Source organism: Crocodylus siamensis, chromosome 1 (genome assembly GCF_052110815.1).
Source record: "Crocodylus siamensis isolate JL-2025a chromosome 1, ASM5211081v1, whole genome shotgun sequence".
Taxonomy (NCBI): Eukaryota; Metazoa; Chordata; order Crocodylia; family Crocodylidae; genus Crocodylus; species Crocodylus siamensis.
In genome coordinates this window covers 340,719,277-341,197,256 of record NC_143395.1, presented here as the reverse complement: position 1 = coordinate 341,197,256, position 477,980 = coordinate 340,719,277, and the positions used below count along the sequence as shown (strand labels likewise).

The 477,980-nt window shown below is 42.5% G+C and overlaps 3 protein-coding genes and 1 long non-coding RNA gene across 12 annotated transcripts; 2 read left to right on the top strand and 2 right to left on the bottom strand.

Moving 5' to 3' along the window:
- Nucleotides 1–17,701: 17,701 nt before the first annotated feature.
- COMMD6 (COMM domain containing 6) lies at nucleotides 17,702–30,289 on the bottom strand. Its single transcript, XM_090024292.1, has 7 exons — nucleotides 30,182–30,289; nucleotides 29,005–29,063; nucleotides 28,316–28,381; nucleotides 28,105–28,181; nucleotides 25,645–25,813; nucleotides 22,711–22,863; nucleotides 17,702–18,414 (listed from the first exon to the last, which is right to left on the bottom strand). The coding sequence occupies exons 1-7, from the start codon at nucleotides 30,219–30,221 to the stop codon at nucleotides 18,364–18,366; spliced, it is 615 nt and encodes a 204-aa protein (XP_089880418.1). The 5' UTR covers nucleotides 30,222–30,289; the 3' UTR covers nucleotides 17,702–18,363.
- Nucleotides 30,290–41,350: 11,061 nt separating this feature from the next.
- Nucleotides 41,351–107,761, top strand: UCHL3 (ubiquitin C-terminal hydrolase L3). Of its 4 annotated transcripts, none has more exons than XM_090024269.1 (8): nucleotides 41,351–41,415; nucleotides 54,782–54,910; nucleotides 70,747–70,903; nucleotides 71,401–71,486; nucleotides 72,263–72,310; nucleotides 102,736–102,811; nucleotides 106,220–106,278; nucleotides 107,542–107,761. In XM_090024269.1, exons 2-8 carry the CDS (start codon nucleotides 54,836–54,838, stop codon nucleotides 107,623–107,625), a joined length of 585 nt encoding a protein of 194 aa, XP_089880395.1. In that variant the 5' UTR covers nucleotides 41,351–41,415; nucleotides 54,782–54,835; the 3' UTR covers nucleotides 107,626–107,761. The 4 variants fall into 4 exon arrangements, with proteins under 4 accessions (XP_089880395.1, XP_089880387.1, XP_089880403.1 ...); XM_090024261.1 differs by lacking the exon at nucleotides 41,351–41,415 and adding an exon at nucleotides 47,193–47,889; XM_090024277.1 differs by lacking the exon at nucleotides 41,351–41,415 and adding an exon at nucleotides 52,793–52,814.
- Nucleotides 102,822–116,777, bottom strand: LOC149874900 (uncharacterized). Its single transcript, XR_016438739.1, has 3 exons — nucleotides 116,721–116,777; nucleotides 116,077–116,179; nucleotides 102,822–105,358 (listed from the first exon to the last, which is right to left on the bottom strand). It is a non-coding gene; the product is annotated as an uncharacterized LOC149874900 (long non-coding RNA).
- Nucleotides 116,778–116,890: 113 nt separating this feature from the next.
- On the top strand, nucleotides 116,891–314,337 carry LMO7 (LIM domain 7). 6 transcript variants are annotated; one of them, XM_090024144.1, is made up of 34 exons: nucleotides 116,891–117,100; nucleotides 186,581–186,651; nucleotides 190,805–190,874; nucleotides 221,235–221,341; nucleotides 256,084–256,114; nucleotides 256,841–256,954; nucleotides 257,681–257,876; nucleotides 260,075–260,327; nucleotides 260,740–261,042; nucleotides 261,362–261,649; nucleotides 261,978–262,181; nucleotides 262,605–263,318; nucleotides 265,285–265,314; nucleotides 268,488–268,605; nucleotides 271,307–271,449; nucleotides 272,894–273,347; nucleotides 274,100–274,259; nucleotides 274,374–274,429; nucleotides 278,264–278,378; nucleotides 283,571–283,732; nucleotides 285,754–285,941; nucleotides 287,392–287,452; nucleotides 291,602–291,627; nucleotides 292,284–292,388; nucleotides 295,244–295,336; nucleotides 296,004–296,341; nucleotides 300,010–300,075; nucleotides 301,471–301,523; nucleotides 303,722–303,883; nucleotides 305,167–305,389; nucleotides 306,252–306,542; nucleotides 308,588–308,696; nucleotides 310,733–310,835; nucleotides 313,502–314,337. In XM_090024144.1, exons 1-34 carry the CDS (start codon nucleotides 117,032–117,034, stop codon nucleotides 313,522–313,524), a joined length of 5,499 nt encoding a protein of 1,832 aa, XP_089880270.1. In that variant the 5' UTR covers nucleotides 116,891–117,031; the 3' UTR covers nucleotides 313,525–314,337. The 6 variants fall into 6 exon arrangements, with proteins under 6 accessions (XP_089880270.1, XP_089880262.1, XP_089880305.1 ...); XM_090024136.1 differs by lacking the exon at nucleotides 308,588–308,696 and adding an exon at nucleotides 289,670–289,726 and having other exon boundaries at nucleotides 274,100–274,429; XM_090024153.1 differs by lacking the exons at nucleotides 116,891–117,100; nucleotides 186,581–186,651; nucleotides 190,805–190,874 and adding exons at nucleotides 221,010–221,036; nucleotides 289,670–289,726 and having other exon boundaries at nucleotides 274,100–274,429.
- Nucleotides 314,338–477,980: the final 163,643 nt, after the last annotated feature.

Genomic DNA, 477,980 nt, shown 5'->3' with positions numbered 1-477,980 from the left:
CTTCTGGGCCCCTAAAAAATTTAGAAAATTAATACTTATCTTCCCCTGGCTGTCTGTCGTGCGGCCCTCGATGGCTTGCCAAAACTCATTAAGCGGCCCTCTGCCCGAAATAATTGTCCGCCCCGGTCTAAGGACACAGGCAGACAAGGTTCTTTGGGTAAATCTGTTATCTTCTATTTGACCAACTCAAATAGTTGGAAAAATTCTTCTTTGCAAACTTTTGGGTATAAATACCTTTTATCAGGCTGAGGAAGCATCTGCAGTTGGTGTGTGCTCTTCCTGGATGGAGTGAATACAGGTTTCCCTTGCCAACCATGGTTTTGCCAACCACCATTTAGAGTATCTGCACTTAATATTCTAATATTTTGGCTACCACGGTAGTTTTGAGCAACCACGGTTTTCCGTGGCCGCGCATCAGCCTGCCACCTACCGTTTTTCCCATAAACCTTTTGTCTTGCCAACCACAGGAACTTTCAGGAACCTAACCCCGGCGGTTGGCAAGGGAAACCTGAATTAAAGAAGCCAGAAAGACAGACCACCTGAAGTGAGGTGTCTGTTCTGTGTTATTCAGGAAACCAAACCTCAGAAAGGAGGTCCATGCTCCCTTTTGTGGTATGCACAGACTGTATTTGGAGAGAAATGGAGATACCCAACCATCCACAGGTCATGAAGTCTGTGGCACGGATCCAGTGTCACCTCTTCTGTGTTTTTCTAGCCTAAAAAGTATGTGTCCTGTGTCAGGGGACCAAATCTGCTTCACCCACAGAGATGCATGTCTCTCCCATTCTTTCCTTGTACCCTCAGCACACTCCCCAAGGCTAATCCTATTCCAATATAAGGCAGCTATTTCATCCATTCATAGAATGCTAGAGAAGCAGGGCTGGAAGGGAAGGGGCCTCCACAGGTCATCTAGTCCAACCCACTGCCTGAGACAGGAGCATCTGGATCCAAGCCATCCCCTACAAATCCCTTGTCTGACCTCTCAGGATGCCTGGTCTCACCTCTTCCTCCTAAGGTGTAGTGGTGTAAGGGCACTGTTGTAGCCCTGATTGGCCAGACATTATGCAAGAGACAAAGGTTTGCTAGGGTGCCATCTTCTAATTGGCCCAGCTATGTAGAGGGGCAAAGTCAGACAAGGTTTTCAATGACCTGAGGGAAAATGTCTAACATTCGAAAGCTTGTCTGAATTTTCCCCCACTACATAGCTGGGCCACCCCCTAAGAAATTCTTGCCCCTCCTAAGAACGAGCTGCAAAGAAAAAACCCAGCAGTTGAGAAAGATCCTGTCAGCATCAGTGATTTCTGAACCAGACAAACAGTTGGGTTTTTTTAAATTCTGTAGCCTTTCACATTAGATCCTGGGCTTGTTTTTTCTGGCTATGGATCATTTTAAATTTTAATTTGCCACCTACTATAACTTTTTTTTTTTACTAGAAGGAGGACCTGGATAGTTCTTTCATAATTTGTCATCACCCATGTCCGTAACAAGGAAATAGTGAGCTTTTTAGTTCTTTTCCTTCTATACACATGTAATATCAAATAGTGACAGGCTTAAGCTCTTGTCGGATCAGTGATAGGGAAAGATAACTACAATCTTGGCCACTACAGCAAACACTTCTGGAGCTGACATCATAAATCTCCACAACAATGATTCCCCCCATGTCAAACTCATGTCATAAGACCCTCCACATAGCCAATGTTGTTTGTGGCTACATGAAATTTTATTTTCACAAATACTTATTTCTGCATTTGATAAAAGGGTGAAATTTTGCCTACAGCATAGTGCTTGCTTAGTATTGCTGCTCTGACAGAGATTGGGTCCATTGATCTACCAATGAAGGTGAAGAATCAATCTATAACTGAGGGGTTACATCCTCTTTGGTTCATCGCTAAGAGGGACATAAAACACCAGGAATTATACATGTATTATGGAAGCAAGTATCAGATGTGGCATATTTATTTTTTATGTATTGACCGCTTTGATTGCTAGAGTATACAGGAAGAGATTAGATCACTTTTTTAATCATGTAATTCATATTTTGTTTTGTTGAAAGATGCATTTCCATCTCCTGCACTAAAATTTGACACACTGACGTGCTACTTGCAGGCACGTCCTCTACGCTAAGGAAATAGTTCTTTTCTTAGCACATTCTAGTGAATACGAACTACTGCATTGAAAAAATCCAGCATAGATGGCATACGTGCCATGTAAAAATCAGGAATCCAGTTATAACTCAACCAGGTTACCACAGTACAATCTACACTGCCTTGTCTATACTAGACTGTGCAATTGATTGATAATAACTTGCTACTTGACATGTTCCAGTAACACACCGTGAAGTCTTAGAAATCTTGAGTCTAGACCAGCAGTTCCCAACCCTGGGTCATGACCCAAATGAGGGTCACAGGGGCAACACCAGTGGCGCCGCACAGCAAAGGTGAGCCACGCCGTGTGCCAAGAACTCCCCTGCCCCTGGGCTGCCACCGCACTCTGCTCCCAGCAGCGGGGCATGGAAATAAAAGGTTGGGAACCACTGGTCTAGACAAAGCCTGGGAGGTTGCGAAAGAAAGTAAGTTCTGTCTCCAGGCTCCTACTGTGGCCAAAGGGCAATGAGAGTTTGGATGCAGAGGTGAGGACTTCAGTCCCTGGAACACCTTAGAAAGTGATTTAGTGCAGCTAAGAACAGGCTGTCGTGTGTGTGCACAGAGGGTTCAGTCTAATGTCACTGAAATCAGTTGGGAGCATTTGCATTGATTTCAAGAGAAACAAGCCCAGGAGGAGGTAAATAGTAGGCAGAAGGCTGGGCCTGAATAGTTGGTAGCGTTGGTTTTGGTCCCCAGGTATACTCCATTACTGAAAAAGACCCTTAGTAAATAAACAGAAGTTAAAAAAACAAACAATCCTGATAAAACTTTGCTTAAATATAAGTTTTAAAGTATGACTTTCAAGATATGGTATTGAATTTAATATATTAATCAATGTAGGTTTTTTATGTAAACATTACAGATGTTAGCTTTCAATTATCCTGGATTTTTTTAACTTTATTTATTAAACAAATCCAACTTATTAAATAAGGTCTTCTTGGATAAACCTTCTTCCAGAATAGTCTGATTCCAGGACATGTTACCCTGTTACTGCACTTCAACATCAACATTCGCCTGTTCCTGTACCATACATATGTTTAAAGTGGGATGAGATGCTATCAATACAGAATTTTAAAATATTTTCCTTTAATTATCATGCAGATGGATGTGTAGTGACCACTGTTCCAGATAAGCTTCAATTCTTCATCCTGGAAAATTTTATGGAGAATTTTCCCTGCTGTGCAGTCAATCTCTTGTTTATTTTGTGTTTGTATAGCACCTAGCACAAGTATGGTTCCAAAAAACTACTATAATAAATTAAAACAAGAAGCATGGGAAATGGTGGTTCTGATAACAAATTAATCATATTAAAATATAACTTTGAGGCCAGATGAGGCTTCAGTTCTAAACAGTAACAGATCAGGTCATATCCTTTTGTTGTTCAGTAGAAGAAAACAGACTTCACAATCAGCAAAGCAGAACTGCAAGTCATTATGGGTTTTTGTTTTTCCCAAAGAACAGTACATTGTATTTAGGACTGCAAATAAGGTATCATTTTGCCTCTTCTAACAACAAGCTGCAATTTTAAAACAGAATGGTTCTCTAAAGCAGATGATGAAGAAATGGATGAAGCTGAAAGTGTGTGAAACAAGTCTGAGGGTCCTGCCACACATTCAGATTAAAGCTGGATAGAAACCAACTATACAATTTTTACACATTTTTAATCACTAACTTTATAGCTGGTTGGCTCTTTCTATAACTAGAAAGTCATTGTTATTGTGTGATAATTACCTTGCACGTGTGGCCAGTCTAGGTTTACTGCACAATTGACCAGTTAACTGCGTAATATATGTAACATGTTTTAGGGACCTTAAATGCGTTGAGTTTGGGGAGAAGGAGAGCTTCGTCTGGCATCGAGGTAATACCCAGAGGTTTCTCTTCTGGTCACCATTGCTGCCCACTGTGTGGTTTAATATTTAATTTGGCTGGCTCACTTTAAAATGAACTCATCCAGCCTATGTAGCATGGGGCCAGTCCATAGGCTGAACCAGACCCATGAATTGTCCCCAGATCCAGAGTGAGCACCATGTGTGCTTGCATCCTGGAGATTCTATGTGCAGCATAGCCCCCTGGAGCAGCTGTGCTGTACACAGTGGACTGTACATCACAGCCCTGTGGCAGGAGCTCTGGGTCCATGCTACAGGGGCATCTGGCAAGCCCCGCAGTCAGCCCATAGGTCACTCACTCTAAGACACGCAGGCAGCACCAGAGGGCAAATGATATGGTTCCATGGATCAAAGATTAGATATGGTTGTTTTGACCCCTCTAATAAATTTATTGCTAAAACCTTTACAAGCATATATAAATCTCTATTATCACTAGCATTATTTCTGATTTTTTAACTATTTAGATTCTCCAACTGTAATCCAGCTAACAAAGTTTCAGTTTTCAAATCCCATTTTCTCTTCTCTGCTTGTATCTGTAACATCCCATTGTATCAACTTTCCATTGTAAAGCTGCCCATATCCCTATCTGCCCATATCCCTTAGCTGCCTATATCCCTATCCATTTATGCACTATTTTTCCATTTCATCCTTTCATGTCCTAGTCATTTTATCCCATTTCTTTACTAAGCGTTTCACAGACATCTGATGCGTTAGTTACATAACTTCATCTTTTTCGATCTTAACTTTTTTCTCATCTCTTTTCATCCATCTAAATCTTTCTCTGTATCAAGTTACCCAATTTAGCCCATATCAAACTTTATTTTCCTCCACAGCTAAAACAAAACTCCACACCACTCTTTACCCTACCCTGTATTCTACTCACATTATTTCCCCCTATCATTTAAGACTATTTGAATACTCCCAAGATTTCATGGTATCATTTTCCATTTCTCTGAACAGGATATTGAAGATCACCAGAAACTGGTAGAATTCTATTCCTTGGGTCAATGAAGATCAGAAGTAATATGAGAAGCAAATGCCCCTTGATGTAAAAGAAAATGGCTCTCTGCAGCCCATGCTAAAGAAAGCCTTAGAAATGGATTTGCAAATTTGTCTTCAGCCCGTAGTGAAGAGCAGCTTACATGTACATCTTCCCAACTGGAGTTACACTATATGGAGCAAACATATAAGATATGAGAGGTAGAGCCCAGCATGAGAATCAGGGCAAAACTGCATCTAATTCCCATTTTTATTGTCAAGGCTTTCTGAATCATAGTGTAAAATACAAGGCACATGATAAAGTAGTATTTTAAAATTTGAAGAAAGCATTATTGCTAAAATTTTCTAATTTGGGAGCTGTAGCTGTATCAGCATTTAGGCACATCAGTAAATTGGTCTGATTTTTCAGAGGCATTGCCCATCTACAACTTACAAAGAAGTCAACATATAGGTACTTAGGCCATTTATTTAGATGGTCAAATGGAGTTACACACACCTAATTTTAGTCACACAGGTCTGACCATTTTGAGTAATGCCTATCAATTGGGCAGTACAGTTAAGTCTCTATTGCACTAGATTTCAAACTAAAATAATGTGACAGGACAAATATAAATCTGCATAATTGAACCTGAAGTAGTTATCTTCTATTCCTTTTTGGAGACGTTAAGATTTATACCTTTTTCTGTTTAATGAAAAAATATATTATGATAAAAAATAAGGCTCAGAATACTAAATTCTAAATACTAGTTCTTGCATGATACCACATTAGCTATCTCTGTTGCATTAATATTTCATTGTTACTTAATGAAAATCCAGTCTTGTAGGGCATAATGTTCCTGAGCACAGCCTGTTTCTAATAATTTAAATGGGAATTGAGAAAACTCAGCATCTGACAAGATTCGTCTTTAGCCAGTAATGCTTAACCATCATCTTTAACTGCAAAAAATTGTTAACTAGCCTGAAGATCAGTAGCATAACTAAGAGGGTATGAGCAAAGCATCAGCTCAGTTACAACTCTGCTGAAGTCGTTGGTTCATAATCCCATATTTTATGAACAACTTTAATCGCCTTGGCCCAGGTGATTCTGTGATATATTTCCATAAAGTAGAATTTATCACACACTTAAAAAAAAAAGAGCAAAAATTCCCCAAGCACCACGTTTCACCACTCAGAATTTATTTACATGATTTTGTAAATAATTTATATTTTTGCACATATTTATTTTTTCAGCCTCAGTTCACTTTCTAGCAACATTTAGGACCTTGGCTTTTTTTGCTGAATAGTACTCATCTTCCAATGTTATTCCAAGAGACACATAAGCTAGTTTTAGTTATGATAATTCTAGTAGCTAGAACAAACTCAGCATTATCAAGGCTTTACATGTGACCTGTGGTGTTGAGGAAAACCAGTGCTTTTCAACAATTTTGACAAGGCAGCATTTTAATTAAGGTGTAGAATATTACTAGAAAAAAATAAAATCAGTCACATTGAAGATTCATATGAGGATTGTTATGACTGAAGTTATGAACCCAAATATGTAAATAAGACTTATAACAGTTCTTCACCACTCAATACTGAGAAACACTCAATGAACATTTAAATTGCTAGACATGCACCTGATGAGACATCAATTGCACAAATAACATTAATCTTGCTTGATAATAAAGACAGATTATAATTGGATCTGCCTAAAAGAACCATTCTAAGGCAGAATAGGGGAACAGGAATTAATAACATTTATAAACCATTAAGAAATAATCCCTAGCTGAAATCTCATGAAAATCTCAGACATTGAAGGAACTACCCTATTTAACATTTCTATAGTCTGTGTATAATTTTTTAATCAATATGAAATAATTTTAATTAAGAGTCATCTATTTCTACCTGTTTTCTTCAAAAAGGCCTTTGACTGAGCACCAGAAGTGTTTTGTGCCATTATTTATCTTGCAGTCCTTTGTCAGTAGAGCAGGCCTGAAGCCAAATGAAGAAAAATAATAGCTCCCATTTAAAAGCTTCTTACAAAATACCCCATGAAAGCATAAACTTATTACTTCCTGAAAGGAAGAAGCAGATAGGATCTATTTCTGAAGAACAGGCTTGAGGGCCATGAGAACAGCCCCTGTAATTTTTTTTCACTTTTTTGAAAGTTTATCCCCCCAAAATGCTAAGCCATCTGTCTGTTAAAGTCTTCAGCCTTTGGCCAGGCTGCCATAACAGTAATTGTAACCACCATTTCAGCACTTGGGAGTGTTCGTTATTTAATGCCCCTGTCCTTCACATCCACTCCAGAAGCACAAGTTGAGAAGAAAAAGGAAAGATTAAGCTACTAGCATTCTTTTGTATTGAATGGAGTCCTTCAGCTACTGAAACCCAAATGTTCCCTTCCAGGGTCCTGGATCCCATCTCATTTTGGAACTTTAAAGGTAGCCTGGAGCTCTCATCCCCATTCAGCTGGTCATAACCATTGGTGTTCTGAACCATCACCAGATAGGAGAGACACATAGGGTAGAGGAAAGATTGAGAAATTAGGGCATATAGACTGAAAGAGCTAACAGATTTGAGGCCAGACATGGAAAGATTATTTTGGAAGGAAGACAATTTTCCCTGAAAAATGTTACATATAGAGCTGACTTCACATTCTGGGAAAAATACAGATACCCCTTGTTAAAATATCATAGCACATCACTGTCAAAATTTATTTTCTGGTAAGGAACCATATCCAAACTTTTTATAAAATTAGCAGTTGATAAAAGTTACCACACAGTGATATTAAAAATGCCGCAGCATTTTTTCTATCCTTAGACAAGGAGATATCTGTGGTTTCTCCCTCATATCGTGTTAGAGGCTGCAACAGTTGATGTAATACTCCTGGAGAAAACTAAGGCAGGAGCACAAAAATAGATTTCTTGGAGTCATGCAGAACCGTGCACATTCTTTTTTTCCAAGTTAGCTTAAAAATGGACAATATTTTACATAGCCTTACACAAAGTAGAAGCATGCAACCAACTTAATTAGTTTCTTTGCCTGTTTTATAAACTTTACAACCTTAAGAGTGGTAGTAGCATTTAGACTGAAAATGTGGGCTGTTAGAGAAGCATCTGTTGCATTCTTTTGGTTCACCTTTTAAATCAAATAACAAAAAGCCCTCCTGCCCTAAAACATTATAGTCTCTTCTACCAACACCAATGTTAGTGATCAACTGCAGAATCGTGGGGCTCTGCAGGTATTTCCTAGAGAAGTCAGTGACAGTCTGGGTACAGGTTACCCCCGCTTTTTGTGGGTTCTGTATGTGCGAATTTGCTCTTATGCAATGAACCTTTTTAGACCAAAAATTCATTATATGTGAGGTAAATTCACTCTTGTGCGATTGGTGTGGTAGAAGCCCACAATCAGCTGCTTTGTGCGGTGCATTGTGGGAGTGAGGCACCAAAATATAGTCTCCTGTGTGGATCTATGCTCCTCACTTGTGGTTTGCAACACTTGTTTCTGTAGTTGCCATCCCCGTAGTGGTAACATTCACCACTGCCCTGTGCTTGTGTGTACTGTCTGCTGTTGGTGAGTACCAAAATTGTCTTGTAAAGTGGTAGAAATAGGTCTGGGGGTCAGTACAGTCGAGGTCTTGGAACATATCCTTATTTGTTACATTGTAAAGTGGGTTCCCTTTATGTGAATTTGCATTATGTGCCATTTTCCAGGAACGCATGTACAACATAAAGCGAGGGAAACCTGTATATTAAAATGGAAATAACATACTATAGTCCTAGAACACATATCATCACAAATAGGTATAGAGACAATCGTCTTTTCCAGAAATATTAGCCCAGCCCTCCCACAGCTGCTCAGAAAGCTCTTCTATCCCGAGAAACACCCATCATGAACAGAAACAATCCACCAGTTGGCTGATACAATTACTTCACTTTGGGAGAAGCTACCTGCCCTGAATTTCCCAGGACAGTCATGAAATTTAGAGTCGTGTGCCAGTGTTCACAAAGAGCCCCTGAAGAAGGACTGTCACTGCTCCTAAAGCTTCTGTACTGCTAGGCACTGTTCACAAGAATGCAACTATAATGCTCCTGGCTCTGGAACCAGCAGTATAGCTGAATTCACAAGCTGCACCCAAGCATAGTAGCTCTGCTTCTCTGGCTAACCAGGCCATCCAGTGCTGCAATGCAGCTATACTACTAGAATCAGAGGGGGAGAAATTTATTAGATTCAGAGGTCTGTGAGGCATTGGGGATTATACTCCATATTTTCCTTCTCTGAAAATGGTTGCTTCACTCAAAGGCCTATGGCATAGCACCACCGTAGACTTTCAAAGGAGTCTTGTTTACATGCTAAGAAAAAAAGTAAAGTTGTAGGGCTGTAGGTAACAGTGCCACCTGGTGACTGCTGCCATAACAAGATGATGTAAAAGGCAAGGTTTGTGGTTTTTCATAAAATAGATTGTTTTGAAAAGAATGGCGCTTCTTCACAAACAGAAGTTGCTGGGTGTACAGTTGAAAGAGCTGGGAGTTTGTCCTGAACAGCAAGCCAGGAGCCCTAGATTTCAGGAGGGCAAACTTCAATGAGCTAAGGAGAATAGTTAGGGAAGCACTGAGGTCCCAGAGGGGAGGGGAGCCAGGTGTCCAAGGAGAGTGGTCACTCCTTAAGGAGACGATCCTCTGAGCCCAAAGGGAGGTAATCCCAACGTGGATCAAAGGGAGCAGGAGGGCACACAAGCCCCCATGGCTCACCAGAAGCATCCGGGAATGTCTCCTACCTAAAAGGGAGGCGTACACCCAATGGAAAGGAGGGGCCATCACCAGGGATGACTATTCTGCAGTTGCTTGGGGATGTAGGGGGGCAGTCAGGAAGGCCAAGGCGGAGATGGAACTGGGACTAGCTTCCCAGATTAAGGACAACAAGAAGTCCTTTTTTAAATACATGGCAGGTAAAAAGAAGGTTCCGGGTAATGTGGGGCCCCTGCAGGACACGTTAGGAAATCTGGTCATCACACCAGATGGTATGTTTAATGATTTCTTTACCTCCATTTTCCTAAGCAGGAACAGGAACAGTCACCCCCCCCCGCTGGGTCCCCCTCAGGCCCCAGGAGAGGCGCACCTAGGCCAAGGGTTAGTGAGAAACTAGTTAGGGAACTTCTGGTGGGACTGGATGTCAGCCAGTCCAGATGATCTCCACCCTAGAGTACTAAAGGAATTGGCCGAGGTCATTGCAGGACCCCTAGCACGGCTTTATGAGCATTCGTGGTGCTCTGGTGTGGTGCCAGAGGACTGGAAGAGGGTTAACGTGGTTCCCATCTTCAAAAAGGGGAAGAAGGAGGACCCGGGAAACTATAGGCCAGTTAGTTTTACCTCGATCCTAGGCAAGCTGTTTGAGAAAATTATTCTGGCACATATCCACAAGGGGCCAGCAGGGGAGGTCATGCTTAGGGACAACCAACACGGGTTCATTAGCGGCAGATCCTGTCAGATCAACCTGGTGGCCTTCTATGATCAGATCACCAAATCATTAGATGCAGGGGTAACAGTGGACATAGTCTTCCTGGACTTTCGGAAGGCCTTCGACACTGTCTCTCACCCTGATCTCATTAAGAAACTGGGGGACTGCGGTGTTGACACCCACACAGTCAATTGGGTCGCCAACTGGCTGGAGGGCCGCACCCAGAGGGTGGTGGTGGATGTGTCATTTTCGACGTGGAGGGATGTGGGCAGTGGGGTTCTGCAGGGATTGGTCCTTGGGCCCGCACTGTTCAACATCTTCATCAGCGACTTGGACAAGGGAGTAAAAAGCACCCTATTCAAATTTGCTGATGACACTAAGATGTGGGGGGATGTGGGCATGCTGGAAGGGAGGAATAGACTCCAATCGGACCTAAACAGGCTACAGGGGTGGGCGGGTAAGAATAGGATGGGATTCAACACAGACAAGTGCAAAGTGATGCACCTAAGGAGGAACAACCAGCACCATACCTACAGGCTGAGGAACTCCCTTCTTGTCAGCACGGAAGCGGAAAAGGATCTTGGAGTCATCATTGACTCCAAGATGAACATGGGCCAGCAGTATGGGTATGCAATCAGGAAGGCCAACCATACCTTGTCATGCATCCACAGATGCATCTCAAGCAGGTCCAAGGAAGTGATACTCCCCCTCTATGCGACACTGGTCAGGCCGCAGCTGGAGTACTGCATCCAATTCTGGGCGCCGCACTTCAAGAGGGATGTGGACAACATGGCGAGGGTCCAGAGGAGGGCCACTCGCATGGTCAGGGGGCAGCAGGGCAGGCCCTACGAGGAGAGGCTACAGCACCTGAACCTGTTTAGCCTCCAAAAGAGAAGGCTGAGGGGGGATCTAGTGGCCTGTTACAAACCAGTCGGGGGGACCAGCAGGCACTGGGGAAGTCCCTGTTCCCCCGAGCACTGCCAGGAGTGACCAGGAATAACAGTCACAAGCTGGCAGGGGGTAGATTTAGGCTAGATATCAGGAGGCACTACTTCACTGTCAGGCCAGCTAGGATCTGGAACCAACTTCCAAGAGAAGCGGTGCTGGCTCCTACCCTGGAGGTCTTTAAGAGGAGGTTAGATGAACCCCTTGCTGGGGCCATGGCAGGGGGTCGGACTAGATGATCTACTCAGGTCCCTTCCGACCCTAGAAACTATGAAACTATGAAATCTCCCATATCTGCCTAAAAGAAAGGAAGAGCCACCTTCCAAAAGCTAATAACCAACTGTTCTTGGTAACTAACAGATAATGTCCAACTGAACATGTTCTTCATTCCACACTAACTCCCTGGCTACCTGGAATGAAGGAAAACAACCTTACACAGGTAATATTAGAAGTGGCCCTTAGTTCAGGAGGTGATCATGATCAGTACTTATACTTCTTAGCCAAAGCCAGTTTGACAATGTACAGTTTCAAAGAAGCCCTAGTTTGGACATTCATACTAAGGTTCACACATTCTTAGGCATCTAGGACAGTACACATTTGCTCCAATTCAAAGACATCTTAAGAAAGAAGATCAATTCAGCCTTTTGCATGTTTTATTTCCTCCTGGTAAAGCAATTTATTCCAAAATTAAAGGCAGACAGCTAAGTTTCATTTTGTCTGAATTAAGGCTCCATCCTGCTTCCATAAAAGATAGGGATATTTTTGCCAATGTCTCAATGCAAACATTATCATATAATTAAAAATGTCGGCTGAAATGATGATACTTAGAAAATCTTAAGGTCTTTTCAAATAGTCCCAATGTCTATTTTGTATGCCATGTAAATACAAGCATATGAATCAAAATACATATCCCTCTCTCCACATAGGACGGAGAGATTTTACTTCTAAACAAACTGAAGTTAAGCAGCTAGCAGCTCCCAACGAAATAAAGGGAATCATTGGGAGCTCCTGGCCACTTCAATTATTTGAAAAATCAGGCCTCTTGCTGCAAAGCCTAAATAAAGATTGAAGAGCCTGACATCAAGCATCCATTTCTGAAAAAGCTACAAGACAAGTGTGGACCTGGAAAGGAAGGCAGCTTATTAAAACACACTTGTCTTCCCCCACTCCCACAGCAGGGCAGGGAGCTCTGTTCAGTATTGGCAGGTGAGGGGCTCTTCTTCCTTCTCCCTCCCCTGCCAGGGGGCAGGAAAGGGGGCTCTGCAAGACTACCCAGCCCCAGAGGGGGACCTTTCCCCCCACTCATCCCCCCTCCTCCACCCCATGGGGCAGAGAGGGGGGCTCTGTGTGGCACTCCCCAGCCTGGCTCAGCCAGGGCCCAGGGAGCAGCTGTGATGGAGCTACAGCTGCTGCGGGTGACTCTGTTCCCACAGCCTGGACTGGCCTTGCTCAGCCCTGGCCAAAGCAGCACACAGTCTGACTGGGCCAGGCCATGGGGGTAGGGCCACCCCTGGCAGCTGAGGCTCAGTGACAGGGACATTGAACCCCATCAGCGAGCGCAGCCCAGCCCAACCCAGCTCGTGGCTGGGGACTGCTAGTCGGGCTGGCTCAGAGGCCACAGTGGGTGCTACCAGGCTCTGGGCCCACCAGCTTTTCCACCAGACTGAAGAGATCTCCTCCAGCCCCAAGTGCCATTGCTGGGTGTGGCAGGAGCTGCAGCTGGAGGCAAGGGGATAAAGCCCTGTCAAGCCAAGACAGCTTCCCTTTGCCTGCCATGATGACTCCCCCTCCCATTCCTGCCACTCCTGAAGGTGGCAGAGGGGAGCTTCAGCCCTGCAGCTTGCCCTGCATGTGGAGCTCTAGCTGCAGCCCCTGGACTGAAGCCTTCCACCTGGGCATGTTCTGCCTTCCAAGGCTATCTGGGGGCTGCAGCCAGAGCTCCATGTGTGGGGCAGAAGCTTCTTGCCCCCCCACCCCAGCAGCACAGCAGCAGCTGCAGATGAGGGAGTAGAACAGCCCCGCACCACGTCCAGCCCACAGCTGCTAGTTAGGCTGCAGCCCTGGGAGCTCCACAGGGCATAGGACACAGCGGACTTGGGGTCTACCATCACCTCTGAGCTGGCCCAGGAAGCCTGCTTCCCAGCCAACCCACACCTCTAGGCCAAACACAAGCTGGCAGGGCCCTTTGGGTGGACAGAGACCAGGGTTATTCCCCCTCTCTCTGGCATCCAGTGGAGGGGACAGAAGGGGGCTCATTCTGCCACTCAGTGGTGGTCAGGTCGAGCAGACCCAACTGCAATCTCCCGGGGCAGTAGGGGTGGAGGACAGAATAAACCCCCTCCCTGCCCCTCTGCATCAGAAGCCACATTGGCCCGTGACTGCAGCAGCAAGGAAGGGGCACCCAGCAGACCAAGCTCAGGTCCCTGCTGGTGGGACAGGGAGAGGGGAATGAAACCCTGCTCTGGCTGGTTCAGCCGACTGGCCACCCTGCAGCACAACTTTTCTGTAGCCAAGGGTCACTCTAGCACCCCTGGCTCCTGACCTGAGCAACTGCAGGCATGTACTTGCATGTCTGTGAAGCTACAAACTGATTCAGCCTAGCCAGGTTCCAGGGGTAGGCAATTATTTTGGGCAGAGGGCTGCTTACTGACTTTTGGCAAGCCATCAAGGGCTGCATGACAGGCAGCCAGGGGCAGATAAATATTTATTTTCTAAATGTTTTAAGGGCTTCACAAGCCAGATAGGATGATCTGGTAGGTCCCATCTGGCCCATAGGCCGCATTTTGCTCACCCTGGGTTAGACTAACCTGCAAAGGCTGAACTAATTCAGGCTCCAGCTTTCTGAATACCTGTCCCTAGCTATAGGCAGGCACAATAAACTAGTTATACAAAGAAAAAAAAAACAAAACCCACAAACTAAAATACAAAGAATTATTTTCTTTTAAAATATAATGATGGGGAAACATTTTGACAAGCAGGAATCAAAATCTTAAGAAACTGTATTTTGATAAGTAAGGGAACACAAATTCACAGGTCTAGGGTTCACACAATATGTTAGGTCTTATTGAATAGCATGCCTATTTTTAGAGGGAGTTCTAGTGAACACAGGATTGAAAACAAATGGCATCCGTTTTTTCAAAGGAATAGCCTGATCCATGAGGTATTTCTATCATTAATGAAATGGTTTAGGGTGAGGGGGTAGAGACAGGGAAGAGTCTGAATATCCAAGAAGCAAAAATCATAAATTAAAAGGAGCTTTTGTTTATTTTCCGGGAAGCACTTAGAAGTCTTATGACCTCCGAAATTAATTCAAATGGATTAGGACACTAGCATGATCATGTAGTCTGAAACCTGATAGGAGGGTTAAAGGGCAGGGGAACCCCCCGAACCTGTAGAGGAATGCTGGACAGATCACAGGAAGTTGTTAGGGTCATCGCATCTGTGTTCCAAACTCTCCTTATCTCTGCCCTAAGCAGGGCCCCTGTCTGCAGTCAAATAGGTTGCATCTCCTAACATGAGTTAGGTACCCTTGTAGATAATTCTAGTACCTGAGGTTAGAGCAGTTAAACAAAATAACAATGTACCCTTCTCTAAAGGATTAGAAGCTGTTCTCTTATTACATGAGAAGAGAAAACCAAGATGAAACTACAACCTTCTTGAGGGTAAGTGGACAGCAGACTGATTTAGGGAGGGCACAATGCGAGACTGGGAAGGGGAAATAAGGGAGTAACCCCTATTTCTGTGGTATTTCCTACTCTTTGGCTAATGAGTTTGAGCACTGGTATTTGTGCACTGAACACAGGAGACTCTTCCCTTTCTTGGCAACGGACCCCTTTCTCCTCCTACACTACCAGACCAGATTCCTTTTACCACTCCTGTTTCTGGGCTTCTTGATTCTTGCACAAGACCTTTCCCTTCCTCTCCAAACATTAAACAGACAAGAGTTGTGCAATTTCTTGTATTCTTTACAGTACTTGAATCACAAAATACAGTTGTTTTTCTTGACGTAGCAACCCTATTGACTTAGATCTCCTATGCCTTCTTTTCTCATCTCACAGAGAGGATTTCCAGAATACTTACTCCTTACTTCTTTCATGTACTCCTCCTAGTATTTTAGTTTTGAATTCTTCAGTTTCCCCTATTTCAGGGAAGACACTTGTGGCTAAAGCTCTGCCTGATTGAACATAGGAGTGTTTTGTTAAAAGGTTACATTTGCCCCCTTCTGCAGCATCCATGATCTCAGGTGTCAAGACAACCTTTCACTCAGTCAGTATTTAAACCAACACTAAAAAACAGAAACACAGAGTATACTGGATTACCCAAACCTTTAATAACTTCAATATTGTGAATATCAAGAATTAAGTTGATAAATAATATCAGAGGCAAGGTAAAAGCCCAGATTCTACTTAGACAACAATAATATTGCCTTTTTCTTTCATTATGCCAAATACATTTTTTCTAGTTTCTACAAGTTTCTTTAATTATGAATATTTAAATTACTTAAGGCAAAATCTCTACAGGTGGCAGGAACTGAGACAAACCATAATTGTTTTATTTAAGTGGCCAACTTTGGCTAAAAGTCAAAAAGGTGTTTGCTGAGACTGTCTGTCAAGGCAGACATGCCAATAAGGAAAGCTGCAGAGTTCTTCAAGAACAGTTTCAATACACTGGAGGAGAGGAACATCTCAAATATTTTTGGGACATTTACAGGTTGCCACAATGTGACAAATTTCACTTCAGAAACCATCAGCTCTTCTGATGTGCCCCATTGGGATGTAACAAACAGGACTGGAAATAGGATTCTTACTCTACCTTAAAGGAACTGCTAGTTTACTATTTCTGGAAGAGGAGGCATTAGTAAGTAAAACTTCTTTTCTCCAGTTGGGTTCCAACAGCATCATAACTATTTCAGCTATGCAAGAAAGCCTGAAGGAACTTCTACAAGCACATTCCAAAACCCTTAAAACAAAAATTAAAATGAAATAAAAGATTCTAGTCAACTATTTTTTGTTGTGCTCTATAGAGTGAGAGATCTTTCAGATAATCACGATACTTTGTCAACCACCTTCCTGTGTACAAAAGCTTAAACATCTCAGATTTAGTCTGCAAAATGTGAATCTACCCTGCCCCTCTCTATAGTATGCCCAGGAAGTTAAGAAACCAAGGGTCTGGCAAACTAAGGTAAAGAATATACCCGAGGCCAGACATTCAGATTCCTGCAAGTAGTTCCCTTTTATTTTCACCTCAAGGACTTCGCACTCAAGAACCTCTACTGACCTCAACAAAAGCAGAAGCAGGCTATTCCTTGGCTATATGACAAAACCCAAGCCACCTGTCAGGATGTCAGACTTAGTACCTTGCGATTCATCTGCAATCCAGTACAATTCTGAGAATAAATGCTAGGACTTCTGCATAATACTCAAATCAGGAAGACTCATTTTTGTCCTACTCTGAATCTGAGTGGTTCAAAGCATGCCCATATGAAGTGTTTTGCAGCCATCTTGTCTTGACGCAAAAGGCAGAGATGACGGAAGCAAAGTCAGAAAGAAAACAGACTCTTCCAGCTGATTCTACATTGAAAGGTACATGTTGGTGTAATTACTCAAATTTATAAAAGTAGCTTCTAAGATTGACAAAAGTAGTTTAGACAAACTGAGTCAAGAAGATGGCTACACCCTCTCACTCTGGAGGCTAAAGATGTTTAGGCCTGTTTCCTCCACCTTCCCCACAGTTAGTTTCCCCAACACATCACCATTGCTTGGGCGTCAATAAACCTAAACTTTAGCCAGCTTCATCCATTCATTCTTCAGCTTGTGCATCTCACCCCACTGCACCAGTGGTATCCAATACAACAGAACTACCAGCAGCATACTACATGGTATGTAGCAGTGCATTGTATGTGGTTTACATTAGGTCTCAATGTATTGAGATATTACTAATCTTCCATATCAGTTCTATTCTGATTGTATGATAACCTAGAAAGAGAGAGAAGACAGGGTAAAATAAATCCAATTTGAATTTATTCTTGCCCTTGATTAAATTGGCCATTAAGTCAGAATCTTCTTACTGTCTGCTCAGGAAACCCATTCTCTGAAAGTTGCATAATCCTGTGTATTCCTGCTACCAAAACAAAAATAGCGTTGGTCAAATGGTCTGGTAGACTCTTAGCAGTGGCACTTCTAGGTTATGCTCACATTAAAAGTTGTATTTTTTATTCTGAAACTCCAAAAAAAAAAAAAATCTGAAATTTTCCAGCTCAGAGAATAAAAGTAAGGCAAATATCTGATATAAAATTTAATGCAGAAATAATATTAATACTTTTATTGATACATTTTCAAATGTCCTCCAACAGTTAGTGAAAGGGAATGCGAACCAGCTGTGAACATATTTGGAAGATTAATTAAGTGACAAAACTGTTCTTTAGGGTTAACAATATGCTTGTTGTATTTGATTTTATGTATTCAGCATAGCTAACAGCAGAATTGATACTATGTACACGCCAAATGCATCATGACAGTTTTAAAACAGAAAATTGTAGACCTGAGGTTTACACTTCTAGCAGTAATCTCTGCGAAGTTAACATTTTCATGGGTGTTGCCACATTGTAGTTATATGCATAGCTTCCGCTGTTGAATTGTAGGAAAAACCTGAACCATTACATGTCTAGCTGTGCAGAATGATCTTCTGCCAAAATTAACAGAGTTTGCTTTATACAGACTGCATCCCTCCAAGAGCTAGCTCCTGCTAGTTTTTCTCCAAAATGTCTGAAAGTGAAGCAACTTTGAGACTATTCTTTCTTTAAAGATAGTATCAGAAAGTATTATTTGATGAGACCATAAGAATACATACCTCATTTACATACGGACATTTTATTCCTTGTGCAGGATAGAAAGGCTTATTTAGATCAGGTAAAGCATGTTTGAAGTCTAAGTATTTAAACAGTATTATGTTCAAACTGTCTCAAGAACAGATGCCATTTCTTTGAACTGCCTGAAAAAATTCTGGAAAAGGAAAAGTTAATGTTAATTTTAGCTACATAAGAACATGCACTGTAGTTTAAATAATCAAGTTAACACTACTTCTTGTCTGAGTTTTTTTTACCCATAACCATCCCCCCAGTTCTTTGCAATAATCATTCTTTTGCAGCATGTTTTGTACTAGTCGGCCTTTTGTTACTGTCACTAATAACGCTACATGGCCTCATACCTTATTTGTGTAGGTTTGTCAGGAAAAGAAAATGTTCTGAAAAGTTGGAAAATGTGCTTTAAGACTAACTTTTCGGTGGGTGCGGTACATGAACGTATGTCAAGCTAGGAGTAGAAACACTTTGGGCATCTAGTATGCAGAGTCCATTTCTTGAAGTAGTTAAACCAGGCAATGATACATTACATGGTTTCCAGAAGATACTGAGAACTTACATATTCTAAAACACAGGGGTGGGCAAAATCTGGCCTGCCAGGCCATTCTATCCAGCCTGTGGGGCTCCTAGAAAGTTTAGAAAATATTTATCTGCTCCTGGCTGCCTGTCAAAGATGACAGGAGGCAGGGGGAGCAGTCAGCAGGACTCAGGCAGCCCACCCCTGTCCCACCCCAGCCATTTCCCTGCTTTCCTGCCCCCGCACTTCTCCGGCACCACATGGCTAATGGCTGTATGGTGGGAGCACGGGGCCTATGCTGGTGTGTGTGTGCGGCACAAGTCCTCCCCCCGCCCCACCTTATACATGTACTGTGTTTCACTCTTGCACTTGCACCCCCTCATCGCACTGCCATACACACAGACCCCCACTGCCTCACATACCTCAGCCACCCTCCTGCACACAGTCCCCTCCAACAAACCCCATACCCACCCACACCCCCATATACACCAACACCTATCCACCCCCCGACACACCTATACCCAACACATGCACCCCCCTCCACAATATGTAAGAGTAAGACTTCATTTTAAGCCATTGTGCAATCACCTCCACGTACGCTACACAAACGCATGTAAACCAAGACAAAAATATTTTTTGAAATCAAATTAAAGAATGTTTTAGACATTTGCTTTTTAGAATATAAATTTGGTATTTTTATGGTTCCGAGACAGCAAAATCCCTTGCTGAAAGGAGTATTTTTAGGGGCAAGGGGAAGGACTTCTGGTGGCAAAGGTCAGGAGTTAGGGGGTGAGACTTTCAGTCCCAAGATGGCAACCAGGGGCAGGGTATCTGTCAAGGGACAGGGTTAACCATGAAGATCTCAACAGCTTGCCAAAACTTGGTAAGTGGCCCACCACTCAAAGGAATTGCCCACCCCCTATTCTAACATTTCAGAAAAAATAGTAGTTACCTTACGCTTTTCTGTTTCTTTCAGTAAAGAATCTACCTTTGGGCATATAGAAGCCTAGTTTCAAAATAAAATGTTCATTAGCCTCATTACATCACTACGTCACTGACAAACGTTCATCTGAAGGCACAATGGGAACCAATCTGCGATCCCAACAATCCCGCCTCCTGCCATGCCACACATTCATAGATTCACATATGTTGATTCATAGATGTTAGGGACAGGAAGGGACTTCATCAGGTCCAGCCCCCCTGCACTTGGGCAGGTAAGACTGCTGGGGTCAGATGACTCCAGCGAGGTGCACATCAAGATTTTTTTTTTTTTTTTAATATAGTTCTCCAGGGTAGGCAATTGTTCCACCTCGGAGGGAAATCGGTTCCAGATCCATGGTCCTCGAATCGTAAAGAAGTTTCTCCTTATGTCTAATCCGAAGTGATCTGCAAACAGCCTCTAGCCATTGGTTCTTGTCTTCCCCTGGGGTGCCTGGGTGAACAAGTGCTCCCCCAGGCCCTGATGTATATAAGGGGTGGCAGTCTATAAGTACACCAAGTCCCCTCTAAGTTTTTTCCTTCAGGCTAAATGGTCCCATGTCTTTCAGTCTCTCCTCATATGACCTGCTCTCCAGACCTCTAATCATGTGCAAGATTCATGGCAGAAGATGTAATTTTGGGATTGGGAATCCTATTGGCTACTATAGGGAGAGTCCAGCATCGTTATCCTGAGTTCCCCCTGTGCTGGTAACGCACCTCACACATAGTTAATTAATGACTGGCTCCTAGGACCTGCAGGCCAGTTTGAGCCTCTGTGCAGTCTCTGGAGCCAGCTGATGATTGGTAGATTGGGAGTGCTCTGTGGCTTATCACAGAGCGCTCCCAATCAGCTGATCATCAGCAGGATGGGGACTGCACATGGGATGCCCAGTGCAGTCCAGAGCACAAGGACAGTCAGCTGACTGTTGGCCACAGAGATACCACTAGCCACATTTAGGTTAAGGCATGATATCAACTGGCGATAAAGTTGTATGTAATATGCGATACGTTGTATGTAATAACTTTCTGGCTGGTTTCCTCTTTTTACTGTGCTATTAATCACTTGAATGTGTTGCCAGGTTACACTTCAAGACACAATTAACTGGAGGGGTATACTGCAATGGGCCTTAGAGTCAGAGAAGCAAAACACTAAAAATTCACAGGTGGGCAAAATGATTAGAGACCAAAAGACAGCTGCTGATGATCAAAGTAAATAGTATCACTGGACTGGTATGTAGGAATGGTACAGCAGCATATGTCATAGTTCCTGAGGCAAAGAGGAAGCGGCAACTTCCAGTTTGCAACTGCCTTTTTGGCCCCCAAGTGGGCACCTGGGATGGTTGCCTCTATTATCACCCCTGCCCCCATTACGCAACTGGCATGGTATGACCACACAAAGAGTAATGGCAACAGTGGGGTACTCCACACCCACAGAACATTTCAGAAAGTCTACCAATATCAGTATTGCTACGAACTAGGAAACCAGGATACAAATATCCCTTTAAAGGTTTTCAAAATGTGGGGAGAGCCCCCTTGGGGGGCATGAAGGAATGTTGTGGGTGGGGATGTAACCAAAAGAGGGGTGTGGGCCAAAAGTCTGCAAGGAGCCAACACCACTGCAGCCTTGGGGGGGGGGGATGATGTGAGGGCAGGGAGACCAAAGCAGGCTCCGCCAGGGGTCTACTACACCTCTGGAAGCCCAGAACAGTGGGCACGCAGCACAGAGCCACAGTGGGGCTAAGGCAAGAGGCACAGGAGCTATGGGGGGTGCAGCCCGCCCCACCAAGCCAAGCCAAGCCGACTGCTAGGATATGGGATACCCTGTGCCTGGCTGCACTGCTCCTCTGGGATAAGGGGAACAAAAATACAATTGTTCAAAGTGGGGGCTCAGCTCAAAAAGTTTTAATACCACTGTTTTAATGGCCATTACAAATAGGGCCACACGTGCCACAGAAGGCAGTGTACGATACCCAGATAAAGGGTCTACATTTTTGAACCTGTAGAAGAGTAATCACTGTGAAGACCCATTTTAAACAAAGGAAAGTTATTACATCTGTTCCAAGCCTCCTTGATCTTTTTTTCCCCAGCCAGATTACTCTATGCTCTGGAGATTGTGTAGAAGACCCACACAACCAAGAAAAGAATGTGACTGCTACTACTTAACTATGCAGAACACAATAAAAATCAGCCACACACATGCTGTTGTTAAGTAATTACACAGAAGAGAAGACTTTCTCTCGACTTCCAGTTATTGTAGTAGCAGCTTTAAAACATCCCTCCCTCACATCTCCACAACAACGCAATTTTTGTGGCCTAACCACTTAAAAAATAAAAGAAATGGGGTGTCTCAGTTTATTTGTTTGGGGTATGTGTGAAGCTGTGGTCACTCTTATTTTCTAGGTTTCTTCTTTAGCTAGCACAAATGTTAGTTTTCACTATTAACTGACATGACGACTTGGTGCTTAGGTGATAAGTGTTATTTTTACACCTCCTAGGGGTTAGATATGCAGGACTATATAATTACCTTTCTAAATCACTGTTTACATACTAGAAACTTGGCTGAACCAACAGCAAACACAGGAAGCAGTATGATCAGAGCACTTGACTGACACTCCAAAGAACTTGGTTCTACACCCACTTCAGCCAGCCATTTTCTGGGTGATTTTGGACAAGTTTCTTTGCTTCACTGTCAGGAGGTGGTTTACTTTGGGATAAATCACTTTTTAGCTTGGAATTCATAGGCCAGAGTTCCAAAAAAGGAGTAATTAAGTTCCACATCTTAAGCCAACTGATTTTTAGTCAGAAAAGTATGGAGAAGTGGTTATTCAAATCATCCTCTTCCAATTTGAAGATTAGTAAAATAAAAGCACATTTCCCTAACTGCAATTTCTATTAAGCAAAATATTCTTAAGAGACCCACTTCTATGAAACTAGAATACAAACCTGGAACTGTGGCATTGTCATTTCAAAAGACTTGCTTGTTATCTGGCCAGAAGGCTCTGCCACTTTTAGTGTCATTGTAACATAAGGGTATTTAAGAGACCTGCAGCTGTCAGAGCTCACTGCCATTCCCAATTTCCACTGAATATCTATAAGCTGAAGAAAAAAAAACAAAAAACAGAACAGATTTTAAAACACGAGTTTCCAATCTATTCCACTGTCACTATACTATCAGCAGCAATACATTAGTTTAACAGAATAGCTAGAGCCTGCACTATATTCCACCAAGAAAAACAGAAAGACAAAAGGAGATGTTATGCAATATATTCTGGTTTCAATACAGAACTCTACAGGTCTCCTTTTCTTTTCTCTTTTTTTTTGCTTGCAGAGAGGGAGGGTACATGGTGTAAAGATCAAGCCAACAATTCCCATAATAAGTGCCAATCAAGTAAAAACTTACCTCAATTATAAGGGAATACATTGTATGCAAAAGCTATTATTTAAGAGAAGCAGAAACATGAGCTTCATTTTCTCGAGGTCTCTAACATGTAGCATTTAGCTTTCTAATCAATTATGCCCATGGCAAAACAAGAGTTGGCACCCGAGGCAAACCCTGCAGGAGAAGTGGGGGATCGGCAGAGGGTTGTACAGGTTCCAAGAGCACGGCACGCAAAAATCTTACTTATGCCAGGAACTCCTATACAATCAAAACCTGAGCTGCTGCTCCCATTGCTGTGTAAGCTCTACTCACCTCAGTTACTGCTCTTAAAAGCAGCAGCAGCTGGGGACTGTTTTGAAGTTCCTGGTATGGGTATGCTGCTATGGTGCAGACTTTTGTGGGGTGGGGGCATGATTCTGGTGTCCCTCCTAACTTGATGACCAGAGTGGGTACCCCTCTCGCCCACTACTAGTTCCTTTACTGAATCACACTATAATCATCTGCTAGGCCTGTGCGACTAGGGAAATATTCCATTAAGATGTAGACTTGGCCGATTCGGAGGACAGTAATTTGATTTGGCCCATTGTATGAATCAATTTGGCCAGATTGGCTTTGGAAGATTCAATGCTGATTCAGAGAGATTTGGCCATAGACTATAACAGAGAATCACAGAAATACCCGTGTCATTTTTTTTTTTTTTTTTTGCAGATTTGGATGAAAACAGTAGGGGTAGTAGCCCCTGATGAGGCCATGAAGCCTGCCAAGTGTCAAGGAGATAGGTGCAGGGGTTTCTAGGAAACTGCATCTCAAAAAACTTGTGACATGTGACTTGTTGTGTATTAAGGCGCAGTGGGATGAAACCAGCAGGGAAGGTACCCTGCAGCAGGGAGCCTTCCCGGTGCTCAGGCACAAACAGCTCACAAAAGGGACAGAAAGTCTTCGGACAGAGAATTACGTGCTGTTTTGATGTCTCTCCTCCAGAGCACTGCAATTGGAAGTGCTCAGTTCCTGTTCCCATGAAAGAATCAATTCAGAGGCTTTTTTTGGTCTCCCGATTCAATTTGGATTCAGTGATTCAGCCTCTGAATCTTCTCTGAACTGAATCAGCAACCGAAGCTTTGCACACCCCTGTTATCTGACCTTAATTAGCAGCCCCTCTATATCTAAATGGAGAGTTGTTATACAAGAACAGCTAAAACAGCAAAGAAGAGACACGAAAGGTAAGTTTTAGCACAGCAAAAAAAAAAAAACAAAAAAAACAAACAAAAAAACCCCAAAAACACTTGCAAAATAGTGAAGTGAAATTCTGTGGATTGTCTTTTGAAAGATAACCCCAAAACACCCACAAACTAAGTACAACTCCTGAGGAGAAGAATCCAGGAGAACTTTCACAAGGCCACCATCTTCATGAAGCTCTAAATCAGAAAATCTTCTTTACTTCCAAACCCCTAAATAAAAGGAACTGGAAAAACACAAACACTGGTCCAAAATTTTTGTTTCAGAGTACTTCATAACCATAAGTACGTAGTCTTAAGGTACAATGTAAACACTACTGCTTAACAAGAGGCAGAGGAGGAATTCAGCAGGTCAGTACTGAATTAGCCATTTGCTTTTCTATTTTGTAATATTGGCAAGTGCATTTCATTTTAGACCACAGGAAGGATCTGGGGATCCACAAGGATTTAAATATAGATCCGTAGCCAGGCATTAAATTTCACTTGTCCAGACAACATTTTTTTTCCCTGGTTTACTAGTTGCAAGTACTGAAGAATGTCTAAATTACAATTTAAAATAAATAAATAAATAAAGGATTCCCTCAGAGAAATGTAAACTCAATAGATGTCAAATTTCAACTATTTAAGCTAAAAGTGGTTAAAAAATTACTGTGAAAACAGAGTAACTGTGATTATGGTTTGTCAGTTTTGAAAACTTCACCATACTACTAAGAACTGAAGTCTTACTGATATTATTATTCACAATGAAAAATAGTGTTAAAAAAACATACTGGGGCTGCCATGTTCAGCAACAAAGAAATAATTAGTAGCATGATCTTTAGCAGATATACATGACTGAAGGGCATTCAATCCTAGCTTCCACTTTTAAAACCAGGGATTAATGGGGCAAACCATGCCTTATCTGTTTGGTTTGGACACAGGCAGAAAAAATAAAAATTTCTGCTGCCAGCAGAATGTGCCAGCTGTTTTTGCTCAATAAAGATGCTTAGGTAAACAAAGCAGAAAACAAGATCCAGAACGGATTCCTGCATTAGGTCTTTTTGCTATTGCTGAATTTGTCATCTTCATCGCTTGTAAGTTACTCCAGAGGTAGACAATTGTGGGACCCTTTTTTAATTTTGGAAGGTATGCTTAGGTACTCACCTTGATCTATTAAAAAGAAGATGACTTTCTGATTTTTGTACATTTAAAATCAATCATAATGTAATTTTAAAATTGATTTAAGATGCTGCTCACGTTAATCAAAAGTTTTAAGTTAATTACCTGCCCCACTGTTGCCATATTTCTAGCTTCCTCTGACACACTGATAGATTTACCCTGCTCATTCCATATGTGGCGAATGACCTGAATTGCATGTTTTGGCAGCACATTGACCGTACTGCTCAGGTTGGCAGAGAGTTCTTCTGCAGAGACATTGTTTTTGGCAGCTGTGCTGTAAACAGATCCAAAAGACAGACATCAAAATTTTGTGTTTCAGAAATTAAGAGATTGGTCTCTCACTCCAGATGGGCAAAAGGCTTTCCACCATCTCTCTCCATCTATAGTTTGTATTTTGCTAGCTATATTGTAATTAAAAAAAAAAAAAAAAAATTATTTACCCCCACCCCCCAAAAACCCCTTACATTAGGACATTTTATATTTATACAAACAAGTAGGATCATATCTTGTTCTCTAATGCACATGCCTAGTTTCCCCAAGATTCAGACAGAGACACTGTTTTTCTGGCTGTGTATAGCACATAGGAAACTACAATGCTAATGGAAACCTTTAAGCTATGGCACCTTAAAAAAGGGTTATTGAACACTCTGTATGTGTGCATGCACACAAACAGCATAATAAATACTGGGTATCATAGTCTTATTTATGACCGTTTAAGAAATAGAAGGCAGTGACCCAAAGAGTTCTTAGTTTAAAAATTCACCCGAGTCAAATAAAATAACATGCCCAAGTAAAGATGTAGTAAATTCAGAGCAAGAGAGAAAAACAAGGCACACAAACCCCGCAACAAGACAATCCTACAAAAGAATAAAACCCAACAATATATTAGTTATTAGGTATTAGTCATGCCAGCCCTCTTCCATGATCTCAAACACTAAATCATGGAGCAGATCCTCAAGGAATCCATTTCTAAGCATTTGGAGGAGAAAAAGGTGATTAGGAACAAACAGTCAGCATGGATTCACCAGAGGAAGTCATACCTGACCAATCTGATGTCTTCTATAACAAAGTGACTAGCTCTGTGGATGTGGGGAGACTAGCGGATGTGATGTACCTTGATTTTAGCAAGGATTCTCACAGGCAAGCTAAGGAAGCACAGGTTGGATGAATGGACTGCAAGGTGGATAGAAAACTGGCTGAAGCACCAGGCTCAGAGATTAGTGATCAATGGCTCAATGTCTAGTTTGCAGCTGGTATCAAGTGGAGAGCCCCAAGGTTGGTCCTGGGGCTGGTTTTGTTCAAGGTCTTCATCAACAACCTGGAAAATGGCATAGAGTGAACCTTCAGCAAGTTCGTAGATGACACCAAGCTGAGGGGAGTAGTATATATGCTGGCGGGTAAGGTTAAGATTCAGAGTGACCTAGATAAATTGGAGGATTGAGCCAAAAGAAATCTCATGAGGTTCAAGAAGGACAAGTGCAAAGTCCTGCACTTAGGATGGAACAATTCCATGCACTAGTACAGGCTGGGCAGCAGCTCTTCAGAAAAGGACCCAGTGGTTACAGTGGACAATAATATGAACCAGCAGTGTGCCCTTGTTGCCATGAAGGCTAATGGCATACTGGGCTGCATTGGTAGGAGTGTTGCTAGTAGGTCCATGGAACTGATTATTCCCCTCTATTCATCACTGGTGAGGCCACATCTGGGAGTAATTTGTTCAGTTTTAGGACCCCTACTACAGAAAGGATGTAGACAAATTGGAGAGTCCATGGAGGCAACAAAAATGGTGAGGGAGCTGGGGGACATGACTTCTGAGGACAGGCTGAGGGAACTGGGCTTATTTAGTCTAGAAAAGAGAAGACTGAGGGGGTATTTAATAGCAGCCTTCAACTACCTGAAGGGGGGTTAAAAAAAGGACAGAGTTAGACTGCTCTCAGTGGTGGCAGATGGAACAAGGAGCTAAGGTCTCAGGTTGCAGCAAGGGAAATTTAGGTTAAATATTAGGACGAATTTTCTCACTAGGAGGCGAGTAAAACACTGGAACAGGTTACCCAGATAGGTGGTGGGAGCTCCAGCCTTGGAGAAAACACAGCTTTGGCTGGGATGCTTTAGCTGGGGATGGCCCTGCTTTGAGCAGGGGAGGTTATACTTCCAACCCTTCTGAGGTCCCTTCCAACCCTAATTTTCTATTATTTCTATGAAGCAGTAAAAAGGTTTCCATTAACAACTTCCATTTTGACATCTTAGGTAGTCAAGTGAAACAGTGCTATAAACTTGCAAACAAAGTCTCAAAAAGGAGCAATTAAGACTTCCTTTCTACATTCACCACATTTTTATAGACAGACTAGCTGAAGTGAAAAAGTTACTCAATTCAGATTTATGGTTTAATTAAAAAAATAAAGGAAAATTGAAGGTTGAAAGGAGCCAGAATATCTTGGTTTTACAGACATGAGGGAATCAAAAGAGCTCACAAACTTAACTCACTGTATATTATACCCCTCAACCTTAAAAAAAAAAAAGAGGAGAGAGAGATTGGAAGAGGGCAGAGACATGATTTTTACTCACCTGAATAAAAAGGAAACAACATTAACTACCTTTGCCAAGTCACCAACATTCAGTTCAATCCCAGCTGTTCTAAATCTCTAGTAAAAAGAATGAGAAAATAGTTACAAAACAGCAATTCTTTAAAGCACATTTTACAGTTCACTGCACAAATTGTATACCCTAATGTAAACTGGTGTAGTGGCTATGACCAGCCATTACTGCTGGAACTCACCTGACATAGTTCTACTGTATTCACACCTGGGATCTTACCACAAAGATGCTGAATAATCTGCTCACACTACAAAGAAAAAAAAAAAAAAAGGAGTTAAATGAACAGCAGTCAAGGACGAGTATAGTTACTTAAAAAATAACATATTAACAATCTTCATCTGAGCAGGCAACTAAAGCCAGATTTCAGCACTTTGATTCCCTGAAATATTGGTCAGCTGTGACAGTGAACAAGCAAGCAGTCTACTAAACTGTTATATATGGAGTATACTAAATGAGATGAGGTGACTATATAAAGTAAGAGGTTACTGCTAAAATGACACAAATACCACCAAAATTGCAAAAGAACATATAGTCAAATTACTGGTCTGCCTTCTGTTAGCGTAATTTCCAACTGACAGCCATAAGGGTGCATAAGTTTTCCTAGAGGTAAGAGATGTCATAGATAAAACCAATAAGAAGCCAACGGTTTTTCAAGCTAGCTGCCCCTGCATGCCCCATTCAAGAAAAAACCATAGCAATATTAACATTAAATGGACTCAGCCTGACTGAAGAAAAGGTTTAGTCCACTTATGCCAGAGTTCAGGGCACTCCCCTGTAATGGTATCTCTGCTGGCACGAGTTTCCATCATAACCCACTTTAACTTTACAACAGATGCAGTCATGGTAACGAGTGATAGAAACATTACTCACTAGCTCTGCAAATAGGTCTTGTGGTATTGATCTAATGGTATCAGCTGTATTGCCAAAATCTAAAAATAAGAATAATAAAATCAATCAATCAATATTAGTCAGTTAATGCTCCTCCACAAGAAACAAAAAACGCCACAAAAAACAAAAAAAACTTCAAGCAAGGTTTCAACCTCATCGTCTCTATAACAAGGCACTGCTCTGACAGGCCTAAAGAATTGATCCGCTGTGACAATGTCCAAGCAGCCAGTCTGCTAAACTATTATACACAAATATACTGAAGGAGAAGAGTATAAAAAAGGGAGGGAATAGGTACATTTCATGCACACATGTTGTGCCCCAAAACAAGACAAGACACTTGAAGTAACCCAATTCCAGCTTTCTGAGCAAGAATTGAATGGCATGATCGAAGATTTTCCAAGCCAAAAGGGACCAATCCTTTTCGACCAATTATCATCTCATGGTCCACTTCTGCATCAAGCCCAAAAAGCTGTTACGCACAGGACACACAGATGTACACATCTCCTCACACCCGTCACAAGAAAGATGGCTCTGGAGCTAGAAACTTCAGAGGATGGAGATCCCCCGATGGATGCTGTGCCCCCAAGCTGCCAGCTTCAGCGGTCTTTAGGGCTCTTATCAGGATCCCCGCGGAAAGGTGCCACAAGAGTAGGAGGACTTGATATACTTGACAAAGGACACCCCAGGAAGGTGCCATTGGAAGGAACCAGAATATCTTGGCTTTAAGTACAAAAGGGAATGCAAGGAGCTCACACACTGCACTCCATGTCCAAAACACCCCTGCACCAAAGGAGGGAGGGAGGAAAGGAGGAGCATTCAACCCCCAAAGCCCCCCATCCCACATGCCCCATTATACCCTTCCCCACACCCCACCTGCCCCAAGACATCCTACTCCGAACCCCTCTGCCCTTGTTCCGGCCCCCCAGACACACGCCCACGCTGCCCTGAGAGGAACAGGCGGGAACACGCCCTCCCCTCTCCCCGGAAGGCATGGACAAACACCCTGGGACAGGACGAGTGGACACGCACCCTTCTTCCACGGGACGGACGGAAGCACGCACGCGCACACCCCCCCTCTGCCCTACCCGGGGACGAAGGGACACACGCCCCCCGCCCCAGGACGGACACCATAAGCAAGCCCCCGCCCGCCCGAAGTCACCGAAAGGCTCCAGGGCCTTGGCGAGCACCGCCGAAGCCATCTCCCCCCGGCGCTTCCGCTCCCAGCAGCAGCCACCCTCGTTAGCCAGCACTACCAGCCCCACCCCCTCATACCTCCTCTTGGCTTCCGCCGCGCTTCACGCTTATTGGATGCGAAGCTATTGCTCTGGCCCGCCCCAAGCTTTCATTGGTTGCTCAATCCGGAGTTCACTGGAAGAAGGGCAAGGAAAAGGAGGACGAGGGCCAGGTTTCTTTCCTTCCCTTCCTGTCCTTCTTCCGCCAGGCTAGTGCCCTGGTAGGTGATGCTGAGACGCGGTATTCTGGCCTCGCTAGTGATGGGCCTGGGGTGTCACAAGGGCGGCTCTCCCTGCTTCCTTCCACAGTGTGTTTGCTCTGTCAAGTCGTCAGGGTTTTTCTTCCACTCCCACCTTAAGGCTAATGAAACTGTTAATAAACCTTGCAGAGATGGTTGTAGCTGTGTTGCTCTAAGGACATAGGCAGGCAAGGTGCTTTGAGTAGATGTGGTATCTTTTATTAGATTTAGTAGGTCTAATAAAAGGCATGGCATCTACCCAAAGTACCTTCATAACACTTAAACTTGTTAAAGCCTGAAAGTGCCCTCCCTACAAGGCATTGAATCAAATGACCCACAGTTAGCAGATGTCACACTCTGTAGGATACAGCTGGAGTGTTGTGGTTGTGATGGGATTGTCTGAAAGGCAAAGATTGATTTGATTTGATTTTATTCTGGTGATATCTTTCATTGGACCAACTGTATAGCTGGGAAAGATGTTGAACAAGTTTCCCAACATCAAGCACCTCATGTCTCGGGTCCAAGGAAGGGCACTTCATGCCCCAAATCTTGTCCGACAGCTCTCCCAACTATCCAGCTGATCCAGTAAAAAGATACCACAAAAAAATCTGTGCCACTTAGTATGGTATCATTGAACCCCATCCTGCAGACCAGCTTTTTCACATGGCCACAGTGTGGCACTGGGGGGTGCTGGCACTGCACTGTGATGAGATGATGCAGCAGTCATTCAGCAATGTTCTTCCAGATCAGGACAGGTGGCAACTCTCGTTTTTCCGACGGATTTTCATATAAAAATATATACTCTGTCATGACATTTTTCTCTGTACAAGTTTTATAACATTCCATTGTTTTATTTTAACATTCCAATAAAATGTTATTTTATTATTATATAATTAAGATGTCCCTTCCAGCCCCTAACATCTATGAATCAGTTACAAGACTATTCATGTTGAAAATAATCTTACTGAGCATAACATAACAACTTGTGGCAGTGCTGATTGGTCTGCATTCCATGATTTCACACTCAACTGAATGAAAATTTTCCTCCAAAAGGGATGTGTTATTGTGTGCTATTAAGGACCTGTTTCTTGTTGTCAGTAAGAAGCACCATATGTTGATGTGTCGCTATCTTGTGTAGTCATGGCCTCTCCCTTCCCAATTCAATAATTTATGTATATGCTACTGCATAATACAGATCTTTATTATGTTTGGCAAAATATCCTGCATCAGGCAAGTCAGACTTGCTTTCAGTAGCAGCAGGGAAGGTCCCATTAGTTTTGTGTGCCTTAACTCGGTGACTCATGTACACACTGTTCTGTGCTCATCACCATAGTACCTACCTTCTAATAGTGCATTAAGTGACATGACTAACATGTCCAATGTTGCTTGTTCTTTCCCTCTCCAGGCAGAGAAATATGCTCAGTGGAATGTTTCATTTTCTTTTCTTCTGTTTTTAATATACATGTTGCTATATATTGACGCTACAGAAAGGAAGGTCAAAATATTTGAGATGTAGGAGTGGCTTAGGTATAGTTGATGCTGCCTTGGAGAAGGGTAATGGACCTCTTGATATCCCTTTCATCCTGTTTTCTATGATTTTGCATAATGCGCATGGCATTTGGAGGTATAAGTTGAGAGGCTTGTAATACTCCTAGTTCCTGAGGGAGTTCATGCCACAGCCTCAAAATGGCCCCCAACAAAGGTCTACTTTCCATGTAGGTGTGGCCATATTCTTTTATACCTTAGTGTAAAAAGTGTTAATGTGTCAGAGGAGCTGTCAATCCCAAAATTCAACTGCAAGCTTTAGGTCACTTTTTAAATATCCTGGGCCTTAAAAATAAGGGCTAAATTCTTGAATTTTGTTCAGTATTTTATGGGCAGCCAATGTACAAGGTGGAGAACAAGTCTGATGAGCTCACAGTAATGCAGGTTGCTGCACCATTCTGTACTAGCTGGAGATTCCTATACACAGAAAGTCTTCATACCCACACATGTTGCATTGCTGTAGTCCAGGAAAGAGGTAACAAAGATGTAAATAAATAAGGCCAAGATCACAGGGTGGAATGGAATTTCCTAGCCAGCTGGAGATGACAGAAAGCATTATTTGTGAATATTGCTATGAGAGAGCAATTGTGCATTTCAAAATCTTAAATGTATTGATCTTCATAATGTCTCTGTGAAAAAGGAAAGCATAAGAATTCCCATTTTACTGGATGGACACTGAGACACAGAAAGGTCTATGCATCCAGTGTTACACCTAATATTTGTGGCAGAACAGGAGATTAACTGGGTGTCAGACATCCTAGACTGGCATGCAAAACACTGGCCCATGCTTTTTGCAGAAGTCCAAGTGTACTAATCAGGGTATGAATTAAGGGGGAACTTGGGGTGGCTGAGCCGCCCCATAAGAGATGAGAGCCCCGCTGTAATATTTGAAAATCATAACCTGGGGAGGTCTCTGATCCGATTGCTTCTTCATTTAGGTGGACTTGTTAATCAATGAACCAGTTTAATTTTTTTTTGCAGACTCCCCAGGAGTCAAAGTATAATTCAAACCCTGCTTCTAATCTATGTACTGAACTAATTTCTTTCAGAGAAAGCAGATTGTGCCTCACCTGGAGTATTGTGTCCAGTCTTCAAGAAAGATGCGGACAGTTTAGAAAGAGTCCAATGCAGAGCAACAAAAATGATTAGGGGCTGGGAGGCAAGACTTATGAGGAAAGAGTGAAAGAACTAGGATTATTTATCCTGGAGAAAAGAAAACTGAGGTGGGATTTGATACATCTTCAAGTACCTGAAGGGGGATTATACAGAGACGAAGGATATGGGTTTTTCTATGTGGTCATAGGGAATAGGACTAGGAAAAGTGGCCTCAAGCTGCAGCAGAGGAAATTTAGGGTGGGGATCAGGAAGAATTTTCTGACTAAGAGAGTGGCACTAGAGCAGGCTACCTAGAGAAGTTATGCCTGGAAACTTTCAGAAGCAGATTAGACAGACACTTGCCTGGGATGTTTTACTCAGGGATAATTCTGCCTTGAGCTAAACTACTTCATAAGGTCCCTTACAGCCCTACTTTCCAGCAATCCTATAGCTTCAAAATCCTTTCCTCTATCCATCAGCCATGTCAGCCTTGCTCAGGTTTAGCTTCAGCAAGCAGTTTTTCACCTGTCAGAATCTTGTCCAAGCAGTGTGCCATATTGATGCTAGTAATATTCATGTTGTAGAGGACAGGTTGAACCACATCACCTGAATACTATGTACTTGAGTTCAAGTCGTTGGACCAATTCGCCTGATGGCATCATATTGTAACTGAAAGGGATTGGAGAAAAAAATGATCCTTGGACTCAACAAGTGAAGTCTAGTAGAAGTGCAGTTTCCTATTACCATGAACTGTTTTAGTGCAGGGGTTGCCCACCTCCAGCCGCGAGGCTGAATCCACTCCACAAAGAGGCTGGCTTTGGTTTGAGATCTGACTCAGCCTGCAGTGGCATGCAGGATTAGGCAGCATGCAGCTTGCAGCAAGTCATCAGTCTCCTCTACAGCACCCTCCGCAGCAATCCTCCCTGCTGTTCTCTTGTGTTCACACTTAATCTTATTAAAGTAAGGCCATGTATCTTCTAAGAGGGAAGTGCAGGCAGCTTTAGTTGGGGGTCAGAGGCTTGCTGTCTATGGTAGGGAGTCAAATCACACCCTCCAGTCTGAAGACCTGCTGACCTGCTTTAGCACATTACTCTGGACTTAACTCTCATAGGTAAGATGACTCTCTCATCATTTATGATGTTGAATGATGCAGGGAAGTTCATGAGTATCAGGATGGATGTGACAAGAGATCACTTTTTAGTACCAGTAAAGCAGTTTCAGTTCTGTGTCTTGGCCTGAACAAATTCTTCTGGCTTGGGATATATGTTTCAATTACAGGAGCCAGAGTATTTTTTGGGCTAGCTTCTTGAACTTGCTCATGCAGGTTTGAAAATATATGAGCTAGCTACAGGGGGCCTCAGGGCTGGTGAGACTACTGCATGTATTTGTCAGCAACCCCTCAATTTGAGGATGATCTCTACTATGGCTCATTGATCAAGACCATTGGCTTATGGTCTTGAGGTGACTTAAGAGTCCAATCCTTGAGCCACACACCCACTGTGTGTATTAAGAAGGGCAAATTCCCTCTCAGAATAAGATAACAGCTATTTCATGCAGGGATGGTACCTGCTGCTGCTTTCTCAAGATAGGAGATGTGGGCCAGATTTAGTAACCCTGGGTTTAGTGTGTCCAAAATTCATTGATGAGCATTGAATTCTAGGAATTGGATTGTTGGTTGATGGGTTTAGGTACAGTGGGTCCTTGCTTTTGAAGCTACTTGAATGTGTGTGATCTTTTCAGCAAAGTAGGATGGTAATTTTCTGCAGTACTTGGTCATTAAGCACCAGGAAGCTGGCAGGAAAGATCAGCTTAGACTTAGAGGAATTTATTCCTCCTGTCTAAAGTACCACCCACCTCAGAAAAATCAAAAATCACAACATGGACTCCAACACTTGAGACTGGCCACCAAATAACTAAATATTTTATAAGTCAACTAACGTTTTGTTTTACTTTTTAATTTTCTTCCAACCTTTTTGGGGGTGTATATGGTAACATAATGTTGAAGTATAAACCTTTAATCAATACACAAACATACGTCTCTTCCTGACTGCTCAAATGAAGATTTCCCTCACCATCTACTCACCACTACAATAGGGGAATGGGTCATCCATTTCCTACTACTAGCTGGAGAAAGAGCCAAGATGCTTTCTGACTTCCCATATTCTCTTCCTTGATCTTCCTCCCAAATGTGTCTTGCCCCATATTCTCTTGACTTCCCGTACTGTCACCATCTACATAAACCAAACATTAAGAATGGTGACACTGGTTTAGAAAACACAGTATTTATTTCCATGCACATCTAAAAATAGCACAGTTAACTCACTGTTTAAAGTCTTATACTACAACTTGAATAATCTTTAAGCTAAGAGAGCTTATTAGGGAAATATCTTCATTAGGGGATTTCTCCCAGCTTGTTGGCCTGTTCAAGATGAATCATAATCAATACACTCTAAATCAGTGATTCTTAACTGGTGTTTCATGGCACCCTAGGGTGCCTTGAGATGCTTTCGAGGGAGCCATGCAATGTTAGCATTGTTGGGGGTGCAAACGTGATTCACAAGATAAACCCAGAGCTCTCAAATAAGAATCTACAGTGTTAATAGCCTTGACCTACTGTGGTCTTTCTAAGTTCTCTGCAACAGAAGAATTCCTCTATTATTTTTCTGTAGTCAAAAAAATTGAGTGAAAGGTAAGAACTGTCATTCTCCTAGGGGTGTCTTGAGCTGAACAATGGGTTTAAGCCAAACAAGGGGTGCCTGGAGTATAAAAAGATGGCGAACCACTACTCTTAAAGAGTAATCCCAGTACTGCTGGAAATGCTTTAAAGTGGAAGGCAAGCAAGTGTAGCTGTTGAATCCAGGACCCTACAGTTTTACTTTGGCTCCCATTCCTCTCTCACCTCCAGCTTAGAGGTTTCTCCTCTGCACAGATCTCAGCAACTTTCTCTGATTTCCGTTGCTCTTGATCCATTGTCTTCTGCCACGGAGGGAGACACGCATCATACGCAGAGATGAGGGCACAGCAGATCCCCCACATCACCCAATTTTGTCCCCCATATGCTGCTTTTATGGCTTAGCACCTGGGGGACTTCAGAGGGATGGGTGATACACATCACCCAAGCGAAGTGTGACTGCCTAAGGGAAAAGCTGCAGCAGCAAACTGACATTGAGGGCAGCCAGGGGCAAACCACTGAGCCAGAAGAAATGAAAAGACCTGAGGTTATAGGCCAAGATGAGGTCCAGAACTTGCAATAGGCACAGGGAGTTTTAACTGGGAGACATTTATCAGGCACATGGCACCCTGCACTCACAGACACTGGCTTTGAGCTCTCTAACCCTAAATCCTCTTCCCACCCCCATTTGCCCATTTTCCAGAGCTCGCCTTCCAGTCCAAGAAGAGTGGCAGTGTCATGAATTCCATAGGTGATGCACATCCCCACAGTGTTATGGCTGGTTAGCGCTGTTGGAGGATCTTACACAGAAATCTAAGAAATAAACAAAATTTGATTTTACTTCACAGTTACTAGGCACAAGTCAGGTGAGACTAAGATGAAGACACTGAGCCCCCTGCCTACTTGCTGGATGCTTCACTGCCTGTTCCACAGAGGTAAGTGAGGGCTCTATGCCAGAACCCTGCCAACACCACTGGCATCTGGCAAGGCAAGTCCCTGGGGCTTTCACTCTCCTACAGACCCCTCCAGAGAGGGGTCCAGGTGTGTTTGCCAGCATGTTTGAGTGCCCTCAGAGTCCTCTGACCACTCTAGGTTCTCTAGTCTGCAGCCAGGATCTGCCAGGGTCAGAATAACAGCCCCACATTCAAGGATGCCATACAATCTCTTCTTCATTGCCCCATGTTGCTGGCAATGGGGTATCCAGCTTGCTGGCTTTGAGCAGGACATTGTGTGTCTCATTCCTTAGAATGGCAACATAGGGAAGGACTAGGGAGTGGTTACAGATAAAGAGGTGGCAGCTCTGCTGCACAACCTGTCTCTGCAAGGAGCAGAGATCCATGCCGGGGTCTCCTCCCCACTGTTGCCAGCTCCATGCAGCTCTGGATCTCTTTTCCCTATGAAGCCAGGTTGTGTGGCAGGGACTAGTAGCCTTGCTCACCGCTCTGCGCTGCTTCCCTGCCTCACAACCTGGCTTGACAGGGATTAGAGATCCATGCGGGGGTCTCTTCACCTGCACGGAGGGCAGCAGCCCTCCCCTTCCCCTGGACAAACCACCCACAGCCTGTTCTGCTTCTTGCTGGGGCCCCTACCCCCAGCCCCAAGCCCTGCCCAGCTGGGTAGGGCTGTGTGAAGCTTGCAGCCTGTTTGAAACAGTCAGCCAAAATGAAACACGACAGTAATCTGGGAGACCAAAATGTATCACTGGCCTCCAAAAGGGCCAAATCCAAAACCGAACTGAAACACAGCTGTTTCACACAGCCCTACTAGATACCATGTGTACAGGCCCAGTAACAGACACTAGCACAGAATACCTGTCTTGCTCCACAACACAGTGAGTGCAGTAGTTCAACAGGCATCTATGCACATACCACTGACTCCCAGTGCAACCAGACCATCTCTTGCTGGGGGAGGGATCCTTGGGGAGCCACAAATGCTAACTGCAAGACTGGTGCCCTTCTCACCTCTAGGATGTACTCACCACCTACCAATCCCATCTAGCAATAGACTCAAAAGTCTCTGGCTCAGTAGACTCATGAGTCTCTGGCTCAGTAGTTCACAGGGGTATGTAGGATGGAAGGGCCATGAATGATCCCCCACGTTCTCCTACCAAGATGTGAAAAAGGAGGCGAGGGGCCTCCCTTCTGGACTCTCTACCCCTGGGGACTACCAAGGAGTGGAGGATAATGTCCATTCTCTGAGCAGGTACCTTGACTTTGTGCAGATCCTTGTGGGAGCCTGGCTGCCCGGGACCCTCCCTTCATGTAGATACAATAAACTGACTCTGGGCCGCTTCTCTGCAAACTGGGCCATAGGTTTCCCTCAACACCACAGGTATTACTGAAACCAGCCTTAATGGAGATTCCAGATGTTTCCCACCCTGCATACCTGGTGTGAGAGGTGCTTCGCCAGACATCACTAGTGTGCTGTGCCAAGGGCTACCCGAACATCTCCTGGATCAACCTAGCCCGCACTGTCCTTCCACGCTGTTTCTCCACACGGTGTCTGAGAGCCCTTCTCCGGCACGCTTGTCTGACTTGTCTGAGGGGTGCGGTACCTTCTGTCTCCTCATCAGTCTCTTCTAAATCCTCCAGGCTTGTGTACCCAGCAGTCCCCAGTTCACGGCTGCTGTCCTCTCCTGCCTCCTCCAAGTCTGTTTCATTCTCCTCATCCACATCCAACCCCTCAGGCAGAGGAATCCCACGTCGTATGGCTATGTTGTGCAAAACACAACATGCCACGAAAATCCTATTGACCTTCTCAGGGCTGTACTGTAATGTGCCACCAGATGCATGGAGACATTGCCAGCGCATTTTGAGCAGGCTTACAGCTCTCTCCACAACTGACCTGGTACGCTTATGGGCATGGTTGTATTGCAGCTCAGCATCACCCTCGGGATGCGCCAGTGGAGTGAGGAGCCATGGCTGGAGGGGGTAGCTGTGATCACCTGTGCAAAGACAACAGAGTGATAACAACTAAGATTGGGGGCTAGGCTGTCCCCCAAGAGGCACAGTTTCTCATGCAAGCCATTCTACCAAATGCTCTAGCAGGTGAGAAAGGTTGGTTGTAGGGCCAAGATGGGCACAGTGGGGATAGAGAGATGGAACTCCTTACCTAGCAGCCACCCAGGTGTGAACTCTCCGCGGCGGAATCGCCTGAGGAGAGCTGACTGGGACCACACGGAGGAGTCATGGCTGGAGCCAGGGAACCTGGCCAGGACATCGGTGAATTCAAGGCGGGCGCTGCTGACCACCATCATATTCATGGCATACGTGCGGTGCCTGTTCACAAACGTGTGGGAGTCTTGCGCAGGTTTCTTGATGTTCACGTATGTGCCATCCACAGCACCCAGGACTTGGGGGATGTTTGCGATCTCAAGAAAGTCCCGCATGGTTTGTCCTTGGGTGCTGGGGTCCGTGGGAAAGGTGATGTAGTCTGGGGTATGCGGGATAAGGGCCTCCAGGAACTGGCCCAGAACCCTAGAGGCTGTGGACTGGCCAACACCTGTGGTCTGAGCAGCAAACCTCTGGAAAGAGCCGGAGGCCAGAATGGCAAGGGCAGTACTGACCTTGTCCGGGACTGAGAGTGCAAAGTTGGTATTCTGAGATGCTCCCAGGCTGCCCCGCAGCAGATCACACAAATGATACATAGCATCTGCTGTGAGTCGGTACCGCTGGATGCAGACCCGGTCACTGAGCCCCTCAAAGGTCTGGTGTGGTTGGTATACCCGAGCCTGGGCCTGTTGCCGGGCCCGGGCTCGGGCACGAGGCTGGGGGCGGGCTGGACCCAAGGCCAGAGCCTGGGCTGTGGCCTGGGGATAAGCTGGACCCAGGGCCTGAGCCAAAGGCTGGGTGCAAGCTGGACCCAGGCCCTGGGCCTGGGTCTGAGGCTGTGGGCGAGCTGGACCCTGGGTCCGGGCCTGAAGCTGCAGGTGAGCTGGACGCTGGGTCCGGGCCTGCAGCTGCTGGTGAGAAGGACCCAGGGTCTGTGCGTGGGGGTGGGACTGAGAGCGGGGCTGGGGCAGGGACCGAGCCGGACCCAAGGCCAGAGCCTGAGTCCGGGGCTCCCCCTGGGCAGCCCGTCGCCGCCGAATGGCCAACACCATGGGGTGAAGGAGCATGTTCTTGTCTATTCTCTGGCCAAACCAGAGTTTGCACCCCACTCCTAAGTGCACTTCCCAGCCAGCCACAGCCTACTCAGGACTTCCCTCCCAACCTTTTCTGCCTTTGGGCACCCTGTTTCCAGGCTGTCTACCCCAGCTGTGCCTAGCCTGCCTCCGTACCCCACTACGACACCATCTCTTCCCCTCTAGTCTCTGCCTGTCCTGTACCCAACTCTCCACTCTGCAGGGTCCCCCTTACTGGCCTGCCTCACACTCGCACCACGGGACACCTACCCCTTCTGGGCAGCTTGGGGGTGTCCTGGCTGTGAAGCTGGGCAGCACCTGCTGCAGGCTGCTCCGTCCGGCTGGCCTTGCTAGTGGTACTGCGGCCGCTCTTTGTTTACCTGGACTGGGGGCAGAGTCACCCTGGGGCACGGGTGGGTGCAGCGCACCTACGGGGAGGACTCGCCGGCCACAGCTGGGGGTGCCCCAGCTCCCTGGTAGCTGGGCAGTGAAGGCTCCACTCGGTTCTGTGAAAAAAAAAGGGGAGGGGGTGGAAAGGGTTGTAGTGCTGTCAGGCACGTGGGAGATACAGGATCAGGCCCAGGTTGATCTGGAAGGGAAGTGGGGACAGGATCAGGCAAGGTTGATCTGGGGGGGAAGGGATCAGGCTGATCTGGGGGGGAAAGAATAGGATAAAATAGGATCAGACTGATCGGGAGGAAGGAGGGGGACAGGATTAGGCCAGGCTGATCTGGGAGGGAAGGAGGGGGGCAAGATCAGGCTGCTTTGGGATCGGATCGGATCAGGCCCAGGCTGATCTGGGGAGAGAGTCAGGCCCCGGTGGCGGGCACAGGACAGGGGTGGGTGTGTATGTGTGTGTGTGGGGTGGGGGCTGTCAGCTGGGGCGCGCGCATGCGCAGTGCAAAGGGAAGGGGTTGGCGCACACTGGACAGGCCAGGCCGAGGGTTCGAACGTGCTTGGGGGGGGCGGGGCGACCCCCTCCTCCGCGTTGCGGGGGGGCGGGGCCGAGCGGGGCTCGAGGCGGCCGCTGCGGCTGGGGGCGGGGCAGTCCGGCCGTCGGCCCGCCCCCTGCCCCCCTGGGAGAGTCCATGTGCTGTGGGTGGGGGGGGGAGGCGCCGTGCTCTCATCCCCAGGTCACCTGCCCAGGGCCGCTTCTGCACCCACTAAAACAGAGTCCCTGGTCGCAGCTCTGGAGACGGCGGGGTGAAGGCAGGAGGCGGTTGAGAATAGGGAATCCCCGCCCCTCCCCACCCCCGCACGTCGTGGTGCGGTCCCGGGTCGCGGGGCGGCGCACAGTGGCCACGCGCATCAGCGAGTGCAGCATGGAGCCGCACCGGTGGCTGCCGCTGGAGGCCAACCCTGACGTGCGTCACCACCGGGGCCGCGGGCTGGGAGGGGGGCGGTGACGTCGCGGGGACCCTGGGGGGGAAAGAGGGGGGCTATGGCTGAGACGGTGTCGCTCTGTGTTTCTTGCAGGTCACGAACCAGGTGAGGACCCCCGCCCGCCCGCCGCTGCAGGTAACGGGGCGCCGCCGGGGGCTGCTCCGGCCGGCGCGCGGGACTCAGGTCGGGCCGGGCCGCCCCCCTGCGCCACCGGGCTGTGCCGGAGCCTGGGCGGGCGCTACTCGTCTTGAGCAGTTGCTGCGTCTGCTCTGGGCGTTCCTACGTGTCTGGGCCCTGCTGGACCCAGCCCGGCTGGGTGGGGTGAGCACCCAGCCCGGCTGCGGCGGGGAGTGGCAGTGGGCAAGGTGGTCCTGTGCTGCTTCCCCCCGGGGACTGGGCAGGGAGGGGGAGGGAAGCTGCTGCCCCAGGTGAGTCCAGCTCTGCCCAGGCTGGCTGGGATGGGCAAAAGCAGCTCTGCTGGTTGTGGCCCCCCTTTTTGCTCCATGGCAGGGTGCTTTTAAGCCTCCCTCAGAGGTGTTTGGGGTTGGCTGCAGCCCAGGCTGGGCCAGAGCTCCTGCTAGGACCTAAAACGAGATTCCTGGTTATTGGGGCTTGCCCCTCTGCTTAGGGTTGCATCAGTTGCCCTCTGCAGGGTCAGGAAGGAGTTTTGCCCCATGGTCAGATTGGGACAGACTGGGGGATTTCTGCTTTCCTCTGCAACTGTCCAAAGCCTCCGGAGCAAACATTGTCAATGCTTCACAGAAGCTGGACACTGACTGTTTTGGTTCCTGGGCTTTACCTGTGGCAGGATAGGGTGCTAGCTATGATTGTCAGGGTTAACAGTCATTGGATAAGTAGAGTTTAGTTTATGGCATGTAGAGGATGGCTTGGCTGGGGTCTTAAGCTGCCTTTGAGGAGGTTCGATGTGAATTGGATAGTTCAGGTGTATAGTCCTGCTCTAAATTCACTGCAGGGGTGGCTGCAGCCACCACTACCAGCTCCCAGCCTCCTTTCCCCCCCTCCACCCCCTGTCACTGCTGCTGGTGCCCCAGGAGCCTTGGGAAGCATTTTATGTCCCTAAAGCAGGTGAAAATCTCCCCTCCCTTCTCCTGGGTGCTCAGACCTGTCCCATTTCCTGCCTGCTGCCTTCCCTGCTGTCCAGGGGTGGTGATGCTCCAGCGCTGCTTGTGCCCCACCCCAGCCAGGCTGTGTAAGAGCTGGGGATAGGGAGTGGCAGTGGCAACAGGCAAGGGGTTCCTCCGTCCTGTGCCTGCTTCCCTGCTGGGGGACCAGGCAGGGAGGGGGAAACTACTCTCCCACTATGCCAATGCCTCTGTCCCTAGCCCCAGTTGAGCCTACCCCCTGCCCAAGCTGGCAGGGAAGGGCAAAAGCAGCTCTGAAGCTTCTGCCCCTGGGACAAAGGGAGAGGAGTGACAAGTGATGGGTGGGGATGGGGCAGGGATAGGCAAGGGAAAGGGGCAAGGGATTTTCACCTGCTCCAGGGCTTTAGAAAAGTCCTTGGAAGCTCCCAGTCTGTGCCCCAATCCAGAAAGGAAGTTGGGGGTGCAGCTACATCATTGCATCCTCTCTGGGTCCACCCCTGAGGATCACTTTTTTTTAAAACTAGTGGGTTGTTAAAACTAAATTATTCTGTGAAATATTTTGCCTGCCCTCAAGATGCTTGTGTTGGAACTCTTAACAGGCTTTCTTCCTTTGCATGGGGGGTCTGGTTCAGAGATTACCCTATAGTCTCACATACAACATGCACCCCTTCTCAAAACCAGGAGCCAAATTGGGGTGTCTGTATTATTAAGCAGGGAAGCTGATTTTCTGCTTTGATTCCTGCTCCAGTGCATCAGCAGCAGTGTTACTGTTCAGACAGCTGATGGAGTCAATTGACTTAATGGCTCACTTAATATCTTTGGCTGAGTAGGAAAGGGAAAGTGAATCAGCTGAAGAGTAGGCCTGTCCCTGCTCTGTGCAAAAAGGGGTGTGATGTGGCAGTCATCAGGGAGAAGGGGAAGCTATGTTACTACAGTGCCCAACAGGCTGTATGCAGCCATAACTTTGACACTTTTATTTTACCTTTCAAAATCAAGTTGTGTATTGTTTTATGGGATGTGTGTATATGAGACAATATGGTAATCAGTCATGAGGTGAATTCTTCAGAGTATGTAGGACAGGGAAGGTAATTACTAGATCATTTTCTCAGCTTTTGGTTTTGCTAACTTGAATAATGCAGCAGTTCTCATGCAAACACTTCCAGTGAAGTGCAAGAGCCTAATTAAAAATAGTTTTTTCAGTTGAAATGTATGCGTTTTCAGTTGAAAAAATATGTGTATAAATGCCTGTAGTGTGCCTGAATACATTCTGGTACAGTTTGCACCAGAGTTTATTGTTCCTCTGTACAGCGTTTACATGTGCACCCAGGACCTCAGCACATTAAGCTGGGGTAGCTTTGCCCCAGCTGGTAGGAGGTCCAGGGGGTCAGCCTGTCAGCCCAGGTCTGCTCTGCTCTGGCTCAATGTGTTGCAGCTGGCTGGGGCACGTGGGTGCTATAGTGCAGGGTTAGCTAGCAAGCAGCACCCATGCTGTAGCACCTTTGTGACCCAGTCAGACCTGCTCACCATTTACACATGCGTTGTCACATGTGTGAACAGTAATGCTTTGCTGAAGAGCTAATGGGTAAACTTTGCAGTAAAGCACATATGTAGATGCCCCTACTGAGCTTTAATTAGCCATTAAATAAAACTGAGGGAAAGCTGATTTCCTTTTCTAAATATCAGAACTATGCTAGGTTGTGTTGGTTTTTTTTTTTTTTTTTGCTTGCTTGATGGGGCGAGTAAAATTTAATGATTTTTCTGTACAACGTCTTTCATGTAAGCAATGGGAATATCTCTAAACTTGAGCTTCCTTCGAGGAGATTCAACATGAGTTTAGAACAAAACTATATAGCTTAGGTATTTTAAACTCAGTTGTGGGATTTTTTTTTTGTTATAAGCAGGGTAGGTCTCTTCTACAAGCATATGTACTTCTTACTTGGAAAGGACTTTTTGTTAAAGTTTATTTTAAAATGTTCCTTGAAGTGTATTATAAATCTGAAACACAAGCCTGTATTCTGTGATGTAAATTCAAAAGCTTTCAGAAAATGTTACAGAACATGTCAGAATCATGGAAAATTGAGGTTGAAAGGGACCTCAGGAGACCGTCTAGTCCAACCCCTGCTCAAAGCAGGACCATCACCAACTAGATCATTCCAGCCAGGGCTTTGTCAAGCCAGGACTTAAAAACCTCCAAGCATGGAGATTCCACCATCTCTCTAGGTAACCTGTTCCAATGCTTTACCAACCTCCTTGTTTAGGTTGGATATTAGGGAAAATTCTCTCACATCTCTTGCTTCAAGTTGAGACCATTGCTCCTTGTTATGTCATCTGCCACCACTGAGAACAGTCTGGCTCCATCCTCTTTGGAACCTCCCTTTAGGTGCTTGAAGGCTGCTGTCAAATCCCCTCTCAGTCTTCTCTTCTACAGACTAAATGAGCCCTGTTCCCTCAGCCTCTTCTCAGAAGTCATGTGCTGCTGCTCCCTAACCATTTTCATTGCCTTCCATTGGAATCTCTCCAACTTCCACATCCTTTCTATAGTGGAGACCCCAAACTGAATACAGTACTGGACACAGACGAGCTTTTGAATGCACCACCTGTTCTGAAAATGCAGAAAATATCATGGTTGTAGACTGCGGGATTTTGGCTTTATCTTATAGAATTTACGCACAACAATTTCAGACTTTCTCCCTGTGAGCAGGTTTCTGTGCAATTTTTTTTTTGGCTGGGACGGAGAAAGTAGTACAGCTACCTAGTAGTGCTAGGACATTCCTGTTCTACATCCCATTTGTAATCTTGTTCTTTACACTCACAGAGTTGATTTAACACAAGAGAGCAGATGGTAAGAATTTTTTTTTTTTATTTTGAAGCTTTCTGAAATAGAAATGAGTCACTTGATATCTTCAGTGTTATACTTCACAGGTATGATTCAGCATGGCCTGTCACAGGGCTTATGGTGCTGGACATATCAGAAGTCTGATGCAGTGGGTCATAAAATACTGCTAACCCACTTAACATGATGTCACAAGATTACATTGCTCAATGCTACTGTCGCTCCACATGTTCCAGCAAGGTGCTTTGTACTTATCTATAAATTGTATTCTAATGACACATCTGTGTGTCTGATTTTTTTTAGTGATGCAGCCACTGCCACTACTAAGAAGTTAGTGTTTACAAGAATTTTTTTTTTGTCATGAAGAACAGCAGGTTCTAGTTGAGGCAAGGCAATGTTCAGATTATATTGATTAGAAGGGTTCAGAAGAAGTTCTTATTCTAAAGAATTATGTGAGATGCTGCCACTCTTTTAAGGCTTATGGCCCCATTCATCACTGTGGCATGAGTTTCTTGTTTTGGTCCTCCAAGATTAATGAGGAACAGGATAGTCTTGGTACTTAAAAGTACTTTCTTTGCCAGAAAGCAGCAGGTGAAACTGCCCTTTTCTTTTGGATACGTTGAGGCTATACTACTTTAATTCAGTGCATCTGAAGGTGAATGTGCAGGTTATATATAAACTCCACCCAGTACAGACTGCATCTGCTTAGTTTCAGACATTCATCTGCATGTGCTCATTTTTTTTCTGATCCCTTTCCAGTGCAAGTTTGAGGTTTTTTGGTCCTAATTTCCAAAGCAACTAATGGGTGAAGCCCCATCTGTTTTAAAGGACCAAGTTTCAATCTCTGAATTCTTCTGTGACAGCCAAAGAGTTGGGTACAAAGCATTTTTGGTCAAGAGGATCCAGCAATGGAATGGATTTCCAGAGGAGCTTCTGAAGATCTTAGGAATTGCTGAAAAACCTTCAAATCTTAAATACATTTATCTTTGGAACACACATTTTAAAATGGGGAAAATATTGCTTGTTCCACATTCACAGCTGGAAAATGTAAGGAATAAAAGGTGCTGCCCCAAAGGAACTTTGGCATGATAAGATTTATCATTACCGTGCCTACTTTTAGGACCTTGATGTTGAGGATGAATTCATAATCCAAAGATAAGTGTCTGATTTCCCTATAAAATGCATGGTTTCACAACAGCCAGCAGATTGATTTGGATGGTATGTCATCCAGTGGGAAAATGCCAGAGGGAGTTTATCTGAAATCCTACCTGTCTTCATTCTCAGGTAGCGAGGCAGCTGTGAGAGACTGGGATTCAGAGTCCCAAATTCCCTTGTACACATAAGAACCAAGGTTATTCCCCTGTGTATAAAAGATTGGCCACTTTTGCATCAAATGATGTGAACCAGAAGAGGAAGTTTCATAGTTTTAATGACCACATTTTATAAAAGCAGAGTGGTAACATTAGCCAAAGGTCTAACCTACATCTCCCCCCTTCCCTAGAGAGTACCTTAGTCAACAGCCTTGTGGGTAGGCAAAATTGAAGCTGTGTCTTGATCAGCTAAGACTTCAAGGTTGATAGAGCTGGAAAGGGTGATCAAGAGGAAGCATAAATATGGAGTCCATTGAGGACTACTTTTTATTTTGTCTACTTCTAGATCTTGATACTTGAAGGCACTAAGCTCTAGGTACTTCACATCTAGCGGACAAAGATGGAACACGTTCCATTGGTTCCAAGTTGAACGAAGACAGATCCAGTCTGAAAATATAGTATATTTAACTATGGCATGTTTTTAACAGTGAAGTTTAGAGAGTCCTTGAAACAACTTATAAAGAGTCTGGTCAGATCGGGTAGCATGGGAGTCCTCACAGGCCAGATCTTGATCTGCTTCTGGCACTGGGGTGGGCGGTGTCAGGGAGCCATGGGAGTTAACACAGCTGTCATTAGCTCTTGCTGCCACCAGCGCATCCTCAGTGGGGCTTTGTCCTTTGAAATTCAGTGGTAGGTCCTATCCCAAATCCCAGGCCTTTCAGGAGCCTTGTGTGCGAGATGGCAGTTCTGTGGACTGTATGTTTGAAACCCCTGGCCTAGATCATTGGGGAAAGATGGTAAGAAATAGCTATATATTAACTTCATGCCATAACCTTCGTCTCAGCCACAGTGGTGATTCCAAGATTCAGAATAGAACAGCCTCAGGGCTGCTGTAAATTGTGTTCACTGAAAAAGTTGCTGAAACTGTCTAGAGGTTAGATAGATCTTGCAGCTCTCCAACCCGCTAGTACATTGGGATGGGAGACAGGTAAGGAACTAATCTGCTGTCCTTGTGTTCCTTAAATTCCCACAGTATGAAGTAATCATTTTCAGTTAGTTGCTGAAAAAAGATTTCCACATGCTTTGCTTTCTTTCACAAAACAGGCGGAAAGACGACTGGGATCTGATCTGATGTAGCTTGCCTCTGCATGCTCACTGTTAGTTTTGAATGTCTGACAGATTCCAGAAGTAGCTCTTCATGAAGAAACAAAGAGCTCCTAACTTTTTTTTTTTAGAGCTAGTAATGCTGTTTCTGACAGTGGTGAAGCTGGTACAACTGGAAGTGGAAGTATTCTGTTGTGAAACTCTTTTGAATTGCTGATGCAAGTGGGAGGTTGGTAGTTTTCTCAGTTCTTCTCTATTGTGTATTTTAACATTCTTTAAATAGTAAATGGAGCATGCTCCTAATGAATATTTTTTATGAATTCTCTCTGAAATGTTGTGTGTTTAAACTATCAAATGCTCTGATTATTCTGAATTCTTTAAAAGAGATTAAAAAAAAAACACTCCAGACTATGGGCCTTGCTGACTTTTTATGGTGGACTTAAAATGATGTGGTTGGTGAAGAAGCATAATACATAGTATCATAATTGATGGGGAGTGCTAATCTGGGGAACTCGGATGATTTTGGTGACAGGGGGCATATCTACATGAGACTCGTATTGCAGAGCTGCCTAATTAGCTCCGCAGTAAAGTTTTAGTGTCTACACATCTGCCCCTGTTAGGCCACAGGAAATGAATTAACTCTGCCATAAGTTAGTACTTGTAAACACAAATACTATTCTATGGCAGTGTTCTTTAGTGCACAGCAACACACTTGCAGATGACAATGGGGCTGGCTAAAGCATGAGCATACTTCAGTGTGGAGGTTGTCTGCCGGTTAGCCCCACACTGGCAATCCCCGCACTGAAGCACCTTTGTGTCCTAGTCAGCCCCTCTGCAGCTCATTGAGCCAAGTTGGAGCAGCCCCTGGTTGGCAGGCTGACCCCTTGTGTTCCCTGCCAGCTAGGGCTACTCCAATCCAGATCAGTGTATTGCAGTCCTGGGTGCTTGTGCAAACTTGGCACCCAAGGGCAATGAACTCTGGTGTGGTATGTGCTGGAGTTTATTGCATTGCATTAATTGCATGTGTAGATACACCCAGAGTGGCTAATGTTGGTGCTTTGCCTACTGTGATTGCTTGCATGATCGGTGGAGTTGAACCAGTGGTACTTAAAGTGGGAAAGTTAGTATAAGCAAGGGCACGAAATTAGATGGTGCTTTAATGCTACTGAAGTAATCTGGATTTATAATGCTACTGTAGTGGCTGGGTTACAGTTGACCTTAGTAAAATGTAAATCTAATGATTTTAGTGCCCAACTTTAGAGAGCTTTTAGGGCATCTCCAGCTGGACTCCAAAACAAAAATTACTAGCTTTTTGAAAATAAGGCTTTAGCCAAGTATCTACTGTTATGATATTTGTGTTTTTTCAAAGGAGCTTGGGCAGCTTCACCAATAGGCATTAATCACAAGTATGAATTGTTAATTTTACTTGGATATTCCTGAAGTTGAAGAGACGCTTGTATCCTAAAATGACTGCTTACCTGTAGTTCATCTGTATTATTTTTAAGTACATGTAATAATGTGCTATGAGCAATGACTTGTGAAGACTGAGTTGGCTACTTGTGCCTGTTCTAGAAGAAGCTGATAAAGGAAGATTGCTTGTTTATTGAACAAGAAAGTAAAGCAACTGCTTACAGGCAACTGAGTTAGCCTGCCAGATGTACAGAGAAGTACGTGATGCTTTTCACTATGGAATTGTAGAGCCAAATTGCTTGAGTATTCTTTGAATACCAATATGCTGCATCACTGTACCAAAAAGCTGCAGTCTCTACTCTAAAAGTTTATAACATAAAAGCATATGTTGCTTATTGTGTGTAGCAGGTCTGAGACCCAGGGGGTGGACATGATGCACCTTGCTCAGCTCTGACTCTACTATTGCTCTCTCTCAATTTGCTCGCCCCCCACACCTTCATCTTGTTAAAAGCTGAATAAAATAGGCTGCCCATGGGCCTTAGTAAGCCTCAGTCCTACCAAATCTCCAGTGGGGTTCCCCTGCTAGTCTCAGCTATTCCCTCAGGCTCAAACAGGCTCTCTCAACTTGACCATGTCTCTGCAAGGCACCTGTAACCTTAAGGGCTAATTACGTGGCTGTGTACATCCCCCACACCATGCCCCAAGCCTTGCAGTTGGCATTCTGATAGACATTCTTGTTGTCATATGCTTACAGTCACGTGACCTTCCTCTGGACCCTCAGATCGCTCGGTGTCCTGCACAGCCCCATGTCTCCAGTCCCCTCAGTCCCTTACTCAGCTCCTCCCTAGGCTGCTGGATTCCTTGACCCCTTAATTGACTTCCCTTTCGGCTGTGAGACCTGGTCCCTCCTTTGGCTCCTCTTGGCCCTCAGAGCTCTCAGCCCCTCTTTGGGTGTCGGGACCCTGCTTGTCCCACTACCCAACTCTTGGCCATTCACTGGATTGCTGGACCCTGCCGATCCCATTCAGCCCCTTCTGGGCTGCTGGCTCTCTCTAGGTGAGCCTTGCTTGCCCTTGCAGGGCTCCAGGCTAAACTGCTCTTATAACTTAACAGTGAGCACCTGCCCTCTGACAGGTATTCAAGCCTCCTCTAAGGCTTAACGTAAACCAGGGCTGCCTGCCAGTATAATCAAGCCCTGCTATGCCCCAGGTACCTTCCTTTATTCCCTGTGTTGCCGAGTGGCTTTCTTCCTGAACTCAGGACCCCTGCTGCTTTACTACCAGGAGCTTCTTACTTCATGGCTCCCCAGGGGTGGACTCCCTGGTTAGCTCAGGTGGCTGTAAAGCTCTAGCTCAGCCTGCTGCCAGTCAGGTGAGTCCTTAATTCTACCCTTTGCTGCCTGCTAGTGGCTTCTTTGTCTTCCTACACTGTGATTTTCCATTAAAAATAATGGCTTGGTTTATGTGCAGGTGGTTTGTTCCAGTTCAGTTCTTAGTGGATAACTGACTGCACCTCAAGCTGCTATCTTTGATTGGTATCTGAGATTTGCCAATAAAGAACCCAATAAAACGTGCCTATTCCCTCAGCTGTAATTTGAATGTAGTGTTCAGACAACTTAACAAGTTACTGAGTCAAAACTGTTACCGCTCTTGATTGCATAACAACTTTTCTCTCTGTTTCTCTTCCTCCTCCATAACATGTAAGATATATGGGACCTTCTGTATGCATAGCTAAAAATCTTGTGTGCCCTGTCATACACATGTTCAGATGATTTCTGGATCAATTCTGGGTTTGTTTTCCTGGAAAAAAGCTTACCTGAAGAGCATTGTTCAGATGTTCCATGAGAGACTGCAGCACTGACAGAGTAATCAGGGGGCTCTTGTGTACACATCTCAGTGTGCTCTGCAGGCTCCTCAATCTGCCTGAAGGCACATGACACAGGTCAACCTTAATTATTTGACCCAACCTGCGTCTCGTTTCAGACCTGGAGCACAGCATGGGGATTGAAGCATTCAGGGGGGCATACTCTGCTCCCTGCTCAGCTGGAAGAATACAGCCCAGACTGAGTGACACTGTCTCCCCAGGGAAGGGGTGAAGTAGACCAAAATCAAAGCATGCTGGCACACTGAAGGACTGTGCTGCAAGCTTCTCTCAGAAGGCTTGATTTTTGTGGGAGAAACCTTCCCAGGAATAATTTAACCTTGGTTTTCCTTGGGATCCTATGACCCCAGCTGACTTCCTGCTCCTGGGGCAGGGGACTGGACTTGATGATCTTCCAAGGTCCCTTCCAGCCCTAATGTCTATGTCTCTTGTTTTTATTTTTTTTTCTGGAGCAGCTATTTTCACTCTGGGAGAAAAATCCTGAAAGTGTACAATCATGGTTTCTAGTGGAAAGTAGCAACTCTCCCAGTAGAAATTAAATGTCTGTATGTGACCATGATGCATGTAATCTTTTTCTTCTTGTATCAGATATTTCTGTGAAGATCACTTTTAGCCTGTGATTTTGATCATGTTCATTTCTTTTGAGTTTCTCACCTGGCTTCCCCTTCTGTATCACATTAGTAATAAACCAGTTGTCTCATTTTCTAGGTCTTTGTGGCTGTCATCTCTCACTTATTCTGAAGCCACAATTGACCAAGATGCTAGTCTCCTTCTGCCGCTTACTAAATTTTCTAAGAAGCACCTTTTGTCATGTCTTCCTTCCTGGTTGGGAAGTGTTCTCGCTTAACATCCATAAAGCTACCTTGCCTCTAAGTTCTATTTTGTCTTTGTATAGTCGATGCCAAAAAACCCTTTAAGCTGCTGGTGTGCTATGACCACTGCCTGTCATGGCAGTATTGCCTGTATTGTTTCTTTGTTTCCTTGTACTCCCATCTCGCATCTCCTACTTAGGTGATAAGTTATTTGAGGTAGAGATCAAGCTGTTCTGTGCCTACACTGTGCCAAAAGGCATGAGATCCTGGTCCTTTAAGGGTCCTTGGTATTAAGATAATGGAAATAATAAAAACTTCTTTTGCTGTTAAATTGGCTCCTCTTTTACTCTTGCCTTTCTGGTTTTTTGCACTGGTATGGACCTTGAGTGAAAGAGATGGTATTTCCCTAGGCTTCTACTCACACTTCTATCTTTGACTTGGGTTTCTTCCAAGCAGTTACCTCCCATGTGTATTGCTATTAATGGTCTAGTGTTCCCAAATACAAAAATGGGCATCTCTTGTCAGTTTTCCTGCTGTCCAGGGAATTCTGAGTGATGTCTGAGAAAACTGACCAGTCTCCTTTTTTTAATGCTCATCAGCTGCATGAGAGCACTGAAACGCTTCTGTATTAATATAGAATGTATTTGTTCAGGTCATTAAGTGAAGAATATCTCCAGAACTTCATGCAGGGTTAGAAACACAACGTAAAATTCTGTAGCTTTTCCTTTGGAACTTTTTCCACCGGAACTTTACATTTTGTCCTTTTTAATCCCATTTTACTAAAAGTTAATGTTAAAGTCCTAGTCCTAGTTTGGGTGAAATTTAAAGGGTGGTGTAGAACCAAAAGCTTAATTTATGGCATTGTCAGTATGTTCTGCCATAAATACTTCTTGTTTTAGAAATAAAATCTTACTCAAGTGACTAGAGGGACTTGTCGTGAGTAAAGCTTAGTGTTCTTGAGCACCATATTTTTGCCTTTATGAATATCTGAAAGTATTTTTTTTCTCCTCCAGATTTGTGGTGATGATAATAGTACATATTGCTAGATACTGTGAGTGGATGAAAGTGTTCAAAAATTGTCTTTTTTGGGAAGGAAACAACTTATATTAGGATACTCCAGGATCAAACTTTCAAAGCTCCAAGAGATAAGTTAACTTTGTCAGCTGTATTTGCTTATTTCTTCAAATGTCTTTGTGGGTATATACATTAAGAATTCAGTTCACAAAGTCATCATTTTGTACTTAAAATTTTTTTTTCTTGAGTTCTTATACCTCCCTTCAAACTCTGAATCTGGCCATCCTCAATTATGCTTGATTTTGCATGTTGTACTGTAAGGTGGCACAGGTGCAGAAAATGTTTAAAAAGACTGTGTGAGGTTTTCCAAAACGGTAGCTGTAAATTATAGTTTGTCACTTTACTAATTAAAGTACACTAGCTGTTTTGCATTGGTGAGGGAGGGCGGGGAAATAGTATCTGCAGTAGTTTATTAATATTCTTCACCGTTCCTTATCTTGTATGAATCCCAGTCAGGTGGATGGGATTCTTATGTAGGCTAGGGGTTTTCTAAACATGATAGGAAGGTATGAAATGAGTAACCTACGTGGAAAATCCATAAAGTTGTCAAATCCTAAGTTTGCTAACATAAACTATTTTTAGATGGTAGAAAATGTGGTCTCAGATATGAGATAAAGTATTTATGATAGGATATAAACTAATTGATATGCTGTTCTTAGAATCTATGGAAGAACAGCATCAGTATGTCTTCATATCTGTAATCTCTGAACTGACCCAATCAAATTTGCAGGAGCATTTCTGATGGTGACTTTAGTCAAGTGCAGTGAAAATGAAGCTTCAAAAATCTTTTAAAGCGTGCAGCTCTTAACTCCACCATTGAAGCAGAGGAACAGATGGCTGTGTAAATGAAGAGCAACTTCAGTGAGAAAAACATTATTCAGAAAGAGTCATCTTAGAACATGGGTTTTCAACTGGAGAGTCAGAATCCCTGTCAAAGAGAATTACAGTGTGCCACCCTCTCTCTTTTTAGTGGCTAGATGATAGTAATGGAGGATCCAAACCCCTTTTTTTGGTGTAACATAGGGAAGGTTGTTACAGCAACATAAGTGATCTAGAATCTAATGAACAACTTGAAAGAAACCAGCTGAAAACTACATAGTCCATGTCACTTAAACACCCCTCTTCTTGCCAAAGAACATCCATGGTGTATACTCCAGTAATTCTCAACCAGGGTGCCACTCAATATTAGCAGTTAGGTGTGCAAATACCTGCATGTGATTCTGCAGATACACCCAGAGATTTGAAATGGGAATGTATAGTGTCAAAAGTATTCTGACCTGCTGTGGTCTTTCTGAGTTCCTTGCAATGGAAGAAATGCTCCATTTTTCCATATACAAGTGAGTGAAAGGTAAGAGCTGGTATTTTCTGAGTCTCATTAAGTTGAGAACAGCTGATGTACTCACTGTAAAATGCTCAAACTTTGATTTAATCTATTAAGAGGTTCCAGAACATTATACACTTCTCAAATTAAGTCTGAGGCTATGTTTAATATAGGACATGGTATACTTCTGAGCAATACTTGGCGGGGGCAAATGCATTTTGTAAATACATGCATATAATTTTAATCAGTTTAAACTGTTCATGTCTTGGAGGGGCAAGTTTTTGGGATTTCTTTCACAAAAGCACATCTTACAAAATTGTTGACTTGAAAATCTTGGACAAGCTACAGACAGATTTCCACTTTTTTTTTCCCCTTCCTGCAGCTGCTTAAATATATTTACAATTGTTTATGGTCTTTTTATTTTATCTTCATTAGCATTGTACTTACCCAGTTTGTTCATTAAAATCAAAACATATTTACTTCCCTTTATTGCCCTCCTACTTTGATCTGCACACAATGAAAATTGCTATCACAGTATATTTATTTCCTACATAACGTATAATGAGCCTAAAAGGTTAATTTATAACATAATCATCTTAATGCTATGCATTTTTCTTTCTCAGTTTCTGAAACAGTTAGGTATACATCCTGACTGGCAATTTGTAGACGTGTATGGTATGGAGCCAGAACTTCTTAGCATGGTGCCAAGACCGGTCTGTGCAGTATTACTTCTCTTCCCAATAACAGAAAAGGTAAATATTTATTGATATTCAGTAATTCAAAGTCAGTGGATCAGTCAGTGTCTTATCATACCAAACATGAAAGCCACAATTCTGAACCTTATTGATATAGTTAAAGCAAAATGAAACTTGAAACTTGTTCAGGGCTATGCAAAAAGGTTTTATGCTTTTTTCAAAAAGGAAAAAAAGCTTGTTAATACTGTTGTAAATATGTATTGACGAAATCTGATTCACATCTTTCACTAGTAGGGAACAGGATTTTAAGAGTCACATTAATAGAACTGTTGTTGTTACTATCAACAACAGTTGCTACACTTGGGGCAATGCACAGAAATAGGGTGGGATGTGGGAAGTATGAAATTAGTAGATAGCCACATTTTTGAATTTGTAATATTGTGCTGCAAACCAAACTTTATCCTTTTTCCTAGTGAGGCCACTAACTTCAGTGTAGCTTTCTTTTCTTTTTTGAAAGAGATGGGTTTCTTGAATGGTTTAGGGCAGTGACTCTCAACTGGGATGCTGTGGAGACTTCCTTAGGAGTGGGGGGCCCCTGCCATAGCCAGGTAGAAGTGCCCTGCTTACTTCATGCAGAGCCAGATCTGGAAGGGCTATGGGGCACATGCTTTCTTGCCTCATGTAAGGGTCCTCCAGTAAAACATAAAGGCAAATGAGTTGTATCATGCCACAGGCTTTCCTGGTCCAACCCTAAATAGCATCTTTTGGGAGCAGAGGTATGTGAGGCCAGGTGGACCTCTGTTTATGAGAGGAGCTTGGGGAAGACAGGCGAAACAGTGGTTCTTAACTGGGGTGCCACCAAATTCAGAAAAGCTGGGTGGGGTGCCCTGACTCCATAAGCTGTACTAAAAAAAATATTAGTTGAGGGTCTAGGAGGTGTGGAGTGTGCCTGCCTGACCCTACCCCTCCCTCCTGCAGGGCCGTTCCAGGGTCAGGGTGCACTGGTGCTGTATGTGCGGCAGCAGAGGAGCACGGGGAGGGGGGGGGCACTGGGTGTGGCACTGGCGTGGTGGTGGTGCTGCTGCTGTCACTGGCCTAGTTTATGGGACCTAAGCCCCATTATCGTGGCCTTCAGCCACCTATGCCTGACTCCAAAACAGGTTGATAACCACTTTGCAAGGGGGGAGAAAATTAGGTCCCTTTCTCCAGCTAAATGGTACATCTTTCTCAGCACCAATAGCTTGCATTCAGGTCTGCATATTAGCTATTCAGTATTAGAGGTGCACCAATACATCCGTACGACATTGAATTGGCACCAAGAAAATTGATTGCATCGGAAATTAGCCTGATTTGGCCGATAAATGTCCATGCATGCATGCAGCCGCAGCACGGCATGCAGGTGGCATGGCAGCTTGGAGAGCTAGATGCAGCTGATAAGTCTGTTGTGGTGGAAGATAAGGGGGGAATGATGGGGCATAGGGAGCTGATAAATGCCCCCTGTGGTGAGAGTGGGAGTGGGGCTGGGGCAGGCATTGCCTGCGTGGGACAGGGCGTGGGATGGAGCCATGGCTCATCTGGGCAGCATGGGGGTGGAGTGGCTCCCACTCCAGCATGCAGCCTGGGAGGGCATGGTGGGGTGTGTGCTCCTGGATCTGTGGGGGAGGGAGAGGGTGGGGTGGGCTGGGGCTGGGGCTAGGGCAGTGCTGGGCTCTTCCCAGCATGTTGTGGGGCAGGGGCTGAGCCAAGCTGCGTACTGGGCGGCAGCAGCACTGGGAGGGGGCTATGGTAAAATTTTAGTGTGCCACCCCCCATAGCCCTCCTCCCAGCACACTGCAACCCACCTTGAGCACAGTATGGCCTAGCCCCTCCCACCCTGCCCCACCTCACACAGATCCGAGGACACACGTGCCCTCCACACTATGGTGGGAGCCACCCCTGCCCCAGCTTCACTCCCTCCCTCACCACAGGGGCCTTGATGTGGCCTCCCACACCTCTTTCTTCCCCTCTCCCTGTCCACCACAGTAGACTTACCAGCTGCACGCAGCTGTATCAGAAATCAAGTTGGTATTGGCTGATATGTCTCCTTAAAAATTGGTATTAGCACCCAAAATCTCTTCTGGTGCACCCCTGCTCAGCACGTGTGTTAGACAATTTTGAAATATTCAACATTAACTTTTAAAAGACCCTTAAATTTGTATAATTCAAGATATTGCATGCACGTTATGCAACTGCATGTTTGAGGAGATATTTGCGCTTAGAAAAAAGGTATACACATCTTGATTGCATGAGAGGTGGCTACTTTATGCCTGCTGTATAAAAATCCTCCCATAAAATTATAGACAATAATGTTTTAATGAAGCTGTAGAAGTTCAGATTGGAGGGAAAACTTTTTGTTGACCTCTGCTGTTTCATCTCTGTCAGAACTCCCTGTGGTGGACACTTGCCAGACAGCTGTATTTGGGTCCTTTCATGCAGCTAGTTCAGGGGTGGGCAAACTGCAGCCTGGGGGCCAGATTGTATCCGGCCTGCGGAGCCCCTAAAAAATTTAGAAAATTAATATTAATTTGCCCGGGGCTGCCTGTCATACGGCCCTTGATGGCTTGCTGAAACTCAGTAAGTGGTGCTCTGCCCAAAATAATTGCCCACCCCTGAACTAGATGGATCCTTTGCTCTTGGTCTGGATTGACGCAAGTCTTCAGTATTTGGAGATTGATTAGAGTCTTCTAGGAGATCTGGGACTTCCCCGTCTCAGTAGCCCTTCTCTTTTGGCTTCATAAATCACTGTCTTCTGCAGCCAGTTTCTTTCCTTCTCTGACAAAGGTCTGCTTTTTATGAAAGCATGTTGCTTTACTCTTTTTTTTTCTGTCCCAGCGTACTTAGCCTTTATAAACCCCTCTGCTCTTTCAACTTCATTCTCTTGTTTGGTAACTTTTCCATTTTTCTCTTTCTCCTCCCAGCTGATAAGCTTAGTCGAACTGTTTTTCCAGCACAGGCACCCTGCTTCTCACTGTTTTTTCTGAAGCCCAGATGTTAATTCTAATGACTTCAGTCAGCAGTTTCTCCTAAGTGGATGGTATATATTTCAGAAACTTGTGGTTGCATGCCAACTTGCTATACACTGAGGCATTCAATGATGCAATCATCATTTAATAAAATTGAATAAGAATATTATACATAGACATGTCTTTTTTTGGTCACAATAAGGTACAGCTTCCCTTGCCCAGGCATTTTAAATAACTGGAGATAAGGGAGAAAAAGGAGAGGAAAATTTGAGACTGAACTTAGTTTTGTAACATTCATCTTTCAATCAAAAAGTGATAAGATTTGCCCTTTGAGGAAGATGTTTGAACAGGAACTCTAAGAAGTACTTTTTAGATTACTTGAATTATGAGCAGGATTATTCATATAAAACTCTGAGATCATAACCACATACTTTTGTCAGTGCTTTTTTTTCTTTTTGGTGTTATTTGGGATGTTTCAGTAACACTTAACATATTTATACAATGAGGCAGTGGTCTAAACTGGATATTCAAAGGATCCAAGTGAATCTTTCTCATTTAAAATTAATGTATTGCAAAAAGTTCTTTGGCTATTATTTGGCTTATTTGGAGTCTCAAAGAGACAATAGCTAGAAAAACAGCCATGGTCACTTTCCCAAAATAAAGGACCGTGCACACAAAAAAGCAAGGATCAAGTAAGGTCTTCTCTAAACTAAAATGTGGAAGTAAGGCTAGATTACTACTTGTTGAACCAATGAATATGAAGGCACACTGCATTTACTACTCAGTGAGATGGAAAATGTCTCTTAGGCTGCTTGCAGATGTTAAACAAACAGAAATCACATTTTAAACTCCACCTGCCCCAAGCTAAACCCAGTGCATGCCCAGAAGAGGCAGCATGTTAGATGGACCCAGCTCGTCCAACGTCTGTATAGATTGGGTGCTTCTGCAGGGCTTTTTGGGTGCTTTTATCTAATAGCTGATTGAATCGGCTTTGGCAAAGAGTGCCAAAAAGCTCCACTGAAGCGCCCAATCTATACGGATAGTGTGGAGCCTGGTCAAAGTAATGTGCTGCTACTTCTGGTAAAGTGCATTTTGGTTTAGTTTTGATTTTTAATGTCTTCAAGCAGTTAAAATTCCTAGTTTAGGCCTGAATGGCATGGGATGCAAAATGGAACAGGTGCGTGGTTGTGAGTTTTTAAAATGAGGGCTTCAAAAGAGGTGGAGAAGGCATGGCAGGGTCCTCTGGTGTAAGGAGGTGAAGGTGGTCAGAGGATGCTATGCAAGTGTTTACTGCCCTGATGCATGATTTATTGAGTGTGAGAAGAATAACAGCACAGGCAGAATATATCAGTTAGTCAAGTACTTTTCAAGTAAGTTATCTTGGATTAGTCACTGCTTACAGCTAGTTTGATTATCCACAGACTTGCCAAGCCACTACATTGGGACACAAGTCCTAGGAAGACTATCTTTTAGATGTTGTTTTCATTCTAGAAAATATTTTTCATTTTAATTTTTTCATTGTTTTAGAAAACTAGAGCCTAGGTATCTAGAGAACCCACATACCTGTATCCGCATGAAACGTATGCAGAACTTTTTTTTTTTCCCTTGAGCTGCTCTGTTTTTACTTTTTCCTTAAGCTTCCTGTTGCTCTCAGATCCTTTCTCTTTTCATCAAGAATTGGACATGTGGAAGTACCAAATGGTTCAGTCGCCAGACTCTTGCTGATGTCCAAGTAAGCCTCTGGTGATGAATATAAATATTCATAGATTCATAGATGCTAGGGTCGGAAGGGACCTCAATAGATCATCGAGTCCGACCCCCTGCATAAGCAGGAAAGAGTGCTGGGCCTACATTACCCCAGCTAGATACACATCCAACCTTCTCTTGAATACCCCCAGGGTAGGGGAGAGCACCACCTCCCTTGGGAGCCTGTTCCAGACCTTGGCCACTCGAACTGTGAAGAAGTTCCTCCTAATATCCAATCTAAATCTGCTCTCCTCTAGCTTGTGGCCATTATTTCTTGTAACCCCCGGGGGCGCCTTGGTGAATAAATACTCACCAATTCCTTTCTGTGCCCCCCTGATGAACTTATAGGCAGCCACCAGGTCGCCTCTCAACCTTCTCTTGCGGAGGCTGAAAAGGTCCAGTTTCTCTAATCTCTCCTCGTAGGGCTTGGCCTGCAGGCCCTTAACCATACGAGTGGCCCTTCTCTGGACCCTCTCCAGGTTATCCGCATCCTTCTTGAAGTGCGGCGCCCAGAATTGCACGCAGTACTCCAGCTGCGGTCTGACCAGCGCCCGATAGAGGGGAAGTATCACCTCCTTGGACCTATTTGTCATGCATCTGCTGATGCACGATAAAGTGCCATTGGCTTTTCTGATGGTTTCGTCACACTGCCGACTCATGTTCATCTTGGAGTCCACTAGGACTCCAAGATCCCTTTCCACTTCCGTGCCACCCAGCAGGTCATTTCCTAGGCTGTAGGTGTGCTGGACATTTTTCCTCCCTAGATGCAGCACTTTGCATTTCTCCTTGTTGAACTGCATTCTGTTGTTTTCTGCCCACTTGTCTAACCTGTCCAGGTCTGCTTGCAGCTGCTCCCTGCCCTCCGGCGTGTCCACTTCGCCCCATAGCTTAGTGTCATCTGCAAACTTGGACAGAGTACATTTCACCCCCTCGTCCAAGTCGCTGATGAAGACATTAAAGAGTATCGGTCCAAGCACCGAGCCCTGCGGGACCCCACTGCCCACACTCTTCCAGGTCGAAACCGACCCACCCACCACAACTCTCTGGGTGCGACCCTCCAGCCAATTCTCCACCCACCGGACTGTGCAGTAATCCAAGTCACAGCCCCTTAACTTGTTCACCAGTATGGGGTGGGATACCGTATCAAAGGCCTTCCTGAAGTCCAAGTATACGACATCCACCCCTCCTCCTGCGTCGAGGCGTTTTGTAACCTGGTCATAAAAAGAGACTAGATTGGTCAGGCACGATCTACCTGCCACAAACCCGTGCTGGTTTCCCCTCAGCATAATTTGTCCTGCCGGGCTCTCACAAATGTGAGCCTTGATGATTTTCTCAAAGATTTTGCCAAGGATGGAGGTGAGACTGACTGGCCTATAGTTACCCGGGTCCTCCTTCCTCCCCTTCTTGAAAATGGGAACCACATTGGCCCTTTTCCAGTCCTCCGGGACTTGACCCGTGCGCCACGAGCATTCAAATATTCCCGCCAGTGGCTCTGCAATGATGTCGGCCAGTGCCTTCAGTACCCTCGGATGGAGCTCATCCGGGCCTGCCGACTTAAAGGCATCCAGTTCCTCCAAGTGACCCTGCACCACCTCAGGGTCCACGCATGGAAGTCTGGTGCCTTGCTGCTGCCTCCCTACACTCCCAGTGAGAGACTTGTCATGCCTCTCGCTTAGGAACACTGAGGCGAAGAACTCGTTGAGGAGTTCAGCCTTGTCCCCTCTGTCCATCACCAATTGTTTCTGCCCATTTAGCAGGGGTCCTATTCCTCTCTGGGCCTTCCTTTTACTCCCTATATATCTAAAAAACAATTTCTTATTGTCTTTTACTTGGGTTGCCATCCTCAGCTCCATGGTAGCTTTGGCCTGTCTAACTGCCTCCCTACAAGCACGAGCAGAAGAGGTATATTCCTCTTTGGTGATCTCTCCCTGTTTCCACTTTTTACGTGCTCCCCTTTTGGCCCTTAGTCTGCCCTGGATTTCTCTGGTCAGCCAGGGAAGCCTCCTGGCCCCTTTCCCTCTTTTACCTCGCACGGGGATCGTCTCGCTTTGTGCTCGAAGGATAGCTTCCTTAAGGCACAGCCACCCTTCTTGGGCTCCCATCATTTCAAAACTACTACTCTGCAGTGTATCCTTCACTAATCGCCTGAGTTCGCTGAAATCAGCTTTCCTAAAGTCCAGCACGTTCACCCTACTGGTTACCTTACCCACTCGACGCCTTATGTTGAATTGTACTTTTAGGTGATCACTGTCCCCCAGATGGCTACCGATCTGTAGGTCCCCTACTATGTCATCCCCCGTTGCCAATACCAGATCCAGTAAGGCATTCCCCCTAGTGGGACCATGTACCTCCTGCGTCAGGTGGAGGTCCTGTACACAGGTTAGAAACCTGCGTGAGCGGTGGGACTTTGCTGTCTGTGTCTCCCAGCAGATGTCCGGGTAGTTTAGGTCCCCCATGACCACCGCCTCTTTAGCTTTTATGGTCTCTGAGAGTTGCCTCAGGAGCCCCAAATCTATTTCTTCCCCTTGATGTGGGGGTCTGTAGCAGACCCCTACCACCAAATCCTTTTCTCCTTGCCCCCCATGTAGCCTAACCCACAGTCCTTCTACTTCCTCATCCTTTGATTCTGTCTTGATGAGGGTTGATGTATATTGCTCCTTAACATAGAGCGCAACCCCTCCCCCCCTTTTCCCCACTCTGTCCTTTCTGTACAATCTATAGCCCTCAATATGTACCGCCCAGTCGTGGGATGGATCCCACCAGGTTTCCGTCAGCCCCACTAAGTCGTAGTCATTTAGTGCAACCAGGAGCGCTAGTTCATCCTGCTTGTTCCCCATGCTCCTAGCATTAGTATATAGGCACTTGAGCCCTGTGACTGGTGCTTTTGCTACCCCCTCGCTCCAAGTCCTAAAGGGCTTTTTGTCTCTAACCTTCCCGTTCCTTACCTGTGCCGTATTGCTGTCCACCCCCTGTCTTTCACGTTCCCAAAGCTCTCTTTCTTCAGGCTGGGCTGTCCTTGTGGGTGCCACCTGGTTTGGTGGTCCACAGCCTCCCCCACCCTCATCTTCCCCTCCCCCCGACGAGCCTAGTTTAAAGCCCGCCGGAGGAGATCCGCCAACCTGGAAGAAAACGCACGCTTACCTTTGGGGGACAGGTGAAGCCCATCCCAGCTGAGCATGTCCCTCGTTGTAATGTGTGGGTCATTGTCCAGGAAGCCGAAGCCTGCCTCGAGACACCAATTCCGAAGCCGCCAGTTGGTCTCTCGGATGCAGTTCTCATGCCGTCTTCCGCGTCCGTTCACTGGTAGGATGGAAGAGAATACCACCTGTGCACCAAATTCCCTCAGCACGCTGCCGAGAGCCTGGTAGTCCGCCATCAGGTGATCGGGGGTTCTCCTGGCCGCATCATTAGTACCCACATGGACAAGGACCATGGGGTAGTAATCGGTGGGCTTGATCCTGGCCTGGATTACCTCCGTCACATCCTGAGTCTTAGCTCCAGGCAGGCAGTAGACCTCTCGTGCTGAAGGGTCCTGGCGACAAATGGGCCCTTCCGCACCTCTCAGGATGGAATCGCCTATGACGAGCACGCGTCTCCTCCTCTTCTGGGTCCTCTCGGATCTCTTGATCTGTTTGGAGTGGGAAGAATGTGGCATTTCTTTCTGCCCAAGGGTTTCCTCCTCCCTTTCCATCTCCTGCAGAGTCGCCAAGGCCTCGTACCTGTTCTCCAGTCGGACTGGAGAAGCTTGTACCTGCTCGCTGTGAGCCGCTCCGGTCCTGGCTGTGACCGTCTGCCACTCTGCTGTGGAGGTCCTTCCCTGGGCTGCTTCTTCCTTGGGTGCCTGGTCCTGCAGGGAAAGGAAATAACTGTCAATTTCCTCCTCCGCCTCCCTGATCCCCCTCAGCCTGCTAACCTCCTCCCGGAGTTCCCTCACCTGTGCCTCCAGAGCCCTAAGCCGGGCACCTGCCGGACAGGTGTGGGGGCTCCCAATCTCTGCCCCCCCCCGGCCCTGCTGGGGATCCCCCGCAGGCCGGGAGGTAGGGGGACATCAGCTCCCCCATGGGCTCGGTCTGGGTGGAGGCCTCAGACCAGCCCCGGTTAGCCTTGTCCCCCTGGGCAGAGGCCCTAGCAGCACTCCTCGTATACATCCTTCTAAGCTGCTATTTGTAGACCTGTGTGGTGTCTACGTCCTACCCGTACAGGAGTCCCACTCCTGGCCCTCCCAGCCCGCCCGCCGGTGCGAACGCCTGCGGAAACGCCGGCGCGCTCTTACAGAGCGCGCCTGTTTGCGCGCTCTGTTCGCGCTGCGCGGCTCGGGAGCGTGGCTCCCTACCGGCTCAGCTATATGGGACCCGGAGGGCTTCCCCTCCGGATCCGGCTCAGCTGTGCCGAGGCCCTCCGCCCCACTTACCTTCGGGGGATCAGCTGCTGCTGCCCCCGCTGCCGATTCCTCTGCTGCTGCTGCCGCCGCCGCCGCTGCCTCGGGTCAAAAGTTAGTTATGGGGCACACCATAATATGTCCCCTTATTGTCTTAAGTAGTGCTGCATTGCTTCTGTTTTGGAAAGTTTGGGATGCTCATAGGGTGGCCATTTGTCTGGTTTTATAGAGGACAACCCAGTTTTCTGCTACTCTGTCCTGTTGATATGAAACTGGATGACTTTATGTCTTCTGTTTGCCTCCATAGACTTCCACCAGTTTGACAAAGGTGTCTGGTTTTGTATCAATGGGACAGAGGAGAGAACAGCAGAAAACTAGGCTGTCCTCTTTAAAACCAGAAGAATGGCCACTGTAGGTGTTCATTACAGAGCAGGCACAACTCAGGAATGGGAATTGTGTACCTGAAAGCTTGGCTGAGGCATCTTCCAGCCATATCATTGTTCAAGTAAAATATATTGCCAAACAAATCTATCTTCTTGTATATTTTTTGGAGATTCATGGCTGTAACAACACAACATGTATAGAGCAGGCATTCTCTCCCACCTGACATCTTAGTTGTTTGTATTTATAACACTCCTAACCGCAACTGATGCTTGCAATCAGTAAAATTCACAGTGTGTCATTAAAAATGTGATTAGCTCAGCCGTCTAGGTCAGGACACAGTTCCTCTGAAACTAAAAACAATTTTAGTGAAGCTTTTAATCTTCTTTAACATCTTTGGGACATCCTTAAAATGCCTACCGTGCCAATTTTTATTTCATAGATTTCATAGACATTAGGGCTGGAAGGGACCTCGGGAGATCATCGAGTCCAGCCCCCTGCCCAAAGGGCAGGAAGTCAGCTGGGGTCATAGGATCCCAGCAAGATAAGCATCCAATTTACTCTTGAAGGTGTTCAATGTAGGTGCTTGAACCACCTCCGCTGGCAGACTGTTCCAGACCTTGGGGGCTCGGACAGTAAAGAAATTCTTCCTTATGTCCAGCCTGAAACGGTCTTGCAGGAGTTTGTGACCGTTCGACCTCGTCATCCCTTGGGGTGCTCTGGTGATCAGACGTTCCCCCAGATCCTGGTGGTCACCCCTGATAAACTTATAGGTGGCCATCAGATCACCCCTGAGCCTGCGCTTTTCCAGCCTAAAGAGTCCCATGGCTCTCAGCCTGTCATCGTAAGATCTGTTTTCCTGACCTCTGATCATGCGCGTGGCTCTCCTCTGGACTCTCTCAAGCTTCTCCACATCCTTTTTGAATTGTGGAGCCCAAAACTGGACGCAGCACTCCAGCTGCGGCCTCACCAAGGCCGAGTACAAGGGGAGAATGACGTCCCGGGATTTCCTCGAGAAGCATCTATGGATGCAAGCCAGCATTTTGGTCGCTTTACTAGCCGCAGCATCGCATTGGAGGCTCATGTTCATCTTGTGGTCAATGATGACCCCCAAGTCTTTTTCTTCTGTAGTGCTAACCAACGTAGCACTGCTGAGCCTATATGGGTGCTGCAGGTTTTTCCTCCCAAGGTGGAGAACCTTGCATTTTTCGGTGTTAAACACCATGAGGTTCTCGTCTGCCCATTTGCTGAGCTTGTCCAGGTCAGCCTGGATCACCCGCCTATCTTTTGGCGTGGATGCTTTGCCCCAAAGTTTGGTGTCATCGGCGAACTTGGCCAGTCCACTCCTGACTCCAATGTCCACATCATTAATGAAGATGTTGAACAGGATGGGTCCCAGGACAGCCTTGAGGGACCCCACTGGTTACAGGGCACCATGATGAGTGACTGCCATCAATCACAACCCTCTGGGTCCGACCACGAAGCCAATTTCCCAGCCAGCGGATTGTGGTGGAGCCAAGGCCACAACTGGGCAATTTGGCCAAGAGGTGATCATGGGATACCAGATCAAAAGCTTTTTTGAAGTCAAGATATATGACATCAATCTCTTCTCCCTTGTCCAGGTGATAGGTCACCTGGTCATAGAAGGAAATGAGATTGGTCAAACAAGACCTACCCGCAACAAACCCGTGCTGGCTATCCCTTAGGATGTTAGCCTGGGCCAGTCCCTCAAGGATGGCCTCCTTAATAAACTTTTCTAAGATCTTCCCCAGGATAGAAGTCAGGCTAATGGGCCTGTAGTTAGCCGGATCCACTGTCCTCCCTTTCTTGAAGATTGGCACCACATTGGCCTTCTTCCAGTCTTCGGGCACTACACCAGAGCGCCAGGAGTTTTCAAAGATCCGTGCCAGGGGCTGGGCTATGACGCTCGCCAGCTCCTTGAGTACCCTGGGGTGCAGGTTGTCAGGGCCGGCTGACTTGAAGGTATCCAGCTTCTCAAGGTGTTCCTTCACGAGGTCAGCATTTATGGACGGTAAGGGATCCCCCTTACCCAGATTTCCCTGTCCCATAGCAGGCATGGGCGTCCCATGGGACTGATGAAAGACTGACGCAAAGTACGTATTTAATAGGTTGGCTTTTTCCTGGGCGTCAGTTGTCAGTTGCCCCATCTGGTTTAGCAGGGGTCCAACATTGCCCTTGCTTTTCCTCCGGCTCCCCACATATCTGAAAAAGGACTTTTTGTTGTCCTTGATGCCTGAAGCTAGTTGGAGTTCAGTTGCAGCCTTGGCTTTCCTGGTTTGGTCCCTGCAGGACCGGACCAGCGTGGAGTAATCCTCCTTGGAGGTGAATCCCATCCTCCATACTTTGTAGGCTTTCCTTTTTAGCCACAGTAGGTCCGCTAGGTCTCTGGAGAGGCAGGGGGGCTGCTGTGCCTTCTTGCTGCCTTTCCTCCGTGTTGGAATAGATTTAGCTTGTGCATTGAGGATCACTTCCTTGAGAAGCAACCACTCTTCTTGAACTCCCATCTCCCTGGGGTCATGGTCCCTGAGGGCCTGACCGACTAGCCTCTTGAGCTTGTCAAAGTAGGCTTTTCTGAAGTCAAGGACTTCTGTGTTGCTGACTGACTTGCCAGCTTTACGGCGGATGGTGAAGGTGATCAGCTCATGGTCGCTGTCACCCAGCTTCCCATCAATCACTAGGTCGCCGATTTAGGTCATCCCCCATAGCCAGTTCCAGGTCAAGCAGCGCTTTGCCTCTCGTTGGCCCATAGACTTCTTGGGTCAGGTAGAGGTCATCCACGCACGAGAGAAAGCTTTGCGCCCGCTCAGATTTGGCTGAGTGATCTTCCCACGAGATGTCTGGGTAATTGAAGTCACCCATGACAAGCAAGGTCCTGGAGCAAGCGGCCTCAGTCAGTTCCCGGGCGAACTCCTGGTCAAGCTTGGGACTTTGAGTGGGAGGTCTGTAGTAGACTCCCACCGTTGTGTCCCCTGTGCCAAATTCCCCACGAATTTTTACCCAGAGGGTCTCTAGCTGTCCATGCCGGTCGCCAACATCAGCTTGCAGGGACATGTAGCTTTCCTTCACATAGAGAGCTACACCCCCGCCCCTTTTGTCAACAGGATCCCTCCTGTATAGGGTATAGCCCTCTATACCCGTGGTCTGGATAAGACAGCTGTATTATTTGGTGTGGTTATTAGCTAAGAACTCTAAGCATTTATTTATTACAGCCTTTTGTTTTATGCTGCTTAAAGAAAAAGTTAAAGGAGGGGGCTTTGTAGTTCAAGAGAACAGCATTCCACAGGGAGATAAGAGAAAGGAATGTTTTAGAATGACCAAACCACTGCCCGGTGCTTTCAAGTTTGCTGTTTTGACTGATAAAAATCAGTCATCAGCAACAGATTGAGAGGGTGGAGAGATTTTAAACCCAGGACATTGCTTCATTTTATTGTCTATATTGTCTAAAAACACTGTTTTCTTAGTTTGTTTTAGTTGCAGGCAGCTTTGTGGGGATTTGTTTGTTGATATCAGTTTGTAAAGAGTACAGTGCCTTATTAAACTTGTCTGCAGCAGAATAAAGCGCACAAACTATACTCAGTGGGGAAATACATAGTAGTATAATGAAATAAGACCCAAACCTACAACTGTTGTGCCCTTTCAAAGGAAAGTATACTTCTGTTCCCAAAGGGTGTTTCACTCCATCAAAAACAGAGGACCCAAACTGAACACATTTTGCTTCACTTCAGCTCCTCCAGTGGTCTCTCTTTGCCTGAAGGAAAGGGGGTTGTTTATAATCTTTGATCTTTCCCAAGAAGCTTAGTGACAATAGTTGACAAATCACAAATGCTTTGAACAATGATAGTGAGGATCAATGTTTTTGGAAGGTGTGCCACAAATTTAAGTCCTGTATTATGCCTGAGTGCCACTGAAATCCTGTGCCACTGTGTGGCATGTGCCAAAAATGCCATGGGCAGCCTCACTGTGGCATGCAACAGATTGGGGAAGAAGCAGCAAAGGCAGGTGGGCATGAACTTATTTTGTGGCATGCCTGCCAAAAGGGTTACCCTCTTCCCCGCCCCCGCCAAATTAATATATAGGATAATCAAATTGCCTTGGGAATCTGATATTATAAGGCCAATTTGCAAAGGTCATCCATGTAATTCAAAAACAGTATTTTTTTCTGAAAAACAAAGTGCTGTAAAAGCTCCAGTATGGTTCCATTATTTATTATTTACCAGAGTCCGTTTGCTTGGCAGATGCTGCTGCCATTTTTATCTTCCTTATCTAAATTATTTTTTGCTGACTTGAAGAGACATGGAGAACTGTAGTGGAAAGAAGTGCTCACTTCAAAAGAAAAGCTGACCATTTTAATTCTCTGAACATATTTTACATGGTACTAAATGATACAGCCAGATAAGTGCTTTAAAATACTTGGGAGAGGGAGTGGAATGCTGAGTGGATTTTTTTATTATTATTATTATTTTTATTTTTATTTCTATTTTTTTGGTTGGTCATAAGCAGGGATCTAGGTTTTCCATTTGCCACAGAAAAACACAGGGAACCATGGGTTTCCCCTTGCAGGCTGGCATAGTTTGAGTCTGCAAGGGGCTGCTTGGAGCTGGGGGAGCAGGAGGAGGGCAATCAAAGATGGGGGGCACCATGTGGATGTGTGCATGCATACATGCACATGGCAGGCAGGCAGTGTGGTGAACAGCTCTCACAGCTTTCTGCAGGTAAGTGTTTTTGGGGGGAGGGGAGGGAAAATCAGTTAGCAGCTCACACTGAGCCCCATGGTGATGGGGTGGGACTGGGGCAGGGTTATCAGTTGGGGGTGCTGGTCAGCAGGGGCAGTACTTGGGGGCCAGGGCCAGGGCAGAAATGCACAACCATGGTGCCTGACCAAGGAGTGGGATGGAGCCATGGGTGGCTCATCTGTGGGGGCTGGCTTCCTGGTTCTGTGCACACTCCTGAGGAGGGGTCAGGTGCCATAGGCAATGTATCAGAAACATGGGTGGGCATGTGCCCCCCCCCAAAAAAAAAAAAAAATTGTGCACCTACAGCAGGGTGCAGGGCTTCAGTTTGGCCAGACCAATATGAGCAGGAGCTGCCTCCATGGTCCAGTGGGCAGGACCCAGCACAAGAGGATGGAGCAGGATAGCAAGACTTGTTGCCGCTGCTGCTGCTGGGATCCCCAAGACAGGCATGCCATCCCCATCTCCTCTGCTCCCAGCCACTTGCATGCCAGGCCGCAACTCTACCCTGAAGGGGAGGTGGGGTGAGGGGTTGTGGGGGCAGCCTGAGGGGAGAGGCAGCAGGGCCATGGTGGTGGGGTAAAGCTGGTGGCGGGAGGAGGTGAGGACAGCATGGCCCCCACCCCACTGCCACCGTCATGCGCTATTCTCATGCAGCTGGTGCAGGGGTCTCGGCAGTGGCAGCAGCAAGGCTCTGTCCCGCACTCTCCTTTGTGTGGCCCAGTGGGTGTGACCTGGTATTGAAGTGGCTCCTGCCCATGCTGGTCTGGCCAGGCTGTAGCTCCTTGCCCCATTGTGGGCACACATCTGGAGGGAGCAGGCATATGCCCACCCACGTCTCCTACTGATACATTGCCTGTAGCGTCGACTGGTCCCATACTAGAGGGCAGTGGGGCAGTGGGTTGGGAGAGAGGGGCACCAGTAGGGTGGGGGGAGGAAGGGCTGCAGTTCAGGAGTGAGGGGCACCAGTGGAGTTGAGGGCTGCAGGTTGGGAATGAGGGGCACCAGCCGGGCCATGGGGTTGTGGGTCAGGACTAAGGGGCACTGGGAGAGCCGTGGCTTGGGAGTGAAGGCATCAGCATATCAGGGCTGCTTAGTGCCACAAAGCGGCAGAGGGACAGCTGTAGCTGGACCCACATCCTGGTGAGCAAAGGGGACAGGGAGAGCTCTGATTTTTTTTTCTATGATTTAAAAAACGAAGTCGCATACCAAAATATACAGGTATTTAGAATTTATTTTATTATAATGATTAAAGCACTATTAGACTTCCAAATTGCTTTAAAATTGTAAATATATTGATAAAACACTGTGTTCAGTTGATACCTACAGATATAGTGGTGTTTCATTTTAATCACAGAAAAGCATAGATTTTGCATGTGTGTTTTTAAATCGAGAATTTTGGATTTTTAAATGGAGAAAACCAGAATCCTTGGTCATAAGATAATGATTGAACACCCTAATTCTACAGAGCTTGTTCAAGTGAATAATCCTACAGATCACATAACTAAGGATAGGAGGACTGCTTTTATTCATTTGTTTCAAATTGCTATTGAAATTTAATGGAGCACAGGACATTTGCAGGTTTAGTATCTACTGATTTTTACATGCAAAATATTTGCTTTTTTTTTTTTTTAGTATGAAACTTTCAGAACAGAAGAAGAGGAGAGAATAAAAACTGAGGGACAGGATGTGAAATCATCAGTGTACTTCATGAAGCAAACCATCAGCAATGCTTGTGGAACAATTGGGCTTATTCATGCTATTGCAAACAACAAAGAAAAAATGAACTTTGGTAAATCTTCTTTGTTAACATCATTTTGTTTTTACATAGGATGTCAGCATCTTGGGATTAAAGACTTAAGAAAATAATGGCTAATTTCTACTTTTCATGATGATGCAGCAGCACAGTTTTTTGTGCAAGTTGATAGTCTTTGAGAATGTTGGTAATTTTTGTAATTCATAGACCTTACAGTTAATGAATAAGACCTAATCTACCAATATAAGGTGGCAGGTAACATTTTGATGTTTCTTACCATAATGAGAGTCTGGTGACTTCTTCTAGTACACTGCATACAATCAACTTTTGGCATTGTGTTCTTATTTTTCTGGCTGGATATAAATTCACTGTACACTTTGTGATTTCTACTTTTTTAAAAATAGAATGCTAAATATTAGCCAAGTCAGCTATGAAACATTTTCTCCTTTTGTTGTAATTGTCTGAGTTTAGTGAAGATAGGAGAATAAAGAGATTTCCTCATTCACTTCCTATTTTTATTTTATTGTTTCAAGAATCTGATTCTTCATTGAAAAAGTTTCTGGAAGATTCATTATTAATGACTCCTGAAGAGAGAGCCAAATATCTAGAAACCTATGAGGTTAGCATCTTTCTCTTCTTCTTACACAGTAGAAATGTTTCTGTGAGTAGTTCTGCATTTGATCTTCTTTCAACAAAACACTTCAGGCTGTGACCAGTCTCATTTACCATAGCTGAACTGCTCATGTTTAAAGATAAGCATTTGCTGAAGTGCTTTGTCAAAGTAATTTATGAATGATTTATTATAAATGACATTTGCTTTTAACAGGGAATTTTGTAATCCCGCTACCTATTGTGTAAAAGGCCTAATTCTGTGTTAAGTGATGCTATTTCACAAGTTAAAATAGTAATTCCTTTTTAGGTATCCCCTAACAGAGAATATGAAATAAAAAGTTACTTAAATTGGGGGCTCTTTTGGTTGGCTAACTTCTAGTCAGTTCTTCTAACACAGGGCTGTCCAACTTGTAAGCAGCTGGGAACTGCATGCCCTGCCATCCACACCAGCATGGGTTTCAGGGCAAGCCACAGGCCTTCTGTTCCGGATGCTCCCTAGCTGCAGTGTGCGCCTGCGTGGCCCTGGCAGGGGGCAGATAGAAGCCCCAGGGCCACAACTTTAACCCCTTGTGGGTCACATGTGGCCTACAGCCGCCGGTTGAACTGCTGTGTTCTACCAGATGCAATAAAAAATAAATAAAAATCTCGTGTGTATAGCACAGCATTAACTACTATGTTACAAAGTTGACAGCTGAGTATATGAACTGACTCTTATAAAGACTTATTATTTAAAATAACATGTTTTGTGTACGGTTTAGTGAAAACATATGTTTTAATTTTCAGGCTATTCGTGTCACTCATGAATCCAGTGCCCACGAAGGTCAGACTGAGGTATTCAGTTTTATAACTTAATTTTACTAACTATGCTTCTAACATAATATTTGTTTGAAATAATTATTAGATTTATACCTGGTTGAAAATAAGTATTTCTTCAGTACTGACATTTTCAGTTCTTAGTCACGTTAGGGTCCAAAAGCATGAAGCTTTGCAAGTTCCTATTTTTTTTGTATTTTCCACTTTATCTAGTCTGTTGGGGTTAATTAAATCTCATCTTCAGGCTTTTTTCTTTCTGTTCACGAGTCTTGGTAGCTGATTCTTGAGATTCTTGCATCGAAGATTTGGAACTTCTAGGAAGAAATGCCAATACCATGCACACCTCAGTGTAATCACAAGAGGTAACACTTTCAAGTGACACACAACTAACTGATCCATTCACTTCATAAACAAAATACGTATGGCTCATCCTAACTGCACAGGTGGTTTTGACCTATATGTATACATGTGACTAAACTACTTCAGGAAAACAAAAAATCACATTTCAATACCTCATGTATGTGGTGAATTATGTCCTGTTTCAGATAAATACTTATAGATATGTGAGAGACTTCATTTTACATCAGGATTTCAAAATGATCAAATCATTTCCAAGTTCATCACAGGTGTGCTTTTTCGTAAATACTGAAATATATTCTTATTCATGTAAATGCAGGCTTCTAGTCTTTGACAAATTCTGGTTATCTTCTATAATATGCATTCCCCTGGGTTTCTGGCTTCCAGGTTATCACTGGTAGTACTCTCATTGATACAAATGGACTTCAGTCTTAAGCTAAATTACAATGATAAAGGAAAGGTGGATAAACGATCAAAGTAATTGACTGGTTACAAAAAGTCAAACAAGAAAGATGCTTCTCCCGTCTACCTCAACTCCACCAGTTTAAGCATTTGACACATTCAAAATGAAGTTTGGTATACAAGCCAAGAAAGGAAGATGAGATTATTGTGGCTTTTGTGTCAAAGTAGAAGAAAGCAAGACAAGCTTGCCTGAAGAGAGCAGGGAGTTCCCAGCTTGCTGCCACTAACTATAGGTTTATCGTAATTCTTTCAGACACAAAGTAAAAGGACTCTTCAAAAAGAAATTGTTTTCCTGTGGATATTGTAATTTCCTCTTCCGGAATCTTCTCTCATTCTTCTCTTTCTTACCTTCTTGCTGTGAATCAATCCAGAGACTTTATCATCACACAGGGAAAAATCATGTAGTTTCATCATATAACTTTCTTAGTATCTACCTGAGGAATTGGGTCTTCCTTCAGAGGTTCCAGTTTAAAACATTCAATCCCATTTCTTAATTGGTTTAGCTAGGGTAGAACTACTGGGGACTACCTCTCTTAATTCCCTAACAGGTCTATGGCCTATAAGCCTTCCCCTCAAACCCTAGAAAAGAGAGATTGCCCAGGTTTTCTGTCATCTTGTACTCAAGGTGAGGGGTTTTTAGTAAACACTTTTTATTGGACCAGTTGTATAGCTGAGAGAGATGTTGGACAAGCTTATGGGCATGAAGTGCACGTGTAACATCTCTCCCAACTCTACAGTTCATCCAATAAAATATACTGTCAAAAAACTTTTCTTCGCTCAGCTCATGGACCATTGTGGCTACAACAGTATTGCAGGCCTACTCCTTTATATACTTGGGAATCTATCCGGGAAATGGACTTTGAGAAATTATCTTACTTGTCAAGATCTTTGTGCAACTTGGAAGTAAATATGTAGGTTATGGCTTCTAGAAACCTCCCAAGTATTCAGGTAGGGTCCTTCAAGGAGTTCACTTAGCTCAACTGTGTGGTAGTTACATTTTGAGAGAGAGATTAAGCAATAAGTAATTTCCATTTTGTCTTAAAGGGAACTATCATTCTTCATAACATGCTTCGAACTTAGAAACTTTCTCATACGTGTAATAGTGTCTGAGCACTTCTCCAGTGTCAGCTGTGGCATCTGGATTTTCTGCAGGTAGGTCATGAGCTTTAAAGTCATCCTGAAAGGTGACTTGACACCTGTCATTATGCATTGTAACTTCTAAAAGAATTTCTTAGTCCTCCTCTACATCCATTATATTCTCAGGGTTGCTTCCCTGGGACCAGGTTCGTGGTGTCTGCTGAAGCTACACTGAAAGCTTGTATCACTGCATACTACAAAGGTAGTGTCTACCAATCTCTTCTCTAATTTTATCTTTAATGGTTATTTACTGTCCTGGAAAAAGTGTGTTAAGCTTTTGGGACAGAATACAGTATCCTTTGGATAAAATGGTTCTACAGGCAGAACCCCCCTCATCCTTTCTGTGAGTGTATGAGACAGCCCTTCAAATTGGAAGACCTTAAGAACTTTCAATATGTGGTTGAGGGGAAGAAAACCTAAAAGTCTCCCTGTATATGAATGATTGATTTGGCTTTTGTGTTTTATTTATCCCAGCACTCTCTCTCTCTGAGGCAGTTATTGTTCCACTGGTAGTTGAATTGCATGAGTCCTAACAGGTGGTCCACTCCACAACAGCATATTCATTGGTTCATACAAAATCTCTAAACCTTTAATCTCAACTTTAAGGCAGGCTAACTTCCCAAAGATATGTGATGCCAGTCTATTGATAAGATCATATGAAGTTGCTGTCTAGATTTTTGTATTAGTGCATGTGTTGGTTGGAAATAGGTGTTCAGTATCTGGAGGCAAAAAGAAAGCCTCATGGAGTGTTACTGAAAGCATAAGTGGTCATATAAATGTAGCTTTCTATTATATAATAAGTTGCATGAAATGCAAAAGCCTTTTTTCCCCTTAATTTATTTTCAAGGTCATGAGTTGGTATGACAGGGTGGAACCTTGACTTCTTCTGAACAAAGTATTTATTTTTAAATTGTTACTACTGATAATCCAGTTAAATGACTTCACAGTTTCTTTAGTTTGTACGTATGTCTACCAAGCAGAAATACCCAGCTTTGGTAGTAGAATCAGCATAGCATGTTACAGGCACTGTGCAGCTCCCCTGCTTTTAGCATCCAGCGTAGATCAAAGCCCTTTATTGTGCTTTCTAGACCACCTCCTGAGTTTAAGTTGGTAAATACACTGTCACTAAGGTATACTAGTGAATTAATTTACTGTTGCTTCTGATTTCTATTTCTCTTTCAAGTGACGATGTTTTAAAATCACAGAATGTGCTCTGCTTGGTGGTGCAGTCACAAGAATATACTATTATAATTTTGAATTTTAAGTAGTTATAGATTCAGTTTTATTAAAATATTTATATTAATCAGTTTGTAGGTACCTGCACCTATTAGAATCAGTAGCAAATAATCAGATTTTTTTTTCAGCACAACGTATAAACTTTATGAAGTGCTCTTGGGGAAAAAAAATCCTTATTAATATAAGTTGGACAGGCTTATTGGACTGATCCTGTTTAAAGAACGACATGGCACTCCTTCCAAATTAGAAACTACCTAGAAAAGGCAGAGTTGCAAATGTCAGAATGTATGGAGACGTTTTTGATGGTGTGTGCTCAGAATTTAGGTAAGGCATGGTAGGATGACAAACAGTTCTTCTCTGTAGATTGATATTAGAAGTTAGGGTGCAGCTCACTTCAATCAGGACCTTTAAAGCATACCAGCAATGCCAGCTTCTATCCATTTGGCTATTTCAGACAAAACTTTTTTTTTTCATAACAGGGTTGTAAAGCTTCTAGTAGTGCATACAAAATGTTTGTGAGCAAAATGCAGGTTGAATTAGCAGTTTGTGGTGATTTACTTATTCCAGGTTGTCTTCCTCATACAGCAATTTGACCAGAACTCCTGTTTTGGAAACACCTGCATTTTTTTTCTCATGTGTACCCAGGTTTGGATCTAGGGGTGGTGATGGTATGTGGTGGGGGGTGTGGAGCAGGTACACCTGGGGTATACCCAACAGTTGCAGTGGTGCAGTTGAGCCTCTTCCCCCCACCCCACCCCCAGGGTCTCTCCCAGACTTTAAAACCAACAATAGAAATGCCTGGGCGGGCATTTTTATTCAGGCAGTGCTGAGAAAGTTGACTTCATGGGTCATTATCATTTCCGTGATTCCTGCTAATCGCTCTCTATTCCACAGATGTTAATGACCCTCTCTCCTTTTTAATGGTCCAGATGTTCCACTATTCAAAATATCCTTTCTTCTGCAATTTTGCTCTTTGTTTAGCCATTTGTAGAAATGTCTGTCTTCTGTTTCACAGCCCTCCAGACTGTTTTTAGCTCTAGGTAAAATCCTTAATGCTGATATAGTGTAGAAATTAACAGAGGTCTAAAAATGACTGATAGTGAAGTATTGGAGGCACTGTCCAGATGCTCATGAAAGCTAGGTTTGTTTTATGAATAAGAGACATACAATTAAGTAATAACTACAGGACTTAATGATGTGGTATCTTTTGAATATTTTTGCCTATTTTGTTGTGTTTTTTAACTTGATATATAATCTAGCAAAATTGCAATGGTTTACTTTGATCTTAAACTGAATAATATATTGCAAGCCCCTTAGGCCTTGCATATTAGTAAAGCTTCTAGTTTCTCTAACTGGAAAAAACTCTTTCATGTTGTGTGTTGATACACCACATCATCTGCACCCCCCACCCCCCACACCTTTTCAAAATCCTAGATCTGCACATGGGTGTACCCAAAGAGTAAATATACCATAAAGTAAATTAAATCTCTTTAAAATAAATTTACAAGATAAATTAGATTGTGCTGTCAAATGGTAAAACTGAAGTTGTTCTACAAAGGTGAATTTCACAATGCTTCTGGTGAGACTTGCAATCTAGACCTCTCCTCCTAACATCTGCTCATCCCCCTGGCATTCTCCCACACAAAGTAGAGAACTTGATTTTTCTCATAAACAACAATTATAGCAGCATCCACTTTGAACATAGTTTACATTTGGAAGAATAGGAAGACCCTGCTGCTCCTGGGTGGAGAAATGGGACCTATTCCTTCATTCTTTCAGGAGTAGTAGCTTGCTGACAAACTTCCAGGGATATCCCTACTTGGAATTTTAGGATGACATTTCCTCATCTTCCTTTGTGGATCTGTTAAAGGGAAGCACTTATAAATTCTAAAAACATTTTTACTTTGTCCTTTCTCTACTGAATGATTTTTCACTTTATGCCCAGGTGAGGTTTTTTTCTATCAACTAGATGCTAGAGAGATTCATATGGAAAGAAAGTATTAGAGATTAGATATCTAGCCCATGACACATGTTACACTTATGTTGCAAGTGCCATGTCAATCGCACCATAAATTGTGATAAAGACTTCTAACTTGATTAGTGCCTATGCCTCCCTATCTTGGTTGCTTCTTTTGATACTTCCCCGTCTTGAATAATGTAAAATATACAAACCAAAATTACAGATAGGTAGAATATTTTCTCTGCCTATTAAAAAAGGCACATCAAAAAGTGGATACTGAGAAATACCTTGGTAGCAGCAACTTATTTTTTACTAGACAAAGGGAAATAATGGTTTTCCAAGATTACAATTCAGACATTTGCTGGGTAGCCAGTCTTTTGAATTCAGACCTAGAGAAAATAAGTCTCTTTTAGCTGTTTTTATTAATAAAGCAGCTTTTATTACAGTTTTTGAGAGGACAAAGGGAGAAAACATGCACCATATGTCTGTTAAACAAATAAACCACTCAACCTTGTTTAAAATCTGTCACCATGCTACAAAAAATAACTTTTCAAAGTAATGAATAACATCCAGGCTGATTCTTGAAGTAACTTCACTAGAATAGCTATGCTTTGGTAGTAATTTAGTGGTTATTCCTAAAATGTGTGTAATATAAGTAAAAGCAGACTGAAATGCTCCAGCACTCAATTTTTAAGCTCTCAGACTGATATATCTAATAGATGGAAATCTTTGTAGAATACTAAATTTTTAAAATAACCAAGTAGACCCCTCTCACTGCTGCAACTACAAAACAGAACTATTGTAAAGTGAAGTTGATTTTTAGCACAATAAGTGTGGTCTAAAAGACAAAACTGCTGTCAGACCCTTCTTTAAACAATAGACCAGTCACTAGACATCATGACAGGAATGAATGGAGAGTCAGTACTGTCTGGGGGACTGGTCATGGGCCTTGGTTTAAAGAGTTTTAGAATGCCTTCTTTTATGTACTACTGAGCTCTTGACCTTGAGCAAGTGATTTTTCTGCTGCCTCTCCCTTCCACCCTTTGCAGTGTTTCTGAGACTCGGGTCTCTGGCGCATGTTAAATTCATGATTCAGTTACCATGTTAATCGCACCACAAGTAGAGTGCTACAAGTTCAGTTTTGTGCTGCCATAAAGTGGCAAGCCAGCCACAAAGATGTTCCACACAATGTGTGGAACTTCTTTGCAGCTCATTTGTATAGTGCGCCATAAGTTTTACATGTAACATGCCTCCATCTTATAATGTTGTATAGGCATTGGAATAGACGTTGATATTGGGACTGGGACAACCCCAGTTCTGAGGCTGAAAATGGGCTCCTCGGGGAGTGGGTTGCTAGGTTCCCCAGTGTGGGAGGAGTGGTGAAGGGCTCTCCCTACTGGGAACCTGGCAACCACCATGCTTGACAGACTTTCAGGATAAGGCACTTGAAAATGCCATATCCAAGGGAGATGCAGGGCACTAGGTTTCATGTACAACTTATAGATTTCCCAGGGCACTGGGACCCTGGAATCAAGGAACCACTGCCAGTCCCACGGTCCTGGTGCCCCAGGTCATTTAAAAACTATACATCTTTCTTGAACCCCGGGGATCTCTTTAAAATATATTTTAATTGCAGATTTGGAGTGTATTCAACACTTGAAAAATTTTGAGCAATTTAGAGTGATTTACCAAAAATTTCCATTTTAATTTCTAATATTTTAAGGTTTTAGCAGAAAATTATGAAGACTATCATTTAGCTCTTTTTTAATTTTTAGAATTCTTGAAAATTTCTCTTAAGCAGTACATAATTTTGAAAAAGTCTATTTTCTATCGAAGACTGAAGGAAACAAGTTAGATAAATGTGCATGCACATTTTTCAAAACATGGCATTATAGATGCAAAACCAATTTTTGCTGTATACCCCTTCCAAATGTTGGTGTTTTCATATGTTTCCACTTTCTGTCTACCAAGTAAAAACTTCAGCTCCAGGAACCTACATTCAGCTAAAAGATGAGACATCTGTACTAAGTGATCCAGGACACCACAGTTGCTGTATAGGAAACAGTGGCCTCCCCATTTTGTGGCAGTGCAGCTTAGGCTCTGTACACACATACAGATCATCCAGAAAAACAAACCTGGGAGAGTTGTCCTGAGAGAGAAACTGACCTGTATAGGAGTTCAAACAGAGAAGCAAATAGTGTTTTTACACAAGCTCCAAGGGTAGGAGTGGGGGGAGCGCTTTACAGTAAAATGGCTTCAAGAGCTGATTTAATTAAAGCGCCCATGGCATCTCATGTATCAGTGTCCTCACTTCAAAAGGGCAGCAGGGACACTTTAAAGCTCATTAAGCAAGCTTTAGTTAAATGCTGCTTGCTGCCATTTGAAGCACAATGATGCTGATGCATGAGATGCAGAGGCTGGGTGGAACGCACTAATTAGCACACTCCAGGAGACTATTACTCAAGTCTTCTCCGACTTGCTGTAGTTACAGTGTGTCAGAGCAGCCTCGGGGCATGTCTATAGGCACCTAAAGTGCCTGCAGGATGGATGCTGGGCTAAAGCAGCCCAGAGAGCTTTGCAGGCTCTCTTTTTTTAGTGAATGTAGGCAGGGATTGTCAGGGAAAGTGGGAGCAGGGTTTGTGCTATGCAGTTCTCCAGCCATCTCCTCCCCTGTGCTGTGTTGGAGCCCAGCTAATGCTGGGTAGGATATGCTTGTATGCTTCCTGTCACCCGAGTGCTGCAGTGTGATTCAGGCAGGGAACAAACCAGGAGCAAAACGCACCCTCTAGGTGCATCAGTGTTGGGCTTCTCCAGCCCGAAGCACTCGCAGGGCACATTCTGCTCCCTGCTTGGTTGTGACTGATGCAGCTCTCCCTCCCCTGTGGGACGGAGAGGGAGAAGCAGCAAAGCACATTGGCTACCTGTACAGAATCTGTCACCTGTGAGAGATTCTCCAGGGAGATGCTTCATTCTGGTTGTTCCCAAGATACTTTTCTCTGAGTGGCCATATTACTTTGGGAGAAAAATTACACTTCTGTGCCTTTGTGGTTTCTCTTAGGAGAGCAGGGATTCTCCTTGGACAAGCTGAGCATATGTCCAAGCCTTTAGATAATCTCATTGATCCTTATCCAGAAAACTCTGGCAATAGTGTATCTAGTCTTTAAACAAAATAGACCACTGTTTTTAACTACTCTTAAATTGACAGGATAGATCTTGAATTCAGACAGTTTAGGTATATATGTGAATGCATGTCTGAAGTGCTATTGTGGTTCAGGAATGTAACGATCAGAGTTTTTAGAGACTGAAGTTAAAGCCTCTCTATTTACTGGGTTCCAACTGGGCCACTTCCTTAACTGAAACCATAACTGCAAACCTTTGATTGCAAAGTTGTTTAGCATGCCCTGAGAACAGCAGTGTTCCCTGGAATGTAGTATGCTCAGATTTTAATTATGATAGCAGTAGTTAACATTGGAAATTGCAAGCTAAAAAATAATAGTTAAATCAGCTGCTGTAAAACTCAGGTTTTCAAAGGTCTTTGGTTTGTGTGGCTGTTATGATTTACTGGTTGAGAGGACATGAAGGAGCTTTCAGTTGCTTTGTCTTCCCAGCTCCCATGGAGTGTATGGACTTTGTATTTGGATGTAGCCCACATTTCTTTAGGATTCTCTCTTCTCTCTCTCTCTCTCTCTCTCTTCTCTCCCTGCCCCCCCTCCCAGCTGTTCATGTGATTTGCCTTTTATCTTTCCCAAGGTTTCAGTTACATTTATCTCCACTCCAAATATTGGTCATAATTATGATTTTTTTTAAATGGTTAATACTGAATAATTTGTCTTGTATAGGATATGAAATTATGGTTAGTTGTAATATGTATTATGATCAAAGATTAATTTTTAGACATACATAAATGTTTCACTTACACTTCTACTGAAAAAATTTGTGTAGACATCCTGTCTATCTAGTTGTTTAAAACACCTGACTTCAACAGTTGATATATTCAAAATTCAGTTACTTTCATAGTTTCATAGATGTTAGGATTTGGAAGGGATCTTACAGATCATCAGGTTCAGCCCCCCTGCACTTGGGCAGGGAAGACTGCTGGGGTCAAATGATGCTTTTTGAAGATTGCCAGGGTGGGTGACTACCACTTTGATTTATCATTTTGCACTGTTTCTTGCATATTGGAATATATGAGAGAGATGCAACTGCTCCAAGCATGTGAGGAATGAAATAACTATTTACAGTTACAATACAGAATATGCTAATATCCTGAGTTTCTAGGCAGATTCTTATTCATGAAGCTCTTACATTCATAAAGAAATGCTGTTTCTGGTTCTTAGAATGAAGCAGAACTATAGAGGGTATTTAGACTCGTAAGCCAAGAAGTGCTAAATGCTATCTGGGATAGAGAATAGCACTGAGTTGTGCCATCAAAGAGTTGCCTCCTTTAGAAACTAATGAAGTGATACTATTTTTGGACAACCTGTCTATTTAAATAAGAAGATGTATATTGGGCAGGCCATAGTGGATTTTAATTCTTTTTTTTCAGAACCACACTTTCTGGAAAAGAATTGGGTGTTTGAGAACCTGATGAATTCAGGTAGTCCTGCTTCTCTTAAGGCCATTATATATTTGTATATATTGATCCCCCAAACTGGTCACTGTAATTATCTGGCGTGGCTTCCTACAGGTCATCAGTCATATTTTCAGTAGGAATCCAGACTGAAATATCTTTGAGACAAAATAACTATAAAACCAGTAAATTAAACATGAAAAGGTATTTAGGATTCCAGTCTAGGTATTTCTCACATTCTAGGTCCTACAAAAATATTTCACTTACTAGTTGCAAGAACACTAATTTCAGTCAAAAATTAGACTGGCCTCTCTAAAATACTATATGCACATTGGTAGAATATCTTTTGGATGGTAGAAAATGATGGGTGTTATAACTGCTGTTCTTAAATATCACCTGGTGACATTTCCTTCTGCTACTGCAAAAAGCACTTCAGCCAGCAGATGGCAAGCTGGTTATTTTAGAAACACTCACTATTCCAAGCATTATTGGGGAATGACAAGCTCATGGAGCTCTCTGTTGGGGGAGAGGTTAATTAAAAGTAATCTGAAAGCCCAAATTAATTAAAGTAACCACTTGGGAAAGCTTGAAGTGGTGTATAAATACTAAAACTAGCATATTTCACACAGTATTCTCAAGTTTAAAAAAAAACTATAGGAAAAGGATAAAATTGTTAGAAACTTTAGTTTTTGAAATTAACTGACAAACTGTATTACCTATTTAAAGATAGCATCTGGGCAGGAGCCACAGCTGTATTACCTGTTTAAAGATCATTTTGCTGACTGTTTCTTTAATGACGTTCACTGAAAAGCTTGTGTAAAGATAGTAAAATTTGGTAGCTGTAAAATCTTTTGTGATGGAACCTCATAGTGGGTGCATCTACACGAGACACAACATCGCTGTAGCAATGTAGCTCATTGCTATGGCAACGTAGCGTTGGGCATGAACCATGACGCCGACGCTACTGCACAGTAATTCATTACTGCTGTGCAGTAGGGTTGGAAATGACCCATGCAACGCTGGAACTATGCAGTTGGGCTTGTGTAGACACGCCCAGTATCTACTGTTGAGTGTTATGAGTGTCTGTTACCTTTAAATAGTGTTCAAAAACAAAATGAATATCTTAATTTTGTCATCTGGATACTTATGCAGGCGCACACTGTATGTGTACAGTGCTCAGTTCCTTCAGGTTGAACATTCAAACTACTTTATCTGACAAGTTGGAGAGTTGAAAGGCACAGTTCAGAAATTGAGCAGCCCAGCACAATGATTAAAACAAGGGACATTTGTCATTTTGGTATGCTATTCAGATAGTATTTGTGTAGTGACTGAAAAAATAGCAAAAAAGGGTCTTGTGCAGTAGATGTGTACATATCTTTTGTAGATGTGAAAACTGCATTACAAATGGACTCATCTGAGGCCTGACTATCAGTAGCAATGCTAAAACTAGAATTTGGTGATTTTTTTTTTTTTTTTTTTTTTTTATCTTTAATCCATTAGATCACACTCATTTTTTAATCAGTGTCTTGAAGTTTGAGAGAATACCGTAGTATCAAAGTTTCCTTCAGGAAGTTCTCCTTCTGAGTTGAGGATTACATAGCATTTATCACTTTAAATTAGTATTTGAGTAAATTTTCCTCTTTGCAATATAATTCTTATTCTTGTATACTTTGAGGGAAGTATACAAGACTTATTGACAGGTGGTGGTATCATGCTAGTGCCATTAAAAGACTTGGTTTCTGGCCTTCATAGTGGAATCCAGAAGCCTGAGTTAGGTAGGCTTCTGGTATAGTACCTGGGGAAAATTAGGCACACCTGAATATACAGATCAGCCAACAGAAAGCATTGAGCTCAGTGGTATATCTGAACTTGTAACCTTTTCAGAGTTTAGGTACCTTTCTGGGCTTACCAGCAAGTATCTCTACCCATAAAGGATCTGGGGCCTGGAACTCTCTTCATAGAACGGATGTTTACAGCTGTTTTCCAAAAGTATTTAGCCGAGCAGTGTTTTCTTTTAAAACATGTCTGTCAGAGTGAGTGCCACCCACTTGTATATATCCTAGAGGCTAGAATAAATATTTTATTAGGAAGTGGAAGACCTCACCTTTAAGCTATCCTCAGCCTTGGGGATCATGATGGGGAACATAAAGGAGCAAGTTCTTCATTCAGGGTTGTAGTTGAATATGCAGAAGTCCAGCCTGATTTGTTTCTGAAATCTAATCTCCTGCAAGATCAATTCCAGTCTTATCCTCATGGTTGAGGATTGTTCCATACAACACTAAATGCTTGCTTTTGCATTTCTCAGCTATCTGACCATCTCTGGTGATATGTACCAGATTCCACCTCAGATGACTACAGTCCTGACTGCAAACAATCTGTTCTCCAGGAAAGCATTCTCTAAGCAAGAGAATGTTGCTTTTCTTGTTCAGTCCTACCTGACATTTTGTGGAGTGCCCAGTCTAGTGCGTGCATAGGACTTCCTTTCCTCTCATCACACCTGTTGGTGACTAAACTGGGAAGCTCCATGATCTCCAAGTGCAGAGTGTCTGGACAACAGAGGAGAAGTGACTCTAGATCTGTCTGCTGGAATTCAGTATGGAGACCATGAAGCTTTCATCTGACATACATATGGGCATCATGTACATAATCATGACGTATCACACAACTCTAGTATTTGCATCAAGAAATGGTGATGAATGATAATTCTCCACTTGTGAGAGTAAGGGACTCTGTTCTTCAGTTAGTCTTCCTGAGTCAATTCTCCAAAACTAAATTTGAAGTATTAGATGTCAACAGGAAGCATACCAGTCCTGCTCTATAGACCTTTACCTGAGCTCCTTCAAGAGGGATTTTTTTCTTTATCTCCTGTAGTCAGGAACCATTCTGTGCATCTTCTCACTCACATTACTTACCTTGCAGAGCACCCACAGAATTAGACAAGATGGGGCCTTGCTCCTGTTGGCCCCTGTGTGGTTGAAATGGTTTTCAGGTGCCAAGACATTCTGATGTCATAGAGGGAACTCCGGGATTGTGTTTCTGGTCATAGACCATTTACCCAAAACCACACTCTGCATCCAGTTTGGATGCTAGATAACTTTTTAGGAATAGAGTAGAAATTTTCTTCACAGGTCAGAGACGTTCTTAGTGATTAGCAGAAAGCTGGAATGAATTGAGTCGTCCTAGTTCTGCAAAGTTAATTATGCACTGTGTTTTAAAAAAAAAAAAAAAAAAAGTACTATTCTACAGTTTTTTGAGTTGCATCCATTGCATCCCATACTCCTTTTCCTTTCTGAGATCATTACACTGCAATATTGCGGTAGTGAGGGAACTGAGTAGAAACGAACACTGCCTTCTATCCCTTTGCAGAGAGCATGAGTGAGAACAGGGCCATGGCATGCTCTACATACACTGCCAAGGAAAAATATCTCTGAACTTGAATGAATGAGATGCATGCATAACTACACTGAAGATGTGGATCTGGACAACACATATTGAACTTTAGTTAATGCTAACTTCCTTTCTTCTTTGAATTCTCATGGGCTGATGGTCTTTCACTTCTTGGGCAAAAGTTAGGCTAGTTTAAAAAGGGGCACACCATGGATATCTATATTTTAAAAGAAAGTGGCAGCTATGAGTGCACTTTTTTGAGAAGCCCCGTCCTGTTGGTCTTAATTAGAGTAGGGCTGTCCGACTTCTGAATGACACCCTGGCCTCTTGGGCTGATATTGTGCAGGTTGCACGTAGCACTGTGTGACTCGGGGCCCTCCCTCCCTAATAACCACATTGTGGTGGTGGTACCCACAATTTGAACCATGCCACTGCCTCCACACCCAACATACTATGCTGCATACTCCCCCTCCAGCTGCACATTTCTCTGTGCTACACAAGGTCCCCAAGCCATGGACTCCCTCAGCCTCACAGGCTGTGCCCCTCATTTAGTCCCAAAGGGTTGGAGCCAGTGGCAGAAACTGAAGAAGGAAGGGGGAGGCTGGTGGTGGCAGCAGCAGGAGTGCAATGGAAGGAGCAGAATGCAGACTGTAACCTGTAGGCCACCGGTTGAACAATGCTTCATTAGACCATCTCAGAACTTCTTGATTGAGTCCCTACAGAAGTAAATGCAGAAGAATGTCGAGTTTCTGGATCCTGATGGGCTTAGGTGATATGATGCTTAAGGCAGGATTATTCCTATCCTCACCATCCTATAAAAGTCCTTGTCTAAGCATGTGTGGATTTGTACATACACTTTTAATCTTTCTGGAAGCTGAAGAAATTGGTGCAACTTCATGATCAACTTGTCTCTCTGGAGTAGTCTCTTGTGGGGTAGGGGAAAGGCAGGGAGGGGAAGAGGAGCTGGAATACAGGGAAGTAAATGGATCAAAAGATAATATTTGGAAGCTAAAAATAATATTGGACCTTTTAAGCTGTTTCAATTGAAACTCGTTTATCAAGGGATTTATCATCATTGTTATTAGAAGTCTTTCAATTAAGTGGTGATCTTTCTAAAATAAGTTCTCTGTTTCACAAAGTTGTTTTGTGTCATTCAAGACGGGTGAAATTCTGTGGCCTGTGTAATTGAGGAGGGTTCTGATTAAAGGATTTAAGTCCATTTTGTGTTAAAATCAAGGAAATGCACTTGACTGAAATACTACTATTTTTTTTTTTTTTAATTACAATGAAATTTCAAGGAAACTAAGAAATAAGGAATGCTATGGAGAGCAGTATATAAAAGCATCCTTACCTTCCTGAAAATGTTGCATGCATTTTTCAAAAGAGTTTTTCAGCCTCCATTCCTTTAAGCAAACTTTAAATCTGGATTTCTTTATGGATTGACATTTGCCATTCACAATAATCATATTGTTTAGGGAAAAGTACTCATTAGATAACTTATCAACAGGATTTCTCCAGCCTAATTCCTTACCTCCACAGTTTTTAAAACTTCTGTTTACTATATTATTTTTCAGGCAAACCATTATTGTATTTACAAATTCATGCGATACTCAGATCTTTTGTCATTGTAAATTGTTCCAGGTGTCAGATGCCTATATCCATATGGAGGCTGTGCAAGGACCTGGAGGAGTCCTCATTAATAGATTTTTTTTTTTTTTTAGCAGTATAGTAGTTAGTTGGGACATACTACTGTATATAAGTTTGAGTTTTATATACTATGTAGATGTAAAACATCATTCCATCTTATCAGCTTTTTGTGTCAGTCCCTTTTTGCTGTGTAGATCTCAGAAATCAAGGTATCAGTTATAAATGAAGTATCACAGTAATAATCACCTCTGCTGCTTCTCTGAGCCCCCACACTTGCTGCTGGTGTGCTCCAGCCTCCATTTGTCTGTCTGGCTACTTGTTCTTCTTTTCTGTAGAGTTGTTGAGGTCTACCATGGCCTGATGGAAAAACCCATCAAAGTTGTAAGCATTACATTGGACTGTAAGGGCAAGTAAAAGTTATTGGGGAAAGCCCACATTCCTGCCTGTGGTGGGCTGTTTGCCCTTCACACTTGCCCCTGAAGGAGTAGTAGGGGCAGTTGCTCAGTAAGGGCAGCAGTGGGAACAGTCACAAGAAGCTTATTGATCCTTTGTCACAAACTGGGCTGGCTTCACTATTGAGATGCCCTTCAGCTCCACACTCCTCTCTTTTTTTTTTTTTAGTGGATAAACAGCAGAACAGTAAAGATTTACCCCTTGAGTAACGTTTTATCTCATTAAACCTTAGACCGGGGTGGGCAAAAGTCTGGCCCATGGGCCAGATTGGGCCTGTGGCAGAGTTCATTTCCCAGCAGCCCCTGTGGCAGCAGCTCCTTCCGGCTATCACTGCGTGACCCAGACCAGCTGTCCGGGCAACCCCGGCCCACCAACCCCACACCCACTGCTGGAAGCAGGACCCATATGGGCAGGGCATGCAGCTAGGATGGGGTGATGGCCAGGAACAGTCTAAGTGGGTGGAGCTGGGGAGCCCCCAGGATCTTGAGGCGGCCAGGGCTGGGACACGGCTGTGATCTGCTGCCTGCATACCCCTGCAATGAGTGCAGATTCCATGGATGGGCATGCAGGGAGTGGATCACAGCTCTGCCTCAGCCCCATGTTGTCGCTGCCCCGAGATCCCAGTCCCAGAACAGCTGTCTACCTAGCCATGTGCCCTGGCTGTGTGGTTTCTGCCCAGATGGTCTCCATGGGAATTGGAGTCCGTCTGCTGGCCAGATCCACCATTTTGCCCTCCCCTGTCTTAGACTGTCCGTCTCAGTACAGGTTTTGTCGTGCCATTCAAGGAAGCTTGCCAGCTTGAGGCATATGGTTTGTGTAGTCTACATAAAATTATATGGCTTGCATAAAATTAGAGGTCCCCTCTTCAAAAAGGCATGCGCAGAGTTACCAGTTGCTCTGATAATGACCTTTACCATAGACAGTCTATATGGTAAATAAAACAGCAATAAGATTTTTATACAAGCATAGCAACAACAAAAAATCAAAGAAGGATCTCACTTTGCATCTCTTGCTAAAATATAGCACCTTTTTCTTTGTACAGAAAACGCTGGTGTTCTCCTGACTTTTTTGCAAGTGGCTTTTATGCTTGCAGTACAACTTACCATAGCTTCTGCCAGCTAGGGGACTAAATCACCTATGCTTGCAGACATTTTTTAAGTGCTTTACTGTAAGAAAGGGAGTGTTACTTCAACCCAGCTCTGCAGTGTCTGTAAAGATCATTTGCTTCAGCAGGGCTTTTTGGCTCTTAGCTAGAACTGATTCAATCAGCTATTATAAAAGTGCAAACACCCCCCCCCCCCCCCCCCCCAAAAGCGCCTGATCTTTTACAGCCATGGGGCAAGCTGAGTTGTAGTACTGTGCTGCCTCTTCTGGGCATGCCCAGGGCTTGGCACAGAAATGTACCAAGTTTAAAGTAAAACATGTTTTGTTTGTTGGGTTTTTTACATCTGCAAATACCCCTAAAGCATAGGGATTTTTAGATGAAAAGCCTTCTCTCAAACCACCTCTTAAATACATAAACTTATCTACTCATCTGTATTCTACTCAGTTCTTAGGGAGCATGTGTATATTATTATGCAAATAACTCCTTCTTCCCAGATGTGTATCTGTCTTTCAAGCCAGGATCACCTGATTTACAATTATACAGTCTGTAAGGCATTTAGGCTGCTTGCAGACTGGAAAAAAACAAACAAACAAACAAAACCCGCTTAACCAGAAGCAGCAATGCTTTACTTCTACCCTGCTCTTCAGTGTCTGCATAGATTGGGTGCTTCAGTGGGGCTTTTTGGTGCTTTTATCTAAAACTGATTCAATCAGCTATTAGGTAGACGTGCCAAAAAAGCCCCACTAAAGTGCTCAATCTGTACAGGTGTAGGGCGAGCCAGGTCCACCTAATGTGCTGCCTCTTTGGGCATATGCTGGGCTCGGTGCAGGAGTGCATGGAGTTTTAAGTAAAGCACCAGAGTTTGGAGTTTTTTTAAATGTCTCAAGCAGCTTTAGGGATTTTTACATCTTTCCAGACAGACTGCCAATCCAGTTTTCTTCACTATCTGTTATTCAGTGAAGCTTCCTTCTTAATGAAAAATAGTTTCCAATGGTGGAACTAGAACTTTATTACTCTAGTGGAGTGTATTGAAAATACACTTATTGTTGAATTTAACGTACACTTTCTGTTTATACTTGCATGTATCTCAATATGGAGTTAGAGCTGGCTGACTGGTCTCAGCATAACTAAATGGGGAATAATTCATTGAGTGGTGTGGTTCTAGTGGATTCCTGCATGGTTCTTATCCTTGTGCTATTCAACATTTTTATCAATGACCCAGAAAAAATCCATTACTAATAAAGTTTACAGAGGACCCAAAGACTAGGGAGTGGTAAACAATGAAGGCAGACAGGGATAGCTTGTTAAGGTGGGTGCCAAACAGAATTCTCCTTTTAATTAAATGTAGGCTTTAAAAGTAGGAACAAAGAATGGAGATGAAAGAATAAATGGTGATTCTGGGAAGCAGTTATGCTGCAAAAAACTTTTAGGGTGTTCATGTGGTAGGTCAGCTGACCAGGAGTTTCCAGTGCCTTCCTATGGCTAAAAACTAATGGGATTTTTGGATATATAAACTGAAAGTAGAAAGGTTATATTACCCTCGTGCTTGGTGGTAGTGTTGTGACCATTGGTGGAGCACTGTCTACATTTCTGGTGTCAGTTCAGGGAAGATGCTGAGGAACCGGAGAGGATTCATGTAATCATGAGAGAGAGGAAAAAGTTGGAGAGGCTCCTTCTTCATTGAGAGCCTCTTTTCTTACCCTGTGCTATTACCTCTGTAATGTTTCCCTTCGGCCTTTTCTCCCCTGCTTTCTTCTTCCTCCCTCCTCTACTTTACCATTTGTTTCTCCTTTTTACCTATTTATATTTTCACTACTTCCTCTCACACTTTAAGCTTCTCGTTCCTGTTTTCCTGATTTCCAACTATTTTCTTTTTCACTGACAGCCTCTCTTCTACCTTGTATTCATCACTGTAATGTCTCCCTTACCCTTTTTTCCCCCTGCTCTCTTTCCCCCTCCCCTCTATGCTTTACCTTTTTTGTCTTTTTAACTTCTGCCTATTTACATTCTCACTGACACCTGCCACACTTATTGAAGTCTCAGAACAGCAGAGACTCCCTATACCTGAGGAAGGGTGACTATACCCGAAAGCTTGCTAAGAACTTCTTTCCAACTACTCAGTTTGTCTAATAAAAGATATCACATCTACTCAAAGAGCCTTGCCTTACTTGATGTAAGCATCTAAATCAAGAATTGAACTCTGGTAATGAGTTCTTCAGTATAGCTGACAAAAGAATATCAAGAACAAGTGGCAGAACGTTGAGCCAGACAAATTCATGCTATAAATAAGGTGCAGTATTTTAACAATCAGGGTAATTAACTGGTGGTGTGATGAATCACTGGCTTTAAAAAAAAAAAAAAAAAGAAAAAAAAAAGAAAATCAAATTTGGATGTTTTTCTAAATGGTACATTCAAATAAGATTGTATGTAGTTAAGTTTTCTCTTCTCTGTTGCACAAAAGGTCAGACCAGCTGAACATAAGGGTCTCTGTTAATTCTGAGTCATTTCGTCTAATAGCAATTATTTGAATGGTTTAACTTACTACTCCTGCTTCCAAGGATATGGAAGACAATGGAGTAGAGCCTTAATCTTAGTGGTAATACTGCTGGTGACTAAGTAGTTCAAAAGAATAAGTGAAACGCTTATTTGCTACATACACTTTGCTACAGTGAACTTTCAATTTGTATTACACTCTCTTTAAATTAGAAATATGCGAGTGTGAAAACCCTGCCTTGTATTGTGGTATTGATTTAATTTGTTTTGTATCACAGAGCTATACCACATTCTTTTCTTAAATTGCATGGAAAAACTCATGGAATGTAAGGGTGAGGACAGTACTTTTGTGTGTGTATGTGTGTTTAACTTGTCTTGGAAGAAGTAACTATGACTTAAGTCACCTACTTCCTTCTAATATCTTGCGCATCTATTGCACTTGACGTTATTTTATAAATGTGAATAATTTCACTGTTTTTTTACAGATTTTAATATCATACCAGATGGGAATTCCTTCAGATTTGGACCAAGTCCATATTTATTTCCATTCTTTGTCATATTGTTCAAATCCATCCACTCTTAAGCACTACTTATGTAACATCTTTGATGCCTGTTAAGTGCAGTATCCAATACAGGGGGAATGGGTGACTTTGCAGCTTCCTTTTTGTTGTCTGCTACAGTAATTCGGCTAAGTGTGTTCTTTTTTAATGTTTATGTAGTCGTCTTCGTCTTTGCCGTCCTCACCATCATCCTCATCGCAGCCTCCGTTTAGCCCCTGCAGAACGAAGGCTACACCTTTGTGTCGCTCTGCATCCCTCTCCTGGGTCAAACGTAATCATGTAGGTCCTGCAAAGGCTACCAGTCCATCAATCCGTCTTCGTCGCTGGCGGCCCTTGATACACCATCCATCTGTTGGGCTTCATTCTGTTGTAAGTGTAGTCCATCTTCAGTCTTTCCTCCTCCTGACATGATTGGCCCTTTGTCATGTAATGTCAGCCTTCAAGGAGCTCTTTTTATTGGGCCTTTTTAGACTGCTTAGGATTTCTTTTCCCAAAGAACCGGAAGCATAAATCAGTTCATGCTTTGCTCTCCTGTTTTTCCACTTAGTTTTTTCCATAGGCCTCATCCAACTTCTTCACTTCATCTTTATTGTCTTTCAGTTGAGTCTGCTAAATCCACTTCCTAGTAGCTTATAATTCTTTGCCATATAATATCATTTTTCCATGTTTTTATTAGACACAATTTTAGTCTTATCCTGAACTCATTTTCCTTAAGTTCTCAGTCTTCTTTCGTGGTCTTGGGTATTTCAGCAATAAGGAAATGTCTCCTATAATTCAAAAGTGGCTTAGGTATTTCATATCTTATTCCTTTATATCATTTTCTAAAGCTTGTTCTGTGGTTGATGGTGAAGATTTTCTATTAGACCATGGCTGCTCATCAAAAACATGCTCCATCTTTCTTTTTTCTCTTCAGTCACTATGCTTAAATATTCATGCACTAATTGTTCAATACATACTTATTTTAGTAGGCAGTTTAAGTTGTGATATCACAGATCCCTTCTAAAGTATGAAATAGAAATGGAATGCTAAAGTGAACTTTCATAAAATCTACTACTTTGAGGAGAGTCTGTAGTTTCCAACGTGTGAAAAAGACATCTTGAGAGAGAGAGATGGGACCTGTTACTTATAACTGGGATAACTTTATTTTTTAAGATTTATTATCAGTTAAATTTGTAGCACTGAATTTGCATTTGATGTATGTGAATTCTGAGTAAACTGAAATAAATCTGACCTACAGACCACTTGAATACTCAGCCAGAATAGACATATCTTCCCTGATGTGGAATCCGTCTTGATTTTTAATGAAAAGTGCCGCTTCAGTTCCCAAGTACTTCTGTCTGTTTAGAGTTTTGTCATCATTATTGGTATATATCTCTCTTTCCCAGACACCTGTCAATTTGTATAAAAAAATTTCTCTCTGCATATAAGGCAGTGTTTGAGAACTTCATTAAACTTCCTAGTTCTATACTCAGGGCTTTACCTGGTTTGTAACATGTAACTTGAGAACTGTGGCACTTTCCACTGAACAAATTAAGAGAAAAGTGGTTATATTGTCCTTGATGTTTTCACTAGTATGAATTAATTTTTGGTCTTTGCTCATCTTAATATTTGACTGGGAATATTTTTGGGATTTTTAAGATTAATTTTAAAATTTTAGAAGAGGATTTTCCATAATGGTATATATGAACTGATGGAATATCTAATTCTTTGCCAAAAAGGTAGAATGGGAACTAGTAGAGTTTGGGAGCTGTTGCTTTAAAACACCAGTATAAAAGTTGATTGTAGTGAATATGAAAAGGTTGGAATCAAGGATACGGTTATAGGAAATTCTTGCATGGTGTACTAGTATGCTATGCTGTGAACGTAAGTTTTTAGTGGTCTGTCTGCTGTGTAATCCAGGAGTCCAGTTACATCTTGCTTGCTTAAAACATTAAAAAAAGCACCCTGTCATGCATTTTTATTGAAATTCTCCAATTATAATTTTACTCGGTCCCCCTCCTACATGTTACACTTAAGGTGTGATTAGCCAGGTAAATATACCTGAAGTTGAGACCCAGCTACATGTTCAACCAATTGATAGCTTATTGCTTGTTTTTTCATGTCATGAAGTTATTCTGCAAAAAAGTGTAATAACTTGTTCTAATTATCCTGTTAATTATACCCTTGTTCTAATTACCTCATCAACTGAGGGGCTCCCAGCCATAAGGGAGCACCACCTGCTTCCAGCACCACAGCTGACAAGGCTCCCAGTGGTGGCAGAGTTGTCAGTTGTGGGGCTTGCATCAACAGCAATGTTCCCCCGTGCCGCCCCTGCTGTGAACCTCATAGCCCACGTTGGTGGGCTCGCAGCAGTGGCACCATGAGAAACACTGCAGTTGCTGCAAGTCTCACACCTCACGAGTCTTGCAGCAAGGACAGCATTGAGCCCCACAGCCAGCAATGCTCACAGCAGGGGTATTGTTCTCCTTGCTACCCCTGCTGCAAGTCGCACAGCCCACACCAGCTGTGGGGAACACTCTCAATAAAGCTTCATGGGGATATAATCATGCTTCCTGCTATGCACATGTGGCCTGGCAGGAGGCACAATTTTGTGGATCGTGCATTAGATCCCATTGCAGCTTCACCTACACATGTAAAGGGGACCTCAGAAAATTTAGGTCGGAGACCTTTGAGTTGGTCATTCCTGACCAAACAAAATTTAACTTGAAATCATGATTTGAACCGATTGCTCATCTGCCACTAAGTTCTGTATCTTCATTCTGTTGCAGTGGACTTTTTGCTCTCTGTGTAACAGATTAAAATTATCCTACCTCATGAAGGCATGTAAGCTATTTATGAAAGGTTTGTTACTTGTCTGCCATGGTGGTTTTTCTTTTTACCTAGCACTTAAGTTGTAATATGGTAATTCTGCTTACTACTGATTTTTTTTTTTTCTAGTGAGATGGTTTTCGTTGATTAGAAGAAGCAGTTAGACTGTGTTGTTCGGTTCCCTTCTAAACTGCTAAATTTGCATAGATAAACAAAGGTTTTCAGTTAGCTCTTTTGCTTTTATGCTTTTACCCCAGTGCATTACTCGTTCAAGGAAATTGTTTTAAGTGGTAGTCCTAGACCTCCTCATGCCACTTGCTTACATTTAATTTATGCTTCAGTCTTAAACACAAGCATGCACTAGTCTTTCCCCATTGGGAGAGTGAACCTTTTAACTGCTGTGCCAAAATATAGTTTCAAATTTCGGCCCAGCACTTTTCTGAATAGTCATTACATTTGCTTGTGAACCCAGTGCTTGCAGGCTGTGAAATGTGGTCATGGGCAGATCTAGAATATTGAGAAGTGGGTGAGCAGATGGTGTGGCACATCATCCTGTTTAACATAATACATATTTTTTTCTCCAGTTAAAGAGAAAACAACAGGTGCTTTAATAGGGGGCTAGCAATATATTATTATTCTGTTCAAGATCAAAGCAAAAATGCATGTAACTAGTGGAATGTGTGCTAATTTAGATGCTATATAAGTGTTAAAAATGCAACAAACTAAGCAAAAATAGTGAAAATAGTCAAAAATATTGTATTATGATTATTAAATGTACATCTCTCATTCAGATTCATCGAACACAATCTAGCTGCCTTGAGCATCTCAGTAGTGCCTCCAATACTTGACTGTTGGTCATTTCTACACCTGAGTTAATAATGCCACACTTGACTTAAGGTTTTTAGCTATAGAACAGGAAAGAAACATTACCAGGAATAGCTAACAGACAACAAAATTACAGAAGAAAAGATGGTATGAATAATGGAACACAAAGACAATTAAAAAGGAGAGAGAGTCACCAACACCTGTGGCGTGGGGAGAAATTAGTAGGGATCAGGGATATGATAGTAAGCACTGAAGTCAATTGAATAGAGCTGCCCAGGCAATTGGATTTAAAGTTTAGGTGGAGCAGGGATCAAAGGGTGGTGTAGTTGCACCGCTGCAACCCTCCAGATTTGTCCTGGACATGGTAGAGTCTATCTAATCAGGTTTTTTTACTGGTGTCCTGTGTTCGAGTCCTGGACTCAGGCTCTTACCTAAAATCACTTTCTGGAAGATGGGGCACTGCTATTCCACAGTCCTTAGCCCCGAACTGGTGTTTGAGGCCTCCCAGTCATTTATGCCCTACACCTAGGCTTTGGGCCTCTTCCTAATGCTTTGAGGACAAAGGCAGGAGAGAAAGAAACATGGGTTTAGCAAAGAAATGTCTTCAATAATATAGACACATGCGAGTTAGTTACTTGAGCATAATACGTTTTGGCATACCTTGTCCTCCTTTGGTCTTGCCAATTCCATGGCTTGATGTCTGTCAGTATTTCAGGCTGGGCAGAGTCCATTTGCTCCCTCTGTTGTGTAAGATTTTACATGTGACAATGGTTGACACTATATATGGAAAAGAACCTTGCTCTTACATGGGGGTTTGTCCTTTTTGTCATCTGCTCAGCTTATAAACTCCACACCCTTGGGTTACATTTGCCACAAGTTAGAAAATCCATTGTCCCATAAAACCACGAGCAAGTATTTGAGCCAAAAATGATGGTTAACTGAGCCAAAAATCATGGTGCTGGCTTAGCCAGGTGTCAGATTCTTTCGGAGCATGGTCCCGTCTGGAATACAGCACAGTAAACTTGGTCTGTGAATAGCCTAGATATTTGTTCAACACAATGCAAAATGGAAATTATAGTTTGACAGACGCGCTGCATTCTCCTTTCTTTCCTTTACTTCAAAACTCATTAACTGCCATGGCCATCATCTTAAATTCCTGCATCTGCATTCATCTCACTTGGGTCCTTTTCACTTTCTTGAAAATCCAACTTCACTGTTCATAATCTTTTTTATAGTAGAGTGTTGGTTTTGCGCCTGCTCTGCTTGGTCATCCAGTGCTGTTTTTTACACCCTCCATTGTCAGCTTATCTGTTTTTAACTTACGTGATCAGTACACTTGGTACTAACTACCTTCTTCATGTGACATTTGAGCAGTTATCCATCTGTTCTTTTACTGTAACAGCTCAGTCTTTCTGCTAACTTAGTTACACTGTCTCCAGTCTCCTTGTTCTCACTGTTTTAACATACCAGCTTCCTTCTAGTTCCTGTGGCCTGTAAACAGGGGTCATCTTTAATTCTCCATAGCCAGGCAAGTTCTAAATTCAAGATTGAGCCTTTTCTTCCTATACTTAGACTTTCTATTTTCCTGTCTTGCTGTAATCTCTTTCCATGTGGGATTTGACATTCAATGTTGCATTATCAAATTAATGCAGTGTGCAGGACCATATCCTAGCCCTTCACTTGCATGAAATTCAAGGTTCTTATTCTTCAGGGATATGCATCATGCTCACTTCCTGCTTTTTTTAACCAGGGTCTCTTATCTTACTTCAACAGGGAGGAAAACTTTCATGTTCTTCTTCCAACTTTTCCACACTATCTCTTCAACTCTTTCAAGAGAAAGCACCATACAATAATTCTTAGAGAAAATACTGTGAAATTTGTTTTGTCATATTGTATCCCTTCTGCCCAGCCCTTTGTAGGTCTGTTGTCATTGTTTGTAAGCTGTTTGCAATGTGGGGGGAAAAAAGCCAAGAAATTTTTATTTCCAAATAATAGTAAACTTCCTCAAAAATATAGTTTTGAGGTACTGAAATAATTAATGAGTTTGCATCAAATTCATCAAAGAATTTAACAAAAAGAAATATGGAAAAGTAAATGTTGGGTTCTGGTATCTCTGGGATGTTTCTGTTTTTTCAAAACACTTTTTTGTTTTAAATAGACATACTTAAAAAAAAGTAAAATGAGTTAATCTAAACAGAAACAGTGCTCTTTTACTCGAAGCACATTATTTGCTCAAGATTTTTTTTCTTTCTGGTTGAACTGAAACGATCTTTTTCTGTGTCTGTATTTCAAGTATTGTGGGTTCTACTGTAAGCTGCAAATGGATAGATATGTATTATGTCATACATCTCGCTGCTTATTTTAGATATTAATGAATAATTTACAACAGATTAGGAAGAATTTAGTACATGTCATCAAGAAAATATTTTTTCTTAAAATAAACTTATCTTAAAAGTGAAAAAGGAGAAATAGTTTCTCTTAGTGGAACCATTCCATTATCCATGAAGTTAGTCATCAGCAGCGTTGAAGCCTTTAAATTTACAGCACAAATTTCTGTCACTTTGAGCTGCTTTAAGGGACTGGCCACTAGAGGGGGATAAAATATGAATTTTTTCAATGGGTTTTGTAGCTATTTATTAAATATTGAAAATGGAAATGCACATTCTCAGTAAGTGAACTCTTGTTTAAACATTTTACCCTATAACATCCTTCTTACTTCTCTCATTTCATTAGTCATATCTAGTTGTTTTCTCTTCTTCCTCCATGTTGCCTGGGTACCGGCAGGTGAAAAATCTGAGTGTACCAGAACATGTCTGTTCCCAGTGTCTGTACATGACTTTACAGTGGTACTAGTAGCAATGTGAATTGGTTATCAGGATGTCCTGCTTAGCTTTGTAGCCCAGTAATGATGTCAGTTGCACTGGACATGCTCCTATAAGACCAATTTGTTCCATACAATCTTTAGAGATTTTTAGTTGCCAAACTCTTTAACAGCAGGCACGATGCTTTTTCAGGAGCTGAAACCTTGGTCAAATGTGTGGCTTTTTCACTGGAATGGCTCCGATAGAAGGCAATCTCCCATTGCAGATTTGAAGCCCTCTAGTTCAGTAGGGCTCCAGCATGTGGGCAAGACCCTGCTTACAGAGCTGCCATCTGATTCGTGGGAGCTCCTCCCTGGGTCTGGAAACTTCATAGATTTTATAGACATTAGAGCTGGAAGGGACCTCAGAAGATCATCAAGTCTAGCCCCCTGCCCCAGGGGCAGGAAGTCAGCTGGGGTCAGAGGATCCCAGCAAGATAAACATCCAATTGACTCTTAAAGGAATCCAGAGTAGGTGCTTGTACCACCTCTGGCGGCAGCCTGTTCCAGGTCTTGGGGGCTTGGACTATAAAGAAGTTCTTCCTTATGTCTAGCCTGCAGTGGTCTTGGAGAAGTTTGTGACCATTTGACCTTGTCATCCCATGGGGCACTCTGGTGAAAAGGCATTCCCCCAGATCTTGATGTACACCCCTTATATACTTGTAGGCAGCCACCAGGTCCCCCCTGAGCCTGCGCTTTTCCAGGCTGAAGAGTCCTGTAGCTTTCAGTCTCTCATCATAGAGTGGCAGTGGGGGAGCAGTGGTAGGATACAACCTCGACAGCAAGGGAGTGGGGAATTGTTGCAGCCACAGCTCTCCTGCTGCCATATTTCTGGACCTATGGAGAGCCCTGGGCTGGATGATGAGGCCCCTGCACATGCTGGATTGCCTCGCTCTAGTCTAAAGCATATAGTTGCTTGAGTTTGAGATTACATAGTTGTAAGGAGCAAAACCTATTTTGGCTGACTTATTGGAAATGACAGTGCTGTGGTTTTTGTTGGGTTTGACAAAAAAATTGTTATCCTGAGCCAGATACCTGGCATGTAAAACTTCAGTATAAAATATTTAGTTTGGCAGTGTCCTAAGGAACTGAAAACAGTTTTATTGTGGAAGATGTGAAGCAGACTTAACTATGTAGTCTTCCTTAAATTGTGATGGACACTTGGCAGGGTTTTGTATGTACTCCTTGGTTATCTAGACTTTCGTGATGGATCCAGAGCTAGGACAATCAGGAGAGCTGGATTGGAAACCGTCAGCACATCCTAAGTCTTTTGAAGATTTTAGTCTAAATCAGGGGAGAAAGTAAACAAGCTTAAACTCATCATTCTCCAAAATATTGTTGTTATCTGCTAGTTTGGGCCCAGGCATAATGCATTCTGGTTTTTATGGGAGTTCTTATGCGCCACATCATGTGCCTAATTAGCTGCATTCTTTTTGATTGTTTGGGGGATGAGGAGGTCTGAGTTCTGATCTTAACTACTTATTGTGGCTCTGAGTTATCCAGCTGCAGGCTTTCTCAAGTTTGGAAATTGAGGTATTCAGAATTAGGGACCACTTCAGAAAATGTTTATTTGCTTAGTGTAGGTTGTTTTCCGGTATGTAAAGTGGGTATGACACTTCCTTTTCCAAAATATTTTGACTGTTACCAGCAATCTAGACATTCAGTAACATGAGGAAGAGTCTGCAGACCTGCTGCTCATTAGGTATAACATTATATGCCTTTGCCCTCTGAGAGGTAGGGGCAGTTAAACTCCTCTTGGTTTTTGAGTGACATTAAGGCTTCTCTTCCGTTCCCAAAATGGCAGGAATGATAGAAAATAGGTCCTCTCAGTCTATTCAAGTATTGGAGATGTGTCTGAAATGAGTGGTTTAGATTTTCTGATCTTTTGCTACACAGAGAATCTTTTTGGTTCTTAGCAATTCCTCCCCTTAGTTCTTTTGCATTCTCAGTTTTTTTTTTAATCTATATGTTGGATAGTTTCTTCCTCTTAGACCTATTATTTCAGGCTATTTGGAGAATCAAGCAGATATCTCTCTGGGGCTGGTTGTAACAATGCCCTCTAATTCTTCAATTTCCTGGTCCAGGCACATATCTCATTTAAGTCTGGACACTACCTTACAACGAAATGTGGACCAGTTTGTGTTGCAGTGACCCATCAAGGGGACAATGCAAGGCGGAAGACAGACGGCTAGTTCTAAATGTGTATCCCCATAAAGGGCGTTGACGAGGAGGGAGTTTCAGTCTCTCGTTGTATGAGTGAAGTTTACCTGAAGCTGTTACTGATAAATGGAAAAAACAGTTATTTAAATCTGAAAAAGAATCATATGATTCATACGGAGCACTTTTTTTCATTTGTCATTTGTAGGGGTTTATGCTTTCCTCCCACTTCACATTTTTTGTCTGCGTTGATTATACCTACTTACGCTATCTTTTCTTCCAGAGTTTCCCGACTGAACTAAGAAACAGTCAAAATAGGCATTTTGTTTCTTCTCCAGGCTGGCTTCAGGCTTGAGAACACTACTGTATTGGTTTGCTCTAGCATTTCTTCCAGGACTGGAAAAATTGCTTAGGGATGCACCGGTAAAGATTTTCTTGGCTGATACTGACTTATTAACAGTCATATTGGCCAGTACCTATCCGATAACTCATTTGGTTGCATGTAATGCTGGAAGCTACTGGAAAGCGCCAAAAAAAAAAAGTTTCAGTACTTTAAAATGTACTAACACAGGGGTTGTTCCCTGCGGCTGCGCGTACCCCTGGGGGTAGTTGGGAAGGCCCAAGGGGGTATGCGGCGGTGATGTGGAGAAGCGGGCGTACTTGGGAAGTGGCAGCACAGAGGGCAGGGCTGCCACCGCCATCCATCACTGTGTTGCCACCGCATGACATTTCCCCACGCCCAAGTATCCCCACTTCTCCGTGCCACCAGTTTTGCATCCAGCCAGCCAGGGGGGAAGAGGGGTGTTGCTGATGGCCAGCTGGACGTGAAGCCAGCGGTTCGAAGTGGGGGGTACCTGGAAGCAGGGGGTGGGACTGCTGCCTCCATCCATCACTTGATGCCACTGCTGCTGGGCATTGCACTCTGCTTTCCCATGCTCAAGTATCCCTGCTTCTCTGCACCACCGGCTTTGCTTCCGGCCAGCCAACAGCACCTCCTTCCCCAGCGCACGGCAGCGGCATGGGGAGCTTGTATGCAGCAGCCACTTCTGCTGCCATCTATGCATTCATTGCCACAGCCACATGTCGCAGGTTGCATGCAAAGCTAGTGGCAGAGAGAAGTGGGAGTATTTGAGCGCAGGCAAGTGGGGCGGGGCCACTGCTGCCATCCATCACTCCATGCCACTGCCAAGTGCTGCTTTCCTGTGCCCAAGTATCCCCGCTTCTCCACACCATTGGCTTTGCATGCGGCCAGCCATCAGTGTCAGTCCAGCCATATATGTGGCGGCAGCACTGAGTATATAGGTGGCCGCTGTGTGTGAGTTTCCCACGCCACCACCATGTGCCGGGGGGGGGGTGTTGCTGATGGCTGGTCAGTTGGCCAGCTGGCTGCGAAGCTGGTGACAGAGAAGTGGGGATACTTGGGTGCGGGAAAGCAGTGCCCAGTGGCGACATGGCGGTGGCGGCCACGTGCGAGCTTCCCGCCCTACCAGTTCCTCATCTGGCTGGCTGTCAGCCGGCCCCACCCCCTGCTCTGCATCCAGAAGTGGTACCCACTAGAAGAGGTACCCTGCTTTAAACAGTCCAGAAAGACTATATCACTGCTACCCCTGCATCTAAGGATTTGGTGACCTGGTCATAGGCCACCAGGTTGGTCTGACAGGTCCTGCCTCTAATGAACCCATGTTGGTTGTCCCTAAGGATAACCTCCCCTGCTGGCCCCTCATGGACATGTGCCAGAAAAATTCTCTCAAAAAGCTTACCCAGAATCGAGGTAAGACTGACTGGCCTATAGTTTCCTGGGTCCTTCTTCTTCCCCTTTTTGAAGATGAGAACCACGGTGGCCCTCTAGTCCTCTGGCACCACACCAGAGCACCATGAGTGCTCATAAAGCCGTGCCAGGGGTCCCACAATGACCTCAGCTTTTATCAGTGCTGATCTGATATGCAGTCAGTATATCAGTGCACCTATAATTGTGTTTCTTTAAATAAAAGCTGAAATCTTTAAGTGCAGCATGTCAGAGAGAAATTCTGTGGTTGTGGAATATACAGGTCATGACTATTAGGAAAGGTGTTGCTGTTTACATTAATATTTTTTTTAATTTAATGGTAGATGAGGCATTGTGTTTCTTGAAAGGCAAGGATTCTCTGTAGCAATATAACCTTACACTAATTTTCAGATGCTTTATTCAGATAATTCTAAATATATAAATTAAGAATTTATATATCTGCCTGAAGTCTCTCTTGATTTTTTTTGTGTTTGTTTCAAAAATTTAGTTGTTTTCTTGCTATTCTGTAGACTTACTCATGGTCTAATATGTACTCATTTACCAAGCCATTCTTTGTGTAGGTCACATGTTAACTAAAATAGAGATCCCTGACACAGTAGTACTGTGCTGATGGTTGTGGTGTTTTTTGTTTGTGTTACAGGCACCAAGTTTAGATGAAAAAGTAGATCTTCACTTTATTGCATTAGTGAATGTAGGCGGTCATCTCTATGAATTGGGTAAGAAAACTTTCTTTCATGTTTCTCTTGAAACAGATGCAAGTGGTAATCTTGTAATCTGTAATAACATTAGAATGTGAAACTACAATAAGTAATATGATATTGGTTTAAAATGGACTTGGGTTTGTCTTTCTGGCAAATAAGTAAACGCATCCTGTTAATTTTCTTTAAGAAAAGTGTTTATTTGGTATGAAGATATCATTAAATTACTGCTGTACTTTACAAGACCAGGAATCAAGATGCCAATGCTGTAAGATATTTTCTTAATTGAGAAAAAAAGCTTAAAATTACGATATTACTGAGAAAAACACTTGGTTTTTTTGGTTTGGTTTTTTTAACTTCAGTTAAAGGGTTTTTTTCCTGGTTTCTTGGAATAAGCGACCAAATTACTTCTCTGATTATCATGTTGCATAATACAATATAGATGTAGCTTAAAGTCATGATACTATTACTGTCAGTCAAAATGAGAATTATTCACAAAACAAGTACAAGTAGCATACCAGAAATTATTAATGTGACATTCAGTTATGGCAGACTGGCTTTATTTTAAAGTACCTTTTTCTACATGGTATTCTGAATAGCAATAAAACATAATTTTGATCTGATTATTAGCTTCTGCATTTGAAATATTCTGGCAATTTTGCTGCAGATGCAGCAGCACAAAGTTCTGCTGGGATTCTTTAATACTCTTAGTTTAATACTTGTTGCTGGGCAACCAGCCTTTCATTTCAGATGCTTCAAAAGGCTAGTTTGAAGCAGTGACTTGAAGACAGCTATCAGCTGGAAATGGAGTAGAATAAAGACTCCGTATCATTCCCAGTATAGTGCATTCCCCACCACTTAAAATGCCTATGGCTAATAGAGGTAGCTATTTAGGCCCCTGGCAGATGTTTATTTAAATGCACGGTGGGATTTGAGGAATTTTATCCCAGACTTCAAAAACTGTGTGTCCTGCCATGCCAAATTTCCAAAATGTAGTCTAGGAGGACATGTGATTTTGGGAATCTGGCATAAAGATTTCTCTGGTCCTGTCCAGACTTTTAAAGTCTTGGTGGGCAGCCTAGTACCAGATAACTGTTTGCCAGTGCTGGGCTGCCAAGCACAGCTTTAAACTTGCTAGCAAGGAGCCTAGGATTGCAATCCTGGCTCCCTGTCACCCTCCCAGACCTTTAAAAGCCATGCCCAACAGATGAGCGTTGGGAACTGGTCCTAGATATTGAGCCGCCCAGTATGACTTCTATATTTGCTGGCGTGCAAGGAGCCCAGCATCTAAGACTGCCTTCTCAGTTTTGGGCTCCCCATGGGAAATTTAAATGAGTTGCAGGGAGCCCCGTGTCAGAGATGAGCTCCTGAACCCAGTGCTCTGAGCACCTTTCAACATGCCATATGTATAAATTGAAAGTGCAATACAAACCAGTCACAAAGATGGTTTACATTGCATCATGCTTTAATTTGAATATGTGGCATGTTACAATTTATCACATGTTTAACATGTTAATCACACAATAAAATAACACCTGCCAGGGATTTTATTTCTGGCAAATATCCCAAGCAGTTTACTACCCCTGTAGATCTTAGTTATAAAGTCATCACTTACCCAGTTTTAAGAGTGCCAGCTATTTCCTAGTAAATTTGTCTTGCTTGTCTGGTTCGCTGCTGATACCAGTTGTAGTTTTACGATTTGACTTCCATGTAGCAGTTAGCACAGCCCACCAGCCATAAATATCATTGAATTTACTTTATTATTGTTTAATGCCATATACCACTGCAATTAATAAAATATTGAAAATGAACACCTAATTTAACAGTATTTTTAAACTGCACAGATTAGAATCTATATATATCAAAGACACTTCTTGAGATGGACCATTATTAAATAGCATGTCTCATTCATGAGAGAATTTCTAAGCTGTTTCACAGTGGGGTAAAAGCTGTAGAATGCAATTACCATATTTACTCGGTTCTGAGTAAATTAACATGGGGAAAAGCCCCTCATCTTAGAATTGAGTACGAGGATGCTGGGGAACAGGTGCTGCAGTACCTTGGGTTTCAGCCCCTACCTGGAGTTGGGGCGGCAGCGGCTGCTGCTGCTGCTGCATCCTCCTGCCCACTGCTGCTTGCTGTCATCTCCTGCCTTCAGCCTTTCTCCCCCTTTCAGTCTCTGCTCCCTTACCTTTCCCACTCTTTCCCCCCCGCCCCTTACCTTTGCTCTGTACTGAAAGCTCTGTCCATGCTGTAGCCTGAAGCACTGAGCACAACCCCAGCTTGGCCTGTGCAACTGCTACAGGGTCAGACTGGTGCTAGGGAAAAGTACTGTGTCATCAGCTTTTGCCCGCTCTGACCAGCCTGTGGACCTTGGCAGGCAGAAAGCTGGGGGGAGAACCACAAGATCATGAATGCTTGTGCTTTTGCCACGGAAAACCATGTTGTTTATATACAACTGAAATACAAATGTTGTGCCAGAATGAACTTAAAAATTCAGTAGTTTGCAAAATACAGTGGCATTCAGTTCTGTTTCTTGGAATGTGTTTGTCTTTATCTTCATTCCTGCAGTATAAAAGAAGATGGTCGTTAAAGTAAAAATAACGGTTTTAATAATACATTTCAGAAGTGTAATTTTAGGGATTTTTAGGTCAGTTGTAGTTTAGAAGTGCTGCCAAGCTTAGTGAAATTATGGTATATTAATACTTAAAAGAGAATTTGGCCTGGCAAGATCATTTGGCCCCTGGCAGAAATGAGAGAAAATTTCATGTTTTGGCATATGTTTCAACCTTCAAGTTCTTGAAAAGTAAGTTGATATATTTATAGAGTAACAAGTAAAAATGTTTGAGAAGTACTAAATGTAAAGGGTATTATTATGTAGTCAGTGAAAAATTAAACTTCTTTATAGTTGCCTTTTTAGATCATTTCTGATATAGGGCTAGATTAGTATTGCACGCTTGTCTAAGTTAAATTGTTAGTATTACTTTTATCATATCATGTGACTTTTTGTATCTTTTAATTGAGGGTAATATTTAAGTTATTTTGCCTTTGATCCCTTCAGAATTGGTGGGTCTAATCCTCTCTTCAGGGCTCCTAGGGGAATACTAATTTAACTTGTCACAGATAGTTTCAGATCTCTTGTTCTCTCTTACTAAGTGCCTTGGATATCATCTACATTTTTCAGGTGCATATGTACACACATGCTCGCTTTGTCATTTTACTAATTGTTTGTAATACTGTATTTCTGTTGAAGCCAACATAATAGGAAAAGTATTAAGGTACATTACCATCTAATCTAAACAAACTAATTGTGTTAACATATGCCTACTGAGAAGTGATTATTTTAAATGTACACTTGAACACCTGGGGAGGTGTACGTTTCAATCTTCGGTTTGCAATCTCCTGTAATCTCTCATGTTTCAACAGATGGACGCAAACCATTTCCAATAAACCATGGGCAGACAAGTGATGACAACTTTTTAGAGGTATGAATACAACCCACCCAGCATAAGTTTAGTGCATTTAGATCATTATCTACTTGTCTATGATCATATGAAGGGAGGCAGAGAAAACAACCTGTACTCAGAACTGAGATGGGTGTTCATGAACTCCCATACAAATGCTGCTGTGTATGACAGAACATCTTCTTATGGTTGCTTGACCAGGAACACTAAGTGACTATTACACCAGCAGCTCAAGCTATTCCATATTGATATTTTCCTATACCGCTGTTGCTTGCAGGCTATGTGCAAGGAATGGGGAGTTGTGAAATTATTGGTCTTTGAGAACTTTTGAACAAACACTTAATATTCTTCCCTCCTTTCTCTCATTTCTTTTGTAGTTAATTGCTATGCTGGACTGTGGTGACTTTTCCAGCACTTTCTCCTTTTGCCCGTCTCACCAGCACCAAAAACACCTGTGGCTGTTTTTTTTTTTTTTTTTTCTCTTCATCATGTTAGCTTATGGCTGCCTCTGTCAGAAGCTGTTTTATTTGAAAAGGGAATACAAAAAGAATACATTTAACCTGGAAAATAAACTCCTCCGTCATCCGCCCCACGCCTTCCTAATAGGAAGGTATTGTCTGGGAGGGGGAGAGCTAGGGCCATGCATTGGGGGCTGACCTTTATGTTGGTCAGTCTAGGTTAGCTTTAGGGAAGGAAAAGGCTGGAGAGACACAACCTCTCTCTTTAATATTGATGATATTAAACGACATGAAATCTGGGCCTGATAAAAGGAAAAGAAAATACTGCTAACTTGCTCACATTCTTCATTCAAGTTTTGTAGTAAATATCAAGTGCTGTATTGTGCCCTACGCCAAAATGCAAGAGTTATTTGAAGTCCTCCATTTGTGCAATAAACAAAGCTGGTAATTTGCTTAAATTGCTCAATTATATTAATAGACAAAATGTAAGCTTCTAGTTACAATAGTGTTAATAAAAATGGATAGTTCCGTAGAAGTTCATCTAGAATACTGTGTACAATAACATGAATTTAAGAATCATAAAGTTAACTACTACACTGTCTATTCTCTGAATTTGTTTACTTGGGAACAGGTAATAGTATCTTGCATGAAATTAGAACACAAATTATTTCCAAATCAATTTGATACACTGATAAGGTTTGTGTAGAAAATGGAAGAATCCTATATGGAGATAGCTTCTATAAAATGGATGAGATGCCAACTTTCCTTTTTTCAGACAATGAGAAATAGCATAATTTCATGTTGTTTTGTTTATTTTTTTAAATAGGATGCAGTAGAAGTTTGCAAGAAGTTCATGGAACGGGATCCAGAAGAATTAAGATTTAACGCAATTGCTCTGTCAGCAGTTTAAATTATCCTAATTGGAAAAACTTGTCATTAATGTATTGTAAGAAAATAACTGTTGCCATATGCTAATAATACAAATTTTGATACTTTCCTAACATGTTGACAAACTGTACCACATGTGGAATAAACTTTGAATTTATCCTTTATTGTCTTACTTAGTTTCGGCTGCAATTGTAGATGGCTGCTCCCGCTGCCCCCACACAGGTGTGTGCACACGTACATTCTCTGAGCATATATTCATGCATAAGACTTTCATCTCTGAGTTGTTTTGGAATAACTTCCTATGAGATTTCATCTTAGACAGTCACCTAAAATGAATCATTAGCTGACTAAGTTTTATTGTGAGGAAAATAAGCTGAATGTCTATAAACTAATGCTGGTAGAACTAAGGCTATATCTTAGAATCTTGCATTTGATATTTGGGCTGACATGGTAATGTATGGTATTTCTCTAAAGTGAAAGGGATGATGGAAAAATAATAGTTAACTATTTCCATTTCTGTGCAATAAGTCCAAAAATGTATTGTACATTTGTAGAAAGAATCATAATATTCATGATTTTCCTTTCAGAATCATTGCTGGCTTGTACATTTATCATCCAAGTAGATATTACTTAATGCTGTGTGAAATGCTTGTTTTTTTCCTATTGCACGGGGCGTTTGTTACTTCTAAGTTCCTTCAACAGTTTTACTCTTCAAATTAGTTATGAATTGTGAATTCCAGTGATAGTGATCTCATGGTTTAAGATAGTTTTGAAAACTGTTTTCTTTTGTATAAGGTGAGTTTCTGCAGCTGTATCCAAATAGTGCTTGGAGATGTAGCTACTCAGCTTTGCTTCCAAAACAGAACTGCTGGCAAAGTAAACTAATCCTTCGGTGGTGTCCCAGCAGGTATATGCTTTCTTGCCTTTAATTGTAGTTGCAGGTACTGTGAGTGGATTGCTCCAGGAGAAATCTTTCTAGCTACATCCTCTTTCGTCACAGAAAGAAACAGGCCTGGGAATCTGTCTTATCACTTACCACCATCTTTTCTCTTTTAAATAAAAAGTCAGAATGTCTGTCTAAAGATGCCACCTGGAGAGCTGTTAGAACAAGTGACAAGTATTACACTCATGAGCTAGTTGGAGGGGGAAAGGAAGAAAATCAAGATGTTAATGAACTTCCTTTTTTCCCACCTGTTTGGGGTAGAGGGTGCAGTTTATCAGTGGAACGCAATATAAGGTTGAAAAAACCAACACTGAAGAAAGTTTTCTTTATATCTGTACATGGATAGAACATTGCAATAATCACCAGCAGAGTTGAAAGTGCTCCAGTTTCATTAAGAGGAATGTATTAAGCAGGACAAGCTATGCTGTCTTTGCATTAATATCAAAGGATCAAATAAAAATCACTAAGATTATAAGTGGCATACCATATTTTGTTAATTTAAAAATAGGATAATTTTACAAGGGATGACAGTTTTCTCACTGTAAACAGAAAAGAAAGGGGATAATCTCTAAATGTTTTAGTAATAACGCATAGTTTTAGTAACAATGTATAGTTTAACTAGCAATGTTTTCTTAGAGCTACATGACTTGAGCATTTAAGCTTGCATGCCTTAATGAGTAGCTTATATAGGTACATCAGCTGTCTAATGAAGCTGCACCAATGATAATTAACTGGTGTAGAAATAGTTTAGAGACTAATTTGTTTTTCAGTTCCAGTGAAAAAAGTCTGACTCTGCTGATTGTGTTCTAAATGTAAGAATACTGGGTTTATTTTGGAAAACGGGCAGTTGGGAATGCCTTCAAATTTAAAACACTTTTAAATATGTCTCCACCAGTCTGAGAAGACAGACTCATTTTATTAACTTGGCCAAGTAAAGCAACTTTCCACTAATTTGTATCACTTAAAATAGTAATTTCTACTCCATGTTTGTGAAAGCAGTCAAAAGTTAGAAAATGCCAGAAGTAAGGTTATACTACAGATTTAAGAGTATACTTAAGCAATTTGAGGAGGAACAAAAGTGATTGACTAGATCAGTGGTCTCCAAACTTTTTTGATCGCGCACCCCTATCAGTAAAAAATGTTTGAGCATGCACCCCCAATATATGTATATTTATGTAAAAATAAATAGAAGTTCTAATATTTTCTTCCTGTACCCCAATGGATCATCTTGCGCACCCCCTGGGGTGTGTGCACCCCACTTAAGAGACCACTGGACTAAACCACCATAATACTTGTGCACAATGGGGTCAGACATATGTTGATATTGGCAACCTTATTTATGAATATGAACCAGCGTCTGATGAAGTGAGCTTCAGCTCTCAAAAGCTTGTGCTATTTTGGTAGATAGGGAGGGTAGAGGAGATTTGCCTCTTACAGACTATCTATCTTACGTGACCTTAGACTAACATAGCTGTTTCACCTACCTTAAAATTTTTGCCCAACTTGCCACTGCCAAACTTTTAAGAGTTTACTTCTGCAATCCTACAGTTCATTTAATGCAAGGATTTTATTTTTTTTAACATAAAATTTGGAAATAAATGTAGTTTTATTTTGCAAAATTAGGAATGTACATGGAATCATATTGACTCCTTACAAGATTTGTCAGCAAGGTTGAGATTTTTAGTTATGCTGCAGTTTTATCATATGAGCTAACGGAGTAATAGTTAATGACCTTCTAGCACTCTTCTGTGAATCTGCCACAAGTGTGGGATGGGGAGACCCACACATTACCAGTAGTTTCATAGGAATGTGCTGACAAAGGAATGGTGAAATTTGGAAATAATGTCTTCAAAACTAGTTTCTTCTGGAATGTGCTTGTGGTTTTTCTTTTCAGTTCTGGTCATCTTCCCCCTTTCCTCTCTCTAGCAAATGTAAGTTTTCTGTCCTCGCTTTATGGATCACATTCCTATCTTCCATAGGTTGTCTGAGGGTCAGCAGGGATAGCACTAAGAGCACTGGAAAGTCAGTCTCCCAGCTCTTGTTCTGCCAGGCTTCCACAGAGTGCCAGTTACCTTAAACCACACTTTCTGGGAAGGTCCTTCACCTTCCCTGTAATTCCAGATTAAAGCATCCCCTGGCCTTGCAATTTGTCATGCAACAAGGTTGAACCTTTTTTTTTTTTTCAGTAGTTTTCATTTGTAAGCAGGTATGTGCCATGGATATTTTATATTTATAGAGTTGTACATTGTGCTGTAAACAGTTGCCTGTAAAAACGATGTGAAATCTATCTTTATGACTGACAGTATTGTACTAAGTATTTAATACAGTTATATATCGAAGAAATGACAAAAGCCTTTGTTTAACTCCATCCTGGGAAGGCTTAGCCTTGGGGTGGAATATAGTATTTTACAATGATTGCTGCTATTCTTGCCAATAATGAATATCAGAGACTATGATTCTTCTGTTATTGTCTACTGTTATTATATCAATAGAAGAGAACATTATACTATTCAAACTGGTTACTTTGCTGTCAGAAATATGATCTGTGTGGATGGAAGCTAACTTAATATCCTTTCAAAATGACGTGCATTAAAAATTCAGTCTGTTTGCACTTTATATATGAAATCAGTGAAAACCATGACAATGCAGACAACTTTTACCAGCATGGTTTTATGACAAATATTCCCACATGATTTAAAATGGTGAAAAACCACAAATGATTCCTGCCAAATAATAAACCCTAACTGCCTTAAATGGAGTAAAACAAGCCTACCAAGAAGATAGCATGGACATTCAGTAAACTATTTTGATTTGCTAATGCAGCATAATATTTTATGTGAACTGTTCAGTAGGTTGCTGCATTAGCAATTAGAGTGAAACCTCTCAATCAGTGGTGGGAGAGAGGATGCAGTAATATAACAAGGAGTAATGCAATCTTCTTTTAATGTGGAGATGTACTGTACAAAAAGCCAGGCATTTAGAATACAGTTTAAGACTGTCTTAATCCCAAGAGAAGCTTACTTCCATTACTGTATGTGCCTTCAGTCCCCCTTCCTCTCCCATATTTATCCCTGTTGGAAGTGATGAAGTTCAAATATTAGATCAGTGTGTCCAGTGAAAGTGTGAAAATAGGAGACTTGTGTGATGCCATTTTCATTATCTTTTACCCAGCTTATGTCCAACACAAAGTTCTGCATTGATCTTGGAGGAAATAAAACTGCTCAGTCTTCTTGAAGCCAGTGGATGGGGAAATGGTTAGTGGCTGAGCTGTTATCTGACTATGGAGCATAGATTAGCCACACTTGACCCAGATTAGAGACTTAATATGAGAAATTCGGCAATCTAGGACTACTACCATCTTATTTCTGATAGGTCACAACACTGAATACATTGCAAACTTTTACTGTATGGTGTCAGTGGTAACTTTCAAGTTTAAATGCTTTGGATTTAGGGGCTCCGTGTTTGCAACACTTACTCTTTCTCTTTGCCTCGCTTTTTTGATATTATTCTACATATGTGTTGTAAGTAGAGAAGGCAAGTGTCTGGATAAATGAGGCAACAGCATGTACATAAAATTTCCCCTTAGAAAGCCCATAGTCTGCATGTAGAAAAGCTGAAGTTTCTTCACTGCCAAAGGCTATATTCTGTGAAACAGCATTGCACACTGAGACTAGCAGCTTCATCCCTTTAAGGCTCACTGTTGGTAGCTTAAAATGTGTTTTTGACCTGGTACTCGGATGGAGCTACCATACATAGCTCAACATAGTGCAAGCAGACCCTGAGCTATTTGTTTTTTCTTTTACAATTTCCTACAGCTACAGTTAATGACTCCACAGGCTGAAGCAACTTCTGGCTAGTTCTTTCTCTGGTCCTTTCTATGGTAGGTGAGCTAAATGACATCACTTCACATAACTGATTCATCCATGTTGCTCTGGTTCTATCAGTTACCTGTGCTACAGTTTTGTTTCATGAGTAATCTTTTTCCAGTTAGTTTATTGCAAGTGCAATAAACCTCCTGCACTATCTAAGATTCCTGCATGTCTAAACTGTTTCTGCAGTGTCTTATTAATGTATTATGATTGGAACAGGGCTGCTTTATGCCTCATAAAATGGTAATCCAGTTTTGTGGTGAAGGGCTAGATGCTCTTTCAGAAAGGCTGATAAGCAGGGATCCTGGTTTTCTTTGATTTTAAAAATCCTCATTTTTAGCTATAAAAGTCACCCAAAATCCACGTTTTTCCATGATTAAAATGAAACACGACGTGTGTGTGTGTGTGTGTGTGTGTGTGTATATGTATGTATGTATTGGTGGCATTTCATTTTAATCACAGGAAAATATGGATTTTGGGTTACTTTTTATAAGCTGAAAAATGTGGATTTTTTTTAATCGGAGAACCAGGATTTCTGTTGATAAGGAGAGTATATCAAGGGGAGGGGTCTGTTTTGCCAATGGAGAACAAGTACATATGATATGAAGGGAAGCTTCAGTTGCAAGAATGTAAACAGCTAATTTTCACTGACTACCTTATTAACAGAAAATTTAGAATATAAAATCTGTCTGAACGAATGACACGGTGGCCAAACATGTTCATAAGTAATTTGAGCAATAAAAGATCAATGAAAAGGTTGTTAGATGTATACACTTTCAAAGGAGACTACTAACTTCTTGAGTGTTCACTACCAGTCATGTAGAAAGGGGGCTGATTTCTACAACATGACTCTAAAACTTCTCCAAAACGTTTACATTTGACACTGATATCTTAAAATCTGATAGCAGCTAGGGCAACATGGCACAGCATGGAAATGAATAGAAAGTAAACAGAACAAAAGTAAGGTGCCAACAACCGTGAGCCAAAAATATCGTTATCAGTAATGACTAGTAAAGAATGAGGTGAGCCATTGTAAGCAAATGGAGGACCTTTCTGGATGTAGACAAAATAGAAATTTTTCTTAAAAAAGCCATGTAGCCACCCAGGACAGACCTTTCTACCAAGGACCCTGAACTACTAACCCAACTTAAATGGGAAAAATGTATAGACATCAGCACTTTGTTTATCAGTGCCTTATTTCTCCATTAGAGCTCCAATCTTAATGTCTTTTATGCCACCATGTAACCCTATGAGTAATGTTTCCTGCATGTTTAAAATGCTGATCTAGTTAGTATGCATGTATCAAACACGCTAGGGAGAGGGGTATATTGCATTTATAATTATGATCTAATTTACTTTCACTACAATTGGTCCACAGCCAAGCTAATATAATTATGAGGTAAAAAAGTTTTAAGAAAAAGAACTTATCTACTATGAAATCCAAGATGCAACAGATGGATAGCTACTGTGCTTTTCCAGCATAAGCAGGCATACTAGCTTCTTTAACACACCAATGATTAAAAATCCAGGAGAATAAATTTCAGCAAGGGTGTTTGGAATTTCACTGTCTTCTGCAATGATAATATGGTGCATCCATTATTCCATTCACTTAAGTATGCTGCAAAAATGTTCTAAGAAGACATTGCTGTCTTTAGGTCAGGAACTATCAGCCAATCTGTTGTTTGTTAATGTTTTAAAAGGAGTGGGGTGTGCTTAAATCATTACCATTTGGGCTTGATTTACATGATGCAGTCAAATGTTGGAGTTGCATTTTAAAAGCTTCTGGGGAAAGATATAGGAAATACAAAGAGCATTCAAATTTAAATGTTGCTGATAGGAAAACTGTAGAAAGAAAAAAAGTTATTGAAAACCACCAAAATGAGTATGTCTGTCTACCATTAAGATGAAGAAATAATGCATTGAAGGCCCCTTCTGGACTTTACTTCTGTAGTTCTACAAAGTTTTTTAATGCTACAAAAAATGAAGAGCTATGGGTGGCCAGCACATTCTAAACCCCATGGCTAGAGCACAACAGTTGTCACAAAAATGGTCTTAATCCAGGAGGCAATAAGAGGCTGTCCTATTCCTGTCGCAACTTCAAAAGGCATGTGGCTAGTCCAGCACAAGCGAGCAGCTCTCTGCCTGCACATACTTTACAGGTCTTAGCACCTGGGCAAGTACCCAAAAAAGTCCTGGTTAGGTGGTAAGGTTTTTGCCCCCTGGCAGCATTAGGGATAGGATAAAACAGGCCTCCCTGAAAAACTGTCTAAGTGGACTGTCAGAGAGCCAGCCTCCCTTGCAGCGGGGGGGGGTGGGAGGGGGCACAGCACTTTGGGACATCAGAGGATCTAAACACCATGTCAGATGTTCAAATTAACCTGAGATGGGTACCTGCTATAAAGAAGTCCCACTTTTTAACAAGTAACATCTCTGAGATGGGTGTGCCATTTTTGCCACATGAGAAATTGCTTGAGTATTTACCATGTTACTAGTTCATAGATTTTTAGGGTTGGAAGGGACCTCAACAGATCGAGTAAGACCTCCAAATTATTTATTTGACCTAACATTTGCCAGGGGCCTATAAGTCACAAAACTCTACAAGCAATGTTTATCTCCTGAGGATAACTTAAAGATGTGCAACCTGGTTGCTTTCTGATGGGCATGGGGCTCAGGAAAATGCTGCTATTTACGAATAGCATCCTAACGAGTACAGGAGCTGAGGGGACAACTGGATTTGCATGTTGCCTTGCTGAAAAGAGAACACCTTGGCTTGGTCTAGTTGTTATTGCATGTGCTTGCTTGTTCCTCCAGCTGGAGATGAGAAATTAATATGTCTGCCTGCAGTAGAAGGTGAGGAAAGCTGCAAACTGCTGGTGGTTAGGGGTAATCCCAGGTAAATCTGCTGTCTGAAGTTACCATAGAGACCAGGGAACAGCACTGTACAGTCAAACCGCAGAAGTCAAAAGCTGATACTCCATTGAGAGGGGTTTATTTCCCAGATTGAGGCTTGAATCTAGGAGATAGTGGGCACCTCTACACAGTGTTTACTGCAAAGTTGGCTAATTTGCTCTGCAGTAAAGTGTCAGTGTTTACACATGCACTCGTGTTAACTCAGCCTTAGGATAGTACTGATTAACACAAGTATTATTCTATAGTGGGCTTATTTACCACTGCATGTATACATGGTGCTCGCTGAGGAATGAGGGTGCTACATTGCAGAAGTGCACCCTCATGTTGCAGGCAGCCCCTCTGCAGCATGTTGAGCTGGGAGGAGTATATTGGGGCTGGCAGCCTGACCCCTTCCCCCCCACCCAGGGTGCCCTGCCAACTGTAGCTGCACCAGCTGGGTGCAACATGATGTGGTCCTAGGTGCAGGTGTATAAATGCAGCACCTGGGAACAATAAACTCTAGTGCACAATGTATTAATATGCACATGTAGATGCACCCACTGAGGAGCAAGAGGACAGATGGGAGGGAAAAGGGAAGGAAACATGGGGGCCAAATGGACTAATGCCTGCTATCATAAGTCAGGGTGGATGAGCAAAATAAGATATTTTAGAGAGCATCAGCTTTTGTGAACTGGGCCTTGCATCCTTGGATACATCCCCCAACCTCAGCTGCCTAACTTCAGACCAACAAGTTGGTTCCCTCGAGCATTACCGTTTGCAGTTCCAGAAGGAAGGCAGTGACCGAGGAGCCTCCAGCAGGGGTTCCTTTAGGCCAACAGCGTTTCTCAACCCATGAGTCACGACCCAAACATGGCCTGCAAGAATATAGGAAAGGGTTGTGAACAAACTTTACAAATGGATTCTCCTTGAAAGGACAAAAACATGGGAAACCATGGCTTTTCCCCGGCATGTTGGCCAAGTTCCAGCCTGCGAGGGGCTGCTTGGGGCCCTACATGCCCCCCCACACACTGGGGGCAGCAAGTCGGGAGTCAGGGGCACTGGGCCAGGCCTGGCCATTGATGCGTACAAACGGTACAAAAAAGGTTGAGAGCCACTGCTTTAGGTGAGGCCTGCGGCCATAGGTGACTGGTAGGGGAGGCACGTGCCCCGCCCCATAGGGCCATCTCTGCTGCCGGTGCTCGCCAGCTCCATTCCCGCCACCGATGCTGCCGGTGGCGTCTGCGGGTGCCCTGCCCGTCCCAAGGTTTATTATCAGATCTTACAGGGGGGCTGTCATCTCTCGTGGGGGGGGGGGCTCAAGGCCCTGCGCTCCCCGGGGCAAGGCCAAGAGACCCCCTGCGGGCAGGCAAAGCGGCGCTGCCCGGGAGCGGGTGCGGGAGCTGGGACTGCGCCTACCTGCCGCCAGGCGGGGCGGGGCGGGGCGGGGCCGGGCCCGGGGCAGGTGGGCCGGGAGGGGAGCGGGCGACTGGGCGGGCTCGGAGGTAGGAGCGGGCCGGGGCCGGGGCCGAGGCGGGGGCGGGCCCGGGGGGTGGTTGGTAGCAGCGGCTTCTTCAAATTCTTGTGGTTTCTGTGCCTCGGCGGCTCTGGGGAGGGAGTGCGAGAGGAGGGAGCAGCCGGTAGCGCTGAAAAGCCCCCGAGCCTCCTGGCTTTCCCTGCGCCGGCTGCGGCTGAGTCTCTGCCCCTCGTCCGCCCCCCAGTTTCCTGCCATGGAGAGCGGCGAGGAGCCGGCGGGCGGCTGCGAGGCGGCGTTTGCTGAAGCCCAGCGCTGGGTGGAGGTGAGACCCCAGCATCGCTCCTAGCTTCGGGTCCTCTGCCCGCCCGCCCGCCCTGCTTCGGGGGGCAGCCCCCAGCCCCTCCGGGCAGCCCTGAAGTCGCTCCCTGGCTTTCTCCTCCTTTCCAGCGCCCGCCTCGGCGGGTCTGCTCCGCACACTTGCCCGCCCACGGGGCAGCCGCCTCCTGTGCTTAGGAGGGGGCACACGAAGCTGCCCCCCTGCTCGGGGTGTCTCCTCTCCAACTAATGAATTTGAATTCTCCCAGCGCTGCTTGCACTCTCTTGCCCCCCTCCCCCCCCCTCCAGCTTGGACTGCAGGTGTCCCCTCCCCCCCCCCAAGACTCCAGGAAGCCAAGATGACTGTGATTTCATGTTCACCCTGTTGGTTCTTTTCTTAGGGCCTTGCTGCACTTTCTGCAGTGAGCAGCACAAATGCTGATCGGTGGTAGCAGGGTTCAAATTAGGGAGGCACTTGGGAGGGGGCTCTGAGCTGCCCCATAAGAGACAAGAGCCCCCTCGTAAGATTTCAAAATCATGACCCTGGGGGAAGGGAAGGTCTCCAATTTTCATAGGGCATCGTGGTGGGCAGCCCAATTTTTATTATTTTCATTGCAGACACCCCCTCACCCCCATGTCAAAATGTGATTTAAATCCTGGGTGGAGGTAGTTTGAAGCAGTCACACCCTTAATCTAGAAACCTTCCTGGACTGCCCCCACACCTGGACAACTCTGGCTTGCTGCCAGAGGCCTGGTGAGCAGGGGCAAGACGAGGAAGGTGTGTGAGTTGCCACCATGGGGCTGGTGAGCCAGGACAGGCTTCTGTCTCTGGGCAGGGGTCTGAGAGATCCTGGAGGACTTCAACTTGGGTGGCAGGCTATGAGGAGTGGCTGCACCCGAATGGAACAGGAGCTGAGTAGCGCAGAGCAGAGATAATCCTGCCCTGGAGTGGCGTAACTTCAAGCTGCATAATGAGTGCTTTATAACCACTTTAAAAGCTGTGTTAATGTGTGGCCAGTCCAGGAGTTAAGAGCTCCAAGAGCTGCCCAAAATTACTGTGTAACAGCGGTCATTCAAAGCTGCACAACTGCTTTAAGTGTCTCCCTCCAAATTAAAGGCTCCAGGGGCTTAATTCTCCAATCGCTGCTTATACTCTCTTACCATTCCACAGACTATTTCCCTGATCCAGCTCGGATCCAAGGTGTTTTCTTTTTTCTGCTCTGAAAGACTCCGAGAAGCTGAGAACTATAATTTCAAGCTCTGCCTGTTGCTTTTCTTAAACTTTAGTTAATCTATAAATAACAACCTGCTCTGTTTGCCTAGCTTCTATGCAGACTGGTGCCTCATGGCCTGTCTATGTGTTACTGCACAGACTGAGATTGGCAATACATGCACGAGGAGGGTTTGTTTAGCAGGTGTCCTGGAAGGTGCACATTTATGTATGTCTTGCACACAAGTAATGTTTGATTAGTTGTTGGGCTAGACCTCCTGAGGTCCCTTCCAACCCTGATTTTCTATGATTACCATGAATATTTAGTGTTAGAGCGATGCTATAGCACTGATGGTCCAGGAATTGTTCCAGAGGCAAGGATTTTTGTGTTTGATAAGCTTTGGAATGAAGCTTTCAAGTTTTCATATTGGCTAATTTGCTAATGTGTGAAACAGTCAAGTCGCATGAAATACATTTAAAAACTAATACTTAAAAACATGAGAGATTTAAGGCTTTGACTCCATATTCAATAGTTGCATGCTATTAAAGATTAACTTTAACTGCTCCTCTATATGTAATAATTTAAAGATGTCAAATATTTTAAGATTATGTACATCACACATTAAACCTGGTAAATTGCCACAAATGCTCTTTAACATTTTTGCTTTTCAAATCATAAATTGTCAAGAAAACGTATTTAATTTTTCCCTTTTACTGAATTGTTAAGACTTGAGTTCAGGGTTCTCTGTTTCTTCTGCAAACCATGCTCCTGTGCAGGGAGTACTCAGGGCTGTGGACTAAGAACCCAGTAAGTACGTGAAGAGGAACTGTTGTTTTTATCCAGTTTGCATATATAATATATTCATTTCAAGGCTTAAAGACTTCGTTTCCCCTTTAAGTTATTTTCAATTTAGTGAAGTTTTCACTAGATAGCATTACATCATTTTCTTGAAAACACATTTGCAAACCTATTTTTAAAATGTCTTGTTTTTTCTTCCATTTACCATTGGCTGGCTGTACAACTCAAACAAAAGGTCTTCTCTTCTCCTGCCAGTAACACATAGGGAGAAGTAGCACTAAAACTATGTAAACGTAAAGTATTCATTGCTTTCTCTATAGTAGAAAAACAGACCTTTAAACTTTCTTTATATACCTCCTAATTTGTCTGATGTAATGTGCCAATATTTTGACTGTGAATTACAAATGTCTTGCTAAGTTCTTCAAATTTAAAAATCTTATGCACAAAGATAACGATTCTAATTTTAAACAAAATAAAGTTCCAATACCCAAATTATATCCTGGTTTAAAATAAACACTCTCACCTGAGGCCAAAATATATAAACATATTGCTTTTAAAACAAAGATTTGAATTTTAATAGTAGTGCATCTTTCTTTTTTGGTTTCCTGACTTTAATAACCTCTAGTTTCAAAAAAGTAACAGTCACTTGGTATTTAATTTTGGTAATATCAGTCTATTTTTCTCTTAAATGTTAGCCCTGTTTAGTTGCCATATCAGAGAAAATGAAGACACTGATGTCTGCATTTGGTTAAGTTGAAGAGTTTTGTTTTTTTGTTTTTTTTTTACAGGAAAAAAATGGCCTAGTCTGCAAAATTTAGTAAAATAGAGCATTATAAATGTATTTAAAATTGCCATACGGATGTCAGTTGTCATTGGATCCTACTGAGTGGTCAGTACTTCTGCATATCAGGTTTCTAAATATGGACATAAGGGTCTAAACTTAGGCAGTTCTGTAAAATCTTGCCAACCTTGGCTAACCCTGGAGAAAGATGAAAGTATAGAAACACTACCTTGTGTATTTTCAAATAAATGTATAATAAAGGGGGCGGGGGAGAAACTGTTTGTAAACTACAGCTTGTTGCCTTTTATGAGAAGTTCTGTGTTAGTTGAGACCTAAGCACTCCTATTTTTGGCTTCACCTTTTTTAGATGTTGGCCTCATATTCCTTGCTTCATCCTAAATTTGCCAGTGGTAGTTGCACTAAGGGGAAGGGAAACTATGAAACCATGTTGAGATTACAAACATTTATTTTCTGCTTTCAGGTATATCTAAGACCTGACGCAATGTTTCATGAGAATGAGATACTGCTCATGTACTCAGTAACACAGTGGTTAAAGTGTGGAGACAGTTCAGCCATCCACAGTACTTGGCTTGGAGATGTGTGAGACCTAGAGGTCTCTTCCCACTGCCTATTGAATGGAGTTTGATCAGGGACTCCATTGTGAAGGGAAACCCTTCCTGAAGTCAGTTTTGTTGTAACTGGTATGCTTCCTCCCTATCCTCCCCCTGCCCCACCCCCAGCCTTTTTTTTTTTTTTGAAGTGTCTGCTCAGATTTACTTTCAAATATTATAAACAGTACATTCTCTGAGAATGCCAACCTTGTTTTGTAAGTGACATTTTAGCAAGTGCTATTTCCAGTGAGTTCCAGACTCTAAAGGAGAGATGTCAGACATAGCCCATGGGCCAGATCTGACATGCCGACCTGGTCTGTCTAGCTCACTGACTTCTGCCCTAGCTCTGGCTGTGCTGTGGTGGGGGTGGTGTCTCCTACCAGCAGCCATCACCCATGAAAAAGTGTTGCAAAGGAGGCCTGCTACTGTGGCCAGAGTCCCAGTTCTGTGCCTTCCAAGATCAGGGTGATTCTGGTCTGGGGAAGAGCAGCAGAGCAGCCTGCTTCATTCCTCCTGATCCTGCAGGGAGCGTAGCATATTGTACCTGCCTAGACTGGACTATGGAACCTGGGGATCTGTGACAAACCTGCTTGTGTTTTCCTAGAGCAAAGTGGAGGAAGCACTGGGGCAAAGCCACCAGCCCAGTCCCTAAGCCTGGCAATTCCCAGCTTGGAAATCATGTGATTACCTAAGAGGAGCTTGTGTCTCTTCTCACCCTTCCCCTCCTGGATCTGAGTAGGAGGGGAGAGAAGCAGCAAGTCAAAGTGCCCTGCATGGAGCAGCTGCTGGTTTCAGGGAGTGGAGCAAAGGGAGAAGTAGGCAGCACCCTGCCAGCCTCTCAGTCCTGGTACTCCACTGTGAGAAGCTGGCAGGGGGTCACAGGGATGTACCCTCCGCTAGGCTCTAGGTGCTGGGGAGCTGATAGGATGGAGTAGTGGGCCAGAGCTGCTGCCTGCTCAGCAAACCTGGAACTCCTGTGTGAGGAGCAGCCACTTGGCTGTGCTACCCCAGGAAAAGCCTCCCTAAACCTGGCACCCCACTGGTTAGCTGAACAGCTGGAGGACAAGGAGAAGCCATGTGGTAGAGGTGGCAAATGAAACTGGGAGGGGTTCCTGGCACTCAGTACCCCATGCCAAGATGGGGGAGCAGTGCAGTAAAGCTGCTCACACTGGGAAAGAGGCAGGGAGCAGGTAGCACCTGTTCTTTCCTTCCCCCTCCCCTCTTGATCTATGGAATAGGCAGGATCAGCTGCCCCTTATGCTTTCTCCAGAGTGGTGACTCCAATCTGGAGAAGGCCAGGGAGCTTTTCCTCAAGTCAACTTCTCCTGGTCCCTGGAGGAGTTGAATCAGCCTGTGCCCCTGCAGAATCTTTCTTGCACACAAATGTTTGTGTCCTTTCACATGTGCACACATGCAGTGTCCCTGTAGGGTCACAGAGCTGGCTGCTGTCACGAGAAGCTTCAGCACTTGTGTCTGAGCTTCCGCCTATGGCAGGGGCCGGCAAAATGTGGCCCGCAGGCCAAATGCAGCCCGCCAGGCCATTCTCTCCGGCCAGTGGGGCCCCTAAAAAATTTAGAAAATGAATATTCATCTTCCCCTGGCTACCTGTCATGCAGCCCTCAATGGCTTACCAAAAGTCAGTAAGGCACCCTCCACCCAAAATAATTGCCTGCCCCTGGCCTGTGCCTCGTAGGCATCTGAAAAGGTGGGAAGTTGGCCTTCCAACAGAATTCAGTTTGATGCTCTGCTCTGAAGTGTTTCTTTGCTTGTCACAGAATTTTTAAATTCCAGAGAGTTGAAGGCTTAGTGCTGTATTACTTATTTTGCAGAAGAGTATAGGTGCTTATGAGCAAAAAATGGAAACCATTTTCAAACATGTGTCTGCTGACCAGTTTCTAAACCAAGCCTGAATAAAAGTCCTTTACAGATGTTTCATAGCTGAGACTTCTGGAATCCCATGGCCCTGACAGTAACAGAAATTGCCAGTCAAGATTATACAGAGAGCAGTGGTTTTCAACCTCTGGTCCGCAGACCCCTGCCTTGGGGTCCGCAGGCCGTCTAAGGGGTCCACAAAAGATGACAATGATCAGACAAAAGTATGTGAATACCCATGTTTACAATTCAAAGGAGTCTGTACTTGCATTCAGCGTTTCCAAAGGGGTTTGCACTTCCATTTGAAATATTTAGGGGTCTGCAAATGAAAAAAGTTTAAAACCACTGATATCAAGTGTGATTTTTTTTTTTTTTTTTTTTTTTCCATTTGTCACTTCAGTGGGGCAAGATGACGGCTAGTCATCTAACATCTGTTGTTGAAGTGGCATACAAAATCTTCAAAATATTCTTGGTTTGAGGGACAGCTATTACTAACCATAGTACTGTAGAAAATGTATGACACAGCTAGAAATAGGACTGTTCTTGACAGCCATTTCTGTGTGTTAACCACAAACCATTCTTGTCTTTTGAATGGGAAGCAATGCCTCAAAACATGAGAGCAGACTATGTGTCCCTCTCTCCATTCTACCTGAAAACCATTCCTAGTGAATTTTGGTGTGTTTGAGGGGAGGCTGGCAGAGATATACTTACCTTCTTAGAGGATATGCCCCTCAGAGCATCTAAAGAGAATGAGTAGCAAACATATTATGTTTAGAGAGAGCCATCTTGCTTGTATAGTTTTGATTTTTAAGTTTCATGTTTTAAGCGAGCTCAAATCTCCAGGTAAATTTCAGCAGTTTTAAATTATTTCCTAAAATAACTTGCAGTCCAACCAACGAAGTCTTGTAAGGTTCTAGTTGGAGGATCCTTGGGCCATTAGTGTTGAATTTTAGAATAGTAACTCTTTAGCTTCTAGTAAACCATACAGGTCTTGCTGGGATTGTGAGTTTGTTACAGGAAGTTGTTGGAGTGAAGTTATCTGGCCTGTAGGTGTCTCAAATGTAGCAACTCTGAGAGACCCACTTATATGAAAAATGTGTTAGACATTTAATGTTGCAAAGTGTCAAGCAATCTTTCGTGGCCTTCCTACCTTAACCAATGGATCTAGAGTTCATAAATTTCACAGCATGGTAATTTTTATAAAGTGTCTTTGATAACTGTCATCAAGGACATCAGACTTGTAATCCTAGCCAAGATATCAGTTGTCGAATTATTATTTTTCTTAACTTTTGCAGGAGTGCTGCAGTGTAGCAAGAGAGAATTTCTTTTGCTGGCACTCATTAATAATGAAAGACAGGTGGTTTACTGCTAGAGATTCTGGTCTGAAGATGAAGCTTCTTTGTATTTGCCAGATAACCCAAAAGAAACATAGCGTTTGGTTGGAAGTTAAAGATCCCATTACCATTCATAACTTGCCCTGTCCAGTTAATGGAAATAGAATAAAATAGACTTTAATGAAGTGCTGTGGGAAGTTGAGTGTTTGTTGGCTACTTTATTGGCTGTTGAGCTGTTGCATATTCTGCACTTTTCAGAGTTCAAACTTTCCTCTGTGATTAGAAAACAACTAGTATATTTAAGTGCTGTCAAAGAAATTATGGTAGAGGCTTTTTTGGAAGTAAATTTCTAATAAAAATCCTATGTATTTTGCTTGAGAGTTACTGGCAGGAAGAGTCATCCTGAAGAGAGAATTTCTTCTGCAGAAGAGACTGCATTACTAAAATAACCCTCTGACTTGGGCACATTGTATAATGACTGAATCCAGTGAAGTGGTTGTTTAACATGTGGTCACCAAATGCTTCTTTATGGAACATGTTTTAAAGTCTGCATGTTTATTGTATATTTTCATGGTTTCTGCCAATACAGCCAAGATGTCTAGCTGGGGTGTATTTCCTGTATTTGCATAGCAATCTTTCCTTGCAGATTCTTTTCAAACATGGAAATAATAACTACAGTTTTGTTCAACATTAGGCACAAATAAGCACGGAGATGGTGCTAGCTAACAAGAAGAGTATGGACTAGTTATTATGTTATCTGATCATACTAAGTTGGTGGTTCTCAACCTCATTAGACTCTGGCACCCTGGGAAAATGCCAGCTCCTAGTTTTTACTCATTTGTTAATTTCTGAAAAATAACAGAGCAGCTCTCATGTTGCAAAGCATTTGGAAAGACTACAGCAACTTACAATGCTTTTGACACTATGGATTCCTATTGGAAGCCTCTGGGTTTATTTTGTGAATCACATATAGGTGTCTGCACACCTAACAGTGCTAATGTTTCATAGCACTCAGTGGCACTCTTAAAAGAATCGTATGGCACCCTGTCTGAGAACCACTATACTAAGTTGTGCAACAGTAGCAAAGATATTTTGCTTGGTTACAAATCAACATATGCCCAAATTGTGTGTGAAGAACCAATCAATCTCCTAAACATTTTCAGAATGAAAACCACACAAATGAAAGCAAAATGTATTTGTTATTTTCCTTGAACTGTATCTAATATTGAGCAGTCTTCTAAAGCTGTAAAATCTGGGTGGGCTTGTTCCTGGAGAACTTCTTTATGGTTTTAATGCTGGAGTCTTGGCTAGGTTCTTAATGTCTGCATAAGGGATATATTTAAGCCTCCATTAAGTGAAAGCATCAGTGTTCTTTCTCTCTCTCTCTCTCTCTGTTCTTGGCAATGGGCCCTTGAGTAAAGCTGAAGTTATCTAATTAATGCATAAACATGAGTGAGTTTTGCAACATACGCACATCAAAGTAAGTAGTAATAGAAGTAAAAATTTAAAAATAATCTCATTCTAACTTGCCGCAAACTATGAAAATGATTTGTCTTTATAGAGCAAAGATGTTAAGAATACAGAGAAGTTTATACAGAAGTGTGGTAGGGAGAACAGCAAGATGAGTTGGTTTTGGGTATCAAAAGTATGATTTGTAACATAAAATGTTAATGCTTTTCTCAGAAGTTTGGATAACTGTTGAGGCTTCATACTGTTCTGTAAAGTGTGTATATATAATCTTTTAGCTGAGTTTGCAGTGTGGTGTATTTCTTTTTGTGTAATGCCTGCCTTTGTAACTTCCGGTATTATTCTCAAATCTTATGCAATGTTGAGGGTAGTACTTTTGAAACTGCATGTTAAGCTGTTGTATATGTCTAAATGTAGGTCTTCCGCACTTGGTATATGTAACATTGTTTAGTAGTCTATAGACAATACTGATATTTAGATTTTTCTTTCCATTTTTCCCCGCTATGAAATTATCTACTTGTGACTACCACCTGTAGTCAGTCAGGGAGTTGCTAATACTTTGTTTTGCTCTGTCCTTGAACTGGGACTTGAACCCTTAATCAGCTTTATTGGGTCACTACTATTTTCTTTATATAGCACAAGAGTGAACAGGCATATATTGGCTTTTTTTCTATATTTAACTTCTTTTGCTAAATGTCTTTATCTGTCAGGCACTTCTATTTATCCACAGAGTTAAAGTTTTTAATGAGCATTTGGGTGTACTATATTTTGTCAGTGACCTTGTTGAGCTTCAGAAAACACTTGGTTTTTATTGTGTTATAGAAACCAGACACATTCCAGCTGTTCCTTGTACCCACCACTCCCTTCCTTTAAACTTCCTTGTAGCAGTAATCTACCAGGGAGTAGGAGTAAAACATAAAAGTGAGATATATATTTGTGTAAAAGAGATTTGTTAAAGCCTATAAACGGGGGAAATACTTTATGTAATGTATTGTTATGGAAGACCTACAGCCCTCTTCATAATCCTATGCTACAAACTCTTCTGCATATCTATGTAAATATACCTTGTATATTGTTTACATCATCGGATATGGTTTAGGAGCTGCTTCTGCGCGTTGTCATTTTTAAAAAATGTCTATATAAAAGTTGACTGATAAATTGACTTGCCCAATATTTTTTGGTCTCTTGATGTTTCAATCCTATAAGGAGTAGTGAATTTGGGTATTTACTGATGGTACTATAAGTTTTGAATACAAAGAAAAATCCATAAATTTTAATGTCAGTGACAGAGTAAATTTGGCTTTTGGCACTTGATTGTAAAAATCATATTTTTGGGAAATTGAGTTAAAACTTTTTCTTTAAACTTTCACTATTTCTCACCTTGATCCTGGGTAAGCTTTTTGAGAGAATTATCCAGGTGCATGTCCATGAGGATCCAGCAGGGGAGATTATGCTCAGGGGCAACCAACACGGGTTCATTAGAGGCAGGTCCTGTCACACCAACCTGGTGGCCTTCTACGACCAGGTCACAAAATCCTTAGATGCAGGTGCAGCAGTGGACATAGCCTTTCTGGACTTTTGGAAGGCCTTCAACGCTGTCTCTCACCCTGTTCTCATTAAGAAACTGGGGGACTCTCTGGTGTTGGCACCTACACGGTCAAATGGGTCACCAACTGGCTGGAGGGCCGCACCCAGAGAGTGGTAGTGGATGGGTCATTTTCAGTCTGGAGGAATGTGGGCACTGGGGTTTCACAGGGCTCGGTCCTCAGGCCTTCACTGTTCAATATCTTCATCAGTGACTTGAACGAGGGCGTAAAAAGCACCATGTTCAAATTTGCTGATGACACTAAGATGTGGGGGGATGTGGGCATGCTAGAAGGGAGGACAATCAGATAAGCTGCAATCAGATCTGGACAGGTTACAGGGGTGGGCGGATGAGAATAGGATGGGATTCAACACTGACAGGTGCAAGGTGCTGCACCTGGGGAAGAAGAACCAGCACCATACCTACAAGCTGGGGAACTCTGTTCTCATCAGCGCAGAGGCCGAAAAGGATCTTGGAGTCATTGTTGACTCCAAGATGAACATGGGCCGGCAGTGTGGGGATGCAGTCAGGAAGGCCAACCGTACCTTGTCATGCATCCACAGATGCAGCTTGAGCAGGTCCAAGGAGGTGATCCTCCCCCTCTGTGCGACACTGGTCAGGCCGCAGCTGGAGTACTGCATCCAGTTCTGGGCACTGCACTTCAGGAGGGATATGGACAACATGGAGAGGGTCCTAGGGAGGGTCACCCGCATGGTCAGGGGGCAGCAGGGCAGGCCCTGTGAGGAGAGGCTGAGGGACCTGAACCTGTTCAGCCTCCAAAAGAGAAAGCTGAGGGGGGATCTAGTGGCCTGTTACAAACTAGTCAGGGGGGACCAGCAGGCACTGGGGGAGTCCCTGTTCCCCCGAGCACTGCCAGGAGTGACTAGAAATAGTGGTCATAAGCTGGCAGAGGGTGAATTCAGGCTAGACATCAGGAGGCGTTACTTCACGGTCAGGATGGCTAGGATCTGGAACCAACTTCCAAGCGAAGTGGTGCTGGCTCCTACCCTGGGGGTCTTTAAGACAAGGCTAGACAAACACCTTGCTGGGGTCTTTTGACCCCAGTACTTTTTCCTGCCATGGCAGAGGGTCGGACTTGATGATCTGCTCAGGTCCCTTCCGACCCTACAATCTATTAAACTATTTGTCTTTTGTGTACAGTATGAATCGCCATGTGTTGTCTTATAAGGATACAAACTCTTTGATACACTCTTGTAGCAGCCACTGATATGGTCTGAACCTTTTTGCTGGAGACAATTGTTACCTTGAAACCTCAATTCAAAATATATCTGGCATACAGCTTTAAGCAAGTATTTTTAGGCGAGGGGGGAGTCTTTAAGGTCACTGGTGTATGAAACAAATGAAGATTAATACATGCTGACTTCTAAATATCATTGAAGCTTTGTAAAATATTCAGGGTATTACTAATCTAAAGTGTTCAAGGGCGTCTCATACTATGTCTCAGCAGTGGTAAAAACAACTCCTAAATCTGCTGGATTCCCTCTGGGTTGTCTCCTAAATACCTTCTACCTAGGGTAATTAGCAGGGATCCTGTTTTTTTTTTCTTCCCCCTCTCCCCCCAATATTCGGTTTAAAAAAAAAAAAGTAACGCCAAATATATATCAGTGGTGTTTCATTTTAATGATGGAAAAATGTGAGTTTGGGGTTACTTTTTAAACTGAAAATTGGGGACTTTTTTTTTTTTTTTTTAAATAGTAGAAAACCAGGTTCCCTGGTAATTGGGTCCTCTGGTCAGTGATTCTGAACAGAATATTCTGAGTGCTCAGTTAGAATCATGAGTCTCATTGTTCTCTCTTCATTGTACAGGCTAGCAATGAGACTGACTCAAAATAATTAGATGAAGTTCGCTTGTATTATTGAGACCAATGCATTTAATAGGTACTTAATTTGTGTAAATTACCATTTTGAATAGAAGTTTACTATCGGAACTGGCTAGAAAATGTTTCTGCCTATGTTTCTCTCTTGTGATGGCAAAGTTAAAAAATGAAGAAAAAAAAAATCTTTCTCCTTGGCAACCAGAAAGTTTTGGGTTTCCATTTTTCCAGTTAAAAAATCAATTTTGCTGTGAAAACAGACCATTTCTGTTTTTTGTTTTTTGTTTTAAATGTTGAAAAGCCTAGATTTCCTTGGATGTAAATATTAATCTATTATAGAGTTCTTTATTATAGTAAAACGGAGAACATCAAAAAAGTTTCTTTTAATTTCGTTGGGAAGGTAGGAAGCTCAGAAGTGTCCATTTATGCTGTATCAGTGTTTCTCACCCTTTTTAGACTTGAGGTGCCTCTTAGACTTGAAGCATGCTTTAGAACATTCCAGCTCCTAGTTTTTACTTTTTCTTTGACTACAGAAAAATAATTAAGGAATTATTCTGTTGCAACAATCAGGAAGACCGCAAAAGGTCAGAATGTTTTTAACATTATAGATTTGTATTTGAAAACTTTTGGTTTATCCTGTGCATCGTGTTTGCACACCTAACAGTGCTAACCTTGTGAGGCAGCCCTTGGAACCCCTGAAAGGATTTTAAGGCGCTCCATGGTGCTGCTGCACCCTAGCTGAGATTCACGGTGCTACACTTGTGGAAGCGAGCTTTTACTCATGAGCTTTTACTCATTTGGGATACCAAAACCAGTAAAACAGTTAGTTAAATGAAAGGTACTAGTAGCTCTTCCTGCTGCTATCATGATACCACAGGTATCTGAAGCAACAATATAGGAGCAGGGGATGAAGGAAGTCCTTTAAAGGAGCTATGTACTCAACCAGCATGGTAACATTTTGGATTGGAGCCATAGCTTTCAGTGTTGGGGAAAAAAATGTGGGTTTGAAATCTGGCAGGAGAGACAATTTAATGGCATAAATTTTGTTGCATTTTGATCAAGATGGGAGGTGGATGAGTAATAGCAGTTGTGTAGATTCCTTGTGGCAATTCATTTGAGTGGGTTCTCATGCTTTGTAGGGGGAGCTGAGTAGAAAAGGGTTACTTTATCATGTGTGGCAAATAGCATCTGGAGGCACTTAGGGTGAAGACTACTCTGCCATGTCTGGGAGAAGGGGAAGGGTGGCAAATTAAATGGATTGAAACAAGCAGATTTTGGCCCCTAGCATCACCTTTGCTTATTTTAAGTAGTTGTCCTGCTTATTTTGCATAGCACAGTGAGATGTTTCTAAAGGCAGTTGAGCCAAAAATACTTATGGCATAGTATAGCTGCACTGAAGTCATGGTTGGTGGCAAAACTGCTGTATTCTGAGTGTCCTTGGTCAGAAATAGCATTAAATGTAACCTCTGTGCATGTGTGTCTCTGGCTGACTTGATCTGACTCTTTTTTTTTTTTTTTTCCTTAATAATTCCTGCAGGGCCCAAATAGTGTACGGTAGGTACCTTTTAAATTTAAACTTGTGGAGAGGGCTGCCAGCTCAGTGCTGGGACTTATGGTCAGGTTGGCTGCTGGTCAGGAAGATTAATTTGGCAGAAATTTTTTAGATGGAATGATGGGCTCATTAATCTACGTGTAAGTTTGCTTTGCCACAGTGTTTCTGTCTTCCCTCAGAACAAGTTTGCACATGTGAAACTATACCAGAAGCATCTTTTCATCTGCAGAAGTTAAATAGCACAGTGCTTACTTGGAGCTAGGTAAAGAGCCAAGAAGAAGTGTGGGGCAGGGAAGTAAGAACAGGAGAAAAACGAGACAAATTTGGCAAAACAGAGTTTTTACCTGGGCAGGGGTGAGAGTGTGTGCACCTCCTTCTAGTCTTAAAATAAGCCTTTGGTATTTCCCTGATTTTTATCATTGGTATAAAGTAAAACCTCTACTGTGTTATGCCTGGAAACATGATCCTGTGGCCTTCATAATGTCTGGTTAGCCTAGTCACACAGAGGTCCTGGAACCATGATGATAGTATGTGATCAGTATAACAGAATACCACTGACTGCTGAAGAGGTTACAGATCTTTCCCCTTCTGCTGCTGATATAAACACTAGCTCTCTTTTACTAGAATAAAAAATGATCACATTTCAACTTCTCAAATATTTGGGGAGTTTTTTCTTATATCTTTTACCTCTTGAGACATGGATGCTCCCCATCTAGGAGCTCAATACAGGCAGTCCTTGGACTTACGACACAACTGGTTCCTGAAAACCACGTCTTAAGTCGAAACGTTGCAACTTGGAACCAATTTTCTCATAAGAAACAAGGTTATAAATGGGGGATTGGTTTCTGAACCAAGACCCAATACCCTATTTTCACCAAAAATAGCCCAGAATGTTATACTCTATCAATTATAGAAGAGTAACATAGCTACATTAATATATTAATATTGTAAATAGCAGTAATTGATTTGGAAGGACTTCTTTGAGGTGACTTTGCTGGACTTTTTGAAAGGCTCTCGGTTGGACTTTCTGAAGGGTTTTTGGCTGGAGTTTTCTCAGGAGTCTCGGCTGCAGGTTTTTCTGGAGTCTTGTCTGCTTTTTTTTAAGGAAGTGTCCGAGGATGCTTGGACAGATGTTCTTCAGGGAGATGAGCTATGCAGCGAACTTGTTTGCTGGTATGGCATTGCATCAGATCAAGCATTGTAAGTCAAAACTGATGTCATAAAGTTGAAACGGTGTCAATTTATAAATGTTATAAGTGCAGAATGTTGTAATTCGGAACATTGCAAGGTGCGGACTGCCTGGCTATAGTTGGATGTACCTTGTGCATACATTCAGCCTAGTAAGTGTTTAGACTTATCCCTCTGGCTTTGGCATTTCTACTTCATTTCTGCAGAAGGCAGCTCAGGAGTAACGCCTTAGACTGACTGGTTCAGAGAAGCCTATGCTTTTGCAGGTGAGTCTGCTTCATCAGAAGTTATAAATGGACTGACAAAGTAGGCTGTCACCTATGGAAACTTGTACCTTTCTGAATCAATGTTAATGTCTAATGTACTATCCTGCCCTCTTTGTAATTTCAGACTAATGTGGCTAACTATGCCTCTCTACCACATTTAAAATATGATTATTTGGACACAAGTCCAGATATTTAAGCATTTTTTTTCTTTGGGATAAGCTGATGGGAAGCATTATGTAAGGATGATTTTTATGGTGTGGCAGTTAGTACAAAAAGGTAATTGAGGCCCCTTGAGTCTTTGGGTACGTCTCTACTGCTAGCTGCTATTTAGTATAAAGAGACTTGAGCAAGCTCAAATATTGGAATCAGTCTAGCTTTGGTAGCCCTGAGTTCTGTATGGGATAATTCAGATAGTGTACAGCAGCGGTCACCAACTAGGTAGATCTCAGAGCCTTTTGGAGTTGAACTAAGGCTGGGGTGGGGAACTGAGTGCTCGCATGAATGCACGCACACACCCCAGCCCAGCAGTCGGTCTGTGGGGAAGGGGATGGCTAGACTGAGGCCCCCGCAGTGAGGGACAGTGCTGCGGAGGCAGATGCAGGGGTAAGTTGAGTAGGGCGCTGGCTGGGTGAGACTTAACCTGCTGGGGAGGCGTGCCCCCAAATAATTTTTTATCCCTCTGCCTCGATCTGCTCCCTCCTCTTCCCTCCCCACAGACTTGCCTGCTGGGTGGGTGGGGGGCACATGGTAGATCTTGGAGTGCTTTTAAATGCCAAAGGTGATCTATTTAAAAAGGTTGGAGACCACTGATATACAGGTATACTGCACTATACAGAGCAGCATAAATGTACCCTTTGAGATGTTTGGCTTTGGAGAGTTAACTTCAACTATATAGGAAAATACCATTGCTATTCTTTCTATCCAAAGTCTGTCTTTTGTTCTTTTACTTTGGTTGGATTCTTAATCTGTAACTGTTAACATTAGGATAAAAGGTAATTGATACAACAGACACCATTTTATTAACCCTGAGCAATAATACAGCGCTTTCCTCCACTTTTTGCAAAAGTATGATGGTCTTCTTCTTTAAGACTGGATATTTTTAATCATGAAACAGAATATTTTTGCCATTTAGTGATTGAATCCTTTCTTATTTTGAAGCGTAATTTCTAAGTCACTTTCGTTGCCCCTTTCTTTTCTATAGCATGTGGTAGGTGTGATGCAAAGGAAATAAGAATTCTGAGTAAATGTCACTCAGATCAAATGACCTTCCTCTTGTTTTAAAATGGTATGAAATCATGATGTGAAAGAGAAGAAGGGAATGCAAGTGAAAAGTGAGCAAGCAGAACTTTTGTTATGAGACAGTCAGCCATCATCATGACCTTATAGCATTTTAATGTAGAATTATAGGGTGTTTCCCTAAACGTAAGCCTAACAATCAGATATCATTTACTACTCCAAACTATCAATGTGAAACGCTTGCAATCTCAGTTGATCTGTTACTATTTTGAAATTCATTTATGCCCATAAGCATTGGGAATTTTGTGAATTAGTTTAATGAATCATCACTGTCTTAGTATAGGTATTATGGGCTTAGTGCCATTCAGTCTTCTGCCAGGAAAATCTGGTTTTAATCTTGGATTCTTCCACTGTGAGTTACCACCCACTCTGAGCATTGTTTTGGGAAGTTGTTATTAGAAAGTATGATTCTTAAGTGAAAACTAATTTTTTGATAATTTCCTGGATATTGTTTGCCAGGACACTTTCTACCTTACATTGCATTTGGCCAGAAGCCATAGCAACAATTCTCAATGATCATTTAAACATAATACTTTCTGGTAGTTCATTTTGCACTATATGAATTTGACACATTCTGTGGAATATTTATACTGTGCCACTGCTGTATATTAAATTTTTGGCTTCAATGGCTTTTCATCACTGCAGCAGGCTTATGTTGGTTAATGTCACAGTGACCATCAGTAATTTTTAAGGAAAGTTCTTTTATTAGCCATGGAAAACTTGAGTAACTTTTGTTAAATTAAAACAAAGTTTTTTAAATTCAAAAGTTGCCAGTTTGAACTTGCGAAAATATCTGAGATAGTTACTAGTTTAGTCAAATGGTTCTCCAGTTGTCATAAAAGCTTTTTAATACTTATTGCTTTCCAAAGACCAGTTGTTTCTATTCTGTCTAGTGTCAAGTAGTGTCTGTTGATAACGCTGCTTACACAGGCACTGCTTGGTGTGGTCTTTCAGTATTTATAAATTTGGAAACTGCTATAAAGAATAGAAAACACTGGTTATTCATTTTCTTTCTGATTTATGCCACTATTGTAATCCAGTTACTCAATCATAGTTAGGATGACAATACTGCATGGTTATGGTTTTCAAACTTTTTGTTTTTACTCTTGATGGTGTTTAAACACCATATTGTGTTGACACTGAGTTTTTTTTAAATAATGAGTGACTAATTCCTGTTTACGCTAGGTAGGTTTCCCTAGATATCTGCAGATTTAATTTTATACTTACTAGACATATTTTAACCCAAAACAATTGGCTTTTTTCCATCCTGCCAGTCAAGCGTAATTGGAAGAGACTGTGGTTCTGCTGAACAGTCTAAGAATTAGCAATATATGTATATTACAACTGGCCTTAACATGCAAGTATTTTAGCACTGACTCCAGGAATGTCTAATTCCTTTTGCTATTAAGTGGAAAAAACAGTTAATTGATTTCACTTCAGTCTGCAGGAAATATACTATGTGGGAATCTGATGACCTGTTCTCTTATTAAAGTAGTGTTTGGAGGTAATAAAAGTTCTATTTTCCTGAGGTTTTCCATGTTACAACATTGTCTGTTTCCTTTTAAATGTTATTTGTCATCTCTCTGTGAATTGACTATTGGCTGTGACTTAAACATGAAAACTGATTATGTCATTTAAAAAAATGGTTTGAGTTAATTACTTCTGGGTTGGTTTGTGTTTGTTTTTGTACTGGTGGTTCTTTAAACCTTATGGTTAGCTAATTACTTATTAAAATACTTAAGATTCCCATTTCTGTTGATGTGTGACTTCTGACATGTATGAGACCAGATTCTCAAAGATATCTGTTTGCCTGGCACTAACAGAAATTAAGTAGAGCTAGATGTCTAAATACTTTTTAATTAGTGAAATTACTGTTGAATTCACTGTCACTTAGTGGAGAAAAAACAGACACTTAAGGCAGCACAGTTGCTTCCATTGTTTTATTTGATACTTTGCTTAAGTGGTGCTTGTTTTGCGCATGCATCTTGTAGTAGCAGTAGCAGATGTTTAAAAATCTGTCTGTTCAAGTGTGCTCATTAGAGTTAAGGAGTCACTGACTTGAGGTGAAAGGGGACAGTGGGCTTCCCTCCAATGATGTTTCTGACTGCGTACTTAGCTTTTGCTTCAGTTGATGTTTGAGTCACGTAAAAAAGGATATGTTCTCAACCAGAACTAGAAATGTTTGTTACTGAAATGAAACTGTTCAGGCTACAGAATCTGAATTGGCCCTGGTGAGTACATAAATTACCCTGGAAAATGCAGCATTTGAGGCCACAGACAAGTGTTTCTGTAGCACATGCAGCAGCACATTGTAGTGCTGAAGATGTATAGCGCTGTGAAGGGTGTCCACACATTCAGAACCTTCCAGCTGGAGTACTGTAAAGTTGCTCAAAACTGTGCTCTCTAGCCAGAAGGTAACAACAGGTTACTCCTGTTTTCCCTACCTCCTGACCTTGTCCAGACCCACCCTGCTAGTGAACACAGATCCTGGTTTTCTCGGATAAAAAGGAACCCTCAATTTCGGATTTAAAAAAAAAGTAACCCAAAATCTAAATTTTTTCCATGATCAAAATGAAACACCGCTATATACAGGTTTCCCTCAATTTGTGGTAAATGCGTTACCAAGAAACGGCACATAAATCAAATTTGCATAAAGCGAATGCAGTTTACAATAAAACAGATACGGATGTGTTCCCATGCCAGGGAAGGAGGGAGAGAGTGAGGCTGGGGCTAGGGAAGGGGCAGGGAGAGGGGTGTGGCACATCCCAGTAGCTGCAAGCCAGTGGTGTCTGCTGCTCCCGGGGCTGCAACAGGGGCAGCGCCAGGCTCTTCATGGTGGGCAACAGCCCCACTCATCCCACTTCTCTGCTTCTCCCCACTCAATGCAGCCCCTGCTGCAGCAGGCCCAGAAGCAGCCAACACCTGCTGCTTGCAGCTGCTGGGCTGCACCGTGACCTGAACTCCCCAGCACGACGCAGCCCAGCCGTGTCCGCTGCTCCCAGGGCTGCACCAGGGCAGGCAGCAGCCTGCGGTGAGATAAGAGCATACTGGGGCCAGTGGCCGCTGCAGGCTCGGGTCAGGGGCCACTGCAGGCTTTTCCTGGAGCTCAGCTGGAAGGGCAGGTTTGGGGGGGCTATAGTGAATTTTGGGGTGGCAGCAGCCCCCTCCCATTGCTGCGGCCCACTCCTAAGTCCATTGCTGGGAAGAACCTGGTGCTGCCGCCAGCCCCAGCCTGCTCTCGTCCTGCTGCAGGCTGCTGCCTGCCCCAGCTGCAGCCCTGGGAGTGGCAGATGCCACCTGCTTGCAGCTGCTAGGCTATGCCGCACCAGGGGGTTTGGAGCATGGTGCCACAAGGGAAGCAGAGCCCTGTGGGGTTTGGGGCACAGTGCAGCCCAGCAGCTGCAAGCCACTGGCAGTAGCCACTCCCAGAGCAGCTGCAGCAGGGGCTTCAGTGAGTGGGGTCCCAGCCCCATGGCTTTTTTCCCTCCCCTCCCTCTTCCCCCCCACCCCCACATACAGCCCTTTTCCCCTCCCCTCACAAACTCATAGACTTACCTGCTTGGGGGAGTGGGGAGCGCACCTATGCCAATTGCATAACAATGAATTTACCTCACATGTAATGAATTTAAAGTATAAAAAGGGTAATTGCATAAGAGCGAACCTGCATAAATTGAACCCGCATAAATTGAGGGAAACCTGTACACATTTATGTATTGGAGGTATTTCATTTTAATCATGGAAAGATGTGGATTTTGGGTTACTTTTTTAACCCAAAAGTTTATTGTGTTTTTTAACTGGAGAAAACCAGGATCCCAGCTGATCACTGACATCAGCAGGGGTAGACCTGCTGCTCCCCTGAGAGGAGGACTGTGGAGTGTTGTTGAATGCTCAGAGATTGTTCTCTGCTCTCCATTCCTCCCCTCTTGTAATTGGGGGGTACAGGTGGGGGAGCAGAGGTGAGTGGAGTAGGATCCTGGGAGGCAGAGAAACCTTCAGCAGTGCTATAGACAGTCCATTTTGCATGTTACATATACCACCCCAAAGAGTAGCACTACAGAGAAGTTTTGTTTCTTCCTGGAATATTTTCACAGCACTTCCATCATTTTTGTTGGACTGCAGGATTTGTGTACAACTGTCCCCTTGACTTGTAGCACTACAAATGTAATACCTGTCCATGTGAGACACTTGTCCAGGAAGTATTTGAATTGATCAATCAATTCCCAGCATTGCTGGGCAGAAGTATGACAATTATTTTTTTTTACCATCTTTACTATTTTGTTATTGCACAGTGATTTGTTATTGCCAGTGGGGCCACTATTGATGGTACTCAGTAGGGGTTGGGACCTACTGAAATGGATTTCATGGATTTTGCAAAATCTGCAGGGGTGGGGCGGGGGGAATATATTGAAAATAAAATGCTAGTTCTCAGAGCTCTGCAGCAGCCCATCAGAGTAGGGAAGAGGGGGGAATGGGTTTTGCTTGCTTGAAGGACTGGTGGCAAGATGACTGCTGCCTCTGGCCACTGATTGGCTGTGACGGCTATCTGTCATGTGGCCCCACCCCTCCACCAGTTGGTGAGGGGTGTAGCCACATTAAGGAGAGCCCTTACAGCCAGTAAGTGGCAAGTGGTGGGGCCACCAGGGCCCCTCAGCCAATCAAAAATGTGGGGGAAGGGGGTGCACCGTTCTCCAGGGCCTATGAAATGGCTGCCAGGCCTCATGTTCTGCCTGGGGAATTTGTGGGCAGCCGCCCCAAATTTGGTAAGTCCCTAAGCAGGGGCCAGGTTGCAAGTTGCACCCCAGAGCTCCCAGCTGCCTGCTCTTATCCTTGCTGCTGGTCTGTATTTTCTCTGCAGTGAGGGTAGGCACAGCCTACAGTAGAGCAGCATACTCCACAGCAGAAAGGCGTGCTTAAGTGGGCAAGTGTCATAGTGACAACTGCTACCAGTTCCCCTTGTCAGATGGGACTTCACTGAAGGCTAGTTTCATCTTGAGAGCTGTGGGTTGCTGACCTCTGCCATGGGACAAAATGGACCCTCTGGAATATGGACACCTTGCATTTTATACAACTAGTGAAATATCAACAAACTTGCTGTTTAGGCTTCAGAATCATGATGGCTTATTCTTGCTTTCTCATGCATTTGAGTGACTATCAAATATCAGCCCTTTACTCTTAATTAGCCAAGACCGTATTTTCAGGTGGCATAAAGCACCAGTTTCACATGTGTTTCTTAATTTAGTTATTGAATTTGTTATACAATTCAGGTTCGAATTAAAATAAGTGAACAACTGGAATGGCCGACATTTCCTAACTACTGGGATTTGAAACAAATTAATTGCCTAGCCTTCTAATACCTTGTAGCATTTGTTTCCTGGGGGATTATGATAAGGTTTTAAATAAGATACTGGTCCCCAGTATCTAGCTGGCCTCCTCTTCTAGCTGTGGTCCAGAACTGAATAAAACACCCCTTGAACTTCAGGTTATGGTGTTTTCAATCTATCTTTGATAGATTGTTTAAAGTGAAAAGTGGAAGTCCCAGGAGCTGTTTTGAATTCAGAACTAAAAATCTTGGAATACTTGATGTATATTTTCATGACAGTGAATAGCTTGCAACATAAAAGGTTCAGTGCCAGATCTTAACTTTTGTATGATTGGTATGGCTTTTCTTCCCTAGAACTTTATCTCAACTGGGGAGCTTCATGACCTTTTCAGACAAGAAAATTCTTGGAGCCTGCAGTTACTGGGCTATCAAGTTCTTGTAACTCCTCATACAACTTAACCTGATGATCATTGTTTGTCACTCAAAGTTTTGTTTGACTCCATATATTAGGGAAATGTGTTATAGGTACAAAGAGAAGTCCGGTGTTACATGCCACTGCATTCTTTTTATGAAAGATGCCCGTTGTTAAACATAGGTATGTTTTGATAAGAAAAATATGAAATAATAGATCTAACTTATTTTTCTGCTTGCTCTTAAGGAGCAAATTTTGTGATTTGTGATCGATTCATATGACATTTCCTCCCAAGAAGGTATTAATGAAAGAAATGTGAATAGTTTAAAATCTATATGGAAGTTAATGCTAATATATTGTGAATCAATATTAATACACTAAGATTTTTCCTAATTTCTCCTGTTTAGTTGTAGGTTCTGAGTTTTGGCAGTGGAACTCAAAAAGTAGTTTAAATTAAATGCTAATAGTTAGATGAAATGGGCTTAGAAAGGCTTTACTTTGTTTCAATGCCTTGGAGCTAATCATTTACAAATTGCTTTGCTAAGGGGCACGGATTAATGGCATTCCAGCATCTTAAAATAACCCTCACTATGTCATAATAAAAAAATGTACACTTGAAGTGAAGGTGCTATAAATTTTAACAAATGTATTATTTATGAAAAATGTGACTAAGACATAAAGGGAAATTAAGAGTGTAGGTTAAATTTATGTCTCTTTTGAGGTCAAATGGTTATATTGTTAATTATTTTCTATTAGCTGTAGTTCCTTGATATGGTTAGTGACAAATTTGTCCTAGTTCATTTTGTTTTATTTGTTTTATTTCACCCGCACCATCAGTTTTGGGTTTTGTTGTTTGTTTGGGTTTTTTTGTTGTTGTTTTTAGCAGTGAGGAAAAATGTTAGTGTCACAAGTTTAATCACAAGTTGTTTCATGAGCCTACAAAATGTGTATCAGTTAATCCCATGTCACTTTTTTTACCGTTTTCAGAGTTGATTAAATAACCTTTCTCTATTTGTAATGCATCTTAGCTTTATGAAACCTAAGGTTTAGGGAATGTAGTTCTAAACTCTTCCCAAGCATATTCTTTAAGACAGGCTTTCTTTTATTAAAGGTTCTATCTCAGAAGTCCTGTTAAAGGTAAGTTTCACTATAAATGTATTGTACATTTTATTTATGATGGCTAGCTTGGTTGTGGAAACTTCTATTGTAGACTTCTTGCATGCATCAATACAATGGGTTAGCAAACTTTAACTATTAGTCTGCAGTTTCCCTGTATGAGTAAGTTCTTGAATTGTTCAGAGTAAACTAATTTTTAGTTTAATTGTTTTATTGACCTGGAGCCTGTCTTTAGACACTTGATTTTTTGGCATGCTTTTACATGACATATGCTCTGAATTGCTAAGACCTTTTCAGTGATTGACAGTGGCTTCTTCTCTAATCAATGCAACCTAATTCTGCATCACACCACGTCTATTGTTATTGTTCTATGACTTGGATCACAATTCTTGGATTAGAAATTTTAACCAAGATGGTCATTATAGTGTCCCTTGGCTTTGCATTAATTTAATTCCAGTCTTCAAATCTATTTCAGTCCTTGCTGACTTGTGTGTTAGATTGAGAGAGAGATTTAAATTGCTGTATCATATTTGACAGTACAAAACACTACTATTAGCCTAGAAGAGTAGTTGTAATAAATTGGATGTTCATTTCTCTGTGTGCACTATGCTGTGGTCATTCCTGAATAGATTTTAGGACACCATTTAGGCCCACAAATGTCAGTTACCCTTCCAGATCTATTTTATAGTATGAAGATTAAAATCCATCAAAATTGGATATGAAGCTAGATAATCAGACCAAGGCTTTGTCTATCCTAGTGATTCTTGACCAAGGTACCTTGAAATCTTTTTCAGGGTGCCACACAATGTTAGCACTTGTAGTTGTGCAAACATAATTAAAAAATAAACCCAGAATTTCAAATAAGAAGTCATAGTGTTTAAAACACTCTACCGTGTTGTGGTCTTTCTGAATTCTTTGCAACAGAAGAATTGCTCTATTTTTCTGAAGTAAAAAAAGGAGTGAAAGCTAACAGCTGACATTTTCTGAATGATGCCTTGATTCTAATGACTCAAGTGGTTGAGAACCACGGGTCTAGTGTAAGGTGAAAGGCATGTTGCTAAAACATACTGGCATATTTGAAAAGCCTAGTGTAGACTAACACACACTAATTTGGTCAATTTCAGGCTTTTGCCCTTTTTGGAACTTAATTCCAAGATCAGAAAGTAAACCTCTGAAAGAAGACACTTTGCTGAATTGTGAGCTATTTACTGAATTTCACATTGCTAATTTGAAATACTTTTGGGGTGAGCAAGAATTTTCAGCTTCACCAATCTGTTGTGTTGAAGTATACACTGACTTCCTTATGTTATGCTTTTCAAGTGGGTGTTTTTGAGCCAGTAGGACTTCGTTTATGATGTGATAGGGTGACTGGGTAGAGAACAGTGGACAATAATATACCTTGACTTTAGCAAGGCTTTTAACACTTTCTTCCATGACATTCTTATTAACAAGCTATGGAAATACAGACTAAGCAAAGGGTAATGTGGATACACAACTGGTTGGATCATCGTGCTCAAGGAATAACCCTCAATGTCTAGTTGGGTGGAGGAATGAACTGGGGTTTCCCAAGGAGCTGTCCTGGGTCTGGTTTTGTTCAATGTTTTCATTAATGACCTGGACAATGGGGTAAGTGCACATTTAACAAATTTGTGGATGACACCAAGTTGGGTGGAGTTTCAGACACTGAAGGGTAGGGCTAGAATCCAGAATGACCTAGGTAAGCCAGATAAGTGGTCTGCAATCAACCAGATGAAATTCAAACAGGACAAGTGCAAAGTCCTGTACATGGGATGACATAATTGCATGCACAAATACAGATGGGGAAAAGTATTGGCTAGGGTGCAGTATGTCAGAAGACCTGGGGTAATGATAGACTAAATATGAGTCGAGAATGTTCTCTTAATGCAAAAGAGCCAACAGCATACTGGTTGCACAAATGGAAGTGTTAATGGCAAATCAAGGGAAATGATTCTTTCGCTTTATTCAGCACTGGTGAGGCCCAACCTAGAGTACTATGTCTAGATTGGGTCCCACACTGAAGAAGGATGCAGATGGATTGGAAAGAGTCCATCAGAGAGTGACAAAATTTAATAAGAGGCCCAGGAAGCAAGACTTATGAGAGAGACTGAAAGAAATAAAGTAATTTAGTCTGGAGAAGAGAAGACTAAAGGGGCGGGGGAGTTGATAATGGTCATCAAATAGCTGAAGGGAAATTATAGAGACAATGGAGGTAGGCTTTTTTTGCCTGTAGGGATCAGGGCTAGGAGCAGTCATTTCAAGATGCAGCATAAGAAATTTAGGGTGGGGACTAGAAAGAACTTTCTGACCTATATGAGCATGGCCAAGCTTTGGAACAGGTTACCTGCAGAAGTTGTAGAATCTCCATCCCCAGAAATTTTCAAGAGGAGGTTAGACAGATGCTTGCCTGTTATGGTTTAGTCAAGAATGATTCTGCCTTGAGCAAGGGGCTGGACCAGATAACCTTCCAGGCCTACTTCTATGATCCTATGCAATACCTGTAAAGTCTTATGTAGACAGTTTCTTGAAGAACTAGCTCTTAATTCTAGCTTTTGAGCTTCGTGTTATGGGTTTGTCTGAGGTCTTATGCCAGGCTAGTCATGAGGGTTCTCATAATTAGGCCTCCACAGTCTCAGTCTAGTTTGTTTTTTTTTTATTTCTATATAATGGAAACGTCAAATAAGTCTGTCCTGTTTGAAGTACCTTAACATAATAACACCATAATATCTTGTATACAACATACCCCTGAATAAGATGCACACTTTGTCTGACGGTATGAATTAAAAAAAGATTTTTTTTTTCTTAAAATACAGGTAAGTAGAAATGTAACAGGGGCCCCAAATCCCTGTTGTTATTCCAGGGTGCAGAGGAGCAGACTGCAGAACTGTAAGCCTACTAATTAGGTACAGGTTGTAGAGCCAGACCAGAAGGAGTGGAGCAGAGCAGGAAGGAGGAACTGCTGTGCTTTATTAGCAAAGAAGAGCCTAGTGAACAGAAGGGGTGGAGTCAGATGGGGGATATAAACAGGGCTTTGAAGCTGAAGCATCTGAAAGCTCTCACTGGTATTCTGAGGGCAGCCTCCATAATTCATAATAATTACCAACAAAAGCCATAGCATGGAAGAGCGAGGGAGGTGGCCAAGGGAGAAGCCAGAGCGCCTAAAACAAGGGTGGGAAAAATATGGCCTGTGAGCTGCATCCAGTCTACCAGGCCATTCAGTCCAGCTCACAGGGCCCCTAAAAAATTTAGTGAATTTAGTATTTATCTGCCCCTGGCTGCCTGTCAAAGATGACAAGAGCCAGGGGCAGTAGGACCCAGGGAGAGCTGGCAGTAGAACTAAACAGCTGCCGCAGCAAGTCTGGCCCAGCTCTGCCTTCTTCCAATCTCCCCAAACCTGAGCCCCAGCTGGAATGCAGATAAGAAGGAAGGAGGCAGGGGAGGGCTGCGGGTGATTGTCTCAGTCCTCAGGGCTGGCTGGGCTGGATCCTGAGGTCTCAGCACTGCAGCCCGGAACTGCATGGTGCCAGTGGGTGGGGGAGCAGGGAATGGCTGTGGCAGGCAGGGAAAAGGGGCAGTGATAGCTGAGTGAGCAAGGGGCCCATGCCGGTGTCCCGGAGCCAGCACTGGCGAGGCCCAGGGTAGGATGGCAGAAGCATGGGGCCAGGTTGCCAGGTGCTTTATGGAGCCAGGCCAGCTCCCTCCTCTCTCTGAGCAGTGTAGCCTGGACTCTGCGCTCCTGCTGCTCCATTCTGCGCTCTGCCAGTGCTGGCCCTGGTGCAGTGGCACAAGCCCTGCACTCATACCAGCCTGTTGCTGCACTTGGCATGCCTGCTCACTTCCCCTTCCCCTCCCACACATCCATTTCCCCACTCTTTTCCTCCCCTGTTTCCCCCTCCCCCCCCACCTGCCAGGGGCTCCATGTAATGCTGGGCCGCATTCCAGCATTACATGGTTCCCAGCTGCTCCTGTGGTTCGGGTGCAGCAGCTGGGACGTGGTGCTGGACAGGCATGGGGTATGGTGGTGGGAGGAGTGGCAAGAGAAGGGCAGCAGTGGCAGATAGGGGTGCAAGTGCAGTGAGCGGGAGCATGGGGCCTGTGTCAGTGCCCCAGGGCAAGGAGTGGCAAGAGCGCAGAGCCCAGGCTTGTAGGATTGCTTGTGGGGGCCCTGCCTGCTGTGGGAGTGGGGAGGGGCAGGCTGTGGGCAAACCCTCCCCCTCCATGCAAGTTGCAACCCTTCCCAGCTGCCCTCTCCCACACACTCACAGCCCCTCACAGAACCCCATACCCATCCACACTTGTCCATCCACCCAAATCCCCCACACACAAACCCTTACCTGCACCCTCCCACAATATTCAAGAGTAAGACTTTTTATTTTAAGCTATTATACTATCACCTCTATGTACACTACACAAGCACATGTAAATCAGGACAAAAATATTTTTTGAAATGAAATTAATGAATGTTGTAGTACATGTTTGATTTTTAGAATATAATTGGGTATTTTTCTGGTTCAGAGATGGCAAAACCCCTTGCTGAAAGGAGTACTTCTGGAGGCAAGGGGAGGGACTTCCAGTGGCAAAGGTCAGAGGTTAGGAGGTCGGACTTCCAGTCCCAAGATGGTGATTGGGGGTGGGGCACCTGTCAAGGGGCAGGGCTACCCATGCAGCCCTTGATGTCTTGCTAAAACTTGGTAAGCAGTCCTCTGCCCGAAATAATAATTACCTGCCCCTGGCCTAACAGGTCTCAGTGGGCTGATGGAAAACACTGCAGGGAAACTGAGGCCTATTACAAGAAATAAACTGAGTGGCAGCCTCTGGGGGTGGGAGGGGTGTTGGAGCATGCCAGGGAGAGGAGTGTGTCCAGAATCGGCTCTTAGGAATCCTCATACACTTATTGTCCTGCCCCTTCTACAACACATGCAGCTTTACTATCCCTTTCCCTGGTAATAGCGGAAAGTGCTATTACTATATTTTATCTGCTTTTAATGCATCCCCAGTTTCCAGAAGCTAATTTTTTTGTGGACGAGTGTGTTGTATGTGAGAAAATGTTAGTGCTACACACTCATACCCACACATGGTTGCACCTGGTTGAGAGCTATTTAATAAATTCAAGTATTCCTTTTATTTGAAATAACTTCCTTTCTTGTCATATCTTTGAGTTCCAGAAATGTTTTAAAAGAATCATGTCACAGTGTAGATTCTTTCTTCCTGTTCTTGGGAAAATGTAGGCCTGGAAGGGACCTCTGAGGTCATGGGATCCAGTCCAGGTTTGCTTTCCCTATATAATCCCATAATTGCACCTTTTTGAGGGAAGTCAATTTTGTTTCATTATTTCACTACCTCATTAATTCATGAACTAGGTATGTTACCAAGTCAGGACAACTTACTGTCATGGAGCAAATATATTTCCCACCCCCAGCTCCTATTAGCTATGTTCATTACGTGATCTCTTCAGAGAGAGAATATGCAAACATTTTCTATGGGGAAAAAAAACCATATCTCAATATTTTGGGGTAAATTTAAAACAGTGCTTGCTGCTGGTCATGGGAGACCTAAGATAAACTATGAGAATTAAAAATAAGGGTGATACAGATCTTGTGCGTCATATTGCTAGCAGATCCCTGAAGAATTTAATCTTTCTTTTATGCATCTAGTTACCTTTGACCTCTTCTAAAGCATTAGGTGTTGGTTATATGTTTTCAGAGCCTCTTAGTATGTAACTATCACTCCCCTATTTAGCTTTCCCTATAACATTAGTGTAGCAGATGGTCTGTGCTTTTCCTCTAGGTTAGCTTTGCAGTTTTAAGGAGGAAGTTGTCCTGGTAATCCAGTCTTTTTTAGATGATGGCATTATAAATGCCACTTACACTAACTATTCAAAGGCAGTAATTGTCTTGATCCATGTAATTACATGTAATTGTGTGTGTTGGGAATGTATGTATGTATGTAATTTTTTTCTTTTAAGGATATACAGTTTTTGTACAAGCTCCAGGCTTATAAGCTCAGCTTGATTTATTTTTCAGTGTGCCTCCTAGAATAAATCAATCTTTACAGAGTTCAACAGAGGGGTTGGGGTTTGTTTTTGTTTAGGGGGGGAGGGGAGGTTGCCAATTTTGTTGTGTGGGGTTTTTTGTTTTTTCCCCAAGCGATATCCTAGGACAGGGCTGTCCAACTTCTAAGTGGCTTAGGATCACAGACCCTACAGGCCATGCAGGCTGCACCAGAGCAAGCCACAGGTCCTCAGTGTGCCACCTCACAGGGGTGACTCCTGCTGCACTGCATGCACGGGTGCTTTGGCCTTATCCAGATCTCCACAGCCACGGGGCCCTCCACTGCACCACAAAGCAGGTGCCCTGAGCCATGGGTTCCCCTGTCACCCCTGGACCTGGTGGCTGGAAGTGGAAGCCAGAGGTGGGAGAGGGAGCCCAGAAATTCTGCCTGTTCCTGTAGCCAGAGAATTGTGGGGAGTGGCACCTGGGTGGGAGGCCAGGGGCTTAAAGGAACCCTTTAGGGGCCATATGTTGCCCACAGGCTACTAGTTTGGATAGCTCTGCCCTGAGAGGAGCACGCCAGAACATAAAGGAAACTTTAATTTGTTGTCTGGAACCAAAATCTTCAGTGGCTTTAGCAAGAACGCAACCTCAAATTCTTAACTCCTTAGGTCCAAAACCAATGTTACCTTGGTGCCATCATAAAAGTTGTTATGGCAGCATAAAGGTCAAGCAGACAGACATCCATACCTCTTATCATGCCACACTTGCCCAAAATTTGTGGAGCTTTATTGCAGCAGATGTATGTTACATTTCATAGACATTAGGGTGGAAGGGACCTCATGAGATCATCAGGTCCAGCCCCCTGCCCAAAGGGCAGGAGTCAGCTAGGGTCAGATGACCCTGTTAAGGTGCATCCAGGCACTTCTTGAATGTATCCAGAGTAGGTTCTTATAGTTTCATAGTTTCTAGAATTGGAAGGGACCTGAGTAGATCCTCAAGTCCGACCCCTTGCCATGGCAGGAAAGAGTACTGGGGTCAAACGACCCCAGCAAGGTGTTCATCTAGCCTCCTCTTAAAAATCCCCAGGGTAGGAGCCTGTACCACTTCTCTTGGAAGTTGGTTCCAGATCCTAGCTGCCCTGACCATGAAGTAGCGCCTCCTGATATCCAGCCTAAATCTACCCTCCGCCAGCTTGTGACCGTTATTCCTGGTGACTCCTGGCAGTGCTTGGGGGAACAGGGACTTCCCCCAATGCCTGCTGATCCCCTCTGACTAGTTAATAACAGGCCACTAGATCCCCCCTCAGCCTTCTCTTGTGGAGGCTGAACAGGTTCAGGTCCTGTAGCCTCTCCTCACAGGGCCTGCCCTGCTGTCCCCTGACCATGCGAGCGGCCCTCCTCTGGACCCTCTCCGTGCTGTCCACATCCCTCTTGAAGTGCAGCGGCCAGAACTGGACCGAGCCCTGTGGAACCCCACTGCCCACGTCTTTCCAGGTTGAGAAGGACCCATCCACTACCACCCTCTGGGTGCGGCCCTCCAGCCAGTTGGTGACCCATTTGACTGTGTGGGTGTTGACACCGCAGTCCCCCAGTTTCTTGATGAGAACGGGGTGAGAGACAGTGTCAAAAGCCTTCCGGAAATCCAGGAAGACTATGTCCACTGCTACCCCTGCATCTAATGATTTGGTGATCTGATCATAAAAGGCCACTAGGTTGGTCTGACAGAACCTGCCACTGAACCCATGTTGGTTGCCCCTAAGCATGCAGTCCCTAGATGGCCCTTCGTAGATGTGTGCCAGAATAATTTTCTCAAACAGCTTGCCTAGGATCGAGGTAAAAATAACTGGCGTATAATTTCCTGGATCCTCCTTCTTCCCCTTTTTGAAGATGGGGGAACCACGTTGGCCCTCTTCCAGTCCTCTGGCACCACACCAGGGCACCACAAGTGCTCGTAAAGCCGCGCCAGGGGTCCTGCAATGACCTCGGCCAATTCCTTTAGAACTCTAGGGTAGAGATCGTCCGGACTGGCTGATTTGAATACGTCCAGTCCCTCCAGAAGTTCCCTAACCAGTTCCTCACTAACCCTTGGCCCAGGTGTGCCTCCCCTGGGGCCCGGGGGGGGGCACCCAGCAGGGAGGTGACTGTTCTGGTCCCTACTTAGGAAGACAGAGGCAAAGAAATCGTTAAACATGTTAGCTTTGTTGTCTGGTGTGACGACCAAATTTCCCAACGTGTCCTGCAGGGGCCCCACATTACCTGGAACCTTCTTTTTACCCCCTGTGTATTTAAAGAAGGACTTCTTATTGTCCCTAATCTGGGAAGCTAGCCCTAACTCCATCTCTGCCTTGGTCTTCCTGACTGCCCCCCTACATCCCCGAGCGACTGCAGTATAGTCATCCCTGGTGATGTCCCCTTCTTTCCATTGGGTGTACACCACCCTTTTAGCAAGGAGACATTCCCAGATGCTTTTGGTGAGCCATGGAGGCTTGTGTGCCCTCCTGCTCCCTTTGATCCTCATTGGGATTACCTTCCTTTGGGCTTGGAGGATTGTCTCCTTAAGGAGCGACTACTCTCCTTGGACACCTGGCTCCCCTCCCTTCTGGGACCTCAGCACTTCCCCAACTAGCCTCCTTAGCTCGTTGAAGTTTGCCCTCCTGAAATCTTGCACCACTTCTGGGGGAGTCTATTCCAGACTCTGGAGACTTGGACAGTAAAGAAGTTTTTCCTTGTGTCCAGTTTAAAATGGTCTTCCAGCAGTATGTGACTGTTAGATCTTGTCTTCCCTTAGGGTGTCCTGCTGAACAGATGTTCTCCCAGTTCCTGATGCACCCCCCGATATACTTATAGGCTGCCACCAAGTCACCCCTGAGCTTTCTCTTCTCCAGGCTGAAGAGTCCCATGCCTTTCAGCTTCTCATAAGGCTGTTCTCTTGATCTCTAATCATGTGCACAGCTCTCCTTTGGATTCCCTCAAGCTTCTCCATGTCCTTTCTAAAGTGTGGAGCCCAGAATTGGATGCAGTACTCCAGTTGCAGCCTCCCCAAAGCCAAGTAAAGCAGAAGGATGACTTCTTGGGTCTTGCTTGAGATGCATCGGTAGATGCAAGCCAGAGTTTTACTTGCTTTGCTGGCTGCAGCATTGCATTAGTGGCTTGTGTTCATCCTGAGTCATGAACCCCAAGTCTCTTTCAGTTGTGGTGCTAGTGAGTATAGCCCAGCCAAATTTATAAGTATGATGTGGGTTTTTTTCTCCCAAGGTGCAGCATCTTGAATTTCTCAGTGTTGAATGTTATCAGGATTTAATCCACCCTGTCTTGGTCAGCCTGAATCCCCAGCCTATCCTCTAGCATGACTGCACTTCCCCATAATTTGGTGTCATCTGCAAACTTGGCCAGCCTTCTTCTGACAACTGAGTCCAGATCATTTATGAATAAATTTAAAAGTACTGGTCAGAGTACTGAACCCTGGGGGATGCCACTGGTCACCTTGCACCATGTTGACTCAGTTCTCTTGACTGTCACTCTCTGGGTCTGACCACAGAGCCAGTTCCCCAGCCATCAGACCGTAAGGTTGTTGAGGCTTCAGTTCCCTAATTTTATCATGAAGGCATCATGGGACACCAGGTCAAAGGCTTTTTTGAAATCCAAGTATATGACATTTAACTTCTTCTCCCTTTTCAGGTGGTGCGTCACCTGGTCATAGAAGGAAATGAGGTTGATCAGGCAAGACCTACCCACAACAAAGTCATGTTGACTATCTCTCAGAATGTTTCATTCCATTAGCCTGTTGTTGACGGATTCTTTGATAATTTTTTCCAAGGTCTTTCCAGGGTTTGAGATCAAACTGATTGGCCTGTAGTTCTCTGGATCTTCCTTACTTTCTTGAAGATGCTACCACATTGGTACTCTTCCAATCTTCTGGAACCTCTCCATTGGACCCCTGCTGAACCAAATGGGGCAGCCGACAACCGACACCCAGGAAAAAAGTTAATCTTCTTAATGGTTACTTTGCATTGGTTTTCAACCAGCCCAAAGGGGATCGCCCTGTCTGACAGGATGCAGGATTATCAGGGTAAGGGAGATCATACGCCTATAATTGGTGAAGATCTTGTGAGGGAACACCTTGAGAGGCTGGATATCCATAAGTCAGCTGGCCCAGATGGAATGTACCCAAAAATGCTAAAGGAGTTGGCTGACATCAAAACACAATCAATGATAAGGATATTTGAGAACTTGTGAGATTTAATGTGCACCTTGTTCAGTTTGTGGTCTATGCAAAGAGGTTTGCAGCACCACAAACCACACGTGTCTGCATGTCTGGATTTAGCCATGAGGTTCAACAAGGAAAAGTGTAAAGTCCTGCACTTTGGATGGAACAATCCCATGCACTGGTACAGGCTGGGGGCTGCCTGGCTGGGCAGTTCTGCAGAAAAGGACCTGGGGGTTACAGTGAACAATAAACTGAATATAAATCAACAGTGTACCTTTGTTGCCAAGAAGGCTAATGGTATATGAGGTTGAATTATTAGGAGTGTTGCCAGCAGATCAAGGGAAGCGACCATTCCCCTCTATACAGCACTGGTGAGACCACACCTGCAGTACTGTGTCTAGTTCTCTCCCGCCCCCAATACAGAAAAAATGTGGACAAATTGGAGAGAGTCTGGCAGAGGGAAGTGAGCATGGTTAGTGGGCTGGTGCACATGAATTTTGAGGAGAGGCCGAGGAAACTGAGCTTATTTAGCTTGGAGAAGAGAAGACTGATAGGGGTATCAAACAGGGTAAACAATTTGCTGATGGTTTGCTGGGAGCAAGAAGAGGAAGAGGAAGGGAAAGAAGCCAGACACCAGATCCTGCCCAGGGAAGCTAAGCTATTTGGAGCCGCTTGTGCCTTTGGCTTGCTGAGTGTTTGTCTGGTGGACTTCTGTGTGTTTTGGGTGTGTGCTCTGAGAAGCTAGGGGTGTTGCTAGCTTAGTGATTGCTTCCTTTGCCTGAGAAGCCCTAACAAAGGGGTGGAGCCAGTCCAGGGCCAGCAGGGTATAAAGGGAGACTCCCCAGGTGATCAGGGAGCCAGCGAACAGGGGCAGCAAACAGGGTAAGCAGTTTGCAAGCAGTTATCAGATCAGCTTTTTCCCCCCACCCCTTTGAGGGCAGAGACTTTCAGCTTGGTGCGAGGAAGCAGGGAAAAGGGAACCCTTTGGGGCCAAGGAACAGTAAACAGGCCAGCTTCCAGGCAAGTTCACTAGGGAAAATGTGCTTGGAGGAGGGGCAGTAAGAGAGGGGCCTACTAAGAGATCCAGGAAAACGATTGTAGGATGTTGCAATGCCAGAGCCACTGCCACTGCTTGCACCTGTGAGGCTTCTGTCCAGGCAGGCCTGCTCACCATCAAAGCTTCTACCCAGTTCCAAGGTTGATGCTGTGGGGACTGTAGTTTGCAGTTCCCTTCGGTAATGGCCAGGTGGGGTGCCTGCAATATCAGCAGTGCCTTCTGGTGGTATTTCTCAGGCAAGAGAGCTACAAGAAGAGATGGCAAGGCTCCAAAGCATCCTCTGCCATGAGCAGTTCATCGATTTAAGATGCTGGAGGAAGCCTCCAGGACTGTGGAGAAAGAACTGCTAGAGGCAGTCCTAGAGAAAAGAGGTCATAGACTCCCAAGGTTCAAGCTGGAAACTTGAGAACTTTGGCAGGAAGCAGAAATCTTCAGACATGGAGGCCTAGAAACAGAGGGGCAGGAGCATGTTCCATTGGTGTAGGAGGACAGGTTAGGCCTCCCCAAAGCAAGAAGGATTGAGACAAAAGCCACCAAGAAGAAATGACAGGTGGTGCTGGTTGGAGACTCCCTTCTGTGGGGGACAGAGGGATCCATCTGCCATCCTGAGCTGTTGTCTGGGGAAGTCTGCTGCTTGCTTGGAGCTTGGATCAAGATGTCATGGAAGGATTACCAAGACTCATCTGGCCCTCTGACTGCTACCTCATGCTGCTCAGCCATGTGGGCACTAATGATACTGCTAGGAGAGACCCTGAACAGATCAAAAGTGACTACACCTACACAATACCTTGTTGTGCAGATGGTGTCACCCACAGGGCTTTGGCTTCTTTGACCATGGAATTGCTAAGAAGAGATGGGATCCACCTGACAAGGAGAGGGAAGAGCATCTTTGCAGACAGGTTTGCTAACCTAGTGAGGTGGGCTTTAAATTAGGTTTGCTGGGGGACGGCGACAAAAGCCCTGAGGTAAGTGGGGAGTGGGTGACCTGGAGGAAGAACAAGCAGGAGGGGGCAGAAGTCAAGGTGTTCTCACTCATCTCAAGAAAGCAGGGCAATTGACCAGTTACCTTAGGTGCTTGTACATGAATGTACAGAGCCTAGGAAACTAACAGAAGACTTGGAAGTCCTTGCACAGTCCCAGAATTATGATGTCATAGTTCAGGAAGAACAGAGACTTGGTGGGAACTCATATGAGTGGAGCACTGTCATAGATGGGTAGAAACTGTTCAGGAAGGACAAACAGGGGAGAAGAGGAAGAGTTGTGCTGTATGATTGCTCAGAGCTCTGGCATGAAACTGCAGACAGGCCTGTCAAAAGTCTCTGGGTTAGGGTCAAAGGGGAGAGCAACGAGGGTGATTGTCATGGTGGGGGTCTGCTATAGACCACCAGATCAGGAGGAAGTGGTAGATGAGGCTTTCTTCAAACAGTTAGTGGAAGTTTCCCAATCACAGACCCTGGTTGTCATGGGGGACTTCAATCACCCTGACATCTGCTGGGAGAGCAATACAACTGTACACAGGCAATCCAGGAAGTTTTTGGAAAGTATTGGGGACAACTTCCTGGTCCGAGTGCTGGATAGGCCAACTAGGGGCCACGTCTTTCTTGACCTGCTGCTCAAAAACGGGGATTAATTGGTGTGAAACGTAGTAGTGGTTGGCAACTTGGGCAGCAGCAACCAAGAGATGATTGAGTTGAGGATCCTGAGGAAAGGAAGGATGGAGAGCAGCAGAGTGGGGATCCTGGATGTCAGAAAAGCAGACTTTGGCTTGTTCAGGGAACTGGTGGGCAGGATCCCCTGGGAGGCCAGTCTAAGTAGGGGGAAGCTGTTCAGGATTGCTGCTTGTATTGTAAAGGAGCTTTTTTGAGAGTGCAGGAATAAACCATCCTGATGTGCAGGAAGACTAGCACATATGGTGAAGACCACCTTGGCTTATCAGGGAGCTCTTCAGTAAAATAAATTACAAAAAAAGGAAGTTTATAAGAGGTGGAAACTTAGACAAACCATTACGGAGAAGTATAAAAATATTGCTTAGGCATGCGGGATGAAGTCAGGAAGACCAAAGTGCAATTGGTTGCAGCTAGCAAGGGCTGTTAAGGGTAACAAGAAGGGTTTCTACAAGTATGTCAGTAACAAGAAGGAGGTCAGGAAAAGTGTGAGTCCCTTACTGAATAGGGGAGGCAGCCTTGTGACAGGATGTAGAAAAGGATGAAGTGCTTAATGCCTTTTTCACCTTGGTCTTCACAGGTCAGCTCCCAGACTACTGCACCTGGTAGCACAGTTTGGGGAGGAGGTAAGCAGCCCTCAGTGGCAAAAGAAAAAGTTAGGGACTATTTAGAAAAGCTGGATGCATACAAATCCATGGAGCTGGATGTGATGCACCTGAAGGTGCTGAGAGAGTTGGCTGATGTGATTGTAGAGTCACTGGCCATCATCTTTGAAAACTCATGGTGATCAGGAGAGGTCGCAGATGAATGGAGAAGGGCAAATATAGTATCAATATTTAAGAAAGGGGAAAAAGAGGATCCAAGGAACCAGACCAGTCAGCCTCACCTCAGTCCCTGGAATAATCATGGAGCAGATCCTCAAGGAATCTATTTGGAAGCCCTTGAAAGAGAACAAGACGATTAGGAACAGTCAGCCAAGAGCAAGTCATGCTGACTGCCTTCCATGATGAGATGACTGGCTCTGTAGATGTGGGGAGACTGGTGGGTCTCCCACAACATTCTTGCAGGCAAGCTAAAGAAGTACAGGCTGGATGAATGGACTGCAAGATGGATAGAAAACTGGCTGGAGCATCAGCCTCCAAGAGTAGTAATCAATGGCTCAATGTCTAGTTAACATCCAGTATCAAGTAGTCATTTCTGGGGCCAGTTTTGTCCAATTTCTTCATCAACAACCTAGAAAATGGCGTAGAGTGCACCCTCGGCAACTGTGCAGATGACACCAAGCATAGGGCTGGGATTCAGAGTGACCTAGACAAATTGGAGAATTGGGCCAAAAGAAATCTCATGAGGTTCAACAAGGACAAATGCAAAGTTCTGCACTTGGGACGGAACAATCCTATGTACCAGTATAGGCTGGGGACAAACTGGCTGGGCAGCAGCTCTGCAGAAAAGGACTGCGGGGGTTACAGTAGACAACAAGCTGAATGAACCAACAATGTGCCCTTGTTGGCAAGAAGGTTAATGGCATACTGGGCTGTATTGGTATGAGTGTTGCCAGCAGGGCAAAAGAACTGATTATTTCCCTCTGTTCAGCAGTGGTGGCCACACCTGTAGTACTGTGTTCAGTTTTTGGACCCCCACTACGGAAAGGATGTGGACAAATTGGAGAGAGTCCAGTAAAGGGTGACAAAAGTGGTGAGGGGGCTGGGGAATGTGACTTATGAGGAGAGGCTGAGGGAACTAAGCTTATTCAGCATCTATACACGTACATTTTTGTGCCTGGATGCACAGGAGGTCCAGTGCATCGAAGCAGACTCCATTTTAATTAAGTCCGCTTTGCATGCGAGGTGACGCACAGTGCTGTGTCACTTGCAGTTGTATGAAGCAAAATGCATGTCGGCATGAAAAAAGTGGTGGTGGTGTGCTTTTGAACAAAAACATCTTCTATGCATTTTAATTAAAAAGCAGACCACTGCCATTTTCTCTGCCCTGATGCACATTTCACCACTTATACACCTGGAAGTGACGGTGCCAAGTGCTTTTCAAAGCACCCTGTGCTGCGGCACTTGCATGTGTAAAAATGCCCATTTAGTCTAGTGAAGAGAAGAATGAGAGGAGATTTAACAGTAGCCTTTATCTACCTGAAGGGTGGCTCCAAAGAGGATGGAGCTACGCTGCTCTCAGCAGTGGCAGATGACAGAAAAAAGAGCAACAGTTTCACATTGCAGCAAGGGAAGTTTAAGTTAGATATTAGGAAGAATTTTCTCACTAGGAGGGTAGTAAAGCACTGGAACAGGTTACCCAGAGTAGTGGTGAGAGCTCCATCCTTGGAGGTGTTTAAGATCCAGCTATTCCCTTTCATGCCTTTCCTGATTTAACATATTGCCTTTTATGCTTTTCCTAATATCAACAATTACTGTTTTAGGGCAGTTGAGATGCCTATTTTGTTCAATAGCTATCAATGGACCTGTCATCCATGAATTTCTCTAATCCCTTTCTGAGGCTAGTTATGCTGTTTGTTTCTGCAGCTTTCTTTTGGCAGTAGATTCCACAAGTTAACTGTGATTGTAGCCAAAAAGAAATAAAGTACTTCCTCTTGTTCTGTTTTAAAACTGTCTCCTGTTTACTTTAGTAGGTGTCCTCTAATTTTATATTTTAGACTTTGGTGAATAATAGCTTCTTCCTCCTACTCTTCCTATCCCCAGAGTGGGCAATTATTAGGGCTGACAGGCCACTTAATGAGTTTTGGTGACCCGACAAGGGCCGCCTCCATCTTTCTCTCTGTCTCTCGAGAACCTGGATGGAGCTGTAGTTAGCCAGGAGTCCCAATGCTCAGCTGTGGACCCAGACAGGGATTTCTATTGCTGAGGCAGGTGGTGGCATCAGCTGTGGGTGCAGCCAGCAGGTTCCAGAGGCCCAACACAGAACTTGCCATCGGTGTCCACAGCTAACGCTGCTGCTGGCCTGGCGTGGCAGAAGTCCCTGCTGTGGGTCCACAGCTGACGTTGCCAGTAGGTTCCAGGTCAAGCTCTGGGCAGGAGTGTCTGTCATGCTGGGAGGGCAGCAGTGTCAGGTGTGCACACTGCCAGCAGGTTCTACATCGGGGCTCCTGAAACTCTGGCAGCATCCACAGCTGATGCCACTGCCCACTTGCTGTGGCAGTAGCGCATGCCTGTTTCCACAGCTAATGTTGCTGTATCAAGAGCTGATACTGCTGGGCAAAAGCAGTCTTGCCTGCCCACCTGGCACAGGAGAAACAGCCATGTCTGCCTTCCTGGTACTATGTGGTGGCCAGACCCAGTGGCTGCCTGTGGACCCAATACATTGAGTTGCAGGACAGCTGCCTGCAGGCTGGATCAAATCTGATGGCAGGCCAGGTGCGGCCCGCAGGCCATATTTTGCCCACCCCTGCCCTATTCACATCCTTCATAATTTCCCTCCCTAAGTCTTCTCTCTTCCAAACTGAAGCCTCTTTGCTTTTTCTCACGGTATGGCAGCTGCTTCATATCTCAGATGATCTTTTGTTATCCTCCTCTGTACCTTTTTCTAATTCCACTCCATCCTTTCTGAGATGTAGAGACTAGCACTTCACACAGTAGTGCAAGATATGGGACTTGACTGATGGGGTGGCTTCATCGTGGAAGGGGATCAGTGCTTAGGCCAGTGCTTTTTAATATCTTTATTAATGACTTGGATGAGGGAGTGAAAAGTGCAATGATTAAGTTTGTGGATGACACCAAACTGTGGGGACGAGCGGGCACATCAGAGGACAGGTCAAGGATTCAGGATGACCTTTACATGCTGGTCCTATGAGCTAAACAAAGCCAGATGATGTTCAACAAGGACAAATGCTGGGCCCTTCATCAGGGTAGGAAGAACCCTCACCATATCTATAGGATGGGTGGTGGTCCACTGGCTGGCACTGCATCCAAAAGGGACCTAGTGGTGACAATCAACCAGAAGATGAATGTGTGCCACCCGTGTGACAAAGTTGCCAACAGAGCAAATAGAGCTCTGGCATGCGTCAGCAGAAGTGTCGCCAGGAGATCCAGAGATATGCTCCTCCACCTCTATTTGGCATTAATGAGGCCACAGCTGGAGCACCACATCCAGTTCTGGGCACCACACTTCAAGAAGGATGTGGAAAAGCTCAAAAGGGTGCAGAGAAGGGCCACCTGCATGATCAAGGGCTTGGGGGACAGGCTCTATGAGGGGAAACTTCGGGATCTGGGTTTGTTCAGCCTGAGCAAAAGAAGGCTGAGGGCAGCTTGATAGCCACCTACAATATGTCAAGGGAGAACACCAGGATCTAGGTGAACAACTTTTCAGAAAAGCCGCCCCCCCAGAAGACGCGGACCAATGGACATAAGCTAGTCAAGGAAAAATTTTGGCTGGACATTAGGAAAATCTTCTTTTCTGTATGGGTAACTAGAATCTGAAACACACTTCCAGCAGAGGTGGTGCAGTCGCCACCTCTGGCGCTCTCATTTGAGCCCAATTACTTCCTGCCCATGGCAGGGGACTGGACTTGATGATCTTATAGGTCTCTTCCGGTCCTTCTTTCTATGATTCTATATGGGTGCATCAGGAATTTATAAAATGACATAATGATGTTTTCCACTTTTATTTTTAATTTCTTAATGATGCCCAATGCTTTATTGCCTCTTTTTGGTTGGTGCTTGTGTAGTGAGCTATTTTTAGAAGACAGTCCACAATCTGCCAGTCCTCTGGCACAGAGGCTGTTTATGGAGCTGGGTTGACAACAGTTCTGCAATATCACATTTGAATTCCTTTAAAACACGCTTGGTTGAATACCATCTGGTTCCAGTGACTTATTAATGTTTAATTTATTGATTTGTTCTAAACCCTCCCCTATTGTGTGATCTAACTCTTTGGATCTGTCTCCTAGGAGGAATTGATTCAGTGTGGGAATCTCCTTGATATCTTCTGCTATAAAGACCTACAGAAAGAAATATTTGGCTTGTTTGCCATAGCCCTATCATCTCTGAATGTACCTCTTATACCTTGGTCATCTAGACTAAGCACAGACAAAGCCCAAGGTAGAATTGATCAACATGTTGTGGGTTTCTATAGGCTATGAAAAATGGCTCAGGAAGGAACAGAATGCATATTCTGTCATTGGTGGGGACAGAACACAGGGATGCCTGCATTGGCCCAGGCTAGGAGGTTGGGAGCACTCATATGTGCCTCCCATGGTACCAGACAGGTATAAAGGCAGGCCAGCTCAGCCAACAAGCAGCCTAAGCCTGATTGGCTGCTCAGCACACCTCCCACAGCTGCCTGTGATGGTAGGGGTGGGGATGGGAGGGAAGTGGAGGCCCCTGTCCCAGCCAGAAGTGGGGGCAGCATGCCTTGGAGAGCTTTCTCCCATTCCCTGCTGATTGGCTCAGCCAGGGCAGGGGAGTGAAGCCCTGCACTCTGCCTGCTTTTAAGGGGGGGGGGATGGAAGCCCCCACCCCAGCCTTCCCAAGCAGCCAGAACCCCTAGGGTGGCTTTCTCCCCTCCCTCTCTGACTGGCACATCTGGGGCTAGGGAAGCCCCAGATGCCCTGTCCCCTGTAAGCTCTTGGGGGAAGGGTGGGGGGGGCAGAGACCCCAGACCCAGCCACCCCTGACTCTGCCAGAACTGCTGGGGGGGGTGCTGTTGGGGGGCTTTTCTCCACACACCCCTTTCTCCCCTCTCAGAGGGGAAACAGTGGAGTCCTCTGGTCCTGGGCTCAGCCCTGGCCCCTGCAACCCAGCCAGTAACCTGTCTTTAGCAATTCTGGCCAGGTCAGGAGTGGGGTGGGGGTTTCTGCTTCTGCCCCACCCCTAAGAGCCAGCAGGTGTCAGGGCTGCATTCCCCAACCCCAGCCAAGCCGGTCAGTGGGGAGAGAGGGGATCCCCCCCCCCAGTGGTTCTGACTGGGGCAGGGGGATGGGGGCATGGGCCTCTGTTTTCTTTCCTACCTTCCCTTTCCCCCCCACCTGTAACAGCTGGTAGGGAGCAGGCCGCGTTTCCTAGCTGTGGGTGAGCCAGTCAGCAGGGAAGGAGAGAGAGAGAGGCCCCCGAGTTGTTCTGGAAAGTTCTGGGGGGAAGCGAGTGCAGGCAGAGCAGGTGGTGGCCTCCGCAGACATCTTCTCCCTTCCACCCCGCTCCTTCCCCAAGAGCCCAGCTGCCAGATGCAGGCAGGACAGACTGGGAGCAGAAGCTTTGCTGCCTCAGCTCTGTGATGGCCCCACCGCCAAACTATTCTGTTTCAGCCAGAGCAGACAAGGGACACAGCCTGTGAGGGGGCAGGGCGGGGAGGCTAGTGGGCTGCCAGAAGATAGGGAACTAAGGTGACTTGCTATGGGATCTGACTCAAAGTCAATAGATTGGTTTAACCTAAATCAGTGAAGTCTGATACTGCATCCATCCAGGTCTATCTTGAACTGGTTTCAGCCATTTTGAAACCAGTCTATGTACACTGAATCTCTGGTCTGTTACAGGTTTAAACTGGTTTCCTAAAGATGCTGAAGTTCCCTCACACACATGCATGCATACATGCAACAGACATTACACAGCTTCTGCCCGCACAGCTCTATGGAGACCAGACAGAGACCCCAGCAGCACAGGGCTGTGATAGTGTGGGGTCGCAGAGCTGGGGTCTGCCCCAGCCTGGCCCTGCTCCATGCTGTCACAGCCCCTGACTGCAGCCTGGACAGAGCCATGCAGGGACGTGCCTTGGGCCTGGAGCCAGGGCTAAGATATTGGGATGGTGACAGCACAGGCCTGCTCCTTGTACACCCCTGCCTGCAGAACTTGTGCTCATCCCAGGAGCATGTGGATAGTGGATCATGGCTCTGTCCTAGACCTGGCCCTGGCCCCACACTGTCACTGCCCCAGGATCTCGGTCTCCTCAACCCTGCCTTCCCATCTTGCTCCCAATCAGAGCCCCATCCCTGCTGCCCAGCCATGCAGCAGGTGCGGGGTGGACTGGCTGGGGTGCCTGGGCAGCAGGGCAGAAGGAGCTGCTGCGGCAAGGGCTGCTGGGGAATGGAGTCTGCTGCCAGCCTGATCCAGCCTGCATGCTAGACTTTGCTCACTTCTGTTTTATACATAGGAAATCATAACCTTTATAAATCTTCAATGTTGAATGTAATTATGGGGGGTCTTAAATTCTATCTTAAATTCAGGATAGTCTTGGATTCAAGTAAATATAGTATATTTAGAAGCAAAAAATATAAAGAAATAGACTGCATTTGTGCTTACCTTTTGATGGTACTGAGCATAGGTACAAGAGCAGCAGGATTATCCTACAAGAACTGCTGTAACTTGTGTTTGCAGGAGATGTTTTTAGCTTGTCTTGTGCCACAACAGGAGCACCCTGCTACCCCAGTAAAAATCCCCAACACCCAGTAATCTGAGGAAGACATCTCCTCCTCCCTCCCACTACCCCAACACCCATAGCAACAGGAGAGCTTGTTCAAGGATAACTGCAGTGTCTGTTCTAGCTTATGAAAAGAAATAAACTCCTTCATCTTTGGGCTGTGTATGAAAAGGAGTTAAATACTGCTGTTAAGACCATAGAATAAATACCACTTGAAAATGTTGACAGATTCTTAGCATAGAGTTGGTGTGTGTGTAACAGTTAAGACTGACATGTGCTTTTTGGGGTAAATGAAAGGGGAGAAAAGTGCTCCAAGAATGTATTCATAGTGAAGGCTATTCTTAGCCAACCTCAAGAAAAAAAATGGTTTGCATCTGCACCTGGCACAGAGGAGTGTTACCTAGACATTTGCTGTGGATAATCTTTTCCTCAGCTTTTGCTCAGAGGGAAGCCTGAAACCTTTTGGATATCATATAGCTTGTAGACACAGTCTTATTTGGGTGTATGCTCAATACTGGTGACGGGGAAGCAAAAACAAATGTTCCAGGGATCCTAATATCATTCTCATCCTAGTATCACTTCTCATAATGGTCCAGTATCTTCATCAAGCCGAGGAGTACTGGAGATTGATGAGGTCTGGAAGAAACCAATGTGTGGGGGCATGAGGAATTCTTTGTCGTGAAAGAGTATTCTCAAATTTGAGCTAGAAGGACAGCACCTTGTCTTCTAAATGTGATAGTGTGCTGAACTGCCACAGGACGGTTTTATTAAATATGACTCTTTTGACATGGGTATTCATAGGTCTGATTGATTGATTGATTTATTTATTTATTTATTTATTTATTGGATCAGCCTCCATTATGCAGATAAATATGCAAGATGTATTAAAAATGCTCATGGCTTATCTAGTCTTGTGTTTACTGGCATAATTTATACCAGCAAGCCCTCCTAATAAAAACGCATCTTATACTGACAAGACTTCTTTTGCTGGAATAGTTTAAAAACCAGGTCCTTCTTGAAGCTGTACTGGCAGAAACACTCTTCCCCTTTCCTTCCATAACTGTTTACACTATAATTGTGCCAGGTAAGGGTTATGTGATTGTTTGCTCATTCCTAGCAGACGTAGCTAGGCTGACCAAATTTAAGTGTAGACCAAGCCTAATGTGGAATGTTTTTCAGAAAAGAAACTGGTATTTTGGCTGATATTTGTTAGACTCGTACATTAAAAGAACGTTAGTTTTGTTAAGACCGTAAGCAGATTTGCAAATTAATCATTAGACTTCCAAATACTTTATTGCTCGTGGATCTCTTAATATTTTTAAACACAATCTTGGAATTGATAGAGGAAAAAAAACCACTTGATATTTTTTGGTATTTCTGCAATTCAGTAAACAAACGAAAAAGATTAGTATTATTATTCAGTCAATCATGTTTAAATGTAATGTTAATAATCTATTTTACTTCACTTCAAAACTCAGCTATTCAAGTTCATTCTAAGAAAAATAGGAATACTATTTTATGGTTTCTGAAATATCAGAAGAAGGAAGACTACGTTGCTTTGTAGTGACTCGAAAAGGTATGGAAGTGCATAGTATTGTTTAAGCAGTACATTGAATAAAAAATGGCTTGGTCAAAATAAATTCCATTTCATAACAGCAGAGGTCAGAATCTGGCAGAAGATTCACAGGATCAGTTTCAAACAGAAACTAAACAATGCCCATCACTGAGATGAAGGCTGCTCCTTATCAACCCAATATGAATTTTTTAAAACTTATTTCAAGAAGAAATAGTACAACACATTTATCTCATTACTGAGTGTGTAACTGCTTTTACAAAGTTAATGAAGTATCTGTCAAAAAGTAACTGAAAGTGCATCAGCGTAGGGGGAGGGAAACACATGTAGCCATGTCTTCCTTTCATTAACTTTCCATCTTTGCATAATTTAATTTATATGAATATTTAACACTGTCTTCAGATCATATGGTAAAGGGCTTCTGCCAAGTCTTAATGCAGATATGCCACTTAATAATGTCTAATACCTTGTCCCAATTTTTCACAAAATATCTGAAAGGAGGAAAAAGCTTTATTGAAGTTAAAGCTCTAACTACAGTATTGTGCTTTATACCTGCTTGCTGTAGGCCCCTGTCTTCTTGAAACCATATATCTTCTTTTATTTTTATTCTTTCCAATGAAGTCCAAGTTCTGTCATCCTCCAGAACAAGGATTGCAAATACTACCTACTTAAGAGCCAGAAACTTCAGCTCAATTGAAGACTTACTGGATTACTCAGACCTTAGCACCTAATTGTTTAAGAAGCTGAATAACTAATGATGTCATTGCAAAATTGTTCTGGCATGTAAAATTGTAGTAAACAATTAATCCTCTTGCTCTCTTCTGTCTCTCTTCTCTCGTTCTCTTCTCCCCTGCTTCCCCACCTCTTCATAGTAGTAGGGATTGAGAATCTGGCATCTAAAAAGGTCTTTAAAATGATACTAAAGTTGACATTATAGACTAAAAATATCTAGTAGTCAGACGCTGGAAAACAGAAGTCTCAAACTGGCTTTTGAACTGCTTATTTTAGGAGGATTTTTCAGATGTGTTTAAGGAACCCAAACCTTATTGACTTCATAAGAGGTGAAGTCACTTAGGTGCCCTTGGAAAATCCCTGTAAATTCGTAGCATGAGTTACCAGTTCTTTGAAAACTTTGGCCAGTACATGTGTGGGCATTTTTTTTTTACTGTTGTTATCATTGTCTTTCAGTTTAAAAAGAACAGTTGTCAAGAAACGTCTTATCCTCGTATTTGTTCAGTACTATAGCTGGTTAAATAGATGAAAAATAATTAAATGTTTTAGATGGCTTTTGTGTTTTTATGAAAAATTCATCTTCCTTTGAGAATGAAGTTGAATTTTAATTGTAAGGTCATTGATGCATCATTATATTTATTTTAATGAAAATGATCAAGAGTTTAATTTGTCTGTAATTTTTGTCATTGGGGGTCAGTCTTGTTCAGGAAATATTGTACTAAAATTTTGGAAATAAGTAGTTATAATTATTGTAAATTCTAGTTACAGAACTTAAAGTAACTTTAAACTGTGCGTTGACATGAAGCACAAGGTTTTGACAACACCACGTACTTGGGAAGCAGTTGTGCAATAGTTCCACATCCCATTGTTTGTTGCATTGAATCCCAAAATTGAGGTTTAACTCCTGATAAATATTGAATGACAAGGATTCCTTTGAAGTGTTTAATGATTTCTCATCTCCTGCATTTTGTCTATAGAAGCACCATACGTGCATAATATTACTTGGAGAAACTGCATTGTTACACTATATATTTTTCTGATGTAGTTTAATTTTATAAATATTTCAAGCTTATGCTACTCGGGGAAGATAAAAGAGCTAGTTTTACTGAGGAGTGAATGCAAAGGGTGAAGGGTAACTTCATATTCAAAAGCATGCTCTGTTTTCTTTTTTTTTCTTTCCCCCCTCTCCTAATTGGTGGCTGAAAATGACATAAATACTTTAGCAACTTTGTGCTATGGCATACCAAACCTTTTAGGTTCCCAGCTGGTGAAGTGTGAGAGTGTTTTCCAGTACAGATAAAAGCTGGTAGGGAGCTAAAGCTTCTTATTTCCCTTGCTCACTTTTTACCCCTGCAACCTAGCAGCGACAATGTCTGAGAGCTCTTTTCAAAATAAGAACATAAAAGAAGTTCTCCAGATGCCAGCATTTAAATAAATTCAACGTCATCTTTGCTCCAACAGCATTATTGACCGTGCTTCATGGAGCGGCCAAACATTTTCAGACATGATACTAACATTATACTGGGACACCATGCTCTCGCTAACTCCCAGGCAAGAGACAATAGAGTTACCTTAGCATTATGCAGTAGCTGTTCTAATTGGCTTTGCAGAGAAGCAGGAATTACTAGGTTAGGCCCAGAACCTTATATGAATATGGCTGTTCAGCTTTCTTATCTGGAGCTAAAGTGTGAAAAGCTGACTTGAGTGTTTGCAGTATTTCTGATAAGAGGACTATGAAAGAGGTAGGATGGTGGGCATCAGGACTGCAGGAGGCTGCAGGTATGTTATGGAAACCATGTGCAAGCAGGGTGTAGAGTAGGAGATAAAGGAAGTGGTTTGTGGGCCTGTACTGAGATCTGGATTTGATTTGTGAGCCTGGGACCGGAGGGTAGGTCATTGACTTTATGCAGATCAGTGGTCACCAACCGGTCAATCTCAACAGACTGTCAGAAGCGCCACGATTGGGAGCAGCAGGACTTATGAGCTGCTGATCCCTTCCCTAGCCCTGCTGTGCCCCCTGACACTGGATGAATGGGGTCAGAGCCTGGGTGGCTTGTCCAGGTGCACAGGGGGTGGCAGGGTGGGGGTGCAGGAAGCAGATTCTGGGAGCAGATGCAGGGTTGGAGTTGCTATGGAGCTCCTTTTGTTGGAACAGTTGAGGCAGTGGCAGATGGGGAGGGGGTTTGCCCTGAGCAGGAAGGAGAAAGAAGGGAAATTCTCACCTTAAAGTCTATTGCTGTTCCTTTGCTAATATCTGCTTGTTAGGGGGTAGGGTGTGGGTGGGCAGGCACCGTAGATCCTGTGGTGCCTTTTACTTACCAAAAATGATCTTTACCATAAAAAGGTTGGAGACCACTGATGTAGATGTCGGGCCTGGTGTGTATAATTCTGTGCATGGTCCTGTGGCCCACCTATATTTTAACCCCATGGGCACAGGCTCCTGAAAGGCAGGAAGAACCACTTGCTATTCTCAGCCTGAGGAAAGTGAGGCTAAGTATGACGGTCAAAAAGCCCAAGTCTGAATCAATTCAGTCTTTGCCGGCTAGTCTAAGTTACAGCAATTTTTAAACTGAAAAACAACTGGATATTTATCTTTGATTCAGGAAATGCAGCCATATGCCTGCAGTGGCTCAGACCAGAAGCTGGGGGACACTAGAGCACTGCTCTCTGGCATGTAGCCAGCATGGGCTGTGTGTTTGCTTCTGAGGTTTCTGGGATTTACAGTCCAGAATCGCAGTACCAGGACTCTGCAGGGTTGCTGATCACTTCCTCTTCCCAGGTGCCTCTGGGATTTGTAGATCACAGCTGCAGTGAGTTTGAGCAGGGGAAAGGGGTATTTAACCCTTCTCCCATGCGCCAGAACCCAGCCTGGGTTTGCTGGGGGAGGAGTAGAAAGCATTGAGTCAGTTAGGGAACAAAGGGACAGGGCCAGTTCTGCTCTCCTGGAGCAGACAGCACAGCCCAACCTAGGGCTGCAAAGGATGCTGGGGGACTGTGACTTAACTTGAACCAGGAAGGGGCTTGGGGCAGAAGTTTCATAAACCGGTTTGACCCAAATCAGTGAAGTCTGCTACTACATTCAACCAGGTTTATCTTAAACTGGTTTCAGTCATTTTAAAACTTGCTTATGTTCACTGAGCTTCTGTTCTGTTATGATTTTAAATCAGTTTTCTGATCACTTAAACCGGTTTATGTGTGACTTCTGTCCCCAGCCTGAGGGTGCACAGAGCAGTGGTGGTCTTATGCTGTGCTTGGTACTGCAGGACTGTTTGGGATTGGGAGGGACAGCCTGTAATGCCTTTATAACAGTGAAAGGGCTTGATAGGAATACTAATTCCTTCACTGGGTATTCCCAGATGATAACTCAAAAATCATGTCACTAGCTCACTTGGGATACAGGCTTCCACACTCCCCTGTATTTAAAAAAAAAAAAAAAAAAAGAGTTTCTGTCTTTACTTTAATCAAAGATAGAGATTGTTGTTTGCTAGGTACTAAGAGGAAAGACTTCTAGATGGTGTTCTCTCTCTGGTGCTTTTTTTTTTTTTCATTTTTCTAGATGCCTTCACCCCAAAAGCAGATGTTCTTGTATTTATATAATGTAATTAAGAGCTAGATGAACTGTACACATGTGCTAACTTTTTTTTTCATGAAACACCTGGTACTTACTGCTGTCAGACAAGATACTGAGCTTGATGGACAGCCAATATGGTAGTTCCTTTGTTTCTATATAAATGTAATGCATATGGTTTGCCTATGCCTGTTTCAAGTCTGATATACTTTTGAACAAAGCTCTAGATATTAAGTGTTATATGGGTCAATGTCCAATAAAATGCAATGTGCGCAAATTTGCATTGCACAGAAGTAACTTGATGTCTTGCACAGAATGGTCGTCAAAATTGTAATTAGTATAAGGGAATCTATAAACAGGTCTCTCACCACCTGAACACAGGAGAGAAGGTCAACATTATATACCTAGACATCCAAAAGGCTTTTGATTTAGTATCCCACAATATCCTTATGGAAAAATTGGAAGATTGTGTGCTTAACTGCTCGGCAGTTCACCAGGTGGGAAACTGGCTGCATGGTAGGACCCAGAGTTCTCATGAACAGATCTGTGTTGTCCTGGTGAGAAGTAGCCAGTGATGTCTCTATGGAGTCTGCTTGGATTGGTGCTTTTCAGCATATTAATTATTTGGATGTGGGGGTGAAAACCTCACTGGCCAGTTTGCAAATGACACCAAGTTATGGGGAAGCATGGTCGTGCCAGAAGACAGGTTGCAGATACAGGCATACCTAGATGGGGTGGAGAGCTGGGCGGACCAGAACCAAATGAAGTTCAACACTTGGAAGTATAAGGTGCTCTGTCTGGGGGCAAACAATCCCCAATGCCTACAGGCTCGGTGACAACAATTTGACTTGCACCACAGCTGGAAGGGACCTAGGGGTAGTGATCGACCATCAACATGAACATGAGCTGGCAGTGCAATGCTATGGGCAGCAGGGCAAACAACATGCTGGCATTCATTAACCACTGCATCTCATGCAAAACTAAGGAAATGATACTCCCACTGTACTTTGCACTGGTGAGACCTCAGCTGGAGTACCACATCCAGTTCTGGGCACTGCAGTTCAACAAGGACGTGGAAAAGCTTGAGAGGGTCCACAGAAGAGCCAACGATATGATCAGGGACTTGCAAGACGAGCCATACGAGGAGAAGCTGAGGGACTTGGACCGCTTCAGCCTACAGAAGAGAAGGCTGAGAGGGGACTTGGTAGAAGCTTACTGCTACATCAGGGGCCACGTCAACAACTTGGAGAACAGCTGTGCACCATGGCACCCCTAAGGGAAGACTAGTAGCAATGGATATAAACTCCTGGAAGGCTGCATCAGGCTCAGCTCCAGGAAAAACTCCTTCACAGTCAGGGTGTTCAGACTGTAGAATAAACTCCCCTCCAGTGGTGGTGCAGTTGCCTACCCTGGAAATCTTCAAAAGGAGACTGGACAGTCACCTGGCTGGGGTCACTTGACCCCAGTTGTCTTTTCCTGCCTAGTGCAGGGGGACTGGACTCGATCTACAAGTTCCCTTCCAGCCCCTAACAGTCTATGAAACTATAAGAACATAAGACTTTTTTTGATTTAAGCAATGACTTCATGTTTAAGATATTTGCCAGCCTTGTTTGTTATGATGGATAAAGTATAAGGTGTCTTCACCTCCTCTACTAAGGTGTAAATAAAACGATAAGGATCTTTGTTCAGAAAAAATAAGTATTTACCAGATTAAGCCTCATAAATTGGAACAACAACATAAACATTTTTCTCTATACATATTTTAATGCACTGGGTCTGTGTTTATGCTTTGTCTGCGTTGCTAGGGAGAACTTCAGACATTCTTGAAGTCTGTACATTCCAAGAGGTATGAAACCATTGTTACTTTAAAATAATGCTTCAGGCATCTTGCCTTAAAATGTAAGAGAACTACAGACTTACACAGGGCAGAAATCTTATGCAGCTAATTCTATGGATTAGAGTTAATGTTTTCTTAAATTCAGTGCTTCAGATTTCCTTATACCTCTAAACAGACCTAAGTAAACTAAAATGCAAAATATTCCAAACATTTCCATCTACTTTGTAGCCAAAAGGTGTATCTACAAATGAAATGCCTCTAAATGAGTAGGATTGGATAAATATTCTCATAGCCGTGAGCTATGTTGCAACCGTCAGCATAACCTAACGCACAACATTTTTGTTTTCCTGACCTTTAATACTTTTTTGTGCTTGCACTGATTTAAGTCGAACGTCCCTAATACTCTTCTGCCTATGGGCTGATGTACTGCCAGCAAACTGCCAATTTGTTTTTTTGTGAGAATTTGTTTTTGGGTGTAATATCCAGATAGGCAGTACTTAGACACCCTTTGATAAGTGTTTTCTACTTGCAAATAAAAAAAAGGTCTTAGTTCTTTTTCCCTTTTGAGTCTCATCCTCTGAGACAAACACGATATATAAAAAATTGCTCCCCCTCCATATTATCAGATGGGAAACCATGTACATTGGGACCCTTGTTTTTTGAAAGAATATCAGTAAAAACAAGTCACTAATAAATGGTTTCCCTAATCACAGGACAGACTGGCTGCTTTTGATTTAGTAATCTAAACTCTGTTTGTGGGCAACTAATATGTATTTAGCGTAAGAGCCAAATCTATGTTGGGTTCTTCTAAACACACCCTAGCAAGGAGGCAAAAGTTCTGTCAAACCAGTTTCAGCTCATCTCAAAAACAATTACTGCAACAGTGAAGCAATAAAATGGTAGCTAAAAGAAAGCTTTGCATTGGAAGAGACCAGAGTTGTACTGAATATTAGACATTGAGAGGAAGGTGGGAGGGCTGGGTATGTTATGGTTGCTTCCCTGTATGGATCAGTTTCCTTGTCTGACTGTCTTAAACTCAGATGAAACTGGTAGGATGTCGTGATCCTACCCCCTTGATTTAGTAAATTCATTCAGGAAAAAACAGGTTACTAATAACAAAAAATGAATTTGTCAGGAGAAATCTTTTTGAAAAATGGTTGGCTGCTTCTACCAGATAGCTGACAAAAAGGGTTTTTTTTGTTTTTGTTTTTTTTTTAAAAAAAAACCCTTCCCAATGTTGTTGAGGTCAAGATTTAATTGGAAGTAGGGGCGGGGGTAGAGGAGAAGAGGAACCTGATACACTAAGGCTAGGGACAGAAGTTATATAAACCGGTTTAAGTGATGAGAAACTGGTTTAAACCTGTAACAGAACAGAAGTTCAGTGCACAGAAACCAGTTTCAAAATGGCTGAAACTGATTTAAGATAAACCTGGTTGAATGTAATATCAGACTTAACTGATTTGGGTCAAAATGGTTTATGAAACCTCTGTCCCAGGCCCCTTCCTGATTTCAAGTTAAGTCACAGTCCCCCAGCATCCCAGCGTGCTTTTCAGCCCTGGGGTGGGCTGTGCTGTCTGTCCAGCAGAGAAGGGTTGGGGGTGGAGGAAGGGAAAGCAGGGACCACCTCTGCCAGGCAAACCCAGGCTGGGATTTGAGGGTGTGGGGGAGGGCGTTAAGCACCCCTTCCCTTGCTCAAACCTAGTGCTGGCTGAGGCTGTGAACTACAAATCCTAGAGGCACCTGGAGGCAGGAAGAGAAAGTGATGAGCAACCCTGCAGAGGCCTGCTGCTGTAGGTCTGGACTGCGTATCCCAGAGATGTTGGGGGCACCAAGAAGAAGAAGTGAACACAGCCCATGCTGGCTGCATGCCAGAGAGCCATGATCTAGTGCCCCCCTCTACCTTCCAGCTTCTGGCCTGAGCCACTGCAGGCATGTGGCTGCATTTCTTGAATCAAAAGTAAATGTGTGTTCAGTTGTTTCTAAACGTACTCTGCAGTTTAGACCAACCTGCAAAGAGTAGATCGATTCAGTCTTGGGCTTTTGACTATATTTAACCTAAACAAATCCTGTTGAAATGTGCCCTTAAACCTATCCTGGGAAGTGTTATGCAGCCTGTGTACTGGGTGTTTTAAAGCAAGTCAGAATATGCTTGGACTATTTTCACTAAGCCCTGTGGTTGCTCACTTAACAACGGTTTGTTTCATTCTCACATGATTACTACCTATTTCTTTATATGAGGGGTTTTTTTTTTTATTTGTTAACAGCCTATGAACAGCAAATGTCAAATATTTTGGGATTAGTAAAGCTATCCACAGCCCTTGCTGGGATAAAGCAGGAGAACAGTCAGCCTAGAAATCCTAATAGTATGTTTATACCCAGCAAGGAGCTACAAAAGAGAACTGTGTATTGCACATGCCATGGGATTCTTTCTTTCCTTTTATTCCCTGTTTGACCAGAGGCTAGCCAGAATTTAGCACTGTAAATTATTCGAATTTGGAGGTAAAAATGTTGATGAAGGGCAAAACCCCATTCAATAGGAAGGAGAAACCTAGGAAATTAAGTATGTTGGAAGAGGGTTGCAGAGCTGGAGGGTGATGGTAGGCAGGAAATTGGAAGCTGCTTCCACTTCTGACAGCCTGGTGCACTGTATGATACTTTAACAGAAATGGATTCCACCTCAGCTGACAGATTAAAACATTGTTCCCGACACTAGCTCCACATGTTTGTACCATAAAGGCAGTTTGCATTGCTGTTTAACAGCAAGAGAAAAAATGTGATAAGACTCCCTGTAGAGATTCCTTGCTGTCCCTGAACGGGGAGGCAGAGCTTTTACTTATAGTTAGTTGCCTGCAGTGCTTCATTAAGTTATTTTTACTTTGTTACAAGAAATACATGGACAAATACAGTGCTTGGGTAAGAGCAGTGAGAATGATCACAGAGCTGGAGAGATTCATTTGAGATATTACTATAGGTTACTTCAGTTCCCTTTGCTAACAGATGTCTAAGTGGTAGAGAAGATAAGTTTTTACAAATATATGAAATGGATGAAGAGTGAGAGTGAAATCCAGTTTGCAAATGAAGTTGATGGAAGTTTTGTTGTTGCTTCGATGAGGATTTTTCTGTACTAGAAAGAGAGAGGGATTTAAGGGGATAGAAGATAATAGTATTAGAGATAATGGATTAAATTTGATGCAAAATTTAAAGTAAATAAGAAAAGGTTTTGAAATGAGTATACCCATTGGTATAACTTCTCTGAAAATGCACAATTCAGAAGACGATATAATTAGGAGTACTGGAATGGAATAGTTTTGGCTGAGTATTATGGGGAAAATGTCTCCACAGTGAGACTGGAAACATTTTGAAGGGGAATCTGGGGATTGTAGGTAACCTGTAATGTTTATGAGAGCAAAGATGTTGGAAAAATACCAGAGAGGACAGCTCTGCTTCTCCCATATTAGTAATTCTACTAAAAATGGGAGAAAGCAAATATTTATTTGATCAAATCCAGGCAGTAGTTTAAACAGTAGTAGCGAAACTAGAGGCCTTTCATTTGGAATTGGCCACCAGAATGTGCTAAATTTGACAGTTTAGTATTTGGACAGTCAGAATTCTAACTTAGCCCTTTTAAAAGTGTTAGTTTAGTAACAACTAATAATTACAGTTAGCCAAGTAATGTTAAAAATACTAACACTATCTTATAAGCAGCATCAGTCCATTTTTTTTTCTTTTCCAAACGAGAGCAACTAGCAAGGTATCGCCATAAAGATGTTTATCACAATTTCCTATTAGTTTCTAATGTCAAGTATTTATAATTACCTGCTAATTGTTTTTGTTACTATTTTATTTCTCAGCTTTGTTTTGGTTTTTGGTTTTTTCTTTTGCATTGGACTAATTCCCCCTTGTCTTCATCCTGCTCTTAACTTTTCAGCTTCAGATTCAAGTGGTCCTTTGCTGTTGCCTGGTTTCCAACCAGACTCTCTCTGCGGACTGTAATTATATAACTTCTTTGCCAGTGGCAATTCCTTTTCTCTGGCAAGAGATAAAAGAACTAATAGGAACTTGAAGTCTCTGACTAGATGCTGTGCCATGTGGCTCTCATTAGATGGTGCTGCACAGCAATGGGACTATACTCAGTCATCTCTCTCTCTAACACTTAATGTCAAGTTTATAATATATGTAAGCCATAGGATATGGGGGTCCTGAGGGTTTCACCCCTGACTTGATTCCCTTATTACATTGCTTCTGCATCTCAAGGCTGTTCCAGTGTATTACCTTTTTAAATTAATGTGTAGTTACATACTTATTAAAATTTTTTTTTTTTTGTTATTTCAGGATCTCTCCCACATCTTAAACTTTTAATCATAATTTTAATTATATCAGGGGTCCAGTTACCAGATCTTTCGATGGCTTCTCTCCTGCTTGAAGTTTTGCAGCCTCAAATAATTTTTTAAAAATGGTAGTTTTAGAGATTGTGCCCACTGGAGCATTGCTTTTTATGCTGAGTTTCATTCATTTTGCTTGCAATGTAATATTGCATGTTAGTGACAGCTTGTGGTTTATTGGGGTAGAGAACCCAAAAGAAGAATTTTATTTTTAACTAGCACAAGCAACTTTGATTTTAGAAACTTTTACTTGTTTCTGTGAGTCTTACTATTGTTGGGAGATTTGCAGGGTTGCATCTTGCACTAGGTTTTATAATTTATGAAAAAGAGTGATGATGTTGGCTCTGTGATGACGTGACAGGCTCCGTGCTCGGTGGCAGCTGCCCAGAGTCCAGGCTGGCTGTGGTGTGCCGAGTGAAATGGTCTCACATGACATGCTCTGGCATACATGCCGGAAGTTGTCAACCCCTGGTGTAGACAATATTGCTAGCCTTTTGAAGTATCTTCCATTCCCACTGTGAAACTATTCACCCTCCACTTGTTAGTATTGCTTATGAGTTAGATAACCACATGGAATGGATTGAAAAGTGTTGGGCATAGTGGGTGGTAAAGATAGGAAATAGAGAAAATGCAGGAGATATATGTAACATAGAAGCCATAATTGTATAATACCTGTGCAGAATTTTTGTTTTGATCACGTCTACCTAGAATTTTATACTCTTCAATACTGCACAGGTAATATTGCCTCCATTTTCTGGTGTTGAGAAGCTGCCCAGGACTAATGAACTGTATGTAAATGACTCTGATGAATGGGAAGAAACAACTATATGTAAACTTGCACTTCTGTGCACTTTACTTTTCTCTTGTATTGCTCTGCCTTCTACTCCCTCAAATTTAGGTTACAGGCTTTCAGGTGAGTACCTGCTATACATGGGCTGAACTTCCAACCTATGGAACAAAGTACATTTACCAGGGATAACGATTTGAATATATGAATTATAGTATTTCCAGACCTACTATTGAAAAAACTTTTTGCAGAAGAATTGCTGTATATTTTAATTTGAGTTCTATACTCTTCTGCAGTTGTGGCTTTTCCACTTGGCATCTCTACTTCCTGCTAGTCCTTAAAGAGCTGTTGTGAATCACAAGTAAGTTGTGATTCTTCTCTGCATAAAGTGAGGGTTTACTATGCCACTGTCTATTAACATTAAAAAACTATAGCCTTGTTTATGGTATTCCCAGAAAATCAGTTGTGTGCCTTAGTAGATTGTATTATAATTTCATTTTATTGTCATGCCATATCATACAGTTTGTAAGATATAACTGCATAAAACTTTAAATCCAAAACATTCACTTTGCCTGTATCAAGGTCTGTTATAGTTTGCAGGAATCTTATCTATTTTTGCCTTAGAGATGCCTAAATTGCATATCTGTCCATGAATTCTTGTATGCAGGAAGGTTAACAGGAATACCTAAATCGCTACAACTGAAATGCTTCCTTTTCCTTTGTTTCCTCTTTGTACTTTTATTCATTTTAACAAGCAAAATGTTGCCTTTATTTTCCTCGAGATGATCAGTTTACAATATTACGTAATTATTATTATTATCATCCTGCGGTTTATCTTCTCAGCCAAAAAAAGTATTAAAAAAATAACGTGTTCAGAAGCTGTGCAAAGCTTGTCCATCAATTAACTTTTTATAAACCAAACAGACTTCAAATTATTGTATTTATTCACATATGACACATGTACCTTTTCCCGAAAATTAGCTGCCAGAAATTTGGATGCATGTCTTTAAACCAGGAGATGCAGTGAGCAGAGGACCCGATCCTGCACGAGCTAAACTGCCCAGCCCCTGCTCTTAAACCAAGCTGACAGTCAGCAGCATATGCTGAGTTATCTGAGGGCTCAGTTAGCTTAAGAAGAGGGGTCAGTCAGTGTGGTTCCAGTAGGATTGGATCCTTGGCTGAATCACTCAAGAGGCAGGAGGCCAGCAACCTCCTGTTGAGATACCTGAAGGCCTGATCCTGCCTGAACTGAACTGCCTGGCCCCTGATCTCAAGCTGTACAGGCCTTCATCTGACTCTGCAGGTACTTCTAGCTAGGGCTGGGCTCTCAGTTTATTTGGCAGATATGTCTGATTTGGGAATGTGCTGTAGTGTGCGAGAAAATACACTGCTGTTTGTTAGAATCTGTTTGAGCACCCACTGCTGGCCAATTTAATGTGTGCTCATCTCTGCATGTATTAAACCTTTGGAGTCTATACAGAATCAAAGCACCACCTCTGTGTTGTGGTGTACAGCCATATTCCCTGGCTGCATCCTGTGGGAGCTCGATGCCGAATTATATAGGACTGAATTAAGCACAGGCTCAGACCTGTTCAATTTAAAACTTTTATTGTTTCACAAATACATAAACTAAAGGAGGTCTGTTGGTTCACGAGGTTCCCAAATCAAGCCCTTGCTCTCTAACCTGGAGGCTAGGTGCGGCTGCCTGATTCAGTAGTCTCAGAACTGGTCAACAGCTCATTTAAAAGGAGTCCCTTATCTTTTTTTAGGCAAAAGATACAAAACTGGTAGAAGTGAGGCATCTAACATAACTTTACTATTAGTTATATATGATAACACTTATACATATGCATTTTCTAATTCTTACTTCTGTTGGTTATTTAGTTAACTTATCTATATTATAATATCAGGTGATACGCTTTGTATTATAATCATTACACTTCTTACGTTAATTCTTAATGACCTTTATATTTCTTATGCTAATTTTCTATAACCTAAATACATTATTCATCTATATGTTTTGCTGGGTTTTGCAGGGTTAAAATGTCAAAACTGACATAATATGCAGTTGTTTTTTCGTCATTGCCCTGCAGTTTCCTATTCTTAACAATATAAGCGGCATGTCTGCTATTTTTATCATTTGTTTAAAGGTCAGAAGTTCAGTATTTTCATCTAAGGGTCAGAAAGTGATTACCAGAATGTCAATAGCTGACTCCTCAACCTCCTTGAAGCATTCTGGGAGTTTTAGTGCATTTCTTTAATGCTAGGCCTTGCTTAGCATGAGCACTCTCTCACACATCCCCCCCCTTCAAAAGCTACAAGCCAGAGTCCACCTCTCTGCTCCCACGATTTCACTAGACTCCCAGCAGAGCTGAAGTACATCCTATCCCAGAATCCTACTGAATGTGCGAGCAGGTAAACTTAGGTGCACATTTTATAATACAGAAATTCTTCATGCCAAGGTCCTATTAATATATATCATGAACTGGCAGAAACTGTATAATGGCAATTGGACTTAGCTGACTCAAGATTTTGGTATGCTCCTTTCTCTTTTATCTAGATACTTGTTTCATTCTATTCATCTGTAAGATATTTGATCTGAGGCAAGGCTCTTCACTAAAAATATGCCCTGTTATGAAACACTTGTGTTACGTATAAACAGGAGTAGGTAAGTCTGTATCTAGGGTATGGAATTTTGTAAATGTTGTGGCTGATCCATAGTAAAGCTACCATTTCTGAAGATAGACATGCCATCCCAAAGAATGGCTACTAACACCTAAATGCAGCTAGGTTATATAAATAATGTGGTGCTTAATTTTTTAGCAAAAAAAACCAAACGTCCTGATAAGAAAGGTTGCACTTCCATATGGGTTATTGTTGACCTTGAAGAAATTTATGCCCCCATGTCAGCTTCATGTCACCTTATTTGTAGTAGGAATATGGATGTGAAAATGTCAGTGTTTAACTTACTTGTACTTTTATTTTTAGGCACTGCTTTCTATTTGGAAACATTTCAAATTAAAGTTTAAAAGGATACTGCTTATGTATGATCGTTTTGCTGAACCTGTGTGTAACCCTGTTAAAATATCTCTATTTTATGTAACAACCTCTGGGATGCTTATTTGCGTACTCTAATTGGTATGGATGATCAAAGAAACTTCTGTGCTTGTTTTGGCTGTGATAACATATTTAACAGTTTGAATATAAGGGGCCAGGTGAGTCAGGCTTGTGTACACTTGCCCTGCCTTCTAAAATTGTAAAGTTTATAAGGGTACTGATACTGTAGGAGAAAATAGGGTGAGTGCTGACCCCTTACTTACCTTTACCCAGACTTCTGTGGAGGTCTAAGGTGGAGGAACCCTTGGCTCAGGAGTTGAAGAGGCTTCTGAGGCTTCCACCAGGAGCTTATCCCTTGGGATGGCATTGCACTGTTATTAAGTCTTTTGGAGAACAGTACTTATGACATACAAATCTCTAATGGATTTGGGTTGAGGCCTGTTGCCTAGTTGTTTCTAAAAGAGCTGAAATATCTGTAGTAGTAGGTCAGGCTGAAACCTATATCAATTTTATATTAAAAGAGCTGAAATCCTTAAGCTTTCTCAAAGAAAAAAGGAGAGTGGTTTCCCCAAAAAAGTGGCAGTGAGCAGCTGTCACTGCTCTCTGTTCCCCTGCAAAGTGGTGGGTACATGCTGATTTTTGGCAGAGCGGCGGTGACCCAAGAGTTGTGGCCAGAGATGTGATCTCCACAGGAGACCTTGAAGGAAACTCCCCCCTACCCTCCCCACACATCTTGGACTGCAAAAAGTAGCATTTCCTGGGAAAGGGGAGTTTCAGATAGACTGTAACTGAGAAGGAGAGTGTGTTTTTGATAGTTGGGGTGTATATAATAATAGGTGTGTTTTAACAGATATATTGTTTGATAAGGTTTTGAAGTTCTCATTTCCCTTTAATAAAACTTGTGTTTTCTAGTGGATAACAAATTGCTTGTGAATGGGGAAATTGTTCTTTTAGGACCTCTAGTAAAGATTATTTTTCCCAGGTTTCTGGGTTGGGGACTTGAGCCAAACTCCCCAAATTTGAATCTGGCCCTTGTACTTCTCTCCAGGGCCTGGCAAAGGGTTACATGCGTTAATTGGATTATGTTAAATGACAGTGCATGAAAATATGCTAAAAATGACCTAAACAGTGAAAATGATCCACACCTTCAGTTATGTTGACTACTCATGTTTCTGGTAAACAGTTAGTATCTATGTAATCTGTATTCTCGAAATGCCTTGATTTTTTTTTTTTTCTTTTGTCAGATAAAATATACATATGATTTAATTCCAATAGCATTGAAAGTCTACTGGAGTGCAAGTCATTTTCATAGGATTGACTTCAGAAAACTCAACTGTTTTCCTAGTTATTAAGTTTATGTTGCTGCTTTTATGGGGACGATTCTAACCTTAATAAATAGTGTTCATAGTGGTAAGACTTCTGATCTCTCTCCATATTTTCTTTTAAAATCCTAACTAAATATAACTGACATTTGAGTTATCTAGTAAACTGCAATTCCCAAATCTTAACATTACCAAGCGATAATCTCTATTATGTTAATATTTTACTCTACTAAAGCTATAGAAAACTGGTTTATTAATAAAGCTTGTTATAATCATCTTTAAGAGTAAATTAATGTTTGGATAATTTTCACTTCAATGTAATGACTAATTTTGATCTGCACTCCGGATCAGTCTCAAAAGCCTAATGTTTGAAGAAATAATAATAATAAAATACCTTTCTGATGTTATTTTATTAAGGCAGTTGGGTCCTATAGTAAAAGCAAAGTGTGAATGAGTTGTGCTGCCATAATTCCATGTTTTAAATTTTATCTCTAACTAGGCACCTGCTTCCATTTTATGGAGTCAATTTTTATGTACAGTGAGCCACACTTCTGCTCTTGACAAATAAGAATAATGAAAGTAATTAAGGCTGGTGTGTTTTGGGGGAGAGAATTGAAAAACACAGTACAACATAGAAAAATGACATGAAACTTATTTCATACTTGTATCAGTAAGTTACTATACAAATTTAAAGCACCTTGATAAAGTTTTGGAAAACAATATAGTGGTGCATATTTGTGATTTGTTGCATGTTTATAGTTCTTGCTGTTTGAATTTTGTGGCTTAAAGTGACTGGACTTGGTTTGTAACAAACAGCTTTATCTAATTTGCTCATTTAGTTAAGATGCCAAATTGTCATTTGGACTATTTTCCCAGCTCCATTTTTATTCTTGAGCTTTAAACTTCATGTAGGTCCTCTTACTACTATTTTTAAAATAAAATGCTAGTGCTTTCACCAATCTGGGAATGAGAATAAGAACTGAGATTTGTGTATCAATTCACTTGCAAGACAAGTAAAGATTCCCTTCTTACACAATAAAAACAACTAAATGCAGTGACGATAATGTCTCTCTGGTTTGAAATCTAGGTCTGTTCATATGAAATACCACTAATCCAGTCTGTTATCAGCTTTGTTTTTTCTTGGGTTGTTGTCCCAATGACTCTTTTGGTATATCCTTTAAGCTGGCAGTGAGAAGTAGCTGGAAAAACTGGAAAGCATCTACATTTATTTCTGAATCAGGTCCTAATTCTGTGTGGTTTGTTTGTTTGTTTGTTTTACATAGATGTATCTTGCTTTAAGTCTGTGGAGAAGCAGCATCCCTTCCCTGCAGTGCTGCAGGCCAAAAATAACTATTTCCACTAACAAAAATATGTCCAGAAAGGCAGATGGAATGGGAGTTACAATCCTTCTTAAATGTGCATGGGTACTGTCATTTTGTTAATGAGGTAGATGTTTTGGGAATCATTTGAGACATCCCTTAATTCAGGGCATTCTCTCCTTTTACTTTTTACTCGATATTAATGTGAAGAGGTCTAGGGGACAACTTGTATAAATCAATAAAAGGCTGAGATTTGTTTTTCTTTTATCACTAGGTCAGTGTCTGGAATCAAAGCATTGACACTGCATCAAGGGTTGATGTAGTCTGGAGAAACTGATGTACTGTATTTACCCAAACCCAAGATAACTTGGACTTTAAGATGACCCTCCAGAAATTGTATTATATATGTGAAAACATTTGTAGATTTATTGTTGTTTTCCATGCTGCATAGAATCAAATTATGGAAGAGTCATTTTATACTTTTCCATACCCACTGTTGTAGGAAAAAGCGGCATGGGGCAGGCAGCTTGCTTCCCCACAACCTGCTTCCATGCCACTTAGGTCTCTTGGCACCAGCTGTTGTCTCCCCAGCTCCCCATTGCTTATTCAGTGAGGTGGCTTTGGCATGGAGCATGCAGTGGCTTTGGGTCTGGAATTGGACCTGGAGCCTCAGGAGTTCCCCTGTTGAACGGTGGGGAGGGGAGGAGAGTGAGGATGGTGGGGAGGCAACCTTGTCTTGGATGCGAGTAAATGCAGTAATAATTTCAACAGCAACTGTCATAGATAAATGCCCTCTTTTTCCTTCTTGCTGTTTTCCTTCTAAGCAAAGCCCAAAGCTGTGTGTTTTTCATATTTTCAGACTTGAAGGCTTTGTCTTTTTACTACTGAAAATTCCTTACAAGGGCTTGATCAAGAGAGAACTCCTCCTTAAAGCTGCTGTCGCTTGTCACAACAGCCATGAATTCCATCAGGAAAAAGATTATAACCGAATACTTGCCTCCTTCCATCTATCCCTTTAATCTATTTTCTTCTTATCAGTTTTCCTAGTTGGTGATAGGCAAATGATAGATTTGACAGATGCTGTCAATGTGCTATCCTGGGTACTTACCATCCAAGAATGTCAGATTCCTTTGTAAAAGCTCACAGTTGGCTCTCCAAGTTGCTTCCAGTTTCTTTGCATTTTTTCTTGAGTTTCTGTAAACTATGGTTTTTTTTAAAGCAAACTGGAACTGTTAGTTAAGATAGAGATTCAAAATATCAAGCTCTGTTTCATGGTAGATACAATGCACAGCCCTGGGAAAAGTGTCTTATCTAAACTTTTCCACATCATGTGAACTATGTTAACTACTGCACAGAGTTTTAGTTGTGCTTTGAAGTTTTCTTCCCTGATCTTCCAGAACACAAAAGCTGTTGTACATTCAAAATAAAAAAAAGTAAATATTAGCGATTAGCTAGCTTTCATAAATCATCTGTATCTAATGAACTCAGTTTTAGGCATGTCAGTGGATTCATGAGCTAGTTTAGTACTAAACCTGTCTTTCTAAGTGCATTTGTGAAATGGCTGGCATCACTGCAGAAAGAAAATGATCTTGATTACTAGTTTTAAAATATTCTAAGTAGTGGCTTTGCTTTTTCTCTAGTGTATGTGAAACACTCTCCATAAATAACTGCTTATCAGCCTCTCTGTCTTCCTTCAAAAATCCGCTTTCAGATTCTTCTGCCAGAGAGCCAAGAATGAAAATTTGACAGTGGTTAAGCAGCTGGTGAGCTGTGACCTATGCTTATTGTACTCAGTAATGGTCTTATTGCTTCCTTGCTTTGCCTCATTATGCTAACTGTGCTACCTTGTGTTTTATATTGTAAGCTCTTAGTTTTATAGTTAGAGGGTTGGAAGGAACCTGAGCAGATTGAGTCCAACACCCTGCCATGGCAGGAAAGAGTACAGGGGTCAAATGACCACAGCAAGGTGATTGTTAAGCCTTGTCTTAAGGATCCCCAGGGTAGGAGCCAGCACCACTTCGCTTGGAAGTTGGTTCCAGATCCTAGCCGCCCTGACAGTGAAGTAGCGCTTCCTAATGTCTAGCCTGAATCTACCCTTTGCCAGCTTGTGACCGTTATTTCTAGTCACTCCTGGTAGTACTCGGGGAAACAGGGACTCCCCCCAATGCCTGCTGGTCCCCTCACTCTTCAGTGATTGTCTTTGTTATGCTTTGACAGTGTATAAAATCCTTCATCATATAAGTATTAAAGAATAGCAAAAGACTTTGTAATTTGTTTTTTCCTTCCAGGAGTGCTTGTTTCAATCCATTAGGCTAACTTTTACTTGCAAGCTTGAGGATTCCAACTTCTTGTGCCAAAATCTTGTTTAGAAACTTTGGAATGGACTTAACCAAAGTAGCAAACCTTTGAAGCTGTTCCTATTCTATTTTATAGTTCAGTCTAATGCTAGAAGTTTTGTGAGCTCACGTAGGCCCATCGAATTTCATGTAAGATGCTGATTTTTTATATATATATATATATGTATAGGATCATGTCGGCATATGAAAGGACCAGAAAATTGCAGAGAGTTAAGTGGGCAGGGAGTGATTGGATAGCAGCTGTCATGTATCCACAATTCTTTTACCCTATGCTGAGTAAAAGTTGAACTTAAGAGACTTAGTTCTGTTTCATTCAAAAGTAATGCTCCATTTTAGCCTTCGTTGACCATAGCATAATTGGAAGTGTACGAAGTTACTACGTGTTAGTTGCTGTTGTAAGTCTCTAAGTTTCTTTTACCTATCTGACATGTGATCATTTCTCCATATCCATAGACTTAATTTCCTAACTTGGGCCAAGGAGACTTGCTCAATATAAAGTAGCAGTTCTGCATCATATGTACTTCTTCAGTTGTCCAGTGCCTTGTCTCTGCTTCTATGTCCCCACTCCCCATCTCAAAAAACTAACAAGCCCTCCCTCCCCCCACCAAAAACCCCAAGCCAACAAACAAAAAACACCTCCTATAGGATGGTTTGTGCTTCAAATTCCTTTGTTTCTTTGTTTAAATGTATTGTATATGTATACACTTGCAAATCAGTCCTTTAACTGAACTCGCTGAGCAAATGTTAAAGAGGACATCTATAAAATTCAGGCATGTTAATTTTAAACTGTTTTACAGCAGCAATTAAATACATCTGCTTAATTGTTTTTTAAACTTGCATCTTATAGTCATCACTGGCTTTACTCTGGAAAAGCAGAAACTGAACTGAAAATATGTATACATCTGAAAGAAGATGCTCTTATAAACTGGAAGAGCTGGAGCGGATAAAATAAAAAAGTGAATAATCTTGCAAAAATATTCTTTTTCTTTTTTCCTTTTAGAAACTGGTGAGTGAGGTTATCTTAAATGGTTGAAAGCATATTCAGAATTTAATTATGCCCATTACATAAATGAATCACAGCCAGTATAACCTGTTTTATGAGCAAGGATCAGAACATGTAGTGAGTGTCAAATCTTACTCAACACTTAAAGATGTTGGGTCAAGCTTTTGAACAAAAATGTCCAGGAAAAATATGAGCCCTTAAATGTCTCATGTTTTATTGACCTTTTGATTTCACAAATAGGGTGTATTGCTATGCTATGGTACCCATTCAAAGAAGGTCTTTTTTAATGCAGATTGTTGGTTTTTTCATAATTATTCATTCTTCCTTTTGATTTTATCAGAGGTAGCCAGTATAGCTTTTCTGAATGTGCACTTGAAGCATAAGAATACAATAGTATGTTCTGAATAATTTGCATACCAACTTGGGGCGCAGTCCTTCAATCTAGTACTGTTGAAGTATGCATTATAATATATAAATTAAGAGCTTACTTATTCAGTGGTTAAACTAATTAACAAAAACAAAAGATAACAAAAAAACCAAACAAGTTTTGCCACACATCTGTAGGTTCGGTTGTACCCAGCATATATAGCAGTAAGCTACTCTTTCCTCTTCTACATTTCAATAAAATTGTTTTATGCTATTTTATAGTCTATATTTTCCTGTACTGTTATTCTCTCTATGTGGTAATGTTATCTTTAGTGTGTCCTATCATAATTATTAGGCCTGTGTGAATAGGGAAGTATTCGATTTTGATTCGGATTTGGCTGTTTCGAAGGACAGTGATTCAATTTGGAGATTCAGATCATTGTCCTGAATCGACTCGGCCAAATGAGCTTCAGAAGATTTGGCGCCGATTCGGAGAGATTCAGTGATTTTTGGATTAGCCGGGGAGAGGCAGGCACAACCAAAACAAACAAAAAAACCAAAGCCCCACACTCGCCAGCTGCAGCAGTGGCAATTGGGGCCTCTGGGCACTCATGGCAGAGCCCATGCTTGCTCAGTGGGGATCGCCCCCCCCATTTGGCACCCACGCAGCAGCTGCCCCATGACATGGGTACAGCGCGGCTCGGCAGGGTGCTGAGCGCTGCCTGGGAGCTGGGGCTGTGTGCTGCCAGGATCCAGTTGACAGGTGGAGCTACTGCAGCTCTCAGACAGCATGTGGCACGTTACAGAGCCACACTGCACCCATGCCATGGGGCAGCTGCTGTGTGGGTGGTAAGCGGAGAGCGATTCCCACTGCCCTGTGCTGCATGGGGAAATTCTGCCATGGGTGCTAGGGGCCCAATCACTACTGCAGCTGGTGAATATGGGGCTTTTGAAAAATGCTGGGACTAGGTTGGGGCCAGGCAAGGGATGGGGTCAGGCAGAGCAGCCACGACTCCTCCAGCTATGTCTGCCTCTACCCTGGCAGGGGGAGCCATGGGGGCTCAGCCCTGCTGCCACTTGCCCAGCCAGGGTGGGGGTGGGGGTCATGATGAAGGTGCAGCTCTCTGGGTGGCAGCAGGGCATAGCCCCTGCTCCCAGCACTGTCGCACCCACATCAGCACCAGGACTGGGGGCCATGCCCTGCTGCTGCTTGTCCCCTTCTGCCTGGAACAAGCTGCGCCCACATCTTGCCCCCCCACCTCCATCCCAGTTGGGGAATCGACAGCAGGGCAGAGCCCCCACTCCCAGTGCTTCCATGCCTTCATCCTGCAGTACTCCTGCTCCTCTTCCCAAGTAACATGCCCCCCTGCCCTGCCTGGGCAGCCCCAGTCCCTCCCTCCCCCATGCCCCTTCTCTCCCTCTTCCCCCCGCCCCGCAATCCCAACAGACCTACCAGAGGGAGGCAGCTGTCAGCTGCCTGTTTAGTCTATGGCCAAATCTCTGAATTGGCTGAAACTTTTTTCCAAAGCTTTTCCAAATCGATTTGGATGCTTTTAATTAATTCGGAGCTCATTTTTGGTCTCCCGAGTTGATTGGATTCGGGGATTTGGTCCCCAATCAGGCTGAATCTCCTCTGAATCAAATCAGCTACTGAAGCTTTGCACAGGCTTAATAATTTATTACAGTGCCAGATGACCCATGATGCATCTGAATTTCATGACATCTCTTAGAAAAGCTTGCAGTTTTACATTTAAAAGCTTGAACTAGGTTGCTTTTTGTAAAACCAACACACGTTGCACGGCATGATGCAGAAAACGGAGATGGCCAAACTCAATGTTAAATAGCTCACTGAAGGAGTCTTGAAGTACCTTGTTACAGTTTATCTTTTTAAAGTTGGTATCACAGAAACCTAACTGGACAGTACTGAAGTCTTATTTTAATGCCAACATATTAGTCTTATCAGCCTTCAAAATCTCAATCTGATTACTTCCATTCTGTATATATCATCTTTAAACATAGATTGTCACAGGGACTGTACGGTGAAGAATATTAGAGATTAAAATACTTTTAATTGAAAATTGCCTCTTAACGTAAAGCTTTGAAATTTTAATAAGCCCTGAAATCTAATGCAACCATCTACCACGTGAGACTGAATTTAGAATTATATCTAGTTGCAAGGTGGCTTATATTCTGTTGCTGTCTTGTATCAGTCAACTTGGGTATGTCCATACAGCTTTGCCGAAGTAGAGATAGGTTTGGTCGTACTCAGAGGTAGAAGTTTTGGGAGCCTATAGGCACAGACAGAAGTGCAACTTCCAGGTGTAACTCAAGGTGCTTCACAGGAAGTGAAATGAATTAGACCAATCCTCCTGACCCAACAAACGTTAGCTGTTGGGTTGGGATGGTGAAAGATCCAGCTCCAGTTTGGAGCCAATCCAGGAAGACAGTCTCATCTCTGCAACCTCTTCCCCTAGCTCCTCCCCCTCCCCTCCCTTCCCCCTTCCAGCTACCATTCTGTTTCAGAATAGGCAGGGGAGGGTGGGCCCACTTCACCCTCTCCCCCTCCCACACACAGCACTGGTTGGGCACACCCGAACAAACTCCTTTCTCCCCTCTGATTCTACAAGCAGCATCGGGAGCAGTGCTGGGCTGAGTCAGCCGAGCCCTGCTCCCCCTGCACCCAGACACCTGTTAATGAAGGTGCTCCTCTTTGGAACGCCTTCAGCAGAGCCCATGTGTAATAAGGGTACAGATTGTTGTGGGATCGGACCTTTTTAAAGCGCTCTGCAGCCATGTACTTGTTTGGTCACAGCCGTAGAGCACTTTCAGGGGCCAGTTTGGGCAAATTTTGTCACTTCCATCTGCACCTTTTATGAGACTTCACTTGTGAAAACTTCGATATTCATGGACTTTCAGGATTGTGGGTAGAGAGGGAAGGAAGAGAGGGAGCTTGAGGATAGCACTCTTACACTTTGTTTATGTCCTGGGCCTTTGGGATTATTCTACCTTTTACTCGCCATTTAAATTAAAAATGATCACATCACAAAAGATCCATGTATTCTCATCCTAAAAGCAGGTATCAATTTGGATAGGTGAAGACTCAATAGAATGATTCAAAGGTTAACTATACGCATCACCCTTTCTGATGTTAAATATGGGAGAAAAACCTTGTGTTTCTAGAAAAAAAAAATACTTTGTCAAGTATTGTGGCTTTCGGCAGGAAAAGAGGATATATTTACAACTGTAAAAAAAAAAAAAAAAAAAAAAGTAAAAGCTAAAAAATATAGAATTTTTTTAGCGCTTTTATTTCAATTTTATTGTGCTTTGCACATGATGCAGTAGTGGATTATTTATAATATAAAATAATAGTTACTGTTCCAATGAGTGTAATTAATGATTGATGGGCTCACACTGAAGGTGACTGGAATGTTGTTGTGTTTTTAAATAGCTAACAACTAACTAGCTAACTAATTTATAAGAACATCTGCTCTCAGTTTTTATGAAGGATGTCATGGATTGCCTTCCAGGGGGTGCTTGCTTGAAACCCTTGAGGCCTTGTTTAGTTTCTGGGAGTACTCCTTGAAGCCAGACCAGACTTGGTTTCTGGAGTGTGGGGGGAGACTTACCTCTTACCTTTCAATCTTCTTTCCATGGCCCTTGACACCAGAAGTAAGCAACTGAGAGGGACTTCACGTCTTCGTAGGTTGACCCAGCACAACCCATAGCTCCAAATATAACAGCAGACAATTTCTTCAGTAAAGGCATTTACTGGGGCACAGGCTGGTTATCTACAAGTTCTCTGTCCCAAGGGAGTTGGGCAATCCCTCTGTCCCCAATCCAGCCTGAACACCCCTGAGCATCCCCAGAAATACTCAGTTTGTTTAAACAGAGTAATTCAAGGTTCTGCTGTGCTAAAGGTGTATCTGGTCTTATCTTGCATGTAGTCAGCCCTTGCACTTAACCTTCAAATGAGGCTAAAGAGGTAAACTGAGTCACTATTATAACAAAAATTTGAGAATAGATAACACAGAAATATCACAATAATGTATACAGTTCCTCAGAGGCATAAAGAAGAAACTAATTTCTCTGAAAGTTTAACCTTTTGTTGATTTATAATACCTTAAATGAACTCTGTGGATCAGCTCCTGGATACAGAATTCTGTATCTCTCAACAGTTTTTCTATTGTCCCTTTTTTCAATGCAAATTAACACCTAATTATTTTCTTTGTAGGCAGTTACTGGGAAAAGTTTTGGAACCAAAAGCTTTCGAGCAGCTCTAGAAAATGGAGTCCTGTTGTGTGAGTGAGTATTGGTTTCTTTAAAGTAAAAGTTCCATAGCTCAAATATATTTACTAATAAAGGTAAATTTATATCGCTTGTTCACCTCATTTCCTTGGTTGCAAACTATTTATTGGAATAGATTAGATGGATTGCTCTTTAGCCCCAGGCCACATTCAGTTTTGGAACAGTAATACTTTCAAAGTATCACTTGTTATACTTGGGTGACTCTCTAGCAAACAAACCTTATGGATAAAACATTTGGGGAATATGAACTTTCTAATGCTGCCTGCTCAACTGCCAGTGTTTACGGTGTAATTGGGGTTGCTCCTCAAGTATCTCATCTGATACCAAGTGAGGATGTGGCCAGAACTTTTAGTTGCCTTGGTATAAAAAATAGTGTATATATGTATAGAATATACAAATATTCAATTGTTTTTTAAATAGCATGTGCTCTGTGAGCATGATTATCTACTGCAAAACTGCAGGCAGTAATGTGGTTTTATGCATCAAACTATGGCTCTGCGTGTTTTTGTGTTTGCATGGGGTAATGCAAATTAATCCATTTCTGGCTTCATTTCATTATTGGGATCAAAAGAAGTCATGTGTGGTGTTCAGCTATTTGTAGATTTTTCTGCCCTTGGTTCTCTCTAAAATATGTATTCCATTTACCTGTGTTATGGGTTTGGAATTACTGGACTGACTTGGGTTGACTACCAGGGTGAGCTGGAAGGATAGAACATCACGCCCATCACGGGGTTTTTCCCTTAAAAAACAAACCTGCCCCCACCCCCCTCCCCCAAACCCTCACTCATTAAAGCATGATTCCAGGCCCTCTGTTGGCATCAATCTCCAATGATTTTTATAGGACAGGAGTAAATTAATCAAAATGCCACCAATACAGCAATATCTTGGTGGAGAATTCCTAGGGGAATATTTATAAGTAGCCCTTTCTTTGTACTTCAGGGTAAATGGAGAGTAGCAGTTAGCCATATTAAGCTGAAGTCAGATAGAAGCCAGCTCCAGTGTGTAGGGCTTCTCTTCCATGCTGCGTGAATGCGAGGGCTGCAGGTGTACAGTGGGGAATGCCAGCGATAGAGATGGCCTGGCAGGGGCTGCACGCCTTGCCGTGATGTGCAGCACTGGCCGGAGCTGTGTGCCATCAGGCGTAAGTGCCCCTGCCTGCTGCTACCACTGCCTACCAGCTACATACCATGGCAGGAGTGGGGGGGAACACCCCCATTCTTCCCCCCTACACCCACATGCTGCCTACCTGAGCTCTGTGCTGCTCCCCACCCCCCACCCCCCACCAGGTATGGGCTTCATACTGCTGCCAGCCCCAGCCCCACACTCCCACCCAGCTGTGGCTCCACCCCTGCCACTTCCCTACCTGGTGCCTGGAGCTAGTGGGTCCTTGGGCAGTGACAGCAGCAGCCCTGCCCAGAAGCTGTCTGCTGGCTGGGCCAGGCCCCTCTGCCCGCAAGGGTGGGAGTGGGGCGCAATAGGGTATGCTGAGGGTGTGTGTATGTGGTCACCTTGCTTCCACCCTCGTGTGGGTGGAAGGGCTGGGTGGGGTACAATTTGTTGGTGGGGGCCGTGGGCCAGACGAAAGCGCCTGATGGGGGCCATATTTTGCCAGCCCCTGGTTTATCAAGTGCTACTTTGCCTTGCCTTGTACATCTGTGGGTAAATTTTATTTTGAAGCATTGAACTGAAGTGGATGCCAACATTTTTGTTTATAAAGTTTCTGAACTTCATTAATACACCTTTTATCTGTGTGCTGTCCGGCTTCTGCCTCTGTGCTTGCTTATTTTTTTTAAATTGATTTGTGTTTTGGAGTTTTCCCTTTCCTCTCCTACCTACTTATCCCTTCCAACCTTTCTTAATGATTGCTTTCTTCATCTCCAGTGTCATGTGAGAGTTTAAACAGGAACATGAAAATAAGAATGTATAACTTCTGAAGAGCCAAAAATGTTATGTAGTTGGAAATCTTGTCAGATTCTTTGCTTTCATTAGATACTGAGCAGAGCATTTTACATCAGGACTCTTTAAGTATTTTATTCCATCTTAATAGTATCCTGTTGGGTCAGAATCCCTCCAAATCTCATATAGGTTTTGGTTTAATAAATGGAACATCAGAGAGAACCTTGTAAATATAGTGGGGAGGAAGTGTGCAGTAAGAAGAAAAACAATGAAACTCCCAGGTATAATTTAAAAAAATCTTTAAGAGTTAGCAGCCTGAACAGATGGATATATTTTAATCCTTTGCCAGCTTTGTTGTCATTTGGTTGACCAAAGATTGTAAGAATAGTTTGTTTGGCAGATGGCAGCTGTCTTCTGAAATTAATCAGCTTAATTTATCTGTAATTAATAGCCCTGTACAATCTAATGTGTCTTTAAATTTATTCTGCTGAGCAGATTGACTTGGGTGGTGGAAAAATGAAGGAAAAATGCTTATCCATATTGTGCTAACTTGTTTGAGGTTTTGCTTAAGTTCTGTAGATGTCTTTTTATATTATAATCTTAATCTAATATATACAAAGTAAAAGGGGAGAAAAAAGTGGTGTTATGAACATGATCCACAGTTTTCCAAGTGCTGTATTTTTATCAATAGTCCAGTAGAAGACAAGAATTCCAACAGTATCGGAGTTTGCAGTGCATTCTGTGGCAAGGAAAACCAATTTAAAACAGCTTGTTAAGGTAACATTCAGTGGTTTATAAACTGTAACAAGGGCCAAGGCAAAAATGAAGCATTCAGAAGCTAAATAATTCTTTTGAAAACCCACTTCAACACAATAATCAAAGCTCGTGTTTAGTGGACAATTAGAAGGATGTTTATTTTAAAACCTACAGTCCTGAAACCTTAACTCCACCAATACTGTAGGCAGCAGTGGTATCTTGCATGCTGCCAGTCTCTACGTTTGTGTTTAGGATCTTAATAGCATTCATAAAATATACCCTGAGAGGTGAAGTGTCTTCTACCCCGCATTCCTCTTTAAAATCTAATTCTGCTTTAGGTATTTAGTTACTTTTATGTATCGAGGAATAAATCTCTTGGGCAAATGGAATAAAACGTAGACCAGTTTTCCTCTAGTTATTCTAACCCTTACAAAAACTGGTTTCTTTTTTAATAAGTTATTAAGTTACTTGATTTAGAGTTGCACAGTGAGGAAATACATAAAGTAAAACAGCATGGCACACTTGCAATGATGATGAAAAATATTATTTCATATTCCAAGTGAGTAATTGGCTTGGATCACTTGAGGTCTGAGTACCTAACCTGAGCATGCAAGCAGGCCATTTACATGCATAACTTATATGTTAAAAAGTGTATGTGGCTGTACACTTCATACATGAATGACAATGTATTGAAACAGTCTTACAGACTTGAATTGGATTTGTGCTTTGAACGATTATAAGTTTAAATACAGTAGTTCTAAAATTCATTTTGAGCTTGCTTGGTGAGAGACTTTTTCTTTCTTACCCTGTGCTAATTATAAGGGGCCTCAGATTTGGATAGAGAACATTAAATAACATTACTTTTTTATTAATGTGACTGGGGTTTAATAACATAGTACTTTCAATACAAACATATCAGTTTTTTGTAATTTGCAGAGTAAATGGTGTCCTCTGAAAACATTTCTAGAAGAAGGCTTTTAAGAATATGATTCTGAGAAACTAGAGGTGGCTGACCTGCAGCATGTGTGTCTCAAATGGCATAGGTAGTCTCTGTGTGGCACCCAGCAGATGAGGGAGGGTGCACAGTGGCAGATAGGGCAAACAGCAGAGCAGCAGATAAGGGAAGGGGGCCAGAGTGGCATGTGTTAAGGGTACAGGGCTAATTTGTGGTACTCCTGATGAAGATTGCCCCTAACTGATTTGCAAAACCTGGTCCTGCACCCACTCCCATGTTTCTTGTATCTTTTTACCCTTTTCTTCTGCCATTCTCAGCAATCCTTTGTACAGCTTCTTTCCTTCTCTCTATATTGCATGTGATCAATTCACTTTTCATTGTTGAAAATGTTGAATCTAAACATCTTATCTGTCTTTAACGGGTACAAACATAAATTAGAATTAGAGAAAATATTTTTTCACAAATACACTCTTTTTATGTTCATCTTTTGAGTTGTATGTTATAACAAAACAGCAAGTCAAATTACTCTCATTTTATTTTTAGCTTGATTAACAAGATCAAACCTGGAATCATTAAGAAAATCAATCGTTTGTCTACTCCAATAGCTGGCTTGGTAAGTAACCAGTTTCGATACCTTCGGTGTGTAATCTGAAAGAAATGTTGCTCCTCACTTTGTTTTATATTTGAATATAAAAAAGTCTCTTTACTTTTCTGCATAATAGCTACCTTCATGCTATACCATGTTTCTATGTAGTCACTGTTGTGTTCACTGAGTAGCACAGTTCTTTGTGCATGTTTTAGCTATGTGTATGTTTTTCTTTTGATAGTTGAGTAAGTAAAAAATAAAAATAAAAAGTTGTGCATTCAATGTCCCTCTGCTCATTATTCAGATTACATATTAGTTTTGTCATTTTTAATTGGTTCATCTCTATATGAAAGCAGCATCAGGCTCTAATCAAACACAGAACATTGTGAATCCTAGGAAGAAATCATATGACAAAGCCAAGCCCTTTAAGAATTCTTGGGTCTCAATGGGAGAACTGAACATAGGCATGTTAATCTATATATTGAAAAACGTGAGTGTTAGAAACAGAAGAGCAGGGTGCACTTTAACAGGTTCCACCCATTTATGTGAAGGCTTCTTTGCACGTTTTTCAGCTTGCTCACAAAAACTAGAGAAGTGTATCTGCTTCAGCTATCACATGTTGCTGTTAATTGGGAAAACTAACAAACTTAAATTTATTTTATTTTTACAACAAGTCTCATTGGTTGCCAATAAGTTACTTGGCAGACTTGCAGGCAAAGAAAGATGGAATAAAACATTCAGCAACTATGGAGTACATTTCTCAAGATGAGTTTTATTTTAAATGAGAGCAAATAAACTCAAAATACCGAGTATTAAGGTTAGTTTTCCAGTCTTCCTCAGAGTGGAAGGGATAAATGTACTTTTCCTCTTCAGAAGCCCTTCCTGCCTATGGAGAAACTCAGTCCAAAGTCTTTTTCTGGCCTGAAGTCTATCCTGTTTATTCTGTTTCCAGAAGTAGAAAACTGCAGCTCCTAATTTTAAAAGCCCAGAAATCACAGACAGACTTGTATTGGCTGACTTTCCATATGTTCCATATGATACTGGCACACTTAATATTTGATGTGCTTCAGCACCATGCAGTCATAACATGTCTTCTCTCTTTGGGCATGTTTATACATGCATTAAGGCGTTTTTCCTAATGCGCATTAAATTTGGTATCTCCAGTGTGAGGTACTAAACAAATGCCCATTAGGCTGCCTAAGCATCATGGTTTCTAAGTGACACTTAATGTGCAGTAGCCTATTTTACTGTGCATTAGCGTAATTGCACAATTTTTTACATGATGCTTTAATGTGCAGTAAAATGGGTTACTGCAAATTAAAGCACACATGTAGATATGCCCTTCCTGATTGCTTCAAAATGACTACAAAAACATGCAATAAAACTGCTCTTCAGGGGCTAGAGATAAGAATCCCTGAATCCCTCTTGCCTTTGGTCTCTGGAGCTAAGTACAGTCAAAAAGCTAAGTACAGTTTTAGGGAATTTTGTTTGATTTTTTTTGTTTGATTTTTACATTATAAAAATCTAGCTAGTAGTTGGGCACAGAGTGACTTTCTTCAGAGATGAGGAGGGTTAAGTAATCAGCTCAAGGCCATAGTGTTGGGTTAACTTTGCACATGTGCTTGCATAGTTTATAGAAAGCCTACATTTGTATTTCTACATGAAATAAGTACATGAAGCAATAGGTGTTTTCATCCTGGAGAGTGTTTGGGTGTTGTATACAGAATAATGTGCTGAATACTTTTCCCCATCAAGCATGCAAGAAAAGAATGCAAGTCAAACCATAATTCTTGGGGAAAACAGTGTGGTTCATTCTATTACTACTTTGACTGCTTAAATGGTCCCAGAATAAGCCAGGAGGAGTTCAAACAAGAAAATCAAAGAATAGATTTTATTTTGGGGTGGCTTCTGGTTTGAATCCTAACTACACTGTTTAATAGCTGAAGTATTTGTAAGCTTTCATTATTCTAAGATCATTTCTTAGAACTCAAGGTTTACAAGCCTATTTTTTTGTCTGTTTGCTAACACTGGAGATGGAATAGCTCATTAATTTTTAGCTGTTATGATGTGTTTCCATCCTTCTCCATCTACTGTGTTTTATAGCCTATTCAGCTGTTACTAATTTCCAGTGAAGGCTTCAAGTACGTACATCTGAAAAGGGTTAAACATAATAAAAAGAAAAAACATAATTATGACAGTGGGTGAATGCACACAATGCCATTGGCTAAGGTTTGTACATTTGAGAGAAATCTTTTTTTTGTGAGGGGCAGGAAGATTTGGGTTTTTGTAGGACTGATGGACCTTCTTTTTGAGGATGAAAGACTCTAATAACTGCAAATGAATTTCCCTTTTGTAATCATTATGGGCCTGTTTGGGGTTCTTTTTTCACTCTTCACATGGAGCATGCATTTACTCAGACTGAATGTAAATGATTAGTGCTTAAGCGCATGACTTTGTCAATGCTGTACTATTAGCAGCTTTGAAATTGCACTGAAATGCTCTGTACTTAGAGACATTGTTTAGAGCAGTGGTTAGCAACTTTCTGGTACTGTAGCCTAGAATAACCCAACTTGGGCACAAGGTGGGCTGTTTTTCTGACCAGGCTGCTGCTGCTGTAGCTTTTCCCTGCTGCTGCTTCTCTCTGCCCACTGGCTGCAGTACAGGCACAGCCCCTTGCCACTTAACCCTCCAGCTGAAGCCTTCCAGCTCCTGAGGCTGATGGCAACTCAGACCGAATGTTGCGGACCCCCTTGATTTTAGTGCTGTAGCATTACTAGCCTCAAACTTGACTGGCTCCCTTCATTTTCAGGGCTTCTAGTAGCAGCAGCTCTTTCAGTGACTGTTAGAAGCCTTAAAAACGTGTGTGTGTGTGTGTGTGTGTGAGTAATTGGGGGAGTAATCCTGTTTCATGGCTGCTAGTTCCCATGGTTTGCAGGGCTTCTTACAGTAGCCCTTTGACAGCTTCTTCTTTTTTTTACTGTTTACCTGTCCACTTACAGGAAGTTAGATTTTGTGGCTAGGGACAAACATTCAAAAAGCCTGAGTCTAAATTGTTTCAATCTTTGCAGGTTAGTCCAACCTGCCTAGGTTAAACTGATTTGCAAATGCACAGACATTGCTTCTGGACTGGAGCAATGCAGGCTCATGCCTGCAGTGGCTCAGGCTAGAAGTTGGAGGGGTGCAGCTCTCCCTTCCCTTCTAGAGTGCTGAGCTGAGGGCGGGGGGCATGGTCAAGTCCTGGCAGGATGCTCTGCACAGTCCCAGGCTCTTCCCTGTTCACTGCTCAAGGGGCAGGAGTGTTGCCAGCCCCCAGCTAGTGTTCTGAGACAAAGGGGGCAGGGGGAGGGAGGACTACTTGTGTGCAATGCATGCATCTGTTGTTGACACCTGAGCTTTTCAGTCTCCTTCTCCCTGCTTCTTCATATTGTCTTCAGCAAACCTGACGGGCAAGGGAGCCAACAGAGAGCTGATAACATAGTGTTTAGCAGCATATCAAGAAAACAAAAGCCTGTCTCGTTAGTTCAAGCTCTTTCTTAAACAGCTTTTTCTGTGGAAGGAACAGAGGGACATTACCAGCTGACCTGTTGATTAGCTCCAAAAAGCCCCAGCTGTCCTGTCTGCCTTTGTCTGGTGCAAGTGAAATTGGAGAGACACACACAGAGACACTTCTCAGCATTAGCTAGCATACCACATACCTAGGGTCCATGGGGCTGGGGTCTGTGCTGTGGGAGAGAGGGAGGAAGGTGGGGATCCCTGCTTGAGCAGCAAGTGGCGAGGGGGCAGTGGGGCAGAGGGAAGCCAGGCAGATCCTGCTGTACCTGCAGTCTGCCAGAGCTCTGGCTAAGGAGCAGAGAGGCAGGGCCAACCCTGTTCTGTGGAGCAGAGTGCCAAGCCTAGCCCAGGGCTGCAAAGCATCTGGGATGCAGGGGGACTCTAGTTTAACTTAAACCAGCAAGGGGTCTGGGACAGACATGGCATAAACTGGTTTGACCCAAATCAGTTAAGCCTAATACTACATTGAACCAGGTTTATCTTAAACCGTTTTCAGCCATTTTGAAACTAGCTTATATGCCCTGAACTTCTATTCTGTTACAGGTTTAAACCAGTTCGATTGTTTAAACCGGTTTATGTGTAATGTCTATCCCTAGCAGTCCTCAGAATTGCAACACAATTGGTTCCTGAAAACGACGTCATAAATCAAAAGGTCGTAACTTGGAACCAATTTTCCCATAGGAACAATGTTACAAATGGGGGATTGGTTCCTTTACCATGCTCAGAACAGCTGTGTCCAGCTGGTAAGTCCATTGTGTTGGTAGGGAAGGAAGCAGCATGGGGCAGCAGATCCATGCCCCACAGCAAGGGAGGGAATGTGGCTGGGGCTGCCCAATCAGGTTGGGGGAGTACAGGACGCAGGTGCGGCTTGCTGTGGCCAGGCCCTGGAAGCAAGGGCTGTGCCCTGCTGCCACTCGCCCAGCCAGGGCAGTGAGATGTGGGGTGGGCAAACAGTGCACAGCATCAGGACCCACTCCAGCTGCCCCGCGCCTCCCAGACAAGCCACGACTTCACCCCACCCCGCACTGGCTGGGTGAGAGGTGGCAGGTTAAGGCAGGGGCGTATGCCCTGGATCTGTGAGGGCCAGGCAACAGAGCAGGAGCTATGGAGGTATCTGAAGCTACCCTAAAATTCACCATAGCCCCTACCGCCTGCCCAGAGTGCAGCCCGGGCTGGCCCTGGCCCCAGCCACCCCACACAAATCCGGGGCACGTGCCCCTGCCATGCCCTACCACTGCCACCACTCACCCAGCCCAGGGTGGGGCAGAGTGAAGCCATGGCTCATCTGGGAGGTGTGGGGAGGCTGGAGTGGCTCCTGCCACTGAGAGCCACTTGTCCGAGGCAGCACAGCACCTGTGTCCCACAACCTCCCCCCACCATGGCCCCACCCTTCCCATGCAGATTCAGGGCACACATCCCCCCTGCCGTGCCCTCCCAGATCGGTGGCACATAACAGTGGTAGCTGACCTACCTGACATTGGCCATAATTTCCCGCAAAATCAACCAAAAAAAAAAAATGTAATGAGGTAGACTGAGTGAAGATGTCCTCAGCAAATTAGTGGCAAGGGACAGGGCTGCCATGAAATGACTGCAACCTTGGCTCTGCCTGGCATGAGCAGGCTGTGAAAAACCTGTTGTCTTGCCATCACTTAGGTGGGTCCTTAAGTATAAGCAACAGTTGGCACTGGGATTGTGCTTATTGCAGTTAAGTTAATTATGTACTCCTTCATCAGGCTGAAATAGAGATGGAATACAGTCCATTTTACAGATGAGATCCTAAGGCACAGAGAATCAGTGATATATCTGGGAATTGGACATGGGTCTCCCAAATTCCCAGCCAGCTGGGCAGCTGCTTGTTTTAAATTTTCACAGCCTGTTTTCTGATTGCCTCTAGTTACGAAGCTTGGCTTCATCCTGCTCAAGCACTGGATCTCCACTTCCTAAATCTTTCTTGCACTCTTTCTCAGGAGCTTATTTCTGAGCATTTATTTTCAAAGTTCCTGCCTGAACTGTGTTTGGGGGGCAGGGGAGAGGGTGGGAACGAGCAGTTTGAATATCTTTTTGCTCTGAATTCTTTAAAAGCTTTGACTTTTTTGGTGGTTGTATGCTTTGGAGCTCAAATATACTATGAAGTGAGCATGTCTAGGTAAACTATTTCAGATTTTAGATGTAATTAAAGAGAGGCCTGCTGAAAACTTGTATAGTAGAGAGAGTTTTTCAGTGGAGCTCAAGTAAGGCAATTTTTTACTGAAGGCCAGAAGGCGTTGTGTGATTTTAAAAATTGGTTTAAAAAATAAACTTACTGAATAAGATAAAATGGGTAACAAGCCCCAATAGTATTCTGAACCTCCTCTGAAATAGACACTGCCATGTTCTGCTTGTAGAAATAGCAAATTGAGGTTTGTAACATTCTTTACTGAATGGATAATAGTCAAATGATTTTGTGACGGGTTGGTTCCATTTACTTAAAGGAGATGCTATTAGGGATTTTTTTTTTAAAGCAGGATTGCCTTTTAATTTCCAAGCTTGCCTTGGTGAAAAACAGCTGACAGATGAAAACTACTTTAACATTAATCTCTGGTTTCATTATATTGCTGTTTAACAAATTTGGGTGCGTCTTGCCATAGTTAAAGTATAATCATGATGGAAAGATAAAGAAACAAATGTGTTTGGATGATTAAAAGCTGAAATGAAACCTGCATTCATACCACACATGCCATATGTGGTGTTAAGCATACTTGCAGTAAATGTTATCTGTGTCATAGAGTACGAGGAAAGAACAGTTGTGCTGAATTATTATGTCTTGTATAGGTTGGAAAGTTGTGGTCTGAAGCTTTCATGGAAGTTTCAGTTGCTTTTTAAGAGGAGATTTAAGTGAATGAATAAGGAAAATGTAAACATTAAGGCCAAGTTTCTAAGGTGTGGGAGGAGGAACTCCCTTCATGATTACAAGGGCTGAGGTTGATGTGGAAGGTACATGGCTTAAGGTAGAGCTACCATAAATTGTAACAGGGTTGAAGGATGGTGCAGTTAGCCTAATTTCCAAGAGAGAGCTCAGGTATCAAGTTTCAAAAATAACATAGCGAGGCATGAGATAATTGAAGGGGCTCAAAAAATTGAGGGAGTCATTTGTCTAGTTGCTTGGACATGCAGCCACATGGTACAAAACCATTGCACTTAAGCTGAGAACTGCCCACATGTTTGAAAAATTCAGTGGAGTAATAAAAATAGTATTGAGCTAGTGTGTAGCTTTATTTTGTGCATTTTCATTTAGTATAAAATTCTAATTTAACGAAGTGAAATATGTTTAAGTTCCAGCCCTCCCCTTCCCCCAACAGGAGAAAAAAATAGAGCAGAAGGTAAGTTGAGTTGCAAGTACTCCTAAAATTACAATATATGTCCTGTTTGTGGTATTTGTAACATGTTACTGGGAAGTCAGAGATGTGAAAGCTGTGGATTTCATTACCCATCATAAGCTTCCAGAAAATGTGCAACTTGGCCTACAAACTCAATTTTTCCACTCTGTGGTAGGATTAGATAGGTCTCTCTTTATAGGGATCTTATTTTTAGGGAAAATGGAAACTGGTGTATAGTTGCTGCATAAATCATAGAAAATCAGGGTTGGAAGGGAGCTTGGGAAGTCATCTGGTTCAACCCCCTGTTCAAAGCAGGATCATCCCCAACTAGATCATCTGAGCCTGGGCTTTATCTATCTGGGTCTTGGAAAACCTGCAAGGATGGAGCTTCCACCACCTCCCTGGGTAACCTGTTTCAGTGTTTTACTACCCTCCTGCTGAGAGAATTTCTTCCTAATACGCAACCTAAACTTCCCTTGCTGCAACTTGAGACCATTGCTCCTTGTTCTGTCATCTGCCACCACTGAGAACAGGTGAGCAACATCCTCTTTCAAACCTCCCTTCAGGTAGGTTCGAATCCCTTCTCGCTCTCCTCTTCTCTAGACTAAATAAGCCCAATTCCTTCAGCCTGTCCTCATCAGTCATGTGCCCCTGCCCCTGAACCATTTTTGTTGCCCTTGGCTGGACCCTCCCCATTTTGTCCATATCCTTCTGTAGCGGGGGCCCCAAAACTGAACGAAGTACTGTACCCCAGATGTGGTCTCAACAGTCCTGAATAGAGGGGAATAATCACTTCGCTTCACCTACCGGCAACGCACCTACCAATGCCATCCAGTTTGTCAGCTACCTTGGCAACAAGGGCACACTGCTGGCTCATATTCAGCTTATTGTCCACGTAATCCCCAGGTCCTTTTCTACAGAGCTGCTGCCCAGCCAGTCAGCCCCAGGCTGTACTGGTGCATGGGATTGTTTGGTCATAAGTGCAGAACTTTCCACTTTGTCCTTGTTGAACCTCATGAGATTCCTTTTGACTCAATCCTCCAATTTGTCTAGGTCAGTGGTCTCCAAAGTGGGGTGCACGCACCCCATGGAGTGCACAAAGAAAATATTATAACTTGTATATTTATTTATTTGTTATCTAAAAAATAAAGAAATTAAGCTTTACTAATATTTAATATACAGATTGACACTGGCACCCTCACTCAGTCCATATGTCGGACGGTCACGTGTCATGTTCGGTATGTGAGGTATCCTGAGGGAAGAAGCGTTCGTTTGCTTTCAGTGTATTTCAACGTATTGCAGTTTACGTGTGCCCAGTTAAGTGGATTTACAAATTATATTATCTAGTTTTAACTAAGCTAATGCTCACAAAATGGACAAGTGGCTTAAAAAGATTCATGCAAAGAAACTGTGGATTGAAGATAATACTAATAGTGCGAGCACAAGCAAACAGCAAGAAAATGGCAGAGCTGACACTTCTCCTACTCCTAGTACGAGCTCTTCGTCAGCCACATTACAAGGTAAAAACAATGACATCTAATCAGATCTGACAAGAAGTCAGCCAAAAAAAATTCAAAATTATCAAGAAGACTACTTGAAATATGGATTTACATCCATTACTGTTAACGATGAACCTCGCCCTAAATGTATATTGTGCCTTGAGATATTAACTAATGATCGTATGAAGCCATCACGATTAGCAAGACATTTAAAAACTAAGCATCCAGAAGATGAATTTCAGCGATTGTTTAAAGTCATGCGATACTCAATCCAGTACTTTACAAAATTTCACTAAACTTAATGATAAATGTTTAGAAGCCTCTTTTGAGGTTTCTTTCTTAATAGCGAAAGACAAAAATCCACATACCATTGGGAAATGCTTGTTCTTCCTGCCGCAGTAAAAATGACTGAAATAATATATGGAAAACAATATGGTGACAAACTAAAAAGCATTCCTTTGTCAGCAAATACTATTGGAAGACGCATAGAAAACATTGCTGAAGATTTGAAGAAACAAGTATTAGAACAAATTTTGCAGTGTGGGAGGTTTGCTATACAGTTGGATGAAAGTACAGATCTTTCTAACATGTCTCAGCTTATGGGATTTGCTAGATTCTGTTTCAATAATAAAATACACGAAGAACTACTTTTTTGTGAGCCACTAAAGGAAAGATGTACTGGAGAAGATATAGTCTCAACAGTAAATGACTTCTTTAATAAAAACAATGTTTTATGGAAAAACTGGAGTGGCTGCTTTGACTGGAATAAAAAAAGGATTCCGGGGTAAGCTTACAGAGATAGCACCACATGTGAAATTCATTCACTGCATCATTCATGGGCAAGCTATTGCAGCAAAGAAGTTGGAGCCAGAAGGGCACAAAGTGCTACAGGATGTTATCAATGTTATTAATTTTATAAAAGCAAGACCTTTAAATAGTAGAATCTTTACAATACTTTGTAATGAGATGGGGAGTGACCATGAAAATCCTTTGTACCACACAGAGGTTCGCTGGTTCTCTCATGGCAAAGTGCTTAAAAGAGTTGTCAAACTTAAAGATGAGTTACGCGTTTTTCTTTTACAAAAAGACAAGTGTTCCAAAATTGCTGACCTTTTCTGTGGTGACACATGGTTGTCAGTAGTATGCTACCTAGCAGATAGTTTCAAAAAAATAAATGCACTTAATCTGTCCCTTCAAGGTAAAAGTGACATTCTAACAATGAGAGAGAAAGAAACTGCTTTTTGAAAGAAACTCATGCTATGGAGAGAGCATTTTGAAAATGGATGTTTGGAAATATTTCCATCGTTATATGATTTTTGTAGATGAAAATCATGCAAGTGTCACCTATAAAAACTCTCATATGTGCACACTTAAAAAAAAACTTGGAAACAATTTTCTAACCTGTTTAAAAATCTTCCAGAGTTTCATTGGATTTTGAACCCATTTGTTAAAAATATAAATTGCAACAGCTTCTTATTTAGTTTGCAAGAACAACTGATTAACATCAGGGAAGATGGAAATTTTACTAGCCAAATTTCAACAAAAACCTTTGCATAATTGGTGGATGGGACTGAAAAATGAGTATCATGATTTAGTAAGCGCAGCCAACAATGCACTTCTTCCATTTGGATCTACATATCTTTGTGAGGTGTCTTTTTCAGCTATGACAGCCATTAAAACCAAGTATTGAAATAAACTGAACTTAGAACCAGACCTTCAAACTGCTGTATCACAAAGCATTAAACCAAGATTTTCAAAAATAATGAAGCATATTCAATCACACTGATCTCACTAAAAAATATCATTACTACTAGTAATATTATTTTTAATGAGAGCAAAAAGGGTTTTTGTACCGTTAATAACATTTAAAAATATATTTTAAAAATAATGTTTATTTCACCTTTATCTCATCCTTTTTTAATTTCTATTTTTGTATGTTTTATAATGTACGTAATATATACATGTAGTACTGTATTAATATAATAAATAAATAAATAAATATGCATTTATTGGGGGTGTGCAATCAAAAAGTTTTTACTGATAGGGGTGCGTGATCAAAAAAGTTTGGAGACCACTGGTCTAGGTCACTCTGAATCCTAGCCCTACCCTCCAGTATATCTACTACTCCCCATAGCTTGTAGTCATCTGCAGAGTTGCTGAAGGTGTGCTCTGTGCCATCATACAGGTCATTGATGAAAACATTGAACATAACCAGCCTCAGGACTGACTGCTGGGGCACTCTACTTGTTACAGGCTGCCTACCAGATATTGATCCACTGATTACTACTCTCTGAGCCTGATGTTCCAGCCACTTTTCTATCCACCTTACAGTCCATTCATCTAGCCCGTACTGCCATAAAGGTGCATATCTGTCCTGCCTTACTACAGTTGGTGGTCATTTTTTACTGTTGCAGTTTATTGGAAAACCATTCTCTTCCTCATTTTGTTTCTGCAGTAGAGAAACAAGAAAACACTTTTATCAATTCTAAAAACAATTTGACTTCTATTCAGTTACGTATAGATTTGTGGTCCCCATGCTGCGATCTGCAGGTCACTGGTGGCCCGTTGAGGCTTTAGAACCTGTGATCTGTGGATCACCCGCAGTTTAGGGTACATGTTCGTCTGTTTCCTTGTTGTTTTCTAGAGTTTTTCAATTTTGATAAGGAAATATGGTAGTTAGCAAGAAACTTTTTTAGTTATCTGATTTATTAAGCTGGGGAATCACTGGGCTAGCCAAAGAGTTATAACAAGTTATCATGTTCCACAGCAGCATCTTAATCTAGCCATTCCTTTTCTTGTCTAGCCGGCTTATATATATTTTCTGGCTTCTACCAGAAACGTGTCCTGTGGTGGGTGAGAATTGGGGATTTTCATCCACCAACTCTAGTTTGCCTCCTTTCTTTTTTGTTCCACACTAGCAGTAATGCAGCTGGTCAGAAATTTTCAGGTGAAAAGTTGGGTTATTTGGTTTTTGTTTTTTTCAACCAAAAAAAAAAACAAAGAAAAAAAAGCAAAACCCCCCACCTTTTTGTTTGTCTTTTTATTCTTTTCAGAAAATATGAAATGAGTAGTAAATGAAAAATCCTGTGCAAAAGCTATTGCTGTTAATTGAAACTGTAGATTAGCCCCATCTTGCTGGAGGCATAGGTGGTGCAGCTGGTTAGCAATTGAGTATCTGAGGAGCAGGTTAAACATTCCAGATGAATTGGAACTAACTAGGGCAATTCTGGTTGAAAACTGACTAGTGAGCCTGGTGCCACATTGGACTAATAAACTTTGCTCTAGCTTTTGTTTCCTTGTCTTTCATTCCTTTCCCTTCGATAAGGGGACTATTAACGCATTCAAATTTATTGCTCTTACTGGTTCTGGAGCATTTTATTTAAGTGTTAAGCAACCTTGGTAACAAGTATCAGTGTGAGAAGTTGATCCTGCCATTGACCTCTGCTTGAAACACTTCTTTAGAGTTATCCCCTAAAAATCCATCCTTCCTTCTAATAATCAAGAATCTCTTAACATTCCATTTCCTTGACTGCTGACCTAATGTCTTACGACTTTGACTTGCCCTTTTAAATTGTAAGTAGTAGGAGGCAGAGTGTGTGGTTTGGAAAAATGTATATACAGACTTGCTAAAACCTATTATTATGTGTTGAAATGAGGAGCTGATTTAATCACTTTGCTGCTGCTGCTGTTTTTATTGGTATTTTTCCCAGGGCAAGACAAAAAAGATGGACCTTCATACTTCAAAAAGTACTTAGATGAGAATCAAGGGGTGCTGTTGTCATCCTCTTCTTCTAAAAGGTTATAAGTGTGGAGTTCTGATAACTGATTCTTAATTAGTAGGCTTGGCTTTCTTTTGGTAAATGAATCAACATGTTTCTATTGCAAAACAGGTTGCCTGTCCTATGATTAATTTCAGTTCATCTAAAATAATTTTGATAACACAAGCAGGCAGAAAGGAATAGTGGACTCCACCCTCCTCAGTCAGGTTTTTCTGTTCATGCCTCAGACCAGCTCATCCAGAATGTGCTTTTGCAAACTTCTCTTTTCCTACTCTTCTATTAGATTCCATGTGATAGAGGTGGCGGGGCAGCTAGAAAGCTCATTACATTTTTGTTACGTATCCTTGATTTATTTTTGTTGCCTTTGTACATGTACAGGCATACCTCAGAGAGATTGTGGGTTCGGTTCCAGTCCACCACAATAAAGCGAATATCGCAATAAAGCGAGTCACATGAATTTTTTGGTTTCCCAGTGCATATAAAAGTTATGTTTACACTATACTGTAGTCTATTAAGTGTGCAATAATATTATGTCTAAAAAAAAAATGTACATACTTTAATTAAAAATACTTTATTGCTAAAAACGCTAACCATCATGGAAAGATGACACCGATAGACTTGCTCAACGCAGGGTTGCCACAAACCTTCAATTTGTAAAAAAACGCAATATCTGCGAAGCACAATAAAGCGAAGCGCAATAAAACGAGGTATGCCTGTATATGCAAAGGAGAACTATTTTTAACTTTACTGGTTCTACTCAAAGATTGCTTTTTTGTTTTCTATGAGAAACACTTTTATTTTCTCATACATACCAGAAAGACAATAGATGCAAATATGTGTAGTTGTAAAAAGTACTGATGTGTTTACTGTAGTAGTTCATCTCAAGTTGAAGTATGTCACCCATCTTTACGTTTTTAATTTCTTTTTCTTACTGTATTTTTTGCTAGAGGAAGTTACTGTTTTTTGAGACGAGACTAATTACCATAAATGCCACGCTCACTTTTATTAAGTAGTCTTGGGGTCAGTAACTTATGAGCCATGGTGTCTTCTGGATTTGGGATTTGGTGGCAGTGGGCTCCTTCATCGGACAGTCTCCCATTACAGGGAGGAGCACCAGCTTCAGATACTTTACCCATATTGCTGGAGAGACATGTGGCAGCAGGGTGCCCACCAACAGTGAGGCTGGATCATTCGGTCCAGAGCTTTGCCTGCCCCTGAAGTAGTAAATAGCACTTTGAATATGTCTATGCTGGCTCCTGAACAAGAATGGATGCAACATCAAAAATAAGATGCACCTGCTCAGCACTCTTCCAGTATCTGTGCATGGTGTTAGGGCACATGCACTTCAGCCTCACAAAATCATTTAGTCCACCAGTTTGTGAGCGTGGGGTCAGTGGGCAGAGTTTTTCTGATGGTGTATCCGTTCTCATGCTCTTTTTATTTCAGAATGTGCCATTTTAGGTAATCTGCATTAATATCTTTGGATTCTTGAAGTACTCGTTTTTAAGGCATGGACTTTGGCTATTAGTAAACCTAATTAATACGTAGTTCAGACCTGCAGAATAGGTGTGTGTGTGAAAAATGTAACCTTGCCATTTCTTTTCTCAGAAAAGAATGTGCAGTGGAGATGAAACATGTTTCTTTGTTCAATGATCCCGTAAAACTGCTCCAAGTGAATTGGCCCTCAAAGCATATATTAGTCTGTGAAAATAACTTTAATGCTGGGAAATGTCAAGCTATGGGATTATGAAGTGTAAACTATGCCAGCTGTCCAACTGACATCTCATGGGCCACATCCAGCCCCTGAGGGGTTAAACTTTGTGCCTCATGCTCCCTATCTAGTCCGTGTTCCCTGTCTGTCTTTAGCTGCTGACCCTGAGCTCCTGCTCCCTCCTGCTGCTTCCATTGTCTGATCCTGTCTGTGGGGATGGGGCAGGGCAGACTGGAGCTGAGGTCGCTTTGGCCACAGGGCTTGTGGGGCACCCCAAGCATGCTGCACGGCATGGCAGTACCAGTGTGGTGCAGTGCAGTACAAGGCAGTGGGGGTGGGGAAGGGGCACCTGGCACTGGGGGCATGTGTAGAAGGGTATGTGTGGAAATAATGAAAGATTTTACAAAAATCTAACTAAAACTTAACACTTGTATTTCTAATGCAGTTTCCTCCTGTAAAATTCAAAGTTCTGAGTCTTGTGGCATCTGCCCTCAAACCAGGTACTTACTGGAAGCGAATAAATGAAACAGCCATTTATGGCACATGGGGTGTGTACAGAAGTTGCGTGTTTTGCTAATTAAAATGCTTTATTTCCATTATGTAACAGAAGTGTATGGCTTTTTATATTATTTTAAAAATGGGTACAGCACTTTAACCCTTGTTAAATGATGTATTTGAAGTGCTGTATTTCACAGCACTTTAGCAACTTACAGCGTTTTACATAACTTCTGTATACTGGTTAAATTTCTGATTGGTGGAGAAGCCCCAGGCGGCTCCGGAATACCCCCTGCCTCCTAGCTTGGAAAGTGCAGGGAGGCTCAGAGACCCCCTCAACCAAATGCTATACTTCTGTCATATTTAAGACTGCTATAAAAAGTGCTCTAAATTACGGTGCTGTAAAACGTGCCCGGAATACTTCTGTACACACCCATGGTGTAAATACTTGATTTGAGAAGAAAGAAGGCAATCGCCTTTCATTTATCGTTTGTTAGGTATGAAAAACTGTGGTAGTATAATTATTGTCTTTCACAGACAGCAACTAAGGATGTAATACTTTGCTTTTACATAGTACTTTTCATCTTCAATCTCAAAGCATTTTAGGAAGAGGTCAGTATCATTCTTATTTTACAGATAGGGAAGCTGAGAGATAAGTGAAATGACTCAGTTGAGGTTTCTCAGTAAGCCAGTGTCAGAGCCAGAATCAGATTCAGGATCTAGTTCTTCATTTATCCTAGCAGACTATGCTGCAAAAATAAAAATTCTGAGTTTAGATGGGAAATAGTGGACACGTCTACATGCGGTGCTATGGCGATGCAGCATCCATGGGCAAGAACCATGACGCCGCAGCTACACTGCTGTAGCAACACGATCCCCAGTTCTAGCACATCGCTATGGTGATGTAGTGACTAAAACGAACCATACATGGTGTTACTGTGGCATCTCTTAGTACTACCCAAAAGAAGTACTAAATGATGGTGCAGTAACAGTGGTGCCATTGCAGCATGTGTAGATGCGCCCGCTGTTTCCCTTCAGCAAAAATAACCCCAAACTGTAATAGAACACCTGCAAGCTGGAAGATGGATGAGGCTGTATGTAGAAGCATAACTCGGCTATCCCTCCCTTCCCCTCACTCAAGATAAGGATATAACTATTATTAGTATACCCTTAAGACTAAACTGAAATAAAATCTGGGCTTTGACTCTCAAGTTTTTGGACAAAATGACACTTCTTACGGTGTAAAGGTAGAGCATGCTGCATAACATCCAGTGACTGAGCTGGGAGAATGTAGTCATTGAAATGGTGTTCACTGAGGTGTGGTGCTCTTCTGCTTGAAATAGTATGGAATGTTTCAGTCTTAATGATGAATTTCCTTTAATTGTTTTCTGTCATTAGCTAAACACTTTGAAATGCAGGATCTGTGGGTAAAGGATCAGGCAAGGTAGAGTCTGTAGGGTGTTTGTCATAACTGAACTGGAATTCTCGCAGAAAGGGAAGTTTCTAGGCTGGACTCACAGTTTAAAGTATTTTATGGAGGAAAATGTAGCCTAATAGAGTGAATGCTAAGAAACCTTCTGATTTTGGACTACTAAGTGTAGTGTAGTACCCTATCCAGGTGTCCTACTGCCACTTAGTAAACGTTGTATTTATTTAGAAGCTGTATGGAGCCCAAAGAAGTGTTTTTGGAGGATATTTCATATGAGATCTCATAGTAAATTGAAACGGCAAGGGAATTATTTGGAAGTATTGACAAAATGACAACTATGGCACTGCTAATGAAACCCTAATTAAATTTACAGAGATGATTTACAATGATCTGTAAAATAACATAACTGAATAGGACAGTGGTTTTTTTAAGCTTAAGTGCCACACCTAACTCTATACTAAGACATCAAAAAACCTCTTCCCCGAGAAGTGCTAGTACTTGCAAATCTCATGAAATATGTTGCCAGGTAAACTGTAAGGAGTTTCTGTTTATCTAGCAACACAGTTAGCAGTAGTCTATGTATTGTTTCTGAATGCTATTTTTATTTCCTTCACGTGATGACTACCACTATATTTTTTAAGAAAACTTTGTTTTTTTCACTAACTAGGGAAAAAAGCGATATTCATATACAGTTGGTTCATATCTTAAGTTAATGACATTTTTGTGGCTTGATTTTCTCTCCCATCCCCACTCCACTCCACACTCAGGAGTGGTATTTTGGGGTGTTGCTGCAACAGCCATTCATTGCATCTGCATGTTTTGCAGGGCACAAAAATGCCTTTCCATCTGGTTTGTTATGTCTTTTTATTGTAGCATTTGGACATTTAATTTTATAATGGAGGACAAGGAAATGAGTTACCAGGTGGCAGCTTCCTGCAAGAATTGAATTGTATGGATACGCTATTTGGCTTTCTGTTCCAATTGAGATTCTCTTAGTATGTCTGCTTCCACCACGTTGAAATGCCTACAGTTGCAGCCCTTGCTATGTACCCACCTCTGACACACTCCTTAATAGTGTAAAGGTAAAAGAATTTACAAAGATGTTGGCAGCGTCAGTGTTGCTTCTGCATCTCCAGAATTACTGTACCCTGGTGACCACACTTTTTTTTTTTTTTTTCCCTAGAGCAAAAACAGTGGCACGGATGTGAGAAAATTCAAACATAGCACAAGAATGTGGATGTGCCCAAATATGCATCTCCTCAGTTCCTGCTTAATGATCAGCAAAGCCTGGAATATTTTAGTTCCTGTTAGAACTGGCCCATGCAGAACAGCCTGTGAAAAAACAAGCTGTTCACAGAAGATGCAGTAAACTTTTTCAAGGATGCAGGACAGGGAGAAGACCAATTTTTTTCTTTCCAAAAAAAAAGTAGACTAATGCCTTCCAATAGTCAAGAGATGCTAAAATGAATTGATTTCTGACAGTGACAGTACTAATAGGTGTGAACAGTTCTGTTTACTTCAAGCACTAGGTAAGAATACAGAGGGTTAGTTTTACTTGTCGTGCATTATGAACTCTCAAACTGAAAAGCCTGGGTATACAAAAATGAAAAGATGACTGAAAGCTTTTCCAGCACCTTCCATGTTTCAGGGACAAGCCAAGAGTTATTTACTTATCCTGTTACTCATAAGGCTTCAGGGGAGTTTCAGCTTCATGTGGATTACTGTCATTCTGATTATATGTAGTAGGTTACTTTGGCATCATAGTTTAGCCACATTTAGTTTGTAAAATCTGTTTTCTAGAGACTGTAAGGAGCGGAAAAGATTTTTTTTTTTTTTTTAAAGTGCAACTGGAATGTCAATAATTGGTAGTAAATTTAGGCCTAGTCTGAACTGGAAAATTACTTGGAATTAGGTATCCTACACAAGCTGTATGTGGATGGTTATTCTGTCCTAAATGCCTTTTAATTTAGCTTAAGCTATTTTGTGCAGGCCAAAAGGCATTATATTGACCTATAATATTGTTAGGGTGGAATTAATGTCCACATGGGGAATCTGTGGAATTGTTATTTTCTTTTAAAATATGCACTCTCTTATTTCAGACGTTACCTTAAGCACATGCACCCTAGTTCACGGTTCGCTAATTTAAATGGAAAACTTTCTAAATCTCACCACCCTTTACCTGTATAACCAGGATATACCACATCTTGTATATTCTAGTTAACTTTTATAGTATGATAGCTTATCCTATGACAGCATAATTTTTTTCCAATGTGTTCAAGAAAATGAAATATTCCCCTGTAAAAAGACAAGAAGAGTTAAGTATTAATATTCCCCTTTGAATTATTGTCACAAAACATATTGCTGTTGTGTTAATGAATATTTTGTGCATGGTTTTAAAAATATAGATATCCAAGACGCAAAATTGCTGGAAATCTCATACTATTAAACAAGTTTCATGTTTTATCTTTGGAAGAATATTAACAAACTCTCCAAAATCATGTTCAAGTTGATGGAGAAAGCTAATCCTCAGAATAATCTGAGTCTACTTTTTGCCCTAAATACAAGGGAATCTTCACCTGACAAAAGCCTCCTTACTGAATTATTATTATTATTATTATTATTATTAGTTTGTTTTTTTGTTTTTAATGTAGGGTATACTAAAGGAAGGGCACTCTTTTGGCCTCTGGCCTAGGAATGGAGGGGAGAGATTGTAGTTCCCCCCAACATCTTTTATTTTTGTTACAATTAATGGGAGCAAACTTCAGGGCTAGGGATGGAAATTAAACACAAACCAGTGTAAGTGATCAGAAACTGGTTCAAATCTGTAACACAATGGAAGTTTGCTGCACATATAAACCACTTTCAAATTGGCTGAAACCAGTTTAAGGTAAACCTGGATGGATGTAGTGTCAGACTTAACTGAATTAGGTCAAATAGGTTTATTGAACTTCTATCCCAGATCCCCTCCAGAGTCAAGTTAACTCACTGTCCCCCAGCATCCTAGGTTGCTTGACACCTCCCCCGCAAACTTCCCCAAGATTCCCACTCCAGTCAAACGGGGAGGTGTGCCCCCTGTCTTCTGGTCTGGGCCACTGCAAGCATATGGTTGTATTTCCTGAGTGAATGTCTGTTCACTTGGTTGCATCAGTTCAATCTACACAATATAACCTGTGAAGATTGAATCGATTCAGCCTCAGGCTTTTTGACTGTCTGTATTTAGCCTAGGTGTCTCTTACTACACCACCCTAAAGTATGTAATTAGTGGTGTAATTACTGAAAACAATCCAAACAGAGCTGTGATGAACACCTAGACCTAGTATCTAGTGTTATCCTTTTATGAATTTCTGACTCAGCCTTCTTTTAAGTATAAACAATGTGCAACTGGTACAGGCTGCTCTTGCAATATACAGTGTCAAATCTGTCCTAAACTAAATCTTGTATTCTGAGCTGTATGAAAAGTATAATAATGGATGTATGAAAAAAAACGTAAGTTTAAACATGGTTGAATGCTTGCGAAGGTACAAATCTGTAAGGAGACTGCCTCATTTAGAATGTGCAGATGGGATGGCGTATGCCTCCCAAAGGTACTTACTTCAAATATTATAAATAACTTGTTAGGAAATAACTTTTTAATTAGCTAGCAAATGAAGTGTTTCTGCATAAGCTACTGATGGTATTTGTAGATTTCAGAACTGCTTTCATTTCAACCCCCGCTTTTACTCCTGCAGTTTTCCAGTACTATGGGAGTATGAATTCTCCATGCTTGGTTTCTGCCTTTAAGATGAAATGCACAGGATATTTGCTCAAATCTTGTTCATTTGCTTTTTGTATTTTAATAGCTGGGATCACTTTCAGAGGAATAAATAAAAGGGCCATAATGTTAAACTTCCCTCAATGCATGGGTATGCTGCATCTAACAAGTAATACTTAGCCAGCTAACTTTTGAGGAAGGAGACAGATATTATGCTGAGGAACATTAACAGAAACCAAAATGGTAAATTTGCAGAGGATGGTTTAGTTAACTTATTGGCAGTGTTCCTGCAACTTCATGCATGTGGACAGATTACTATGCCTGTACTGAAAACTACTTGACTATACAAAGGTCCACGTGTGGGTGTGACTCTAATCTTCCAAAAACAAAGTTGTAAAGTTAGGATCTTGGAACCTAACTGCAGTACAACCTCAGTTACTTAAGAAATGGTGGGAGTGGGGAAATATGCTGAATATTAGGGCTGTGCAAAACAGCACCATTCTGATTCAATTTCCATTTTGACGATTTGATGGAACAATGTTTTGTTTTGCATTTCACTTCATTTCAAAATCATTGTTCCATTTCATTTTGTCAAAACTGTTTTGTTGTTTCAACACTGTTTAGGTGTTATAGGTTATTATATGGAAACATAAAATGCAGCAGGCAGGCAAATCAGGGGCTTGTCCGCACCCCCGGGGAGGGCTGCGGGGCCTGTGCCAGAGTCTTTCAGGGGCTGTGGGCCCCAATCTGCCTGCCAGATGCACACCCTGCACTCAGCGCAGGGAAGATGGGTGCTGCCGCTGGCCCCAGCAGACGGCACTCGGCTCCTGTCATCTGGCAGGCAGATCGGGGGCACACCATCAGAAGAACTCTGGCACAGCCCCCGCAGCCCTCCCAGGGGTGCTGGCGAGCCCCTGATCTGCCTGCCAGATGACAGGAGGCGGGTGCTGCCGGCTAGGACCAGCTGAAGCCAGTAAACCTGGCTTTGAAACTTGAAACATTTTGAAACTTTCAAAAAGTTTTGAGTTCCCTGTTGTTAAATGGCATTTGGAAATGGGAAGCAACACAAACTGAAGTCTCATTCAGCTGAGATTTCCAAGCTTGGTAGGGAGAGCATAGTATCATGCCCCCCTAGTTCCTTGCTTCCTGAGTGGTGTTATTGTTGAGATGAACCTGTGATATACCCTTTTTAAACGGGGGGTTGGCAACATTTAGGGAGCAGCAGGCCAACATAATCCAGCTTGGGTAAGGGTGGGCCTGCCCTTCTGACTTAAGTGCCACCACTACTTCTTCTTGCCACAGTCAAAGCCCCTCCCTCCTCCTACCCCCTTACTGAAACTGCAGAAACCGCATCTTCTCAGGCCAAATTGAATTGCTCTGTGGACTGGATCCATCCCAAGGACTGTAAGTTGTCAACTCGTGTTCAGGCAAACCAGTCCTTGGGGATGGATGGTTTCTTTAAGAAATTCTGTAAGCTTGCAAAAGACATTTTTAATTCAGAAAGCCTGCTGCTTCTCTCTGTCTGTCTTTCTCTCTTCAAGTTGGTTTGTTTAATTTTTTTCCCCTTGCTTGCCATTGCCATTAAACGTCACTGAAAAGGCAGGGTGAAGACTAAAGAAAAAAGAACCCAATGTGTATATCAAAGGCTTGTCGTCTTTTTTTTTTTTTTCTTGGTCTAAGGAGACAGGAAAAAAATGAAAACCATCCAGTCCTTTAACTAGACTGCTTTCCTTTCATGCATCGTATGCTTTTTAGAATTAAGAGACATTCCGCAACTTGTATTCCTACTAATGGTAAAAGGCTGTTTCATCGCAACTAAATAACAGGATCTTAGTTTGTGAACTCCAGAAAAGTGATTACATAAGAAGACCATGTGCTTCCCACTCAGTGTGATTAAACTCTGAAGAAAGGAAATGCATTTAATGTAAATGAGTTGTAGCACCCTTGCCTCCCCCTAGAGGATGGTGAGGAGAAATTGGTCAAGTAAAGAGGCATAAGTGTAAACTCGGTGTCCAAACTCTTAAAGTGCAAGTTATAATCAGTGCATATTCCCTTGTATATAAAAGCTACAAGGAAAATTTGAAACCATCATCTGATAGAAAACCAAACAAAAAGCTGGCACATAAGCCCACTCTGCCTCCCTTGTGACAGACGCAGGCACAATTGCTCTGTTTAGCCTAGTTTGCTTCCTCAATCTTGTGTCTCATTCTCTGGCTGCTGCTTTTTTTTGTTATGGTTTCTTGTTTTTTTCCCCCTCTGTTTCTGCCATTTATCATGCCAATCTTCTTTCTCTCTCTGAACTGGTACTACTTCTCTTCTGAGTTCTCTCATTCTCCACTTTTTTGTGCTCTTTCCCTTGGTCTCCACAGCATCTCCAGTTTTATTTCCATGCTACTCATGTTAACACCTTCCACTTAGAGGGCTTTTTCTCCACATTTGAGGTGTGGATTTCATGCATTTCCTTTTAACAGTGATGATTTTTAAGCCAGGGGTGGGCAAAATGCAGCCCATAGGACCCCTAAAAATTTTTAAAAATTGATATTTATCTGCACCTGGCTGCCTATCATGTGGCCCTCGGCAGCTTGCCAAAACCCGTAAGTGGCCCTCTGCCGAAAATAATTGCCCACCCCTGTATTAAGCAGTTTTTTTAACTCTTGCCATAATGACTATTGGAAGCAGCACTAACATTTAGCTATGAAAGGCTCAGCAGCAGACAGAAAAGGTGTGTGGCTAGCAGATCCCCACGATGGCTTAGGGAGAGGTGCATCTGTCAGGGTATGGCACCATCTGTCATTCTTGGGATTTGTAGCATTAAAGTGCCTGCTTGTGTGTGTCCAAAGCCTGGTTTATGCTTCCAGCGGCAGGTTGGGTGTCTCAGAGATGTTTTTAGGTGTGGCTTGCTTTGATATTTCAGGCAAGATAAAATATTGGCTTGTAGTATTTCTATACAAGCCAGCCTTTGTGGTGTGGTTAATCTTTATAGCTTTTGTGAGGATGAAGTCCTGTTTGGAGTTGCTTAAATGCTTTGTTGTTTCCTTTCACTTTTTTTTTATGTAAATGTTGAACAGTAACTGCTCTCAAAAATATACTAGAATTTTGTGGCTAATGCTTCAGTCTTAAGTTCTTTCTCTATGAAGGCACCCAATATCAGTGATGACCTGAGGAAATTTGAGGACTAAAAGGGCTCTCCTAAGTAGCTGAGTTCAGTCCCCTGCTATTTACAGGCACTTGGCTGGTATTATCCCTTTCATAAACTGGTCAGGCTCTTTCTTAAAACTAGTTAGCCGCTTTCCTTTTCCTCCCACTATTTCCTATGAGAGGGCTGTTCAAGAGCTTCACTGCTCAGGTGATTAGAATCCATATTTTCATTTCCAGTCTAAGCTTATTCATGGCCTTATTTATAATCATTTTGGTTTTGTGCCAACATTGTCCTTTAGTTTTTAATAGCCATTTTTCCTCTCTGGAGTTTACTATGTGTGTATTTATAGACTTCGCTCATTAGTCCCTTGTTCAGCCTTCATTTGGATAGGTTAAATAAGGTGAGCTCTTTTAAGTCCTGTCTACACAGCCTCTGTAGTGTGTCCATTCCTTCCCCACTTGCCTATGGAACTGAGGCAATGTACAGATTTTTAGAGTAGCCCTAGATCATGCATTCATAAGCACACCCATAACAGAGAGCCTAAGAGTGGTTCGTTATTTTATTTTTACAATTTGACACAAATGGGTGGGTTGTTATTGCCAGAGGCAGTTCTGGGCATAGCACAGAGGTGGTGTAAACAGGCCATTAGTTTCCTCCTGGACAGGCTTTTTGTTCCTCTGTCCTGATAGCTGTTTTCTGCACCATTTTAAAGACAAGGCCTTGTCAAGCTTACTTGTACTTTTTTGGCTAAAGTACCTTTTGGCTAAGATCAAGGGAGACGGCGGGAGGGGATCTGAACCCCAAGGCCGCTGGTCCCGGAGAGTCGCCTAGGATGCCTTCCTGGAGTTGGAGAATATCCAAAGCCCCAGACTGATGGGCTTGGGAGGGAGGATACTTGGCTGATGGTAGAGTCTCACAGACTTGGTGATTGAGCTCTGTTCAGTCAAATTTTGCAACTTGACTATTGGGCTTTGCCCACTTTATTTGGAACTGATTTGGCTTTCAAAAAAGATAGCAATAATAATAATTTAAAAAAAAACAAACTTGTACAGTGACACTGATACTTCCCTATATCTATATCACAAACTCCTGCAAGACCGTTTCAGGCTGGACATAAGGAAGAATTTCTTTACTGTCCGAGCCCCCGAGGTCTGGAACAGTCTGCCAGCGGAGGTGGTTCAAGCACCTACATTGAACACCTTCAAGAGTAAATTGGATGCTTATCTTGCTGGCATCCTATGACCCCAGCTGACTTCCTGCCCTTTGGGCAGGGGGCTGGACTCGATGATCTCCCGAGGTCCCTTCCAGCCCTGATGTCTATGAAATCTTCTGGGAATGCCTTATACATCATAGGGTATCTCTCTCTGTCTCTGTTTTCTTTTCCTTCTTTGTAGCTACAATGTATTATTGGTGACTTCCAACATCACTTCCCAAGTTATAGTCAAGTAATGCACATCGAGTACTATGAGATTAGTGATGCTTACTGTTAAAATTGCAGCCTGTTTTTATGATGATGAGCTGTATGTTGGCTGTTAGTATTCAAGGAACTGATTATGGAATTATTGCAGGTATCTCTCTGACAGCAGTGGCTTGTTCATTAGCTGTAAAAATGCATAGAATACTGGGAATTATTCTAAAAGGAGTTGAAAACAAAACAATGGTATTATGGCTCTTCAGAAACCAATCGTACTCCCACACCTTAACTACTGCTTGCAGTTTTGGTCTGCCCGCCTCTAAAGGATATAGGTAGAAATGGTACAGAAAAGGGCAACAAGGATTATCAGGAGCATGGAGAGTTTACGAATGAGGAGAGACTACATGGGAAAAGGCTTTTCCAGCTCAGTCCCCTAAACTGAAGGGAATGTCAGAGGCTTATAAAATAATGAAAAGCATGGAGAAAGTAAAAAGGGATTTATCTACTAGGGTGGATAAAAATCAACTATTTTTTAAATTTAAAAAAGTTGTTGTTGTTGTGTTTTGTTTTGTTTTTTTTTTACTTAAATCAGATTTTTTTTTATTTAATTGTATTTTTTTATTTCTGTTAAGATGCTTTTTTTTTTTAAAAACAAAACCTATATAAAGATGGTTTTAATTTAAGATACGTTAAAGCTCAAAGTTATCATCGTGGAATAGGGATTCTAACTTCTAATTACATACTATTCAAGACACTATATTCATGTAACCTTTTTAGAAAAGTTTTATAAATAGGTCACGATAGGGCACAGACTATATTAGGGACTTAATCTTATGGGGTTTATAGAGGTTCCTCTGTAAATTAATAAAGATTAAAGAAAACTACTGTACCCAATGGGACTCAGTGCTCAGTCTAGAAGATCCCATTAAGCATCTCTGTGATGCTTAGTTTCTGTTCTCAAACTAGTTAGTGTCCCCAGAGACATCCTTGTTAATAGCAGTATATAGAGATGAGAGAGGACAGACCTGATACCTACCCATCAGCCCTATTGTCTCTCTCTAAGTTTGTCTACGCAGAGTTAAGCCCTTACCTCTCTCTAAAAGTGCAAAGTTTCAAGAAAAACAAATAGAGGATTATTGGGGGTGGAGTAGATCTGGGCAAGGAGGAGGAGTCTGGAGATAAATGCAAGGAGGGATGGGCAGTAAAAACAAAAGAAACATTTTGAGCAGAATGTTGTTGACATTGCAAAATCCTTCCACAACAGCCACTTTGCAGCAGCTGTTCTGAAAAAGGAGGGAGAATCAAATGAACTATGTTCAGTGAAACTCAATAGTCGACTGTTTTGAGCAATTTATATTGAGAACTGGCCTAATCTGATGACAATTTGTGAACAAAATCATGACAAAATAGATGGAATTGCGATAGCCAAGGTTCTCAACATTGGCCTAAAGAGAAATATAGAACATATCCTGGAGCCTATTTCCATAGCCTTGAACAAAGGTTATATCAAAAAACTAGAAAGCATTATTTGTAGAAAACAATGATTCAACTGAGGCTTCCTGACCAGTAATTTAAATCAAGTCCACCCTGTTATTTACCAGTGAACTAAAGGATATACAATGAAACATGGGGGCAAGGGCAAGACAGGCACTCCCCAGCTGGGGCGAAGCAGGGTATGGAATGGAGCCATGGACAGCTCATTTAGAGGGGGTGAGGTGGGGCAGCTCCTGCTGCTGCATGCAGCCTGGGAAAGGTATGGGGGGGTCATGTGCCCCCCTGGATCTGTGTGTGGGGCAAAGGCGGGTTGCCACTGTGGGTTCTGGTCCAGGGGCTGCACCAGCCTTTTTCCAGTAGGGGAGTCTGGGCTGAGGCTCAGGCAGGGCAGGGCAGGGCAGGGCAGGTGGCAGCGGTGCTGGGAGGGGGTGCTACAGGGTGGGCTACAGCCATCCTAAAATTTGCCTGACCTGAATGCAGCCCTGGCCCAGCCCCAGCTCCCCTACCAGGAAGAGACTGGCCCTGAGCCTGCAGCAGGCAGCCTGCCCTTGCCCTGCTCACAGATCTAAGGGCCATATGCTCCCTATGCTGCCCCAGGAAGTGCAGGCAGCAGCGGGAGCTGCCCTCCCTCCCCGTGCTCCCTGGACGAGCCACCTGTAGCTCAATCCCATGCCCCACCTCATCCTAGCTGTGCAGCATCTGCTCCTGCCCCAGCCCCACTTCCTCACCATGGGGGCCTCAATCTGTTTCTTGCCCCCCCCCCCCCCAAACTCCCTCCAGACTTAATGGCCAGACAGTGCTCTCCAAGCTGCTGGGATGCATTCCTGGCTGTGTGTATGCTGTGGCTACACACATGCATGTGGCATTTATCGGTGATGCTATTGGCAGCATCAGCCAAAAAAAGCTGATTTGCTGATGATGCCAATTCTTCTTTTATTGGTTCCTATATTATATGGACTAATAAAGGTCTACCAATACACTTTTTTTTAAATGCAGCTTGCAATCATCTTGTGGGATTCATTGCTATAGGACAGGGGTTGTCAGCTGAGCGTACTTTGAAAGGCCCCAGGGGGTACACAGCAGCGGTACGGAGAAGCCACTGGCACTTCTGGTTTTGCTTGTTGACCAGCCACCAGGGGACTCCCTGCTTCTTGACTGGCCGACAGGGATACACCAACTAAAAAAGGTTGAAAACCCCAGCTATAGGCTGTTGTAGAGGCTGATAATTTAATCAGGCCTCCTTTGCTGGGTAGTCAACATGAAAGGGCTGCAGCTCCTCAGTTAGGATCTTCATAGACCTGTGAATTCTGCAAGCTACAGGAGGAGAGAGGCAGGGGCTAGATCCGTCTGGATGCACATATACTATCTGTTTTCTGCCTTTGTAAAACACAGGATACTGAGTTAGATGGACTGGTGGTCTGCCCCAGTATGGCCCTTTCCCCTTAAATGTAATATTAACCCCCAGCTTTAATGAAGTATTGTTTCATTCTGAAAAATGACTTGGTAAAAGTAGCATTATTTCCATATTTCCTTATTTAATTTGATGTCTCTGACATTTAAATGTTTACTTTTAAAGGTAAGAATGTTCTTTTCTGTTTTGTTCTGCAAAACTTCAAGTGGAATCTAAGTATTCTAACAATGGCTTCTATACCTGTTCAAAATGTTGCACTCAGCTTAGTTACGCTTTTTGATGTTTAAGGGAGAACAGAACTGTACTTCCTTTCTTAAATCTGAATTTGCCCTGAAGTAAAAAGTAGCATAAACTTTTTTCTTTTTTTTCTTTTTTTTTTTTTTTTTTTAAAGCCAGAAAGCTGTGCACATGCCATATAGAATATTCTCCAAGAGCCGATATGTAAAACTTATTTTTACTTGGACAGCTTTCTCACCATAACTATTTGAAGTGATAGTGTATATAATAAAGTACATTGCTTTATTTCGATTCTTGGCATTTTTGTATTACAACCTTATTTGCTGGCTTTCTTGTATATAGGAACACTGATCAAATCCACATATTACTTGCCCTGATCAAAAAGGGCTTTATTCTGTCTAAAGCATTGTTTGTTCTATATATTTTTTTAAAAGGGCACTGTCAACTATGCAGTTGGTTTTGGTCACTCTCTTACTTTTCTTTAATGATACCACAACGTTTCAAATAAATTAGCTTTTAAGTGACTTTTTTTTTTGGTCAGTTACAAATGGCTACTTAGGATATGGGAATTTAACATTGGTCTTCCACTTCCCAGATGAGTGAGCTGACCATCAGGCTCTTTTCCCTTGAGATGAAAGTGTTCCTGCTCTCTTTCTCTTCCTTCCCACTATCTTCAGTCTTACCCTTCATCTCTTACACTTTTCCTTAATTTTCCTATCACCAAGATCTAATTTTAAAGTTTTCTCTGTCCTCCTTCCTTCTCTATCCCTTTGCTTAGTGACCCAGCAATTTCTGGCTCTTTTGGTTTTGATACCTCCAGCCTACCAAGGGGTACAAGCTTTTTTCAGGTCTTGATTATAGAAAGTTAGAGTTGGAAGGGACCTCAGGAGGTCATCTAGTCCAACCTCCTGCTCAAAGCAGGCCCAGCCCCAACTGCATCATCCCAGCCTTTGATTAGCCAGGTCTTAAAAACCTCTAAGGATGGAGATTCTATACCCTCCCTGGGTAACCTGTTCTAATGGTTTTCTACCCCCCTTGTGAAAGAGTCTTTTTTTCCCCTAATGTCCAACTTAAACTTCTCTTGCTGATTGCTCCTTGTTCTGTTATCTGCCACTACTGAGAAATTATCTCCAAGCAAAAGAGCCCAGTCCCACAGAAACAGATGCCCTAGCCTGTAGCTGACAGCATACTGTCCTTACTTGTCACCTTAAAGCCCAGGTAACTGCTCATTTATTTTTGACTGCCCAGAGCCTGTTGGTATTTTTTTTTCACCTTTTTGATAGACTCCACAGGTATTTAAATAACCCCTAGCTTACAATCTTCTGCTCCTGCTCCTGTCGTCTTGTGCGGCTCCCCAAACAAAACCTCTGCAGTTTCTCTCCTTCCAGCTGTAGTACCTTTCAGGGCACTACATCTGGACTCTAATCTTTGGTCTCTCCCATCCCTTAAACATTTTCTAAACTGTTTGTTTTAGTAGTTTGCTTGACAATTCAGCCAGACCAAAGCAGTTTGTAAAATCCCTGAAGGCAAGGCAGCCACTCAGGCTTTTGATTTCTTTTAAAGTAGATAAGTCTGTAGTCCTGAATAAGCTGACAGTGTAGGTTAAGGGCCAGATTTGCCTGGATTTTTCTGTGATTGCACTGGGCAGAGGCAGAAAGCATGGGAGTCTTTTCGCACCATGCATCCTCACAAAAGGGCAGCTATAATTTGGCTGCTTGTACAGACAACATCACAATCTGTTCAAAAGAGGGTGTGTGGGTTGACATGCGATTATGGTTCTGTGTTTTCTCCAGTATTTCTCAAACTGTCCCTACCACCCCCCTACCCCCACTCCCTGCTGCCACCTCACTACATTGGAGGAACTGCCTACACGTGGAGACATTTTACTCCTGGTTTCCATGGGTGAAATCCCTTCCTGGGCCCTTGTACCCTTCCTGGAGTGAGAGTCAAGCTTTGTGAAGTATGGTACAAGAAAGCTCTCAGTTGGTATGTTAAATATCTGTATATGAACATTCTCCACAAATAAAGTAAATATGTTAAGAAATACAGGAATATTGTAAATACACTAAGACACAATAAAGATCTACAGAACTACGGTTCAGTTCTTCTACTGGAGGCAACTGACACTTTGTTGTGGCTTTTTAAATATAATTTAAATGGCTGAACTGGTTTTGTGTCCAAGGACAGCTAAAAGAAAGAGGACTTCAAGGTACTACCAAATTGTCAAAATGGCTGTTTTACACACTGGAAACTCTGACATAGTACTTTAACTCCAGAAGCTTTGAATGACATGGCTTATGAATTCATATCTTATGAATTAAGTAACCTTATGTTCCTTCGTCTCTTGTGACTTTGTCATGTTGAAAGGTGACAAGAGGGCACATTCTTTTGATGATAATAGCATTCCTTACTAACAAGAAAGGAATTTCTTGAAAACTGCCTATTGTTTATGAAATGGAGACCACAAGTTGTGTAATCTTTTCCTGCTGTTGTATATTTGTATATTGCCTGTGATAGTTACCTGGTCTGTAGCAGGTGCAGAGAGTACTCTACCACACCCATATTTTGCCGTTTACACTGCGGGGGGGAAATAAACTTAACCAAAGAAGCAGCAAATTTTTATACAGTTTGATTACTTCTGTGCCTTTCTCTCAAGAGCTTGCTCAGCAAGCAAACCCAGATTCCAGGTGCAGTATTCCACAATCATTCTGTAATCTGTAATCATAGAAACAGAATGTTCCTCCTCTTATTCCTCCATTGCCAACAGTTTCTGGGTGGGTGAATGTCAGTAGCTGAAGTTATTTTTAAAGGCAGGAGGTGAGGCTTGTCGTGCAAAGCTGGAAAGAGGGCGTTTGTTTGCAGAACAGAGCTGACATCAAAGTATAGATTGCTGCTTACTGGCTGGCCACTGCTTTATACCAGGTAATCTTTAACGTGAGTGTCAGTCACAAGATCAAAAAACCAGGGTCTGTATATATATGAAATCATACTAAAATTTATGATCTGGAAGACTTAATTTCAATAAGTTGGACTTTGAAACTTAGCAATTCATGCTAGTCATCTTGCAGTCCGTATTCACTGCTGTTTAACTAAGCAATCACTTTTTACTTCTCTTCACAGGATAATATAAATGTTTTTTTGAAAGCTTGTGAAAATATTGGATTGAAAGAAGCTCAGCTTTTTCATCCTGGGGATCTTCAGGATTTATCCAATCGAGTTACAGTCAAGTAAGTTTTGGGGTTTTTTTGTGTTGTTTTTTTTTCTCCCCCATTTAATATTCTTAATGTGAGCTAATATGTTTGAGTCTTTAATGTTTGGCTCAGAGTTTTGCTTAGAGCTGTTCCCAGTGGCTTTGAAACAGTGTGGCTGTGAAGGGTGTTAGCCTTGCCGAAGTTGTTAGGTTAGAACTTTGTGCAAAGTCTCCTAAAGAACCTGGCTTGGCCATTGTAATTTAATCATTAGTGTTTAAACCTACCCTTAGTAGCTGGCTTGCTAATTGATATTTACAATGTTTTGTAGTGGTGTTCTCCTTACAGGTTAAATTTAAATAAGGGGCAAATGAATGTTATGGGGTAGTAATAAGCATTAGGCTCTTTCTCTTAATCTCAAATTACTTTAAAAACATAGATATTAAATATTGTCCTGAGTCAGTGTTCAGCAAAATAATTTTAATTGATTCCTATAGTTGTTGGACTAATGCTTCTCCCTGTCTTACTGTGAGTTTTGCTTGCTACATCTGTGAGAGCAGGTTAAAGACCTAACAAGCTGCCAAGAACTTGGCAGTTTACAGGTGTTACGAAGGAGCAAATCTTTCCTTAGGATCTTCATCTTTCTTGTAGTACTAGGTGTTTTTCCTGTCTCGGAGCATAAGTTTGTGAGCTTAATTCATTGCCCAATAGCAATAAGGGAAAAAAAGGCAATGGGCAGGGATGGAAATCCACTAACTTAAATGTAGTATTTAATGCATCTTGGTGGATATAAATACTTATATAAACAGGAATGGATTTTAGTTGGTGGAAACACTTTTGTAAAAATGAGAAAAATATCGCAATATAAAATCTATCCAACTCTTTCATTTGGGAGGATTCCCTTGTAAATAGCTTGGGCAGGAATATTTTGGTACCTTTTTTGTTTATGGCAAAATGAAATGTAATTCAAGATTCATGTGTCATGCTTATGGTGAAAATGTGTTTCTAAAATATATGATGTTTAACTTAATATAATGTAATTGGCAGTGACTAAAATGTTTAGGCTTTTTTTTTTTTTTTTTTTTAAAGAAAAGAAGGTTAGCATTTTTCTGGTTTTCATCTTTGGTGTAGAAGCAGCTAAGCCGCTGGTCTTTAGCGAAATAACTAGTTCCAAACTAAAACCATAGGGAGGTCAGGTAGCTGAACTGCTGTGTAAGGTAGGTTGCCCAACTTGTCTCAGTGCTGACAACAAACAGGTGTGCTTGGGTGGTACAGTGAATTCATCCATTAGATGAATCAAGAGTGAAACCCTAGCTGGCTTGAAGGCCTTCTTCCAAAATCACTAGTGCCACTAGTGGCTCCTAGAACAAGAGAGCTAAAATCTAGATCTATGGTATGGTATGGTATCGAACCCCACCACTTGCAGGGTCCCTTTTACTTCTAAAATGAAAAATACGTTTCATGAAAAAGTGATCAGCAGTTATGAACTTATACCAGCAAAAATATATAGAACGATGGAGTTGGAATGGTAATAGCTGTATACCATACGTTCACATTCTTTCAATACTGATGTGATTTATATATAATGCTCAGAGTTTTTAAAATTGCTCTTTGAGGCTGACCAAGTTGTAAAATAGTAAATTGAATATTTTGGCACGGTTAAGACATTAGAGATGGGGAGGGAGAGATTTCAGGGCAAATGTCTTACTATATTCTGCAGAGAGCTTCCACAGGAAGTCATGAGTTTGTCAGATTAATGCTGTGTGCTCATTGAGCAACATTACCTAGTTTGTCTTCCTTAAGCATCTTTTAAAAATTTAGATATAGTTCATAAGTATATCTAAAATTTAGATATCGTTTAGACATATGTAGACAAAATTATTTAAAGATGCATCCAATATTGGTTCAACATGATGCATCAGAACCTGGATGTTGATTCAAATAGCACCTGATGTTTTAAAGGAGGATACATTTTTCTTTTGAATATAACTTGTGCACTATTCCCTAATCTTCTTTTTTTAAATTTTATAAAGGATTTTTTTTGTGTATTGTAAGAAGGGAAAAAATGTCAAGGTATCCTCACATTTTTGAGCAAATTTTTGTTTTCTCTATATTCACCTAAGGCTTATTTTCCATATTTAAATAAGCCTTGACAGGTTTTACAGAATAGAATTAGCGTTTGCCTGAGGTAGCATGGATGTAAACATATGGGTGGAATAGCTATGTGTTGTTACTGCATTATTGTTAGTTTGTCTGAACGATCTAAAATAGAATAAATCACTTTTTTCAGTTGCATTAGGGTACAAGTGCTCTTATATGGATGGTACTTAATGCATGGGTGGATTACAAATATACACGTTACAAATGTTCTAATCCTCAAAGGGAATTTACAAAACAGCTTTAGTAGATGAGCCTGCAAACGTCATTTCATAAATCTACATTTCAAAAATAATAGACTCAATACAGATACTGAATTTATGACGCATTACAACCTGCCTGACATTTGATTCACCAGGTACCTGCCAGACCTGACCTCTTATATATTCCTTTTCCCCCACCTTTTTCTTTTTTCCTCTCCTGTACTTTTCTGACCTTTTGTCTTCCTAATTCCAGCTATCTCCTTTTTAAGAGAGAGCATCTTTTCTACCTTGAATCACCACCACTGTAGTGTCTCCTCTACTCACCTTTGGCTTTCCCCCCACCTTTTTTCCCCCCTCCCTTCCCTGCTTTACCTCTTTGTTTTTCTAACTTCTACCCATTTACATTCTTAGTGACATCCTGCCACACTTTTAGCTTCTCTCATTCGGTGGAGTCTCAGAACAGCAGAGACTCCCTATGCCTGAAGAAGGGTGATTGCACCCACAAACTTGCTAAGAACTTTTTTTTCCAACTACTCAGTTGGTCTAATAAAAGATAGCACATCTACTCAAGGAACCTTGCCTTACAAATGTACATAGAGGCAAGAAGTTTTGGCAATATGCACTGCCTTTGAAAGCTTGTTTAAGTCTTTGCCAACCATGCAGTTGATCCAATAAAAGATATCACTCACAAAAACATCCTTGCTTCTCACACCTCCTGGACCATCACAGCTATATCACTCTGATGCTACCACAAAAATACATAGATGAGTTCTCAGTTTATATCACATCTAGGGAAAAGGAATAGTATTCAAAGGAAAAAAGAACTTTTCAAGAGGGATTTACCCAATATTCACTTCCATTGTAACTCATTTCAGATCCTTAAGGGACAATGAATGTCTCCTTTGTGATGAAACCAGTTTTTTTGGAGGATGGGCTTAAGACAGCATAAATATAGGAAGTTCTGTTTTGCTGGAAGCTATTCCAAGGTATAGCAATTGTCTGTTTGCTTGCACATCTTCAGTAACGAGGTTTCAAATACCACTCTGATTTCAAAAGTTTCTGTCTTGATTTTAGAAAGTCCTGAGATTACAGTATTTTGACAATATATTCAAAATCAAATTCAGATATGATCATTGAAGAATTGTTGTGTCTTTTTCCCTGTCCCCTTTGGTAAGTTTTCAGCATAGCGAGCTTGAAAATTATTTTTCTCCAACATCTACAGGAAGTGGGTGTCTGCTCATATAGTTGAGATCAGTGGCGGGTGTAATGTGAAACTTTCTATAACTATTATTTATATCATAGAGGACAACTAAATGGAACTCTTGATTTTTCTGGTGCTTTTCTGATTCCACGTGGCTTGATGGTATACCTATTTGTGGAAAAAAAGCTTGCTGAAAATTTTGTTAAAAATGGATGGTTGAAGGGATAGTGCTGGTTTAAATATACCAGTTACTGGCACTGATGTGCAAAACTGAAAAATCTTTTCATACCTTGGCAGATAAATGACTAAAAGAGCAGTAATGTTATGTGGAAAATATACTGGCGTAGATGATTTTCTGCCAGTGAAAATGGGAACAGGGATTAGTGTCTGAGATCTATGGTTAGTTCAGACTTTCTGTAAATCTCTAGAAGTTACTGGCTGCTTGGTGTGTATAGTATAGCAATGTGTTGTGTTTATGATAACTGATCCAGATGGTACTGTCCCTCATATACCATGAATACATTTGTGCCTTCAGTTTTTGTAACTTATTGGCATACATTTTTTTTACTGTAACCTTTTCTTGTATCTTGAATGGAATGAGATTTATTTCTAAACTGAGCAGCTTTATTTAAAAAAAATTGGAATAGCAGGGGATTACATTGCTAATTTATTTGATTTTTAAATATATCAGAGTCTCAGGGTAATATGAGCTCAGTGACTGAGTTGCCAGCACACTTAGCAGGAAGTCGTCAACATATTTAAATGTTAAGTTCTTTTAAAACACACCCTGTTTTTCACAGCAAAAGAAGTGTTATGGGAGGAGGGCAAAGACTGCAAGAGAATTAAGATACTATTAAAAGTTCAATCGTCCTTACTCGTACTCAAAATTCTAATGTTCTACGTTCCCAATTATTAGTGATACATGTGGAAAGAGAGACTACCCATTTTAAGTGACCTAATTTTTTCTATCAGAGCGCTGATGCAGAAGGCTGGTTCAGTAGTACTGTACAACTACTTCAAGAAGTGAAGACCTCATGTTCAAAATAGGAAAATGAATAATTCCAATCCTAGGTCATATCTGAAAACAATAAAAATGTACCAAGTCAAGAAATTCAGAGGACTTGCTGTTTAAAAAAAATCAAATGATTGGACTCTGTAAAGGCTCTTAAGCCCCAGTATCTTCTGCTGAAGTCATGATGTTAAATATTCTACTCTGTCTTCTGTAAAGGCTGGACTGAATGTGATTTAATTATTTCTGTACTTAGTTAAAATAACTGATACGGTCATATCTTAAAGCAGATGTTGTCACACATAATCGGAGATGGGCAGGTTGAATAGCAATAGTTAACCAAGCTTCATTCTATGTAATGGTGACATCCTTTAAGTTACAAGACACTTTTGGTGCTATATGCCTTTATACAGTTATTTGGGACTTAAATCATTTCAGTGCTGTATAGGATGTGACCATCCTATTTCAGTATTTCTTCTTGTATATCCTGTGCACTAAAAGAGGTGGAGACATTGTAGAGATATTGTAGAGCAGTGGTTCGCAAACTTCTTTTTTGCGCACCACTTGAGAATTGCCTAGGGTCTTGGCAGATCACATAATAATTTTTTTTTTTTTGTTGTTTTACAAATCAATGCACATAACTCATTTTAATATCAGTAGTCTTACCTTACAAGTACTGATATTCTCAATTGTTCTGCAACTTTTCTGCAGAACACAGTTTAAGAACCTCTGTTGTAGAGTATTGTTTAAGATTAGCTGAAGTAGGCTTATAAATGTATTAATGCGGTGGATTAAAGTGTGGGGACAACTTCCATTCTGGCATGTCCTTGCTGTATATTGGGTTACTGAAGTTATTTTAAAAATTATTATTTGTAGGTTTAAAAAACAATGAAAAAGCTTTGAACCCAGCAGTTTCAGATCTAGGGCACAGAGCTCTAAATCGAGCAAAATGAGTAATCAATAACAGTATTAGGCTGTCATCTTCATTGTGGAGCCTTGGGATCTGAGGTCTTGGGAGCTGAATTTTCTAGGAAAATTTCCATGTTTGACTTGGAAATATTTATGAAACTTGATAGCTTTTTTTAATTGCATATTAAAGTTGCTCAAGGGATAGGAAAATTAAATTTAAAGCTGAGAAGATAAAATAGCTATTTGGTTTTGTGGTCATAAGCACATTATAAATTTGCACAGGTCTGTAACTTCAGCTTGCTTGTTTGTTTCCTTGTATTTTTGCTATTCTTCACCTTTGTAACATTGAGCACATTTGACATTCTAAAATTACACTGTAAAGATAGGTCTGCCCGTTTGAACAAAGTCAGATCAAATAACCTGTCGGATCGATCTGTTCACCGGGGCACCCCTTGGAATGACGAGGAACAATGGCCATAAGCTACTAGAGAGAGGGCTTAGGCTGGACATTAGGAGAAAGTTCTTCACTGTCAGGGTTGCCAGAATCTGGAATGGGCTCTCAAAGGAGGTGGTGCTCGCCCCATCCTTGCGGGTCTTCAAGAGGAGACTGGACAGGCACTGGCTGGGATCACATGACCCCAGGTTTGGTGACTCTTTTCTTGCCTATCAAGGACAGGGAGTTGGACTAGATGGCCCACTGAAGTCCCTTCCGACTCTATGAAACTGAAATCTGAAAAAACAGGTTAATAAAAAATAAATAAATGTAATTTACCTTCCCACAAAATCCCCATGGGAGTCTAACACCATAGCTATCTACAGAAAAAGATGGGTCTGGACCATTCTGAAGTTCTTTTAAACTCAAACTGAATGGTCCAAGGCAGGAGGGTACATGTAGATTGAAATACCTTCTTGCATGAGTAGCTGGGAGGGACCTTATAGATCATCAGGTCCAGCCCAGCTGCACTTGGGCAGGAAAGACTGCTGGGGTCAGATGACCCCAGCAACATGGGCATCAAGACACTTTTTTTGAAGATCACCATGGTGGGTGACTCTACCACCTCTGAAGGGAACCTATTCCAAATCCTCAATACCCAACTTGTAAAGAAGTTTTTTCTTATGTCTAGTCTGAAGTGATCTTCAATCAATTTGTGCCCATTATTTCTATTCCTCCCCTGGGGGCCTTGGTGAATAGTTGCTCCCCCATGCCCTGATTTACTCCCATGATATGCTTATAGGCTGCCACCAGGTCCCCTCTGAGTCTTCTCTTCTCTAGGCTGAATAGTCCCAAGTCCCTCAGCCTCACCTGGTATGACCTGGTCTCTAGGCCTCTAGAGACTAGGTCTCTAGTCATTTCTGTGTGCTGCACTTGTGAAAGTATGTCAGAGAGATGAGCTGGCTTGTATACTTGTTTATTTAGATTTATATCCTGACCTCTCCAAAAGGATCAGAATGGCTTAAAATAAGCAGACCGTAACCACCAATAAGATCCCGCAAACAACACCTCTAAACTTGAGACCTCCGATCCTTCCCCTCCTACTGTTTCCCAACAGCAATCTCCATAGCTAAGTACAGACAGTCAAAAAGCCAGAGCCTAAGTTGATTCCATCTTTGCAGGTTAATCTAATCTGCATCGATTGAACCAATAAGCGAGTGAATAGACATTTACTTTTGGTTCTGGAAATGCAGTCACATGCCTGGAGTGGCCCAGGTCAGAAGCCAGGGGGAGATGAAGCATGCCTTCCTGCTCAGCTGGAGCAGACAGCTTGGGCTAGCCTACCCACACTGCAAAGCGTCCTGGAATCAGCTTAGCCCTTCTCCCTCTCCAGCCCCTGCTACGAGTGAGCTGGGCTGTGAGGGAGGTGGAACTTCCAGTGAGCTGATGCTAACTCTGCTCATTTGATTGCTGCAGGGGCAAAAGCTGCCACTGCCGGGGCTTTCCTTCCCTTTGTCCTGTACAAAAAGGGGATAGGCGGTCCAGTGGGCCCATTCCCTGATCCCCTCCCCATTCCATTGGGCTAATGGGTGCTGGCTGGGAGAAGAGGCTTTAGTGCCTTAGCTGGGAGAGGGCCTAGCCCTGCTCCACCGGAGCAGACAGCATAGCCAGATCTGTAAAGCATTCTGGGATGCTGGGGGAATGTGATTTAACTTGAATCGGGAAGGGATCGGGGACAGAAAATCAATAAACCAGTTTGGCCCAAGTCAGTTAAACTGATACTGCATCAGTTTATCTTAAACTAATTTCAGCCATTTTGAAAGCCGTGTATGTGCCCTGAACTTTTGTTTAAACCTATTTTAGATCACTTTAACCAGTTTGTGTAACTTCTGTCTCTAGCCTATAAGACTGGGGAAATGCAGAGAAATATTGGATGGCTTGCCAAAAATAGAAGTAGCAGAGGTAGGTAAAATCCTGATCTAATAACCCATGATCTTTTACTTAACCCACTAACATTCTATTGCTTGGTAGGACTTGAGTAACAGGATCTGGCTTTATATCTTTGTTGTAATAGGAATTTATCTTGCCTATTAGGCAATACTCTTCTATCTTGCTAAATCCCTAAAAAAAACCCCAAATCTTAAAGCCAAGATATGAGGGTGCTTTCCAAAAGTAGTCATGTTAACTTGTTTTTAGGAAATCAAGCAAGGTGGAATAGGATTGTACTTACGCCCCTAGTCAGTGGAACGGAATATGACCTTTAGCTAATTCTTGTGACTATCTGATGTTTCTAGTCACTGTCACACTTTTCCTGCTTTACCCCGGGGCAGCAATCGGTTTCCAGATTCCATTTGTTTTTCTTGCTCATATTTCCTTCAGTGCCAGCAAAAGCACAGTGAAACTGGCACTCATGCGGTTCTGATGGTCCAATATTTACCAATGAAGTAAGCATTTTACTTCAGACCAGCCCAAGAACAATCCTTGAGGCCTAATAACTGTTTGCAACTCAACATCTCATTGGAAGCCTTATAATATTTATGGATGTATTTCATAGCCATGTTGGTCTGAGATAAAAAGAAATATAAAACTCTTGGTTTAGAGATTATACCTCTTTATTAGACCAACTAAGAAATTGCACAAAAAAAACCCTTTCTTTGCAAGCTTTTGGGCACGTGCACCCTTCTTCAGGCTGAGACCAACACAGCTACCAAATACATCTCCAAAACAGGGAAGATGCCTTACTTCAGCTTATTTTGGAATTGTAAACTTCATTGCTAAACAAGAAAGAAAAATATCTACACCTCCCTGCCTTTCTGCCATCTGACATCATCAGGGAAGAAAAACTGCCTTATCTGCACATGAAAGAAGAACTTGCACAAAGGAACACTCGTGGACCCAGAGGAGCAGACATCCACCTTCAGCTTCCTCTATGCAAAATTTAAGTTTATTTTCTACCTAAGGTGACTTTTTTTCCATCTTCAATTTTGCCTTAGCCTGAAGAAGGGCATGTGTGCCTGAAAGCTTGCAAAGAAAGATGATTTTTGCAATTTCTTAGTTGATCTAATAAAAGGCATCATCTCTAAACCAAGCATGTTAGAGTTTTGCATTTCATAATATTTAGTGTTTTTTCTTAAGATCCTGGCTCCTTGAGTTGTGCATTTACGTGAGATCCTCAACATTCACTTTACAAAAAGTCATTTGTAGCTCTAACTGTTCCAGGATAAAACTTGAAAATGTGACTCAAGTGCACTGTAAGTTTGAAAAGCAGATGGCAAATACAAGAATATCAAATGTATTCTCTAAAACATTTTTTGTTAAGCTAATTTCATGATTCATATTTGAAATGTGTGCTGTTCGGTCATGAATATATGACAACAGAAGTGAGAAATGGAAACAGAAGAATGAAGACCTAACATGGAGAAGAAAGAAATGTCTGGATAGCGAGGGAAGCAGCCTTTGCAGAAGCAGTACCATTTCTTGCTGCTTTGCATGGAATTCTGGGAACTCTGTATACCTCTACGTCTGAGAGAACTTTCACTCAGACATAACCTCTTCTGTTAAGTGGCTTTTATAGTGATTTTTATATATATTTCAATTTAATGGGAGCCTAGACTTCTTACCTGCTTTGGCAGTATTTGAAAATCCCAATAGGTGCTTATATGCACATTTAGGTGCCTGAATATCACTGAAGATCTGGACTTCAGCCTCTTGACAAAAAAAGGACAGTATTTATGAAGTAGTGAGAAAGTTAAGGGTTCCAGTTGGAATAATGGAGGTGACTATTGAAGGCAAAGGTTATGTTAAAATAGCAACATTAAGTAATTATTTTTGCTTGGTTGTAAAATACACTGTATATATGGGTGGGATGGGAGGGCTGGGGGTTGGGGAGTTGAGATGCACCTATAGTGTATGTTAATTGAGATGTTGGAAGATTGTACAAAAAGATTATACAAAACCTGATGTCCAGATTCACTACTGGATTATTTCTAATGATGTATTACCACTAAATCTCCAAATGTTGGCTCTTCAGTAAATAATGCAATATGAAAATTGATATTAAATATTAGTGGTTAGAATTTTGATGTTTTCTTTGGAGAAGAGAAGGTGGAAGAAAGATTTGCATTTTATTTGCTTTTTAAAACCTTCCTAATTTCCAAGGTAACAGATTAATTGGCCAGCTCCTGTATTTCAAAGTAAAGTAGGCTGATGGGAATAGTTTCTATTTGCAACAGCTCATGCCTGAAATCATCAGGTAATATACATATACTGTGTTTTTAATACCATCCTAAGTTTTCAGACTTAGGATGGTATTAAATTTAGGCAGAGATTTCATTTTGGTGGATATTTGAAATGTGTAACTAACATTGCTCAAGCTGACAGGTAATATACTTTCTACTTCTAATATTACTCTAAAATAAAATAATAAAATAAGTTATTTTTTTACCTTTTCTTGTACAAAATGAATGAGATTCTTGATTTGGTTTCACTTCCCATATTGCTTCTATCTTACCATTGGAATAAAGTCCTGCAGAGTGATAAACATTGTCCTGATGAAGGACAGTTGGCTAGTTAATAAAAACACACTAAACAAAGGAAACTTTTTACTTGCTGCTATTAAAGAATAGTGTGAGAACTGTTGTAAAGATAATGCTAAAGCATTTGCAGCAGGTGTTGGATATGGAGCAGCATGCAATAGTAATGTCAACTTAATTTCCATCAAAAGACACTCCTTTCCACTTGTAAAAATAGGTATGGCATCTGATACTGACTCAGAAAGGAAAATGTGAATAGTGATGTAAGCACTGAAGCTGTTAAGAACGATTAGTTAACAAACTGCCTGTGAGTAATGCATTTCCTTTCCCACCCAGAAAAGCTATCCTATGAATTCCTGTACATACGCCTGTGAACCCAAAGAAGAGGTGTGTGTAGTGCTATAAATACCTATACAGTACATAGCAAAAAATGCACAACTGGAAGAAAAGTACTTGGTCCAAAATACATATACATTTCCATGGAATATTAATTTACTGCCGGTTGAACTGGTGCCCAGTGAATAAATCACAAGAATAAAACTGCTTAAAGAAATGTCTCATTTTAATTTTGGCAGCTCTGTGAGGCAGTATTATATCCATTTTAATTCAATAGCTATGTCCTATGATTATCTATAAATGCTCGAAAATACCACAAGATATTTTCAAGCCTTGAATGCCCTCTGGGATGATAAGCATCCTTGTGTAAACCAATGGTTAAATGTGGCTAAATGCTGTTGGAAGGCAGACTTGAGTTGCATAGTGGTAGGCAAGTAGTGTTTGATTTTAAGGTGTGAGGTGTTTTTCATCACAACTCTGTACAGCTGAGAGCATTATTGTACACTTCTGTAAACTAATACTAACCCACAGCTTCTCTAGTGTTGACTACTTCATTTGTTCATAAGGTACCTGTGAGAAACATTCTTTTATGTAAAGAGGAAAAATTGTTGAGATACCAAACATGAAAAACCCCCCAAAATTGAGCATTTGTGTATTTCAACATTTGAGTCTCATGCAATAATAAAAGGCACCATTGCTATTGGGTGTTTTCTGTGTGCAGCTTTGTATCCAAGCATATTAAAATAGTCAAGTCCAGAATGGCCATGATACAGTGATAAACCAAGATGGGCTTCGGTGAAATTTAATGAACTAATCTTTGGCTAAGGTATAGACAGTCAAAAAGCCTGAGGCTGAATCCTTTCAATTTTTGAAGGTTTCTCTAAACTGTGTAGATTGAACAGATAAGCAAATGAGCTGACATAAATGCCTTTCCAGTTTGAAAAGTAAATAAGCCCCTGCAGTGGCCCATGCCAGTAGCCCTGGGGTGCTAGAGGATGTCTGCCAGCCACTGCAGAGAGCTGGGAGTCCAGCAGTTTTTTCTCCAGCCGTGCCCCCACCTCAGCTTTTGGCACCAGATACCCAGCCGGGGTCTCCCCAAAGCAAGGGGAGGGGGAAGCCCACATAAGGTCTTTTCTTCCCCCCCCCCCCCCCCCGGCAATGTCCTCAGCCTTGGGCTTCCTGAGGAGGCGGCATGGGGGAGAGGCAATACCATCTCAGCTGGTGTCTCCCTGGTGTGGGGAGGGAAGCCCACAGGGGGCTTTATTCTCTTTCCTTGCCCACCTGCAGCTGAGTGATTTCCCTCCAGCCATTCCCCCCTCTTCAGCCTCTGAGCCAGCTGAGGAGGGGACATGGCTTGTGGAATAGCCCCACTCCTGGTTCTGGTGGTGGGGGTGGGAAAGGGAAAAGCCCCACTCGGCTTTTCCGCCCATGCTGGGAAGACCCTGGCTGGGGGTCCAGTGCTGAGCTCAGGGGCAGTCTTCCCCCACCATGTCCCCTCCTCAGCTGGCCTGAGGCTAAGGATGGCATCTGGCTGGGGGGGTGATTTCCTCCACAATGCCTCCTCAGCTGGCTGGAGGAGTGATAATGCTTCATCTAGGGCAGACCCTGTTCTGCTGGATCAGACAGCATAGTCCAGGACTGCAAAGTATCCTGGGATGCTGGGGGACTCTGAGTTAACTTGAACCAGGAGGGGATCTGAGACAGAAGTTCCACAGACCAGTTTGACCTAGATCAAGTCTGATACTACATCAATCAGGCTCATCTTGAACCAGTTTCTACCATTTTGAAAGTGATTTAAGTGCACTAAACTTCTGTTCTATTACAGGCTTAAACTGGTTTTTGATCACATGAACTGGTTTATATATAACTCTTGTTCATAGCCTTTATGTACTACTTACATTTTAAAGATAAGCAAGGATTTTTTGTGGGTGGTATCTTTTTATTGAACCAACTGCATGGTTGGGATAAAGCTAGACAGGCTTTTGAATACAAGGCATGTTTTGTCAGGTCTGAGGGAAGAAGCAGGCAATAGGGATTGATTAAGAAGTGTTCTGTGAAATTGGAGAAGAGAGATTCCCAAGGGTAGCAGACAAACAATTAGCAGAAAAAAGAAGTTTGATTAATGGGACATGACCATCACAGCTACGTTACTGTAACATGTATTGAAGACAGAAGCTCATGCACCCTTCAGGCTACAGATTTGAAAGATTTTGTGTGTGTGTGTGTGAGAGAGAGAGAGAGAGAGTGAGAGAGAGAGAGAACCAGGATGAAATTGAAGTGAATGTGAGAAGTAAGGAATCAAAATTAAAATCCTGGAGGGAGATGGAAGGAGTGACTAGAATAGAAAAAAGATCATGAGCAAGTAAGAATGAGTGAAAGGGCACTACATACAATGAAAGAGAAGATAACTCATGATCTGTAACAGGAAAGAACGTACAAGGCAGCTAGGAAAGGAAAGAGGCTATAACAAAAAGCAAAGAATGACTCATTTGTTTAACCATGGTAAAGAAACTTTCTGTGTACAGTGGTGCAACTGTTGTTCCTCAACTGTACAAGTGGTGAGCATTTTGTATGGCATTCTTTTTTCTTGCTGGGAAGTTTAGTTTTCTAGGTGGTAGGTGTCGGGTGTGAGTCCTGAATTTACTGAAGCTTTTTTTCCAATCATCTTAAAATGAGTGAGATGTGAAATGGAAGGGGGAATGATACAAAGTGCAGTGACCTCCAGTTGTACAAGTGTTTTGCACATATGGTTTTCAGCTGCATCAGTCTGGAGTTCTCTGGTTACTTTGCAGAAACTTTCTAAAATCTCTCTCAGAATTGACAACCCTAGCATTGAAGAAATATGGGCTGCTGCTTTGACATAATGCTAAACACCTGCAGTAGTGCCAAGCAGCAGCTGGAAAATGCTGCCCTAGAGCTCTATAACATAAGTCAGAGTGTGTAACGTTGTAATACAGCACACTTCAATGATGGAGCTGGGTGAGATTTTTTTCTTTAAGTCTTTAGTGGTTTATTTTGAAGAGTGTGATTCCTAGCAGGACAAGCAGGTATAGCATGTATTACATATGTATTTTGACTCTGTTTGCTACATGTAGTCAAAGCTTTCTGCAGCGGACTTTCTGTGTGCTTGAATGTCTTGACTAGTATGATACTGTAGGATGATTTTTACTGGATAATATTATTTGGAGGCTATTTTACTTAGGGTCAAATAAAGTTTGGTCAGTTGACTTATTAAATATTGGTAACAAATTTTAAGAAATTGACAATAGGTCCAAAAAATACACAGAAAAAACACAGCTTTTCTACCAAATATGTTTAAAAAAATCATATTTCCATCAAGGAAACTTCAAAAAATGCAATTTTTTGGTAAAATTTGCTATGATCTTTGACCAGTCAAAAATATGCAGTCAGTTGACAATATTTGACAAGTCAATTGACTGGTGTGCCAACCCTAATTTTACTTAACCTGCGTTGAAAACTGGGGAAGAGTGTTGTGTGTTCTACCTTCTCATTGCATTATAATACAGTGAACATGCTCTTACACAGCTGTTGCCTTAGTAAATGTGATAAAGAACCAAGGTAGAATGATGCCAAAAGCATGCGTTCATGGAATGAATAGGAATTGCGTAGGGAATTGATGCATCTAAAGTGAGGCTGCTGAACTTTATCATTGTGCAGATTAGACTTTCTAAAATGACACATCAGATGGATAAGCAGAAGGCACACCCACCCAGACTGAGCAAGTATAGAATGAGATGCATCAGGAATGAAATCTGGTGCACCCAATCTGCAAACCACATTCATTTCTGCAATGCAAAACATTTTATACTCTTTGAAATTTGGCCTCTTTGTGTTTTTGTTGGGTGTGGATTGCTGATGGAAAATCTTAAAGGGCATTGAGTTCCAAGGGTAGTACTTGTTATGTCATTGTGTCCCTTCCATCCCTTCTTTGGAGAAATGCCCGCAGAGCTTATTCACAAAAGTAACCAGCTGAACTGCTCTTGTATATAATGTGTTTGTCTTTCAGAAATCAGTCTAATTTCTGCCATTTTAATTTGAACTTGTGACACTTAGCTGAACAATATTTGTAAGTATTCAACATGTGTTATTGAATAAAATATTAATTAGAAGATTACCTATTAATCAGTTCACTTGCACAGGAAGTAGTGTAATATTTGCCACAAAATTGTTAGTTAGCTTATTTGCAGTTTTTTCAAAACCTTGATTTGTGTTTTAAATGCAATTCAAACATCAGAAAAAGATATATCAAGTGTGTATGTAAAACCAAACTATGTACACAAAATTAGTTTAAGGGGAAAGAAGAGGAGGGAAGAGGGAGGGATAGAAGAATAAAAGAAAAATCTGCAATGAGCAACAATGCAACTACCAAAATAGTCCAGGAGTTCCTTCTGAAGATAAAATCCAGTTCTCTTTGTGACTGTTCAGATAGGGCTGTAAAACTGAGTTCTAAATCTGAGTTCATGAACTTTTGGCACTAAGTGCATCTTGGAACATACTTAAAGTGTGCTGTTTGATCACCTGTATTATATGGAATGGTTTCTTTTTCTTTAACGCCTGAGTTCAGCAACTTATAGCCCATGGGCTATATCTGGCCTGCAGAACCATAGTATCCACCCTGCAAATTAAATGTGAAATTTTAGGAGAGGTGGGGAAAAGTGGTGGTGGCTGGGTCCTAGTGACTGTCCACTGACATGTGACCTCAGCTGGGCCGTTCTGCCTCACAGCCTGAAAGACTGCTAGCTGGATCCCCAGTGGATGATACAAGTTTTACAGACAGGAAGAAACCTTAAGTCATTTGGTTTTCTGACACTGTCTCGCTTCCTTAACGGTACATATACTATGAGGAAAAAACTAAGTGTGGGAAATGCTGGACGTTTTTAAACCTCTTCTTGTCCCATGTTCTAATAGGAAAATAATCACTTTCTATAAATTAGGATTCCAAGGGAAAGAATAAAATGTATTTTTTTTTCCTACTAGGAATATGAACATGCCAGCATTCTTATGGTAATGTACTAATTCATATAGGCATCTGTGTTAGCATGCACAAAAACCTTTCACAGGATTTTATCAGAAAAGCCAGTATGTCAAACTCCCACTGTTTAGTTCAGTTTGATTACATGTAGGTTTTAGTATGTGGCATTTAATGAACCTCTTCGTAAATTTTTCCCACTATTCAAACAGCTCTAGTTAGAACATATTTTACAAATGAGAACGAGGTGTAGGGAGTAGGTTGGAAGGAAACAGTAAAATTAGTATTCATTAAATTTTACACACTCTGAATTTTGAATCGGTTCAGGTTACTCTAAGTAGTGCTTGAATTTTACTTTCCACATATTTGATGGGGGGACTTTCTGAGCATCTTGCATGTCTAAACTAATTTGTTAAAGTAAATGATATCTAGCAGTAAAATACTTGTCTGTCTGTCTTTGTCTGTCTGTCTCTTGCCTCTGTTTTTGTTTTTCATGTGCTGGGATGCATGCTAGGCAACTCACAAAGCAAATAATAACCCAGGCCCAGACTCAAAAGAGCTTGCACTTGAAATATAATATGAGACAAGTGAGGGTTGTAAATAAGGAGTTGTTTTGCATGGGAGGGAGGGTAGTATTACAAAAGAAATTAAAAAAAAAAAAAAAAAGTACACTGTTACCTAGGAAAACACATGCATCTTACTGCCTATGGTTCTTTTATTATAGAAAAGATTACCAGTGGTACCTTCCCACTTCCTTGTATGCAACATGCTAGGAATAATTTTTTAGACAGTTTGATAATGTGAAATAGTGAGTTTGTGCACAGGTTGGGAGGGCTTTGCCTTTGTGGTGAGAGACAGTGTGCGCAAATGTTTGAATGCCTGAGGAAAAAAGGCAGAGGGTATAGAGCAGTGGTAGATCCTGTGGTAGATAGGTAGAACCTGTGGTGCCTTTTACTTACAAAAAGCGATCTTCACTATAAAAAGGTTGGAGGCCAGTGGTATAGAGATTGATACTGAAGGTGGAACAGAGCAGATATAAGCCCAGAAAAGGAAGATGGCTTGATGCGAGCCGTAAATTCATTGTCTATTAGTCACTTGGTGTCCAGCTGTAGCAGGGAGTTGAAGTTTGTCCCTGCTCTGCTCACCCTGTGGATGAGCTGATGCCGGGAATCTGGCGGCAAGATTCAATTAAAAGCAGATGTGGTCCCTTTAAATCTGGTGTAGGAGAATGATGTAGGGAACACAGAAAAAAAAGACGTTGGGACTCCAGGTGGGGGGAGAAAGTACTCCAAGTTGCGGGGAGTGAAAGAGGGACTCCTGGAAAGGGGCTAGTACTGAGCGTAGTAACTTACCTGGGCTGGTGTGAAGGCACTGGCAGACAAATGCTGGAACAGCCATCCTGGAAGGCAATGCCGAACAATGATGGCTTTTGCCAGTATTTCTGGAAAGCTGGAGGTGAGAGGTTGTCTGGACCTGCAGGAGAAGAGAGAGAGAGAGACTGTTTTAGACAGAAACTGTGAGTAAAGAGTCAGGCTCCTGCCAAGGGGCGAGACACGACCTGGGTGGTGAAGACCCCAGTCGGGGAGGGAATCGGCCTCATTTAGCAAAACAGCCCGATTGCTGATAGAGACAGGGTTAGACGCATGCTATGAGGATTAACAGCGTGGGAAAGTATCTCTGAAGGGAACAGAGACTGAGCTGAAAAAATACAAGTTGGCTAAGTGCAGACTGTGACTTTTTGGTTTTTTTACAAAGTAGACTGTAAATAAAAGACCCCTGAATACCAGCTCCTGGCTTTAAGTTATTGTTTTGGTTTACAGTTATAACAATTTGAGTAAGAAGGCCAAGGATTGGTAATTCTTCTGAACTGGGCACTTGAGTTTAGAGTGTAAACAAGAACACAGTGAGTCCTGACTGATGGCTCCGTTAATTGACCAGTGCTGTTAAAATCAGAGGGTGGAGGTGGAGATGGACATGGTGTAGGGGAAGGTGGAGCCATGTACTTTGCACCGCAACCCCAGGGCTGCATATATACGACAGTCTCCCACACTATACCTTTTCATCTAAGTACAGGTGGCAGGTGAGAGTGGAATAGGCTGCCCAAACAGGAGAGCACCCTACTCCTGTTACATCATCATTTAACCTTACAAAGAATTTTATGATCCATAAAACTCATGGATACCAAGCAGATAAATATGCAGATATTAAAATTTTACACTCACTGAGCCCCAAAAAAGAATTTTAAGTTGTCCAGGGAAAATAAAATTTTCATGCGACTTCACTGACTGCTGAATTTGGAAATCTTTCCTGTTCCAAATATTCTCTCTCAAGTTGTTGTTCTAATTCAGGTTACGACATCTTATAATGGAGACTTGAGTTTACATATTTAATCTTCCATGTGCACAGAAGAAGCTTAATTAAATATCAAAATTCAAAGCCTAATTCATTTTAATTGGCTTCACTGTCTACTCTTGGGTCTCAAGACTTTGCCAGGAACATCTCATTAACTTTGCTTAATCTGAAACTGATTTGAATTCTAAACAAGTTTAAATGACCAAAGAAAGAATATGATTTGGATCTCCATTATACTCACATCTACATGTTGTATATGCTTTCAACCACACACAATCTAGTGGTTCAGAAGTTAGATCTTAAAATCGACAGATCAGTCAACTCTGGCTGGATACTAATGATTCTCAGGGCTTTACTTAATCAGAATGGGAATCTTGAACAAACTCCTTGGCTACAGTTTTTTCTTGGTCTGGATGCGTAGTTTGTGTCCTCCACTCCTCTTTCTGGTTATCTTTCCACCCCCCCAATGACTATGTCATCCTTTTATATACAAGAAATGGTAGATATTGCAGCCTATGATGTAGATGGTTTGCAGTGTCTCATTGTGAATGAATAGTCCAGTCTGAGATTTTCATGGTCTGTGGCAGTGGTGGCAAATGCATGCATCATGGTTGAGTGGTTCGAGAGCTGCTTGCTTCCTAAGGACTCTTTTCTCTTTAAGCTGTTGAAGCCAGTTCCTTTCGTGGACTTTAATGCCCTGATGGAGATGATGATGCCACTTGTTACGATTGCTTGCAAAGGTTTCCCATTGGCCAGGATCAATTCCAAATGCCTTCATATCTCTCTTGTGTGTGTCTTTATAGCAAAGCTTGGGGCATCCTGTTGTTCCCTCTGATAGTTAGTTCTCTGTCTGGCGTGTCCTTGGGTATACGTCCATCTTCCAATCTGCTCAGATGGCCTAGCCAGCACAGTCATCTCTAAGTAGGGCTGTTGTACTTGGTAAGTTTGCCCTTTGAAGAATCTCTGCATTGGTAACTTTATCTTGCCATCTGATGTTGAGTATGTGGCATAAACAGTGCAGGTGAAAGCTATTTAACCTTTTTTCTCGATGTGCATAAGCTTTCCATGTTTCCCCACCATACAATATTCAGCACTCATGTATGCTAGCATTTTGGTTTTGATGGTAAGCTTTGAGTTGTTCCTTGCTGTTTTAGTTTGTCTGCTGAAGGTGGTGGTAGCCTTTCCAATACAAACATTAAGTTCTTCATCCAGTGAGAGGCTGGTGGTCACTGTAGAACATAGGTAGCTGAACTTTTGGACTACTTCTAGCTGACTCTCATTAAGGGTGATTGATAAATCTTGTGGAACTCCCTGTCCTAGTACAACTGGGTTGTTTTTTTTTAAGTTGATAGTGACAGAAGATGCCTGACAAGATCTTGAGAGGCAATCCATGATTTCTTGTAGTAGGTCTTTGTCATGGACTATGAGGGCAGCATCATCAGCAAATAGGAGCTCCCTGATAAGTACCTTTCTAACTTCAGTCTTTGCCTTGAGTCATGAGAGGTTGAAGAGTTTCCTATCCAACCTTGTGTGAAGGTACATTCCACCTTCCATATCTTTAAATGCACAGTTCAGGAGTACCAAGAAGAAGATTCCAGAGAGTGTAGGGGCAAGAACACATCCTTGTTTCACTCCATTTTTCATCTCGAAGCACAGTTGGTTTTGGATGCAGAATTCAAGAAATCATTGGACATTTTCATTCACTTTTGCCAATGCTAAAATGTCCTAGGCAATGTGGCCATGAATTGTCTGTGCCTGACCTGACCTTAAACCCCTAAAGCAGGTTATTTTGATTTCAGTGGTGCTGTAAATATATAGTTCCAAATGGGAGTACCACACCTGAGGCACCTAAATAAATGGTCTGATTTTCAGAAGTGATGAGTATCTATAGCTGGTTATCAAAGTGAAAGTGCCTAAATACCTGAAATCTTGTCTTGTAAAATGCTGGTTTTGTACACGTGTGATTAGCTACCTTAGAACTTGGTTTATGCGTTTTGTCAGAGATGCTGTACATTTTCACAAGCAAGGAGCTTTTTGTGTAATGTTATGATGCATTTAATACTAGCCCTTTTTGTATTTCTTGTATTTCTTGCTGCTGAAGCAGTGCTCACTTCATAATTAACATTCCCTGATAATGTAGCACTAAGTAGGTGGCTAATTAGTTATACTGCAAGTACGTTTTGATGGAAAAGATTTAATATTAAAAATAATGCTTGCTTTACTTATACCATGTTTTGGATAAATCCTTACTGAGAATAGAGAATTATGAAAAATACCCATAATACATACAAAATTGTACATCATGTTTATTTGCCATTAATGTAATCCTATGCTTGTTGCACCATTTTTATTTGATATTTATCTTGATAAATATCTCCTGAAATGAACAGAGTGGGGGAGTAAGTCTAAATAGTATTTAAGTACTAAAAGGTTGTTATGAATGCAACATTTTTCTATGTTTTGCTTTTTTCACCAAATCCTTTGCATCCATGTCATGGCACAAAGGCCTTCCACTCATTCCTTCCTCCTGTACCTGGATCTTCAAAGGATCTATATGGGTTCAGTCCCATCCCAGAGCCCTTCTGTTTGATCATCAGTTATTTTCCATTGTGCTGAATGTGTTCCCTATTCTGTTTTTAGCCCAGGCAGAAAGAGAATAGGGCTAGAAAAGGCCATGTCTCCCTCAGTGCAGAACATTTTGGACAACTAGGTCTCAGACCTGCTCTCCCATGTTGTTTCCAAAGTGCAATTTTGTTTCGAGCAATCTTAGAATTGTAGTATTAAATGTAATCAGAGATAAACATCAGATTGGTGTTTATCGCAGTGAATGTTTTGGTTGATGATCTGATCTAGGATTAGAAGTTTAATATGACTTTGGATGATAAAAACTTGGCTGTTCCTTTATTTTGTGGTGCAATTTAATGTAATGTCAGGAATACTGTGTTTGTGTATGAGGAGCCATGAATTGCAATTGGCTATAAGTGATAAATGATAGGGGTCACATCTCCCAAATGTTTTCCTGGGAAGCAGGACTTCAGTTAACTTCTGGTGACAGAGTAACCCTGTGTAGGATCTGACCCTTATTTATTGGAGATTTTCTTCTGTTTGATCATCTGGGTTTCATTTAATCTTTTCCTTTAATGGAAGTAAATCAGACTTTTTAGGAAGCCCTGAATTTCTCAGGATGCATAGACTTAGATGACAGCCTCAAGATGCCTGTGGAAAGTCAAAAGGAAATTCACTCCTCCATGTGGAAACTGTAATTCTGTCCATCTGTGCTGAGAGGAGATTGTCTCTCCTCTATGACCTTGGTTTACATTGTAAGGCTGTATCATCCAGGCTTTGACTGACAAAGATGAAGTTACTAAAAGTGGTGGGAGCAAGGAAGGGAAGGGGTGTAGCAAGCAAGGGGGCATCTGGATAATGGTCATCTTTAGGCAAGTCAAGGTAGAGTTTTTCTCATGTAAATGTTGTCATAAAGAGTTGTAAGGCCTATTCTTACTTTGGTTAGATACTGGTGAAAGCTTGCAGATGACTTGCTGTAGCCCTTTATAGGGAGCCTGTATATAGTGCCTACATATTCTTTCTTCTGAGATCAAATTTTGTACTTTAAGGCTTTTTCCTCTTCCCACTGAAGGCAAGGGAAGTATTGCCATAGATATCAGCTGAAGCAGAATCAGGTTCCTCTTCCACTCCCTTCCCTCCTCATTGGTGTAGTTGTAATAACTTGTTAAAGCTTTGGGGCAATTTTTGTCAGTAGTCAGTTGCTTTGTACAAATTATATGCTTCATAAGTACTAATGAAAATGAAAGCGTGAGATCATCTCTGTATAATTGGCTGAGTCTGTTTGTCCATATCATTAATTTGGTTTAACAGCATTTATTGTTGCATTTCCATTTCACAATAGAAACTCCCGGATTACTTTTTTTTGGCAGTTTGGAATGCTAAAAATATATACAATTCTTTGTCAGGTAACTACTTTACTTTAGAGGTATATGACCAGACTAAACTGGGTTCTGTTCCCCACACACGCGCACACACTTTTCTTCCCAATTTTCTGGCATGCTGGCAAGAAAAATGGTTGGACCTTTACCCATTTTCTCACTGTGCAGGAAAGAAACGTTCATTTTTCCAGGTTCAAGAACTTGGACATTTTAAAGTTTAAAAATATCCTCTATCTGACTTGGCTGCCTTCATTCACATGACGGCACTTCAGGGCAGTGGTGCTCAGCCCTTTTGCCCAGTGGGCTGGATCTGTCTGGCAGTCCCAATCCAGCACCCAAGATGATTATGGTGGACCTCCATTCAGCTGCACAGAGGAAGATGGGGGGTAGCTCAACTCCAAAACAGGTCCACAGGGGGAAAGGGCCTTGACGTGGCATCAACCAAGCTCCTTGGAGGGAGAAGGGGGCTTGACCCAGCCCTGCAGGGGAGGAAGGGGCTTCATGCAGCCCCAACCTGACTTCCATTAGGAGGAAAGGTGCGCGGCATGGCCCCAACCTGATCCCCTAGGTCCCAACCCAGCTCTGCAGAGGGAAGGGGGCATGGCTCAGCTCAGCTTGGCTCTGACCCACCACAGGGCTTGTTTTGGGAATTGACAGAGGAGGAGTGTGGCCATATTAATAACCACTGCTCCTCTGCCATCATATTTCCTGACCCTAGAAGAGCCCCACAACCCAAATGCCAAAGCTCCTCTGGCCACATTTGGCCTGCTGGCTGGAAGTTAAGCTCCCCTGCTTTAGAAGACCTGTTAGCTTTGTTCCCATGGGAAAAGAGGAACTCTTTCTCACTTAAATAACTCCAACTGTTAAAGAACTTACTCAGGTTGTTCATTTTAACTAGCTTCATTACACGCAGATGTCACAAGGGCTGAGATCAGCAAGTGAGATTTGCAGCAAATATTGAAAGTACCATTTATATTTGCATATCTTAGATCTTGTCCATGCTAACCAGAGTGTGTCAAGGTAATTATTGTCTGTCTTTTTGCTGGGCTCTTATATTAATTTTATTTGTTCTCTTTATGAAATAGTTGTACTGTTCAGAGTCTGAATTCCAGTGGAGCTCTTTCAAGGAATTTAATCCAAGTTTAACTTCCTTTTTATTCAGACATCAGTGAAAGTTTGAAGTAATTGGAGTGTCTGGTTTTGGCCCTCAAATCTGTGCCCCCATGTAAAGAGGCAACCCGGAAAAATCTAAGAGTGCTGACGTTGGATAGTTTCCATGCAGTTCTTGTGCTTGTCTCGGCACACAGGACCGAAACCAGAATGAGTATCTATTTTCTTTTTATCTTTTAGTTTATGAAACCAAAGGGTGGAGGATATACTTGTATGTCTGCTCCCTTTCTTTCTCACCATTTTCTAATATATGGTGGTTGCTAAAGTAACCCAAAGAAACATGAGAAAAATAAGGCAAAATACCAGAAAGGTAGGTTTCAATGCTTTAATGCATCTTGATTAACTTGAAATATTTCACAACATAGAAAACTGTCTTCTCAAATTATTGTGCCAAATATAGAGACTAAATTAGCAACTAAGTAGTAAAATAGCCTTTTAACCCTAAGGACAGATCACAACACAATCTTAACTTTTACTCTCAATTTGCTTCCAAAGCTGCCTTTCAATTTAGTGATATCATAATGGTAGTGTAAAATACCTCTTGTTTTAACCACAGAACTAAATATTCAGTCAGAATTCTCCAGTATAGGTAGATACTTTAACTTTTTGTTATTATTTTGTTTTGAAATACTTACGACTGGCTGTTTTGTTTGTGCACAGACAGTTGTGTGTAAAATAAATAAAAATCAGTTTAACTAACAGAAAAGTAGCAAAAGACTCTGCTTTGCCATTTAATGACTCATCTGTTGTCTCACAGAATGGGGATTTATAGATTTCATGGACATTAAGGCTGAAAGGGACCTTGTGAGATCGTCGGGGCCAGTCCCGTGCCCAATAAAACCTCAAAAAAAAATTTTAAACAATACCCGCTCCTGCCTCCCCCTCCACACCCTGAAATTTCTAGGTTCTTACACTATAGTTGTCATGGTGGTGTCTGAGTTGGGAAGGAAATAATGATGAGATTAAATGATAACTGAAATAGAACCAAAGTTACAAAAAGCTCTCAGATTTACCATGTGCAATTCCTTTTTTTATTTTTGCAAATTCTTAAATCATAATATAAGGGAAGAAATTGAGAGTATAGCGTACACATTTCCATACTATTGTGGAAATGTTTAACTTAATCTAGCACTTGGCAGAGCAATTCTAGGAGATGGAAAAATGGAATATTGGGGTGGTTTTCCCAACACTACCTATGCATTACCATGGTGACTGCATTTTAGACAAGAAAAGTGAGTGATATATTTTCCTTAAGTAGTGTTGAATATCTGCTGTGTTTCTACGGTGCTTGACAGTTACCATTAACATATTTTTTAAAAATAGTTTTCAATATTCATACCACCATATTTAATGCTTTATTTACTGTTTATAGTTTTAAAGGAGGTCCCATAAATAGGTAAACAGTGTAGTTTGGAATGCAACACTGTCTACAAAATCTATGGAAGAGGGACACTATTATTAATTTATTTTGATGCTGGACTGAGGAGTGTAAATAATACATTTTTATTGACAGGCTATTTATTGACAGATGGTCAAAAAGCCTGAGGCTGAATCTATTTAGTCTTTTCAGGTTAGTCTAAGCTGTGCAGAGCCAGTAAGCAAGTGAACAGACATTCACTTTTGATTCTAGAAATGCAGCCACATACCTGCAGTGGCCCAAGCCAGAAGCGGGGAGGAGGGGTGGTAGAGCATACCTTCCTGCTCGGGCAGACCGCTTGGGCACAGGCTCACCTGCCCACCCTGCGAGGGTGAGGTTTGTGAGGGAGGTGCAAAGCATCCTGGGGTTCTGGAGAATTGTGAGTGAACTTGAATCTGGAGGGGATCTGGGTTAGAAGTTCAATAAAGCAATTTAACCTAAATCAGTTAAGTCTAATACTATTTCCATTCAGGTTTATCTTAAACTGGCTTCAGCCATTTTGAAAGTGGTTTAAGTGCACTGAATTTCTGTTGTGTTATAGATTTGAACTGGTTTCAGAGCCATGCACATGATCAGACATCAGGAAAACAGACCTTATGAGGAGAGGCTGAGAGCCATGGGGCACTTCGGCCTGGAAAAGCGCAGGCTCAGGGGTGATCTGGTGGCCACTTGTAAATTTATCAGGGGTCTTCACCGGGATCTGGGGGAATGTCTGTTCACCAAAGCACCCCACGGGATGACAAGGTCAAATGGTCACAAACTCGTCCACGACTGATTCAGGCTGGACATAAAGAAGAACTTCTTTACTGTCTGAGCCCCCAACATTTGGAAGAGACTGCCGCTGGAGGTGGTGTAATAAGCACCTACTTTGAACGCCTTCAAGAGACGTTTGGATGTTTATCTTGCTGGGATCCTATGATCCCTGCTGACTTCCTGCCCCTGGAGCTGGGGGCTGGATTCGATGATCTTCCAAGGTCCCTTCCAGCCCGAATGTCTATGAGTCTATGAAACTGGTTTATGTGCAACTTCTGTCTCTGGCTCAAACTCAATACAAGGAATAGTTTCAAACTTATCAAAAGAGATCCTTCAAAGTAATACTTCACAAGTTCTGTGGACTAGTGCTTGGAAGCAATAAAAATTATGGGATATCTAAACAATGGTATTAAGTATAAGTGAGAAGTTATTTTACTGAAGCATCATGTAGGTAAGGTAGGGTAAGCAGGCTGACAACTCCGTACACCAACTTTATTGGGGATGCAGGGAAACAGAAAAATAACAGCTGCCTCCACAGCCAGGTACAGTCTTGGTGCTGGCATTGACGGCCAGAAGTTGCTGCCCCCATGCATAACTGCTGCTTTGTTATGCCTCTAACTGAAGTAGTCAAAACCTCATTAAAATGACTTGTTTAAAATATTTTTACAGCATAAAAAAATTGTTTTGAAAAATTTGAAACTTATTGAATGGGCTGCTAGTGAGTTGAATGAAGAAAACATAACATTCAGCTAAGTAAACTTGAGAACTTTTTCAACCAGTATCCAAATCTTAATAATTACATCTTCTAGGCCCCTTTTTTAAGGGGAGACCCTTGAAAAGTTACATGTATTCTGTTCTTATTGATTTAAAAATATCTGGCATGTGGCTGATACTTTTGGCTGAATCTGGTAGGTACTGTATTTCTTATCTTATAATTTTATAGGTCTCGACTGTTTTCCATAAATTAACATTAATAGCTTCTGTGTACATGGTCACAGGCCAGGTGGAAAAAGGGCACGGGGCGGTGGGGTTGAGTACAGTGTATTTCTGTTGCATTCAGAGGTAGTTAGCCATACTAGCCTCAAGTCTGGCAGAAGATAGGGTAGGTTGACACTAATTGGTTCAGAGGCATGAGTTTCAGGAGGTAACAATATACTTTGGTAAATACTAGAAATGGGTGCATTCCTTGTATCTATGGGCTGCAGAGAAGATTGTTAATACCAACCTGCAAGTGATGCTTCAGGAGATGGAGACAAGTGGAAATTTTCACCCAGTCTGGCCAGAGAAAGCAGTTTATAGCTGTGACCAAATGCAAGTACATGGCTGCAAACAGCTTAAAAATGGCTGATCTGGTGAAAATCTGACCCTTCGTTGCATGAGATCAAATAAAGACGTTTCAAAGTGTAGCATCTGTTGTAACTTGCATCTGAAGAGCTCCCAGCCTGTTGCTGTTTTTAGAATGGGGGGTGGGAAAGGGAATGCATGGAGTTCAGTCTGGGATTTTTTCAGCTCCCCCTGAAGCGTGGGGCAGGTTTATTGGAGCCCCCCTTCCCACCCTCCCTCCCCTGAGATGAGGGCTCCAATTCCCTCACCCCATCCTTCAGCACCTCCCAGGGAGCCTCAAGAATGAGCCCTGTCTGCTGCCTTCCCCTCTCCCATTCCAGAAACAGTGAGCACTGACAAAGAGCCTGGCTGTTGCTGTGGGAACCTGGCTGCAGGCTCCCAGCCCACAGCTAAATTCCTTTCCACCGTGGAACCAGCAGTGAACTTCTGTTTGGTCTGGGGCAATGCAAGACTCGGAACATCTTGTAAAAATCATTCTGAGACAGAAGTGCAGCTCCCAGCTATCTGCAGCCATCATGTTTCCACATGTTTGCTAGGCCTGCGTGAATGGCCGGAGCAGAGAATTTTCACACCATAATTACTCATGGTAATCCCTCCCACCTTCTGTTGAGGAACTGTGGTTATTGAAGGTATTTCAGAGTTGGTATAATAAAGTTGTTATACAGAATGATGGAGCCAGTTCACCATTATATCAATTTCTATTTAATTTGCGCTCCAGAATTCTTGAACAAATTTGAAGGTATGTTAATGAAATAAGAAAATCTTATCTGCCTTGCTAGTCATAGCGTTAGGCTCTTGTGACCTGTGCCCGCCTTTTCTCATTTTTTAAAATATTAGTTCATTTCTTTGAACCCATGCCCTGATTCATATGTGCATACCTAGTCCAAAGTCCTATTCTACTGGCACTGTTGTGTCATGTTTATAGTACCATAAATATGCCAGGTACTTTACAGTGATGTGAAAAAGGAGGAGGAGCTCGTATTCTAAATCTAAGATGTGAACAAATTAGAGGAGGTGAAAACCCAGTGAGTGGTGAGGAAAGAGAAGGAAGTGGCTAATATGGCTGTACTGTCACTTGCCCTGTCTAATGTTTGTGTCTAAATGTAACTCTTTTAATAAGACACCTTATAGAAGGATAAAGATTAGCAAGGAAGCTCGTGGTTTAAGTGACAGAGGTAGGTAGTTGAAGGCCGGTGAATTTCTTGGCTGCTCATCCACATTTTGAACAATTTTCCCCATTTCAATCTTCAGCATATGTGAAAGAGACCCCTGATTTTTCTCAAGTGGATGAGGATGAATACTTGCCAGAGGTTGATAACACGGTCATAGTTTGGGTTCTGGGAGAGAGGGACTTTTTAAGCATTACTTTGCATGTGGTCTTCTGTGCTGTTACAGGGTTTTTAGTGTGGAGCCCAATGGCATATTTTTGGGTAAGAATGAGAACGTTTGTTCTTTTTTTTTTTTTTATAAGTAAAGAATGGCCAAATTTGCAAGTCGTATGCACACAAATTAAAGTTGGGTGTTTGCTGTAATGCCAAGATAGTATTATTTACACTATTCCATGAAACAGGGCTTATAAGAGACAAATATTCACTTTATTTATTAATAATCCGACAGCTCAAAAAACTTCCTTTTATTCCTGTATCCATGCAACTATCCCATCTTCCATTGAAGCCTGTCTATTATTAGCAACTAGTGGGAGTTCAGTGAAATCTGATGCTAGAATATTAATAGCAATTGAGTAGGTGTCTAAACAGTTTAAAATTTAGCACAAGCGCACTGGCATTTGGGCAGAGACACTGCACTCATTTTTCATGTAGCATACCCTTACCCCTGAGTGGGTGGAGAACCCTTCAAATGCTCTACCATCCTCGTCAGAAGTGTAAGTTGAGTCTGTTCTTTAAGTCAGCTAAAAACTGTTTGTTAGTCTGCAGTACATTTAAAGGGAGTGTCTAATCTGCAACCAGGCTTCCCTGAGTTTTGCATTTTGCATGTGTGAACTGAAAGCCCCTTGTAGTACAAGGTCAAAAGGAGAACAGCATGGTGCCTTTTAAAGATGTTTTTCTTTTTCCTTTTTTTCTTAAAGCTACGTATTGACAATATCTAACATAGGGAGGACTGAATGGGAGGCAGATAGCTTTGGCAGTTGTCAGAAAGGTGTTCAGGGTGTTTGGTCACCATGGGAAAAGGGCTTGGCAACGAACCTAAGGCATTTGTCACTGGTTCAAGGAGCAACAAATTATCTTCCATCACTGGAAATAGACTCAAGTCACTTCTCCTTGCTGTGTGTAGCAGAGAATCTCTCTCCCACAGAAAGAGGGAAAGATTTTACTGAATGGCATTACATGTTACATCTTGAGTCAAAATCAGCAACCTCAGAGACTGTGGAATGCGCTAATCAAGAGCAAAGATCTGTTCATGCTTTAAACATGGATGGAGGGATGTTGTAACTGAATTTACAAAGCAAGACTCCAGAAGACACAACGAGTAATATTGAATTTTTAAAAAATCATAATTAGTAGAGGTGCATTGATACATCGGTCCATATTATATCAGGACCAATAAAAGGAAAATTGATGTTATTGGCAATGGGCTTTTTTTGGCTGATATGGCAGATCATGTTGCTGATAAATGCTGCATGCAGGCATGCAGCCACAGCATGCACATGACGAGTCTGGCTGCGTGGAGAGCAGCATCTGGCTGGTAAGTCTGTGGGGGTGAAGAGACGGGGGAAGGAGTGTGTGTGGGGGGGTGCAGATTGAGGCCCCCACAGTGAGGGAGGGAGTAGGGCTGGGGAAGAAACAGGTGCTGCCCAGCTGGGATGGGACAGGGCACGAGACAGCCATGAGTGGCTTGTCTGGGGGTTGCAGGGGGTGGGGGCAGTTTCTGCCACAGTACACTCCTGAGAGAGACATGGGGGATCTGTGTATGGGGTGGAGGGGTGGGGCTGCTGCTGCTGCAGGCTGGGGCTGAGAGTAGCACCTGGCTCTTCCTGGCAGGGGGTTGGGCTGGAGCTGCGCTCAGGGCAGGCAGTGATAGCGCTGGGAAGGCGGGGCTTGGGGAGGTCCACGGGGAATTTTGGGGAGGCTGTAGCCCTACACAGTAGTCCCCCTCCCAGCCCTGCTGCCACCTGCCCTGAGCACAGCCCTGGCCCAACCCCTCTTCTGGGAAGAGCTCGGCACTACCCTGAGCCCCAGCCTGCAGTGGCAGCCTGCCCTCGCCCAGGGCACAGATTCGGGGGCATGTCATACATGCTTCCTGTGGGAACAGTGTCCCCTCTCGCCATTCCCCCTCGACAAGCCATTCATGACCCTGTCTCACCCTACCCTGGCTAGCTAACGCCTACTCCAGCCCCACTCCTTTCCTCACCACAGGGGCCTCAATTTGCCCCTTATGTTCCTTCCCTCCTGAAAAGGCTTACCAGCTGGACGCTGCTCTCCAAGCTGCCAGGCTTTCATATCATCAATTGGATGTTGGCTGATAGGGCTCATTAATAATCAGTCTTTGGTATCGGCCCAAAAAATCTGTATCAGTGCATCCCTAATAATTGGTATTGAATTTGTATCCAGATTCAGGCAGATTTTTTTTAAAAGACTTTACAAGTTTGTTCACTAAAAATAAAGGGGACATAAGAGAGCAAATTTCTTCTTGGGTACCATAAAAATCAGTCGGCTTCTAGTCCCTTGGTTCTGAGTCTCATTTGTTGTTTCTGGCAAGGGTATATAGGGTTCTGTCAAAAGTATTAAATTGGCTACATACACGTATCTCAATAGTACCTGGAACAGTGTGCCTGTTATTGGGGAACAAGGAGGGAAGGGAAGCTTCTCCCTAAAACATTAGCAAGCACCCATGGTCCTATTTCCCAATAAGCTAAGCTGGTGCTCTTTTTTTGCCTTTGCTTATCTTATAGAATATTACTATCAGTACTGCAGGAGTATAAATGATGCTCCATACTATATAAACAATTCTGCTGGAATTCAGTTGACACATTTTAGTCTCTTACATAAATATGCCAGCTAATAATAAGTGGCAGCTATTTCCACCCCCTAAACTTTTCCTTGGAAAACCTATATAAATGTTTGATGTGGACGAAGTACAGAACTCTAGAACTCTTGGTTCAGAGATGATACCTTATGTTAGAACAATTAAGAAATTGCAAAAAAAACCCAACCCTTTTTCTGCTTTCAGGCACATGCGCACTTTCTCAGGCTCAAGGAAGATTAAAGAAAAAAAGATGATGTGGATGAGGCATTACAACACAAGGGTTTATACTCTGAGTGGCTGTTTCACACTGATCTAATTCTGATTAACCTTGGTATCATACTCAATTTGTCATTGTGCAGTTCTGTCATCCAGAGGGCTTTGTTCCTTAGATAGGGTGACCATATGTCCCAGATTGGCTGGGATGGGCCTGGATTTTGTAGGTTGTCTCAGCATCCCAATTGTTGGAGAAAATGGAAGCAAAAGTCCCAGATTGGTGGGAATCCACCTGCATATGCGGCTCCTGAGCCATAAGTTGGGCATGAGTGGGTGGGTTTGCACCAATGCAGGATTTTTGTTTCAGTGTTCTCAAGGGAGCCCACTCATTTGGCTGCTTCCTGGTCCAGACTCCACTGGGATGTAAGCAGAGTTACTTGCACAGTAGAGTCAGAATTGACTGGTGGAGGGTGTGGGGAGCCGGGGTGGGGGGTGGGGAGAGAGCACTGGCCCACTCCTGGAAACCACAGGGTTGGATGCATGTGTGCGTACGTGCATGCATACGGGTACCTCTCAGTCCCCTGTTCCAGATACCCTTACCCCATCCTGTATTTCCCTCGAACTTATTACGGTCACCCTATGCATAGGTAATAATTTCTCATGCTTTTTGTTATTTCAGGCATCTGGTCTTCCTTCTCACATTAGCTGTTATTCCACAGGCATAACCTTGATAATTCTGTTAAAGACACCACCCAGTATAGAAAATGTTCTTGCTTTTTGTGCTTTGGAAGTTTTACTTTAAACTCAGGGACCTCTTAATTGCTTGGCATGGGAGTTATATTACGTGATTTGAGATGTTGGTTTGCTGTTCAGTATGACTACTAAGCATGGCGGTTACTTAGATTGCAGTATACTTGAAATAAAATTATGTGCAATTTTAAACCTCCTTCCACCCCACAATCTTTAGACATTCAGCCATGACTATTTAGTTCAAACATGTTTTTTTCATTGAGTTAGATTAGCAGTTAGTGCTCTTAATTAATTAAAAAGTTTGGAAATGTGTGAAGTAATGATTGACAGTGGCATTAGCTTTAACTGATGCCTCCCTGATTTTTCATTATCCAAATCATGTTGTATAGTAACATAGCTTAGCATATAGCAAGTCATTATAAGATGCATGTGTCCCAGCAGAATTTTTCATAAATAGCTTATAGTTGCAAACTTGGGCATGTTGCTGTTCCCCTAGTGAGTACACAGGTAGCCTGAGTTAGAAGTTTAAATGTAATGGAAATAATTTATGTGCATTGGTTCAACTACTGAAATTTGTTTGCTTCAGTAAATCATTTGCCTCTTAATTTCTTTAAGTTGGTTAAGAGACGGATGTTTAAATCAGCACTTCATGTGTACTTTGCTACTATGTGGGCACATCCAAGGTCATAATTATCTAAGAATGTTAAGTGATTGAAAGGCATAGTCAAAGTTGCTGCAGTGTGTCCTTTTTTGATTCCATGAAATACAGCAATGAAGACTGGAAAGATTGGGAGAACCTACAAAAAATCTAGTACCTACAGTACTAGATTTTAAGCAACTTTTATGGGGCTGCATGAGATAAAAGATGTGTATAGACCTAAAGCAGCCAGCCAACCTGCATGTTGAGCTGCAACGTACAGGCTGCAGCTAAAGAACAGAGGAAAATAAACAGAACTGACTAGCCTTCTGAAGCATCAAGCATCATGTTATATCTTGAAAAGAATAGATAGCAATTACTGCTTCTCTTGGCTTAAGTGGTAGAAAGAGTCCTATGAGACCTACCTAATTTTTTCTTAGCAACTACTTACCCAGGTATAGACCTAAAAGCTTATTTCTCCCCATAATGACTAACAGTGTTTTATGCTAGTGTTTCAATTAAAGTCCTTGATTAAAGAAAATGATATGTAATGCTATTTAGAGATTTGCTATTTATACCAGATAGTCATGCATTAAAATCTTCACGCTCACAATTTGATACAGTTGTGAAAAATGCATCATCCCCGCAAGCAGCTTCTCTTAAGTTCACCCTGTATTTATACCAAATAGGTATTTAATTGGTCAGCAACATGTTTGTGACCTGTATTAGATGTTTACTGGGAAATATTTCTGGGCTGTACACTTATGTCAGGAACCTGTCTATTATGGGTGTGTAGGAGGTTTTTGCTCAAAGGATGAATGCAAGCACTGTAGGAGGGGGTGAATCTGACTCATATCCATGTTGCAGCTGTCATAGAGCATGTCTGTAGGAGAGTAACTGCTGTAAAGGATAGGCATGCTATTGCAGATGACTTGAATATGAATGGCAGCCTCTCTGAAATCAGGAAGGGGGGCAGAAGGGGAGATATGCTCCAACCAACAGTTTTATTAGATGGAATAAAAGTCTACATCATTGCTGTTCCCTATAAAATATCATGTATCCTACTTCTGAGGTATCATTTACTGGGCAGTCAAGCAGACTATTTCACTTGATGAACTTTTAGTTTGGTTCTATTCCTGATAGGCAGGGATCCTGGTTTTCTCTGATTTAAAAAAAAAAATCCCCAATATTTGGCTTTAAAAAAACCCCAAAGTCCGCATTTTTGTGATTAAAATACATATAGCGGTGTTTCATTTTAATCTCAAAAAATTGGATTTGGGGTTACTTTTTAAAGCTGAAAATTGGGGATTTTTTTAATCGGAGAAAACCAGGATCCCTGCCCATCAGGAATAGGTTAAAACTGAAAGTTCATCAAGTGAAATAGTCTAACTGCCTAGTAAAAAGTAGTATACAAGATATTTTAATCAGAGAGAACCAGGGTCCTTGCTGATAGGTCTCTCTACTTCTGTATATTAGTCTTCTGACCAGTAAATATAGTTTTCCTCTTGTTTGACTGCAGTCTCAAATTGCTGTGCTTGTATTTAGGCTCAGTACTGAGCCAGTGCAAGAAAGTCAACAGTGGTGGTGATGGGGAAGGTGGATTTGCTCTTCATACTGATGGTGCAGCCCATAATACTTCCTAGTTGCTCTCGGACGACTACCTGTGAATAATGTTGGAGTGATGTTGCTGCTATGATAATCCAGGAAATATGCGAGTAGCAAGGATTTTTTGGGAGGGTGCTTTCTTTTATTAGACCAACTAGAAGGCATCACCCCCCAAAAAATATACCTGTGAATACACAGAATGGGGGAAATTTCTGTGGCCGCTTTGCATTTGAAAGCCCTCCTGGGAATGTGAGAAATTTCTTCTTTGCCTCTTAAACGTTGCATGAGAGGAGTGGGCATCTTGCAAATACAGCTTGATTGACACTAGCAAAGCATTTCAGTGAGCTGCTTAAAACATGTTTGCTAGGGTTGCAGTTACTATTCTTTAAAGGGTTTTTCCTTAAATATTCTTAAAAACAACAACCCCCCCCCAAACAAAACAACCCCCCCACCAAAAAAAAAGGCAAAACTCTCCAGATGTTGCCAGATTCACTTGCTCAGAATTTTGAAACATTCTCTTTGGGCTGAAAAAATATATGCTTGATCACAGCTGAAGCAAATACTTTGGGAAGTATTATCTTCTAGATGCATATGGAGTTTAGGATAATTTAAATAAAGGGGTGTATTCCATTTACAGAAAGTATTCAAAAACTCAATATACAATTCTTTCTGTCTGTCTTTGTAAGTAGTTCTTGAACAGTAAAAAAATATGTGCCTGTGAAGAGTCACTTATCCACATTTCATGGCAACTTGTAAATGGGCTTCACGAATTTTAAAGGTTTTTTTTTAAGGACTAAATGGCTTCAAACTAAATTTCTTTTTTTCTTTTCTTTTCTTCGTAGACCAGAGGAGACCAATAGAAGAGTGAAAAATGTAAGATACTTTTTAACACTTTCTGAAATAATGTCACTCTAATTCAAGTTTTATAAAACATATCTAGTAATATTATTGCCATGCTTAGCTTCATCTTGAGCTCATCCATTTATCTGATATAAATTAGTACAAATTTACTATGATTTCTTTCAGGTTTCATTTCTCAAACAGAAAAGGTTAATTCAATACAGGCATACCTCGGAGATATTGCGGGTTCGGTTCCAGACCACTGCAATAAAGCGAATATCGCAATAAAGCGAGTCACATGAATTTTCTGGTTTCCCAGTGCACATAAAAGTTATGTTTACACTATACTGTAGTCTATTAAGTGTGCAGTAGCATTATGTCTAAAAAAAAAATGTACATACCTTAATTAAAAAATACTTTATTGCTAAAAAAAATACTAACCAATGGAAAAATGGTGCTGATAGACTTGCTCAACGCAGGGTTGCCACAAACCTTCAGTTTGTAAAAAAACGCAATATCTGCGAAGCGCAATAAAGCGAAGCACAATAAAATGAGGTATGCCTGTACAAGAATTAATTTCTATTCTTTAAGATGCATTTAGATGCAACACAATAGCCATGGTAAAGTAATTTTGAGACACTAACAAATATTGCATTAGTACTTGGAAACCTCCAAAGTAACTGCAGCATTGTGCTCAAATGGTGTGTCAATTTAATAACCAACTAATGAACTTCTAAAATTCACTTTTTTGGCTTTCAGGTTTTGATTACATTGTACTGGCTTGGAAGGAAAGCTCAAAGCAACCCTCATTATAATGGTCCATACTTGAACCTTAAAGCATTTGAAAAGTTACTGGGACAAGCTCTCACTAAGGTAAAAATCTAGGTAGAATATTTTAAATATGATCTTTCTAAGGATGTATATCAAATGGCAAACTGTAAGGTGTGCCGATATCATGCATTGATGATGTCAGCTCTTAAAAACAAATCCATTAAGACAGTGCTCAACCTAACCAGCCCCACAAGCCAGATCCCATGTGTAGACCTGGTCCACTGTTGCAGTCCAGCATCCTGGCATCTGGCCATGAACCGGACTTGCAGGTCAGATCCAGCTGTGGACTTGATTCTGTGCACCAACACACGATGGCACACAGGGCCATGTCATCCAGCCTGTGAGGCTCCCCACACATCCAGAAATTCAGTGGTGGGACAGTAGTGGCAGCATTAATTGCTGTGGCTCCGGAAGCAATTAATGCTGCCACTGCTTCCCTGCCACCATATATCCAGACCTGTGGGGAGCCTTGTTGGCTAGGTGATATGAGTTCATGGGCCATAGGTTGAGCACCACTGCTTTAGGGAGTTGGTTGTCTTCGTAGAAGCTGGTAACTGTTTATCATGGTATACTTTCAAATGGGCATCATATTCTTCTGTTACCAGTTTAACAAGCTTTTATATATTTATTTTAAACTCTTAAAATGCACTTTCCTGAAGTTCAGGATATATATACAAATGTTTTAAAATTATGTGTGTTCATGTACCTTTAAAAAAAAAAAAAAAAAAAAGCCTATTTCAAAATTAAAATGTTACTTTCTACTTTTAGGCACTTGAAGAATCCAGCAGTTTGAAAAGAAGTGGCAGGGATAGTGGATACGGTGATATTTGGAGCATTGACCGTGGAGAAGCATTTTCTTCAATTAGCCATAAAAGAGACGATTCGTTTGATAGCCTGGACTCCTTTGGTTCAAGATCCTCTGCAAGTTTTTCATCAGATATAACCTTGAAAGGCGGCAGCGAAGGTATCTTGCTTTATTAAGCTCCTATATTTCTGATGGATTGTTTGCTGGGTCACATATGGTGGCAGTGGCAAGGGTAGGGAAAAATGCATAGACCTAATGCTGCAGGTGCCTAGCCATTTAAATTCCCAGTCTTCTAAAGTGCCTCTAAATAAGAGATTTCAGAAGATGCCATGGCAGGATTCCTTTACAGAAATAAATATTAGTAGGTTGCTATTGCTTGAAGCAGAGTTACCTGATCACATGAATATCTCCAGTTAGAATTGTTTACAACACAGTTGTTGCCAACTGTGTTACTTTACTTCTTGCATTTCTTTAAAGCATAGAGAAGAATGTTTTAAGGTATCAGCTCTTGCCTACCACCTGATCTCTTCCAAATCCCATATAACCTTCCTCAGAAGTAGGATTCATTTCCCTAACTTGACCTATCTGAAACTTTTCATCTGATACCTTTTAGTTGGTCAAATAAAAGGCTTGGTGGAAAACTTTGATTGTTTTTTCAGTATTTCCACCCTTTTAATGTGCTTTCAAAACTGCTGATTGAAAGGCCTGATGAAACCTATCAACAAGCAAGACGTACAAGGAAACTGAATTCAGAAATGCAACTCATCCTGTTTTGCCTTGCTAGTCTATTTAAACACCTAAGATTTTTACATAATCTTTTAATTACATAATCACCATAATTAGAGATGTGCTTTTTGCTTTGTTGTGTTTTTTCTTTTTTGTAGCCATAAATGAGATTTCTACATCTTTTTCATATATTGTCATACACCAGTATTGGATTAAAATATTTGGAAATTTTGGATTTACTTTGGTTCCTCATTTCATCTGTAAAGTGAGGATGAGGCTTGTGAATCAAATCCCTTCAGTTGTTTCTGTGTGCATCATTTCCTAAGTGGTTGAATGCTTTTAAAATTGGAAGTAAAACACATTACACATGATTGCAAGCTCTACTCTTTTGAGCAGACCTGTAAACTTGGGCAGTTCTCACATTTTAGGTTATAAATTGTATTATGCTACTTAGTCAAGATTTCAGATTCGTAGAGTAATTTTTTATAGAGAGATAATTTTGGATGCTTTGAGTATTAATTAGAAGTGCATTGATACATCAGTCTGATATCAGATCAGCACCAATATAAAGAAAATTGACTGTATTGGAAATTGGGCTGATGTGGTCGATTTAATGTGGCCAATAAATGCCCATGTGTACAGCTGCAGCGCAGCATGTAGGTGGCAAGGAGCATGGCCCAGCAGCTTGTAGAGCTGTGTGCAGCTGTTAAGTCTGTTGTGGTGGAAGGGACGTGGGAGCAGGAGCAGATTAAGGCCCCCATGGTGAGTGGGACTAGGGCAGGCACTGTCCCGCTGGGACGAGCCAGGGTGCAGAAAGGAGCTGTAGTTCATTGGGGGTGGGGGGAGGGGCACCTCAAGAGTGAATGGGGGTGTGCACAGATCTGGAAGCACCATCCCACCGTGCCCTCCCGGGGGACACACAGCAGTAGGAGCTGCCCCCCTGCATCTCCCCAGACAAGCCACGTCTCTGTCCTGCACCCACCCTGCCCCAACTGGACAGCACCCCTGCCCCAGCCCCATTCCCTTCCTCATCGCAGGGGCCTTGATCTGCTCCCTTCCCTTCCCTTCCCTTCCCTTTTCCCTTTTACCACAACAGACTTACCAGGTGGACACTGCTCTTCAAGCCGCTGGGCTGTGTATCAGAAATCGGATTGGCATCGGCTGTTATGCCACCATAAAAATTGGTATCGGCTCCAAAAATCTCTATCGGTGCACCCCTAGTATTACTCTAATGAGACTGTAGAGTTCAGGTATCACTACCTGAAATATTAACATGTAGCTTTGTTGACAAATTTCAAAGGTCAGTGTTTATTAAGCTTAAATTACTTGCATTTGCCAGACTTTAAACTTTGGGTCTGGAAATCAGCGCTTTGCTCTCAAAACCCCCCCAACAAAAGAAAAGTAATGCTAGTATGCAAATTGAGTTCAACCTACTGGATCTCATCACAGCTTTGTGACAAACTTCTAAAAAATACCCTTGCTGTTGTCTTGTCAATAGCTTTATGAAATCTGAGCAGAAACTTGAGAATGCGCACATGAATCTACTTTTATTTTATGGCATTTAAAGTGATATCATGAAGTTTGTCTTTAGGGGATAAAATGCATTTCTGCCTTTTCTTTTTTCTTTTAAGGTTGTGGAAGTGACACAGAGTCTGAACTGCCTTACAAAATGCACAATTCCCATAAAGATGACATGTCCTATCGCAGACTTTCTGCTGTTGAACCAAAGCCTCTTACAGATTTCAATCGTTTCTTACCCAGTAAAAGTAAACCAGCAGCATATATGCCAGCACCTTTGAGGAAAAAGAGGATAGAAAAAAATGAGGACAACAGAAGAAGCTGGGCAAGTCCTGTCTCCACCGAGTCAGATGGAGCACTTTCAAGGTACTAGCAGGTTATCTAAGTAAAGTAGGTCTTTTTTTTTCATTGTGACAAACTGACAAATACAATAAGCTTATTCATTACGCCAAAGAGAATACATCTTTTCTGTAATCCAAATGACAAAATTGCGCATAGTTTAAGACTTAGGTTCTTTGTGTAGCTAGTAGTATGTGAATAACATTTTGAGGATGGTACAAATTTAACACTGGGAATTTATGATCTCAAAGTGGAGTGATAAAATGTCTTAAATACGTTTTACTTCTTGGCTAAAGCGTCATCCCAAAATTCAGTTGTTGTTAATTACTAGCTATGTTTTTTTTTTAAAATGCATACTCTTTAGATAAATGTCTGAAAACAGTCCGATACTTCTGTGATTTCACCATCTTCACTTTGTTCCTGCTTTGATCAACCTCAGTGGGCAAAGAAAAGATCCTTTAGCAACCTGCCAAAGTAGCAGAGCAGAATGCATGTTCACAGATCCAGCTTCCCTGCAGATGATTTCCGAGTATGACAGTGGCTCTGAATCAGAAGATGAAAGAAGGCTGCCTGATGTGGACTTGGATGATTTGGCAAAACGTAGATTCTTAATAGTAAAAAAGAGCCCAGTGAGCCTTGCTGCATCTGAACATCTTTATATGTTGCACAAAGACTCTCCTAAGTCTTTTTCACGAGAGAGTTATCCAGCTCATCCATTAGCTGTGCTACTTGAACCAATGAGGTCAGACATACTAGTACTAGATACAAATAACTATCCTACTAAAATTGCAATCTCTAAGGAGTGTAAACTAACAAGCATTTCTAATAACTTTTAACATAGCCAGTAAATGACTACATCTTCTGTAGCTGAATTCTTATTCTTTTCAGGTCAAATAAGATGCTATTGTAACCATTTCACTTTGTTTTAACTCTGAGGTAATGGAACAGGGAGCTAATTTGCTTCATTTACAAGGCAGAACTTTTGCAACAAAAAGCATGTCTCTTGCGCATGTTACGTTGTTGTTCCTAAAATATCTTCATTGATTGGATATTTTGAACAGTAACCAGAAGAGTCAGAGATACTTGGACCTTAAAGTGGAAAGCAATCCAACCATCCACATTCATTCAACATTTTCTGAGTATTTTGATGATGAGGAAGAGAGAGCCATAAGCATCCCAGATATTGAAAAGGATGATCTATATGTTCGCAAGCTAAACTCAGCGGTGACAAAAGCAATGGTTTCTTTTGACAAGTTTCTTCCTAAGTTTTGGACTCCAGAAGAATTAGAATGGAAAAAAATTAAGAAATATTCTTCCAAACCTTGGTATAAGGAATTTCAGGGGTTCAGGTGTGTGTTTATGCATGCTCCTGTTATATTTCCTGTATGTACAACCTTTAGCTGGAGTGTTGCTTAAAGTGTGTGGCTGCATCCAGAAACTGATTTTTTTTTTTCTTTTTTTTTCCATCATCATCTCCACTGGCTTCCTTTTGATAGCAGCTGAAGGTTTAACAGCATTTTTAGTGGAGGTTTTGTGCAGTTTTCTCTCTGACAGTGGAATTTAATTGATATGTTGTCTGTGACAAGCTATATCACTTTTCCCTCTGTGTGCTGTGCTCCAGTTATTCTAAATATTTCCTTATGTTCCCTCCTTTTCATTCCTTTTGCTACTCTACAGCCAAAAGAGATCAGATTCTGAAGATGAGGATTCAGTGTATAAACAAAGCAGTGCTGCTATTGGTAATGAACCAAGGCTAAGTCTTGATTTGAACAGCCATTATGGAAAGGATCCAAACCATACTAAACAAACTGCTGAATATGTGCGAAAATCTCTGTCACAAATGGCAGAAGGCAGAAAGATGGAGTCTTCTGATCAACCCAGGTTGATATCATTGCATAAACTTGCATTCCCCTGCTGCATCAAAGGATCCTACAAGTTATGCAGCAGTTAAGTTAATTTAATGGGCGTCACCTGCAATATTGCTGGTGTACCAAATTTAAGCGCAGAAATGCAATAAATAGCAACTTGACTACCTAAATGTAAAGGTCATAGCAAACTACAAAAGATTTTGTGCCCGAGAATGCGATCTCTTTGTTTCTACAATGGTGGATGTGCTGTCTTGACACTTCTAGAGTGGTGGACATGCTGCAGCGTCGTAATTGTAGAAAATGCTGAATAATGTATGGGTGCTTGTCTAAATATTGCAATTGTAAAACAAATATGCTTCTGAATACTTTTGTCTTGATTCAGCTTTTCTTTTGCCACTTAATGATATTCTATCTTCCTCCTTTTTATGTGCTTCAGTCAGTTTTCATTACTTCAGGCCCTGCAAAAATATACTGACTACTTGTCTTCTGAAACAAAGACCAAAATTGATCCTACTTCTGGCCCTAGGCTCGTAACATGCCGAAAGAATGTTTCTTTTACACCAGGGTGCAGTCAGAAGGAGACTGAGAATGGAGAACTGTACCCAGACTTGGAAAATGATGATTTATTTGTACGGAGGACTGGGGCTTCCCATGTGAATCCAGTTGTTCTTCAGGATCCTGACTATTTTAAAAAATTCTCTGAGCAAGAGCCTTCTCTAGAGGGTGAAATAATTTTACAGCCCAGAGAAGAGCAAACTGTGATTCCAGACTTAGAAAAAGATGACATGATTGTTCGTAAAGCCCAAGCACAGAAAAAAGCAGTGCCTTTATCAGGTGCTCCAGACAGATACCATCCTGCACTCTTTCCTGATCCTTGGAGTCTTCCAGAGGAAATCCGGTCCAAGTTCCTTTGCTTACTTGAGAAGAGCAGCATGTTGCAAGAGAAGAAAAATGCTGGTGTGGTGTTATCACCCTCTTCACGACAGAAGGATGATATGTTGACTCGAAAGATTGACTCCTGGAAAGTAGGAAGCGTTGTGCAGCCGATCAGTTTTATACCAGGTCCATGCAGTGAAGAAGACTGGAAAAAATGGGAAGCTATCCGAGAAGCCAGCAAAGTTAGACACAAGAAGCGGCAGATGGTTGAGAGGTCAGGTTGTGTATCTGCACAGACTAAATTTGTATCTGAATTATTGGAACTGTCCCTGTTTAAGGAAAGCATCATCTTGTACTGATACATGCATGCAAGTGTGACGGCTTCAACATATTTATTTTGTTATGTAATCCATAAAAAAGCTTCATTTGCTTTCATTAAATTTTGCTTTGGGCTGCAATACCATATTTTCAACCATAATTAGGATATTTCATGTTCCATTATGACTGGTGGTAACTTCTATCAAGATACCAGCAGTGTCTCAGATTAATATACTTCTATTTCATGGCTGAACAGGCACATTCATTGATTGCTCAAGAGACCATAGAAGCTGAGGTGTAGGTTTTCAATATAAAGTTCCTGAAGCCCATGGCACACACTCATGTCAAGTCACCCCATGATCTGATCATGTGGCATGGCAGGAGGTTGATTGTTGGGATTGGGGATCGGATCCCAATCGCACCCTTTGCCATTGCCTTCATGATCCTGAGTTCCCTCTGCACTGACAAGTTGAAAGCCAGGTGTCTGCTCCCCCATGTAACCTGGGACTGCCCTGGAGCTGGGACCAGCAATCAGCTGTTTGTCATCCTTGGATCTGTTTGAGGGTTTCCTCCTGTGGAAGTTTAAACGCTGTTTTCAGCAACTCCAGTAGGACTATGGAGAGTAGGGTTGCTGAAGGTTTTTTCCTACCAAAGACTGTAAAGTGTAGGTGAACAGTTTCAGTTGCTGGCATCGGGTGCATGTGTACCACCCTTGACATTTATCCCATGATTAAGATGTTAATTGTGGTATAAATGTAATGTGTAGAGAGGCCCTGAAGTACATGAATGCTTTGATTCTTGAAGGGTGTTGGTAATGCCCATGATCCAGGATTAAAAAAGGTCCAGAAACTAATTTTTTACAGCTGTAGGCCTGGTATCTGAGGTAGAAAACACCAATAACCCTATGCCCTTTAAGAAAACCTACCCTGAAAAGAGAGGGTGCATACGTATGGTGCTAATTTAGTTTCCACTGGAATATCTTCACTCTCCCAATCATAACATCTTCCCTGCTTTCAGATATACTCTTTTTTTAATGAAAGTTCCACTGCTCCATCCCCGGGGTGATGATAACTTCTCTCTCCAGTCTGCACTGTAACTACTGCTCTTTTTCAAATGTCATGCTCAGTCCTGGAGAGTGGGTCTTCCTGAGTTTGTTCTTAGCACTGAAAATACGGCATTGCGAATTGCAGTTTTTTATGTTCTGCGTCCTTCATTTATGATTGATACATTTTCATGTTCCAGCCAATATTTTTGTTGTCTCACTTTATATTTCAGCTTCACACAGTTAACCAAATGCAAGAAGTGCTTAACAGTATATCTCAAATATTTTGAAAATAATTGAGCTGTTGTAAGGATTTTTCATTAAAAAATATTTTTTAGTAAATAAAATGCCTTTACTAATGTTTTGTATTTTAAAATGTTTTAAATACATCCTGCTGGATGTATTTGGGTCTGTGTCATGTGTGTTAAGCTGATTTACTTTTGGCATTGTTTAATTCATTTCATTTATTGTGTGCCTTAAAACTAGGAATGGGTGAATTAATTGGAACCAAAGTAGCAATTTTTGTTAGGACTGTGTGGTTTTAATTTTCATTTATTGAAACAGTTGTGGTTTGCATGTATTCCTTGTGGTTTGGCAGTGCTGGAAGAAGTAATTTACAGTCTTCCCAAAGATAGAAGCACTAGAAATTGGGATGGAGAGGATTGTTTCAAAAGTTTACGAACTTGATTTGCCAAAGTGTGTAGTTTCTGAAGTTTCTCTCTAGCATTTGAACTGTGGAGTGCTCTAAAAAGCTTGCAACCCCTAACCATTTGAGGGTCACCCATTGCTTTAATCAGAGTAGTTGCTTACCAGACTTTTTACTGTTCTCTTGCTTATCATGGAAGATGCACTGAAATTAATTTATTTTTGGTTTTCTCAGACTGTTTCAAAAGCTTTCTGATGAGCATGGGTAAGTTTGATAAAGACATGAAAGGTATTACCCTACTACTTTTGTGTATGTTGTTTAACTTTTTTATGCATGCACAATAGCTAAAAACTCTTGCTTGAAGCAACTTGTGCATGCTGCTTTATAGTTCTGTGCTTGGGCAATTTACTTAACAAGTATAGGAAATCCAATAGCTGTGCTTGTGACAGCTTCCTTGTGGCATAAAGCATTGCATATGCGGAGAACAAATTTTAATCACTCATGTTTGGTATGTTAAAATCAGCAGTGGAATTTGTTTTGCTAAAACGTTACACATGGCAACTATATATGCATAAATTGGGTTTTTAGATATTCATCAAATATGCAGTAAGGCTAGTACATGTATTTTATTTTATTTGAAATAGGGCACAAGTGAGAATTCTGGAGCTGTTTTAAAGATCTATTTTATAGGAAGGTTGGAAGATTTCCCAGCTACTCCAAATGTATGAAACAATGCAAGATAAATCATACAGAAAGACTCAAGCAAGTCAATAGCAGATAGCTTTAGAGTGAAATTAGTTTAGAGAAGCATTTCTGTTGGGTTGAATTTCTTGTTTCAGCATGTGACATTTAATCATCTTCATCAAAACCTGACATCAAAACTCAACTTTTTTTGAAAAAGGAAGATCCTAGTAGAGGAAGATAATTGAAACTTAGAGGGGCAAGTGATAGTGGATTTTCTTTTGAGATTTTTGAAAAAGTATAGTCTGTTAGAAAGATTGCGTTTTCTTGATATTGTCTAATTATCCGCAATATTGAGTTTGTTATCCACAATAATTTTCTGCTCGTGATATAAAAGTTTAACTAGAAGAGCAAGGAAGGGCCAGAGAATGGTAAATAAATAAGTACCCAGTGAAATAACCATGGGATTGTTAACCAAAGTCCAGAGCCTTTGGTTACTAGTGAAAAGGTTTGACCTCTTCCTAAACCTCAGGTGGATATGACATGAAGTCACCAGACAATTTTGTACAACATATTCATGCTTAGGTATACGCTGAAGTTTGGAAGGGAAGAAACATGGTCAGGGCTTTACCTAAATGTTTGGCAATATAGTTAACTTGCACAATGCCTTTTAAAATATTATTAGGCCAGATTTAATTTAATAACATTATTTTTTCCCTTTCAGTATATTCCATTGGTCTTGCAGTCCAGTGCCATTCCTTGTCATTCAGGTGGTCATAGTATTCTTCAACCTAAAGCTAGGTGGTTGGGAGCAGAAGTGGCATTCTTCTGAAGCGTTAGAATGGGAGAAGGCTGTCATGTCTCTCTGACTATGGCTGCGTCTTAAATCTGGAAGAGGTTCTAAAAGATTGCAGAGAATAGGAAATAAAGAACTCACACAATTTCAGAACCTCTTCTGAATGAATAGATAAACACAAGACCTCTTAAAATTCCATGTTTTTTTGGCCTAATAACTATTTATTTATGGCGTGGAAGAGCTCAAACAAGTGTGCGACCGAAATTGAGTTTATAGTTTGGTGGCTAGGGCACTCTTACAATATGGAAAACAACTAATATATAATACTGTCTACTTCTCAGTTGTGAAAATTCCATGGGCGATGAGGGAGGGAATCAGTGCTTGTGCACATGCTTGCGCATGTTGCAGAATATTTTGAAAGGTCTGCATTATGATGTACAAAACGTGCAGAAAATTGTCATGCAGTGCAGCTGTCTTCTGTCTTAATGACTTAATACAGGTGAGAACAGAGAAGAAAGTAGCACAGGAACGGATGTCAAATATGGCAAGTGAAGTGAAAGAGAAGAGAGCTGTGGGAAAATTTAGTAGGAGGAGAGTGGGTGACAATGCAATAATGGAACTTGAAATTGGTATGGACAGCTTAATGAAAGTTGAGACAGAGTAAGATTATTCTAGCTGTTGGACATTAAATCAAAGAGGGTCAGGAAGGCTGAGAAGGAAGAAATTGGGAAGTCATGGCATGAACCAAACTGCTTTTTGGTTCATGGAGGATGGAGTTGTCTTTAGAAATGTCTGGGTGGCTGCAGCTTTGTGTGTGTTGGTGGGGAGGGGGAGATTGAGAGGCAGAGGCATTCATAATTTATATGAGAAGTGATAAAATTTTGAAAGCTTTCGTATGAAGAAAGAAAAGGAGGATGATTTCATAGACATTAGGGCTGGAAGGGACCTCGGGAGATCGAGTCCAGCCCCCTGCCCAAACGGCAGGAAGTCAGCTGGGGTCATAGGATCCCAGCAAGATAAGCATCCAATTTACTCTCGAAGGTGTTCAATGTAGGCGCTTGAACCACCTCCGCTGGCAGACTGTTCCAGACCTTGGGGGCTCGGACAGTAAAGAAATTCTTCCTTATGTCCAGCCTGAAATGGTCTTGCAGGAGTTTGTGACCATTCGACCTCGTGATCCCATGGGGCGCTCTGGTGAACAGATGTTCCCCCAGATCCTGGTGGTCACCCCTGATAAACTTGTAGGTGGCCATCAGATCACCCCTGAGCCTGCGCTTTTCCAGGCTAAAGAGCCCCATGGCTCTCAGCCTGTCATCGTAAGATCTGTTTTCCTGACCTCTGATCATGCGCGTGGCTCTCCTCTGGACTCTCTCAAGCTTCTCCACATCCTTTTTGAATTGTGGAGCCCAAAACTGGATGCAGTACTCCAGCTGCAGCCTCACCAAGGCCGAGTACAAGGGGAGAATGACGTCCCGGGATTTGCTCGAGAAGCATCTATGGATGCACGCCAGCAATTAAACATGGTTCCAAGATTGTGGGCCTGAGGAATAGGTAAAAATGACAGAACTGGACACATGGAGGGAGAAAATGGGATTTGGGGGGGTAGAAGAGAATTTGAGTGGAAAGAAGCAGCGGAGATCTGTGAGGAGCAGGCAAATGTGAAGAATCAATTTGAATGATTAATACAAAGCTGCAACAAAACCACAGGAGCTGCTGCTTACTTTTTCTAGTCTTATTAGAACAAAGATACTGTTTATTGACATGACACTGGCATTGTTACACATCCCAGCCTGCATATTTAGCTACTTGTCAAGGCTTTGTATGTTTTTACTATTTCGTGCTCCATTTAAAACTGCCCTCCAAGAGCTTCATCATATTAACATAAATCCCTTCCTTTCAAAAGTTCCACTTGAGTAAATATTGGCACAAATAAATCTAAGCATAACAATCCTTTTCCTAGGAGTAAGTCTTTGACTGATATCAGCGCAGATGAACTGCAGTCAATGCGCAAGATTCGTTTTGAAGAGCTACAGAAAATAAAAGTCCAGCTACAAGAACAAGACCAAAGGTGGCAAGATGTAAGTGTTCCCTGCCCCCAACCTCTGTGCGCATATACCTCTAACGTCACGCAGTTTCTATCCTGCATTACCTGAGAGGTGCTGAGTACATTCAGCTTCACTTAGGCTGTTGTGTGCACTCTGTATTTCACACAACTGAGTCCAAAAAGACCCAGTCCAAACAATTGCCCTAGCCTAGATTATCAGAAGAAAGGATGAAATCTGATGCCTTAATTCTTCTACTGCATCTTATTGAACTCTGCCAGGTAAACCTTTTTCTATTGTAGCCTTTGAGGACTAAACAGTAAATACCAGCCTGAAGGCTGCTTTCTGTGTATGACAATAAGGCTAAGTACAGAATTTGCACATAAACCAGTATAAGTGATTGGAAACCAGTCTAAACCTGCAACAGAACAGAAGTTCAGCATATATAGACCAGTTTCAAAATAGTGGGACTTGGGCTGAGAGAGATCTGGATGGATGCAGTACTAGACTTAATCAGTTTAGGTCAGAGCAGTATATTGAAATTCTGTACCATATCCCATAGCAAATCACCTTTCTTCACTGTCCTCTGGCATCACAGGTACCCCTTGCAGGGCAGTGTGCTAGCCTTGGCTGGTGCTTATCTGCAAAGGGTGAGCACCGGGCCAGCCTTGCTCCTGAGCTGGCACAGATAGAGCCTCTGTCTCCTGTCTGAGCAGCTGAGTGGGGGAAGGACAGAATGATAACAGAGCCATCCTGCATATGGCCCTGGCCCCGAGCTGGCATAGCAGCTGGGGTGGGGAAAGCTCTTCCTTCCGCTCATCACTCCCACCCAACCCACTTGACAGCTGTAGCCAGGAGCCATCTTAGAGCCAGACTGTCCGCCATGCCGGGAATTAGGAGCAGAGAGGTGGGAAGCAGAGACCCCTGCTGCATGCAGAGACCCCCCCTGACTTTGTTGACTTGGATCTTGGGGAAGGGAGAGATGGGCCAGGTCTGCATGGCAATGGGGCTCTACTTCCCCCTTCCTACTCGCAGTTCCCAGCTTGGTGGATAGCTGCAGCCACGAGCAGCTGCTCAGAGCCTCTGTCTCTTGCCTGCGTGGCTGGGCAGGGGGGAAGAGGGGTAAGGGGTGGGAGAAGGGAGCTGAACCTCAGAGATGTGCAGGTCTCCACTGTGCCAGGAACCTGGGGCAGAAGGAGAGTGGAGCCCCTTGTTGTGCAAATCCAGTCTGCCCTGGCACCCTCCAAACCCAAGCCAGCAAGTTTTACTGGGGTTTACTCCCCAGCCCTGGTTCCTGGAATGGCAGAGAAATATGCAGCTCTGAGCCATGGCTTTATACCCCCACCTTGTCTGGTCACAGGCAGGAGACGGAGACTTCAAGCAGCAACTCCTGGCTGCAGGTGTCCACCAAGGCTGAGAACTGAGAGCAGGCATGTGGGAGAAATGCCCACCCTGCCATGTGGGCACCCTATTCCCACCATGTTGGTTTGGGGCTGGGCCTGGGCAGCTGGGGGCTCCTTTTCCCCCAGCCACTGCTGAAAGCTGGGGAGAGATGCTGCACTGGCCAATCAGGGGTGGCCAGCTGCTTGGCTTGCAATTCCCCAACAGCCTCCTGGGAGGCATGTGAGTACCCCTAGCTGCTGGCCACCTCTGTGCCTCTTCCCCCAAGTGTGAACTGGAGTTCTGTTCGCTCCCAGACTAATGTAGGGTGCTTTAAAAAAAAAGCTGTGAAAGTTACTGTAAATCCCCCTCAGGCTTTTTGAACCTCTGTACCTAGCCTAAAAGATAAGATGCCATATTTAGTGATAGTGTCATTCTACTAGATAGTTTCTTCTCTGGGAATAGAGTATCGTTTGGTCTGCATATTTGTAAATGTAATATAGGCGTAATATAAAAACAGCTATATTATAGTATCATATCATATAATATTGTATAGTATGGCTTAATACAATGATCTGCAAGAAAGATTGCAAATCGCATTTGGGGGAAGCTAAACAGGGCATGCTTCTGCTTAGAGGAATACATCTTAGTGTTACTGTGCAATCTAATAATAGTTAGAATACCACATTAAATTGTTCAGTGATAGAAAGCATTACACATGTAATGAAAGTTAGTGAAGGGCTGATGGTTGAGTATATTTGAGTATTCGGCCATTTAGGGGGAAAAAAATTTCTTCCTTGTAAATTGCATTAATGTATATTTTTTTACCTTGCTAATTCTTTAAAAAATTTCCCCAAAAATATTCTGCTTTCAATTCATCTTCAATACTGACATTAGCTTATTAAAACTAATGCATCAGTCAGTTGTTATATTGCTTCGCTTTACTTAAAAAAACAACCAAATAAACAGTTGCATTTAAATAAAACAGTTTTCTGTTTTTCTAGAATAAATAAGAATATTATAGAATATTTAAGAATAAATATTGAAGAAGTAACTGGAAAAAACTGAAAAAGAAAAGTTAATTTTCCTTTTAAATTTCAGACCGGAAGATCAACAGGCATGTCACCTTATCTGAAAAAAAATACAAACACTGTGTTTCAGAAACATTTAGGTCAGACTTTGCAAGAAGACACATGAGATTCTAGCCTTAGCACAGAAAAACTGTCTGTCTACAGAGGAAAATTAGGACACTTGCATCTAGTTAGAAGGACTAAGTAATGCAGTAGGATAGACTATGAAGTGGTTACAGGTCTCCGGAAAATTAGATATCCCAAAACTCACGTGACTTCCATTTTAGGATCTTGCAAAATGGAAGAGTCGCCGAAAAAGTTTCACTTCAGATTTGCAAAAGAAAAAGGAAGAAAGAGAAGAAATTGAAAGGAAAACCTCTGAGGTTTCTGTAAGAAATACCAAATCATTGAAAGAAATGCAGCGAGACAGGTAATGTGTCCAACTGGGGTTTCGTATGTATTATTTAAGTGTGGGCTTTTTTGTTTCCTACTATAAAGTAGTTTTAATTAGCATTAAAATTATGCTGGCATATGAAGTGGAATTAATTTAGTACATTTGGCGGGGAGTTTGGGGGGTGTTGTTTGATTAAATGTTTCCTTTGCTCAGATGTGACTTATTTGTCTAGATTTTTGCATTACATAAATAACTGAATGGCAGGTGTGACTTAGTTGTGGGCAACTTATAGAGGATATTAAATCTGGCTAGTGATGTACCATGCAATTTAGAAAGTGAAACTAGGTATTAATAAGTTTATCTGTTTTTATCAAATTTGCATTTATATTAACAGTATTTGGTTTAAAATTAGCCTAGCCAGGCTAGAATGAATAAGTTGGTCAGTCATGCTGTTTTAGTACCTGGACTAGTTTAATAGGATTGGGTATTTTTCTTTACTTTAATACTGTAGTTGTAATTTTCTACTAGTTGTAGACATGTATTTACATGATGAGTAAATATATGCCAGGTACTTGTTATATCACAAAATAGCAGAACTATGGGCTCTCCAACTTTCTCAGTGCAATTGCTATGTGAATCCATTTGCTATTTATAGAATGGGTGAAATGCAAATAGTTTTATCTCACTCTTCAGAGGGAAAGAAAGTAAATACAGTTAGTGCAACACTATTTGCCCTATAGGTGATGGTAGTTTTATAAATACATTCTCTCATCTATTTTAAATGAATGGCTGTGTATAGCTGCTGCATACATCTAGACAGCAAATGAAAAGGACCCTTATTGAACACATTCTGAGTTTCAGTGCTTTTTTTTGTCTCCCAAGATAAAAAAATATATTTTATTCAGTATCAGCATAGATGTTAATTGTACTTGATGGCCAATATCTCCACAATTTTAAAAATGGTTTTCTAAAGCACTATTGTTGTGCTAGTGAGCTTTTTACACCACATGGAAACATTTAATTATAAAACAAACAAAAAACAAAACCACTGAAGTTCAGCTTCAGGATCGACAAACACCATGTTCACTATAAATTAGTTAAGCATTTTGGTACAGTATTTAATAAGACAATAGTCTTCAGGTGGCAGTCTTCCACCCTTCCAAACTAAGTACATTTCCCTGTCTTAACTTCCTTTGAGGAAACGTAGTTATTACAGTTTTCCAAAAATTTTAACTGGATTGCTTGGAGAGAGACCAGTTTTGGCAGCAGAGCCAGCTGATAACATTAGAATTTGTAGGATTATTGGCCATTTTAATATGTGAAAAATTTTATTTAACTTTGGAGAGAGAGCAGGATTCATTTTAATTTACCTACTGCTTTTTTTTCTTGCCTCAAGCATTTAGTAGCTGAAAGACTTCTTTAAAACCCACCTGTTCACCAGGTCACTCTTTTGGTATTTTAATGAGCCCTGTCTCCTCAGGGAGAAGAGAGATCACGAAACCTACGGTGACAACCAGCCAACAACTGAACGCAAGTGGATTTATTCATCATATGATGATGTGTTTAGCGAAGAAAAACCATCTTCCAGACCCTCAGTAGCAAAAGATTACTTAGTTGAAAAAGATACCACTGATGGCTTTAAGAACAATGAAAAACCTTTAGCTGTACCATCTAGCACAGAGAATTTGCAGAAGTGGGAGAGCTATGCAACAGGTGAAACGCAAATTCCATCTAAAAGCCTGTCCGAAAAACAGAGCTCAGCTCCTTTGTCTACTCTCCATTCAGTGAATGCACAAACTGGGTCAGCTCGGGTTTCAGCTTCTCTACCCAGAAGTTACCAGAAAACTGATACCTCTAGGTTAACATCTGTGGTTACACCAAGACCTTTCGGCATCCACACACGAGGAATCTCATCACTTCCTAGATCATTTACGGTAAAAATATCCTTTTTCTTAATATATATGAATGTTATAATCTTAAGTCACCAAACAGTACTTTTAACATCATAATTAATTACCTTCCAAATTACCTGTGATTGCATTACACAGGGTATATTAATAATGGAGCAGATAATTTTGTTGCAATGCTCAAACATTTACTGATGCATATTTTAAATGATCACTTGTTGACTGTACTGGTACTTTGATCAGACTGTGTGAATAGTAATATCTTTTTGTAAAGTTTCCTGCCAGAAATTTTTTTTAAAATATGTTACAGTTTTCTGGAGCTTTTTCTTTGCATCAGATAATTGCTAATAAATCAGGACAGCATCTTATGTGGTGTAAATGCAACTTGATAGAACAGTGAGATTTTTTTCCTTTGTATTAAAACACAACATGGAAAATCAGATTTTGCATAGATTTTTCATAGCTTTTTCAAAAGCCCTTAATTTCTCCAATTTTGCATCTGGTAAATAGGTAAGCTTTTGAAAGCATATGGTTTGATTGTGTCACTCTTGAATTCAAACCTGGATTATTTAGTTTCCTATAGGCCTCTTGCTTTCTGTTAAGGCAAGGATTAAGTGGTATTGAATGGAATGACTAAAAAGGTAAATGAAGAGAAGGAAGAAAGGTCAAAGTGCTTTTTTTTTTTTTTTTTGGTTAAACTTTTTGGATTATTGAAATACTCAGTTTGTGGCTTGTGGATTTTTAAGAATTGCTTTTCTATAATAACATTTTAATTCTAGATGGACGATGCCCAGAAGTATAATGGAGAAGTAGATAGAGCCAAGACAGCTCCAGCTTTGTTCACCAGCAATTCATTTTCACAACCAGAAACAAGACAACCTCTTTCTACCACTGCATGGAAAAGTGGTGTTGAAGATGCAGAGGAAGAGGAGGAGGAAGGTATTAAAAGAACACATGTGCCTATTTCAGTAGCCTCTGCTGCATCCCAGGACCAGGATGCTGGAAGCCATGGTCTTAAATCACAGTATTATACTTCTCCTGACTCTCTTACAGTTGCACCCTCTGCAGAAAGAAGAAGCCTGCCAGAGCCTGAGGTTTCAAGGTCACAGGTGAGTTTGAAAAGTATATAATTACTTGCAGTAATCTAGTAGACCTAGGGCAGTGTGAACAAAGATTATTATTAAAACCTTAGGCCAATATTCTCCAGTAATAAGAGCTGCTCAGAGAAACAACTTAGCCCATTTCATCTAGCCTCTTTTTTCAGATAGTACAGGGAAAAATAGTATTTGCTCTTTTGGTGACTACAACACTTAAAACTCTCTGCTCTGAGCGTCACTGCATTTCTAATTCAAGTACAAAGTGAATCTGATGTTCAGTTCAACATTTCCCAGGTTTCAGTTTTTGTGCCCATCATTTGCAGCAGCAAATTATCTTATCTCTTGAGTACAGTCACGTGAGTGACCCAAATTGCACTAGCCTTTATTTGTGCCCTCAAACTGCAGGAGGCAAAATAATACAGGCGTTAAAAAATCTGCCCCTTTTTAATGTACCCAGCATCACAGTTGCATCTCTGCTCCCCATTCCCACTCTCCCCAAATTGGCCTGAATCAGTGCTTTTTAAAACTAGTTCTCCAACTAGGTTTTAGTTTAACAACTGTTTTCACTAATTACTCTTAAACTAAATCACATCCTCACTAATTGTCTGATGCAAAATTTTCCAACTTTTGTTCAGAAATTGGATCTAGTGCTCTTTATAGAGCTTTGAGGACTATAAGGTACTGTATTCATGAAGCTGTTGACTGTTGCTGTCTCCTGTCAGTTTCAGGTTTCAAATGTAAATTGAATACTAATAGCTTCAGCTGTCAGTAGCATCCTGCAGTTGATGTCGCTAAACCTCAAAGATCATGCTGCAAGTTGCATTCTCCAAATTTTTTACATTTCTCTAAATGCTAATTATGTCTACTGCTGAAGCAAAAAAACCTGAATGCTGATCATGAAGTCACTCCATATTATTCTTCTTCTTCTTGTTTTAATATTGTTTTGTAAGTGTCAGCCTGTTTGGACAGTAGCTTGTTTTTCTTTAATCAAATTTTTCTTGAGAGAGCAGGATTTTGGGGTGTTTTTTTCAGTTTACAGATTTTTACTACTGCTTTTGGCCTGGCAGCTCTAAACTGCCTGCCTGCTCATCATAATTAATTTATTTAATTGTTGTTTCCAAAGACTTGGTTGTTACAAATAGGAGGAGATTATGATAATTTAAATAATAATAATACAAGGGTAAGTAGAGCTGTTGCTGTTAAATTTGGTAGGATATGTATTAAATTAGATATATAGGGACTTCATGTGCCCATTTTTGCTTTAGAAGCAAAAATTTTAGATTCAGGTTTCATTTCTGTTCACTGCAGTGATAAAAAGACTAAGCCTAGCTACTGTTTGGTTATCAGGCACACGGCTGTTTTATACAGCATGCATCAAACAAGATGTAGCTGAGGTAGAAAATCCTTTTCTACTTAATCTGCTGGTAAATCATTTCATGGCCAGGTGAGAAACTGATAGTCAAGTAAACGCTAAAGCGGTAATGTTGAGTTTGTAGACCAATATAATCTTTGGAGAGAACCTGTCAAAGCAGCAAGGTGAAATTCAGTGAATGGAATTGGACTCTCCTGTCAGGTGGAGTGAGAGTAAAGGTCCATTCGTAGTTGGGGAAGGTAAAAAGATCTCATTTATTTTCTTTTAAGGAACAGCTTAATGGCCTAAATCTTACTTCAGATATTATTCTTTGCTGAACTTTAAGTATAGTAGTAAAATTTCAATATATGGTAATACCATATTTTCTCACTTACTACCCACACCTTTTTCCTACCCTCCTCTCCCTACAAATTGGTGTGTATTTTAAGCAAAGAAGCTGATCTTCTGACCAAGATAGAAACGTCTTGCTTTGATTTCTACTCCACAGTGCAGCAACTCATGCATTACTGGTCAGGCAGCTGATGGCCTCAGTAGACTTAATAGCTTATTGCTCCTCACCCCAGAAGAGTTAACAATCATCTCTCCTTTTTAATGATCTTGATATTCCACTAATCAAATTAAACTTTTTAGGGTGATTTTGCTGTTTGCCAGCTTCTTCTGTTCTCTCCCTTTCTATTTTACAACCTCAGAGATTCTTTAGCTTTTTCAAAATCATAGATCCCACCTATGGAGACTAGTCTTCAGCAGTAGCTAATTTTTCAGCGTTAGTTGAGCAGGAAAGTGAGGGTGAGTTAGCTGCTGACTAGGCTCTATCTCTACTCTGCGTCTATAACTCGGGGGTAAAAAAATCTTTCTCCTCCCCACCCTTTCATTTTGTCTTTCATAAAAAAGGAACACGTTATTTTCTGGGGCTTGTATGTGAAAAAATATGGAATTTTGACTTAATACAGTCAGTTATAACTAAGGAAAAGTAAGAACCTATTTATGGGCCAATGGCTGTAATAGCTAAGTAAATTGCACACTGGTTCAATAAACTGTAAACGTCTGAGTTTTGCCAAAAATGTTTCTTTCTTAACAGAGAGATGCAGTTTTTTCATCTGTGTCCTCTAGTCTGGCTATTATAACATCCTCTCTTCTGATTGGTAATTGTCTTCAGACTCGTGATCCAAAGAGTTGACTTAAGTTTTTTGAATGCTTCCACATATTGCCATTGGAGCTGGTGTCTGTGCCTATTTCCTGCTTCTCTTTGCTTGTTAAACTCTAGGACATTCCCCTTTACTAACTTAGAGTACCTTTGCTTACTTAATTTGGTTTGATATTACAATTAGATGTTGAAGTGTTAGGTAAATGAAAGGGGAGAATAAGAAACGAGGGTAACCATATTTGTAACCATATGAATAGAAATTTATTCCGATAATTATGCAGATAGTGGTAATCTATTAAGCTAAAAATGGCCCACACTGCCACAACATGTGGTTTAGTAACAGAATATTGTTTTGGGGAAATGTATCCATTGTGACAATTTCCAACAGAAAAAGGCTAAATGAATCATTTCAATTTTTCCCATTATGACAAAAACATTAGTGTTTTTATTTGGATCAGGGAAAAACTATTAATTAGGCTTTTCATTATGTTAAACTAAATCTCATATCATTGAATACTTGAGACTGTTCTGATAATAAACTAAATAGTCTTACCTTATCAAAACAGAAGGCTTAGGTAAGTTCAAATTGAATTTTTTCAATATTTTTGTTTTGCAGGGAACTTTAGCTTTTTGTTCTGACTTGTAACAATTTTTGAAGTATCAGTTCCCCATGGAATGGACTGTCTGGCTTCCAGCCAGGTCTAGGAATTGCTTTATAATCTAAAACCACCATGTCTAAGAACAGCCCATTGACTTTGTGGAACTCTGTGTGGAGACACTGGTCCAAGTTTAATGCATCCAATTTCATAACAGTGCACTCATAAATATAGATTAAATGAGTTACAATTATCCAGCTTTTTCAAATTCCCACTATACAGTCTCATGAGGCAGTGAGCACCCCAAGTATACTAGAATATGTGTAAGGACTTACTAGGGTTTTTTCCTCTTCAGATGTTACAATTTGTGCTCCTTGGGGGGATGAAGTTTATAAAAACAACTGCCCATTTTTTTAAATTGAGACCATAATGTCTTTCCAATTCCTATAGAATCTTACCAGAGAATTTTGCCCTGAGGAACCTGCTATGATGAATGTAATAATAAACAAACTATACACGACTGCAGGAAACAATATACATTTTAAATTACTCGCCTAAATAACAAACAAGCAAACAAACTAGCTAGCATGATCTACAAGGAAAACCATTTTAAAGTCAATTAATAGATAATTAAAGTATACATTGTGAGTAGCCTCACTTATTTAGTGGATAAACTTTCCCTCATGTTAATGCCTGTGACACCAGATACTGCAGTGTCATGTTTTATTTTTCAGGACCAGTACAGTGAAATGAGGATCAGTATAAACCAGAGACCTGGTAAGAGCCACAACTTTGGGTTTACAACAAATTGGAATAATTCTGGGGTCTTTGTGCAATCAGTTGAAAAAGGTAAATTCATATTTAATCCTCTTAGAGACTTTGTTCCTATTGTTAATGCACTGAGACTTTCAAATAAAGGCATTTTACTTGTAAGAATTGATGGAAATATTCCTAAGAATTCAGAAGGGGGTGGAAAAGAAAACGGGGAACACTTATTTGATTGTTAAAGGCTAAATATTGTACAGTTCCTTTGTATAAGTATCACTTAACTTATTTAATATTAAGTGTGTTCTGAAACAATTGTATATCCATAGCATAAGGTTTTGTGATGCCTGATGCAGTTTCATGTTCTGGAAGATAAAGACATATTGTTCTTTTCTCCTATATTTTTAAAGGTGTTAGTTCCTACTGTGTATAAACCCAGGTGCACAGGAAAGATTATTGTTACCAGGCATATATTTTGTTTCAGGTTTGCCTGCCTCCACTGTATTGAACATTGGAAACTATTACTTTTGAAAAGCAACTGCAACCTCTAAATTCTTCGACTGAAATTTTAATTTTTTTATGAACAGAGGTAGTAAAAATCAAGTGGAGGTTGCATTCAGAATCAGAATAAACAGTAGACAGTAACTAAAGCTCCGTTTCCTTTAGATATGTATTACTGTCAAAGATTAAGATTCTGATATCTCCTGTTGGGGATGACATTTCCTTTTTATATTTCTGAGTTTTTAGTGTAGTTTGTTTTAAAGAGCAAACTATATTTTAATGAATTGTTAATTAAAAAGAATAATTGTTCAGAAAATATCTTTTATATAGTATATGTTGTTTTTCAGTAAAATTCACTCCAAGTTTTGCTATGTTCATTTTTACACCTGATGGTTTAGTGCACAATTAAAAAAAAAAACCGAGGAAAGGAGAAACTGTTGCAATATAGCTTTCATTAAACTCTTTTTTCACAGCAAGAAAAATGATTAATTGCCAACTTATGTATTGACTTTAAAGTGAAAACCAGGACTGTGTTTACATCGGCTGGGCCCTTCTAGATAAACAGAATCAAACAGTGAATAACCCCTTTATCCAAGAGTAATTTAAAATTGTTCTCATTGTCACTAGGCCTCTCTTTTTATGCCAGTTACTCTGGGCAAAGATCTCTCTCCGTGCTGCCTATTGTAAATCAAAATAAGAGTAACATTACAGTAATGCTGGTTAATGTTTATAGGATTGTAGTGCGCAAAGGTCCCTGTCAACCCTGATTTTGGGCTCTGCCGTGCAGGGAAGGGTGACTGTTTGGTCATGGCTATCTCAGTTTATACTTTGTCCTCACCATGAATAACATGTCAAAGTACAAAGGAAATGATAGTAACTTTTTTTTTTTTTTTTAACTGAACTGTGCCTAATACTCTCACATACATGGTGTGCTTAATGCTGCCTTTAAAGCTAACCAGTGTTCCATCACTGTGAGGTAGCTACATAAATAGTTCAAAAATAAGGGCAGCACTTGAAATGCCAGAGCGTGCTTTCACTTTTTTTCTGCTCATTTCTTAGTGCTTGCTTCATATTTAAAAGAACGTTGACATTTTAGCAAACCATCTTAACTATGTTGTTTTCCTTAAAATATTTTCAGTGCCTTTCATTCTTGGTTTTTACAGTGATTTATATGCTTCATGTATCTTTTTATTTTAAATGCTCTGATGACAAAAAAACATTGTGCCAAAGCAGCATGCCCCTGATATTTGTTCCCTTCAAAAGATTTTTAAAAGTTGAAGTGCATATTTGACCAGAGTCCGGTTAACACCCATAAAATAAACCAGGGTTGCAGTTATTTTTTGTAACAATTTCTACACCTTCTACTAAATAAACAAAGAAAAAGCCTGAGAAAATATTAAGTGACCTAGCCAGTTTCCCCACTGCCCTGTAATTCTCCACACCATGTCCCTCTTCTCCCTTGCCCATTTACAACCAGTATTTGAGATGACATGAGTGACCTAAGGGTACACGTGACTGAAATATACCAGGTGTAGCCATATAGGGCTGTCGTCTTTGCAAACCAAATTTGACCCACTTTCTTTGCACTTTTTTTCTGATGTGAAGCTAACCAAGCACTGCAATTTGTTCTATTGCAATAATATCCAAATGGGCTAAAGAAACACTTCTGTGGAAAATAGGAATAGAAAAAGTAAAGATTTACATTTTTAGCAGAAAAATGTTTTTTGCTTCTAGTGGAAATTTTGAAAAATACCATAACTCACTTGCTTTAATTATGATCTAAAATTAAATCCGATGCAGTAGCAGGAAAAAATTCAGTTAATTCAAGTGCTTATTTAGTTGTATGTGTATAGATATAATCTAGAGACTCTAGCAGTTGCCATTCATTCATTCGTATAGTGATTTTTGTATGTTTTGTTCCTTGTAGCTTATGCTTTCTTAGTCTTACTTGATAATTTGAACTTCTTCTCTCATAGTCAATTGTTGAGTTTCAACTTGTTATAAAGTAGTTGAGTTTCAGTATGCCTCTCACTTTGAACATTAGCTTTGACTTAGTTTAGTCAGCTTTCTGAGCTTATGGGGGAAGAATCTTCTAAAGTGACATTTCAGTGCATGACCAAAATTATTTGTTAAGGAGTATTAGAAATATGGAAATATAAGTATTTACACCTTCAGCTGAGTCTGAGATCTTTCCAGTTACACACATTATGTTTAAAAATGTATTACACATGGCATTATTTCAGTTGTGAAAAAAATAAAATACAGCATGCTTCCGGGATAGCACAACATTTTATTGGACATGATACTGCACAGTTATTTTACAACCCAAAGACACTGGATTTTGAAAGTAATTTTAATTAATCTTGTATTGCATGAACAGTAGCTAGAAAGACATGGATTCATCTATATTTTTACATTCCTATACCTTCTTCTGCCTAGTCTTTATTCCATTATGTTGTACATATAACATGCAGCAAAAGCTTGGATTTACAGTGGTGATGTGTTTTGGTTTTGATTGTTTTGGTGAGGATCTACCAGAGGCCCTTTGAGTCCTCAAATTTTAAAGAATAGTCGAATGAATGGAATATTAAATTTCTTAACCAGCATTTAATTCAGGAAGAAAAGAGAAAATGTTCCATTTTATTCATTCCTGTACCCCAGCATTTTAAGATGCTGGGAAATTTCTGTTCTTTTAATCATTCTGCTGCTCACTCTGTCACCCCTTGGAAGTTAGTGCCCAGGGCTGGTGCTCCACTTCCTTAGGTTTTGTGTCTGCTATGTAGTGTGATCTCTACTCCCAGGTAGTCTGGCTTTTGATCATGTCCTGTCTACCTCCTCTCCTTGTTCTGCATCAAAGGGAGATGCATGAAGGGGGAAGCTGCTTTTGAGGTACTCTTCACCATTAACCCTCCTGCTCCTCCTTCCCTCCCCCACCGACACTAAGTACAGGTGGTCAAAAAACCTGAGGCTGAATTGATTCATCTTCATAGTCTAAGCTGCAGAGATTGAACTGATAAGCAAGTGATCAGACATTTACTTTTGATTCCAGAAATACAGACACATGCCTACAGTGGTGCAGGCCAGAAGCTGGGAGGTGTTAAAGCAGACAGCTTTGGCCAAGGCTAGCCTACCCACCCTGCAATGGGTGGTTTGTGGGGGAGGTGCAAAGCACCCTGAGATGCTGAGGGACTGTGAATGAACTTGAATGAGGAGGGGATCTGGGACAGAAGTTCAATAAAGTAACTTAACCTAAATCAGTTAAGCCTGATGATACATCCATCCAGGTTTATCTTAAACTGGTTGAAATCTGCCAGTTTGAAAACAGCTTATGTGCACTATACTTCTGTTGTGTTTCAGATTTTAACAGGTTTCCAATCACTTATGCTGGTTTACATGTAATTTCTGTCCTTAGCCCATGTAAGTCTTGAATCTTCTGTCTCTGACAGCCACAGTGTCTTCACTACTGTATTTCTGGGTTTGGTGTATGTGAACAGGGGTGGGTAGTATGTTGTGCTTGAGAGCAGCCCTCTCCAGGAGTCCTGCAACATAGGACTCATAATGTACCCATAATTCCTTGATTTCCAGTGGTGTCACATTTTAAATGCCATCTAAACTGTTATTTGGAGGCCCTGGCTCTTATTTGTAAAATCTTTGTAGGGATATCATAAAAAGTGGAGATGAGTACTACATGAACAAAGTCATCTACTCTTGCCTGTACAGGACTTTCTTACAGTATTTTCTAATGTTGCATACAGTCTGTTTCTAAAAGTCCTGAGTACTGCTTGTACCACTTCCTTTCAGAGACTCTTTTATGATCCAACAGAACTCCTACTTAATTTTTTTCCTTATCTACAGCTTTTACTTTCCTTTCTTTAACTTCATCTCACTGCCTTTTAAGTTTCATGCCTCTGATCTGTCAGGTTTCCCTCCAGTAGTATCCACTCTCTTCAGGTATAATCCATGGAATCCTTCTGCAAGGAAAATAACTTTTTAGCATCTCTTCCCCCACCACTGAATTGAAAGGAATTCAACTTAAGTCCATATCCTGCTTGCCCCTTAATCTGGTGCTTTAGAGCGTCTCATAAATTCATCTCCTTTCTGGTGGTTTCTAAAATTATACATACTGTATACCAGGTTGGTAGAATTCAAGTTCAACCTAGACTAAAAGTAGAGCTTGGTTGAGCTATTGAACTTGCCAGTAATTTAAAGAACCCAGAAAAATTTAACTTGGAATACAGCCCAGCAGTATCTTAACTAAGCTCAGCCCTGGTTAATTCTGAAATAACACAAATTGCATTTCAGTAAGGCAGTAGGCAAAATGACATTCACTTCAGGTGCACCCAGAAATCCAGAATGCTAGCAGGGTACAAACTACAAACAAACACAACATAAATGCATTTTTAGCAGATACCAGGGTGCTTGCATTGCCTTGCCTTCAAGATCAGACTTGTCAAGCAAGAGGCCACAAAAATCTCAAAATAAACAAGTAAGTCACGGGTATGAATATGTAAATCTGAAAGGCTCAGGCTTCCTCTGTGATTCCTGCAGATGTTTTAATAGAAAAGAAGACATTATTCCAACATTAACCAAGATACCCAGCACTAAATGGACCAGAAAGCCCAGTGCACGGTAGTAATTCTTCCAAGCTTACTTAACTCTCCAGCTATAGTGAATATTGATTTCAGGAAACAAAATGATTGACTATTTTTTCATTTGTGACAGTGACAAAAATGATCTGAGTGGGTTTTTTTCCTCCCCAACTTCTGGTATGTTAGGTAGCCCTGCAGATCTTTGCCAACTGCATGTAGATGATGAAATCATTGCTGTCAACGGCACAAAGGTTTCACACATGGACCCTTCTGAGGGGGAAGAAGCCATTGCTAATGCGCTAGAAACTGGAAACCTGGTCATGGATGTTAGACGATATGGAAAGAATGGTGAGTTGTTTCACAGGGCAACTACAGTATGCTTAGTAAGGTGAAGATGCTTTGTCTTTGAGCTCAATGCATGTGTTGCAGAGTCCCATAATCCTTGCTTTAAGTGTTTTGTTAGCGTGGCTGCTTCATAATAACACAGCTTGGTATCCTTCTTTTTTGGTTTACTTTTTAACCATTTATACTGCAGCAGTTTTCACTGGTAAGTCTACTGATCTTAATTTAGTGACGATACACAATTAGGCACTGGCGTAATTTTTGATGGAATGCAAAGCTACAGGTGTGTCCTAGGATTGTTTCTTAGGTGTGTAAGGAGACTATATAAAGGGATAGAAAATGTCCTTTCTTGCCACCTTAGTTGCCAGCATGTGTGAAGGCGGTTGTTTGTTCAGATTGGATAAACCACCCCTATCTTTCCTGACAGGTTTTGGAGACAGCAGCTTTGCCCCCATCTTTCCCTTTCGGTATAACACTCCACCTACATTCCCCTCTGAACAGTGGGGAAAGGAGCAGGAAATATATATGATGTACAGTGGAGCAGAACCTAGTATGTTACTTCTGAGATGTGATTTGTCTCATTCAAAGGAGGACTGTGGGAGTTAGCCTTTCAGGCCAGGTGTAGACATTACACTTTTACTTGTCTAAGTGATTGGAAGCTGGTTTATACCTGTAACAGAACAGAAGTTTGGCACGCAAAACCAGTCTATACCCATAACAAGACAGAAGTTTGGCAAACATAGACTGATTTAAAAATGGCAGAACCCAGTCTAATATTTTCCCCCATCCTTTCCAAGGGTGAATATGTGTTCTGTTTGGTACTTACCTGAACTATGCCGCCTACAGAAAACTGTGCAGCTTTGATCAATTCCACCTTGAAATTTTTCAGTATCTGTACTTAGTTTTAGGGTTAAAAATTCCTTCCTGGCTATGGTACCATCATTCTGGCTCTGCATGAAGCACTAATCCATGCATCCTTCCTGGTTTGAAGGAGATCTGGCAAAGCCTCGAAGTTTCCTGTTGGCTTGGCCCTAACACATTTTGAGAGTCAGACAAGGAATTTCCAGTGACCACATATGTCTCATATCAGTGATCTTTTTACTTGCGCTACTACAGCTTGAGTGTCATTTGGTGGGGCAGGAAAATATAGAATAGGATATTAAAACAAAAAAACCCCCAACCAAAATGCTTGGTAAAACTTGTCCAGAACCTTTGGTAGATAATGCGTGACAGGCCCCAAGAAAAATCAAAAGCAGCGGACCCTGGAAGCTTCTGGTATTGAACTTGATTTGGTTCTGGATTGAAGGGTGGCTGCAACTCTTGTATGAGATTAATGTTAAGGTAAGGTTAGCTTTCCCTTCAATCATGTTTCATTTGGCTTGTATAATCCTTTCTTGAATCAATAATAACTTCCTAGTTTATTGGAACAGGGACTAGTATTTGCCTTTCCTACTTGTATACAGTTAAATTTGTGACCTATCATTGAAAACCCAGTCCCTGGGCCTTATTAGCTGCATAATATAGTCAAATTCAATGTGGATTATAGCAAATAATCAATGGGGACAAATTTGATTTATCATGCCCCTGGAAAAATATGACGATTAGTGTCCCTGGAGCTCTGTATGTATTTAGAACCCTGCTTTCTGTCCAGGTTGGCTTGATAATAGTCAAGATGAGTTAGATTTAGCAATGAAGTTTTTTGTGGAAAAATTGCTTTTAATGAACAATAATAAATACATATCTTGATTTATGTAATATATCTAAGTAAACTTGCTAATATCTTTTGAGCCCTGCTTTTGACTAACTGGCTTATTGGGGAAGGCGGTCTGCTTATAAAAAGTCTAAGCTTTTCCTGTCTTTTACAAAGTCTACCTAATTCAGCTTTCTTCTTTTCCTCCTCTCTTTCTCCATTGTGTATGTGTATGTTTCCTTGTTATTGTCTGATTTGAATGTGTTTTCACTAACTCTTGTTCTTTACTTTGGCATCTCTGTCCACATTCATTTCTTGATCTCCACATGCCAATCAGATTGGGGAAAAGACCAGCCTTCCCTGCCAAATGTAAGGCATAAAATCCTCAATCTCACCAGTCTGGCTGCCAACATTGTAGGTACATCTGAAAATAAATGGATTGATGCAACTTCTGGAGATCATTTTCCCACCACCTCTTCAGATATATCAACAAAAACAGACTTCAACAGCAGTCTTCAAAATTCTGTAAGTTGCTTGTAGTTTTGTTTCGTTGTGTATCTTTTGCAGAATTGTGGAATGTTGGGAGAAGAAATTGACGGACAAGTTTTAAGATCTTAAGGAGAAAAACAGTAAATCTAGCAATGAACAAGATTTTTCAATTGGCTTTTTAATTAGTCTCTGTTTTAATGCATCATTTCCTGTGTAAATGTCTAACTTTTATTTTATGTACAAAGCTGGTATAACTGTTTACACAGAGTTTTAGAATGACAAGGCAGCAGCATCTTTCTGGTAGCAATTTAGTAAGCAGTTGGCTTCCATATGAATATGCAAAGAACTCCTACTACATTAAAATGACATTAGCCTGGATGTAATTGAAGAATCTCCAGAATAAGCAGCACAAAGAAACCTCATTTTGGCCACTTTGTGGAAGGGAACGCTCTTTACTGATGCACTGAAAGCTCTTGCGCTAGATGACACTTTCCACTTGGGATAAGAGTGGGTTGATGGCATGATGGAGTGTTGGTCCACTCCTTCTCTCCTCCATTAACATAATTTAGAGCTTCTACTATCTGGCCAGGTTAGTAAAGGAACAGGAATCTAGTTTGACTCCACTTTGTCCAAAAGGACTACAAGTAGAGGGACCCCACCTCCATAGTATTTAGATTACATTTTCTTTTCTAAATGACACTGCTTCTTTTCGCCTGAGCCTGGAGCTTTTTAAGTAGGTGTGTGTGGTGGAGAGAACTTAGGTTTTGTCATCTTGTTTCTGGGAGTAATGGAATTGGTCTAGCTTAGAAAAAAGCAGTACTCATCTTTAAAAACAAAAAACAAAAAAACTTTTTGCCATTTTTATCTTAAGTTGCTACGGTATGCATAATATTCTCTTTCAGCTTCACTGTCAAAAGGATAGGGAAGCAAAGAAACTATGAATACTGTGATGATGTTTCTTAATAAATTAAGAGAAAAAATATTTTTAAGAGTGACTGCTGTATTTCCATGAATAGGGAATCAATAAATGTTAAAATGTATACAGGCTTTGACAAGGACATTTGTTCTGAATATAAGCCTTAGAACATTACTTCTTTAAAAATGGCTACTGCAGGTATTTAATAGTAATGCATGTGATACTCTTCCAAGAAATGTAAAGTTTATGCTTTTAATTTACTTAAACTCTCCCCTTTATCCCCACCTCATGGATTCAAATAGTTACCATTTTGGCTTATAACTTTTTTCTAAACTAAATTTAACTGTTTCTTTCAGGCCATCGGCTAATGATGGGCATTAATTCTAGCAAATGCCTGTAGTCTATATCCAAAATATATTAGAGAAAATTTGTTACAAGTTACTCATAAGTTATAGGAACTGTCTGGCATACTTAACTTTGTGCAATTCCTGTGAGAAAAAATGGTGATTGTGACTGATAAATTAAAATGAAACCATGGAATTATATTTAAATCATTTTTTCTTTTTGTAGGATACTGGAGCCAAAGTGATAAATGGGATGCAAGCAGACTTGTGTTCTAATGAGCAAAAAGGTAAACTACTGTTTTTTGTCAGCTAAATTTGTAAGTTAATTGTAAAGGAGAGAAGAGAGAATACAGCTATTGTACCTATACATGTTAGTGGAATACTGGAGGCTGCAAGTCTAGCACGCGAGTCTGATTGCACTCAAAATAGGCAGGGTTGCGCTACAGCAGAGGTTCACAAACTTTTTCTTTATTACTTACCTCCTTCAGATGTATCAGCTGCATGCATATACCTACCAGCATACCTTTTATATTTTAACCCATTAAATGCCAATTATTATAATAAAAAATTAAATCTGCAGTTACACAATTTTTCCTGTGTTCCTAGTGATGTCTTGCATACCACAGTTTGGGAACCTCTGTATTACAGGGAATGCTTGGTAGTTGAACAAGAGTGGCTGTAGCTTCACTGGTTTTGGCTTCGCTTCACATTCCAAGAAAGAACCCTCCCCCCCCCCCCCCCCGGTTACTACTCGCTTTAGGACAGGGTTTTCACCTTCCTCAAACACTGGGCACTAGCTACAGCCAAGGCTGGGGATTTTGACTGGGATGTACCAGTGCTCACGCTGACATTTAAACTTTGAGATTCCTAGCTAGAAAGCTTGCCCTTCTGCTGAGAGGCAGACCTAGTGCCATATTTGAAGTCAGGAAGGAACTGTACCCCATTGTCAGGTTGGTACAGACTGTAGCGGTTTTTGCCTTCTTGATGGGAGGGGCCCTCTTTAGATCTGTTGATCATATTTTAACAATCCTTGCAGTAGCAGAATATTAGCCACTATTGGCCCCTTGCCTTGCCTGTGACAGCTTAGGGTGTTATGCCATGTGATTTGTGTCAGGGTTGGCTGTCATTTTACTAATAGCTTAGATAATTAATTCGTATAGGATGGCTTGGATAGATATGATCCTGCCTCTAGTGGAGGGGTTGAACTAGATGACCTCTGAATGTCTCTATGATTCTTTGATTTTAAACAAAGCCCTAACAAGAACCTGGCTGGTTATAGACTTCCTGTGCTGTTGGTATTAAAGAAGGGAAACAAAGCAAGAGACAGAAAATAACTCCACATAGTGCAGATTAAAGCAGTTTTGTATCAGTCTTTCCATGGATTTTGAGTGTCAGTGCTTTCTCTGCCCTTCAGGCACTAGAGGGATAAGAAGAAGAGAATCTAGCTCTATGGGTGACTCCCCACATGCAGGAGTATATGTCTATAGACACAAATAGCAGAGGCACAGATTTGTGCTGCTGCTTTGTGCCCCATTGCACGCCCCTGCAGTATTACCTGGTGTCCCGGTACAGCAGGGGTGCAGATCTGGCAGCATGGAGCCTGGCTGGCAGCCAGAGCATTGCTCTGGATGGCTAGTCCTCCACTTGTTCCAGACCATGCTACTGACACATGCTCTGTGCTGGTTTTTTCCCTGGAGATTTTGTTTTTTGTTTTGTTTTGGGGGTTTTTGCTACTGGATTTGTGGCACCACAAACCTCACACCCTTGAATGTGGGGACTCGCCTTATGTGTTCAGGGTTTTTTTCTCCCATTATAACTCAAGTATGATGACTTTTGTAATACCTCAGCTGCATAGTATGGGCTTCATGTAACAAGTCCTAATGAAGTTATTAATAAAGGTACTCTTTGGGGGTAGAGTAAGGGAAAACAACCACTTAGGTCTCCTAATGAATATCTAATTCTCTAATGGAAACTGCTTACTTAACTATATCTTATAATAGCTTGCCTGATGATTTATATATGAGCCCTGAAGTGAAAGCACTTGTGAATGGGAAAGTATATGCACTGGCTAAAGCCATCCCATTGTATTATGACTAAGGGTCATAGAGGAGGAGGAGAAGAGAAGTCAAAATTCGAATTTTAGAGTGATTGTAATCCTAAACATGGGCTGTAAAAGAGTACCAAACCTGGGATTTCAGATAAAGCAAACCATATTGCCAGTTCTCCAGTTCTCCCACACAAAGTGGGTCATCTGTGCTGTTATGTAGATGGATTCTGCTTATACTAAGTACTAATCTCTATGTGGTATAACCTACTAAAAAATGTACATTAGTTATTACAAAAGATTAGCATTTTTTCCATCTTTTTTTCTAAGTGATATTTTTACAGATTGAAAAAGTCTGCTAACTGTCATTTGTTATCCAGTGGTGATAGTCAGTTTTAAAAAAAAAAAAAAAAAAAAGTAAGCACCATATTGACTTGTGTTCTTTGTATTTTTCAAATAGAATCTGAATCTATTTCTTTGAAAAACTTAAAAAGACGATCACAATTTTTTGAACAAGGTAAAACAAAAAGCTAACGTTTCATGTACTTTCATGAAATTGTTCCCACTGTACATTCTTTCTAACAAGTCTCTGGTGCTGGGTACTATGTCTTTTCAGCATTGTTTGTTGCTACCATGACAAAGGAACATAATTCATTTCCATTCTTTCTCTAGGGTCGTCAGGTTATTCTTACAATTCATGGGTCTACCTTTGTGGTAATGGGTCTTTGTGTGTTTTGTATATCTAAACCTTTTTAAAACCTCTGATGCAAAGTTCAAACCACTTTTTTTTCATCCACTGGGTAACAGAAGGGGTCATGTTCTTTGTTTAGGTTTGCAACTACCTACAAAACAGGATAATAAACATTCCAGCACATATTTCATGAAATGTTCAGAGCTATCGATAACATTGCTCATTTCAACCTAAATTGCAGTTTGTTCAGAGTCCCTGCTTTCTACAACCAGATTGATATAATGTACCATTCTACTGCCATTCTACAGTAGATAACAGTACTAAATCCAAAGTAAACCTAGCATAAATTCTGAAATGAATTTAATGGTGTTTTGTTTTTGCCTTTTACAGGCAAAATATATGGCTCTTGTTTATAGTTTTGTAGGGTTGCTTTTTTGTGTGCTCTGCATGTCACATCTCATATCTTCACTAATACTCTAACATTCTGTCTTTTTAAGACTTTTTTGAATGTCAGTATTTTGCTGCAGCCTATGTGGGTGAAATTCTAGGCCTGTGGAGGAATTCTGTCATTGATACTAGTGGAGCCAGGATTTCATCCTGAATGTGTGGAGTTTTTTAAAGTGACTTTTTTGAAGTGGCACAACGCATTTCTGCGTTCTGTGTTATGTTGGTAGTCATTTCTAAATGTCTGCTCTACATATTTTTAGTGTAATGAAGATGTTGAAATATTTTTATATATGTTCCTTAATGAAAATATTTTAAGACCCGGTCTTAATCTTGTTTTTGTATAATGAATTCTATGGTAGTATGTTAACTGCCTTTTTTTCTCCTTGTTCAAAAAAAGCCTTTCTGTATGGTAAGGCATGCATTTTAGTATTTAGCTATATAGCAATAATTTATATTTTTATTAATTTCACTTATGATGCTTTATTATTCTCACCAATACATTTCCATTGTTAAAAGTTTTGTAACTAAAAATAATGCACATAAATAAATTTGACATAGGCCTCTGAGCAATTACAACAATTTGATGTGCTTTGCTCTACCATGTTTTGTTGCATGGCAGGGAAATAGGTTCCAACATTTTTGCCTTTCTGTTACATAACTGTTTTTAATGAAATGTGGCATGTAACTAACATGGTCTAAACTGTTGGCTGTTTTGGCATTCATTTTGTTCTTCCAGAAATATTCTAAGAAAAACTCACTCCTAAGAGTTTGTTTCCCATAATTTTTTTCTCTTAGTTTTTAGTATATCCTCATGGTGTGTGTACTTTTGTCACACAAGCACAAGCTAAGCTGAGATCTGGAACGAACACTAACAAGCACTCTATGGGGGGAGTATTTATACTGATATTTCAAATATTTTATTTTTTACTGCAAGTAAACTTCATGTCACTACAGCTGGGATTATACTGCTAATTCAATACTAAGTAATTACTGGCAATGTCTGGAAGAATGTATTGCTGTTACAGGGTTATTCTCTTCAGCAGTTGCTCAGATAGGTATTAACTGTAGATGCCTAATGATTCACTGATCTAAATAAAGATAATGGGTCAAATACAAGCATAGTTTACAGTGTAACTAAATAGTATCGTAGAATTTCCACAAGCAAACTTTCCACATTTAAATAGGTCTTATAGCTGCATGCAATTATAATATGTTTTTTTTGTCTGTTTCTCCTCCTATCCGTGAATCATACAGGAGGCTCAGAATCTGCAATATCTGATGTGAGTACTTGTTTACACACTGTTTATGAAATGAACTTAATGGTGATCTTGTGGCTGCCCATAAATTCATCAAGGGAGGGCAGCAGGGAATAAGAGATGCTCTATTTACTAGGGCACTCCCTGGAGTAACTTGAAATAGTGGCCACAAATTGACGGAGAGCAGATTTAGGTTGGATACTAGAAAGAACTTCTTCACTGTAAAGGTTGCCAGATCTGGAATGGGCTTGCAAGGGAGGTAGTGCTCTCCCTTACCTTGGGGGTCTTTAAAAGGAGACTGGACAAGCACTTAACTGGAGTTGTCTGATCCCAGCACTCTTTCTTGCCCAGGGCAGGCGTTTGGACTTGATAACCTACTGAGGTCCCTTCTGACACTATCATCTATGAATTTTTGTTTGGGGAAGCCTGCTATTAAGTATTTTACTGGTTTTTACTCTACTTAGGTGTCTCACAAAATTAACCAGATCACTGATTAAACCTTTCTTAAAGCTTGAATGAAGTGTTACAGTTTAACTGCACCAAGTGGTGTAGTACTGTAGGTTATTGTTGCTTTCAAATTGTAGCTATTGTTTTTGGACCTAGTATTTAAAAATATATTTTTAAAAATAGTGAATAGATATCCTCTTCATATGCATCTAATTGTTCTCTTTCTGTTGTAGCTTCCAGTCCCATCCATTAGTGTTCCTAGATGCCGGGTTTGGGATCAAGAGGATGAGAGAAAACGACAAGAAAAATGGCAAAAAGAACAGGAGCGTTTACTGCAGGTATTGTTCAACTTTCCTGTTGCAGATGGGAGTTCCACTGTATATGGATAATGCATAGGATGGTCATTCAGGAAACTCTAGGACCTTGTACAAGCTCTGCCATCTTGCCTAATTTTGGATAAAGAATTTCATTTCTCTATACCTTATGCCCTACTTCTTAAAACAATTCTACCTCTATCGTGTTGCAAAGTGCTTTGGAAACTGTGAAGAGACGTGACAGTAATGTAAGGAATTGGGATAAGCTGCTTTTCATTATGTTTAAGTTTGGCTAATGCCTCATACAGACTTTCAGTTTCTATTAGGAAAGTTGCTCCTCTTCCAGTAGAAACCAGGAGTATACATGAAATATGAGTGTTCTCCCAGATCATTTTAATGTGTGTCCGCAGCCTGAGTCCTAAGCCTTTCTAACAGCAGAAAAGTTATTTCTCCCAGAGCAAAAATGGGTGCTCCAGGAGAAAAATATCTTGGGAATAAACAGAGTTAAATCACTTCTGGGAGAGTTTCTCCTGGCAGGGCAAATGTTTGTGAACTTGCCTTTTTGAGCTAAGCCACAGCACAGTTATCCAGCATCCCACAGTAATTTGATCCTAGCCCTTCTGGGTGGCAGTATGTTGCTCAGGCTAGATTCTACTGCTCCAGCCAACCTGAGAGCAGAACATACCCTCCTTCACAATTCCTACATTGTGCTGCAGGGAGACGCAAGCTGACCTTGTCCAATCTGAGTTAGCAAATCAGGGCTGCCTTTGTACTACTGCCATCTGCCTCCAGGCAGACAGGGAGACTTCAGAGCAAACTGAGACGTGTACGCTGGAGTCCTCTGGCAGCATAGTGTCAGCACCTCAAGATCTCTGTACCTCAGGGGCTTAGCATTCAAAAGTCTGTTCAGGGGACTCCTGATAACTTTTTCCACCAGGAAAACAAACCTGGGATAAGTCTCCCAGATCATTTGAACATGTGTGCACAGCCTAAATCACACCGGGGAAGAGTTATCTTTATTTTTTTCTTTGCCACCGTACAGCTTCCAAATACGAAGGAGTATTTGAAAGGTTTAAGAGGGAAAGGAAAATACATTGTATTTTTATAATTTGAAATAAAACAAATGTTTGTCTTAAAACAAAAAATTATTATAAACCATTCCTGCATATAATTTCAAACAAACAAAACTAATCAATTTCACTTTTTCTTTTTTAAATCTGTCAAGGAGAAATTTATTTATTTCAAAAAAGTTATTTTAAAAAGAGTCATATATAAATGTTAGTCTTCCAAGGTGTACGTTTATTTGAAATGTGTGAACTGCACAGAATAACTTGAATAAGCCTTGAATTTTTATTTTAATGAGAATGTCATAGGAGTTCCCTTTAGTTCCAGAATTTCTAAATTTCAGCCTCGCTACAAATTAAGTAAGGGGAAGTAATATTTCATGAAGTCTAGGATCTAGCTGCATCTTCTTCTTGTCTTTTTAGTGTTTATGTATAAAACTTTTCCAACAGAAGTTTATGTTAATATTTAAATATGTGGCAACAGTCTTGTGCAAGCCACAGTATTTCAGAATAACAATTGGCTGGTCATTCATTATTGTAAATGGGAGTAGAGGCACAAAGAGAAGAGTGGGTTAGCATGTTTCATTTGTATTTAATTCTTTGGGCCAATTATTGGTATCCTAAGATAGTCAAGGTCACAAAAATCTGCCAATAAAATATTCTGAAACTGTAGTTTGCACTTTCTCCCTCAAAAAAAGTTTTCAGAAATGCCATTATGGGTTTCCAAGTTCAGTCCCTTATTAACTTCAATGTCTAATTGTCTCAGAAAAAAACAAAACAAAACAAAATAAATACTTTCTTGAGAGTTCTCAAAACCCAGCCTTGGCATTAGCAGTTAAGCTGGGATATTTCCATGTTTTCACATCGCTGTGGTAGATGTTAGAAGGGTGAAGTATGACCCTGGATCTAGCAGTGCTACAAAGCATGTGCTTAACTTTGAGCATGCCAGTAATCACAGGGAAACGAACAGAATGGGACTATTCATGCTTAACACTGCCACACATTTGTGCAGATTAATTTAATTTAAGGCTAACCATCTAAAAATTGTTGGGATCTGCAGGTGTCATTGAGCATAGTTTGCTGCAGAAGCTCTGTTTGTGGTGACAGTGCACTCAGCAAGACGTGGCTTAATCACACTTTGCTTATCTCTAATTAACTCTGTCCGTTTTCATACCCTTTGTCTGCCTGTCTGTCTATATTTGTTTGGGTTTTTTTAGTTTTGTATTTTTAGTTTGTAAACTTTTCAAGGTCTTTGGTGTTTTATAAAGTGCCTACCACATTTTTGGGTGCTTCTGGAGATCAATCTGTTTGAGCCCAAGGTAAACTTAGAGCGCTGTCCTTAAAGAAGATGAGACCTGGCTTCCCACTTCCCTTTTCCTCTTCCTCCTCTATCCCTTCTCTCTCTGTCATCCGTCCCCCCCACCCCCATTTCCTTTCTTTTCTTTTGTTTCTTTGGTCCTTTTGCACACAAAGTGTTAGCCTGTAGTTTCAGTATTATCCCTCATCCTATGATACAGTAGTAGCAGGTTTTCAGTTGCACTAAAACTGATCAAAAGGTAGGGAACATTAAAAATGTGTTGGTGGGCTTTCAGAAGCTGAGCATAAAAACTGGACTCTACTTAAGTCACTGTGAGAATTCCCCTTGATGTCATTAGAGTCAGGTTTTCATTCCATCAGCTTAGACTTCACTACACCAAACAGACTGCTGTATACACTGGAATGGCTTAAAGCAAGTGCTGTATTATATTGTATTACAAGCAGAGCGCATCACATTTTCTCATTGCTCTGAATTTTTTTATATATATAATCTGCTAGGAGAAATATAAACGTGAGCAAGAGAAATTGAGGGAAGAATGGCTGCGGGCTCAGGAGGAAGCGGAAAAAGAGAGTTCAAAATACCAAGATGAGGTAGGCTGTGATTTTTGTTTTCCCTTTCAAGCTTTTCATAGTCCCTTTATTGAATAAGTCCACCAAAGTCAGTGGGACTACCTGCATATGTCAAAATTTAATTACATTCAGAAATACTTAGTTTAATAGTGGTCTTAAGGCTACACCAGACTGTCTCTGAAGACCTTACATTGTAAATAAACTGCAGTCTTACTGAATAAAATCGTTTAGATATCTCAAAATATCAAGAATTTGGATGGCTGTTTTGGTGGCTCCTTTCTGCAGCTATTGTCTGTGCCATGGCTGAGCAACCACTCTGGGTGTCTGAAGTGCTTATAGGGCTCTCTTGCTTCCTGTTTCTGTGTCAGATCAAGGAGCAGTTTCTCAGTCTTGGCAAGACCATTTCTGTTTGTATACAGTTGTGAACAGGGAGGTGGGACAAATCTGAAACTCGGGCAACTTTAAGCCACCACTTTTGCTGTTACAACTTTCACTATAACATTATCCAAGAAATTTTATTCAAGACCATAAGACCTGTTTGAACACATCCTGAAACATACATCAAAGGATCTTCATTGCCATCAGATTTCCCTGAGAGCTAGCTCTTCATCTGCTCACAAAACACAGTATTTTCTTCATCATGTGATGTTTATTTAAAAAGAAAATGCATTGTTTTCCTCTCCACCAGGAGCAGTGTGTCCTAACTGCAGACACGATGTCTACCACTGCACATGCCCCCTTGGCTTCTAGTTGGAGAACAGTTACAGGAGGAGATGCTGAAGTTCCTGAAGGAGGTGGAGGAAGTGAACAGGGGGCACAGCAGCAGCAGAATAAGGGAGAGAAAGATGAGGAAAGGAAGTGGCTTCTGGAGGAACAAGGACTCCAGGAGAAAGAAATCCTCCACTTGAAACAAAAAAGCGAACTCCAAGAGCTAGAGCTTGAGCAAAGACGTAAGGAGATAGAACAACAGTATGCCGAAGACCAGAAGCGGTGGGCGGAAGCAGAGGCAGAGGAGCAGCATCAAAGGTCTGCATTCATTATAGGAGTGATGTATTTACATAGACTGTGAATGTAGTAACTGAGATGCCTAGGTATATGCTTACTTACTACACTGTCTTTGAGACACCTAGTTTAAATATTTTTTATGGCAGAGAGTAAAACACCATCTCCTTCCTTTTTATAGCCATCTATTTGTATATTAAAAAAGAAAGGATCAACAGGGGTTCCAGAACTGACTGGGGTAGGTATCTCTATGGGATGGTTCAGGCAAATCTTGTATGTATGAAGGGGGTTGAACCAGATAACCTTAAAAAGTCCCTTCTGAGCCTGTAATTCTAAAATGTCTTTCCTGCTGTTACAAGGAGCACAACAGATTAACTTAAAGGAAAAATTAGAAACAAATGTGGTGGTGGTGGTTGTTTTGTCTTCTGTTTTCAAAGACCTATAAATTTGCAGGAAAAGCTAGAGTAGCTGAGAGTATTTTGAACTCTTGTGTAACTAATGTTCCTCAAGTCCCCTCTTTAGCAGGCCAAATGTATTGGGCAAACTGTGCACTTAAATTTGACATAGCATTTTTGTTCTCAAGTTGCAGCAAGCGAAGTTTAGGTTGGATATTAGGAAAAACTTTCTCGCTAGGAGGGTGGTGAAGTGTTGAACTCCTAAAAAGAGTTACAGGTGCTGGTTGCCAGGGCAACTGCAGTTTGGTCAGCTGACCAGAAGGGGGCAGGACCTGGCCTATATAAACAAGCCAGGCTGAGACCAGAGTCAGTTTCCCTCTGGCAGCTGAGGAAGTCAGAGCTCTGTTGGAGCAGGCAGTGCAGAGAAGCCCGATGGTCTGAAACAGCTTCTGTATGAGGACACCGGGTGGAGGAAGCCCTGGTAGGGATTTGGGATGATAAATTGCCTGATGGCATAGAGTTTGTTTTAGCCAGGAGACTTAGCTTTGAGTTGGAGCAGATTGGCTCATGTTATTGCTTTTGGTTGTTACACCAGAGGACCAGGTGAGGCTATAAGGGGTCAGAGGAGGCCTCAGTGGGGCTCCACAGTGGTGTGGAGACCCCGGTGCCAAAGAGGGCACAGCATTAAGGGGGCATTGGCCCCAGCCCTGCGAAGGGGCACAGTGGATTGGGGGTCAGGTAAGGCCGAGGCCGCCTGGGCCCCACAGGAGTTGTAGATCTGCGGAGGGGATTTAGGGGCCAGGCACGGCTACGGCTACCTGAGCCCCAATTGTGAGAAGCCCCAGAGAGGGCGCTTGCTCTAAGGCCCAAGGAGGGGTCGGGGCCAGGCACAGTTATGGCCACCTGGGCCCCAGTGCGGGCAGAGCCCCAGGAGGGGGCGCATAGGTGAGGGGCCCCAGTGCGGGCAGAGCCCTGGGCGGGGGCACATAGGTGAGGGGCCCCAGTGCGGGCAGAGCCCCGGGTGGGGGCGCATAGGTGAGGGGCCCCAGTGTGGGCAGAGCCCCGGGCGGGGGCGCATAGGCGAGGGACCCAGGGAGGGCATGCGCCTAGAGGCGAGAAGCCCCACGGGGGGTGCATATGTGAGGATTTAGTTGCGAGGTTAGACCCCAGCACAGACAGGGTCGTGAGAGAAGGCCCAGTGGGGCTCAGCCGCGAGAGAGGCCTAGGAGTGTCCGCAGGGAACGCAGGCGACTGTAAGGAAGGAGAGGCCAGAGAGCATCTGTGAGGACACAGGCCACCTAAGAAAGTGACTAGACAACGTCCGGAACATCTGCGAGGCTTGGGGCGTGGTATTAGGGGTGGTAGGAGCCATGCGTAGCCCTTGAGGCAGGAGCGCACAGAGTAGATGGGGCACAGACTGGAGTACGTCAGGGGTACCGTGTCAAGGAGGATAAAAGGCAGCCTCCCTTAATACTCTTATCATCAAAGATGTGGCGGGCGAGAATGAGGGTGCATTGACACCTACTTGGCACAGCGGGGGGGGTGCTAGAAGAGATCACAGCCGCTCTTAGGACCCTGCCCCATGACATGAAGCATTGGAACAGGTCACCTAAAGAGGTGGTAGAATCTCCATCCATGGAGGCTTTTAAGGCCTGGCTTGACAAAGCCCTGGCTGGATTTATTTAGTTGGGGATGAGTCCTGCTTTGAGCTGGGCTTGGACTAGATGGTCTCCTGAGGTCCCTTCTAACCCTAATTTCCTACAGCTGTATACTGTATTTACTGGAATACCAGGCAAAGTATTTTCCCCCCAGTTGGCATGGGGAATAAGTCCCTCATCCTATAAAAGGAAAACTCACCAAATACATGGTCTATTACTAAATTCCTGCCAAAAACAGCATGTTCTCATCAATGCAAACCAACTATGAAACTGATTAAATGCAGCCAACACTGAGCATGGCTATAAAACATGTGGCCCATATTGGGCAAACCTGCTGATGGGAACCATTTTTATGGCAGTTTAAAAAAAAAAAAAAAAAAAAGGGTTGGTGTTCTTTTTGCAGGGAAATGGCGCACTGGGCCTAGAGGTACTTTAGTACCAGGCCAGCACTGGGAGGGCCAGACAGGGGAGGAGCCAGCCCTGATACCTCCCCCCGCCTTATGCCAAAAATGCTTGCTACTAGCCAAAAGGCCAAGATGCTAATGGGAACTATGGGTTAGTGTAGTCCATCTGAATAAGAACTATGGTAGTCCTCCTGACCACTGACTCTCTTTTTTTTCAAGTTATGGTGAGCCACATTATTGAATACTGTTCATCCAGAACCCCTCTGTCACCCCATCTCTTAGCCTGGTGCATATGATTAGTGTGGCCCCACCCTACCCTCCATGTGGTAAAGCTAAACCAGGTTCCTTTGCTCTTGCATATAACTTTTTGGAGCATCACAGGATTCATGACGAGAGCACGTAGCTCCAGTCAAGATTGGGAACTAATTAGTAAATGGATCCTTTGTTTGTTGGGGGGTACATGCACATAGTGAGCAGTGCTGAGCTGTGGGGTCAACATGGCTTGAAATGCTGTTGACTCTGGTGGGCCCCAGCCCAATGAACTATGTAGTATATCGTGAGCCTTTGGCTTTGGACTAATATCATATATAGCTTGTACTACATAAAGGTAGGTGCCAAGTGTTGTTCGAAAATGTATTAATGGAGTACCTGTGCTAAAACTTGCAGCAGTTTCAAAAAGGTAACATGCATCAATTCTGAATGAACTAAGTGTATGGATACTATATGAAACTTTTTACAGCCATGTTTAATTTCAAGGTTATTGTTTTCAAATTTGTTCCTCACTTCATGTACTCAGGAAGAGCAGGGTCTTACAGTAAGAAGAGGGGGAAGGGGCGGCCAAGGTAAAAAGTTGGGGGGAAGCAGAAAGCAAATGGCTATCTAACCACTTAGACTTATTTTTTCTGCTGTGGCAGTATGAGGGGAACAAATTCAAGGCAGATCTTCAATAATTAGATTCTATACCTGGAAAATTATAACAAATTTATAAATTTTCCTTATGTAGAATTTGAGTATTAGGGGAGGTCATCTTATAATTTGGGTTGTCTTCTATTTGTGTAAATACGATGCATTTAAGAATTGGATGTTAGCAGTGTATTCACAGGGAACATTTTTATGAAGGCCTTTCTTGCCCATTTGACCCTTTTTTTTTTTTTCTTCAATGGAGTGCTCTGTTTCGTGTGTGTGTCTGTGTGACTGCATTTATTTATTTATTTGTTTGTTTGTTTTGCTTATAGATTTTATAAACATGATGATGAACCTAAAACCACTGAGGATCGATCTGGTCACTTTCTTGCTGACAGGTTAGTCTCACACTAAATCTCCATACAAGTTATAATTTCACCTTTCTTTACTTGAGTCTTGACTTTGGCAGTAAATCTGAGCCATTTTAGTGTGATGAAGTGAGACTTCTTATTAGCCATTTTATTTTGTGTAATTTTTGAGTTATGCTTTTACCTACTAGGAGTCAGATCTGATATGTAGTGTACTTCATCTGATATATTGAACTTCAGCTGATCAGTCTTAACACTGAGAAAACCAGGAAGCATATGTATAGGCAGCCTAGAGGTAAGGCTTGGGTCAGGCTTCCTTATTCCTAATAATTTCTACTCTTATAAGGAATTGAACAACCTATGCTGTTTCCTTCTTCACCCGTGCAAGAACTGATCAGTCAGCACATTGAACAGAAAATTAGTGTGAGGGACAAGAAATATTATGCAGATATGTTAAGTATTCTGCATTCAAAGATCTTCGTGATGGAAGACAGTAGTTTTCTGAGGGCTTTGATAGCTGATGTGCCTGCAATGATGCTGCTGTAATGTGTTATAGCTGCTGCTTTTGGAAGCAGAAAACACGAGGTTATTTATTTATTTTTCAGTATTAATAGACATATTGATCTGCCTGGATTAGCTAGAGCTAGTAATATAAAAGTGCTGATAAGCTTCTCCTCTGGGATGCCAGTACACATCAACTTACTCTTCATTTTCTTATACATCTGATGTCCTTCAGCTAAGCTCATAGAGGGTGTGTCTACACATGACATTACATTGCTGTAGCAATGCTGTGTGGCAACCTAGCATCTGTGGGCAAAAACCATAATGTTGCAGCTACGTTGCTATAGCAAGGCTCTCCCTCATTATAGTGTGTCACTACAGTGACATAGTGCCTAAAAATAACCATGCACAGTGCAGTATGGACTGTTCTTCACTGTATTTTAGCAGTTGTAAAAGGAAGTGCTAAAAGACAGTACAGTAACAATGACACCATAATGGCACGTGTGGATGCGTCCGGAGTGAATATGTGCACAATAAATTACAGCAATTTCCCAAGAAATATTTGCAATGCAACACGTAAGACTTTGTACCTTTCTTTCAGCTGCAGTGGCATTTCCAAAGTGTAAAGTGCTAAATACATTGCCTTGTACAAACTGGGAGACAGTGCATGCCTGAAGTGTGATATGCTGGGTTGTACCTCATCTTCATCAGCCTTTCAGCTAATAATTTTGGCATTCTTTGAGGCAAGGATTATGGGCCTCTGTGTCTATACACCAGTTACCAAAGGGTTCTGCACTTACGATTTAAGACTATGAGCACTACTTGTAATTTAGCAAGATTGTATTTATACAGCATCAAAAACAATTAACTTCAGTTCCATGTCTAGGGGCTATGGGAAACCAATCATGTTTTCTGTATTTTTAGAAGTAAATCCAGGTCAACTTCAGAACTGGATGATTACACCGCAAACAGAAACGGTGAGTACTTCAACTTTTGTTGTTCTTTTTTTTTTTTCTTCATTTATGAAGCATCAATAGCTTTTATGAAGCATGAATACCTTCAAAGATAGTTAAAACAGTAAGATAATTTGAAAGTAAAAAAGAATTGCTGGGATCTGCACACAGGTTTACAACATATCATACTTCATCAGAATTTTAAAAGTCAAGGAAATAAGCAGCTCAAATAACTATCTGAGGGGTATGGCAGATCACCCAAGACTCAGTCTTTAGATCCAGTTTGGATGCTTTAAAAATATATATATATTTTCTACTTTCAGCAGTAAAGTACTAGGCTTGCTGCAAGAATCATTGGGAGAAATCTGTAGTTTTTGTTATGGAGCACTCCCTTTTGGTCTTTAAAAACTTTCATACCAGCAAGATTCCTTTTCAGGCAGTAGTATGGACTGCTGTCATGATCATCATCATAAGGAATAAATGCTTTACTAAAAATTAGTAGGGCTGTCAGGTAATCACAGTTAATTACATGATTAACTCAAAAAACAAATTAATGAGTTCATTTTTTTTAATCGCATTAATCAGGCACATCATTTTGACCAGTGGAGTGGACCAACTCCAGACCATCCAGAACCCATGTGCATGGCCCCAACCCCAGCCCACCCCTTGCCTGCTCCAGGCTCCCAGACCCACACTGGGCAGTGGCAACAGCCAGGCACAAGCTTCTACTTGGCACGGGGGAAAAGAGCCCCTTCTGCCTCACTGCTGCCAGGCCTTTCTTGCTGCAGCTGCCCAGTGCCTGTGCCTGGGCTGCCCTGTAACTCCTCTCTGCTGCCATCATCACTGCCTCTGGGCTGCCCAGCAGGGCAGCAGTGCAGAGGAGACACAGTGTAGCCCGAGTGTGAGCTCTGGGCAGCTGCAGCAAGAAGGGCCTGGCAGTGGTGAGTGGGAGAGGCTGCTTTTTCCTCCGTGCTGAGCAGCAGCTTATGCCTGGCTGGTGCCACTGCTCAACGTGGACAGGCAAATCTGGAGCAGGCATGTAGCAGGTCTGGGTTGGAGCTATTCACATGGGTTCTGGCTGCTCCACTGTGGTCGGGGAGAGTCTGGAGCGGGCATTGGGTGGGCCAGGGTCAGAGCTGGGGCTGCGCACTGTTGGTGGTGGCAGGGAGGAGCTGCAGGGTGCACAGGTTCCAAGCTGTTGGGTAGGAGCGTGCTGACTATTGTTCAACTGTGTGATTAAAATTTCAATTAATTGCAACTATTTTTTTTTTAATCTAGGAATTAATTGTGATTATTTTTTTTAAATAGTTTGTCAGCCCAAAAAAGTAGTTTGAGGATATGGCTAGACTTTTTAAATGGGTTTTGCACAGTAGATTGATAGAAACTGTAGGTTTATCTATGGAAAATAGTATAGGGCAGTGGTGCTCAACCTTTTGGGCCTGTGGGGCAGATGAGTAGAACAGGGTTTGTCTGCAGCCTGGATAAGCCCTATGTATCAGGATTAGGCTTTGAGGCCTAGAACTGACGTCTCTGCCTTAAACACCAGGAGTGGACCCTAGAGCCTGGCACTACCCCCTCCCACCCCTGTGTGCTAAGATTGGGCCTCAGGGTCCCAGGCCCCCACCCAGCCTTCTGCCCTGGGATTGGACTCCCAGTTCAGCATACAAAGCCCAGAGTTCCCCTTGAGGTCCAGAAATTTGGTGGTCCTGGAGTGGTACAGCAGGAAGTGCAGCAGGGGTGCGGCACCATTCTTCTGCAGCCAAGTCTTCCAGACCTGTGGCAAGTCAGGCCCATGGGCCAGATAACATGGGACTATGGGTTGTGGGGTTGAGCACCCCTGGTACAGGATCCATTAGTATGTTTGAATTGGTAATAAGAAGACTTAAGGGAAGGTATTTTTAACATAGCTGAATTTGCAACTTTTAATTCGTGAATGTGGAGATAACTGGAGATGACTGCATAGTTTTATAACAATGGCTTTGTTTTTTTTAAGCAGTTAGGAAGAATTACATTTCATAACATTCTCTTTCGGATTTGAATTTTGGATATTTTCTAATCTGTTTCAAGCAAAAATAGAAAGTGAATGTGGGTGACTTGACTTACTAAAACCTGTTTTGATGAAAGATACCAATGATGGAAGATACTATTTCTGCATCTAGAAACTGTTTTAACATCATTTGTCTGAATAATAAATGGGTTTATGTATGCAAACATGAATGTAGGTCAATATAAGAAACCATTGGGTGGTATCGCCCGAGGGTTGCTACAGGATGAGCTCAACCAAAAACAAAGTGTGAAGATGCAGCAAGAGACGAAAGAACCTGAACAGAAGGTTCCAAGACGGCAAATGCTTTATCAGATGAAGTATAATAAGCCAGAGCAAGGTGGGAGTGCAGCTCATAATGACTGTATCATGTTCTCAAATCATGTTTCAATCATTAAAGCTAATGAGAAAATAACTCCCAAAATATTTTAAAATCTCTACTGATTATTTTTTTTTAATCTATAGATATAGCAGCATTTAAAGGCAGAGAAAATGAAAGTGAAGCAAATTTAATGCAGGACTATATGTGTTATGACTATTTGATTAAGTACTAGCTACTGTTAATTTAAGATTGACTTTTAATCATGAGTAATTCTGTTAATTTAAGGAATGTGGTCCTTTCCCCCTATTGTTTAGGTATATCAGGTAAAGACCAGAGGATTCTTTACACCAAAAATTTGAGGTCTCCTTTTACCATAGTATCAAGGTATTGGGATAGACACTATAGTAGCAGGATATCAAAGAAAATGTGTCTCATTTAAGGGACATTTTTGAAGGCAGTGCATTTACAAAAGCAAAATTAAGAGTCCTATCTGAAACACAATAAGTTTGTGTATATCCTGAGCAAGGAAATAATTCTTGTAAAGAGAATGAAGAAAATATAAATTCTGCAAAAAGAGAAAGGGCTCCATTGTGCAAATGCATATTTTGTCAGGCTTTGGTTCATATTATTGGACCAAAGCCTCTAATTGAGCATGGGTAGTTTAGGATGTTAGAGAAAAGGATCCTCTGGCTTTCCCCTGTTCTTGAAAATAATACAGCTCTATTCTGTGGAATGTATATAGTGTTTGCTTATGTCACATCACATTAACTGTTATGTTTAAATTATCATGATTTATTATGTGATTTTTTTTTTCTTCTTTTAATGTGAAAATTCTGTGTGTGAAAGCAGCAAATTAATATTATGCTTCCCCCTTGGCTCTTCACACTCCAGGAGCCAAGCAGAGGGAGTGGTGCCACGAGACCCCTACCTACTTCTCACTGAGGAGTCTCCAGAATGAGAAGTGGTCAGGGGCTTTGCCTAGCTGCTCCTTTGTCCTATTCCTGGTCTCAGAGAGCTGAGTAGAGGGAGCAGCACCACCCCCCGCCTGTTCTTCACTCGGGAGCCCCTGGAGTCAGAAGCAGGGTCCCCAGTCTGAGGAATGGGCTAGGGGCTTTTCCCCACTGCTTTTCCATCCTCCCCTAGACTAGACTGCTTTTATGACGGTCAATACAAACGTGAAAGACTTATGCCTCTAGCACCTCAGTCAAATTTTAAAAATGTGACTGTGAACATGCAGCACATTGGGACACCAGTTTTGTCGGTTGCAATTTTTTCCTCAAATTTTTGTGTCTTATTCAAAGCAGGTACGAACAACAAATACTTGGAAAAATCTCGGAATGTATCTGATTCACAGAAAGGGTCTCAGAAAGAACCTGCCATGTCCCAAGCAGAGGCAGAGAGACAACAAATCCTTCAGGAAATGAGAAAGAGAACGTCACTGCATACAGACAACAGCTGGATTAGGCAGCGCAGTTCCAGTGTATATAAGGAACCCATTACTGTACACAGCACTTTGATGAGGAGGTAAGATCAGCATTGAAAATTTGAACTTTGGCTCTTGATAAATAGTTAGCTTGGGGGCCTTTTGGGTATTGTTGTTTTCAAAGATGAGAAGCTTTTAAGCCAATTTGAGTCTTAACAGAAGGATGACATTTGCTTGTATTATGGTATCCTATCTGAGACCACATGTTTACAAGTACTGTGCAGAGCTATTGTTTAGGAAACTAAAATACTTCCCTAATTGCTTACTTTTCATTTGATGTAGCCATAGTAAAAGTTAATCATTAACATGCTCCATTATTTGTCTATACTATTAAAAACATTAATAGCAAAAATTGTGAAATAAAGCTCGTACACTGTTTTTTTTAAGTTCTGCCACATTGGCATCTTGCATGAAACTCATTTTCTAATATTTATTGCTTAAATAACACCTCAGCATTGGTTTGCACTTGGGAGACAATAGATATCAGTCATGAGGGCTCACAGCTTCTGTGCCAACAGCTGGTTTCTGGATAACATTGTTATCTAGTAGTGGGTAGATCTATTTTTAAACTGGTATCCCTTAGAGAAAACTACAAACAAAGCCACTATGTGATGTCTGTTACTAATCAAAGGATTCTTATTTAGTTCACTCTGATAAGGCTGTGGCAAAAGTTATTCTACCATTATCTTTGCCTTTTGCACCACCTTTTTTAGTTCACTTTTTCCAGAGGTCAGTACAAGACAGAAAAATTATGTAGCTTGCTACTTGTAACTAATGAGCCTAATACAAATATTTCTTGGGTTATCAACAAGCATATTATGCTACAAAATGAACCTTTACATCAGGAAATTGATTCTGCGCAATAACATCGGAGTATTAGAACTGAACAATTATCTGTTTCAGAGGTGAATCTCTAGACAATCTTGATTCTTCAAGAACAAGCTCATGGAGGCATCATTCATGGATGAATCAGTCTGTCTCATCTAGTCAAGATTATACTCGCCCTGCTCCTTCAGCAGGGTCTGCTTCAAATCGGGCCTACACACACACTCCCTCCTCCAGTGTAGCATCTTCATCAACCAGCTCTGTCAGAACAACATCTTTGACCCACACTCTCCCATCAGCACCATCTCCTGTTCCTCGTGCTCAGTCTCCTACCTCTGCTTCCCAATCGGGGTCTCAGACACGGAATAAGTAAGTAGTTGCCCCTCTCAGTCTAATGAACAGAAGTCTGTCTTACCCTGTGGACATTGATATAGTAGGTGCACTGGGGGGGGGTGTTCCAGGGCTGCTGTGGACTTTGCTGATTGATGTTAAATGAGCTACTTAATTTCTTAACCCAGTTCTGAATGTCTGTCGAGTGGATATAATTATATTGTACTGGCCTCTACCCGGTAGGGGTGTTGGAAAGTTTAATTCATGTTTGCCAAGTGCCTCAACTTTCAGGCAAGCACCAAGCAGAACCAAGCATTATCAGTTCCATAATTATCATAGTTTTGTTGCTCCTGCTTTATACTGGTTTTAAAAAAAAAGAAAAGAAAAGCCAGACTGATGAACTTTTAGTCACTTAATTCTGTTACTTGTTGGCTACCATAATGATTACTAAAAGTATCTTTATGCTTTCCAGATAGTACTGCTAGCATTTATTGGGTTTTTTTAAGAATCTAGTATTTAAAAAATAAATACCATATTTCATGGTGTATAAGTCAAGTTTTGAAGCCCAACTTTTAACGCTTTAAAATTCAGCCTTGACTTGTACACTGTATCACCATCCCCTGCGAATGGTGCTGGGTTCAGCGCTCAGCTGGCACAGCCAAGGCAGCACCATTCACAAGGGATGGGGCCATGCCAGCTGAGTGTCAAGCCTGGCCCTGTCCCCTGTAAGTGGTGCCAGGCTCAGTTCTTGCTGGCGCAACCCCATCCCCTGTGAGCAGCACCGGGTTTAGTGCTCAGTTGGCACAGCCCAGGCAGTGCTACTCACAGAGGTTGGAGCCATGCCAGTCAAGCACTGAGCCTACATCTGTCCCCTGCGAGCAGTGCTGTGGCACCTTTCCACTTCCTGGGTGCCTGATCTGTAGTGAGGGTGTGCAGGGACTGGTATAAGTCGACCTCGTATTTCTGATCCAAAAAGCTGACTTATACACTGTATCTATGAAATTCCTAACTTTTTGGATCAGAAAATGGGGTCAGTGTATACAGTGCATCAGCTGATATGCTGTGCAATGCAGTAAATAAAAGTGCAAGCCCTATGTTTTATTGTTCACGTCTTTTGGCATGTGGTCAGTATCTTTTTAAGGAACGCTCAGGAAATTTCATTACTACTGGCCTTGGACAGTTAGTGTAGACCATTACTTTTAATCCAGAAGGGAAAGAAGGAATTACAGTTTATTTTGAAGTCAAAATGAATTTCAGATGTGGCATAGGAGATGAAACAGATGATGGTTCTATGCAAGTCATTTTTTTTAAACAAATTTGTGGATAACTCTGGGAAATCATCTAAATGTGATTGCTTGTACTAGGTCTAACAAAGACTTTAGAAAACATTCCTTTACCTTTCCTAAGTCTAGCACTCTGGAACATTTTGATAAATGTATCAGCCACCCCACCCCCTTTCTTTTTTAAAGCTTGGTTACCTAATTTTTTTAAATATAGTATAAGATAATTTTTCCCCTTAAAATGGTAGCTTATCTTGTTCTTGCTTTCAGTTTCTGATTTGCTAACATCCTGGTTGATCCATTGAAACTGACCTCCAGATGGCACATTTTCCAAAGGGTTTAAATTCCAGAACCAGCTTTCTGTTATCAAACAAGGTGCAGATGAAGAGACTTGGCAAGGGTATATACTCAAATGCTGACTTTATAATACTTTCCCAGAGATCACTAATAAGGCAGCAGTGCTGAAACTGTGTAGTACTTATCAAACTCAGCAATGTCCTTCTTTTAGATTTCCCTCTAAGTGGCATTTGGTCTTGTGAGTGATGTGAAAGAAGTGACAGAAATTCTAATTTTCATTTGTTTCGTCTGTACATGTTTACTATTTTTTTTTCCTAGTTTGCAAATTTATTTTAACAAACTAAGTTGGATATTAGTTCCAGATAACCTAACTTTTCTCTTTACAAGTGCTCTTTTTCAGTGATTTTTCTCACCGCCTCAAACCTTTGATTGCCTTTGCTAAATTCTTTTAAAAACCTTTTCAAGTTGGTTTTGAGGATCTCAGCCACATTCTTGTTCTGTATCCAGGTCAATCAGTGGGAAGAAAATATGTTCATACTGTAATAACGTTTTGGGCAAAGGAGCCGCCATGATCATCGAATCTCTTGGTCTTTGTTATCATTTACATTGTTTTAAGGTGAGAGGTAGCAGTAACACTGTGAAGAAACAGGAGCTAATGTGGAGCACGCTTGGTTGCAGGGCCTCTGCTGATCACATGCTACATGCTTTCCTTATGCAGGTGTGCTACGTGTATGTATCCATGCAGCAGTCCTATCTGCAAATGTTAAATGCTTATTTTAATATTGCTCTAATTTGCAATATTTCTAAATTTTAGAGCAATATTAGAGAAGCATTAAAACTCTCGGATCTACCTTTCAGTTCTTACTTCTAAAGAAAACCTGTTGTGAAAGAACTGAACCCTCTGCCTTCTGAAAGATGTCTCAAGTTGTATAGTCAAGAACTAAGCCACTTAAAACCACTAGTCCTTCTTATGAATCTCAGTCAATTGAGGTCAGTTTTTGACTTTCCTAAGATCCCTGAGTTAAGGACAATAATGCACAGTTGCATTGCTCTAGGAGCACATCGGGGTGACACCCATACCATTGGTTCCTGGTTCTCTCCAAGCTTGGGCAAAAGTAGTCTGTGCCAGCTCCACTGCTGTTGCAGATTGTGTAGATGTTTTTACACATGCTTCTGATGTGGCACTGGGTGCTTTTAATTAGCGAGCCATGCTAATTAAAAGCTCCTACATGTCATGTGCTTCAGCGGTGCAGCATGCATCCTCACTGAGAAAATAGCGATGGTGTGCTTTGAACTAAAGCACATTGAACGTGTTTTAATTCAAAGCACACCACCGCCACTTTCTCAGCATTGAGGCGCGTTGCACCACTCACGCACATGATGTCATGCCAGAGTGTGTCAATTTGTGCTCCAGCAGACTTGATTAATCAAGTCTGCTCTGACACACTGGGTTTCCAGCACATTGGAGCAGGCTCCCTGTGTGTAAGTGCCCAGAGTGTCCATCCACACTCCCTACACCTCTACCTGACCCCCTTCGTGCACACACACTAGCTCACTGGCTCTGGTCTGGATCCACTGTGCTAACTGGCATGTTGCAGGGAACTTAGCTGAGGCTTCATCAGTTCCTGCCTATTTGGAAAGGGAAAGATGCTGTAGTCCTTCTGTTCCTTATAAGAAGTGAACTCTGCTTAGGGGAATTAGAGGGCTCTTTTTACCTCTTCTCATATGCCAGCACAGGCAAGTTTAGAGGCATGACCCTGCCCAAAGAGAAACTGTTAAGATTGAGACATTAAAGAGAGTGCTGCAGAATTGGACTTATTACTTAATAAGGGTTGTTTCAAATGTATTTTATAAGGCCCTGTAGAGGAGCCTGACGCCTACATACTGTAGCATTTTTCACTTGGGCTAGAAAGCTTGAGATCCTTGGGGATTACTGTTCTGCTTTGTGAATCCAGTAGGCAAATGGGAGTTGGGAAGCAGTCCTAGAAACTTTGAAGTTTCTGTATGCCTTCTTGGAGAGGTGGTGTTTAGTTGCCCTTCTGTAGCAATATTCTGTTCAGTGAATAGGCTGAAACATTTTAATACTTGGATAAAGAAATGTTATGGAGGACTTTGTTCTTGGCAATTGAAGTGGACTGGAGCTCCAAGTACCTTCTATTTTTTAAATGTATCCATACACCACTTAGAATAATTGTGCATTAGTGCTTGCTGCCTTTGAAAATTATGGGGTTGTGGGAACAAGCTAGCAGAATGAAAAGCAGATAAGGCAGCATGGAGTCTGCAAGTGGCAGACCTGAATGTTCTATGCCAAAATTGCTCATCGCCATTTCAAGAACAAGTGCTTTCATGTTGTGCCATTTTTTTGTTTTCAGAGAAACTGAAGCTTAAAACAAGATTTTGTGACCTAATCTCTAAATCACGTCTGCTTTTTACATGTTTAGAATGTACATCGCTGCTATGAGTTGGCAAGTCATCACCTTAAATGATAAGCCTAATCTGGCTGGCTGCATTTTAATCAACTAATCTTTGTATGTTTGCTCTTGCGGATCCTGGGTCTGTGGTCTGGGCTTTGCTGGCTTGTAATGTGAGCTGCTTCTGAACTTTGTTTCCCAGCGTTTGTAAAGAGGAGCTAATTCTTGCTGTTTCTTACAGTGTGTGGCTTGTAAATGCAACCTTGGAGGATCAGGCTCAGGAGCTGAAGTCAGAATCCGAAACAATGAGCTCTTCTGCAATGACTGCTATATCAGATTTAAAAGTAAGGAAATAGAATAAGTGTGAGTACTGCTTTCTGGGGGTACTTGCTGTGGGGCTCAACAAGTGTCTCCACTTTTACCAGTCAAAAGGGGCATGAAATTTTGGGGCAAGTGTGGGTGGAGGGTGGGGGGTGACCCACTGCCAAAATCCTAGGTATGGAGTCCCTTCAGGGATATGTGTTGGTGGTAGGGGATGAGTGAAATCTGTGTTAACCCCCACTGTCACTGCTCACCCTGCTGCCTCCAGATTTGGCCTGTGAGATGCCCCACCATTCAGATCCAAGTTTGACATGACCGGTTTAGTGCAAACTTAGTATACTAGCAAATTCATTTATGATGGGTTTTTTTCATTTCTTTTTTTGTGGTCTCTTGTCCCCATTACACTTAACTCTTGTGCTAGTATAGCCACCAGCATCTTGTTAAGGAAATGGGTGTAAGCAGGGAGATGAAGTGAATGTACTTCAGTCTTTGAAAGCTTAGGAGAGGTGAATTTTAGGATTATTGCCAGTAACTGAATAGATTTGTCTTGATAACAGATCAGCTGCATTGCAGACCTGCATCCGTTTATAAAATTAATATGAAATTTTATTAGTGCATTCCTGTCACATTCTGGAAAAGTCATTGGTTTATCCTATGCTGGTAACACAGATATTAGTTATTCTCAGATGCTAATATTACTTGAATTATTGCCTCATGATTGGTTATTCATTTAGGTATGAGTGCAGTTGGGGATTGATTTACTTGTATGTCTTAATTAAAGGACATGGTAATGCTTTTTTCTTCATTAGTATCTTTAACATTCTAACTTCAATGAAGTTGCTTTTGGTAGCTTGATAAGCTATTACTTTTCTCGCTGCTGTTGCAGAAAGCACTAGACAGTTCCTTAATTTTAAGGTGAGTTCTGCCTTTGAATCAAGCATTTAGGAATGAAATACTCCCATGGCAAAATGCTGTAGCTGTTCTATTTGAGCTCATTTTGTTCACTGATGTTAGGAAAGCAATATGGTGCTCTTGCCAGAACCTGTGACCTAGATCCAGGTCTTTCCTGGCTGGGGAAGCCCAACAGGGAGAAGAGAAAATACTACTCTTTTTTCTATATTCCCTCTCTGCCCCCACCAAAAAAGGGAAAAAAAGGAAAAGTCAGGTTACTTTATTTTTGTTTTCAACCCAATAAGCGAAGGACAGAAATGGCTCACACACCTATATAAGTGATCAGAAACCAGCTCAAATCTGTTACGCAACAGGGCTAGGGGAAGAAGTTAAACAAGTTTGTGTGTAAGTGACCAGAAACTGGTTTAAACCTGCAAAAGGATAGAAGTTCAGTGCACTTAAACCAGTTTCAAAATGGCTGAAATTGGTTTTAAGATAAACCTGGTTGAGTATAGTATAATGTTTAACTGATTTGGGTCAAACCAGTTTATTAAATGCCTGTCCCAGGCCCCTTCCTGTTTCAAGTTCAGTTGGAGGCCCCTGGCATCCTAGCATTTTGTACCCATGGGCTGAGCTTTGCTGTCTACTCTATAAAGCAGGGCTGGCCCCGCCCCTCTGCTCCCTAGCTGAAGTAGTGAGGGCTGGCTTACTGGCCGGCTCACTGCACACTTCCCTGCAAACCTCTGTTGGAGTCTGGTGCCAGGGAGGTAGGGGTTAAACTTATCTTCCCCCAAGTACAGAGGTGCCCTGTTTTGCTTGCTTAGTGCTGGCTGTAGCTGTGGACTAAAAATCCAAGAGGCACCTGGAAGCAGAAAGAGGAAGTGATGAGCAACCTTGCAGAGTCCTGCTGCTGTGAGTCTGGACAGTAAATCCCAGAGACCTCAGGGCAGCAGGAAGAGGAAGCAAATACACAACCCATGCTGGTTAAGTGCCAGACAGCTGTGCTCTAGTGCCCCCCAGCTTCTGGTCTGAGCCACTGCAGGCATGTGGCTGCATTTCTGGAATCGAAAGTGAATGCCTGTTTGCTTGCTAATTGGCTCAATCTGTGCAGCCTAAATTAACCTGTGAAGATTGAATTAATTCAGCCTCAGGCTTTTTGACAGTCTGTATACTTAGCCGTAAAGTGCAAATCAATTTTGAAACTAGATACTGGAAAAACGACTCTTCTCATAGTGTGTTACTGCAGGAGATGTGATCTCTGAAGGCTTTCAAGATGGATCTCTTTGGCTAGGGACAGACATTCAAAAAGCCTGAGCCTGAATTGATTCAGTCTTTGCAGGTTACTCTCTAACCTGCCTAGGTTGAACAAGTTTCCAACTGAACAGACATTCTCTCTGGACTGAGAAAATGTAGGCATATGCCTGCAGTAGCTCAGGCTAGAAGAAGTAAGGGGAAGTGCTAGAGCAGCCCTCCCTTCCCTTCCAGTGCTAAGCTGAAGGTGGTGTGGCCAGGCTGCTTTGAGTAGGGAGGGGTCATCCCCACCCACCAGCAGCCCATCACGGAATTGATAAGTGTTTATCACCCCATTAAGAAAACAAAGGGACATTAGCTTCTACTTGGGCCCCTGCTCATCAGCCCGCTAGTAGCAAGTCACAGCTGTGCAGGTACAAGTCAGAGAAGGTGTTTAGCCTTAAGGTGCAACTGCTCCAAACTTGCATTAGCACTAATAGTAATTAACATTTGAGCAGTAGCAAGGCTCTTAATTAACAACTTTTATGTTTCTTCTCTTCCTTAACAGCTGGACAGCCAACCTCCATGTGAAGCGAACATAGATATGAAGCCATTGCTACAGATAGAGGAGGAGGTGGTTGCTGCTGATGTAGATCTATAAATATATATTGTGTGTTTTTAAGAGTAACCTTTTTTTGCCCTTCTAGATTTCATAGAAGATGGGCTATATCCTTCATATACCTGTACTTTTATTTATGAGAAAGTAATCACAATAAGATAATATCTTGGGGAAAATGCATTTACTTTGAGCTCAACCTCTCAAAAGCACAAAGAAGAACAAGCATCAGTAATAACTTCAAAATATGTCTGAGGCTAATAATTAAGTAGCTGAATTTCATATGATACATAAAGAGGGTATTTCTGTTTTTATGCTCTTAAAACTATAGAGCACTATAGGAATAATTAATATAAATATGTATTTGCAATTGCTGTCTTTATTTTTTGACATGCTGCAAAGTGAGTTCTCTAGAGTAATATGAAGCGGCATTAAAATGCACACCAACGTGTTTGCTTTCTGTATGCTGGTTTCTAAAATTGTTTATTTGCTTTTTGAAACTAAGATACCAAGTATAGTCTGCTCAGTGGTGAAGGCATAATGTGCTACACACAAACAGTGGAATCCATTTGAGGGAATGGTTTCTCCTTTTCACTTTTGACAGATAAAACCATCACTTTCCCTTAAACAAGTTAATGCAGGAAGTGGAGGAGTTTTCTGTTGAATTACAGTATATTTGTAAATATTTTTTTTGATGCTACATTGACTTTTTCCTTGCCTTACCTGCCTTTTGCAAAATATTCATGTCCACAGAATGAATTGCTGAACAATAAACCTGATTGTTTGAATTTGTTTTGGTAAAACATTTCTGGTCTGAGGTTTAAAACACTGCTACAAATAGGTGTACATACTCATAGAGAATGAGGTCTCATATCTTGCTTTTCTGCTATTTACCCATTCCAAATGTAAATTTGGTAGTGATCTTCCCTGTCAGGTCCTATTTGCTCTTTCTTTTCAATATTTAGTACAAGTTACATGACTACCATTACAATAACATAATGTTTAATTCAAGACATGTGGAAACTTCCCCTAATTGGTCTGTTGCTCTGTTAGTGAGATGCAGGAACTATCCCTGACCTGCTGCTGCATGCTGGTGAAATATGCAGTTTTGGGTAATAGCTCTCAACTTTTTCTCTCTTTGCCTGGTGACCTGCAGAATCATCTTGCTCTCAGTTAGTACCCCACCAGTCCTTGGTAGATGTAAAAAAAAAAAAAAAAAGAGGATTTTTATGACAAAAACTGTTTAGACTCACTTATGGATTGCAGCTTAAAAGTGGAAAGAGGGAAGCTGGATGCAAGGGGACAGCAAAACCCTTGTCAAAGTAACTTGAACAAAATAACTTAAAGTGCTTCTTCCTTTGATGGGGATCAGTCTAAATGTTATGGTTGGATGAGAGGGGAAGGGGATCACAGAAACAGTTACATAGAGCCAGGGATATATGTACAACTGGAGCAGCAGGAAAGGCAGATGAAAAACAAGTTCTTCCTTCCTTCCTTCCCCTCTCCTGGGCTCCTGTGACCTGGGGGATTTACTGCTCTCTACCACTGTGAACCAATGAACTCATCTTGTAGGGTGAGAACCTGTTCTCAAGGTATAGTAGTAGCATTTCTCCATGTGAGACCTTCCAAAATGGGCACTTAACTTGATATACTAAACTTTCTGTCTTAGCCTGGAAATAAGATCAACACAAAGTCAGGCAGTGAGTCTTTCCTTCCACTTCTTCACCCCTATTTGGTGTCCTTTCTTTTTAATATTCCTTCTTTGCTGATATTTTTTCTGAAATTTTTGTTTTTTGTCCTGCAGGATTGCCTATGAATCCTAACAAATATTGTGTATTGTTAAACTGTTTCCTTTAGAAAATGCCTGATCACATTGAGGTGGGTAAGCTGCTTGTTCAGCCTTGCCAGTAGACAAATTCGTCTTGACTTCAGACATTTTGTATGCATAATCCAAAAAAATAGGGAGGTGAGGAGAATGTGTTAAAATGCACCCACTCTGAATAAAGCTGGATCTTGCTGAATGGTAAGTAAGCATGTTGTAGTAGGGCAGCAACCATCTCAGAAGGAGGCAATCAGAATATAAGCATGCTGTGAGGGCTTATACATGTGCCTGATGCCTGAGCCAAGGCATTCTACTTCAAACGCATTGGAGCAGATTTGATTAACTGAGTCTGCTGGAGCATGCTAATTAGCATGCTCCAGCAGTCTTAGCATTGCATGTATTTAGCATCCCCATACTTCATAATAGTGGCAGGGGTGCTTTTAACTAAAGCTTGTCAAACCAGTTTTAGTTAAAGCGCCCCTGCTGCCATTTTGAAGCATGGGATGCTGGATAAACAAGATGCTGAATAAATGAGCAGCCTCTGAGAATCACTCTAATTAAAGTATTGCTCCACCCGCACCCCAGAGCATATGTAAAGACACCCACTGTTACTGCACTGGTGTTCCAGTCCAGACACTTTGGGAACTTCAGACAAGTTAGTTATTAGTTTTTCTTTCATAGTGTTTCATTCTAGACTTGGCAGGATTACATTTTACCAGTAGAAAATAGTTAAGCATTTTCTCCCACAACACAAGCACAAACATGCAAACTCAGGCAGATGCACTAAAGAATGGAAATTTATTGTTTTCAGCCCAAATTTGCATGTCTTGAAGCCACTGTAGAAAGTCGCAGGAAATTGAGCCTTGATCTAACACAGAAAACAGTTTTTGTCTTCTGGCAAGTAACCATGAGCAGTCAAGGTCAGGCTAGTGACCCTCAAAATTTGAAATCTGTTCTAGAAAAGCCCTGAGATACAATCCTTGCAGCACACCCAGCTAACAGACACCGCTCAAAACACCAGACCATTCTTCCCAGAGCTAGCTGACTTATGTGGAAGATAAAGGAAAGGGAGTGTTGGGCAAAAAGGGACAAATCTGGACAAATGTTTCATTTGCCCTGTGTTTGTTTTAAATCAATTCAGGAATCTTGCCTGAAAAAAGGCCTTGTTTGAGCTGCAAAACCAGGATCCATCTAGATCTTAGCAGCCTTTCTCTACAAGCCTTTCCTACTGCCTTGGAGCACTCTTCACATGTTCTCTTAAGTGTTTGTCATCACTGGCTGATTGGGAAGCACACAGCTGGAACTCTGCATAGACTTGCAGGCACAGCAGGGTCTGCTGGCTTCACCCTTTCACTGCTAAAGTAGAGATCCCTTCCTCCTCTCTGTCACAGTAGGGACCGTAACCAACATGTGGTATGCTAGCTAATGCTGAGAGGTGTCTGTGTGCTGTTTCTCTCTCCAATTTCACTGGGACAGGCAGACAGAACAATGACCGCTTAGGGCTTTTGGAGCTAATCAGCAGGTCAGGTGGTAAGCTGTTTAAGAAAGGCTATTGTTTTGCTAATTGGGTGATAAAGACTAATCAGCACCCCAGCTGGCTTGCTCACCTGTCAGTTTGTTGCAGACAGTATGATGAAGCAGGGAGGGAGATTGAGACAAGCCAGTGCATGCATCTGTTGATGATATGGAGCTTTTCAGAGTGCTAGCCCAGGGCTGGGGGCTGGCAACACTCCTGCCACTTGGGAAAAGCCTGGGACTGTGCAGGCAGACCTCCCTAACAAGAGAGTCCTGCCAGGGCCTGGCTGTGCCCCCCCATCAGCTCAGCTGCCTGCAGAAGGGAAGGAAGGGCTGCTCTAGCACCTCCCAGCTTCTAGCCTGAGCCACTGCAGGCAGATGCCTGAATTTCCTCAGTTCAGAGAAAATGTCTGTCCAGTTTCAAACCAGTTCAGCCTAGTCAAGTTACACTAACCTGCAAAGATTTAATCAACTCAGGCTCAAGCTTTTTGACTCTCTGTCCCTAGGCTGGAAGAACTCACTTCTGCCACAGACCATAATTGTTCTATTATCTATCCTCCAAGCCCTTACACACATGACCTTGTGCTTCTGGCATGAATGTCAGAGTTCCTGGCTGCTACAATAAATAGCTTATTATTGGAAGGATAATCCTACCCCTATGCCCTACCATGATGTGCTGATTTCACATTTGGCTCTCACCCCTACTGTAATTAGCTTCAAGAGGGTCTATAACACACCAGGAATTCCTCCCGTTCTGTACATTTCAATATTTAATCACCTTTCCTGGCAGAATCTCTGAGATTTCAAGTATGTCAGTCCTACCAGATGTTTCAAGCTGAATCGCAAAAAGCACAGTGAAGACCACATCAGTCTTCAGTTTGACATTTCTTTGTCATTATCAGGGATCCTGGTTTTCTCTCATTAAAAAATAAAATCCTCAATTTTCAGATTTAAATAAATAACTCAACATCCACATTTTTCTGTGATTAAAATAAAATACTGTGTGTGTGTGTGTGTGTATGTGTAGTGGTGTTTCATTTTGATGACAGAAAATGGATTTTGGGTTCCTTTTTTTTAATCTGAAAGTTGGGGATTTTTTTATCGGAGAAAACCAGGATTATTCCTGGTCACCATCCAAAGGGCTGTGACCTCATTTATTCCATCATCCTCACTTATGTCATCCTAACAACTTAGTCTTTCATTGCAGATCCATTAGATATACAGACCAATGTAGTGCAGGAGAAACTGCAGGAACTGTTAGATGTTCTGTAGTGGTGGAGAAGACTAACTTATGCCAGACAATGAGGAACTAAAAACAGGTGATTGCATTGCAAAGGAGCAGGTGTAAGAGCCAGATACCCTCTGTAAGGTTGGAGGGTTTTGTGCGTGTATACCACACCTGAATGTCTTGCAGTTATTACTCTCTAAGAATTAATCAGATGAGAAGAAAAAAGAAGCTTAGGTGGCTCACTTCTTTTGGAAGGAAGTTCCTTATCAGTTTACTCAGAATTGCCAAACACTAGGGCAATTACAGAAGTTACACACAAACCAGTATAAGTGAGACAGGTTCAGATCTGTAACGCAACAGAAGTTCAGTGCATGTAAACCAGTTTCAAAATGGCTGAAACTAGTTTAAGATAAACCTGCATGGATGTAGTGTCAGACTTAACTGATTTAGGTTAAATGGGTTTATTGAACTCCTGTCCCAGATCACCTCCAGATTCGAGTTCACTCACAGTCCCTCAGCATCTCAGGTTGCTTAGCACCTTCCCAGCAAACCATCCCTTGCAGGGTGGGTGGGCTAGCTTTGTCCCATGCTGCCTGCTCCATCCAAGCAGGGAGGTGTGCCACCTGGCTTCTGGCCTGGGCCACTGCAGGCATGTGGCTGCATTTCTGGAATCAAACGTGAATGTCTGTTCACTTGCTTCTCTGTTCAAACTATGAGACTAATCTGTGAAGACTGAATTGATTCAGCCTTGGACTTCTTGACAGTCTGTACTTAGCCTGTCCGTGTCTTTGCAAGTATAATAACTTTAGCTGACAAAAAGGTGTTAGACTTAGTCGATAAACTACCTCAGGAGTTTAGGGTAGAAATAAGATCCTTCATGTTTGAAGAAAAATTGATGGCACAAGCTTTCCAACAGATTGCCTCTGACATTTTGGAAACCCCTTCATTGTATAAATAATAAATACTTTATTGGTTCAGGTGGCATTTGGAGGCCAGGGGTGATATGGTAAGATTTAATGACGAAAGCTGTTACAATGAGACTGGTATCGTGGTTGCAGAATTTGAGCAACCTAAGGGGAGTAAAGACTAAAACAGAGGATCTTCTTTCAGAGTGCTGTGGTCAGTTTAGCAAAAAGAAAAAAGTATTAAGCTATGTGAAGGCCCATCGGGATATATGCAGGAGCTAGGCATTTTTCTCTCAGTGAATATTAAATTACTTTTTTAAATGTTGTTTTTGCCATCTTAGGACTATTCATAAATTTGGGTTAGCTTAACCAAATAGTTTTTGTTGGAAAATTGTTTTCAGGGATAAATCCACAAATTTTGAGGAGAAAGAGTTATGTTAGTTTTCATTTTAGCCAGTAGCCTTCTGGTTAGGACAAAGTTGGGCTCCACAGTGTCTCAGAATCAAACTTTTCTGCCAACCCCGGCCTCCCAAGACAGTGAGTGCTCCCCAACCACCAAGCGGTAGGCTTATCTGTTGGGGAAGGAGATCTCAGTCTCTACTGGTTGTTCTGTTCAACTTTGTATAAATGGTTAGATGTTAGTTAAAGAAGGATCTCAAATCCAAGTGTCCCTATTACCCAGTTAATTTTCCTCAATGAGTATTTGCATGTTTTTTTTTACCAGGGTGACCAAGATGCAGCCTATGGGGTGGGTCTGACCCATGAAGCTCCCCATGAAATTTGGTACCAGGACAAGTGGTAGCAGCATAGATGTAGACATAAAACATCTCCACCCTGAGGGATTGACAGTCTCCTACTCCCTTTGGAATGGCCTGTTGGCTAGTAGCTAACACACTCCCCTGGGAGGTGGGAGATGCAGATTTAAATCCAATCAGGTAGAGTGGGGAACCGTACTTGATTCTCTCGCATTCTGGCTGAGTGGCCTGATCTTCATAGGTATCCTGAAGCACTTAAACATGTGCACTTCTTGCCCCTCTGTAAATATAGACCTTCTTTCTTTTACTTTTCTTCTGGGTGCCCATAAATAGAATATTTCATTTTGTGCCAGGTGGAATATTTTGCTTAACAAAAGTGCCTTTGTGAGAAAAAGTTTTTGTCTCAGTGAAAGAAAACATTTCTCACTATATAAACTCAGTTTTTAAAATTCCTCTGACAAAGCCACTTGATGGATCATGTCTCCTGCCATAAGCCAATATCTACCTCCGGGGTCTTAGGAGAGAGCTTATTTGGTAAGCAGACTATTTCATAAGGCTGCTTATTGCTGGACTTCTTTCATTTGCCTTTGAAGTATCTTACTGGGCCCTGGCTAAGGCTGGATGTTGAAATATGAGAGGTAGACCACTGATTCATTTGCGTAATCCTACAAGTCTTATACTCTGTAGGATGGCCCTAACTTGAAAAAGATGATAAAAGGCAGATTTTGACACAGCTATTTCTCCAGGGACTTTGAGGTACTACTTTTAGATTCATAGAGTCGGAAGGGACCTCAGTGGACCATCTAGTCTGACCCCCTGCCCCTGGCAGGCAAGAAGAGTCACCAACCCTGGGGTCATGTGATCCCAGCCAGGTGCCTGTCCAGTCTCCTTTTGAAGACCCGCAAGAATGGGGAGAGCACCACCTCCCTTGGGAGCCCATTCCAGATTCTGGCAACCCTAACCATGAAGAACTTTCTCCTAATGTCCAGCCTGAACCTTCTCTCTAGTAGCTTATGGCCACTGTTCCTTGTTGTTCCAGGGGGTGCTCTGGTGAACAGATTGTCGCCTACTTCATGTTGCTCTCCCCTTATGAATTTGTAGGTTACCACAAGGTCCTCTCTCAGCCTTCTCTTGGAAAGGCTGAAGAGGTTAAGGTCCCTTAGCCTTTCCTCTTAGGGCCTTCCCTGCAGGCCTCTTAATCAGGTGAGTGGGTCTTTGGACCCTCTCCAGCTTGCCCGCATCCCGCTTGTACTGCAGCTTCCAGAACTGGATACAATACTCCAGCTGCAGTCTGACCAGTGCCACATAGAGGGGGAGAATCACTTCCCTAGACCTGTTTGTGAAGCACCTATGTTCATCCTGGAGTCAACAGTGACTCCAAGATCTTTTTCTGCCTCAGTGGAGCCGAGACGTTTGCCCTCTTTCCGCCCCCCCCCCAGCCTGTAGGTATAATGACAGTTCTTCCTCCTGAGATGCAGCACCTTGCACTTGCCCTTATTGACTCCTGTTGCTCTCCGCCCACTTCCCCAGCCTATCTAGGTCAGCCTGGATCTGGTTCCTCCTCTCCAGGGTGTGAGCTGCATCCCATAATTTTGTGTTGTTTGTGAATTTGGACAGGGTGTTTCCCATCCCCTCATCCAGATCACTGATGAAGATGTTGAACAGCACTGGCCCCAGAACTGAGCCCTGAGGGACTCCATTGCCCATACCTTTCCAGGTTGACACCGACCCATGCACTACTACCCTCTGAGTGCAACCCTTGAGCCAATTTGCTACTCATTCTACCATATAATCATCCAAGGCTAATTCCCTCAGTATATTTATAAGGAGGGTATGGGATACCTCGTCAAAGGCCTTCTTGAAGTCCAGATAGATAACATCCACCTTGAGTCCTGCATCTAAACATTTGGTAGCCTTGTCGTAAAAAGAAATTAGGCAGGATCTGGCTGCTAAAAACCCACGCGGTTTACCCTTCCGCATCACATTGGCCAGCGGGCTCCCACAGGTGTGCTCCTTGATCATTTTTTCTAGGATTTTCCTTGGGATAGAGGTAAGGCTGACTGGTCTATAGTTCCCTGGGTCCTCCTTCCTCCCCTTCGTAAAAACTGGGATGACATTAGCCCTCTTCCAATCCTCTGTAACCTGACCTGAGCACCATGAGTGCTCATATATCCTTGCCAGTGGATCAGCTATGATCCTCACTAATTCCTTCATTACCCATGGGTGGAGTCCCTCAGGCCCTGGTGATTTGAAAACATTCAGTCCCTCCAAGCGTCTTTTTACAGTGTCAGCACTGACCGTTGGTCAGCTGATGTTCTCTTTGTTGGAGTCTGTGATGTATGTTGAAGGTTCATCTAGATTCCCATTTAAGAAGACAGAGGTAAAAACTCATTGAAAAGCTCTGCCTTGTCCCTGCTATCTGTCAGTAAGCCCCCCTAGCCGTCCTGTATAGGTCCTATGCTACCCTGCACCCTCTTTGCTCCCAATGTACCTAAAGAAGGACTTTTTATTGTCCTTAATCCCTGACACTAGCCTGAGTTCTAGAATTGCCTTGGCCTTCCTGACCGACTCCCTGCAGGTGCGGGCCAAAGGAGTATACTCCTCTTTGCTAGCTATCCCCTGCTTCCATTTCCTGTACACCTTTTTTTTTTTTTTCTTTTGCCCTTAAGGTATCTTGGATGCCCCTGGTTAGCCAAAGGAGCTTCCTGGCCCCCTTTGCCCTTTCCTATGCCATGGGATTGGCTCACTCTGAGCCCAAAGAATGGTGTTCACCCATCCTGGACTCTCAGTACATCTAAGGTCTTAGCTTCTAGCACCCTGCTAACCAGTCCCCTGAGTCTATTAAAGTCAGCTTTTTTTAAAGTTCAGCAGCTGTGCCCTGCTGGGTATAATGCCTGCCCTTCGCTGGATAGTAAATATAATGATTTGGTGATTGCTATCCCCTAAGTTGCCTTGAATCAGCAGGTCTCCCACCAGGTTATCCCCTGTGGCGAACACCATGTCGAGCAAGGTGTTGCCCCTGGTGGGGCACCTTACCTCCTGTGTTAGGTCGAGGTTCTGAATACAAGTTAAGAACCTGCAAGAGCAGTTAGATGTAGCTGACTGCTCCTATCATATGTCTGTGTAGTTGAGGTCCTCCATGATTACCGTATCTCTAGACCTCACAGCCTCTTTGAGCTGCTTTGGAAATTCCTGGTCTAGCTCATTGTCCTGGTGCAGAGGCCTGTAGTAGACCCCCACCACTAGATCCCTTTCACCCCGAGCCCCTTGGATCCTAACCCACAGAGTCTCTGACCACCCTCTGACCCTAATTTAATTACAGAAGATGTGTACTGTTCATAGATTTCATAGACATCAGGGCTGGAAGGGACCTGGGGAGATCGAGTCCAGCCCCCTGCCCAAAGGGCAGGAAGTCAGCTGGGGTTATATGATCCCAGCAAGATAAGCATCCAATTTACTCTTGAAGGTGTTCAATATAGGTGCTTGAACCGCCTCCGCTGGCAGACTGTTCCAGACCCCGGGGGCTCGGACAGTAAAGAAATTCTTCCTTATGTCCAGCCTGAAACGGTCTTGCAGGAGTTTGTGACCGTTCGACCTCTTCATCCCTTGGGGTGCTCTGGTGAACAAACATTCCCCCAGATCCTGGTGGTCACCCCTGATAAACTTATAGGTGGCCATCAGATCACCCCTGAGCCTACATTTTTCCAGGCTAAAGAGTCCCATGTCTCTCAGCCTATCATCGTAAGATCTGTTTTCCTGACCTCTGATCATGCGCGTGGCTCTCCTCTGGACTCTCTCAAGCTTCTCCACATCCTTTTTGAATTGTGGAGCCCAAAACTGGACGCAGTACTGCAGCTGCGGCCTCACCAAGGCCGAGTACAAGGGGAGAATGACGTCCCGGGATTTGCTCGAGAAGCATCTATGGATGCAAGCCAGCGTTTTGGTCGCTTTACTAGCTGCAGCATCGCATTGCAGGCTCATGTTCATCTTGTGGTCAACGATGACCCCCAAGTCTCTTTCTTCTGTAGTGCTATCCAACGTAGCACTGCCGAGCCTATAAGGATGCTGCAGGTTTTTCCTCCCAAGGTGGAGAACCTTGCAATTTTCGGTGTTAAACACCATGAGGTTCTCGTCTGCCCATTTGCTGAGCTTGTCCAGGTCAGCCTGGATCACCTGCCTATCTTCTGGCATGGATGCTTTGCCCCAAAGTTTGGTGTCATCGGCGAACTTGGCCAGTCCACTCCTGACTCCAATGTCCACATCATTAATGAAGATGTTGAATGGTATGGGTCCAAGGACAGAGCCTTGAGGGACCCCACTGGTCACAGGGCACCACGATGAGTGACTGCCATCAATTACAACCCTCTGGGTCCGACCACGGAGCCAATTTCCCAGCCAGCGGATCGTGGTGGAGCCAAGGCCACAACTGGGCAGTTTGGCCAAGAGGTGATCATGGGATACCAGATCAAAAGCTTTTTTGAAGTCAAGATATATGACATCAATCTCTTGTCCCTGGTCTAGGTGATAGGTCACCTGGTCGTAGAAGGAAATGAGATTGGTCAAACAAGACCTACCCGCAACAAACCCATGCTGGCTATCCTTAATAAACTTTTCTAAGATCTTCCCCAGGATAGAAGTCAGGCTAATGGGCCTGTAGTTAGCCGGATCCACTCTCCTCCCTTTCTTGAAGATCGGCACCACGTTGGCCTTCTTCCAGTCTTTGGGCACTACACCAGAGCACCAGGAGTTTTCAAAGATCCGTGCCAGGGGCTGGGCTATGACGCTCACCAGCTCCTTGAGTACCCTGGGGTGCAGATTGTCAGGGCCAGCTCTGACCCTAATTTAATTACAGAAGATGTGTACTGTTCTTTGACACAGGGCAACTCCCCCACATTTTTTTCCCTACTCTATCTCTCCTATACAACCTACAGCCCTCTATTCCCACCACCCAGTCATGAGAAGAGTCCCACCAGGTTTCAGTTGGTCCCACTAGGTCAAAGTTGTTGCTCACTAGAGAGCTCTAGATTCTCCCGCTTGTTTCCCATGCTTCTGGCATTTGTGTATATACACCTAATTCTCCTGGTGGCTGTCCCTGGTCCCCCCTTAAATTGCTGTCTAATAGAATCTTTGCTACATACCTGGGGTGGTAGCATGGGTGTCTCTTGGTTTAGTGTTCCATGGCTCCCTCCATACTCATCCTCCCTTTCTCCCCGACCAACCTAATTTAAAGCCCACTGGAGGAGATCAGCCAACTTGAAAGAGAACATGTGCTTACTGTGGCAGGGCAATGCCTCCAGGTGCGTAATGAGGGCAGCCATTTCAGGTTCAGGACTGCCTATATAAACAAGGCAGTTTGGCTGCTGGAGGTCAGGCAATAACACCACCTGGCCAGAGTTCTGCTGAGTTTCATCTGGAGATAAGGGAGGAGCTGTAGGGGATGGTAGGAGGCTTCTGGTCCTGGGTATGGCCTAAAACTACACCCTGCCGGGAGTGGGTGGCCTAGTGGGGCTCCCAGTGGCACGGAAGCCCCCAGGAAATGCCAGGCCAGTGATCACCCCGGTGAAAGGCGGGTTGGGGTGCCGTAATCCCTAGCCCTCATCTTCAGATGGTTCGCGTTCCATTGGAGGTGGCCGTAGGGATTGCATTCCACTGGAGGTAGTTGTGGGGGTGCAAGCCTCAAGGAGGATGTCATGTCTGAATTCTACCTGTCAGTTAGAGTGCCAATGCCAGCAAAGCAAAAGACCATTATAACTTAGTAAGGACGCAGGTCATAAAGACCCCTCAGCACTAGTAGCCTTTATTTCTTTGTTGAGGGAAGCATTGCAGTTGGAGTTTGTTAAAAGTTTGTTCTCCATACTTAAGAAGCTTGTTGTCTGCAATGGTAAGAATTGTAGGTGCCAATCACATGTTTGACCTTTTGAACCCGCTGAGGGCAGTAAAGTAGGTCAGATGAATAATCTATCTAGGTCAGATGAATATGTATCTAGGTCACTGGTGTAAGAACGTAATTGGTGGTCAGTAAATATTCATAATTGGCATGTAGTGATTGGTCACTGCTGACTATAACTAAAAGCAGATTCCTGCCATTAAGCAGAGAATCTGCACACACCAAGGAGACAGTCAGCAGATTGGCCACCTGCAGACATCTTCTCCCCACCAACTGATCTTCATTTTGGCGTACTTTGTTCCTCACTGGTTCGTCTGTTCTTCTTGTCAAAGAGCTCTCGAAAGTTTGCTGATCGAAAGTGCATTATAGTTTCTCCCTGTGTATGAGCTGTTGACCAGTTCTGGGACTACTGAGTCAGGCAGCTGCACCTATCCTCCGGGTTAGAAAGCAAGGGCTCAGCTCAGGAACCCTGTGAACCAACAGACCCCTTTAGATTGTTCTGTTTTATGCACTCTAACTGAACTAGCTAGCTCTCCTGCCTACGCTGCTACCATCGGTAGCGTAAGTACAATAAACCTTTCATACAACCCATACCACCTGACTCCTACTCGCCGCTAGTCCCCGCCTGTCCAGTCATCTATCCCTTCTGTGCCAACCTGGTCATGCCGACCCAGGCCCGCAGGTCAAGGGTACACTGGTTATGGGGTGCAACAGAGGAGAGTAGGGAGTTTGAGGCCAGGTGTGGCCAAGGCCGCCTGAGTCCTGCGGGGGTTTGAGACCCTGAGCTGGAGAGTTTGGGCCAGGCATGGCTATGGCCACTTGAGCCCCCCTGAGGAGGGAAGCCCCAAGATCCTGAGTAGAGGGGGCACTGTGAGCAGTGGGAGGGGGGCTGCATGGAAAGCCTCCAGTGGGAGGGGGGTAGAATGAGAACTGAGGGACCAGTAATTAGAAGCCTCAGTATGAGGGGTAGAGATGTAGAGCCCAGTGAAGGAAAAACAAGGGCTCAGCCAGAGACAGCGAGAGATGAGTTCTGACCCCAGTAAGTCCTCCAATACTGGGAGGCAGAGTTTGGGTCAAAGATAACACGTAGTAGCACCACGACATGCTGCCCGGGGGGGAGTGAGAGTGCCTTGTGAGACCCTGAGGCACCAGTCGTGGTGTGAGGTACCCCAGCTCCCCATGTATGTGAAGGGATACCAGAGAGGGGGACCCTGGGAAAAGAGTATGGGTCATACCTCGAGGCCTGTCAGAGTTTCCCCTAACTGGCCTGGGTGGGGGCCAGGACCAGGAAGGTTAGAAGGGCAAGGAGGCCCACCGAGACGGACGCCCAAGAGCCAGGGGCCTGGGGTTCTGACTGGCCTGGGGGTGGGCTGGGGCTAGTGTGAGCCAAAAGTCCTAGCATGAGGGGACCACACCCAATGGGGAACTGGTGGCAAGGAGATATGTGGCTTGGTATGATGGCGGCAGTGTCCACCTGAAGGGAGGAACCCAGGTGGGGTCCTACAGCAGGATTTTGGGGCCCATGATGTGGGACTGGTGTATATGAAAACATCATGATGTCATCAGCAAGGCTTGGGCTGCAGTGTAGGGGAGGAATGGAGCCACAGATAGCACCCCCTAGTAGCAGGGCAGAAAGTAGGCAGCCTCCTGCTTAATTAACAACCTTATCAATCAATTAAGATCAAGGTGTGGTGAGTGAAAAGGTGGGCAGTTAGCCCAAGAACAGGTGGGCAGGCCATACAGAGATCAGCCCCAAGTAGGTGGCTCCTGTTACAGTTACCTTTGGGGGCAAGGTGAAGCTCATCCCACCTGAGCATGTCTCTTGTTCCGAGGTATGGGTCATGGTCCAAAAAGCCGAAGTCTGCCTCGACACCATTTCCGAAGCCACAAGTTGACCTCCCTGATGCAGGTCTCATGGCGTCGTCCATGTCTGCTCACTGGGAGAACAGATGAGAAGACCACCTGTGTCCCTGTCTCCTTCAGCTTGTCCCCCAGAGCTTTGTAGTCCTTCATCAGGCAATCTGGGCTGCTCCCAGCTGCGTCATTAGTGCCCACATGGATTAAGACCATGGGGTAGTAATCAGTGGGCCGGATAATGGCTGGGATCATCTCCGTCACTTTTGCTGTCTTGTAACTTGCAGTTTGAGTCCTATATTTTGCAAACCTCTTTACTATATAAGTAATAATACTTTATTGGTTTTCGTGGGCTTTTCTAATTGGCACTGGTAAGCACTCCCTTTTTCAGCTATACTTTTACTGTGTCTCGGGGGCAGGGAGGGAACAAAAGTATGTTCTTAAAATAGGTTAAAATAGCAGTGTGTGTTTTTAACACAAGGTAGCACCAAAGCTTAGAGAAGAGTCTTGAGTAAGCTTAAACCCCATACTGCCTATTTATTGCTGCTTTAATTCAATTTTGGTTAATTTGGGTGAGCTGCTTTTGTGTTAAGAGCATACCCCTTCCTGTATCAGTCTTTGTATCCTTGCTGAAATGGTCTTTCAGCTCTGAAATTCAACAAACTGATGCACTCTACAACACAAGATGGCAGTGTTTAAGTGCAACTGATGTGAGATAAAAATGCCTGTATTTTTTCTTTGGAACAATCCTAAATTCATATTTTCTTTTTTTTTTTTAATGTTTGACATTGTTATTCCCATATTAGCATTCTACATATGAACCATTGCTAGCTCACACAGCAGGTCAGCTAGGAGAATAAAGGGAAATCCAAGACATTGCAGCTTGGCAAAGGACAAACGGAGCCTTTTGTTGTGGGGACAGTCCAGTGTTGTTCTCGGAAGACTGAGTTAGAGGTTCAAGCCTGTCATTCAGCATAGAAATGCATGCACTCCTCAGTACAAAAGGATTGAATGTTGTAATTATAAATCAGGAAGAAAGGGTGTTTTTGTTGCAGTTTTTATAGTCACTGGGCAGTGAGCTGAAAACAGCAGCTCATTCTCATCTAGGCTTGAATCTTACCACTAGTTTGTAGTGTGGTACTGGAGTGTTACCGTAAGTATAAGCATAATCCTTTGATCTTAACTGCCAGCTGGAGGTTTAGCTTCCTTTTGTCTACTTGGTGGTTTTCCAGACAAAAGGAATATGACAGGGAGTCACAATTTCTGCAGGGAAAGAGGGCTGGGTTGTGCACCCACCTCTCTAGACATGAAATCTGTTGCAACCACTGGACCTGATGAAGAATCTGAGAAACCTGTCTCACCTGAAGAGTCACCAGTCCTGAATCTGCTCCAACTTTACACTTGCTGCTGTGTACTAATAACTCACTACCAGGCAGCTGAGCCTGAGGCATTGCCTGCTTATTACTCAGTTTCAAAGGTGCTGGATGATGTTCTGCAGCATGGGGCAGCAGTTAAATAAAATACGATGTCAAAGGTAAAATCAGTCCTAATAAAATTTTCCTTGGTGCAAGCTTCTTGCTCATGCATTCCAAATACCTACTGCAGTGAAGTGCAATCTCTCTCTCTCTCTCTCTCTCTCTCTCTCTCTCTCTCTCTCTCTCTCTCTCTCTCTCTCTCTCTCTCTCTCTCTCTCTCTCTCTCTCTCTCTCTCTCTCTCTCTCTCTCTCTCTCTCTCTGTTTTGGGCTATAACCTATATATTGATCTCCTATGTGATGTCTGGCAGGATATGCCAGAGCCAGAACTAGAAAGTAGAGCCTTCTAACTGGAGGCTGTTGCTTTGCCAGGAGAACCATTAAGGAAGTTAGCTGAATTAAGATGTTCAGAGAACAACTTTTGAACGGCTGTTACCTGAAAGAGCTAAATTTTGATTATTTTCAAGTGAACAAGTTCAACATCAAAACAGGTTTACAGGGACAATGACTTGCTATCCAGCCACTTGTACTAGTTAAAATTGTGGTAGGGCATTTTTTAAAATGGAAATGCTATTTTCAGTGCTTATGATTGAACTAAAGAATATTTCTGAGAACATTTGTTTTAGCCTCAGAGGAAAAACTTCAGCATGTTTTCTGAAGGGGGGTGCTGTTTCTTTGTTTTTTTAAAGGAGCAGTTATATATATTTTTAACAAAGTATGGGGGTATTCTGCATTAACAAGAAGAGTGATCAGTAGGGTACCAGTTTTATAATGCTGCAGAATCCTCTTAATTAGCTCATTCTACTGGAAAGAAACATGCCAATTAAGCAGCTGCTGGAGGCAACCAGAGTCGAGAGCAGAATATATTGTGCAGGGAGTTGTTCACTTTTATGTTATGAATTTGCTTTTACAATCAACATTGTACAAAGCATTAAACCATTTACCAAATTTATATACAAGTCAGCCATAGTGGACTCTTGATGATCCATAATAGAAAAGAGGAACAGAGTCTATGGAGCGAAACACTGCTGAGTGGGAGGTTCATGCTAGCGTCCAGTGATATATAAATATCAGCTGTTTTGAACAGATTTACTGACCACACAGCATGCCTTCTTAAATGGTCTTTTTGCAACTAGCTGTGCTATAGCAGCTGCTTGAGATTCACTGAACTGTCTTTGTTCTCAGGCACTTTTCCACATGTGCCATTTATTAGCGTGCCGGTTATATTTGGTCATTCTAAGGTGGTAACTCTTGGATTTGAAGGCCAACTGGGACAGATGAACATCTAATCTGATTGCATAATAGAGGTCAGACCAGCTCAGCCAAAAAATTCTGTATCAAGTCAGTGATAGCATATCTTGTCCAGGTTCAAGATTAAGTGATTGAAAATCCACCATATTCCAGTGTAAGTAGTTTCAACAGTTGACGGCCTGTTTAAATTTCTATGCCTTGTTTCTACTCAGCATTTGTCTAGATTCAGTGGAATTTCACCAATAGATCCGTTTTGCCCTTTTTTGCTAGAATTTAAATATGGTTTTGATATTAACTTTTTTTGGTTTTAATCTGGATACGTAGAGTTGCAGCTGATTTACTTTTATTCACTGAAAGTCTGATCCAGTGTGGAGTTGGCAAGCAGGCATGATCAGCATGATCTGCATGTGGCCCTGGTCCTGCTTGCTGGATCGGGCCTGCTATCCCATCCCCTTTCTTGCAAGCATTGAATTGGACCTGCTGTCCCAGCACTAGCCCCATGTGTGCTGGATTATACCACTGCCCTGGCCCCAGCTACATGCACTGGATCAGTTATAGCCCTGGCCCTGTGTGTTGGCTTGATTGAGTACATGAGGCCATGTCACTTGCCCAGGGGGCTGGTAATTTGGCAGTGGGGAACCAGCAGCAACATTCATTGCCACCATTCCTGCACCACCAAAGTTTTGGACCTGTGGGAGCCCTGTGGGACAGATGACACTGCTCTGTGGGCTGGATCTAGTCCATGTACCAGAGGCTGAACACCACTGACCTACTATATTTGTGAGCCACACTGGGTTTCCTGTAGCAGGATGCTAAAAATAATCTTCAGTTGGAACGGGGGATGAGAAAGATTGAACTTGGAAGGTGGGACAGATGGGCCTCTTGACAAAGTTGTTCTCAGTTGTTTCTCCACAGCCGTGGAACTCCCTTCCTCTTGTCTGTCAATGCTTGAGTCTGGGCATCTTGTATCACTGTAAGATCTTTTTATTTAGGCAGGCTTTCAGCAGGTGGAGTTAAGTTTTGTGGCATTTTCTATGAAATTTGTTCTACTCTATTTTATTTTAAAGATATTTTTATCTATTTAGAATGTATAGTTTTTAATTTTATTTATTACTGTATTTTAAGCCACTGTTGATGGCTAGAAAATAGTACTTAAAGGTTTGCTTTTGGGAATTGGCTTGTAGGTAAAGTAGATATTGCATTAGAACAATAGTCCAGGGAAATGGCAAGGATTACTTGATTTCTAAAAGCCTGTTTGTGACACAGTTTCCTTCTATGCCCACTGTGGCTGACACAGATGAGTAGCAAACAGACACGCTGCAAAATTGAAAACATATGTACCACAGTGTTTCATAACAGAGATAAGGGACTCTGTAGCATTGCACTGGCACCGATCCCTGCCAAACTGCGGGGCCCTTAGGATTTCCAGTTTTGGTAGATGGACCAAATTAGGAGAAACCAGGAATAACCAAATTAAGATGTGTGCATGCAGTGGGTTTGAAACAAAGGAATAGTCTGACAGGACAGAATATAGACAGCATGATGACCACAGGGAACCAGTCAACGATGCCCAGAAATGAGTCATCAAAGTGGAAAAAGGATACAAAAGAAGGGCAGCAAAGGATCTCTAAGAGGGGAGCCTGAGGCCACCATGGACAGAGAGGGCATGACACTAGCCCATCTCACCCACACCACTGTGGGAGGGTGGGCCTCAGCCTTTGACCTCCAGGCTACTGATATCTGGCATTCAAGAAAGAACCTCAGGGTGAAGCTTGCGTACTGGCCAGACTTACCTTGACCCTGTGACAGCTCTACGACTGGTAGCTGTAGAATTGTTTGCACTGTTCTTATCTGCTGTCACTGCATTTCAATAAAATTTGCCTCTGATCAAACAGAGAAGTTGTGGTTAGTCTGAGGGTTTGGGTTTGCCCAAAACAAGGTACCTGGGTCACAAATGCAGCGCCAACAACTGTCAGCCACTTTTGTGGATGGTGTAATGTAATCAATAAATTACAAATATATTTTTGGTGTTGGTTTTGGTTATGGTGTTTTTAGTATGTGGATTCAGCAGTATGAATTAGCATGTCAGCCAGGAAACGGGAGAGTACTTCTCTAAGAGAATAATGTTGGCACTGACCATGATTACCACTTGTTGTGTTATGTCTTGAAACCTCTGAAAATGACAGAAGCTAAGCAGAGGAGAGCAGCTGTTAAGATTAAGAATGATGTAATGCTTTATAAGAGTTTCTTGTTTAACCAGCAGATTCTAACTAAGGGCTTATTTACAATGGTAAATTTACTATTCTGGTAGAATTTGCTGTAGTTATAGTGGTATAATTCCCCTCTAGATATCTTATTCCACAGTAACCATATAGTTCTGGCAGTGATTTCCACTTTTAGACATGTCCTTGTAAAAGTTTGGGTTATGCATCACTTCAGGTTGTCAGATTCATTTGGTGAACTGGACAGAATTCCAATTTCATTTGTCAGCGTGACATGCCCGGTAAAGAAATGCAGTTCTCTCAGTATGTTGGCGACTCCTGATAACGGCTATCCAAGTTGTGACCTTTCCTTGAAATGAAGTTCCGTTAAGTTGCCAATTGCTGTTTCTGGTTTTCCTGTAAAAGTGAATCTTGCCTTTCTCTATCTTAATCAGCCCCCATTCCTGTCGGTGGAAAGTAGGTCTTGCACAAGTAGGACATACTCTGCATAGGCCAGCTCTTGTTACTAATGATGACAGCAACTTTACCACTCAATTTAAAGCAAATAAGGAGAAGAACGTTGTGGCTACATTTGGTGGCAAAGATCCCAATAACTTCAATAACAGTTGGTTTTTTAATGTTCAGCCTTCAGTTAGCCACTGCTATTGGTCACCGGCTGGACTTTCATGTTTGTTAATAAGACACGTGGCTTGAGTAGAAAAGTGTAGCAAACTGTTCAGAATAGTTTTATCCATAGTTAAGTCAGGAGCCAGTGTGACAAGCGAGCTTGTCATTTGTCAGAAGTGACAATTTAAATGACCACCAATTCATTGTCAACAGATGAAAAAATGACCAATTGCCTCTTTCTTCTCTGCAGTTGGATTATTTTAGCGTTTTATTCTTTGGGATAAGAAATATTCACTAGTCTTCTGCAATATGTCAGTTTACTTATCTTCTAAACAGTGTTTTTATCAGAATTGATGGAGGGTTGTTAGATCACTGACACTTGTAATAATAACATGAAGCTCTGGATTTTTGCTCTTCTCTTTGAGTATTTCCATTGGTACCAATCAACTCCCATGCGCTGCTGAAGATCCTTCCTGTTATTCTGCTAAGCTATTTAAAAATTGAGGTGAGTCATTCTGTACAACTCTCTGCATAGCACGAATGCAACTCTCTTTTATTTCCTCTCCTAGTCCATTTAATTTAATTCCATCTGTTTGTGTTGAAACTGGGAGAGAAAAGAAACCAAAAAGTCCTGAATATTATTAGAGAGCACATACCCATGGCTCAGGGAATGGAGTGTAGCATGGCAAATTGCATCTGACCTTTGCCTACATTCCCCTCCAAATTGTCCTGTTCCAGTGTCTCACCCTTAATGTCAAAACCCTCCTTCCTACTCAGAAACAGTGCTTATGTAGTCTTTAAATCTTAAACAGGCAGTCAAAATCATGTCAGATCACCAGGGATTCAGGTTTTCCCTTGCCTTGGAAAAATGTGTTAAAACCTGGATTTTCACCTTTTTAAGGAGGAAAAAACATGGGAAACGGTGGGTTTCCCTATGCAGGCTGGCAGAGTTCCAGCCTAAAAGGGCCTGAGGGGAGCAGGAGGCGGTTAGTCAGGCAGGAGCACCATGTGCATGTGCACACATATACATGCACACGGCCACCAGGCAGCCTGGAGAGCAGCTCCCACAGGTAAGTCTCTGGGGAGCTGGAATGTGTGGCCACAGGGCCTGGGTGGGAACAGGACAGGGCCATGGGCAGCTTGCCTGGGTGGGGGCAGGGTGAGGGAGGGCTGGCTCCCCACTGCTGTGCACACTCTGGGTGGCCACAGTGGGGCACATGCCCCCCAGATTTTTGTGGGGCAGGTGTAGGCTCCCTGCCCTGCTGCCCTCCCTCCAGGGCCATCGGCAGCTCAGCAAGCAAGACCTGGCAGAGTAGAGCAGGGCAGAGAAGCTTCATGCTGCAGCAGCGAGCCCTTCACTGCTGTGGCTAGGCACCCACTGCCTGCCCAGCAGTGGTGGGGGATGGCATGGAGTTGTGCCCTTCGCTGCTACTGAGCAAGCAAGGGTGCCTTGCCATGATGGCTCAGGACTTGTGGTGACAACACGGAGCTTCTCTGCCCAGCCCTGCTCTGCCCTTTGCTGGGTGCCACCCATTGGGCTATAGAGGCCCTGGGGGAGGGCAGCAGGGTGGGTAGCCTGAGGCCTGCAGTGGGCAGCCCATCCCTGCCCCCTACAATGGGCTCTGCTTTGGCCATGCCACCAGTGGGGGAGGTGGAGCTGGACTCCATGCTTCACTCGGCTGCTACCATCCACAGGCGGCTGCCCGGGCTTAGGTACTTCTGTGGGAGACAGGAGGCTGCAGACCTGGGTCCCTGGTCCTGTAGCCCAGGGCTGCAGGAGGTGGGGAGGCTGTGGGTGGGGAGTGAGGGCCACCAGCAGGGCCCAAAAGGAGTGTGGGTGGGGGAGTGAGGGGCACCAGCAAGGGTAGGGGGTTGTGGCTTGGGAGTGAGGGGCAATGGCATCGGCGTATCAGGGCTGCTCAGTGCCACAAGCAGGAGGGAAGGCGGGGGGACAGCTGCACCTTGACCTGTCTTGGTGAGCAAAGGGGGCAGGGAGAGCTCTGATTGTTTCCATGATAAAAAAAACAACAAATCAAACACATTTATAGGCATTTATTTTATTATAGTGATTGAGGCACTCATAGGCTTCCAAATTTCTTTAAAATTGTAAATAAATATATTAATAAAATACTGTGTTCAACTGATATGTGTGTGTGTGTGTGTAGAGAGATGTTTCACTTTAATCATAGAAAAACTTGAGGTGTTTTAATCAGAGAATTTGCAATTTTGTTATCAGGGGAAACCAGGATCCCTGCAGATCACCTACATCAACCTGAAATGGGGAACTACTCGTAAGAAACTAAAGTTGCTAAATTAAACTTGTCAAATTAAAGCATTATTTTCACATGGAAAGCATTTTACTTTTTCCCCTGAATCTCACAGGGATGTGACCTTTAACATACTGTAATAAAAGCATCTTTCTCAATTTATGAAAATGCAAAAATAGTTGTCCTTCTCTTTCAGGCAGCCAGAACAGTTACACTTGGCACTCCTAAACTTCATACCCCAAGCAATTTTTTCCCATGCCTCCAGCCCCACTATTTCTCTACATGGTAACAGCGGTTGTTATATTGTTCAGCAAATATATTTATCTTCCAGTCATGCTTCATGCTGAGCCAGCGAAACAGATGCATTTAAAATGCTGTTTTAGTTCACGTAGGTCGACTGCCACTCTTTGATTCCTACAGAGTCTGACTCGTGTGGTTTGCAGTATGGTGTGAAGTAAAAGTAAGTTTGAGTGTTGTTTATCCATCTGTTGCTTCCCATGATGGAGCCAGCTCTGTGCCAGAACACTGCTGTTATCTAGCTTCAGAAGAAGATCTCAGGATATAACCCACTGGCACTAGACATTTCTCGCTGCTTGCTGAACTCTAGTGACTCGCATGGAAGGGGAACAGGCACCACTGGAGATCGGCTCCATTACAGAGTAATTACAGTCTGAACATGGCTCAGTTCTGCGTGGCTTCTTTGCAGGGCAGGTACATGGTAGCCTTGACCAAGCTGAATCCATCATTTTTTGTTGGAGATACTTGGCATAGCTCCATTGACTTCAACAGCACTGCTCTGATTGACACCAATGAAGGATATGCCCAGAAGTACAGAAAGGTGTGGGCAAAATAAAAATACCTACTAAGGCCTGAAGATAACTAAAGATATTTTCTGTCTTCTGCTATGTCTACCAACCTGTGCTATCTATTTCTAGTGCTTCTTTTTTTCTGCACACTTGACACAGAAGCTGGAAATGTAACCATGTGTCTAAATAAATAATCCATGCTGTGAGAAATTGAGTGCTAACCCCTTTTGGTGGATTATAAATCATCTTCATGGTGCCCTTGATGCCTCTAATTTCAAGGTTTCTGATTTTCTTGGTAATTTTTGTAAACGAGATGACAGTCTCTTTATTAGGAAAAAGAAAAGAACTCAGGAATTTCTATAAAATTAACTTCAGCTGGCAACCTTTCAGCTAGCTGTCTCTAAAGAGTCACTAGTTTATGATTAGGAGTAACAGCTGACTGACGAAAATGCCACTGTTGTATCTTGTTCTATAACAATCTAATGAAGCTTGGGCAATCTCCATTGATCAAAGCCTGACAGGTGGTAGGGCAGGGGACTTGGTATTCCATGTTAGATTGTACTAAAACAAATAACGCCTTGTTTTAAAAAAGAAAAAGCATTTTTAGTATTTTCAAGCTTTCCAACTTAGAGGATAGTGAAATCTGTGAAGCTGCACTGACTTCTTTCAGCCTGAGTGCTTGAGGTTTAAATCTTTTAGGTACACTTGTTTGTACCCTTTAGGTGCTTGTAAGCTTCAGTATAGAACCAGCTTAGTGGAAAGTGTAAGATGAGAGCTGAGAAGATAAAAATATCGTCATTTAAGTTCAGCCTTGTCACAAGTTTAACTCTAACTGTGCTAGTTCCATTTTTTTTTCTTCAAGGACAGTACAGTTGTGGTACTTGGGATGATGGCAGCAGTAGTTTGTCCAGTAACAATAAAAAGGATGTGGACTCACCCCAGAGAGCTGACAGTTGCTTCTCAGATTGATACAGATTGGAAACTGCTGCTTTGAGAAATTCACATTTTGGCTTAGTCACTGTGCAAAGCAGTACGTTGCTTTTCATTCCTTTTTTTGTTCACTGGTGTTTCTGGCAAAGGCTCTTGTAAATCAGCTAGAGCACATTTCCATAGTTTAGCTATTAGTGGTTATCTTCCCCAAGGACTTCTTCTCTAAGCCTCAGAGTAAGCCTTTGCATTCCTGACATGAAGTAAGAAGAAATCTAATTATCATCCTCTCTCATGCTTATCCCTGAAATGTCATTCTCTAACTGAAGTGTTTCACTCACGGACTAACCAGTCATGAAGTTGATATATCTATGGTGGAGAGCAGTATATCTTTGCTTCAATCCTGTGTCATAATTTTGGCTGTGGGGAAAAAATAGGATCATCGTCATCCTCCTCTTCCTCCATTAGGCATACTTGGTGTTCTCCAAAGTGATCATGCCCCTCAGGAGGACTTAGGCACAGGAGTGTCTAGCTTGTGAATCCCAAACAACCTTGACTGGGATTCGGAGGCTACCATGTAGCTCTTGTTCAAAGTAAATGACAAACTGAGCAAGTGTGATACCAATGTATTCCAGTGCCTTGTTCTGTTTGTTCTCACCTAATCTTCAGTATACATGGATCTGTACTGAAGTGTGCAGGACTTTGTGCACATAGACATTTAGGTCTATGCTGAATCGCATGTTAGATCGGGGATGGGCAATTATTTCAGGTGGAGGGCCACTTAATGAGTGTTGGGGACCAGTCAAGGGCTACATCCATCTTTCTCTCTCTTTCTGTGCATCTGTCTTCTCATCTTTTTGTCTCTCTTTCCCTCCCATTCTCTCTCTCTCTCCTCCTCCCTGGTGTTCTTTCTCTCTCCCTCTCTCTTCTCCACACTCTCTTTTCTGCTCTTTCCTCATCTGTCTGTCTGCTGGCTCTCTCTCCTCTTCTGTCTTGCAATCTCTGTCTCGCCCACTCGCTCCTCTTTTGTCTTGCCCGCTCGCTTGCTCCTCTTCAGTTGGTCTGTCCATTTCTCACTCGAGCTCTCTGCCTCCCCCTTCTTCCAGAACCCACTGGAGCTATAGCTGGCTGCAACGGTCAGGTGGTGGCATCGACAGTAGACATTGCTGCTAGGTTCAGGAGCCCAGATGCAGAACCTGCTAGTGGCATCAACAGCTGATGCTGCCACCCTCCTGGCATGGTGGAAGCTCCTACCCAGAGCTCCTACCCAGACCTGGAACCTGCTGGCAGCTGTGGGCCCAGGCAGGAACTGCTGCCATGTCAGGTGGGTGGTGGTGTCAGCCATGGGCACAGTCGGCAGGTTCCCGAGCTCTAACGCAGAACCTGCCAGTGGTGCTCGCATCTGACGCTGACGCCTGCCTGGGTCCACAAAAGCCTGATGCTGCTGGGTGGAAGCAAACCTACCTGGCACCATGTGGTGGGCAGAGCCAGAGGCTGCCTCTGGGCCAGATCCAATTAGTTGTGGCCCTTCACCTGCAAGTCAGATCAAAGCTGTTGGTGAGCTGGATTCAATCTACGAACTGTACTTTTGCCCACCGTTTTGTTAGAGGAAAAGGTGTATCTGTTCTTACTCCAAAGCAACTAGAGCATGTAAATCCTTGAATCTAGGCCCTCCCATGTAATGTGGTGGTAAGAAAAGTCAACTCAGAGTTGCGAAGAAGATATCATTTCAAACAAATGTGTGTTCTCTTTTTTTAACAGGAATATGTTTCAGTGCACCCTACAGGAAACAGTAGAGTATCTTGACTTCAGTAAGTCTTTTAACAGAGCCTAACATCATGTGCTGATAAGGAAATCTGGTCTGGATGATATTTTTATACAACTGTTATAAAACCATACTCAAAGAATAGTGGTTTGATGTCAGTGATTTGAGGCCTTATCATGCAGAACCCCATAGGAATGTCTGACTCTGGTTTAATGCTAATAGGAACTTGGATGACGAACTGGAAAATACACTATTAAAATTTGCAGAAAATGGAAAATTAGCGGGGAATAGAAGCATCTTGGATGACAAAGATAGAATTCAAACTGGTCTTGATAGGTTAAATTTAATTCCCTAAAAACAAATACAAAGTATTGAACTTGAGCTGGACACATGCACAGATGTAGAGCGGGGAAGAACTGGCAAGGCAAGCATCTGTTACAGGCTCACAAGTAGCAGGCCATGGCTGATGGATACAGGAGCTTCAAATTGCAACTTTCTGTAGTATCTGCTGTATACTGACACAGGATGATTCCACTTCACTGGCTTTTCAAATTTTACTCCCAATTTCCTGCATGGCGACACCAGAAAAGTTCTGTTGCAAGGACTTCCTGTCTTCATCTAAGTCTGTTAACTCTGAAGTATCTCTGTTTCTACGTTTTGCCTCCTGGAAATGATTCCCTGGGAACTTCTGCAATGCTTTAAGATGCCTCTCTTGCCGGGAACTTGGACAAGATGGAATTAACTTCCAGAAACTGCACCTACTCAAAGGTTGGCTATAAATTGCAGATTTGGCTCACTCTTTTTAAAAAACCACTTACATAATTTTGCTCTTGCAAAGCCTTTGTTTTTCAAGTAGGTTTGTGACTTTTTTTTAAGTAACATCTTTTTCTAGAAAATGTGTCCTTGGATGAAAACTGAATAGAATATGGCTGCCAGCAGTCCCCTTCTCTATGGAGGTTGGCTGTTCAGCTTGCACTACTTTCTACAGCAGTCAGTCAGCATGTGCATAACCACCAAGCCATGTGATTGGTTAGCAATGGATCAGTGTTCATGTCACACCAACTATCAGTACCTGGTTCACACCACAGAAAGTAATGATCCTCCTAATAAACTGAATTCTGGGAATTTTTGAGGAATCCTCATATCACTGCCACCGACCACCCAGATGTTGTGTAGTCCTATGGCTCTCATGCCATTGGGCCTGCAGTTTGAATCTACAGCAGTGATTTTCAACCATTGTACTGGGGCATCCTGGGGTGCTGCCAGATCCTTTGAAGAGTGCTGTGAGGGGTAAGGAGGTAAGTGAGGTGTGAGGAGATGAGCTAAGTAGATAAGGCAGTCTCAGGCTTGTCCCTGCTTGGGCAATACCCTGCCCCTACTGCTCAGCCCCTGTGTAAGAAAGTAAGCACTGTTATATATAAATTAGGTTTTGAAATTGGGTGCTACTCCATTCACAAAAGTCATGGTGGGATGCCTCGAGTCCAAAAAGGCTGAGAACTGCTGTTCTACAGGATTGCCTGGGGAATCCTCTCCACATCCAACCTTTTCACTTTCTCCTTCCATCTGCTTCTATTTTGTTCATATTGCAGAGCCCTGTGTCTCATTCTGTACTTCCTGGAGCTCCAAGTACAAACCTCCTCTACCACAACTGTGTACCCGAGAAGCAATCTCGTATGATGTGTCGTCCTTGCCACAGAAAAAAATAAGCCAAAAGGTTATTAAGAGGGAATTGTTCCTTCAGATCCAGAATTTATGTAGGGTGGCACCTATCCCTTATTATGAGGGATCCTGGTTTTCTCTGATTTAAAAAAAAAAATCACTTTTTTAATCCAAAAATTGGGAACCTAAAATCTATATGTATAAATGAAACACCACATATATTTATATCTATGTGGCATTTCATTTAAATCATGGGAAAAGGTGGATTTTGCATTCCTCTTTTAAATCCAAAAATTGGGGCTCTTTTAATCAGAGAAAACCAGGATCCCTGCTTATTACTCTTCAAATACCAATAGAAGGGTTTTTGCTTCTTGGTAAAATAATCTTGCCATGAATTGCCCTTATTTTGATATTTCATTCAAAGTGCAGTACTTCTGGCAGCACTAATTCAGTACAGATTTAAAAGGAAGGACACTTGAATCGCCACCACTAGAGGTAGTTAAATAAAAAAAAAGATAAAACACAACAACCCTTTTTTCTGAAAACTTTGTGTGAAAAAATATTTACAGATTTTCAACAAAAATCCATTATTTTACAAGCTCTAATCAAGCTGTGGGTTTTTCTTGGAGGTTTCACAATGAAGCTCTCTCAGGCTGAATGTACGTTATGGAAATTCCTCGTGATCTTTTAGGCCCACACCCTGGTTAAAGAGCTAGACTCACCTTTGCTTTATTAAGTAAGGAGATGGGAGGAGGGAGGAAGGAAGAACGACTTAAAAACCAAAATTCTTTGATCTGTTCTACATTAGCTTTAATTTTCTTAATGTATGAGGGCTTCAGTCTCTTTAATTTGGCACTCACTTGTCAATTCACACTGGGATGTGCTTAACTAACATGATGTAGAAGGCATCTGCTTTTAAAGTCCTATTATTTTTCACGTCTCTTCTTAATTTTTGATTAATGATATGCTCTGACATTCCAGTGGACTCAAAAGCCATGGATCAGAAAGAAGGGTATTACCCACAAAGGGTCACAGAAGGTCTGACTACTCAAGGAAATATTGGAAACTGTAATCATTTTACAAGGCTACATCAAATAACACAAATTGACATTTCATTTGTCCCAATTATAATTAACCTCCTTTCAACTTTTTCACAGCTCTCAAAATGCTTGTCAGCTAAGGACAATGTATTAATCAACTGAGCCACACAGTAGAATGACTCGGGTTTAAAAAAGAATAGAATAATATTTCTTTTCCTTAAAAGTCATTGAAATCCTTTTTTTTGTTGTACCTGTATTTGAAGATTCATCTCTTGATTTCCTTGGTTGGTGCTGTACTTAATCACATTTTCAAGCCATACTTCTTCATTGGAGTTAGCAAGCTGCTTTTGTAGCTCGGCGTAAGATTAAAAAATGGTGGCTTTACTGCTGTTTATTTCATTTCATATAATCCTAATTTTGAAATTTGGATTTTTATTATAATTTTCATTCATAATAGTCAATAGCCTTCATTTAAAAAATATTTAAGAATCTTAAAATATAGTCTCCAAGCTAGTTTGTATTAAATTAATACATAGTGCTCCTACCACTTCACATGTCTCTTGGAATCTATGTTCCAGCAACTTTTTTCATAATGATCAAATGTCCTGTACTTAATTTCATCCACGTGTCTCTAGTTATGCAACCCTTCTTAGTAATTCCTCCTTTATGTTGGTGTTATATTTCTTTTTTGGTTACTTGGAGCCATGTAATCCATTTCCTCTTCACCTATAATCTCTTTAATCTTTCCTTATAAATCCATCCCTCTTATACCTACATTATGTATTTGGCTTTCTCAGAATTCTCCCTCCCTACTTCCATTTGCCGACATCTTTCTGTTACAGAAGGATCTGGAACTGAGCTGTGTCTTCTACAGGTGGTCTTACTAAAGCTCACTAAATCTCTTCTCCATCCTTTTTTGCCAGGGATACTCACAAAGGTATGTGCCATTATCCTCAGGTTTAATTTATTCTGTTTGTCCGGTCATTTAAGATTGTTCTTAGAGCACTCTTTGTAGCACCCTTGAGTATCCTCTTATTACAATATTCTGTTCATTTTTTTTAGTTCATGTTACATGACTAGTACAGAAGCCAATGTGAATTAGACACAGAATCAAATATTTTAAGAAAGTACTATGTTTCACATGATCTCTATTCTCTCCATCCTCTAATGACTGAGTCCCACCTCAGTGATCATGGGGTCTGCACAATGGGGCACTAGTTTGTTGCCCTATTTTGATCTAGTTTCTACAGTGGATGTTTATTGGCTGTAATGATCATCAGGGATCCCGGTTTTCTCTGATTTAAAAAGTTCCCAATTTTCAGATTAAAAGAAGTAACACAATACTCCTATTTTCTGGGATTAAAATGAAATGCAACCAGTATCTGTAGATATATAGACATATAAATTATCTATCTATCTATCTATCTATCTATCTATCTATCAGAGTGTGTGTGTGTGTGTGTGTGTGTGTGTAAAATATGTACACACACCTATATGGATATAGGTGTGTATATATGTATGTATATATGTGTGTAGTGGTGTTTCATTTTAATCGGAGGAAAAGGTAGATTTTTGAGTTACTTTTTTAAATTTCAAAATTGGGTGGGGAGTTATTAGAGAAAACGAGGATCCTTGATTATCATGTTTCAATTACTTGTAAATGCATAAAGGTCTTTATATTAGAAATGGTATTTAAAGGCCTGTTTTTTGGGAATTGGCTTATAGGTATGTACATATGCATTACAGGGGGTCAAGATGGGCAGTAGGGGTTAAATGGATTTCTAAAGAGCTTGGGAGATGCGCACACAGCTTCTCATGGCCCTGGAAGTAGACAGGCTGTCTAGCCTAACAAGGACACATAGTCTAGGAAACAGCCTGGGAGCCAAAGGAAGTATGTACCGTACTGTCCCATAACATAAGTGACACCAACAAGGCCTCAGAGAGAGAGGGGCCTAAGTCCTGGTTTGGGGGGAACAGACCAAATTAGGAGAAGGCCCAGAAGGCTGTGTGGATGTGTGACCATAAAGCGACAACCAACCACAGATGAAGAGTCATCAAGGGGGAAGGAGAATACAAAAGCAAAGAATTGAGATTTAACAAAGGGTCCTTCCCTTTGTCTTGTCTGTCCCTCTTTGCTGTCCCTCCTCGTCCTCCCTGAGAGGGGTCCCCATCCCTGATCCTGTCACCTGAAGGGTCCTTGACGCCACCATGGACTGAGGGCATACCAGCGTGCACCCCACCAGAGGGGGGCTGTGAGCCTCAGCATCCCACTTCCAGACTGCTGACACCTAAGAGAGAGCCTCAGAGTGGAGCCTGCATCCTGGCCAGATGTACTTTGACTCTGATGACAGCCCTAGGATTGGTAGATATAGAATTGTTTGTATTGTTGCTTTTTTTGTTCTTACTCTATATCAATAAATTTGCCTATTATTGACTGGCAGGTGTTGTGGTCTGTCTGAGGGTTGTGCCCATCCAGAACAAAGGTATAGGTGCTGGGTCCAAATCCAGTGTCAACATACATTAGTTCTTATTATTTTCCATATTGACAGTGTGGATGAGTCAGATGCTAGGCTACTATATGGATGGGCTCTGAAGTCTTTGATGGTGGGTGTTGGTTAGTTTAGAACCTTTTAAAAGGAGCCAGTAGTATAATATTGAAATGCCAGTTAGAAAATAGTAACACAGCATACCCAGCACAGGTACATCTTTTCTTTTATAAAGGACCACTTCAGAGTTAAAAAGAAAAGTGTAGGACCTATTTTTCTAACAGTTATGGTGCCACGAAACTTTTTTGGTTACCTTTTGTACTTCAGCTGAGTCAATGAAAACACTTATTTTTTTCAGGTTTTAGGAGCAATTTTTGGAGAACTGCACCAGACTTTTAGAGGAATGAAGGATGGGGAACTTTTAAACTCAAGTGCCTCAAAAGCTATCAATTTTAAAATTTCAAGAAAATCAGGGGTTTATTCTAATGGTCTTATTTATGTTGACTAGCACGTTACTCCACAAGTAATCCTATTAGTTTTTAAGGTGCTACTTAAACTAGGCATGGTAGAAGCTTTTCTATGACTAGTAGATGCTTTGAAGTCATACTTTGTAAAATTCTGCTTTTAAAAATATTTTTTACCATCACTCTTACACATGTACCAGCACTTAAATGCCATGAAACTTACCGGATATTCTCATAAAATTATTCTATATAAGTATTTAGAAACATAGTGGTTTGAGCACCATAGTTAAATAACGTTTAGTAGGTTTCTTTTCAGGAGAGCTCTGTTTTAAAAGTCATTGTTTTATCTGCAGATGAACTTATTTTTATTTTGCTCTTTTTAAAAATGAGCTTAATGAATTAATCAAACTGCTAGAAATGCTTCTCCCCAAAGAATCTGTCTTGTCATTAATTTTAATGCACAGCCTTCTGAAAACAATATTGCTGAGATCACGAAACTTCAGTCATTGGTATTGACTGAGAAATAATCAGGATACCTATCTGTCCTTTTTCTTTGGGATTTAGAAAATCCTGGGCCAAACATAAAACCTTCAGAAAATCCTCCATTTCTCAGAAGTCTGAAGTGATCTGAGAACTGGGATAGGTTATTTGGGCAATTTCTTTCTTGTTTGAATTCTCCACCGTTTAGTCATTAAGGATAGCATGGTTACCTCTGGTGGTTTTCTTTCTACTTTTAGCAAGTCAGGAATTAAAAAATTTAGCAAAAGGAAGAGTTATTGTTTGCCATAGCAACTCATTCTGTTCCTAAAGAAGCAATACATTTTTATTTCTCATACCCTGAATCACGACTTGGTCAGTTCATTGTGCAGTTCACTGTGATAGATGTTGTGGCATTTCATGCTCATCAAGTGAGTGTTGTCATTTATGACCTTTGTTTGCTACTACAGCTGGATTTGCTAGAGATTGGGTATTCATTCTAGAACTTACTAGTATTTTGTTTTTTTAAATCTGCTAGCTCAAAATACTTTCAATGTAAATCCCTAAATTTCATTTTCCAACATCCGAACAGCTTGAAGCCATACTGAACCTTTGCTGAGATCTCCCGGATCACTGCAGCCTATTGCACCATATTTTTTATTCAGTTAACTCACTGTCACGCAACTGCCCTTTGAGATATTTACATTACAATCTTTGCACTTACTCTGGTGATGCACTGGTGCAATTAGTTGTTTAAGTCTTGTGTATTAGAGTTGTAGGGTCCCTTAGAAAATGCATTTCTGAAGAGAACCAGCCATGCACAAGGAGGATGATACAATCCAGAGTGATTTGGCAAGATTGCAACGTGCTGCCAAGTCCCAGACATGTGTGGCACTTTTTTGTCATACCCTGTGTCACCCGGAAATAATTTTAGCATCTAGAGCTTCAGCTTAGCAATCCTGGCCCAGACTCCTTCATTCTAAAAACCATTAAAAAAATTCCTAAGTGCTGTACTGTAACTAAATAGGCAATCTAGATTTGCAATAACTGCTCAGTACAATCTAATAGTATTTTACCAGTTAAAAATTGCTGCTTAGGATTGTACTTCTATAATTGGAGTACTAAAAACATAGGAAATTATGGTATTCACCAATGTATTAGGTATATTAGAATTTAGCCAGGATGCAATCATGACACCTGCATTATTCAACAGATGAATTGGCAGCCTTTTTCACAACTTCTACTTTCATATCCTGTATTTCTGCAAGCTGCCTTACTGGTTACAGTAAAGGTTGATTAGGTCCTTGAGCACAGTTGAGCTGACCTAAGGAAGGAGGTAGCTCTTTAAAAAATAAATAAATAAAAAAAACCTTTCTGCCTCCTCTTTGCCATCCTGAAGGTAGTTTGGGCTCCCATTTGTATTCAAAGTCTGTATGATGGAAAAGATAAATGGCTGTTTCATTGCCATCAAAGCATAATGAGGGCATTAGTCTCCCATTCCCAAATACTGCGTGCTTAAATAGCGTAATGCTAGTTTACATCTAGTATTGCAAGATGGAATCACTCAACAGTCTTTCTGGAGCGAGAACTTGAGTCTTTAGTAAAATATTTAGTAGATAATGATGGAATATATGAAATGAGCTTCCAAGCTGCACCCCCTGATCAATCTCTCTCTTGGCTAGAATCCTGTCCAGCTGTTGGGAAAATCTGTCATGGCAGACTTTCTAGCTAGAAGCATTGAGTGGGCTGCAGCTGCTTCTCGCAGAATGATCTATTTGTTGTGGTGATCTTAGACTTTGGAGAGATGACTTCCAGTTTTGCAGTAGGTGTTAGTGGAAACTCTAGTTAGAGGAAATGTAGAGGAAAAGTCTATAATGGTTATACCGCTGAACAAAAATACTGTTACTCAGTTCAGTGCCATATGTATTTATTTGACTAACCCACTCAACAGACCATGGCTGATTTTTTTTTTTTTTTTTTTTTTTTTTTTCTCTCTCTCGGTATTTTATCAGTCCTAGAATAAATGTAGTACTGCTTGTAAGCTGTGTGAATCCACATATTTTTGGATATAATTTGTTCCAGTTACAGCCCATCGAAGTATGGTGAGGGGTGGGGGAGTCACCTCTGCATATATTCAGTTCAACTAACCTTTAGAACATGCACTTAAACCTGTTACATCTTCTTGACATGAAGATCAGTTGCAGAAAGCTGCTGAAGGAAAAAATTGCATCATAGCTGGTATACTCCTTAATGCTTGATTACTAGCACATGAAGACTAGGGACAGAAGTTACACACAAACTGGTATAAGCAATTGGAAACCCATTCTACTCTGTAACACAACAGAAATTCAGTGCACATAAACTGCTTTCAAAATGGCCAAAACTTGTTTTAGGTGAACCTGGATGGATGTAGTATCAGACATAACTGATTTAGATTAAATTGGCTCCTTGAACTTCTGTCCCAAATCCCCTCCACATTCAAATTCAGTCAAAGTCCCTCAGCATCCCAGGATGCCTTCTGCCTCCCCCACAAGGGGATTAGCTTCATACCCTTCCCAGCAGATCAGGGCAGGTTCTGGCTGGAAACTTGCTTTTGAATGGATGCTGCTGTTTGTCTTTTGTCTTCCTCTCCCCTTGCTGAGCTGACCATCAGAAGAAAGGAGGGGAGATCAGCAGTTCAAGTAAGCATCGTGGACCTCTATAGCAATATAAAAGCAGGCGCTCCGGACAGACTCTGCACCAAGAACTGTCATGCAGCAGCACAGGCAAGTGGATGAGAAGGTGTGACCACACCGTCACACCCCCTCTGGATCCACCCCTGGATAGCTGCAGTTTTACATTTTGATAACTCAATTAAATGTGTTTTTCCTTCTATTGAAAGTGTTTATTTTTTAAACTTGGTTGCTGAAGTGACCTTCACAGATCTCAGGAACAGAGATAACTATCATACTGTGGAAGATTTCTAGCTGGGGAGCATTATCGTAGGATAGCTGTGAAGTGGAACGTTTCCACTGGTAAAAAGGCATTTCTAATCTGCAAAGAAAAGCATCTTGCTAGTTCTGTATGAGGAAAATATACACTTTATTTGTGCCTCAGAATTCAGCACAAAACTTTTATAGAATTCAGTGTTTATCTAAAGCTGGTAAAAGTGTGGAGTTTTCCAAATAAGGAATACAAAAGGTCAATACTGATTAAAATTAGAAAAAAAGTTCACAAAGCTTTAACATATGTGAAGGTAAAATATAAGAATATAATTTAAATATTAAACCAATAGTATTAGAAGAACAGAATGGCCTATTTCAGTGGTGAAATTCTGGCCTCATTGAATTGAGTGGTACTTTTGTTGCTGACTTCCCTGAGGTCAGACTTTCATGTCAAGCGTACAATCATTTTAAATGATGCTTTCCAGGGTGACCTCAAACTGAGGCTAGGTTCTCTACTTTAGGAAGGCCTTCAACACTGTCTCTCACCCCATTCTCATTAAAAAATTAGGTGACTGTGGTGTTGATGCCTACACCGTCAGATGGTTCACAAATTGGCTGGAGGGCCGCACCCAGACAGTGGTGGCGGACGGGTCATTTTCGACCTGGAGGGACGTGAGCGGTGGGGCTCCCAAGGGCTTAGTCCTTGGGCCTGCACTGTTCAACATCTTCATCAACCAGTTGGACAAGGGGGTAAAAAGCACCTTGTTCAAATTTGCAGATAACACTAAGATGTGGGGAGAGGTGGGCATGCTAGAAGGGGGGGACAGGCTACAACTAGATGTGGACACATTGCAGGAGTGGGCGGATGAGAATAGGGTGGGATTCAATACTGACAAGTGCAGGGTACTGCACCTAGGGAGAGAGAACCAGCAGCATACCTATAAGCTGAGGAATTTCCTTCTCATCAGCACATGGCAGAAAAGGATCTTGGAGTCATCATTGATTCCAAGATGAACATGGGCCGGCAGTGTGAGGATGCAGTCAGGAAGGCCAACCATACCTTGTCATGCCGCCGCAGCTGCATCACAAGCAGGTCCAAGGAGGTGATCCTCCCTCTCTATGCGGCATTGGGCAGGCCACAGCTGGAGTACTGTGACCAGTTCTGGGAGCTGCAATTCAGGAGGGATGTAGACAGCATTGAGAGGGTCCAAAGGAGGGCCACTTGCATGATCAGGGGGCAGCAGGGCAGGCCCTACAAGGAAAGGCTACGGGACCTGAACTGATTCAACCTCCACAAGAGAAGGCTGAGAGGGGATCTGGTGGCCGTCTATAAACTTGTCAAGGGGGACCAGCAGGCAATGGGAGAGCCTCTGTTCCCCTGAGCACTACTGGGAGTAACAAGGAATAATGGCCATAAGTTGACTGAGAGTAGATTCAGACTAGACATCAGGAGGCGCTACTTCACAGTCAGGGCGGCTAGGATCTGGAACCAACTTCCATAGGAAGTGGTGCTCACTCCTACCCTGGGGGTCTTCAAAAGGAGGCTAGATAATTACCTAGCTGGGGTCGTTTGACCCCAGTACTCTTTCCTGCCCATGGCAGGGGGTCGGACTTGATGATCTACTCAGGTCCCTTCTGACCCTACCAACTAAGATGTGGGGAGGATGTGGGCATGCTAGATTAGGGGAATAGGCTGCAATCAGACCTAGACAAGTTACAGGGGTGGGCGGATGGGAACAGGATGGGGTTCAACACTGACAAGTGCAAGGCGATGCACCTGGGGAGGAAGAACCACCACCATACCTACAGGCTGGGGAACTCCCTTTTCATCAGTGCAGAGGCAGAAAAGGATCTTAGAGTCATCATTGATGCCAAGATGAACATGGGCCGGCAGTGTGGGGATGCAGTCAGGAAGGCCAACCATACCTTGTCATGCATCCACTGATGCATCTCAAGCAGGTCCAAGGAGGTGATTCTCCCCCTCTATGCGACACTGGTCAGGCCGCAGCTGGAGTACTGCTTCCAGTTCTGGGCACCAGACTTCAGGAGGGATGTGGACAACATGGAGAGGGTCCAGAGGAGGGCCACTCGCATAATCAGGGGGCAGCAGGGCAGGCCCTACGACTAGAGGCTAAGGGAGCTGAACCTGTTCAGCCTCCACAAGAGATGGTTGAGGGGGATCTAGTGGCCATCTACAAGCTAGTCAGAGGGGACCCTGTTGGGGGAGTCCCTGTTCCACCGAGCACTACCACGAGTGACTAGAAATAGCGGTCACAAGCTGGCAGAGGGTAGATTCAGATTAGACTTCAGGAGGCGCTACTTCACAGTCAGGGCAGCTAGGATCTGGAACCAACTTCCAAGAGAAGTTGTGCTGGCTCCTACCCTGGGGGTATTTAAGAGGAGGCTAGACAAACACCTTGCTGGGGTCGTTTGACCCCAGTACTTTTTCCTGCCATGGCAGGGGGTCGGACTTGATGATCTGCTCAGGTCCCTTCTGACCCTATCAACTATGAAACCTGCTGCTTTCCCATCGTAAAGTAGCAGGAGTCTTTGCCCCCCTGTTGCAGTAACATAGTGTCAACTTTTTCCTTGACATGACATTATTGATTCATGATCAGTTTTTGATACACTATAAGCCCTAGATCCTTTTCTGCAGAAATGTCACCTAGATAGTTGTTTCCCATTTTGCTTTGTTCTCTACATGCAGTATTTTTAACTTCTTGGTGAACTGCATCCTATTTATTTATTGAATTGCATTTCATTGATTGCTTCTTCAGTTGATCAGGATCACTTTGAATTTTACTCTGCTATTTGCTTGTATATCCTTCTTTCTTGGTATGGTGTGTTCTGTATCTACTGCATTAATGAAAGCATTGAATAGTTCCAGATGCAGGATAAACTCGTGTGGAAGACCACTTCATGCATCTTTCAAGTTTAAGAATGACCACTTTTTGATTATTTAATGACCACTTTTTGATTATTGTTTCTCAACGATTTGTGTACCCATCTTATCTGTGTACACATTTTATCCTTATAGTGTACCCATCTTATAGTTTCTTCTATATTATATTTTACTAGCTTGTTGTTGGAATGTCAAGTGAAACAGGGTCAAAAACTGTCATAAGGTGCAGATAAATCAATCAATTTTTTTTTTTCTTTTATCCATGAGGCCTGGCATCCTATCATAGAAGGAAATTAGGTTTGTTGAACATGACTTGTTCTTGAGATATTCATATTGACTGTTATCACCCGGTTGTCCTTTAGGTGCTTACGTGTTGACTGATTTGTTTCTATATATTTCTCTCCCAGCTGCAAAAGCAGTAAATAAATAGTCTTTTTAGCTAACTTGCCCTTTAGTTAGGCCTAGTGGTTTGTAATTCCCTGGGTCATCTTCCACCCCCCTCTTCAAATAAAAAGTCACCATTTGCTTTTCCCCCAACTCTTCTTGAGCTTCAGTGATCTTCCATAAATTCTCAAAAATAATCAATAGCTCTAAAATTGCCTCAACCAGTTCTTGACACATTTTAGTCTAGAGTGAATTTCAATGAGAGCAGCTGATCTGAAAACATCTAATTTATTTAAGAAGTCTCTAAGTTGATCTTTTCATATTACAGTCTGAATCTTTAACCTCTTATTGTTGATACTAACTGTGTTGGCTATCTGCTGGCATTTAATCTTTTTAGTGAAGACTTAATTAACCAAAAGCAAAACATTTCTGCAGAATTATATCCATTTCAACAAAACTTTTGTTAGAAAAGTTTCTCAGCTTTAGGAGGGATTTCCAAATAAAGTGAGAGAAACATTTCTACCCCAGAATGCTCTATTTTCTCACATACACCACACTCCACAATAATATATGCACCTTTTTTAAGGAATGAAGGAAAAAAGCAATCTTTCTTTGTAGTAGGTAACTGAGGAGTAGCACCTAGGGAGTTGAGCCTAATCATTGTTCTGCTCCCTGTGGATTGTATGGACTTTATTTTTGGCTACTTTTTTTTCTTTCATATAATATTAACTATGAATTCCAGCGGCTGGTTTTTGGAAAAAAGGTATGTTGTATGCAAAGAAGTATGAGAACTAATAGCTTACAGTAGTGGTCAGGGAATACTCCTACAATGTATCCTGATGCCAAAGTTCAAGTCGTTGGTCTAAATCAAGCAGAGTACTACCTTGCACTTGAGTTGTACATACTTGAAGTACTTGAAGTAACCCTGACCACTGGATCATTGAATGCATTAACATGGGAGATTTGACTCTGCCCCCCCCCCCAATTTTTGAGATTTTTAAAAAGATTTGGGTTTCATTCTACAATTGAATGGAAATAGATGCTAAACCAATTTTTGTCATGAGTTGGAAGTCCTACTTTCCATCAGATTCTACAGTCTATTGTTGCCTTCCAGTAAATGTGTGTTCTAAAAAAAAGAAAAGAAAAAAAAAGTTTTGCATCAAGGAAATACTGTACTCCAATGTCCATTTCTCTTACTGCAAACAGCTTGATAGTCAGGGAATTCTGGCTAACGAGTTAAAAAGGGATCACATTGTTTCCTCTCTATTTGAAAATTAATTGCATTCTGTTTCTCTATCTCAGCTTCTTAATCATTGAGTAAATGGGCTGCAGTCTTCATTCAGGGCAGCCTTACTTAAGTTCTCCTGGAGACAAAGGAAATCAATAACCTGGACAATTTCTCCGCCAGCTGCAAAAGCAGTAAATAAATAGTCTTTTTAGCTAACTTGCCCTTTAGTTAGGGGCAAGTTAAGCTTCCTCCTGGTTCAAAATGATGGGAACTGGCAGCCATTTTTTTTTAAAAGGACAATTATTCACCAAAGTGCTATATGAAAACATTAGAAATGGTATGCAATCAAGTTCTGAGATGTGGAGTGATGCTGTGAGATTCAAAAATTCTGTATTAAAAATATTAAAGCAGTTGATCATTTGGGGAAGTCTTTATGACTCTATAGGCAATAGTGAAGCAGGCTATTGGCCAAACTATTGATTAGCTAAAGTCCCCATCAAGTCTTAGAAAGAATCAGAAATGTAATAAATGATTTTTGTGTCCTGGGAAAAACATCCTCATGAGTGGCAGGGCTGCAGGGAGGGGAGGAGGTCGGTCTTCCTGCCTGGAGTGCCCCAACATGTAGCTCCTCTGGCTAGACAGTACAGCAGAGACTGGCAGGGCCAGAGCATGCTATTCTGGTGCCACCTTTACGTTGGTGCCCTTCTTCCTCCCCTTCCCCTCCTCCCCCAGTTGCACTACTGGAAAGAATGGTAGCATAGGTCAGCTTTCACAGCCTTTTCATGATTGTGAAGCAGCTTCTCACCATTATCTTTGTTTTTAGTTTCCTTTTTCTTTTGTGACTCCAGTGGCTGCTGTGGCTCTCTGTAGGTAAAGCCTCTAGTCAGAGTGCGACACCTGCAAACAGGTGAATGAAATGAATCATTCATTTCAGTGCAGAAAGGCCTTTGATCAGGCCTTCCCTAAGATACCTGAAGCAAGGTTTTATGAGATCCTGCAATGACTACCCAATGTCCAGTGGGTTTGGGGGCCTTTAGTATTAAATTTGAATCCTTTTAGCTTGCACTGTAGTAGCTTTAGTATGCCTTGGGGCTGTTAAGTTGCCAAGTTAGCATAAATGAGGCTAAGGGAAATGGCATAAAAGGAGCTGATTGACAAGCAAGCGATCATTTTAGGAAATGCTAGCTCAGTTTGATCTTGATTAGTGAAGTTCATTATGTTCCAACTGTACCACAATGACACCAGAGCATCGCTTTTTGATTATGTTGGTTTGATTCTTACTTCAGTAACATGAGCCTTTGTTGGAGGAGGGGGATAAAAAGGGGCTTGGTGTTCTGAGCCTCTACACATTTCAGGTACCATGCAACTAATTGGTTAATTGGTCAATTACCTTGAGACCAGTTACACAGGTAGAGTACCTATCCCATGAAAAGCACCAACCAGCTATAAAGTTAGACCTCAAAAACAAGTAGTTGTATAGCTGGTTGCTATTAAGCAATTTGCACATGCAAGTAGGGTCTCCCCTGCAGCTGGGAGCCCCATCAGCTAGCAGGGCTGCCACCTGCAGGGGTTCACCATGCTCAGACAGGGCTGGGAGTCCTGAAACTGAGGGGACTCTCATCCCCAACAGCTGCTGACTCTGGGTCCTGGTACTGGCACCTGAGTCTGGGGAATTACAGCTGCTGCAGTCCTCCAGTTCTGGGGGTGCATGGGGCACCCCCACAGTTGGGGTCCCCTGAACTTAAGGGGCTCCTAGCGATGGGAGCTTGATTCTTGATAATACAAGGGGAACCAGGAGCAGGCAGCCTCTGCACCAGCAATAAGGTGTGATGGGATTTACTGCATAATCCTATGATCACATCTCTTGCTATGCATATGTAGCATGGCAGGAGGTGCAATTGTGTGAATCATGCATTAGATCCCATCACACCTTTACCTATGCATGCAGAAGGGCCCTGAGATGCATTCCTCTGGCATCCTTTGCTGAGGTTCCCATTTGCAGATGTAGTAAAAACCCAACACTTCTAGGAACTTAGTCTCCAAATTTGGAGAAGACCGCCCTAAGAGATTGGCCACCTGTTAGGAATTCTGAGACTGTTAAAATGTAGAGATTGTAAGTTATAAGACTGCTTCTTTTCTGTTTGCATTGTAGAAGTATACCTAAATATATTGTGTTATTCTTTATTTACTAGCAATATTCTTATTTTGAGAAAGTTAATAAAGCTTGATTTTGCAATCAGTTCATTGGACAACTCATTGTGCTGAGAGCAGAGTACCAAAAGGAACCCTTAGACCTCTAAATTTCTTCGAGGTGTCAACAGGAATCTGTTCGCAAGGAACCTACTGAACAATGGTGACTAAGGAGAGAGTGTTGTAAGAGTAGAAGTGTGGAATTTTTTGAGGCACAAACAGGACTGAGTTTGCACTGACTTTCACAGGATTCTAATTGTCCTTTGTGCCTGTGAAAAAACCTCCGCATCAGCCTCTTCACAACTTCCTTATGGACCCTAGGTTGGGTTCCTCTTCCCTCCTCTCATGTGAACCAATATGCACATTGTAGCTTCTATGTAGCAGACAGCTTGTTAATGTGTATGTGAGTAAGTAAGAGCCTGCTCAAGACACTGATTGTGTTGTGCAAATAATTTGTTCTCTTTCTTTTTATCAGCATCCATAACTTTAGCCAACATAACTTTACTTCAAGTTGCTCACAGTGTTGCATTTGACTGGAAACCATAAGAAGTATGCTATTTTTAATCTTTACATCTCTCAAATGTTAAACTAAAGATGTTTTTTTCTCTATTTACTTTAGATGCAAGTTTGGAATGTTTTTGGAAAATGCCCAGAACTAGTTTTGCAGTGTACTGAGAAGTCTCACCACATCATTTATACTTTCCTGCCACTTCAGATTGTTCCCCACCCCCCAACACATTCCTCAGAAGTTCATGCTCTGTACTTGGAAAATAACCCTTGCATGCATTGGGTAAAACCATTGTGAAACCAGTAGAGATGATGTGAAAAGTAAACAAAATCCTTTCCAAAATGGTTTGCTAGGACAGTCTCCTCAGTCACTATAGTGCAAGAGTAAGAAGATGATTTTGGTAGATGGTAGGTCTCAGTACTGATAATCTGCTCTGCTTGTCTGCATGCACCCTAATCTATTAATGTATTTAGAAAGCAGAACAATATTAGTGCATGGCTTTCAGAATAGAAAGTTAGTTTAAGACTATTGCAACATTTGATCTTATGAACCCTGATGCTTAAAGTTCCTTGCATTAAGAATTCATGCAAATAGCTGGCTAGACATATGACATCAAAGACTGAATGTAATACTGTATGCAACTAGGAGTGTGAAGCCATTTATTCCATTTAGTTTGATCTATGGGACACACAGAAAAGAGCCTAGTATGCAGAGCTCTGGGTGTCTTAGACTCTTGTGCAGAATAACAAGATACAAAAATAAAATTGCCCTACCTGCACTTAATAATAAAAATAATAATGATGCCTGGGTGTACTCAGGTATGTACTCCCTTCTCCAGTTGAAGGGATTGTTAGCTAGCAAGAGTGCTGTGGGTGAAACTGCAGGCTGTGCACAGTTTCCCTCTGTCCCTATACAGTCAGGCCAGGACAGTCTGAAACTTAACTATATACAAAATTGTTAATACAATAACCATAACAACTTGTGTATATATATATATAGCATAGAACATATATATAATAGAATATATATATAATAGAACTATATGCAATATATGTACACTCCTTTTACCTCCTCCACTCAGGATACAGGTAAGTAAACCAGAACAAAGGATAATGATCAGGCAGTATTAAACTATTAAAATGCTGACTTGATACATGCCACATCAACACTCAGGATCCCAATATTGTGCTGTTAGACAGGAGGGTGTGATACACAATTATATACACACACAAAAACTACACTGACACCGCTATGAGTTCACACGCATACACAAACACCCAATCACACAATTTTGTGGCTGTGTGTTAATACTAGGGGACGTTGGGGTAACTTGGTGCTTGGGGTCACTTGAGGTCAAGTGGCCCCTGGGGTTACTTGAGGTCACTGGGGCTTGGGGTAACTTAAGGTAAATTAATGTTAATGGATCTAAAGAAAAAGACAAAAGCTGGCAGAGCAGAGGAGGGATGCTGGGGAGAAGCTGGCACAGAGGCTGGGGCCGGAGCCACAGAGGAACTGAAAGATACTGGGAGAGAGCAACTGGGACTGGGGGCAGCTGGAGGGGCTGAAGGGGGAACAAGGAGGCTGTGGGGGAGTTGAAGAGGGTGCAGGGGAGCTGTGGATGCAGCGGGGGTGGAGCTGGAGAGGCTGTGGGGAAGCTGGAGATGCTGAGGGGAGCCATGGATGTGGGGGGGGCAGGGGGAAATGGAGAGGCTGCAGGAGCCTGGAGAGGGGCTCTGGGCACTGGGGAAAGGCTGCAGGGAGTGGCAGTGGGTGCCGGGAGACGGAGAAGGGCTCCGGGTACCAGGGACAGGCTGTGGGGGAGTGGCTGCGGGTGCCAGAAGCTGGAGAAGGGCTCCAGGTACCAGGGAAAGCAGCAGGGAGAACCAGGAGGCTGGGTTGGGGAGCAGCTGGGGAGGCTCCAGCTGCTGGAGCTGGATTGGGGGGGAATAGGGAAAAGCTCCGGGTGCCGGACCTAGATCAGGGAGCTGTGGCGGGGGGGGGGCACGGATGTCAGGAGCTGGAGAGGGGCTGTGGAAGAGAGGTTCCAGGTGGAGCTGGGCCCGGGAAACTGGGGGAAGCCAGAGAAAGGAGAGGGAGGCAGGAAAAATCAGGGAGAGAAGGCAGACACAAATGGGAATGGAGAGTGAAGGAGAGACAGGGAAGATAGGAGAGAGAAAGTGGAGGTGGCAGAATGCAACGGGGAGAACGAAGATCAGGAAGATAGGGAAAATCAGGGAAAGAGAGCAGAGGCGATGAGGCACAAGTGGTGAACAGAGAGAGACAGGGTGGTGGGACACAAATGGAGAGAGTTTGGGGAGAGAAGGCAGAGAGAGAGACAGGGATTGGGGAGAAGGCAGAGGCAGAGAGAGAGAGACAGGCAGGAATGGAGAGAGAGAGCAGGGGGAAGGCAAAGGCAGAGGGTTAGAGCTGGGAAACCAAAAAGGAGGACTGGGAGGTCAGTGGAGAGTGAGAGAAAGCCAGGGGAGATAGAGGTGGCAGAGAGGAATGAGAGCCAGAGGGAGGTCAGATAGATGGGGACCTACAATGAGAGACTGCGGGACCTGAACCTGTTCAGCCTTCACAAGCAAAGGCTGAGGGGGGAACCTGGTGACCATCTATAAACTCACTAGGGGGGACCAGAAGGGTTTGGGAGAGACCTTGTTTCCCCTAGCACCCCCTGGCATAACAAGGAATAACGGCCACAAGTTGTTGGAGAGTAGGTTTAGATTAGACATTCGCAAGAACTACTTCACAGTCAGGGCGGCTAGGATCTGGGACGAACTTCCAAGGGAAGTGGTGCTGGCTCCTACCCTGGCGGTCTTTAAGAGGAGGCTTGATGCCTACCTAGCTGGGATCATTTGAGCCCAGTTTTTTCTCCTGCCCAGGCAGGGTGTCAGAGTTGAAGACCTACAAGGTCCCTTCCGACCCTACTTCTATGATTCTATGAAATATAGTGGCTAGAGTGGTAAGGAGAGTGGAAAAACAGGGAAGGAACATTAGTGGTTCTTCCTATGGAAATGAAGACATTTACTTGTAGTCTTTCCCTTATACTTATTTAGATTAAAATGGTCTGTTATGAATATCTTTTTCATTTTAACTCAGCATACTGGCTCCCTCTGCAGAGGTTGCAGTGGAAAGCATGAATAACCAGAAATTTAGCAATAAAAATCAAACTGTTATTCTAAAAGTTTCAAGTAGTGGAAATTGCAATGACCTCTGTATATCTGCACCTGATGGAAGAAACACTGCTGTTCATTTTTAGCAATATGCCAAAATAAGGACTTGAAGTGAAAAGGCACAGTCCATCTACATAGCCAAAATACTTATGAGACTCTTTCCGTGGTGGCTGGTGGACCATGCTGCATCTCAGCTAGGAATCTATTTTTAACACAAGGTAACTTTGCTTGTTTTAACTTTTATAAGGATGCAGCTAAAACTCAAATGCCAGAAATATAATCTCTCTAGCAAATAATCTAGCCATCCAACAGTTGGTCACATTCTGCAATTTTAAGGCAGTTTCAGAACCCAAGATTATTCCTATTTTTTAAATAAAAATGTTCTGTGCCAACCTCTGTGTTTTCAGTGCGTCTAAAAATTACTAAAGGGTCTTTTGTGGTCTATCAATATTAAAATCCCATTACAGTGGGGGTTCTAATGAGGCAGTAGGGAACAACAGCTCTGTGACAGCCCGTTGGGTGGTTAATATAAACGTTATCAACTTTGTAAATATGAGTGTACAGAATAGATGCTAATGGTTCTAGCAGATCAGTGAACCAGATTTTTAAAATTCCTTAAATACATATTTGCAGAATTCGCTATTCAGGCACTATAAATACAAACTTACGTGCTAAAGCAAGCTAGATATGGGCTCAATATGCTGTCAGTTGGCAGAAGTGTCAGCTGAACTCTTTGTTTAACTAAAAGGGGACTAAAAGGGCTCACACTGGGAACTGATGGATCACTTCCTAGGACAGTAGATTAGCTTCTATTTGTAGTCCCCAGTGGTCTAGAATGGTTGACCTTAAGGACATATGGCAAGGTGCATCTCTTTTTTTCGGTGAGACAGGAGGTAGGTAGGTGTAAATGTTCATGGGGAAAGTTTGGGGGAAGTCCTTCATATAGAACCGTTGAGAGAGGTAGCATTTGCTGCTGGTTTTGTTTTAAATGATGCATCATTCACTCCTTTTTATGTCAAAAGTGGAAAGTAACAAATATTGGAAGATTGTATTATATGCAGTTTCAAGGACCAGAACATCACTTGGTGTCAGTCAAATTCTCTCTGGAAATAAGTAAGATGTTTTTGATAATGAGAGTTATTAAATCTAGATCAACTTCATGGGGATGCAGTTGAGTTTTAAAATCAAGATGGGACATATTTTTAAAAGAAATGCTGTAGTTCCATTAGAAATAATGGGCATGAAAATATTAAATACAACTCAAGCATATATTTTACAAAAATCAGTATATTCTCATTGGTCTCAAATAATGTACAAGATTGATACAACCTTTTCAGCAGGCATAAGGTTGCTTTTAGCTATCACACATGGATGGGTATTGGAAAGGATAACAGTGGGGACTGGTCCTATTTTTCAGCACAAAAATAGGCCACTTAATTGGATTGGAGATGGGCTCCAGGAATCTTGTATTGGTGGAGATGGACTGCATGGCTGTATTGTAAAGAAACCTTGCTAAGGGTGCAGGAACAAACTATCCTGATGTGCAGGAAGAATAGTAAATATGGCAGGCAACCAGCTTGACTTAGCAGAGGACTCCTTGGTGAAGTGAAACACAAAAAGGAAGCTTACAAGAAGTAGAAGCTTGGACAGGTGACTAGGGAGGATTATAAGAATATAGCTCAGGCATGCAGGTTTGAACTCAGGATGGCCAAAACTCACTTAGAGTTGCAGCTAGCAAGGAATGTGAAGGGTAAAAAGAGGTTTCTACACAGGGCCAGCCCACCATTTTTGGGGACCCCCCTGCAAGAAATAGTTCTGGGGCCACCTGATGCAAAGAGGCTGGTGGCAGGAGGATGGGGTGTGGTAAGCGGCCAATGAAGCCAGTGGTGACTGTGGCAGGAGGGGTGGCGAGCAGCTGGACATGAAGCTGGCTGCGGTTGTGGTGTTGGTGGCGGAGGTGTGGGGGTGGTGAGTGGCTGGACATGAAGTCTGCTGCAGCGGTGGTATTGGCAGCGGGGGGAGGGGGTGGCAAGCAATCAGACACAGGGACCCCCTTTGCTGCAGGGCCCCCTTTGCAAGTTCCGCAGCATAGGATGGGCCAGACCTGTTTCTTCAAGTATGTAAGCAACAAGAGGAAGATCAGGAAAAGTGTGGGTCCCTTACTGAGTGGGGGAGGTGGCAGATAATGAGGAAAAGGTGAAATACTTGATGCTTTTTATCTTGGTCTTCACAGGCAAGGTCAGCTCCCAGACTACTGTACTGAGCAGTACGCTTTGGAGAGAAGGTGAGCAGCCACCAGTGGTGAAAGAACAGGTTAGGGACTATTTAGAAAAGTTGGACATGTACAAGTCCATAGGGCCAGATGCAACATATTCAAGGGTGTTGAGGGAGTTGCTGGTGGGATTGCAGAGCTGCTGACCATTATCTTTAAAAACTCCTGGTGTTTGGGGAAAGTGCCAGCTGATTGGAAAAGGGCAAATATCGTACCCCTCCTTAAGAAAGGGAAGAAGGAGGATCCAGGGAGCTACAGGCCAGTCAGCTTCACCTCAGTCACCAGAAAAACTATGAAGCAGGTCCCCAAGGAATCCTTTTCTAAGGACTCAGAGAAGAATAAAGTGATCAGGAACAATCAGCATGGATTCACCAAGGGCAAGTCATGCCTGACCAACCTGATGCCTTCTATGATGAGATAACTGGCTCTGTGGATGCAGGGAAAGCAGCAGATGGGCTATACCTTGACTTTAGTAAGGCTTTTAATACTGTCTCCTACAGCATTTTTGCAAGCAGGCTGAGGAAGTATGGGTTGGTTGGATGAATGGACTGTAAGGTGGATAAAGATCTGGCTGGATTGTTGGGCTCAATGGGCAGTATTCAATAGCTTAATGCCTAATTGGCAGGTGGTATCAAGTGAAGTGCCTCAGGGGTCTGTCCTGGGGCCATTATTGTTCAATATCTTCATTAACCATCTGGAAGATGGGCTGGATTGCACTGTAAGCAAGTTCATGGATGACACCAAGCTGGGGTGGTGGTGTAGTAGATATGTTGGAGTATACCACTAGGATTCAGAGTCACCTAGACAAATTGGAGGACTGGGCCAAAAAATCTCATGAGCTTCAATGAGGACAAGTGCAAAGTCCTTCACTTAGGACTGAACCATCCCATACACCACTACAGCTTGGGATCTGAGTGGCTAAGAGGCAGCACTGCAGAAAAAGGCCTGGGTGTTACAGCGGACAATAAAATGGATATGATTCAGCAGTGTGCCCTTGCTGCCGAGAAAGCTAACAGCATACTGGTCTGCATTAATAGGAGGGTTGCAGCTGGTCAAGGGAAGTAATTATTTCCCTCTATTCTGCACTGGTGAGGCCACATCTGGAATATTGTGTCCAGTTTTGGGTCCCCCTCTATGGAAAGGATGTGGACAAGTTGGAGAGTGTCCAGTGGAGAGCAACAAAAATGGTTTAGGGGCTGGGCACATCACTTATGAGGAGAGGCTAAGAGAATTGGGTTTAAGACTGAGGGGGGTTTTGATAGCAGGCTTAAACTGCCTGAACGTTGGTTCCAAAGAGGATGGAGCTAGACTGTTCACAGTGGTGACATGCCAGAACAAGGAACAATGGTTTCAGGTTGAAGCAAAGGAGGTTTAGGTTGGATATTAAGAAAAACTTTCTCACTAGGCGGGTGGTGGAACAGGTTACCTAGAGAGGTGGTGGAAGCGCCATCCTCAGAGGTTTTTGAGGCCTGGCTGTAATGATTGAGTTGGGAATGGTTATACTTTGAGCAGGGGGTTAGACTAGATGATCTCCTGAGGTCTCTTCCAACCCTAATTTACTATTTATTCTATAATTCTAACCTGCTTCTGGATTTTTCATTATTGATCTTCACAGTTTTATTCTGAATTATATAATCATACTCTGAAAGCCCTATGTTTAAACAAACCATAAAAATACAGTCTTTAAAGTTCCTTCCCATCCACATTTCCTGCAGCCATCTTTAGAAGCGATGAATCTTGCTGCTCAGCAATTGTGTATGGAAACAGCCTCCCTCACCTCTATGGGAGAGCTGGGTGGAGTTACTAAAAGATGTCTGCCACATGAAAAGTTAGGACAGATTTCATTTGCTTAAATAAACTTAATTTCAAACAGTGCAAACCAGGATGTTTCTTCACATATATTACCTCTTAGATAAGGGCAGAAAAAGGATTCAATAATTATGACCAAGTATACATGAGCAATAAATAATAGCTTGGGCTCTGATGCACAGTGCATGGAAGTCCTTAGGGGTCTTTTCTGTGACTCCAGTGGGGTTTGAATCAGATTGTTAGGTGGTTGAATCTGAACTTTTAAAATGACACTTTCCTTTTCCATATTATGTGAAGCTTTCTTTTTTTGTTTCCTTCTTTTTTTGGACAATGAAGTAATTTTTGTAGTTGTTTACAGTCTGTTTTATTTTCAGGCTCTCCATGTGAAGATGTTTCGTTTGCAAATGCTGCCAGAGGATGTCTCTTTAAACCAATTATTTGCCATATAATTTTTTAAAAAAGAGAACATCCTGTTTTTTCAAGAGATTATTTTTACAGAATCTAAACACAAACCTGAATCTGAGTGTACAGTGTTTCTTTCATCTCAGCTATAAACCCAGGTGTGTGCCTTTCTCAACATGCCTGATCTTTAATGACTTCTCTTTGTTCCGGAAATGGCTGCCTGTGCATGAGCTTGCAGGCTGCTGGTGTGTAACAACGGGGGTTCTCATTGTCCCCTTCTGTTGAGTATTTTTCAAGAATGCTTTTAGGAAAGTGTGTTTTCTCTTCCTTCCATCTCAGAAATGTATTAGTCTGTGTTTTACAGGGTGACATTGAATTTGGTTTTTCTCTGTGACATTTAAATCAGGATGAATATGTCTGTTTCCCCCTCCACCCTACCCCCTTCAGTCTTCTGTTTGATTCCACCTCCTCCTTTTCCTACCATTTTTTTTATATGCATGAATATGAAATTCACTGTATAAATGTATAGGGCAAGAACCTCAAGTGCTGTCCACATACTTCTATTGGAAGCATATTCACTTGCATTGGCTATATACAGACATATTCCATATACTTGCCATGTTGCCCAGGTTCCCAGACCTACCAATGTAAGAGGGATGGGAAATAATATACATGGAGAGTAGTTATTTTAAAATATAGGCACTATAGATGAATGTAGTTAATAGCTGAAGGTGGTCATTTCTGCATTTTGCTCCATGGGCAATGCTTTGATTTGATTGATTCCATATAGCAAATCCATGCTATGTGTAGGGGCTGTGTAAGAGTTCTTACCTAGAAAGATGCTGGTTGTGATCAGATGCTTTTGACTTGATAGTTGACTGTTTGCATGTTAGGGCTTCAAGGTGCTTTTGTCAGATACATAGTAACATTGTATAAAATTATAATTTATGTTTATTTTTCAATTTCTGCCATTTCCTTCCAGGCTGCTAGAAACAGAAGTGCAAAAATACCATTCTTGTGGGATTCATGGTCAAATGTCCTCCAGATTTTGATGGCCCATAGGGCTAGTGTGGTTAAAGCTAAGCTAGTTCTGTAGTCAATGGTGTACAAAGGAGTGATGTGGCCAGCATAGCACTCCTTTGTACACCGTTGATTCCCCAGCATGAATGACCAGGTACCCAAACAACTGGGAGGACATGATCTTTACTACGATCTGGAGTGGGGCTCAAACCCATGCCTCTGATGCTATATTGAGATACATTCACCACTCTGATACTGCCTCAGTCTGAGACTTCAGGGTCTCCATCAAAGCTGCCTACGTATATTGGTCTCACTGATGAAGTTGTCAGCCTGTAACAAGCACGAAGTAAACAGACTGACTGTTTTAAAACAGCCTCTTGATTTTACTCTGAGTCCATGTTTTGATATCTTTCGGCTGATGAACTCAGCGTAGAATACTGCTCCCTAAATTAAAATAAGATTTCTAGGATCTCAGCTGGTCCTGAACTTTCTACTTTATATTGCAAAGTGTAAATCAATATATAATTTACTGCTTTTTGGTCACTTAGACAGGTTTGTTCAATGTGTATCTGTTTTTCTATTAGCACAATTATGAGTGTGGAGTTTAATTAACAAGGGTTAACAAGCCATTTACTACAGCCAAGGGCCAATTAACTGAGCTGGCAAAATGCTAACAAGTTATAATTGCTTTTTAAAACATACAGTTTTGCAGAATGGAGTCATAAGCCATCACAGATTGTAAATTAGGGATGGCAAATCAATATTGTAAATCATTTTGCCTCATGGGCCGGATCAGGACTATAGAGTTTTTCACAGGCTAGACCAAACATATGGTTTCTGAGGATGGCTGCTGGCACTGCTGTGTTAGTGCCAGCAGTCAAGGAATTGACACAGTCACTGTTCAACTCCTGTTGCGGTGGCTGCTAGAGTCTCAGTGTTGGTGTGGCCAGCAGCCAGGAGGTGAACATTAGGGGTAACCAGAAATACTAATTTCTGTGCTGATCACCTCCTGGGTGTTGGGTAGGTGATGATACAGGCTCCAGCATCCACAGCAGCAGGGTTGAGAGACTGGTGTTAACTCCTTGGCTCCTGGCAGCTGTGGCAGAAAGCCCCAAGAACCAGATAACCCACCTCTGTGGCCTGGATCAAGCACATAGTCCTTTTATTTGACAACACTGTTATAAGCCACGGATAGCAGAGTTGGGGAGGGACTTCAGGAACAGTGTAACTAATATCTTTACCCTTGTCTAAGTCTGATAAGAAAAGTTGTTCCTGGCCAACTGTGGTGTTTGAATCAATGTAAGATTGTTAAATCATAGGAGACATCAAGTCTGATGCTGAAGAAACGATTTCTCTGCTTCATCTAGGAGTTTCATCATTTCTATGCCTTGCAATGTATCACTGTTCAGAGTAAAAGATCACATGTACCCATTTATGAATTCTTCTCTAGTCATTCTTTTGATCTTATCTGCTATTACCATTTTCAGACAGACATCTTAGTCAGCCATGAGAGACTGAGAGCTCAATTCTTCTCACATGTTTGTGCTTTTCCATTGAAGTCTTTGGGATTGCATTGGTACAACAGAGCAGAGTCTGGACTTATAACTATTTTTTTTTCAGTAGTGAGAAGATGTGATGAGTGTTTTAAAAATGAACTCCTGAAATATAGGGGAGAAAAATAAAGTAAAATGAGAGAAGTAAGTGGCAGATGATAGATATAAGCCTGAAATAGCAGCTCAAAAGAGTGACAGGTGAAGATTAAAAGATATAAGTGAAGGCAAATGCCAGCAACCCACAGAATCTAGGATACAAGAGTAGAGAGAGAAATTACAGAAGGGGAAGTGAGAAAAGTGATTAAAAAGGAACCACCAGAAGGGTTTTAATATTTTACCTTATTGGGAAAAAATATATTAATGTGTTGATGTTACACAAGAGGGAAAGAAATAATAGAACAAACAAGTTGAAATCAAACAGGGGAATAAAAAGAGAAGGAGGAGTGCTCTGAATGAGTTTTCACAACACTGTAAAGTTGCTTGGTTTGAAATAAAGTGAAGAAAGCTCAGTGGATTAAAGTTTTATTAATAGGGAATCCCAGTTAGAAGTCTGTCAAGAAATTAGCTGTTGACAAAGCTATAAGGAATGAAGCCTTGCAAGCAACCTAAAAGAAATGATTGATTTGGTCACTTCTCAAACATTATTTGTAAGGCAGTCTTTTCTTCTTGGTTATCTTTGACAGGGCCACCAGGTAATCATTTAATAAATTACAAGGTACAATTAAGTATATGCATTTAGATAACAAATTAGAAAACAAAAGTGTTTTCGCAGATACAAGAATGCATTTGTTTTTAATTGAATACAAACCAACAAGAGCTGGCAAAATAGAGTGAAAATCATGTATGCTGGCCTGGACTACTTTCTCTCTATCTTCGCCTTGCAGTACATTCCCTTCAGGGATTCATTGTTTAAGGTAATGCTTGTTCACATTCATAGGGATTAGTTGCTTACTAACTCAGTTGGAGTTGAAAGATTATCAGGAATTTTCCCTCATAATTTGCTGGCATAGACTTGATCACAATTCCTTTCCACCAGAGCACAGACCTAGAAAATCATCTCTAAGGATCACAATGTTAAATCAGCAGGTTTATTTCATGCATCTTCTAGAGACTTTGTTCTGTCATCTTTCCATCCCATACCAAAACAGAGAAAGGAATATTCCATACTTTTCCCAAGTGGGCTCCAGTACTCCCAGCCACAAGGGGCTGAATTCAGGAGAGACGCCATGATTTTACAAAACACTTACGCACACGCACTTAAGTGCTATTGACTTCATTAGTGATTAAGCATGTGGTTCAAGTGAAACTAGTGCATAGGACTTTATCAGGCTTAGAATGCACCCTTAATAGTTATTTCCTTTCATTTATTGCTCTAGCAAACTTCAGTGCAACGGTGCTCAATTCCAGCTTGCAGAGCTGTGTCTTCTGGCCCATGGGACTTCTTGGACATTTGATGGTGAGAGCGTGGTGGCCGCATTAATTGTCGACCTCTTGCTGCTAAGTTTCCAGACCCATGTGGAGCCTGGTGGGCTGGAAAACATGGCCGTACCCTGGTGTGCAGGGTTGCTTCATGGCCAGATCCTGTTGTGCAGCACTGGGCTGGTGCATGGAATCACACCCATGGATTGACCCCATCCACCAACCTGTGTGAGATTGAGCCTGTGGACCAACCCCACACCACTCATCTGGCCTCCAAGGTTGGAAGTTTGGGCACCATTGCTTTAGGTTTAGCCTAAAGGTTTATTTGTTCATTCCTAGGTACTTTTGGTTTTGCAAGCATACTATTAAACAAATGTGGAGTTTGAGGATAAAGGCTACACTGTTTATTATTCTAATAAACTTCCCTGCCTAATGTAAGAAAAAGTGGCCAACTCTTTCCAATTTCCTTTATTTTTAATTCCTGAAAATAATTGCTACCTTGGAGAAAAGCACAACATTATACCCTGTTGTTCAGAAATGTGCCAATGGATGGTCTCTTTTCTTCTGGAAATCCATCATGGGTCCTGATTTAAAATCTCCTTCTAACATTCCCCCACTGGGCATGTCCACATATGCAGGCATGTGTGCTTGCAGCAGCTCAAATAGATATGGCACAAATTGGAGCCGAGCCTTTTGCCGCAGCGCATGTGCCCGGACATGCACTTTGCTGTGGGACAATTTGTGCCACTTAGGGGAAAATAACCCTGCCCAACTTCTTCCGGGTATGCACCCAGGGAAAGCTAGAGACTGGGGCTAGCACCTGTCCTGGCCCAGAAGTATTAAAACCTACCCTGGCCAGCAGCTCATGGATACGTGCCCTCAGGAGCTTCTGGGGGAGGAGCCTTTGGGAGGAAGCTGGCTACACCCCTTCCTGTCCCAGGCTGCTGCTGCTGTGGCTGCCTGCTGCAAGCTTGATCTCAGGAGCTTCTAGGGGAAAGATGGCTAGGCCCTTTCCTGCCTCTGGCTACTATTAGCTGCTGGCTTGGTCTCAGAGCTTTTGGAGTAAGTTGGCCACACCCCTTCCTGCCTTGGGTGGCTGCTGCTGTTGCTGCCCCCCCAGCAGGGGAGGATGTCCTCTGCTGCACACTGCTACCCACCTCAGGGATAGTGCACTGCACTGCACCGTACCTCAGCTTCTGCACCCCTGTCCCAGTCTGCTGCCAGCCTGCCACCAAGCTGCGATCAGGGGACAGCCTGGGGAGGGAGCCTGCGCTGCCAGTGGGCCCCTCCCCCACCATCACTGCCAGAGCCTAAAGGAACCTTGCCTGCCCAGCTGCTTTGGCAGGACACCTCCACTTTCACCAGAAGCACACCTTGAATGGCTGAACTGGATGGCTTCTACCATTGCTTTTGTTTCTGCTGCTGCTGCTGCCCCCTCTCAGTGCAGCAGAGAATCTCCCTCTCTCCTATCTGACACCACACCTACACTGGATCACTTCTTAATTGACTGACCATGCCTACACTCCCCCACAGCTATAGAGGACTGGTGGGTACAGCCCAGGGGGCTCTGCTTGGTGTCCACCTCTGGAGAGCTTCTTTTCACGTTTTGAACCCATGTCACTCCTACCCTTTTCTTCCTTAGTGGTCCCACCAAAAAAAAAAATCAGTTGTATCTGTCAAACTTTGGCCCCGCACAGTGGGGGTTATTAATTAACTAGGTGAGCCTTAAGGCCCGTGATCTCTGGAAGATACAAACAGACAGGAGCTTCTGAGGTCCAGCTACTTGGTATCTGGGGATACTACCCCTTGTGCCAGATGGACTGCTGAAGCACCATCCTCAAAATCACTTTTTAAAATACCCCCAAAATCCATGTTCTTCCACAAGTAGAACAAAAGACCACTATATATAGAGAGAGGGATTGATCAGTCAGGCAATGTTTTATTGCTATACCTACAATGTTAAAGCAATTTGAAAGCCTACCAGTGTCCTATCAACATAATAAAATAAATTCTAAATATCTGTATGTTTTGATGTTTGTTTTTGGAATTCTTATCACGTGAGAGGTGTGTGATGCAGGGATGTGGGGTTTGCAGGAGGTGGGTAGAAAGGGGTGTGGTTGTGTGGGGGGATGTGGGTTGGTGTGTGGGTAGGGGTGGGGGGACTGTGGGTATGGGGTGACTGTATGGGTTGGCTGCTCAGGAGGGGTGGATCTCCTGACCCTCACAGGGTACAGCCACCCACACAGTAACATAGACTTCCTCCCCTGCAGGGTCCCAGCCCCTCTGCCCACTCCCCCAGCCCCCCTGTTCACTCTTCTAGCTCCCTGGTCACTTCCCCAACCCTTTGATCACTCACCACCCCCACCAGTGCCAGCATCCATGAACTCTCCAGCAGTTGCAGTGACTATTGGGGCCGCTTGGCACTGCCCCTCATGTGTTGCCTGGTACTTGCCTGCCTGGCACCCATGCTGCTGCTGCCGCATCATGCGGCTGTGGTCCTGTTTAGCAGGGCACTGCATGGAACACTTTTGGGCAGCTCCAAGCTGTGACCCAGGGCCCTGAGCCACTTGCAAGGACTGCTTGCTGTGCTGGACCTGGCCCTGCATGCCGTGCATGCATGGAAGTGACTTGGCCCAATGGCACACGGGACCTGGTCTGGCACAGCAGGCGATCCTTGTGAGTGGTGCAGGGCCCCAAGTCACAGTCCTGAGCTGCCTGAAAGAGTGCAGCACCATGTGGCAATCTGCCAAGCAGGGCCTCAGCTGTGCAATGCAGCAGCGGCAGTGTGGGTGCCAGGAGGTCAGGGTTAAGCCCTGCTTCCCCATGCCACATGGGGGGGGGCTGTCACAGGAGGGCCTGAGCATCCCCGATTGCTGCTACAGCTGGTGAGTGCAATGGGGGGACCAGGCCTGGACAGGGAAGCAATCAGGAAGCTGGAGGAGAGATGAGGAGCTAGGGAGATAGATTGGGGTCCTGGGAGAAGGAGGGAGGAGCTGGGGTAGAACTAGGGGTGTGAGCAGGGGGGACTGGGGAAATGAGCAGGGCTCTGGGGCTGGGCAGGGCCCCCCATGGTCCTCTCCTCCTCCTCCAGCCCCCAACCCCCTCACTTACCTGGTACAGGGCCCAGGTCCTGGCCACTGCAGGCAGCGTGCTTCAACACTGGGGGAAGAGTCAGCCATAGAGATGCTCTGGCTGCATCTCTATGGATGACAGAGCCTCTGGTTGCCTCAAGGCATGGTCCAGGGCCATGCCCTGTTCTACTTTTTTTTCCTAGGGTATTTTTGGATATCAAATTTGTAGATATCAAATTCTGCCCCTGTGCTGCAAATATGCAGCATGGGGAACATTTTTTTGTTCCTGCACGTACATCTTGCAGCATCTCAAAGGGATTTGAGATGCTGCAAGAGGCACGTGCATGCTCGTATGGACGTGCCCACTGATACTAAATGCTCTGCCAGACTGGCATGCTTTGACATGTCCATGAATACAAGCTATTCTGTACCTTCTTTGAAGTGAATTTATGACCTTTAAAATTAGGTTCCAATCCAGTTATAGAAACTTACCTGACCATTTGAGTGGTTTTAGTTTTTCCTCTCTTCAAAGTTACATCAACAATGCAACAACAGATAAACTGTCATGGTCAGAATTTTTAGTAGTAGTCAGCTTGTCAGTTAACATGGTGACAGGTCACTGAGGATTCTTTTGAATAAAACCAATTGCATGATGCAAGAGGAAAAAGATCCTGTCAAATTTCTTTCTTTTCATCTGACATTCCAAAGCCCAGCTACCTCAAAGCAGTTGGGAAATATTGTTAATGGGTGTGTGTAGATGACACGGGTGTTAATGTGGAGTGCCTGAAAATTTTAACGTGGCTTTTTTTTTTTTTTTTTTTTGGTGTAGTGCATTTTTGTTTGCACAACAAGGCATTCGTGTTCACACGAATGGAGTTTTCGAGTGAGTTAAGTCTTGTGTCTTTCCTCATGGATTTCAGCAGGGGAGTCAAATACCAATTTGACAGTCTTTCCTAAGATATTATAGCAAGAGGTGTACGTAAACAAACCTGGGCTCCCCAGTCCCTGCCCCTGGATTCTCACTGGGCAGTTCTGACTCTCGCTGGGAGTCTCCCCTGGGTGTGGTCATGGTCACCCCAAAATCCTTGCCTCTTGCACCTGCCTATGCCCAGTCAGTCTGGTCTCTCCATCAGTATGTGATCCCATCCCAATCCCAAAGATCTCATCCCAATCTCAAAGACAAGCTGCTTCAATCTTCCCCTCCCATTCCTTTCCCTTCCCATCCCACCATGTTACAAATGTGTGTTTTTTCTTTCATTTGCTACAGCTGCTATGATAACTGTTATGATATAAAATATTTAGGGTTTAGAGTAGAAGGTGGGTGGGTGGGTGTTTGTTGCTGCCTGGTTGATTGGCGATTGCTGTCAAAGATTTTGGTGGTGGCAAGCTCTTCTGCCCCCCCCTTTTGTTTGTTTTTGACTAAATTTCCCAGTGTTACCAAGCTTATTGATCTTTGTACCGTTTCCATGGGGGCTCCCATTGGAACCCTCCCGTTCCCTGCCCAGGTACACCATCAATCTGTTTGTGTAGTGCCAAATACAGCTTTTGGAGGTATATTATGAATTGTTTTATAAATATTTTTGGAACTTTTTGAAAATGTGGGTTGCTGTTTGGCTTGGTTCCCTGCCCCGCACCTGGCCCACCAAGACCTATAGTTAATCTTCTCACCCAAGTGGGGGAGAGGTTGTTCAGATGTGGGTGACAGTGTGTAATGCTCCCCTCCCACAAACCACTCACAGTCTGGAAGCAGCAAACCCCTAGTCCAGGTTTCCTCCCCCTTCCTTTGACCATGCTCCCTTCCGTACCCCCTCACAACACCGCACGCCCCTGTAGACAGACACAGATATAAAGTGGAAATGAATTTATTTCAGCATAATGAAGACAAAGAATAAAACATTCTTAGGTGGTGTTGTCAGCAATATATCCTGCCAGACAATCATTGACAAGGGCTGCTTGACCAGCTTCTCCTTGAGGATATCTCTTCGATCCCTGTGCTGCTGTTTCTGCCCGGAAACATCTCTGTAGTCTGGCCAATGCCTGTCACACTGCTTCTTCCTACAACTCCTTGAAAACCTCTCTGTGGTTCTCACAGATCTTGTGCAGCATGCAGGCTGCCACTACCAGGGCCATGATATTTTCTTGCTCTATCTCAAGCTGGCATGTAAGCACCCTCCATCGTCCTTTCAGTTGGCCAAATGCACATTCCACAGCCATCCTGCAACTGCTTGGGCAGTAGTTAAAAACCAGCTTCCATGGGTCAGTGACACTCCCTACATAAGGCTTCATGAGCCAGGGCTTTAGGGGGTAGGCAGCATCCACTAATATAAGTGGGGGAATGGTGACACCATGGATCACTATCTCCCCCACTCAAGGTGCATAATGTCTTTTCTCCGTGAGGCCAGGAAGAGGGGAGTTTGTGAATACACGTGTATCTTGTGCACTGTCAGCCCAACTGGTATAAATGTTAGTGAACCAGTCCTGGTGTTCCACCACAGCTTGCAGGATCATGGGGGCATATCCTTTCCTGTTTGTGTATGTCTTCCCCCGCCCTGCAGGGCACAACACTGGGATGCGAGTGCTGTCTAAAGCCCCTATGCAGTTCAGGAGCCCCTTCTTATTAAAGCCACCTATGACTTGCTGTGGATTTGCCAGGTGGATAGTTTTGTTTGCAGCAATCCCCTTCAGCAGCTGGCATACCTCATGAATTGCCAGCCCAACCATGCAGGCAGCCATGCTGAACTGGTTCATGATGTAGCGGTGGCTGGATGGGCTGGCCAGTTTCATGACGGCCATTGCAACCCTTTTGTCTGGCAGGATGGCCCAACGCATGTTAATGACATGGGGCTCCAGCATTGAGACAATATGATAGAACATCTCCCTTTTAATTCAGAACATCTCCAGCCATTGCTGGTCATTCCAAGTTGTCAGCATGATTCGCTCCCACCAGTCCTTGATGCTTTTGCAGGCCCACACAGCGTGGATTCTGGTCCTCCTCAGGTTTCTCAGCACAGCCTGGTCAAATTCCACTTTTTTGCTTTCCTCTCTATATTCCAAGTCCTCTGGGTATCTGTATCTTCTTATTGTCATTAATGCTGTTAAGCCAGGAACACTATAAACTAGTCAGGGAGGATCAACAGGCATTGGGGGAGTCACTGTTCCCCCGTGCACTGCCAGGAGTGACCAGGAATAACAGTCACAAGCTGGCAGAGGGAAGGTTTAGGCTAGATATCAGGAGGTGCTACTTCACGGTCAGGGCTAGGATCTGGAACCAACTTCCAAGAGAGGTGGTCCTGGCTCCTACCCTGGGGGCTTTTAAGGGGAGGTTAGATGGGCATCTTGCTGTGATTGTTTGACCCCAGTATTGCTTCCTGCCATAGTGGGGCGGTGGACTAGATGATCTACTCAGGTCCCTTCTGACCCTAGAAACTATGAAACTATGAAATGTCTTGCCACTGAACACTGTAGCACAGTTCCTGTCCTTTTCAAGCATTCCAGCAGTAATCCCCAGGTAAACAGCATTTGCAGAAGCAGTACTGCTACTTCCTCCTCCTTCTGCTCACCTTCTCTCCTGGTAATGCAGGCTACTCAAAACTTTTGCCACTTTAAGGAAAATAGGCTGTGCTTCTGTAATAAAATAAACTTGCTCAAGCAGGCAGGTAGGTATCAATTTTTGCAACATTCCAGCCCATCACATACCAACATTAAGTAGCCATCCCAAAGTACAATGGCCTTATTTACCCCATCACCAGGTCTTTTCTACTGTTAACTGGATGCTCCATCACCTTTGGGTCTTTTGACATTTACAGGTAAAGACGTCACAGTCCTTGGAATTTTCCCAGATCCTCATGCAAGCACAGCCTGAGTATAAAGGCACCCTTCCCTACTACAAAATTTTCCATCCCCCTTTCACAAATCGCTTGTGCTGTTGACCAAAAACTGCTTTGCCAAGTCTCAGAAAGCCAAGACCAGCAGTATGGAGCTGATGCCCCAGGAGGCTGATACCTCCAATGCCTGTGGACCCAGCTGGACCTGGAAAGAGCTGGAGGACTTAATCGACATTTGGTTGGAGCAAAGGATCATAGACAGGCTGGAAATTAGGAGGAATAAGCCTGTTTATGTCAAGATCACAAAGGGCATGCAGTTGCGAGGGCACAATCATGTCTGGACCCAGGTTTGGAACAAGATCAAGTCCCTGAGATCAGTGTTTTACAAAGCCAAAGATGCAAACTCTTGTTCTGGGGCAGGTTGCACAATTGCCCCTTTCTATGACAAGCTGTCCATCATTCTCTCCAAGGATGTGGGCGACAACCTGGGTATGGAGACTTTAAGCACCGGGGTTGGGAAGGAGGAGGTGGTGGTGGCAGCAGCCCCTCCTGAGGGTGAAATCATGAGTATGTCTCAGCTGTATGGAGACCACTCCCTGCTCCCTGATGAGTGGCAGGAAGAACTGTCAGTCACCATACACTTAGTGCCACTTAGCCCCTCCGTTCCATGGACTAGCACAGATAAAGAAGCAGAGAAGGTGGAGGGTCAGGAAGAAACCCCTGTGGCCAATACTTGATCTACTGTTACTGAGACCCAAGAACATGCTGGACCTAGTAAGTCTCTTGTAATGTGCCTCTTGCCACTGCCAGGCAATGCCTGGGTTTAGGAGGCCAGGGGTGGGAAGGGAATTCAAGTGTTGCTGTAGGTCGGTCACCATGTTCTTTTGGTGGTGGTGCATGATGGATTCGATAGTTCATAATGCAACAGACACCAAACTAATTATTTGCTTTTAATTAATGTTTTGCAGCTAGCATGGGCAGTGGCAGCCATGGACCTGTTTCCAAAGTGAGTAGTTGTAAGTTTGGAACAATACGAGTGGTGCCCCACTGTTGTGGAGTCTGTTTCTGTGCCTGCCAGCATTTTGTGCACTACATGATAGGAGTGGGGGTGTGTACTTTCCTCCTCTTGGGGGGAAGGCAACCACCGCCCCTATCCATGGCCTCGCTTTGGTGTTCCAAAACAAAGGAGACAGTGCCTGGCACCTAGCTGGAAAAGAGCATGAATTACTCTTGAAAAAGTGCATTTTTAAAGTTTCCATCTAGGGAAAATGCAAGGAAGGGTTGTGAAAGGTGAGCCAAAGAGCTTGGGAAGGCATGAGCCCCTGTGGGTGACTTTGCAAAGTGGCTGGTGGCTGGCAAAAAGCAAGCCGGGCTGCTGGGGAGTGACACACCAGCCTTTGCAAAACAATAGTGTGCAGGCAAGCACTTCTGTCTTGTGACCCACCCAGGCAGCCCCACTGTTTACCTCTGGAGCCCCCCTGTGTACCTGTGCAAGCAATATTGCCAACCCCTCCTCCCTGGCACCATGCAGCAAGTGGAAGGAAAAACGAACAGAGAGAAATGAACCCAAACAATGAACGAAATCCACCTTTACAACCACACAGTGTAAGGGTAGATATGGAGGCAGACACAGGAAGCCAGGAAACCATGAGGTTTTATTGTTTGCAACACACTATTATAGTTACTTGTGCTTCTTTGGCTTCACCCCACCACAACCGTGAACAACTCCTGTCTCCCTGAAATGCAGTGGCACCTTCCTGGCTCTGCTGGCAGTCATATGGCCCTCCTGTGACCCCACTGAGTTAAGGGAAACAGGCTTAGCTGCAATTCTCTGCTCATCTTCCACAGAGGTAAGATGAGCAGACTGACTTGTCCCTTTTGGGTTCCGTACCCATTTAAGACCTGCTTTGCTTGCACACAAACCCAGAGACTTTGCAAACTTTTCTGCCTTCTTTTCACGCTCTTTTCCAGCCCAGCACCAGAGTGTCTGGGTTTTTTTCACACCAAAATGAGACTGCTGGTGGGTGCTGCCCCACTCAAGCACTATAAATTGGGGGAAGCAAAGGTCAGGGTGAACATTTGCAGTATGAGTGAGGGAGACGTATTTGCTGCATCTTTGCTGTATCAATCAATATGAGGGAGGTTTGAGCCAGGTGAGGGACAACAGCACAGTGGGGGTAGAGAAGGACTCATTCCAGTCACAAGACTTGCCCCTGGGGGGCACAGCAGTGCAAATCCAGGGTTTGAGGAGACTTCAGGCTGCTTAAGTGGGGTGCAATGAAGCTTTGAGTGCTATCTGATGCCTACACCTGTGACATGTGACTCGAAACAGGACAGGACATGGTGATATATTATACACCACCTTTGGTAAGTGACACCTGACACTTGTTTGTACCCTGAGGGTGGCAGGCTCATTCCTAAGGGGGCACGAATACAAGTGACCACCCCAGGAACAGTGCTCTGGGGGCCCCGCAGAGACGGGCAGAGCGGATGGGGCTGGTGGAATTTTATGGGCATGAAGGAAGGTACACAAAGTGCACAAGAGGCACCAATGCAAATTCTGATACTTTTTCTATCCTCCCTCCCTCTGGTTTTTAGATTCCCTTCCACTTCTAGCCATAGGCTAATTGATCCCTGTTGGTGTGACAAGAGGCAGAAAGAGAAAGAAAGAAAGAGAATATGAAGAGGACGGCAACACTTTGTTCAGGATTCTCTCAACAACTGAACTATTATGCCTTATAATTATAGTTGACTTTCATCCTGACTTAATTTAGACTTCTAATATAATTACAGGTAATGCTAATAATAGGAGTCAATAATATTATTAATTCTAATAGTAATATATTAATAAGAGTTTGTAAATAGTAATATTAATGATGATTTATTAACGGTCAATAATAATTGTAATGGTTCAATTCCTTATCACAGCATTTCAAAGCAGGTAGATCTGCCTTATCACCCTGCACACATCACACACATCCTGAACCTCCACCATGTGTATATATATATAGCCAATGTATGATATAGACTTATGTTATATAGACTTTTAATTACAGTTTGATTTCTTATGATAAGAAAGCAGATACTGAACGTAAGGCACGTGATTACGTGCCCTCCCTGCCTCTTTCCCCTTGGGGTGGGGGGAGGGGGAAGGAGGGAAGGAAATTCCCACTTCCTGGTTCAAACTCCTCCCTAGGTTCCTGTATTCCCATGGAGAAGAGATATGTACCCTTCTGCTTTACATACTACCCTTACTGAACTTGTATTACTTCCTCCTCCGGGTTGCTGGCCACAACTCTTCTGTGTACTACTTGAATTGTGGAGGCTTTCATTACAGGCTTTGGCCCAAACATTAACTTCAGTATGGTAAAAGTTGCATAAGTTCTGTAGATCCATTTCATATTATCCTAGCCCTCCTCCTGGTTGCTGGCCCTGTCTGCTAATGAGCATATTATGGAATTGTAATTAGAGGATTGTTGCTAGCCAAAAAGCAGAGGCTTTCTTCTTGGTTGCTGGCCAAGACCTCCAGCAAATTGACTCCTGGGGTCTGGGTAGTAGGCCCAGGCCTCTGGGCTCTTTGCCCTACTTGCCTATCTCTGCACCTCTCTGATGCATCCTTGTAACTTTTGAATTGTTGCTGACCACAAAGGAAGCTGTGCTTCTGAGCAATGACCACTGGGGAAAAACTTCTTGCTAGGGAAAACCCTCTCTGCCTTTCATAGTCATCTCACCCTCCTCCCGGTTAGCTATGATCACTGCAGTGGCAGAGGCTGAGGCTTAGGCTTCTTCACTGGTGTTGTCCCAAGCATCAGCTCAATTTGCACAAGTTCTTTAGGCCCACTTCATATATTCTTCTTGCTCTCCTCCTGGTTACTGGCCATGTCCTGTATCAGCACAAGCTGGACAAGTTCTGCAAGCTCATTTCATTCATTGCTGCAGAGGGCTCAGGTCACAGGTGGGGCCTTCCACTAAGGAACATGAGGCTTGAGATTCTTTTCTGAATTGCAGAGGCCTTCTTCTTGATTGCTGGCCAAGACCTCTGTGGCCTGGGTAGTAGATTCTTCACACCACTTGCTCTCTGTATTACACCTTTCCTTTGCACTCTTGGAACTCTGGAATCATTGCTGGCCACAAAGCAAGCTGTGCTCAGGAGCTATGACCACTGCAGTGGCAGAGGGCTTGGGTCACAGGTGGGGCTTTCTACTAAGAAAGCTGAGGCTTGAGTTACTTTTCTGAATTGCAGAGGCCTTCTTCTCGGTTGCTGGCCAAGACCTCTGCAGTCTGGGTAGTAGGCCCAGGCCTGCGGACTCTTCGCCCTACTCACCCACCTCTGCCTTACACCTCTCCATTGCAACCAAATAACTTTTGAATTGTTGCTGGCAACAAAGGAAGCTAAGATGAGCTTTCTTCACTGGCTTTGGTCCAAGCATCAGCTCAATTTGCACAAGTTCTGCAGGCCCATTTCATAGTCTTTTTGCCCTTCTCATGGTTACTGGCCATGTTCCAGCAAATTTGGACTGGGAGACATGTCGTCTGACATCCACCCACCCTCTGTCTCCTTGAGTTTCTTCTCTGACTTGTGGAAGGAAGGAAGATTTTAAATAAATAAGGATTACAGAAAGTAGAAAGCCCCCTCCACAACCTGAGGGAACCACTCCCTCTCTCCCTAAGCTTTGTTGCCAGCAAAGATTTCAAAGTTACAATGTAATGGAGAGTAGCATGGCCCAAATCAGCCAGCCAGCTGAGTTGGGCAATTTGTCTCCACCTGAGGCGGCCCCCACCTGGAGGGGCCCCTTTGGGACCATGCCCTGACCCAGCTTTCTTCCTGCTGAGATATGTTCAGTAAACAGGAGTGGGGTGTAGGATGCCTCCCTCTCCCCCATCCACGTACTTGGGGGCCCCCTCTTTCTCTCCCTAAGCTTTGTGACAGCAAAGATTCCAAAGTTACAATGTAACGGAGAGTAGCATGGCCCGATTCACCCAGCCAGCTGAGTTGGGCCATTCATTTCCACCTGGGGGGTCCCCTATGGGACCATATCTGGGGTCCCCCACCTGAGAGGCCCCTGTGGGACCATGCCTGCCTCCCCGACCCAGCCACTTTCCTGCTGGGACATGTTCAGTAACCAGGAAGGGCGTGCAGGATACTACCCTCTCTTCCTTCCTCCCTTCTGGGACACAGAACCATAGCTAGACCCTAGCTGAAAACTGAAGATATTTCCACTTGACTCCTCTTCCCTATCTTCACTCTACTTTCCTTGTCACTGGACTGTGGGCTAGCAGCCATCCCTGGCAAGTTCTACCTGCAAAAGGTTTCTGTGAGGAGGGGGAAAAAGGAAGACGAGGAAGTGTGGGGGGGTGGCACACAGTCTAAAAACTGGACTTTTGGCTCCCCTCCCCCCACACACACACACCAGGTTGGCGGGACATATTACCTAAATATCACCTGGGACTCTGCATATCCTTGGAGTCAGGTCTGTCAGGAAGCATCCTGCCCCTGGACTTTTGGTCTTGTTCTGAAATGGAATGTGATGAAATTCAGAAGGTTTACAATACTGAAGGAAGTCATGTAACCAATCACTCCAAAGTTTCAAACTACTTGCAAAAAACTTACCATGATGGTGATGCTGCACCTGTTGTCGGGAGCTATGTCTACTACAGTGGCAGCACACAAGAGGAGGTCTGGGGGTAGCAGGTGGAGGGCACATGGCAGGTGGGAGGACAGGAGGGTACATGGGTGGTGGGGGAGGACATACACTATAGGTGGGGGGGGTGGAAGAATTAAGAGGAGGTAGAAAATTAAGGGATTATTTGTCTCCCCCATTTTAAAATAATAATTTGTCTGAGCAGACCCACCCTAACCTGAACTGCATGCTGTGAGGGAGGAGTGAAGGAGTGTAAAAAAGAACACACAGTGGCACCTACTGGCTAAAGGCCTGAACACAGCTCTGGTTCATGGTGAACGGGATTAATTAGAAGTCTTTGGAGTCTCTGGCTATTTGCAAACAAATCCACAGTTGGAGCGACATAACTGGAAAGCACCACAAATTAACACATCTCCGAGTAATGTTAGTTTAAGACTGTAAATGGACTCTAGAGTGGCAGGAAGTCCCGGGTCATGCAAACACAAATGCAGTTGCGTCAGTGTAAATGGGAAATATCGTTTCATCTGCATACACCCAATAATGCCTAACATTGACATTATTGTCTTCAACAGAAAGGTTCACTTTTACTTCCTGAGTGTAAGAACATTTTAAAAGTTTATCTCTGAGTGTTTAAACTTTTGCAGCTTAAAATGTCTCATTTGAAACATTTCAGTGTCATGATGTGACCCTAATTACAAAGTGTACATATTTCCTCCTGGCATATGGAATGATTTTATTTTTAATTGAGATGTTAAGGTTTATTTTAACTCTGATTTGATCCCTTCTAACCTTTTCCATGGAACAAAGCCTAAATGAAACAAGTTATATTTATTATTATCTCGAGGCAACTGGTAGAGTATACAGAGGAAATATAGAACATTTTTCTTGCACACTTGACCTTTGTAGCTGCCTATCACTCAAAATGATTTTTGGATTTTAGCATTGCATTACTGGTAACCAGTTTTGTAACAGGCTGCAGGAAGACTAAGAAACACTGACGCCACTTAACTCCTGACATTTTACTTCGAAATTGTGAGATATTAACCTTGTTGGCTGTTCAGTCTCATGCAGTCCCTCATACATTTCAGTCTTACAAGGGCATAATTTCCTCCAGGCTTCAGACCAAGTCTCTGTATGCTGAAAAGGCATTAGGGCTTTCTTAAAAAGTGCAGGTCACTACTTTGCGGTACATGGCAACTCTTCCTTATTTCTTCTATCTTTGTAATGCCTGTGTATTTCCAGCACCTATTCAATCAGTGTTGCCCCATCACATACCAATGCCATTTTTCTTGCACCACTTTACTGCCTTACCTTAGGTCTTTTTATGGTACTTGTCACCTTAATAACTTATTTGATTAGTGAGTGACTTAGTTATTTCCTTTATAACAAAGTTGATTTAGCCAAGGTAGAATTGCTGATACTGGGTCATGGGCATGAAAGCATTATGATGCTAGTTCTTTGTGAGTTAAATATTCAGGATAATTATGTATTGGGATCAAACTGGGGAGAGAATTTATTCCGGCCACAAAAGCTTCCTTGCTCATTTCTTCTGACCTTTATAGAGCTACATCATTTTAAAAGCCTGTTCAAAATCTCAACTAGAAAGAGACTGAACTAAGAGAAACCTGATCCTTTCCTGATACCTGCTGGGTCCATTGTGTCAGATTCACTCCTAGCAAAAGCTTTGCAGTCCCATTTCAGTTTTGAGTCGTTACTCTTTTCTAGCAACAGTGAATTTAACTGTATGTGAGCCTCCTAACAGGCCCTAGGATGCTTGCTATCTGTAGACATCACTTTTGTTAGGTGAGCCAAAGGATATCTTATTCTAGCCAAGCTAGTAAAATCTAAGTATCCCTCAAACTGAATTCCTCTTGCAGAACTTCCGCTGCTGACATAGGAAACATATCTCAATTAAAAGAGCAGCACATGAAGGATTGAATATGCAGAAGATATACGGGGATACATGGACTCAGATTTGACTGTTGTGAGCTCAAGTATATGTAAAGATCTTCCTGGAATTGCCCTAGCTTCTCTAATGTTACCAGAGTTATTCCAGTTTTCATCAACTGAAGGCCTTAACCTCTGTTTTCTGATATCACCCATCACCTGGCAGCATGCAAGTAGCTGTAGGAATATTTCTTTGTGCTTAGGACAAAGAATAAAAACTTCTGAAAGTACTGATAATAAACAGTTCCATGGATGTGCTGAGTTGTATTTGGTACATTTAGAAATGGCATTCTTGTAGTGGAAAAGTAGGCCTGCATTTGTCTTCCTAGAAACCAAGCATAACCTTTGTCTGCACTGTGAACTGACAAGGATATATTAAAGGAGCTGTGCCATTCTTTTACATAAAATGTAATGTTGGAATGTGAATGGCTCTAAATAAACTAAAAGCATTATGGCTTGATGCTTCTCTTCAAACCATGAAGCATAAATACAGAAAGTTAGGAACATCAATGAATTATGTGGTGTTCAATGAAAAAATTCCTACTCTCATTACTTCTGTTCTTCCTTCAATAGCATCGTGTGATCTTTCCCCTTGGAGACTTATAGAACTACAACTGGTAGCCTTTTGTTCCCTGACATTATAATTTTGTCACAGCCTTACCTTCGTCACTGGGTTCCATGAGTTACAGATGGTTTTTGACTTTTACTTTTAAATAAAGAACACTGGCAGTATCTGGGAAGAAATTTTAAAAAGCGCTTCCTTGAAAATGCATATGGTGCAGTTTAGAGGCACCAGAAGAGGAGAAACAGGTCATATTGGAGTGGAAACGTATTAGGTAACATTTATCAGCTTTACTGGTTTGTTAAAAGCAATGGCCAGCGTTAGCTAAAATCACAGAATATGCACTCATTCTGTATAGTCATTGGTGTGGGCGTCTTTGAAAAGTTATTCCAGAAATTAGAAGAACTGTTGCTAGCACAATTACTAAACTATGAATGCATAAATGGACATTTCAACATTCTTATCTGGAAACTGCACCTCCCAAAAAACTTTGCACATACCTGAGAACAGTTGTGAGTACAATGACTTATGAGTATACTGATATTACATACAGCCTTTTCAGGTTGATGTGAAATGGTGCCATCAGTCAGCTACTGAAATGACACTTCTGTATATTGACATGCCAGTCTTCCTGAACATCAGAGCAATGACTTAGATTAGGAAATGAGACTTCAGTAAAGTAAGAAAAATGGTGTCCAGAGTCTGCGTGTTGTCCAGGCAATGGCAAGCCTCTTTTTGATCTTAAAAGTGAACTATGGTAATAAGCAGAGATTCCTGTGGGAGTTTTCTTGGTCCAAATGGTAGAAATTGCTCTGGTTCATTGCACAGACAGCTTTTAGCTTTTGATGGTTGTGCAATTCCCCACTGCCTAATTATTTCTGGTTCATTAGAGTTGTGTTTGGCAATACAGATGATACCTGCAATCCATACATTTTCAAGTCGGGCAGAGCTATACGATCATAGACAATGCATAGACACTGAAAGTTGGGGGGCACAGCTCTGTACTACTGCAGTCCCCACTGCTGTGGGGTGCTGGCTTCAGCCAGGCTTCAGCCCCATGCCTGCACCCTGCCATCAGTGCAGAAATCTGAGGGGACAGTGCCCCCTGTCTCCTTGATACATCACCAGTTCCTATGATACTGCTTGTTCCCACAAATCTAGGGCTGCCTGGCTGGCTATCCTCCATAGGCAAGATTTAGCTAGTACTTGTAGTCTAAGGCAGTAGTTCCCAAACTCTGACAGAACACACGCCACCAATTTAAAATGATACAACCTTAAGTACCATCAGCACATTTTTGTCATGTAAAGTAATTATAATAAATCTGTTAACACATACCACTGACAGGCTGTCTGCGTACCACTGGTGTTATGTGTACCACAGATTGGGAACCGCTAATTTAAGGGAAAGGAGACAGCAAAATGGATAAAATTATTTCACTTCACTTGACAAAGGTATTGCTTTGCAGGTTCACAGTTCAGGGGTTTCATCAGAAACCCACTTCTCTCTGACCGTTCAGACAGCAATGATGGCCAAGTTTGCTATTTGCATAAAACTTTCCTTTCAGATGTAGATGTAGATCTTGCTAGTACTGTCCCATGCCTTTGAAGCCCAAATTACTGTAGTACCCTCTGCTTGGGCCTATGTCTGAAAGCTATTGCAAAATGTCAGGTAATGAAGAATTCAGTGGCTACCTAATTTAGTAGAAATTCCCAAAGGGCTCACATGCCAAAAGTCTAAGACATTTGCTGGATTCCAGTTTCTTAGGCCAGCACCTTGTATCAATACCCACAGTGTTCACAATACATGTGCTCCAATATGTTCTAATTAGATTAACAATTAATTGAGTCTTTGCAATTTAATCTGTGATTTAATTTGCAATTTAATCTGTGATTAATCAAGTCAACTGGAGCATTCTAATTAAAATGCTCCAGTGTACCTCACCATCACTTATATTAAAGTGGCCCTGAGAGCACTTTAACTAAAACTCACCAAATGAGCCTTAGTTAAAGGACCTCTTCAGGCAGTGGAGCAAATTTCATTGGTTTCATATCTGTAGAGTCGGAAGGGACCTGAGCAGATTGAGTCTGATCCCCTGCCATGGCAGGAAAGAGTACTGGGATCAAATGACCCCAGCAAGGTGATTGTCTAGCCTTGTCTTAAAGACCCCCAGGGTAGGAGCAAGCACCACTTAGCTTGGAAGTTGGTTCCAGATTCTAGCTGCCTTGACCGTGAAGTAGCGCCTCCTGATGTCCTGTCTGAATCTACCCTCTACCAGCTTGTGACCGTTATTTCTAGTCACTCCTGGTAGTGCTTAGGGGGACAGGGATACTCCCAATGCCTGCTGGTCCCCTCTGACTAATTTGTAACAGGCCACTAGATCCCCCCTCAGCCTTCTCTTGTGGAGGCTGAACAGGTTCAGGTCCCTCAGCCTCTCCTCATGAGGCCTGCCCTGCTGCCCCCTAATCATGTGAGTGGCCCTCCTCTGGACCCTCTCCATGTTGTCTACATCCCTCCTGAAGTGCCGCATCCAGAACTGGATGCAGTACTCCAACTGCGGCCTGACCAGTGGTGCACAGAGGGGGAGAATCACCTCCTTGGACCTGCTTGAGATGCATCTGTGGATGCATGACAAGGTATGGTTGGCCTTCCTGACTGTATCCCCACACTGCTGGCACATGCTCATCTTGGTATCAGTGATGACTCTAAGATCCTTTTCTGCCTCTGCATTGATGAGAAGGTAGTTCCCCAGCCTGTAGGTATGGTGGTGGTTCTTCCTCCCCAGGTGCACCACCTTGCACTTGACAGTGTTGAATCCTATCCTGTTCTCATCCGCCCACCCCTGTAACCTGTCTAGGTCTGATTGCAGCCTATTCCTCCCTTCTGGTGTGCCCACATCCGCTCACATCTTAGTGTCATTGGCAAATTTCAACAGGGTGCTTTTTACCCCCTTGTCCAAGTCACTGATGAAGATATTGAACAGTGCGGGCCCGAGGACCAAGCCCTGCGGATCCCCACTGCCCACATCCCTCCAGGTTGAAAATGACCTGCCCGCCACTACTGTCTGGGTGCGGCCCTCCAGTCAGTTGGTGACCCATGCAACTGTGTAGGTGTCGACGCTACAATCCCCTAGTGTTTTAATGAGAATGGGGTGAAAGACAGTGTTGAGAGAGACTACATCCACTGCTACCCCTGCATCTTAGGTTTTTGTGACCTGGTCGTTGAAAGCCACCTGGTTGGTCTGACAGGACCTGCTTCTGATGAATCCGTGTTGGTTGCCCGTAAGCATAACCTCCTCTGCTGGCCCCTCGTGTACATGTGCTAGGATAATTCTCTCAAAAAGCTTCCCCAGGATCAAGGCAATACTAACTGGCCTATAGTTTCATGGGTCCCTCTTCCTCCTGCTTGTCCCTCTTCCAGTCCTCTGGCACCACACCAGAGCACCACAAGTGCTTGTAAAGCCGTGCCAGGGGTCCCCCAATGACATCAGCTAATTCCCTCAGCACTCTGGGGGTCCAGATCGTCAGGGCCAGTTGATTTAAATACATCCAGTCCCTCCAGAAGTTCCCTGACTAGATCCTCACTGACCCTTGGCTTAGGTGCACCTCCCCTGGGGCCTAAGGGGGGGCCTGGTGCGGGGGGCTGATCTGGTCCCTGCTCAGGAAAATGGAGGCAAAGAAGTCACTAAATAGGTTAGCTTTGTTATCTGGTGTGATGACCAGATTTCCTAGCGTGTCTTGCAGGGGCCCCATGTTACCCGGTACCTTCTTTTTGCCCCCTATGCATTTAAAAAAGGACTTCTTGTTGTCCTTGATCCAGGTAGCTAGTCCCTTGGCCTTCCTGACCAGCCCCCTGCAGCCCTGAGCAACTGCAGTATAGTCCTCCCTGGTGATGGCCCCTCCCTTCCATTGGGTGTATGCCTCCCTTTTGGCAAGGAGACATTCTTGGATGCTTTTGGTGAGCCATGGAGGCTTTTGTGCCCTCCTGCCCCCTTTGATCTGTGTTGGGATTACCTCCCTTTGGGCTTTGAGGATCATCTCCTTAAGGAGCAACCACTCTTTTTGGACCCCTGACTCTCTGCCCCTCCCCTCCAGGACCTTAGTGCCTCCCCGACTATTCTCCTTAGCTCAATGAAGTCTGCCCTCCTGAAGTCTAGGGCTCCTGCCTTGCTGCAGGCCTTTGCCACCTTGAGCTGGATGGTGAATTCCAGCAGGTGATGATTGCTGTTGCCCAGGTGGTCAAATACCCTCATCCCCTGCACCAAGTCATTGCCCATGGCTAGCACCAGGTCCAACAAGGTGTCTCCCCTGGTGGGGCTGTGCACCTCCTGGGTTAGACGGAGGTCCTGTATCTCGGCTAGGAACTACGTGAGCGATCAGACCTGGCTGACTGCTCTTCCCAGGAGATGTCTGGAAAGTTCAGGTCACCCATGATAACCACATCCTTTGACCTAACTACCTCCATGAGCTGACTTAAGAATTCCTGGTTTAGCTCTTCCCCTTGGTTGGGTGCTCTGTAGTAGACCCCCACCATTAAATCTCTCTCCCCTCGACTGCCTTGTATTCTAACCCAGAGCACTTCAGTGTGCCCCTCCTCTGACTCTGTGCTACTTGTTGAGGATGTGTATTCCTTCTTAATGTAAAGTGGCACACCCCCACTTTTCCTTCCTGTCCTGTCCCCCCTGTACAGCCTATAGTCCTTGATATGCCCAGTCATGCATTGGGTCCACCACGTTTCTGTGAGCCTCACTATGTCGGGGTTGGTGTCAGCTAGTGGGAGGGTAAGTTCCTCCTGCTTGTTTCCCATACTATGAGCATTTGTGTAGAGGCATTTGAGTCCTCCTGAGGATGTATGCACTGGCCCCCTAATCTCAGCATTGCCCTGGTGGAAGAGGCCAGGCCAGATATCCCACAGGTGGGAGTATCTGGGAAGGATTGAGACTACTTACACAAAGATGAAGCAATGGGTGGTGGTGGTGGTTGAAGACTACTTTCTGTGGCAGACAGAGGGATTCATCTGCTGACCTGACCTGTTGTCATGGGAGGTCTGCTGCTTCCCTGGAGCCTGGATCCAACATGTCATGGAAGGATTACCAAGATTCATTTGACCCTTTGACTACTACCCCATGCTGCTCATCCATGTATGCACCAATGATATTGTCAGGAGTGACCCTGAGCAGATCAAGAGTGATTACAGGGCTCTGGGTACAAGGGTAAAGGGAATGGGGACACAGATTGCGTGGTTGATCCTTCTGATCAAGAGGAAGGGACCAGGCAGGAGGGGACATATCCTGCAGATGAATGCATGGCTGTGCAGGTAGTGTTGCCACCAGGGATTTGGCTTCTTCACCTATGGGATATTATTCCAAGAAGGAGGATAGATAGGAAGAGATGGGATCCATCTGATAAAGAGAGGGGAGATCATCTTCACTGACAGGCTCACTAACCAAGTGAGGAGAGTTTTAAGTTACGTTTGCCAGGGGATGGAGACCAAAGCCCTGAGGTAAGTAGGGAAGTGGGAGACCTGAAAGAAGAGCAAGAAGGAGGGGGAAATAGGGAAAGCCTCCTCATTCTTGCTGAGAAAGTAGGACAATCAGCTAGTTACTTCAGGTGTCTGTATATGAATGCACCAGAAAACAAGTAGGAAGAATTGTAAGTCCTTGCACAGTACAAGAACTATTATGTGATTGGAATAACAAAAACTTGATGGGATAGCTTGTATGATTGGTGTACTGTCATGGATAGGTACCAGCTGTTCAGGAAGGACAGGCAGGGGAGAAGAGGAGGAGAAGTTGTGCTGTATGTAAAAGAGCTGTATGATGGCCCAGAGCTCCAGTATGAAACTGGAGATAGGCCTGTTGAAAGTCTCTGGGTTAAGGTCAAAAGGGTAATGTCAACAAGGGTAATGTCACGGTGGGTGTCTCCTATAGACCACCAGATTAGGAGGATGAGGTAGATCAGGCTTTCTTCAGACAACTAGTGGAAGCTTCCACATCACAGGCCCTGGTTCTTATGGGGAACTTCAATCATCCTGACTTCTGCTGGGAGGGCAATACAGCAGTGCACAGGAAATCTAGGTAGTTTTTGGAGAGAGTTGGGGGCATTTTCCTGGTGCAAATGTTGGAGAGATGAATTAGGGGCTGTGCTCTTCTTGACCGGCTGCTCACAAACAGGGAAGAATTGGTGGGGGATGTAGAAATGGATAGCAATTTGGGCAGTAGTGATCACAAGATGACTGAGTTCAGGATCCTGACAAAAGGAAGCAAGGAGAGCAGCAGAGTAAGGACCCTGGACTTCTGAAGAGCGGACTTTGACTCCCTTAGGGAACATTGCGGAGAGGATCCCACAGCTCCTCCAGCCCACAGACCACTACCCCATGCTCCTTATTCACGTGGGCACCAATGACATGGCTCGGAGCACCCCCAGCCAGGTCATGAGGCGCTACAGGGATTTGGGAGTGGGGCTTAGTGGTCTGGGAGCTCAGGTGGTGTTTTCGTTGATTCTCCCAGACTCGGGCTATGGGCTGAGGAGGGAGAGGAGGATCCATGCAGTGAACCAAAGACTGCAGAGCTGGTGTCATCGGGAAGGCTTTGGCTTCCATGACCACAGCCCACTCTTTGGCGAGAGAGGCAGCGAGCTGCTGGAAGAGATGGCCTTCACCTCTCTCCCCTGGGGAGGAGGCTCTTCTCAGCCAGGCTGGCTGACCTGCTCCACCGGGCTTTAAACTAAGCCTGCTGGGGGATGGGGGGACGACTGCCACTGCTGGCCCACTGAGCAACCCTTGCAAAGCCAGCAGACCAAGGCACTTAAGAGAGCCCACCCCTGCACCAGCCCTGGCACAATCTGTGGGCAAGGCAAGAGCCCCCAAGGGGACACTTGCCTGCCTGTACACTGATGCCAGGAGCCTGGGCAACAAGCAGGAGGAGCTCATCCTCCTGCTCAGTGCTAAGAATTATGACGTCATTGGGATAACAGAGACCTGGTGGGACTCCGGGCATAGAGGGCTATACCCTGTACAGGAGGGATCGTGTTGACAAAAGGGGCAGGGGTGTAGCTCTCTATGTGAAGGAAAGCTACATGTCCCTGCAAGCTGATGTTGGCGACCAGCATGGACAGCTAGAGACCCTCTGGGTAAAAATTCGTGGGGAATACGGCACAGGGGATACAACGGTGGGAGTCTACTACAGACCCCCCACTCAAAGTCCTGAATTTGAAAAGGAGTTCGCCCGGGAACTGACTGAGGCCGCTTGCTCCAGGACCTTGGTTGTCATGGGTGACTTCAATTACCCGGACATCTCGTGGGAAGATCACTCAGCAAAATCCGAGCAGTCGCAAAGCTTTCTCTCATGCGTGGATGACCTCTACCTGACTCAAGAAGTCTATGGGCCAACGAGAGGCAAAGCGCTGCTCGACCTGGAACTGGCTACGGGGGACGACCTAATCGGCGACCTAGTGATCAATGGGAAGCTGGGTGACAGCGACCACGAGCTGATCACCTTCACCATCCGCCGCAAACCTGGCAAGTCAGTCAGCAACACAGAAGTCCTTGACCTCAGAAAAGCCGACTTTGACAAGCTCAAGAGGCTTGTTGGTCAGGCCCTCAGGGACCATGACCCCAGGGAGATGGGAGTTCAAGAAGAGTGGTTGCTTCTCAAGGAAGTGATCCTCAGTGCACAAGCTAAATCTATTCCAACACGGAGGAAAGGCAGCAAGAAGGCACAGCAGCCCTCCTGGCTCTCTAGGGACCTAGTGGACCTCCTGCGGCTAAAAAGGAAAGCCTACAAAGGATGGAGGACGGGATTCACCTCCAAGAAGGATTATTCTGCACTGGTCCGGTCCTGCAGGGAGCAAAACAGGAAAGCCAAGGCTGCAACTGAACTCCAACTAGCTTCAAGCATCAAGGACAACAAAAAAAGAAAAGTCCTTTTTCAGATATGTGGGGAGCTGGAGGAAAAGCAAGGGCAATGTTGGACCCCTGCTAAACCAGATGGGGAAACTGACAACTGATGCCCAGGAAAAAGCCAACCTATTAAATAGGTACTTTGCGTCAGTCTTTCATCAGTCCCATGGGACGCCCATGCCTGCTATGGGACAGGGAGATCCAGGTGATGGGGATCCCCTACCTTCCATAAATGCTGACCTCGTGAAGGAACACCTTGAGAAGCTGGATACCTTCAAGTCAGCCGGCCCTGACAATCTGCACCCCAGGGTACTCAAGGAGCTGGTGAGCGTCATAGCCCAGCCCCTGGCATGGATCTTTGAAAACTCATGGCGCTCTGGTGTAGTGCCCAAAGACTGGAAAAAGGCCAATGTGGTGCCGATCTTCAAGAAAGGGAGGAGAGTGGATCCGGCTAACTACAGGCCCATTAGCCTGACTTCTATCCTGGGGAAGATCTTAGAAAAGTTTATTAAGGAGGCCATCCTTGAGGGACTGGCCCAGGCTAACATTCTAAGGGATAGCCAGCACGGGTTTGTTGCGGGTAGGTCTTGTTTGACCAATCTCATTTCCTTCTATGACCAGGTGACCTATCACCTGGACAAGGGAGAAGAGATTGATGTCATATATCTTGACTTCAAAAAAGCCTTTGATCTGGTATCCCATGATCACCTCTTGGCCAAACTGCCCAGTTGTGGCCTTGGCTCCACCACAATCCGCTGGCTGGGAAATTGGCTCGTGGTCGGACCCAGAGGGTTGTAATTGATGGCAGTCACTCATCGTGCCCTGTGACCGGTGGGGTCCCTCAAGGCTCTGTCCTTGGACCCATACTATTCAACATCTTCATTAATGATGTGGACATTGGAGTCAGAAGTGGACTGGCCAAGTTCGCCGATGACACCAAACTTTGGGGCAAAGCATCCATGCCAGAAGATAGGCGGGTGATCCAGGCTGACCTGGACAAGCTCAGCAAATGGGTGGATGAGAAACTGATGGTGTTTAACACCAAAAAATGCAAGGTTCTCCACCTTGGGAGGAAAAACCTGCAGCATCCTTATAGGCTTGGCAGTGCTACATTGGATAGCACTACAGAAGAAAGAGACTTGGGGGTCATCATTGACCACAAGATGAACATGAGCCTGCAATGCAATGCTGCGGCTAGTAAAGCGACCAAAACGCTGGCTTGCATCCATAGATGCTTCTCGAGCAAATCCCAGGACGTCATTCTCCCGTTGTACTCGGCCTTGGTGAGGCTGCAGCTGCAGTACTACGTCCAGTTTTGGGCTCCACAATTCAAAAAGGATGTGGAGAAGCTTGAGAGAGTCCAGAGGAGAGCCACGCGCATGATCAGAGGTCAGGAAAACAGATCTTACGATGATAGGCTGAGAGCCATGGGACTCTTTAGCCTGGAAAAGCGTAGGCTCAGGGGTGATCTGATGGCCACCTATAAGTTTATCAGGGGTGACCACCAGGGTCTGGGGGAACGTTTGTTCACCAGAGCGCCCCAAGGGATGACTAGGTCAAATGGTCACAAACTCCTGCAAGACCGTTTCAGGCTGGACATAAGGAAGAATTTCTTTACTGTCTGAGCCCCCAAGGTCTGGAACAGTCTGCCAGCGGAGGTGGTTCAAGCACCTACATTGAACACCTTCAAGAGTAAATTGGATGCTTATCTTGCTGGGATCCTATGACCCCAGCTGACTTCCTGCCCTTTGGGCAGGGGGCTGGACTCGATGATCTCCTGAGGTCCCTTCCAGCCCTGATGTCTATGAATCTATGAATCTATGATGTGCAGGATCACCTAGGAGGCCAGTCTGACGGGGAAAGGAGCCCAAGAGAGCTGGTTTTATTTTAAAGAAACCTTACTGAGAGCGAAGGAACAAATCATCCCGATGCACAGAAACAGTGGTAAATGTGGCAGGTGGCCAGCTTGGCTTAGCAGAGACTCTTGAGTGAGTATAAAAAGGAAACTTACAAGAAGCGGAAACTTGAACAGATGACTCGGGAGGAGTATAAGAATATTATTTGGGTATGTAGGGATGAAGTTAGGAAGGCCAAAGCACACTTGTATTTGCAGTTAGCAAGGGACATGAAGGGTAACAGGACAGGTTTTTAAGAGGAAGGTCAGGGAAAATATGGGTTATGTACTGAAGCGGGGGGTGGGGGGGCAACCTAGTGCCAGATAAAGAGAAAAATGCTAAAGTACTCAATGTCTTTTTTACCTTTGTCTTCATAGGCAAGGCCATCTCCTAGACTACAGTTCCGGGCAGCACAGTTTGGGGAGAAGGTGAGCAACCCTCAGTGATGAAAGAACAGGTTAAGGACTATTTAGACAAGCTGGACATGTACAAATCTATGGGGCTGGATGCAATGCATTGAAGGAAGCTGAGGGAGTTGGATAATGTGATTGCAGAGCTGCTGGTCATTATCTTTGAAAACTCATGGTGACTGAGGGAAGTCCTAGCTGACTGGAAAAAGGCAGATATAGTCCCCATCTTGAAGAAAGGGAAGGAGGATTCAGGCAAATACAGAACAATCAGCCTCCCCTCAGTCCTTAGAAACATCATGGAGCAGATCCTCATGGAATCCATTTCTAAGCACTTGAAAGAGAATAAAATGAACAGAAACAGTCATCATGGATTCACCAAGGTCAAGTCATGCCTGACCAACCTGATTGCCTTCTATGATGAGATAACTGGCTCTGTGGATGTGGAGATAACAGTGATAAACCTTGGCATTAGTAAGGCTTTTGATGTGGTCCCCACAGCATTCTTGCAAGTGAGTAAAGGAAGTGTGGGTTGGATGAATGGACTTTAAGGTGGATAGAAAGCTGGCTGGATCATTGGGCTCAGTGGGTAGGGACCAATGGATCAATGTCTAGCTGGCAGGTGGTATCAATTGGAGTGCCCCATGGGTCGGTCCTGGGGCTAGCTTTGTTCAATATCTTCATTAACCATCTAGAAGATGAGATGGATTGCACCCTCAGCAAGTTTGCAGATGACAGCAACCTGAGGGGAGTAGTAGATCTGCTGGATGGTAGGGTTAGGATTCAGACTGACCTAGAAAAATCAGAGGATTGGGCCAAAAGAAATCTTATGAGGTTCAACAAGAACAAGTGCAAAGTCTGTGGATCAAGTAGCTAAGCACTAGTAAGGCCACACCTGGAATACTGTGTCCAGTTTTGAGCTCCCCACTACAGAAAGGCTGTGGACAAACTGGAGAAAGTGCAGTGAAAGGCAAAGAAAAAGGTTAGGGGGCTGGGGCATGTGACTCCTGAGGACAGGCTGAGGAAACTGGAATTATTTAATCTAGATTAAAGAATGTTGAGGGGTGATTTGATAGCAGCCTTCAACTACCAGCAGGGTGGTACCAAGGAGGATGGAGCTAGATTGTTTTCAGTGGTGACAGATGATAGAATAAGGAGCAATGATCTTAAGTTGCAGCAAGGGAAGTTTAGGTTGGATATTAGGAAAAATGTTCTTACTAGGAGGGTAGTGAAGCACTGGAAAGGGTTACTTAGAGAAGTGGTGGAATCTCCATCCCTGGAACTTTTTAAGGCCTGGCTTGACAAAGCGCTGGCTGGAATGATCTAGTTGGGGATTGTCCTGCTTTGAGCAGAGGGTTGGACAAGATGACCTCCTGAGGTCCCTTCCAACCCTCATTTTCTATGATTCTATGATAATGCATGTGACGCTGTGGCATTTTAGAGTGGCTGTCTAGGAGCCCCTCTAATTAAAACTCCCCTCCCACCATTTGTGCTTTAGGCTCTGACTTCAGCTGCAAGAACAACCCCCGCTCCCCTCACTTTGAGAAAAGTTGTGGGGATGAACTGTGAAGCATTCAAGCTGACTGTCCCCTTGGTGTGGCTGAGTATTTTCAATGAGGAGTGCTTGGCTCTGGAAACACTATCATTTTCACTATACTTGGCCTCCCAGTGCCTGAATTCACTTCTGTTTAGGGACTATAGTGAGATTGTTAAGAGTTGTTCAAAGGAGTGATAGTTTTGGAGATCATAGAATCATAAAATCATAGAAGTAGGGTCGGAAGGGACCTTATAGATCTTCAACTCCGACCCCCTGCCAGGGCAGGAGAAAAAAAACTGGGCTTAAATGATCCCAGCTAGGTAGGCATCAAACCTCCTCTTAAAGACCCCCAGGGTAGGAGCCAGCACCACTTCCCTTGGAAGTTGGTTCCAGATCCTAGGTGCTCTAACTGTGAAGTAGTTCTTATGGATGTCTAATCTAAACCTACTCTCCAACAACTTGTGGCCATTATTCCTTGTTATGCCAGGGGGTGCTAGGGGAAACAAGGTCTCTCCCAAACCCTTCTGGTCCCCCCCCTAGTGAGTTTATAGATGGTCACCAGGTCCCCCCTCAGCCTTCTCTTGTGAAGGCTGAACAGGTTGAGGTCCCGCAGTCTTTCATTGTAGGGTCTGCCCTGTTGTCCCCGGATCATGCAGGTGGCCCTCCTCTGGAGCCTTTCAATGTTGTCTATATCCCTCCTGAAGTGGGGCACCCAGAACTGGACACAGTACTCCAACTGCGGCCTGACCAGTGACGCATAGACGGGGAGGATCACCTCCTTGGCCCTGCTTGAGATGCACCTATGGATGCACAACAAGGTCCGGTTAGCCCTGCCAACCGTGACCTCACGCTGTCGGCCCATGTTCATCTTGGAGTCACTAATGACTCCGAGATCCCTTTCTGCCTCCATGCTCTCAGGAAGGGATTTTTCCATCTTATAAGTATGCTGCTGGTTCCTGCTGCTCAAGTGCAGCACCCTGCACTTGTCAGTGTTGAAGTGCATCCTGTTTTTGCAAGCACAAGTTGAACTCTTCATTAAGGTAACACAATTTAGAGCCCAGAAAAAGCTAAAAATTGCAGCAAAATTCAATAAGTTGCCTTACTATCCACTGAAAGGCCTGGAGAAGACATATTGTAGCTTAAGATGTTCTCCCTGGTGACTGAAACTCAAACTGATCTGGGCCTACTCACAAAAGTTACAATTTTAAGCAGGCTCCAATTTGTCTGGTATGTAACTATGTGAAATGTCTTGATTAATTAGTATAGTAAATATTTCTTGGCAATTGACTCATGCTTATGTGTAGGAAGATACATTCTCCATATGGCCTTTGATAGGTGTCTCCTCCTGACTTACTCTTGGTTTGCCTCAGTGGTTCCCTTGATCTTCCAAGGATGATGATGACTCAAAAAACCTTGTGTTTTTCCTGGTGTTAATCAATTTCTTGATATGTTCCAACTTAGTAGAAATGGATAACCTCTTGTTACTGAGGAAGGTAATTCAATCAAAATTGAGACTTTCTGATAACTAGTAATGAGCAGGTTGATTAACAGGATTTTCCTGTTAATTACGTTTTTGGGATTCTCTCTTGATTTACACAACTAAAAGAATACTTTGCAGATGCTGAGCTAAAGGGTATAAAAGAGGAATGAAAGAGCTAACAGGGTGCGCTTCAAGAATGAGAAATTATTCTGACAAGAACTGGTACTGTGCCTAGCTGATAGTCTGATGAAAGGATCCACACCTTGAGAAACTGACAAAACAGAGATTGCCTTTTTGCCTGTATTGGTGAAAAGCTTCTTTAGCTAAATATACTGGACTTTGTTTTGCTTTAGCCTCATTTAACAGTGAACACTTGTAGTAAATAAAACCTTTCTGTCATTCACTGAATGAGTTGTTGTGTCAATCCTTTATACACTAGTTCTGCATCCCATTTCATGACTTAACACTCACCTCTTCAGATCCTGATACTTCAGTTGGGCTCCTCCAATTTTTTTTAGTTTATAGTTTGATACAATGTCTATATATAATATGTTAAGAAGTAATGCATGCTGATACTCTGTCACATGCCACATATCTACAGATCTGTTTCTTGTACGTGTGCCTAGAGTACAGCAACGCACACACCACATCTCCAAACACATATAAATAAGATGTGGCTAGTTCAAATGCTGCTCCATTTATTGAAGGAAAGTTTCATGGCTAAAACTAAGCTGAGAATTTGGCCCATAATGTGACAGTTTCCTCATCCTTATGTGTTATGCTATTGATTATCTTCCCAGTTACATTGGTATAACTAAGATGTGACTTCACTGACTTCAGTTGAAGTAGACTGGTATTAAACCCAGAGTAAGAAAGAACCTGGATTTCCATTCTTCCTAGTTAATTAATGTCATGGTGTCACCTTATCACGGTGAAGCAAAAGCAAGCCCTGCAGAGATTATCCTCAGATAATGTTTTTGTAAAATCTCAGGCTGCTGTTTTTTGTCATTGAAGAGATGAATGGGCTCCATAGATTTCTTTAATGAACAACATTAAATGTTCTTTCAGTGAATACATTTGTTGAATCCTAGACCTTAAGCAGTCATGACCTTGGGATAATAGCTTTTTTTAATGATAAATACATAATAAATTGTGTGCACTAAGAATTACCAACCTAAAGAACTGTTTAAAGCCAAACGGGTCTATTTGTATATATTTAACACTGCAACACAGCAATGTGTAATTCAGGAATAACCACAAATAAAAACTAACCAAATTAAATGTATGTTTTTTACAATATAAGCATGTCTTATTGGAGGGATATCAAACATATTCAGTTATTCAAGATTTGCAAACTCAAGGGAATGTTCTGTTAATATAGTGGGAGATGTTGATTATATTTTTAAATTCAGACATGTCAGATAATTCAGTTTACCTGTGTTGATGAAACAAATATAAAGGGGAGGGAAGCCAAATGCAGTCCAAGCATTAGATCACCTCTCTGAGAAGTTTCAATGCCAGCAACCAAATAACCATACTAACTGTACCACTATGCAGTATTCCCAGAATCTAGATTTGTTTGGGGAATAGGGAACATGTTTTAAATACTTGAATGCTGTATTCTCTTTCAGGGAAATAGCTGCCATCATGCAAACTGTTTGGACATGGCTATACACAGATGTGCACAATGCACTTTTTAATCTTAAATCACATTCCATCTATCTCTTGATCACACAAGGCACCTACACATGCAATTAATGCACCTTATGGTTATTGCACATTAAAATAAAATGCAGTAAACTGCACCTAAGAATGCATCTACATGTGCACCTGCATTGGTAGCAAATTTGCTCCCAACAGGAGTACTTGAGTCCAGGGCTACACCTGCCCACCTTGCCCTGGTCTTCCACCTTGCAGCAGCCAGAGGCAACTCCAGGCTTCCCAGTGCCAGCCCCAGGCTGGCAGGGGCACAGGCATACGTTCTGGGATCGAGGTAGCAGTGGGGAGCTGTCCCAGAGTGGGGGACAGCTCCCAGCCGCTTGGAGCTCTGGATCGCAACTTGATTCAGTGGCTCTGGCTTGGAGCAATGCCTTGTGGCTGAGCTTCAGCAGCGTCCTGAGCTCTCACCTTTCTTTGCTTCCTGAGGAGATGGGGGAGCTCTCTGTCCCTGCAGTACTAGGCTTGGGACAGAGGGGCATGCACTGCATGGACAACAGCAAGGCTGAGGGGATGGGGAAGCTCTGTCAGCTCCTGCCCCACCTGTGCCTGGGAGGAGCCTGGAGTTGAGTAGTGCTGGGACCAGGGAGAATCATGGTGGGGAGATAAGCAGTGCCAGGACCAGGGGGAGCTGTACGGGAAGGGAGTAAGCAGTGTTGGTACTGGGGGAAGCACTGGAGGGTTTGTAAGCAGCACCAGAACTGGGGGGGGGAGATGTGTCTGGGACTCAGTGTTGCTTGGCACCCCCAGGACATTCCCTGATAGCAGTGCTGCTTTATCCCTGGCATGACTCCTGGCACTGCTTTCCCCCCACTCCCTGCAATGCCCCTGATCCCAGAGCTGCTTAACTCCTGGCTTTCCACTGGCATAGGCAGGGCGTGGGAGTTGACTCACTTTCCAGTCCAGCACAGCGCTGGGACTGGGGACAGACAGCTCCCCCATTCCCTCAGCAAGCAAAGCGAGGGAAGAGCTTAGGGTCCTGCTGCCACCCTAAGCTCTTGGTAGGGCATTGCCAAGCCAGTGTTTATTAGCCTAATTTATTGCGAAGTTAATCCCATGCACATGTAGACGGTGATGCTTTACCATGCATTAGATTAGTCTAATACATAGCAGAGCTTCTCATATAGATGCACACAGTGTATGATTTTAACAAGATTCTGGTATTCACTACAATGAAACTCCAAAAAAGTCTGAATTCTTTTTTTGAAAAATTAGGAAATGTTATACTCAGTGAGAAGGATTTAAAATAGAATAGGGGGGAAAAAAGAAAGAAAATCATTCTTGTAGGATGATTTTTCTGCCCCATAGAATTAAAGAGAGGAGATACAGTTTTGTGTAATTATTTATTATTGTTTTTGTAATAGCATGAGGAAGACCCAGTCAGCTTCAAAGTCCTAGAGCACTAGGTGCTGTACAAACAAATATGAAAACACAGTCTCTGGCAACTGATAATCAAATTCAAACTTGAACAATAAGGAAAAACCTGCTGGGGTGGAAAACTGGTGTAGTTCCATCTGTACCCATTTTACAGCTGTACTACAGAGTAGACAATTTTGTAACTTATCAGTAAATTATATCCAGGACATCATGATTAAACTCAGAAGGCAGTATTGCTCAGTTGGTGACATGGGATGTAGTTTTCTGTCACTTCATATCCGAATTACGTCCAGCTGCTAAAATGACTGCCTGTGGAAAGTTACGGTGCCAGAACAGAGCTATAGATGGACAGGGTCTCTAAATAGCACTATTGCTCACAACCCTGCACAACAGCCATACTGTTGTAAGCCACACAAAAGTATCCTGTCCTGTTACATCAGACAAAATTTGTCTGAGTTAAAACAATGCTCAGCAATTACTATCGTTACTGTTAGGAAATTTCTATGCAGCTATGAAAAGACTTTCTTTAACTTTTCTATTTTTTGCTTTTTGATACTATAAAACTCTTCAGTGCCTTGCTTTCTAACAAAGATGATAGCATTGCTAGTCTCAGGTGTATACTGCTATATCATCTCATCCAAATACTCTGTGCTTAGGTGTGAAAAAATGACAAGTTTTGCTACCTGCTGTTAGACAAGGCCCAGGTCTGCCAGCTGATACAACCTGCTCTCACTTGCATGCTCTCTCTTGGTTGTAGGTTTGCAGGGTCATGGTCTGGTTTATGATCATGTCTCTGCACAGTAAACCTGGATACAAGCAACAATTCGTAAGAATGCAGCTGAGATTATTTTGGTCACCATGAGGACCAGTCTTCTGAGGAAGAGCCCATGAGCAGTGGGGCAACTCCTGCAAGTAGGCTCATTGAACTTCTTGGAACTATTCACATGATTAAGGGTGATTATGAATTTACCTTTATTGGAGACAGTCTTTTGCCCTTTCTGTGCTACACTGTCAGTTTGTCATGAGATGCTTGTATTTTCTCTGCTAATAAACATTTGCTTCTGTGGGTTGGCAGGTATATATACCCCCAGCCCAAGCTATAGTATGCTACCAATCTATAGCATGTGCATGCTAAATGGTCAGGAGGTTAAATCTCACTGATGGCAAAGCTATTTTAGAATTAAAAAAACCTTCATTCAAAATTCTAATAATTTGAGCCTTTGAGGTTAAACAATGAGTATTTATTGGTTTGTTTTAGCATTTTAAAAGTATGTCTAGGCTTTTTAATTTCCTACTCCCAGTAGAATTCAAATCCTGAAAACATTTTTCACAGTAAAACACCAAGAATGAATGGAAAATATCACACAACAGGTTTCTAGAAAACTGCCCCAGGGCGAGTATCTTTATGTATGTATGTGGGTGACAGATGTGTTGGCAAGAGCTCTCAGGGATTCTTGGGAAGCCCTTGTTAAAATTCTAGCAATAGATTCCAGGGAACGTAGGAAAATGTGTTTTCCGACTTTGGTAGAGCTCAGCCCTTCTTCATTTATTGCAGATCATCCTGGTCAGAGATGAATTATCACTGGGGCTCGTAAAATTAGCTTCTAAAGACTAATTCTTTCCTTTAGTGATGGATCAGTGTGCACCAAATAAGAGTATTTTCAGAATATTTCTCAGGGCTATACACTTCAGACCATAATTACCAGGACTTTGCTGCTGTTTCATAAGACATACTGAAGCTGTGTTTACATTATCACTATAGTTAATATTTTCAGTATCACTGCATGGGGGTATTTCAGAAAGTAATAGTGATTTTGAAATAAAAACATTTTTCATGCAGTTGACTGGGAAACTGCCCAGCAGTGTGAAACATTGCCCAGTGCAGAACTGGGTTGCAACTGTCATGCAATTTTATTCAGACGGTGCAACACATTGTGAAGGATTGCCCAATCAGATCATTTGATGGTGATTTACTATCAATCCATACAGCTACCCCTGAAGCAGTTGAATGGTAATCAAATATAGATATTAATCTATGAATGTTGTAATCCTAAAATGTCGTACAAAAGAAGAAGAAGTGCAGAGCACTAATGGCGGCATTGTCAAACGTACTTATTATTTACAACTGCCCAGAGAAGTGATGTGGTTCAGTAAATGATCACTGTACACAGCATGGTTGTATTTCAAAATTGCTGTTACTTTCTGAAACACCCTTGGACAATTATTTCTAGCCATGTGTGCTTTAAAACAGAGTTTGTTAATACAATATTACCATTTCCTTCTTTGGCGTCTGTATGACTTTGAGAAAGCACTGGATTAACTGGAAAAAATACACTTGGACAAATGTAAGATCTGAGAAGTAATTATCCCTCTATTAAATTTAGGCAAGTATATCAGAGCATTATGCAAAACACAAGAACAGAAAAAGTAAAATGAAATGGAAAGAGAATTTCTAAAACAACAGCCAGAGCTCACATTACCGAGTCCGGGCTTGTTAGCTACATTTTGCTTTGCAGATAGCACAAAAAACCCCGAAACAAACCCTGGAAATTTGCATTTGTAATCCTCTCCCCTGGTTTGCAAGGCATTAGGAAGAGAGGGTGGGGCCACTCCAAACCCAGAACCAGACCCAAGGAGCTGGATTGAACTATGGTCCATAACCAGCCTTGGGAGCTGGCAGGAAGTTACCATCAGCCGAGGAGAGGGAGTAGGCAGGGCTACAAAAAGCCTATGAAAATGAAAAACAGGGAACAATGGATTGAACTATAGTCCCCAATTTGTTATGAGGACCAGGAGGAGGGGAAGTGGGGAAGATGAGCTGCAATGCAGGAGCCATTTTGCCTGGAGCCATTGTGGTCACAAGAGGGAGCAGGCCTTGCTTTCTGACGTGCTCCAAACACCGTTGAAAGAGGCCCCAGGGAGGTTGTGGGGAGCCTGGTCTGAGTGCAGCTGGGAGAAGGATCAACTTCCCTATTGAGGAGGCCCCAGCAGAGAGAGAAACTGACTGGTGCTATAGAGCAGGACCTGAGTGAGCAGTGTTGGAAAGGCTGCAGAAGTTAGTGCAGTCAGCGTGATTGTGGAAGTCCTCGTGCCCTTGCTTGGGCTGTGCACAAGGTGAAGAGTCTCACCCTGAAGGGTTCCTGGGAGACTGTTCAGACTTGGAGATTTAAGCTGCACTATTGAAAGGGGTAACTTTGTTATCAGGTTTCCATGCTGGGTTACAGCTTGTGGTTCTGATGCCTATGGGCACTTTTACACATGCCCTGGGGGGAAGGGGGGGACAGTGTTTTAATTAGAGTGTCTCTGAGAGCCTCTTGAACTAAAGCACCCCCACAGCTTGTGTATCAGCATCCGCATGCTTAAATGTGGTGCTGGGGGTGCTTAAACTAAAGCTCATTTAATGCGCTTTAGTTCAAATGCCCCCCCATCACCATTTTTAAGTGTGGGGATGTTGATTCAACAGACACAGGAAGTAGCTGGAGTGGGGCAATTGCTATGCTCCAACAGGCTCGATCCATTGTAATTCCAGTGGACTGAAGCAGCCTCCACGCTCGTGTATAGGTACCCTATGAGTGTAAATAAGTCTGACTTGTTTGTGCCCTCTTGTTAAATGTAGGTACTGTTTAGGGAAACTGAATTGCCACTCCCACGTACCTATACAAGATGGGTTACATGTAAATGGAAATATTTTTAGGATTCAACATTTGAAAATTCCTGCAGGACTCAAACTTTTAATGGCTACATGTATTTTAAGGACTTCGTGTATGACAGAGTATGGAAACACTTAAGTGACAAATTTAATAAAATAGAAATGTTAGAAACAGCGCGACTGCTTTTTGACATAAAGAATTATTTTCCATTTCACTGGGCATGTCTACACATGCGCTTTATTGCTCAGTAACCTATTTTACTATGCATTAAAGTGTCACAGCAAAAACCATGCTAATGAGCAGTAAAATTAGGCTACTGCACATTAAGCATCTTTATAAAGGCATACACTTTTGCTACTGCACATTAAGGCATCCCACTGTGCATTTAGTTAGTACTTCATATTTGAGGACATTTATACACATACATTTGTCTGCTCTGAGCTGACACACCTGGTGCTGCATCACATACATTTGTATAAATGGCAAAAAAGCACATCAGCGCTGAGAAAATGGCTCAGCGATTGGCCGCGGAACCACCCCAGGTCTCCCCCCAGACCCAGGAGGCACCAGTTGCTGAGCCAGGGAGGCATGGGGGTGCCCCCCAGTGCATACCCCGGTGGATACAGAATTGGACCACAAGTGCTTCTGGTTCACTGCCGGGTCTACTGCCAAGCACGCGGGGGACCTCCTTGCGCTCCTGTGGGATGCTCCATGCATCCAAGCATAGCAGTGTTCACAAGCCTCCTGAGGTATACCTTGAGGTGTGTGGAAAAAACATTTAAAGCTGTGTCTATGTCTGAATCGCTGAATCCTTCCAAATCTCCTTGACTCAATTTAGAGGGTTCTGATTTTATCTGGAGAGATTAAAGGGTCTCCTGGTTCATTTTGGATTCAGAGATTCAGCCCCCAAATCTCTGCTGAATCAAATCAGCGACCAAAGCTTTGCACAGCCCTCTTGAGCACAAGATTTTATTTGGACTCCTGGCCCTGTCTTGAGCTGAGGCATATCCATCTACTTTGGTCGTCTTCTGAGGTTAGGTGCCTGACTGAGCAGGATTTAGCTTTTTTTTAAATGACTGGGAAATGAGGAGGAAGTGCTGTTTATTGTTTATTGCTATAAGAGCCTAGGAGAAATGGAAGATATGGGTTCTGGGCTTTCCTCAGTCTGAGGGACACAAACCCATATCTCCTACTTCTCAAGAGAGTGTCCTAAGTACCAGACCTACAGAATATTCTGAATGGGGGCACCTTCCATCTCTCCTGTCAAAGAAACTGAGAAACTGTAAAGCCACAAATGTTAAGAAGCCAGAGAGAACAAGCAAAAGAGAGCTTGATGCTGTAGCCTAGTGGTTAGTCTCAGCTTGAAGGGGAGAGTCCTCTCAGGATTATTTCTGGTTTTTGTTCAATGATTGTCTAAAGAAAATGCATAAACAATCCAAGAATCAGTGATCAACACTGAGGTCTCCCCTTCCAAGCTAAGTCTGCTGTTACCACTAAACTATGGAGGGAGGCTCCTTTTGCTTGCTGTCCTTCTGGCCCAATGACTTGCATTTTTTACATGCACAGTGATCAAGCTTCAGGAGGATGGTGCTCCCACCTAAAATATTCTACCATCTGGTGCTTGGGTCACTCTCTTTGGAAGTAAGAATCCTCTCAGGCTGTGGAGTACCTATAGTCCAGGTCTCCTGCTTCCTGGGTAAGTGCTTCTAGCCACTGGGTTATTATAGAAAAGGTGGGTTACTGGCACCACCACTTTCTTTTCCAACTGCCTTTTTGAGAGCAATTGTGGCTGCCATGCTTTGTCCTAAACGCACTGTTATTGCTGTATATTACTTGTGATGTGAGGGAGACAAAGACGTATGCAGCTATAATGTGAGTTGTAATCTTGTCCCCCCACCTCCAGGGATTGGCCAACCTTTATTACAGTCCCCCTAGTACAGCCTCTCTAGTGGGCGTAGATGACCAGATTTCTGCGATCACTCCACAATTGGTATGCTCAGAGCCTGGGCCGGTAGCAACTCTAGGCCTGTATCCTTTATTAGACAACCAAGCTAAAACATAACACTAATTCCATGGAGTCCCTGACTAGATCAGGGTCCTATGCAATTGCATCAGTTGCACTGCCCTGATGCTATTATTGTACATAAGTACAATAACTAGATACTTACAATAACTAGATAAGTACAATAACTAGATACTTATCTAGTATCTAGTTATTAGACAGATCAGGCTGCTTCATGTAATCATGGAAGGCTAAGTTTAAACATCTATGGACCTTGCTGGTGCTGAATGAACTTAGGTGCCTAATAGGTTTTTTACCTAATGCTCGAAGTAGTTCCCTGGATTGCTATTTGGAGTTTGATTTAACTTAGGCATTTAAGTCCCATTTTAAGTGTCTAAGGTAGCCTTCTGGATCATACCCTTAAGTCTTGTAGATACTTTTGAAAATGTTATCCCAATGTGACTTGCCACAGGTGACACAGGAAGCCATGGCAGAGATAAGAGTTAAACCCAGTTCTTCCAATCCCCAGAACGAGATATTGAACCTTTGTAAACATGGTTTTCTTATTGTTGCAGTTGACAGAGACTCTCATGTAGGCCTGGAACCAAGGCAGCAATTGCAGCTGATATAGAAATGGTTTTCTATGAAGGAACAAAAAACCTCCCCCTATCTCTCCCTTCTTATAAGAAGTTATATAGATTGTTAAAATAAAGTGCCTTGGATGTTCAAATAATCTGAATTAAAGAAACACTGTAGAAAGTTTTACTTAACGAGCAATTGTAAAAGATTGATCTTTATTTCAAAGTCTTGCTACATGGCTGAAAGACAGTAGCCATTGACTTTAATAGCTTTTTATTATATTCTTGCCCTTGTAAAGTCAAAGGCAAATTAGGCATACTAGTACAATCAATCATAGGCAATCATAAAGAACTAATCCATAAAATTTGGGAGACATACAGGAGAGAAGTCAAGTCTGGCAACCTAAAACCCTTGGCAGAAGAGATTATCTTGCTCCTTACTGCATATCTGCCCTTACCTACCATGTCTGAATTCAAGGGATTCGTAATCATATTACTTCTTGTTCCAAAAACTTGTTTTTTCAGAGGCCATTCTGATCACTCTTGGAGCCTGCATTTACTCTCTGCTGTTGGTGACTCAGTGGACATGTATTACTTCAGTTAGCATGAGAGCATTGTAGATAACATTTAGGGGCCTCAGGAAACAGTCCTATACTTTTCTTGCATTTATTTAGGTATTTTTTGTCCCTCTTTTTTTACCACTGACCTTGGGTATGGTTTTGATACCATGAACATGGAGGTGATAGTACAACTGTGAAATTAGCTTAATACCAAGTAGATTCCCAAAATGAAATGTTTTCACTGAAATTTATTATAGTATTATATCTCCAACCCTTCCCACTGATGTCACTTGGCTTTGGATGAAGTGTGTAATGCTTCACAGATTCATAGATTGTAAGGCCAGAAGGGACCTTGGAAGATCATCGGGTCCAGCCCCCTGTACCAAGCAGGAAAGACAACTGGGGTCAGGTGACCCCAGCAAGATGACTGTCCAGTCTCTTCTTGAAGATTTCCAGGGTAGGCAATTGCACCACTTCTGCAAGGAGCTTATTCCACAGTCTGGACACCCTAGTTGTGAAGTAGTTTTTCCTTTCCTAATGTGGAGACTGAAACAGTCTTCCAGGAGTTTGTGACTGTTACTCCTAGTTTTCCCCAATGGTGCCTTGGGGAACGGTTGTTCACCAAGCCCTTGATGTACACCTCTGATGTAGTGGTAATCTGCTACAAAGTCCCTTCTCAGCCTTCTTTTTTTCAGGATGAAGAGTCCCAGATCCCTCAGACTTTCCTCATATGGCTTGCTGTGCAAGTTTCTGATCATATGGGTGGCTCTTCTCTGGACTCTCTCAAGCTTTACCACGTCCTTGTTAAAGTCTGGTGCCTAGAACTGGACACAGTACTCCAGCTGCAGCCTCACCAATGCCGAGTGGGAGAATCACTTCTTTGGTTTTGCTGGAGGGGCATCAATTGATGTATGCCAGGGTATTATTAGCCCTGCTGGCTACAGCATTGCACTGCCAGCTCATGTTCATATTGTGGTTTATTATTACCCCCAGGTCCCTTTCATTCACAGTGCTGGTCAGGTTGGCGTTTCCAAGCCTGTAGGTGTGCAGGGGATTTTTCATCCCCAGGTGGAGCACTTTACATCAGCGTTGATCTTCAACTGGTTCTGGTCTGCCCAGCTTGCAAGCCTGTCTAGGTTCACCTGTATCTGCAGCCTATCTTTAAGCATGACCACACTTTCCCATAACTTGGTGTTGTCCACAAACTTGGCCAGTGAGCTTTTCACACCCCCATCCAAATCATTGATGAAGATGTTGAATAGCACTGGACCAAACACCGACCCCTACAGGACACCACTGGCCACTTACCACCAAGAAGACACAGATCCATTCATTAGCACTCTCTGGGTCCTACTCCTCAGCCAGTTTCCTACCCACCTGACTGTCTCACAGTTAAGCTCACAGTCTTCCAATTTTCTCATGAGAACATCGTGAAATACAAGATCGAAAGCTTTTTGGAAGTCGAGGTATATAATGTCAACCTCCTCTCTTTTATCCAGGTGGTGAGTCACCTGATTGTAAAAAGAGATTAGGTTGGTAAGACAAAACCTGCCCATGACAAAGCCATGCTGGCTGTTGTTCAGAATCCTACCTTCTGCAAGCTTATCGCACATGACTCCTTAATGAATTTTTCCAGTATTTCCCCTGAGATAGAAGTTAGGCTGATTGGCCTATAGTTACCCAGGTCCTCCCTCCTTCCCTTCTTGAAGATAGGTACAACATTGGTCCTCTTCCAGTCCTTGGGGACCTCTCAGGAATGCCATGAGTTTTGGAAGAGACTCACCAGGGGGGTTCCATGATTACTTTGGCCAGCTCCTTCAGCACTCTTGGGTGAAGTTCATCCTGTCCTGTTGACATATATACATCCAATTTTTTTAATTGATCACATACCAGTTCTACAGCAATAGTTGGAAGGAAGTAGGAAATTCTTACTGATTTTCTATTTCAGTAAGAATTTGGTCAGATATTGAGGGGATCTATTGCTCAATGTGTATTGTATCCCTTACTGTTCCCAGTCCATAGGGTATGAGCCTGTTACTGTTTTCAGGAGAAGACATAGCTTAAAATAGTTTCACTTTAGAGGTCTCTGATTTGGTTTCTCAACATGACCAAGATGGTAGTCATCACAATGGCAAGTGATTTTTTTTGTGCTTCTCCTACAATTGTGTGGACTGGTAATTTTAATAAAGCATTAATGATATAAGGAATGCAGGATTTAGAAGTGGGCCATTGACTAGGTAAGCAGTATATGTAGAAGGATTTAATTTTGTGATGCACTCTTTGAGGAAAAAGAGAGGCTGTTGGGCTCTTTTCTTCTATTTTTTAACGGAAGAAAAATCAGTCATCTAGGGCACAGTTTGGCTAGACTAGTCAAAAGGAAGCTGAACTAACAGAAGGGAAGAGTGAAAAAGGGAAAATGAGTACACTTTTAGCACAAGATAGAGATGCTGAATACAAAATTAATCAAGTGATCATGTAGGTGTCAAATTTATGCCTGATTAGTTAGTGTGCAGTAACTCTGTGTGTGTGGACTGACTTGGGACTAACTTTAGTCCCAAGTCAGTCCACACAGCATTAATGCCCTTTAACACCAGCATGTGTAGATCCTGGCCTATTCCCACTTACTGTGCAGTAATTTACCATGCAGTAAATTTAAGCGGGCGTAAATGCACGTGTAGACATGCCCAATATGTCCTTGTTAGTATTACTGAAACCTGTCAGGAATATTTAAGTGACTAGAATATTAACACTGGTTATTACCTACTTAGTATGTTTTGAATGGGCAACAGGGGAGGAAAGAATGGCAGCCTGTAAAGAATGCCATCACCTGTTTCTGATTCACTGACAGGTTAGAAGCAAATGATCCTGAATGTTTATGGATTAACTCTCTAACATGAAAAGCAGAAGCTAGGTAAGTTGGTCTCTGCTACAAACCACCAAGTCACACTAAAGAGTAGGATGACTGGCACCTGAGGAAGCTGTCAGTAATGTGCAGTATACACCATGTGGAAGTCTACACTAGCCTATATCTTGACAGATCATGAGAAAGTGACTTCAGACCTAAAAATAGATAGTTATTTAGGTATAAGCAAGCGATCACATCTTTATTTTATTTGCACACAACAAAGGTAATCAAATCTTGAATAGTAATTTAAATCTAATATATCTCACTGAATTGTGTATGTTCATGTATATGTGTATAACTATAGTTAAAGCTACTTAGGTGTTTGTGTGTATAAAACTGGAGGGGTGTTTGTATTGTTTTGAGAGTGCCAGTTTCCTGAAGCTGAAAACAATTATGAGCCAAATCAATTGAGAGAGAGACTTGAAACAGAAACATGTGACAGAGAATTGAGAGCTGTTTAAAAATGTTTTACTCAAAGCCCAAAAAAGCTAGTCAAGAAATAAAGCTATTTTGAGGAAAAAGCAGCCTGGCTCAGAGAGGAAGTGAAATCAGTTATAATAATACTAGTAGAATATAAAACAAATGCTATATGAAACAGGTAATGTGATATGTCATACATTAAACCAATAATATATGAAACAAATGGGAAAAGAGGAAGTTGATAGCAATAAATATAAATTTGAATGCATGAATTGTAGAAATTTAATAAGAGTAGCAAGATGACGCAAGGAGAAATCTATAGCCAGCAGAGCTCAGGGCAATAAGAAAGAAAGAGTTTTTAAAATTACATTAGAAGTAAAGGACATCCTGGCAATGGCATTGATACATTAGTCATGTCAATGATGGAATAGTTAGTAATAATTCCAAAAAGGCAAAAGCATTAAGGTATAAGCAAGTTTTTGGGAAGAAGCCAGATAATAATGAGACCTGCTTAATACAGTAATGCCTGAGGCCAATCAAAATGGGGCTCTACTGTGCCACCTACTACATAAAGAATATCACAGATGGTCTGTGCCCCAGTAAATTTATGTTTTAAATAGACAGGGCATAGAGGAAGGGGTGAGGAGTATAATAGAAAAGTGGGGTGAAAATGTAATGGCAAGAAACATCATGCTTAGTTGAAGTTTTTTCTTTGAGGAGGGGCAGCTTAGTTCAAACCTATAAGCACTGAGAAGAGGGAAAAGGATAGAGTGTAGCTGAGGTGAATGGCCTTTCAATATGAGAAGAGAAACAGCTGTAGTTGGCAAGGAATCACATCACAGGGGACAGTGTTAAACTGTAGAAGGTTTCTCCGAATGCCACAGAGGTGCCTGCTTTGTCTGCCTCAGTTCCTACCATTTTGTTCCTTTCTGTAATCTCTCCTCTGTATTATGCAGAAGGTCAAACAAGATGGGTCACAGTAGTTCCTTCTATGAATTATAGGGCATTTTGTGATACTCCAAGAATATTAAGTATGGGTCCCTTGAATCCACAGGGTCTTTCTTAAAACTTTTTTTTTGCCTGATTTGCACTGAGGTTTCTATTAACATATTTGTACTTACACAGAAAAATCTTACAGTGTTGACTTTGAACTGGTATATCAAACAAAACTGTGAAGTGAGGGCCATTATTTTATATTAACATCTCTGAAATCCCATAACAAGTAAACTGCAATTTACAGTGTATCATTTATTACTTTGCTACTCCATGTGTGGTGCCAGAGCTTTTAATTTTTAATTAGCTCACTTCCAAGAGGTAATCTTTCTCATGTTCCAACTTCAGAGCAAGGGTGATTTGGAATTTTAGGGTTTTTTGATAGTTTTTGTGCATTTCTATTTTCTGTATTTATTGAATGTTTCACATATTTTACAATGCCTATTATTCTGATGAGTGCTGAGGATTATGCATAGCACCTCTGATTTCCTGGGCTGTGATAATATGTCATATCATGTGTATAGACTCTCATCACATGGAGTAATCTCACTTCAGGATTTGCAACAAGCTTCTATGTTTAAAAGTTACTTGGCATAGTGCAACATTGCCATATCAGCAAAGAACTCTACATTCATGATACAGAACAAATGTGATTCCATGTTTTTCTAACTAAGATCATTCCAGTTTAATAACGTTTTGTATTTTTTTCCTCTCTCCCTAAAACTCTGAAGCACAAATATCAAAGTTTAGCTCAAGTTAGTCCTTGTTGCTTAATGTTGTACTTTCTGCTCCCCTCACTGCACATATCTAACGTGCTACTAATGTGTTCTTGTCTTCAACAAGAAGATTACAATTCCTTATGTTAAGGACCATTCTTACTGCATAATTTGTGTGTCAGGAAACTAACAGATTTTTAAGTAGTGTTGGGCAGAGTTCAAACTATTTGGCAGAATTTGTACTAAACTCCTAATTAAAAATGATGATAAACTATTCTTCAGTAAGGTTAGGCTCAGATCCCTGCCACTTTGCATAAGAATTGATACGCAGTCTCATTATTTCTTTTACAAACTCAGTTTATTATAATATTAAAGCAGAAAGGGAGAACACAGACTTTGCAAGTTTCAATTAGGTGTCCTGTTTTATTTGCTTAAAGGGGAAATTTCCATATTTTTCAAAATCTCTGTGGACCTGTTGGTCATATACAATGCCAAAATATTCTTGACAACTGACAAATTTATGTAAGAGATATTAATGCATGTGTAGACATGCATTAATACACTTTAGTTCATGTGTATGAAATCCATTGTGAATGTGTGGGTGTTACCTCAACTTGAATGTAAGTCTAAGGCAGCTTGGATATTTCTTGGACTAATCCATTCTTACTGTTATTGCTTGGTGTTGCTTTGCTACAGTACTTTCTGACTCTTGCCCGCCACATCTTCAATTTTTGTTGATGTTATTAGTCAGGAAGTGTTTCTCATGTCCTACCAGTTTGCCACTGCCAACCTCCACTGGGATTTTCTCCAGGGCTCCCACACACCCTGTCCTAGCGCCATCCAGATGTTCTATTGCCAACTGAAATCATAGACTTTAAGTGAGATAACTTTATTTTTTTTCCATTCTAGGTTTTACCTGTGTATGTCTCAATGACCCAGAAGAAAGTGGATCCACTGGCTTCCACTTGTATCAGTTAAGTCTGGACACATCAGGCCCTACCACAACCATATGCAGATCTCAAGGTGCACCTCCTGTAATTATAAGTTAAATAGTACACACAAAACATACCAGAAAAGCCCTTTCTGGGATTTTTAATACTGGGGTTTATTCTCCTCTCTTGGTCTCTCAACCTGTGGCTTCCTTGACAGTTCCTCCTGCCCGGGCTTCAGCCACAGTCTGCAACTCTAAGCAATACTGGCTCTTTAAGAGTTTCAGGTGGTGTCATAGCTACTCTTGGTGGGTCCACAGAGTAAGACTGTCAGAGTCTTAATTAACTCAATTAGCATTTAATAAAAGAAAAAGAACGAACCCCCCCCAACTTCTGCTGGAACCAGTTAGTAACAACCTCTTCTCTTGTGGTGTGCTTATCTCGGGCAGGCACTGTTTGCACTGCACCTCTCGGTGGCACCCCTTCAGCCGCAATCTCATGGCTCAGTAGAGCACAGCCAAGCTCTTTTCCCCCACTTGGAGCCAGCTCTTAGGGATTCACTCCCTCTGGCCCACTGTCCTGGGTTCCCCTGTTTATCTCCCTCTACTCCATCTCATCCAGCACACTGCCACTCCTTCCCAGGGCCGCTCTAGTCTCACAGAGGAGCTGCTTCATAGGTGCCGCTCCTGCGGCATGCTTCTCTCTTCCCTGGCAGGCTCCTCTTTCCCTGAGGGCAGATTTTCCATCTTTTTGTCAGCTCCTGCCTGTTCCTCTCCACAGTGAGGTACTAAGAAAATGCACACTAGCCAATCTTAATACACATTAACTAAATAGCATAGGGTGCCTATACGCAAGCACTGAGGCTGCTCTGATGCATTAGGATTTCAGTGTGTTGGAGCAGACTCAATTAATTGAGTCTGCTGGAGCATAGCAATTGCCGCGTTCTAGCAGCCTCCTGCATCTCATGCATGGAGCTTAAAAATGGTGGTGGGGGCATTTGAACTAAAGGTCATTGAACAAGCTTTTAGTTAAAGATGGAGGCAGGGACACTTGAAGTAGCACTGGTACAGGAGACATGGCATCACTTTTAATTAAAGCAGCTGTCACAGCCATTCTAATTACAGCACTGCCTTTCCTCCCTCATCACCCCTGGAGCATATGAAAGAGTGCCCATGTTTTTAAAGTGACATTTAATGCAGACACTGGGCAGATCTACACACGTGCTTCAATGTGCATTAGACTATTTTAATGTGCATTAAGTATACAGCACATTTTGGTGATGCTTTAATGCACATTAAAATAGACTAATGCACATTAAAGCACATGTGTAGATGTGCCCAGTGTCTGCAAAATATTTTAGATCATTCCCCTCTCCTTAGACTTTTGTCCTCTTTGCTCCTGACCTTCAGTTGACTTTCTGGATACATTTCTCTTCCTTTCTTTGTCCCTACAAGTAATAAACAATCCTCATTTATAAATTATATGGGACCAGAAGTTTTTAGGTTCTTTGGCTGACTTACCTTTATACTTCAGTTGTAAGACCAGGGTTTTTTGTTTGTTTGTTTGTTTATTTTACGTATATGTATCATAGAATAGGAGTTCAAGCCCTGACTGACTCATCCAAGAGTCAATGCAAAACAAATGTCATAATATCAAGGATATTATGAATGCAAGTGAAATCCCAGGAGCAATTTTACATTATATTGTTTTCAACAAATCAAAGATGTATTTGGTGGAGCTTCTGTACAATATTGGATATTTTATACTACTTTATTGTTACAAAATAACTTTACAATTATGAGACTTTTCTGCTACTCTCTGGAGACATTTGTGGCTCTGCCCCGGTAATCTTTAATCCAAGGATATTTTATCCTTAGTCTAAATATATTTCCTATAAACCTCAATTTAAAAATGATGCATGTCCTATTGTCACTTACTCAAAAAACTAAATCAAACAAACAGATAGAATTTAGTTCCAGGCTCAGTTAATGATTAAGTGCAAAGGACTGGGAAATCCTATTGCTATAATTAAGTGCAGATAGATTTGCCTTTGGAAATCTATGGTCCATGGTACTCAAGGAGCTGGCAAGCATCAAGCTCAGCCCCTGGCATGGATCTTTGAGAACTCCTGGTGCTTTGGTGAAATGCCTGAAGATTGGAAGAAGGCTAATGTTGTGCCTACCTTGAAGAAAGGGAGGAAAGTGGATCAGCAGACTACAGGCCCATCAGCCTGACCTCTATTATCAGAGAGGCCATTCTTAACAGACTGGCTGATGGCAACATCCTGAGAAATAGCAAGCATGGTTTTGTTGTGGGTAGGTCTTGCTTGACCAATCTTATTTCCTTTTAAGACCAGGTTACCTATCACCTGGACAAAGGAGAAGAGATTGATGCATATATATCTTGACTTTAAAAAAGCCTTTGATCTGGTATCCCATGATCACCTGTTAGCAAAACTGGACAACTGCAGCCTCGGCTTCACCACAATCTGCTGGCTGGGGAACTGGCTCGGTGGTCAGACCCAGCAGGTGGTGGTCAACACACCATGATGGTTGCCTTCTGCTGTGACCACTGGGGTCCCTCAAGGCTCTGTCCTTGTGCTTATACTATTCAACATCTTCCTTAATGATGTGGACATTGGTATCAGAAGCAGACTGGCCAAATTTTGCAGGAAAGCATCCACACCTGAGAACAGGAGGGCGATCCAGGCTGACCTTGACAAGCTTAGGAAGTGGGCAGATGAGAACCTGATGGTGTTTAACACTGAATAAAACAAGGTTCTCCACCTTGGGAAGAAAAACCCGCAGCATGCTTATAGGCTCGGCAGTGCTATGCTGGCTAGCACTATGGATGAAAGGGACTTGGGGGTCATGACTGACCACAAAGTGAACATGAGCCATCAATGTGATGCTGCAACTGGTAAAGTGAGCAAAACGCTGACTTGCTTCCATAGATACTTCTTAAACAAATCCCAGGACTTCATTCTTCCATTGTAGTCAGCCTTTGTGAGGCTGCAGTTGGAGTACTGCGTCCAGTTTTAGGCTCCACAACTAAAAAAAGGATGTGGAGAAGCTTGAGAGGGTGCAGAGGAGAGCCACACGCATGATCAGAGGTCAGGAAAACAGACTTTATGATAACAGGCTGAGAGCCATGGGACTCTTCAGCCTGGAAAAGCACAGGCTCAGGGGTGATCTGATGGCTGCCTATAAGTTTATAAGGGGTGCTCACCAGGATCTGGGGGAATGTTTGTTCACCAGAGCACCCCAAGGGATGACAAGGTTGAATGGTCATAAATTCCTCCAGGACCGTTTCAGGCTGGACATTAGGAAGAACTTCTTTACTGTCTGAACCCCCAAGGTCTTGAATATCTTGCCACTGGGAGGTGGTTCAAGCACCTACTTTGAATGCCTTCAAGACAAGTGTGGATCTTTATCTTGCTGGGATCCTATGACTCTCACTGACTGCCTGACTCTGGGACAGGGGGCTGGACTCAATGATCTTCTGAGGTCCCTTCCAACCCTAATGTCTACGAAATGAAAAATTCTTGCCTCTTGGAACATGCTTATCATTCATGTGTAGTGCTGGGCATAAAGAGAATCATTAATCTTTCAGAGCAAATTTCTTTACTTCAGTCTAGCAATGTGGAATCAGTTCACTGAAAGTTAGAAAGGAAGGAAGAAAGCAAAAGGGTAAGTCAGGTTTTATACCTGTATAAAAGATAAAAAGCATGTCTTCATACAACTCTGAAGAAACAAGAGGCACCTCATTCCTGTATACCCTGAAAATCAGAGATAGAGAGGGCTGCCAAAGTTTAGACTTTCAGTATGCTTGTTAAAACATGGAGAAGTAAAAATACTAAAAATTGGATCATTAATTACATTCCCCAGCCAAACAATATATCATTGGTGTTTTACTATACCACAGATTGGCAGATGCTCTTTTATCTTCAATTTAAACTGTTTTTATGCTGTGCATATAATCTTGCTTACTTGTGCTTCTTTATTCTGGCTTGTTAGGCAAGAATCAGAAAAAAAATGTATTTGCTATCTTGGGTTAGCATGTATTTTACCAAGTGCCTTCTAAAATATGGAGCATAATGTAAAGAATGCTTTTGATGGTATGTAGTATGTGGTATGGATAATATTTCCAATGAGGGTCATGCAACAAAATTCCTGGCCAGTGCTTTGAACAGGGTACAGCCTACAAATATCCCATTATTTCTTCATATGTGCATCCAGATCCCTTGATGGAACAAATCGAGGAAATTCTGCCCATGAACACCCATAAGGCAGTAGTCCAGAATGGGGTGGGCCAAGTTAAAGCAGTGGCAAAGAAGAATTGAGGGTTGAAATAATTACAAATCTTTAAAGGCTCTTGATAGCATATAGCATTGCCAGTTAAATATCCTACAAATGATGCTATAGCTGGTTCCACTCAATTGCATAAGAAAATGAATTAAATAACTGAAAATAAGAAAAGAGAATTAGAAACGTCAATGGAGATACATTGATTTGCAGCAGCTGAGGCTGTGGCCTCTTAATTCCATTTATAAGTAAAACACTAGAACAGCTCAACTTAGAGCTACAAGGCAAAATGAAGGCACAGCCAAGTTACAAAGGAGAGGTGGTTTCACCCAAGCTGAAGTGTTTTGCACAGACAAGTCAGTTTCCACACAGTTTTTAAGAAGTTATTCTGTGGGTTGGAGGGTGTGGCAGGACAGCCCCTAGGGCTGCTGTGACTTCCCCCTACTGCCCTTGCCTACCATGCCAACCTGGGCTTTGAATGCACCCTCTATCTCACCCACCACATCTTTGATCTTATTGGTTCAATTAGGGAGGCTGCCTTCCTTGGCATGGGGCTGGTCTTACTATACCGCGACTTTGGTTCTAGTCCCCATGCTGGTCCTCTCGGGGCCAACTCAATACACGCGCCTCCCCTCCTGGGTGGCTTTCCGACTGTGCCCCTTCTCGCCCAGCTTGGACTTCTCAATGGGCTTACACCCCACTCAGGGCTTCGTAACTTCCAGGCAACACCCCGCTCAGGCCTGCCTCCCCTACGTTCCGTGGCCGCTCACGTACTGGCCTATTCCGCACTCCCCGCGGTCTCTATGCCCACACTTGGGCCTGTAATTGTGCTCCTTGAGCTTCACGCCTGCACTGGAGCCTGTAATTGCACCTCTTGCGCCCCACTGCCCTGCCCTGGGGCCCTTACTCACGCTCATCACCCACACTGGGGCCTTTTATGCCTGCACTCGGGCCTGTGGTTGCACCCCTTGCGCTTCCCGCCTGCACTTGAGCCCCAGTGGGGCGTAGGCCCGAGTCCGGCATAGACAGGCCCTTCTCAGTTGGGATTTCCAATTGGGGCCTGTCCCAGTAATGCCCACTCTGGGCCGGGGGCGGGACCCCCCCACTGCTTAGACCCACCTTCCTGGGCCCACACCCTACTGGGTGTCAGCCTCCACTAGACTCTTCCCAAAGTCACCCCAATGGGCTGGAGTTGGGACAACCCCACAACGCAGCACCCTCCGTGGTGCCAGGAAGTCCCCTACCTTCCTGGGGAGCTCCTGCTGAGGCCTCCTCCACCCCTACAGCCTCACCCGGTCCTCCAGTGTAATAATCACAATTCAACAAAACTATAAGCCAGCCGGTTATAATGCATCATAACCCCCCCAAGCTTATAATACCAACTCTGCTCTGTGCTGGCTCTCTCTCATACCTCTATCAGGATTCTCTCTACCCCTGTATCATTGCAGCCAGTCAGAGTGGTCAGGCTGCAACCATCAACCCAGGCTGCTCAGCTCACCCACAGAGTTCCTGGTCCTACAGCTGCCAGAAGAGAACTGTCTATAGCTTCAGCCTTCCCTGCTTATGAAGGCCAAGCCTCGCCCCCGGCGGTCAGCTGACCCAATTAGTTCCCACGTCAACTGCCACCTGCTGCCCTAATGAATGGCAGCTGAATCCATTTCCTATTATCAGTAGCAGGCACCCTAGTGCCCTGCTACAGAGGGCAAGAAGAAATAATAGGCATGGGGGAGCAAGAAAAAGGCTAGTGTGCTATAGTTATGTGGTAAGAGCACTGGCCTTAAAGGAGAAAAGTGTAGGTTTCTTTGCTTAACTTGATTCAGAGGGATTTTAGGCCCCTGCCGTATACATGCTCAAACAATTCTTCCTGAATCAAAAAGCATTTTCACCTTCAAATTATGGGCATTTGGATAGAATTCCATTTTTGCAAAACAATATTGGCAAGGTTTTGTTTTCTTTCCATTGACTCTTAATTGCTCCACATCAGAGTGGCAGGGGGTGTCAAGCAGAGCATTCCAAAAGAGTGTTTTTTGGTCCAGTACTTTTTAAACATTGTTATTAATGATGAATGCTTTTATTAATGACAAGGTCCTTTGTGTGCAGGCCTTAGTGATTACTTATGAGTAGATGTGTTTTTTAAATCTTTAATAAAAATGATGGCATGATTTACATTTTTGTCTGTAGTAAATTCTATATTCATGGAAGATATTGCCCAATTCTTCATAGATTTCATAGACATTAGGGCTGGAAGGGACCTCTAAAGATCATCGAGTCCAGCCCCCTGCCCAAAGGGCAGGAAGTCAGCTGGGGTCATAGGATCCCAGCAAAATAAGCATCCAATTTGCTCTTGAAGGTGTTCAATGTAAGTGCTTGAACCACCCCCGATGGCAGGCTGTTCCAGACCTTCTTCTAGCAGTATCATTCTCAAAATTCACCCATGTACTTGTACAAACTCTGAGTCACACACACACAGAGTTTAGAGATAGGAGCCAGGACTCCTGGGTTCTTCTTCTAGCTCAGATATAGATTTGTGGGGTGAGTAAGACATTTAACTTCTCTATCAGTGTAGCTTTTCCATTTGTACCTGCTTGCTAGGTTATATTACTTAACTAATCCACAGGAGTGCTATTATGAGTCTGACAACTAAAAGTTTAAAAATAATAATTCAAGAAATATGAAAGGTGCATAACCTGAATTGGAACAGCTTAAATGGATGGCTTCTCTAGAGCCATTAAGACAGCAAGAATTCAGCTGCTTTGTTTTACCTTTTCTCTCTATCTTTGTCATATATGCCATTCATAACATTGTGTATTGCCAACAAAAGCTTTTGTTTTCTAAACAAATCAATCAGTAAAATGGCCCTGTTGATGAAAGCTTATGCTTTTCTGAACAAATCAGTCAGTAAGGTGCCACCCTCCCCTGTCTTCTGCCTGACTTCAGACTAACCGTTAACTGCCTCGCTCTATCTTTGCCAGTGAGCTATAAACTGCAAGTTAAATCATCCAGTGTCAACCTTAATTTAACTGCTCCCATCTCTGAAAATGAGTTTGACACAGTTATTAAAGCCATCAAGTCTGACAAGGCTGCTGGACTAGATAAGATATTCCCAGAATTCATTACTAAGCTTGGAACTACAATGAAAAGATGGCTTCAGAAATTCATGTAGAAATGTCTAGAAAGTAACACAGTTCCAACAATCTGGGGGTTTCTATCCAGAAACCCAATAAACCACAAGAGGATCCAAAGAGCTACCAACCCATCTCACAATTGTGTTGCATACGAACTCATGGAGCATGTAATTCTGAATAGAATAGAGAACATCATTGATCCCCCAGCTTCCAACAGTGGCCTGTTTTCTGACAGGTACAGTCTTTATTGACCTTATAGCCACCTACAACACTGTATAGCACCAAGGCCTTACATATAAGCTACACTCTATGATACCTGACTGCAAGCTATAAGCTTTCATTATGAACATAATCTCCAGCAGATCATTTAAATTCATTACTAGCCAAGGAGAAAAAAAGCAGAGTACGAACCCTGAGGAATGCAGTCCTTCAAGGGTCACTGTTAGCAGCAATACATTAACACTGATGATGTTGCCATAGTAGTCCAAGGATTTGGCATAACAGAATCGGAAAAGATACTGAGTACTGACAAGGAACTCATTACCGATGATCGCCACAAGTGGCACTTAAAGTTGAGCATGAATAATTCAGTATCATCACTCTTCCACCTGGACAATCAATGAGCCAAGAATCCACTGAATATTAGAGTTAGCAACTACATCCTTCCCTGTGAGCATACCTAGGAGGTGCATTAGACTGTTCCCTCACCTATAAACAACACATTTAGAAGGCCTGTAGTAAAATCTTTGCACACGTAACTGCCTTAAGGTGTTTAACCAGAATGACATGGCCAACATCAAAGTTCTCACAACCACCATACTCACAATGGTATTGTGCTCCTCTATGGTCCAGAAGCTGTCATACTAAAAAGCTCAACAGTGCACTGAGACTCATAACAGGCTGCACAACTTACGGACACATGGTTGTACTCTATGTATTCTCAGACATTACCAGTCTAAAAAAGACAGACCTTAACATAATTACTGGCAATAGAGGCAAGAGTTGATGATGAATATCATTTGCTCCACCAACTGAAGACCTGAATAGATGGGGGCTTGAGAGGCTTAAAAGTCATAAATTGTTTATACATGAAGCCCACAAGCTTCTGAAAGAGATTACGGATACTGAACCAAACTAAGGGCAACAATAGAGTGGGCTGGCTGCTGGGAAAGATCAGGTCTATTTCTACAACATTTTATACCAAAACCAAATGAGTCCCCCACTAAGCATAACCTTGACACAGAAGCATGGGTCAAGCTGAACAGACTGAAATCTAGATATGGACACTTCAAAACAACACTTCACAAGATTAACATCTTGGACAGTCCCCTATGTGAATGTGGTGTCCTATAAATAGCATAGCACTTAATTGAAAGCGGTAATCTTTATAAATGCCCAGATAGGGCAGAGGGAATCCGTATATTGGGTGATAATACCACACAGTGGGTGCATCTACACAAGACATTTATTGTGGAATTGACTAATTAGCTCTGCAATAAACATGCAGGCATCTACACATGCAGGGCTACTCAGCTAGAGTACAATATTAAACTTCACAGCAGGGTAGTACTTGTAAACCAATAAATTTTGCTTTATTGTTCTACCCTGCTGTGCAGTTTTTTACTCCACAGCAGTGCATGTGTAGATGCTGATGTGGCTGGCTGGGCCATGAGGGTGCTTCAGTGTGGGGGCTGCCTGCCAGTTAGCCCTCTGCACTGGAGCACCCTCATGCCCTAGCCAACCCCCCTGCAGCATGTTGAGCTGGGTTGGAGCATCCCCAGGCTGGCACACTGACCTCCTGGATCTAGGGCTGCTCTGACCTTCTGGATCTAGGGCTGCTCTGATCCAGAGCAACATGCTGCGGTCCTGGGCACACATGCAAATGGTATGCCCCAGGGCAATAAATCCCAGTGCAATAAGTGCCAGAGTTTATTGGTTCACATTAATTGCACATGTAGATGCTCCCAGGGGCTTCATTCATTGGAGTTGATACCTGACACCATACGAAGGGGGAGAGAGAGCATTAAGAACAAAGACTGAAATGAAACTTCGCAGTTTCAAAGCAATTTCCAAAGGGGCCGAGCTTTTAGTGAACACCAGATGCACCACAAAGTCCCTTCTTCATTCTTTTGAAAGGCTGGGAAAAAATCATACTCCACTGCCAGCTTCCCTAACAAGTCATCACTCATTTCTGGAATTCCTGTGATCTACAAGATTCTCACAGCTAATGGATCCTGCAGTCTTGTGGCATCATTCTGTGATCACTTTGGATCATAATAATACCACTTGAATGACAAGGCTTCCAAGAAAATATCAGCTCTGTGCAAAAAATTATCAGTGATGTACAAGTACCTAACTTCAATTTGAATATGTATTGAGCCAGTGCTCTGGCATGGTGGAGTATGTAGCTTTCTGCCCCTATATTCCATTATTAAAGAGACTTAATTCCCCATTCTTTCTGGTGTACTAATCCCTTCTTTAAAGGGTTAATTCTTGCAGGTTTTGTTCTGAGGAAACATTTAGCATACTGTGTTCTTTGAGTTCTTAATGAAATAGAGTAAACATTTTTCTATGTTTTATTGATTTTTCCTGCATGCTCAAAGTTTCCTGAAAGATGTTCTACTTTACACTGACTCTCCACAACCCCTTGGGGGTTTTTGTAGAAGCTGAGAATTGTGGCTATAGGAAAGGGCAGGTGATATACCCTTATCAAAGGTGTAACTGGGGGGTTCCAAGCACTGGAGAGCAGGGAACACACACCATTTAAACAGTAGCTGGGGACTTTTCTTAAGTCCCTGAGTCAAGCAAGAATCTTCCCCCCAGTTCTTGCTCTCAGCATCTGTCCCTTCTCTTCTGTGCCCAGCAGCACTTTCCCCCTCCCCTGCCCTGGGTGCAGAGGCAGCTCCAGAGCCACTCCTGTCCTGCTCAAGCTGGGGATAGTGGCAGTGATGGTGTATTCCCTGCCCCTGCACCTGCTCTCAGCTGGTGGGGAACATATGGGGGGGTGGGGACCGGACACAGATGAGGAGCCTGCTGTTACTACCAGCTCTCTGTGCAGCCTGGATGAAGCAGGCCAAGAGAGGCTCTGGAGTTCCCCTACTCGTGTCCCCTAAGGCAGCCAGAGATGAGGCAGCAGCAGTTAGAGAGGAGGAATGGGAGGGGAGGGGAGGGGACGTGCTGCTGAGCATGAAGGGGAAAGGAGAGGGACTCTTACCTGATCTGTGGACTTAAAAATGTTCCTGGCTGTTGTGCCCACAGATTCATCTGAAGAAGGAGGTGCAGCTGTCCACTGCACCCTTCTGGATCTGCCCCAGTCATCTGGTTGCTGGAGCAAAAGTGAAACATGTGCGTGTCCCTTTAGAACACTGCCCAGGAAAGGAGACAGCTGGAAGCAGAACTGTGATCTAGTCCTGCAACAGAAGATGAAGGGATATGCTAAGAGTGACTTTCCTTAGTAGGGACATCCTCATATAAACCTTTAAGTTGGGTATAAGTCTGCTTTCTGGTGCAATTAGACTGTAACCTGAAATTTCCAAAATCTGCATTTTGCATTTATTATTAAACTAAAACAGGCTATTATCCTGCAAGAACACACCATGGATCAAATACTTGTTAAATTATGACTGTCCATATACAATTATCAATAGGGACAACTAACTCTACAGGTTGTTAGGTTAGCTAAGAAAGGGATCTGAAGGTGTTCACTCTCCCCTTAGGAACTGCAGGTGCTATCTTCTCTGTTATATTCATAAGGCATTTTGATTCTGCCAGGTATCACTCTTCATAACTTTTCAAGTAAGGCATATTTAGTATTTCTTCTTTGCTGAAGGGGTTCTTTGGTGTCCCTTGTTAAAATTCTGTCAACAAATTGAATAGGAAAAGGGGAAAGATGTTTCTGCTTCTGATAAGCAGGTTCATCTTCCATCTTGTCCTCAAGACATTAGTGAATCATCTCTGCCCAAGCATCATAAAGAATGCACCTGAAAGAGATTTTTTTTTTTGCCTTTGGGACGAGCCACATTGAACTAAAGCACTGTAGACTTTTTCTCAGTGGAAAAAACTGTTAGGGCTTCTTTTTCAGATGTTCTTCCTTCTGGGCTAGGTAGAGAAGGCACATGCACAATGAATTATGTACTTCAGAGTAGTCCCTGAAGGGCTGTAGACCAGAGGTTCTCCACCATTTGCACCTGGCATCCCACCAACGTAAGGTCAAAACATCCTGGTACCACTGGTCAATGGGTGGGTGGGAGGAGGTGGGGTCCTTCAGAGGCCAGTCAAAGAGTAGGGGAGGTGTCCCCCAGCAGTTGATCGAAGTGCCATGGCAGGACTTCTGGTTTTCACAGTGCAACTCAAGTCCCATCTAGAGGATTGTCATGTCCCACCAGTGGGACACATATCACCAGGTGAGAAACCCCGATCTAGACATTTGCATCCTAGAGAGGAATCCAGAACTGTGAGTTAGGAACTTAGTTTTTCTACAAAGTGCACGTGGACATTTTGGTACCTACTTCCAGCTGGGTTACAAATAACTAGTATGCTCAATTGTAGGAAAGGGAACACCTGAAGTCAGCATGGAATCAGGTGAGTGAGTGAATAAGGAAATACTATGACTAACAGTGTGTCTTAAATCCTGTATCTCTGGGGAGCTTAGGAACTGTAGGGAATTGTCTCTCTTCACACAGGATTCACAGCCCAGAACCCCATATTTATCCTGATGCTGGTGTCGATGTCCATGGTTTTTCACTTTGTGGTTAGGTTGTCTATGAGAAGAGGAGACCTGGGTTCTTGTCTGTGCTCCAAGCATTATTTATGCATTTTTATATTAAACCCAAATAACCTTTCTCTCAAGTGATTGCCTCAGCTACCAGGCTATGGTATGGTATCTTAGTTTCTCGTTCCTCTTCTCTTTGGTGCCCAGTGGCTTAGCTTCATTACAAGGTGTGGAGAGTGCCACCATCCAGGAAAGCCTGTGGCATGGTGGTTAGGGCACTCTTTAGTGGGGTAGGAGATATGAGTTTGAACTTCTCTGGTGGAGGAGGGCCTAGTCTTAAGTTTTCTATTTCCTCGGTGAGTTTTAGAAAACCCAGGTTATTGTATAGAAGCAAGGAAGAGGTGGTGGCAGCAGCAGTATCACCACTATCATTTTAAATGATCGGGTGGATGTTCAACAGATAGTTTCAGCCCATGTCTACTGAATCAAGCCTCACAGGAAACAAAGGTGTGATAACATTTAATTTCTGGATTCTGATTAGCATGAAATAGGAATTAGACACCACACTGCTTCAAAATGGCCAGACTGAGGCATGCCCGGCAGAAGCAGAGCATTAGGTGCCTGGAGACCTGTAAGATAAAAACCTGGAGTATCTATGCACTTTGGCTGTTTTCTGAGAGAGAATTTTTGGTTAAAGAGAAAAGGTTTTATAGTCTTTACGCTATCCTCAGTACAATATGCAGTAAACAAGATTTATTACAAGCAAAGGGGAATTTTTTTGACACAGATCCTTGTTCAGTTATTGGTAGCACATCTCCAGCCAGCATTGATCTTTCCTTGACTTTTGCAATATACTTTTAAAGTTTTTAATACTGTAAGCAGAGTTTGCAATCAAAATTAAATGTCCATGTTTAACTATAAATAGTTATAAATAGGATACAATAGACTATCATGACAAATGAAGCAACACACTATTATTAGTGAGGTTTGCAGATTATTTGCAGTGATTACTCTCAAAATTATCTGAAAGGCTCTTCACGGGCAACTCATTCCATTATTAAATAAACCACTTATTAATAGGAATTATATCAGGAGACTTCCGTATTGAGGTAAAGATCCTTGCGCCTGCTAAGACTAGCTGGTAATAGAGTTCAAAATGGATCCGAATTTATACCCCAATAACAGCCCGGTGAAATAAATTCTGGATTAAGATTAATTTTCTTGTTAGAAAAGTGGAAATCTTATTTGGTTGTATTATTGGATAAGTAGAGTTCTTTTGGTTCTGCCTTTTAGGACTAAGCGTTTCCTTTCTTGCTACATTTACATAATTCCTTTTTATATTGTGCTGACCTTTCTTGATGGTTTGTATAATTTCTTTCCAGAGTGCCTCCCTGTTTCCTGCTGCCGTTGCTTCTTTTTTCACCTGTGGCACATTTCATTGCTTGTCTCAACTGGCATTGTCTTTCTTCTCCCGGGAATAGAATATCTCACTTGCTGTTCTGCTTCAGCTGAAATGTGCTTGCTTTGTTTATGTATTATGCAAGAAAGAAACCCCTTAGCTGCCACATTGTGTGAGAAAAGTTCCTGGGAGATGTTTTCAAGTAATTAGAATGCCTTGTGTCATGACCATGCCAACGCTAACTGGTCAGACTAGCATTTCAACACGGGGCTGTCAGGCTGTTTACCAGGTATAACCAGTCACTGTGAGGCAGCATGTTTTTGAGGGTTGTTTGTTTTTTTACTATGGATGAGATTAAATACTCTTACTTAATTCTTGTAAATGCTTTTATGTCTTTGTTTGATTAATGATCCCACTGGACAGAAACCTGGTAAAAAAGCACAAGCAAAAATAATCCAGTCCTTTTACCCAGTGGTAGTTCAGAAAAGAAGTTAAGGAAATTATTTGCAGCTGTGCTTTGTAGAAAATGAGAACAACAAAAATTTATCATGTAGCCCAAAATCCTACTGATTTGAGTGTTTTCATGTACAAGAAGCAAAGAAATGAATCTGTAGAGCGCCTGCTTCGTTTTTGTTTAAGCAACAATCAGCCTCTCTATTAGTGCCTTCATCTTTTTCTCATTATTCTTTTCTGCTTTGGGGATATTTAGTTCCAGCAGCAGCTTCCTTTTGAATTTCTCTTGATCTTTGAAACTTTCCTCCCTACCTTTTAATAGTTTGCCACAGTGCATTCTGTCCTGCTCTTTTCTTGCTGAGATTAAGTCTGTCCTTTTTATAGCATTAAATTTATCTGAAATTACACACCTTCACTTTCCATTATGTTGCTCTATAGTTTCCCAGCTGCAAACCCACATCACTATCCTCATTATTTATTTGTTTCCAACAGCACTGGAAATATGGTAAGCTGTATCAACAGACAAGACAGCACTCTCTCTGCTCTAACAATCATCCACCTAGAGTGACCAGACAGAGAGACAAAGGGAAAGAGGAAGGAATGCAACAGTGAGGACTGCCTGTATGCTGCCTGCCCCTTTCTCTTCTTTAGAAATCTAAAATTACCTGCATTTTCTCTTTCCCCCACCACACACTGCTGAAAAGCCCCAGGAAAGGATATAGATGTGGAGAGGACATTATTAGCTTTGCAGATTAGCTCAGCACAGAAAGAGGAATTGCCTAAAAGCAAGCAGGAGCACAGCTGTAGAGGCAGCAGACGAATGCAGCATTGGAGCTGTCATCATTGGCAGAGAAGGGGAGAGGAGATGATGAACAGGAAAGTAGGCAAGAGCACTATAATGTAAGATGCAGAAGGCAGGGGCAAGTAGCTTTAACCTGGTGCAGTAGAAAGGATTCAAAATGAGATAAAGAGAAAGCAAGGAAGATGATCTGATCACCTGTTTTGCGTGAACTGGAGGGCAAAAACATGAATGTAGAAGAGACTAGAGAGCAGGTTACAGTAATCAAGGTGGCAGATGATGAAGACTTGACTGAGCATTTTAGACACGGAGATGGAAGGAGAAGGTCGGCCATGACAAACCAACTTACCTAAAAGCATTACTTGAAATCTTTTCCCTCCCCCTGCTTCATGCTTTAAGTGAGCTGTCTGACCTTCTTCAAAACATTGCATGTCTTTATATAAATAACCATGTGCTTCTGGGCTAATGTACCGCAGACTTTATGGTCACCCTGTCATGACAAGGATTAGCTTTGAGAAATTGTGATATCAGGGGCTTTAGAAATCAATTGCTCCCCGCTTTACCAGTTCTCTTTCAGAAAGGTATGGTACAACACTGAATTTCCAGCTGCCTTCAGCTCTTCCCTTCTGCCACCTCTTTTTTTCCTGATCATTCTCATTCCTTTTTTTACCTCTTCTAAGTTAAATTATCCTGACTTCATTTCTGTACTTGTATCACTTTTCTTTTTCCTCAGGTTGATTATTTTAGCTTGAACCTATGGACCCTGCTGCCTTACACCTCTGCGTTCAGCATAGATTAGAATTTTTTTGTACCTCTCACGTTATTTCCTTACCTTCCTTTTCATTAGTATTTCTCATTCTGCAGTCCTCACGGCTTATTTTTACAACAGTAAACATACATGAAATGTTCTCTTGGTTCTTCAGCATTAACAGAAGCAGACGTGCCACTGCCCTGGCAACAGATGCTGTTCTTACATCTTGTTTTCTTCCAGTTAAGAGAGCCACAAGGTGCAGAAAAGCTGCTCGCAGCTTGACAAGCAAAGTGAGGATAGGGAAGGGAACTAAATACAACATTAACATGGCATATAGGAGACAAAGACACAAAGAAACACACAGGGATCTGAAAATGTCAGCAATCTAGTCCTGGAGCAGTGAAAGAGGTAGGTATATTATCTCATGCCATGAGTATCTTTGCTCAAGGACAAAATGCATGACACTTGGTCCCATTGCTGGCAGCTATTGTTCAGTGTATTTGGAACCACACACAAACCAACAGTTCCACATGGCACAGCATTACCGCATTTTATAGTTTCCCCTTTTCTTCTTTCCAACCTGATTTACAGAAAAAGCCCTCAGGATATCAGACACGCTTGTGTACTTCACAAACACAGAAAAGGGCAATACAGCGTCTTTGGAAAACCTTATCTTCACATACACTTCTCAGTTATGCACTTTACTAGACTTTGGAGCCAGGGCTGAAATATGGGATACTAATAGACTGTTAAGTACTGGAGACTTTTTCACAGAGCAGAACATTACTGAAATTGGAACAGATCACATTAGTCTACTTTTTCCATAGATAGCTACATAGATATATGTTAAATCTGTTTCCCCAGTCATGGAAGAACTGATTAAAAGAATATTACTCAAGCAATGTCCTATCTCCCCTGAACTATTATCCAATGGGAAATACTAGGAAGTGTATACCATGAGTCCTATATCTCTGACTGGATACCCTTCTTGATGGCCAGTTGTGACAAGCACTTGAATGTTCTCTAGAAGCCTCTCCGTGTAACAAGCAAATGCAGTACTTCATGTTCCATAAATATTAGTATTTTCCTTCACTTTCAGAACCAAATGCAGTCAGTTCTACATTTGAGAGACTCCAAATGTGATTATCAGACATTCTTGTACATTATTTATGGGGCTGTCATTACAGGCACCAATTATGAGTACTGATTTGTCATTTTGTATATTCTAAATTTACAGCTGATGCAGCATTTAACCATTTATTTAGCCTTGTGGGAACTGACCCACAGAGCATAATCTCTATCGCAACGTTAAGGGTAAAGGACATGATGCTTGTGGTGGAAAACATGTTTTTTGTAACCTAACGGTTTGTTATCAACAAAGCCCACACTATACACACTGAAGTCTGAATGTTCCTCAGCCTACTTTACTAGAATCTTCCTATTTTCCTGTGGCAAATACATAATTGTATTTTGGAACTTAACTATATGGAAAATCAATTTGTTACCAGTTTTGATGAATCAACTAGATGAGTAGATGCAATGACTAAATCAATCTGTTGCCCCATATAGCATTATAATTTGGTGTTAGTTTGTAATGATGATTAGATGTCTTAAGAATTTATTATTTAAAAATAGAAATCTAACCAAACATTTAGGTCTAATGGGTACTTTATAACATGAGCGTTTGTTTTTATGCTAATATTTGATGCTCTCTCATTCCCATTAATTTTTAAGAAGGAAAAGATATTTGTGTTGAAAAATACCTACTTGTAATGTAGCCCAGGTGGTATGCAGTTGGTACCCCTCTTTAAATGATGGGAGGTTAGCAGGGTGTGAGTATGCTGTGGGAGTGTGATTGCATAGCTTTAGGCCAGCTCGCCTCCCTCTCCTGCAGAGCAGAGCAGAGCAGAGACCAGGTACATCCAAGAATATTTAACTGTTTACAGGTTTATTTGTACAGTACAATGGTCCATAAATATATAGAAACACACACACACACACACACACACAAACACATACCCACCCACACACACACCATTTACAAATATTAGTTCACAAAACAGTGACTTTTGTTGAACATAAACCCAAGCGATCTCAGCTGTGTATGGCAGACGAAGGCACTGTATCCATATAGTCTTGACTATAGGCCTTGACTTGCTTTGACCTTCCCATTGGTGTACATCCCCTATGCTCAGCGGGCTCTCTAGGCAGAAGGCAAGGGAACAATTGACTGTAACAACACAGATCGATCAGTGGGTCAACAGACAAAACCCAGCAGGGATAACTCATTAGTCTAAAAACACATGAGAGGAAATTGCATTATTAGGATTCAATACATAAAGATAATGAATACCACAAAAGCAAATATTGAACAAGGAGGTGCCCTCGCAGGGGCCCTCAAGCAACTAAAGCTTTAGCAGGCTAAATGAGATGGCTGATAATTATTTCACAATACAACAACAATATGCAAGTTTACAGAAAAGGCCCCAACAATACGAAGAACAAAGACAACAACAGTATATAGGAGTGATGCCCAGCAGAAGGAGTGATACCACGGAAAAAGACCAGGTTACCATATCAACATACTATCTTCCTCATCTAGGCCACATGCCTAGCCTGGCCCAGTGGCAGCAAAATTGGGGGTCCTCCTCTCCTGTGCAAAACCTCATGTCCTCACCTCCTTGGGACTGAAAGCCCTTTTTTGGGTCACTCAAGGCTCCCAGCAGTTGGGAAGGCTTGGCTTGTCTCTCTCTCCCTCTGGGGTGGCTGCGGAGGTTCCTCCGTCTTGCTGGAGTGGTCGCTCTGTCCTACAGCCACTTTCTGCCAGAAGGCCTGAGCTGCCTTATGCAGCTACCTGGGCTGTCAGCCCTCTCTCTTGGCCCCGTGCACTGAGGTGGGCCCTCTGCTTTGTGCTTCCTACAGCCGTGGCGTCCCTTCAGCTTTGCCAGCCCTGTGCACCGCCCTGTGCACCAAGGGTTCCTGTCTCATGCAGGGATGAGGACCCATGCTGCCTCATGCAGCCTCCAAAGTCCCTTCCACTTGCCGGATCCTCCATGCACCGACCTTTGCACTGATGCCATGGCTCTCTCCACCGCAGGGCTGGGACACACCCACCTGCTGCTTCCTGCTCAACAAAGGCATCTTCAGGGCGCTTCTGGGCCAACAGCTCCGCTTCACTGGTCAGCTTTACCAGCTCTTCTGCATCCCATCTTCATCATCCCTTGTTGAAGCCACTCATGTGCTGGGCACATGGGCTTTTATCCCTTCTGGAAGCTCCACCCCCAGATTGAAAATGGATCAATAGGAAAGCTTGAGGGGTTAGTTCCCCCTCAGGTCCTCTTCTTCACCTTGTCCCTGAGTCAGGGTGGGGCAAGACTTCTTTCTGCTTTCTCCTGATTCATGGGAAGGGATGTGCCCCCACCAATCGGCCTGACCCATTTGGCTCAAGCCATCAAGCTGGGCTGCTGGTGAGCCCACCGGCCAGCCCGACACTGTAACCTTATGGTTTAAGAATGAAATTGTCCTAGGCCCCTGCTACACGTTGCATATATTATGTAATTAACTGTACAATAAATTTAGACCAACAACAAAGTAAGACTGTCCACAACTGCAAAGTAATTATCACACGATAAAAATGACTATCCAGCTATAAAAAAAGCCAGCCAGCTATAAAGTTAGAGCTTGAAAATGTGTAACAACGCTATAGCTGGTTTTGATCCAGCTTTCATTTGAACATGTAGTGGGGTGCCTAGCAACAAACTTCCCCTGAAAAGATTTGTAACTGAAAGTGAAAAAGAAATGGCCCATCTACAGAAGATTTGCCTAATTTTTGCAATTCAAAGCTGTTGGAGAAGGATAAGGAGAAGACATACTGGCCAGACTAACTGTAGAGTGTGGGCACTATGATAACTGCTGTTTCTTTAGGAGTTGTTAGTTAATGTCTACTTTTTGTCTGCATTAAAAAAATTACCCAAATTTATTAATGGTTATTTGCTACATGAATAAGCTTCCTGCCATTTATTCAAGGTGACATTTGTATTTGGTTAACAACAGATAATGGCAGTCAGTGCAATGCTGAGGTTTTTTAATTGCAATTCTCAAAGCTTCCCACAAACTGAAATGTATTACCTACTCTAGCGACTGTGTTTTTGTATGGCTTTTTAATGCTGCAGCTCACGTTACTGCTGTGCTATTAGATTGTCAAAATCATTTAAGTATTGCATCTAACAGCTGTATTTAAATAATGTTAAGGTTTTTTGTTGTGTTTAAAGCTTATCAAAATAAGATATTGTTAAGGTAGATTTTTGTAATGACTCATTGTACACAGCCTGGACACAGTGAATAGATTTTGGACAATGTTTTGGGGTGTATGTATACTAGACGGTTCTTGGAAAGTTCTAGAGGGTATGCAAGATGAAAGAATGGAAAGGAGAAATATGAATGGTGGAAAATGAAGGGAAAATAAACTTGTAGAGAATAACTCTACAACTTGTAGGTTGTTATGGTTGCAATACAGTTATAACTACATAAAATGTTAGTTTTTTATCATGTGGAATTATTGGAATAAATAACCACATAGTAAACATAACAAGGGGTTTGTTGCCATTAACATCTGAGAACCACTGGATGGCTCTGTTTTAAGGCACTACTGATTTGGCTTTGTAAGGAGTTGTAGAAGAGATTGCTTCTCCTCTATGGCTATGGACACAGGACTGGAGAGGTGAATCTCAAGGCATAGACATGGAACAAATTACACCATGGCAGCCAGCAAACTTCTTTGGCACCTGGGGTCAGGGAAAGTGGAGTATACCAACCGCTGGAAATGGAGGTACAGTGAGGGGTAGAGACGGGGAGGAAAGTCTTAGCTGCCATTGTTTTCTGCACAGTGAAGGCAGTTGGTATTGCTGCCACTCCTGTTGTAGCAGCCTCAGATCAGGTGGCAAAAGCCCACCTCCTTAAGAGCTACCTCTGGTGCACCATTCTGCACCTCTCTGCACTTAAAATATGCTATTGGGTGCAGGACTGCTATGTGAAAGACTCCCTAAGGAGGGTGCACAATTCCACTAGCCTCAGTTGCTCCACCTACCTCCCAAACACATTGCTAGGTGTGGGGCTGGGCCTGACCAGCTTCTATGACTGGACAGTGAAGCACACTGGCCTTGCTGTGGCAAAAATTTCTGGGATGAAGGTTTTCTGGTGCCCTCTCATAGGACCTGGAACTGGTGCCCTTCTTGCTCCCTATTTTTCCCCCCCAGTTACAATAATGATGGAAGGTATGCACAAGCAAGCAGATGGTGTATTGAAGGGCAGGCATTTGAAAGCAGGAGAAAATTGCCTCTGATTCATCCAGGGTTACATTGCCATTTGCAGGGGCAGAGCTCTTCAGGGTGGTATCATGTAGACTTGCTGGGGGTTAACCAGTTCCTGTGCTCATAGTTTCAATATTGAAGCCCCTTGTTCAGGTCCATGAGGGACAGCTTGAATGGCTGCTTGACAGCTTGTGCTGTACCTGCTGTGCAGACAAAGAGAGGATGTTAACTGAGTCAAATCCTCTTGGAGCATTGCCTGTGTTTTTTAAAAGACAAGAGTCTAAATGAAGACCTAGCCTCTGTCAAGATTTGATTCTGCTTTCACAGCCATGCTTGTTGGATATAAAATCACACATTTGGAATATGCCATACCTGAAACTAATTCCAAACTATTATTTTATCACTATGTGAAGTGGTAAAGCATTGGTGTAGGTGTGTGCATTCCCATATGAATACTTAACTCTATGACTTGCTAATGTGAACTTCTGCTTTAAATAATTCTGTTGGAGTATATTAAAAAAAACAGCCAAAGAAAAAATATCAATGTTGAAAATGCCTCTGAGAAAAATTAAGGAGGTCAGTTTCAGACCTGTTAATCATGAAAATATCCTTTTAATTATAGAATCATAACTGTGATACCCCAAAGTTGTAAAATTTAACTGTATTATTGGCTCATTAAGTAGTCATTTATTCTAGTATTTATTAATGTTTCTAAGCCACTGAAACTTCACAGTCTTTATAATGACCACAAGTAAAATACAGTGTGAAGGTAAGTGGGATAATTCAGTTAAAGAGTTAAAGTTTATTAAAAGTGTTTTTATTTTATTTTATTATGAAACCACTATCAGAACATTGCCTGAGCTGCTCCATTTTGAAATGATTATTAAAACCCACCACCTGGCAGTGAGTTAATTGTAGATGGAGGATCACAACCCCTCTGGTTCTGCAACATTAATGTGGTTACACACAGGCTAAAGACTGATCTGAACAAACATCATTGCAGACAGGACCTTGTGTGTACGCATGCATTTTGACTAAGGCACGCTGGACGAGTTCCTAACCTGGGTTGAAGTCCCTGAGGCTAGGTACCAATATTACGTTTATTGTGAGATAAGCACTCAGAAAATGTTCTACAGCCGTAACTGAACAGAAGTTCACCACAAATAAAGCACTTTAAAAATGGCAGATATTGATCTCAAATAGACCGGGATGGATGTGGTCAGACTAAAGTATTTTAGGTTAGAGTGCTCTATTGAATGTCTGTACCAGATCCCACTGAGACTCAAGTTAGGTCACATTCTGCTGGCATCCCAGGGGCCCTTCACTGGGTGGTCTGGTAGCCTTGGCCAGTGCTTGTCTGCTCTGGGTGAGCACTTTCCCAGCTGTACCCCTGGGTTGTCACAGAGAGGAGACAGAAAAGGCTCCATTTCCTTCCTTTATGGCCAGCGGGGTGGTTAACAGAGAGTTCCCCCCCTCCCGTTACATGGCAGCCCACTGGCTTGCTGGGTCAGGTCTTGTGGGGAGGGCAGGCTGGGTCCATGTGGCAAGGGAGTTTCTGTTACCCTACTCCCCCACCTACCCCAGCTGCCTGATGCATGCCTCTGACTTGCAGCTGTCAAAAGGCTGGGGTGGATGGAGGGAACAGAGTCTCCTGCCACGCAGTCCCAGCCACTTCACCCTCCAAGACCCAACCCAGCAAACTGGAAGGGGGGGCACGTGGTAAGGGGGTTCAGTTCCCTCCCTCTCATCCCCTAGCTGCTGGCACTGACAGCCACCTGCTGGTGGGGGATGAGGCTGGGGAGAGGGGCTGTGTTGGCCAATTGGGAAGGCTGGTTTCTTGACTGGGTTTGGCATTCTCTGGAAGCCATCTAGGACAGTGGTTCTCAACTTTTTTCCTACCGGGACCCATTTGCCAAGATCAATGGCTTGCCCCGACTCGCACCCCCAGTCCTATTGGTGTGCAACCCACAGTCTCTCTCCCCCACTGCCCTGCTACAGCCTGGGAACCTGTCCACCTTCCCCCTTGCAGGCTAGAACACTGCCAGCCTGCAAGGGGAAACATGTGCTTTCACACATTTTTCTGGCTGAGGCTTGCAACCTTTAGAAATATTCTTGTGACCCACTTGTGGGTTGCAACCCATGGGTTGAGTAATGCTGTTCTAGGAGGTGTGCTGGAGTGCCTCAAGTCTGCTGGCCTCAGCCAGTGCTGACAGGCTCTGGCCTCCCCCACTGAATGGCAAACATCTGTTCTGTTTACTCCTGACTTAACCTAGAGCACTCTAAGTAAAGTACAATATTGGAGTTCTTCCCCCTTGGGTTTTTTGAATGTCTGTACTTCACCTGATAAAACCCACATTTATTCCATGGAGCCAGATTTCATTCCTAAAGCATGACATGACTACTTCTTCTGTACATGTAATAGTTTGAATGTCAATTAAATAACAAATGCAACATTTCTTGGCTTCAATTCATTTCACCTGTACATTGCATCAGAGCCAAATAAGAATGCTGGAGTTCTGAACTATAACAGCAGTCATTGTATTATTAAAAATACATGAAAACAGATGGAGACCCTCCAGGGCATGCCATCTGAGAAGCAGAATAAAAATATAATCCTACCTTCCAGAGTACAAGGTATAATGATATGCCTTATATAAAATTCCAGAAAAATACGACTCTTGTATATTAAATAGCCTGAATCCCAGTTAGCAAAGGGATGGAGAGAGAGATAGGAAATGAAAGAGTCATTAGCTGAATTGGAAAAAGCCAAACAACTTCTTAAATTAATATCAACAAAGACACAATATATATGACAAGACAGCATCCATCTGAATAGTTTTAGCAACCATGAGCCAGATTACACAGTGGCCTACTGATCATAATTCCACTGGTTTCAGGGAACTGCACTCCTGTAGGACAGAAGTGAATTAAGTCTTATGACTTCAGACCTATTTTCATTGTTAAGAGAAGCCAAGACAATAAAATGGGATTTGTTCCACATCTCATAGGGTAGGGACAGAGCTACACATAAACCAGTTTAAGTGATTAGAAACTGGTTTAAACCTGTAACAGAACAGAAGTTCAGTGCACATAAACCAGTTTCAAAATGGTGGAAATTGGTTTAAGATAAAACTGGTTGAATGTAGTATCAGACTTGACTGATTTGGGTTGGCGGGTGGGGGAGGTTCTGTTAATCAGTCTCTTGGACTTAGGCTTCAACCAAAGTCCATTTTAATTGTCTAAATTCCTTTGTCAATTCATAGATTCATAGACTGTAAGGCCAGAAGGGACCTTGGAAGATCATTGGGTCCAGCCCCCTGCACCAAGCAGGAAAGATAACAGGGTCAGGTGACGCCAGCAAGGTGCCTGTCTAATCTCCTCTTGAATATTTCCCATTGCCCCACCTCTGGAGGGAGGTTATTTCACAGTCCGGACACCCTGACTGTGAAGAAGTTTTTTGTAATGTTAAGCCTGAATTGATCTTCTAGGAGTTCATGGCCATTACTCCTGGTTTCCCCCTTAGATGCCCTGTTGAACAGTTACTCACCAAGCCCTCGATGTACTCCCCCAGTGTAGCGGTAAGCTGCTACCAGGTCCCCTCTCAGCCTTCTTTTTCCTCAGGCTGAGGAGTCCCAGATCCCTCAGTCTTTCCTTGTATGGCTTGCCATGTAAGACTGATCATACGGGTGGCTCTTCCTTTGACTCTTTCAAGCTTGTCCATGTCCTTGTTAAAATGTCGTGCTCAGAACTAGACGCAGTACTCCAGCTGTGGTCTCACCTGAGTAGGGAGGAAGAATCACCCCTTTGGCTTTGCTGGAAATGCATTGATTGAGGCATGCCAGAGTATTATTTGCCCTACTAGCTACAGCATCACACTGCCAGCTCATATTCATACTGTGGTCTATTATTACCCCCAGGTCCCTTTCATTTGTAGTGCTAGACAAAGGCTGAGGGATCTCTTTTAAAGATCAATTTAGTTTTAAAAGCTATGGTATATTTTGTATGGTTAAAGTATTGTTTTAGTAATGATGGTCTAGGAAATATGAAAAAGCGGGGTTTGATGATTTTTTTTATTGGACCATCTTTACAGCTGTAAAAGATGTTAAACAAACTTTGAGGCACAAAGCACTTCTTCCTGACTTGAGGAAGGGTGCTTTGTGCCCAAAAGCTTCTCTAACCTATAATAGATCATATTTAGATATATAAAAATGTGATGAATTTCAGTTTGTATGCTTCCTCCTGGTTTAGCCTCCAAAACACAACTGTATTCATTTACATTTTTGTTTTCTTCTTTTTTTTCTCTTCCAGATGGCAAAATATATTACAATGATGTAGTCTGCTTCTGCACTCTCCTCAAGCCATGTTTTTCAGCAATAACAGCAATTTTGGATACAGCAGGCAAGGAAGTTTGAACACTGGAAAGAACATTTTAAAGGTTATTGGAAGCTGGTGAATGCTTCTTCTTAGCATCACTGGCTAAGTTAAAGAAAAAAGAAAAGACAAAACTTTCCTTTGGTGGTTTATTTTACTTTTATTGAGTTGAATTTAATTTGCTGTAAAGGAAGTAGCCATGAACTTTAAAAAAACAAACAAAAAAACCCCAACAAAAATATGGCTTGGATACTCTGTTGGCATTGTGCATTGCTAATTTTAAAGATTGGTTGTTAAGTATTTTTAGGTAATTATGAGTTGAGAAAGGGACTCTATTATACCCTGTAAAACTCACCCTCCCTGTTTGAATGAATACAGATCACCAAGGAAGATCAACAGGAATCCTGGTTTTCTCTCATTCAAAAAACATTCCCCAATTTTCAGATTAAAAAGTAACCCAAAAATCCACATTTTTCCGTGATTAAAATGAAACACCACTATATGCATATATCTATATATTAGTGGTGTTTCATTTTAATCATGGAAAAATGTGGATTTGGCATTACTTTTTTTAATTAGAAAATTGGGCATTTTTTTAATCAGAGAAAATCAGGATCCCTCTTGATCAATGCTGAAAAATCTGGTATGTGTGTCTTGTATTCCCCCAGGGGTGCACTTACTTGGCATCTCTGTGGCCTTCTCTGGTGTCCCTGAGTATCCCTAAGGATACCCAGGCCTGGCTTCTAGAGAAGGAGTGGAGACCTGACTGCTTTCAACTTTGAAGCCTTCGCCTTTTGGTCCTTGACCCTCCCTGGGTATTGGTGGCTCTTCTTCAAGTATCCGCTTTCCAGTTCAGCTCCCAAGAGAGGCACTTTGTTGCTTTGAAGGGGAAAGGAGTACACCCCAAGTTACAAACAGCAAAACAGACAACTTCTCTTTAATAAAGACATTTAGCTTGGGGAGGAAGGGGGAGAGGCAAAAGTTACACAGCAAAAAGATCCTGCCCCTCTGAAAAGGTTCAAGCAGTCCCTTTAGCCCCAACCCAGCCTGTACAGCCCTGAGTACCTGAAAGTTAGCTCACATGTTCTCTCTCCAGTTGGCACAGCCCAAGAGCCCTAAAGTAGCCTGGCTGTTTCCTTGCTTCAGACTCCCCAGCTCCCCGGCTGCACCCTGCTTTTCAGGCTTCTCTGTCCATCATGATGCTTGTCTCACCCTGGGCGTGTCTACACTAGACAGACAGTAGCCTAATAATACTGTACAGTAACATGCCAGGCAAAAACCATGCTAATCAGCTATTGTGTAGTGGGGCTGTGCAAAGCTTCAGTCACTGATTTAATTTGGCAGAGATTCAGCCCAATTCAGTGGCCAAACCTTTGAATCCAAATCAAATCAGGAGACACTTTAATTTCTGAATCAAATCAGAACCCCCCAAATCAATTTGGAGAGATTTGATGATTTGGACATAGACACAGCTTTATATTCTTTTTCTACAAACCTCAAGGTACTAGGCAGTTCATGAACACTGGATGGTGGTGGGGATGGAGTGTCTCATGGGAGCATGGTGGGGAGGGGGTGGACCTGGACGAGAACAAGAAATGCATCCAGTCCACTTCCGGGTCCACCATGGAGTGCATGGGGGACCACCCCCGGTTCAGTGACTGGTGTCTCCTGGGTCTAGGGGGGCACCCAGGGTCCCCCTGTGGCAAACTGCTGAACCAAGAGGGCGTGGGGAGGGGGTCCCCTGTTCACTTGGTGGCAGACCTGAAAGTGGACTAGAAGCACTTCTGGTCCACTCCCAGGTCCACCACTGAGCATGCGGGCCTCCCCCCTGCAGTCCTGTGGGAAGCTTCATCCACCCCACCATCTCAGTGTTCATAAGCCATGCCTGGTATCTTAAGGTATATAGAAAAAACATTTGAAGTTGTGTCTATGGCCGAATCACTGATTTTTCCAAATCAGCATCAAATCTTCAGATTTGGATTTGGACAAATTGAATTGGGACAGTGATCCGAATCAACGAATTGAAACACTGTCCCCTGATTCGGGCTGAATCCAAATCCAAATCCAATACAACCTGCTTTGCACACCCCTATTGCATAGTAATATTAGGCTACTGCACAGCAAGTGTCACAAAAATAAACGTGTGCTGGCACTACTGCACAGGAACTGCAGTTACTGCACATTTAGTTAGTACTTCATTAAGCAAATACTAAATTACATGTGCAGTAAGTACTGTACATTAATGAATGTGTAGATGTGCCCCTGTCACTGTTGGGCCACCTGCTTCAAAAGATGTATAGAGTCCGCCAGAAACAAAAGCACAGCTATTCAGTTCCTTGTATGCTGGAAGTCTCTCTCATCCCTTCTGCATGTAGGCAGCACTTGAACCTGGCGGGGAGTCCACTAACCCTTCTATCTGCAGATACAAGGAAATTGAGACACACAACATTATTACAATATGAACACATTTAAACCAGAAATATTACAAGGCCTGTTGCCCATCATGGTGCGAACCTTGGTCTTTGTTTTGCTGCATTAGAAAAACTATGCATGACAGTCACTGCTGCTTTTCTTCTGACTTTTATTTGCAGTCCTCTCTCAGCTTCCAGGAAGTGTAGAAATGGAGAAGAGGTAGATACACACACAGACACACTTACCCTGGTGCCACCTCTCCCATTAAACTTCTCCTCTAGAGTCTCATGTCACTTATAACTGGGGCTTCATTGCCATGGCTCTCTACCCTGCAATCCTGGGCACTTGGAAATAATGGAATTAATAATAAGGTTGTGATTGCTGAGCATATATAAGTATACTGTATTTTGTGAAAGACGGTCAGCATGAAGCAATGAATGGAGAAGAACATCCAATCAATTTTCTAAAATTCTCTGAGTAGTTTAGGAACTCTAGAAGATGCAGTTTCTGATGCTGAGCTGCTATTGTGCTTGATCTACAAAATGGAATGCATTTTTCAGAGTGGGGCTTACAGTATTTAAATGAACACCATGTTGGCTCACCGATATAGATGACATTACTGGAGTGCCAGCACTTTGTAACAAACAGGGTGAAATGCTGAGATTTTTGCCACTTATTTCAACAAGGGCAGAATTCAACTCGTGTTTTAGGAACACTGTTTATCCAGTCAATATTAGAGAGAGAGATGTTATTTTGTACCAAATATCTGTTATAAGAATTAACTGACATATCATTAGTTCATTTAATACTTAAATGTCAACTGTTAATTTGCTTAGAATCTTAGGTTAGGGCTTCTCTGAAGCTGAAAAGGATTTTATTTTTATCAAAAGGAAAAAAATCAGGATTTCTGAAAATATGATTTTCCATCAGAGGTGGATTTTACAGATATGCTGATAACCTGTTTTCCCCTTCTCACTGCATCAAGTAAAGGACAAGACAAGCTCTTTTCCATACTTTGCCGTAGTACAACCAAATAGAAAAGGAAACTCTGTTTACAACACACGCACACAAATACATATGCGGAGGCTGGCAGGGAGAATATTTTTATGACTGGTTTGTATAGGACCTTATATTTAATGTGCGGTTAGGAGCAACATTCAGCTGATTGGCAGCCTTGGCTTGATTTTCAGGAGAGGCAAAGGGCTTCCCCAACAGGACTTTACACCCCATGCCTGGCAGCTCTGTGGTAGTCCATCTAGTTAACAATGAGCTGGTTGCTGGCCCTGGCTCAGACAGCTCTCAATCTGGAACTGGACCAAGGGCTGTCTGGGCTGGAGCTAACAATCAGCAAATTATTGGCCCCAAGTGTGGGGCTGCGGCATGTCTTTCAACTTGCCATTGCTGTGGGAGTGCAGGGTTATGATGGCATAGCAGGAGACCTAATTGTTGGGGTTGGGAAATGAATCCTATTGCACCATTAAATGAATACATGCCAGGGGCCCCATAGTTATAATGTATTACTAACCAGAACTGTGCGCTGGGCAAAAAAGGACTCTTCCTTTGGGCTTGAGGCTCTACAGACATGTCAGAGGCCTCCTCCTCATAGAAGACCAACCTCACAGAGTACTGCTGTCTACACCTACTAACCATTTGTGATGGTCTTAGTGCTAGCATGAGAGGAAAAATGCAACAAGAAAAAAAGAGGAAAAAACACATTCAGCAGAATTTCTACTTTTCAGAGTCTACTTTTCCTTTTGCTGCTTTTTCCCCTCTCAGAAAAGAGCCACTTACTATATTGATTCTTCCCATTACTCCTTTTTTACCTCCTCTCTTGCTTGGCAAATTCATTTGGAGACAGAAAGAAAGAACAGCCAGATGAAAGTTTGCATAAATTTCTCTTGCTTTCTTTTATCCTGGAAGATGGAGCCCTAACACCAACAGTCCTTGACCATCTCTGTAGTAGGAATGGAAGAGACTAGTAGAATTATGAGGGACTAATTTTCCCTTACTTTGCCGCATAACATTTTAATAATAGAATCAGAAAGGTCACATATTAAGATATCATTATCAGCCTATTAGTGCAGTGTTTATGATATATGACTGCAAGATAAAAACAAACCATTTTCAAACTCTCTTATAGACATCTCAGCTCTTTGTGAACGACAGCTCAAAACCCAGCTCCATACAGTTGCTTACAGCCAGCGCTGTCCACTGTACGTGGCAATGCTACTATAAAACCTTCATGCAATTCTAGTCACAAATTCTCCTCCTTTTGCTTCCTCTCACATATTTAGATTGCAGTTTTACTTTGTTATAACTGATGCATTGCTATGTAACTCTCTGAATGGCATCATAAAAAAATGAACTTGCTTTATGTTTTATCTTCCTTTTTTTCTTTACTCTTCAACCTATTTATGGTATTCTTAGGGCTTCCTGTCACATTATGCTAGCCTTGAACTCTGTCCATCCCTGATTGACAATATATGGGCAATAATGTTTAAATTTGCAAGTGGGGCTATATTTAAAATAGAAGGTGAAACTTCCTCATGAAGCCTTTCCTTAACTTAGTATGACAGATCCCCTACCTCAGGAAGGCAGAGAGCAGAATGGAAAAGAGAGAGTGAGTAATAGAGTTGACAGAGGGAGAGAAGTGGTTAAAATTAGGCCCATGATTAGAGTGGGTGTATAATTTGAAAAAGCTGGGTGATGGGGGTGGGAGGGGATCTTAAAGCTTCTCCTGCTAATGCTGCTATCAGATTTTGGAGTGGGGGTAGAAGGGGGTGAGGCATGGATGAGAGAAAGAAGAGCATAGATTGTCTTACAGGCTACTTTATAAGCAATCTTATAAAGGGTGAATAGGGTAAGACTACTGGGATCCATTCTCTCTCTGCACATTAGACTCAATGAAGCAGGAGGCCTCTTCTACTCCTCTGTTCCTGCATTCTCAGTCTGGCTGAACAGGGAGGGATCAGGCCACCAATACATTCATTTCTATTGTCAGTACTGCTTGTGGGGAAAGCAGAGGACTTGTCCTTTTTTCTATAGAAGAAGGAAGCCAAATGCATAAAGTAAAATTTTAATTTCAAAACCAAGAAAATGTAAACACTGCCAAAAATCAGATCATTAGAAATTCTGCCTTAGCATTTGCTCAGCCATGTGGCAGTGTTTTCTTCATAGTTTCATAGTTGGTAGGGTCGGAAGGGACCTGAGCAGATCATCAAGTCCGACCCCCTGCCATGGGCAGGAAAAAGTACTGGGGTCAAATGACCCCAGCAAGGTGTTCATCTAGCCTCCTCTTAAAGACCCCCAGGGTAGGAGCCAGCACCACCTTGCTTGGAAGTTGGTTTCAGATCCTAGCTGCCCTGACAGTGAAGTAGCACCTCCTGATGTTTAATCTGAATCTACCCTCTGCCAGCTTGTGACTGTTATTTCTAGTCACTCCTGGTAGTGCTCAGGGGGACAGGGATTCCCCCAATGCCTGCTGGTCCCCCCTGACTAGTTTGTAACAGGCCACTAGATCCCCCCTCAGCCTTCTCTTGTGGAGGCTGAACAGGTTCAGGTCCTGTAGCCTCTCCTCGTAGGGCCTGCCCTGCTGCCCCCTGATCAAGTGGGTGGCCTCCTCTGGACCCTCGCCATGTTGTCCACTTCCCTCTTGAAGTGCGGAGCCCGGAACTGGATGCAGTACTCCAGCTGCGGCCTGACCAGTGCCGCACAGAGGGGGAGGATCACCTCCTTGGACCTACTCGAGATGCATCTGTGGATGCATGACAAGGTGTTCCTGACTGCGTCCCCACACTGCCAGCCCATGTTCATCTTGGAGTCAATGATGACTCCAAGATCCTTTTCTGCCTCTGCACTGACATGAAGGGCATTCCCCAGCCTGTAGGTATGGTGCTGGTTCTTCCTCCCCAGGTGCATCACCTTGCACTTGTCAGAGCTGAAACCCATCCTGTTCTCATCCGCCCACCCCTGTAACCTGTCTAGGTCCGATTGCAGCCTATTCCTCCCCTCTAGCGTGCCCACATCCCCCCACATCTTAGTGTCATTGGCAAATTTGAACAGGGTGCTATTTACCTCATCCAAGTCACTGATGAAGATGTTGAACAGTGCGGGCCCGAGGACCAAGCCATGCAAAACCCCACTGCCCACATCCCTCCAGACTGAAAATGACCCATCCACCACCACTCTCTGGGTCCGGCCCTCCAGCCAGTTGGTGACCCATTTGGCTGTGTAGGTGTCGATGCCACAGTCCCCCAGTTTTTTGAATGAGAACGGGGTGAGAGATGGTGTCGAAGGCCTTCCTGAAGTCCAGAAAGACTACGTCCACTGCTACCCCTGAATCTAAGGATTTGGTGACCTGGTCATAGAAGGCCACCAGGCTGGTCTGACAGGACCTGCCTCTAATGAACCTGTGTTGGTTGCCCCTAAGCATAATCTCCCCTGCTGGCCCCTCGTGGACATGTGCCAGGATAATTTTCTGAATTCGATTACCCCGGACCGAGGTAAGACTGACTGGCCTATAGTTTCTCCTTCCTCCTGTTCTTGGGTCCTCCTTCCTTCTGTTTTTGAAAATGGGGACCACATTTGTCCTTTTCCAGTCCTCTGGCACCATGCCAGAGCACCATGAGCACTCGTAAAGCCGTGCCAGGGGTCCCGCAATGACATCAGCTAATTCCCTCAGCACTCTGGGGTGGAGATCATCCAGACCAGCTGATTTAAATACGTCCAGTCCCTCCAGAAGTTCCCTGACTATATCTTCACTGACCCTTGGACGCTTTTCTGTTTCTGTTCTCCTTATAATGCACCTATTAGTCATTTAATCTAGTGCATTTTGTACAGGAAACGCAACAAGTGTGCCTTAACAAGTGTTTGACTTCCACATGTTCATTTCCCCCCTTAACATTGCATTAATGCTAATTTTTTGTATAAGTGATACCTAGGCACATGACATTTTTAGGACCTACTCAATTAGTGAGTTTCTAGTTAATAATCCAGAGGTGGCATGATGCCACTGAGATCGGACCTTTACTATAACGTACAATTCTGTGTTTCTGCCTGCCCGTGTCTATATTTGTTTATTTGAGGTTTTTTGATTTAACAACAGTACTCATTCAGTACCTAGGTTTCTATGGCAACCCAATATCCCATAATGGTTCTGTTGTGATGCCAGAAAAGGTTTCAATTTAAATTAATCTATTCTAGATTTTAGGTCATTGTATTGCAGACCTAGCAGGAATTAAGCCACGGGGTATTTTTTTCTTTAGGCTTGTTTTGTTATTGAAAAAAGAAAAAATAAAGACACCAAAGAATCTTCTGTGAGTAAGAAACCCTGGGATGTCCATGCATTGAAGGAGGCTTTTAGAGCTGTCTGGCATTTAGATACAGTATAATTTGTGAACTTGTGGCCCTCACAGCTATATCTAACAAATGACTTTTACTTTGATAAACCACTGAAGTCCTGCTTTGATTCTTTTGTCCTTGTTCTATTCTGTTTAGATTTTGGATAATTTTGACTTTGCTGTGTGAAGCTTTCGAAGCTTGTGTGGGATTTTGAAACTCATGCTTCAATGACAGTGTTCTTTTATGGTCACTCTTTAGGAGTCACGCAAATTGACTGGAAAACTCTGATCAAAATGGGAACTTGTAGGGGCTCAACTCACACCTATGGCTGTCCGTGGTAAAACCTAGGTACTTCATGTTCTACACCTGTTCGGCAAATACTTGGCACATATGATTTACTTTAAGGACATGAGGCAGTTTTCCTGAAGTCAGTGTGGCTACTTCACATGCTTTAAATTAAGTATTTGCATAAGTGTTTTCAGAATTGGAGCTTAAACTCATATTTAGGCAACTAAATAAATGTGGACTACAGATCCTGACTACCCACAGCTTTCACTGAAATAGTGGGTGCTCCTGTATATCACAGGACTCCAGGAAGGGGCTATACTGTATTGTGTTATAGTATACATGGGTCCTTTCTTAGTTTATTTTCTTTGGTTTTACGAGTTGAGAGAGATAAAGCATTCCAATGATATCAAGTTGACTTGATATGAGTAAGTGGTTTTGCTCTGTTTCCCTTTTCATCTCTCCAGTATTCATCTTGATTTCTTTTGGGACTATCTCAAATTAAAGAGCTTCTGACCTGATGTGAACAAATTGATGCCAGAGTTATTTCAGGGATATATCACCACAACTTCCTATTATTAAGGTATTAGGAGGCTGTCCTGAGTTACTGAAAGTAATCAGAGTTTAGGAAGCTGTTTAAAATTCTTGTGACTAGAGCCAGTAAATGGATTTCACTGCAATGGTTTGAAAAAATAAATACCATAGCTGAGAAATACGGTGGACCAGAATAAAAGAACAAATTAATATCAGCATTAGATTAACATCAAGGTTTTGTTGAGAAATTATGGATGAAAATGGGTAAATATAAAAAACAAGATCAATGATATATATAACTTCAAACTAAGAGTTTTTGTTTATTTGGGTGTCTGATCAGGGTGTATTCGGAGACTAACATTACAGCTGGGTATTTTGGTGGAGGTAATGCAATCTGCAGGCCAATTTCCTGCCAGGGGCTCCTGGTAGGAGTACAGGTGTTTAACTCTATGAAGGCTTCAGGCTGCACAGCCACTACTGGGGGTCTTCTGACTTGTAGCAGAAGACCAGCAGTAGAGTCGGGAAATGCTGTTTTGGTAGAGCAGCGCCTCTGCATATACTTCCTACAGTCCTTTCAGCAGGGAGGAGTGAAAGTGCACAATGTAGGAACTATTTTATACAACATACTCTTTGCTCCTATGCTTCTGCATTCATCAGACCCCTGAGCTAGGGCTCTATAGAGAGGGGCAGAAAATATGAATTGCCAATCCCATGGTCCACTCCTAACAGGTTTCCAGCAACTGCTTCTTGCTGGCAGAATATAGTAAATCCACTGATATCCTCCTCAATCAGCAAGAAGAAACTGTGTCAGACTGAGGGCCCTGGAGGGGTGGTAAAAAGCTGTCCTATCTCAGTTGGAGCACAGGAGAGTGCCATGCTATGGGGGAGGCAGGACAGGGCCAAGGTGTAGCTTAGGTAGTCCAGAGAATGACGAGGGTAGAAGACCAGCTTCTTTACAGAGGGGAAGGGAATAGAGAGCCTTGATGCCCATCTTGCTGGGGTCATCTGATCCCAGCAGTTTTTCTTGCCCAAGTGCAGGGGAGCTGGACCCGATGATCTGTAAGGTCCCTTCCAGCCCCTAACAACTATGAAACAGCAAGTGACAGCAGTGCCTCCCCAACTCTTTCCTGGGCAGTCTTCACCAGCAATGTCCTCTCATCTTTACTCCTACTGCTATTTCCTCCCCTTCCATAGGTGATAAGCTCCTGAAGCAGGAAATGCTGTTTCAGTCCATGTTGACTTAGAGTCACTAATTGAACCAGTGGTTCTCAGCATCATGTCAGAGCTGTCTTTCAGATGAGATATACAAGAGGATTTTGAAACTAAGACCAGTTGGTTTTGATGTTTTTTTGGTCAGAAAGTGGCAGTTTATTGAACTGATTTCACTGGAACTTTTTTGTATAAAGTTCTTAGGTCCAGGAAGTAATTTCTGATGAAAACAGGAGAGATACTGGCCCAACTCAGAAAACCAGTTGGTTTGAGTGGCATATGGGAGACTTGGGTTCAAGTTCCTATTCTGGATTATATTTAAATAATATGTGTTATGATTGTGTTAATCTGAAGGTAGGCAGAAGGTGGGGCAAGGAGGCACTTTAAAGAGCAATTTATTTAGAGAGGCATGAGCTTTCACCTACTTTGTCAGATGCTATGAATGGACTTGAAGTGAGCAGAAGTACTAAATAGAAAGGAATAAAGTTATTTAAATACAAAGGCTAAGGAAAGGGGGAGAAAAGAAGGAGCCACAGCTGAGTGAAGCTGAAGGTGACTAAAAGAGATTAAAAGGGTTTTAAAAAAGCAGTTAGTCCATAGGAGTCATAAAAAGCTAGCTCAGGTAATGGGATAAGAATCCAGGGGTCTCTAATGAGACCACACTTAGCAAAATCTGTGAAGGTCTCTTTCATATTTAACAATGATGTCTTTGTAGATCTTTAGAGCCAAATACTGAATATTACCTGCTCAAATCACAGGCTTATTTTGTGATCTGTAGCTGAAGGAAGACATCAGAGGTTGGCGTTTGAGCTGGTATAAATTGTAGTACTTCTACTGAGTTCAGTGGAATTACCACAACATCTGCCAGCTGAGAATCTAGCCCCATGACTTCCAAGAAATCACCAATATTATGTTGCTTCCCATCTTAATTTTTAAGGCAACTACAATTCCAATTTAAGAAATGTTTATCATTATTGGGTAGAATGCTTGTTTTGTACAAAAAACAGTATCATTAATACACTGAGAGAAGGTAAGCACAGGCAATAAAAGCATTCATAGGATCATAGGAAAGTAGTGTTGGAAAGGATTTAATAACTTCATCTAGTCCAGCCCCCTGCTCAAGGCAGGATCATCCCTGAATAAACCATCCCAGCCAGGTGTTTGTCTAACCTGCTCTTGAAAATTTCCAAGCATGGAGATTCCACAACTTATAAAGGTAGCCTGTTCCAATGCCTGCCCACCCTCGAGCTGATCACCTTCACCATCTACCGTAAAGCTGACAAGTCAGTCAACAATACAGAAGTCCTTGACTTCAGGAAAGCTGACTTTGACAAACTCAGGAGGCTTGTCAGTGAGGCCCTAAGGGACCACGACCCAAAGGGGAAGGGAGTTCAGGATGAGTGGCTGCTCCTCAAGGGGGTGATCCTCAATGCACAAGCTAATTCTGTTCCATCTCAGAGGAAAGACAGCAAAAGGGCACAGCAGCCCCCTTGGCTCTGCACAGAACTAGTGGACTGCTTCTAAAAAGACAGACCTACAAAGGATGGAGGACTGGATCCACTTCCAAGGAGGAATATTCTGCACTGGTCCAGACCTCGAGGGAGTGAACCAGGAAAGCCAGGGCTGTGACTGAACTCCAACTAGCTACAAGTATCAAGGACAATAAAAAGTCCTTTTTTAGATATGTAGGGAGCTGAAGGAAAAGCAAGGCCAACATTGGACCCCTGCTGAACCAGAAATTGACAACAATCGACGCCCAGGAAAAAGCCTACTTGCTAAATGGGTACTTTGCATTGGTTTTTCACCAGTCGCAAGGGACACCCCTGCCCATTATGGGTCAGGAAGGCCCAGGTGAGGGAGATTCCTTACCCTCCATCAGTGCTGACCTTGTGAAGGAACACCTTGAGAGGCTGCATACATTCAAGTCAGCTGGCCCTGACAGTTTATACCCCAGGGTACTCAAGGAGCTGGCTAGCATCATAGCTCAGCCTCTGGCACAGATCTTCGAGAACTCCTGGTGCTCTGGTGGAAGGCCCGAAGAATGTGGTGCCTATCTTCAAGAAAGAGAGGAAAGCGAATCCAGCAAACTTCAGGCCCATCAGCCTGACCCATCAGCCTGGGGAAGGTCTTAGAAAAGATTATCAAAGAGACCATTCTTAAGAGACTGGCCGATGGCAACATCCTGAGGGATAGCTAGCACGGGTTTGTTGCGGGTAGGTCTTGCTTGACCAATCTTGTTTCCTTTTATGACATGGGGACCTATCACCTAGACAAGAGAGAAGAGATTGATGTCATATATCTTGACTTTAAAAACGCCTTCAATCTGGTATCCCATGATCACCTCTTAGCAAAACTGGCCAACTGTGGTCTCAGCTTCACCACAATCTGCTGTCCGGGGAATTGGCTCCGTGGCTGGACCCAAAGGGTGGTGGTTGACAGAAGTCAATCATCATGGTGCCCTGTGACCAGTGGGGTCCCTCAAGGCTCTGTCCTTGTGCCTATACTATTCAACATCTTCCTTAATGATGTGGACATTGGTATCAGAAGCGGACTGGCCAAGTTCACTGACCACACCAAACTTTGGGGTAAAGCATCCATACCTGAGGACAGGAGGGTGATCCAAGATGACTTTGACAGGCTCAGGAAATGGGCAGATGAGAACCCGATGGTGTTTAACACTGAAAAATGCAAGGTTCTGCACCTTGGGAAGAAAAACCTGCAGCACGCTCATAGGCTCAGCAGTGCTATGCTGGCTAGCACTACGGACGAAAGGGACTTGGGGGCCATCATTGACCACAAGATGAACACGAGCTATCAGTGTGATGCTTCAGTTAGTAAAGTGAGCAAAACACTGGCTTGCATCCATAGAAGCTTATCAAGCAAATCCCAGGACTTCATTCTCCTGTTGTACTCTGCCTCGGTGAGACCACAGCTGGAGTACTGTGTCCATTTTTGGGCTTCACAATTCAAAAAGGATGTGGAGAATCTTGAGAGAGTCCAGAGAAGAGCCACACACATCATCAGAGGTCAGGACAACAGGCCTTATGATGAGAGGCTGAGAGCCATGGGACTCTTCAGCCTGGCAAAGCGCAGGCTCAGGGGTGATCTGATGGCTGCTTATAAGTTTATCAGGGGTGCTCACCAGGATCTGGGAGAACATCTGTTCACCAGAGTACCCCAAGGGATGACAAGTTTGAACAGTCAAAAACTCCTCCAAGACCATTTCAGGCTGGACATAAGGAAGAACTTCTTTACTGTCGAAGCCCCTGAGGTCTGGAATATACTGCCACCAGAGATGGTTCAAGCACCTACTTTGAATGCTTCCAAGAGACATTTGGATGGTTATCTTGCTGGGATCCTATGACCCCTGCTGACTTCCTGCCCCTGGGGCAGGGGGCTGGACTCAAAGATCTTCCAAGGCCCCTCCCAACCCTAATGTCTATGAAATCTATGAAATCATATGCAGAAAGTTCCTCTGAAGCCTAAATTTTCCCTGCTGCAACTTGAGGCCATTGCTCCTGGTCCTGTCCCTACAGCCATGGGGAAAAGCCTGTCTCCTACCTCAGGGTATATTTTGAACTGTGTCTGGAGCTAAGTGCTACAATGTATTAGGAAAAATAGCACAATATGTTTCAATATGAAACCACGAAAAAAAATTGTATGAGTTGTTAGTATACAAGCTCCGACTTGCTTCATGTTGAGAGATATATGCTGTTTTTTGTATAGAAGCTTACAGCATATATGCGTTATGTTGAATCTTGGGTCCACTGACATTCGTGGTATAATTCACATTAACTTCAATGGGCCAGAACTTCACCCACTGCACTGGGAGGTACAGAAGAGATAAATCAGTAATAGCTAACTATCTTGAAGTGAAAATAATAGAAAGCAAACAGGAACAATTCTTCTTCATTTAACTCTTTTGCTAAGTAAAACAGAAAATCATGACAATGGTTTCAGGCTCTATGATGTATACACAGTATAGAATTGTAATTAGCAATGAACATCCATTTTTAGATGTGATTGGCATTAACTTCATTGTTTTATCACTGTGCAGTGCACAGCAGCTGTAATTCTGCAGAGCACTTATGTAAACAAAGATTTTCAGTAAGACTTGAGAGAAGACATGAAATCAATTGAGGTTTTAGGTGGGCTAATTAGAGCTTTACAAATGATGTGACTGGGAATGTATGTAGATGTTGTTTTGTTATCCTTGGGGCTTTTCATTTTGCAGTTGTATTACTTCGAAATGGCCTTTGCCTATAGAATGCTCTCTAAGCCTTTGTCAGAAGCCCAAATGGAAGTAAAGAGTAATTTTCCAAATTTCTCACTTTTTTTTACTTCTGACTGCATTTTCCTTTGATACTCCCTCCATCCATACCACATCTCAAGGTAAATTACTGCAAGGTAGTATGAGGCACTCCTCCTCCCACTCAGGTCCAAGTATTAAGGTTCTGCAGTGAATTAATCACATGGAGGTGAATTAATCTTAGTTAAAAATCATAAATATTTGCTGTTGTGTTTGCAGTATGGAATGGAAAGGCAAGTACAATTACTTTAGATTCCTGAGTCTGGACACCTCTTATCCAGCTAATGTATGGGTATCCATTTCATGCTGTGCCCTTGAACTCTGTATTAGAAAAATAAGCTCTTTACTTGCATATACTAGCCCACAAGTGGGCTATGCACAAAATTACAAATGGCTAGAAGCAGTAAGTCTGTCTTTTTATTGCAGTATTGACTTTTTTCCAATAGCTAACCACAATTTTATCAACCACACTCACAATGCATTTCCCACATATTACTTGTTTAACATTGAGGAATTTTGTAAAGATTTAAAAAAGACTTACCTCCATTGTTATAAATACTTATGCCTAACAAGTCTCGAACTGTGCAGGGATTATTCTTGATAAGAACCAAAATACCCATTTTTAGTCATATGACCATTTCCCCCACTTTAAAATCAAACTAATTTGAAAAGTTGAACCTTCCAGAAACATGCACCCAAACGATAAGAGTAAAATACTATATTTTCTTCCAGATACTTCCTAGAGATCTGCATCATGAGGATCTGCATCAGGTGCCACAGAGAAATCACAGTGAATATATTTCAAATCAGAATATATGAACTGTGATTTCTCTGAGGTACCTGATATTAGAAATGTGGTAATAAATGATGAGAAACATGTTCTAAAAGTTGATAAGTTCAAGTATCTGTGGTCAACTGTTCAGCAGAATTCAGCGTTAGATGAAGAGTTGAACCATCGAATAACAGCAGGGTGGACAAACTGGAAATTGGCAACAGGAATATTATGCGACAGGAGAGTATCACTGAAGCTGAGGGAGAAAGTCTATAAGACATGAATCCAGTATTATTGTACAGAGTGGAGACATGGCCCCTGAAGAATACTCAAGAAAGGAGCTTGAATATGACAGAGATGAGAATGCTCTAGTGGACGTGTAGAGTGATGAAGATAGATAAAGTGAGGAATGCCTGCATCAGAGCATAGGTGAAGGTAGTGGAGGCATCTAAGAAAGTACAAAAAGAAGACTGGCATGATATAGGCATGTTCAAAGGAGTCCAGAAAAATACATAGACAAAGGAATTACCAGAATGGCACTCTCAGACAGAAGTAGGGGAAGGGGAAGACCGAAGAAGAGGTGGAGAGATATATTGGGAGGGACATGAGAGAGAAGGAGTTGGAAGAAGATGATACATATGGCCAAAGCCAGAGGAGAGCCAGGATCACAACACTGACCTTGTTTAGGTGGGAGAAGTGAGGGAAGAAGAAGATACTTCTTAGAGGACTTGTGTTGTCTTTTTTGTGTCATCTACATATGAGAGAGCTCACACACAGAGTCGGAGATGGGAAACAAAGGCATAGGAGTATCAAGTGACATATTCAAGGTTCCACAGTGCCTATGACACAGCTGGGATCTGAAGCGAGAGTTCCTAAATCCTTGTCCATAACCTTAATCATCAAACCATCCTTCATTCATTCCAGGCATATCCTGGAAGTACAAGTGCTGAAGTTATTAACCTAATCAGTTTTGATGAGTGGGCCAGTATACCCCTTTAAAACAGATACATTTCTACAATATATTTTCTTCCAAAGAAACCACCAGAAATAGCAATAGCTGGAACATGGGAAGAGACTTGCACAAAAAGACTCATAAAAATATTAAATATATAGAGTTATTTTATGAGGGTTGCCAAAATATGGAATGGGCTTCCAAGGGAGGTGGTGCTCCTACCTTGGAGGCATTTAAAAGGAGATTAGTCAAGCACTTGGCTGGGGTTACTTAACCCCAGAGCTCTTTCCTGCCCAGAGTAGGGAGTTGGACTCGATGATCTAAGAGGTCCCTTCTGACCCTAGAAATCTATGAAATCTATTAATTTATGTCTTTACAATTTGTAATTAGATTCTATGTCTGAAGTACAAGACATATTTGTAGCTTAGTACTGGAAGTGCAGAGTTTGTGTTGTTGGTTTAAAAAATAAATGGAAAAGGTTATAAGGTTGATGCTACTTTTCTGGGAATTGCCTGACTGATTACCATATTAGATGCTGATTTGATTTGTATAGTATAATTTCAAGATCCTAATGATGATACATGTTTTAGGTAAAAGATGCTTACAGATAAAACAGGAAACTAGGAAGGTCAGGTCCAGGGAGGGTTCCACGAAAAAAGATCTATAGTGAAGCAGAGAGAAGGAGTTAGAGAGATAATATTCTTGGTGGTTAAAAGGAAACATGACTTCTTGTGATTTTTACCATTGTCACGGGAAAGGCTTATATAAAATCTCTTTTCTCTAAATGACTTAAATTGTCTATTTTGAAGCTTTCAGGTTTTCATTTGAGCTTGTAAATTAAATTTGGAGAAGTCTCCAAAGTTCTACAGGCTCAAGGTTGAGGTTGTTTCAGAGGAAAACATCCTCCCTCTCACTCTTGACAATGACAATGGAGCCTTGGAGGGAAGATTAAAGAGCTCGAAGCACAAGTGGTGTTCTCATTGATTCTTCCTGTGGAAGGCAAGGGTCCAGGTAGACTCTTGCCTTCGTATCCTGGAAGTGAATGAATGGTTGAAATGGTGGTGTTGATGTGAAAGCTTTGGCTTCTTCCACAATGGGTAGGTATTTTTGGGAGGAGGGCTGCTGTGAAGGGATGGGACCCATTTGACGAGGATGGGAAAGACTATCTTTAAGTGCTGTGCAGCCAACCTAGTAAGGAGGGCTTTGAACTAGATTCCATAGGGAATCATGATCAAAACCCTACAGCAACAGAGCATACAGTTCAGAGGGGAAAGGACTCAGAGGCAACTTAACTGTGGGGGAAAAGCCAGAGAGCCACTGAACTACAACAAATGGTACAAAAGGGAAGCAAATGGGCCAAAATGCAAAATATGTCTGTCACATGTGATAAATATAGGGAATAAATCAGGTGAGCTGAAAGGTACAGCCTGTGGAAAAAGCTATAGTAAGATTAGAATTGCAGAGACCTGGTGGGACAGCTCTTATGACTGGAGTGTCAACACTGAGGGTTACACTCTGTTTCAGAAGGATAGGGTTGGGAGAAAAAGTGGTGGTCTTATCTTGTGTGTCAAAAAGGCATGCACTTGCTCCATGATTTAGGAGGAAGACAGCAAAGCAGAGTGCATTTGTGTAAAGACAAAAGGTGAAAAATACAGCACTGATATAATGGTGGGGATTTATTATAGGCCACCAAATAAGGAAGGAGAGGTGGATGAGTTACTCTTCAAGCAGCTGATAAATTCATCCAAAAGTTATGGGATAGTTCTGATGGGGTACTTCAATTTTCTGGGCATCTGCTGGAAGAACAATGTAGCCAAACAAAAATGTCAAGCCAGTTTCTAAGTTGTGTGGAAGGCAACTTTCTGTTTCAGAAAGTGGAGAATACAATCAGGGGATCATCTATCTTGGAGTCCCTCAGGGGTTTGTGCTGGGTCCAGTACTGTTTCAACATGTTTATTAATGATTTGGATGTTGGCATAGAAGGCTTCTTGAGCAAGTTTACAGACAAAATGAAACTGGGGAGGGTTGTGAACATGTTGGAGGATACAAGCATAATTCAGAAGGACATTAACAGATTGGAAAGCTGGGACAGAGCTAACAAGATGAAGTTCAGTGAGGATAAATGCAAGCTGCTACACCTCAGGAGGAACAATCAAAAACAGAAATATAAAATAGGTGATACCTGGCTAGATGGTAGCACTATGGAAAATGATTTGGGAGTCTCAGTAGATCACAGGCTCAATATGAGTCTGCAGTGTGATGCAGTGGCACACAAGGCAAATGCAGTTTTGGGATTAATCAATAAAAGCATTAAGGGGAAGTGATAGCACTTCTCTACTTAGCCCTGGACAGGCCTCACCTGGAGTATTATTTGCTGTTCTTGGCTCCACATTTTAAAAAAGGATTTGGAGAAGCTAGAGAGGGTCCAGAGACAGGCAACAAAGATGGTAAAGAGCATAGAAATCAAGTCATATAAGGAGAGGCTGAAGGAGTTAAGCACATTTAGCTTATGGAAAAGGCACTTCAGAGGAGCATGATAGTAAACTTGAATTCTTGAAGGGCTGCCATAAATAAGAGGGAAAGCACTTTTTCTCTCTTGTTGCAGGGAGGAGAACACAGACCAATGGTTTGAAGTTGCAGAAAAGTAAGTTTAAATTGGATATCAGGAAAATTTTCTCTACTGTTAGAATGGTAAGGCAGTAAAATATACTGCCTAGGGAATTTATGGACTCTCTCTCTCACTGGAGGTGTTCAAGAAGAGGTTGGACAGCCGTTGGTTAAGGATGATCTAGGCATAGCTAGGCCTACGTTCTACTGTGGGTATTTTCCATGATTCTGGGTTTTTTTGGTTGCCCTTCCCCTCTTTCTGCTACACATCTGAGGGTGTTTTTAAGCCTCCTTCAGAGGCACTGCGTGTTGGCTACAGCCAAGACTTGGGACTTTGACTGGACTCTGACCAAAGCCTGAAGTTCCTGGCTGGAGGGTCTTGCCTTTCTGCTCAAGGTCAGACCAGTCACTATATTTGGGGTCAGGAAGGAATTTTACCCCATGGTCAGAATGGTATGGATTGTGGGGATTGCCTTCTTTTGTAGTGGAGGTGAGTCGATGTGTGATCTCTTGAGCATATATTAACAACCTTTTCTAGAAGCAGGGCATTGGCGGTCATGGTTCCCCTGCTTTACCTGTGGCAGGTTAGGGTTGTATGCCTGTGTGGTGTCAGGGTTGTCTGTAATCTTGTAAAGAGTTTAAATTATTTGTATGGGATGATTCGGTTAGGGATGATCCTGCTTCAGGCAGGGGGGTTGGACTAGACGACTTCTGGAAGTCCCTTCTGGCATGACTTCTCTGATTCTATGACTTAGAATCAAGAAACAGACTCCTTCCACACTGAGCCCATGATACCAGCCTCCTTTGCCTATGAGTTAAGATATCAAGCAACCACCTTTCTCCCCTCTCCTTTGTTGCCCTTTGTGCTTGGGACGCCCTCCCTTTCACTTCAGTGTTCCCATTCAGATCCCTCCTTAAAACTTTCCTTGCCATGACGCCTACACCCCTCCGCCCCAGTCTCTGCCTCCCCCCCCCCCCCCCCCCCCAAAAAAAAAGCCAACCAGAAAGCTGAAAAGAGGCTACTGAGGGCACAGCCTATCCAGCCGACCACTATTATCTTGCTGTCTCCTTGTATTCTCCTGCCTGCTATATCCATCTGTAATCTCTTGTCTTGGGTTCTGTATACACACAGAACAAAGAGATGGTCTCTTTCCTAAGGAATTTAGAAACTAACACAATAGAATCCTAGGTCATGATTGGAGCCTCCAAGCTTCCTATGTGCTAGAATAATAAAGAATATATGGTATTTCTTTGAGAAATTGCTCTCTCAACAGCTAACACTGGAGTCTTTTATAATGTTATTATGACTTAAGTTTTCTGATTTAAGATGGTATATGCAGGTCAGAGGATGAAGGGTTCAGAATTCTTGCTGTATAAGTACTTGACTCTCCTAAACTTAGCCAGGGAGATGGCAAATCAGTAAGCTGCAAAAGGGGTCACCTTTGTCACCTGTTCTGCTACAGTTGCTGAAAGCAGCTGTGAGGTGAAGCCATCTGATATCCAGAAATAAAATTATGGCAGAAAATAGCATTATTTTTGGATAGCTCATAACATTTGGCAGTGCATTGCTTCAGTTGAATAAAAAACTTGTCTTCCATGGCTATTTGGAGTTTTTAGGCCGTCCAACATGAGAATAAATTTGAGCAATCCTTTGTGCAAGATTTAATTAATTAATTAATTAATTAATTCTATTGTTATGACATCCTTCCAACAAGTGTTACAGAAAGCTTGATAGCATGCAAACTTAATTTACAAACCCAACTAAATACATTAGACTGAATTTTATAAATTTCAAGAAACCTGTAAGGTTAACTAATACACAGACAAGGGATAGGAACATTGGCTTTGATTTAGTAGAACCTTATAAGAATAGTCCCAGTTCCCTTCCAGTCTTGTGAGGGGAAAAAAAATGAAAGATTATTGGCATTATAAAGTCTTTGGGATATCTGGTACATAATAGGCAAAAGCATGAGTACTGAAAAAGTTATGCAGAATTATAAAACCTATCTTTAATATAAATTTAATGATTGTCCAGGATGATATAATACCAGCTGAGCTAATCACTTAACTAAGACTGGTACTGTTGCTGGATGTGGGTAGCAGATTTGATTTCAGAACTGGGGCCTAATTCAGTAAGGGAATTAATTCAGTTGATTAGCCTCTGGAAGCCATGTGAGTTTGAGTTCTTAGCTATTTAGTTATATTACATTATTTAGGGAATATGATACCTAATACTGCAGATTCAAAACAACTTATAGTGTCCTACTTTGAGAAGCTCCTAATGTTTCAACTATGTAATCTTTGAGGAAAATATATTTTAGCTTAGGCTGTGCTCTCAGGTGAATTTCATATTTGGAGTTTGAATAAGGAAGTTTCAATCATGATAGAGTTCTCAAATGGTGACAGAATAGTAGTTTTCCTATTTATATAATATGGTTTACAGTTAGTAAAAAAGGCATGTTGAAGTATCCCTGTTTTAAAAAGTTGCTCTCTCTTGGTTTTTGAAAGCTATTACAGGCTCTCCCAACTTAAATGAACTCTTTTATAGGTACACATTGTGGATCCCTATGAACAGTCTTTCTACTCAGGTTTTAGTTTGGCCACATTTGTGGCAGGAGTTTTTGAGACTTTCAAAACAGGGTCTTACAAACTGATAGCATTTGGAACATGGGTTTTAAGGCTATGTTGTTGCCATGTAGTAGGACTTTTTCCAGAACTATAAGAGGACAGATGAAATCAGGCTTGGAAAATCCTTCTCTATGTGATTGCCAAGAAGAATAGAGGTGATCTTGGAACACCTCCAAATTTTGGGATGGGGGAAAAAGAAAAGGAGAATACTGGATGTTCCCAAAAGCTTCTATTATGCTTGGTAAGATGTGTTGTTATAGGCCCAGATGAATCCCAGTATGGTGTTGCATGGATGAGGCCATCTTTTAAATGTTGTTTATCATCAGTGATATAATGGCATCAGATTCTTTACTGGCTTCATAAGAATAACACAGAACTTGGAGCAGCTGATCTCCTTGAACATTCTCTCCTATAAGCTACATTAGAAAAGGGCATGTCATTTCCACAGCAGTGGAAAAGCCTAACTGACTCATGCCGGTGTGCATGACCAGCAAGCGTCACCAAGCCTTCTCACGCAATGTGGAAACAAGTATATGAAACAAGCTGTAAAAATAGAGAATTTCAAAGCTGATTAGAAAACAGATTTGTCCTTTAGACACTTTGGGTACTATAACAACAGAAGGAATAAATGGCTTTTGAAAATATGACTTTCAAGTTGCAGCCCCTTTAATTTTACAAATTTAATAATGGAAATAATACTGTTGTAGGGTATTTGCCTTTCTCATGATTTATAGGGCATATTTTCTTTATACAATCCTTCAAAACTTTGTCTTTTGTAAATCCCACAGGAAGCTTGCCATACAATTAATGGTAAGTAGAAATGCAATTGACATGCATTTGTATTGCTATACTAAAAACGAGACTTTGTGGTGTATTTAAAACTAAACAGCTTTTGGTAGTAATCATCCCATTAGGCACTAGTCCTATGTGTGATCTCTCTGGAAAGATTATGGTGTCTTTGAGGAGCTCTATTGACTTATCTGAAATCCCTCATGGATGGGGAGGCCTACACTGATCAGCAGGGATCCTGGTTTTCTCTGATTTAAAAAAAAATCCCCAATTTTCAGATTTAAAAAAGTAACCCAAGTTCCACATTTTTCCATGATTAAAATGAAATGCCACTAATACATAAAACTTTATATAGTGGTGCTTCATTTAAATCACAGAAAAATGTGGATTTTGGGTTACTTTTTAAAATCTGAATATTGAGGATTTTTTTTTATCAGAAAAAAACAGGATCCCTGCTCATCAATCTCATTGCAGAATTGGTGGCTTGGGTTGTGTTGTACATGGGGTTGTGAGTGTCTTAATACTTGATTGCATAGTGCTTAGTGTACTCTGGTCCATGAACGCTGCATGCCCCTGGAGGCTAGGGTGGCATGGCAAGCTTCCACAGGTGGTGGTGGCACTGGCGGCAGCAGAAGCATGGCAGCAGTGAGCAGTAAGCTTCCGCAGGCAGCTTACCGGTGCTGTCAGTGGTGGTGGTGGGGAGGGGGGTGAGTGCTGACCAGTGGTCAGCAACCACCCACAGACACCGCCAGCAGCATTGTGGTGGCCAGTGGCAATTGGGGACCACCCACAGATGTCAGTGGCGGTGGTGAGGAGGAGGAGAGTTAGTGAGTGGTAACCACCCGCAGGTGCTGCCAGCAGCTTCAGCGGCACCTTTTTGCAGGGGGTGCACTGCCAAGCTCTGGGGTGCACCCGCACGAGTGCACACCCCCTACACATCGCCAGTTTTCTGGTCCTTATTCAGTGATGTGCTTCAGCATTACAACAATAGAAATAAATAATAAGGTATGTTTATACAATGATTGTAATTCCTATTTAAAATACTTTATTCATACTATTATATGGCTTTGTTCCCCATACATGACAAGTCCTATAAAAACAAAAGATAAATCTCTTACATGCAAAGCAAAAGTTAAAATTATTGGTTTAGTTGATATTTCCAAGGTGAACAGATGATTTGGTACGTCTGTACTTGACAATTATTGTTGTTGCCCTACAATGGATTTGATATTTAAATGTCAAAATTATTGATATGGCTATGCTGTTCTTAACAGGTTTACATTATCCTTAATCGTGTGTTATTTCCCTTTTCTTCTGTTTTGTGTTGAAGCAATACTTCTATTTCATCAGGAATTTCTGACAGTGATGCAGTACATTATCTATTAACTCCACATGCTTTGTATTGTATGAAGAAAATGGCCTCTTAGTAATGTGGGTGATTTCAAACCCACCCAGACACCCTATTTCTGTGCAGTCTTTTACCTTGCTTCACTTCATTCTCCTCCTTCCTTTCCTTGGCTTACCTGTTTTGTTCTCTCATGTATGCCTTGTCCTTTATCTTGTCTTTCTATTTAATTTCTCTCCTAACTTAACCCTCCCCATGAAAAAAAGAAAAGAAAAATCATAGCACTTCTGACATTTGCTGGGTTTCCATTGTTCATTTTCAGCCTTGTTCTCAGTTTTGTCCAGCCTGTCTACTTAGATTGTAACCCCTCAGGACAAGGACTATATATTAGTCTGCATATTATTATTCGTCATATTTGGGCTGTATGCTCTTATGTCTCCTTAAGCACTGCTGTAATATCCAATAATGATAAGAATCATAAATAGAAAATGGTTAAAGCAGAGGCTGTTGGTACAGTTAGGAAAACTAAAGAAAAATCCAAAGAAATAACAATATTTCAAGCAAAACAAGTGGTTTGAAAATGACTGGAGAAAATTCCTCAGACAGTTGCAGGTACTAGGATGAGAGGACTACGAAGATAACTGAACGAAGTGTGACTGACTGTTGGAAAGAACTATGGGAAAGTAAGGCACCATGTAATATTTAAGCATGAGTCATTTGAAACAAAGAAATGTGAGCATAATGGTATAATTGATAAGAGTGCAGTGCAGATCACAGGTGAAGATGTACAAAGAGAACAAAAGATAATTTAATTGGAGAGCACCAAGATGTGTTGGAATTCTCAATTAGTTAAAGAGCTGAACAAACTTATATTCTTGTGCAGAATATGTCTACATGAAAAGCTGGGAAAATATGTGCCTAACTGGATGGTGGTTGGAATGAATGTGTTCATTATAGACAACATGGGAATGGAAACAACTTAAAATCTTAGGACATATAGCTTGCTTGTCTGTGATCTGCAAGTGCCTTTCTGGAAACATTAGTGAGCAAATTGATTGAGCATATTGAAACTAATTATATGTTTCCTCAAGAGCAGAAAGGGTATGGAAGAGGTGTGATGGAGTGATGGTGGACAAAACTATACTGACAGATGTGAGAAAAAAGCAAATGAGCTTACTGAGTGTATGTTAGATGGATTGTGCAGAAACATAACATCTCATATGAATGGGCAATAATAATACAAGACTTGCTCAAAGTACATCCTCTGTTGTTGAAATGTAGCTGAAATAGCATGGAAATCTGTGTGCTGTGCTTGGAATGCAGTGATAAAGTACTAGGTGAGGGGAAAAGTAAAATAATGTGACTGCTTGTTACATTTGCATTTTACTGTATCTCTGTTTCCACTGTCTTCAATACAAGGATGGATTATGTAATAACTAAAGAGGGGGAGCTTATTTCATTTCTGTTCTAAATGGATAATCTAAAATATATATGGCCAGAATGAATTTGAGATTACTTCACTGAGATTAGTTCATTGACATTTTCTATAGGATATAGGAATGGATTTGGTTAAACATATATGCATATTGTAACATACTCAAACTGCACAAATATTGCAGAGGATAGAAATGGATAAAAGCATAATAGAACACATCAGTAGCATTAGAAAGTGTCAGCATTCATGAATTCTTCAAAGATTTATGATGAAGAAATGAAGGAAAGAGTATGTTGGCACACTAGTAAAACTCTAGAAAATAAAATTCAGTGCAAAAGATACAGCTAAGGCAATAAACTTATATGCTGTTTCAATTAATATAGTATTTGACTGCAGTAGCAAATTGGATGTGGATTGATTTAAAGGAAGTAGACAGGATGTCTGGGAGGAAGTTAGTGCTGTATAAGGTAATGAACATGAACTCATAAGTGGACAGACTCTATGTTGACAGGAAGGATAGAGGATAAAGCTAAGAACAGTCAAGGGTATCATGGAACAGAAGCATGTAATGATAGCAAACTGTATGGGAGGCAGAAAATATAGTGACTGGATCTTGGATTGAGTCCTAAAACTAAATGAAGAATAAGCTGCTATTGATAGAAAGTCAGTATGCAAAACAAGAAAACAGATACGTAGGCAGAAATAAATGGAAAAAGGACTACAAGAAGATTTTTTAAGAAAAATTCAGAAAAGAGATTGTAGCAAATGATGAACCTCTTATCTGAATAGGGGTGAAAATACAAATGAAGAATTTAGTTATGGGTACAGAGGAAGAGATTATTTGTGTTTGAGGGAGTGTTTGCTATATGAGAAATGTACTTCTAATGGTGTATGAGTGTCTCTGTCCTTTATATATTTTCTGTGACAGTTAATTTGGTGCATAGTTGGTGTTTAGTCTCACTCACATAATTGCCATGAAGGCATTTGAAACATTGGATCAGGTATATCACATTTTGGGAAAGGCATGTGTAGGATCCATGGATTCTGATGGTTTTGTTATGGGAGGGAGGGAGTGTTGATTGTAGTGGCAGTGCAGATGGTTGACAAGTTAAGCATTTCTTGCCAAGGCAGGCCTGTGTCCCACTTGATGTCTATTGGGCAGTGGGGAGTTCACTTCCAATGTTGAGTTTTACAAATTAGGGAGTTGTTTGAAAGCCAGGAGCAGAGGAGCTGGGAATATTTTTTTTCTCAGTCTGATCTTTGATGACTATCAGCTGTAGTTATATGGAAATACTTCTAATCAGTTCCAGTGTGGGGTGGTACATGACCAGTGGGGATATGAGCTCACAAGGGGGTTTCTTTTCATGTTGTGGCAGGTTGCTGCAAGGTATTTGGATAGCTCTTTCAAATGTACAGTCTGTTTCTCTAATGGAATGTCCTTGTTGTATAAAGGCTGGTCACATGGGCATCGAGAGTGTTCTCCGAGCAGCTCCAGTGGTATCTGAGGGTCAGGCTGTAGATAACAGCTTTATTGGTGTGCTTGAGATGATTGCTAGTATTGTGGACATTGGTATGGTAGTCTGTGGGTTTTATGTATGCAGTGGTTTGTAGAGTGATATTCTGGACATAGACTGTGGTATCTAAGAAGCTGATGTTAGTGTAGGAGTATTTTAGAGAAAGTTTGACCAAGAAATGATAGTTGTTACACCTGTGGTGAAAGTCAGTAAGTGAGTCCAGACATTCAGCCCAGATAACAAAAACATTACCTATGTAACATAGGTATAGTGCACGTTCGGTGAGGTTTTCTAGACATTTTTTCCTCCAGGTGGTTCATGAAGAGCTTGACATATTGAAGGACTATATTTGGGCCCAGAGATGTGCCCATGGTTTGGAGGAAATGATGACTGTTGAAAAAAAAGTTGTTGTGGGTAAGGATGAAATAGACAATTTGTTCAGCATGTTGTTGCAAATCTGATTGTACTCCATGTTCCTGAAGGTATTTCAGGCAGGCAGCTGCGTTTTCATGGTATGGGATTTAGTGAACAGGCTACCTGGTGACATCCATGGTTGCAAGTATGGCTTTTTCGGGGAGATGGTTGATGTTTTGGGTACTATTGAGGAAGCCTGTGGAGTCCTGTACAGCACTTGCTCTTTGAGTGACCAGTGGTTTCAGGGTAGTTTCTATGAATCCTGATAGCTCTTCAGTGTGGGTGTCACAGTTGGATGCCACAGCTGAATATGCTAGGGTTAGCTTATTTGTGAATCTTTGGGAGCATATAGAAAATTCCTGTGGTGGGACAGTGGGGAATAAATAGAAGTAGTTTTTTCCTGAAGCTGGCATGAGAATGATTTGATTATATTTTCCAGTTCCAGAATGAAATCTGGTGTGGAGTCCTTCCAAAATTCTTGATAGTATTTGATGTTGGTGAGTGTCTGTCAGCTTCACTGATGTAGTCTTGATGGCTGGGGATGACTATAGCTCCACGTTTGTCCATTTACAAGCAAAGTCTGTGGAAGAATTCTTTTAATTCTCTATGCCTTAGTAGTTTCCCGTGTTTTTTCCTCTGGGCAGAAGTGAATGCCTTTGGAAAGTACAGATGTTTTGGAAAGGGATAGTGTACTACATAAATATGATTTCATAGACATTATGGGCTGGAAGGGACCTTGCAAGATCTGTGAGTCCAGCCCCCCTGCCATAGGCAGGAAGTCTGTTGGAGTCAAATGATCCCAGCAAGATAAGCATCCAAATGCCTTTTGAGTAAGTCCAGAGTAGGCATTTGCAGCACATCTAGGGGGAGTCTGTTCCAGACCCTGGACACTCAGACAGTAAAGAAATTTTTCCTTATGTCCAGTCTAAATCAACCTTCCAGAAGTTTGTGGCTCTTAGACCTTGTTATCCCTGATGAACTACTGTTTTCCCAGATCCTGGTGCACACCCCTTAAATGCTTATAGGCTGCCACCAAGTCCCCCCTGAGCTTTCTCTTCTCCAGGCTGAAGAGTCCCATGTCCCTCAGCTTCTCCTCATAAGGTTTGCTCTCTTGGCCTTTGATCATGCAGCTGGCTCTCCTCTGGACTCTTTCAAGCTTACCCACATCCCTCCTGAAGTGGGGGGCCCAAAACTGGACACAGTGGCCTTAGTGAGCTGTGGCCTCACTAAGGCCAAGTAAAGCAGGAGAATGACATCCCTGGTTTTGCTTGAGATGTATCCGGTGGTTGCATGCCAGAGTTTGGTTTGTGTTGCCAGCCGTGGTATTGCATTGGTGGCTCATGTTAATTTTGTGGTCAGTCAAGACCCCTAAGTCTCTTTCGGTCATGGTGCTAGTGAGCGTAGCACCACTGAGCCTATGGGTATGATGCTGTTTTTTTTTCTCCCTAGGTGGAGTACCCTGCATTTCTCTATGTTGAATGCCATCAGGTTTGATTTGCCCACCTTGTGAGCATGTCCAAGTCAACCTGTATCCCCAGCCTGTCCTCCAATGTGACTGCCTTCTCCCATAGTTTAGTGTTTTCCATGAACTTTGCCAGTCCGCATCTGATGCCTGAATCCAGATCATTAATGAAGATGTTGAAGAGTACTAGCCTGAGAACTGAGTCCTGCGGGACACCACTGGTCACCTTGTGCCATGTTGATTTGCTCCCATCAACTAATACTCTTTGTGTCCTACCCCAGAGCCAGTTTCTGAGACATCAGCTGTGAGATGGTCAAGGCCACAGTTCCCCAGCTTAACCATGAGGACATCATGGGAGACCAGGTTAAAGGCCTTCTTGAAATCCAGATATATGACATCAGCTGCATCTCACTTGTCCAGGCAATGCATTGCCTCATCATAAAGGAGACAAGGTTGGTCAGGCAAGACCTTTCAGTAACAAAGCCATGTTGGCTGGCACTCGGAAAGTTGCCTTCCATTAGCCTGTTGCTGATGGAACCCTTGATGATTTTCTCCAGGATCTTTCCATGGATGGATGTCAGACTGATTGGCCTGTAATTCCCTGTATCTTTCGTCCTTCCTTTCTTGAAGACCGGGACCCTTTTCCAGTCTTCTGGTACCTGTCCTGAGTGCTATGAGTTCTCAAATGTCTTCACCATAGGGCATGCTTCAGCCAGCTTCTTCAAGACTCTCAGGTACATTCTGTCCAGGCCCACAGACTTCTGGATGTCGAGCCTCTCAAGATGTTCCCTCACTTGATCTATGTCAATTGTGCACCCATCTCCCACCCCCTGGATGCTTTGCATCCTGTCTGACAGGGTGACTCTCTTGGGTGGGTGGAAGACCGACCCAAAGTAGTCATTTAGGAGACTGGCCTTTTCCTGAGCATCAGATGTCAGATGCCCCATTTGATCTAGCAGGGGTCCAGTGTTGCCTTTATTCTTTCTCTGACTTCCCCTTATCTGAAGAAGGACTTTTTGTTGTCCTTGATTCCCGTAGCTAGCCTGAGTTCAGTTTCTGCCTTGGCTTTTCTGGTCCACTATCTACAGATGCGGGCTATTGCTGTATAGTCCTCTTTGGTGATGATTCCCATTTTCCATCTGGTTTAGGCTTCTCTTTTTAGTTTCAGGAAGTTCAAAAGTTCCCTATTGAGCCAAGGGGATCCTTCAGCCCACTGACTGCATTTCCTGTGGAATGGAATGGACTTTTCTTGTGCTTTGAGAATTGTGTTCCTAAAGAACAACTATTCCTTGTGGACTTCCTTTTCTAAGGGGCCTTGGTTGCTTAGTACCTGGCTGACCAGTCTCCTGAGTTTGTGAAAGTCAGCCTTCCCAAAGTTGAGGATTTCTGTTTTACTGAGAGATTTGCCTGCCCTGAGTTGGACAGAGAAAGTGATCAGTTCATGGTTGCTGTCACCAAGTTTCCCCTGGATACTCAGATTGCTCACCAGATTGTTCCCTTTGGCCAGAACCAGATGCAGCAGTGTCTCTCCCCTAGTTGGCCTGTGGACCTCTTGCATTAGGTAGAGCTCCTCAATGCAAGTGAGGAAGCTATTTGACCGGTCAGATTTGGCCATGTGCTCTTCCCATGAGATGTCAGGGAGATTGAAGTCCCCCATGATGACCATGTACTGGGGACGTGCAGCCTCAGCCAGTTCCCTGCTGAATTCACAGTCCAGCTCTTCCTCTTGTTTGGGAGGTCTGCAATAGACTCCTACAACTATATCCCCTTCCCCTTGCTATCCCTGTATTTTAACCCAGAGGTTCTCAAGACGCCCTCCTTGGTTGCTAAACTCAGTTTGAAGGGAAGTGTACTGCTCCTTCATGTAGAGCGCTACACGTAGAGCTTCACGTAGAGATTATCTGTAGCAGGAATTGAAGAGGCATGAAACCTATACGCATGATACCAATAATTTGTGTTATGTCAGCATAGCAGTAGTGGAGTAGAATAACACTAATGGATGGTGGAATATAGTGTCCTCAAAATGACACCACCTAAACATTTACAGTACCAATAGTCTGAGCATATTTAGCTTCTCAGAAAGAAACAATGGTTCTCTGGCTCTCATCTTTCAATGAAAGAACCTGGGTTCAATTCCTGACTCTGTTACAAACTTCTTTTGTGACTGCAGACAAAACTCTTAATTGCAAACATTGACAAATCTGCAGTGTTTCTGTGACATAGCTGATATCATTCCTGCTGACGTGGGCAAACTGTGAAAGAATAAACTTTGGAGTCACATCTCATGGGTTATATTCCCACTGATCCAAACCTCAGTGAAGAATCTCATATTAATTTCAGTAGGATTTAGTAATTGCTGCCAAGCAAATCCCTGTGAGTGCAACCCAGGGCGTGTGACTCCTAAACTCATCCTTTAACAAGATACAACTGTTCTTGAGTCCACACATTTGTCCAGAGGTGTGACATAATGATGAGTGATGAGGACTAATGAGTTTAAGCTTACAGAGGGAATGAGTCTTTAATTTTGTGGTCAGTGCAGTTACCTGGGAGGCTTGGTAATGTTTCTAGTCCATATAAAGTAAAAGTAAAAACAGATTCACTACGAGATATTGAGAGGCCTTATCTCTTGTCACTGGATGAACAAATATAAGAATGGCCATTTACTGAGTATTATATAGGTCTATCTTGCCCAGTGTCCTGTTTCACACAGAGGCAGAGAATGGATGCTAAAAGAGAAAGTGAACTGGGTATGACCAAGGTTTTATCCTTGTTCCTCTTCCACTGGCAGCATCCAGCATTTAAGGTTTAGGAAGTTCTGATTCAAAGACTGTACCCCTAATTCCCATGTTCCTCTAAGAATGTATCCTGTCTGTTTTTGAGTCTGGTTAAACTGTCAGCTTCCATAGCATCCTGTAGCAATAAGTTTCACACTTTAATTTCATGCTGCATAAAAAAGAAATGTATTTTTTTGTTTTAAAATTACCACTTAGTTTAATTTTATAACCCCTACTTCTTGTATTGAGAGAGATAGTAAGTAATCAATCCCTATCTACTTTCTTCTTTGCCATTTAGTATTTTGTAATCCGTTTATCTGTTTATCCATTCTCCCTCAAACACCTCTTTTCTTAACTAAACAGGTATAGAGGGAACTAAAGTTTGCCTATACATGCACTTGGAGGTACAGGGGGAGGGCGTTTTAATTAGAGCAGTTTCCAGGCAACTACTCTAATTAAAATGGCTTACCATCACGTGTATTAAGCTCCCCACATTTCAAAATGGCTGCAGGGGCACTTTAACTAAAGCTGATTTGACAAGGTTTAGTTAAAGTGCCCCCGTGACCATTTTGAAAGGGGTGGGGGCTTAATACATGTGTTGGTGAGGCAAATTGCTTGTGTTCTAATTGGAATGCGGAGCAGACTCAATTAATCGCCAATGATCATGTCTATAGGTTGTAACTTCCAAGTAGACAGAAACAGGTAGGGTGGAAATTAGGTCCCACTATTCTCTGTTATTCTTACTAGCTAGCTCAAATGATTCTTCTGTTAGCATTTTGCCTTTTGTAGAGCCCATTTTGAGGCATCTAACTCTCCTTATGAATTGTATACAGAATCTAGATGTTAGTTTCAGGTTTAATAATTCCTTTCTGAAGCTGCTTCATAAGATCTTATGCATACACAGCAACATAGACCTTTTACAAGTTTTGAGGGAAGTGGCTGGAGCACTCTTGCTATAGCACTTCATATAATTCAAAGAGGGAAATGGAGGCAGACTGATAAGTGGATGAAATGTGGTCTAAAAATGGGTTTATTGCTTTTGTGTGGAGAGGTCTTTGTAGCTCTTTAGAGATGCCTTACAATTGTGATTACCCTGAATTGTCTGTGGTTATGAATCATAAAAACCTTATTCTACATTTCACACCATGTGAACATATATAAACATGTCACAAAATATGTTATATCAATATAATCCCCTGGGGATAAACTGCCTGTTTCTTAGAAGGTCTGAAAATGGTATTACTTTACTTTTGAATGATTTTGGTAAAGTATTGGACAAGCTATTCACAGAATACACAGACCTGGCCCCAAAACCATTTAATCTGGATTAGGTTTAGAGGGTTTGTTTCTTCACCTACTGAAATCATTGGCAAGGCTTCCATTGATTCATTGGTTCAAATTAGGCAGGTGGTATTCAGAAATTGTGAGGGGGAAAGCATTAACATCCTGTACCTTTTGGGGGAGGTACAAAATTATACATGAAAAGAAACCAAGCTATTTCCAGATAGGAATCGTATACTTCTCCTGCAAATAATGGTGTTTCTTTGTACTTTCCATCTGGTACATTCACAGAAGTTAATTCCTCCTCTGAACTGTGCATGATGCCCATCAGATTCCCAAAATATTCAGGTTGAAACAGTTTGTGTCTCTGTTTTCACCCTGCATTTAAAGAAATGCATCTTTGCTTATCAGCCTACAGCTAGAAATATGTCTCTTCCTATTTATTCTCTAATTAGCACTATGTGCATAGCTTCTAACAGCATCTCTTTCCACTTCATTTAAATAAAGAATGGCCTTTGTAATGAAGAAGATAATTAGTAGCTGGTGAAACTTCAGTTGTAATTATGCTGAGGCAAAACTAGTACTTATTATATTATTTTCTTTATCTACGTTTCCTTTTTCCCAGTTTCCTAGATGGTCAAATATATTACAGTGCATCTGAAATCAGCTACCAGGGTGATGGCAGTTTGTGAGGACCTCTGGGGAGCTATTTGTTCCCTTTGTGCCATTAAACAAAGGGGAAAGTGGAAATGTATTACCCCTCTCTGCACACTGCAACTTGATCAGGGATTACTCATCACTGGGGCTCATAAGTATTTCTGAGCAAATTATTTTGCCTGTGTAATCCATCAGACAAGCTAAATATTAAGGCTTAGTTTTTAAATTTGCTATTTTTTGAGAATTTCCCATGAATCCTCTATAAGATCTTTGTTCTATTTCTGTGTCTAAATTATCTGAAATTGAATGCTTTGCTTGGCTGTCAATTATATATATTTTTTCCAGGACCAAAACATGTCCTCCAGACTGACGCTTGCTTGCTGGCATTACCTATCTCTTTCAGAGAGGGTGTTTTTGTTTATTGGGAGGACAAATACATTCACAGATCACCATCCCTCTTCCCTATGAGCATATGTTCTAGTTCATCCTTGGATCCACCACAGGGCTAGGGGACATTTTTTTGCATCATACCTTTTTTAGAGTAATTGCACCACATCTTGAAAATGTTTTTGTAGCTATTTTTGGCACTCTTCTCAATTTTCAACTTTTTAAAAGTGTCAACACCAGAACTAGACACATTATTGGCTTCAGTAATGAGATGCACAGAGTTATGCATTCCTATTTTCTATTCCTTATATATACAACCAATGATTGCCTTTGTCCTCTAGCACATCTCAGTGGGATCTTATGATCATTCTTCACGATGCTAGGTTTTTTGGGTTTTGGTTGTTCGTTTTTTTGGCGTCACTGCATTGGTAGATACAACCTACTGCTTTGTAAATGTGGTCTTCCCTGTTAGCATTTCTTATGTAACCACCCTTTAATTCTACACTGATTGTGTCCCTCATCAGCCCTTTCATGATTATTCCCAAAGGCAGTGTCAGGCTTACCAGCCTATAGTCAGAGAGGTCCTTGCCCCATGTTAATGCTGCAGGGTCAGCAAGTTAGCTGACCCTGCAGGTTTAAAAAATATTTAACTTGTAATAATTGCTTTTCATTTTCCTACCAATTTCCAGATAAAATAGGATGTATTTTGTTTTTACTCTAAGATACGATTGCATCATCCTCCTTTTTCAAATACAGAACAAAGTTATTTGTTGAATGTCACTTACTTTTAACAATTTTGACAATCGTATCATCCTTATTTAAGGTTGGATCCATACCATGGTGAGCATTTCATTGCCAAATACTATCTCTTCTAAGTTAGTGCCTTCAGGGACTTTAAGTTTCCAGTCATGTGACTCATCTAAGCCGGCTTCAATAATGTATCACATTTCTTGTAATAAGTAAGCAATACCTCCCGCTTGTTTATTTCTTTGGCTTGCTATGCTGCATAGTTCCAATGTTCTTGCGTCTCCAAATAATTGCATTAATCCTTAGCATCCATGCTCTTATTAAGAATGGCAAACTGACATTCCTGTCCTCCTTCTCTGTTTCTTGCTCAAGTGATGACAACTTATGGTTCAATGGTTCACAGTGAAAGATTTGTCATCCTTTTCAGATTTGTTGGAACAGTGGGATATTTGGGCATATGTCCCTATCTCAGTATGAGTTGAGTGTATAGCTGAGTGTAGCATGTGTTAGGGAATCGGTCATAAATTAGATGTTTATTGTATAAATAAATATACCAGGTCTCATATGCATTGTTCTATAACGTTTTCGAGACAACATAGTACTTTGGTTTCAGTGCAGTTATCTGTGAGATTTTTAAATCATCTGTGCAGTGCAAAGGAGATAAAAGCCAGCATCATCCAACATTTCACACAATCTTTCATCCAGTATAGAATTTTTACACCTTAATCTTATGCTAAAATGGAAACTTGTGATTTCAGACATTTATGACATTTCACATCAAAGATTATAGGCTCTGCAATTCAGCTGCTTGTCAGGTGGGTATGCATACCGTCTTGGGAGGTGTCACTAAAGAGTGCCTCTGACAGGCAGTGAAACAATCAAAAAAGCCCCATAGCTATGATGGAAGCTGTTGGGTGATTTTATTTCTTTTAATTTCTTTCCACACCAGTTTACAGTGTCAAAGATTCCACCTGGGTTTTATTAAGTTGTAATCCGTGCTATTTGCTGTTTTCTCTCTGATCTGAAAAGACAACACAGTTCTTTTTCTGTGTAATGAAAACGTAATTACATTTCTTACTGTGTATCCAAGGGTGAGTGACAAAAGAGACTGAGGCAGATCCTCAGCTGATGTAACCTGGGATAGCAGTCTTGCTGTCAACAGAACTGCACACTAGCTGAGGGTCCAATTCAGTGGAATCTGATTCATCGAAATGAAGACGAGAAAGGAGAGGGAGGCTATGTGTATACTGATTACAGGCAGGGAAGCAGTGCTGCTCTCTCTCTTTCTGGAGCTAATAAAAAGATTTCACTCCAGATGTACTGACTTAGCTTAGCGGTATTGTTTGGACACATCATGGGTTTTCAGTCACAAATGTCCCTATTATCTGTACAGCTGTTTCTACAGTTACATTTCTGTTTGCAAATGCAGTTTTCTTTCATGGACAACTGAAGCAGATTTTAAAAAACACCAAGCCTATAAACTCATGTTGCTGGCCAAGCCAGACACTACATATAACAGTGTCCAGGTACAAGGCTCCAGGTGTGCCACATACAAGTAAAAGGGGCCATTTACTTTTATATAGGAAGGTTTGGGAAACAGAATTACTGTGGGAAAAGTGCTCTTCTTTGCAAAAAACAGCCTGTATTAAACTTTCTCCTCTATGCTTTATTTATTTATTGAAACAGCACATCTTGTTTCAGTTCTTTTGCTCCTAGCTGAAACTGCCTTATTTTTTTTCTGATGATACCAGCTAGAAACTCCATTCCTTTCTAACAAAGAGGAAAATAGTGATTATGTTTTAGATGGGCCATGAATGATGTTCATTCGATTTCCCTGTATTCTTTAGCAAACAGGTCACATCTGAATAGAAGGGGCTTGCTATCATGGCAAGCAGAACAGGATGGAATTGCAGTTGAAAGAAATCAAGAGAGCTAATGTGCACATACATAGGAGTATGTTAATGGGTGAAAGTTGTTCAGAAGAGTGCAGACGGAATTCAGCCTGCTGGAAGAGGTCTACCTTTTCTCTTTAAACTAATGCTACAGAATATCATTTTTTGGTGCCTTAAAATATATTGTCTTAGTTATACAGCTGAGTCATACTGCCTAACAATAAGTCCCTCTATTAATGGAAGATATTTTCAGTAGTACAGTCTCAACAGCAAACACTTCCAGCCTTTAGTGCTCCATCTAGCTATAGACAAGTTGTTTTGATAGTGGTCTTTCCCTTTTAGATGTTATGCTTCTGGAATATTTTTGTTCTAAATAGTTAAAGATGTTGAACTGTTAAAGAGGGCTGTGTTCTGTCTTTGGCAGGATCTTTTATTTTCAGGGGCAATAGCATTATAAAATAGCTTAGATTTGGAAGCAGCTTAAGGAGGATACAGCAATTATGGCTGATTATGGAAAAGGTTAAAAGGTTAAAGTACAAGCCCCCTTTATTGTTGTTATTAATTTGTATGTATATTTATGTATATGTAAATATATTTAAATAAATATTTCTATAATTCCCAAAGTGGTGTAAAGAATGACTGCCTTGGATAATTCCTGGACTATCATGGCTTTATCACTTTAAGGCAGGGATAGGCAATTATTTGGGCCTGAGGGCCAAATAAGGAGTTTTGATCAGCTGTTTCAGGCTGGGTCAGCACCCTTCCCCACAACAACTCACCAAAACTCCCTATGGAGCTGTGGGCAGGCAGGGAGCAGTGTTCAGAATTGGGAGGGGCAGGCGAGGCTGGGATCATATGCCCCTGCCATCTGGGGTATGGGGTGTGTATGTAGGTCTATGGGTGGGGGCATGCATGTGTGTGTGGAGGGGGTGCTGTCTGGATGCTAGGTCGAGGGGGCTTACTGTGGGTGAGGTGAAGGAGAGGGGCAGGAGGCACATGCAGCAGAGCTTGACTGGGTGGTGCAGTTTGTGCTGCCCCTGTGCTGCTCTGCATGGGGTCAACCCCTGCCCACTCACACTGGGGCAGCCTGTGCTGCATTCCCACCAATGCCCACAGCCTGGCCGGGTGCTGCCCTGCATCCCCCGCCTCCAATTTTGGAATCTGGAACCAGACCCTTACGCACCTGCCAGGAGCAGCGTGGCACGATGCAGCAGGAGCAAGAGGAGGAGTGGCTACTGGAGGCAGGAGGTGCAGAGTAGCACCTGGCTGGCTGCAGCCACACTGAGAACAGCCCCTACTCCTGCTCCTGCTCCAGCACACAGGACTCCAGCTCACAGGAAGGTGGGTGGGAGCTGAAGCCACATCCCTTGTGCTGAGACAGGAGCCACCCAGCTGAAGCTGCTCACCCGCTGTCCTGGAATGGCATGGCATGGACAGCATGGTGCAGCTGCGGCAGGAGCAGGAACAGCTTCTGGCAGGCTGTTCCCAGTGTGGCTGCAGCTGGCTGGGTGCTGCTCTGCACCCTCTGCTTCCAGCAGCAGCTCCTTCTTTTGCTCCCGCCTTGCCATGCCACAGTCTCCAGCAGCTGCATGGGGCTCTGGCTCCAGATCCCTGCCACCTTCCCCCAGAAGCTGGCCAGAAGCTGAAGCCAAAGTCCTGTGTGCTGGAGTATGAGCTGCCCAGCTGAAACTGCTCTCCTGGCATGGACAAGGGGCAAAATCAGAGGCAGGAGCTGCCACCACAGCCAGGCTGCAGCTGCATTGGGAACATCCTCACCAGAAGCTTTGCGTTGGCTGGGGCCTGCGCTGGCACCCACAGTAGGCTCCTGGTGCAGGCTGCCCCAGCACAAACGGGTAGGTCATGGACCCATGCAGAGTGCTGCAGGGCCAGCCGCAGGCCAGATATAGTTACCTGGCAGGCCAGATTCAGCCTGCAGACCATATTTTGCCCACCCCTGCTCTAACACTACCAAAGTGGTGTAGTAATTTTAAACTCATATTTGCCCATCAGTATGGTATGCCAACATTTTACAACCTCTTCATTTAATCTTCACAATTTCCCTATTTTAAAAGTGAAGAACTTCGGCACTGTGGACTTCAATGACTTGCCTACAGTTACACAGGAAGAGTAACATAACAAGGGAAAGGCAAATGGGGCACCAGTCTTGGGCATTGGCTTAGACGGGGCACCCAAATGGCAGCCCTCCAAGTCCATGCCACAGCAGCAGTCGCTACAACTTCAAGTGTTCAGGCTTCACTGCAGAAGCAACCCCCAAGGCAGGTATGGCCCTTGTCACATGGTAATTTTGGGTGGATCCTGGAGCTCTTAGCACCTGGACTGTCCACATGTTAGCACCTGAAACTAAATTTAGGCAGCTAAAAGTAATACCATTCCAGGGATTATCTCTGATCCACGTTACCCACCTTGTGTTACACTAAGATGTAACCACTCTAGGCTACACCTCTGTGTAAACACGCTACCCACCCCCTCGCCTGCTGACTCAGATAGCACCCATTGCCTGCCCCCCGCCCTCCCTAGAACGCCAGATCCCTGCCCACGGCCCCTCGAGTCTATTCTTACCATTTTAATCTTCCTCTCATTCAGAATCACCTAGTTTCCTCCATTTTCCAAAGTTCCCTTCCTTCCCCCCTCACTACACATACACTCGGTGAAGGAAGTCTCATTCAGTCTTAGCTTTACTACGTAGTGGGCACACCTACACATTCATTAATGCACTATTGTTACTGAACGTTACATTTAATACCTGTATTAGCAGGTACTAAATCAATGCACAATAAATAGCTCATGGTCTTTTTGTGATGCTAATGGTAGTAGACTCATTCTACTGCTCATTAGCACATTAGCATGGCTGGAGCAAATGTAAAATTTTGTAAAGTCTTCCTGTAGGTAACTTCTGTTTGGGCATTTCCAAAGCCCTAACCATTACTTCTGGATAAATTCATGCAGAAGTCTAAACTCAAGGCTAAGTTTGCCTTGAGTGTTAAATGATTGAGAACCATTAATCTAGAAGAACTACATCCCCGTTTAGGATATTATAAGAGCAGTGGGATTCGATGGATAGGGAGCACTTCTGAGGATCTGATGCCCTTATATGAGCACTGACGGCTCTACCACCTATTCTCTTACCAATTCTGTTTTTTGCTCATTTGTTGTTGTTTTTCTTTATTCATAATCTTTTGAGTTAATCTCTTTAAATGGACTCTATCACTGCCCACACTTCTATTTGGGATGGGTCCTGGTGGTGTGATTCTGTTGGATTTGACTATTCTTTAACACTTGATTTCACTGTTTCTACTTTTAATTTCTTTGGTAAACTTGCTACAGCTTTAGAAAATTAAGTATGCTGTCACTAACTTATTCTTTAGTGTTATGGTTATAATCAGAGAGTGTGCAAGCCCTCTCATATATAGTACTGTTCAGAGGGCTGTTAAATATGCATTAAGTAGAGGTAAATGTCATTCACAGAAAATGAAAGATCTGTGCAGTGTTGGAGTATGAGCAGGGTGCAGTGGAAGCACAAATGTAGCTAGTTGGCATGCTCAGTACCAAGTGAAAAACCTACAGTAATTCTTGGCAGCAGACTTGTGTGATAGCTGCAAGCCTTTAGCTGACTGAAATTATAGATACCTTTGGATGCTGTAGTCCCTATTTAAAGGAAACAATCACAAACCAGTGCTCTGATCTAATACTATTTTTTCCTAAATATTTCATTGGATGTCTAAGAGGCAGAAGCCAACTGCATATAGTAGGGGCTATATTTCTGATGAAAATATGTTTGGAAACAGTCACTTCCCATATCTACACAGCTTGTCCTGTTGCTGCAGACCATGTGCTGTTAACAGATGTGCAATGCTCCATGCCTTCCCAAAACCAGTATTGGTAGATGTTTTTTTCACCCGTGGTGTAGCAAATCACCCTTGGAATAGGTGTTTCAGATATTTTCGTTTCTCTTCACCACCTTGCTTGATATGCATTAGTTTAATTGGCTCAGGTTTTCAGAGCATCCAACTCTTTATGGATGTGTACTACAAAAAGGAGAACAGTGCCTTGTTTTGCTAAAAGAGAGTCAGTTTTGCTTTCCTTTGAAAAAAAGACTGGATCATTCTTGTAATCACTGGTAGATGTGTCATTTATCTATACAGTGAAATAGGATGAGTGTTTTGTTTTGAGATCAAAATAAGCCAATCTTCTCTTTTAATGAAGTACAATGATTTTAGCTGGGTGAGAACCAGAAGAAAATGAAATAGTGAAAAGGAAGCTATGTAGCATTTTGAGGCTATCTTTCTACAAGTTTCAGTTAATTCTTATTTTAGATTCAAGCTTGGCTGCAGATGATGCCTGCTGATGAGTAGGGACCTACCTAATTCACAGAGGCTGCCTCTGAATTTCATGGTCCTGGCAAAGCATTGGGTGCCACTTTCATGGTGGAACACGGTGGCCACCGCCCACACTCTGATTGGCTGAGGCCCCTGGAAGTCCTGCCTTTTCGCAGAGGTTGACAGATGCCAAACTGTCAATCTTTGAGATAGGGTTGGACTTACGAGGTTCTTTGGCCTATCACAGGTGTGGGGGTGCCTGCTGCACTCTGACACCAAAATTTCACCTCTTCCCCCCCCGCCCCACCATTCTTTAGGATGCCAGGGCTTCCCAATTCTGTTTGAAGCTCCATTCCCTGTCCCCCTCCCCACCCCCTCATTTTCCTGCTCCTTTACAGTCCCTGTGCTTTTTCACAGGGGACCTACCAAATTTGCAGCCTCTGCAAAAATTGCTAATTATGAATTTGGTAGGTCCCTACTGACAAGTCTTATTGAACTCTCCAGATCTTAAAGGTACAATAAAATGAGCACTCACAAGGACTGAAAATGTCACATGCCATAGCAATGATACCAGGAGTGACTTTTCCTTTTGGCACCCAAGATAAGAGAAAACTTTTCAAAAACTGGCAAGCAAATTGAAACATTTTTGTTTATTTTTAAAAATGCCTGAACATTTGTTCAGAATGTTTTTGTGGAGCCACTAGATACTGTAGTTTCAGGCTTCCCCTATAGTGATAGATTCATGTGTTCATGTATTAGATTCAGATATTCATGTGCTGTGAATACATGGATCCAAATCAAATTAGGCAATCCACCTTTCCCCAGCCATATTTTTTTATAACACATGTCAAATCTGTTTACCGTTGTCCACAATGCGATTACTAGCAACCATTTGCAGGGGGTATATCCTAGGTTCCCCAGTGCCAAACAAATCAGAACCATTCTGTGGTGTATTGTGGGACAACTTGTCTTTTCTTAATAGTCCCAAGGGTTAATGTTATTTTAGCCAACCAGCAGATATGACTTTGTTAGTCCTATAGTGCTGCTCAGTTTTTTTTATTTATAGCTCTGGGGAAGAACTATGGATTTGTTGGAGGATCTTCGCATGTTCATGATGCAGGGTAGCCATTCAAAAGGACAATGGAAATTCTTTTAGGCTCTACAGAAATGTGAAAGGACACGACTGGAGGGTATGGAATTAGCAGACAGTGGATTTGAAAGACACGATGAATGTGGTGATTGCTACCTTATCCCTATGTGTGCATGGGAGTTTCTGAAGAAGGAGAATAAGCATAGTGAGGTGGGATCACTTTGCAGACCTCGAATGATCAAGAGTGGCTCCTAAACTTCTTCATGAGGAAGCAAGCCTTCACAGACCTGTGTACGGAACTTCATCCAACCTCCAGAACCAGGCCAGATGACTAAGGGAATCCATTGTAGAAGTAATTGGCTTACTTGACTAGAAAAACAGACAAAGACCCGACGTGCTGATACTGCTTAATTCAAATGTTCTGAGATAAGGAATCCGCATTCCTGCATTCCTTGGGTTATCTTGATATCTTGCCCTGTGCATTTCTGCATGCCTTGTGTTATCTTGATATCTTGTCCTATGCATAGATAGTTGTTTAAGTAAACTTTCTAAGTTTCTGTGTAATTTACTATTGTTTTGTTTCTCCAAAGTGTATTTTTTATCTCTTTCTCTGTCTTTAGTATAAATACGCTTGTAAACTTAGAGAGTCTGAGAAATCCTTTGAAACAGACAAGTGGGTGATTCCCCTTGCTGTATGCAATTCTCTCTGTGATCACACTATAGCCTTAAATAA

Coding starts and splice junctions, on each gene's coding strand:
- LMO7 (XM_090024136.1), top strand. CDS start 117,032: ATGGAGAGCGGCGAGGAGCCGGCGGGCGGCTGCGAGGCGGCGTTTGCT. Junction 278,379..283,570: donor TGTGCAATCAGTTGAAAAAG/GTAAATTCATAT, acceptor CTGGTATGTTAG/GTAGCCCTGCAGATCTTTGC. Junction 306,543..310,732: donor GGGTCTCAGACACGGAATAA/GTAAGTAGTTGC, acceptor TGTTTCTTACAG/TGTGTGGCTTGTAAATGCAA.
- UCHL3 (XM_090024251.1), top strand. CDS start 54,758: ATGCTATGCATTTTTCTTTCTCAGTTTCTGAAACAGTTAGGTATACAT. Junction 54,911..70,746: donor TCTTCCCAATAACAGAAAAG/GTAAATATTTAT, acceptor TTTTTTTTTTAG/TATGAAACTTTCAGAACAGA. Junction 70,904..71,400: donor CAAAGAAAAAATGAACTTTG/GTAAATCTTCTT, acceptor TATTGTTTCAAG/AATCTGATTCTTCATTGAAA.
- COMMD6 (XM_090024292.1), bottom strand. CDS start 30,221: ATGGCTTCGGCGGTGCTCGCCAAGGCCCTGGAGCCTTTCG. Junction 28,182..28,315: donor ATACAGTAGAACTATGTCAG/GTGAGTTCCAGC, acceptor TCTTTTTACTAG/AGATTTAGAACAGCTGGGAT. Junction 22,864..25,644: donor ATATGGCAACAGTGGGGCAG/GTAATTAACTTA, acceptor TTTTTTCTTCAG/CTTATAGATATTCAGTGGAA.